This window comes from Ornithodoros turicata, chromosome 1 (genome assembly GCF_037126465.1).
Source record: "Ornithodoros turicata isolate Travis chromosome 1, ASM3712646v1, whole genome shotgun sequence".
Lineage (NCBI taxonomy): Eukaryota > Metazoa > Arthropoda > Arachnida > Ixodida > Argasidae > Ornithodoros > Ornithodoros turicata.
Genome location: NC_088201.1, coordinates 55,299,167 through 55,875,882, shown reverse-complemented (window position 1 = coordinate 55,875,882; position 576,716 = coordinate 55,299,167). Strand labels below are relative to the sequence as shown.

Here is a 576,716-nt window from a genome sequence, read left to right as displayed (position 1 = left end):
TCACTAATAGGTGAGCCAGTAATGACTCAAAATAAATCTTATTAAATAGGGTATCTTATTAGCGACTCTACTCGACACGAGGTCATTTCAGGCATTCTCTAGTATCGGAACTGCCTGGAAGCTCTGCCACACGATAGTAAGCGTTTTTCAAGGAATAAAGTACCACTTTGGACCTGTTGGTCACGCACAATAAAATCGCTAAAACAGCGCTAAAAACTGTGGGTCCGTCCTGTGTCGTCCTTATTGCTTTTAGCACCGTTTTAGCGATTTTATTTCAAGGAAGTTTCTCAGTCTTTTTGTGAGTACGTCATTTTGCAGTCGTCGTTTAGTTTTGTGTTTTTTCTCTCGGAACATGGGATATTAACTCAGTTGCAAAAAGTAAACGACGAGAAACACTCTTCCGAATATGCCAAAAAATAAACTGAAAACCCTAATTATAGCGGAAAAACAACTTTCGCGCTGCTCACTGATGGCAATGTTCGGGACGAAATATGCACACACAACGGAATCTCAAAGGCTGAATCAGTAGAGGAACGAAGCTTCAAACTTGGAAGGTCTTTTTTTGCACACAAGGCTGCGCAGGCGGATTCGGTCCTGAGCTCTTAGCAAAGGACAATCCAGAATGCACAGCAAGACAATATTCACCGACAACAGCCACAGGAAACATCGGTCGGCAGGTAAAATTTCGAAAACACTATTACAGTTCCGATGAAATGTGGTCGTGGAAAAGTATAGCCACGCATTGATGTATTCTCAGGCAGAACAAAGTTGCCTTTCCGTAGCGCGTGGAGCCTCGACCTCAGACATTTTGGAAGATTGTGTGGGATCCTTCAATTGGCACACAAACCTGTGCAGGGCAGAGGGAAAAACCAATCGATTGACGATGGGCATTCTTTTGGCTGCATCTGTTAGTTGTCATTTCCTTACTGCGTGCTGGTAGGCGGTTGCTTTTTTTTTTTTTTGTTGTTGTTGTTGTTCGTTCAATATCTCTGTTCATGACCGCCTGAACGTGGTCGAATACGGCAAGCAGTTCCAATCATATCGCCACCACCTCCTTTGTTTATGCCGTTTCTGGGCACGGGCACTTGGCGTTCGCCATTAGAAAGAACGGATGCTTCAGTCTTCGGTGCGCTATCGACTGACACAATGAGACAATCATCGGCCCCGCGTTGCAGGTTTTGCATGCGCGAAGCAGACATGTGCAAACTATATAAAACGGTATTTAAAATACGACAGCAAATATCGAAGGGGGAACATACTCAAGATACAGTATAAATATTTGGAAAATGAAGTAACTATAGAGTTGAGTGAAAATACATTCCAAAAGCCGAGTGACGACCTCATAATGTAAAATCCTAGGGCCAGGGATGGGGTCCTAGAAAGTTCTTATAGTCCTGGTTTATCAGGCGTGACGCATCAGCCTGTAGTACAAACCGTGGCCCCCTGTCGGATGCGTATGACGCCCTGGTTGACAAGCAGGCCGATGTACCCGTCTTTGGTCTCTGTTGTAGTGATCATGCCACCCGGATAGGTGGCGAAACGTTTACGCTCTTTGTTTTTAATCGTTGTATTCATCCGGTGTTTTCAGTAAAGGATTTTACATTATAGAGTAGAGTAGTAAATACCTTAAAAGGTATTTAACATGTGTTCAGGATACTTGAGTATTGGTTGTGAAAGTGATTACTGTTTTCTATTTTTTATTTAAGCATTGACATTATTGACTCGTCTACGGGTTGCATTCCACAGTGTCGGTCAGTCAACCTTCGTCTCTTTCATTGAAACATAATGTATTTGGTTAACAAATGGTTGTCCTTCCCCACAATGCATTGAAGACAAGAAAAAGACCATAGACGAAAGGGTACCTTTGTGGTGAGTTACAAGGGCCGTTCAACGTTGACCGAGACTTCTATTTATTTAAACACAATGGACAATTCGGGAAGCACCAAACTACGTCAGTTTTTCAAAGTAGTCACCGTGCGCATCTATGTAAACGCCGCTGCCATAGCTGGGCCAACTCTTTCAAGCCTCTGGCGTAGAAAGAAGTGGGCTGCTGTCGTAGCCACCGCAGGACATCTTTCTGAAGGGCTTCATCTGCGTGGAACGTCTTTCCTCCAAGGTGTTCTCTAAGGGGCCCAATGAAAGGGTAACCGCATGGGGCTAAATTTGGGCTGTAAGGGGCACGGGGCAAAACCTGCCAGTGCATATCGTGCCAGTGTTGCTACCGTCAAATTCGCCGTGTGAGGCGGGGAATTGTCATGTAGAAGAATTACCCTTCCGGACAACATCCCAGGCCTTTTCTTGCGAATTACGTTTCGCACAGCACCCTTTACCAACGTGTAGTAGTACTGGGCATTAATCGTGACCCCCTTTCTCCAAGAAATCCACATGGATGGCACTCCGCATGTCCCAGAAGACAGTTCCCGTGGACTTCGCAGTAGACGGCTGATCTTGTTTTTCTTTGGCGGCGGGGAAGCTTGATGTCGCCACTCCATGCTTCTTCTTCTTTTTTTTTTTTTATCTGGGGTAAAGTATTGCGTACAGGTTTCATCACATGTGGTGATTTAATGTAAAAATTCGTCCCACTTGAATTGAAACCGGTTCAGCAGCTGCTCAGAGACTGCCATGCGCGCTCCCTTCTGGTCACAAGTGACGTGTCGGGTAACCCATCTTGCACATACTCTGGGGAACAGTAAGTGCTCGTGAATGATTGTGCTGAATGAGTAAGTGCCCGTAATTCACAACCGACATTAATATTACGCTGGGCTGCAATGTCCTGAACTGTTACTCGCCGGTTGCTCATTGCCTGCGATGTTCACTGGCGTGACTGCAGTCGGATGAACGTGTCCGCGTGGTTCATTCGTCACCATATCCTGGCCTTCGCCCCCCCCCCCCCAAAAAAAAAAACTGTGTCCACCATTCGTACACGCTCTTCTCGTTGACGTCGTTTGTTCCCAATACTGTACCTGTCACCTTTGCAAAGTCTCAGCTGGTTCGACGTTCTCCTTCACAAGGAACTTGATTATGTACGCGCTGTTCCACAGCTATACACCCAGTCAACACAGAAAGACATGTATGACATGGCAACATTGCTTCCATATTACTGCAACAAATTTTGTTGACTGGGACAGGCACACGGCTCCTCGCCATGATAGCTGCCACTGCTGCACGTGCACTGCTGCACGTGTCGCTCACCCGAGAAGGATTGCACGTCCTCCTCCAAAAGTTTTATTCAGTTACACGTACTCTCTGATTTTTCTCGAGTAAAAGTCTCGGTCAACGTTGAGCGACCCTCGTATAAATGTATTGTTACGAAACTGAACGTGGTACGCGGACATACGGACAAACGGAAAGTAATTAAACTGTTGAGTAGAAAACATTGAAAAAAGTACTTAGTGTACTAGTAGTACTGTAGTACTGTGTAGTAGTACTAGTGTAAAGTACTTAAGTAGTAGTGTTCAAATACCTTTCCGAAAAAGTACCGAGTAAGATACTAAAACACTAAGTATTTAGAATACGGTATTTTGAGCAATATACGTGCAAGTATGCAACGGACCGAGGCCACCAGCGTGTTGTCGGCGTGATTTGCCGTTTAACGCTTCCTTTGCTTCAGTAGCCACGGGACGGCCACCACATACCCGATGCTTGCGGTCCACCGCAGTCTATACATACTTAAGCTCCCTTCGTGCGGTGTAGCCTTGAAATTGATGCCGTCCTCAACATATCTTGTATCGTTGATGGCCGCGACAGCTTCCGGCAAGATAGATGACGCTGTCGTTTCGAGGGCTGGACGTGATCCGGGGACTTAGGCTGCAAGGTTCCTGTTCGTGGTGCTAATGCATCTATACCGGGTTAGGCATGAATCATATAGAGAACTAAACTTCAGCGATTCTGTCGGAGAATTGACTTCTCATTGAAGGGAAAGAAAATGATTTCGTTTATCTCTTCTTCTTTTCTTTTCTTTTTCCGCATGCTTTTTCCAGCATACGCTGTAGAAACCACATGTAGAATTGCAATATACAGATTTGCAACATGTTGTAGTACGCAGTGTGAAAATGAGCAGGGTATCATCAGGATAAGCATTGTCTTGTGCTGTTCGTTTTTGTGTTTTGTCTTTTGTCCTTCCCCAAAGCTCAGGGACGTGAAAGGATTACATGTTGATCAGTACAGTTTGTTCTTATTGAGTCACCTGTCGTGAAACGTATAACAGAAACGAACCGCAGAATGTGTGCGTGTGTGCGAATAGCAATTTTAAAACCGAAATGAATACAAAGCGAATAGTCACATTTTGAACCGAACACATATGCTGCATACAGATACAAAGCATACATGCGTAACATGTGTAATATAAGCAGCACTCACTCTGTTTCTGTTGTGGAGTATTTGTGCTTACCAGTACAGCTTCGGCAATATTCGAAAATATTCCCGCTGGAAGAGACATCGCTTCGATTCAAAATACGAATATGGAATTTCACATTGGATTGGGACTATAGGATCAGGAGTGCGTGTTCGTTAAACGAATGCACGGTAAAGACCCACGCGAAAAAGACTCGGTCCGAGCATTTTTTGCGTTCCCTTAACCATACACAATTATCCACTTTGGTATTCGAAAAATGCTAATATTCACGCAGCCGCGCATAGAGCCCACGACACTGTAGATCATTGATCACCCTGTAATCTGCCCTGGCCAACTTCCTTTTAATGTCGCTCCGTTTCTTTTTTTCTTGGGCTCGTGGTTTGCTCGAGCCCAAAAAGCGCTCTAATCGTTACACGCATTTCCGTAGCTCACCAAGAAAGGAGAGAGAGAGAAGAAAATGACAGAGCAGCTCTTGACCATATTGCGAACGATTCGTCGAGCACACGGGCCTCGCTGCGAGTACGGAGCGAATAGTGCATAGTTAATACCCAGTAACGTATGCCACGCAAGTTAACGAACCAAGGAATGAAGTTAGCCGTGCGTAAAATTGAAATCTCCAAACGAGGATTTTGTTGTAGTAGTGTGCACAGTTGTGCTTCACAAACATGAAGAAACCAAACATGGTTTACGCTTTACATCAGGAAGAAACCCATAAGCGTAACGATAGTGTCGGTTAGAGGTCAGCTACAACTTTTCCTTTTCTGGTATTACGCAATTGTAAAACTTGGGGATGAGGAAGTGAGTCTACTTGTAGTTCTTATTGAAATATTTACATGTATGCCTACTTTAACCATAAAACTTTACAGTGCGGGGTCGACGTTAGACACGTTTCACAGTGCAGTTCACATGCTCGCATTAGATAATATATTCTTTTTAATGCAGAAAAACAGGCAGCCTTACGCAGCCTTACGGCTGCATGAATGTTTAAAAGCTTAGTCTACTCGCATTGGACATGCACTTTGAACAAGCGATGATCGATACGAAAACCTACATTTCATAATAGGGCGGTTTACGAACATCTTTGTTTTTCGAGAATTGTATGTTGTGGACCTGTGGCACAGTAGAGACCGTTTTAGGCATCAGCTTTATGTCTTTTGTCCCTTCAGTATACTATAGTGTGGTGGAAGAGTTCTGCCGACTCCTTTCGATGCCTCCACTGACTGGCTGCCACTGAATCGTGACAGGCTGGCAGTTGCCACCTTCTGCAGCGTAACATATCAAGCAGCCACATGTGGCCCGTAAGCCACAACTGCGCTCACGTCGTTAGGAAACAGATCCCGCATTAGTGGAAAGATCCCTGTGGTGCCGAAGGTTACAGTTTCTATACTTTGCCTCTACACTCTTAAAAATGAACTTCATCGCATAGCACGCTCCTAGCCAACCATCATCTCGAATGATATCGTTATCTGCCCTGATTTGATGAAAACGGGGGCCAAACGGCTTGGGCCGAACCTCCTGCAGTATTTTATTCAGATCAGATGACTTGTTCCGAACGCAATGTCAAACTTTGGTTGGCGCATAACGCTAAAGACTGCATCATCGATCTACTGTTGCATATCGTGATGGGGGGTGCTTATGGGCACATCACTGGCGGTCGTGTTCTTGGACATCAAACGAGCATGTACGTGCTGCGCGCACTATATTACGGGCATATCAGTAACCCCATTCTAGTCATTTAGCAGACCGGCTGCTGTTCATGCGTATGGGTGAGTATACATCAGCTGCACGTATGTACCTCCTGGCTGCACACCCTTAAAAATGAACTTCGCCGCATAGCACGCTCCTACACTCTAAAAACGGAACTTCACCGCATAACACGCTGTGCGCCAACCATTGCCACGAATGATAGGGTAATCGCTTGTGATTGGAAGACGAAGGGGGCGTACGCCTTTTTTTGGCAATTTTCATATATCTAAATTGCCACAAAAAGGCGTACGCCCCCCTCTCTCTTCGAATCAGAAGCTATAACCCTATCATTCGTGGCAATGGTTCGCGCACAGGGTGCTATGCGATGAAGTTCTGTTTTTAGAGTGTAGCCAACCATCATCCCGAGTGACATCGTTTTCTCCCCTGATTTGTTGAAAACGGGAGGCGTACGCCCCGCGCTTTCCACAAATCAAGAGTGATAGAGGCATTACCCAGTAAAAGGGTTGGCCTTCAGCGTGCTATGTGGTGAAGCTTTGTTTTAAGACTGCAGGGCCACCACAGGAAGGAGGAGCATTAAACCCGGCTAGCACGAGGAGGCATAAAAAATTATAGTTCACTTGCTTTTGTTCGAACACTCTTAAAACAGAGGGGGCAGGGGGTGATGCCGAAATAGCTTGCGGTTGTTGGCCACACGCGAGTGGGCATCGTCACGACCATAGAAAAAAAAGAAAAAAGAAAGAAAAGGGAGAAGAAAGTTGAAGGGTTCAATGTGAGGTATGGGCAGGATGAACGACATTGATGAGACTGAAGTGCACTGTGGATGAGATGTGCACTAGAGGGTTTCCACGAGACCCGAGGGGGGTGTCGAAGTAGCTTGCCGCTGTTGGCCGCACTCAAGTGGGCATCGTCACGACTATAGCGAAAAAAAAAAAAAAAAAAGAAAAGAAAAAGGAAAGACCCGAACTTCACCGCATAGTACGCTCCTAGCCAACCAGCATCCCGAATGACATCATTCTGTCCCCTGACTTATTAAATAAAAAACGGGAAGCATTCCCCTTTTTGTGGCAGTTACGTTAATTGTCACAAAAAGGCGTACGCCCAGCGCTTTCCACCAATCAGGAGTATGTTGGCGGTATCATTCTGTGCAGTGGTTGACCTTCAACGTGTTATGCGGTGAAGATCAGCTTTAGGAGTGTACAAACTGGCATTCGTTTCCTGTAATTAAAAAAAAAACAAGAACAAAAGAAAACAAAAATAAATACACTGTTCTCCATCGGACATCATGTATGCTTTGTAGAGATCATGTCTATCCGGACCCTGGACGCTTCCTACTTTGAACTGTACGTGCTCCCTCATCATGAGACAGCACAGGGAGGGATGATTTAGCTGATCGAATTATTCTGATGTTTGTATTATTCGGAGGTCGGGGCTACTGGAACCGTGTGAAAGTGCTTACTCGTTTCGCACCACTCCCAATAAATATATGGAGGGAATACACTAATGTGATGGATCCATTTACTGGATCGCCAGTGGAAGCGGTTCGGTCGGGGCACTCTGCCAAAGCTTTGGCGTCGTTTGATCGCGAATTTAGTCTACCGTGAAAGGTATGATTATCGCACGAACGGCTGCCGATAAAGGGTGGAACGCTTTTATTAACGTTATTGTAATTGTGGCGCTTATTGTTGTGTTTTTGTCTTTGCAGGTAAGGGCGACTCCCTCGTATTCGGTGACTGGTGGGTGCAAGCTACGACATGACGTTGAAGTAAACAAAACAGCTGGCTTAGCTAGCTGCTTTGTTTGCGTCTGGTGCTACCCTGTGCGTATAGTATTGTGAGTTACGTTGTTATTATAATTATGTATCGTCCAGTGTTCGATGCAGGCTGCTTCTCTGAGTTACTTATGAAGTTAAGAAGAGCTTCTTTGTCCTGTGTTGGTGGCACCGCGTACTTAATCTCGACTTCTTCGTTGCGGGTACACTAATGTGTACGCATGCATGACGATTTGATGTCCACCGGAAGGAACAATCTTCGGAGATTCCAAGTGCTAGTGCACTCACTTCGTTAGAGTTACGCAGATCAATACTATACAGGGCGTTCTTCTTCTTTTTTTTTTTTTTTTTACCCTTTATAGAATTTTTCTAATAAAGCTATGAGAACTACCTCGCGCTTCTCGAGCGCAAAAAGAGGGAAAGGGCGTCGGCGTTGGAGGGCCACGAGTTTTGTAGCGATCGAACTGATGGGAATAAAAGCTGATCTGTTGGCCAGTAAAACCGCTTCTGGCCCAATAAGCCGAAGCGATGTCGTTTCCGCGCTCCAGAAGCGCGTAGTTCTGGTTTCGCCTCAATTGCATACCAACGTTTGGCGATTTATATCTAAAAAAACATGCTCGTTTCAGGATTTTTAACAAAGCGAGTGGATTCACATAATGATTGCCTCCAATTCTGCTGTCTCGCATTTTGACGAAAACAACTCGTTAAAAAGTCAAATAATGAATTTTAGGTAATTAGTCGTCCAGTGCTGCACTCACAGTTTTTTTTTTATCTGGAAAGGGTTAAAAATACTCTGTATACCGGAATGACCTAGGACGAGCGAAGGCGTACACACAATTTCTACACAGTGGGTAAAGAGCGAGCCTTCACAGCTCATAAATACTAAGTAGTAGCTGCGATATAATCCTCTCCACCCAATCATACATGCACTGATCTGCCACCGCTGTTAGCAGCTTCGCAGTTCGTTCAGGAGAGCACCCGCTCAAAGTTGCATTAGACGTATGAATCTTGAGCGCTAAGATTGATGAACTCCTTCTCTTCGATCCCAAAACGTGATCTCATTGACTAGCGTGTTGAATAAGGTTTTCATTAGCATGATTTAAGACATGTCGGTGCGTAGTGACAGCTAAATATTATTCGCCACATGATCAGGAAAACTGATCCTTGTCAGCAGCATCAAATACGACTTGAGAATCTCTCAGAACGTGTAAAACTCGAAAAATATTTGTCGGGGTTTCCCTTCATTTTTGTTTTTTAAGGCGGACTCATGCGATTTAGTTAGCGTTAGCTTCCAGATGGAGTTGGCCGCACTGTCGCAAAATTGTTTTCTTCACTTTGCTTTCCTCGCGCGGTTTGAGGAAGTAACCCAGGCAGCACACTATCCAGGTCCATTATTGTCGGGACAGTGGAACTACCGGTTCTATATAGGATCGCGTTTACCATTATTCTTCCAATAATCATTGCTGCATAGAAATGTTGGTCCAAGGTTGCCATCAACCTGTCGATATTCGCTGGTCACTGGAAATATGGTCGCCATATAGCCATGAAAAAGGTGATATGGGCTTTATATGGGCAATGTGGTCTACATATAGCCGAGGAGCAAACCATATCGGATGAAAGCGGGCAATGCGGTCCGAATATAGCCGGTGACCAAACAACATTGGCTCAAAGTGGGCAATGCGGTCCGAATATAGCCGGTGACCAAACAACATTGACTCAAAGTGCGCACGGTGGTCTACATATAGCAGTCGGTCAAAGAATGTTGGCTGAAAACTGGCAATACTACTAACATATGACCGTCAGTCAAACAATATTCCATGAAACTAGGAAATATGGTCTATATATTGCCGGTGACCGAACAATATCGGATGGAAATGGACAATATGGTCTACATATAGCTACCGACCAACGAGTATTGGCTGAAAACTGGTAATATGGTGTACATATAGCCGTCGACCAAATAACATTGGATGAAAGTTGGAAATATGATCTACATATTGCGGTCGACCGAATAATATTGGATGCAGCTGGGCAATATGGTCTACATATAGCCGTAGAACAAATAATATCCCAGGCAGCACACAATATTCGGCCATATTGGCTGAGTATACCGGTTCAATATGGGACCCCTTTTGTCATGACTTTCTCCATACTGGCTCAAACTTTGCAATATGGGCCCATATAGCTAAGTTTGAGCCATTATGGGGAAAATGTCGGCAATATGGGTCCCATATTGCCCATGTGCTCCTCATATTAGCTGAAAATGCGGAAAATGGGACGAATCCGTATTGGGTACTTCTACCGAATGCTAAGCAGCACGGCAAGATTGGACACTGAAGTGGTTGAAATGCTCCACTCAATACGTCGTTACATCCTACAATTTCCCGAAGACGATACACATTGTTCGAAACAGTCAATATCTGGCACTCCCACTGTAACATGCGCTATAACTCAGCTGATACAGCTGATGCAAACAGCCGTCACCTTACTTCACGATGCCAATCGGTCGTAGCTGCGGAACGAAACGAAACGACACAGAGCGTGCGGTCGTTTCAGCGAAATCGCGTGTCCTACAACTGGGAGTGCGCATGCGCGGCACTGGGATCGGTTGTTTCATTCGAACGAAAATGTCGGCGGTCGTAGTCTCTAATGGCAATGGAAGCTGCAGGCCAAGTAAAAAACGCCATGTCTGATCGAAAGGGATATCCGTTCTGTACCGCTAGGTGCATTGAAGTTATGCAGATGCAGTGCGAGATGCTTAGGCGTATGTCCGTCACCATCACGAAAGTGTTCCGCTGCTCTGTACTCTATAGGAGCGGGTTGTAAGTTTTTGGGTCACATAATACTGACATCCCAATGACGGCTTCTGAGGGATGTTTCGTATAGGTAGTTCTCTGAGACTACTTGGATCCCTGAGCAAGACGGGCACTGCACTTGTTCTTCGTTCTTAGGGCGATGTAAATCAGTTAGATGTGCACGAAAAAAAAAAAAAAAAAAAGAAGAAGGGAAAGGCGAATGCAGTAATAGTGGTGGATATTATACCGTATAATGCATTTATTATACGGACTCATCATCGGCATTATCACGGAAGAATTGGCACAATTCGGGCAAAATGGGCTTGCCAATATAGGCAGCCCATATGGGGCCGTTATTGGCGAACATGGCAGCCCACACTGGGCCAATATTGGTGTGCTGCCTGGGATGTGGACCACTTTCGAATGCAATGTCGGCACAACACAAGGTGCGACGAAAGTAATATGGACTGCGGAACTGCTAACAGGCGATTCGAGACAACCGTGTCGTGAGCAGTACGCTGATTGGGCCTATATTGAGTTCCCATTTACCCAATATGGTACCAATGTGAGGCCAATATTAGCTGCTGACTGCGCAGTATGGGGTGTACATTGGCAATGCTGGAGCTGAATATTGGCTGCCAATATTAGGCCCAGCTTGGGCAGGGTTGCAATTGTAAAATTGGACCAAGATTGGGAATCCGAGATAGCCTATATTTGTCCAGCCCGGGACCCACACTGGGGTGCTGCCTGGGAATGTACTCGGCACGAGCGTGTAGAACATGCTAGCAAACGACAAAGCCATTATTTTGATTAGCAGCTTCTGGAAAACTGCAGTAGCCTTGTCGAATTTGTTTATTGCAATAAACTCCTGGGATATTACTGTAGGTAATGAAATCATTTTGGCTCAAATATCGCGGGCGAGCGTGCCGAGAGAAGTGATTTTGTTGCATCTCCCATAGACTCCCGTGTATTGAAAATTTAACAAACTGTAATTCACCAAAAAATCAGTGGATCGCTCAGGCCTTCAAAAACATGTCATTCCCTAGATAAACTAGAGGGGAACACGTGCCTGTTCCGTGTAGAAATTTAGCGAGGTTTACGAGAACTCTGCGAACGAAAATTCCCCATAGACTTTCTGAAGTGGGTCCGCCTCAAATTCCATGTTCGCGCCGGGAAGCAACTCTGGCTACAGCCGCGTACAGCAGGACAGCAGGAAGGGCGTGGTTAGTATGTGTCCTGGGCCGACTTCATGGGGAACTGTGCCGACATTCTTCTGTCTGCATGAAAACCCAGGGAAAACCCCAGACAGCACAGACGGTGCGGGGACTCGAAACCGCGTCACCTCCCAGTCTCGGCGGGGAAAGTGGTCATCCTAACCACTATACCACGGGAGCTGGACCTTCATTTTTCAGCTAATTCCGAAATCACCGTATATATCTAATGGCTTAGACGTCGGCTAGTTTTATTCTACTGGAGGTTCTTAGAATCCGGCCCGTCTTAGATAGGCCTGTTTTTTTTTATTATCATTATTATGAAGGTTGTGCTAGATGCGTACATTGGCCGCACCTCCTGCGGCGTCATACTAGCGAAAGAAAAAAAGGGCAAGCTGGAATGAATTTCTTCAGCTTAACACACTTACAATGCCGTTGCGAAAAGTCTTCATCTGCTACGTTCTCTATGGTGGGCTTCTTCTCAATGTTACCGTATTACGCGGGCAAAGCACGCTTTACAGGAGACAATGTGCCCTCATCGCGATGGCATTCTAGTATATGTAAGATGGCAATGGAACTGCTGAAAGGACGTTACAATTGTGCGCTCGATAGATTTCCGTTGCAACAGAACCGAACAAGAAGCGATTAACGCGAGAGCACCTTTTGCATAATGCATGAGAATGAACCTTCGAGCAATATTATGCAGGGTCTTTCAAAAAACGTGTCATTCGGACTTTTCATTCCGTCATTCGACGGAAGAATACGGGGTAAACGGCACTTGTGTGGCAACTGACTTTGCTATCTTGCAAAAATATTTTCATTTGATTTTAATTAAAATAAATTAAATTTCTTTAATTCAACTCCAAAATTTCCCAAGTCAACCTAACGTGTTTTTTTTTTTTTACAGAATTAGAAAGCCGTAGCGAACTTAGTCAGATCCACCAAGAAATCCGCTCGATATTGCAAATGGAACTGCCCAAAAAAGTCCCGAAATTGAGGTTTCAAAGTTTCGGGTATTCAACGGCGCACCAAATCAGGCACAAAGATTAGTGGAGAGGAGGACATGCTCCTGCCCCCATGAAAGATGGAAGGTCGAAAAAAAAAAAAACACAGCGGGAAAAAAGAGGCGGAATTACTTTTGTTTGCCGCTTATCAACCTATGGTGGAATGTCAGCCGCCTTGTTATCGGCGCGTCTTGTGCTGCACGCCGGTATGGCGATAAACTGTTCTAGCTTCATGGGGGCAGGAGCATGTCCTGCCCTCCGCGCATCTTTGCAACTGATTTGGTGCGCTGTTGAATACCCGAAACTCTGAAACCTCAACTTCGGGACTTTTATTTGGGAAGTTCCCTTTGCAATATCGAGCGGATTTCTTGATGGATCTGACTAAGTACGCTAGGCTCTCTAATTCTGTAAAAACAACAACAAAAAAAACGTGAAGTTGACTTGGGAAATTTTGAAGTTCAATTCAAGAAATTCAATTTCTTTGAATTAAAATCAAATGAAACTATTTTTGCAAGATGGCAAATTCAGTTGCCACACAAGTGCCGTTTAACCCGTATTTTTCCGTCGCCCCGTTTTTTTATAAAGTCTGAATGACACGTCTGAAACGCCCTGTATATATGCGGAACGAAAGACATCTGAAGGCCAGGAGGCAGGCGCCCGAAGTCATTGTGAATGCTTTTGTATCTGTGAAATATTTTTCTAGCTGAAATAAATAAATAAATGATGTCGTCCCACTACCTGTTAAAACACCTGTGGTTCGTAAAGCGTTGTAATGGCACCAGTGAAGATTCTTTCACAGAGGATAGTGGTATAACATTTCTCGTGAGTGCACCAGCGTACATCAGCAAGCGCTGCTGCTACGTTGGTGATATTTGTTCAGACGGAGCTGAGAGCCCGAAACGCCGGTGTAAGAAAGACGCGGATGTAGTCTTTGGGGAGGCGTCCACACGCGGGAGGAACAAAAGATAACGCATTGAGTGACCTTGCCATCAGCGTGTTTTGCCTTTTGTTCCTAGCCGCTCCCTGCATGAGCAGGTCAGAAGAGAAACGCAAACAAACACCACACGTCTATACAGGACGCGCCCTTCATTAGAGGTAGCAGTTCGCATGGTGGGATATTGGGGAGGTCTCCTTACACAACGAAGAAATCGCATGGGAAGGTACTTGGCTTTTACGATGGCGAACGAGTAGGGAAGACCGTATTCGAAACGACCACTATGATTTAGCGCGATTTGCATTTTTATGTACCTTATTTTTATTCTTTATTGCGGGGTGTGCTGTACATTTGCGATGCGTTTATCCATTGTAGCGTGTTTCTTGTGTATCTGCTAGTCTTCTCAAGGCAGTGGGACAGGGTCGTGCTCCGCACAGGTAAATGCCCAAGAGCTATCACACGTTCATTGCTCTCGATAAACGTTGACCTGATTTGCGCGATGCCTAAATTCTTTTCTTACAGCTCCAGGACAGATTTCGTATAATATGAGGTATGGAAAATTTTGTTGGCTGGAGCTTGGGAAAGGAGAATCAGTGACAAAACCAAAATAACAAGAAAATGAGCTGTCTGGACCAGCCCGCTTTGTGAGGCGCTCACCGTGCGTTATCGCTATCTCTGAATGACACAACAGCGTCTGTCGCCTGCAAAGAAATCATTTCCGTAATTTGATCGAGGGGTTAAAAGCATTTCTACGAAGGCGACATTCGCCCCTTACAACTATGTGCACCTCTTGGCTCGTTCGTGCGTTGTCGACTTGTCGTATTCAGTCGTAGGGTGATGGCGTAGAAAATGTAAGGTGCTTGAAAACTAAGTTGCATATAAATGGGCGAAGATAGATAAACTTCTTTGGGAAGAAAACAAATAAATTCTGTTCTGATAATGAGATCACGTTATTCAATTGCAGCATACCTTCCGACTTTAGCGGGTTTTAGTACATCGAAAGTTAACGAATCCTAGCTTAGCAGTGTGATGTCACCTGCCGGAAGAGACGTTGTATTGTCTTGTCATACTTTAGGGACCGTTATCGTGAATACTTTCCTATCTCCTGAAACTCGTTTTTGTGTCTCATCTTTATTGTAGATTTCGAATAATAACCCAATACCGGTACTATTGCATGGATCCATATTTTGAACACCGAGTAACAGTTCTTGGACTGTAAACTAGGTGATTGGCGATTCCGAGTGTGCAACAATAGCACGATTGCTGTAATGACTGTAAAGTATGCATGTGGGAGAGGAAGCAAATGACACAATGTGCTAGCGCTGTCTGTGCTGTTAGCAAAGGACATCGATCACGAGCGGCGACGATGAAGTTGAGGAATGCAGAAGGGAACGTACATACTGGTTCATAGCTATACATCAATCTTACATAGTTACAGCATTGGTCAACTTCCATCCGTGGTCCACGGCCATTTTTGTGTGAGGAAGAAGGTGGTGCAGAGCAAGAGGAGTGCCCGTATTTCTTCTGCCGAGCGTTCATTGCTGAAGAAACACATGCACGTACTGAGGGATGTCTAAACCGTTTTATAAAGAAACTTGGCCTTCGAGAACGACATTACAAAATGTTTTGGAGCTCTCTGTCAAATGTGAGACTATGCAGGTCATCTTCAAAGGAAATGCCGTGACGCTGGTAGAGCTGGCGTTGTTCTCATGAGGCGCGAGATGATTACACTATAACCTCGTTACAAGAACCCGAGAGGAAGAGGTCGAGTTGAATAGCTGGCAGAATCGAACCGGACCCAACGCTGTTTACATGTACTCGCTCCAACCAGAGGCGATCGCAACGGCATTCTCTCTGCTTTCTGGTTGACTTGACTCGACGCGACCTGGGTCAACACGACCCGACAGCGTTTATGTAAGCGACTGGACAAGCCAACTCGACCTGCTCCTATTGAGTTCGTGTAGACGTGGCTAATGTGTTGTAGAGATGGGCGCGAACCCACCCATCATGTCGTACGTTCCCCGCAAGTGGGTGCAGTAAAGTCACATGTGGCACAGACCATCTAGGCCAGGAGACTCAAATCGAGTCGTGGACCGCATTCACCTTGGACGATATCGTGGAGGACCGGACAGAAAACCAATGACCGCAATTATCACAAAATTCCCCAGCATAAAAAGTATACTAAAAAAAACAGGATCCGTGCAGTTATTGGGCACTCGGTGTATGCACAATGAAGCACTGAAAACCTTCACTTGACACACAAACAGTAATAAATAAGCTGCCTTTCCAAATTGGACACTGAAAATCTGAAAGGCGTTTCAAGTTCTTCATACATAGTTCTTCATGAATGATTATCCCAGGGTTCAGGAGAACTGAAATTGTCTATTTACACTCTGTATTGCAGCCTTTGCACTTTCAACATTGGAGATAAAAAAAACGAAGAAATATAAGAGAAAACAGCAATAATTAAAAATTTATTACAATGACCCTTGTACATAACTGTTCCATATCTATTTTTCTTTTTTCTCTGTGGCTGTCTGCTCCGTACAGTTTTCGCGGATGATATCCGGATAGGTTGCTGCTATACTGCAGGCCCATAAACTTAGCGTAATAATTAAGATGAGACCATTTTCTTCGCTTCTTCTTCTCATCACTATTACTTCTTAGTTATCATTACTTAGTGTACTTTACCAAAATGCACGTACAGGCCAGGTCCCTGTGAACATTACTTATTTGGGGTTCATGAGCCACAAGAACTGCTTAACTTAAATCTTTAGCTGCTTTCTAACATGAACCGAAGCAGCACTACGGCGAGCAAGGATAAAAAGAATGCCTGAAAACCTAGCTTAATTCCTAATTCTTCATTATTTTGAGGGAGGGCAGCTTGATTCTGTTTAGTGGACAAGAGCCCTCAGGTTACAGAATAGCTGACTGCGGGCCACATGCGGCCGTCGTGTGTAAAGACCCCTGATTACCCTGATCTAGGCATTGCTTCATCTTCATCCAGAAGTACGTAAATAAATGTACTCGAGGGCGCGTAGCACTTGTTAGCGTTATCTCCAGCTCTATACTAGAGAACGATTTTATTTTGGCGAAGGGTGGGGTGTCTAATCGCCATAGGCGATACTATACCCTGCTCCAGTCTTTATACTACACTATACTCTTTCCCATATCGGTCTTCATACCATGTATCCGTGGAAATGGGCATTGGGTTATTGGAAATCTACAGTTTTGGAGCTCCTTACATTTTCCCCGAATAACTATACCGGGTGTTTCAGTTAAATCTCCAGGCGAAATAATTCGTGAACCGGTGCACCAATCGAAGAACCTTATTTTTTACAAGTATCTGTCCGATACCGCGTACAACCATGCGCACCGAGTGAATGAGTAGGAGGCGCCCATTATTTACATAAAAATTCAAATGAGTTTCTTGAAAAAACATAACTTCTGAAGCAGGGCGCCGTCGACATCAAAATGGGTACTACCCCCTTTTGGGACATTCAGTGGACACCTTTTAGAGAAAAATCTGCCACGGATCAGAGCGGGTCATTTGTTGCAGTAATTAATTGGTTTCGGTTTACATATTTTTGTAGCGGCTGGTCGCGGTGAAGCGCGTCAAGAGTAACCAGATAACCGACTGGCAGTTCAGGATGATTATCATAAGTATAACGGTGCGGGTGGAACATCCTCGCGCCAGGTGTGGAGGATAGCTTTATACATGCCGTTTTCACTGCTTCCGGTTTGGTGCCAAAACGATATCCGGTTTCACAGCAGACACGCTCTGCGCCAACTACTGTGCCGATTGATACAATTATCGCTTCTGATTTGAGGAGAGAGGGGGTCGCGTACACCTTTTTGTGGCAATTCGAATTGCCATAAAAAGCCGTACGCCTCCCGTTTTCAACAAATCAGGAGAGCCAAAGATATAATTCCGCGTGGCGGCTGGTTCCGAGCGTCCTTAGTCGCGGAAGGACCAGAAGTCTTCGTGGCACCGGAACTTGTGGCGGGGACTTGTTTGTGTTTACCCGAGAATGTCATGTGTTAGGCACGAGGCATTCTCGTTATCATTAAAGTGAGAAATTTTGACACCGGTGCAAAATCTAACATCACCAACTGGACATTTTGTCCCGTAATTTGTATTGATGAACTTGAGCTCATTTCTTTTTTTCGCGTTTTTGGAATTTTTAAAGTATAATTCGTGCTCCTGCGTAGCCCTTCTCTTTCTTACCGCCGACCATGAATATTAATAACGTTGTTCCGACAGAAACGTGAAATGTTCAAGAGCGAAAGGTCGAGTGCTGCGCGTTCAGTTTGCACTCCTCTGACACAAGAGCGGAATACATATGCATAAGGGAGGGCGATAGGATGGTAATCAGAGCTGCCTGAGATTCTGTGGAGGAGCAAAAAATGAAAAGGAAGAGAAAGCAGGCGAGAGAATGAGAGTGAAAGTGAGAGAGACATAGAGCGTTGTGAGCAGTTTGTTTGGGGTGGCCGTCACACAGGAAAGGGAATATAAGCGCATTCGTGTCACGTTCGCGGGATATACATCATGCCCCCTAACCAAATAATCCAAGGTGCATGATTGTTTTCCTCTTTCTGCTATATGCCGCGAGCACGGTAAAAGCGGCGTTCTCAATCAAGAGAGAGCTCGCAACTCTTCCTCTGAGCCATGGCTACATATTTTTATGTTTTATTTTTGTTTTTTTGTACAGTACGGTCCGTTAAAACACCTGTCGCTCGTAGTTTAAATCTAATCTGCCCAGTCAAATTTTTCATTTGAGGATTACAGAATCCTTCTCACGTCCGTTCCAAGCGTTTGCAACGCGCGTTCCGTGTGCTTGTGACGTATCCACTCCCAGATCCAAAGATCGCTTGTTCGAACCTGGCCGAGGACCCCACAGAAGCATGGCTTTTGTCTTTCTTTTTCTTTTTGTTCTGGCAGAAGCAACTGTGGCTACGAACGGCGCACAGCATGAACAGATGGAGAGAGGACAGCAAGGAAGAGGGGGAGACGGCGGACATTATGCATCCTGGGACAACTTCGGGGGAACTATGTCGACATCCGTCGAGAGGGGCTGCCGAAAAAACTCAGGGAAACTCTCAGACAGCGCATTTAATGAAGGGATTCGAGCCCACCACCTCCATGTCTTCAGCATTATCTTGCTATATCACCAACGAGGGAATGCTGTGCCCACCCGGCCATGACGCTGGTCAAAGGCATGGCTGAAGGCGTTGCAGTGAAAACGGACCTCGCCCTGACAGCCAAGATAAGGGTGTCAAGCAAGTGTCATATTGTGTCGCGTTGTGCGTGGAAGCGTGGAAGCAGCACTTATAAAAGTCGTCGTTGGTCGCGACGATACTCCGTTATAGTCTGCGCAATAAGGGCGTCCTTTTTTTTTTTTTTTCGTTATCTGATGCTCCATCATTGTTCCGAGAAAAAGCGCAATGGCTTAAAGCTTTATATTGTGAGGACTGGAGCATGACAAGCAGAGTCGACGACGACTAGGACTTCAAGAATAACGGCAGAGCCATACTTTATTGTGCACTTGAGCACTGCTTAACAGACGCACAACCTGCGACCGGCACCGCGTCCCGAACAGACGAAAGAGAAAAACAGAAGAAGAGACGATAAGACGTACTCATGGCGGAATTACATGTTGCTGCCGCGTGGCGCCACCAGACCGTAACATTGCGAGGTGTCAGCGCTATGTGACATTGCGGTACTTATGTTACCTTGTTGACGTCACTACATCATATTTACTTCTTGTCCAATCAAGTCACCACGGCAAAGTACAAATTCCGGGAATATTTACAGTGACAGGACATCTTTCTCTTGCTTTCTTGCAGGAAGGGAAGTGAAACAAGTGAAAAAAAGAAAAGAAAGAAGACGAAAGCGACAGAGAGAGAGAGAGAGAGAGAGAAACAACAGGAAATAAATAAATGAGTTTTTGTTCGGGTGCAGCCAAGCAGCACAGTTTTAGTGCATATGGGATGGACAGGTAATAGAGGGTTGTTTTTTTCTGCGCAGCTGTACGAAATGATGCGCTCTATTGATACGACACCTTTGCCGGCCGCGTCTATGCACCTCAACTCTGAGTACGTTGTGCTGCAGCATATTGATTACAAGTTCTTCCTCATCATGTCTTCCCACCGTATCCCATCCTCTCCCAATCTCTTCATGGTTCCTCCTCACTCATGCGTTTTGATCCTTGAAGAACATTCCCGAACTAAACGCTTCCCCCACTCGCGTGCTGTGCTTTGCGTGGAGTGCTGCCCACTCCACGCTCCGTGGTCGCACATAATTGTGTCTTTATCGCCAGGTTTCTTTCAGCCACATATTCTCTTTGGGTCGGTGTACTTTCATAAAAGTGCTCCCATCTTGAAAGGCCTTGTGCTTTGTGTACAGCCGTCTTATCTATCCTTCCTTTGATGTTGCGCAGGGTTATTCTGGGCGAAACTCGCGCCGCTCGTTACGATAAAGGAAGACCCGATAATTAATTGCGTGCTGGCCAATTTATCGTTAAAAGAATGAACTTTGTCTTATCTATCGTCTTTGGGTTGTACGGATGAGCGTCGTCTTAACGTGCAGCGCCTTTGAGTGTGCCTTGCTTCGGATCAGTTTAGCATACATGAAATACTGCTCAGATCAACAGGGTTTAGAAAACTAGGACAATGATAGTACATAGTGGCGATGGTCGCTGATGGTTGTTCACATATTTTATTACATTCCACAGTTGTTCCTGCCGTAGTTCGGAATGCATATTATGCTCGTTGAAATCACCCTCATAAGTATTATGATATGTAAGACGCGAAAAATTGCGTCTCAAAATTCAGTGCATAATGCTTTCCTAATGGAATTACGAGGGGCGTTCAAGTCAAACCGGGACTTTTCATTTTTCGCGAAAGTAAAATGAACTTAGAGGCGAGAAATTAGTTTTATTTTTCAACGTAATCTCCAGCTGGGCACTAATGCACTTGTCCCAGCGTTTCACGAGGGCTTGGATGCCAGCAGCGTAGAAATCCTTACCGGCGCGTAGCAGTCATGATCGGACCGCATTCTTGACCTCGTCGTCGCAGCTGAAGTGGCAGCCCCAAGGAACGCCTTCAGTGGACCGAAGAGATGGAAATGGCAGGGGGCGAGGTCTCGACTGTAAGGGGGATGTGGCAGCAACTCCCAGCCAAGTTCCTGTAAGGGGCCTGTCGTGAGATGTGCGGTATGCGGGCGTGCATTGTCCTGTAGGAGGAAGACACCTTTGGTAATGAGGCCCGGCTTTCCAAAACTGGAGTTGTTCATGAATGATAGTGTTCAACGTTCCCATAGAAAGGTCCGACTTTCGAGCCAGTTCGAGACATGTTATCCGTCGGTTCTTGAGGATCACGCGCTCCACAAGTTGGATGTTCTCAGGAACTCTGACACTGGGCTCTGAGCCGTCCCGGCCGGAATCGTCCTGCACTGATGTACGGCTGTCTCGGAACCGTTTGCACCACTCAAACGCTTTGCTGCGGCTAAGTGTATCGTGGCCATACTGAGCCTGAAGTCTTCTGTGAATTTCAGATGACTTTACGCCTTCATTCACGAGAAACTTCATGACAATTCGCTGTTCGATGTGCGCGCTCACCTCGTTGTCGGGCATCTTGTCCAGCACGTGTCTTCTGTTTTGCACAAACTTGGGACCACCCACAGGGGTGGCATCCAATGTATTCCTCCGTAGACGAAAGCGTGCTGGGCGAACGCAATGCATCCTGGACAGGTCCTGGTCGAACGTCACAGCGAACGTTAAGGCGCACGTGACCTTAAAGATGGCGGCGCCCGTGATCGGCGGCCAAACCGTTTGTAAACAATGCGGTTGTTGTTTCTGGACGACGTTTTGGATGTTTTTCGATCACGGGAACTATTTTTATCCGATAATCTCGCAGTAAAACGCGCAGTTTTGCACACAAAGCCTCGTATTGTTGACTTCCAAAGGTGTGATGACGACTGCTCGTTAAGACTTACCGAGCCGATGCCATGTACTTAAACTAAGGAGAAATGGGCTACCATGTTGCGGAAGAAGCACCGCATAGTTTACGCTGGCAAAATACGGTAATCTCTTGGTGTTATGACGGCGAAAATATGTCGGTAAGCGGCAAAACGACATATAAACAAAGTCACATGACCTGAAAATGACGTTTTTTATGACGTGCGACCAGGACAAGATGGCAGTTTTGCCAAAAGCACCCGCTTGAGGGTAGTTACAACAATGGCGGACTTGTGTCACCCCTGTGGGACCACCACGTGGTGAACGCGGAGGCCTGTCGCGTGCGAAAATGACGAAAAAGAAGTAGCGCGAGCCATTTGTACACTCAGGAGACAGAAAGTCCCGGTTTGACTTGAACGCCCCTCGTAGAATAAACTGTGGCACACACTGAAGGATGCCCTTGCTAAACTTGACAACCGACCTTTTAGTGTTGAGAAGGTACTGGGGAGCTGGCCAAAGCAGCACCAAAAACCTGCGCTGTGTGACCTGGCGAATTACCTCAAGGAAGTAATCTTTTAAATCATTCAGTGCTCTCACACATCGAGCGTCACGGAACAGCTGGTCGCACCAGTTCGACCTACGTTTCCTTTTTTTGTCTTTTCTATTTCTGTTCTATTCTCTTCTGTGGCATTACTTATGGCACCATAAACTGCTGTTGCGTATTTCAGAATGAAAGCGAAGCCATTCGTTTCAAAGACGTGAGGCAAGTAAGCACTCTCGGTGGGTCAGTTGGTAGCTCGTCCAGCTGCTGATCCCAAGGTTGCAAGTACGAACCCGGCCGAGGACGCCGCGGTGACTTGGTGGCAGGGTACAAGTCGCTTAGACACAGATCGGCTGGGCAAAGTTAATGCAACGACCGATCAGTGTATACTTTAAAGCGCTAAATTTTGCTATGCAAATGAGCCGAAGCCAAAACCACGCGCTTCTCGAGCGCAAAAGGAGCTGTGGGTGTTCGCGTCGGAGAGCCACGTGTTTTGTGGCGATCGAGCTGATTGGAGCAGGTGCTGATCTGATGGCCAGACAGACCGCTTTCCGGCCCAGATAAGCCGAAGGTCTTGTCGTTTCTGCGCTCGAGAAGTGCGTAGTTATGATTTTGGCATATCAAAATTTAGCCATTCCCAAGCAGCACAATGTACTGAAAGTCGAGTGCAATAGCGGTGGACGGTATGTATCTTATCAAAGTTCTGTAGTTTCACGAGTCTGTTCAAGGCCGTCCACCTACCCGTCCACCCCCATTGCACTCGACTTTCAGTACATTGTGCTGCTTGGGTTTATATCTCAAAGTACGCGCTCGTTTGAGGATTTTTATAAAAGAGGGTGGATTCAAAGAACGATTGCCTCTAATTTTGCTGTCTTGCGTTTTCCCGGGAACGGGGAATTAAAAAGTTCATTTATGATTTTGAGATCGTCATATTTTTCTTTTTTTCATCGGTCAACCAATCAATGAATTTTAGGTAAAGAAAAAAGTGAGTGCAAAAAACACACACACGAAAAACAAAAACAAACAAACAAGAGAACACAACACAAGGGGACGGGTGGGCACGGACTAGCACTCAAAGGGAGCAACAACAACAACAACTTTATTTATTGACAACAAATTTATTCATTGTTATTCAAAGTGAGCAGTGAGCAAAGTGAAGCCTCAAAGCGAGCAAAGCACTAGCGGCGTGCTATATAGTCCGTGTACCACGCTCTCGTTGTGTGTGTGTGTGTGTTTCCTTCAAAGATGTACCAATGAGCCGAAAGAACATTTCTACATCAGTTTTAGGTAATTACTCGTCCAGTTGTTACATGCGCTTTCGCACAAGACGTCAGGCTGGCCGCAGAACTCGCCTGCAAAAATGGCAGCAGTGCTGTTCTCATAGCTTAAAAAAAGAGAAAGAGAAACATTTGTGAATGACAAAAAATAAATAAATAAAGAAAAAAAACTACATTGGCGATAGTTGTGGTGACCATCGAGAAAAGTGCGGATTTCCAGTTTCACTGATTGTGTGGAGTGAAAAGGACCTTTGAACACGCTGAATGAATTTCAGAGCAAAGAAAAAGAAGGAAAATTGCATTAGAAATGTAAGCAGTATTTCCGGTATGACATAGCCAATATAGGCTCCGAATTGTAACATTTACTGTTTGACAATCTCATCTGCATACCTTATTGCCGAGGAATTTGCTCTTGCGGCAATGATATGACATTGTCAACGATGCACAGCCGACTTACCCTTATCTTTTTTTGTTAAAGCCATCTTTTCTTTAATCTATCTCATCTTGTTTTCACCTTTTGTTACTTTATCCTTTATTTCCCATTTTTTCTTTTCTTTTTCTTTTACTTTTATTTAATTTTCTTTTGTTCTTGTCCTTCTTGTTTTCTTTTGCGGCATAGCAAGCCGACTTGCCGTTTGGCTGAGCTTTCCAAGTTACAACGTGTCAAAGTGAAGAGCAAGGAAAGGAAATGGTAGTTAATGAACAGCTCAGTGACGGGCATATTGATTTTGAGACACGGTGTGAAAGCCACCTCGTATTGCAGCTCAGTGTACCGCGGCAAGTTCTACGTGTCTCGTCCCAGCATCGAGCAGTGAGGTGCGTACTACACGTGGTGATGGAGCTTTTCGATGCGGGACATCCCGGCGTCATTGTGAAGCCATTGATGTTTGAGTGTGCATGCATTATCTCCACAACTGCGAGGCGCAATGTTATGGTTGCTATTGGGTGCGTTAAGTAGGCGCCCCTCTTTTAGCGCACTTAAATCGGAAGTATGAGACACTCGGAGCGGCCACTAAACAGCGAAAAGCAACTTTGGAGCGCTCCACTGCTCGCTCGCTGATGTCGCTTGCTGTTGTCCGCTCGCGCAGTGCACAGTCGGAGGACACGTTGCACACAGCTGTAGCAACGTTGGAAGAGATGCGGTCGGTTGTGAAGACTTTTCCTTGCAACAGCGAATGAAATGGCACAGATGGAAATTTGTAACAGACACCGTAGGAGCTATTTACTGTGAAGATCACTGCGTGTCGTGAAGGTGTCTGCATTAAACCTCTGTATTTCCCGCGAATATCTGCCGATATCCGTGTGGAAGTTGTCCAGTAATAAAAGAGCTTGATGACAGTTATAAAATTAGTACAGTTTACTGAAATCGGAGCATTGGGTAACATAGAAAGTTCGTATTTTGCTTCCGAACCCACACTTCGTAGGTCGTCCTGCCACTGCTCAACAGGTTTTACGTCGTGGAAAATCTCAGGCACCCGGGCGCTTGTCGTCTGCTTTCATGGACCGAAATGAAACGGCGCGAAAAGCAGTTCGGAGTCTCACACTCCCGGGTGTGCGAATGGCGTTGGTGTCGCGTTAAGTCATTGAAGCCTGTAACATTCGCGCCCCGGGGAGCCTACTTAACATACCCATTGACACCGACAGTGAAGGCGAGTTCCCACATACAGCGCTTCGCTTTATAGCGTTAGAAAATAGCCCTCAAAATCTTGCGCTGTTTTCCCGCCTGCCGTTCTCACATACAACCGAGCACATAGCGCTATCCTGCTGGGGTCACGGGATATCTCATTGCGACGTGATGTACCGGTGCTACCGGGATTGCTTACTGTCGGCGTCGGGTATCCGTAGCATGAAGGGGGATGACACTTTCGATGCTGTGATCGTGATACCAGAGAGCTTAATCGCTTCATCGTCGTTACGGTCGTTACAGGCTAACGAGTGGCGGGATATTCAAAAAGGCTGGCGAGAAATTTAAAAAGGTAGGCACGTGATAGAACACGTGCACGGCGCTCTTCGCGCGATACGTGAAGGCCGTGGGACACGTCACGCGCAATGTGTCACGTGCCCACCTTTTTCAATTTCCCGCCACTCGTTATATTTTAACGAGCGTAACGACGATGAAGCGATTAAGCCCCCAGACCATAGTAACCAAACACCCATGCATTGGCAAATGAAACTCGTGGCCATTTTCACGACGTCGTCGTCGTCGTCGCATTCCCGCCTTGCTGCTTCGAGTGATCGGAAGCAAAACAGACCCCAGCTTCCGCGACGTCACGGCTGAAAGACACTCACGATTGGTTAGCGCAGACTCACCGCTCAATATAGCGTTAGAAAAGTTGACCGTGGCTCTACTTCGACAAGAGCGGTTTTATAGCGGTTCGTAGCATTGCGAGGAGGAAAATATAGCGCAATTTTCTAGCGCTATGTAGCAGAGCGCTATATGTGGGAACTGGCCTCACTTAACGCTTGACGTACTTGGTGGAGAATTACAACAATGGGTATGCGCTGTTGCACACAAAAATGCACGGTCCACATTTCGTTGGGCTACATTTTTATCACTCAACGCCTCTCCTTTGATCCGTAATGTGCGTGATATGCTGTTTGATTATGAGCGCACGGCCTGGCCCTCAGCAAACCTGCTTATACAATGCTACATATTTGTCGGTCTCACAAAGAGACTCGATCTAACCAGTAACAGCAAAGTTTTGTTACAAAAACTGGACGACATGGTATTAGTATAACGCTACCTCTTCTTCTTGTTATGTGTTTACCAGAATTCAGCCACGGTTGACTGGATGCTACTTTGGTGCACAGCAAACGCATCTGTTTACTTTGAAGTCAGATAACGCTCGGTGTGCACGACAGACAGTTTGTTCCAACACTATTTCATTTTTTCGCGCTATCGTGCATTTCCCACAGTATGTACCTAAACTAACGTAGAAAGCCGGGGCAGTTGGTGATTTGGTATGATGACGAAGAAAACAGCAGCACAAGGAAGATGTAGCTCTAAAGGGCTAAATGCGCCGGGAAGAGGCAAGCAGTAAGGGTGCCATCCGCGGATACGTCGTTTGGAGACGGACTACACGCTCACACACGTCCGCACAGGTTGACTTCTTTATTGCAACTACAACTAAACAGAGAGAGAAAGATGGAGACCACAGAAGGAGAAGTAAACGGACACTCTCCGTGGGGACGATACGAGGATGGGAAGCCAAAGGAAGTTTATGTAAGTGGATGCTCTCCCCCAAGTGATTCACAGACCGAACCCCAGACACTGAAAGCACATATGAAACGTTCTGTCTTTACGTTAGCGGAGAAGACAGCACATACATATAAACATACGTTCGTTTTCCCAACACACTCCCCCGCAATGAGCACTAGCTCATTCTGTTATACAATCTGTAGCGGGAAGAGATGTTGGATGGCACGTTTAAGTGTTCCACCTCCGGGAAGTCGGAGCTCGCAGGATCGTACACGTCCATCTCTGCCAGGGAACACTTTGACAACACGACACATCCTCCACAATTGTCTGGGAAGACGGTCCTCCTTTAGCAACACTAAATCGTTTACTTGCGGTGCCGTCGAGGTCGCAGTGCGCAGCTCATGTGCTGTACGCAGTTCCAGGAGGTACTCGTGTACCCACCGCTTCCACAGGCGCCGCAGGAGAGCCTCTCGGTAACGCAGCATCTTCGATAGCTGCGGCTGGCCGGGCCCCGAGGTAACAGTAGGCTGGTCAGGCAGTCGGGTTATACGCTTACCGACGAGAAAGTGGCCGGTGACAAGGGATCGGGTTCGTTGCTGTCCGAGTAGACGAAGGAGATGGGCCTAGAGTTCACCATGGCTTCTACCTCTGTGAGTAGCGTTGTTAGTTGGTCAAGCGTCAAGCTACTTTTGCCCAGGACCTTCCCGAGAGTCGTTTTGACGGTGCGCACCATCCGTTCCCAGAATCCGCCCCACCGCGCTGCTCTCTCAAGGATAAATTTCCAAGTTATGTGCGTCCCAGAGAAATAGTCCTGTACTTCGCCGCCTCGCATTTCGGTCCAGAGCTGTTTAAGGTCTTTCGATGCGCGTTTGAAAGTGAGGGCATTATCTGTGTACACAGTGTGGCATATCCCTCTCCTGGAAATAAATCTACGGAAAGCCAATAGAAAAGTGGCCGCTGTTAGATCGGTTACCAATTCGAGGTGCACGGCTCTGGTTACGGCACACGTGAACAGAACTATGTATGCCTTGCTGCTTCCGGTCTCAGTTTTATAGAACAAAGGCCCGGCGAAGTCAATCTCAGATACAACAAATGGTTCTGCCTCTGCCACACGGTCGCGTGGTAGTGGTGCCATTGCCTCATCCGCTGGCTTGGATCGCCGTTTCCGACAGGTCAAACATTGATGAATAGCTCGTTTGACTGCTTGCCTTCCTCTCAGTATACAATAGGACTCACGGAGCTGCACTAAGGTGTCTCTAACACCTCCATGCAGAAGTCGCAAATGCTCTTGCGTGACGAGTTTCGAAGTGAAGTCGTGATCCTTGGGAAGAATTATGGGATGCTTAACTGCTGTCTCGGCATCGCGCTGTTGCAGCCTTCCTCGCAAGCGCATTATTTGATCCTTGTCCACGTAGGGTGACAGGGTTCGTAGTGGAGACGTTTCGCCGACAGTGTTTTTGCCCGATGATAGTATCTCCAGTTCTCCTGGAAAACTTTCCCTCTGCACCTGGCGGATCGATTGTCTCAGCGAACTTTGGATTTCGGCCGCATTTAGCGGGCCAGAAATCCTAGCATCTTTCTGTCGACAGTTATGAATAAAACTCTTGATCCACGCGGTGATTCGAAGCACAGTCAGAAGAGAACTGTGGTTCTCAAGAGTGAGGAATGGCGTGCTAACATCGGCATCCGTCGCCATCATCGCTGTTGCGTTTTTTCTTTCCTCTCGCGATGTTGTTTCAGGAAGCTCCAAGGTGTCAACTTCGAATTTCGGCCAGAGGGCCTCTTCATTGTTGAGCCACTCAGGTCCCTTCCACCAGAAGTCGTCTTTTATGAGCATGTCGGGCAGCACTCCTCTTGTTAGCAGATCAGCTGGATTAGATTCACCTGGACAGTGATGCCAGCCTGAAGGGTTGCACATACTTTGAATCTCGGTGACGCGGTTGGCACCAAAGGGTTTCCATCTATACTAGCGCTTCCTTTTACCCAGTGAAGAACCACGGTCGAATCGATCCAATACCGCACGGTGAGGCCTTCGTAGTTCAAAGTTGCTGTCACGTAGTGAGTAAGCCTAGCACCCACAAGAGCACCCAAAAGTTCAAATCTTGGGAGTGAAACTCGCTTTAGTGGGGCTACTCTCGATTTAGCAGCTACGATAACGACATTTATGCTTCCATCTTCGTACACTGTGCGCAGATGCAGCACTGCACCGTACGCTTGCTGGCTCGCATCGCAGGAGCAATGAATACTTCGGGACACAACTGAGTCATCGTCTGTGATTGCCCTTGGCACAGTGATCTTTGGTAGAAACGGAATTCCCTTGCACCACTGTTGCCACTCTTTACCGATGTGTTCGGGTAGCTCGTCGTCCCATCCGATGCCCAATTCCCACGCTCGTTGACTTAGTATTTTTGCCTTGACTGTGTAGGGCGAGAGAATGCCGAGAGGGTCGTATATATTCGTGCACTAACTTGAAGTAAACATCTCTTCGTGTCTCTTTTCTTTGTCAGGAACTGGTCCAATGAGTCCATTGGAGGTGACAGGACGTCATTTGTCGTGTTCCAAACAGTGCCCAAGACCTTTTTCATCTGACTGTTGTCTTTGTTTTTAGTCCTGAACGATACCTGTAGCTCACTGTCGTTCGTCGCCCACTTTCTTAGATGCATGCCAGCAGCCGAAAGAACTTTATTTGCCTCATCGTGCAGAATTTCAGCCTCTTCTCTTGACCTGACGCTAGTCACAAAGTCATCCACATAGAAGCCATCCGTTAGTTTTCTGCAGGTTTGAGGGTAAGTGCTAGACATTAAGTTGAAATGATAACGAAGTGTTGCTGCAAGAAGGAACGGGCTGGACGCGGCACCAAAGGGCACCCTCGTCATTCTCCACACCTCAATATCGGAGAGTGGTCTTCCGCTCTCCGGCATAAAAGTGTACCACATGAATCTGAAAGCGTCTCTGTCGTTCGGATTAAGAGAAATTTGCAAGAATGCTTTCTCAATGTCGGCTGTAACGGCAACGCTGTGCTTACGGAATCTTAGAATTGTCGCCAGGAGATCAGGATTCAGGTTTGGTCCAACTTCCAGGCAGTCATTCAACGAAGGGCAGTCCGAAGCACTGGACGAAGCGTCAAACACGATGCGCACTTTAGTACTTGCTCTGTCAGGTCTAAATACAGCTCGATGAGGCAGGTAGAAGACTGGTCCATTGGCGTTTGCTTTGATATCAACTTTCTCGGCGTGTCCGGCATTCAAATATTGCCGAATAGTGGTGTCGTACTCCATCATGACGGGCTGGTTCTTCAAAAGCCTTTTCGTTAACGAGTTCAGTCTCTCCTCTGCAGTTTGCTTGTTTGTTGGCAAACAGGGATCACTGGTTTTCCGCTTGTATGTGTACCTCGTACCTTCCGTCTTCATTGTGCTTTATCTTTGCTTCGAACTCTCGCACGATAGTGTCGTTTACCTTGTCGCAAACCGTATCCTTTGTTTGTATACCCATATGCTCTAGTTCCCAAAATCGCCTCAGTTCGTTCGATATACTGTCTGCCTCGTTTTGGTCAACTACCGTTCTCACGACGCAGACATTAGTGCAAGTTGTAACTGTACTTGTTGATACCGGTCCTTGAAGAGTCCAACCAAAGATTGTATTGATAGCCACCAATGATTCGCTCAAATACTTTGTCTCTCCGGTGACGACCCTCCAATAGCAGTCTGCTCCGATAAGGATTCCGATTCCATGGTCGCAGTCGGTGTCAGTCATCGGAACGTCACCTACGCAGAGACCGTCCTAAAATGGAACGGGTTCCATTTTTTTGCATATGCACGAATAGTCTGAAGGAGCACTGTGCTGTTTGCAGCGTACGTCGGGCTGGAATCTCTCAACGTGGCAACTACCGTTGGCTTCATTATCTGAGTTGCAGTAGCTGTTGTGGCAACTTCGGATCCGGCGCCATGTTTCCATGTTGGGTCGCACATCACTTTCAAGTGTTTCCTATTACAAAATGCGCAGCACAGTCGGGACCCACTTCTGCATTCCCGTGCCCGATGATATTGTTTGCCACATCGAAAACATCGTCTGTCTGCTTTGAGCTTCTCCTTCTTTTGTTCCAAAGAAAGAGGAGCCGCGCAGCTCTGCAGGGAATGATCAGTAGACTCACAAAATACGCATTTTGTTTGTTCTGCGCCAACCGTTAAAGCAACTCCTGATGGGAGATTGTTGTGTTAGCGACTTAGCGTACCGTCTCCAAGTTGTTTCGTTATGTGAGGCTTGCTTGCTCCCCCGCGTTGACCTCTCTCGCGTCCGGCAACTTCTAAGTTCAAAAATGTCAAGTAGGAGTCAAAATCATCCTTGTCCACATGCTTTCGATCATATTCCAAGTTGATATCCACAGGCACTGCCTTGCGTAAAACGGATAGCAACAGCACACCATATGAAGAATGAGCCACACCCAAGGCTTCCAGGCACCTGACCCCAGTTCATACTTCGTCGTAAAGTTCGCGTAGCTTAGCGACTTGACTTGAATCATTTACTTTTGGCAAGTTTAACGATCTTGACATGTGTTCGTCGATAATTAGACTTTTCTTCCTGAATCGGTCCTTCAGAAGTTCAATGGCGGTCGGGTAGTTTTCTTCGGAAAGCGAAAGTCCTTTCATAACTGTCATTGCCTTTCCTGTCAAGTAGCTTTTCAGATATTTGAACTTGTCCACCTTGGAGAGCGATTCGTTTGAGTGGATGGTAGAGTCGAACTGGTCCCAAAAGCTTTCCCAGTTTCTGAGGTCCCCGTCAAATTTTGAGATTTCCAGTTTCGGAAGTTTCACATTTGTGGAATTTTGACTTCTCGAATTACTGGAGCTCCTTGGGTCAGTGGGGGGACTATCTAGGGCATGCTTGGCAATCGACCTTGTGGTGCAAATTTTGTCTTCATAAGCCTGCGATCCAGTCAATTCCTCGTCATAGGCCTCGTCAGTCGTTAATTCTTCTATTGCGACGTTTAGCTGTTCTAAGGCACTCTCTTTAACAGTGAGGAGGTCGAGTTTCTGTTGCAGCTCACCTTTAACATTCGTTGTGCTTGGCTGCTGAGCAAGTTGCACGATGTCTTCCGTTATCTTTGTCACTGCTGCACGGATGGTGGAACGTTTTCGTTTGAGTCGGTCCATCGTCGATTACTCCACGGTGGTACCTTGTCGATAAAGGGCCTTCTTTCCCGGGTTTCGGCACCAGAAAAATGTAGCTCTAAAGGGCTAAATGCGCCGGGAAGAGGCAAGCAGTAAGGGTGCCATCCGCGGATACGTCGTTTGGAGACGGACTACACGCTCACACACGTCCGCACAGGTTGACTTCTTTATTGCAACTACAACTAAACAGAGAGAGAAAGATGGAGACCACAGAAGGAGAAGTAAACGGACACTCTCCGTGGGAACGATATGAGGATGGGAAGCCAAAGGAAGTTTATGTAATTGATATTAACATTGCCTTGAGTTTGAGGGGGAAAACACAGGACGAACACAGGACGAGATAGACTCAAACTCAAGGCAATGTTAATATCAATTCAACACCAGCTAGCTTGCCTCCTCCTGCTATGTTCATCAGGTTTATGTAAGTGGATGCACGCCCCCAAGTGATTCACAGACCGAACCCCAGACACTGATGAAACGTTCTGTCTTTACGTTAGCGGAGAAGGCAGCACGTACATATAAACATACGTTCATTTCCCCAACAGAAGACGCAGAAATGTAGAAACAACAGGACAACTGTTGACTCTCGAACTCAACTAAATGGTTTTAATACAGAGCGAGACGCTAAAATTCAAACACAATAAAGATGATAAATATATATCAGGAAGTAAAAACCCATATGCTCTAGTTCCCAAAATCGCCTCAGTTCGTTCGATATACTGTCTGCCTCGTTTTGGTCAACTACCGTTCTCACGACGCAGACATTAGTGCAAGTTGTAACTGTACTTGTTGATACCGGTCCTTGAAGAGTCCAACCAAAGATTGTATTGATAGCCACCAATGATTCGCTCAAATACTTTGTCTCTCCGGTGACGACCCTCCAATAGCAGTCTGCTCCGATAAGGATTCCGATTCCATGGTCGCAGTCGGTGTCAGTCATCGGAACGTCACCTACGCAGAGACCGTCCTAAAATGGAACGGGTTCCATTTTTTTGCATATGCACGAATAGTCTGAAGGAGCACTGTGCTGTTTGCAGCGTACGTCGGGCTGGAATCTCTCAACGTGGCAACTACCGTTGGCTTCATTATCTGAGTTGCAGTAGCTGTTGTGGCAACTTCGGATCCGGCGCCACGTTTCCATGTTGGGTCGCACATCACTTTCAAGTGTTTCCTATTACAAAATGCGCAGCACAGTCGGGACCCACTTCTGCATTCCCGTGCCCGATGATATTGTTTGCCACATCGAAAACATCGTCTGTCTGCTTTGAGCTTCTCCTTCTTTTGTTCCAAAGAAAGAGGAGCCGCGCAGCTCTGCAGGGAATGATCAGTAGACTCACAAAATACGCATTTTGTTTGTTCTGCGCCAACCGTTAAAGCAACTCCTGATGGGAGATTGTTGTGTTAGCGACTTAGCGTACCGTCTCCAAGTTGTTTCGTTATGTGAGGCTTGCTTGCTCCCCCGCGTTGACCTCTCTCGCGTCCGGCAACTTCTAAGTTCAAAAATGTCAAGTAGGAGTCAAAATCATCCTTGTCCACATGCTTTCGATCATATTCCAAGTTGATATCCACAGGCACTGCCTTGCGTAAAACGGATAGCAACAGCACACCATATGAAGAATGAGCCACACCCAAGGCTTCCAGGCACCTGACCCCAGTTCATACTTCGTCGTAAAGTTCGCGTAGCTTAGCGACTTGACTTGAATCATTTACTTTTGGCAAGTTTAACGATCTTGACATGTGTTCGTCGATAATTAGACTTTTCTTCCTGAATCGGTCCTTCAGAAGTTCAATGGCGGTCGGGTAGTTTTCTTCGGAAAGCGAAAGTCCTTTCATAACTGTCATTGCCTTTCCTGTCAAGTAGCTTTTCAGATATTTGAACTTGTCCACCTTGGAGAGCGATTCGTTTGAGTGGATGGTAGAGTCGAACTGGTCCCAAAAGCTTTCCCAGTTTCTGAGGTCCCCGTCAAATTTTGAGATTTCCAGTTTCGGAAGTTTCACATTTGTGGAATTTTGACTTCTCGAATTACTGGAGCTCCTTGGGTCAGTGGGGGGACTATCTAGGGCATGCTTGGCAATCGACCTTGTGGTGCAAATTTTGTCTTCATAAGCCTGCGATCCAGTCAATTCCTCGTCATAGGCCTCGTCAGTCGTTAATTCTTCTATTGCGACGTTTAGCTGTTCTAAGGCACTCTCTTTAACAGTGAGGAGGTCGAGTTTCTGTTGCAGCTCACCTTTAACATTCGTTGTGCTTGGCTGCTGAGCAAGTTGCACGATGTCTTCCGTTATCTTTGTCACTGCTGCACGGATGGTGGAACGTTTTCGTTTGAGTCGGTCCATCGTCGATTACTCCACGGTGGTACCTTGTCGATAAAGGGCCTTCTTTCCCGGGTTTCGGCACCAGAAAAATGTAGCTCTAAAGGGCTAAATGCGCCGGGAAGAGGCAAGCAGTAAGGGTGCCATCCGCGGATACGTCGTTTGGAGACGGACTACACGCTCACACACGTCCGCACAGGTTGACTTCTTTATTGCAACTACAACTAAACAGAGAGAGAAAGATGGAGACCACAGAAGGAGAAGTAAACGGACACTCTCCGTGGGAACGATATGAGGATGGGAAGCCAAAGGAAGTTTATGTAATTGATATTAACATTGCCTTGAGTTTGAGGGGGAAAACACAGGACGAACACAGGACGAGATAGACTCAAACTCAAGGCAATGTTAATATCAATTCAACACCAGCTAGCTTGCCTCCTCCTGCTATGTTCATCAGGTTTATGTAAGTGGATGCACGCCCCCAAGTGATTCACAGACCGAACCCCAGACACTGATGAAACGTTCTGTCTTTACGTTAGCGGAGAAGGCAGCACGTACATATAAACATACGTTCATTTCCCCAACAGAAGACGCAGAAATGTAGAAACAACAGGACAACTGTTGACTCTCGAACTCAACTAAATGGTTTTAATACAGAGCGAGACGCTAAAATTCAAACACAATAAAGATGATAAATATATATCAGGAAGTAAAAACAAGGGTGATAAGGACACACAAACATACCCCTCCCCAAGTAGTTGCACTGCGCCGCAAACTTGTTGAAGAAAAGAAACATGGTTGTTAACAAGACCCTCTATTAGTTTGTTTTCCAAGAGATTGATCTCGAACTCTAACTACTACGCCAGCTTCCATTCTTCACAAAAAACGAAATCTGCTTGGACACGTGTGCTGTCTAGATTTCACTCAGCCGAATTTCCGAGCGTCGCTTTGGACCAGCGCCTTAATTGGGCAGGCCATTAGGAAGAAAAATTCCCCGGGATTTTTTTGTTGTTGTTTCCTATTAGGGTCTGATAAATGCTTTATTTGAAAGGTCTCACGTCAACACCTGAACAATAACTTAAGCTAGTTGCTATTGGTTCATACTCCAAAATTCAGCGCAAGCGCGTCAAGGACAGGAGGCGACGACGGGGCGGAGCGGTACTAACGACTGTATCATTTCATTCAGCTAGCATCATGTTTCATCTCTATCATTTTTAGCGTCATCTGTATCAGCCTTATCAGCTTTCGTACACTAGCTGAATACGGCCCATTTCACACTAATGTTTTAGAGCGCAACTCTTGGGCGCCCGTTCCTGGGTTGAACGACGTCGGCGTTGTAACCGGCAGAGCGAACGAGGAGCGAAGCGCCGGATGAAACTACTGGAGAGTGTGAGGAGGAAAGCAGCGGGGGAGCGTACGGCGGAAGTGAAGAGGACACGAGAAGGAAAGTGAAGGAGGAGGGTGCTACGAGAGCAGTCGAATGAGCCACGCTCGGTCTGTGGCTTCTGTCTGTACAGGGTGTCCCAGAAAACGTGTCATTGAATTATAATAAAAAAACTACGCCACCTAGAATCATGTGGTCAACAGCATTTGTTCTTATTAGCTTTTTGCCACCTCCTAATGTGAATGTCATGTACTCCAAGTTTAATTATGTAAATATTTGCGAACTGAACTCGGAAATTTGCCAAGTAAAGGTCACTTTTTTACCCCACCAATATGAAGAGCGTGCCGAATTCACTCAAATTCATGATAATTCGCAGTGATATTCACGAGCTATCCCATCGGAAAAAATAGCCGAATATCATGTTTTTCGGAGCACCGGACCATAATGCGCGACGACTTTTTGAGCGCAATCGTTCTCAGTGCGACGAAAAGAGGTTCCGAAGCCAGTCCACAGAGTGATAGTAGAAAAAGAAACAGTTCCTAAAATTGGGAGAGGGAAAGCATTGTCCCAGCGAAAGTCGGACGTGATAAGCCGTTCCTGTTTTATCTCTTTCTGCGATGTCGGGGAGGGCTGGGTTTCCAACCTTCTTTCGTCGGACTGACAAAAATTGCGCTGAAAAATTCATCGTGCGCTATTCTGTGCGACCTCCGTAGAGCATGAGGTTCGGCTATTTTTTCCGATGGGATAGCTCCTGAATACCCCTGTCAATGATCATTAATTTGACTAAATTAGACACGCTCTTCACATTGGTGGGGTAAAAAAGTAACCTTTACTAGGCAAATTTCCGACTTAAGCTCGCAAAAATTTACATAATTAAACTTACGTTACACGACATTCACATGAGGAGGTGGCAAAAACCCAGCAAAAACAAATGCCATTGACCGCATGACTCTAGGTGGTGTATTTTTTTTTATTATAATTCAATGACACGTTTTCTGGGACACCCTGTATATAAGCGCAATAGACTCTGTTTGCAAACAACCACGTGACGTGACAACCACCAAACATGTGACATCACGGGAAGACCGGTTCAAGGATATACAGGGTGTTTCAAAAAACGTGTCATTCGGACTTTATAAAGAAACGGGGCGACGGAAAAATACGGGGTAAATGGCACTTGTGTGGCAACTGAATTTGCCATCTTGCAAAAATATTTTCATTTGATTTTAATTAAAATAAATTGAATTTCTTTAATTGAACTCCAAAATTTCCCAAGTCAACCTAACGTTTTTTTTTACAGAATTAGAGAGCCCGTAGCGAACTTAGTCAGATCCACCAAGAAATCCTCTGGATATTGCAAATGAAACTGCCCCCAAAGAGTCCCGAAATTGAGGCTTCAAAGTTTCGGGTATTCAACGGCGCACCAAATCAGACGCAAGGATTACTGGAGAGGAGGACATGCTCCTGCCCCCATGAAAGGTAGAAGGTCGAAAAAAAAGAGGGCGGGAAAAACGATGCGGAATCATTTTTGTTTGCCGCTTATCAACGTATGGTGGAATGTCAGCCGCCTTGTTATCGGTACGTCTTGTGCTGCACGCCGGTTCGGCGATAGCTTCGTGGGGGCAGGAACATGTCCTCCTTTCCGCGCATGTTTCGGACTGGTTTTGTGCGCCGTTGAACACCCGAAAGTTTGAAGCCACAATTTCGGGACTTTTTCTGGGTAGTTCCATTTGCAATATGGAGCGGATTTCTTGGTGTATCTGACTAAGTTCGCTACGGGCTCTCTAATTCCGTTAAAAAAACGTTAGGTTGACTTGGGAAATTTTGGAGTTCAATTAAAGAAATTCAATTTATTTTAATTAAAATCAAATGAAAATATTTTGGCAAGATGGCAAATTAAGTTGCCACACAAATGCCGTTTACCCCGTATTTTTCCGTTGCCCCGTTTTTTATGAAGTCCGAATAACACGTTTTTTGAAACACCCTGTATTTTGCTGTGGTGGGAAAGAAGGGTGAAAAACGCGTCGGCTGATAGTGCAAACCAGCATCCTTTGCGCGTCGGCGTTACGTAGGGGTACGGGTCGTCTATAAAACACTTCATGACCATCATAACCATCAAGAACTAGGATAGGAGTGATACCTGAAGAAAGTACTATGTGTGGAAAATAAAAACAATGGTGTATAACTCAAACTCAACAGCTGCCTCAAATTTCGCATAACCGACTATCGTAATCGTTCAGTGATTTTTTCTGCTGTCCGTTTGCTTCAAAAATAGAACCTAAGGGCAATCGAGCCCCGTAGGTTCCAATGGACCCATTTTGGCTCCTTGAAAAACGCGAACGAGAAAAACGTTAGTATGAAACCGGCCTTCAGCTGCCAGTTGGTAGAAGCGCCTTCGTCCAGTCTTCTCATTCTGTAAATCCGTTTGCATTGAATTTTTGAGTACTCACGTAATAGGTCTCGGTGAAAGTGACCCTACGAGCGATTCTATCCATGGCCCCACCGATTCTACTCTGCTCTGTTCTACATGATGTTATCAACCAGCCCCTGCAAGCCAGTATTGCACATCAGATTTCCGTACACATTGCAGATAATGTTCGTTTAGCCAAGTTCGAGATACAGCTTATATATATATAATTCCACTAGGCCATACAGCATTGTACTCCTTCACTCGTCTTCCTTCAAAAGGTCATGGAATCTTTCGTTGCTGACCACAAACAGTGAGCTATCATGCTAGTCTGTTTGTCCGTGCCTCTCTGTTTTCCTCCACGATGAAGTGCCAGTTTGCCTGCACCCTATATCTACTCTCGCGGTCAAAGGTTCTCATCCGGAGTGTTGAAGTTAGTCTGATGTGTCGCGTGCGACACGTAACTACACATCTTGGGTTGGTTATATACATTGTATGAAAACACGTATCACTAGCTGCATGGCCGAGTGGATACAGCGTCCGGTGCTTGGTGGTATAGCTCCGCGGTCATTCTGAAAGGCCATCTTGGAGGTGGTTGGTTCCAATACTACCACTGGCTGTGCTGTCTGAGGTATCTCCCTAGCTTTTTTTAGGACTTTCCAGACGTTTATCGGCAGTGTTCCCCTGAAGTCGGCCCAGGACACATACTAACCCCTCTGCCTTCCCCTCCTTCCTGCTGTCCTCTCTCCGTCTACGTCTGTATATTGCTCATGGACACAGTTGCTTCGCTGTGCTAGCACACACACACACACACACACACAAATATATCGCGTGTCTTTCAAACTTTGCAGGTATTTTTTGTTTCTCTGGTGCGAGATATTTTTTGCACGCCATTGATATACGCTGTAGAAAATTTCACCTCGTGTTTTGCCTACGGAGGCCGCTTTAAGACTTTCTGCGAAGGTCAGACATCGTACGTATAGGTACATAGGGGTACTTGCATACCGCAGAGAGGTACTACGCCCTTAGTAATGAACTTCACCGCATAGCACGCTCCTAGCCAACCATCATCTCGAATTATATCGTTGTCTGCTCCGATTAGTTGAAATCGGGAGGCGTACGCCTTTTTTGCGACACTTATGCTGTTCATAATTGTCACAAAAATGGCGTACGCCTCCCGTTTTCAACAAATCAGGGCATATAACGATATCATTCGAGATGATGGTTGGCTAGGAGCGTGCTATGCGGTGAACTTCATTTCTAAGAGTGTACTTGCACACCGCATGCAGGCGCATGCTACACATACGGCTCTGCGCATGCGCAGAGCCGTATATTAAAAGGGAGTCTGGCCATTGGGAGGAGTCACAAAAAGAGGCTCGACCTGTCAATCACAGTTTCGCTCCTCTGATTGGTTTGCTTTTTACCAAGGGGGTCGCCATGACACCATACTGCCACCCAAAATGGCGACGAAAACTAACACAGTGAAGCGGGGATTTCGTGACAAAAAATTTTCACAGACTAACCTGATTTTACACTGCAAATGTACATCCTAATATAAATTTCTCGGAAATCAGTTTCAACTTATGCTCATCCATCAATATCTAACTGAAAATAATACGTTTTGTCGCCGGTGTTAGGCCTAGTGAACACGGCGATCACAACGAAATCATAACAAAAACGGCGCTGTGCTGTACAATCTTATTTTTAACAGCTGGATTTCATGGATATAAACATTCTTGCCTTTTATATTCCAACTATTCATGTAGATTTGTTTAAAAATCATACCGACAACAGAATGTGTCCCAGCAGGTGGTTCTGACAGCAGCGGTACAACGACGGAAGCAGACAATTCCTGACGTGCCTTACGCTCCCTAGGTGGCGCTTATCAAATTTGCACCAACAATCCACTACTTTTGCAGATTGCGAGAGGTATCCATTTCAATCCCATCCAATCCACTTGCCACCCAAAATGGCGCTGCCCATGTTGGATAGGGGGGCAAATAGTGAGGATAGGCTGATTGATAGCGCCCCATATTTCAAGACTTCATTGGTCGGAAAGCTGAAAAAGTGGGTGGAGCTTCAGGTATAGGCATGACCCATTAATGGCCAGACTCCCTTTTCATATACGGCTCTGCGCATGCGCGTCTTGTAGCTCCATCTAGGAGGAGCGCGAGAGGTATTTTGGACATACACATCATCCTTTCTGGTCTTCGCGTCTAGAGAGTTAAGCTGTAATTCATTTAGCATCTCTCCACAGGTGACGTGTCGCTTCACTGTCGCCTATGTATAATTCGCTGGGAAGTATAGATAGAGGTAGGTGACTTGCAGAGGAAGTTGGACAAGAAGGAAATGTTCGTTCGCGACAGCAGTTTTAGAGACACGAACACGTACATTCGTTTGCATGCACTTGCGATTGGTGTGTTTGCGCATCTTTGTATTGTGCCGCAGCTCGAACATTTCGCACGGCATAGTTTCGTTCAAATGGAGTCGACTGGGACGTGACGCTTTTACCCACTCGGTCACGACGCGGATCAAATGTACGAAATGTAATGGATGGAAACGAATATGCTTGGGCTGGAGGCCCTGGAGCCCCGATGCGTGACTTATGTGAAGAATGCGAGCTCCAACCTTGGAGCAGACCATATACATGTACAACGGACATAGCTTTTTTTTTTTTCTGCTTCTGCTTTAAAGTGCGTGAGATTATTTGCTCAAGAGGCAAAGTGCAAGGCTGTTACCTTCATTTATTGGTACTGTGGTAGACATTTACAGAAACATTGCACTATCTGCAGTAGCACTTGAAGCTTGAGCACTTAGCTTAGCACTTGAGCATCCTTGTAGACTGGACATCACTCGCTGGTATGCGGTTACACCAAAAAGTCAACTGCGAAAACTGAAACATGGCCGGCAACAGGTTAGGATCACTGAACTTGGGAACGCACATGTAATGCTCATGTCTGTAATGGACGAAGCACATCCCCATGTCTGCTCTATACTTTGGTTTCTCTCGCCGAATGTTAGGAAGGAATGACTTTGCGCATGATTATGGTTGTCGATTCATTTGTAATGTTTTATTCAACGCTCGACGCAAATTCGGCGCAGCATAGTGTTGAAATTGTTTCATCTCCTCTTGAGACTACGACGCTCCGTAAAGCCCGTTTTACTTTGCGTCAGTTCCTCGCTCACCCAAGTCGTTTTTCGTTTGCTCTCTCTCTCTCTCTTTTGTACTGTTCTCTTTTTCTGAGGTGCTTTATCAATATTGTTTCTCGATAGGAAGGAAAGAAAATCGTTTTCGATGCTATTATTTTATTTACGATCGGAAGCTTTCTATTGACTGTTGCCGACTACGGCGTTGGCTCCGTTGAATTCCGATGACTTCGAACGAATGTGGTCGTTGGCGGAGACGGAAAGTTGTGTGTCGTGTATTGCGCCTCCCAAAATGGTTGCTGTCGGCCCCGTTATTTCTCAAGAAGAAAGGAATCGCAGGAGAGAAGGAATCGAGAAGAAGATGAAGAAGCAAAGGGCGTGCTGAACGCGCCCTACGAACGCAAAAAATCTAGCTTTCTTGCGCAGTCGAAGAACAACGTAGGTTATTCTTACTCATTCAGAGTATGCGAGGAAGTGGAGGCGAATAGATGGTGAGACTTTTTGCTGCTTTGTGCTCACTTTTTATTCCGCAGAGATCTTTAAAAATTAATTAGGTATAATATGAATATCTGTCTCGCATTTACTGCACATAGTAAAGCAGAGGCACGCGTCCTGTGGACCAAAGAAATCATCATCGAACGTAGTAGCTCGAGTAATATACTCTAGTCAGACGGCAAACCTAAGGCCGTTTATTTTTCTTCTTTACGGAATAGCAAGCCGACGTCCCGTTTGGCTGACCTGTCCCCCGCTTTTGTTTTCTCCTTTCGTCTAATAAATATATCCCCCCTAAGGCCGTTAGCGGAACGGCCGTTACTTCGTCTGGGGGGGGGGGGCGTACACCTTTTTTGTGACAATTATGCCGTTCATACTTGCCACAAAAAAGGCGTACACCTCCTGTTTTCAACAAATCAGGACAGAGTATGGTGTCATTTGAAATCATGTTTGGACTACAGGCGAAGTAACGGCAGTTCCGCCAACGGCCTTAAGTTTGTCGTCTGACTAGGGTATAACATAATGTACCGAAGCTTGGGACACATTCGAACCGCAAAGGGGGCGACATGTACAAAAGCGGTGCAGCGCTTCGATGTGCAGGGTCTACGAAAATTCAACAATGGATTAGCTGTGGACTCGTACAAGGTGGTGTAACGTAAAACTCAGAACAAAGCTACGACAATACAGGACGAGATGGACAGGCCCCTCTCGTCTTATTCTTGTCCAATTTGTCTTTGTTCTGAATTCTTCAAACTCAAGAAGCTGCTACCGTCGTCGTACGAGGGCGTATTCACGCGCAACAAAACGCAAAACTTTAATTTTGTGCTATTACGGAAGATGTATATGATCCCGGATCAGGCTTTTAAGCGCTTGAATATGGGTGTATGTTTTTCCAGCAGTTCGTGGACAGGTCCTTGCCTGTCGTTCAAGATGAAGTTCCGTACACGTTGGGGTCATTCCCTTGACACTTGTGACATTGACGTCGTTAGCGGCTGTACCATCAAAAATTCCTCTTCCAGCGCTGTCATGAATTGATACACATCCTTTATGCCGCGCACACCGTTTTTTTTTTTTTACTTCTCTTTCTTCTGAAGGGTTTTTCGCATTAACGGGACCGTTATTATTTGCAAAACATCAACATGCTTGACAGTTCCGTTCGCAAGAATAATAATGGATGCGCAATAGCAGACGGGGGGTTCGTCGTCCGCCATTTTGAATATCGACCAGCAGTGTTGCCGGAACTTTAATGTGAATGCATATCAGTGTAAATACCATATGTTTTATGTGAAGATGCAAAGGCTAGGACTGGTACATTTAGCGTGCCGATTTGGAATGTTTTTCGGGGTAACTGAACCAATGACTAAGCAATAACTGAACCCGTGGATGCAATGGGGGATAAGTCGAAAAATCCCAGACGTACAAAACTTCAAACGAACATTCGGTCAAGTCATTGCAGCCGGGTTTCCTCGAATAACGCAAATGCAAAATGTGTGACATATGTACGTGTCTACTCTGCATGCACGTCCTGCACTGTTAAAACAGAACTTCACCACATAGCACGCTCCTAGCTAACCGTCATTCCGAATGATATCATTCTGTGTCCTTATTTGCTGAAAATGGAAGGAGGCGCCTATCTGGGACACATTATGCTTGTCCCAGATAGGCTCTTCCCCCTGTTTTGAACAAATCATGACACAGAATGATATCATTCGGTATGGTGGTTGGCTAAGAGCGTGCTACGTGGTGAAGTTCTGTTTTAACAGTGTGTTAGCATCGTTTCTTTTTTGTATTTTTTTAGGGGGGTTTAGCAGAAAGTGAACAAAATCCAGGAATATAATTTATCCCCTTTACCAATATAGCACCGCATGCACAAGGTTTTGGAGCTGAAAAGAAAAAAAAAAAAAAAAAAAAGAAACACACACACAATTTGCACGTGCCAGACCTTGATGGTTAAACAATGGGTAATGCCAGGTAGGAAGAAGTCACCCGTGGGGGAGCAGCCATGATCGGGCTGATTGTGGTGCTAAACGAGCGCACTCTTGAAAATGATGTCCTAAGATGGCCAGCATAATACGACTTATTAGCATAGTGCACGCGTTTTTGAGATTACAATGCTCAGTAGCACTGCTGACATGGTCACGTGAGGTAGAAAGGACGTATTTTACGAGTGGAAGCCTAAGTTCATTTCGGCATCGTAGCAAAATTTAAGCTGCACCATCTGTATATGATCTGACTGTCCATATTGACACACATGCATTTCCCGTTTCTTACCCTCCTGTAGCGGGCCAATAAATTGCAATGCGGTCCTAAACTTTCTTTTGGAGGTGCATACTCGTACGTTGATGCCATTGCAACAAAAATAGCAATAAGGGTCGACTTATCCCCTTATTGCATCAACGGGTTCAATTTTCGGAGTGGCCCACAGAAAACCTTGTTCCTTTCCATTTTGTCTCCTGTCTGGACGTTTCGTTGCACGTACTGCAAGTTAAGCTCAAACAGGAAAACAAGACGATAGACTACAAGGAGAGAATCTACATAGAAAGAAGGGTAAGCTGGGGCAAAATGAGACACGGGGCAAGACGCGACATTTTTTACTCGACGCCGCCTGTCTCAGACGAGACGTGTTGCTCCATGCACTTGAAACCAGACTTATACAAAATACTGCGCAAAATTATTGAAAATACGATACTAAATACTCCATGTAAAAAGTATTTAAAATAGAGTACAAAATACTCAAAACTGAAAGGAATTTGAGTAGAGTACTAAATAGAAATACTCTAAGTATTTAAGATATTCTTTAAAGTACTTTAGTATTAGCAGTTAGTGAAACGCGTATTCTAAACGTGGCCATATAAACTTTGGTGATATGTTCTGACCGAAAACTTCGTAATCTCTCCTGTATGTTAGCTCGGAGGGGGGGATATATTTATTAATTCAATTCAATTCTTTCTTTATTTTCCAAACAAGTTGGTGGGGAGGTCAGGCAAAAGGCTGCTAGTGTGCAGCTTGACGCGGCCCGACCCCCTGTGTACATTTGGCAGCGCGGCACACATCGTTCATGCAAAAAGCATAATGTCCAACATCCATCTGTTAACAATATAAAAAAAAAAGAAAATACACACATACAAGAAAATGAAAAGAGGAAATTCCACTCAAGCGATTAAAAAAGCTGTAGCACAACTCCCTACAAAAGCATACAACCTCCTATACATGTGAGCCTGAATAGTCGAAACTTTATTCAATGTATAATGCTCGTAATGAACGTAACGGGAGAGAATCAATGTTAATATTGTTCTGTACACAAGAATTTATATGTCGGGGAAGCTTGTATGCGACAGACTGTAAACCAAAATTAGTACGTGCTCGCGGGGTGAAATAACGTTCGCCATGGCGTAAGGTACGGTTGGTCGAATGGTTAAATGAGCTAGTCCTAAGAAAGTGTAATTATTTTGTTTCACTGATATAATATACGTGGCTAATAAGCGGTAGTCATAAATGTGCATTATTTTAAGAATGTTAAACCTCCGGAAAAGAGGCCCGGTAGGATGCAAGAAAGGAACACCTGCTACGTGACGAATCACTCTTTTCTGACACAAGAACAATCTTTCAAGGTTTGTTTGTGTTGTCGTGCCCCAGACTAAATGACAGTAAGTAAGATGGGGATGAATAAGAGCATTGTATGCCATCAGTTTTGCCCTGCACGGAAGAATGTTTCTATACCGAGCAATTATACCAATGACACGCGATATTTTATTCATGACATATGTAATATGCTTGTCCCATGACATTGCATGAGTAAACCAGACACCAAGTGACTTTACTTCTTTGATAACGGGTATGACGGTGTTGTCAAGAATGATGGATTCAGATAAGATTACAGGCTTGCGTAACGGATGGAAAACGATAGTTTTTTGTTTTTATAGGGTTAATTACTAAGTAATTTTTAGTGGACCACGTACATAGAATCGACAGAAACCAGTTCTTACCGCATAAACTGCATACCAATGCAGCCTTTCGACAGTGATGAGAATTGAACAAATGCAGAAGCAGTTTTAAGGTGCCCTTTCTCTATGCTATTTAGAGTGAAGGATAGGATGAGGGCTCTTTCTCTCTTCAGTTCCTTTTCTTGAGGAGATGAATGTATCCGTAGTATTTTTCAACGGCCCTAATCCAATCTAGCGTTCCCCACCATAAATTACTGGTCTCCACGCGACGTAACATTGTGTCACCTTTATACTAGTTTTTATAAGTCCTGGGAAAGAAAGAAAGCGAGGAGATGGAAACGAAGAAAAAAAAAGGTAAGCCAAAGACAAAGGCTCAGCAGGTGCTAGCATAGGAAAGCCGGGCACCTCGACGAAGCTATAGCACACATATTTACCTACGAACGACGGTAGAATAGGGGGCGTGCTTAAAAAGAGACTGACCTTTTCTGTGAAACCTTTACTGCTGGTTTTGCATCAGCTTGAGCAGCCTTGCCTTCAAAGTAGTCCCCTTGCTGGCAATACACCGTTCCCAGCGTTTCCTGCATCGCTGGAACGCTTCCTGGAATGCGTTTTCTGCCACAACCCGCGGGTCCCTTGGGGTCTTTAGTTTTGGCAAACAGGAAAAAGTCTGCTGAGGCCACGGTGGGTGGGGCACAACGGATGTGTGATGTTTTCCTAACTAACTGTGGATGAGGAGCAGACACGGGAGTAAGCGTATCGTTTGTGGCGCAACAGCCAATTTGCACGACACAATTGGAGTTTCTCAGACATAACTTGGGGACAGTAGTATCATTATTTTGATGCGTGCTTCATCAGCAACCTCACGTTCAGTCATAGGGCGACTTCGGCAGGCCACGGCACTATTTCTTTCCACGTGGTAATCGTCTGTTGACGGATCTTCACCGACCGACGTTGGGCCCTCGTCGAAACGCTTAAACCACTCATAGCTTTGTTTGTTTGATTCCGTGTTAGCGCCGCCGACGTGGACAGATGGAGAGAGGACAGCAGGAAGGAGTAGGGGACGGTGGGGTTAGTATGCGTCCTGGGCCGACTTCAGAGGGAACTGTGCCGACATTCGTGTGGAAAGACTGCCGGAAAACCCAGGGAAATCCATAGACAGCACAGCCGGTGCGGGGATTTCGAACCCGTCTCGCCTTCCAGTCTCGGCGTGGAGAGCGATCACTCTAACTACTATGCCTCGGGAGCTGGTACCACTCATAGCATTGCGCTTGACGCGTGCAGTGCCCCCCACCCTCGTATGCTTGGAAAAGCAACTGAAACGTCTTTGCGAAATTTTTAAGAACACCGGAGCAAATTTTAACGCACACTCGTTATCCTTCGAAGTCTTTCACATGCCACTTTCTCATTAATTTCGACGAAGAGCGTGTGCATGCGTTCGGTTCACGGTCAGTAAGTCTATTGATCATGCAAAACCTGCAACCACCAGCTGTGCTGTCTGAGATTTTCCCTGGGTTTTCCGAAGACTTTCCAGATGAATGTCGGTACAGTTCCCCCCGAAGTCGGCCCAAGACGCATACTAACCCCTCTATCCCCCATTCCTTCCTGCTGAAAAAAAAATCATGCAAAACCTACCAACTACCGTAAGTGGCGGTTTGTTGTCGAAACATGCGGCTACATATGCCCAGTAGGAGCTGCGCCCTCTTTGTTCCTGATAGCGCGCCCCCTGAAAAGCTCGTTCTTTTCTTTCGTTTTTCTTTTTTTTTTTTTTAACGTGTACATGTACTGCTCGTGACCCGGTTGTCTGAAATCGCCTGTCAGCAGTTCTGCAGCCCATATTTCCTTGATTGCCCTCGAAGGTGTTGTTCCAATAATGTATTTAAAGCTGGACTATATGCTGCACGTGTTTCCTACTCGAAGTAAATGATCTTGCAACACCTCGATGTTTGAGATGGGAAATGGGATAAACTACGCTGTGCTGATTTCAGACAACCGTGTCGCAAGGAGTACGTAGTATTGAACAGTCCCGTATAATATCCGTCTATGCGACGAACGGATTTTAAACATCCTATCGCGTCCGTGTTTGGCGAACAGTTATGCGCGATTTATGTGCAGCCGTGTATCCACGTGGTTTAGGGCACTACTCGAAATGGGAATCATTTTTGGATAACGATCTCGGCAGCGCAATGAAACACTTATCGGCGGTGTAGCAGCTGTTTCGGCAGAAGTAAGGAGTCGCAGCCGAGTGTACTTTGAACCTCAAAAAAAAAAAAAAGAGAGAGAGAGAGAGAAAGAAATTGGCTGGGTTTTATAAGTCTTACCTCTGGCCATCGTTTTTTTTTTTTTTTTCACAAAAAAGAAAGGAAACAGAAGGAGGCGGGTGCAGGGGATCTATTGGGCAGCGCGGAGACTGAGAAGCCCTTTTCGTTGCACAGTTCCATCTTTTATTAGGTTCGATCGATTTCTGAGAAACAAACAGAGGCTTTACGAACGAATACAAAGGGCGGAGGAGAAAGAGAGATAAGGAGGTTGACGAACGTTCCGAGTGCCCGCCGTTACAGTTTTAGGATAGTGTTTTTTTTTTTTTTTTTCGTTTTTGATAATCTTCTTTTCTTATTTTCCGGATCTGCATGTATTATTAACAGGGGTGCGATGACAGCTCGCGTTTTTATTAGAACTATCGTCGATCGGTTGCTGTGGGCCGTGTAATTTCGTTTGGACGGCTCTTGAAAGGAGAACGTTTTCGGTTCGGTTTAGATAGCAGCGACAAAGAGCAGTATTTACGACCAAGCAGTCTATCTGAATCAGACCTGTAAAGTAATTAATCACATCCTTAGTAATTAATTACTTCCAGAATTACATTCTGTATCATGTAATTGTAACTGTAATTGAACCACTTTTGCAGAATAATGCATTTGGAGTTACTTTCGGAACTACTATTTATGCGATTTGGGATACAATAGAGAGTTTTATTAGATCGGACGCAAATGCGATAGCGTACGTAACGGATAGCGTTGGTGGTTCTGCGCACTGCGCGAAGCTCTCTTTCTGTTGTGGGCGTGCGCAGAACCATCAACGCTATCCCTTACGTACGCAAACGGGATAGCGTGCGATCTACTAAAACTCTCTAATAGTGAGTTTTAGTATACCGTACGCTATCGCCTTTGCATACGTAACGGATAGAGTTGGTGGTTCTGTGCACTGCGCGAAGCTTTCTTTCTGTTGTGGTCGTGCGCAGAACCATCAACGCTATCCCTTACGTACGCAAACGGGATAGCGTACGATCTACTAAAACTCTCCAATAGTGAGTTTTAGTATACCGTACGCTATCGCCTTTGCATACGTAAGGGTGGTTGGTGGTTCGTACGTGGTTCGTACGTTGGTGGTTCTGAGCACGCACAAGACATAAACAGAGCTTTGCACACTGCGCAGAACCACCACGCTATCGCTTACGTACGCAAAGGTGATAGCGTACGATATACTAAAACTCACTAATTTAATTTCGAGTGTTCAGTGACTTTCACAGTGTGTACTATTAAACTCTTTCCCGAAAGGCTCGAAAGACAAGATTAGGAAGTTTTAGTAAGTCGGACGCACTGTACGAAAACGATACGATGAAGGAATAACAGTGAGCAGGCAAGCGAGGTGGTGAAGGTTCGACGAAGGTGGCATACCTTGAGCTGAGGGAACGAGATAACACACGAAGAAGTAGACAAGACGAGGCTCCAAATGTCTCGTCTTGTCTACTTCTTCGTGTGTTATCTCGTTCCTTCAAGCTCAAGGTATGCCACCTTCGATGGTAAAGGAAGCGGTCAAATCAAAGATAAGCAACGTGATGTCAGTCCCTTGGGAACAGTAAGGCAATTGACCTGTGATGTTTTCTCGAACCGTTACCGTAAACACATTTCGATCTACAAAAACTCACTAGCATCTTGACGGCAACGCGTGCGCACAACAGCGCGTGCGATTCAGTGTGTGGTGTGCAACGGTCAAAGGGCGGTATAATCATGAGTAGAAGACGTGACTTCGATAATACAAGAACTTTGACTATACTCTGCTTCTGAAAGCCAACGGACCTTATAAGGTGCACGCATGAGAAGCCCCCCTCTGTAGACGGAGAAGACATTTCCCTCCGTGCTTGGCGTAACTTTAAGAAGGACGTTTCTCACGGTCTGGTATAATATTTAAACGTTTCTCCTAAGTAGTATGCCGCTCTTTCCAGGAGTTTTGACATTGTAGAATTGTAAACTTAAATTAAAATTAAAAAAATTCAACTTGTCAACTTGCCGTTATCTCATAACGCGCGTTAAATGCATCACTTCGGCGTGTGGTGGGGGTGGTGGTGATGGTGAAAGGGCTTGCCGTTGTCGGCCTCACGTATGTGGGCAACGTCACGACTGACGCCCTGGGGAGATGTGCGTCCTGGGCCGACTTCTAGGGGAACTGTGCCGACATATGTCTGAAAGCGTCTGAGGAAAACCCAGGAAAAACCCCAGACAGCACAGCCGGCACCGGGATTCGAACCCGGGTACCTCCCAGCGTGTGATTCGCCACGAGCTCTTGTGCGAGTCCACCACAGCGGCTTTGGAGCGCGCGAACTTTAAATATAACGATAACGACAAATTGAAGATCTGGGCCCAGGCATTTGTCTTTTGAATAAATATACAATAGAGTTATACACCAAAAACATGTATTGACGGAAATGTAATTCACTGTCAGTTACTTTCAGAGTAACTGTAATTGATTTACAATCATTTTGTAATTGTGACTGTAATTTAGTTACTTTTCTGAGCGCGTAGTTGTAATTCAGTTACTTTCAAAAGTATTTTTTTACAGGTCTAATTCGAATGCGTGCTTATACTCCTTATTTGTAATAAGTTTGGCCACGGCGTTATGACTGTGTGTATGAGGAAGATGTATGCACGTGTGCGTTGTAACTGATCGGAGTTTCCACGTCTAAGTCTGGATGTCCGCCCTTTCGACGCTGCGAAAATTTTAGGTCCTTGGCCAGCACACGACCAAGCGGTCGCATTGCACGCTCTGCTGCGGTTTCTTGAGTCAACCAAGTTAATCAGTGTCTTGTAACTTGTGTCTTCTATACATTAGAACTACGGGAATATTGCGTTGATTGTGATCGACAACCGTGACACTATGTTGTGACTCACACAGTTTTTGACTCTCTGCTTGACAGTGGCTTTTCGTTTTCTTTTACCGACGGAACTATTCTTCTTACCGCCATTCTGCTTTTCATTTTTTGTTCTTTTTTTGCTCTATGTAGGCCTACCGGGGTAGCCAGTCCTATTTAGTCGTGACTCGCCGTCCCATTTTTTTTCTTATATCCATCATCATCATCATCATCGAAAGAGAATTACGCAGTTCGTTGTGTGCCACCGATACAAACAGCAGCAGGAACGTTGAAGAACCCCGAGACAAGCACACCAGCCTCGAACGCGCAAGAAAGACTCCCAGAAATCTGCTCAGAGAGAGAGAGAAAACATTGTTTTCTCTACGAATGTCTGTACTTGACAGGTTGTCAGTCTAGTGCCGGAAGACATCTCCGTGCAATTCAACACCCATTTTCAATGGCGGTGTGATTCGAGACTTCGGAAGAGTGCTAGTGGGCATAAAAATCTTGTAGAAGTCACTTGTTATATTGTACCGTCTATGATAGTGGGATATTGTATCCGACCGTCAATATACGCTGCCGAACGGCATATAGAGCTATAGCCAAGTGACGACCCATCTAGCTCTAAATGCTAACAAAACTTTCGCTGTTCGTGGGATAAGTACGCACAAATGTCGTGAACCCTGTTCAAGTATGGAACGTACGTGTCACATTCTGCCGACCCCATTCGGGAAATTTTTCAGTTTCGCGTTAGGTACACGTATAACCAGAAGCAGAGGACAGGGAACGAAGAAAAAATATCAGGCAGACCACCAGAAATGCGTCTTGGAATCAGGTTTCTTTTCTTTTCTTATTTCTTTTTTGACGACAGAGCTGGCGCTTTCTGCCACGTAGTATGTATTTGACCCGTTTATTGAACTACCATCCATCCTCAAATCCTTCCTATACTTCCTACACCACACGTTACGTAGCAGAAATGTGATACTCGAAAGTGCACTGTAACATCTGTATTGCAGAGGAAGGTGGCAACCACCGCTGCACTCAATAATGACAATGGTGAGCTAGAAAGACGTATACTAGTTCACCACATAATGACACAGCATCCCAGACGCCGCGCGTCCGAGTCGGTCGCCGATATTCCTAGTCGTCGTCTTGACTGCCGTTAAAAGAGCCAATAAATGTACGTAAGTGCTCTGGGGGTCTTGATGTCAACAGCCACGACGCAGTTTCGCCAACAACAGTCTACTGATACAGTTTGTGTTAACAGCATTTGACACGTATGTGCGTATCGAAGAGGTCCGTGCGCGCCATTTTAGCAGAAGCACGCTCAGATCGATTTCAGTGGCTTCTTTGGCCCTGGAATAGCAGTTGCTGGGCTTCCAGCCTTTTGTGCGACGTTTTTTCACAGAAACCTCATCCCTGATTGGCTACCCCCCTCCCACTCACCTCTTTGTCGGCTAATACGGTTCAAGAGAAAGTGGGTGAGGCGTCAGTAAGACACAAAATCCGAAACGGCCAGGAGGGGAACTCCTGCATGCGCAGATGAATGGTGTTGCCGGATGCTTTATTCCTTCCATTGGCCGGATAGAAAAGAGACTCGATGTTGGCTATAGCCTTGTCGTCAACTCTAGTCGATACGTCGATCTCGAATAGGAAACCTCACGGGGGAATGGCGTGAAAATATTGTAAACGCTTTTACCCCTTCAGTATGTGGCCTTGTTCCTACTTTTCTATGGTAGCTGGGTAACGAGTATTGTTGCAAACTGATTTTTCCAGTACAGTATCTCTATGCAAATGCAAACGAATAAAAGTAATCTCAGTACTGCCCCTGCATGTTGATAGGTCATGCATGGAGCAACTAGGTGCTGGTTCAGCATAACAAACTGGATCGATTCCGAAAGTTAACCTAATGTCTAATGTACGTGTCGCGTCAACTTGCTGCATCAACGGAAGCCTTCCCTTACACGGGACACACCCAGGGAAAGCATTGTGTTGAAACTTTCGCGCTATGCGCTATGAGCATTAGGAGCCGTTTTTTGCGTGATTAAAATTGCAGTAGAGCGCAAATAAGTCATACCTGTTACGTTTTGCACGAGGCTGATTTTGCTCGTTGCTTTTTGTATGACGGACATAGCGGAACGTGAAACAAGGGAAAGGGTGAAAGAAGACCGAGAGACTGTCCGAGAGCGAGAGATGGTCTTTTTCATAGCGGAACGAAACGACACACTCTCTGTATAAAGGGAGTGAAGAAGTGATGCGCTCCCGTATATTCAATATTTCAGCGATAATATTCCACTTTCTCGCCTGTCTTCCCTGTCGATTGACGCTTTCATTTCATCAAGACCGATTACTATTTATTTATCACTCCATAACGCCGCGTACAAATTATCCTCAAATCAATTTGTGCCATATTATTGGTCTGGTTATTGTTGTCGTGGTATGATCATATTATTGACCATGTTATGTGCTCTACATGTGTCATAGGAAGATCTTGTCGGCTTATCGAATCGTAGTGGAACAGCATTCTGGTGTTTATCGTTTACAATGCGCCTCACAATCACAAGGCTATTAGTAGCTTTTCCACGAATAGTCAAAGATTAGGTTGGTAAAAGACGGATATGTACAGCTTCCTTCAAAACCTTTTTTCTTTTTTTTTTGCAAAGACAGGCGTTCGTCATTTACTCATTTTGCGTCCCGACATATAGGAGAGACACTGCTGTTATATCTACGTGGACCTCTTTTCAGGAGGCGCCTAACAACCACTGTTGCCATGATTCACCGGTATCTACGTTACCTTTGTCCTATTGAAGTAAATTGTAGGAGCACTTCATGCGCACGTTTGGGGTATGTCGTGCATGACTGTGGCGTTATGCATGCCGGTCATGCACGTCGCCAACTGCATGTTATCTATGTAAATCACACTTGCACGCCTCCATGATCTTGGGAAATAAACAAACACCATTTTATGCGTACGTGGTCCGGGAACCATATCAGGCCCAACATTTTTGCTGTCTCTCTTACCTTGTTGCTGTCTTTGTGGCTTGTTTGGCTGTGGCGTTGTTGCGATAAATTCGATGGAATATTTTAGAATGCCGAGACGTAGCAACACTAAATGAAAAATGTAGGTATTAGAATCGAACATCGTTGGAGGATTACACAGTATCACGGGTAGTATAAAGGAGGGTGCGGCACGATCAACATAGGACAATAACGGCAAAAAGCGGGGCGATTTGACACTCTGTTCCTTCGTTTACCGATTTGTTGCACCGGTGGCCCCGAATTTTATAGCTGCCTTAGGGCATTGTCGTCGAAGGAAACAATGACATCCTCCAACCACATGGACGAGTGCATGTGAGTACACGGTCGGCTTGCTCATGGGCGTTTATGAATCGCTGTGTGTAACCATGGAAGCTTTGCGCTGTTCCCCAAGCACAGCGTCTTACATGCGCAATACACACGCCCCATTACATGCGTCACAAAGTGTTGGCAGGTTAGGAGCCAGAAGCAACTCTTGAGGTAGACGACCTCACTCTTGCACCGATTAGACACATCTAGACACATCCACCTGATAGGTGACTGGCGTTGTCCCACGCGTCGTCAGTGGGCGTACCACGCATGCTCCACCAGATTGAGGTCTGGCCAACATGCTGGCCGACTCGTGTTTCTGTCGTCTTCGTCCTTGCTGGACGGCGAAGTGCTGGAATGAAGATCCTTTTTTTTTTTTTTTCATCGTTACAAGGTTTGTGGCTGCTTATCCGGGGATGAGCAAATGACGAGACGACTAGGCTGTGCATTTGAGCTGCGATTTAATAACTGTTTGCCGTTTGTTTGCGGCTTTTCTAACGTGGATGTGTCTAGTAGTCTATTCACTGGGGTAGTAGCTCCTTGACCCTCAAGTGCAGGTTGTGTGAAAGGCACATGCAGTTTGGGACTACCTGGACAGCGGTATCAACTGAGTATAAGTCAAATATTTCAGCGGTTAGTGGAACCGTCAACGTTAGTCCATTCAGGTGACGACGACTTATGGGGTTCTTCTGAGCTTGCAGGTGCCCTGGGCATCAAATCCAATAACGCTCCCCGAGTTAACGCCACTCTTGGTATGCGATCTTCTGGCCATCGGCCTCCTAAATTTGTTGTCGTGTACCCATGTAACGTTTGTGCATCAGCTTTAATCAATGTCTGTTTACGCTATACCAATATTTGTTCCAAAGGGTTACCTTGCACATATGAGGGAAGATTCACTGGGGTGCTCGAGCGTCAAATTAAATAACGCAATGTAAACTCAGACACGCCGAGGATACAACGCGACAGACATTATTTATATCATATTATACTGACATTAGTGACATTCATTACTGAGCTGTCACGCGAAATGTGATCTAAACCCATTTAATGTGCATTTAATGTAAACGGTGTCCCACGCGTCGCGCTTCCAAAAGTTATTTTCGGTCGTTGATATAAATTGTTTGTTTTGTTATTATTCACATAATAGTGCGCCACCCCCTGTGCGCACACACACATACCTGTGTGTCTGTCCGTCCGTCCGTTCATGCGGACGGACGGACAGAGACAGACAGACTCTTTCGCGTTAAGTCGAGCCACGTCTGCTAGCACGATTCCATCGACTTCAGTTTAGGGGCTCTCGAGCAGCAAAATTTCCTGTATCTACATATGTCGTAAACATTAGTGTAACAAGTACACCGCTCGAAAGGTCTTTTCTGCTTCAAAGCAGTTTACGACCTTTTCCATTTGATTTGCTGCGGTCCAAGAGCTAATGATAACGTTAGCGTCGGGAACAACGGCACTGTTCTCAATGCGTTACGACGTGCTCTAACTTAAACAAGAAAAAGAAAGCATCCGCATTTAAAATGAAGCTCTACTCAGCACGGCAGTAGTATTGGTTATACGAGAACGGCTGAGAGAAATTCCAATAGAGCTCCCGCTGCTAGTTTCTACCTCCTTTGAAGCTCTTTCGCAAAGTGCATTTTACAGCGGGAGGTTCTTACCCTATTTCGGCATTGCAAAACGCATCGGCGAGTCCGGTTCTCCACTTTCAAGTGTGGAGGTAAGAAAAAAGAGGCATTCTTTTTTTTCGTTGGACGCTTTATTTACTGGAACTGCAGTTTTAATCAATTGTGATCCATTTTAACCCATTTTAATCCAAGTGCCATCTAAATTAATTCGCGTGCCATCTGATTTAATCCAGGTGCCATCTAATTTTATCCGGGTGCCATCCGAATTAACCCATGATGTTTGAAGCACTCTAAATGTAACTCATATATGATTATTGAATCTATCGGCTGATAAGGGGGTGGGGGTGACGTTAGAGCTTCCAGTGGTCTCCCTCCAAGGTCGCGGCGGCAAAGATAAGAGGATGGCGGCACTTTCCCCAATCCAGTGAACCAGTTGATTTTGGTTACTGATAAGGAGCTACCGACTGATAAGGTTACTGGTATTAAAGATAAAAAGTGGGGATGCATCGACTGTTGAGGAGTCGCTGATAAGGGCTCCTAGCCAAAGACGAACTCACAAAGTGACTTTATAGCATGTGCAGTGTTCATGTCAACTGGGCATCAAGGTTCGCTGAGTGATAACAACCGATTAATGCTCTCAGACTGATAACTTCACTTGATGATAAGGAACTGATGAACAGGGTATCATGCTCTCATTTGGGAAAAGTGCGAAAACTTCTCGCATAATAAGCACCTACCGATATAGAACCGGTGACTGATAAGGGCTCACTAAAGGCCTGTTCCGACATATAGCTGCGCGCTAATATAGCGCTACAAAACAGCACGCAAAAACAGCGCTCACTGTTATCGGACGGTTCACACTTGCAAAGCGGCGCAAGCGCTATAATTTAGTGGAAGTTATCGTTTCCGGTCTCTCCAAGCATGACGCCTCCAGAGTTCGACAGCGACGGAAAAATTCGATCAACAGACTGAACACCTTATCAAGAAGGACAATCAGAAAAATTATCAGACATTTGGGATGACACACTCGCCGATTCCAATGCGGTCGCATGCCGTGAAATGCGGAAGCAAAACAGCTCCACGACTTTCGCGACGTCACCACTGAAGGGCCTCCTCATTGGCCAACACGAATGTAGTGCTAATATTAGCGCTGAAAAAGTTGACTGAAGCTCAACTCCGGCAAGCACTAATTTTTAGCGTTATCGAGCACTACGAGGAGGAAAATATCGCCCTATTTTGTAGCGCTATATATCAAATCGCTATATGTCGGAACAGGCCTTTACATGGATAACTGCTGGACTCTGGTATTGAGCGCCTTGTTGGTCGGCGTGATCAAAATATGAGACCTTGCCTTGAGACAATGAGTGATGATTCGCGATAAAGAGGTGCACTTCATGGCCTTTTGCGACTTAATTGACAGATAATAACTGAGAAGATCATTGGTGCCATAGATGAGGCGATGGGAGCGCATCGACTGATTAGGAGTTGCAGATAAGGGATCATCAGCAGGCTAACTGATACAGTTTTATAGGAGCCCAAGCAGCACAATGTACTGAAAATCGAGTGCAATAGGGGTGGACGGTATGTGTCTTATTAATTTCTTTAGTTTCGGAAGTCTGTTCAAGGCCTTCCACCTACCCGTCCACCCCTATTGCACCCGACTTTCAGTACATTGTGCTGCTTGGGAGGTTCATGCGTACCGCTAGTCCCTGTTGGACTGGGGGTGAGGGTTGACTGAGTTGATAGCGACTGATAAGACCTTGTGAACTGATAACGTTACTGATACCGTAACTGATAAGGAAATGACGAACAAGGTCTCATACTCTGACCTGAGATAAAGTGTCAAAACGTGCCAATCAACAAGCAAATATCACTGTAATTTATCAGTAGCTCATTTCCAGAGAACGGTAGATATTTTCACTCCTTATCAGTCACCTGTCCCTTATCGGTAGGTGCCTTTTAAGCGGCAAGTTTTTGTATTTGGTTTTCCCTAATGAGAACCTTGTTCATCATTTCCTCATCAGTAAGTAAAGTTATGAGTCTGCCATCCTTTATCAGTTGTGATCACGCAGCGGACCATTACGTTCAGTGCACCAGGTCACAGCAACTGCTATAAAGTCACTTTGTCAGTTTGCCTTTGGTTACAAGCCCTTATCAGTGCCTCCTCAACAGTCGACGCGTGGCCATTATCTCATCTATAACGCCAATAACCTTGCTAGTTGTTATCGGGCAGTTGTTATCCTTTATGGATAATTATCAATCCTTATCAGTGGATAGCATCTTATCAGTAATCAGAAACTGGTCAGTCCCTATCAACTAGTCAACCACCATCCACCATGTACCTCTTAGGTACCTTTCACTTCGCACGTTATCAGCCACTACCGTTGTAGGTAAGCTGGCTCTTATCAGGAATTGTCACTGATTGAATAGCTACCACCAATCCGTACAAAGTTTCCAGCCTTGAGTAGGCGTTTTTTTGTGTGATCATTTGTTTTGTATGAATCCTCATCCACAACACCTTATCAGCCGACAGATTCAATAATGAGGTAGGAATTACATTTAGAGTGCTAAAAAACACCACTGATTAATGATGGTACCCGGATTATTTGAGATAGCACCTGGATGACACTCGAATTAATTTAGATGGCACTTGGATTAAAATAAGCGGGAAAACCAGTAGCTGGCGGAGCCTACACCAGATTCGTCTGACTCCTTTAGTGATGCGAAAAAGGGCTTTCCTCCGTTACACAAGGGGAAATATAGAGCCGAGGCAAGCTCCATCTATAGGAAAAAGACAGAGCTTCTACGCGCCTAACGGACGATAATCAGGTTATTCACGAGAGCCAATGAGTGCCAATGGATTCGAACCAAGGCACTTCTGATATCCAGTCAGGCCTGTCAGTGTGATGCAACTGGTAGCATCCCTGACCACAGGAGGCTTCAGGTTCAGATCCTGGCGCCAGCACTCATTGGCCTTTTCGTGAATGCGTGTAGAGGCTATGTCTTTACACCGTGCTTTGGTAGCTGCCCAACCAAAAATCGGAGGGGGGGGGGGGGGGCACGTGTCTTCCTTCTGTTCGCCTCTTTTCATGCGCAGGGGCACAATTTTGTACCGCATTCCCGAGCGTCGACGGTTGACGAATCAAAATAGAAACCCTGGCATGCTGGGTCAGTTGTCTGATGCTTTCCTAATCCCAGTCTATCCCTGGCATTGTTAACGATAACAGCATGCCACCTATCGCTGCAAGTCAATTATCCTGGACCACATTCATGCCTGCTGTATCCATAGAACGGAAACTGTACACTAGACGGGTCAGTGCGGCAAGGTTCGTCGACAGCGGCGTACTATGCCCCTATAGCGACGACTTCGAGCATACGTCTCTGCTTCCCTACGAAACGTCTTCTATAGAAACTGAGCTGTTTGCTATTCTTGCCGCCTTGAATGATATGTCTACATCTCCGCCAAGTGCCTGGACGGTACTCACTGACACCAAAGCGGCTCTAGCTATCCTGATATATTACTCTGTTAAGATCGTCTGCAATGAGCATTCCATGATCCTCGTAATGTACAATGACCTCCTGTCCTCGGGCCACACTGTGCGGTTTCAATGGGTCCCGAGCCATGTCAGCCTCCACGGCAATACCCGCGCTGATGCCGCGGCGAAACGTGCACATGCGTTAGAGCCGATTGCTGGAATACACATCTCGACATCCGCCTACGTCGTTTTCTTCAATAGAAAAGAAAAAAGTAGTAGATTTACACGTAAGGAACTGCGCGTCTAGAACATAGATTACTTGCATGCCATCTCCAGCTACGCCGCTTCCTTATACTGCCAGCACGAAGCTGTTTGTCAAGGACGTTTACCAGGGCCAACCCCTTCTTCGGATCCATTAACCCAACGATGGAGTATACTATCTGCAGTCGTCTCTATAAGAGGAAAGAATATGTCCTCCATCGACTCCGCCTTAACGTCGCCCGTACTCCGTCGCAGCTGTTGCAAGACCAGCAAGCCAACCATTCTACCCGCAGGCATTCGACAACCATCTTCTTGACTGCCGCGGTTTCAAGACCTTCCGTGACACGCTCAAGTCTCGAGTGACCACCCTCGTATTCGCGACTCCAGCGAAGCCGTAGCCACCTGCCGGAGATTTCGAAAAGCTGCGAGTGCACGTTCGAGATAGCGTCGGGGCAGGGAAGCAGTACAGCGGAACACGTTTCTCCTGCTTATGGACAGAAAGCCCGCAACAAAGAATGTATCGAAATCGAAAACAGTTATGTTGCAGTACGAATCTCTTCTCAGCATGTTGGAAATACGCCACGCGCTCTTTTCATCATTTCCTAATCAAGAAGAACGGAACGGATTTCTGATATGTGTTGACCCATCGCACGACTTTCGCGATCGACTGTGTTGCCGCGGTTTCATTTTAATATTAAAGGGACTGTAAAGTGAAAAATAACCCGCTATTTTTGCCCATTATCGTGCACAACATCATTGTTTGATAACACACTGAAAGCATTACTTCTCAGTTCGACATATTTTTTACGTATCAATATTTTGAAGATTGCCGGAACATGGACGGTGCTGCCAACGAACGGCGAAAAAGAGCAACTTGGGTTTCGGGTCCAGGGCTCCCAGGGATTGGTCAACCCTTACCACGTGAGAGCTAATTTTGTAGAGAACAAAGTTGACGCACATTATCTTACAGCTAAAAGCCATTTTAAAAATGACTCACTTCCATAGTTTCTACATTTAAAGCGTTAATAAAGCATTCAGCTACTTCGCCGCTACGAGACGATCTGCCGCGCCATCTGCAAGGCCGTCTGTGTTATCGCGTTTATTGTGGCTTATTGTCTACGTCGTGGGTGGTCATGCTGGTCGCGCGAAGCAGAAAATGGAAGTGAATGACATGTCTGTGGCTGCTGTGTCATGTATTAGAGAGACCTACATATGCCTGGCGTAGTTTTGGTGTTCGGGGATGCAAAAATCATCTTCGTTCATCTTCGACGACGGGCGTTTCCTACCACAAGATTCCACAGGAGAGTGCGCAAAAACGAATGTGGTTCGAAGCACTCTGCTATTAGATACAGCAGTCATGTCGTGTGTGCTGAGCTCATTTTGCTGCCGATGACTACGAAGATGCCGTAGAAGGCGAATTGCGAAGACGTCCAAAGCAAACTGCCGTTCAGTAACCAGTGATTTTGCTTCACCGAGGTAACGAGTTGAACACAACCTCTTAGGTATGTGCAGGTGTCACACATGTATAAATTATAATATAGCGATTCCATTTAACTTATGTTCTCCTACTTGTCCTGTACTGAACATTGTCAACATCAACAAATTTGATTTTAGGGGCCTTCCAGTGTTGAAGTAGCGCCAGACTGCTTCGTGTGTGTGTGTGTGATCCAGGCACTCAAGTTGATATGACAGAAACAGCTGAAAGCAGGTATGCAAAGTCCACAGATGGAAGCACTAGATCTGTTACGTGTTGCAGACTTTGTGACATTTTTGGAGTCTTTGGACAGGTGCAGAACATTAGTATGACGTCAACAGCAGGAGAAGAAACCGATGAGAACTACTAGCTTCTTTGAAGGGTAGAGGACTACTTCCTGTTGAGGTACAGTTATGACTAAGAAACGCTAATTAATTTTCTAGAGATGCATTCTCTACACTTGAATGCCCAGTGAAACAGCGAAAGTTCATTGTCTTTGAAGCCCCCTACTGGAATTGTTCAAAGCGTGTCACAGCTGCAGTGAGCCATGCAAGGCTACATCATATTGGTCCTAAATTTGCAGAGTTCTTCTATCTCGGACAGAACGGTCATTTCTCTTTATTGCTCTCCCAATCCTACCTTCTCAGAGATTAATGTGGTTCTGCGTTGCATGGGAACTGCCTTTTTCTACTTATGCTTTCGGTTTCTTGTTCTGTTGAATAAATCTTCAATTGACAGTTTGCAGCCATCACGCTGTCTACTGTGTTCGTCCCTCATCTATATTGATGTGCTATAACGGTATAGCACATGAACATGCCGACAACCTACCAACAACAACCAAACAACCTTGCCTAGTCCTACTTTTGGATAGAAACTACACGATGTGGTAGCATCCACATATATAAAATTTTAATCGACGGAGATTTGCTGTTTTTGTACAGCCTTCATTGTACATCTCTTTTGTCTCACTTAGCACACGTCAAGAAAAGTTTTCATCTTCATCAAGATGACAGGTCATTGTTGGATCTATCTGCAGCATTATTGTTCCTGTAATCTTTTCATCAACAAAGAATACAAAAGTGCACAAATGGTAAAATATAACTTGCTTGTTAAATTCAAAAGGGGAAGACAAAACTGTTTATACTTCTCTTGTTTATTTTGTTGCAGGTTTTACAACTCTATCAAGTACGTCAAGACGTCAGAGGGCAGGAAGTTTTACTCTGTTTCCTAAATCTCTGGACAATAAAAAAGAAAGATATAATTAGAGTTGTGACAAAATGTTGCTTCTGCTCTTATAATATATTTCAATTAAATGCTACGATGCATTTGTCGTGTACACTGAAGCCAGTTTCAATTTGCAGGGATGTCAAAAGTACTTTACGAAGGTACATCTCAATTACAGTAACAGAACTTATGCAATAAATTAGTTAGCCATTTTGGAGTACTATGCACACCAATGCTACATGGTTAACTTTGAACCCAGATCAAGGGATGCCAATACTTGAAGTCAGCCCTCAAGTCTTTCTTTACAAATGTTAGTTGGTGACGTGATAAAGAATCAGTTACAAGTACTCCTTTTAGCAAAACAGAGTTAATTAAGTGTTAAATCCCAATCTTGGGTCAAATAGTAATTGTCATTTGGAAACGTGGTCAATAAGAAGATGAACACAGTTCAGCTGAATGACACTGATGAAAATTAACTTATTTACTCCTCATATATACAAGACATGAGTACAATCTACAAATACAGATATGCCCCCAGGTTACTTAACACTCCAGGAACAAACTAATAATTATAATATGCTGTGACAACAAAGAAAATTTCTACAAGTCTGCGCACTGATGGGAAAGCATCCCTAATAGCATGCACGACGCAGATCGAGATCCAGTGGAGTACTTTCTATTGTTTTTTTCTCGGAGCACCCCGTATCCTTCTTGTGAATGGCCGACAGGTGATATAACGGAATTTCCTGCACAAATAAGGGATTTCCGTCCAGTTTGCCGTTCAAATATAGCGCGTAAAAGCCACAGTGCGCTGCCCGCGTGCTCTTCGGTTTCTCGGATGTATGTAAAAGACACTTGCAGTACTTCGGTGTCAAGGCACAGTATTTCGAAATATTCGTTTGTTTTGATGCAATTGTCTGTCTACTTTTCACACGCATTCTCTACCTCTCGGCAGCAAAAACCGTAGTATCCGTCGGTTTGCATTTCACACATGAACACCTGCACGACGAAAAAAGAGCGCTTGTTTCGGCTTACACAAGTGCTTCTCCCTGATACATTTCACAAAGCAGTCTATGTTCACGGCACGGTGAGCTACTACTGAGGACGAATGTGACTCCGGATAATCTCTGGACGAGGAATCTTCTGCTGCGTAGCATACACTTTCCAATACGCTAACGCACGAACAGAAGTTCTGTGTGAGCGACAGTTCTCGAATGCGGAATTCCAGCGCACTCATGTTCAATAGGCTCGACATTCTCGGCGTAGAAAGTGGTCACAAATGCCCACTGCCATTTTCGTTTTCGCTGGATTAGCGCCCGGAAGCGCGCGTATTACATGCGTCCTCGACAGATGGCGCGGGGTCATGCAATTGTTGACAGACTGCTCGGTTTCCTACTAGGTCCCTGGACATGCAATTATGGAAAATTCGATTACAGAAAAACTACAGCGATTTCAGCGGAGTTCTTTGATATTTGAACTTTTGAAGGTTCAAGCTTTTCGCTGAACATAAAGTTTCGATAAGTTTATATTCACTTTTGGGTCCCTTTAATCTTCGGAATACAGAACAAGTAACCGGCATTTCTTTGTCTTGCTGACATGTATGCATTTTCAAACCTCATGCAAAGTAAACAATATCACCGTACTAATGCGGCGTAGACAAGCATCCACTATGGGTGTTCTCTGCGAGAGAAAGCTTCTGTCTGGTGTCGCACACGTATCAACGAATGACTCGCAAAGATAAAAGTATCAAACAAGTTGTACGTGAATACCAATAAGAGCAGTGCAGAAAAAGAATACCTCACTGTGCCAGAGCATGTTTGCAGCGCTGAGATTTTCGCCGCGCAACATATGGCATGTTAAAGGAGCATTAAAGTGGTATCTAACATGACCCAAAACTGCTGTCATCTTGTAAAGCAGTATGTGAAAAGCATTCCCACAAAATATTTCTGTCCAAAGTTGTATCACCACGGTGCAATTAATTTGGAAAATCGCTGCCGCGGTGACAGGCCGGAGCGCTCCAACTGCAGACCACACCCACTCTAGTGTGACGTTCGTGGTAGAGAGCCCCTCATTCGTTCGTAGGAAAAACCGTCTGCTACGAACATTGCGAGCTTCTTCTTGTTGACTTCCATTATTTATATGATTTATATCACGTTTTCTTAAAAAAAAAGAAGCATATACGCAGCCTGAGAAAATAAGATTACGATCACAAGAGTAATATATCCGTGGCTTCTGTGCAATCTCAGAATTCACAGCAGCCGAAAGCTAGCGATGGCGGCGGTATTGTAGCGCCACCTGTTAGCCACTGAACCAACTGCGCGGTGAAAACTGTCGGACAGGCTGCACACTGTCGAGAAGCACGGGGTTTTTGCTGTACAAACGCAGTTAATTTCGGGCTGCACCACTCGTTCTTCCCGTGGTGCCTGCGGTCCCAAAAAATCGTGGTTGTGTCGTGGACAGCCTTCGAACCCTCCGTTTCGGACATCACGAAGCCGGAGAACGCATGGCGTCTCCGAAGCGGTAGCAGACGCTCCGGCCTGGGCGATGTTGCTCACCTCGATCATGTGATCCCAAGTCCAATGAGGAGCGTCCTCACCACTTGCGTCACATAGTGACGTGTGTGGTGGCGCTCATCACGTGCCTATCGTGAAGGCGAAGGAGGGTGTTTCGCGCGCGGGAGGTTCGGGGAGCTATTGCAGGCGTCCCAATTTAGCTACGGTTGTACTAATTGTGGGAAAACTGTTTTCGGTCGCCTAACATTCCATACTGACCAAAAACAGAAACAAAGTTGTGGGCCTCTAGACTGCTCCTTTAAAGGTCAGCTATGCCGATATCCCAAATAGTCGAAACGGTTGTGATATTCTGAAAGCCCACATCCAGCTCTCCCCAAAATACACCTTCATTCTCCCAGTTCGGTACAGTACCATGTAAAAAAAATAGATAATTCATTCCGAAACACACATGGGCGCAGCCATTTTTATGACGTAGATGCACCCGAACGGGCATTGTGACGTGTACGCACCTTCGTACTTGTCAGTGGATTCCAGCTACGGCTTTTCGTGGCTTCACATATCTATACTTGAAGATGGCGGACAGCCGGGTTCCGCGATAAGTAAATAGTGCAGCAGCTGCGAACTCATTCCTGAACCAAGCTCTGTGCGATGTTGTGACTGGAATTCGTGGTTTGTGTTTTGTGAGCACGCACAATTTGTATCGAGTCGCGTCTGCGCTAGCCCGGCCCTTTACATCACTTGCCCATTGTAGGGTCAATTATCTTAGGAAATTGACTGACGTTTCAACAGCTGTTTTAGCAAGAAAATGCCGACAGCGTTTTATTTTTGCAGGAAAAAATCGTGCTATGTGTTTGAGAAGCCGCATACTGCTATGGGACAAGTTTTACGTAAGATTTACCGTCGATGATGTTATGGAACGACGAGCGACGTAACACGAAATACAAATCACATTTTAAACTTTTTGTGGGATTCTGTGCATTTTCCAGAAGCTTTCTTTGGATCACACACTCCCATGTCATGCTGCGTCGTGCGGCACGCTACAAACTACTGCATTTCTTGTGTAACATCTGGATATTGTTTGTAATGAGCACCGTAGCACAAAAACATGCACACGAAAGCTCCAGAAGCCATGTTGTTGCACACTATGGCGACGCAAAAGAAATACCAGAGCCACTTAGAAATGGTGTTTTTAGAAAGGTGGGGTCTGAAGAGTTAGGGCATAGCATAGATCCTAGAAATCAAATCAGTGGTTGCACCTTATCCCTCTGTAGAGTGCTGTTTCAACTCAGCCCATGGGGTGTAAAAGTGTTAGTGGTAATTTATGTGATTTGCCGTCCTGGGTGACATCACTGGCCAGCCTTGGAATTAATTCTGTACTCAGGAATTATTGCACAAATCACTTTGTATTTAATATTTATCATGTAGGAGTAGGACATGATAAGCAATATGTAAGTTGCAACCCTGTCTGCAGCATTCCCGACTGCCTCTTACCTTTACAGTTAGAGACACATTACCAAACCATTCGCAGAGGGCAGTCTTCCAGGGCCCATGTAACTTACTTTCATGGAAGTTATGCGTTAGCATACCCACTGCACATGAAGCACAATTATATATGCTTGGACATCTATCATCTATCTAATCTTCTGAACCATATGTGTGGATGCATACGAAATTATTTTTTATGTGCATGCTATACCTTCCTAGTCCTACATGTGGACATGAATAACAGTGAATATATGGGAAGTGGCAAAAAACAATGCTAGACTCTACCATCATTGTGCCCCTTCAATTTTTCCACATTTATGTCTGGTGAACAGTGAATATCTCACTAGAAAAGACGACACTTGTGTATTGTTTGGCAAGCAAATAAATCTCTTTATTTACATTTTCCATCAACCAACAATGTTGGACCCTGCTGCAAATATAAATGTGAACAAGGAAAGTACTTACAAATTATTCCTATGTATTCAAATGCAGATATGACAATTCTCTTTTTGTACCTCAGCACAGTACAGTTTCAAAATTAACACACTGCACAGCATCAGCAATCTTAAAATATCTCAGGAGGGGAATCACATAAGGCTCCAATAGTAGGCTCTGCAATCAAAGTGCCAGAAGATGAAGTAGCAAGAAAAATCTGAATAATCGGTTGGCATTGTAATGTGTACTGCTATGTACAGTGGAACATGTTGAATGAACATGTGAATGGAACATATTACCTCATTGCATTGCCTCCATGTGAGCACTAGGACAGGGAGCTTTCCAGGTTGCTGTTTTCGTGTTTTTCGATGCTCTTTTCTTTTTTTTTTTTTTTGCAATAGCAAACATGGCCATAGAGAAACACAAGCAGCCAAGGACCAGATGCTGTTTCTGTTGACTCTGGTCTGTTGACTGTAAACAAAAGACCAACAACCACCAAACCAAACACCAAACCAAACAAAGACGTGATCTCTTGAGTTCTTGCAAATGCCCATGTGTGCGTTAACTTGTTCATCACAATTTTTTACGATTACTTGACCATCAAAGTTCGGACAAAAACTATCTAATTCCTAGAGACACTACATTTCGAACGGAGTTCTTGTTCATTTGCAGCACTCACATTCTACGGGACTATCGGAGGAGAAACTCAAAAATGGCATTACCTTGCAGACTACTAATCCACATTCCACAACACATGCTAAGTCACGCTTCTTAAGAAACTAATCCCTGCTTTGCCTTCTTAGATTCTAAAATGCCTCCTTCGTTCGTTCGACTCACGTTTGTAAACAAACTCCGACGACGGAAACTTTTTTGCCTACTTCTCTGAGTTGAACTGGCACAGTATGAGATAACCAGAAGAGAAAATTAATTCCTTTGTCATGAAGCACGTCAATTTATGCATATGAAAAACTGAAACAGATTAACATACTTCGGTGGACACTGCAGTCCCTACGCTCGCTTTGCTCGGGAGACCTGCACTCGTCCGCCATCTTGGAATTTCGGGGCGCCACCTATAGTTCACTGGAGTCGCGAATACTTGAACTCTTGCAGCATTACTTGGCACGCGTACCGGTGATGTAACCGCAGCGCTTCCCAACTTTCTGCGGGATACTGGTCTCCTCAGCAGCCTGTGACATCATGGATGAGACGGTGGAAGATCTGTGATCCTGCATCGCCTGACTCTGACTACCCCAGGAACTTGATAAAGCCACTGGATTGGGGAAAGTGCCTCCATCCTCAGATTTTGCCGCCGCCTGTACCGTGTATTAAAAGGGAGTGTGGCCATTAGGAGGAGCCTAAAAAAAGAGACTCGACCTGTCAGTCAAACTTGGACGCATTTCATTGGTTGCCGTTTTCCATGGGCACCGCCATGACACCAAAATTTCTCCAAAATGGAGGATGCTTGGAACGGCGAAGCGGAGATTTCGTGACAAAAAAAAACAAAAAAAACAGACTACTTTAATTTCATACTGTGCGTATATATCCTCACGTACGCATCTGGAAAATCAGCTTCAACTTTCGCTCCGCCATCATTATTTACGCGAAAACGAGATGTTTCGTCGCTAACGTTAGGTCTAAGACCGCGATCCCAAGACAATAGCCAGGAAGACGCCCGTGATACACAAGATTTTGCATTATATCATTGGATTTTATTGATACATACATCTTTGGGCGTTTTTGATTCCATGTACTTACGTTACGTGAAGTTCATAGCGGCAGCCGTCTACGAAGAAGCGGTTCTGCCGCTCTCCTGGCCAATCAGTTCTGCCAGCAACCATTTCTGCAGTTCTGGCTGCGTTCCAATACCCCGGTTAGTCGACTGCCTAGCGGTCTAACCGGAAGTGCCGCCATGTTAAGTCTCGTTCCAAATCTCGCCAAGTCCGCTATTCAGTCGGCTACCGCCTAGTGCGCATCGATGCAGTCTAGTTATACGACTGACCATCTGACAGCCGGGATGGAGACGCGCGTTGACGGTACCAGCGTGCCCGCTGTTTCTGCTGGCTTTAAATGTAAAGTTGCACATAGTGGTATGTTTTTTGAAACTGCGTAGAGAGTTGCAACACATGTTTAGTTGTGAAGGTGACAGTTTATTCACGATGTCCTACAAACTTAGCGCATTACAGTCCTGCTGCGCTTGCGCCGTACGCATTTCTTGCGTGAGCAACGAGATGGCGCCGCAGGCGCCTCGGCTAGGCAAGCCTGTTCCAATAGTGACAAGCAAAGGGGTCTACTCAGCTGCCTAGTCAGGCGGCTTCGCGGGCGCGAGGTATTGGAACGCAGCCTCTGAGACTTCTCAACATGCCTCTCTCCTTGCCGATGGCGTTGATAAAAGTGGGCGCAAAATCCGTCGTTTTGGTCTGTCACCAGTGATATTCGTTTCAATCCAAATCAATCTGCAGGGTTCGCCAAGATAGATTTCGGGGTTTGTAACGAAGATAAAACAAATACAAACAGTGTCGAGAAGCTAAAGTAGATGTTAGAGGACGTATTATGCCCCAAACTTTTATGTCGATGCTGCCACTTGGTCTATTTCTCTGCGGACAAATCGTGAAAATTAAAAAAAAAACGCCGCTGCCTAACATTTCCAATCGGCTATACCGGCTGTGTTTCGCGGCGCTGCAGACGACTTCGCAGAGTAATCGTCTGCTCTCAGTTCCACTTGTTCACTTCGTTTCGATATCGTCTGCAACGCCGCGTTCGACCGTTTCGCCATCCGGGGCTGAAACACAAGTATGGCCGATTGGAAATGTTAGGCAGCGGCGGTTTTTTAATTTTCATGATTTATCCGCAGAGAAACGGATCAAGTGCCAGTATCGACATAAAATTTTGGGGCATAATACGTCCTCTAACATCTACTTTAGCTTCCCGTTTCTATTTGTTTGATCTCTGTTACAAACCACGAAGTTTATCTTGGCGAACCCTGTAGTTTCTCCAAAATGGTAGCACCCAGTAAATAACGGTGAGGTATAAGTACTGGATGGCCTGTAATAATAGGGAACTGTATTTCGACTTGTGATTGGCTAGATACCTCAAAAAGTGGGTGGAGCCTCAGGTATATTCATATATTCAGGTCCTATTAATGGCAGGACTCCCTTTTAATGCATGGCACTGGCTGCCGCGACCTTGGAGCATTAATGGCGACCGTAGCATGCCAATCCAAGCTTCGGATGCCATTATTGCTCCAAGATCGCAGCAGGAAAGGGAAAGGATGGTGTTACTTTCCCCACACCAGTGAGTTTAGAACTTGATTACGGGTGTACCTCGAAATAAAGTGATCGAAATCCCCGTTGCAAAATAAACTACTGTAAATAAGTGTTTTGTGACTATAAATGCACTGTCGTGCGCGGGAAACTGCCAACAGAGAACTTATAGACTAAACTGGACATACAAATGAAAACACTGAGCTTGGACTAACCTAATAATAATTTGACCACCGGGGATGACGCCGAAATAAATCATGTAAAAATAAAACGTTCAAAAATAAATCTCTTAAAGATCAAACTTTCAAAATAAACTCTTCAATATAAATCATGAAAAAATCTACGCTGTCGAAATAAACTCCAAAAAATAAAATTTGAAGAATAAACGCTTCGAAATAAATCTTTTAAAATCCACCGTCCCTGATTGGTGGACAGCCGACGGCTCTACGTCCGCCGCGGAAAATAGTGCGCTCATCGCGCTTGGGGCTACCCGGGGCAAGAACTGTGAACCAGGATTTCTCTACACCGGAAGTGGATTTTTTAATGTTTTATTTTAGAACATTTATTTCGGCGTACAACCGACCACGTGCTGTTCCGTCTTGCCCGCCCTGCTAAGCCTAACGGCCGCTAAAATGTGGCTTTCGTTAGCTAAAACGACTTGGACAGACATCGAAAACCCGTGAATTTGAGTGGTTAAATAGTAAAGTTGTGTTTTTCAACACTGCATATCATCTTACGAAGCAATCGAGCATTCTCCTTGATTTTCCTCGTTTTGGGAACGTGATTTTCGAGATCGGGGATTTCGCAACCGGGAACATCGAGGTCCTCCCCTTGATTACCCATTGAGGAATAGCAAGCTGTCCGGACTGGCTGGCTTTTCCTGCCAAAATAAATAGATCTTTATAAATTTCCCAACATATGGGCGATAAAATTTCTCTTTGCTAATATATGGGCGATTCGGAATATCGTTCTATTCGATGTCCAGGTAAAAAAAAACGTAATGAAGGCCACGATTCTTCAGTTTTAGTGCATCGTACGCTATCGCCTTTGCGTACGTAAGGGATAGCATTGGTAGTTCTGCGCATGCGCAAAACACGAAGAGAGCTTCGCGCAGTGGGCGCAGAACCACCACGCTATCCCGTACGTACGCTAAGATGATAGCGCGTCGTTTACCCATGTCGTGCAAATTTTGACTCCATTGTCGCGGTCCGAAGTAGCCGTCCGATGATGGTGTTGACGTACGTTGTGAATCCGCGCACATGAGTTGTTTGGGAGAACGCCCGACTTGCTCGAACGCGTCGGTTGCAACGTTGTATGGCGAATTCCACTAGTTGTTGTAGTGCAGAAAAAACTTACACTGGCTTGAGTATGCATGTTACACTGGTCGCTTCGGTACAACGTGTGTCACGTTTCATTTTTCATTGCTTTCGCTCTTCGTTCGTTTCTTCACTGAACCCACACCTGCCCCAACAACACCGTATATCTTCTGGATGTACGAATAATGTCCTAACGGATTCGTACTTCCGATGAATATCACTCAGATATCCATCGGACGTGCGAATCCGTTAGGACATTTTTCGTACATCCAGAGGGTATTCGGTGTTGTTGGGGTGCGCACTACTCTGCGCTGCGTGATAACGACCAGCGAGCGGAGTCACCGGGACTGTTGAAGAATGGAGAGGAAGTTATGCGAGCCTGGGGAGAAGGGAGGGGGGCTAAACAATGGAGGTACCCGAGCGAGAGCTCCTCTTGAACGGGATACGTTGGTGGACGATGGAGCACACTTAAACTTGCACGCGTTCCTGATTTTACGTAAAACGTCTCTATACGCACGCTGCACAGGAGCCGGCTCTGTATAAACAACCTCTTCGTATGGCAGGGGTTAGTTTTTGAGCGACAGTGTATCCAGTGTTTGAACGCAGTCGCGTGGGTATTAAGCAGCAACTGCAGCTGCATTGACTTGCATGACGTGACAATTATTTTTGGAGACCTTAAAATCTTCTCAAATTTTTCTCATTATTTGTATTTCACGGAGCGGTGACATTATCGTGATATGTTTCGCAATAGGATGGGCGTGGGTTTCTCCCCGCCTACTGGATACGACAGTAGTCTCCCCACGGCGATGTTTGACCGCACCCAGTACTACACGAGGTTGTAGCGATGATTTACAGAGAATGGGAAATGAAAATGTTTGTCCAAAAATGTTCATCGAGTATATAATGTAAAAAAACGATTAAGGCGGTAGGGTGGGGTGTATTTTGCTCTCTCCTTCCTTTTTGCTCAGGGAATCACGACTTTGCGGAGTTGTACACTCGTGTTAGAGAGAGGGTAAGTGCATGGAAAACTCCCTATGTACGACGGCTCCCGGGTACCAATCAAATGCGTCGAGGCGGCATGCTTGCAGTGACGCGTTGCGTCGACAGTTCCTGAATTTGCTCAACGCGTGGCAGCCTTCTCTGTAGAGGCGTTTCTCATGAACTCGACAGGAGCGAGTCGAGTCGGGTAGCGGGTTGAGTCGAACCCGACCCAACGCTGGTTACGTGAACTCGTTCCAACCGGAGACGATCGCAGCGTCGAGCATAGCCCGACCATGTCGAGTCGAGTCAACCTACCCCCTGCTGTCGGGTTGACTCGACTCAACGCGGCACGGGGTCAACAAGACCCGACAGCGTTTACATGAGCGAGTTGAACCCGACAGCCCAACTCGACCAGCTTTTGTCGAGTTCATGTAAACGCAGCTTGTGTTCTGCTGGCGCGTTATCTATCGCGGTGAGGTTATATGACTCAGCGTCTCTCGGACCTCCCCATGCTCCTAGCAGAACTCATCCGCGTCGCTGCCCCCCCCCCCCCATTGGTAATGAACACAGTCAATATCACAGAAGCGTAACCACGGGAGTTCAGCGTTGCGTGTCCGAGATTTTCGTAGCACGCCTCGAAACCCCACGTGATGGAAACCATCCACAGTCCAACCTTGCGGCACGTGCAGTATGTCACCACAAATCAAATATAGGATGCATCACGTAACGTGACTAATGAGACTAATCCGTAATTTTATTAGGACCATAGCAGTGCCATTTGGATCCCGGACACTCCGTTTAGGAGGAGCCTGTGGATTTTGTTTGGAATTAAGCCATACCACCATCCTGTAAGTGTTATCGTTGGGCACCCCACTTCTCGTCCTCACGTGTGCAGAACTCGACCCAGTGCACCTCATTCTTTTGAATAATAATAATGGTACCGTGATGTTACACGTAAGGTTTGTCTGTTTGTCTGTCTGTTAAGGTTTGTAAGGTAAGGTTTGTCATTCTTTTGATTAGGTGCAGCGACGTCGGAAATCTTTCGCATGCGCCTCCGTTGCTGCGCTGCTCTCAGATCGTATCGCTAAACAGCAATATGGGCCAGTTGGAAACTGATTATGTTTGAAGTTTCGGGCAAACAGACGTGGACGAAGGCAAACACAAAACACACACTGCTTGTTGTGTGTTTTGTGTTTGTCTTCGTCCATGTCTCTTTGCTCCAACTTTTTCAAACAAGATATGACACATCACTTTCCTTCTTGTTATTGCGAACGAGGACGTCGGGGAACATCGGAAACACCTCACACGTAGAAATAGCGCGAGAGGATACACGAGCGACGCCACAGTGGTCGGATCACAACATAGGTATCAGTAGGCGAACAGGTTACCAACTGAGAAGAAAGGTGCCCTGTGTAGCTGTGATAACGTTACTCTGATAAGATAAGGTAGTTCGCATCACCTGCCCTGCTGTCGCATCATGTCATCTTGGTTTGAGTCATTCTTTGGTGCTACCGGCTGTTCCACAGTCGTTACGCATTTGGAATTGCGATATCGCTAGCGCGGGGGGGCCTGTATGGGCAGTGAGAGTCTGGTAGCGTAGCTTGAAACAAACGCGAATTTTCCTTGCGTGACCCACCGCGAATCGGACTCTCACGTGCACAAAAGGGAGACGAAGTCCCCTTTTCCAAGACGCGCAATCCCAGTCAGAGTGCACGCGAGGTTGAGCTATGGTAGGCTTGAAAGAGTGGTGTGCTGATCGGCAGCTGCCGTATGTACCCGCATAGTCGAGCTTCCTCTCCGCCTGTCGTGCAGCTTATTTATTTATTTAGTTACTTTACCCCAAGGGCCCTTACGGGAATTACATGGGGGTGGGAAAAACAGTTGCAATTGCAGTACAGTTACAGTGGAACAGTGAACAAACAGTGAATAGAGTATATAAGATACAAATAAAATACAGTGAATATTTTGCAACTAGGAGAGAAAAAAAGAAAGAAAGAAAAGAAAATAGGATATAATACAAAAGGAGTTAGTACAGAATTCAGCAACGCCAGCATACTTTGCAAGTAATCTAAGGAACAAAAACAAAAACAAACAAAAATCAGTTTAGCGGGCGTATGATGTTCATAAATGACTGGTGGTCGTGAGTAGTGGCTATGTGTTCTGGGCAGAGAGTCGAACCGAACCCGAACCTGGCCCGAAAACCGTTATTAACCGTTATTTTTGACCGAACCGGAACTGAACCGAACCGAAACAGTGGACGCCGTCTTGGAGCTGAACCGCAACTGAACCGTTAAAAAAATACCAGCAACCGGTTCAAATAACGTTTCATACTGAACTAAGGGTAGAACTTTGTGCGTGAACATAAAAACTATCTTTTTTTTTCTCTCCTCTCTGCTTCTTTTATTAGCTGCGTGCTTTAGTGCTCTCTTTGTTTCACAGACACTTCACTCTGATGGCGACCTGTTAGCACGGCGGCGGTCAGGATGAACGATAACGCGCCTTTCACATAAAGACACCGCGGGCTCAGAATCGCACAATTCCAATCCAACGACCATGAAGCGTCGTTTGCTGATTAACGTGTATTCGCGTCGCCTGACTGGTAATCGATATATCAATATCAATGACTTAAATGACTTAGGCCGAGGTAGCAGGTTTGGTTGACTGTTGTATTCCTGCCGAGATTCTGCGAACAACCCGGTGGTTTAATTAACCACCACGACATGTGCCACTTGCTGGGGCAGTCAACACAAACCGGTAATTCATGGTTACGCTGCTGTCTTAACCACTACTAATATTGTCTTTTATTTCATGCAAAATCTTTCAAAATCTTGAAAGACCGTTGACGTTTTCCTGGTCACTGTACCACAGCACTGTTCCAGCACTATACGCCACAAACGCAAGTGTGCTTTGACCTGCCTGTAGTGCTTCATTCACATCTGTGGCCCCTGAATCGGTTCGTGAACCGAACCGTTTGGAAAACACCGGCTCGAACCATTATAGCTGCCTCCCGGAGCTGAACCGGAACTGAACCCTTACCGTCGAACCTAAACCCGAACCGAACCGATAAACGTTTCGGTTCGACTCTCTAGTTCTGGGAGGTCATTCTAAATGACTATGGTGGAACAAAAGAATGACTTCGAGAATACGTTTGTGTTACAGTGAAGAAGCGTGTTTTATTTGTATGGTCTAGACGGTTAGTTAGAGTTCTTTATTTTTATTTTTTTGTTCGTATAATAGTATACTGGAACGTGACAACCGAACAAATTCAGGAAGTAATACCTCGATAGCTTTCAGTATTGTCTTTGTTCGTACAGTGGAAGACAAGTACGTGTAGAACGGGACTGTTTCGCTTTCATTTGGACGTTAAAACAATGCTTCGAATATACAATGTATACGCAAAGATTTCTAAGCGACTGTTTGCTGTACTTTTTCGTTTGCTACTGCACGCTTTATGTCTTTGTGCGCGTGCGCGTAGTTACAATATGCGCCTTTGTGCGGTTGTGATTTCCAAACAATGCAACATACACAACGCAGGGAAGCTATGCGTCATTTGCCTTGCTAATGTTACTCCATTTATTGCGTCGTATTAGGTGCATCATTATTCAGACATTCTGTTGTTGATGTGCACCAGAAAAACAAGTGCACCGAATAAAGTGTCATTACACCTTTCCGGACCGGCACAAAAATCGGATACCTGATAAACGAATATATACACAGTGTACTCGTACATAACCTGTTTGTCAAATAACGAATGTGTTCTAGCCACCATAAATTGTAGTGAGATACAGTCGAATGATAGTGAGATACAGTGAATACTTCGAATTAAACCGTCAACCCTGATATGTCGAGTGACACAAAGTCTTGCGACATGCACAGGGCACAATTTCGCAAGAAAGAACCTGTAACTATTGTTTCCTCCGTGTGACTGGAAAATTGCTGGAAAGTTAGCTAAACTTATTTCATAATTTTCACGAAGAACACATATTTATGTAGACTGTCGCATTCAGGAGACGATTTGCGAAGTTCAGTAACTATTTGTAGTCCTGGGGAGTAAATTAAGAGGTTAGGGGACTAAAATCAGGAGTAATTGCAACCTGGGGACTAGAAGCTGCGATTACTCCCCGTTTTACTCTTTTTTTTCTTCTTCTTCTTCTTAGAGTGTACCGCTGTTCCCCACCGACTTACAATGTACGGTCCCATCGAACCTTCACAGACGGAGTGAACATCCCTTGCGATGCTCTCTATCCCGACACGAGAATCGCCACAAATTGGTCCCCGCTGTCTGTCCGTGAACATAAATTGGCATTTTGTCTTCGCTGATGCTATCCTGGCCTGAGTGTGTCCGCGTAAGCTTAGGCGTAGAAGAAAGCTCATGCCGGAAAGGAGTTTAAGGACGTGACAGGGGGGTTCCTGAGAAACGTGACGAGGCGGAAGATGCATGGAGATGCGCGTCTCCTCCGTTCTTATGGCTCGGCGCTTTACCTTTTCAAGAAGACATGCCATTGTATTCCTACAGAAAGATGGGATCCGGCCTGTTACGTGCTTGGAACTGCATGTTTCAACAAATGCATGCGCGCGATAGGGATAATTAAGCAAGATATGTTGGGCATCATATTTCGTAACTGTCATGCATAAATGAGCTTGATGTGAACTGAACCGTTTCGTTGAACGTATCTGCAATCACCTGAATTGCGTATTACGATGTTTATCTTTTCTGTTCTGTTTCAGTGAATTTCGGAAATAACAATTAAAGACTTGCCTATTGAATGCCACTTTTGCACAAAAAGGAATATAAGGAGCAGATTGTCAAGTCCAAAATGTCGCATTCCAAGTTTTGTATTGTTAGCTGCCAAGTTTTGACCCTCAGTTGACTGTGATCTTTTGGTATTTGTGGATAAAACCTGATCCCCGTAACGAAATAAACGAGAATAGGGACAAGGAAAAGAAAGAAAAAAAAACGCACGTGAGACGAGGTGAATCTCCATGGTTGCGTTCGTTTATTCGACTCGAACAACTCGAGAGCCGAGAGAGTAGACTCTTGGTGGGCGAAAATGCCGCGGCGCGGCTCTCATGACGTCGCCCACGTGACACTAACTCCCGTTCTAAAATTCGAGGATTCAGCACTAGAGGTGCTCAAGAGTCGACTCGCAGCGACTCTCCTTTCGAGGTGGGTCGCTAGAGTCGATGACGTACGATGGCTCTCATACGTCACGACTCCGACTCGCGGGTCGCGCGAGTTTAATAAACGAACACACCCCTTGTCGTCCTTATAGCCTCGGGGTCTTCCTTCTGGATCTTTGCCATCAGCTTGCTTTCTTTGCAACCATTTTTTCCTATTCTTTGTTTGGCAAATATCTTTTCGTTCTCTCTTACACAATGAGTAAGAAGAGAAAAGAAACCAGAGTTCCTTCTCACTCCTTTATGCTCATATTTCCTGCTGCTGGAATAAAAAAAAATGTATCCTTTGATGGGGAAGAATAGCCAATCGCATTTCATTATGTAGACGACTGCTGGGTGCAGCTCAAAGCACGCGCTGACAGTAGAACGACAAGTTTGTCGGAGTTCGGAGTTGTACGGTAAGGTAGGGCTAGATGAGGCAAAAATTTTCAATTTAACGCCATCTTTTTACTAGCACTTCTGTTGTTAAAAAATCATACGAGCGTTCTTGGGGGTCTCTAGCGTTCGACCTATGACATAAAACTAGTACTGTATACTAAGTCTTACATGTAAATATACCGTGAAATTTAAAAGTCACAAGCGTCACATCTTCACCACATTGGACGAACGCACAATATCTTTCAGTTCAACCAACACGCTCTACAAAGCTCTACGCTCGGGGCAAAAAGCGACAATTTATAGAAAGATGACTCGTATCCGTTCGTTCTTGCAGTGGAAGCATAGGTAGGGGAATTACTATCATTTTGTAATGCATTAACATTTGTCATTCGTTTTTCAGAAGTAATGGATTACTTTACTCACTAGTCATTACCTTTTGCGGTAAATAATGCATTATTTATGCCATCACTTTCATGAAGTAATATAATTACTCTTGCATTATATTCACCCAGAAGTGTGTAATTAGGCCGTGCATTATAGGTATCAGTCACCCGAATATTCCTTAATCGGTGCAAGTGAATATGTAAGTATGGGCACCGTGCGCTATAGTTTTCTGTCGACGGCAGCGCCCCCTCGAGGGGAAACGCGGCGTAAATCCCTGGTACCAGCCAGCAGTGTCTAGCAGTGCTGTGCTGGTTTCACCGTTCGAAAAGAGCGACTAATTTGAAGCTGCCTGCATAGAAAGTCAAAGGAGAAGATAAAATGGAAACTAATTCTATGTGGTAATCTGCCACGACAGCCAAGTTAGTGTAAAAGAGAGGCAATTTGCAGTAAAGTTTTCATACTTCTCACCGTATCGTCCCGCCGGTTTCCGGTTCCAACCGGTCACGTATTTAAGAGAGCGCTTTCACGGCATTCCATCCAACTTCCTGCTCAATGCGTTGTTTTTAACTTAGAACTCATTTCGTGCAGTTAGTATATTTGTCAGTGACCAGTTGAGCACCAGGATGCGGGCTTATAGCACAACAGCTTGCGTGAAATCATTGCGAAATACACCGTGCTTGAAGCAAGACCAATGAATATAGTGGAGTTTGGCTAAAATTAAGGTCTGCTGTGTGTCAGACAGTATTTATCTCTTTTGCTCGGACCCTAATTTTGCGGCGTGCCGGCGAATACTGGATTTTGGAAACCTGGTCTTCATTCAATATACAGCTTGCATGCGAGCACAGGGGAATATGGGAATTATTTGTCCTCCTCGAGCTGCGTTTCGCAACCCGTCATCATTTTATGTAGGTACATTCTGTCCCTATGGTGTTATTATACGTTGCCAAATCTTGTGATCTCGGTTTACAAGTGATTTTTTGCTCCTTCCTATTCGTTCACCAAAAAAGATGTAACCAGGTGTTTGTCGTAACAGCAACTATTTGTTTTTTCTTAACTCTTGTCGATTTTTGTTTTTATTTTTTAGCATAGTTTATGTCGTGTTTTTCTTTTGCATGATATTGCTGGCTGTGTCTTGAATGTTGCAGTCTGTGACAATGTGTCGATGCTATGTACGCCTATACTAAGGCCGCTGTGGCCGTTCACTAATAATGATCATTATATATCTGTTTTCAAACAAACAAACACGCCTTATTTATATCCAGAAACAATCTTGATTGACTGATTGATTTTTATTATTATGACCCTGTGTCAAATGCAGGCACACATGGGTTAGAAGGGCATGCCCTGCCTTGAGCAACATCTGTGTGAGATATGTGTAGATTGATTCAAGATTAGGAACAAGTTGACTAAGAAACTTATCATCACAGTGCATCATCACGTTAACGGATTATGCTTGAGAAAGGAACGAAAAATACTTTTTCCGCTATCTTCATAATGTATATTCCAATTTGTTGTTCACTGTATTATTCATGTGAATTCTTCAGTGCGAGATTTCCATAGCGCAGGTACTGGACGTAGCTGGCCTCTGATTTGTAGTCAATAATTGGCAGTCCCTTCCGGATAAATATGCACTTAACTTCACGTAAATACAGACCACAAATACTACACGTTTGTCTGTGATACGCACTGTGCATAGACACATAATGTTCCAGGTGCAAAAGCTTTCCCCTCGGATACATTTTACGTGTTTCGTATTGCAGAGCAGATGTCCTTTCTGCAAAACACTTCCACAGATTCTAAGAAAAATCTTCCCGGAAACAGCACTGCAAGCGATACTGCCCCGACGACCTTTTTATCGACCGCGCATTCAAAGACACGGCTCACCCGGGGGCGGACCGCGTTATCAAGGGGCACCTCTCCAGTATATGAGGGACCGGCTCCTTTTTGCCTCCCTCCGCCGCTTACGCGGGGTTGAAGGGAAACCTGAGGGGAGACCACAGAAATAGCCTCACGAGTTAATACGGCCAAAGCCCCGAAGCCGACATACAAAATTCGGGAAGCCACCCGTACGCACCAAAGCTACATACGCGAAGGTGCGGACGGTGTCAATACCAGGCGGTTACTCACGAAATCGCCACGGGTGTCGCTGTCGATCAAACGACCGCAACGCCCTCCAGCTAGTGCACGGTGCCCATATGCATCAAGGATACATATATAAGATTTATTGCAGCGCAGACTACTCCCATAATAAAATTTATTGCAGCGCAGAGGTATATTTGGCATTCAGTAGATGACAAATACAGCCAATCACTTGTTACTGGTGTAGATGCTAGTTTTTTTTCGTTCATTCCGAAAATCGTTAGATGATGATGATGATGACGATTGGAGTTTTAATGGCGCACGCACAGCTAAGGTCAGAAAAGCGTTAGAAAAGAAAAGGGCGGTGACACTATCTCTGCACGTGTAGGCTTACCGGATAATACCCCGCGCAGGTGATTTTTCCGTGCCTCCACACTGCACAATTTTTAACTGTTCTTTAGACTGTGCTAGAACATTTTATCCAAGTAATGAGTGATGCCATGACGTATTACTCGGTCAAAATGTAATGCATTCCCATTTCTCATTACCTGTTCAAATTATTTTTTTTAAGTTTCGTGTTAGAGCCGCGAAGCAACTGCGACTATGAGCAGCGTACAGACGTGGACACCAGAAAGGAGTAGGCGACAGGGGCGGGGAGGGGGGGGCATTACCATTACTCATTACCCAAATGTAACGCATTATTCCCCACCTCTGAAGGAAGCAAGCAAAGGAAACTTGATGATACCTTATACAATCTTGATAGACCCATTCTCCGCATTCTGTGCACTGGTCCTTTGCAACAGACGATTTTAAAGAGATACACGCGCCACCAAGCGCGCGGCGCAAAAGCAGCATGGTAACTTTGAGGGACACTGCGGCTGCGTTCCAATACCTCGCGCCCGCGAAGCCGCCTGACTAGGCAGCTGAGTAGACCCCTTTGCTTGTCACTATTGGAACAGGCTTGCTTAGCCGAGGCGCCTGTGGCGCCATCTCGTTGCTCACGCAAGAAATGCGTACGGCGCAAGCGCAGCAGGTACTAGCGTTTCCCGCTGTCAGCCATCCCGGCTGTCAGATGAGCAGGCGTATAACTAGACTGCATCGATGCGCACTAGGCGGTAGCCGACTGAATAGCGGACTTGGCGAGATTTGGAACGAGACTTAACATGGCGGCACTTCCGGTTAGGCCGCTAGGCAGTCGACTAACCGGGGTATTGGAACGCAGCCTGCATCTGTCGTCTGCTTCGGTTATAGTTTACCCCGGCTGACGCTGCTGCTGCGCACACCGCCAATGTTGTTGTTCTTCCTGTACCTCCACCTCTATCTCGTAATGCTTCAAGGCGCTCGAAGTACCCATGAGCCCTTGCGTGCAAGGTCTGTTAAGGCCAGACTTGTACGTAACGGGTAATTGGGTTACTAGTAATCAATTACTTTGAGTAGTTTGTAACGTAATAGATTACTTTTCTGTCCAATTATTTTTTGGGTAATTCAACTACAATTTTCAGTAATCAATTACGAAGTAATCGATTACACTGAGACCAAATAATCCACATTGCTCGGGAAGACAAAACCAACAGCCCTCTGCAAATTCCAAGACAGCCGTCTCATCTCCAGGAGTTTTTCCGCCACAATTTCTTACATCTTGCAGTAACCCGGCCTGCATACAGTTAAGTTGGACTGTTGATTGTATCATGAACCTGATGGGTCATTTCTGGGAGCCCAGGCTGGGACTCTTTTGTCTTCTCTCACTATGCGAGATGCACCGAGAACACACAACTCTCGAACCCGATAACCTATTGCAGCTCTTGTGCATTCATGAGCTCCTGTCAGTCTTGTGCGGAATACTGTCGATGCCACAACGATGTCGACGATTTGCAATGACTTGTTGCCGTGGCCTCAGCTATCTGTCATGTTCAGAGCAGTGGAGAGAAAGGACAGAAACAACACCTCGTTCAAATGCCTGCTGTGCCTCCCTCAAGAAAAATTCCCGTCAGCTTTGAGCTTTAACTCATGCAATTTCTCGGTGCCTTGGAGCCAGCAGTATACGCTCAGACACTGCTGTTTGTACTTTTCCTCACAGATATCGAAAGTAATTGCCAAAGTAACGTGTTACTTTTCTAGACGTTACTTCATTACTTTTTCCTGCGAGTAATTTGTAACGGTAAAAGTTACTTTTTCGTACAGGGTAAAGGTAACGGTGATCAATTACTGTTTTTTAGTAATATGTACAAGTCTGGTGTAATGTCTGGTTAAGGCACTGCCAGTCTGTGTTGACGCACGTGGCTCGCATCTCTTGGCGCTCTTGTTTGCTTCACCCTCATATTTCGCTGGGAGGTTCGAAGCATCCCAGACAATGAGTGAAAAAGAAATACCTCAGGAACAAGATATAAAGCTCCTTAAAAGTTGGCTTATTCCTTTTCGAATGAAACACTGTCGCGTCATGCCCCGTGCATGTCTTTACCTAAATGAATTGTTCTCCTCAAAAACAGCAAACCCAAGCATTTTGTACAAATGCCGCGAGATAAATTAACAAATAGAATGAAAACTGTCTTTGACATAGTAGACTCGTAAGCCGCCGCTGCACTCATGAAAAGGAAAAGAACTCCAGGAATTCGCGCCTTTGTTGGTGAGCCTTCACCTTCCAGGCATGAAGAGACGATTTTGTTTTTTCTCTTCGACGCATGCACCAATCACGACAATTCCGCGGTAAAATAAAGGGGACACGTATAGAGACACCTCTCGGTAAAGTGTGAAGTTCATCAAGCAATGCGTTTGTGAGATGGACGGCGTTATGCAAGAAAATGTCGAGTTTTGCCCCGCGTCTTATATTGCTCTGGTCTCCCTTCAAATCCGCGTACGCGGTGGAGGGAGGCAAAGGGGAGTTGGTCCTTCATGTATTGGAGAAAGGCCCCTGGGTGGGCCGTGTCTTTTATGCGCAGCCTATAAAACGGTCGTCGGGGCAGTACCCTTTGTGGTGCCGTTCCCGGGAGGATTTTTTTTTTCTAAAATCTTGCCCCACCTTACCCACCGTCGCTTTGCAAACCACACGTTCCCTGCCAGAAGGTGACCCAATGCCTCGGTGGTGGAGACATCGCTGCTTGCAGCGAATTGCTCCACGACAAACGTCCATTGTTAAGTGAAGCCGCGTGGTGAAGCCAAGCGTCGAAAAATTGGTGCAGAAATTTTCAAATTTTTCAATATTGATATTCAAACTGCGACTCGAAGCAGTCCGCAAATAAATTAGAGATAACCTTTTCTAGAAAGGGACAGAGTTCTCGAGGAATACTCCAGGAAGGTACCTGGAAATATTCCTGGTACTTTCCGTTAGTACATGTCAGAACTTCCATTAGGCCACGAGATAGCAGCCTTAATTCTGTACAACAGCACCGAACTAGACAGCGGAATATACGTGCTCCGAAATGTCAGCGCGTAGAATCGTCTGTGCTCCGAAATGTTCTTCACCGCCCCAACCCCTGCACATATTCCTTTTTTTTTAACCCACAGACGCGTGCGTCGTTGATGAATTCATGTGACATCTTGCATGGATTATCGCCGATGTAACTGGCCTAGGTGTTCGAAAGCCAACGCATTTGAGAGTTCCCCCCCCCCTCTTCTTTTTTTCGAGGCACACGATCCTCACCAAACTTCGTATACTGGATACATTAAGTAGCTGTCGGCCCAGAACGCATACTAACCCCCCTCCCCCGTCCCACACTCCTCCTTCCTGCTGTCCTCTCTCCATCTGTCCACGTCTGTACGCCGCTCTCAGCCGCAGTTGCTTCGCGGCGCTAACACGGAATTAAAAAAAACATTCAGTAGCTTCCACTGATACAGTACCAGGGAAAAACATACAGATGTTGGCGCCGAAATACAAAGGCGAATTCTAGTTGAGTGCCTCAATGTGGGCAGAAGTCTGAGAAATGTCCAAATGAGCAAGGTGAAGGTGGGTGAGGTGGGTGTGGGCGCAGTTACGTGCGTGCTGAATGTCTCCGAATGTCGATGTTGAGTTCGTTGTCGATATATCGACGAGGGCAATAACTGAAATGGAGATGTTCCTAATGCGGCATGGTCGGTGATATTCACCTGGAAAGTGTAAAATATATCAGAATTGGTGGAAAACATGTTAACTGAGCTTCTGCGTATAAGTGGCGGTAAATGTCGTGCCTGCGAATGCCAACTGCAGCTGTTAGAACATGTGTATTGACTGAAAGAGCATGTGCACAAAGAATCAGGAGAGACCAAATATTGTGACACACCTACAAGATCAATACAGTGACCACATGCGTGGGAGTTCGTGACCGTGCGGCGACATGACGTGACTGTTCCTGAACACACACTACTACTTGTTGGAACGATTTCTTTACCGTTCGGGGTCTCGTGAGCATGTTCACCACTTGCTTATTGAGGGATAACGTGCCTATTTGCAATTACCTGAACCGAGGGACATATGATTCGACGGAGTGGCCTGTGCAGATTCCGCGCTGCACGGGACCCGAGCAAAGCGAACATCCGCTGAGGAAGTTACAGACACAACCCTTTGTAACAATCCTATCTGGGATTATTTTCCTTGTGACTTATCCTCTGTCTCATTCCTGCATCGCCATACTTGCGATACTGGCGTTGGTTTTTGACGAAATTCAGCCTGCGTTCAGCAGTACGTCAACGTCTTGCACATATACGTTGCATTCGAATATTGCGCTTGCACGCAGTTGAACATTGTACGTTTACTTTATCACACACATGTTACCATTTATTTTTATACATATCAGTAAGAAATGTGAAACGGCTCATCACATCATCATCCCGTATGTACGTGTGAGACGATGTCAATGCAAAATGCAACACTGTTGGAGAGTAGACAAAATCACCACGTGAGCGACGCGGTACCTAGCAAAGGAGTCGCTTGACACTGACAGTAACCTATTGGCGCAATTGCATGAAGATTTTGAACTTGTTGGATGAAACCGCTGGAGAAGGACTGAACTGAGTGGCTAGCATTTCACCACCTGTATAAGTTGTGTTAGCGAACCAAGACCGAGGGTATATCTAAACGAATATCTTGATTCTGACGTGACCGTTAATCGAAAACTGATCGAGAACTGATCAGCAGCCCATGCGCACAGCGCGCGTCCTTCGATATTCATCTCCATCAATCCACTACAAAAGCTCTCCTTCGTTTTTCATGGAAGCTCCAAGAGGAGCAACGCACGATTGAGGAGCTCGCAAACCGTTGCCCCTCGTGAAAATCTCATCACAGCCACGGAGCGCACCGCGCCTTGGGCCTTGGAGTATAGCAAGACGAAGACACTTGCTCATATTCATAAAAGTGCTGAAGCTATAGACGGTATACGATGAACAAAGAAATACCACACTTTCCAAATACACTCAGTGGATGGGTTAACGGTAAACGAGACGAATCACAATGAGTCTCCAACTTTACCATTCAAAGACATTCATTATTTATAATCTTTTCCACCTAATTATGCTGATTGATTCTATGTTTAATATTGGTTCCGGCGGCAGTCTTCAAATGTCCTACAGGTGTGATGTCTAGCATTCCTTATTAACGCGTTGTCACATTCGCTTTGGTTTTGACATCTTCGCTCATTCCCTTCCTAACAAGGACTACATTACATATTCTCTTCGTGGCTTGTCTCCGCGCACAGTTCTTCTTTTAAAACCAGATGTCTTGGAAAATGTCGCTCTCTTTGGCCGCTCTCTTGAGTGTAGGAACTTATCACCGAAATTCAATTTTACCGTCGTAGCCTCTCCTGTTTCCAAAAATAATATTCAAACCCGAAATTGACTAGTGAATGCCGTTTCTTGAGGAGGAAAAAAAGTCCCCCGTGCGACGTCTCGTGTGTCCTAATAGAATTAATGATTCTATAAAGCTTGGCATGCTGACTTTGTGCTCGAGCTTGCATATGCTAATTTGAAGTGGCTTGATATTTTTCTTATCTCTTTTTTCAATTACTGTCGCGGAAATGTCATGCCGCCGGCAAACGCTTGATGCGGTGCTTTGTTCGTCCTTCCTTCAGAAGACGACGTCATACTGTGACATCATGTATCGTTAAACATTAAATGAACAGGCTGAAGCTGATGCGTCAACGCCACCTGTTATGGGGGAGAGCAGCTAGCTATTTCAGTTCTTGTACTCTGTTCCATTGGCTGAGTCCACCCTGTTGACGTGCTGCACTCCTTCTCACAATAGCACAATAGCATTACCGTTGTTCCAGTCGTGTTTCTACTGTCATAATTAGTCTTGAAGATATTGGACCGAACGTAGTTCTAACTTTATCGTACAGCCACTGCTGCCAGCTTTGAAAAGAAATGTTCAAAAAAAGCGCGAAACTACTGACGGGACCAAATGCAAACAAAAAACTCAGAGTGAAAGCAGGGGTTTTATTGTACCTAAGTATGTGCGAGACTTTGTGTAACTCAAGCGATTTCATTGTTTACAAAGCACATCAAGGAGCGAAATCAGCGCACCTATCTCATTCCTGCAGTGCGTCAGCAAACGTCACTGAGCTACGTCAAACGGAACCGACGTGACAGAACCCTGTATTTTTCGACTCGCTGACATTTTGCGTCGTTAGCGCATATCAGATTCTCACAAGGGCAACCCAACGAGATAGAGATACACAGAGCGCGCAATCGCCCGGCGTTTCCCCTTGAACTTCGAAGCTTCAAGAAGACCTCTCGCACTCCTTCGTTCAAGGCAAAAACGAACGAAGAGCGAATCGAAGGACCAATGAAACGCGAGTGCGCGACGCACGTTGGGTTGAAGCGGCCGTGGGACATGCACACTCGAGCCAGTGCAAGTTTTTCTGCACGAAAACAACCAGCTGAATTCGCTATAAAGCCGGTTCCTTAATTTGTTGGCGGCATTACGGAACCAATAAATGCCACGGAATTTCGAAGAGTGCGCGCGCAAAGACGCTCACCGCATGAGTCCGTAATTTGCAAACAAGGCAAGGTGATGTCAACATGGTGCCATCCAGGGTGGCTTCAAATATGGCTGCCGATTTATTTCTTTATTTCCATATCTATCTCGTTGGGTCAGCCGCGTCTTGCAGGGGAGAGCTCGGTAAGGTAGCGCCACTGCTACAACGTGTGCTCCCTGTTTACTGCCGCACTATTGGGGCTCCGCGCTGCGGAAAGGTTACACTTTGAAGAAAAAGTGTGGCTAATCAAGTAACTTCATTTCTGTTACCGAAGTCTTCTGAAAGAGATATACAAACAATACGTCGTGACAAGACATTCATGAATACGTCTAGTGACACCTCCAGCAAGCTCTTATTAATAAAACGCAGTAAATGGTGGCCCGCATGAAACGTCACAATGACATTGACGCTGTTGTTATAAGAACCCGGAAGGCGGAGCACGTTCGAGAGAGATAGTGTAATTACTGAAGCCACTATGTCGTTGTCGACCTCCATAGTTTCTTAAAACGTTCCAAAGTTAAGCGAACACTTAGAAACGGATACATCGTTGTTCTTATGTCGGTCGAATGCCCCCTAACCGCATCCGGCGTTTTCTGGACGGGTAAACGGTGAGAGCTGAGCGATTTCCGCTCGTCTTAGAAAACAATACACCTCGATCGGTCTCGCCGGCGTTTGCTGTGAGCAGCTTCTTGTGGGGAACGATGGAAGTGACGCGTCCGGCCTTGAGGAGTCCAGTTCCTGGCCGGAAGCGGTCGCCTGCACAGAAAAAAATAAGATGAAAGAGAAAGCCTGTTTAATACCTTCTCTTCCTTCCTCGCCACGTCAACACATGGTTGATCTGTTTAGTGTTGGTTTAAAACAAGTCGCCACATAGAGTTGGGATGCCACCTGCTTCAGCCAGACTTGTACATATTTTAAGTATTGTATTTAAAATACTGTATTTTAAAGACTTTTTCGCTACTTAGTATTTTAGTAGTTACTTTTTCCAAAGAGTACTTTGTGCTCTATCTAACATTCCTTCTTCGGTATTTTCTAGCACTTTAATTACTTTTTCAATTGTCTTCGCACTGCTGCCAGCTTCTCGCAGCCTTTCGCAGTTTCATCTTTTTTTTTTTTTTCATTTTGTCTCTGAGTGATATAAGGACCTCATGATGCGATAGGGTTCAGTTAGGTAGGGTCTTTCGAGCCGTCTACATTGTCGGACTGCAGCATGGAGCCTACCGAGCAGCCGCCTCTACGTCCTTGGCGATATCTCAGTTTAAGTCTCGAAACGACACCCACGAGTTTGCTTTACAACCGATAGCGCTGAATTATCTTAAATACCTTTTGAAGTATTTGTTACGCCGCCTCCGTTTTCCGCTTTTCGTCCACTGCGCAGTGCACGATTTTTAGCGGCATGCCGCGCATCCTCGACCAATCAGGAGGTGAACGGAAGTTCCGTCACGCTCGTGTTTTTTTCCGGCCTCCTGGACGGACAGTGTCGTTGATTGGAAGGCATGTCACAACGGGGCTTACGTGTTTGAACCGGCGAATTTATGGAGGAAATAAGATGTCATAACTGTCCACATTATAAAGTGTTGCTGACATGCAGGGGTACGGCATTAAGAATGACATTTTGGTTCGAAATTGGAATAAATTTCGGAAGTACAGGTAAGTAAAGTGTAAGATAATAATTGTCATACTGTCAGGAAGGTGAAAGCTAAACATTGGTCACAAGAAATGAATGCGCTGTTCAACGAGTGAACGCAAAGCCTGCGTTTCTTGCGACTATGATGTCGATTTCGCATAAGCTGAGAAAACTCCCCCAGCGGTTCATGTAAAATATTTCACGAGAATGTGTTCTTGAATACGTTATTACAAACTGTCAACAGTGTTTTCAGTTCTCGCTCCCGTGCGATCGGACGAAGATGACGATGATGACATTTTTCGCGCCATCTGACGAGCTCGTTGAACACTACGATGCGTCGACAGTGGCGTATCTAGAGCTACCTGCGCCCATGGCAACATGGTTAACACGATGTCCTTGGGGATGCGTTTTCGTGTGGTCCGCACTACACTCTTAAACCCGTACCTTTTATTGTAACTTTTAGAAACATGTAACTTCTATATAGACGTAGATTTCGAGATTTCTTATAGGTTACACCACTGTAACGTATATTTAGAGGTTAAAAGCGACCAAAGTCATGTCTTTACAACACGAATAGAAGTTACATCTCGGAAAAAACAAAAACAGCTTGTTGTAACTTATAAATGTACCCTCTACTCCGACACTGTAACTTCTAAGCGAAATCTCCAACGATAATTCCTTTGTTAGTTTCTTATCGTTTGTTTTCCTTCTGTTTTTCAGCATAATGCCGCGTTTCAGCCTCCCATTCGAGACGACAGTTGCGAATCTACGCTGTTATTTTTTATCTGTTTCAGCGTCATCTATACGTCAACTACATGTTATCAATGCTGTATGAACACAGATTATAAGTTCGCAGTCTGGAATACTGATAGTATGTTTCTTTCTAAAGGGTGGAAAACCATTGTCAATGCCGCAACCACCAAGATTTCCGATTTCGCTGCGTAGCCGAGCCTGGTCTAGGTCTATCCGCGCTGTGAGCGGTTTCCTTGAAACGCTTAACGCTCGTCGTCCGTTCGTTAACAAGTGTAATCTGTTTCAATCAGTGGTTTTCTTCGCGTTTATCATAGTATCGTCAGGAACAACGGAAAAGCTAGATGTCGCTAGCAAACAAGGATATTTTCGGTGTTCTCAGAGGAAAGTGTAGTGAGTGCGAAGATTGCAAAGAATATATAACCGAAAACGAACGTCACCACCGCACCCCTAATTCACACACTTCATACACTGGGTAAGTGTACATTTTGTGCTAGGTACGTGCGTTATTTTGATAGCAAGAGCTCTTAGCGCATGTTTGTTGTGATAATGGCAAGCGTTTTGCGGTCCTGCATATGAACGCCACTTACGCTTGCTACTTTTCTGCTCTTACTTGGTCGCCAAGTCAACACACCGGCGTGCATTTTGCGAGCTGCGGATATATGCATCGAGATATATAATTCGCAGCTTCCTACACTCTAAATCCGACACCCGATATGTACCGCATGAAAGAGGACCCGCACCTGGGCCAGGCGGTACACATGAGGTGCAGTCCTCAACCAGCAGGTACAGTCCGCGACCAAAGCGTCCGCGAAATACAGTCCGCGAAATTCAAACGGTACAAGGGCTCCGAGACCCATCCGTACCGGCTAGGTACCTTTTAAGCGTGATCTATAGCAGCTGTACCTCATGTGTACCGCGTGTTTCCGGCGCATGAGTACGAACGCCTTCTCACGATATCCATGCGCTGCAAAAATATTTCGTGTGATTCCGAATACCAGTCTATAAATTCCCTTATGCAGCAGTGCCGTAATGGATGAGCACTATCATGCTGTCAAAGAAGTGCAATAACTAGAACCCATGACCGTGAGGGATCGCATGTTTGGGAAGAATTCGTTTCTTGCAACCGCTGCAAATCAGTTTGTTTTGAAACGTCGGGGAGCGAGGACGAGTCTGCTCGGTCTTCGAAGAAATTCGTTCGACGCGTTCAAGATTGAAGTCATTTAAGGTGCGTATTATATCTCTGAAGTAATTATTCGTCTTCACGACGCATTTTCGTTCATCTTCGCTCTGATTCCCAGTGGTCCTGATCACCGGCAGGCTGGACACAACGACTGAGGGACGGAGACAACGAACTTTGTGCTTCATGCACGAACGTTGATGCGTGAATTAGAGGAGCCGAGAGTGCATTTTACACCTGGATTACACAAGCAAGTAGGCATGTTTTTCAGGCAAGCTATTTCGGTTGTTGGATTTTTTTTTACATTGTATTTTCTCCTAGGTTACGTCAAGCGATGTCGTATGGGTGAGTCAATCGTCTACTGTGGTTGGTGTTACGTTCTGCGGAAGAAACGGAAGTTGGGGAAGAACAGCTATCCAAAGGTGTGGAAGAGATAAAGAAGCGTGACCACAGAGCAGCTGCAGTGGTGAAGGAGAGACGCAGTGGTCATCGTTCATCCATATACGTTGTGCCCCGTGTGTTCGGCGTTTGTGCACCATGACAATGCACGCTCGCGATGGGCAAGCATCAATCCTGAAATGGATATAATTTTCGAATAAAGGTATTTGTTTGTTATATTTATCGTGCAGCGTAGCTTCCTGGGGCTGTTAATATATGGTGGAGGAGGGGAACCACCCCGACGGGTAGGCCTAAATCGCTGCGCGCTATCCGTTACATGTACCGCATGTGAGGGCGTATGTACCTCTTAATTTTAAGAGGTACATTTTTAAAAAAATGTACCTCTTGGCCAAGCGGTACTTAACCGTTACATATGCGCTACCTGATTTAGAGTGTACTTGTTGTATTCTTACGATATTCTAAGACTCAATCGCGGAGTGAACGCCTTCCCGCATTTATGCTGCTTTGTACCTTGTGCTTTGTACGGATTTGAATGGTTCTGTAAATGGTACTCTCATTGCCCAAACTTTTGTTCCCAGGATCCCACATGCAGGTTCACATACAGTCACCAGCGCAATGCAGTACCTCACAAACTCGTCCCAGAGCGCCTCCAACGCTGATAACGCAATAATGTAGTGTCTCCTGCGTTACTGTACACTCATATTCCTCAAGGTTGTGTGCGTTTTATGTAATACTGTATTGCCATTTGCGCTCGCCTCTGCAACACGAATGTGGAATAAATTTTTTTCTGCTGCAGTTCTCCATTTCGTTGGGTCTGTTCAGCTTAGCAAACATAGGTCAGTTGTTTTGACTAGCTGGCTTTTATGCATTGCTTCTCACTTAGAAGATAGTTCTTTTTCCCACATACATGGTAAAGCGACCATGGTTTCTCCTCACATCAGAATCGCACTTGTGCACAATGTGTCACCTCTCGACAGACTTCTGTTTTTGTAATATACATATGTTCAAGATCTCCTTTTCTGCGGGTTCATTTTGGTACCTTGGTGTGTTCTGTAAATGTCTGTCCATATCCCACGCACGGGGTGTTTGTTTTTATTCGCATCACACCAGCGCTCATTTGACAGGTGGGTTACGTTAATTTTCGCAAATTAACCCATCCGTAGTTACAAACATCTCCGACATTTCCTGACGCATGTGTCTGTAACTACGGACCGATTAATTAGCAAAAATTCACATAACCCACCTGCCAAATGAGCGCTACTCTGTTGCGAATAAAAATGAACATCCTGTATAAAAAGCCGCGCGTTGGCGTACCCTTTACGGGCAGGTGCTGGATTGAAGGCCGTAACCTCTAATTAGTGGGTTTCCTTGTAACTTTTATAAAAGGGGTCGCTCAGAGGGTACCTGGTAGCTTCTGAAATAGAGGGTAAAATATTGCGATTTTTTACCCTTTACTAAAGGGTACCGAGTTAAGAGTGTAGGTTTCACACTACAACCTCTCTAATAGCGGGTGCTTCAGATCATTTATGAATGTGCCAGGTTGAGTGCCCGACCTGGCACATTCACACCCGACCACATAATGGCGCCCCTGTTCACCTGGCGCCCATGGCACCTGTCCGCACCTGCCACACCCTAGATACGCCACTGTGCGTCGAGTTGCTGATCGTGTGAGAGGAGCCTACTCTCTGCAACTTCAATTGCGGGCAACCGTTGCCGGAACGAAGCTGCAGCAAAAGTTGCATGATGTGAACCGATCCTAACATGCACAGTCAAGCCAGTGTAAGATTTTGTGCACTGCAACGACCAGTGGAATTCGCCGCAAATTCTTTTTTGGCTGTCACAGGAACCCACACCATTAATTACAAAGCAGTGGTTATCCACGTGAAAAAAAAAATATAAAACAACGAAAAAGAGAGAGCAAGAAAGCAATAGAGACGCTTTCGAGCCCACCCCACATATTTTCCATATTTTGCAACGGCGGCTCTCTGGTAAAAATCCATGCAGCACTCATTGTACGTACTTGATCCATGTGCGTTTCAGTCCTGGTTTGCTAATATTTCACGCTCTTATGTATGCTCTTATCTTTACAGGTAAGCTGTTCAGGTATTTTGGTCTGCGAGGAATGTAACTGCTGGACTGCAAACAACACTACCGGAAAGAAAGCGGTATTCATTATGATGTCTGTTTTTGACCCTATATAGTATGATACTTTGCGCTGCGGAAGTGCATGTGATTGTGCGGCGAAAGAATGTGCTCTCCTACGTGGACGGCCGAGTGAATGGTTGACGAGATGGTTATTAAGAGCAGTACATTAGCAGAACCCAACAAATGTGGATACATAGAAGGCGGGTATCTAGTGGTTTCTACGTCATAAAGAACTGTACTGTATGTCGTACCCATGGCGGATGTAGCGGGACTTTGCGGGTGGGTCTGTAGAGGATATAAAAGAAGAAGTCGCCCTAAAGAGTATTCGAGTGGAGAGAAAAATGTGGGGGCAAAGTTTCCAATACTCGCTTTATATGCATTCATCACAGACAGCTATAGGGGAAACTTGACTAAATTGGAACCCCTGAGGAATACCGGGGTTTAAGCCTGAATGATTTAGCCCTACATCAGAACAAAATCGGTCACTGATACTACATACGCACTGTCTCGTCCTGTCTGTCCTGTCTCGTCTGCGTTCGGTTGTTCACTTAGGTATCACCCAAGTCGCCAAAGTTTTCATTATTACTGGCTCCTGGTAAAATTATATGTTTTCAAAAAGTTGCCTTAGTGGTCCAATAAAGGAAGCCGCTTCCTAAGTTGAACCTTGACGTTCCTAAATTGGACTTTCTATATTAAAGCCCCCCCTCCTTTTTTCCCCCACTTGATAACAGAGATTGACTGACAACCACGAAAAGCGGCCTATATTTGAAGCCGTTTATTGAAACTCCTGCGGTAATGTATATCATAGGACAGCAGTACGCAACGCTTATCGTCGTAGCTCAGTCACAGTCCCTGCGGATGCGGTGGTCCAAATTGGGCAACTTTCTCTGAGCTGTACTAACTTTCGCACAGCTGACGTGCGATCAGTATAAGGGGTCCATATGACATGTAGAAGACAGCAGTAACAGAAAATTGATGCGCTACTGCTTACATGCAGCGAACGTATCGTTGTTCAATATAAGACACGCGGAATGGCAAAGACGCCGTTTTATCACCAACGAAAAGCATGCATGAGTACACCCTGCAAGCTGCTACTCAGATAACACTTAGTGTATGTACTTCCCAACAGTACACATATGAGTGTACACAGGAGCATCACAGAACGCAGAATACCTTGCAGGACAAGGCAGAAAATTACATGCCCGAGCCACAGAAACAAAATTGAATCACGTGTTCCCTGTTAGGCTTATTATCGTGCTGGCGCCCAATGCTATGATTCTTATTGCTCCTGAACTTCATCTACATGCTGACAGTTGGTGCTATAATCGCACACTCACCGTGGACAGATTATTCGCTATAGTCGCTCATGTGTATTATAGTTACCACGATAAACGTATATATTATATTACTATATTACTATATAATTGGGTGTTTTACGTCGCGAGACAATTGAGTACTATATTACTATACTATATATTACTATATTATAATTATAGTTACCAACTGCCCCACTTTGCCGTTTTAGTAATAATCGCACAGTTTGGCGAAAATAGCATTGGTTCATTTCATGCGGTGGTGGATATTAGCCAAATTTCCCTTCATCGTGTCTCAATGATAGGTTCAAGTAAGCACATTAGCATCGAAAGCATGGTGATCCTTGTGGTTGCAACAGTTATATCAGTATGTCACTTTTTTTTAAAACTCTTTCTGAAAATATTCGTCCCACATTGCTGCGCTTCGAACTTCATCCCGGGTCAGAAAAGGGACCATACACTTTTAAAAATGAACTTCACCGCATAGCACGCTCCTAGCCAACCATCATCTCGAATGATATTGTTATCTGCCCTAATTTGTTGAAAACGGGAGGCGTACGCCTTTTTGTGACACTTATGCTGTTCATAATTGTCACAAAAAAGGCGTACGCCTCCCGTTTTCAGCAAATCAGGGCAGATAACGATATCATTCGAGATGATGGTTGGCTAGGAGCGTGCTATGCGGTGAAGTTCATTTCTAAGAGTGTAGGCTTGACAGGGAGACTCTAGCCCGAGGGCTGTTTTGGAAGATAGGATTCTGCCTGTACCCGTTGCGAAAAAGCGTTGACTGCTAATGCGAGACACGGGTGGTGGGGCCCCCGCGAACGAAATTTGGAAGTGAGAGGTGAAAGGAAGACAAATCTTAAAAAGGCATTTCGGCACCTGTTCCTCTAGACAAGTCAATTCCTACAGGTCAATTCTGGATACATCTGGAATTGGCTTAGGCGTGCGCATGAGGAGTCCGAGTCACAACGTAGTGTGCCCGCATGCTTCAAGCTGTTGCTTGTACACTGATCAGGTTGCACTCGTCGGAGGCGATGTACTTAGAACACATCTGCATGTTTTTGAAGCATTCACATGACGTATTCACAAAACGTGTAAATCGACTTCCTTGTCTGCCTGGCGTCCGCCATTTTCTCGTATACTCCCCCATCAATGTGCGGAACGTTATTTGCAGACGGAGATACTAGTGGTGCTTCTATGAGTTTAGCTCTTATATTGCCTCGGAGTATTGAAGCGAGCCTTACTTCTGTTCTGGCCATGTTCTCCATGACGGCTTTTGTACATTACCTTAGAGAGTACTACAATGGCACAGTATCATCTGACGCATTTGCAATACGTTCCTGTGGAAGCCTTCTTTGCGACACGGCAGATATAACGCTGTAAAAGCAAGTCTCTCGTTCAATGTGAAGAAACTCGATCTCTGGCCCGCCTGGCGTGAAATAGGTTCTAACGGTGCAAAAGGGTCGAAAGGATAAAGTAGGAAAAAGTGCCCCTGAATGATTGGACGCTCCTCATTGTTCATCGCAGAGAAGATGTCGGCTGCTGCTGTCCTGTTTAGACGAGGTCTTGCCGTCCTGATCTCGCCGAAAAGGTCTTGTATCATCAGCCGGCTTGCAGAAAGCGGATGACATTCCCCCTCATAGATAATCCGCTTAGCTGCGTTTCGCGAACTGCGATTCGGCAGATTGGGCTGTAACCGTGAGCCAGCCGTCACCCTGTATCTGCTCCCGCCGGTGAGGCGAACGCGGAAGGCGAAGAGGTTGTGGACAACAGAAGGGGGGTTAAAAACATATACAGTAACTGTGGGGGGGAGTGAGTTGGCTTTTCGGCAGGATCGTTGACTTCAGTCCTGTTGAATGCAGCGTATGTTCTCTCTCTCCGGCAACTTTGACAGCTCTTCGTCTGTTTCTAGTTTTTACATTTCCTTCTCACGGACATCCACCATTTATCTTTCCTCATATATGTACATATGGGCACACAGACATACATGCACACAAAAGTTTATATGTCATAGGGTTTCGGGTTTACGTATTTATCCGAAAAATGCGAAAAATATGCGTCGGTAAAATTTAACGCAATTCGGGTTTATTCGAGAAACTCCGCTTTGAGCAAGGAAAGTCATGCCATGATGACTGGTTGATGAGGTTCCTTTTGTGTCAAGATTGCATAGCGGGTTACAAGCCATCGCGACATGGAAGGGTGGACTCAGCGTAGAATATTGGGGTAGTTAGTTGATTGGTGTACATTGGAAACGAAAAACAAAGACACACAAGATAACATGGGACGCGCTCAACTCGGTTTGAGCGCGACCCGTGCTATCTTGCGTTTTAATGCAATAGCATTTTTGTGGTGCCCCAGAATTTTTCGTGCGATGTGAGCGAAAACCCACTTGTAAAGCTGAGCGGCGATAGGTAGCCTATGCGCGGAGCGTCGGCGTGTGGCGCAGCTCGCGATCTCACTGGCGGACTTGGTTCATCTCGGCTCACTGGCGCGTTTCCCGGCGCAGTATCAGACCACGTGGCTGTGGGTTCAGGAGTGGCTGTTAGAGTATACAACACCGGTTACGTGTACCGTGTTTTACTACGAAAGGTTGTCATGGCACGACCAAGAAAAAGATGGCCTCTCAAGAGACCAAGAAATGGCCTCTCACTGAAGAACAGACGATCGAGCAAAAGACAAAGGGAAGTTACAAACACGCGAGGCCATTTCTGACATTCTCCAGGCCTACTTAGTTGGGTTTTGGTTTCTCTCTATCTTTTGGTGTGCATCATGCTTACTATTCTCCTTAAAGTGGACAAGGGAGCAGAGATGACATACAAATTGTCTTCTTGAAAGGGCGCAGCCGGTTGTTCCAACGCAGACAGTAAGGGTCTATTCACACCATGCAACTTTAGTGGCGCGCAACTAGTCTGCGCCGTGTGAATGGGTTGCGCAACACGGTTGCTAGACTTCAGTATGGATCGCCCCGCGAACGATCCCTCTCGCAACCCTCACGCGCAACCTGTGAATCACTTGGCTCCTCCTCCGAAGACATCCAATCGGAATGGCTGGCTGTCGTGGCGTCACTTCCGAGACGTAAATTCCGCAGCCCAGCCGGCACGGGCTACGAAGGCGACGCTAGCAGCATGAAATCATCCCCGGCGGTTCATGTAAAATATTTCACGAGAATGTGTTCTTTAATATGTCCTTGCAAACTGCCAACCGTATTTTCAGTTCTCGTCCTCGTGCGATTGGACGAAGGTGATGATGATGATATTTTCTCGCGCACCATCTCACGAGATCGTTCAACACTACGATGCTTCGACTTGCACAGCGTGTGAAAGGAGCCTACTCTTTGCAACTTCAATTGCGTGCAACCGTTGCTGGAACGAAGTTGCAGGAAAAGTTGCACCGTGTGAATCGACCTTATAGGATGGGACGCAAGCGAAAGCTGCCTTGCGACTACGACGTCAGGGAATATCCGGATTTCGAGAAGTTCACATCCCCAGGTGATCGTGATACAGATCTCCTGCGCAAGTCCTGCTGCATGAAGTGTTTTTGCAAGGGTCCTTTCATATTCGTCGCTTTTTCTTCGAATTTCGGATGTTAACTCAGTGTTCAAATAAAGGACGAAAAAGTTAGAACTCTCGGCAAATAATAAACTCCGGAAGGCACGCTTCCAGAAAATAAACTCCGAAGAACCCGCAACCCCTACTTAAACTCGTTTTCATACCATAGCAGCTCGTCACTACTCAATTTCCTTATCTCCGGCAGTGCTTCCACGTTTTGATCATCCTAATAAAGGTAAGTGCTTCGCTAGGTGAGACGCCCCTGTATAAACAGGAACCTTGTTCCTAATTCCGCACCACAACCACATTACACATTTTACGACACCCCCGCGCATTAAGCATTCTGACGAAAGTTCTCAAATGGCCGTTCATAATTACCTTGTTCTTTCGTGCAGTGTTACAGAGCTCTAATATGCCACGTGATAATGCCGCGGCTACGCATAATACTTTCAACAAATTGGTGAAGGACGGCGACGGACAAACGCACACACAGATATTTTCTAGCCGACCTCGTTGTTTGTCCGGTGCTGTTCCTTTGTAAGGTTTCCCAATTCGTTGGCTCGCCTGCAGGCTGACTGTTTGCTGTCGTTTATCAACCATTTTAATTATCATTTGTTTATAGTCAAACGCGTTTTTGCTATTTAGCTCATCTTTGAAGGTAGCTGTCGAAGAAGTACGTCTAAAGATGTTGCTTGAGAAACTTCCCATGCATTGAATATGAAAACCCGAAATAGAATTTTTCTTTGTCACGTTTCTGTTCCGATAGTCACGTTGACAAACAGAAAATAGAGTGTACGCCGCTGTTCAACCGAAGTAGCTTTCCACGCACACAGGCGACATTTCCTACTCCAGGCCACTCCATACTCTCATTCGAGATTCCAGACCCAGGCCGTGTACTGCGCGCCAACACAAAATGAGGTTGCTACACCCACGTCACGGCATGTCAAAAGGAGGTACGTGACAAAGCGATGTTGCCAATCATTGTCAGGTTGTGCGGTGAGGACAAGATCAATGAGACCAGCTAACGGGGTATTCAATATTCTTTGTGCTCTGCTGTAAATTGGACATCCGACGAATTCGTTTCGTCTTTCATCTTGTCTCCGCTTCCCTTGCTTACTCCATTGAATCATTGAATCCCTTACTTCTTACGTGGGCTGGAAGACTTTGATGAATGTTTTGCTTTCTTTGTTAGTCTTCATTTTCTGAGCTCAGGTCATGATAGACTTTCTCCTGTCTTCTTCCTCTCTTAGTCGACAGTCAATATATCGCTTCCTTCGTATTCGCGAAGACAACAAGAGAAGTCGGCTCTCGCCCTGATTAGAATTTGCGCCCTTCACTCCATTTTGCCAAAATACCCCTCGTTGATATGCTTTCCTTTTACGCCGTGTTCGTTCGCTCCTCGACCATCTAAATCTTATAGGATCGAGTTCTTGAGATGATAATACTTACCTCAGGGCGCTTTCTTGAGTGGCGACGATCGATATCCTAGAGGGAGTCAACTTGCTCTTTCCATGATCAGTACGAGGTCTGGCATGGATGCCACCTTTTTGGAAAACCGAGAAGGAGCAAAATTTTCCTCCCGTGTGAATCCTGTGAAACCAGGTGCGACTTTGGTCCAAGCCTTAGCACTCGGAGGTTGCTTTGGAACGGTTTTCGCATACATCAATACACTCTAAGAAAAAAGGTAGAATTTTCTACCCATTTCGGTAGAGCTGTATTGCAACCACATTTCTACTCAAACCAATTTTACCTTTTTGGTATAACTGCAGAGTAGAAACGGTCGTTCTACAAGCTTGGGTAGGAAATAGACCTCTCCCTGTTTGTAAACAAATGACGTCATAGTGTTCGACAGCGCCACCAATTTGGTAGAGTTGAACTACGCTCGAAGCTAGGGGGCGAACAAGGTCGCGCCCCAAAGCCACGATCTTGAGGGAATTATGATGGTCCCTGAAAGGGACGCGACCTTCGGTCCTACTTTTCTGTCAATAGGAGGCCGCGAACAAGTGCCCATTCGTGGGACCCAGCCCTCCCCTTCCGATTTGTTTCGGTTTCAGTCTGTCTACCAACGTCATGATGACGTTTCTCGGGTAGAGGTCTACCCTTTTTTTCTTAGAACAAGCTTTTTTCTGAGAGAGAGAGAGAGAGAGAGAGAGAGAGGAGCCAGGGAAAGGGACGCCGCCGCTTATACCCGCGGAGGAGAAGGCGCGTGTGGATTGGTCCGAAATGGTAGCAGTCCTGTCATTCTACCAGCATGGGTAGAAAATTCTACCTTTTTTTCTTAGAGTGTAGTATATGGAGAATGTCCATTGTTATGTCGTAAACATATTACGAACTGGAGTACACGAAATAGTATTCAAGCCCCGCCTTCTTTGTCCGTTCATAAAGACGCGTGTGAATGCAATGCCTTTTAAACAAAGAGACTCATTTATCTTTAGAATCTGCAGGGATCGGTCGCATGGGTGCTATTTTCCTACCCTTGTTTTTGTGCATTGAGCGAGTCTATACGCTGAAATTAATATCGCCATGTGATCTGCGAATGTGGAATAAAATGTGGATAACAAAGGAAGCTTTTACCTCAAAGTATCTAACGTAGTGAAAAGGCCAAAGACTGCGAATGACCCAAAGGATATTTTCTCTCAAATACATTAACTTTCGAGTGAATGGAACGCAAGAAAGGAAATATATTATGTATTGTCCAACATCTCTATATTTTTTTCTAGTTTGATTTCAATGGTACAAACACGGGGATTGCAATGTCGTCCGTTTCATATGCATTTCACACAGCCGAGAGGAAGATAAAATGAATTTCGACGTCGTATTGACGCGCGGTATCAGTCAAGAAAAAGTGCCGGAGAGGGTGCGACTAGCATCGCTGTCCTCACAGAGCAGGGTGGAGATTTCAATTCGAGATATAGGCCTGCAGCATTGATGCCTGTTCGTTGCGAGATTTTGTGAAGCGTGGGGAAAAGCCTTCACCCATGCCATCATGGACTCTTTTTGAAATGTTGGCACTCTGTACGTGATCCTTTGTACGTGTTTTTTTTTTTCCTTCTGCTTTTGCTTAGTAATTTGCTGGAAAAGTAATTATTTGCACTGCTCCACATGGTCGGATGCGTCTGCACTCTTCGAAAAAAAAAAGGCTTGAAAAGGTGGTAACCAGCTCGCTTACCACTCCGGCCGCAGCGCCCTCTTGCGGAAGGGTATAACGGGACTGTTCACCTCCTTGATTGCGGCGCCATCTTTCGGTCGACAACATAGTGACTGAGTCCATTTACCACAGTGGTTTCACAAGTTTATCACATGACACAAAGACAATTTCTGAAAGAAACGGTATCATCGTGTTTGAGGAGCAGTTTAAGTAGAAAACACAATCAGCAACACGGTTGTATGTTAATCTGAAATGTTGTCACATGTGGCGGCAGATTCTCCATTACTACATTGAGGAAATCTCCGAACCGTCACTTGCAAAGTCGCTGGTCAGACGAAGAGGTCCTCAGAATTTGCGAAGTCGCAGCGTACTTAATAGTATCTGCTCTCCGACAAATTGCTGTCACATTTTTTATTATATGGCGGTAATCTTTACGACCTTTCAGCCTAGCACTTGTGCTTTGCGCGTGCGGCATTGCGCGCAGTTTGTATGTTTGTAAGCGCGGTTAATTCTTGTTTGCGTCTTTACCTTGATGATCGGTCGATAAAGATAACTTCTTCATTTTGTGTTTTATGATCCGTAATAACCTGTAAACCAAAATTTCACTGAAAAGTTACGTCTGCTATATAGATCGAAAGTTGCAAAAAAGACATGACTTTCGTATGCATGTATGTATCACGCTAACGAAACGTACAAATAATAATAATAAGACAACGGCAACAAAACATACACTATTAGCATATTTCGAGGAAGTCGTACGGTTCTCAGCTCAAACTCTATAGGCCTTCGGACAATCCATTTGTACACTTGAAGGGTGTAAATTGGACACCTAGGGCGGTAAAGTTAGGACCCACCTCCAGAGTTGAACAGTACCACCCTGCCAAAGGGATTAAACTTCACACATTTGTGACCAGCCATTACCACTCTAAAAGGTATAATACCCCTGTCAGACGGACTAATTTAGTGTCACTTTCAGCGAGTGACACTTGCAGTTAGTGTCATTCGTCTGCTGTCACACACCACATCTTTTAGTGACACTCGGAAGAAAATGTACTAACGATTTCGTGAGTTCTCCAAACTCACTTCACTTCTCTTCGGCTGACAAAGTGTGTAGCCTCGACGGCAGGCTTTGTGGATCAAGTAAAAATATTGAGAAAAAACGAGGGGTCCCGACACCACTATATTTTTAAACAAGTATTTTCAATAGCGTGTTTATTTCATTTAAGTACAGTGTGAAATGGTGCCAAAAGCATGTCATTACTCTCGTTTACAGCCTGTGAGAACTTCGCGGTCTCTGCGGTCCGGCGGCGGCCATTTTTGTTGTGGCACATGTTTGAGGCCAATTTGTTTAATGTTGGAAAAAGATTTGCAGAAAGTGTATTTCTAAATCAACGAAAAACTTTATCAGGAAGGTATTGGGTCCCACGCCAAAAACTTTTGCCCCAGTTTAATCTTACCTATCGTAATTGCCACCATCGCTGAAGTGACGCTTACTTAAGCCGTGTAGCAAGCACGCAGTGAAAGTGACACCCGCTGGTTGCAGTGCGCTACACGAAAATGCCACTAAATCATCCCGTGTGACAGGGGTATCACATTGGTCACCCTCTTTTTTGAGGAGCGTGTGCCCGACAGACTTGTACGTATCTTGAGTACGTACTCAAAATACAGTATTTTAAATACTTTTTCTGGTATTTTGGTACTCTACTCAATACTTTTTGCGACAAGTATTTTTAACGTACTTCAAATACCTTTTTCGGTATTTGCTATTCAGTACTCAAAATACTTTCCTTCCTCATTAAGCACACTGTGTCAAGATTTTCAGCCCTCACTGGAACTTAACCTTCTTTTCTTAACTTAACCTTTTTTTCTTTTTCGAGACTTCGGGAATCTGTCATTTATCCTCCTGTACAATAGGCTGGTCCCACGTAGCCAACTTCGCTTGTCAGTAGCCAACTTCGCCATAAAACGGTTCCTATTCATATTGCCAGGGGGACTAGGTGCAAGAGAATCCCGGCATTTATTTCCTTGGTCACCAAAGCAATGAACACGCGCCGGAGGTTGAAAGTCGCGAGCTGACATGCACGAGGGTATACGAAGTTTTGGGTCAGAAAATATCAACAAAGTTTACTTGGGTTCACCAAAGTTCACCAAGCATTACTTCACACAAGACCTTGAAAATGAAAGATATGCTTAAGCATGGCAGATGAAGTTTATTCCTTTCACTTGTACGGCAACGTTCAGAATACGCGTTTCACTTACTGCAAATACTGAAGTACTTTAAAGAGTATCTTAAATACTTCTGAGAGTATTTCGTACTCTACTCAAATTACTTTCAGTTTTGGGTATTTTGTACTCTATTTTAAATACTTTTTACGTAGAGTATTTAGTATCTTATTTTAAATACTTTTGCGCAGTATTTTGTACAAGTCTGGTGCCCGATCACTTTTCGTCTTATCTTGATCAGAACATATTCAATGATGTCTATCTTCTTGTCTGCGTGGTATTTGGGAACTATGTTGCGTCCTTGCTTGGCCACGAGGTCGCCTGAACGTGTGACACTCTGGTTAGAGTGTCACGTGTAGCCATCGCGTCTAGGTTCTATATATGTTGGCAGGTACCGGTCTAACAGCGGTTTATGATGCCGCTTTCTTTGAGGAAAGCACAGAGGGTGTTTGTGGCTTTTGCCTCTTACAGAGCTTGCAGAAACGGAATAGCCGAGAGACTAGCTTGGCCAGTGTACCTTGGAGTCGCTCTCTATGTGTCTTCAGGGATATTGCAGGCTGCGCATCTCAGAAATGGTGACAGCTTCAGTTGGTATAGGGAGTCGCTTGGGAATAGAACCTTCCGAGACAAGTTCTCTGGAGGATCGTATGGAGTCGCCTCTCCAGGATTCCTGGAAAAGTGGTTGTAAAGCCAGGGTCGGTGAAGGAGAGATAGTCGCACGGTCGGCTGGATTGTTCTGTAGATCCTCCCTTCAGGTAGGATTTGGTGTCGGCTTTGGTGAAAGGTACGGCGCAGAGCGCGGTCTTTCAGAGTGCTTCTTTCGCTGTCCTGTCAGCTACTTCATTTTCGGGAATACTCCAGTGGGAGGGGACCATTGAAGGTTGACACTGTGACTTGATTCAGCAGATGGCTTCAGTTGAGGACTTTGAGTGAGTGCAGATGAGCCGTGCTTGGAGCGGAGATTCCTTGATGTAGCACCGTGCCTTGAAAATGTCGTGTAGTTCAGCTGTGGTCGTGGTGGCGGTACTGCTGAAAGAGCTCGCCGTAGCCGGCCTCACAGAGATGGGCAACGTCACGGCTGACTCTCTGGGGAATGTGCGTCCTGGGCCGACTTCTTCGGCTGTAGTAGACGAGGTGCCGTGCGAGAGCCTAGGTGCATGCTCTCTGTGACGAAGGAGCTTGCTGATCTTCCTTCTGTGTAGATGGCTCACTTGGAGAGGTAAGCATTGCTTCGAGCATCGTGTGTCGAAGGTTCTTGGGGTATGTCAAAAGAACCCCAGGTGGTCGAAATTATCCGCAGTCCTACGGTGCGCCACGTGCAGCATGTCGCCCCACAAATATAGGCTGGCAGAGCTTACGTGTAAATCTACTCGAATTACCTTTACTCACTTGGATGCAAAGGAGTCCTAGAGGCATGCTAAGGCCATAGTTCTTAGCACAGATGCATCAGTGTCTGATGTTTGCTCGGTGTCCGGGATAGTTGTTGTTGCTAATGGGTTTGAGGAGAGGCTAACCAAGGCAGGGCTGGATTTTAGGGTGCAGTTCAGCTTGTAGTAATAGCCAGAGTGATTTTTATTGCCTAAGTGTGTGTGTCCTTCTTTTAGAAATGCCTTCTTTTCTTCAACTGCGTTGCTTTTGTTGCGGCTTTGCACTTTCTTGACCAGATAATGGTTGGAGTGCTGGGTAATCAGCCGGATGAGGGGGTGTACTTCGAAATAAAGTGATCGAAATCCCCGTTGCAAAATAAAGTACTGAAAATAAATGTTAGCTCACTATAAAACGCACAGCCGCACGCGGGAAATTGCAAACAGCGAACTTACACTAACCTGGACATAAATATGCACACACCGAACTTGGACTAACCTAATAATAAACTAACCAACGTGCTCCTCCGCCGTGTCCGCCCTGCTTAGCCTAACGGCCGCTAAAATGTGGCTTTCGTTCGCAAAAACGACTTGGACAGACACGTAGAAAATCCGTGAATTCGAGTGGTTAAATAGTGATGTCGTGTTTCTAAACCAGGGATCGCAACCGGTATTTTTTTTTTCGGTCCGGTTCGGGTTCAGGCATATTGGTTCGGTTCGGGTTTAGCTCCGCTGAACCGAAATTATCAGCCTGAACCGGTTAAAGTATATTGGTCCGGTTCGGGTTCGGCTCAGGGAGAACACCCCCCCGCACACACAGAGAAAAGAACTGGTCAGCGGTTGGGATATTTACAGGGATTGGAACCGTTACTTTTTTCGGTCCCGGTTTAACCGGCTCATGGGCAGTAAATTTGCTGCATGAAAGCGAGCTTACGCTCATCGTACACGGTTGTAAGAGAAAGGTGCGAGATAACCGTTTCAGGTGAGTCAAAAAAAGGTCGGTCAGTAGTACAATTATTTCACCTCTGAACCGATTCCCGAACCGGTAACCGTATGAAGTTTTTTTCGGTTCAGTTCCGGTTCGGTTCAGGACAAGTAAAAAAATTGTTAGGGTTCGGTTCGGTTTCGTCAGAAAATAATGTTTTTCTTTCGGTTTTCGGTTCGGGTTCAGTTCCGGTCCCGATCCCTGTTTTAAACACGGAAGCAATCGAGCATTCTCCTTGATTTTCCTGGTTTCGAGAACGTGAATTTTGAGATTGGGGATTTCGCAACCGGGAATATCGAGGTCCTCTCGAATGAGGTGCCTTTCCATCTCCTGATTCCTGAGCGCTGCGGCAGTTCGTTCGCAGGCTTCCGCAAAAAGAAGGGATGCCCTAAAGCCGTCAGCGGCACCCCAGGCAGATTCTGGAGCTTTATCCTAGGATACTGTTGAGCTTGCCTTCCTGATTGTGGTGGATGTTGTCGAGGTGTATAATGTGGGCCAACGTTTGTCGCATAACTGCGCCTGGTGAACATTTCGAACGGTTTTTCCATGGCTCACTTCACGCCGGCGGTGACCCTCATGATATTCCTGGAGTTCTTGGTAGTCCGCTGGAACTTCCTGATTTCTTGGGTCCAAGGGAGCTTTTGGTGGTGCTGATATATGACATAATATTCAACTGTTATATTACATGACGACCAGGAGGAAATATGCCGAAATATGCAATTATATGATTCATGAAACACTGTAGATTTGTGTCCTTGTGATCACATTAACATAAACGTTAGACACATTAAAAAAATATGCATTTTACGTGAACTCCCGGGCCCTACTCAAAAGCAACAATATACGAAGTAGCTTCCGAACCAATAAAGTATTCTACGTTCATTGGAATTTGTCAGTAACACAAAGCGGCGCATAACTCAGTAACAGCTCTCAACAAGAACTTGTTTAATTTTAGTTTTCGGCATTTCACTGTGCAGTGACAAAAACGCAATTCGGTGCCGCACTGTACCAAATCCGACGTAGGTTCTCCATCTCTGCGCTAGGCATGCCCAGGTTAAATTTGTACGTTTTTTCTTCTTCCTTTATTTCTCGTGCGCCCGCTCTAATTGGTTAATCGATGCTCTGGAGCGGTAGTGAATTAGTGCTATTAGCGTCTTCATCATGGAAAGCCGTGCGGGGTGCTGGAACACTCAAAGTAGTAATTGTTGCTTAACCTTCTTAGTTTCGTTGCTTCTTCAAAGTTTCGATTTTCATTTTTTCTTTTCTTGTTGATTGCCGCTAACCACACACTTATGTTTCTCCCGCTCAGCGGTGTCATTATACAGGGTGCTTTTGTTTGTATTACACGTTTTTCATTAAAAAAGCTGTGAGAGCACATATGCCGTTTTTGCAGGTGGATTATACTGCTAAGCGGACATTCTGTCGAAGAGGGTATGTAACTACTAGATGAGTAATTACCTAAATTCAATTATTATTTTTAATTACGGGTTTTCGTGGCAATGTGAGGTAGCAGAATTGGGTCATTTCTAAAACTGCAGCACCGGACATGACGGAACAGAGTTAGAAACGAGGTGACAAACACTCCTGCAGGCTCGCAACTAAGGAACTCGATTACAAAGACAGCAGTTATACACACATAATCAGCGCAAGACCACACAAACAGGTATAATCAAGACCTCAATCAACGAAGCGCATGAGGGGCAGTCTCAGAAATGAACTTGTACCAACTTGCCCTCCTTTCTTCATTGCCCAACAGAATTGGAGCTTGTTATTATTTAAAGTCGCAATACTAATATAAAAATATCGAAACAGGCACACACTTTGATGCATCCATCGCCAAATTTTGCTATGCAAATGAGTCGAAGCCGAAACCACGCGCGTGTGAGGAAAGCAGGAAAACACACGACCGTCGCCTCAGCCCCTACACGTGTGGGCCGCAAAGCGGTTTATCTGGCCACCAGATAAGCACCTATACTCCAATCAGCTCCATCGCCTCGAAGCACGTGACTTTCCAATGTCAAGTGGGCGTTGTTCTTCCCGCGCTCGAGACTAGCTTATTTCGGTTTCGGCTCATTTGCGCGGCAAAATTTTGTGATAGATATTTCAAGACGCTTACTCGGTTTATGATTTTTTGAAAACAATAGGGTGGCTTTAAGTAACGACCGGCTGCATTTCCCCGTTATAACCTCTAACTACAAAGTCAATTAATGAATTTAGGTAATTAGCGTTCTTGTAGTTACATATTCTCTTGAACAGAATGTTCGCCTGGCCGTATAACACTCTTGCAAAAACGGCATTTACGTTGTCCTCATATTTCTTTTTTTTATAACGTACCTCCAATGAAATTAAACACCCTGCCGCACATTGAAAGCGGTAACTTTTGCCCTGAAGGATTGCAGCATCTTGCTGGACAGCTTGTGCGCTGAAATATTTTAGTAGGGTCTTCTTTTATGAACAATGCACTTTGGGTCCCGACTTAGCAGTAAGGTATCTTACTTTCGTCATTTGCTCGGTCTCAATTAAGGGACAGCCATCATATGTACCATAATTCGTTACCAGAGCTGCGTGCATAGTAAACTGTCACCTCCCAAAGTTCTTAATGGCATAGCTAACTTCCCGACATTTGTCTACTATGCCGATACAGTGTAATACTGACACTCCGTTTTCTGCGACAGTAAGGTTGAATGTATTATAGATAGAATGGCGCAGATGCAGGCTTGCTGGTGGATAAACTCCATGATACTTTCAAACTCAGACTTGCCTATCATTGAATGTATTACTGAGTATCAGGAATCGCTGTGGAAATTTGCAGGTATACAACTAGATGCAGACCGCCACGGTAACCTTATACAGAAAGGGCCTCATTATATTTGAAAACATTGCTGCAGGCAGATGCAGATCGTTTGCTGCGCTTCCCTCTTAAGAGGCTTTGAATCTGGTCGGCATTTATTTTCCATCCTTCGTGCCTCGGTCCCTCTTTTTTATAGAGGGTCGTCGTGGCCTTCATTACAGTTTTCCTTACTAAGAAATTTTACTTTTCTCGCTTGTATTTGGCTCGTAAGCTGTACGTTCGCGGCATGCTGGGTCGCTCTCGACTTTGCGGGATTTCGAACGAAAGGAAATCCTCTTGCTGCGCTGTAAGTCCCGATCGCTGATCCTCGATCTTGAGCGTGCGGTGTTTTCTTTGTCTCATGCTAAGATAAGCGCAAATGTAAATATGTCTGGCCTGGAACACACGAAGCTTTGAGTGTATTGATCCACGCATATTTAAGTGCGTAATCAACAATCGACAATCTGACAGTTACGTTGAAATATTCGCAACTTATATGCTTGAAATGTATACGCTAATAAGATCATAGTTTTGTTTCCGTATAACTCAATATTCCAACTAAGAACGAGTAGCGAGAGAGAGAGAGAGAGAAAAAAGCGGGCGCTGCAATCATTTTGTGTTCCTTCTTAATATAAGACCCGAAATATTATCCTTTTTTTTTCTCGTTTTCTAAATGAATCACACTGAGCTTTAAAGTTGCACTAAAGTCATTTTTAACACCATGTTTTCGTTCTATAAAACTGTTAGGTAGGCCAGTAAAATGCACAATGAGAAGTAATTCACCCCACAAAGTCATAGTTATCGCAGATATTGAATTTAAAGAACGCCGCAAGAAGCGACCTTGCGCAGCGGGGGCGAAGAGCAGTACCAGTCTGTGACTTTGCGCTGACGCTACACCGTCTGCGCTCGCTGATTGGTTCAGAGTGTCGTCTGCTAGACAGCTGTTCAGGGCTCCGAAGAAGCATTGCGCACAGGAAAACTCACGCGGGACAATGACATCCTCCATGCCCACTAGCAAAACTTTATTGGCGCAAGCAGAGCAACCTCTACAAAATCATTGCGGAAGTAAAGCCTAAATTTCCCTCGTTTGTAGTAAAGCCAACAGTGTCTTCGTCTCCCCAGTGGTCTCTGCCACTGCCCTGGATCTCCCCCGGCATTCCGTACTCAACGTTTAAAAAAATCAAGTGCCACCGTCAGTCCTTCACCAGATGTCATTGGACATGATGGTAAGCGTGTACGCTGACCACACTGCCGTCTACACCGGCGGGTCCTCTACACCTGTAAGTTCATCGGCCGCCTTCGTTATTCCATCGGTCCAGGTGTCTCACGGGTATCGCCTGGCACACTGCACTTCCTCTACGTCCGCAGAGCTTTACGGCATCTTGTCGTTCCTGCGGTATGCTCTGCACGAGGCTCCGCGAATGTGCGTTCTATACACGGACTCCAGGGCAGCCCTGCAGTCCATAGAGAGCATGGGTGCACGAGGCACATTAGCTCCAATTGTCACTGACATCCTCAGCGACGCTCAGCGACTCTGCGACGTAGGTCACTCGATCACTTTTCAGTGGATCCCAGGTCACTGTGGACTAAGCGGAAATGAAGAGGCATGACAGAGTGGCTGCTGCTGCCAGACAATGCCAGGGGTGATACCGAATATGTTGACCCGTGGTGACAGGAGGGCATTCTTGTCGGCGATGATCCTACCAATGGCGTCCCAACAATATCGCAGGGACATTACAGACAGGTCCTTGTTGCACGCCGTCGATCCAACTTTGTCGTTTTCCCTCCCAGGCCGTTTGCCCCGCTGTCTCACCGCCGTTCTCCATCGACTTCGCCTCAATGTGGCCTTCACCCCGCAGTTCAGACACAGACTAGGGTATGCTTCAACCAGCTCGTGTTCCAACTGCGGCATGGTGGCAAGCATCCAACACGTCCTCATCGACTGCCCTCTATACAGTTCGGAGAGAGCAATGATCCAGTCCCAACTGACCCGTATCAACAACAAGCCGCTCAGCCTTGCAGCAATCTTCGGTCCTTGTTCTAACCCTGTGCAGCACCGTCAATGCCTGCGCTCATTCTATATGTTCCTGACGTCCACTAGCCTGCTTGAACTCCTCTGACCTCAGAGCTTTGGCCATGAATGCGGAGATGTGATCTTCACAGCATTACATCTCCGGTGACCGACCGGATGAACTGCTATCCCCATTAGTTACGACGCACCTGCGTGTGTGATATCTCATTTGCGTGTGTCGTGTGTGCGTGCGAGTGTGTATGCCTCATCTTTTTCATCGTCATCTCACTCATATATTAACCCACATGCACTGAGGTATGGTACCGCAATTGTTGCGGTGAATCACCTCATCCCAACGTCATTCATGTAGTTGTTGTTGTTCCATGCCCACGGTCACCCTTTGAATTCCTAATCCCCCCCGAGGGCACAGGTTTACCGGCCACAAAAGAAGAAAGCCTTCACGCACGAAAGAAAAAAGAGAGGCGATGACCTCGACTGACCGCGCAGACGTTATGCCGTCATAGGTAGAGTCACTAAACAGGGAACAGAGTAGCGACACTGAGCCACGCAGGCGAGCGAGCCCGCCATCTTGAGTCAGGCGCGGCTGCGTCGCCTAGCAATGGGACACCCATCTCCCCCTTCTCCGGTGGAGAAACGCGCGCAGTCGAGTCAGCTCGCAACCCAGGAAACCGTAACCAACGGTTTTGCATGGAGGTGACTCAACATGGACGTCGAGTTCTTGGAAGGCGAAACCACGTGACACGATCGGCCGAATCACGGACACCGAACGGCGGCTCCGGCGCGGAAAAGGGATGCGATACTCTGTACCCCTATTTAGTGACTCAAGTCATAGGTAGTCCTTCTCATTCTCGTTACACCACGAGGGGCGAGTCGAGAGTGAACGAGCGCGGCTGTGTTTATGTACGTTTTTTTTTTTTTCTGGGGGAAGACTGCATGCATCAAAACATTTTGTGCTGTTCGGCAAGTTGACGCATATACATTCATCAGATGTCTTAAACTGAAAATATTTTGGATGGCCCTCTGTACTCCTTTAACGAAGTATTGTACAGCAGTTGGGTTTGCTGCAAAGCGCTTGGTTTGTCAGGAGTAGAAGGGTGCTAACTAGCTGGTACATGACCGCGAAGAGGATGATACGCAAGACAGGGAAGAAACACACCTACACACACACAAAATTTCTCACACGAGGAATTTTTGAGATTTTTTTTGTGTGTATGTGTGTTTCTTCCTTGCCTCGGATATTGTCCTCTTCGCAAAAAGCGCTTTGAGTTCGTCAGACATGCTTGTAGTATTCGAGGTAGAATCCCTGAGGATATTCCCGAGAAATTGTATACACGTACGCCGCTCTCTCTCTAATACCCACACACATTCTCCCCCCCCCTCTCTCTCTTTCTTTCTTTTTTTTTTTCTCACGTAGACGCTTATCTTTGTGATACTTGTGCACCTGAAGTGTTTTTGGTTGCGAAGTGCCAGCTAAAACGCTAGCCGCAGAATTGAGACATATAGGGTACGGGTTTATTTTTGATTGTTTGACTGGCATTAGCAGATGACTCGTTTGCTGCCAGTGCATAAGCCGATTGCTCATTTGGCACACGCTCAGTCTTCATGGAGCTCGCGACCAATGTTGCCGTTATAAGTAATATCATTTCTCGCATTAGAAGTTAAAAATAGCCGTAATCGGCTTTTGTTGGATACCCATGACGAAATCCACTACCTGGAAATCATAGAGTATGTGCGCCAGTCGGCACCTTTGTTTTGCTCGTTTTTCTAACGAATTGAGGTCAGGGGAAGTGCTGCGTTGGAAGAAGGACAAGCCTCAGGTCCTGAGTCACATATATATTACGAATAGAAAGATCCCTATCTAAAGCTTGCATCTCTGCCTACCGTCAGTTGATGATGATATTTTCCTTTTCCCGACGAGCACTGCATTAAACGTACACAGCGTCAGCATAAGGTTCACAGATCTGACCCCTCGCATCCTAACCTGTTAGAGAGAATTGGACTCCCTGGTCGCATTCATAACTCACGCTCATTGTGACATCATGTTGGTTCATTGGTTAGGTTGGACCGTTTCAGCGCTGATTTTCCAATATTACGTTGACTTTTACTGCCTCTTGGAGTTCCTCTTGGCTACCGGCTTGCTCCAGACGCTGTAGGGTCCTCCCCTACATCTCAAGGACCATTGGCGCTTCTTTCATGTGCTTCTTCCTTTTGTGCGACGTATAGCGTTGCGCAACCAGAGGACGGGAGTTCAAGAGTTGTACTTGCACATAACTTCATTTTCATATTTCACATCTCATGCTTCTCGTGTAATGGGGTAGGGTACTGCTCTCAAGCGGTGAATCACCCCAGGCCATAGTCATGATTTAGTTGTTGTTGTTGTTACTGCCTTGTGTCACGTTTACGCAATGTGTTTCAATTGGTGGCTTTTAGCTGTAATGGAGCCGTGCGGAGATTTCATTCCGTTGCATTCTGGACGATCTAGGGCATTCACTCGCCATTTTCATCTCCTATGTTCGCATAACTTGATTTAACAGGGCTACAAAACATATTCGACGGACTCGCTTTAGCAGTCCAATTTATGATACCGTGCGAGGATATGCGAGTTTACAACTTGCCGTGGTCGCCATACCACGACGATGATTGTGTTGTGTACCACGGCGCAGCCGTTGACCTTCGGCTGCCACTTCCTTGTCTGCAAAGATACAGTTAACTTGATGTCGCATACCTGGCTACCTCCGAGGAATCCTTTCTCAACTTTGTCTTTGCGCTCTCATCAATGCCAGAGAGCGATGTAGAGGATCGCGAAGGTGGCACGCACTAATGAAGGTTGAACCTCTAAGGGTGCACATTACTTCTATGGAGCCGTGTTTCTCCAAAGCCTGTCAGGCCGAAAGCAATTGGCGATCGATGGTGGGCGCTTTCCCAGGTGGGAACGGGCCCACTATCATGCAGGAGGAGCTGCAGACAACCCCCCGAGAAGTCACGGAGCCGCATAAAAGCGCTCGCTTCAAAGGAGCTGTAATTGGAGTGCGTTGGCGCTCTCTCAAGCCATTCGCGCTTGTGGCACAGTGCACCAAATTGCAGTTCGGTCCACAGAAGCAGATGAATTTATTGCAGGCTCTTAGTCAATCGTGCTGCACATCCAGTAGCGCGCATGGCCAACGCCACTTAGACTAAACAAAGCCCGGTTACTTAAAGGGACGGTCACATCCGTTATTTCGAAACTATCCCGTCATTTTATTTATTATCCTGTTATTATCCCGTTATTTCTCGTGGATCACCGACCACGGTATTGAAAACCCTATGCGAAAGAGTGGCATAATTTGGCTGTTATTCGATGGAATAGATGACAAGAGCAGACGCCGGAAGTTGAACGTATGCCGGAATTCCCTTTCTGGAAAAACGAGTAACGTCACTCTCTAAGAACCAATGGGGGCGCGAGCTTGAGAAAAGGAATGCCGCAGCCGTGCGGGCGTTTCACAGAGTTACTTCGCGTCTGGGCGGCGCCTTTCTCTTCTGAGCGCCGCCCTCTCACTCCTTCGTTTAGGGAAGTGACGTCACGCCGCCGGGGCCTCTGTTGCAGCCCTGATGTTTAAAATACGTTTATTTGATATGTAAGCGCTTTGCGGACGAAAACATTAGCCAAGCAGATTGTGGGCCGACGCCGAACATAGTAGTATCGGAGTCATAGATGGGTTTCTGGATGCTACCGTCCCTTTAAACAACGTGACGTAGTCATTAGGAGTCCGCCAATAACGACCGTGCTCGGGCGGCTGTAGCTATGTACGCGAGCCGCCATGATACGCATGGACATCCACAGGAAGCCCGTGTTTGAAATCGTCTGCGACGATTAGCTGAAGCACACGACATCCCGACTACACATGTCCACGTGACGAAGGAGGTGTTGGTATTGCACGAAACAAGACAAGAAAGTGGGAAGCTTCACAATTGACGCTCCAGGCGGTTCTGAATCGTGGTTCGCTCTCGTTGCGTAATAAGTCAATTGAATTTTTTTTCAGAGTAAATAAATCGCAACATCAGTTATAAACAATATAAAAAAGTAGAACATGCGGTAGAACATTACACTACAGTCGAACGGAAAACAAAAAGTAGGTAATGACTTGCGGGTGGTAGTGTTGAAGGGTGTGGCCCCCCGCTCCCTCCGCAAGGTAAGATGCACAGATACCTTGGAAGAGGAAGTTGTTACTTTGGAAAGTCCACCGCACTCGACTGGCACGGTTGACGACGGGAACTCACTTCACAAGAGGTCACAAAACGGATTTCATCAGCCCGATACTGAACGGACTTTGTAGTTGCGCCCGATACGCCACGCAAAGTTCTGCGTCTTTTCGGTGGGCCTGGGTCGGCACCAATTAATATCACGTAAGACCAATGATACGGTCCTACATTACCGTCTCACTAAGGTAAGTTTCCAAGAATATGATCCCGATTCATGCTTCTTGAGCCTGTTTGTTCCAAAGTCCGATTTCATCTCGTCTGGAAACTTGCGCGCATTAGTGAAGTTGATCGTGTGAAAATAAAAATGAAATGTAGGTAGCATTTTCTTCAGTATGGACAGAGGACACGAAGACAAGAGACACGAAGGTACGGACTACTCGTACCTAGAGCGGTGGAATAAACGCTTCCTTTTGCTGGTTTGAGTTCGTCCCCTCGTGTCTCCTGTCCTCGTGTCCTCTCCTCATACGAGGGTGGTTCCATAAGTTTCCGGCCCGAGGTAGAAAATGCGCGCGAATTTGAAAATGCGATTAAGGACGCGTGGCGCCATCTGTTGGAGGGCCGGAGCACCACCCTCAACCCTCTCCATGCTTTTGTCGGTTGGAGAGCGGCATTTCAAACAACCATGGTGCACTCTTCAGTTGAAATGGAAAAAATCGAGTACCGCGCTGTGATAAAATTCTTGACAAAAGGGGGACTTTCGCCTCAAGAAATTAAAGTCCGACTGGACAACGTGTACAGGGAAGCCTTTCCGTCGTACACAACGGTAAAAGACTGGGCTAAGCAGTTTCGACTGGGGCGAGAGTCCATTGAAGATGATCCACGCGATGGTCGTCCAGTGGAAGTGGTGACACAAGAAAATTTGTCTCTTGTCGAGGAGGAAGTGCTGAGCGACAGGCGTCCGAAGGTGAAGGAAATCTCAGAAAGCCTGGGGCTTTCCAAAACAACCGTTTTTCGCATCATCGGCGAGGGCCTTCACATGAAAAAGGTCAGTGCGAGATGGGTGCCACGACTTCTCTCGTCAGTTCAAAAGCAACAGCGCGCGTCTGTGCCAAAGAGTTTTTGGAGCTCTGTTAAGAGAACAAAGAAGAAATATTGAAGTCAATTGTCACAGGGGATGAGACTATGGTGCTCTACTATGATCCCCTTTCGAAAAAGGAGTCGATGGAATGGCGCAAACCAGGAGAAGCACCCCCAAGAAAAGCCAAGGTCACACAATCCACAAAGAAGATCATGGCAACAATATTTTGGGATTGTCACGGGATCCTCCTCATCGACTTCAAAGAGAGGAACACCACAGTGAATGCGACTTATTATGCTTCGCTCCTGCACCGACTGCGAGACGCCATCAAGGAAAAGAGGCGCGGCAGGTTGAGTCGAGGTGTCCGGTTGCTCCAGAACAATGCCCCTGTCCACACGGCTTCTGTTGCCAAGGCTGCACTGAAGGAGTGCGGCTTCGAAGAAACCCACCACCCACCCTACAGTCCAGACTTGGCACCGAGTGACTACTTCCTGTTCTCAAACTTGAAGAGGGATCTCAGAGGACGGAGATTTCAAAACGATAGTGAGGTGCCAGAGGCAGTTTTCCAGCATTTTGCGGACAAAACTTCGGACTATTTTTTCAAGGGTATAAGAATGCTGGTTGAAAGGTGTCAAAAAGTGCATCGAAGTTAAGGGTGACTATGTCGAAAAGTGATACACTTGTTTCGTCCCTACGACTATTAAAAGTTGGCCAGGCCGGAAACTTATGGAACCATCCTCGTACTCAAGGAAATGTTTCCTACAAGTTCATTACACCAGCTCGCTTGCCTCTGTGCAAATGAAATGTTGCGTACATGTGTCCTCCTAATTTGAGGCATCGCGTTGTAGACTGTCTTATTTGTTGTTGTTGTTGTCTCGATAAACTTGTCGCGACGAGCTACTTTCCGGTCGAGAAGCATCTGGATCTTAAGTTATAATTTTCACTTTCTGAATAATGCCTATCGAACAAAAGGTTGCAGAAATTCAACGCTCTGGCGATCTTGTGCCCATCAATAATCTACAGAAAAGAGAGCGGTTTATTACAGTTTAACAACATATGCGTTGTGAGAAGGCCGTACGAATAACGAAATGAAAATTGTTGAGAATTTAGTTGCTGCATATATAGCTCCACAGCGCAAGTTCAATTCTGCAGATGAAATCTCTTTTCGTTTTCTTTTTTTTTTTTTTCCACTCGTGCATGCAGACATTCGGAGACGTAACTGGTCATACGACACGCCGAATTATACGTGTGTGATTCATGGCACGCACCTGCAAGAGGTTCGAGTGTAGCAATCGAAGTCCTGCTGAACGGAAATCGTACTTCCTGGCGCCGAACCACAGCCCATCATCATCTGATACTCTTTTTCTGTTCGATGCCGTGGACTGGAGTCTGCAAATTGATCTGTGTTGGCTGCGACGCTTTGTGTACTCTTCAACTGAATGTCACAGAGTCCGTATACTCAGGCCATACATTATTGACCATCTTCTGGCGTCTTTGAAGTGCCCTACTTTTTTTTTTTCGTCTGTCAACACCCAATTCCACCCGAAGTTTGGAAAACATAGTTGGAAACGCGTCTATACGGACGTCTCAAAAGCCAGGAATTGAAGTTGATGCCATGTTTACTCTCGCGTTTCCACACGCTTGCGACGAATAGAAGAACTTTGCCATTTTACGCGTCTACGACTTTTATAGGAGTTTATATTTCACTAGTTTGTTATTGTGCACCAAATATCAGTTCGCAAGGTCGGGAGCGGGTGCCTAGGGTCGCCATCCGTAGACACCTTTGTCGAAACCGTGGACTGAAATCGTGTGTCCTTGCTGGTCGGGCGCTGTTGTGGCAGATGGTTAAAGTAAGCTTGTGAATTATACGTTGATACAAAGCTTCGCGAATGAGCTGGATTCTTCCGAGTTCCAGTCGGCAGGGGCAAAGTCTGTATTCCACCGGTACGTGTCTCTAGTTGGACTTGCATGTTCGCATTTGCATCCCCTGCAAGGACGCATTATACAGAACTCAGACTTGTCAACCTGTAAAAAGGCATGTCATTAAAATTCGCCCCTTTTCTTGCGCTTTGGAGTAACTTTGCCGTTGAGTAGGGATGGTAACATAAAGTATGAAAGCATTAAAACATCGTGGAATAGAACAAACGAAGTACAACATCAAAGAACTAGCCAATAACTCTGCTACTGACGACGAGGCGTGAACTGAAAGTAATATATGAAAACGGCAGATATGTGCAGCAGCAAGGGAGCACTCCAGACCAATATAGCTTGTCAAAATATTTGCTGACAGACCACCCGCAAGAATATGCTATGCAAGCACAATGTATTGAAAGCTGAAGTATATGCAGGTTGTCGGTTGTTCCTCGCGATATATTGTAGCTTCCAGAGTTTACAGCTGGCACCAACCTCGATAAAATGGCGTATCCCCAGGCTACCTGCTGAAGAAACTCAAGTAAAAAAAGAGCTTGAGCATGCACGCGCAAATGCACGCACAAACACAGCCGACTCGTCTGGCACAACACACGCGACTGAGTCGATTGTGTTGTTTTTTTATGCTGTAGGTGCTCAATCCAGGTTCTCAATTCATTGTAATTGTTAGTCCTCAAAGATCGCAATATTTCAACATCACACACTCGTGTTTTATGGGTCTGTCGAAGCTGGTATGCGTTTTTCAAAAATGCACCACGGACCACGCGTAAATCCCGACTCCGTGCCAATTGACTCGCACGCGTTTCGAAACAACAGCTGCAGTTAATTCGTTTGAGCATTCTCGCAGTCCCACACCGTCCGCTTAACGAAGGGCGCATGAGGCTCTTGGGAAATTACCGCCGAGGCGGGCAGCCGCGTTGCGTTTTCTCACCTGCCCCAAAGTGTAGACGAAATGGAAGCTAGACGGTGTGAGTGCCCAATAAAAAACGCCATTAATCACATTTCGTAATGACGAGTGAGAGGGTGCTCATGGGATCCTGCTTTATGCATGGACAACTAAATTTCGACTTGGAGGTAATGGGCACTGTGATGTGGATTGTTATGATAAGTGGGTTTAAGAACGGGTTGCTTGTGTAGAATGGTGCCAAGGAAAAGGCGTTAGACGTAGAGTGGAATCGATTAGACAACACGTCCTGAGCTCCTGAGGACACCCGAAGGTAGTTCGAACGGGATATTTGAGACCCGGGAAATAATTCTAATTAGTAAATGAATCCGGAGTAGTTTCCAGTTTTTCTGAAGGGACAATAAGAACTAAACTTCACCGCATAGCACGCTCCGCGCCAACCATTGCCACGAATGATAGGGTTATCGCTTCTGATTCGAAGAGAGAGGAAGGCGTACTCCTTTTCGTGGCAATTATCATATATCCGAATTGACACAAAAAGCCGTACGTCTCCTTCTCTCTTCGAATCAGAAGCGATAGCCCTATCATTGGCGCTGGGCGTGCTACACGGGGCAGTTGTGTTTTTAGAGTGAGGAAGGCAAAACATAAAGAAAGTGACATCTTGAGAAGTCGTTGAAAGATTGCGGTCATCTTGCAGTTGATGTCGCTCAAATAGCAACAATTCAACTGAAAGACGCCCCTGTATACGAACAACACGGACGAGCAGGGAAGGGTAACGATAATGGTAACGGAAACAGAAACGGTATATTACCGAAATTGGGTTTGGTAACGATAACGGAAACGCATCCACAGTCCACCATTACCGGAAACAGAAACGGAAACCAAAATGATCGTCCGGTATTGAATTCGGGTAATGGCACTGTTGTGCGATGAGATTTCAGAGACTTCATTTTCTTTTTGCATTTTGATGACTCTATTCCCTGTAATGCTTTAAATGCTACACGACAGCATGGAAACAAAGCGCAATATTGGATATCGAGGGTGCATCATTCGGTTACCTACTCGTGACATTACCTACCTACATGACATCAACACATGAGACTTACACAACATAGACTCCACGCACTCTACTCCGCCATAGCACGAGGATGACAGCTTATGATTTTTTTTCTTCGTTTCACCGTGGCTATGACAGTATTGTTTACTACTGAGAGCGTCCGCCTATGAATGCGACATTGGATAAGGGTTACGTCATTCTTGGGTTACTGAACTCAGAGTGACTGAAGACAGAAGTCTGACTGAAGACATGTTCCTACACTTCTCTAAAAATCTTGCAAGATATGCGCATCCCAACGCATTGAAATTACTTGTGTAGTGCGTAAGCGTGACACCAAAGCAGCACTTGGGCAAAACAGGGTGCTGACAGAGACGAACGGGCTGTCCTCCCGTAGCTCTGTAACAGCCATTCCATTACCGGAAACAGTAACGGAAACGTAACGGAAACAAAATTAAAAGCTGGTATCAGAAACGAATAACGGAAACGAAAATATAGCAGTAACGAAAATGGAAACAGTAGCGAAGATACGTCCGGAATCCTTCCCTGCGGACGAGAATGTCGAAGGTGCGCGTCTCGCGGCAGGTCGCCGGATGGCAATTGAGATTCTGTCAAATGGGTTGTTACAGGTTAGTCTGGGGAGCGTGCTCACTATCGTGATTTGGATGACGTCGCTACGTGGTATGTCTCTTTCTAGTACGAACCGTCCATTAAACATTAAAGGGCGAAATAAATGGAACATGCGTAGGTGTTTCTAGTCAAGGCAAGGGGGACCTGACGGAAAGTGAAGACGGCGTTGATCGCTTGTTTCGTTGCGTAAGGGATCTTCCACGTGGCCAAACTGTATAAGGGGCTGTGACACTACCTCCCATGTTTTGCCGGACAAATGTAAAAGACGCTTAATTGTATCCATTTGAACCTGCACTCGAAGTGTGATATCAAGAAGGGTAATAGACGCGTAGCAAATGGGCAGTATGGATACCGAAACTTATTCTGCTGTGTCATCACGGCAGGCGTCTCCGTCGGTTAGGCGGCCGCAGGAGAGGTCACGTGCTTGCGACAACCAATAGGAATGCCCGAGGCTCTCGCTCCCTTCACATCGGAGCTCGACACCGAAGTCTGTTCGATGGTTTGTATCTCGCCAACCACGACACGTAGCAAAATAATTCTGATTTCCTTAATATCTTGGTGTGCAGACAATGCGTGCATGATGTAATGAGCGATAAATATCAAGGTGTCACAACCCCATTTGGGGGCATCTACGTAATTGATCGCATTTTGAAGCGGTCCCGCCGAGTCTGTCCGGATCTGTACCGATCGGGAGAATGGCGCCGGCTGCATGACAATGCTCCTGCGCGTTCCTCGTTGATTTTTATATTAAAAAATAAGTTCGCGTAATCACCAGACCAGTTCTAGTCGCCCCCCCCCCCCCCCAACGTTTTTCCGTTGCCCAACTGAAAATGATCTTCAGAGGATCTCAGTTTGAGAATGCGGAGGCGACTCGAAGGCACGGTGACACCGGCCCCACATACAACTCGAAAACGAAATTTTTCCAAAGCTTTCCAGTGGGCCTCGACTAGCAGCCCTAATAGGGTCGGTCCTTTTCTGAATATGCTGTGTACGGACTATGTTAATAGCACTGATACAATGGAAAGGTCCTACAACGTTCACAAAGCTTTGCATGATCTGTTCAATGCACTACGCATTGGTTAAAGTGTAGCGGCAACTTGGAAATCCACCCGACAACGCTTATGCTGGGCGTATAACCATCGTCACTTCGTAGGTTATTATTGAACATCTTCACGATGCACCTTGATCCGTTGACAGCGCTTCGCCGCCGTAGTCGTAGTGTCGCATGTCCAGATATGGGGCCAATATGCAAAGCAGTGTCTTGTATCCTTGCAGCTCCTCGACCACTTGCATTGCCTGTGGTGTGGGCTGCCTTGCAGGCGTGCCCTTTGCGCGTAAAACCCGTGCCTCGATTGTTATTCACGCAGGATGCTGCGAACAATAGTTGCAAAATTGCTGCAGACGAATTGCGCCTGTAAAGCGTGCTTTTCCAGCGCGTGTACCGTGCGCACGGAGGAGCCGTCATAACAGGAGCAGACTTTGGATACGCTCTAAAGAATCTACAACAACGGCTTAAGCGCTCTACATGTACTCGCTATTAGCGTGTGTATAGTTTGTGGTTGCACGTGTTGCGGTTCAGTAACGTATAGGTTTATGGTTCCGTACGAAGAAGCATGTAGTGTAGTCAACTATTCGATTGTTTTCGGAAATACGGAGCTGGAGAAATTATTTTACTGCTGCTTCCTTCTCTGAGGTGGCTTACGTAATATCGCGGCGCCGACTATTTGTCCGTCTAGTACGTAACATATTTACCTAACATATTTCACAGAACGATAGGTTTATCACGCCTGATTTGTGCAAAGCGCGGGGCGTGCGCCTCTTTCTGACAATCCGCATAAGTGTCACAAAACAGGCGTTCACATCCTGTTCTCAACGAATCAGGAAAGAGAACTATATCATTCTCAATGGCGCACTGTAAAACAGAACTTCACCACATAGCACGCTCCTAGCCAACCATCATTCCGAATGATATCATTCTGTGTCCTGACTTGTTCAAATCAGGGGGAGGCACCTATCTGGGACATGCATAATGTGTCCCAGTTAGGCGCCTGCTCTCATTTTCAACAAATCAGTACACAGAATGATATCATTCGGAATGGTGGTTGGCTAGGAGCGTGCTATGTGGTGAAGTTCTATTTTAGTAGTGCGGTTGGTTCTACATTCTTAAAACAGAACTTCACCGCATAGCACGCTGTGCGCCAAGCATTCCCACGAATTATTGGGTTATCGCTCCTGATTCGAAGAAACAGGCGGGTGCACACCTTTTTGTGGCAATTATCGTACGTATATCCAAATTGCACAAAAAAAAAGCGTACGCACCCCTCTTTCTTCGAATCGGAAGTAATAACCCTGTCATTCGTGGCAGTGGTTTGCGCACAGCGTGCTATGCGGTGAAGTTCTGTTGTTAGAGTGTAGGCATGTCACACGGTGAAATTTTCTATAACACTCTTAAAAATGAACTTCACCGCATAGATCGCTCCTGGCCAACCATCGTCGAATGATATCGTTATCTGCCCTGATTTGTTGAAAACGGGAAGCGTACGCTGTTTCTGTGACAATTATGAACAGCATAAGTGTCACAAAAGAGGCGTACGCCTCCCGATTTCAACAAATCAGGGCAGATAACGATATCGTTCGAGATGATGGTTGGCTAGGAGCGTGCTATGCGGTGATCTTCATTTTTAACAGTGTAGCCAACCATCATCCCCAGTGACATCGTTCTTTCCCCTGCTTTCCTGAAAACGGGGGGCGTACGCCATTTCTGTTGCATTATGCAGTTCATAATTCCACAAAAATGGCGTGCGGCCCCCGTTTTCATCTAATCAAAGGAGAAAACGTTGTCATTCTGGAGGATGGTTGGCTATGACCGTGCTATGTGGTGAAGCTCTGCTTTTAGAGTGTACTCCAATTACCTCATTACGTTTTTGTATCTATTAATTTGTATATCTAATGAGAAGGGTGATTCGTTTGCCCTGTTTCAATGTTGCTCAACCTACCGCATTCTCTAGAAAACGTGTAGACGCTCCATAGAGGATGCATGCGATACTTTCAGTTTTGCAAAATGTCAGTAACGTCTCACGCTCTCAGTTCACCGTCTCGAAGACCCTACCACGCCATCTATGTTGGATATCGAGGAGCAGCGCATTCCGCGCTCCATTTGCCGTGGTGGCGGCATCTGGCGGTAAGCAGTTGTAGCAGTAGGCGTAACGATCCAAACAAGGCTGCGCGAGATGTCACTACTGGGCAAATGGCTAGGAGAGAACGGCATAGTGTTGTTGAAAAAATCGGAGAACGAAAAAAAAAAGTGACTAGGGCGGAAGGAATGCGAGGAGTATTAACGCAGAAAGGGAAGCGGTATTGCAGGTTCGCCAGCGTTACCGGCCCTGGGGAACGGCTTGAATCTGTGGCCATGTGTCTAGCTCACAGTCGAAAAATGACGAAGAAAAATGAAAGAAAGAAAGAAACTGTCTACGAGGCAAATGCCTCTGCACAGTGCGAGTTAACAACTCTGGATAAACCTTTGTTACACATCTTGTAACTTAAGGGACAGGGTATGGAACCTGAGAAATGCGCGGTTTGAATCTTGGAAACATCCTCTCGAGAACCAAGCAAAATCTCGTGGAAACTTCGATTTCGTGCTCATCGCTAGCGACGTTTGGTAAAACAAGAACGAGTGATCAAGAGCGATCGATCGACACGATGTAGTCGTTCTCAATGTGTAAATTGCACGCCGGCGGGTGCTTTAGAGGCGGCTTCCCATTCAAGATAATCTGATTACAAATATGAACGTGACGCTCGTTTACCGAGGAAGGTGGTATGAAGAATTGCTACGAAGGTTTTCAGTGTGCGAGCATATCGGTGCGTATTGCTGGTGCAACAACATATCAACGCCGTTCTCAGACTGAAGGTCAACATAGCTTGTATACAAACTACGGGGGAGAACTAGTGTACCACTGACTGCCACAATGGAAGTCACTACCTGTCGCCAAAGAGAGAGAGTCTCAAGACCCGTGTATTTCCTCCCCTCCCCCCCGCTTTTCTATATCATTATTCGATGTGCATGAGATAATGTGATAGTTAGGACGCCGCTTCTTATTTGTAATAGGAACTTCCATGCAGGGTGTTACAGAAAAAAAAAGGAAAAAGAAAAAGTGGGATAGAAGTAGTTCAGGGAAATTGATGAAGAGGACAGATGGTTACTGCTGTCGGCGTTACCAGGAGACCTGCAGTACCGCTATAAAAAAAAAAAAACGGAAAAACAACATCTGGAGTCTTACCGCTGCATAGGCGGAGGCACACCTTCAGGAAATAGTGGCAAATGCCATCCAAGAAGATGACCTATTCGTAGGATCGGATGCTGATGTCGCTTCACATAAATGGTGGGAGCGCGCAACAAGAAGTTTAACCAGTCTCGACTGGGTTCCAGTGAAATAAAACGGTCATACAGGCTTGAACGCAAGTGCAAGTGCAAGTATAGTTCTTTGGATTTTAATTATTAGGCACCACCAGGATAAGAGAAAAACAGAGTTGGCAGGTAAGTGGCGAGAGGAATCATTATTATATGACCTAGCTGCAGGTAGCCACAATTGTAAGGATAGCGACGCATGTGTGAATCAGAAGGGGTTGGTTGGAAGGAAAGCTGAACCTGAGGGTGCAATAGAATTGGGTTCTCAGTGGAGGGCAACTCGTGGACAATCTTTTTGCGTCGATACAATCTGTTAAAAATTGCAAAAGGGAGTGACGGTCCGTGGACAACGACGAAGTCGCCCCGCTATGCGAATACACGCTACCAGCAGCAGCTTCATGTTCTATCGGCAACGTCCTGGGGTGAAGACACGGGCACATCCGGCCCTCCGGGACATTCTTTCATCGCCGATCAGGATTCATGTAGAGGAACACCATCTCCTGTACATTTGGTGGCCTGGACAATGAGCAGCTCAGTCTGGTGAATAACTCGGCCCTTCTACCATCGCTATTCCAAATTTCGTACCAGTTTCGAGAGCATGTTGCGAAGCATCGAATCCTGGAAGCCATCCAACTCAACGACGCCCACCTGCGCAACGACTCAGCATTCATCCACGACAACTTTCCTGCACCGTTCGAGCTCGTTGCTTCCGTACCGGTCTCGGTACCGTCGCTGTGCCTGTCTCAACTCCTGCCTCGGCTCGCTCATCCCGGTCAAACGTACTCATCAACATGCCTCGACCTGGGCACATTCTTGACGGCTTCCTGTACTCGACAAGTCGACCGCTGCACCAACCGCTGCTCCAGTTCTATAATCTTCGATGTCGAGAAGTCGTGGGTACGGACACTGCTTAGGAGACGTTACGTGGCAAAATGTGTCGTTTCAGAAGTAGCCATAATGGCAATGAACGGTTACCGCAATAACACATCCAGGACGATAATTAAGGAAATCGAATCTAGCTGCGCTTAATTATAATTGGCACAGCCGTACATAGCTGCCTAAATTATAACATAACGAAAAAGGAAAATTATTGAACGATGTGCACGTGTGTCGGTTGAATGTCAACAGACATTATCATATCAAATCTCTCATTCCTTTGCACGAAGCTTAAAAGCTGGATACCGATAAATGTTGCCGTAGTTTTAATCGTGCTTCTCCGATTGACGTCGCCGTGATCGTGGTTATTTTTATTGTGCCCTTTAATTAGACCGAGAATTCTATCGTGATTGTTTGCACTTCGATCTACCTTTATTATGTATCCGTAAATTTACATGCATACACGGATCTGCCCTTTTATTTCCAGTACTAAAAGTGTTGTAAATTACTACCCGTGTCCGTTTACAACATGTAGACAGGGTAGCCTGCCTGGGCAAATATTTTTATACTGGCGCCCGCATCTCTTTCGTACAGGAATCTTTTTTATTATTCGCATTTCGTTATGCCAGACACATGATACACACAAAGCTATACATGCGATACGTGAGCGGTAAAATACGGCGCTCAGGAAAATAAGCGTGTCGTGGAAGCACTACGAGGCTACATACAACAAGCTTTACGGAGAGAAAAAAAGAAAAGAAAAGGAAAGCCCTCGTCACAACACCAGCAGTATTTCGACGTGCTCAGTACAAACAACGCTTGCCCTTCTGCTTGCTGGAGTATGTACCCGCGAGGCACGGACCGAGTCAAAATTAAGCAAATAACTAAACTGCAGTCAGCCTGCATCATCCTTTTAACCAATGACGGAGAAGGAACACGCGCCTCTCAGCCGGGCAGACATAAAGCGTAAGGAAGTTTTTTTGGGGGGTAATACAGGAAACCGAGACGCATCCTGTCATATTATACCGGCGATGGGCAAAAGAGAAACAGTGCAAGTTGGGTGTATCTTTCGTGCCTCTTATAAATGATGCATCGAAAGCGAATTCCTAATTGTCGGTTAGACGCAGTCGGAAGTCGTGTTCTTCTTCGAAGTGGGAGAGGGAGGAGAGCGGACAATGCAACACATCGAGAGGGAAAAGTGGCGCAGTCGGAACGAGACCTCGATGGAAGACGAAATGTAGAAACGAAAAGAAGAAGATTGTGGCCATCGTTTGGGGCTGCGGCGGAATTATTCATGAACTGACGACAGCATTGCCGGAGTTTGCTGCGCCAACTGGGAGAGAATGCTGCAGGGAGAGGAAGGGGGAGGGGTCACGTGACGTAGGGACGCACTGATTGTGAAGCGAAGTGAATGTCTCGGGCATGACTCGCCCTGGATGATAGTGTCCGCCGCTTTCATGGTCGCAGTTAGCCTTCAAATTAATTATCTCATTCTCACGTATGTTAACCAATTCGCCATCAATAGGAGCCCCTCGCGAAATATACCACGGAACGTTGTCGAGGGTGTTATTGAAAGACCTGGCACGTTGCTGCCAGAAAGTTTATGCCGATATTGAGTTGGAGTTTTATGAACCGTGAGCTACGATGGCCATTGTACGCGAAACAATGATGTGTATAGTGAACTAGTTAAAAGCTACGATGATTAACTTAAAATTGTGTCGTATGCAGTGTGCGTCGTGCGTGTCGTCACAGATGTGATATGATGACACATAAGCATGGCGTAACATTACAAATCGTTGAGGTAGCCGATCCAACTAATAGTAATAATAGTAATGCATTCCCCTATCGACCGGCTGCATGGCCAAGAGGATAAAAGCACGCCGCTCGTTGCTCTAAACCAAGGTCGAGCTGAAGACGGGGAGGTGGTGGGTTCGAATCCTATACCACAGGCTGTGCTTTCTGGGGGTTTCCCCGTGATTTCCGGAGACTTTCCAGATGAACGTTGGCACAGTTTCTCTTGAAGTCGGCCCAAGACGCCTACTAACCCCCTTTCCCCCGCTCCTTCCTGCTGTTTTGTATTCTCCATCTGTCCACGTCAGTGCGCCGCTCATAGTCACAGTTGCTTCGCGGCGCTTAACACCGCCCGCCACGGTGGCCTCCTCCTAACCGCTACGCCACGGGGGCTCGTACTATACACCGTATTTAACGTCCCTCGCGGAAGACTGCGTGTCAAAGCAACTTACTGGCGTCCTCGGCCGGGCTCGAACCCGCAACCTTGAGATCAGTCGGCGAACACGCAACCAACTGAGCCACCGAGGCCGCTGGTTACATCGTGATTTAACCCTTCTTGTCCTCCATCTCAGCTGCGTGTTTTTAAGTAAAGGGGGCGCTGCGCGTCTCCTGTGTCCAGTGCCGTGTATGCCAAAGGGAGTCTGGCCATTAGGAGGAGCCTAAAAAAGAGGCTCGACCTGTCAATCAAACTTATGCGCATTTCATTGGTTACCGTTTTCCATGGGGCTGCCATGACACCAAATTTTCTCCAAGATGGTGGATGGTGCTTGGAACGGCGAAGCGGAGATTGCGTGACAAAAAATTTTCACAGAGTACTTTAATTCCATACTGCGAGTATATATCCTCATGTACGCATATGCAAAATCAGCTTCAACTTTCGCTCCGCCATCATTATTTACGTGAAAATGAGATGTTTCGTCGCTAACGTTAGGCCTAGTTAAGATCGTGATACCAGAAAAATAGCAAGAAGGACGACCCTTATACGTAGGATTTTGCATTACATAATTGCATTTTATTTATACATACATCTTTGCTCCTTTTTGATTCAATGTACTTACATTACGTGATATACCGGCTGTCGTCTGCTACGAAGAAGCGGTTGTACCGCCATCCTGGCCAGTCACTTCTGCCAGCAACCATTTCTGCAATTCTGAGCCTTCCCAACATGCCTCTCTCCGTGCAGATGGGTGGGTGGCAAAGGTGGGTGGAGCCTCAGGTATAGGCAGGTCCCATTAATGGCCAGACTCCCTTTGGCATACACGGCACTGACTGTGTCCAACGAGATAGAGATACATAGAGCGCGCAACCACCCCGGCGTTTCCCCTTGAACTTCGAATCTTCAAGAAGATCTCTCACACTCTAGAAAAAAGGGTGTGAAAAGGTGGTAACTTCTATAGTTACCACCTAGGTCAACATCGCGTCTGATAAAGGGTGTAAAAGGGTGGTAAAAGCAATTATCATATAGTCAAATTGCTACAAAAAGGCGTACGCCCCCTTCGCTCACCGAATCAGAAGCTGAAACCCTATCATTCATAGGTAGCAGGTAGAATTTTGCAACCTTTTAGGCACAACATATGCGACAACTATTACCTCCTAAAAGGTGTAACTGCTCCACCCTTTATTCTGAGAGTGCACACTCCTTCGTTCAAGGCAAAAACGAACGAAGAGCGAACCGAAGGACCAATGAAACGCGAGTGCACGCACGTTGGGTTGAAGCGACCGTGGGACATGCACACTCGAGCCAGTGCAACTTTTCCTGCACGAAAACAAACAGCTGAATTCGCTATAAAGCCGGTTCCTTAAATTGTTGGCGGCATTACGGAACCAATAAGTGCCACAGAATTTCGAAGAGTACGCGCGCAAAGGCGCTCACCGCGTGAGTCCCTAATGTCCGCCATTAGCAAACAAGGCAAGGTGAGGTCAACATGGCGCCATCCAGGGTGGCTTCAGATGTGGCTGCTGGTTTATCCCTCTATTTCCCTTTCTATCTCGTTGACTCTGCCCGCAAATATCAACACTTTCTCAACGGTTTACACACTTTAAGCTCATGAACGACAATTATTTATAAACACACGCGAATAATACTTACAATATATTTGAAAATAATGGCTACCTAAAATGTAAATTAATGGATAAGGCTTGCGAACCTAGAGCGGGAGCAAAATACAAATGGCGCTCGCTCATGCTCAACGGTGTAAATAATCTCTAGGAGCGAGGTTACATGTGAGTGGTCTGCTGTTGCGGCTATGCCGTTTATGCCATAAAGGCGGTTAGCGGCCTCCAATAGCTGAAAATATCAGTTATTGCTAAAAGCCATTTCTACAGTCGTTTGACACGGACACAAAAGTCCTTGATTCTGAATGACAGTCACTGAACTGACGTTTAGCGTGTCGTCTGACACGGGTATGAGGTGGTTCGTCTCGGCGGAGTAAAAACGTCAGGTAAGCGTGTCCCACCCTTAAGCGGTAACCGCATACGACGATTTCTCGACGGAAAAACGGCCAACTTCCCCACCGGCACGACTACTCGACGGAAAAACGGCGGGATGAACCGCATGCACAGATTTCCACTGCGGCGGACGGTGGCGTCCTAGCGGGCGTTTCGTTACTCAGTGTTAAATTTTGACTTCAAATTAACTGATAAATATTTTGCTACACATAGAAAAGTTATAGTGGCACACGGAAGAGTTCTTTCGGTTAAAGCATATTCTCGAAGCAAGCGCTACAAAAGCGCCCTCAGACAGCAGCGAGCGGATGACAGCATCCTTCCCACTTCCCAGGTTAGCTATACGGGCATCCGAAATGCCCGCCACTGGTCCGGCACATCCGCTCGTGGAACGAGAGCGCGTGGAGCGGTCCTATTGGCTGCCGTCGAGCGGCCGCTTCCGCTCTTCGCCGAATTTTTCTGTCCACCGCTGTCGTCGAGAATTCGTCGTGTGCCGTTAGCGCTTTATGCGAGAAAATATCACGTCTTGTAGGCGGCTTGGAAGATGATGCGTGCATTTTCCTGTCATAGGCTTAACTTATTTATTTTTATATTCACTTCCCACCAGGTCTGCCGCTTCGTATTAATAGTTCCTTCGAAGCTGACTTTAAGTTTTCGCTGGGAAGACCCAAAAGAGCAACTTCAGCACCAAGAGGTGCTACATCAGCTTGATCTGCATACTAATTGCTCAAAGGACTGTGCCTGACGAAGTGTTGTCGTATCCTTTATTACGGACCGTACCAATATGCATGGCGCTCGTTGCGCAAGACGTTTGTCGCGACACATGCCCCCCCCCCCCTTTTTTTCTTCTTGTTCCTATCAATATCGTCATCACCGTCATTGCACAAGGTTGTTTTTGCTGACACAAAGGTTTCCTCGCCCTGTACACAACTTAAAGAGTCGGTATAAATCACGGATGAGTACAAAACCACTGCATGACATCTGCGCTAAAAGTGGGAATGGAATAACTAAAGGTATAAACTTCTGCGCATACTATTATTTACATGTGCCTTCGTTGCTGCTTCTGCTACCATGGCACAGGACACACCCCTCGTATCTTTCCTTGTCCCGTCCGTGTCTTCTTGATGCAGCAGATTATAGGTGATGTTTCGTTGAATGAACCGGGCCATAGAACAGTCATGCTTTGGAGGTGATTACCACGCGGGCATACGCTGAAAAGACTTTAACATGAACTAACTGTGGAAAAGCGAAAAAAAAAAAAACTTCCTGACACATTCATCTTAAAATTTGCAAGCTGAGGAGGAGGCCTACAGCGGAAGGCTATTTGAGGAGAAGCTGTCTGAAGCAAGTGGACGTGGAACACTAGGAAGTGATGGATCTTTGGACAACTTCTTTAGTGCATATGTGGGCTGAGACAGAAGTGAAGCCACTCGTTGCATACAAGACATCGACTTTGGAGCAGGGATCGGAACCGTTATTTATTTTTTTTTTTTTGGTTCGGTTCGTGTTCAAGTTGAGGCATATTATTGGTTCGGTTCGGGTTCAACTCTGCAGCAGCGCAAACTATCGGTTCGAACCGGTCGAACCGGTTCAAGAAAGTAAATTTTGAGCAGATTGTCATGGGTTAAAAGCAAGCACGTCCTTACGATTCTCAAGTAACACAAAGGTAGTTTTGTTGTTCTTGTTGACGACACAGCAGTGGTTCACCTCAACACTGTGTTACAGACCTGCATTTCAGGTGCAACATTACGGTAGCATACTGTACTCTCTATGTTCACTCAGTTACAACTTGCTCAGGGACTGGCCGTTATTTTCACAGCCCAAATATAAAACTTGCCCAAATATAAAATATAAAGTTACTGGACGACAAAATTCGCGTACAAGTTGGTGGTGGTGGTGGTGGTGGTGATGATGACGGAAGGAAGCCTATAACTGCCAAAAGGAAGACCTAACACAACTTGATGAACGCAATAGCTGCGAGGAGGAAATGCCTCGCGCACTTGGGTTGCACTTTTGTTTTCTTCGGTTTCAGTTCCGTATTTATTTGGAAACGCGGCTCAATCCGCTGTATAAATCGTACTTCCGATCTCTCACAACGCAGATTACGTCTGAACCGTTTCGGGAACCGGGAACCGCTTAAATTTATTTTGGTTAAGTTCCAGTTCGCTTCAACGCGAGAAAAAATATTTTGGTTCGGTTCAGTTCCGGTTCAGCGAAAAATACGGGTTTTTAGCGGTTTTCGGTTCGGGTTCAGTTTCGGTTCCGACCCCTGCTTTGGATCGCCAATGCGGAGAAAAATCTTCACACACAGAAAAAACTCCGCTCCGATTGTGGCACTGCGCCCACTGCGCTGTGGCTGGATGTGTACTCCAGTTACAGCAAACAGGCCCATAGACGTGCAGAAAATTGGCCCCGCGAATTCTGACACTCGTCGTGGGGGGGGGGGGGGGGGGGTTAATGTCGAAACTACTTTGCCGTTGTTGGCAACAGGAGTGTGGGCATCGTCACGACTATAGGGAGAAAAAAAGAAAAAGAAAAAAAAAACATGATGCTGTGGCATCGCGGCACGCTTCTTCGCCGATGAGGTGGAAGCGAGAGAGGTCATGTGCCTGCAAAAAACAATAGGAGGCTCGCTCTCGCTACTCTGGCGTCAGACCTCGAAGCCGAAGTGTAAGTATTCTATGTGTTTGTGTCTCGCCCAGTACGACACGTACAGAAAATTATATTTTTTCCCCCTCAATTGTCTGGCGTGTATAGTCCAACTGCCACAACCCCACTTACCACCCGACACAGAACTTCATCAACCAAGTGGAGGCTAATATCGGTGCTATACTTTGCATCGAAGGTGTTAGACGGAGAAGAGCCTTGGTTTCCGACTGCGCTCAAGTGTTTGTCATACACTCTTAAAACGGTCACGTCAAAATGTATATACGTTTTTACCTCTAACAGTAAAAGGTATACGATAACCTCTAACTAGCGTAATCGAGCATTGACACGGCATCACACAACGCCGCGTAGCACCGGGATGTGTTTGGCTGTCGAGGTCGAAAGTATGCCGAAAATACATTGAAATTAATTCTCAAATCTGCTCTTTCTCTGCACTGTGTACGCGGTAATGTTTGTGCACAAAGGTTTACGGAACAGGGTGTGACTACATCGTCTCGCTGCAGAAACCTGAAAGTATTCCGTTGATACACTGCACACAGAACCGTCAGAAGCGTTACCTGTTTACGAGTAACACTTTGTTTGCGGGTTACATCGAGCGCATTGTGATCGTGCAGCTCCTGCGGGTGACCATGGCGCTGCCTGTAACCGCTGGCCACTAGAGAGTTTCGTCTAAGCTCGTTACCGATTATGAAACCTCTACAGCAGGAGTTATCCGTTTTCAGAGGTAACGTGAGACGTGACCGTTTTAAGAGTGTACCTTTTACTTTTATATGTAATAACGCATCTAAATTTTTGACCTCTATTAGAAGTTACTGTTTTAAGAGTGTACAATCAGGGTTCTGATGCACGATTCAGTCCCAATCACTCTCAAGTTCCAACTGTCCCGTCGACGTGTTCTCTCTCTGTACCGTGCTTATACGCTGTCTACGGTCTGTATTGCTTTCCACGTGCAAACTTGAGACGCCTAATGTTCTTCTTCATTTAAAAACCTTTTTTTTTCTCGTAGCCCTGCGGGCAAATAAAACTTATAACTAATGGCCAACGCAAGGGCCAACACAAGCGTCGATAAGAATACATAATATCTAGTTGAAAGTGAACATATTTGACACAGGGGTGTCTGGTTGGGGGGATAATAAACAAAGAGATATCACCAACCATAGTATATAGTGATCGATAAAAGAGCCGTTAATGATAGGCATTCGGTTGATGTGATCAACTTGTGAAAGACACCTCTCTGAAGTTGGGCCTTTGCCATTTTGCCACGTACCTGGACCCTTACAAAATAAGGCTGAGGAAACGTCGAATTTGCTTTTGAAGCGACCGAACGTATGACGCGCACGATATTTCGAACCAGCATTTCCAATGAATATGGATCTGTGCAAGCTTTCCCAGAAGTTGCCTTCGCAGAGGAAAAATGTTGTCCAAGTTATTTGTCCTGTTAAAAAATAAAAGAAAAGGACGAAAGCTAGGCCAGTCCGGTAGATGCACTGGAGCTATAGGAGCTTTTACTTTATGGACTGTATTGAAGATCAGTTCGGACCCGTCGTGTTTCTAGTCTCTTCGTAGCGTTGCTACTCATTTGGGAGGAACGTAACCACATCTTTAGCGCTATGGGTGCAGATGACAGCCAAAGCCAAACCATGAAAAATATTTCACTGTTCCTTTTACGAAGGGACTAGTCTGACTTGGATGGAATAATCCTTATGGGAACATTCCTTGTGTCATTTCACTTGCATTTCCAACGTGAAATACAAAGCCCGCATGTAATTTTCATCTGAAGGCCGCTTCAACCTATAAGAATAGCCTCTTTTTCTCCCAATGTTTAACCACCAGAAGATGACACAGTGTTTGGAACGTGGTACTTCGGAACATACTTACTTTAAGTCGGCGATAACATTTCCTTGAGGATGAGAAAGCACGCGAAAAGACGACACGAACGAACAACTGGTGTTCGTTCGTGTCCTCGTTTCGTGTGCTTCCTCAACATCAAGGATATGTTTCGCCAGCTTCAAGTAATCTACACCAGCTCGCTTGCTTTCTATCCCTCTGTTCGGCGTCATACTTACGTTCCACGAAACAGTTAAATGTAATAAGAAAAAATGAGAAAGTTTTCCATCGGCACCCGAGCTGTCGTTCAACACGACTATACACTAAGTGCCGTTCTTTTTGTGCAAGGTTACTGGCACTTCTTTGCCGCAGCCATTGAAACACAACATCAGTTGGGTAACAATGGTGTGCTTTAACGACCTCCCGTGAATAAACAGTAGCACGTTACACATTAATGGTAGTGTACTGTCACGCAAGGCATTAGTATTAATCCAGGGAAATTGAGATGGAGATGAAGAGCAGTCTAGATCCGTGCGAAAGACAAGAGTTTTAGGAAACGAGTGGTGGGCCTAGGCTTAATAGTAAATCGGCTGTCGATGCGATGGCGAGCATTACAGATGCATCAAGAGCAAGCCAGCTGAGCGTGCGCTAATATTTCATGATGTTGGGTGTTGTTCACAGCACGCTGGTCACCAATGCGGTCGCTGTCTGAACCACAGTGGCACACTTCTGCCAGAGAACGCGATATATATACATTTAACAAACGGCAGCGCCGATATTACGATTGGTGGTGCCCTCGTGGAACGGATGTGCCGAGACCACTGACTAAGAGGAATTGCAGCGACGTCCCTTCTGCATAAAGTTGACTTCGAGCTCCGATTTCGAATGCTATACAAACACTCCCACGGTCAATCGTATCCGCCGTCCCATAGGGTCCGGCTACGTTCCTTACAGCGGTCGCCTCCTGTTGAAACCCGAGAAGGTTTCTTTCCCAGTTGTAGCACGGGTTACGCGGTCACGCAACGGGTCACGCACCTTCCCGTGTCGCACACCACATGGAAATGTTCCTGAGCCTCGTTGCAGATATGCGGGAGGGGATCCCAACCTTCTCCCTACTGATGGTACCACAATTATGCCATGCTATTGTTTCCCGCGTTCTTCAGCCTGTGTGTTGCGGAATACGCATATGGGATGGCTCCTGTAGGCTGGTTGTTCCTGTCATCCCGTTTCGTTGACTGCAGTTTACCTCTTAATATCTTTCCTATAACCCCTCTGATGAAGTCTTTGTGATATCGCCGTACTCCCTCGATTACAGGGAGTCCTACTTTTATGAACGTTCGATCTCTGAAAAAATAAAAATACATAATAATAATACTTTTATTTTTCCCATTCTATATACAATAGCAAAATACAGCAGGCCCGTCTAAGCCGAAAGGCTTGTGAAAGGCTTATAATAGTAAGAATAATAATAATAATAGCAATAATTCATTCGCTTCATGAACAGTTAACCTTAAAGTTATCCTTTTAGCTAAAAACTGTATCGTTCTAGTCATTTAAGACCTCGATTTATGAATTCCCTCGTTTTGAACGTTTTTTCGAGAAACATTCGCTGTTCACAAATCGAGGTTTAACTGTTTGTCGTGAGATTTGCTGAAGCTCTCTGTCAATTTGCACTTTCCTCATTTCCTGTTTTGAGGTATTTACCTATTGGGGTACTTCGCGAGGTTTACAATTCAAGCTCTGTGTGTGTGTGTGTGTGTGTTTGTGTTTTATGTTTATATTTATTTATCTTTATTTTGTTATTAATGTAGATTTTCCAAGACTCCAAGTGTTTGAGCAGCCATGTCCTGGCCACGTCGGGACTAACAACTCCACATTTTTCTTTTTCGTCTAATCTAATCTAATCTTGTTGGCGATTCTTATTACGCGAACTATCTTCCCCTCCGAAAGCAAGGGCAGAGCTCACGAATGGATGAAGATACGCTAATCCCATTTCTGAGGTAACTATCTTGCTCTAATCGTCGTGGATGGCAGTCGGTTATCCACTTTGCTTGAATTGCGTCGCCAACTTTTTCTTAGTTCTCACCACGTTTCGCGTCTCGCTTTTGAGCCACGACAATCCGATTTTGCTCAATGGGGAGAAGAACAGACAGCGGACATCCTTAAGAAGAAGAAGAAGAAAAAAAAAAGAGTGAAAGAGAGACAGAAAGAAAGCGAAGAAGGAAGGGTAAACGCTGACAAAATTATTAAGTTAACACTTTTTGTTTGCTCGAACATATACCAGCTCCCGTGGCATAGTGGTTAGGATGATCGCTTTCCACGCCGAGACTGGGAGGTGACGCGGGATCGAATCCCCGCTCCGGGTGTGCTGTCTGAGGTTTTCCCTGAGTTTTCCGGCAGACTTTCTAGACGAATGTCGGCACAGTTCTCCCTGAAATCGGCACAGGACGCATACTAACCCCCCCTGTCCCCCGCTCCTTCCCGCTGTCCTCTTTCATCTGTCCACGACTGTACACCACTCATAGCCACAGTTGCTTCGCAGCGCTAACCCGGAGTTAAAAAAGAACATGTTCTGGTGTTATAGTCGTTGACCATTATTTCATTTACCTGATCTTTATCGTGTAGTACATTACCCCCAGTGCCGTGTATGCCAAAGGGAGTGTGGCCATTAGGAGGAGCCTAAAAAAGAGGCTCGGCCTGTCAATCAAATTCAGCATTTTTCATTGGCTGCTGTTTCCTATGCGGGCCGCCATGACACCAAAATTTTCCCGAAAATGGCGGCGTAGCTTGGAATGGCGAAGCGAGGATTTCATGACAATTTTTTTTCACAAATTACTTCAATTGCATCCCGTAAGTGTACATTCTGTTGCAGTTATCTTGCAAATCACATTTAAATTACGCTCCAGTGTCGATGCTTACCTGAAAATAATATGTTTCGTCGTCCCTGTTAGGCCTAGCAACGACAGCGAACACAAGAACAACGCTACGGATGGCCAAAAATGTGCATCTTATGGCATACTTTTATTAATATACACACCTTTGCCCGTTGTTGATTCAATCTTGTTATGTTTCATGGTTAAAATATGTATAATACCGGCAGTCTGTTCCAACAAGCGGTTCTTCCGGCCAATCAGTTCTGCTAGCAAGCACTTCTGCTATTCTGAGGTTTCCCGACATGCCTCTCTCCATCCAGGTGGCGCCGTTAAACGTGGACGCAAAATCCATTATGTTGCTAGGTCGACAGGGAATATTCTATTCAATCCAATCCAATCCAGTTTCCCGAAAATGTCGGCACCCAGTGAATTACGGTAAAGTGTAGCTTGGATAGCCTGGGATTAATAGCGAACTGTATTTTGGCTCGTGATTGGCCAGAGAGCTCAAAAAGTGGGTGGAGCTCCTGGTATAGGCATGTTCCATTAATGGCCAGACTCCTTTTGGCATACACGGCACTGATTACCCCTAGACAATAGCGACGACATTGACCGGTCGCCGCTGTGCGAGGAAACACTACCTTTTTTCTTTTTGATGTATTCATCGTTTCCTACCAACACCTCCTAGACAGCAGAAGGCCTGCGCCCTGCGTCATCGCACGAACACTCTTAAAAATGAGGGGAGGGGGGGGGGTCGAGGTAGCTTGCCGTTGTTGGCCGCACTCAAGTGGGCATCGTCACGACTATAGCCAAAAAAAAGGAAAGTGGGAGAGGGGAGTGGAGGACTTCAAAGTGATGCATAGGCAGGATGACCGATACTGATGGGACGGAGGCACACTGTAGGTGAGAGGTGCATTAGAGTGGTCTTTCCGCAAGGGCCGTTTCTTGAAGAAAGCGCACGAGGTCGCGAGTTTTTGAAAGTCGTTCCGCACAAGAACCTTCGGGGAAGAGGACGCCCATCAGTATGCCAGGCCTGGCGTGGGGAAGGCCTGACGGGAGGCGTACGCCTTTTTTGTGACACTTATGCTGTTCATAATTGCACAAAAAAGGCGTACGACTCCCGTTTTCAACAAATCAAGGCAGATAGCGATATCATTCAAGATGGTGGTTGGCTACTCTTAAAAATGAGTTTCACCACCTAGCCAACCATTACCCACGTGCCATTTGCGCATGCCTTTGTATCATTATGCACGTGCATAATGAACAGAACAGGCTCCGCCTCCCGTTTTCTACAGATCAGGGGCGAGGATGTTGTCATTCTGGATGATGGTTGGCTAGGAGCGTGCTATGTGGTGAAACTCATTTTTAAGAGTGTAGGAGGTACGGTTCTACCTTGCTGTCTTTTCTTCTTCGTGTTTTCAGTACTGGGATACACGCTCAGATACAATGAGCACGCAGTAGCTTTTACCTGTGCTCGCACTTTCTTCTCTTTTTTTTTTTTTCTCGCAGCGAAGGATGTGATACGGCATGGAAGCCGTCGAAGCATCTACAGACTTGTCGAGAATACTAAACTTTCCTAACCACTAAGTTCAGGTGTTCTAAAACGCCACTTCTGTTGAATTGATGAGCGCGGGAGCCGGGACGCGAGGCTGGCTTTGCATAAGAGCTTCCGTATTCTAATTGACATGCTTGAATGAGTTCGTGTCGGAGCGTGCCTCTGAAGACATTGCGGTCACTTTGCAAATTAGGTAAGAAGGAACGTTATGCATTCCGTTTTCACCGCTTCCGGTTTGGTGCCAAAACGACGTCCGGTTTCACAGCAAACATGCTCTGCGCCAACCACTGTGCCGATTGATACAGTTTTCGCTCCTGATTTGAGGAGAGAGAGGGTCGTATACGCCTTTTTGTGGCTATTGAAATTGCCACAAAAAGGCGTACTCGTCCTGTTTTCAAGAAAGCAGGAGAGCGGAAGATATAATTCTGCGTGGCGGCTGGTTCCGAGCGTCCTTAGTCGCGGAAGGACCAAAGTCTTCGTGACACCGGAAGTTGTGGCGGGGGCCTGTTTATGTTTACCCGAGAATGTCATGTATAGGGATATTCAGGCATGTCCTATATGGCAGTGGCATACACTCTTAGATTCTGAACACCTTTTTCGGTGCAAATGCGGTGTAATTTGGGTGTAAATCGTTTTGCAGACCCCTGTTACACCTTTCTGGGAAAAAAGTTTTTTGTCGACTGGGTGTTAGATGGGTGTAATACAGAGGCCGAATTTGAAGGTGTATCTGTGGCAACTGGAGTGAAAAGGGGGTAATGGAGCAAAATGTTTAGTATTCCCGTGGAACATGAATACCGAGTACGCTGAGTCATAATTTCCCCCCATGACAAGACCTGTAAGAAATACAGACGTTATATTGATGGTGAGTTGATACTCAAAGCAATTCCTCATTTCAGTGTCTCTTTTTGTATATGCAATCAAATTAAACTTAGACACCTCACCATTCGGTTTGACTCGAAGGCGAGCAGGGCTCTCGAATTCCCAGACGCTCGCAAGACAAGCAATGTACGAGGGGTGCAAGTCAAACCGGGATTTTCTGTCTCCTGAGTGTACAAATGGCTCGGGCTAGTTCTTTTTCGTCATTTTCACACGCGACAGTCCTCCACGTTCACCACGTGGTGGTCCAAAGTTTGTGCAAAACAGAAGACACGTGCTGGACAAGATGGCCGACAACGAGGTGAGCGCGCACATCAAACAGCGAATTGTCATGAAGTTTCTCGTGAATGAAGGCGTAAAGTAATCTGAAATTCACAGAAGACTTCACGCTCAGTATGGTCACGATACACTTAGCCGTAGCAAAGCGTTTGAGTGGTGCAAACCGTTCCGAGACGGCCGTACATCAGTGCAGGACGATCCCGGCCTGGGCGGCTCAGAGCCCAGTGTCAAAGTTCCTGAGAACATCCAACTTGTGGAGCGCCTGATCCTCAAGGACCGACGGATAACATGTCTCGAACTGGCTCGAAAGACGGATCTTTCTGTGGGCACGTTGAACACTATCATTCATGAACACCTCTAGTTTCGGAAAGTTAGTGCCCGTTGGGTCCCGAGGCAGCTCTCCGTGTTTGACCGGCAGAGGAGACTGGAAATCTCCCAAGAGCTAAGGTACCGTTTCGACACTGAAGGACAGCCGTTCGTTGATTGGATCATCACGTGCGATGAAACGTGGGTGCACCATTTCACTCCGGAGTCTAAACGCGCATCAAAACTGCGGGAGCATCCGGGCTCGCCAGCTCCCAAGAAGTTCCGAAGCACCCCGTCCGCGGGTAAGGTCATGGCCACGGTTTTCTGGAACAAGGCTGGCGTTGTTCATGTTCATTTTCTGCCCAGTGGTACCACCATCAATAGTGCATATTACTGCCAGGTTCTCAGGGACGTGCATAAGGCGCTGAAGCAAAAGCGGCCGACCTCATCACCAAAGCAGTCCTCCTCCTATAGGACAGTGCACGCCCGCATACTGCGCATCTCACGACACGCACCTTACAGGAACTTGGCTGGGAGTTGCTGCCACATCCTCCTTACAGTTCAGACCTCGCCCCCAGCGATTTCCATCTCTCCGGGCCACTGAAGGAGTTCCTTGGGGGCCGCCACTTCAGCTGCGACGACGAGGTCAAGAATGCGGTCCGATCATGGCTGCTACGCGCCGGTAAGGATTTCTACGCTGCTGGCATCCAAGCCCTCGTGAAACGCTGGGACAAATGCATTACTGTAGCTGGAGATTACGTTGAAAAATAAAACTAATTTCTCGCCTGTAAGTACACTTTATTTTTGCGAAAAATGAAAAGTCCCGGTTTGACTTGAACACCCCTCGTATATAATATCTGTTTTGTCTTGGAGTGAGAATGCCGCTACCTTTCGAAGTAAGCTTTTGATTCATTCTTACTAAATTTGACAGCGTATATTCTTATCCCAACGTATATCCGTGTATCAGACCGTATATTGCTCAAATATGGCACCAGTTTAGAATTGCCATATTAGGACAATATTGGTCCGCAATGCATTACATTTTCATGTTATGCATTTACTTTGGCTGATATGCATAATACACTCACTATGGGAACAAACCTGCACACGTTACACTATTGCTTGAGGGTGTTGATGTACACCAAAAATGGAATCAGTTAGGGTATCATTCAATTACACCCTGGATGGTGTTGAGTTAGCACCTCTCCTGGAGGGTATACTTCCATCTTAGGGTGTCGATTTACACCGAAGAGTAATCAGTTAGGGTATCATCCAATTACACACAAGAAGGTGTATAAAATTTAAGATGTGTTACAATATTTCATTTCGTTTCATTGGGGAATCATGCCGCAGAAAACCTGTACGCGTCAATTAAAGACAGTAATTCCTGGTATAAAGTGCTTTTTGGTCCGGGTCGACGTATTTCCTATTATTATGGCAGTTAACTATTCCGTATGATCGGCATTACTTTCACCACTGTTTTCACACGCTATTGTCGGTGCACACGAAACACATCTCGTCAGGATGCTGCATTAATCCACCGCATGCGCCTCGATGTGGCCTTTACAGCTCAGTGGCGTTACCGCTTGAGACAAATTGATTCTCCCACCTGTTGCCACTGTGGTGCTCTTGAGGATCTGGAGCACATTCTTCTTCATTGCCCTCACTACGAACCTTCCCGAATCACACTCTCCGAGTCTCTTCGTCAGCTGGACTCTCGCCCTTTCTCCCTACCGAAATTGCTTGGTCCCTGGCCCAATCCAGCCCAGCAACGCTCTGCGCTCAAAGCTCTTCTGACATTTCTGGACACCATCGGACTTCGATCGTTATTGTAAAGGGGCTCGTTATTTTATTCCCCCCATTCCACCAAGCACTGGGGTAGAGTATCGCCTGTTGCGATGAAACTCCCCACTCTCTAAGGCCGAAAATAAAGTTGTTGTTGTTGTTGTCGGTGCACCATTAAAACTCCAATTATCGTCATCGTCATCATCAGCAGCAGCATCCTCAATCGGCGTTACTTCGGTGCCTATCTACTTGAAACTTCCGTATAGAAAAGTTGGCCGTCTCTGTCGCTTGATAGGCCTTGTGTCCTTCCAACGATGCCTTCCGCTCATCTTGTCTGAGTTGCAGCTAGCTGATCATGAGTCCTTCTCCTCCTCGTTACACCCAACGGGGCGAGTCGGGAGTGAACGCGCGCTGCTATGTTTGTGTACGTTTCATCTTTTTTTTTTTTCGGGAGAAAATTTGTTTGTCCATTTCTTTTACATCGTACGCATCGTACATCGTACGCTATTGCCTTTGCGTACGTAAGGGATAGCGTGGTGTTTCTGCGCACTGCGCTCTCTTTATGTTTTGCGCGTGCGCAGTACCACTAACGCTATCTCCTACGTACGCAAAGGCGATAGCGTGCGATGTACTAAAACTCTCTAATCCCACTTGCCGGCTCAAATTGTTTGCAAACAAAGCACTACGTACGCGCGAGTGTTAGGCAGAAAGACGTACGGTAGCGAAACGTGAAGGAATTAAACCCGAAAACGCGACCCGTCGCCTATGTCTTCATTTTCCCCCTTTTTAATCGTGCCAGCATAAGGAAAGTCTTCAAATTGAAGAAATATCCCACAGAGCCAATGAACCTTAAAATTAAGTTCCACGACAAGAGAAATGTTAGCGAAAAGGAAAACAAAGAAGAACGTGCTGCTTTTATTCTGGAGCGCCAATCTTCCCGACGGCGTTGATAGAAATCCTGTACTTTGTTCGTGCTCCGGGAATAAGTCGGTCCGTCCAACATCCCCCATAATATTCTAATTTCTCAACGAACACCGCACAGCTGGAACTGTTCGTCGAAAGACAAATTTTCTATTTATTGTTGCGGAACGGAGAGAAACCCTGCTGCAATATATTCATCTCGTTAATGTGTCTGTGGCGTTCATCTTTTGCAGGTTGTTCCGATGTGAGCGAATGAAACTAAGGAAAAGGGCCAAGCGTTTGGTGCAATAGGCCTAGTTTGCTATTTGCAGGTGTGGTGTCTGTGCTACGAGCAAATGAATATGCACTTGGGAGGGAGGAACAAATTAAAAGCGAGCGAACGAGACGGTGTATATACTTTACATTTCCTCGAGTCTATGGGGAACACAACACGAAAAAATCACTGGACGATTACGATAGTCGGTAGTATGAGATTTGAGGCAGCAGTTGAGGTTGAGTTATACACCACTGTTTTGATTTTTCCACACATAGTACTTTCTTCAGGTAGCACTCCTATCCCAGTTCTTGATGGATGGTCATGAGCGTGCTTATTGTCCCACTCGACCGGGTGTTTCACGAAGGTCCCCGGGTGAATAATTCGTAAACAGGTGGCGCCATCGAAGAACTTTCTTTTTGGTGAATATATTTGGGACATCTCCCATGAACTGAGTAGTGAGCGGCTCATTTGCATACACTCACGAATTGAATAAACATCCTAACTTTTACTTCGCACGCTTACGGAACCTCTGTTTTACCTATCGGGACCTTCAGCGAAAAATATTCCAAGAAAAAAAAAAGCGTCGACACTTAGTGATTTTTTCGAGTAATTAATCGGCTTCGGTTTGCATATTTCTTGCGCGGAGCAGTGCACCAATGCGCTCTTTGGATCAGCTATCCGGCTGTGAATTTCGTGTTCATCCGCCTGGTTGGCACACGGGGGTGACAGAAGATAAGGAACAGCCGCCGTACCGCAGGAGACGCTTTGGTGTTCCTTATCCTTCTCTACACTCTTAAAAATGAACTTCACCACATAGCACGCTCCTAACCGACCATCATCCCGAATGACAACGTTCTCTCCCTTGATTTGATGAAAATGGGAGGCGTACGCCTTTTTTGTACCAATAATGCCGTACATAATGGTACAAAATAGGCTCCGCCTCCCGTTTTCAACGAATCAGGGGCGAGAACGTTGTCATTCGGGATGATGGTTGGCTAGGAGTGTGCTATGTGGTGAAGTTCGTTTTTGAGAGTGTACCCCACTATTTCACAGCGCTTGCGGCGATTTCGTCATCATCCATGATAAGAGCACGCTATCCCACCTACACTCTTAAAAATGAACTTCACCGCATAGCACGCTCCTAGCCAACCATAATCTCGAATGATATCGTTGTCTGTCCTGATTTGTTGAAAACGGGAGGCGTACGCCTTTTTTGTGACAATTATGAACAGCATAAGTGTCACAAAAAGGCGTACGCCTCCCGTTTTCAACAAATCGGGGCAGATATTGATATCATTCCAGATGATGGTTGGCTAGGTGCGTGCTATGCGGTGAAGTTCATTTTTAAGAGTGTACGGAACGACAGAACCGCCAGCGCTGTTTACCAGTCGCTTTGCCAAGGAATACCAAAGCGTCTCTTGCGGCTGTTCTTAATCGTCCGCCGCCCCCGTGCGTGAACCAGGCGGATGAACAAGAAATTGACAGCCGGATAACTGATCCAAAGAGCGCATTGATGCACTGCTCCACGCAAGAAATATGTAAACCGAAACCGATTAATTACTCGGAAAAATCATTAAGTGTCGACGCGTTTTTTTTCTTTGAATATTTTTCGCTGAAGGTCCCAATACAATATCCTGTCCAATCCCGTACAATTCCGTACAATGTCCCGATAACAATAGAGGTTCCGTAAGCGTACGAAGCGTAAGTTAGTGGACGTATGCAAATGAGCCGCTCACTACTCAGTACATGGCCGATGTCCCAAGAATGTTTACCAAAAAGAAATTTCTTCGATGGCGCCATCTGTTCACGAATTATTCACCCGGGGGACCATCGTGAAACACCCGGTATATGCAGGGGGGGGGGGGCGCAGACCGAGCGTGGCTCATTTGACTGCTCTCGTAGCACCCTCCTGCTTCACTTTCATCCTCGACCCCTCTTCGCTTTCGCCGTGCCCTCGCCGTACGCTTCCCCACTGCTTTCCTCCTCACGCTCTCCCGTACTTTCACCCTTCTCTTCGCTCCTCGTTCGCTCTGCCGGTTACAACGCCGACGCCGCTCAACCCAGGAACGGGCGCCTAATAGCTGCGCTGTAAAAGCACGAAACGAGGAAGACGACACAGGACTTGAGCCAGCAGTGGATCTGAAATGAAAATGAAATTCACGTTGAGAAAAAAGAGATGGGGAGAACGGCAATTCATCCAATCGGGCCGCTCGTCTTTCTCAGATATCTCTGAAATCATTTGTGCCACTCGTGTGCCTGTGCAGATAGGTAGCTGCAGAGACTCTGTTCAAAACATATTCTCCCCACAGTTTTCCCCGAAATGAAAACCGACCAGGTATATATACTGGACCAATATGTATTCACTTTCTCTCGAAACACCGTGTCACGCGCTTCCTGTCGTGGCTACTTTTACAACGAAAGCTGTGGCAGGGAAGTTTTGCGACGTGGACGGTGGTCATGGCGAGCGTATCAGAAACGAAATGACATCACCGCGCCGTGATGCCACAACGTCACGTGGTGCAGTGGATGCCACCAATTACATGACACACACTACCTGCAGCACCGCCATTATCCGACGCGGTAGTAAATCGTGGCGCGGGGAGAGGGAAATAAAGCTGTGATGTGCGCTTGTGAACAGTCTACCAGACTACTCACACTGGGGCGGCCACGCAAAGTGCGCACGCCACCTGAAGAGTAAGAGCGGAAAGCGCAACGCGCCGCTGCTGCTCGCTGCGTCGTACGCAAAGTGAAGCACAACGAGAAGCCGCACGACCTCACGCTTTCTTTTTTAAAAAATCGGTGTTAGCGCCGCGAAGCAACTGTGGCTATGAGCGGCGTACAGACGCGTGGACACATGGAGTGAGCACAGTAGGACAAAGTGGGGGGTTTGTGTGCGTCCTGAGTCGACTTCAGGGGGAACTGTGCCGACAGTCGTCTGGAAAGCCTGCCGGAAAACCTTGTATCGCCAACTGTAGGATGGGACAAGCGTTAGCTTGCCCACATTACGCTTCAAAAATAGACCACAAAACCGGAAAACCTCAGGCAGCACAGCCGATGCCGGGATTCGAACCCGTGCCATCTCCCAGTCTGGGCATGGAAGACGATCATCCTACCCACTACGCCAACGCGAGTTGGTCACACGTATACACCTTTTCACGGTGTGTGTGGTGAAGTCAACCGCGCAAACATTGCGCTCAATTACACGAAGATATACAGCAACTTTATTATGAGATGATGGATGAGCTTTATATGAGAGATGATGAATGAGATGAACACGAAGATATGATACAGCTATTGCTATCAGTTCTTCGCACATTTGGGACGAAAAGGCGTGTGTTTGATTTCTCATACGTTTTATGCACCCGGAATTTTACAGCAAAGCAGATAACACGACGGTGTGTCGAGTGTGACCTTTGCAGGGGATGAAAACATCGAAGGAGGCGCAGAAACAACTGTACACTTTCTCTCTGGACACCCTGTAGTCGAATACCGGCTTCAGTATGACACGAGATGGACCGTTCAGTGGGCGCATTCTGTACTATGTCGCTTTGACAGAAGGTGCACTTATTGGGGTACCCGCTTAACACTGCCCGACAACTAATTGGGCCCACGTCCACGTCCACACACGGGAACCATTGTTGCTAGGCGACCCCTGTGCAAGAAGGCGATGATCGGATAGACGACTTTGCTGCTTGCTTTTCGCTATAGTTCGCTACACATTGCGGGTAAAGCATTAGCGCAAGTACTCTTTCGATCTAATCCTGCTGTTTCTGCACTGAACGCTTCCCAGCTTATCCTTAGCGCACGTCTTGCACGGGAAACGGAAAAGCAAGTCAGTTAGAGAAGACTCGCGTTTCGTTTTACACAGGGTTGTTAAAGTTACTTGTAAAAAGTATCTGAGTTACAGCTACAGATACACTATTTCAAAAAGTACAGTGATACAGTCACAGATAGCCCAAAAAATATACTCAGTACTTTTACAGTTACTTTCTACATTTTACCAATTGAATTAATTTGTCTAGCTGCTATCACTTTTGCTTCCAGTCCTCTGCCTATTTCTATGGATATTTATTTGAATAACAGATTGCGCATACACTGACTAGCACTGATTGATAGCACTTGACTAGATTACGTAGTACTGGATTTGCAAACAATGCCGCATTTGCAAAGCTATGATAAACTGATAACTCATTGTGAAACGAATTATCAACTTATCGTGGATCTTCATCTGTGTTCACTCGCATTTTGTACTTTTTGTTTGCTCGAAGGAGCACAGCCATTTCAACATTTTTATCACCTATGCGGGGTTGGAGATTCGTAGTCACAAGACGGCCCAACTAAACAGCCTCTCAACTACGGCACTGCCTGGCAGTCTGGTGTTATACTTCAAAAATACGGATTTAAGTACATGGGAAGGGCTGCAAGGCACTAACGTCTTTCATCTACGTCGTTCATCATCAAGGGACTAACGTCTAACGCGTTGATTGGGTGGATTCGACGGACTGCATTGTCTGCAGTTCATCGAGCTTCACAGTGTTGCCCGCTACATCACTCGTGTCCCCACTTACTCGCACTGTTGATGCCTATTGTCGGTCGTTTGCTGATTCAAAAGTACTCAAAGTGTATATTCAATAAACAGTAAAAGTTACCTGTACAAGTAACTCAGTTACAGCTACAGGTACCTTCATACAAATGTATCCTATATTTTACTCAAGATGCACAAAAAGTATTTAAATACAAGTACTCAGTTACTTTTACTCAGTTACTTAACAACCCTTGTTTTACACCACTGCACTTTCCCTCGTTTACAAGAGGCGTCACAATTCAGGGCGGCTTCCCATTGTCTCCGCTGTGAGCAGCAGCAGCATCGTCATCACCGCCACTGTCCAATCATCGTCTTCATCGTGGCATCGCCCATCCACAAAAGCGATGGGCGCGAGAGAGGCCACGAGCGTTCATCGGCCCGCGTCGACGCATCAACATCTCATGAACTCTCTAATTCGGTCCTTCACCAACCTAAAGCCTGGTTCCTTTATTCATCTGTCCTGGCCAAATGGGGACGTCATCTGGACTGCCACTTTGTCGTCACCGGCCGTTAGCGACCAGCGGGACCACGCAGTCTTCCCATTTCGTGCCTGACATGACGCAGTCGACAGGATCAGCAGCATTCCATTCTGTTACGAGGCAAGATCGTTCCATTTCATTCGCCCCGGCATGAGGCACGTTCTAAATTTCGTTTGGGTCCGATTTCCTTCGGCATCTTCTCCGTATTTTTTCGTTAGTCTCCGTTACGTTATCTCCCTTTCGGAGCATAATAGGACTTTCCCGGATTTGTCCTTGAAGCTGTAACCTCTGGCAGGTCAGCGACATTCTTTAGCTCTTACTTTTCCTTTGTCGCTGCAGAGCATTCTCTGTGGCTGATTAACGATTATTCCGAGTACAACGTTATGCATTTACGTCACTTCATGGCTACGATCACTAGAATAGAAATGTTAGCCAGACGTTCTTTTCATTTCTACATTAGTCGTATGCTGATACGGTGGAATACTGTGCCACTGACGCCTGTCGGAGAAATCAGTCGCTCTGCCAGGACAAAACATGTCCTCTCGTAAATATTTCAAGTGTTCTCACTTTGTTTTGCTACTCCGAGATAGCGTAACACGCCTCGTTATCGTAGCGTGTCTCGTGAGTTGCGGACATTGCATTCCTGGTTGTGACCAATTACACTCCATGTGATCGTACCAGGCCTTGTTAGCGTAGCTTGGCATGCAAGTGACGTCTTATGTTTATTCATTCTTTGCTTGTTCTTGCTGAACATCAAACATCTTCTGGAGAAGGCCAGGAATCATCAACCCGGACCCGAAAAAAACCAAGACCGCCAAAGTCGAAGCAGACTTGGATTCATCAACGACTCAAGACCTCACGACCGGAAGATTTCGGTGTCGCACAGACGTCCTAATAAAGTGCCTCCTGAACTGAGGACAGTGAGTCGTGTGAGCAGCAGTAGCATCGTCATCATCGCCGCTGTCCAATCGTCTTCATCGTGGCATCGCCCATCCACAAAAGCGATGGGCGCGAGAGAGGCCACGATAGTTCATCGCCCAGCGTCGACGCATCAACATCTCATGAACTTGCCTTTGGTAACTTGCCTGCTGATCCCTACATTTATTCAACATCTGTCCTGGCCAAATGGGGACTTCATCTGGACCGCCACTTTGTCATCACCGGCCGTTAGCGACCAGCGGGACCACGCCGTCTTCCCATTTCGTGCCTGACACCGCAAAGGACTTCCGCCGATCATTGGACACTCTTTCCGCATTGCAGAGTTGCGCCTCGTCAGAAGGAGAGAAAAGGGAAAGGGCAAATTGCGGTTTCCTGTCGCGCTTAAAGTGGGGCTCTGCAACAAAATCACCACAAAGGTTGCCGTATATACCCGTAACGTTTGAGATGTCAGGAACATGTATACGAAATATCTCGTTCCAAAACTTTATTCAAATTTTATTCAAACGAATTTATTACGAAGCGAGGGCTTCGCCTCTCTTCGGCGCTGAAAGCAACGCACTGCTGACATCATCCGGCATGGGAAAATGCAGGTTGCGAAGCAGACGACAATGCTGGGTGACGTCACGGTATAGCATGGAGTTCTGTTTTCTGCTCTTCGCATTTCGCTTTCGGTTTACTCGCACAAAATGAATGCGAATGTTGTATTTGGTATGGGGGGGGGGGGGGGGTTCGTGTTCGGTTTGATGCTCACCTAATTTTTTTCGAATCCTTGCGATGTTTCCCTTCAAAGGGGATCTGAAACCATTTCTAAATCACCCGGTACATATTGATCTATGTGTAGCGAACATGCACATCAGAATGTATGCCTCTGTGATCCCCCGTTACGAAATTAATGCAGTCCAGAGGTCGCGCGCTGTGCGAACTCCTCCATCGTTCTCAGCTCTTAACCTCCTCGACCGTTTTCGGAATAGCGTCTCATGTTCCAGAAAGGAAGCACATTCTTTTCAGTTTCCATGACTACATAACCTGTTGGAGACGGCCGCCGGAATGGTTTCTGCGCGGTCACCCACGGGACCTTCGGGCAAGCGCGCACACCTAAAATGTCACTTCCTGTTCGTTTGCCAGTGTTTCTCAGCGTTGTTCGGCGCCACCGTCGACGATGGCTTGAAAAAAAAAAGTTTAAAAAACCAATAGTAAAAAAAAAAAAAAAAAAAAACGTCCAAGTGATGAATGTGAGACCTTGCGTGTCGGCTCCATGGACTACAACATAGGAAACGATGCCATACATTTAGTGGGTTGCATTTGGCCGAATTCCGTTCATTTTGTATTGCACTTCAAGGTAAAGACATTTTCCATTCTGCGAGGAGGAAGTTTTGCGCTTTAGTGCCTCACTAAGGGAGATATTTGGAAAGAGTTGAGAACAGAGGGCGCACTTGTGACTCCTGCTCACTCGTCTTCAGATCTGCTCCTTGTTTGTTCACCCATCTTCAGCACAGCTCCTTTTTTGCTTACTCATCTACGGCTCTGCTCCTTGTTTGCTCACTTATCTTCACCTCAGCTCCTTGTTTGCTCAATCGTGCTCACTCACTTCTTGTTGTTCACCGTTTGCTCACTCATGCTCAACTCATTCGGCACATTGAGCATGAATGAGTATGCTCATGAGTGAGGTATGGCTGAGAAACTCTTATACCATTTCCATCATCATGCGCGGTGGTACGAACTCACCTCCTGCTTGCATACTTCAAGCACAGCGTCGCCAGCAGAGCCGTATGCTTCGCAGCAAAAAAAAGAAAAAGAAAGAAAGAACTGCCAGTCAAGATACGCTGTTCCTACACTGGGCGCCATCTACGCTAACCAAAAACTCACAGAAAGAAAAGAGAAAAAAAAAAAAGCCTGATATGCCTCCCTCTAAGCCTTTCGTGCTCCGTTAAGGTGCCTCAGGAGTATTTAGACACGTATAATGGAACTCGGTGGGGGAATAGGATGTCACCACTGGCGTATACGCCTGCGGGGAAAAAGAGGGGGCATAACATAGGGAAGATACGACAGGGGGTTAATCCCTGTTCCCGGGATTCGGGGGAATCACGAGTTCAACACCGTGCAGTGATAAACGGCTTCAACCCAGTGCAGAAGGAAAAGGTCGGGGCTTGTAAGTGGGGCACGTTTAGCGAGAATAGTACGTGTGGAGCACTATCTGTGCGTTCTCTCTCTCTCTCTTGAAGTGTCATTTGAACACGACGAAACAACCCTGGTTATTGGCGGCGAACAAACGTGGATAAATGGAGAGACGACAGCAGGAATACTCTTAAAAATGTACTTCACCACATAGCACGCTCCTAGCCAAGCATCGTCTCGAATGACATCGTTGTCTCCCCTGATTTGTTGAAAACGGGAGGCGTACGTCTTTTTTGTGACACTTGTGCTGGTCATAATTGTCACAGAACGCCTCCCGTTTTCAAAAAATAAGGCCTGATAACGATACCATTCGAGATTATGGTTGGCTAGGAGCGTGCTATGCGGTGAAGTTCATTTTTAAGAGTGAAGTAGAGGGGGCGACATAGGGGGCGTCCTTGGACCAACTGTGCGGAGACCCGTCCGAAAAACACGCCGGAAAAAGTTGCTGGATTCGACTCGAAGGTTACAGCCGTGGCGGCGGATCAGAGCGGGCACTTCGTCGTCTACAATCGAGGGGTGGCGCAGCGAGCGAAATGGTTCGCGCAATCACCACTTCACAACATTTTGGCGCTTGCTTGGAAATGCGGTACCGCTGATGTAACGTCTTCTTTTTGTGTTATTTTTGTTTTCTCTTGGTGCGCGACGGGTCAAGCGAAATCTTGTGCAAACATATGACCGCTCGTGCTCACCCATGCCAAGTCCAATACTGTAAACACGCATATCGCGCTCAGCCAGACGGAACAATTAGTTGCGCGGCTTTTCAATGCGCACAGGCTGTCCAGCTGTCTCCCGAACTTCTTCGTCGATCTGTTGCTATTCCGTGCTGTGTTGTTGTCGGGCGAAGGGTTAGTGACCAGTCGTTTCGTGTGATTTCTGCAATGCTTGCGCATATAATAAATGAAATTCCTCGTAACACAAAAAATCTAGCTTGGACACGACGCGGTTGAAACACGTTCGTTTCGGCATGTTATAGCCTACCGACATTACGCGGGAATTGCGAAACGAAGCCGCAACCTGTTTTCTTTATTTCCTGTCACCCTGGGCTTACAAATTACAGACCACGTTGTGGTGGGGCAGAACGCTTCATTTACTTGCACAGTCAACCGAAATGAAATAAAACTGCTAAGAGGCTGCATAACGTTTCCCTAATCCTTAGACATCAGTGGAGAAGGGGGAAAAAGGCAAAAGAGAAGAAGAAAAAGGAAGAAAAGCAGGGTAGAGGAGAAAAATGTGTGTGCGTGGACCGTACAGCTGCTTGGAACGTAAAGTGCGAATGGAGGTTTCCAGTTTTGTCGTGCATATAATTCGGGCTGTACTATAGCAGTGGGACTGGTGCTTTTAAAAGTTGGTGAGTGTGTTTAAAAGTGAAATAATGCATGGAAGTGAGAGAAGACCATATACCGAGTCTAAAAATATAAGAATTATAAAATGATGTGGTGTTTGGAACCTTTTTATATGCATTTCATTAACACCATCTGAAGCACAGAAAAACACGGCCACGCTAAGCCTAACGGCTTCGGATGGGTAATGTTGCGAGAGGTGTGAGCTTTGGGTTAGGTCAGGTAAGCGCATTATAGTTAGGCCAGGCTAGGTTACACAGATTTTGGGGGCGGCGCCCCCCCCCCCCCCCCAGGCACGCACTAGGCGGTGCGGGCATCAGACTGTGCCTGACTAAAGATGGCGGAAATCAGTCCCATTGCTATAGTATATCCATAATTCGGGTCTGTTGTGCTCATCCTGGTAGTCACTAACCATGTCCCCAGATTTCGCCCAAGCACAGATCAGCATGCCGTGAACTGGGTCTCTCATGTCCCATTCGTCTGGAAGTGACTTTCAGCTCGTGGTTCTGTCACTCTGGACCTCGGAGTGAGAGCATTTCATAACAAATTGTCATTGTGAGTGTCATCTTCGCTATCCGCGCAAGAACTTCCAGAAATCCTCTCTAGCTTTCTTTTTCGTCCTCGTCGTGGCTGCCGACATCACATGACCTTGTCTCGATTAGCAAATGGCATACGGCACACTGATTACAATTCTTCTGGCATGGCGTACTTCCTTCTGTAATCGGGAACTCTAATTCGCATGCTTCGAGGATAGCGAGGGTCAACAAGCTCTGGCAAGAAGTAGTTGTTATAAATTCGCGCAAGGTACATCACCCTTTTCTCGTTCCAAAAGGCGTCGTCCAGTACCTACAACGGGAGTACCTACAAGAGGCAGTACTGCCGGTTGGTTATACGTGGAGTTGGCCGTGGATCTGGTACTAGTAGACATGCGTGCACTTGAGAGAACTGATGTTCTGAGGCTGGAACAACATAGAAGGGACAAAAACATACAAAGCCTCAAATTGCCTAAGAAATTAACGAAGAAAGATGAAAGTCACTGAAAAGGTTAGCCAGCTGTAGGACTCGAACCCACATCTTCTGGATTGCCGGTCCAGGGCTCTACCAATTGAGCTAAGCTAACACGCCTTCTCAGCGACTTCCAGGGTGCGTCATCTGAAGGGACAAACCAGTCACTCTCTCTCACTCATCCTCCTTTCACTCTTACATTTTTGCTCACTCATACACACATTCGTACGACAGGGATCGACGCAAGCGGCAACTGTTGAACATGAGAGAACTGATGTTCTGAGGCTGGAACAACATAGAAGAACGTTGTCATTGGGGATGATGGTTGGCTAGCAGCGTGCTATATGTTGTGAACGGACTTATCAGATTCATCCACACAAAAGGTGTTACAGCCAACAAGTTAAAAGCGCCGTTTGGAGCCGACACAGTCGGCAGGATAGCTTGGTAGAGTACATAGCCTCTTTAAAGGAGGTAAGAACTCCTATCTGCAGGTATATAGTTACGGGTGTAACAGGGGTGCTAGACTCGTCAAAGCAGAACTAAGTTCAAAAGATGACGTCGCACGGGGAGTAGTTTTGAACTTCCGAAGTTCAAGAAAATGTTTCCCTTTCCCGGCAACTGAAGTTGGGTCTACCTCAGTGCCGATCAAAATCAGTTTGCGTGCGACCCGCCCACTGGCACGAGAGTGATAGAATGAAGAACGAGAAAGCGCACCGCTTCTGTCCGCTCCGGTGATGAGTGTAATGCAGAGCAATACACCCTTGAAGGACTTAAGGTCAAATCATACATTGTCAAATATATTTGGGCAAACATTAGAACATGATGCCTTTTTGTGACACTTATGCTGTTCATAATTGTCACAAAAAAGGCGTACGACTCCCGATTTCAACAAATCAGTGCAGATAACGATATCATTCGAGATTATGGTTGGCTGGGAGCGTGCTATGCGGTGAAGTTCATTTTTAAGAGTGTAGGTGGGATAGCGTGCTCTTATCATGGATGATGACGAATGCGCCGCAAGCGCTGTGAACTAGTGGGGTACACTCTCAAAAACGAACTTCACCACATAGCACACTCCTAGCCAACCATCATCCCGAATGACAACGTTCTCGCCCCTGAGACTATGGTTGGCTAGGAGCGTGCTACGCGGGGAAGTTCATGTTTAAGAGTGTTGTCATTGGCGATGATAGTTGGCTAGCAGCGTGCTATAGGTGGTGAAGACACTGACCTATGAGATTCATCTATACAAAAGGTGTCACAGCCAACAAGTTAAAATCGCCGTTTGGAGCGGACACAGTCGGCGGGCTAGCTTGGTAGAGTTCATAGCCCCTTAATTGTCCCCCGCGTTAGACTGCCGTACTGGCGAGAAAGGTGGCACCAATTCCTTTAGAGCCGTGTATAAAAAAGGGAGTCTGGCCATAGGAGGAGCCTAAAAAGGGGGCTCAGCCTCGAGGGCTTTTCATTGGTTCTCCTGTGAGGGCCGCCATGGCACCAAAATTTCCCGAAAATGGTGGCGTAGCTTGAAACGGCGAAGCGAGAATTTCATGAAAAAAAATTTGTTTCCCCCACAAATTGCTTTTGTATCGGGTGCCAGGAAAACAATAAAGAAGCTATAGCGAAGAGAGCACGAGCCTCATTCGGTTCCCAATAAGGGAACTGTGCACTTGCGTGTTCTTACAACTTTAATTTCGTTGTGCAAGTGTAATTCTCTTGCAATTATCTTGGAAATCACATTTAAATTACGCTCCAGTACCGATATTTACGTGAAAAGAACATCGTGTTTCGTCGTCGTTGTTATGCCTAGCAACAACGACGATCCCAAGAAAATCTCAAGAAAAACGCTGACGCTCTCAATCTATCTCGAGTTTATTACTAAATTTTGTCTATATACACAACTTTCCCCACTTTCTTTTTTCTTTTATTCCATCCACTTATGAATACCGGCAATCTTCTTTATACCAAAACGCGGTTCTGCCGTTCAGCGTCTTCCGTGCATGCCTTTCTCCATTCAGATGGCGGGGATAAAAGTGTCCGCAAAATCGATTGTGCTGGTGCGTTTCTATGGATATCCATTTCAATCCTATCCAATCCAGTTTCCGAAAACGGCAGCGTCTAGTGAACATAGGTGAAATATACACTCCTAAGACAGAACTTCACCGCATAGCACGCTGTGCGCCAACCATTGCCACGAATGACACACTCTTAAAAATGATGGTGAAAGGGCTCGCCGTTGTCGGTCTCACAGAGGTGAGCAACGTCACGGCTGACGCCCTGGCGGGAATGTGCGTCCAGGGCCGACTTCTAAGGACACTGTGCCGACATATGTCTGAAAGCGTCTGAGGAAAACCCAGGAAAAACCGAAGACAGCAAGGCCGGCACCGGGATTCGAACCCGGGTATTTCCCAGTCTCGACGTGACATGGCCAGCATGCTAACCACTGAGCCACGCGAGCTGGTCTTAAAAATGAACTTCACCACATCGCACGCTCCTAGCCAACCATCATCCTGAGTGACATCGTTCTTTCCCCTGATTTGCTGAAACCGGAGGGCGTATGCCATTTTTGTGGCATTACGTATAGTTCATAATTGCCACAGAAATGGCGTACGCCCCCCGTTTTCACCAAATCGAGGGAGAGAACACGGGATGATGATTGGCTATAGGAACGTGCTATGCGGTGAAGCTGACGCTCTGTGCCATGCGGTGGAGGCTCCATTATCAGAGTGTGAGGTTATCGCTTCTGATTCGAAAAGAGATGGTGGCGCACGCCTCTTAGTGGCAATTTGGATATATGATAATGCCACACACACACACACACACACACACAAAGAGTCGTACGTACCCCTCTCTCTCAGTATCAGAAGCAATAACCCTATCATTCGTGGCAATAGTTGGCGCACAGCATGCTATGCGGTGAAGTTCTGTTTTTATAGTGTTGTATAGCTTGGATACCCTGCACTCCTAAAACAGAACTTCACCGCACAGCACATGCAGTACATAATTGTCAAAAAAAAAAAAAGAAGGCGTACGCTTCCCGTTTCCAACAATTCAGGGGACAGAATGATGTCATTCGGGATGATGGTTGGCTAGGAGCGTGCTATGCGGTGAAGTTCTGTTTTAGGAGTGCAGGGTATCCGAGCTACACTCTAAAAACAGAACTTCACCGCATAGCACGCTGTGCGCCAACCATTGCCACGAACGATAGGGTTACCGCTTCTGATACGAAGAGAGAGGGGGGCGTACGCCTTGTTTGTGATAAATATGTACTGTAGGTGAAGTTCTGTTGCGAGCCGATTAAGACATTATCCCCCGCCCTCTCTGTTTTAAGAGTGAGGGATTAATAACGAACTGTATTTCGGCTCGTGATTGGCCAGAGGGCTCCAAAAGTGAGTGGAGCTTCCGGTATAGGCAGGTCCCACTGATGGCCAGACATCTTTCTTATACACGGCTCTGTAGTTCTTCATTGTCTCGCCCACCATCGTAGATAGAAAGTTCTCCGAACAAAAAGGAAGATAAAATTTTATTTTATTTTCATTGCATTACAGAGCAGGGCTACATCACGTATCGGCGGAACGACATGCAGTGCATCGAGGGGGATTGAACCAGACTTGTGCCCGTTACTCGAAAAAAGTAATTGATTACCATTACCAATTACTCGACTTCAAATGTAATTGAGTAACGGGTAGAATGGTAAGGCGTTACTTCGGTCGTTACTCTGCATTCACGCAAATTATAACCGTGTTTGTGTCCCTCAAAAAAAAAAAAAAAAAAAAGGTTCAACAGCGGAACAGCTGAAATAACAAGACAAACAAATACACGTAGGACAAGGAGATCTGTACACCGGGAAGACGTTGACTCGATTGTGGGAGACCATTGCGTGGAACTTCCCCTCGACTTCACTAAACCTCCAAAGCTTCAGGTACCATCACACTGGTGTAGGAAGAGATTAGGGAGAAAGACTCTGAAATTCCAGAGCGTTATTACAGTGACATCCGCTTGCTATAGTAGAACAGCCCAAGAAAGGCTGATGGCACCAGGCCTTGACTTGGGGCAGAACATCTGAAAGATAAGCTAATCTCTGCCGGAAAAGTAATCAATTACTGAGTAATCGATTACTCAGAAAAGTAATTGATTACTCGAAAAATTACTTTGACAGTAAAGTAACTGATTAAGTCGCTACAACAAATATTTTGCATTTATTCATCTCTCATCGTCCGCATAGTGCCATAAAGAGCTCGCTGCGGTTTTCATTTTTGCGGATTAGAGACCTCCGGACTTTGTACAACTTTCTAATTTAAATCACCGACCTATTTTTATTAATTAACGAAAATAATTATGAAAGCTCATTCAGGCTGGGTCTGACTTTTAAAAGAATATTACGTCGAAGTAGGCTATACTGGAAATAGGTATACGAAGTGCAGTCTTTAAAGGATTGAAGCCCTATACTTCCTTTCCAGCACAGAGGGTACAACTTTAAATATTAAACGAGCCACCCGTGTGATTTTGGTATCCCGATCTGCGAATGTAATTTTGTATGGATGAATGGACGAATAGAAAGAAAAATATGTATGTAGCAATAATTTTGAATGTAAGTTTTCAAACGGTTTCTCAACGTTGAAAGCGAAAGTAAATCATATTGTATGCCTATTAAAAGAGTCAGCTGTTTACATTGAATAGCACTTGACTCATTGACTGGGTTCTGTTTATTACAGCGATAGCTCTACCAGGGACGTTTTGCAACGTTGACGGTGATTGTGGCGAGCGTAGCAGAAACGAAATGACGTCTCCGCGCCATGACGTCAGAGCATTACGTGATACAGTGGATGCCACCAGTGACATGACACACACATGACATCACACCACCTGCAGCCCCGCCATTAGCCGACGCGGTAGTGAATGGCAGGGCTGGAAGAGGGAAGTAAAGCGGGGTCTGTGCGCTTGTCGTCATTGTACCAGACTCCTCACGATAGGCCTGTTTCTCTGGGCCAGGTGGCGCGAGTGAGCAGCAACGTCAGCGCCCCAAATTGCGCAACACGCGGTCGTTTAGCAGACGACACGGCACTTTCAAATACACAGTCTCGAGTTGTTCGCACTTTTCAAGAAGCACCGCTTTTTCTGAGGATTTCCTACAGGTTTTGTAGCTTCCTTGGCACCATACCGTTTGAAACACCATGCAAAACACGCTGATGAAACGACCTACTGTTGGGAGCTGTGGCCTTTTGGGCCCGAAATGGCGCTGTGCAAACTTCTGCAACAGCCCTATGGAGCAGCCACACAAAGTGCGCGCGCCATCTGAAGAGTGAGACTGGAAATGCTGCTCGCGAGCGGCATCGTAGACAAAGTAAAGTGAAAACATTGCGCGAATATGATACAGCTATGGCTGTCGCTTATTCGCACATTGGGGCCGAAAAGGTGTGCTTTATTTCTTTTTTAATTTTTTTAACACGGGGGGGGGGGGGGGGCACTTAGCATACCTAAGGCATTGCTGCAGAACTAACACCAACCAGTCTGGAACAATGCAATTATTAAGTGCTGACTGTTGTTGAAGTAAAAAATATTCTCGATGATGTATTGCATGCTGTATGTATGCTGTATTGCAGATGTTAGGTTGTTGCAGTGTATTTAAAATTGGTTCAACACGAAACTTTCGAATATGGATATTCGTATCCAATAGCTGTTAATGCGATCTATTCATTGGACTAAAAATGTGTTCATTGATAGACATTCGCAATCGTCGTATAGGTAGTTGATTGTGCCTAAGGCCCTGACCGTCTCCGTGCTCGTCACCGTTTAAGTTTAGTCTGAGGCCGCTTCAAAGCAGTTCCCTTCATCCAAGTTGGCTTTTACTGGGGTATTGCGTGTTCAAGTACCCAGAGCCTCACGGACCGTTGTGCAAGAACTATGTTTATGCGAAGCGAGGTTTTTCCTTTTTATCCTTGCTGTTGTGCAAAAGGCGCTTGAGAAATTTCCTGCGATCAATACAGGCACAATACGTGCGTTTGAGCGAAGAAAGAAAAAAAGAAAAAGAAAAGCAGGAGATTTGCAAGCAGCCATTTTGACCCTCGTTTCTTCTGAAAGGTCGATCGCTCAACTCGGAGGTCATTTCCAGCACGACGCTGACATTTCAAGAGGGACCCTGATCCACCCTGTCGTCGTCGAGGCTGTGCCCTCAACTAAACTTTTTACGAGGGATCATTTTTCTGTCGCACGCTATATAGTTACAGCTTTGCCTGCATTCGTCATGAGCTAATCGAAACCGGGGTAAATAATTTATTTAATTTATTTGGACAAACGATTGTCAATGCGCGGAAACGGGAAACTTGTTTCATTGCTCGCAATTTCCTTTTCTCATAAACGTGAAATCAGTCACCTATACGAGGCGTACCATGTGATGTCGCGAGCGGCTAGTGATTCTGACCCGTCAGGGGTCAGTGTTAGTAGTCGGCCAATTGTTGTGCGGCACTTCAAAGTCGGGTGCATAGCACATTACGGTATTTCCTTACTGCATGCCAGTGTAAAAAAGAAAAAAGAAAAAGAAAAAACGCTTGCAAATCATATATAACAACAATGATACAGACAAATGGTAGTTTGTTCAACAGTTTGTTTGGTTTGCTGCCCTTTCTGTTTTTCGAAGTATTTGTCTAAGTCTATTTGCACACGTCTTTATCCATTTGGTTGTGGTGCTGTCCAAAGGCAACACTTGCCTCGTTGCGACGTCACCAAGATCCTATATTATAATAGTTAAAAAAAATGTAAGGACACCAGGCTATGCTATCCACGCCTGATTAAATACGGCTATGGTTATACCAAGCACACATCCACGTATACAGGGTGGGTGCTGTAAAAGGTCAGTCACATTTTCGCGCGTGACGCTATACCTACGCTACTTGACGGACAGACTTCCGCTACCACAGAGTGCATAATTTGTGCCAGAGAAGCCTCCGAAAAAATCGTGGTTACCAGGCACTGCATATCAAAGTAAATACGACCACGCAAACTTTCGTCTTCATGCATTTCCTATGCGCTATACCGATGTAAACACGGCGGTCTGCCACTAGTTGAGTGCAGCTTCCGCCTAGGGGCGCTAGCGGCGTGAAACCGAAACAAATTCATGTCGGCTAGCGCCCCAAGGCGGATGCTATACACAACAGTTGGCAGACCTCCGCGTATACTTCGGTATAGCGCATAGGAAATGCATGAAGACGAAAGTTTGCGTGGTTGTGTTTACTTTGTTATGCAGTGCCTGGGTAACCACGATGTTTTTTCGGAGGCTTCTCTGGCACAAATTATTTACTCTGTGGTAGCGGAAGTCTCTCCGTCAAGTAGGTACCGCGCCACGCCCGAAAATGTGACTGACGTTTTAGAGCATACACCCTGTATTTCATTGTCTCTTGAGTGTGTTTCGGTTGTACCAAAACATGTTTGTTTCATGTGCATATAGCACGGCTACTGTGAGCAAAGCTATCGCCTCAGCATACGTATAAAATAGAGAAACGTCTAGCCAATTGATGACGTTTATGGTGAAGCAAAGTGCGCCCGAGTCGAAGGAAACGAAAAGGCTACTTTTGCCCCGCATTCTGTGGTGTCGTCCTATTGGCCTTTCTAAACTCTCTGTCGTTAATTATCTGCCTCGTCTCACATCCGTGTTTTTATGGGGGTCATAATCACATCTCTCACACGATGAATTGAAATCGAGAGCACTTACAAGACAGTCATCAATGTGCAACGGCGACCATGGCTTCTGCGTGGTGACCATGTCTTAATATATTCGTGCAATAAACCACAACGGCTAACAGTGAAGCAAAATATTTATCTGAGGCAGCAACAGTTCATTCCACGTACTAGAACTATACGTCTGGCCGTCACTGGTGATGTTAGGGACTCATGGCGGGTAGGGTTTGGAATCACGAGCCGCATTTACAATCCCGGGATTTCGGGATTTCGAAATGTGGATCCCGAGATTCCGGGACGGGATCGGGATTTTTTCACCACTATACCCAGGATGTCGTATAAGACTGTATCCACTTGCATAACCATGCTTTGACAAATTGCGATATAGTTCGCGTCTTCTGTCATCCCTACGGAACATTCTAGTGAGAGAAAAAAAAAAAAACGCAAAAGACCTGCGTATTACATTGAGCATTCGCACCGTGCCGGAATGTCGACTTTGCAATGAAATTCGTCTCTTCTTGTAGTCTACTATGGAATATCTTCGCCAGTACTGGACAGCTGATTCGGTCTTCTTGGGCCTCATCAGCAGTACGCAGGCAGGCAACGTTTGAGCGAATGGCGTCAGAAGGTCACGTAACACGTGATTCTTCCCGTCAGGGTGAGCTAACTCACCACCGAAAGCCCAGTGCAAAGCCAGTGAAGTATATTAGGGGGAAAAAAAGTCAGAGCTCTTTGGCTGCACGCATAGCATATGTTTGTAAGTGCTCAAACGTCGCCACGCCAGTACTGGACAGCTGTTTCGGTCTTCTTGGGCCTCATCAGCAGTACACTCTTAGAAAAAATGGCTAGTAAAAAGGTAGTAACGACTGCGGTTACAACCCTCGAAGTGCGTTACTAGTTGGCCACTAGCTGAGTACTAGCTAAGAGTTGTGGAAAGCAGTAAATACTGCCGTTATTAGCCAGAAAATTTTGCTTAGTAGCTGTTACCAGATCGATACTTATGTTTGCTACATGTTATTTTGTGCCCGTTAATTTGTGATGGAAGCGATATTATCCGAGTTAAACGGTAATTTGATTTAAAAACACATGTGTCAGTAGAGTAGCATTTTATTCAACACGGGAGAGACTTACGGTAGCGTATTATTTGCTCCTGAGACAACCGTATGCGCGCATCCACACCCAAGAAGTCGCTTCGCCGCTGGTGGCGACTTCGTAATCTCAGAAGTTGCGATGCATTATATCAGTATCTGTTGTCCAGCAAATGGCAATCTGCTAGGAAGAGCTGTCCTTTTTCGTTCACACCCATGCTTTGCGAATATGAGTTTGTGTAGGCGCAGTATCCCCCGAGTACACTCCCCCCCCCTCTCCCACACACACACAACCACAGCTAGAGGTGACAGATCTTCGTATGTTTGTTACTACTTCTATATACAAGTTGGGAAATATATTGGCGCTGAAAGCACTTCAGCATTCCCTTTTTCCGAAATTCTTCCCGTGATTCTTCCCGTCAGGGTGAGCGAACTCACCACCGAAAGCCCACTGCAAAGCCAGTGAAGTATATTAGGGGAAAAAAATAGCCAGAGCTCTTTGGCTGCACGCATAGCATATGTTTGTAAGTGCTCAAACGTCGCCACGCCAGTACTGGACAGCTGTTTCGGTCTTCTTGGGCCTCATCAGCAGTACGTCAGAATCACGTGTTACGTGACCTTCTGACGCCATCCGCTCAAACGTTGCCTGCCTGCGTACTACTGATGAGGCCCAAGAAGACCGAAAGAGCTGTCCAGTACTATCCAGGAATATGATCCAGGGATATCGGTTTCAACCCAATCCAGTTTCCCCAACATGGTGGCACTCCGTAACTAAGGGCGGAATATAACTTTGGATAGCCTGCAATTATACCGAACTGCATTTCGACCACTGACTGGCCAAACAACTCAAAAAGCGGGTGGAGCTTCAGGTATATGTACCTGAAGCTCAGCCCGCCATTCCACCCGATAAGAGTCCGGCCATTGATGGGTCCTGTCTATAGGCAGGTCCCATTAATGGCCGGACTCCCTTTTTATACACAGCTGCCTATAGGCACTGGTGTGCTCGTTCCTCAAGTGCGTCATAATTCTTCGGCACGCAGAAACTCGTCAGCTCGTCGAAATCGAGGACTAATAGCATGGCAGTAAAAAAAAAAAAAAAAGAGAGAACAAATACAGAAAAAGGAGAACATGAAGCACAAAGAGAATTGAATCATCAACGAGCGCATGTAGGGCTGGAATAATGGAATTACTTCCCTGGGCGCCTTAATATCGTTGAAAAGAATTGGAAAGTGTGTGGTTAGCCGTAAGTAACGCATTATATTACGACTGCTACGAAAACTGAAGCAATCATCGCCGAATGGAAGCACCCGGCGAAATAATATGCGAATTAGCAGCTGTTGTCGTGTTGTGTATACTTTTTGGAGCCGCCAAGAAGGAGGAGCTGTCGGTATGGCTTGGCGCATTTGCTTCAACCTCACTTGGAATATCACTTGCTTTTATTTCATACACCTACTAGGGTAAAGTGGTCTATGTTGAAGACAGTTCAACTATTTTGTTAATAGCAGTTAGAATAATCGCCTAAATTGTACCATAATTCGTTAACTGAATCCCCACACCTCTGAGAAATGATCAACAAATTACTGTGGTGCTAAACCAGATATTTATTTCGTACGAGCCAAAAATGACAGGCTACATATTTTCATCAACTTACTCCACACTATGGGTAAGTTGAGGATATCAAAAAATTAATGCCCGGTTTAAATTTTGTCTTTTGTTTGGGCCAGCCGAAACGGTCAGCCACGAGTAGTGCACATGGAAACATAGGGCAATGACACAGCATCATAACGGTGAGGCCATATTTTATTAGCCGAGGAGCAGAAATGAGCAAATTGGAAGTCAATGCTCGCGAAAGTGGGACAAAAAAAGGCCCCTCTTACCTCGACCACATCTGAAAAACAGCATCTGACGTCTTTCTAAAAAGCCACGTGCGGAACGTCAACACGTTATTTCAAAGCCACGACGACGACTGTGCTCACTCTGGTGTCACAGAGGAGAAAACAGTATTGCTAAGAAAATGCCACGCGAGAAACCCAAACTGTCCTCAACTTGCCCCCGTCTTCAAGTAGCCCCACTTTACCCTGTAAGATAGTAAGGTAAGTGGGGCAAGATGAGGCAGAAATTTGCAATTGACTATGAAATTTTATTTTTCGTGTTTAAAAAAACTAGCCATGGGCACATTCTCAGGGGTCTAGAGCTTCTGATCTGTAGATGCAGAACGGACGTAGCCGGTCTAAAATAAACACAGAACAAGAAATTCAAAAATACAGATTGTCTCATCTTGCCCCCCCCCCCCTCAGGGCAAGACGAGACATCGCGTGGGGCAAGATGAGACACGCCGTGGTAAGGAGCTATACAAATTAGTTTTTGCAATCCAAGCAGACAAAGTAAAGCCCGTGGGCCCCTACACAACCCCCTCGGGCCCACCGCCCACATGAGTACAATTAAACCACACAGAACCCGGTGCTATATTTTGCTCCACCTTCCTTTGCAAACAAGGCACCGCCAGTCTGATGTGTCGCTGATAGCTCGATTTTGCGTGCGATTCTCCTTTGCTGGAAATATCCTAGGAAACAGGAAAATTTGCTGGAAAATCTCAGACAATATGCAAAAAAAAAACAATGTCTGAGGAACAAGCATAAAGCCACTTAATAGTTGACTAATCCGTTTCTAAATTACATTAAATTTAAATTGCATTGAATTTAGATACATTAAATTGTCGCATCTTGCCCCGCGCATATCATCGGATGCATTACTTTTTCTGTTCAACACCGGAGAAGCAAGAGTGTCCATACTTTGCATATATCTAGATGAATGAATAAAGAAATAGGATGTGGACTTACATCGACAGAATAAGCCTGCGAAACGCCACTGCACAGATGACAACAAAAAGGACTACAGAAAATGGCGCCTTTTTGGCGGGTCTTTACATTCCAGGCAGAAGTAACCGATTTTTTTTCTCTCTTCGACGCATGCACCAATCTGGACAATTCTCACGTGCAATAAAGCGGACATGCAGAGCCATCTATGAGTGAAGTTTCAAGCGCATTGAGCAACGGCGCATTGACAGGCGGCGGCGAGCAAAAAATGTCGCGTCTTGCCCCGTGTCTCATCTTGCCCCACCTTACCCTACACTCCAAAACAGTACTTCACCGCCATATTGTGGCAATTTGGATACATGTTAATTGTTAGAAAAGGGCGTACGCCCCGCTCGCTGCTCAGATCAGAAGCCTTAAGTATATATCATTCGGCGCAATGTGTTATGCGGCCAAGTTCTCGTTTTAGAGTGTGTAACAACAACGATGTGTCACTTTGTTCAACCCCTCGAGTTTTCTTGAGGCTGTAAGTATGTCGCAGCGTAAGCCCCGCACCCACTGGCTGCTTCTTGGAGATCACGTGTTCAAGTGTGGCTGCAAAAGAGGCGTAAGGAGGGAGAGAAAGCGCGCCTTCAGATTGATAGCAACCGTGCCGCGCAAGCAGTTGTTGGAGGAGGTATCGCGGCACAGCCAGCATAGCGTAAACGGCGTGCGAGGAAAAATTCAGAAGTTCAGAGCAACACGAACGCATTTGTAAAAATTCACGCATTCACGCAAAAAACGCATTTGTGTAAAATTCAACAAACTGAGCGCGCTAGAATGTCTCGCGAAAACAACGAAGAGTACCTACTTCAGCTACAATAATAATAATAATTCGTATCTTTACGTATAGAGAGACAGCTATGACCACGAGCGACGCACGGTGGTAGGTCTTCTATACATCCCTTCCTGCACCACTTCCGGTTTGTTGCCAAAACGACATCCGGTTTCGCAGCAAACACGCTCTGGGCCAACCATTATGCCGATTGATACAGTTATCGCTTCTGATTTGAGGAAAGAGAGGGCAGTGTACTCCTTTTTAGGACAATTCAAATTGCCACAAAGAGGCGTACACCTCCCATTTTCAACAAATCAGGAAGGTGAAAGATCTCATTGCATGGTGGCTGGTTCCGAGCGTCTTTAGTCGCGGAAGGACCAGAAGTCTTCGTGTCACTGGAAGTTGTGACGGGGGCTTGTTTATGTTTACCCGAGAATGTCATGTATTAATTTTGCCCAGCTGAGGGTTCTTTAACGTGCTCTGAAATTTCAACACGCGGCACACCGTACCTAACGTCCTTCGCGGAAGACGGCGTGTCAAACAAACTTGTACGCTGTCCGCAAATTGCTGTCGTCGATGAAAGATGAAAGTCACTGTTAGCCAGCTGTAGGGATCGAACCCACATCTTCTGGATTACTGGTCCAGGGCTCTACCAATTGAGCTAAGCTAACACGCCTCTCCAGCGACTTTCGTCGCTCAACCGTGTCCGAACCCGCAACCTTGGAATCAGTAGGCCAGCACGCTACCAACTGAGCCATCGCGACCGGTTCTTCTACAGTGTAAAGGTGGTGCCCCAGCAGAGAGTATGCAGTGATTTATCCAGACCCCCCCCCCCAACACTCCCCCAGCACCCCCAAATGTTTGGAGATACCCCTCAATGTTTTTTTTTTTTCTGTACGACATAGCTGTAATGATGACCCCCAATTTTTTTATTGCCCTCCCCCCCCATGTCTCTGATTCTGGATAAACTACCGTGAGTATGTCTCCTGGAACCTATGAGGAGTGGCAAATACGTTTACAACGCATGCGGGAAAGCTGGGGTACCGGATGCGGAGCGGTACACCAACAAGAGATCGCGAACGTGAATTTCCTAAACGATCCATTTGCCGTGGCGTGTAAAATGTGCGACTGTTTGTGGTTCAAGTGGGACGTCAGCGCTGTGAAACACCGCTTCGTGAATGTGCTCTCGGCGGTGTTTCCCGACGAACGGGTAGACGATTTCGTGATGTGCGCAATGTGTAAGACGGTGTTAAACACTAGCAGGATTCCTTGTCTACCCCGTAGTAACGGCTTTGTGTATGCCTCGCGAAGCCTCCTCATCTGCCGCCGCTGAACGAGATAAGCGAAAAGTTTGTGTTCCCTCGGATCCGCTTTATGCGCATCCGGGGTCTCATGGGGTCAGTTCGGCATCGTGGGCGTCAGGGCGGCAGGTACTGAACGTGCCCACTGTGGAGAAGGACAAGGTGCTTCAATGTCTTCCGCGGCACGTTAGCAACGGTATAGGGCTGTACGTGAACCTAAAGAAGATGGAGGTATGCAAGACGGTATACGCGCATGGGATCGTGAAGAAGGAAGCTCAGCTCCCATGGCTTAGGGGGCGCGATGATGGCATTCCACGCCCAGATTGGGAGGTGACCCGGGTTCGAATCCGGGCGCCGGATGTGCTGTCTCGATGCTTTCCCTGGGATTTCCTCAGATGCTTTAAGACGAGTGTCGACACGGTTCGTTCTGAAGTCGGCCCAGGACACAGGATTTGCCCCGAGCGAGATGCCGCCACGCCGACAGGCAGATCGCGCGGAAATAGCACGCATACAAGCCCCCCTCCCCCCCCCCCCCCCCCCCCACACACACACACGGAGAGAAGAACTGGAGCTATATGGCTCGAGTTCTATGCCAGAGTACCCTGTGTACCGATAAAATCCCCACAGCGCATATGGGAAGCGTTATAGATTGTGTCTTTGTCAGGGGCATACACAAGCTATTGATTGTCGATTCCGTCAGCCACTTCACTCTCCAGAGGCCTCTGCTGCCCATCGTCAGGGAATGCCCGCGATGAGCTCATAAATGCTATCGCATTTCACTGACAATCTGCACAGCGATTTCTGTCGTAATTTTTTTCTTTATACAGGCTGTCGTCAACGCTATAGATGACTAGAAGTTGTTAAATTATTCCTCATAGGGCTAACGTTAACGTTAGTATTGATTCACTCAAGGCTTCTCCACATTAACGTGTCGATGTCAGAGAAATTGTGGGGTATTACACCGCACTTGGTGGTGAACTAATCCACGCCTGGCGTATTAAACACTTCATATACCCGTGATACATATGGGAGTAGCCGAATTTGTCGTGTGACGACTTCAACCTCTCCCTAGTATTTTTCTTCATCAGCATCAACATCAACATCAACGTATTGCTCCGAGGGCAACGGACAGCTCGGAGGCAGGATTAGTGATATTGCACGCTTGCCCCCGGGGATCCGATGATGACAAGAACGTATACAGTTGCGTTCACCAGCTTGGAAAGGAATGTTCCCGAGTACTGTCGAGTAAAACGTCCTGCATCATTTTCATTTTGCCAGTTGAAGCGGAAAGGAGTTGAAAATTGGACACGTCTTTTAGCGACATGGAAACTGCATCACGCTTCTTATGGTGGAACATCTAAAAAACACGAGACACAAAGTATTACGCCGTACGCGGTTAGCAAAATAAAATGTAAAAAAAAAAACAACAACATTTGACTAAGCTTTTCGATGCATGCTTGAGGTATGGCTCTTGTCGGCATACATTCTTTTGGCTGTTTCCACGTTGGGCTTTGTGGAGCTTCCGTAATGCTCTTTGAGAAGTTCTTCTGCGTGCTTGCGGGCGCTGCTGAGTTTTTTTGAAATATCACGTCGGCAGAAATGCTGAGTGACCACTGGTCCGATACTCGTGCTACTTGCCCAGTAGCAATAGTGCGCAAGAGACATTCTTCTAGAGTACATTCTAAACGCTGTACCTCTTTAAAAAACCTCTTTAAAAAATGTACGTTTTATTTTTTTACGGTACAGGAAATCTTATAATGCACAGTCCTTACAAGGTACGCCGCTATAAGGTACAGCCCTTATAAGCCGCTCCAAAGGTACACCTTTTATACGACACAGCCCTTATAAGGTGCATCTGTATCAGGTACTCAGATAATAAGGTACGTCGTATATCAGTGACACTCCTTATCCGGTACGTGCCTTACTTCAGGGATACTCATGTACATTTTGACACAAAGCGTGGGTGTGAACCGGAATGGAAAGTTCGTGCACATTACTCGATAAAAAGAAATGTGGGAGAGTTTTTAGGAAAGCTCTCGCGAGAAGTACTACTGCTTACAATACTGCTTAGCGACCGCTCGGCAGTCGACGCTACACAGGCTTTGGAGTGTATGATCGTTAGTGATGCAGCACTATCGAATCAGTGAACGAGCCGGTGGAGGCATGCCTGGTGGAACAGCGTATTTCCAGGTTAACACTTGCGATGCGGGAAAATAGCGTTCTATTGTTTCTCTACACTGCACTCTAAAAACAGAGGGGGGAGGGGGGTCGAAGTAGCTTGCTGTTGTTGGCCGCACTCAAGTGGGCATCGTCACGACTATAGCCAAAAAAATATAAAAAAAGGTGGGAGGGGGGGGGGGGGGAGAAGAGAGTTGACGATTTCAAACTGAGGCATAGGCAGGATGTACGACACTGATGTGACGGAGGTGCACTGTAGATGAGAGGTGCACTAGAGTTGTCGTTCCGCGAGGGCCGTTTCTTGAAGAAAGCGCACGATTTTGCGAGCTTTTGTAAGTGGTTCTGCATAAAAACCTTCGTGCACTCTTAAAAATGAACTTCACCGCATAGCACCCTCCTAGCCAACAGTCATCTGGAATGATATCGTTATCTGCCCTGACGGGGAGGCGTACGCCTTTTTTGTGACACTTATGCTGTTCATAATTGTCACAAAAAAGGCGTACGCCTCCCGTTTTCAACAAATCAGGGCAGATAACGATATCATTCGAGATGATGGTTGGCTTGGAGCGTGCTATGTGGTGAAGTTCATTTTTAAGAGTGTGGAAGAGGACGTCCGTCAGTATGGCCTGGAGTGGGGAAGGTGAGTTTCCCGCGTTGGATGCACTCTTAAAACAAAGCTTCACCACATAGCAGGCTGAAGGCCAACCATTGTGCAGAGTGATACCTTTATCATTTTTGATTTGCGGGAAGCGCGGGGCGTACGCCGTTTTTGTGACGTGTACGCCTTTGTGTGTCATTAACATTTCAGCATAAGTGTCACAAAAAGGCGTACGCCTCCCGTTTTCAACAAATCAGGGGAGAGAACGATGTCATCCGGGATGACGGTTGGCTAGGAGCGTGCTATGTGGTGAAGGACTTTCCCGCAGTACACACTCTAAAAACAGAGCTTCACCGCATACACTCTAAAAACTGAACTTCACCTCATAGCACGCTCTGCGCCAACCATTGTCAGGAATGATAGGCTTATCACTTCTGATTCGAGGAGAGAGGGAGGCGTACGCCTTTTTGTGTCAATTACCATGTATCCAAATTGACACACAAAAAAGGCGTACGCCCCCCTCTGTCTTCGAATCAGAAGCGATAAACCTATCATTCGCGGCAATGGTTGGCGCAAAGCGTGCTATGCGGTGAAGTTCTGTTTTTAGAGTGCACAAACTCTGCTCTTCAGGTTGCGAACAAGAAGCGCTTTCACTAAATCACAGTTATTCAAAATTGGCTCTCTAGACAACGCAAACTGCATACATTGTCAGCAAATTGAAACTATCGAGCACATCCTACTGCATTGCTGTGCATATGCTGCGGTGCGGGAGAAATACCTTTGCCATCGCAGGAACTGTACGGTGGATGATGTCCTCTCAGAGGCTCTTTCACGGAAAGACACTCCAAAATTCGCAGCCTCGTCTGCTTTCTCCACGTATCTGGCCTCGCTCAAAGGCTATCAGTACTGCTCGGACTTCTCGTCAACTCTGCAGTGACTGCCTTAGATCTTAATTTTCGGCCGTCACCATTCCTTCATCTGTTATCACACCATCTAAGAGTGTGTATAGAGGAAAGACTGTATAGGAACGCGATTTGAGTACGTGCACGCTTAAAAATGAACTTCACCACATAGCACGCTCTTAGCCAACCATCAGCCCGAGTGACATCGTCCTCTTCCCTGATTTGTCGAAAACGGGAGACGTATGCCTTTTTGTGACACTTATGCAGAAATGTTAATTGCAAAAAAAAAAAAAAAAAAAAAGGCGTTCGCCCCGCGCTCTCCACAAATCAAGAGTGATAGAGGTATGACTCTGTTCAATGGTTGGCCTTCAGCGTGCTATGTGGTCGAGGTTTGTTTTAAGAGTGTGGAAATCCATTAGGCAACCGATGCCCCACACTCTTAAAAATGAACTTCACCGCATAGCACGCTCCTAGCCAACCATTATCTCGAATGGTATCGTTATCTACCCTGATTTGTTGAAAACAGGGGGCGTACGCCTTTTCTGTGACAATTATGAAGAGCATAAGTGTCACAGAAATGGCGTACGCCCCCCGTTTTCAACAAATCAGGGCAGATAACGATATCATTTGAGATAATGGTTGGCTAGGAGCGTGCTATGCGGTGAAGTTCATTTTTAAGAGTGCATATACAGGGTGTTTCACCTAAAGTGATAAAAACTTCTAACTGGCGACGTACTCGCAGGAGGATTGTGGAACTTTCGGCAATTACATTCCGGAAACTTTTGCCATTATTGAGGAAGGCTTTGGAAAATTTTAAATTGTGTGAAATTTATTTTTTCAATTGAACTTTGAAAATTGCCAAGCGAACCTCACTTTTTTTTAAACAGAAATATGAAGTCCTCCGCGGATAACCGCAGACCCAACAAAAAGTATGCACAGTATCGCAACAGAAATAGTCGAAAAAAAAAATAGTAAAAATCAGGCTTTAGCCCCGCCTGCTTGATTTTCGCGAAGAAGAGCGCGCGAAATGTGCGTCTAGAGGAGGAAGTGTCCCCGCCTTCATTTGTTTTACCTTCTTTGTGACAAGACGGTTGTCACCAGCATCAAGGTCAAAGCGGGGCAAAGAAAGGGAAAACAAGACGCGGGAACACTTCCTCCTCTCCCGCACCTCCCGCGCGCTCTTCTTTGCGACAACGAAGCAGGCGGGGCTAAAGGGGAATTTTTACATTTTTTTAGACAATTTCTGTTGCGATACTGTGCATACTTTTTGTTGGGTCTGTGGTTATCCGTGGAGGACTTAATATTTCAGTAAAAAAAAGTGAGGTTCGCTCGGCAATTATTTTCAAAGTTCAATTGAAAAAGTAAATTTCCCTCAATTAAAAATTGTCCAAAGTCTTCCTAAATGGCGGAAAAAGTTCCCAGAAGGTAATTGCCGAAAGTTCCACAATCCTCCGGCGAGTACGTCGCCAGTTCGAATGTTTTATCACTTTAGGTGAAACACCCTGTATGGCAGGAGCATCACGGGCGGCACGTTGACAAATAGGCTAGATAGGCACGTTCGCGTAATGAATGACACAGCTGCAATGTTACGACAGATGTTTCGACGTCATCTAGCACGCGCACACTTACCATTACAATTGTGTAGTATAATCATTTCGGTACCACCGTGAAACTGGGGAACCCTGTGGATGAAACGTCGATGTTTTGACCGGCGTCTGTGTGGCGAAGCTTACTTCGTGTTATTGCCTGATGAAGGCGCAGTTTCGAGTTGCGTTGGAGTTGCGCTGTTGCGCTGATGGCGGGCGGCAGGTGTGTGCGTAGTTACACCATATGGATGCCATAACGTATTCTTTCGTCTTAACGTGTTCGAGTGTCTTGGTGGTGATCTTTCTACATACCGTCGGTGCACCCCTATTTATGCAATTTATGTCACATTTTCGTTTTGTTTCGGTAGATTTCTCATATAATCGGAATCAGTATATAAAATATTGTGATTCTGCGTTTTCGCCGTAATAAAGGCGCCTGTCTTTCGAAATCTGTCGCGCAAGGACAATCACCAAAATTTCCTTATTTGCTGCCTCGAATAACAAATAAATAAGGGAACCGTCTTTAAGAAGATGTAATCCAGAAAATTAATTGCTTTCAGGTAATGAGCCTGGTATACTTTAATGAGTGCGTTTGTTTCACAATTTCTGCAAGGTTCAACATGATTAACAGGTGCGGTACGGAAACCGCTGCCTCTAACCATAATTTCCTGCTTCTCTGTTTGCGCCTTGATTAATTACGAGGTACATTCACTGATTAACGCGTGCTTGGTTTTCACAAGAGCGCAATATTCAGGAGAGAAGTAGAAAACTGTAACGAAGGTAATTTCAAACGGCGATAAAAGTGACAAGTTCCTGGTGGGGCTATATAATGGTTTCGTAATGCATTCAAGATGAGGTCACTGTGCCTGATGTATATGCGACGTGGCTTGGAACTATAGGATTAATTTCAGCTGCCTTTGAGGCGAGCAATACGACAAGAAATGCATACTGTAGTTGGAGAAAATAATAGAGCCAGATATAAGATCACGCAGTTTGTCTTTCCCTGGGGAGCTTTCATTCGGCGTGAAATGGTCTTGCATAGCTCCTACACTCTTAAAAATGAACTTCACCGCATAGCACGCTCCTAGCCAACCATCATCTCGAATGACATCGTTATCTGCCCTGATTTGTTGAAAATGGAGGCGTACGCCTTTTTTGTGACACTTATGCTGTTCATAATTGTCACAGAAAAGGCGTACGCCTACCGTTTTCAACAAATCAGGGCAGATAACGATATCATTCGAGATGATGATTGGCTAGGAGCGTGCTATGTAGTGAAGTTCATTTTTAAGAGTGTAGGTAGTTCCTCGTGGAAAAGTAAACAGTTTTCGGTAAAGACTGTACCCTTGCTCTTTTATATAAATGAATGCAGTTAGATTCTCATATTTGTAAAACAGTGTGTAAACTTGAAAAACGGTCAATTTTTTTCGGGCAACAAATTATATACGTACCCACAGTGTGAATGCAAACCCCAAAGATCTTGATGCACGTCGGCTAAAACTCGGTGATTGTGCGTAACACTGTGTCGGACCGAATGTCGTGACATCGATGCGCCATCTGTCGTCGCCTATATTCAACGATGGAACTCAAGGAGTTCACGAGAAAGCCAATGAGTCTAGGCTGTACGTCTTTTTGTATCTTATATCTATTTATAACTTGCCCCTTCCCAATGACTATTAGGTCCTCGTTTTAGCAGCGTTGGCCTCATGGGGGAGTACTTGACGCGCTTTAGAAACGCTGCACTCTAAAAAGAGAACTTCAACGCGCAGCGTGCTGTGCACCAATCATTGAATGAACCACGAACGATAGGGTTATCGCTTGTGATTTGAAGATAGAGGGGGGCGTACGCCTTTTTGTGGCAATTTTCATATATCCAAATTGCCACAAAAAAAGGCGTACGCCCCCCTCTCTCTTCGAATCAGAAGCGACAACCCCATCACTCGTGGCAATGGTTGGCGCTGAGAGTGCTATACGGCGAAGCTCTGTTCTGCGATACTTAGAGCTAATATTCTCGATTTCTTTGCGAAACATACACTCTAAAAAAAGAACTTCACTGCATAATACTCCGAGTACCAGCCATCATTTCACTGCCATATCAGTGTCATTTCAGTCGTTCATGCACTTCTTCTGATTTGCTGAAAACGGTAGGCGTGCGCCTTTTTGTGACACTTATGCAATTATGTTAATTGTCATAAAAGAAAGGTGTACATCCCCGGGCTTCCCACAAATCAGGGAGTGATAACGGTATCCTGTCACACGGTGATTACCGAGAATCACAGTGTGACGAGATCTGAGAGTCTATATTTTCATTCCTCGAGAGCTCTACATTGACACAGTGGACGCAAAGTTCAACGTCGAGGTATTGTGCCGAAATGTTTGCGACAAGGAGATGGACATAGAGCGCAACTGTGTGCCTCCATATGATATAAAATGCTGTATGAACATCGCTCCTGGTACAGCGCGTGTGATCATTTCGCACATCAGTGGACGAAGCATAAGCCTTTGCCCCGCTACACTGCACAGTTCCCTTGGAAGTCGGCCCAGGACGCACATTCCCCAGGGCGTGAGTCGTGACGTTGCCCACATACGTGAGGCCGACAACGGCAAGCCCTATCACCACCACCACCACCCACCACCACTGCACTGGGATAGGGTCCCGCAGCCTGAGCGTGGAAGCACCTCATGACATTATCATTTAATTGTTGTTATATGTCCATTTGCTGCAAATTCGAATTGTGTTGCTTTATGCGTTATTATGTCGTGTAACCTCCCTATCCTGTATATCTCACCTTTACGCATGTGTGCACGCGTTTTGTAACCAGCCAAGAGGTTTTGCTCCCCCTAGGCAACAGTTGAGTAGTTAACACTCAGGAAGTCAAGGGATGATGCACGTACGAGGTATGGCGATACGTACATGGGCTGGCCGGTGGAACTCGAACACCTATATACTTATTAACACAGACATTGATTAGAAGGGTGTACACTCTTAAAAATGATAATAGTAAATAATAATGGTACCATTATATACGGCACAAAATAGGCTCCGCCTCTCGTTTTCAACAAATCGGGGGCGAGAACGTTGTCATTCGGGATGATGGTTGGCTAGGGGCGTGCTATGTGGTGAAGCTCATTTTTAAGAGTGTAGGCAGGGGCCTCAAGCTCAAATCGAGTCGCGGGTCGCATCGACGTTAGACCGCATCTTGGAGGGCAGCAGTATAAAGACATTACCGTAATTGCCATAAAACACCCTAAGATGCAACCAAACCAAAATATACAGAATAACAGGAGTGGTGTAGTTATTGTGGAGCCAGACGGTGTGTTTACAATTCATGACTGAAAAGCTCCACTTGGCACACCAAGAGAAATCAATAAGCTGCATTTCCAAATCGGTATCGAAAATACAAAAACCGATTCGCTAAAACTGTGCACTTCTTCACAAACGATTATGATAATGTTCACTGAAATTATCTCCTATACAGGGAGTTCCGAGAGGGATGTCACTCAATTACTAAAAATAGGCTTTACTTTAAAAAATTCTAAAACTACTTGGAATACACTCATACAGACTTTTGCCACAGATTGAAGCCGTTTGAATTCGTGTCACGCATTAATTAAGCTAATTTTTCGTAATTAAACTCGAAAAATTGCCGAGCAAAGGCAGCATTTTCTTCCTGAATTCAGAAGCCTATGGCCATAGCACACTATTCCAATCAAAATCACGGGGGTTTTCACAGGATTTCGACAAAAATTTGGCAGCCGAAAATCAGTCGCTGGGCGAAGGCGCGAAGCATTCCCGGTGAAATTTCTTTTTGCGGAACTTTTGGCTCCGCCTTTATTGAGGGGAAGTAGAAAGGAGTAAAGCAGTTTTATTGCGAGCGAGGACCTTGTCGCGCATTCCGTCATTATCAGTGGTTGGTGGCTAATGACAGACACGTTGATAAATGCAAAAGGTATGATTGGGGCGCGTACTCATTTCTTCTTGCACAGGAGGGAGGTGTTTGGACGGAGCCAACAGTTCGGAAAACCTGAACATCAGCGAGCGCGCTTCGCCCAGCGACTGATTTTCGGCTGTCAAATTTTTGTCGAAATCTTGTGAGAAACCCCGTGATTTTGATTGGAATAGTGTGTTATTGCCATAGGCTTCCGAATTCATGCATAAAAATGCTGCCTTTGCGTGGCAATTTTTCGAGTTTAATTACGTAAACTAGCTTAATTAATGCGTAACGCGAATGCAAACGCCTCAATATGTGGCAAAAGTCTGTGTGAATGTATTCCAAGTGGTTTTATAATTTTTTGAAGTAAGCCCTATTTTTAGGAATTCAGTGACATCCTCTCGTGGAACACCCTGTATATACACACGGTATTGTTGCCATTGCTTACAGTTTCAAATTGGAAAAAGAAATAGAAATGTAAGAGAGAAAGAGCAAGCTGACCTTGTTGCCACCGGATGATTTCGGGTTTGCTATTAAAGGAGCATGGAAGGCACTTGGAACATGTATTTTTTGCCAAGTGATATGAACATATGCTACCTTCAAGCAAAATATTTCCTTTGGGAAGAGCGAATTTCCTGAATGAGAGAATGAATGAATTTCAAGAACGCGCGCAGCAGCGGCGATCTCGCCTATGCTACTCCTAGCTTATGGTGACGTCAAGTCAGTCAGCGCTTTTTGTTGGCTGGCGAGGGTCGTCTGCTAGCGAGAACACGACCAGTGGATACGCGGGAAGGGCGGCGCGACATTCAACTGCGAAACGAAAGAAAGAAAAAAGAAGGCGCGCGCTTCCCTTTTGGATGACTGACATGACGTCACAGACTGGCAGCCGAGGGAAGAAGCATTTCTGATCCGCGAGATTGAAAGTTCTCTTGCGCACCAGGATTGCTGTCATACTTTTTGTGGCAATATATATCCCAGGGCTTCTAGTCCACATTTCTACTTCTCCTGATATATTTTTTGTCAAGTACTGCCATGCTCCTTTAATATGATTTCTAAAAATAAAATAAAAAAGACGGTGGCCCCTGTACATCACAGCTCTGTCTCCATTTATTTTCTTCTCTGGAACTGTCTGTTCGCTTCCAGTTTCCCGCAGATGATTTCCGGAGGGGACGCTGCTCCTATAAACTTTATATAGGGTAAGATGGGGCAAGATGAGACAGATATTTGCAATTGAATAATTTTTCATGTTTTTCTAAGGAACTAGCCATAGGCACATTCTCAGCGGCCTGAGCCTACGACCTGTAAATGGAGAACGGACGTAGCCGGTCTAAAATAAACACAGAACACGAAATTCAAAAGTGTAGATTGCCTTATCTTGCCCCAACCCTCGGGGCAAGACGAGACATCGCGTGGGGCAAGATGAGACATCGCGTGGGGCAAGATGAGACACGCCGTGGTAATGAACTAAAAAATTAGTTTTTGCAATCCAAGCAGACAAAGTAAAGCCCGTTGGCCCCTACACAACCCCCTTGAGCCTACCGCCCACATGATATGCAATAAAACCATGCACACAGAACCCGGTACCGCCAGACTGATGTGTCGCTGGTCGCTCGCTTTTGCGTGCGCTTCTGCTTTGCTGGAAATGTCTTAGGAAACAGCACAAATTTGCTGGAAAATTTTAGGCAATATGGAAAAAAGAAATATCTGAGAAACGAGCATAAAGCCACCTAATAGTTGACCTATCGGTTTCTAAATTACATTACATGTAAATTGCATTAATTGTCGCGTCTCGTCCCGTGCATATCATCGGATGAATTAATTTTTCTGCTCAACACTGGATAAACAGGAGTGCCCATAGTTGTTTGCATATATCCAGATGAATGAATAAAGAAATAGGATGTGAACTTACATTGGCAGAATAAGCCTGCGAAATGATGATGCACAGATGACAAGAAAAAGGACTACAGAAAAGCGCGCCTTTTGCCCGGGTCTTTACATTCCAGGCAGAAGTAAATGATTTTTTTTTCTCTTCAACGCATAAACCAATCCGGACAATTCTCACGCGCAATAAAGCGGGCATGCAGAGCCACCTATGAATAAAGTTTTAACCGCATGGAGCAAGGTGTCTCTGAGACAGGCGGCGTCGAGCAAAAAATGTCGCGTCTTGCCCGTGTCTCATCTTGCCCCAGCTTCCCCTACTTAGTGCGAGAGTTAAGATGAGCCCATCTTAATCCTCACATTAGTTACAGTGTTAGTTTACCAACGTGCACGCGAATATCATGTCGCTGTGACCGTAACTTGTTCAGGTTCATGAGCCACATACAGGGTGTTCGGTGAGAAAGTGTCATTAAATTTAAAAAAAAAACTACGCGTTTTAAAAATTTGAGACTTGTTGTATGACACTTCTGAAGGTTTTTGCCACGCAAACAAGCTCTTTGCATGAGTGTACCTCATTAATTAGGCTAATTATCTTAATTCAACTCAAAATATTGCCAAGGAAAGGTACCTTTTTTTTGCGTTAATTAGAAAGTCCGTGGCCACAATATGATATCCCAATTGTAATTTAAAGTTTCTTCAACTACTCCCCAATTATTGGACACCCGAAAACTTGCCATCTCTGCAAGCCCGTTTTCGGATTTCATCAGTGCCGACACTATCGGCAAGGTCCGCAGACACTCCCACTGCGTATGGAAACAGTATGAGAAAAACAGAAGAAAAAAAAAATGGAGGGCGGAGACCGGTCCAATCATGCATTTTGTCTTCGCAAGCTCATCTGTTCGCAGCCATCAGTTACTGATAATTACCGACATCGGATGTTCTATGCTGTTTTCTGTGTTGTCCTTTCCCCTTCCCTATACTTTAGGCGGCGCAACTTGAACGAGCGCGCCTAGATGAGCGACGGTTTTTTTTGTGACTGTTACGTGTTTTCCGGTGTCAAATTTTTATGGAAACATTATGAAAGATCATGTATTTGTGACTGAAATGGTGTACTGTGGCCATGGGGTTTCTAACTAACGCTTAAAAACGTTACCTTTCCTTGGCAAATTATTGAGTTCAACTAAGTAATTTGACTAATTAATGAGGTACACTCACAGAAAACACCTGTTTGAGTGGCAATAACTTTCACAAGTGTCGCGCACAAAGCTTCCCATTTTTATCTCACGTAGATTGTTTTATAGAAATTTAATCACAATTTCTCACCGGACAGCCTGTATACGTATGGGCTGCAGACAGCAGTACGGCGGACAAGGGTGAAAACAATGCCTCAAAATCTGGCTTCATTCTTAATTATTTTTTATTTTTTTAGGAAACAGCTTCCTGGTTGCCAAAGGCCCACAGAATAGCTACTTGCGGACCACATGCGGCCCGCGTGTTTGACATTCCTGGTGTATAGCGCCTCCTTCGGCGGCTAATACATAATCAGTGCGTTACGGAAAGCACAAGTAGAAGTTACGTACAGCGGTCTGAGGGATGTGGACAACTCATCTTGCAGAACCGGGGTGGTGGTGCTAATGAAAGAGCTCGCCGTTGTTGGCCTCACAGAGGTGGGCAACGTCACGACTAACGCCCTGGACTACTAACGCCTAACTAACTAACGACTAACGCCTTCATACTCCACGTAGGGACCAACGACATCGCACGGTCGACAGCACAACATGTCATCCAGGAATTCGAGGCACTAGTTTCCTTCATCACAAACAACAGACCAGGCGCTGAAATAGTACTGACAACGATACTTCCCCGAAGACAGAACAAACACCGAGCATACATATACCAGGACACATGGCTACACGAGTTCAACAGGAAGGCGCACGCTGTCAACAACCACCTCATCCACATGCGTCAGGTACACACCAACGTTATGGTTATCACGCACGCAGCTTTCGAATACCACGCTGAAGCACATCTCGCTCGGGACGGCATCCACCCAAACTACGCAGGCATACGAGCTATGGCACACAACATCACACACCTAATGGTCCATAGATGCCGTCCTGCACTGACAAACACTCAAACACAACATCCACAACCAGCTTACACTTTAAGTGCCAGCACCGCAAACACGCCAGAACACACGATGGCATCAAAGGGGACCACAACGACCACTGCATCCACGCATACACACGCGGCAAACGACAACACTCCAAACACAACCCGCACACACACAAAGTTCACGCAAACTGTGACACGGAAGACCACAAGCACGCAAACACAGACAGATGACATCGAGGAACACAGCGAGTCTCCACAGCCACTGACCCCACAGACACGACGCACGCGCACATCACGCAGAAAACACCGTTGACTATCTAATCACCAGCCTACCATGCAGTCAACGAACTTTCTACGAATGCGAAAACTCATGGAGGAACGTAGCCGATACCTACATCATCTACGGATCTACACCCACCACCTGGCTCACAACACAGAACCTAAAGGCCTGACCCCTAAAACAGTTCCTGCATTAGGAAAACTGACACCTAAACTAGAGCTAGAGTGGGCATCAGCCCTTAGCAACACAGCCCGTACGTTTCTAGACATATTAAAGAAAAGGTGCCACGCGCAACTCGCTACGATCCAGGCCCATATGAACAATATCAGTCTCACCGACGCGGAGGCAAACATTCTCGAACTACACATTCAACAACTCAACCGCGAGCTAGCTAACAAGGAACACTCAAAACTCGGAAAACCTAATTCCAACAACGACACGAATACCGGACCCACTAACACGACACACGCAGCAGCCGAACAAATCATTTCCAGCACCACAACCACAACTCTCCGCAACATCGCTGCGCCACCCCGAGAAAACGCTGACGCAAGCACCGTAATAGATATATCATGCTCACTAACCAGCGACGAACTACAAGTCCTCTCTAGGGGGTTAACGTCTGCCTTACACTTAATTCTGTTAACGAATACGAAATCCACAAAGACATATCAGACTTTGCGAGACGGCTACGCCTTAGAGAATTCTTCGCTGATACAACACAAGAAAACAACAACGACCTCCGACTACCATCAGCCTGGACACCAAATCACGGCCGAGAACCCGCACTAGGCCTATACATTAAACAAGTAAGCAACGACATCCTTCGCGGTATTTCCCAAAGCTCGCGTGGTCAGAAACTCACTAAAACACAGCGTGACATCATCAAAGCGCTAGCTGACAGGGATGATATCATTATCAAGCCCGCAGATAAGGGCGGGAGTATCGTGATCTGGCCCACAGATAAATATATTTCTGAAGCTCATAGGCAACTCAACAATACGCAACACTACCTCAAACTGGACCATGACCCAACAAAGGAGTACATGGCGCTAATAACCCATACCGTACAGGACCTCCACGAACGAAAGCTCATCACACGTGATGACCTCAGATATCTCACCCCATCAAACACAGGCGCAGGTCGTTTCTATTTACTGCCCAAAATTCACAAGGTACACGCCAACGAGCTCTGTACGGCTGACATCCCCGGCAGGCCAATTGTATCTAATAACAACACACCAACAGAAAGACTCTCGAAATTCCTGGACCACTATTTAAACCATATTCCGACAACACTGCCATCGCATGTACAAGACACACCCCACCTCCTCAGAATAATCAGAGATATAAACAACACTCGTACATTTGGTAGGGACACAATACTAGCCACGCTGGATGTGACATCACTGTATACTAACATCCCACACAACGACGGAGTCGCAGCCCTCTGCAATACCCTTTCTACAACAAACACCAGAAAAGACACGGAAACCATACTCGCTCTAATGGACTTGGTCCTTAAACTGAACTACTTCGAGTTCAATGGCGAATACTACCTACGAGTACACAGCACAAGTATGGGCACACCTGTTGCACCCACATACGCAAATATCTTCATGGGTTTCTTAGAAAACAAAGTTCTCAGCGCCCTCTCATTAAAACCCACTGTGTACCTTCGATACATCGATGATATACTGATAATATGGGAACACGGGGAACATGAATTTCAAAAGTTCGTAGATCTACTGAACACCGCGCATAGCAACATAAAGTTCACATCACAACAGTCAACTCACTTAATTAACTTCCTCGACACCACAATATCACTAGACAACGGCAACCTCGAAAGATGAAAGTCACGGAAAAGGTTAGCCAGCTGTAGGAGTCGAACCCACATCTTCTGGATTCAGAACATCAGTTCTCTCATGTTCAACGGCAACCTCATCACAACCCTGTACAAAAAGCCAACTGAGAAACAACAATACCTTCACTTCAAGAGTCACCACCCGCGTCACTGTAAGGTTGGAATTCCTAATGGGCAGAGTGTAAGACTACGCAGAATTTGTTCAAACGACACAGATTACGCTGAGAAGCTTGACGAACTCTGCAGTACACTTGCCCAAAGGGACTATCCAGACTCCCTCCTAACCGAATTCCGTCACAACGCACTCACACTCGATCGAAACGAGGTTCTGGAAAACCGAAAAAATCCGCGTGCTAAATAAGCTACATCACAAGATATTCCGACGCACTTCCAAACATCAAAGCCCCTCCTCCACGAGAAGCACGAGCCCCTCCTCCAAAGCAGTGACCGACTTAGCATATATTCACCCATCCCATACAGATGACCCCCATACCCACGCGCAAAAAACCTAGCAGACTCCTTGGTCAATGCCAAAATCAGCAAAACGAGCACCCCGTACACGGGAACACGACCCTGCAACCTCCCGCACAGCAAAACATGCAAGCACGTTCAACACGCTAACTCCATCAAAAGCTCTGCGAGCAATTACACTCACCCCGTTAACCACGCATTCACTTGCACAAGCTCCAATGTCATATACTGCATTGAATGCGGCGACTGCTCTATGTAATACATTGGTGAAACCGGCCAACAAATGAACAACCGCCTTACCGGACACAGAACCGACACGTCCAACAAACTCCCCAAAGCAGTCGCCGAACACTTTAACGTTCCTGGTCACAATGTTGACAACATTAAACTATATATTCTAGAAACCGGGTTTAGATCCACACGTGACAGACGTGATAGGGAGTCTTATCTCATATGCAAGTTCAACGCTCTTCACCCGTCCGGTATCACAAGGCACCCTAGAAACACTTCACAAATAAAATATGCTTTTCCCGTCTACGGTACCTCCATTATCATCTGTTATGTTCTGCATGGCCACTGCTTTCTGCTTTCTTTATTGCATGCCACAACTTTGTATTACAAATATTATTTCAAAAAAAAAAAGAACCCTTTGCTCGTTCTGGAATTTTCCCCACGTAACCACTAACCTCCTTATCTTTCGCTATGCTTGCCAATTCTTGCCTGTTGTCCCGTTTCGTCCACGTGTTCGTGAACCTTCCATTTTTCTGTAACCGGTCTTTAGCCTAGATCAGCGTTTCCCAAACTTCTGGCGGTGACGGACCCCCGGTAGCGATGAGAACCAATTCACGGACCCCCCCCCCCCACACACACACACACACAAATATACCGGGATACACGCTGTGTACACTGCATTGCAGACCGCGTTTATTATGCGCGACAGGGTATAACAAGGAACGAAATTACATTTGTGCAAGCATAAACATGGTCAAGTGACTGTCTCAGACAGTCTCTGACAACTCTCAAGATTGATAATACCAAACAGAGGTATCATCTATAGTGCCACCATCGCTGCAAGAGGTCCGCAGGCTGCAATTATAAATGCGCTAAACACAGGAACACTCTCAGTCAGTTCGAACTCGAAGCGAAACGATATGGCGCACTGTATTTCCCATGCTAGCCAGTGCATAACCAGCAACCTTATCAGCTGCTGCGTGCTTTCGATACAGCTTCAGAAACGATTCCAGACTGGTTTCTTCTTCTTGTTTGGATGTGTATGACGTGGACAAACGTGCATTGCAGGACTTTTCTATCAGAAATTAGAAGCTAGCCGTTGAAGCATGTTTGTAGCAATTTTGGAACTTCTGGGTGTTTGGAAATCGGGCAGCATGTACGAGCGCGTGTTTGAGGGGATGAAAATCCTCACTGAAATGTGAGAGACGGTCGCGGATCCCCACGGACACTCTCGCGGACCCCTAGGGTCCGCGAGAGTGTCCGTGGGGATCCGCGACCGGTCGGACCCCTAGGGGTCCGCGGACCACACTTTTGGAAACACTGGCCTAGATCACTATGTTCACATAATCCCCTCCACACTCTAACAAAGCAGCCATTCACTCCGGCCGTAGAAGTCCGTTCGGACCCTTTCCCTCCGGGCTGTTGACCCACAATTCGCATGAACCTTTAAACACGTCACACCTAACCCTTTAAACCTAACTCCCTTCCTACATCCCTACCGGTTCGCTGGATTTCTACCGAACTACGCCCTGGGGGAATGTGCGTCCTGGGCCCACTTCTAAGGGAATTGTGCCGTCTGAGGAAAACCCAGGAAAAACCCCAGACAGCACAGCCGGCACCGGGATTCGAACCCCGGGTAACTCCCAGTCTCGACGTCACATGGCCAGCTCGCTAACCACTGAGCCACGGGAGCTGGTAGTTGCAGAACCGTGGCAAGCTCCCTGCGTGAATAGAACTTAACCACATAACACACTGAAGGCCATCAAATGCAAAGAACGATACCGTCCACTCACCTGATTTGTGAAATTGACATAACTGTATAAGTGTCACAAAAAGGCATACGCCTCTGATTTTCAGCAAATCAGATGAGACAGCGATGTCATTTGGTGTGACAATTGGCGCCGATGAATATGCTATATGGTGAAGTTTTGTTTTAAGAGTGTGGTTGAGGAAAAATGGTTCCAGCTTCTCCAAGGCTCAATAATGTAAAGACTTAACGTGACTGCGTCGGCCATGACAGATGTTGAACGTCCCTTTCATCTTCGTGAAAGCATTCTTCGTATATACAGGGTGTCCGGTGAGAAAGTGTCATTAAATTTCTAAAAATAGGTCTAACTTCAGAAAATTATGAAACTACTTGGAATACACACACACAGACTTTTGCCACAGATTCAGGCCGTTTGCATCCGCGTCACACATTAATTAAGCTAATTTTGCTAATTTAACTCGAAAATTAGCCAAGCAAAGGTAACGTTTTTCTTGATGAATTCGGAAGCCAATGGCCATAGCACACTATTCCAACCGCAACCACAGTTTTTTTCAGAAAATTTGTACAAAAATTTGACAGTCGCAAAGCCGTCACTTGGCAAGGCGTGCCCCGTGAAATTTGCGTTTGCGTAAATGCTGTCTCTGCCTTTATCGAGAGAAAGTGGAAACAGTCACGCCCGATCGAGGGCATTACAGCGGTAACCGACGTTATCAGTGGCGTATGCACGTTGATAAGGGCGGAAGGCGTGATTATGTCCTTGTTCGCATAGGATGGAGGGTATTTGGATGGAACGAAAAGTTCCGCAAACGTAAATATCAGCAAGCGCACCTCTCACGCGGACGGTTTTGCGGCTGTCAAATTTTTGTACAAATCTTCTGAAAAAAGGTATGATTTCGGTTGGAATAGTGTGCTATGGCCATTGGCTTCTGAATTCATCAAGAAAAACGTTACCTTTGCTTGGCTAATTTTCGAGTTCAATTAGTCAAATTAGCTTAATTAATGTGTGACGCGAATGCAAATGGCCTGAATCTGTGGCAAAAGTCTGTGTGTGTGTATTCAAGTATTTTCATAATTTTCTGAAGTTTAACCTATTTTTAGAAATTTAATGACACTGTCTCACCGGACACCCTGTTATTGAAGAAGGTCGTTTTATGAGCAGATACTTTGCGTACATATTGCATGATAGCCCCGGGATATAGTTCGTCAGAGCAGCATGTCTTGTGTGAGAACCGCCACCCGGTAGCCGTATTTAGCTTCATCATATAACGACGCTCGTCGAATAAAGTACTTGCTTATCATTCAAGCAGTTACACGCGAAGCAGTGCACCGAGTATGAAATCATTCATTCCCCATGGTGCGAAGTTATTTTCCTGCATAGCAGCTTCGGCATCGGGCAGCTTCATGGAGGCGATAGAGCAGATACGTATCATCATCACCACTTGACTGCATTCTCAAGTCACCCTTAATTTTGAACTTCCAGTTCGTGGAACACTCTGGTGGTGCAAAGTTCAAAAGGAAGTGCAAAAAGCATGCGAGTGCTAAAAAAAAAAAAGAAGAACAGAAAGAGAAAGTTAGGACGTTTTTATTTCGTAAATTTCCGCAGTGGATGGCTCACATAATCCCCGATTCTCGAAACCTGACGTTTATATAGTATATATCGTTATATATATCAACGTCAGGTTTCGATCAGCTGCGTTATATAAGCCGGAAGAAAAGATTCTGTTGAATATTGTCGCAGAGTTGCTAAGTTTCCAAAGTGCTACAAGAAAGGTGCAGCATACTGCAGATTTTGGGACGCGAAAGACAAGGACTGAAGGAAGTACACAACCACAAGCGTCTGAAGAAAGGTGCAGTTACATAGATGCATTTAGCCAATTAAAGCGTGATGCGATCAGTTTCTGAAATCTCACTTTGAAGTTATTTGCTGTAGTTATTGTCCACGGGTACTCTTCAATGTCGCGGACCGTGATGGTATGAATCAAGATTTCAACACGCATTTTAAATAACCGCTATGTGGCGTTCATGACCTGATATATTTTATTAGATGGCGGGAACCGGCCTCGATGGAGCAGTTAGTAACGTGCCCGCGAGCTGACCCTAAGGTTGCGGGATCGATCCCGAACGACGACGCCAGGAACTTGGTGGCAGAGGTGGGCGTTTGTCCTCACGAGCCTCGCCCTCACCTCAATTTTGTGGGAGAAAAATTTTCCTCATCTCACCTCAAAATTTTTGAAAATTTTTCCTCACCTCACCTTACCTCAAAACTTTTTTGAAAATTTTTCCTCACCTCACCTTACCTGAAAACTTTTGAAAATTTTTCCTCACCTCACTCTAACAATTTTTGTAAATTTTTCCTCACCTCACCTCAAAGGAGTTTTTGAGAGTTTTCATCACCTCACCTCAAAATTTTTCGAAATTTTCCTCACCTCACCTCAATTTTTTAAGCTGTTTGTGTATTCGATGTGACGTTCGCAGGGATTGAAGAATCTTCATCATTAAAGTCGCGTTGGCTTTGAGTGACTGCCAATGAACTCGTGAAATTGCTTAGTCGTTCTTTTTTTTTTTTTTTTTTGCTGGCAGATTTGGCCTAATCAATCACAGAAAACGCTTCGTGGAACGATTGTTATACCCGTAAATGTTGCGCGTATCACCGGGGAGAGAGGAGGACAGTCCCCGCCCAGGTGAGAGACAGAAGCTGCAAAAAGAAGGAAAGATATCCCGTGTACGCGCGGAAAAAGTTTTCATAAAGTGCGCGTTCATAAAGTTTTCCTCACCTCAAATTTTTTTTGAAATTTTCCTCACCTCACCTCACCTCAAAATTATTGTTGAAGATTTTCTTCACCTCACCTCACCTCAAATATCGTGAGGTGAGGGTGAGGAAACCCTCACCCTCGCACGCCCTCGTGAGGGTGCCCACCTCTGCTTGGTGGCAGTGTACAACTTGCTTAGACACGCCGTCTTCGCGAGGGTCGTTAGTCGAGTTAGTCGAGTCGAGTTCGAGCGCCGTCTTCGCGAGTGTCGTGCTCTGGATGGTGTGCCACCCGTAGATGCTGCCGATGTCGTCGACAAGACAGCAAGATACGTTGTGTGTCCTCAACAGACCCACACATTCGACCAGCCCACCTTACTGACTCTATACATTATAGTCGTCTGGGCACATTTAGGCGGAAGAACGACCTCAGAAGGGATGGCAGTGACGGTCAACTCAGAGCCAGTCTGGTGCAGATTTGGCTAGTTTCCGCACTGTGCTCCTCGCCTGTGCAGTGTTGCTTTGCTGTACTTTTGGCTGCACTATCGATCGAATTCGTCGTCGCTGTAAGTTTTTGCCTTTCTTTGAGTAATGGAAGTTGTTTTCTTTTGTTTTCTACAATTTGTAAGTTGGGGCTGGACCTATTTTAAAACTGTTAATGTTCGCAGGCCCGTAATTTCGCGAATGTTAGGTGCTCGCGAAAATTTCTGCCAAGATTTGACACTTGGAACAAACGATCTTGAATCGCAAGCTTTATCTTCGTAGTCGGACAGGCTACTGTTCAGCATTTGAGCTTCTTTACAGCGTGAGCATGTACAATGTCGCTTTTATCAGATACGGTATGAGGAATCTCATGCTTATCTAGAAGTGACCGAATCAAGTCACGAACTTTAGTATCGATACCACGCGAAATATAGTGGCCGCGAATACGTGATCTGTGTCCTATTCGCGAAAAATTACGGCCGCAAATTAAATGGTTTGACAGCATATTGTTGTGTATAGGGTATATGTACCTTTCCCAAGCGATAATCTTAATGGGCACTTGCGTCACGCTTCGTGCAATTGTCGCTCGACAAAACCGCACGCTTTAAAAGATGTTCTGCCGTCCGACGTCGCAAGCGTAAGGATAAGGACGCGAGACTCATTGTCGTGCAAATCCAATTCCTGCCGATGGAGCCGCTCCATTACGCGAAACAAAGACCTTCCTTAAAGCCATTCGTCTTAGCGGCTGACAAGGGCAGCGCCTGGCTTCTGCGAGAAAAGTCGCCAAGAGCGAGTAACGTTCATTTATACCATTGTCTTCCCTCTTCTCTTTTGGATTATTTTCTTTGTGGCGTCTCATTCGATGAGAGTCGAGAAAAAGAGTGCGCTGCCGTTTACACAGGATACCTTGGTGGGGTTTCTTCAAGGAGCTACTGATATAAACGGCGTTTTGCGGCTGAAGGTGATTGTGTGTCGTGCGTTGATTGTTTGCAGACTAAAGAAAGAGAGCTGCAATTCTTGTATAGAGAAAGATGTCGGTGAAAAAAAGAAGCACTGCTACAAATATTTAGGATCTTTACCACAAATGTTTAACCTCATGATGTGAGATTAAAATTAAAACGGTTATGATGATGATGATGATGGTGGTGGTAGTAGTGGTGGTGGTGAGGATTTTTACGGCGCAGCAGCGACGGAGGGTATAAAAACGGGTATGACTGAGACCATCTAGTTTCAATGACAAGTTTTCGTGCAGACTCTGCACTTCACCAGGTCATGATGTGAGGTGAAGCTGATGTTCATCTTACCCTCACGTTAGGCATCGTCGGAGAAGAGCAAGGTAACGTTTAAAGCGTACATTAGGTCGTCAGGATGAGATGAGGTCGAATGTCCTCCATAGCGTGATTCACTTCCCCATTAGGCTTAGCGATGCGGTCAAACTGTCTCAACCAATGCTCGTATCATGGGAATTCCCAGAATGGCAGAGGCACGCGAAACGCCCTGCAGGCGTCCTACGGGACGTGGAAACACTGCGGATTCGTGCACGGTACCTTACAACGCTCCCCTACCATTATCTTCGGCTCATCGATATTGACTGTCAGGACTGTAGCTTTCTCAGTGCTGTTGACCGCCTGAAAGTGTGCCTCCCCGCCACATCATCAGTGCGTTCTTAAGCCCCGCCAATGTGGACTCTTCTCAGGCTTCCTGTATGTGACCACATTCCTGGTATTCTGAAAAAAAAAAACTCTGTACGTCTCGTTGTTGCTCATCAGCTTACGCCGGACAACCTCAGCTCAGCTTACTCTCAACGACTCCGTGTGTCAACCGAGGAATCAGTGTCTCAAGGCGGATTAACAGGAGCCTTGTACATCCCACATGAAAATCTTGAAGTGGCGCAGAAAGTCCCCTACGAAACGTCATCTACCGAGTCAGAGACTCAGAGCTCTTCGCAGTTCTCACCGCGTTGAACCACATGGCGCCTGGCGCTTGGTCTGTGTTCACGGACAGTATGGTGGCGCTAGACGTTTCGGGAAAATATTGTGCCAGAACAGTCAGCGGCCCAGACATCATGATAGTCGCAACGTACAACCGCGGTCATAGCCTGTGTTTCCAGTGGGTACCCAGTCAGGGCGGCCTGCGCGGAAACACCCTCACAGACGCCTTGGCACGTCGGCCTTATTAAGACGTCACCTTCAATAACTGTTCACTACTACCGCTTTCAGCCTCAGCATGTCGAGTACAGATGCGCCGAACCTGCCACAGCGGCACTCGGCAGTTTCAAGAGGGCGCTGTCCGTTTAAACAATCATCTCCGGTGCATCGACCCGTCGATGGATTTCGTTGCCACACACCACTGCTTGCGTCGAGAAGCGTCCATTCTACACCGACTACGACTTAATGTCGCCAGGACACCTCCGCTTCTCTATAAAATGACTCTTCTCTACTTGCCTAAATGCCCCACTTGCGCTGTTGAAGCTGATATTCCAGATCTCCTCGACCATGTCGCAGATTCAACACCCCTCGAGCCACGCTCAGACGGCGCCTACTCGAGCTGCGGTGCACAGGCTTTTCTCTGGCCATTCTGTACGCCCAGTACGACATCCCACACAGCGGGCCGTCACCAAAGCAGTTTTGACGTTCCTGAGCGACACAGGTCTCATGAACAGCTTGTGAACTCAAGTCTTGTTGAACCATTCGTCAGCGCGCCCCACCTCTCACCCTCATACGCATTACCCCCATATTTTTTCTAAAAAACATCTTTGTCTTTAACCTATCTCATCCCTTCCTTCTTTCGCCGTTTGTTAGTTTATCCTTCTGTTCCCTGATCCTACTGGTTTTATTTAATTTGTATTGTATCTGTTTGTTCTTTCTGCCTTTTTTTGTTTTTTTGCGGAATGGCAAGCCGACATGCCGTTTGACTGACCTTTCCTCCCGTTTTTTTTCTTTGTTCTAATAAAGATATCCCCCCCCCCACACACACACACACCGGTGACGGGCAACCATTGCGCCGAATGATACTTTTATCACTCCCGATTTGAGCAAAGTGGTGCGTACGCCTTTTTCGGAACTGCATAAGTGTTAAAAAATTGCATTGTAAAAAAAAAAAAAGAAAAAGAAAAGGCGTACGCATCCCGTTTTTAACCAGTCGGGGTGCAAAAGATGTCATTCGGCATGGTGATTGGCTAAGAGCGTGCTATGTGGTGAAGCCCTTTCACGGCGAGCCCTTTCACCATCATGATCACCTTCCACTACCACCTTTCCCCAGCACCACCAGCACCACCATCTGCTTTTAGAGTGTGCCGTGTGCACTGCAACGTATGTCTCCCGCATACTGTTGTATGCGCTGCATTCATTCAGGATATGTTCGATGGTTTCATCCTGGTGACAGTGATCGCAGCTGGAATCAGGCCTATAGGCCGACCTTGCACATAGTTGCGAGTTGGTGAACGCAGACCCTGTGCGAACGACAGAACTTCACCACATAACACGCAGAAGGCCAACCTTGCACAAAATGATATCGTTATCACTCGCGACTTGTGGTTAGCGTGGGACGTACGCCTTTTTGTGATAATTAACATGCGCATAAGTGTCACAAAAAGACGTAGGGCTCCCGTTTTCAACAAATCAGAAAAGATAACGACGTCATTCGGGATGATGATTGGCTAGGAGCGCGCTATGCGGTGAAGCTTTGTTTGCCCTCCCAGACGAACTCTCGCACCCTCTACGCATCTCCACCCTTCATCCTCCATCCGTGTTTCTCCTTTTTTTTTCTTCTTCTTCTTCTTCTTCCTCTTCTTCTACTGTACTCGTGACGACACCCACTTCTGTTCGGCCAACAACGGCGAGCCGATCCTATCATTAGCCCCCTTGTGTTTGTAGAATGCGCGCCAATCTGTAACTAGACTTTCAGCGTGAACGTTTTCGGAGGGCCTACAATAGAAAAAGCGGGATCTTTCCATCAAGAATAATGGCAAACATTGACACTTTCGCGAATTGTTTATTTTTTAAGATTTTCATTGTATTGAGAAAAAAGGTACCTTTCAGACCAGACAGCGGCATGAATAGCGTAGCTGCCGAAAGGCTGCGTTCAATTAAAAGCGCATATCTCTCATCGGGATCAAGCTGATCATTTTTCAAAGGCGAGGAAAACGACCGGTGAGCTCTGTAAACATTGCGTCAATGGTGCATTCGGCAACCATTCGTAAGGGCCTATACGGCTCTGAGATTGGGGTCGCATGCCCAGATATCAAGTAACAAGAAAGTTAATTACCTTGTCAGTTTAATTCGGCACTAATTGATATGCCGACTTCTCATTCGTGCCTTATGGCGACAATAGCAAGTATACCGTCCGTTTTTTTGCGCGTCACGAGTTTTAAAAATTCTGGTCGGCGTTGAATGATGGAATCGTTTATTCACGTCAATCATGATGTGGGAAGCTCAGAGCAAAACGCTGCATATTGCAGCCTCCGCGGGACATCCTGTAAAAAAATTAGGTAGTTCTCTATTCACGCGACAGTCATTGCGCTTTTACATAATCAGCCCTGCACTCTTAGAAATGAACTTCACCGCAAAACGCGCTCCTAGCCAACCATCATCTCGAATGATGTCGTTATCCGCCCTGATTTGTTGAAAACGGGAGGTGTACGCCTTTTTTGTGACAATTATGAACAGCGTAAGTGTCACAAAAAACGCGTACGCCTCCCGTTTTCAACAAATCAGGGCAGATAACTATATCATTCGAGATGATTGTTGGGTAGGAGCGTGCTATGTGGTGAAGGTCATTTTTAAGAGTGTTATCTAAATGTGCCTAATGTTATAACATCCAGATGACCATTTCGTCCAACTTCGGTTCAATTTGCAAGCGTAGCATTCCAGGCCGAAAATAACGTAACAGCGCCTGGAGCGCTAGCGTTTCTCTTTCGGTGGCGCCGCTGCCACTTGCAGGGCACAGTTCCGAGGTGCATTACCGCTCGACTTGGCGGACCAATTACTTCGCGGTGACATGTTGACGCGATCTATTACCCTGCTTTGGAATGGTTGGTCAATGCACCCGGCTTGGCTCTCCATGGAATACTGCTCAATGCCTCTGCTGACAGATTTCTTTACTGCTGCCGTGTGACTTGCCTACCACTGTAGCTTGCGAGCAGAGCGTAACAGAGCGAGAAACCCGATGGCTTTTTTATTCTTGCGGAAATTGTGCGCAAATTTTGCTACTGCTTGTGTTTCTCTTGTTTGTTTGTTTGTGTGTGTGTGTGTGTGTTTCTTCTGACGATTGCGCTACGACGCAAGCCTTTTGTTAGAATGCAGCATTTCTGGAATCAAACCATCGAGAACATGACGTTTGTTCGTTTGTTCCATTCCAACCATTCTTGTTTTCACGAGATTCTAGCGAAACGCTCGGAATTTCACTAATGGAAGGCACCGAGTTATCGTACCGTTTGTTGCTGGACGACCTGAGAAAAAGGCCAGGCACTACGACACGTTTTTGTGGTGTACATGGTTGTCCCATATATGACACCCCCGTTGGTGTGCAAATAGACCCCGAAGCAGGGGGTACTGGTGCTGCTACAGCGTGCTGTGTGCAAGGGCCGTACTTTTATACCCCCGAAAGGAATGCTGTATTATTTTTCTGCTAGGTTGTTAAAAAAAATACTGCTTGCGACATACTTGTCTGGAATCTCCAGCCCGTGGCGTATAGGGACTGTGCGACAAACTGGTGGCGCCGCGATGCGGCCTCCGGAGAATGTGCCGTGCGTGATAGCCGCCGGGTAGCCAGCTTTGTTTACATGTGAAGTGCGGGCATCTTTTTTTTTTTTTTTTTTTTTGCCACACTGAAACGGTTGCATTGCTAACTGTGCCAGCACCTAAAATAACTCTTCATTAGGGACCAGATGTTTCATTTCTCGTGATTTCTATGTTTCCAATGCCACCGAGGGCACTAGACTCGCAGCGAATAGCGTTTGTGACGCGCGTTCGGCCATTGCATGAGGTATGCAAAACATGAGCGAATATATTCTATTTCTTTTGTTCTAGTTTCAATGAAACTGAATGAGGACCTGCAAAATGATCAATGATTTACAGTTGCCACTTTCGTGACGGTGAAATGCCGCTGGATACTCTATCACCGCCAAATGCACAGACCAAACGGCAACCTATTTCGAGATAATGACTGAGGTGTTTCATCGCCAGTGCCTAGAGCCAATATTGCTCGCGGTAATCAGGTTGACGAGTCTCACAGTGAGAACGGAAGTTCTACGTTGTCCAAAAGGTTTATCATTTACGCACCGACCATTTCACAGCTGTCGTGCCGCAAGCCTACGGCGGTAGCCGAGGTAAACACCCATATAATTTCTTCTTTGAGGATCTCTTTAGCGTTATTGTATCTGAAGATACTAGAAAAACTGCAGTACAAGTTCAGACAATAAGTTGTGACCCCACTTGTTTATTTGTATGGATAAAACGGACGCACGATGTAGATTTCAGTGACGAAGCTCTGTGTGTACAAGAAGGACGAAAGGGATACAAGGCTCAGTCAAAAACATGATAGTATTACAAATGGCTGGAGTCAGAAGAATTCACATACATAGCCTTCGCTAGCAAGCCAGGATTTTGTGAGGAGTTAAATAACCATCCTCTCGACGTACCACTTAAAGGTGTTTTGACCAGAGAGACGCGAGTGGCTGTTCTCCTTTCGTACTGTTAGATACATTATAAATACGGTGGTTGCTTCTGTGCAGTTTGTCTCCATTCTCTTCGTTCGCGCCCCAGAAAGATTCCACATTATGTGCACTTCGAAAATTACCCCTTCTAATTACGGCGGTCGCCACGCAAGCTACGGTTCCACTTGAGAATGCATAGAACGGGCGGCGTGGTATCACGTCGGATACTTCCAAGACCGCCACTGGCGGCGCTGTCGCGACGGAGCAGCGCGCTCCCTTTAGGTGTCGCACGGTCCCTATGGTCCCCTATCGGTGGTGTCGCGCGCGAAGGACCCGTACCATTATCGCCTCCAATGAGAAATCGGGTTTCACACAACGCCACCAACCGGGAGAGATCATTTGTGATACTTGGGTGTCGTCTGCTAGCATGGGGAAGAAAGAATGCTAGCAGGCGACGCACTAAGCCAACGACTAGGCGCTCGAGTATCACAGATCTCTCCCGGTTGGTGGCGTTGTGGGAAACACGGCCTTTTCCGGAGGAGATAATGGTATGGGTTTTTCGCGCGCGACACCGCCGACAGGGGACCGCTCCGCCACGTGCTGCAGATTCCAGACAAGTACGTCGCAAGCAGTACAAGCACGTGCCAGGAGGTGTACTTGTATACTCCCTCTTATAACTGGCTTCCTTGGAGCTGGACCTCCTTCAATCCTCCTCCTTCAATCTGTTTGGGCAGACATTTTCATGAAGTTTCTTGTGTACATTGCTCTGCTCTGATATCAACACACAATATGAATGGAATAACATATACCTGTGTGTCTTACTACAAGATGTGCAGGTGCTCGTTGCATGGTGCATGTTAGACTATGTACCTTCAGCATTCTGTAATCACTGCACTGTGTAAGGTTGTCTGAAGATATGTGCGACATATACTACAAAAAGAAAGCTAACGGCAATGTTCTTGAACGACTGTTTATTGCACGCATACGTAAAGTGAGTGCACATACGCCGGAAAAGGAAAAAAAGGAAAAAAGAACACACATGTAGTTGCATTAAGCACTCACTGCTGTTACAAAACAAGAGGGCAAACATGTCAATGGAGGGCGCGTAGTGAATGGTATATGTCCAGTGCAGGCATGATAACAGTCACTGACGATGTCACATCATCATCATCAATAATGAGCGTTTTTGCAGTAATGGTTGCTGTTGCTAGTGTGTCTCAGCTTATAGGCATGTGGATGTTCGGTGGGCCTTCTCTGAATCCTGAAGATAAAAAAAACAAAAGCCACTGTTATTCATACTGGCACATAACGGTACACCTTCCATAATTTGGATTGGACCATGCATTCCAGCCAGGATTTATCATGCCCACAGCAGGTCTAACACACATTAAACACATATCCTCACTCACGTGTACTTCCGCTTAGACAAAAAAGAAAAAAAAGCGAGGACAGAAATGAAACGATTTGAAGTGCATCTTCGGAAATGCATCATAAAAACAAAGATGGATGGACAGATTTTTAAAGCTACAGCAGTGGCCCCGTGAGACCGCGTATGTTGTGAAAGGAATGACAGAGTTCGCTTTGTGCGCTCAGGTTTGCTTCATCCGAGGCAGGTGAAGTAGAATTGTGAAGTTCACAGCGTTCAACAGCTGGTTGGAAATAGGTTACGCGCGCGCGTGCAGCCACTGCAAGGTGTGATCATCGCTTTGAGCGGCTGATGTGCACAATACGGCATTTGATACAGGTATAGGGCAAAAGTCCCGGACATTGTTTCGATTAACACATGATCATAAGTCACAAAATGGCACCACAGTTGTGCTCGCTCACCACATTTTAGGAGGCATATAGTAGGAATATTTAGCACAGCACAGTGACAATAATTAATTAATTAATTCAGTTGAATTTTAATATTTTATTACATTTTGTCAAACAACATTTTATTGCATCCATTACATTTACTGAACTACACTTCGTAGTTACACTACACATTTACGAGGCTACACTTCCCCAGGTAAGCTGCAGGTAAGCTGCACATCCTGAGGAAGTGCATCCTCCTGCACGAAAGCTCGTACCACAATAAATCTACGATCGTCTTCAGTGCTTTTGTTTTTGTGTTCTTCAACTGCGTCTTGATTGCCCTTCTACGTCTTTGTATTTACTGAACTACAAAAGCACCGACTTCTAGTACCGATAAAACAAGAAGAGCATGTTGGTTACACTGAAACATATGGTTGAACGCCGAGTTTGTTCCAGTATGTATGTTGAGTATGTACAGTATGGTCCAATTTCTATAATTTACAACATTAGCATTTGGTTTCCAACAGCAGAAACACTACTTGCGTGTGGTGCTCTGGATACCATTGCTCTGAACAGCTTTGTATTCATCTCGGAAGGCATTGTTTGCACGTCTCTGTCTGTTATGGTCTTTTTTTTTTTCTTACTTATTTTTTCTTACTTATTTTCACTGTGGGCCAACCATCACCACGAATGACAGGGTTATCGTTTCTGATTCGAGGAGGGAGGAGGGCGTACGCCTTTTTGTGGCGATTATCATATATCCAAATTGCCACAAAAAGGCGTACGCCCACCCCTTTCCTCGGATCAGAAGAGATAACCCTATCATTCGTGGCAATGGTTGGAGCACAGCGTGCTTTGAGGTGAAGCTCTGTTTTTAGAGTGGATATATATAGACTCGATGAGGCCTTAAGGTAACAAATAAGTAAAAGTACAAATAAATAAAGCAAGTGTTGACTATGGCCGTTTTTTCAACAGCAACAACTACATGAATGACGATTGGATGAGGTCTTTTTCAAAGAACCCATGTTGAACACAAAATTTGCACACCAGCTCTACTACATTCTCAGAAATGAACTTCACCGCAACCATCATCTCGAATGATATCGTTATGTGCCCTGATTTGTTGAAGACGGGAGGCGTACGCCTTTTTTTGTGACACTTATATACTGTTCATAATTGTTACAAAAAAGGCGTACGCCTCTCGTTTTTGACAAATCAGGAGACAGAACGATATCATTCGAGATGATTGTAGATGGCTAGGAGCGTCCTACGTGGTGAAGTTCATTTTTAAGAGTGTAGAAAACGTGGCTGACGTAGTTCTCTTTTCTGATTTGTTGAAAATGGAAGGCGTATGTCTTTTCATGACACTTATAATGTTCCCTTAAGTGTCACAAAAAGACGTGCGCCCTGCTCTCCCTCCTCACATCAAGAGTGATAACGGTATCGTGCTGTCTTTAGGGTATGCAGTGGTTGGCCGTCACCGTACGTGATGAACTTCTGTTTAGCCCCACACTCTAAAAACAAAGATTCACCGCATAACACGCACAACGGCGAGCCAGTTTTGACAACCCCCCCCCCCCCCGGTTTAGGGGTGTACAATATTCACATCCTTCTTTATATCGTGACATGTGCGCGTGTGACTTGTGACGTAAGCTGTATCAAGGTGTCTGCTGTGTGCTGGCACATGTCAATCCCGCATGTCTTGTGTGAAGTGAAAGCGTAGGCGGGCTGTTTCAGGGACATGCATTGCTCCTTTAAAAGTACAGATGCGATTTTTTTTTCTAAAGGTGCTTCAGTTGGAAGACCGTTAATTAATGATGTATCGAAGTGTAATAGGTGGTGAAGTATCCAAGAAAAAAGATTGTTGAGGAGTGAAAGAAAAATGGCCAAAGGATGGATGGAATCGATTTTATGTATGAGAAATGGTCGATCGCGCATGGGTCGGAGCCTGATTTCTCGTATGTATAATTTAATATGGAGGAATAAATGACTGGATGTGTTAAAATGCTCTGTGACCGCTCTGGAGGAGTTTCTTGCGTGTGTGCTCTGTGCACAATAGCGCTCTTGTCTGCGAACCAAAATATTGAGTTGGGCTGGTTGGTAAGGCATCACAGACAAGTAGAGTGCAACTGCTTAAAACGAGGGTTGTGTGGACAGTTTCCGTAATGCACTGCACGAGCGGTCTCCGTATTTAATTCAGCTGTGTCTCTGTTAGTGTCTGATACCCCTGTCAGACGGACTGATTTGGTGTCACTTTCAACGAGTGACATTTGCACTTAGTGTCGTTCGTGTGCTGTAACATGGCATCTTTTAGTGACACTCTGGACAAAGTGCGCTAAGGATTTAGTGAGTTCCCCAAACTCACTTCACTTCTCTTCGGCTGACCGAGTGGATAGCCTCGACGGCAGGCTATGTTGTATAGGTAAAAATATTGAGAAAAAGTGAGGGGCACCCGGAACCACAATATTTTTAAGCAACTATTTTCGAAAGCGTGTTTATTCTGTTTTACTACGGCATGACATTATGCCGAAAAAACATCTCCTTACTCTCGTTGACAGCCTGTGAGAACTTCGCGGTCTCGGCGATCCGGCGGCGGCCATGTTGTTGTGGCACATGTTTGAGGCCAATTTGTCTAATGTTGGAAGAATATTTGCAGGAGATGTTTTTACATAAAAGAAATACATTCTGAGTACTCTGACGCACGCGTAAAAATTTTGCCGCCGTTTATTCTTATCTATTGTAATTGCCATCATTGCTTAAGTGACACTTACTTAAGCCTTGTAGCAAGCACGTAGTGAAAGTGACATTCGCGTGGTTGAGTGTACTTCACGCAAATGACACTAAATTAGCCCGTGTGACAGGTGTATGAGATCAGGCTCTTTTTCTTTACACCAACAACTGCCTACTTTAATAAACGGAAGTGTCACAAGCAGCTAATTATACTGTTCTCGTCGTGTCTACTGGTTCGGAATATGAAGCATTCAGATTTAAATGGCGTGTGAAGCGGGGCATCTGTTGGAATGCAACGCATTAAACGCAAACAGAACTTCACCGTGCTGGAGTAAGCCTTTTTTGTGACACTTATGCAGAAATGTTAATTGTCACAAAAAGGCGTACACCCCGCGCTTTCCACAAATCAGGAATGATAACGGTATTATTCTGTGCAATGGTTGGCCTTCACCGTGCTATGCAGTGAAGTTCTCTTTTAGGTGTGTGTTTTCGAACAGTTGGCTTACTGTCGGGCAGGGTTGGGCAGTAATGCTCATGTTTTGTATTGTAATACTAATACATAACACTTTGATATTGAGGTATTTAATAGTAATACTAACACTTATGTGTATTACACGAGTAATACTACGTTGATACAAAAATGGAGGGTACTCAAGAACGAAAAAGCAGAAATATACACTATATTTGTTCAGACCCCACACCCCAGTCACATTTTAGTTTACGCGGTTTTATTTTGACATGTTCGCAAAGGGAGAATCGTGTACTGCATTCCTGTTCGGTCTTATATAGGGAGGCAGGCTAATGCAAGTAATGCAGGCTGATCTGGTGAGATAGTGCTGACCAATTTCGGGCACAGTTCACTTCCTGCTCTCACTGTGTCAGTCCGGAGTTCGTTCAGTCTTGGCAATAAAAAATGGGCCGTTCAAAATTGTGTGACCGTCCGTGGGGCAACAGCACACAAGAGTGACTTAACGACGAAAGATGAAAGTCACCGAAAAGGTTAGCCAGCTGTAGGGATGGAACTTACATCTTCTGGGTTACCGGTCCAGGGCTCTACCAATTGAGCTAAGCTAACACGCCTCTCCGGCGACTTTCGGGGTGCGTCATCTGAAGGGACGACAAACCAGCCACTCACTCTCACTCACCCTCCTTTCACTGTTACATTTTTTGCTCACTCATACACACATTCATACGACGGAAATCGACGCAAGCGGCACCTGTTGAACAAGAGAGAAACTAATGTTCTGAGGCTGGAACAACATAGACGGGACAGATACAAACAAAGCCTCAAATTGCCTAAGAAATCAACGATGAAAGATAAAAGTCACTGAAAAGGTTAGCCAGCTGTAGGGATCGAACCCACATCTTCTGGATTACCTGGATGGAGTGACTTTACTGGACGTTCCGTTTCAGACGACAAAGGCCTTGGAAATGTGGTTTCTCAACCTTAGGGACGATGAACTATAGGAATGCAGGAGAGTGTCCAGTAACTTCTGGTATTGAGGTAACTCTCTTTTAGAGAATTCGGGGTAACAGAATAATAGGGGGCTGTTTTTGTCTCTAAAAATATGTGCGACACAGAAGAATTACTGATAACGTCTCAAAAAGTATTCCACCTTCTAAAGCATTATAATACATGTAACGCTTTAAGTTTTTGTATTATGATACACATACAAATACTTTTGCAGAATGAGTATTATAACATACAACAAATACTCACCAGCTCCCGCAGCATAGTGGGTAGGATGATCGCTTTCCACGCCGAGACTGGGAGGTGACACGGGTTCAAATCCTGTCACTGGCTGTGTAGTCTGAGGTTTTCCTTGGGTTTTCCGAAGACTTTCCAGACGCATGTCGGGACGGTTCCCCCTGAAGTCGGCCCAGGACGCATACTAACCTCCTGTCCCCCTGCTGTCCTCTCTCCATCTGTCCACGTGTGTACGCTGCTCATAGCCACTATTGCTTCGCGGCGCTAACACGTAATTTAACTAAAATACAAATACTCAAAAGTAATACTATTACTGCCCACCCCTGTTGTCGGGCTAGTTTCTCTACTCAGTAAAGGGAACGTTGTCACAGGAAATTAGTAAATTTTAGTATATCGTACGCTATCGCCTTTGCGTACGTACACTCTTAAAAATGAACTTCACCGCATAGCACGCTCCTGGCCAACCATAATCTCGAATGATATCGTTATCTGCCCTGACTTGTTGAAAACGGGAGGCGTACGCCTTTTTTGTGACACTTATGCTGTTCATAATTGTCACACAAAAGGCGTACGCCTCCCGTTTTCAACAAATCAGGGCAGATAACGATATCATTCCAGATGATGGTTGGCTAGGAACGTGCTATGCGGTGAAGTTCATTTTTAAGAGTGTAGGGATAGCGTTGGTGGTTCTGCTCACGCGCAATACATCAATAGAGCTTTGCGCATTGCGCAGAACCGCCACGGTATCCCTTACGTACGCCAAGGCGACAGCGTACGATAGACTAAAACTCACTATTAATCGTGAAAGGTTATACGTAACACGCAAGATAATGTCGATAAAGGTAATGGTAAAGGTGAGAGCATTACGTGGAATTTACTCTAGCCCGAATGCGACGCGCCTGAGTCCTGCAATTTATTTTCTCCCCAATTCTTCAGCACTTCGTCATTGAGAGGCTTCCAGGCACGGTCTTCGATACAGGGGAATATTAAAAACGTTTATATATCTATTTTACTTTTTGAGCTTGCTGTTTTCCAACTTATTCCTTGCTCAAAATTAGCGCATAAAGACAGTACACCTAATGCAGTGGCAATAAACACAACCTGATTTGGATGCAAGAAAGGAAAAAAAAAAAAAAAAATATTATGCGAGTTCTATGCGCGTGTCAGGCTCCAGAATGTCCTTGTATATGGACAAGTTCCTTCTCGAATATGATCATTAGTGTGTTCTATTCTGACGCAGTTCCAGGGTGCGATTGAAGAAAAACGGGCCATCCACGAGGATGCGGCCGAAACGGTGTTGCTAGGCAACCGAAGGGGGTGTGGCTTTCCCAGGGAGAAATCCGCAGAGCTCATCACGTGTTGCACACCACGTGACCGGACCACGCCATCCCTTTAAACTTTTTCTCGGTGGCCCTGTGGAAGAAAATGCGTTGTATTTGTTGTCGGTGGGAGCTATGCATATCTTGATTCTAAGAAACCCCCTTTTTTTTCTTATTTTGATATCCACTTGCTGCAGAATTCTTTCAGAGTGTTCTTATATGGATGAATATCTCAGAGGGTTTTTTTTTTCTCTCTCTCTCTCTTCTGCCCGGACCAAAGCGGAGTGTTAAGTTGGCAGAATAAATTATCCACTCGTTGCTTCGTCGTTACGACTATCTTCCGCATTTATAGTGCCTTCGCTGCTTCTGTCAAAGGCTGAGTGTCGTACCATAAAAGAGTTCGTGAACTTCCTTCGCATGTTCGTGTTGTGACATTTTTATCCGGCAGCATCAGTCAGGGCAGTGTTGGCTGCCATGATATGGTGTATGCAGCACATAGTACTTCGATGGGTTGAAAGCGAGGTGACAAAAGGGAGGCGGTGAGAGATGAAAAGTTATAATAGTCTGCGTGACTGTGCCCATGGCGTTGAATGTAAGCGCGCAGATGTCTGTAGGGGTGCTGACTAAAAAACAGATTGGGAAAACACCTTGTTGGACGTCAGTGACGCCTTGATGAGAATTGAGAGAAGGGGGGATTAGATCCACTGAGACAGGGCTGGTGCTTTCGCTATGAGGTGCACCCTGAAAAGAAGACTTCACCGCATTGCACATTCCTAGCGAACTATCATTGCGACTGAATGACACCGCTCTCTATTCTCTGTTGAAAATGGGAGGCCTATGTCTTTTTGTGACACTTATGCAGTTCTGTTAATTGATTTCCACACATATCAGGAGTGATAATGGTATTCTGTGTAGTGGTTGGCTTCGAGCGTGTTATGTAGGGAAATTACATTGTTTTTAAGAGTGGTGTAACGTGAGGCACAGTGAGGCATGGGGCAGAGTGTTACATTGCCGATATCTCCCTCATTCGGGAACCTTAGAAAAGCGAAACTGTAACTGCGTCCGTCAAATAGTGCGACATCGTCATCAGTTAAGGGAAATCACGCAAGCAATCGGCAATCGGTAGGCAAATTGTATTGGCAGACGTATTTCGACGAGGAAAAACATTTTGATGACATTTCTTTGTGGTATACAACAATACTGACTTGAATCCTACGCGTTATAACTGTAGTAGATGAAAGCGGGAACACTCAGAATTAAAATCAAAAGATGGGATGTTGTTTGCTCCATCCATACGCGCATCTCAGTAGCTGTGTGATGGGTCACGGTGTTACGGGAGCACATGGGACACGCTGAAGCAGTGTACTCCAGGGTGGTGAATAGTACGGCTTCTACATAAAGTCGGATTCCTGACAGGACAGAATGCAGCGGGGGATACGAAGTTAGTTCTCTGAGGCTGAGCAGGAAAAGACCGAATTCGTTTGTCGATCCCGACGTTCCTGATATGACACTGCAAAATGGGAGCGATATTGCTGACATCTTGCCTATATACCCCACGGTGCGCTCCCGCCAACAGACGCCTCAATCCCTGCAACACGTTCGAAGTTGACTGCATCAAATCGTTGTATGCTCTCGGTATCGTACTCCCTCATTGGTTGTAACAAGGGATCGGAACCGAAACTGAACCCGAACCGAAAACTGCTAAAAACCCTTATTTCTCGCTGAACCGGAACTGAACCGACCCAAAATATTTTTTCTCTCGTGTTGAACCGAACCAGAACGGAACCGAAAGAAATTTTGGCGGTTACCGGTTTGCGAAACGGTTCAGACGTAATGTGCGTTGCGAGAGATTGGAATTACGATTTACACAGCGGTTGAGCCGCGTTGCCAAACAAATTCGAAACGTGCTCCCCCCCCCCCCCCCCTCTATACAGTCCTAACAACCCCCAAAATCAGCAGGAGACTCCCCTAAAATTTTGTGAGATTGCGCAATATTTCGTCAAAAGCAATAATGTAAAGACACCCCCTTGCGAAACCCAACAACCCCTCCCCCCCAACGACGAAATTCTGGGTAAACCACTGACAATGAGTGAACATAGAGAGTACAGTACGCTAGGCTATCGTAACGTTGCACCTGAAATGCAGATCTGTAACACGCAGTGTTGCTGTGAACCACTGCTGTGTCGGCAACAATAACAAAAGTACATTTGTGTTATTTGAGAATCGTAAGGGTGTGCTTGCTTTTACCCATGGTAATCTGCTCAAAAGTCACTTCCCCGAACGGATTCCAGACCAATAATTTGCGCTGCATGCTGCGGAGCTGAACGCAAACCGAACTAATATTCCTGAACCTGAACCCGAACCGAACCGGAAAAATAATGGTTCCGATCCCTGGTTGTTATACTCTGCTCAAGCCTGGGGCACACACACTCTAAGAAAAAAGGGTGTGAAAAGGTGGTAACTTCTATAGTTACGACCTACACTCTTAAAAATGAACTTCACCGCATACCACGCTCCTAGCCAACCATATCCCCGAATAATATCGTTATCTGCCCTGATTTGTTGAAAACGGGAGGCGTACGCGTTTTTTGTGACAATTATGAACAGCATAAGTGTCACAAAAAAGGCGTACGCCTCCCGTTTTCATCAAATCAGGGCAGATAACGATATCGTTCGAGGTTATGGTTGGCTAGGAGCGTGCTATGCGGTGAAGTTCATTTTTAAGAGTGTAGGTCAACATAGCGTCTGATAAAGGGTGTAAAAGGGTTTACTATTATTTATTATTATTGAAATTATTATATATCCAAATTGCTACAGAAAAGCATACGCCCCCTCGCTCACCGAATCAGAAGCGGTAACCCTATCATTCGTGGCAGTGGTTGGCGGACAGCGTGCTATGCGGTGAAGTTCTGTTTTGACAGTCAAGTAAAACTTCGCAGCCTTTTAGGCACAACATATGCGACAACTATTACCTCCTAAAAGGTGTAACTGCTCCACCCTTTTTTCTAAGAGTGCAGTTACAAGAGTTAGCTGTCTATATTTTCGCATTTTGTTGGAGTATCTCATCAAAAATAACGTTTACTTGTACACTCTTAAAAATGAACTTCCCCGCACAGCACGCTCCTAGCCAACCATAATCTCAAATGATATCGTTATCTGCCCTGATATGTTGAAAACGGGAGGTGTACGCCTTTTTTGTGACACTTATGCTGTTCATAATTGTCACAGAAAAGGTGTACGCCTCCCGTTTTCAACAAATCAGGGGGCTTAATCGCTTCATCGTCGTTACGGTCGTTACAAGCTAACGAGTGGCGGGAAATTCAAAAAGGTGGGCACGTGACACATTGCTCGTGACGTGTACCACGGCCTTCACGTATCGCGCGAAGAGCGCCGTGCACGTGTTTTATCACGTGCCCACCTTTTTAAATTTCCCGCCCGCCTCTTTGAATTTCCCGCCACTCGTTAGCTTGTAACGACCGTAGCGACGATGAAGCGATTAAGCATATAACGATATCATTCGAGATTATGGTTGGCCAGGAGCGTGCTATGCGGTGAAGTTCATTTTTAAGAGTGTATGATCAGTATAAAACAAGATTTGTTCTAGCCAGTAGAGTTAAAAAGTTTTCTTTCCTGTACAAGAATACAAAAAAGCTGACACACCCTTTCGTCTCACTGTGCCTCACGTTCCCCTATATGTCGAAAGAAGAGGTGCGAGAGTTGTTACGTACAAAACAAATTTAACCAGATGTATCCGAAAGATAGCGTTCCATTTGTGTTAACAGCATATAACGATGTAATCGTTATAACAGTTATGTCGCTGATCTTCTGATTATTGCTCCTCTTTCTCTTTTTAGGTGAGTGAGTCCTCCACAAAGTCGGCCTGGAAGATGGAGAAGCTCCGCCTGCCCTATAGACGGACTCCTATTCGCCTGACAGTGCACCTCAGCAGAGGAATCGTTATATGCGCGCCATTCTCTCTGCACTGCAGAATATTATATTTCTCGCTAACGATGTGTCGTTTTTCTCTATGATTTGCGTATTGGTTTTTTGTCTCCTAGTGCATTAGGAAAGAGGCCGTCTCGCGAGTTAGAGAGAACGCGTTTCCTCCTGTTCATTCTGCAGAGTTGTGGAATGAGCGTCGCAGACCAGGTCGTAATTCAATTACGTACATTCCTGTCTCGTTCCATTAACTGTGTTAATTGAAGACTCAGTCATCCCCTGACACGCGAAATTGAAAGTAAGCTTCTACATTGAGTCGGGCTTTAGTTGATGCGTGTTTTGTATCAGCAACTCTTTGTTTGATAGCTAAAAAAGTGAATGCAGTGATGCTGTACTTTTCGTCCTACAACTACCAGGCTAGAACCTATGCGCACACGAGATAGGTTATATGAGAGACAGAAGCCCTCCGGAATAAACGGCGCATTGCAATTTCAGTGAAGATAGATTATGACCGAAATCACTTACCGTTCGCATGACGTTAGGCGTTCGAGGCCTAACCACGTCTCGTGAATGAGAAACAAATGATGAAATAACTAATTTATATATTCCACATCAGTTTATTTGGTTATCCTTGAGTAATTACCAGTAATCGACTTCCATTCGGTCAGCTTACAAATCAAGGATCAAGAAACAGTAGCACCCCACCGCGTGGCCCCACACGTCCCTGTTTCTGTGCGCTCTTAACCATGTTCAGTGCTACCCAACACGCTACTTGCACCGATTTATTACTTACCACGAGATCCTTGTAATGTGTATGCGTACGAACACGATTACATTCTTCAAATTCTGTAGTTGCGAGTATTCCAAGGGCTGCAAGGACGTTATTTTGGGAATACTTGACGGCTGCGTAGCTTCCTTGAACTACACAGGGCTCTTCATTTAAGACTATGGCACGAAGCGTATTTTTTGCAATTAGTCTGCAGTTAGGTACTCTGGTAAACGAGGAAAAAGTGTAAGATTAGTCCAATACAAATTTTCTTGCATGTCAATCTTTGTTGCATGTGTCAGACATTTTTACATTGTTGAATGTGAGCTTGATTATACTGGTCTAGTGATTAGTTAACTGAACATAAATTATAATAGTGCACTGTGTATAATACATGGAAGCAGGGGGGTGGGGGATCTCGATATTGGTTTGCGGGTGTCCCTCACACGCAAGTGGGCAGGGAATCTACGCACTTCCTTCTGGTAATCCAATTATGTGCGCCGTGTATAAGTCACGTGTGGCTGCAATGGCGTCGCTGACTATACCAGCTTTTTAAATAGTCGCCGTGAAGGTATCGCTGTGGGCACAGCCGCGCCATGTTAGTCATTCTTTGGATCCCACGTGCGAGGGGTGCCTACGATGACAGTGTCCTCTGTCACTCGCTGGAACCGCATTCAGAGATGCTTCTACCACGTACTGGTACTTCTCGCTCTTCGCATTGCTCGCGGCTGTAAAGGCATAGGGCTATGTTTTCAAATGGGCATGTGACGTCCAGAATTATTGCCTGTCGCCTTGGGCATGGACCAGATCTCGACGAAGGCCGAGTCCTCCGACGTCTTCATTCTGACTCATTCTGATGAACTTCACCAGTGCAGCCTTCTTAGTTCCACGACCCTGTTGTGCCGCGGCGTCAGATCTGTGCAATGGTTAAAGACGTACGTACCATCTCTGCAGGGTGATTGCATCACCGGCAAGTCTTGTTGTCTGCCGGGGCCCACGGCTTGGCTCCATTGACGGGAAGCAGGTTCAGCCTCTCGCGGCACGAAGCGCCGATCACCGAAGCGCGTGTAGGATCCAGTCCTGATGAAATGGCTCCTTGCTCAGTATGCCGCGACAACGATCATCACCTTCCCTTGGTTAGGTAGCGCCTGCAGTCGACCATCCTTTTCTGCGCTAGGTTGAGCTCGTATATTGGCCATCAGCTTTGTGCGCCCCTGGGGAGTAATGGTTTTAGTTTGCCGGGTGACGTCCAGGCGCTTGGTAGCTTCGCGTGCCTCTGTCCATACGCTTCGTACCTCGGTGGTCTATAGAAGTCTCCTTATGTGACTCCACTCAGGTACGCCTCCAGGTCCGCCAAGTTGGTTGGGCGTTGGAGGGGGCTTTCTACAATGTCTATGGGGTCCTCCCTCGCCAGTCGAGGTAGCTCGCGACAGGTGTGACAACCCCGCGCCGATGGGGATGCCGCACGCTCCGCTCCTGGCGCTGCCATGCACTTTTAGAAAAAAAAAAAGCAGGTTTGAAAAGGTGGTAACCGGCTCGCTTACCAACGCGGCTACAGCGCCCCCTTGCGGAAGTGTATAACGGGACTGTTCACCTCCTTGACTGTTGACTGTTCACCATGTGCGGTTCCACTGGCGTGTCAACAAAATGCCGAAGAAAGATGAAAGTCACTGAAAAAAATGCCGCCGAGTTACAGATATTGTCCAATGGGAGAGTGGCGCTCTCAATGTTGCCAGACGGCTGTCCGCATCGTGCCGGGGAAAATGAATGCAATACTCTGAGCGAAGCTATTCAGTGACTCTAAACTATACAGGGTGTTTTTATTCGTTACAAATTTCTTATTAAAATTCTATGAGAGCAGCATAGGTGTCGTTTTTGCACGTGGGTTACACCGCCAGGCGAACATTCTCTCCCAAGAATGCATGTAACTGCTGGGCGACTAATTATCTAAAAGTCATTAATTAACTATTTATTTTGGGGCTTTCGGGCAAACGTGAGACAGGAGAATGGGAGACAATCCTCGTTGAAAGCCACTCTATTTTTTAAAAAATCAGTTTACGGTGTCGGATTACGAGGCGAGCGCACATACACTCTTAAAAATGAACTTCATCGCATAGCACGCTCCTAGCCAACCATCATCTCGAATGATATCGTTATCTGCCATGATTTGTTGAAAACGGAGGCCTACGCGTTTTTTGTGACACTTATGCTGTTCATAATTGTCATAAAAAAGGAGTACGCCTCCCGTTTTCAACAAATCCGGGCAGATAACGATATCATTCGAGATGATGGTTGGCTAGGAGCGTGCTATGCGGTGAAGTTCATTTTTAAGAGTGTAAAAACAGAGTTTCACTGCATGGCACGCTCTGCGCCAACCATTGCCGCGGATGGTTGTCGTTTCTTTTGTTCTAATTCCATGTTAGCGCCGCGAAGCAGCTGTGGCTATGAGCGGCGTACAGATGTGGACAGATGGGACAGCAGGAAAGGTTGTCATTCCTGATTCGAGGACACGGGGGGGGGGAGGGCGTACGCCTTTTTGTGGCAATTTGGATATATGATAATTGGCACAAAAAGGCGTACTTCCTCCTCTCTCTTCGAATCATTAGTGATAACCCTATCATTCGTGGCCATGGTTGGCGCAGGGCATGCTATGCGCTGTAGTTCTGTTTTTAGAGTGCAGGACATAGCCCACCTGATGGTCGGTTCTCGACAGATAACGGAAGATGTAGTAGTTATTCTGTATGCTTGACAGCTCTCTGAAATCGAGGCGTGCACTTAGGTGCGCTCGCCTCGTGTCACGTGGTCAAAAAAAAGAAAAGAAAAGAAAAACTCTGCGCTGTAATTGCGATGGGTGTTTCTCGACACGTTCTACAACTTTCCAATTCACATCTCGGCCCTAAGACGATGAATGAAAATGTCAGCTAATTAGTTGTGCATAATTAGTTAATCAGCCACCGTGAAAAAATACAGGCGACTAGAACACGCGGCTTCTCACAGTATTCTGCAGATTTCATTCGCTCATGACGCATCGTGCTTTTTAGACCCCGGTGACCGTAAATTGGACACCCTGTCTATCAGAGGTATTGTGCGCGGAAAATTTGATGATCAGATGGGGATGCCGTTTGCATGAACAACGGGAATTCCGATAACACACACACACATACACACACACACACAAAGCTTGTTCTGTGAGCCTTAAGCGGTGCTATAAAATGCGCAACGTTTTTCACATATAGCGAGAGGGAGAAGCCCCCACAGTGCTGCTACGCGCGCCCCGCGGACGTGACTTGGTTTACGTGAGTAGTATTCGAATTTACGCTGAACATATAGTTTCACTTGTGCCAGGGTTTCTCACCGTGATTGCCCCACAATGTCGGGACGTTCATAACCTTTACTGTTAGACCGACATGGGACACCACTCAAGGCCTCGGCCATGCCCTTTCAGTTCCCAAAAATTACACAAGTGTCAGCAAGCATAGTGTGCACATGGGTAGACATATGCAGCCCCAGCAAAACCGCCTCACGGGGGAAACCTTGATCTTACCAGGCTCTGTTTCTTGGAGAGGGAGGTGAAGGGAGATGAAACGGGTGGCAAAGGGATCGTGAAACCATTTTTCTTCAATTCTCTCCCTTCCCCAACTCCCTTTGACCCAGGGCTCAGAATGGCACGGTTTACAGCGCTCCAACACACACACACAGAGAAAATAAGTATTGAGGAGAAGAGTAAAATGGTGTGTGTGTGGGGGGGGGGGGGGCGGACGTGGACCCTGGCTCGTTTCAACGCGCCGCTTTCCTTTTTCGTTTTTGTTGAAGAAAGCGCATTTATTTTACTTTCTTGTTGCCTGCCCAGTAAAAGGTCTGACCACTGACGCCATGTGGAGATGTTGGGAAGGAGCGAGGGCATTAAGAACTCGATAAGGATCTATGTAAGGATTCATTCAGTTTCTCCTTTGTGGGAGAGGAGGCTGAAGATAGATAGGTTAGCTTTGGAGTTCCTTCTTGCTCTAAGCACTGAACTGATTGTTGCGATGACAGGGCTTCCGACGAAAGGATCGCTTTGTTTCCGTATCGTGATAACAGCACGTAGATTCTGTGTGGGCTTGTACATAGACGTTGATCGTTAATGTTGCTCGGCGTGATGGCGGTTTACGGTGAATATTCGCACGGTGAAGCTTGCTTTGGAGGTCGATGTCTTGTGTCCTTCCGGAGTACCTTGGAACTTGTTCATTTGGTTCCGCGAACAAGATATTGTCGGGTTGAGCCCACTGTGCATGTTTCGACGCAAGTGTCTCCCAATAGGATTATGGGAGGGCTCTTGAGATGCGAAGAAGCCCCACTATATCCCCCCGATCTTTCGGCGACTCCCAGGACTGACAGTATGGGTTGAAAAGCTGTCCATTAAACCTGGCAAACCGAAAAATATATACCACGGTTGAACAGAACTGACTGCAGTCAGATGCGATTTACAAATTCCATCTGTTTATTGGACTCGACCAAATACGGGGTGTTTCACCGGCGCGTGATAAAAAATCATATTAAAAATCTACTGGTCTGAACATTACGGTGTCAACGCTTTTTATCTCGAGGGACATTTTGCCATTACCTCTGAGAACTTTTATGAAATATAATTGCGAGAAATTGAATTTTCTCAATTGATCTCCGAAATTTGCCAAGTGAGCCTTGCGTGTTTTTGACAGACACAAAAAGCGCACGTCGGATTTACCCGAGTGCATTGCAAAATACATTCGCTACTACAAGGGTTGTTCAGGGTTGACCCAGACGTTTATTTCTACAATGGAAGTACAATGGAAGATTGGGGAAGCACCAGCGCATTTCGGCCGTGGTTGCTATCGTCAAATTCGCCGTGTCAGACCGGCATTGTTATAAAGAAGAATGACCCTTCCTGACAACATCCCAGGCCTTTTCTTGAGAATTGCGTTTCGTACGGCACCCTTTGTCAACGTGGAGTAGTACTGGGCATTAATCGTAACCCCCTTGCTCCAAGAAGTACCTGTATACACATTGTTAGAACCCCGCATATCCCAGAAGACAGTTCCCATGGACTTTCTAGCAGACGGCTGCATCTTGCTTTTCTTTGGCGGCCGAGGAAGCATGATGTCGCCATTCCTTGCTGCTTATTTTGTCTCTGGGGTGAAATGATGCATCCAGGTTTCATCACATGTGATGATTGATTGCAAAAATTAGTCCCTCCTCGGATTGAAACCGGTTCAGCAGCTGCTCAGAGACTGCCATGCGCGCTCCCTTCTGGTCACAAGTCAGGTGTCGGGGAACTTATCTCGCACAGACAATGCGGAACAGTAAGTGCTCGTGAATGATTGTTTTCACACTGCCGACATTAATATGACGCCGGACTGTAATGTCCCGAACTGTTACTTGCCGGTTCTCGTGTACGGCTTGTTCAGCGCCTGCGATGTTCACTGGCGTGGCTGTAGTTGGACGAACGTGTCCATGTGGTTCATCTGTCACCCTGTCCCGTCCTTCGCCAAACTGTCTGCACTATTCGTACAGAGTCTTCCACCTGACATTGTTTGATCCCCATACTGTGCCTGTAATCTTTACAAAATCTCAGCTGGTTTGACGTTCTTCTTCACAACGAACTTGATTATGCATCGCTGTTACACAGTTGCAGACACACTGCTCACCGCCATGATAGCTGCTGCATGTGCTGCACTTGCCGCTGACCGGAGAAGAATTGCGCTTCGTCACCCGGAAGTTTTATTCAAATGCATTTACGCATTGATTTTGCTCGATGAAAAGTCTCGGTCTCGGTCGACTCGGTCGAACAACCCTTGCACTTTGGTAATAGATGAACAAGAAAGCGAAAACTTTCGTTTCGAGGCGTTCACATTGTCGGCCGAGCTCTGTTCTCCGTCAAGTTAAGTTACGGTCAAGTTCCTGCAAGTTGCGGCGGAAGAAAAACGGTCATCCGCCCCTTCTTGTTTCCTTGTCGTTCTTCTTTCAGGAAATTTTTCGTTGCAACCATGCTGCCGTTATCAACAGAAGGTTGGAATAGTGGTTGGAATAAAGGTTGGAAAGGGAATAGTGAAAGGGCAGCTACATGGCCTCCTCGCATTGCTTTTTTCGGAGATCAGAGCGCGGTCGGCAATTTGCGAAACGACGGTTTTCGCAATTTTGTTCCGGCTACAACCATTATAGCAATGAATGTATTTTGCAATCGAGGGGGTAAATCGGACATGGGCTTTCTGTGTCTGTAAAAAAAAAAAATAAATAAAACACGTAGGGTTGATTTGGTAAATTTCGGAGTTCATTTGGGAAAATTCAATTTCTCGCGAATTAAATTTGATAAAAGTGCTCATAAGTCATGGAAAATTTTCCCCCGAGATAAGTAGCGTTGACCCCATAGTGTTCACAAAAGTAGATTTTCTAATACGAATTTTTTACCACGTTAGGTGAAACATCCTGCTCCGTTTGTCTTCTCTTCCATGATGTGCTACCGTACGTATCAAGGACAGACAGAAGGCGAGAACAGGACAAGGTGCTAGCCTCTGTTCTCGCTCGGTTCTGTCCTTCCGTCTGTCCTTGTTACGTAGTACTAGTTACATCTTGCAAGCTCGATACCAACTTGCCCAGTTTATCACCCTCACGTTTTTCTTAGTTATAAGTGCGGCGGTATGCGTCGTGAGACAACGCCGCAGAGGTCGGTCTCTGGATTACATTTTTGCACACAAAACTTGGGCTGAACTATAGCAGCGCATGCCACACACACGCTGTGTAATACCCCTGTCACACGGGCAGTTTTCAATGATCGTTGAAAACAGGGGTATAACAATAGGAACAATCCGGGGTAGTTGGTATAGGTTCATGATGGCGAATTGCAGCAAGAAGACGAGGACAAATGTAGAAGTAGACAGGATAACTGCAGTCGGGGTATAACATCCTGGCACCAATATCGATAACTGGACAAACCAGTATACATTTAACGAGGGTTTCCTTGCCCCCTCCCTCGTAAACACACACTCCATAGTACAATAGGAGTGTTCATGTACCATTTGTAGATTCATAGGAGCCCAGAGCATTTTCGGGACAAAAATCCAACTTTCTATATCTCATCTCTCTGACACGAGCCGGAGCGCTTGACTCTCCCCCATTATCTGTAATCCCCACGCAGGCTCCAATCTCAATGCGCATCTAACTCCTAAACACACGCGACGCCCGCGTTCATGTGCGATCCTCGCAAACAATAAACATTGATCGCTCGCTACCCACCGCTCTCTGTTTCGTCGGCCGCCCTAGTTTTGGCGCCCAACCGTAGAGAGCATCCGAGTGAAACTGAAGCTCCCCTATCACCGCAGACTCTAGCCATTCACGCTGATGGTTTGTCGATGTGCATGGCGGCGTTTGTGCACCACAGTATCCATGCATTACATCTTCGCTTGAACGCTGAAAAGATTTTTCGTGTATCTCAAATTTTGAAGTTCAATGTAGTTTCCTCAATATCGTGTGCTCCGATTTGCGACGGGCCTAAAGGTGGGGGACAGGGTGGACGTGCCACTCCACTCAGAACGATGAAATTCCACGATAAAGGCTAAAGAGTGCTGGCGCTTGGATTCGAAACGAGACCCCCCCTCCCCCCCCCCCCTCCACTGATATCCGGACATTTCCTCGACAAAATGTCTTTCCTTGTGCGCCCCACTAGATAGTCATTTTAAGCCCATCTAGATAGTTTTTTTTCACGACAGGGGCGAAACGTGACATGGATGGAGAATGTAGTGTAGCGCAAATCGTCTCTTAATGCGAGACGCTCTCAGTGCTCGATACTGAGGACCATTCTGGTGGGTGATGTTTATGACGCGTCTGGAGTGCCTTGCATCGCTCTCTCAGGATGTTGACTACACCCTAAAAGCAGAGGAGGTTCTTTCGATAGCCGCTTGGCCAACCATCATTCAGAATCGCTATCATCATCGGAATTTCGATATTCTATCTTCTGATTGCTGTACACTGGAGAACTACACCTGTTCTGTAACACTTTACATGTACAGTGCTAGACAAAAGCTTACAGAACAGTGCGCGGCATCATTTTAAGTCCCTGGATTAGCCTAGTTCCATTAAAGTTATCATTAAAGCTTCGATGGGCTTTAACTGGTGCAGCCCTCTAAATGGGTGCACGTGCCTGCTTCCTTCCTTCACCAGGGTGTCGCCGAGGGAAAGAAACAGGACGCTCGCATCTTCCGTAAACCATTGTCCAGCACTGTATATGCAAGGGTTACAAAAATGAAGTACGCCCTTTGTCCTCAACAAATTGTCCTCACCGTGTTTTCCTTTCAGAGTGTACGTTCCTAACTTACTAAGCTGACGGCACGTTCGCTGTAACACCACCGTAACCGGAAGTGACCCACAATAACGCCAACTAGATTCATGCTACACCTATCGGTCGATGAATGACAGTGATGTTATTTAAACAACTACAAAAATATATGACAGTGTGATGAGACGTTTGGCAGCTTAATCTCCCTACATGGGGTAGGGTGCGTTGAAAATTATACCGCTCTGACTACAATTGCCTTTTCTTAATCTGTTTTTATTTAAGCCACCGTGGAGACGGGGATGTGATGGCTCCGATGTGTCTGACCTCTCAGTGTAACACACGCTGACCTGACGAGCGTCACCTCCTTGGCTTTAGCAGGCGAAAACATCTTAGTAAAATGCTGGTTCAGTCAATCGTAGTCATAGGGTTCACAGCGCGAATGCACCAAGTGCCCGCAAACTGATGGTAATCTCGTTCTACGAGTACCATATCAGGCGGAACTAATGCCAGAAGAGAGTCACTCAAAATATTACCGACTGATTGGCTACCGTAGAAACGATGCTCCTCCAGCAGTAATAGACCTGTAACGAAATTGAGGTTGCCTACGAGAACCCAGGCAGCAGTTCCAGACCGTCAAACACTCTGAATGTTTCATGTTCCAGACCTGGGACCGGCTGGCGGTGTTTTCATGAACGACTTGATTCTTGTCCGTTGAATGTTTTAAATATTTCCGTTGCGCCCACAAAGTTTGCGAGCCATGCCTTGAAATAAAGTTGTGGTATAACGATGTTGCGCAATGCCGACAAGTTACGGTTGTGTAGCAGTTATCTGTCTCACCATGGTAGGAATGTGCTTAAACTATGAAAACGGATCGTGGTGATGATGATGTTGTCAGCAGCTTGCCGTTATTGGTTTCAGCTCTAAAACCAGAACTTCACCGCGTAACATGCATAAAACGAACCGGAGTTAATTCTTGGACCTCTAGCCGCGTTTGCCACTGCTTTTCACAAGAGGAGATCACTGTGTGAGGCACAGGGTCGTCTGCGTGATCGTAACCTGCGCACGGATCGGTACTAGGTGAGAACCCAAGTCAAGGTAAAGCATCACTTCCGGAACCAAGTGATGCAAAGGTTCGGGTATGGATACTGAGTCCAGTTAGTATTGAGGTCAATGGTTAACCGAAGCGTCCAGTCTGTCTCTTGAACGTGACCGTGTTAGTAATACATAGAAGTGGCCAACGAGTTACCAAGGCCGGTCGGTACGCTGCTCGGTAAACGCATATTGCACCTGTGCATTGCATTCGTGGCGTTCACATCGCTTCTATCGAGGTACAGCCCCTGGCACTGGAGCACATTAACCTTACGATGTGGTAGAACTGCAACTTTTGTATTCAAAGCGGTATTAGCGTTCGTTGAATCTGCTAAATCCTGACCGCTTCCTTCATTGTTTTGTACCGCATTATGCGACAAAACCTCTGATTGTTCCCCATTCCCCCCCCCCCCGTGTTTTTTGCTGTCGCTGCTGACCATCTTTTTGTGGATCATAGTTTTTCGTTGCACATATGCACCACCAGCATCACTTGTACGTGTTAGCGCTTCCACCCACCTACATACTTGTGTACACCTTCGCCGAAGAAGGCGCTACCGGTCCTCCAAAATTGGTTCGCGTCCACTATATGACAGCACAATCATAGCCGTCGCTCCATCACATGTTGAGAAGGGCTTGTTTTCACCTATTGCTTCTATGTAGACAGTGATTAAATCCTTTATTGGAACCCGTTTCTGCTCAAAGGTCCAGTTGGGTGGAACTCCTTACTGTAGCGTGCTGAGACTTGCGCGACGCTCTTACGTGCTGCCCGCCACTCCACTACGCAAAGAGTAACATTCCGCGTATCCCATAACGTGCTTGATGTTGTTGCGACATGTCGCACCACGAAGTTCCATTCCGACGCGCCAGTGTCTCTACTCGAGGATAAAGAGTGCAGCAAAGGACATGGCGGCGCAGCCTTCCTTATGGTCAGCTGAATCTCCAATGCCCAAGAACAGCACCGTGACAGCGTGCCCTTCTCCCCATGGGACCGGACCTGGTAAAAGGGCTTTAGGAACGATGCGTAAATGTGAAATCAAATTCCAGAATCTTTGTTTAAACCACCAAGGCTCTCCAAGGACTCGCTGTCTATGCGCAAATATGTAACACCCATCTCTCACGGAGAGTCTTCAGTGACCACGGAAACCAATGGTCATTGAACATAGCGCCACCAAGCGTCTAACGTGTGAGCATGTCAGGAAACATTGAATCAAATGCTCTTTGAGATTAGATTCAGTGCACCGGGTCAATGCTCTATCTAATTAGACTCTATGGTCCTAATGGTAGCACAATGAGAGCGTAGGGGAAAGGGGGCACAGTGAAACAGTCAACTTTTCTGGTCTCCTTCTAGCTGGCACAAGCAACTCCACCTATCGAGGTATAGCATCGTTCCACACTTCTGCTCCTTTCAGAACAACGTCACGGTGCTGCGTAGAGCGGATTACTCCCGAGACAACAGAAACTGGTTCCCGGCCTCAAAAAGCAAATTTTCTCTGACTACACTTATTGTCTGTATGCTAGTGAATGCTTGCGCAAGAAGCCCGAAAGTTGGGACATACTTGTATGTCCTTCTTTCGACAGTCTTAACTTCCTAAACTCTAATAACTTATGGGCTATGGCGTCTCCCTCGACGGAAAAATGGCGTTTACCGGTGCCATGCCGTTATGGGGCAAATTGCAACAAGTGCTTCAACTTGGAAACGTAAAGGTGGTATGTACATCGCAGAGAAAAGCAAAACACAGCAAGCATCAAGCAGAGCAAAGCATAGGACGTCCAGGAATAAATGGCGCCCAAATACTGTTGTGGATGACTTCATGGAATACTCTCTGGTGTGACATGAGAAGTATACGAATCGAACCAGGAGTGGGTTCAGTGCAAGGTTTGCAAAGGCTGGTCACATTGGGATTGTAGTAGCAAAGACCTACTATACGTTTGCCATGGCTGCACGGCAAATCCCTGATTCCTGCGTTATGCAATACCTAATTATTCGAACATACCCGTAGCCTGTTGCTACACGTGCCCCAATTTGGGGCATGTTGAAACACTCTGCCTCCTGTTGCGTATTAAAAGTTTTTGGCCATATTGTCGTGAAATATTCGCGTCATTTTTATTCCACAATATCCAGAGGGATCAACGGTGCAGCTAGTGCACTGAAATGCCTACACCCCCAAGTACGTTTCGAATTAGGATGGTTTTCTCAAAAAATGTTTCAACTTGCCCCCCTTCCCTACCTCATACGTAGTGAGCGCTTCATGCTCTTACCCATCGTGTAGACGAACACCATCTGCATGCTCGATATGTCAAGTACTCGTTTAACACCATATTCGATCGACCCAATTTTCCTTTAATTCATTCTGCGATTTGGCATCTGCGTAGTGAACGTGTTCTTATTTGTCTGTCGCGTTACTGCGTTATTATCGTATCACGAACTGTCAAGAGTCCGTGCCTTTAATGGCCCCACAGCAGCATCGCCCTTCTGCTCTCGGCTTCCGCAGTTGAACCCCTTTTTCGTCAACGGAACCTGTATAACGATGATTGTTCGTGCTTTTTACTTCGCAGGGTTATGAACTGGGACCTAGTTCGTATTGCGCCGATTTTCTATTCTCCGGAGCGTTTTGCGCAATTATATCCCCCTGGGCGCATCGACGGAAAAGAATGCATTGTGCCGTGAGACACACATTCATAAAGGGCTGCGAGAAAGTTTGCCTGCTTAGACTGGTGCAAGGAATAGCATTCTGAGCAAAGCCACTGCTTATGGCGCCTAATTAGCGAGGGAGGCCGTACGGGATTATTCGGGCTCCTCACTGTCGCAAGACTTGTCTTCTTTCCTGTTTGATAGAAAGGAGTGCGACTCTTTCGAGGTTATCAGACAGCTCAAACTCCCTTGTCGTCGTTCCAGTTGTAAAGTTTCAAACAGAAAAACGAAGTACTATAGAGAGCTATTGAAGTTGATTGTAGTTTTTCCTGCTCTTCATCGCTTCCTGTGCTCTCATTTTGCTTTTGCGTGTAACTCCTAGAGTGAGCGATAGATTTAATTTGGCACGCTTTCTTTTTTTTTTTTTTTTTGTGCTGCTTGTTTTTTGTGTGCGTCTTCTGCTCGATGCGAACCATGTGGGGAGAGGCAATTTCTTGTATTGATAGAATACGCTGGCTTGACATAACTTGACAAAGCAAAAATTAAACGCCCAACTTTTAATTTTTGTTTGGTCGAGCTATGTCAAGCCAGTGTATGTTATAAGTACAAAGACACGGCTCCTGGCTTGTGGTCTATCTTGGGAGCGGTAACTGTTTATACGCTACATTTTCTTGACTCGGCAGAGACCTTTCTCAAACCTTTCTCAAACCTCCAGGGGCAGGGACGAATTAGAATTATAGAATGTGTAAACCGAGGAAGCACCCACAAGCGAGAGGTGAAAAATAATCCACTGTTCTTTTCATCTGTGCTTTATAGCCGTCTTCAACTACGTTTCTTTTTCATGGAGCAGCTTTAGCAACTTACGAATCAGCTTCAAATTCGACTCCGTGGGAATTATAACAGAGGCAACATTACATTAATTAATTTATTTATTTGCATGCCCAAGATTCGCGGACACGTCTCCCTAAAGTGCGCTTAGCCTAATAGCACGTGTTCTGTGAGTGAGACAACTTTACCTTTGTACACGTGTAGAGGTGAGAGGAGGCATGGAACCCGAAAGGAAAGAGGAAGACAGGAGAGAGCGAACACTTGTCACGGGTCACTTCCGTTTGATTCGTGATAACGGGCACCGTGTCACGAGCTTGATAAGGATTCTTGAAACTGCTTCGTCGCTTTCAAATGACAGATTTCTTTCTAGAGGAGCAGCGCTGGTACAGCTCCGGTCAACCTTAATAATAACATTGGAAAAAATGCGGTCTTATTTCCCAGCTCGATAACAGCTACCCTTGGGGCACTGAGGGAATATTAAGTGAACAAAACCCTTGTGTTAAACTAACAGAATAATTTTGTTCAATTAAGATTTCCTCATGGGCCCAAGGGTTGCTGTAATCGCGCTGGGGAACGAGACTAAATTTTTTTCCAGTGTTATTATTAAGTTTGACCGGAGCTGTACGAATGGCATTCCCAATGCCATCATACCACCGACACTTTCTGTTTTCACTATTATTGAAGGGCATTTCGTTTAAAATGAGTCAAACATTTTAATAAAAATAGTGCATTGCACTTGAACGAGACTTAGTGCGTAATGTTAGAAAGGGTGCAGAGATACACAGTCTATTTTTTGTTTCCTCGTAAATTACATAATACGTTAATTAAAATTATTTGGTGATCCTTTTAACTGCAGCGACTATAGCAAAACTGCCAATGGCGGAGTTGTAGAGGGGTAAGGGGGACTTCGATTCTCTTACCCTTGATTATGTACCTCCTCTGAGTTCTGTTTCTTTTTTCTTTCCGGTTTCAAAAAATGTATCCCTAAAGTTTCGAAATACCGCCCGACAGCAGCACAAACGCACATGAAAAGAAGTGATCTGTTCGTTCAAACAAGAGGCGCCATCAACGCATGCGCGGAGTTGGTGTGGGAAAAACCAACACCTCCTAGGTAGCATCATGCCTACTCCCACGTGACACGGCGTCACACAGGAAGGCCTGCTGTGGATGGTGCTATGATGTCGATGAAAGAGCGAACGAGAAGAAAACTGGAAGCAGGTCTCCGTGGGGTGACGTAAGCGGCGCAGACCTGATGCTATCTAGGAGGTGTTGAAAAACTAAAATGAACGCAGCCGTGCGATTGCTTTCCGCAGGTGCGACATCGGCTGTGTTGCACTGCTACACCGCTTTCGACTGTCTCCTTCCACAATACCAGGTTAATTTAGATTTTAGAGCTATGAAGGAATCAGACAAGTGTCGCTACAAGATCAAATTGTTTATCATCGGTATACAACGTGACGATCTCTTTGCGCTACACATCGACAACTGGACAGCCCAGCCACAAAACATGCCGCCGATCACAATCACACTGTAGTTTATCTACTATATTTGCCGAGCCGGTTAGCTGATATTGTGAAAGCTATCAAACGATTTCTTCGTTCTGCGTTGCGCAGAAACTTATGAAAAGTTCTTGCAACCTCTAATCATATGATAAAAGGTTTTTTTTTTACCACCTCCTGACGTGCATGTCATGTAACCTAAGTTTAATTATGTAAATTTTTGCGAACTGAACTCGGAAATTTGCCAAGTCGTTTTAGTCAAGAAAGGATTTGCCAAGTAAAGGAAGGATTAAAAAGCGCGCTTCTGGCAATGTGTTAAATTTCTGCACAGGTACGCCGCCATGATCGGCTTGAAGTCGAGAAAACGTTGACACAACACGATTATACGCGCTGGGTCCCAGTTGTATACGACGCATTCCAGTGTACATAGGGGCATATGCCTTACTTAGATGACATACACATTTTGTTCGTGAATCACCTCCCGGACAGCGCAGGCGCAACGGCTCGGCCATGCACAGGTTAAGCATGCTGTCGCCGAGACAAGTGTATGCACGAAGAAAAGAAAAATTGCCGTGCCTTCGCTTCTCCTAAATAGAGGTATAACCTCGTTACACAAAATATACGATTTTGCAGCCATTAAGGTACCCATCAAATTTCATACTGGTGGTAACCAAGCTTCCCCGTGGTGCTGCGAGGAAAAATTAAGAAAGAGTGTGAAACATAAAAGTAATAATACATTGTATACATACAAAAAACATGACGGTCACTGATAAGGTAAAGATGAAAAGGAAATCATCGGCGGGCAGATCACAATGCAATAAGGTACACTACAGCCATAAGAATTCTTGTACATATTTTTAACGCCATAAGTACAGTGTCAGAAAGAGTTTAAGAAACTGATACTAAGAAGAAGAGAGCGTTCTATTTCCCAAAACGTGAACCTCAGGGGAACGTCAGTGGGTTCGAGTCCTACAACTGGCTAACCTTTTCAGTGACTTTCATCTAATTTCTTAGGCAACTTGAGGCTTGTATGTAATTGTCCCTTCTATGTTGTTCCAGCCAGTTCTCTCATGTTCAACATTTGCCGCTTGCGTCGATCCCTGTCGTTTGAATGTGTGTAAGAGTGTGCAAAAATGTAAAAGTGAAAGGAGGATGAGTGAGAGAGAGTGGCTGGTTTGTCCCTTCAGATGACGCACCATGGAAGTCGTTGAGAAGGCGTGTTAGCTTAGCTGAATTGGCAGAGCCCTGGACCGAAAATCCAGAAGATGTGGGCTCGAGTCCTACAGCTGGCTAACCTTCTCAGTGACTTTCATCTTTCATCGTTTACCTAAAGCGGATATATTTTGATGTATGTATTCCTGTGAAATCACGATGGAGCGCGAATTCTACTTCTGTGCTATTGAGTACAATGTGTAAGATTTCAAACGCCGAGGGAACAAAAGCCTTTATAGATATAGGGATAATTCATTTTTGGCATAACTTGAATATAGATCTCACAGAATCCAGTGGCGAACCAGTGAAAAGTGTCGGCGTTCTCCGCCAAAATGAAGTTATACGTTTCTTATGCATTGCGTCTATGGGTGTAATAATGGCGAAGCACGCTTTAAGTTTTTGTCCGCGAATCTTGGGCATGCACGTGAGAAATGCTGCTTCTGCATGAATTGCCGGCTTATCGTGGGATAATTTAAATGGTGGCAGAACTTTCGAGATGCATGGGATCACTGTCACGGCACGCTAAAAAAATGGTAGTGGTGACGATTCCGGCTTGCTGCTGTTGGTCTCACTCGTTGCCGGCAGCGTCACGACTGTAGACGGGATGAAATGAGTACACGCCTTTAGGTTCGCGACGTATTAATCTTCGCGAATTTCGCGATGACGACATAATCGCGAGAAATTGCACTCGTTCATGAAGTGATACTGATCCTGGAATAGGCTACTAAGACAACTTTATTTGTGCTGAATCTCATGCTCTGTGAGCCAGCCCTGCTTGGACGTCTCTAGTGACCACGCAGTGTGGAGGTGCTTGATGATGACCTTCCGGAGGTCCATCTTGATACCGAAGAGCCGTTGTCCATCATTGCTTTTACGCGCGTTAGCTTACCAGATTCCGAATTTGTTCCGAACAACAATTTGCAGCAGATATTGGCAGGAATAACTTGGAGGCACTTTGCAAGAGTAAGCCAATCCCGAAATCAAGCACCCGCGAATATGTTTAAAAACGGGCAATTTGAACATTCTCGAGAAGAAAAAAATCGTCCACAAGCGAAAGGTGAAAAATAAGCCACTGTTCTTTTCATCTGTGCTTTATAGCAGTCTTCGTCTACGTTTCTTTTTCATGGAGCAGCTTTAGCATCTTACGAATCAGCTTACCTCAGTGCTTACATAAGCTTACAGCTTACCTCAGTGGGAATTATAACGGAGGCAACATTACATTCACTAATTTAATTAAAAAGTTTACAGTATTACACGAAATGATGACGATCGAAAGTTAAGGAGTAGACCGGTCGCTGCTAGGATTGGTGAGAAGTCCCGTGATTATAAATAAAATCTGAGTCGCAGTCTTTGGGCGAGTCCCGTTTCCGGGAGGAAGCTGGACTAGGCTGCGAATTCGGAATGTCTTTCAGTCAATCAAAGCGTCTGGGATGTAGGACATCATCCCAGCGTACAATTCCTGCAGTGTTCGAGGGATTTCTCCCGCCCCTCAACATATATGTACGACAGAAGGTGTGCCCGAATTTGCCCAAATCGTCGTAGCAGATTGTTTAAGGAGACCAATGACAGGCCGCTCTGCATTAGCCGCGCTTCTTGAGAAAGAGAGGAAGCGGGCAAACGTATAAATTGTGGTTTCGTTCGTGGTGCATGGTGGGGGTGGGGGTGCTTCTGAAAGAGCTCGTAGCTCGATGTCCGCCTAGCAGAGATGGGCAATGTCACGACTAACGCTGTGGGGAATGTGCTTCTTGGGCCGACTTCTAACGGAGCTGTGCCGGCATACGTTTGGCCATATTTCTGTTCGTTCGCGCACAAGTCACGAACGACGCGATGGACGAATCCCGTTCCTTTTCCTGTTGCCGTCAATGAAAAATTTTTGCACTTTCGTGCCCCTGCAAAGTGTGTGTTTAAGGACTCTAATAAGGAACGCAGGAGGCGGAAAGAAGAATCAGTCCGTTCAAAAAGAAGAAGAATAAAGAGAATCAATCGTCGTGATACCGGGTTCCCTTTCCGGTACCGATTAAATCTGGAAACCTTTCGCGAAAAAGCCAAAGCAGCAGTTTCAAGTGCATGACAGAAAAACTAAGGACCGACACAATCAGCACAGGGAGCGCTCAGAAATCGAAAAGAGGATGGCGAAAGGAAAGTACGGCCGTTGTTAGTGCAACGGGCGAAAAGCCCATTTACCAGCGACGCTGCCATTTGCCAACCCAAACAAAGGGCGCTGCGGCGGCTTTTATACTGCTCTATACCGTCGCGACCTTTTTAAACCTCCACGGAAATGCGTAACGCCAGGCTTAAGGCCAGCTTTGAGGGCTGCATTTTTGTCTTGTTGTTGAACTGTATTCTGTGTTTCATCGACACAGTGGGCACAAACGTCGTGCACCATTTCTCTTTGAATAGCCCAGATGAATCGCAATTGAATTTGCACTTTTTAGCCTCTCCCCCTTGTATTCATGGTGATGCGATGTGATAGAGGAAGAAAAAGTTGAAAATTCATGGTCATTAGTCACTCACCATTGGTTCTGCTTTGTCGTTATTATTTGTCTCCCATTAACGGAATATGCACCCTTCTGTGCGTACCTTTACGTACGGATGCTTCTTTTTCGAGTCATCCAAGTGAAATAGATGTAATCTTTTTGTATCAAGGGTCGACTACAAATTAAAGGGTATAATTTTAATTGTTACGCCGGCAAATATCTCTGTCTGCTGGATGCCGGATGCGGACAAGCACATGGATCGTGAATCCGGTATCCTTACTGGACACACATAATGGAACGGGCGAGCATATTGTTACGCCAATGAGGAAGAGGTCCTTGGAGAAAGGCACGGATACTTCAACTTCTTCAAGATAGTTGGGACAGAACGATATAGGAGTGATCGATTGACGACCATCGGATCGGGTCGCTAAGCAAATCGCTTAATGGGCATTCGCGTAATGACGACTTTGTTGCAGATTAAAAACTGGTCTCTGCGAGGGTATGGTTGGCAATTCGGTTGGCGTCCGTTGTAGTGGTTGTCTTACGTAGATAGTAGTGGATTTTTTTTATCTGTTCTGCTTGGGTGGAATTGGTATGAAAGAAGTGCAGGGAGTGTGGATAACATCGATGGCAGATGCTGACTGAGGTTGAGGGACCTTGTAACAATATCTGTGTGGGTCTCGGTTGTGATGCAATTGTGGTGGCCATGATTCCCCAGCTCTTGGTAGCTTTTTCGAGAATAGAACGAAGTTTCTAATATGCATGGCGGTTTTGAAAGGAAGAGAGTGCGACAGTTTAGGATGCTCCACAGAATGTCAATGCGACGGAATGGAGCAGCAGGTTCGAGACTATTGTGTAGAAGGTGGTTTGGAAAATTAGGTCCTACGGCTTCTTACGAACGGTGACCGCAGGTGAAGATTCCTGACGTGGACATGATCTATTTCTTGGCGACTTCTGGCACATTATGGCTAATGAATACATCACGAAATCATGCCCAATGTTTTGACTTCGACCACATTGTCACGCATAGACCACTCCCTGTTTGTAAACAAATGACGTCACAAACAAATGTTTGACAGCGCCACCAATTTGGTAGAGCTGAACTACGCTCGAAGCTAGGGGCGAACAAGGTGGCGCCCGAGAGCCACGGTCTTGAGGGGATTACGATGGTCCCTGAAAGGGACGCGACCTTCAGTTCTACTTTTCTTTCAATAGGAGGCAGCGAACAAGTGCCCATTCGTGGAACCCAGCCCTCCCCTTCTGATTTGTTTCGGTTTCAGTCTGTCTACCAACGTTATGATGACGTTTCTCGGGTAGAGATCTATTGCCGCGGCCAGCAGAAATGTAATATGCGCTCTCGAGGTCAGGGCCGGCGTCTACTTTACGCTTCCGGGGGCAAATGGGAAACGTCATTCCCCCCCGCATTCTTGCTGCCCGAATGTGTCTTTTTAAGAGCCCCTCCCGTAGACGCCGGCGCTGTTGAAGGTCATGAGTACAGAATCTGCACTGCGCGCAGAGAACCCAAATGCGTTATCTGCGGGGGACGACACCCTGCAACGTATGGGGCACCTCTCGTGCCTCAAGCAGCAAAAGTAGCACACACTCGCACATTTCTTGATGGCCATCCTGGGCTGCATAGAGCTACGCCAGTCAGTCCTACGTACCGTTAAGCCAACCAAAGCAAAGGGATAACAACGCCACCAAAGCAATCGGTCAGCAAATGCAAATATGAAGACTCATGCTGCCGCTGTCACCTCTGGATCGACCAAGCATCCAGGCAAGGCGTTCTCAGACACAGTACGAGACGCCGCCCCTTCCGATGAAACTCGTCCATTCTATAGCGATTTTTCCCCGACGCCAGGGCAGCCATTTTGTTGCGTTTTTTCCAAGAGCTTTCAACTGACTCTGCTCCCAGGAGAAGATTAGCAGACCCTCGAAAGTGGCGATTCTTCATTAGTTAATGTGTTCGTGACGTAAGTCCACACATACTGCAACCAGCAAGCAAGTGCTTGCAATGATATGAAACGGAAGACCATGAATCTGACGTTACAGGCAGTAATGATGTGACGAAGAGCACTCAATGATCCGGAGAAACACCGGATCCGCGACTGATCTGTCAAGCACTGACGTGCTCGACCGAAGTTAATGGGATAATAACGTAGGTAGGGATAGTGCCGAGGATGCTATGCCGCATTGGAATGGTGCAGTGATATTCACACTGCTCTCCAACCAGTACCACCTAGAGTACTGCGTGTGTACTTTGATATGAACGCCATCATGCCAATTAAACTGGTGTTATCGTATAACACAATGCTTTTGATCAGAAGAGAGAGTTCCTGGCTGGCTCTGGTATTGCGATGACATCTAAATGGGTAATACACAGGTCTTGTATAGAGCCTAGTATAGACTTACCCTGAGGACGTACCAGTAGGCCGCCTTCCCTTGGCGTTTCTAGGTTCAAATTGTGAGGCTCTATAGGTCAAATTGCTTCTCTACAGTTAATCCACTCATCATCTTGTGTATGTCCCACGCACTTGGCTTGTTTGTCTGATAGTCTGATAGTTTACCGCTTGGGTTGGCTGTGTCAGATCATAACATATAAAGGCAATGATGTCGTCACTAAAGACACCCTGAGATGACCGGGGAAGGCTTCCAGCAGCACGATGTACCGAAAGTTCCGATGTATGGTAATGAACAGCACGTGTCTTATCAGTGCTCATTTGGCAGAGCTCGCACTCTTTGAAAAATAACATTACAAAACCCTGCCACCTTTAAGGCATATTTCGCACTTGCACTACGTTATGTTGCCTGAGTTTCTGCCTCTTCGATAACGGCGATCTAGTCTTTCAGAGCGCATGTTGTTCGTTACTTGCTGTTCCTCTTAGATGATGCTTTGTACAGCTGCCATTTATCGCAACGCGGAAGAAGTAGACGTGGGATGTCTGTACAGGCAGCGTCAAAAGATGTAGACGCTGTATTTTATTCCCATATTTCTTGCAGAATGTCTCTTGTTTTAACTCCTGTTTACTTTCGACACGGCGGGTGTTACCGTATGTTCTGGCGCTTTTTAGAAGCAGTCTTCCCCGTCGTTGTTCTTATTTTTCAATTTGGTGTAGCGTTACGTTATTATCTGGCGATTCTTTGCCATTATTATGAGGAAGAGCACAGGCAAAATCTAAGCTAATTTTACGACAGATTATGCTTATACATGATGTCGAGGATGACAAAGCATGTAACATATTGCTTGGCCCATGTTCGTTCTAGACTTCAAAGCGGATAGAAAGCAGCCCTGCTTATATACGGCAGTGCATGATGCGGCCGTTACACCCATAGCCTCCGAAAATTGATCGCCTGTCAACCTCGAGGTATTTTAAATCCGAATACTTGCACTACCGTCATTACGCTGCCATCGAACACCACAGGACGCCATCACCTAAATCTAATGGGAGTTCTACTGTATGGCACCGTATAGAAGCTTGTGACCCAAGCCTTTTGTCTTATGGTGGTTTTATGATGAACCGTGCAATAAAGAGTTGTTTAATAAAATCCAGGGAGGAGTAGATGGTCAAGGGCAAAGCAGAAATGACCCTCCAAGGGCAGCAAAGCCCGAACGTGCGAAATCGCTAAATCGATACTGGATTACCACCGAACCCGGATGGAAGTGAAAAGAGCTGGGGAAAAGGCAAATCTCATCATCATGTTTGCGACGGCACAAGAGGCTAATGGGTGTGTGGATAGCCAGTAACTTGATTGCCAACCACCTCTTGTACACTGAGTTTCCTTTGGTACCGCCTTCTGATGTGTCGGCGAGAGCACGCCTGGAGGCGTCCGGGATTCCTGGTGCAGCGCTCCAGCTCAACGCACTCCCTCGACACATTTGCAGTTTTGTTTAGTTGAATAATTGTGACATGGCTATCATCTTTCACGCAGTTGTATGGCTATCTCAGGAATTATTTATCTCATCCACTCGACGCTGCACAAAAAGTCACAATAACGCAACGCAATTATTTGATTCTTAAGGATCTCTACATTACGTTTACAACATTTTCCCTATACTATGGGAGGGTTCGTTGTGTTCGAGTCTAATACCCCAAAAGCACTGTCCTGGTCGCCGCAATCCCACTGGACACGCTACGCCGTCCGCACTTGAAGTTAGTAAACCAGGTTTTCATTTAACGCCGTCTGGCGACAGCTTTGCATAATACCCACCGAAGTTTTCAATTAAAAGAAAACATTGGTCCAGGATGTCTACTTGAAAGAAATTTACATCAACCCAAATGCTATTTCAGCTATTTCGGCGTTTGTTCATTTTGCTTTCTTCGTGCAGGCCGCCGCCATCTTGCCCGCACGGAACCGGCAGTGCGAGCAGCGAGTACACTCTTACAAATGAACTTCACTGCATAGCACGTTCCTAGCCAACCTTCATCTCGAATGCTATCGTTATCTGCCCTGATTTGTTGAAAACGGGATGCGTACGCCTTTTTTGTGACTCTTATACTGTTCATAATTGTCACAAATAAGGCGTACGCCTCTCGTTTTCAACAAATCGGGGCAGATAACCGTATCATTCGAGATGATGGTTGGCTAGAAGCGTGCTATGCGATGAAGTTCGTTTCTAAGATACCAGCTCACATTGGCTCAGTGGTTAGCGTGCTGGCCATGTCACGTTGAGACTGGGAGGTATCCGGATTCGAATCCTGTCTGGGGTTTTTCCTAGGTTTTCCTCAGACGCTTTCAGACATATATCGGCACAGTTCCCTAAGAAGTCGGCCCAGGACGCACATTCCCCAGGGCGTCAGTCGTGAGGCCGAAAACGGCGAGCCCTTTCACCACCTAGGCGCGGGAGCCACTGCGCCTGCGCCAACCCTCCTTGAAGTGCGTAATCACGTACGCGAACGGGGGACAAGTGTCTCCGTTGTTGATCTCTGTGGCCAAGACTCACTTTGTCCGCACTTGCTATAATTGATATACTCAACCGTAGACGAACACCTCTACTATATACCTATAATGCACATGCGCAACCCATATTATAGAGAAAGGTAAAGGCGGCCGATACCTTCCGATAGTCGGAGAGGCATTGATAGAATGGAATTGTTATTGCATACGAAGTATCGATTATTTTGGGTCAATAAGTCGATAATACGCGTTCAAGTGCGAACGCGTTTGCCCGAAGCTGCAGTCAAGATAAGGAGAGCGTCATGAGTAAGTGGACAGAAGTAATTATCCCAAATCGAGAAATGGTGGCAGATGCTTGAGTAACCTCAGTTAACGATGACGCGAAGAGAAGGGAATATATTTTGACATTTCCATTATTATGTAACGGTTTTGTAGTCGGTCGCCATCTTCCACACAGAAGGTAACGTTCATTGTGTGCGGTCGAAATAAATGCGAACGATAGAAACCAAATAAACGATAAATGGTGTCAACAGCAGCAACTTGTTCCTGGTGGTTGAGGAAGGCAGGGGTACCATACCTGAACATTCCCAAGAATCGCCTGTGGGAACCTGAAGATGCCTTCTTTCTTCCACACATTTGTTCATTCTGCCGGTCGCATATATATGCGCCCTCGCAACACCGCCGTCCTGGTTGTTTGGACTACGGGAATCGCACCTTTCGCGTTAGAACTTTGCGTTGGTGCTCATTCACTTCGAAATTTACCAGGATTAAATGTCCTTATATGAACTTTATGTGTAGACAACACAATCTGCCACCTGCATTGAGTAATTGGCGAGCATGCCATGCCGGCGCGCGTAGACTTTCATCGAGTAAGACCCTGTATAATCACCAGCGTGCTGGACATGTCACGCCGAGACTCGGAGGTACCCGGGTTCGAATCCTGGTGCCGGGTATGCTGTCCGGTGTTTTCCCTGGGTTTTCCTCGGACGCTTTCAGACATATGTCGGCGCACTTCCCTTAGAAGTCGGCCCGGGACGCACATTCCCCAGGGCGTCAGTCGTGACGTTGCCAACCTCTGTGAGGCCGACAACGGCGAACCCTTTCACTAGCACCACCACCATAATCATCAGCATTCACCTCGTCAAATTCAATTCTTCAGGGCTATATAAGTGTTCATATGTGTCTTAAGTTAAAGAGGGGGAGGGGGGGAGATGAATACAGTCAACAGGTTTATATCAGCCTTGTTTCTCCTCTGAGGCTTTCAAATAGTGACGAAAATCAGCGGGCACGAAAAAATACGACGTTCTGTGCCATTTACGTCGGTGTCGTTTATTCTGTATTCTGTTCGGAAACCGATACTGGTTATCACGCATGGTTTGTGGAAAGTGCGTGCACCTCTTTTGTGAGAATTGTGACACTTACTCCCCTGTCGCATGGGCAGTCCGCAATTTACCATCATGATGGACACGCTACCGACTGAACCACCGAGGGCGGTTGTCAGAGATTAAAAAAGCAGTGAAAAGACTTTGAGGTCCGTTTCACACTAACGTTTTTCTCGTCCGTTTGGTTCAACAATAGAACCTAAGGGCAATCGAGCACCGTATTCGCGTTTTTCGCCAAATCGACGCCGCACAGCGGTGAGACTCGGGACTAGCCGATCCAGGCACACACGGCCGATCCCGCGTTCTATATTGTGGAGAAGTTGCTGCTTTTCGCACGGGTCGCTGACCTGCACCTGTATTTTCCTGTTGAAATCATGGATGAAGGGAACAGTGCAGAGAACGACCAGCAAATTAAACCAAACTACTTTTGTTCTGTGCCGCAATGCGACTCTGCGCGCCAAGGGGACAGCCAGTTTGCCTTTCCGCGTTTTCTTCTTTCCACACATGGAATACCGCCTACTTTGACGCATCCTCGGAAGAGATGGATTGAGCGACTCGAAATCAACAAACCTGTTACATCAGCAATGGTTGTGTGTGTATGGCAGAGCTCTTGGAGCGCTACTGGCTACATATCTGATGAACGTTCTTATTTTTTATTTTTCTGAAGCACATTTCTGTGCAACTCACGTCAGAAAGGGAAGCAACCTTGTCTAGGCAAAACAGAACAATTTTTTTTCAAACTTGCGTAGCCATTATGTGCAGGAAAGCGCAGGGGATAGCGGGAAAACCTATACCAAGTCAGTTTTGTAACTGTGCATTTGAATCAGCGCGTCAAATCACTTGGGGAAAGAATTCTGAAAGAATGCGACATTTCGTTAAGGTTTCCCAAAAACATGCGCACCAGTGACACACGGGTGTGGCAACATTACCCTGTAAATTCTAAACTGCATTCCCACTCGCGCTACACACTTAGAAGATCTTATCTGTAAGAGAACATCAGCACAGATATCGTGTGCTTGCATGTCTCTGAGATTCGTGCAGCGGAGGACGCTCGCTGCTTGCCATTTCGGCCTCGCAACCGGTAAACATGAAATTCACCTTCACGAAGTGTGTTTGATCAAACACGCCGTAACTTCGCAAATAATACGCTACAACTATAGCCTTTGGACTATATATATGGAGCCTATATATCTTTGGACAACTCGGTTACGCCTGCCAGAAGTATATGAGCAGCGTTTAAAACAGGTTCGCCTTCAACGCATTGAGAATCAACATTGCAGTTCAGAAATCTCAAAATCGAAACTAAGCGACAACCTGGTTACGTCCGCCATGTTGGAGGTTAGATGCGCCACCTACAGGTCGCGCAAAACGCGGATAGGTCCCAATGATTCCCTTTTGGCTCCGTGAAACACTGACGAGAAAAATGTTTGTGTGAAACCGGCCTTAGAAACCCCTCCTTAACTGATAACATAGGCTGCGTTCCAATACCTCGCGCCCGCGAAGCCGCCTGACTAGGCAGCTGAGTAGACCCCTTTGCTTGTCACTATTGGAACAGGTTTGCCTAGCCGAGGCGTCTGTGGCGCCATCTCGTTGCTCACGCAAGAAATGCGTACGGCGCAAACGCAGCAGGACTCTAATGCGCTAAGCTTGTAGGACATCGTGCATAAACTGTAACCTTCACAACTAAACATGTGTTGCAACTCTCTACGCAGTTTTAAAAAAAACATACCACTATGTGCAACTTTACATTTAAAGCCAGCAGAAACAGCGGACACGCTGGTACCGTCAACGCGCGTCTCCATCCCGGCTGTCAGATGGTCAGGCGTATAACTAGACTGCATCGATGCGCACTAGGCGGTAGCCGACTGAAGACTTAACATGGCGGCACTTCCGGTTAGACCGCTATAGGCAGTCGACTAACCGGGGTATTGGAGCGCAGCCATAGTCTATCTGGATTAAGCGTGCAAAATATTCTCGCATGGACGGTGGTCTTATCATTCCGCAGTTCACTTTACCAAAACGCCCTGTGCAGAGCAGCATAACCTTGGATGCGCAGATCGATCTGCTGCCATCATGACGTAAGAAGCCCAGTGTGACGTAGCAGCAGCAGGGTGAGCAGCCGTGTGCTGACACTTTGCACCTCTGCTCCACTCTTCAAACAGAACATTCACCGCAGAACACGGTGAAGGACAATCATTGCACAGAATGATGCTGTTACAAAGCCTGGTTTGTGGAAGGCGCGAGTGTAGCGCCATCAAGTGTGTAACGTGTCAACTTCTTAAAGAGCATCGGATCCAATGACCTGACAGGTTGTGAGGTTACTCCTCTGGTGGCGCTGTCGATCGCCACTCGATCGACACGTTGCGCAACAATCCGAAGTCTGTGCGGCGGCATACCAGTCGCCACTGTAGCCAGACCATTGCCATTGCCAGACCTATTGCACGCACCCCGCCACAATCGATACGTAATACCAAATACCGGGTGTTTCACGAAGATCCCCCGGCTGAATAATTTGTTAACAGGTGGCGCTAGCGAAGAAATTTCTTTGGTGAAGATCCTTGGGACATCGGCCATGAACCGAGTAATGAGCGGCTCATTTGCATACGCTCACTAATTAAATAAACACTCTAACTTTTGAATTTTATTTCGCACGCTTACGGAACCTCTGTTTTACGCATCGGGACCTTCAGCGAAAAATATTTCAAGAAAAAAAAACGCGTCGACACTTAGTGATTTTTTCGAATAATTAATTGGTTTCGGTTTACATATTTCCTGCGCGGAGCAGTGCACCAATGCGCTCTTTGGATCAACTAACCTAATAATAACTAACTACATAATGTTCATTGTCACAAAAAGGCGTACGCCTCTTGTTTTCAACAAATCAGGTCAGAGAACGATGTCACTCGGGATGATGGTTGGCTAGGAGCGTGCTGTGTGGTGAAGTTCATTTTTAAGAGTGTGCAATCTTAAAAATGAACTTCGCCACAGAGCACGCTCCTACACTCTTAAAAATGAACTTCACCACATAGCACGCTCCTAGCCAACCACCATTTTGAATGATATCGTTATCCGCTCTGATTTGCTGAAAATGGGAGGCGTACGCCATTTTTGTGACAATTATGAACCGCATAAGTGTCACAAAAAAGGCGTACGCCTACCGTTTTGAACAAATCTGGGCACAGAGCGATATCATTCGAGATAATGATTGGCTAGGATCACGCTATGCGGTGAAGTTCATTTTTAAGAGTGTAGCCAGCCATCATCCCGAATGACAACGTTCTTTCCCTTGGGTGGATGAAAATGGGAGACGTGCACTTCTTTTTTGTACGAATTATGCCGATTATAAGGGTGAAAAAAAAAGGTCCCGCCTCCCGTTTTCAACAAATCGGGCGAGAATGTTGCCATTCCGGATGATCGTTGGATAGGAGCGTGCTATGTGGTGCAGCTGATTTTTAAGAGTGTACCTTATAGTTCACAGCGCTCGCGGCGCTTTCGTCATCATCCATGATAAGAGCACGCTATCTCACCTACGGAACGACAGAACCGCCAGCGCTGTTTTCCTGCCGCCTTGAGAACGAATACCAAAGCGTCTCTTGCGGCTGTTCCTATTTTCCGTCGCCCCCGTGCGTGAACCAGGCGGATGAACACGAAATTGACAGCCGGATAGCTGATCCAGAGAGCGCATTGGTGCACTGCTCCGCGCAAGAAATATGTAAACCGCCGAAACCAATCAATTACTCGGAAAAATCACTAAGTGTCGACGCGTCTTTTTTTCTTTGACCATTTTTCGCTGAAGGTCCCGATGCGTAAAGTAAAAGTGAAAGTTAAAAGTTAGCATGTTTATTTAATTAGCGAGCCTATGCAAACGAGCCGCTCACTACTCAGTTCATGGCCAATGTCCCAAGGATCTTTACTAAAAATAAATTTCTTCCATGGCGCCCCCTGTTCACGAATTATTCAGCCGGGGGATTTTCGTGAAACACCCTGTATAACTCCGCACACGTTTCGTACGAAAAATATGTAAAAAAAAAAGCGATATATCTAACAGTATTTTGTCTATATTGAGTCGTCTACCTCCTACACGACTTTTTCTCAGCTACACTCTTAAAAATTAACTTCACCGCATAGCACGCTTTTAGCCAACCATCATCTCGAATCATATCGTTATCTGCTCTGATTTGTTCAAAACGGGAGGCGTACGCCTTTTTTGTGACACTTATGCTGTTCATAATTGTCACAGAAAAGGCGTACTCCTCCCACTTTCAACAAATCAGGGCAGATAACGATATCATTCGAGATGATGGTTGGCTAAGAGCGTGCTATGCGGTGAAGTTCAGTTTTAAGAGTGTACGGTTAGCCGAGAATACTCGCAAATAGTTCACATTCAAGCTAGGGTGTAACAGAGTGACATAATATAGGGCCGTAAGAGACTCCTCTCTATCGTGCGTGGTTTTAGAAACAAGGACGGAGGGCGCACCACTGCCTTGAGGCGGTGGTAGATATAGGCGCTTGTGTATAAGGTACAAAGGCAAGAGCGTTACAGCGAGAATCGTTCCATTTATCTTCAGTGCTGCGCCGCGTACCGTGACTGCCTGAATTTCACTGGTGCCGTGGTGTAGTCGCCTGCCGCTACGCGATAAGACTGCTTCATCAGAAAGAAAGACCGGCTGGAGTTTTGCCCTTGTTGCATAGTAAGAAGCGCTTTCACGCTCTGCCAGTTAGCTCTGTTAGTTACCGATCATTGTGCTAAGCGACTAACCTTAATGAGGTTTGTGCAGTGACGTCACGTTTGGTCACACCAGCGGCATGGCCGAGCGGGTTAAGGCGTCCCGCTCGTTGGTGGTAGCCACGGTCGTGCTGAAGACTGGGAGGCGGTGGGTTGGAATCCTACCACCGGCTGTGCTGTCTGAGGTTTTCCCTGGGTTTGCTGAAGACTTTCCAGACGCATGTCGCCACAGTTCCCCCTGAAGTCGGCCCAGGACGCATACTAACCCCTGTTCCCCTCTCCTTCCTGCTGTCCTCTCTCCATCTGTTCACATCTGTACGCCGCTCATAGCCACAGTTGCTTCGCGGCGCTAACAAGGAATTAAAAAAACGTTTGGTCACGTGACATTGGAAAACATATTGTCGCACCGGAGTCACAGTAGAAGGGGGGGGGGCATGACGTCAGTTGTTGCGGTATGCGTGCAATTACTGGAGGTAATTGTAAAAACACACGCTGCTGCCTCATTCGGCCCGCATTATGACGGCATGACGCGTCCCCATGTTTTCCCATCTCACGTGACTCCAAGGCGCTCAAAGGCTGCGCGTGACGTCATGTGCACGAGCCTCATTCGAATCACTGGGTGTGTGCTGCTCTATTTGCATAATTTCAGAGTGCTGTTGCGCACGCAAAATGTCGCGCACGGAAGTTACTTTTTGCGCGTCACCTTTTGCGATCGCGAACGGAATGTACAAAAATTTCTACGACACGAGGTTTAAATAAGAAAATGAAATTTAAACGGAAATGTCGTATAGTATATATGTGGGTGACGCTTTCTCGTGACGTCGTCAAGTCGCTAAACGCTGTTCGCTTGCCTTGCGCGTTTAGTAATTTAAATAAACCAGAATTTGCGAGGCAGACTTTCTTGTACTTGCTGAGTATGGAGCTTATTTTTATTTTTTTTCGAAGGGAACCAACGCCTTTGAAACCAAATGGCCACGTATCATTAAAGTCAGTGTCAATTTTCGTCCGATGAAAAAATCAGAGAAAGAAGAGCATTAAGATGCTCCGCTCGCTAGATAACTCACTCGTAGCTTCTTCATGTGCATCCAAGCGTTGATTCCGCTTACTTCACTTTTATGTGCTCTTATGGCCGTGATGTATGGCCTCATTGACCTCCACATAATCATCTTACAGACATAGTGGATGGTTCCCTGTGCATAACCTGTGCGCGTGAGTGGTAGAAAAAACAAACAAACTAGAAACGATGATGATGGTGGTAAAGAAAATTAGGAGTACTGATTAAGGCGGAGTTATCAATAACAGTGCTCTGGTGATCGCGGTTGCAAGACGTTGACTCCACGGGCCTATACCAAGGGCCATAGCATACGAGAAGTCGCATAGGGCTACAGAACTGTGATCACTCTAGGATCAGTTTCGTTGTTTTCATTCCTGAGTTTCCAGTATTTTTATGCGAAATCGTTTTGGAACATGCATAGTTTCGGCATGCGTACGTATTCCAGTGTTTCTATGCGTATTTGTTCTCTCATTTGCTCCTGTATGTAGTAATTTTAGAAATAACAATTAATAATTGCAAATGACAAATTTAATAATGACAAAGGAAACACATAAAAAAACATAACATTTCTGAATCGTAGACATCATTGGAAGACATCTTATTGGAATTCGCTTTGAAGTTGTTACCAGGTAGAGCACGCGCCTTCGACGATTCGCGCTGTTTGAGTTTGGGGCATGAAGTCGTGGGAGATCGGGATGAACTGTTTCAATATTTCAAGAATCGGAGGCAAGTTGTAGCGCTCTCGCGTGGAAGAATTTTTAACGTCAGCAGCAGCATACATGTACAAAAGAATGTCTGTTTTGTAATATGGCGGCTGTGATTGACGACGCGTACGCGTGTACTTCATGGCCGTATCTCCCTGTACATACACAGAGCATAAATTACATTTTAAAAGCACATGTGCGTGTCGGAACAGGAAAGTTTTTTTTTTCCTTTTCGCAAAAAACTGAGAGGCGTTTTGTCTGAGTCCCTTGAGTCGCATTCTGTTCGCTTCGACGCACTGAAGGCATCGAGATGACGTCCCATTTAAAATGAGTTTTCTCGCAGCCCCATGTTGGGATGGACAGAGATGAAGCAAAAACAGTATGCTTCCTCTTCTTAAAAGCTTCCTTCCGCGACGTCGCCTCTATTCAACTGTGTTCCGATCGCGGTTGCAACTGAAAAAGCTTTTGTCGTGGCTACCGCACTCTGGTATTGCACTTAGTACCTTTTCGGATCTTTTCTGGCTTTTCTTCTGCCTGTGCTGTTAGATGGACCTATACGGACGTTTCACCCAGATTGTGTTTGTCGCAGTTTTCATCCGTTGCCTTGTCAATGCGGCGCTAGGATGTTTCAGATCAAATAACGCAAGATCAGCAACTGAATATTACTCAGCTTCGAATAAAGGGGGAGATGTAGGGGGAAAGCGTGGTCATCGAATAAAGGGTAGCAGTTGTTGAAAAGGCACCGGCAGTGGAATTCGAAGCCACACCCTCCGATTTCCGGTCGGAGGTACTACCAGTCACACCATGCTTGATACTCTCTCCTCAATACGCCAAGCCGCGCTAAGGGACGCAGAGACATCCACTCACCCTCCTCGATACATTATCTCTCTTACATTGTTGCCGTTCACGCACACCACATTCACACATGCGAACACACTCGTTTCTTGGTGACATCCAGCGATGTAAAAGTGTAGCGTGCACGTAACGTGAAGAGCTGCTGAATTTAAAATATATGTTAAAATAATGTACTGTAACACACATGTACACAGAGAGAGGTAGGCAGCAGGCATCTCTGCTGGAATCTCTGACTGGAAATGGAGGTATGGCGATTGATGGAGAAGCAGTCATGCTTCCGGTGATGCGCGACACCTCACCTCAGGATTCATGTCGAAGGAAAGGTATTTCGGCTTTTAGTCCTACCGGCAGACTTGTGCCCGTTACTGAAAAAAAGTAATTGATTACCGTTACCCGTCTGGCAAACGTAATTGATTACCGTTAGAAATTACTCGACTCAAAATGTAATTGAGTAACGCGTATAAAAGTAATGCGTTACTCGGGTTGTTACTTTTAATTCATGCAAAAATTAGCGTCTGTGTGTGCTTTGGAAAAAAAAAGCAAAGGCCCAACTCCCTAGAGATTGCAACAGCTGAAATAGCGCGAAGAACTCGCGCATGAGAAGGAAGCAATAATATTTTGAATGTCTTAACAAATGAGCCACATAACGTTGCTATTTACACACTAACACAGTCACTGCTCAAATTTTTTCGCCTTTCACTTTGCAGTGTTTTCTTATTAAGATATCGGCAGCTACGCTGAAGACCCACTTTACAGCAGCACTTGATAGAAGTGCTGTGTTGTACCTGAAAAACACTTACCGTGTAACCGGGAACTCTGTGAGAACTGACAAGAAAGCGTTGCAAGGGCAAGAAACGTATACCGCCTCTGGGTACCGCGACACAACACCATTCCGTCCCATTGACTTCGATCATAAGCTGAAGCAGTCCTCCTCCTCCGTGCCTTTTTCTTTTTTTTATCGTTCGGTATTCGTTTGGCGGATCCATGTCCCTTCCTCCGTGAGATGACAGCGTCGCACGTAGGCAGAAGAACCACAACTAACTAAGACCACCCTAACTATAAGCAGTCGACTGTACGACTACCATGTTTATTCCCTGTCAAGACGTGGACCCTTTGAGGGATCAACAATAGAAAACCTACGGGACTGAGAATTAGTATGTCACTGGGAAGTTGCACATGACTCACTAGAATTCCGGAGCATGACCTACTGTGACACAGCACAGAGGGGAAGGAGGAGTAAGGAGATTAGGAAGAGGGGCCATAGAATTACAGAACGCTATTACGATGGCTTCCGCTTACCACGCTGGAATAGCCCAACAAAGACACAAGAAATACTGTCACAGAGCATTTGTACAGAGCATTACAGAGCATTTTGTCACAGAGCATTAGTATTATGAGTCAGGCTCTGCTTCAAAAGTAATTGATTACTGGGTAATGAATTACTCAAAATTGTAATCGGATTACTCAAAAAATGACTTGTTCAAAAATGTAACTGACTACTCGAAAAATTACTCAAAAAAATAATTGATTACAGGTAACGCAATTACTTATAACGCGTAACGTGCAAGTCTGGTACTCCTACGTAAGCGTATGCGGTACCTAACTGTTACCTCTGTGTTCCTGCAGAAGCCAACGTGGTTTAACTTTGCGCTGCTGTAATGGTAGAAAGAAATATTGATGAATCTTAAGGAGCAACAGTCCGTTTACGACGATTAGTCATTCTTGGCATGGAACGTGTGTCTATATCGGGAACAGGTATGTCTGAACTATTGGTCTCATTACCAAGCATGTGATGCAGTTCATGTTGATGGATGTGGACGATCGAGCCAGACCTTATACTGACATATTAGGTACGAATAACTACTTTACATCGAATTTCATTCTAACTCAGACCTGTATTACCATGGTTAAAGTATGTGTTCCACTTCGATGACTGAGGCCGCATTGGTGACAATCCGGTACACGGCAAACTAGAGGCTATGATAGACCATCAAAAACTTACGCGGCAACTTATCAATATTCGCGTATCGATGACTGAACCAAGCCGGTTTCTCGAGCAATCTATCTACTCTCGGTAGCGTGGTGATCGAGTGATCGTGAAGTTCACTTCTCCTAGCACGATGGTGCTGTGCAGACAAAGCACGCTCTACAGGGGCCTCCATGGCGGGATGGATGGATGGTCGGGGCACCCCTAGCGGGCCTCTTCGTAACGAGGGTCCAGCCTCTAAATGGGCGGACGTGCGTTATAACTAACAATTAAAGGTTAGATCGTTCAATTTTAATTTGCTCCGTCTGTCCTCTGGTCGTTTCACTTTCGTGGTCCGCTCCAGCTTCGTGGCATCGTCTGGTTTTGCAATTGCATGTCCGTAATCTACGTTTCGTTTCTTCTACTTCGGCTTCGTGTCCTTTCACTCCTTTGTCCGCCGTGAATCTCAGGGCGTCTTCTAGTGAGCAAGTCATTAGTGCTCCCAATGCTTCACAATCGATGATGATATGTCGTATTGTTTCCGATGCTCCAGCTTCACAAAATAGACACTGGTCGGTTTTGTCCTCATATTTGCTCCGCAGTAACCTTGGCCAGCTGCGCAATGTTTTCAAGGTTGCTTTTCATTAGCCCAGACGGTGGGCGAATTGCTCATTTGCGATAATGTGAACTAATGCATATTCCCCACGCGGTGTCACCCGTCCGATACATAGCAGCCAATTTACGCGAGCCAAGCATGCTAATGGATTCCGGCATGCGTTATTTTGCTCGCCTCCTGAAGTCCATGGCGATTAAGTGTGGCTCACGGGGCAGCAACCGAAGGAATCTCTCGCGAAGTATATGATAAGTTGATTTGATATAGGATAAGTTGATAAGTTTTTTTTTTTTTTTTAATATGGAGAAATTGAATTCGGCACCCGACCAGTTCTGCAACTCAAAAAAAGAAAGAAAAGAAAAAAGAAAACGAAAAAGGAAGCGAAAGAACAGAAACGTGTCGTAACACACGCACCCACCAAAACGTAGTCGCAGGGCCACAATTATGTGCAAAGCGATAACATGTGCGCAGTAGCAACAGCAAAGATCTACGCTACAGCGGCAACAATCACGGCCTCCGCAACGGCGCACGTTAAGCAGTTCGCAGAGTTGGCCCTCCCAATTTTGTGAAGAAACTGACGCGCGTACGGCACGTGTAATCGCAACCGGTGAAGAAGTGACTGCACCGGTAGAGTTAGGCTCTGTGGGACACTGAACTTGAACTCCGGATCTATTCGGCGAAGAAGACGAGTAGTCGAAGAGGAAACAGGTTGAGGTTGACCATCTAGCCACTGTTGCCGAATGATTGTCCGTGTGAGGGATCTCGTCAGGTGTGTCGCATCTGCCTTTGAGTGTGGCACAGGATATTGCGCTGAGGACAGATGTCCGCATTGTCTGCTGCCTCATCTGCAGCTTGGTTGCCGCGAATGCCTGCATGTCCCGGAATCCACTGCTGTATGATGCTAGGACCTGTTGTTGTACGTGTCTGGTTAGTTACGAGGATCTGGTGTACAATGGTGGCGAGACATCCCCTTGTCAAGAAAGATAATATGGCCTAGGGACTGGCTTTTGAATCCATTGCGCAAGTTACTCGCATGCGGCCACATATTGCATGGCGAGCTGGACAGCGACAAATTCCGCAGCCGTCGAAGATGCTCTATGAGATAGCCGTGCCATGCCTTCTCTGTTGTGTTGGGACACGACAAACGACAGAGTCAGGCTCAGAGCCCAGTTAGTTTTCCAGAAATCTGAACTGCATGAGTAAATAAATTTCCGAGTTATTATATTTTAAAAAAATAATACGTGAGCGGAGAAGGACTTGCATGATACTACATTTTTAGTATTTACATACTAGACACGGCAGGTGCCATATTTTCCTACGTTATATCGTCGTGCAGAAGTATTGGCAATCCTTTTTTTTTTTTTAATCATCTGACAAGTTTTTGATGGTCTATCATAGCCTGTAGTTTTCCGCGTATCGGATTGTTAAGCTTAATGGGCCACCAGCGGATGTGGTGGTTTGATACTTCCGCCATTTGGCTTCATGGACCATTAAAGGCTCTGGTCGGCCACATGATGGCGTGATAATTCCAAATGGAAGAATTACGTCCAATAAAACGATTAAATACACACTTATATGAAACGCAGATGCACGTTCGTGATGTCTATATGATCAAGTATTCTACAGTTTTGAAGATGGCCTCTGAAAGGAGTCAAATAATGAAAGAACATACTAGAGGGGTTCTTGCTAACGAGTACCATATGATTATATACCACTATATATGTATATATATATATATGTACCACTTGAACCTCCTTAACCCACTGATGAAAGTGTTACAGGGGAAGGTTTTCCCTTAACTTGAGGCTGGCGGCTTTTAGGAGGGGCATTCCCTGTATTCAACTTATAGAAGCGAGGTGGAGGAAAAACGAAAATGTGATGCCCCAGAAGAAGGAAAAAGCAATCGAGTACCGGCATTTTCGGCATGTGGAAGCATATGCAAGAGTATAATTCGGAGTTTTTCGGACTATATTATATATTATAGTATATATAGGGTGAGGTAAACGGATTATCAATATTATTATAGTATATATATATATAACGATGCGCAGCTACCCAGGGCCGATGAGCCGCAAACACGGCGAAACACGTGTCCTCTGGTGCTGCCGCATCGTTCCATGAGTATCTATATATATATATATAATACTATAACATAATATTTTTTTCGTCAAATGCCGAAAACGTGGAAACCTAAATATAAGTGAAAATAATTAAAGGCAAGTCGTCGCGCTTGCAAATGCAATGGATGGAATGTTTTATTATTTTCTAAGATTGGAGTTTTTTTTTTTTTTTCTTTTTCGCTGTACCAGCAGCACGGCTAAGGCCCACGGTTTTCTGGTGTGGCAAATTCATAATTCCGCGGCTCCGACTTGTAAATTCTGCGATTTTCCGCGGCAAGGAGTCAATGGCTGCTTGAAGCGGGAAACACTTTATTTTCTTGGATACTGTGAGAACGATCAAATTACAGATTCAAAACACTCTTGCTGCTCAGCATTACATGATATTTTGTGTTCTCCTCTGACAGAGAATGCCTTCTGTCGCCTAAAATCATTTTATACCTGCTGAAAGAACTTTCAGCATCTACAGAGATTGTAGGAATTGACAAATACTTGATCGCAATAGACGCTGAATTCGGAGCCTCATTCCGTTCAGAAACCCAATTACGTCGAAGGCTTGAGGAGGTGGGCTGATTTACTTAGACACTGATGGAGCCAAGTCACGGTCCGCAGACTTCAGGTCCTTGACTGTCTGCAGATAAACGGTAGCCATTCCGACAGGAGGTTTGAACCATTTGTTTCTAACGCTGGAATGTTCTTGACTTCGGTAAGTTCATGTAACACAGACTTGACCGTAGTAGGTCCAAGGCTCTCATGCTTCTGAAGAACTGCCAGCTTTCACTGTTTTCAAGGATCTCTTGTGCTTTCTGAGCTGCCTGCTCCATGCCTCTTTCTATCTTTTCTCCCACGTGCATAGCCTCTTCCTCTTCTACTCCTTCCTGCCTTATTAAGGCAACGTGATTCTCCAGCGATGCGGCTTTCAGATAGCCCCATAATGCAAACATGGCATTGAACACCTTGTGGGAAGCAACTTGCTGACCCTCAGCTGCCCTCAGCAGACTTGCAACGTTTTTGCCGAATACCGCTATGCAACGGGTAGAATACTTAAGCTCTTGCTGAGGGGCACAAGAGCACACTTGACTCTTTGAATGCCCCGGCTGGGGCTTACAATCATTTTGTACCGACAAGCTGAGGGTATGGATCGGCCCCTGCCCAGCAGGGAGTAATCGAGAAGGGACCGCGCGCATCGTCAAGGTTCGGGCGTGAGTCCTAGCATGCGCAACGTAGATGGCTCGCGCCATCGACCGATTACTCACGAAAGTTCACGAAGCACGGATAGTCCTTGACCTTGATCTCGGCCGCTCGTTACCGTCGTTGTCAAACAAGAAACGTGGCAATAGTGAGTTTTAGTGCATCGAACGTATTGCCTTTCCGCACGTTAGGGATAGTGTGGTGGCGGTTCTGCGCACTGCGCGAAGCTCTCTTTAAGTTTTGCACGTACGTAGAACCACCAACGCTATCTCTTACGTACGCAAGGGCGATAGCGTACGATGCACTAATACTTTCTAATATGTCTTGTGGAACATGCGGCACAAGATACACGGATACACGAGCTGTCCGTGCGAAAAGAAAGTACTTAGATCGGGTCACGGGCGCAGCACTGTTGTCAACATATGTTCTGTCAGTTCTCCGGGGTCACGTGTACCTTGGAGCAGTTGGGAGCGTGCGCAGTACGCTCGTTTATCTGACGGTCTTTTTGCGTGAGCACACAATACTTCTCGTGAGACGCCGCACGTCGTAGTAACCGTCCACGTCGCGTCAATCGTGTCCTTCGACCCAATCCGATTTCCGCGAACTTCCGCACAAAACCAAGAATTCCGCGAAATTCCGTGCCAAACGAAGGATCCGCGGTAAATTGTGGATTCCGGAATTTTTATTCCGGATTACCCGGATTCCGGATGTCCGGATTTCGCGGAATCGCGGAATACCGGGGGCCTCGCATGGCCGAGTGGGTAAAAGCACCCGCTCGTTGGTGGTAGCCAGGGTCGAGTTGATGACTGGGAGGTGGTGGGTTCGAATCCTACCACCGGCTGGCAATGCCGTCTGGGGTTTTCCCCGGGATTCCCGGCAGACTTTCCAGACGAATGTCGGCAGAGCTTCCCGTGAAGTCGGCCCAGGATGCACACTAACCCCCTTTTCCCTCACTCCTTCCTGCTGTCCTCTCTACATCTGTCCACGTCTGTACGGTGCTCATAGCCACAGTTGCTTCGCGGCGCTAACAAGGAATTTAAAAAATCTAGTTTCTGAGGGAAACACAGAAGATATGCTATCGTGTGATTGGCACCTTTGCCGAGCCACTTAGAATGGGATGATGAGGTGTTGAACAAACCTGGCGACGAGGATTATGTGTTTTTTTTTTTTTTTCTATAATCAAACTCAAACTCTATTGATCAATCGCGTTCCTGCGGTAATTTAAAACCAAAATCTATCATGGGTATATGTACTAGATTTTTCGAGAGGTTGGTAACATATTATGACAGAGTATCAGGTTTAATCTTATTCGAAGAACATCGTCACAGAGCCAGTCTCAAAAAAAGGGAATTGCATTACTACTGCCGTACTGCGTTAGCGGACGGAGAAAGAATGTAGCAAAATAATTTCGCATATTGCGCCGCTCTTAAAACCCCTTCCTTTCCAAATAAATTTCTAAACTTCCCTTCAACGTATTTTAATAACCCATCCGCGAGCCTTTAAAAACGTGTCTGAGCTTCACCTTTAACCTTTGAGGGAGCTGTCCGCGAGGGAACCTTCTTCGCGCCGCCGCCTTTATGCACTTCAAGCTACGCGTCGATTATAACAACACCACCGACTTTGTTGACCTTCAGGTTTGCGCCTGCCGAGGCCTTTGTGTATGTTCTGCCTCTATATAGCCTCTCGCCTGTACTTTGAAGATGCCTTGAGTGACGAAGAAGTTGGGCTTTGTTTAGTTTCCTCTTGGCACCAGATCACATAGCGCCGTGTTTAGAAGCCAATTTTTTTGTAGTCGGTTGTGGTGAAAGATAATTTTCTTTAACGACCCGGGGGGATGTTTCGATGATACCGCGGGATAAAAGGCAATGAGGGATCGGATGGGGATTGTGGATGGTAACATCCTGCTTTAAGCATTGTTTTGAATTTGTTGTTGGAAATGTTTTGTTGAAAATAATTTCTTGTCTGCCTCGATTATATGTTTGCGGTAAAAAGACTCCGCGATGACAGTATTTTGAAGTAAAACGAAGGAAAGGGATTGATTACTTGTATCTTAGTCTTTTTTCTTTTTTCGCATGTAATGGCCAGGCGATCGCGAAAACGATGTTGTTCTAGCGTACGAGTGGCTTTGCAGTTCTAGTAATGATATTCATAACTGACACTATTATTAGCTGCAAAATACTACAACAAAAGGTACTTTTAAATGGGCTTCAAATAAACGCAAGGACCACAGCTAAACAAATTGCGTCAAATATTGCTTTGACCACAGCACTTCAAAGCAATCTGCAGTTCTCTGGCTTTTTTTTAGAAGTTATTGTTTTGGAATATTTAATGTATTTGCATTCCAAGTGTCGTAAGACTTAGAAGGAAAGAGGTTTGTTCCCATTCCGGTCTCCATTCTAAACTCTCTCGTCCTCGTCCTCTTCATCTCCCTCCTCTTCATGTCCTTTACAAGTGTTGCCATGAGCGTCATGGTGTATGAAGTAATGAATCAGTCAGCTCCACATTCCTCGTGGTTAATTCATCTACTGAACTAGTTTCAACTTTAGTTCTATACCTTGTGTTGTATGATTTCCTATTTAAGCTTTGTGTAAAAATAAAAGGTTTCATTTGATACGTACATGTCCTGCTCAGTCACTTTTGTCTGTGTGTTGTGTGCTGCTTTTCAGTGCGATGAGGTGTTTCCTGCGTGAACCCTTACTCGTCCCTATTTGTTTAACAGTCGCAACAGTTGAAACAATACTTCAACTTCATAGCTATACGCCTTTCCGCCTAGATTTCTTTATCGCTCGCTTTATTCGCCTCGATTACCGCCTATATATACGATGAATTGTGTAATTGAACTGTGGGAGACTATAATGCACCTAACGTTCAAACTAAGGAAGTAATCAAGGGCAGATTCATGTGTCAGTGTATTGGCTAACAATCAAGCAAAACGGTGACACAACATCATACCCAAGAGTAATATGCGTGCAAACGATATCGGCCAGCTTTTGCAGTTCAGTAATTAGCGTAGTGGTCTGAAAACTGTACAAGGTTTTCATGCCAGTTGGAGAAGACAGATACCTATACCGGGTGTCCCACCGAAATCCCCCGGCTGGATAATTAGTGACCAGGTGGCGCCATCGAAGAAATTTCTTTTTGATAGAGATCCTTGGGACATCGGCCATGAACTGAGTACTGTGCGGCTCATTTGCATTCGCTCACTAATTGAATAAACATGCTAACTTTTAACTTTTAGTTCGCACGATTACGGAACCTCTGTTTTACGCATCGGGACCTTCAGCGAAAAATATTCCAAGAAAAAAAACGGCGTCGACACTTAGTGGTTTTTTCGAGTAATTAATTGGTTTCGGTTTACATATTTCATGCGCTCTTTGGTTCAGCTATCCAGCTGTCAATTTCGTGTTCATCCGCCTGGTTCACGCGCGGGGGCGACGGAAGATTAGGAACAGCCGCAAGAGACGCTATGGTATTCGTTCTCAAAGCGACTGATGAACAGCGCTGGCGGTTGTGTCGTTCCGTAGATGAGATATAGCGCTCTTATCATGGATGATGACGAATGCGCCACGAGCGCTATGAACTAGTGGGGTACACCACATAGCATGCTCCATGCCTACACTCTTAAAAATGAACTTCACCGCATAGCACGTTCCTAGCCAACCATCATCTGGAATGATATCGTTATCTGCCCTGATTTGTTGAAAACGGGAGGCGTACGCCTTTTGTGTGACAATTATGAACAGCATAAGTGTCACAAAAAAGGCGTACGCCTCCCGTTTTCAACAAGTCAGGGCAGATAACGATATCATTCGAGATTATGGTTGGCCAGGAGCGTGCTATGCGGTGAAGTTCATTTTTAAGAGTGTACCATCATCCCGAATGACAGTGTTCTCGCTCGATTTGTTGGAAATGGGAGGCGGGGCCTTTTTGTCCTTATGTTCGGCATAATTGGTTAAAAAAAAGCGTACGCCTCCCTTTTTCCTCAAATCAAGGGAGAGAACATTGTCATTCGGGATGATGGTTGGCTAGAAGCGTGCTATGTGGTGTAGCTAATTTTTAAGAGTGTACCCCACTAGTTCACAGCGCTCGCGGCGCATTCACCATCCATGATAAGAGCACGCTATCTCACCTACACTCTTAAAAATGAACTTCACCGCATAGCACGCTCCTAGCCAACCATTATCTCGAATGATTTCGTTATCTGGCCTGATTCGCTGAAAACGGGGGGCGTACGCCTTTTTTGTGACAATTATGACCAGCATAAGTGTCACAAAAAGGCGTACGCCCCCCGTTTTCAGCGAATCAGGCCAGATAACAATATCATTCGAGATGATGGTTGGCTAGGAGCGTGCTATGCGGTGAAACTCATTTTTAAGAGTGTACGGAACGACAGAACTGCCAGCGCTGTTTATACCACACTCTTAAAAATGAACTTCACCGCATAGCACGCTCCTAGCCAACCATAATCTAGAATGATATGGTTATCGGCCCTGATTTGTTGAAAACAGGAGGCGTACGCCTTTTTGTGGCACTTATGCTGTTCATAATTGGCACAAAAAAGGCGTACGCCTCCCATTTTCAACAAATCAGGGCCGACAACGATATCATTCGAGATGATGGTTGGCTAGGAGCGTGCTATGCGGTGAAATTCATTTTTAAGAGTGCAGTCACTTTCAGAACGAATACCAAAGCGCCTCTTGCGGCTGTTTCTAATCTTCTGTCGCCCCCGTGCATGAACCAGGCGGATGAACACGAAATTCACAGCCGGATAGCTGATCCAAAGAGCACATTGGTGCACTGCTCTGCGCAAGAAATATGTAAACCGAAACCAATTAATTACTCGGAAAAATCACTAAGTGTCGATGCGTTTTTTTCTCTCTCTTGGAATATGTTTCGCTGAAGGTCCCGATGCGTAAAACAGAGGTTCCGTAAGCGTGCTAAGTAAAAGTTTATTTAATTAGTGAGCGTATGCAAATGAGCCGCACGCTGCACAGTTCATCGCCGATGTCCCAATGATCTCTACCAAAAAGAAATTTCTTCGATGGCACCACCTGTTCACGAATTATCCAGCCAGGGGAATTCGGTGGGACACCTGGTAAACTTGAAATAAGATGATATTCTATTCATATAAAGTCACACTCGTCGCTGACATCGCACAAGCAACACGTTCCTGAAATCGCAGTACGCCAGTCACACAGTGTGCTTTTGCAAACACTTGGAATATATCCGTTCCAATCATTAAGCGCTGCAAATTTGTAATAGACAAAAAAAAAAAAAATAAAAACTACGCGCACATAACCTTAAAGATGATGGGGTGCTTTTCATCGCCACAGGCAATACTTTACCGCATTGCTAGTTCTAATTTCGTGATGAGTCTCAGAATGAGGACCGCTTATTTACCACTGCAAGTACACCGTAACGCAGGTAGCGACGTAAGTTGTGTGTAGCACTCTTCTTGTGTCGGTGATATCATTTCCTCGAGCTTGAGGTGGTGGTACTTTCATCTTCCACTTTTTTTGTGTGTGTGTTCAATACATTCTATTATCTGTCAGGTAAATTTTGGAAGTTGAGTCACACTGTCGTATGTTTCAATACTGCTGTTTCATTACTGCCATTTCCCATCGCCTTTTCCGTGAAAGTACTGCATGGGCAATCCGTACACTGTATGACCGCAACAATAGTCAGTTTTAGTATATGGTACGCTATTGCCATTGCGTACGCAAGGGATAGGGTTGGTGGTTCTGCGCACGCGCAAGACATAAACAGAGCATTGCGCATTGTGCAGAACCACCACGCTATCCCTTACGTATACGCAAATGCGACAGCGTGCGATAAACTAAAATTAACTGATGTTATTTATGTCCGGATCGCGAACCCGTTCCATATAGCTCCAATGTGGGCTTGAAGGCGTCCTCTTATACGCACACCGGAAGAAACCATCAGATTCAGTAAAGTAATTACCGCAAAACACTATAAAGACGAACAGAAGAGAAATGGACAGGACGAGCGCGAACTGTCAACTCAGGTTCAGATTCAGATCAGATTCAGACTCAGATTCAGATTGTGACCATGGTTGCTTTGACCCCATGTCGGACGACCAAACATTAACCAGTTGGAATGCCCCGAAAGTCCGTACAGAGCTCAAAAATGATAAACTATGCGCCGTGATAGGACGCGGTTCTCCACATTCTTGTCATAATGGCGCCTCTCCTAAACGACGCTCTAGGGGGAGACCTCTTTATGGGCCATCTTTTACGGGAAACTGTACAGTGCAGCAGCTCCCCCTACCGCTGGTTGGCAAACTTACCTCCTCAACGTCCAGGTTGAACAGATGAAAACGGGTAGTAAAACGAAGAATAGAAACGGTAGATGTTTAATTACCCTAAATGATAATCTATTGTTTTGTGCGCGTGTTGTACGCACAATACCATCTACACCCTGAGAAGAAAGGACTAATTTGACTTTTTAGGGGAACTAGATGCATTGCCACAGACTTTAGACCCCCTTTCGGGACTAAAATGCACGGAGGTTTATGCGAAGTTTAGGGACTACTTGCAGTACTGGCGAGAAAGCTTCGAGTTCAGGGGGACTAAAATGAGGATTAATTCCAAACTAGGGGAGTAGAAGCGGTAATTACTTCCCGATCTATTCCCCCCCCCCCCCTTAAAGTGTAGGCTAAAAAAAGCCGGATCATTGATCGAGCCTTGGAGGCGAGCCACCAATAGCCACATGGCAAGTTTATCATGCACTCTAAAAAAGAAGTAATTTGTGGGGTAATTTGAGCTTCTACTCCCCTCTACATATTTCGCCCTTATTTTTGGTTTGCTTCGAAACAGCCTTCAGTCGTGCAATTAGTTGCCAGCGCTAGCGCTTCAGTTTTCCGTTGTTATTGTTCGCCGCTCTTCCGCTTCCGCTGTGCGAAAATTCCTGCATGAAATATCGCCAATACGGTCACTGTACTCCAGCATGCCTAGACTCCTAACTTATTGAACGCACCTCATAGCCAGCTGTTGCAGTCAGATACAACGGCGGCAGCAGTACCGAGCAACTACATAACGTGTACGACCCCAAGAAAAAAATAGGAGTAATTTTACTCCTTTTCGGGATTAAATGCATTGCCACAAAAAAAAAGTCCCTTTCGGGAGTAAATGCACGGGAGTAAATGAATGTCACAGAGTGGAGATGCATTTCACGCTCTGTTCTAACAGTCCCAGGTACATAATTCGTGTGCATGCATGAAATACTTGGAATCAAACCGTCAATGAACTTGCAATCAACCGTAAAACCTTGCGACATACATAGGGTACAATTTGCGAAGAAAGAAGCGCTAACTGTTTCTTACTCTGTGTGGATGAAAAATTGCTAACTTGACTGAGTTATACAGCCTTATGCCATCGAATTGACCAAGAGCAGATATTTACGTATAGACTGTTACATTCGGAAGACCATTTGCAAAGTTCAGTGACTATTTGCAGTCCTGGGGAGTAAATGTCGGGGTTACGGGACTAAAATGGGGAGTAATCGCAGTCTAGGGGACTAGAAGCTGCAATTACTCCCCATTTCACTCATTTTTTTCTTAGAGTGTACCCCGATACCAATCTGGCACGGAACATCACAGCGGAACAGCGTGAGGTCGGCCTCTTTTGACTGTAATGCGAAGCTTGAGCTCGAGGGACCCGACAAGGATATCCGTGTCGTGTCGTCCTTTTCGTGTCCCTCAATCTTAAGGTTCCTATTACAGTATGAATGTTCACGAGCTCGGCCGCCATTTTTCCATCTTTGTCCGCAACTCTTTGAAAGCCAACTTAAGAAGTCCAGTTTCACGAACGAGTATCATTTGCACCCTGAGAAACAATGCACGAAGTCACGAAGTGGAAGGCAGGTATTTCCCTGTTGGCTTCCTGCGTATCAATTCACATTCACGAGCACTGGGAAATCAATGAGGCCGGTATTGTGCCATCAAAGTTTCTAGTCTGCACCGTAAGCGGCTCAATGTCCTCTGTCATGCAAATCACTCCCACCGCATGTTTCTACAAAAGCTGATGCTCAGTCGCTCCGACAGTGATTTCCTTTTCCGGCCTAATCGGGCTTCCGTCGAATAAAATGCTTTGGTAATACTGCGCTCATAACGAAAACCGTGGAGTTGCCCGGAAAAGATATGTGGTCATCAAGTGTCATTTTTACGTGTATTAAAGAGCGATTGGAAACCGAGATAAATGGGTATTCAGACGGCGCATCGCCTCCTAATGGAGGGCGCTTTTTGAAAACTGCATTCTATGTACGGTTTATGTTGTTTTATTTACACTTTTCTATACGGCATCGGCTTCGGATAGGATTGGATTGGAGTTAAAAATAATAGGGCGACTGTGGCTCCACAAGTGTGACGCTGGCTACTTCAACCGCTTAAGGGTAGTCAATAGCACAGACCAACGGGGATTTTTTATTTTTTTAAATTCCGTGTTGGCACCGCGAAGCAACTGTGGCTATGAGCGGCGTACAAACGTGGACAGATGGAGAGAGGGCAGCGGGAAGGAGTGGGGGACAGGGGGGGGGGTTAGTATGCGTCCTGGGCCGACTAGAGGGGGAACTGTGCCGACATTCGTCTGGAAAGTCTTGGGAAAAGCTCAGAGAGCACAGGCGGTGACGGGATTCGAACCAGTGTCACCTCCCAGTCTCGGCGTGGAGAGCGGCCATCCTAACCACTATGCCACGGGAGCTGGTCACCACGGACTTGTGGGCTTGATGATGATGTGATGAGATGAAAGTATAAAGAATGAACGAGCAAAACATGATTATGAAATTATGAAAGTATTTCGCGGGTGTGTAAAGTTTCCATGGGCCACCGCTATATACAGTCGTCTGTTTTGTGCTGACACCATGCGTCAAAACCTTTTGTCCGCTTCGATGTCGCGGAAATATTTTACCACAGCGCAGAACGTCCGATGCATGACTTAGATGTTGACTCCGACTGCAAAAGGCGAGTCCTGCGAAGCCCACCGCTGATTGTAAGGCCTTTAACCCAGGTCGATAATTGCTGTAGAGGGCTCAAGACATTGCAAGGGGGTCATGGAGCTCCGCCGCGCTGGAGGACTGCTGTGAGATGCTTGTGCACAGCTCCCAGTCCCTCTGTGTTCATTTCCTTATCTCTTTTCTTTTTCATGTGGAGCTTAGCGTCTCTATAGCACGGTTCTTTCGTCGTATAGTGCAATGCACATTTATTAGCAGCTCATCGATATTCAAGGAGACTTCTTTATTTCCCGTCCTGTATTTTAATTGATGATCACCTCCCAGAAGGCAGTGATTTTTTCATGGAGGTCCTACACTCTTAAAGCGGTCACTTCTAATAGATTTAAAAATGTATATGCGTTTTTACCTCTAAAAGTAAAGGGTATACGATAACCTCTAACTAGCGTAACCGAGCATTGACACGACATTGCACAACGTCGCGTAATACCAGGATCTGAATGGTTGTCAAGATCGAAAGTATGCCGAAAATACACAGAGATTAAATCTCAAATCTGCTCTTCCTGTGCACTGTACGCGGTAATATTTGTGCACAGATATTTATGAAATAGGGTGTGACTATTTCGTCTCGCGGCAGAAATCTGAGAGTACTCCGCTGACACAGTACACATAAAACTGTCATAAGCGTTACCTGTTTATATCTATTTGCGACTAACAGTTTGTTTACGGGTTACATCGAGCGCATTGTGATCGTGTAACTCTTGCGGACGACCATGACACTGCCTGCAACCTCTGGCCACCAGAGAGTTTCTACTGAGCTCCTTACCGATTCCTATGTAACCTCTACAGCAGGAGTTATGTTTTCCTTATCGTTACCTCTGAAGACGTAACGAGCTAGACGAAACTTTCTGGTGGCGAGAGGTTACAGGCAGCGTCATGATCATCCGCAAGAGTTACACGATCGCAATGCGCTCGCTGTAACCCGTAAACAAACTGTTACTCGTAAATAGATATAAACAGGCAACGCTTATGACGGTTTTATGTGTACTGTGTCAGCGGAGTAGTCTCAGATTTCTGCCGCTAGACGAAGTAGTCACATCCTATTTCATAAATATCTGTGCACAAGCATTACCGCGTACAGTGCAGAGAAAGAACAGATTTGAGAATTAATTCCTGTGTATTTTCGGCATACTTTCGATCTTGACAGCCAATCAGATACCTGTATTACGCGACGCTGTGCAATGTCGTGTCAATGCTCGGTTACGCTACACTCTAAATCCAAATACGATTACTGTGCCGCTTACGATGGAAAAACGCCTATTTCAAGCGTTTTTCCCGTCAATTTGTAGGCGATACGAGGCTGTATGTGTTATTTTACTTCTAATACGCGGCACAAATCAAAGTCTAACGATTCATGAAAGGAAATTTGTCCACCGAAAGTAATGTGCCGCCGATTTGTGCCGGGTAAGCCAAAACGTCCCCCCCCCCTTTTTTTTTCTTGTGTTTGCTTACCCTCGCCCTTACCTGCGTCGCCAACCATCTCTCTCTCGCCTGGCAGTTGATTAGGGATCACCACCATAATGACCATAACCCCAGAGCGCGAGGACGCGCAGTTAACTGTTTGTCTACAATCGCGAGTGAAAAATCAAATGCACCGTATTATTGCTGACGGAATTTACGGAATTTGACGTTCAGGAGATCTCTCAGTCAACATCGACTAAAACGAAGAGGCAAGGCGGGCCGGCTGTCATTTCAAAAATGTAGTGCAATTACATTTGTGCCGGTCGCGTCAGTTGCGTCAAGTACGTCGCTGACACGCTCAAGGTAAGTAAGTGTGTGTTTATGTTCATATTTTAGAGGTGTACCGAAAAGAAGTGAATGTTCATACAGGGATGAGCCATGAGAAAGGATTACATGTAAAGTTAGTGCTTTTTATGAACGCTTGTGCGTGTAATAAAGAAGAAATCTTCATTGTCGAATTCTCTTTGTGTGCACTGTGATTATTCCTAATACACTTGTACTAGAGACACTGACTATGTAGGCGGTGACCCTCAGAGCGTTATTTTGTTGAATTTGTAATTGCATAGTTTTACTTATTGCACTTACCCTTTTGTTATCATTAGAGTCACTAAATAAGCTTCAGCTTATTTAGCTTATTTAGTGACTCTAGTTATCATGAGAGAGACAGCATGACCTTGAGCCGGATGACACCGACGAGTCTATACGGAGAGGGAACACACAGCGGACTCATTATTAAATCCTTTGTGTATGCACTCTATCCGTCCTGCCTTGTCGCTGTCCTGAGACTCAGTCATGTTGCCTCTGTCATGTGGTACAAAATAACGGGCGCGCGACGCGACACCTTGGACCGCTTGCTGTAGGCGGTTTTTGGTACTGCATACCTTAGGAAGCACAATGTAACGGGTATCCCACGCGCCACACCGTATCCATGTGTGCAAGCGGCACCGTGTAACACGTGCACCACGCGTTACAGTGTAGACCTTTGTGTAGAGAGCACGAGGTGACGCCTCTCCTAGGCGGCAAATTTTTTCAAAAAAATGCCTCTTATTAAGTGTCACGTAGTTAGAGGTTATCCTATACTCTTTACTTTTAGAGGTAAAAACGCATATAAATTTTTACCTCTATTAGAAGTGACCATTTTAAGACTGTATGTGAGAATCATGCGTGTGAGTTCTCAGGGATGATAATTTTCGTTATCCTCAAGCTCACACTCTTGCTTCAGACCAGTCTAGCACGTGCCTATATTATTCTTCGGCTCCTCCTCCCAGCATCTCACAGTGCCTATAAATACGTCCGTCGACGTTACTGCCCCGAAACCGTTTTTTTAGAGCCTATATACGCTTATTTAAACAGTTTCTTTCTTTATTCCAGTAAATAGATCCTGATACGATGTTCACTCCAGAAACGAAATTACGAAGCTCCAGCACGACGAAGTGGGCAATGAAGATAATCACTCTTACGGAGTACAGCTCTTCGATGTACGCAACCTCGTGCACGCAGAAAGAAGGACATACAAACACACACACAATAGACCTATTCGTTTACTCATCTGCACTTGCAGTTGAAGCACATTGTTTTTCTTCTCATTACCACCTCGCGTGACTGAGTGGGTAGCGTGCTGGCCATGTCACGCCGAGACTGTGAGGTACCCGGGTTCGAATCCCGGTGCCGGCAGTGCTGTCTGGGGTTTTTCTTGGGATTTCCTATAAGGTTGGCCCAGGACGCACATTCCCCCAGAGCGTTAGTCGTGACGTTGCCCACCTCTGTCACCTCATTGCCTTTTTTTTACCATTTACTCTTAAAAATTAACTTCACCGCATAGCACGCTCCTAGCCAACCATTATCTCGAATGATATCGTCATCTGCCCTGATTTGTTGAAAACAGGGGGCGTACGCCTTTTCTGTGACAATTATGAACAGCATAAGTGTCACAGAAATGGCGTACGCCCCCGTTTTCAACAAATCAGGGCAGATGACGATATCATTCGAGATAATGGTTGGCTAGGAGCGTGCTATGCGGTGAAGTTCATTTTAAGAGTGTTGTTCTTGAGCAGTGAGCGCGGCTGTCACCCAAAGCCGTGAGATCGAATACATGATGCACCTTTACAGTCAAGGTCAAACCAAGAAATACTATTCAGGAGCAGTCAATTACCATTTAGACGAGAGCATTCAACGCGACATGAGTGAGTGTGTGAGTGAAAAAGAAAAAAAAAACGGAGAAAATTGGCACCACGCAACGTGGAAGCCGGCTACTCCATACCACGTAAGTAACTCAGAACTTACGTTCTAGACGTTACGTTACTTAGACACTTGGAGTGCAAAGACTACGAAGAGTCACACAGAGTCACAACAGTCAAAAAAAGAATGCAAGAAAAGAAACGGGAACAGAGGCACAAAAGTAAAAATTTATCGTCGGCATCAATTTCACACAGGAACGAGACCAATGCACGCAGCGCAAACTGACTTTCATGCGGGGGTCGGTCACCTAAACCGTAGATAACCCAAGAGGGCGACTGTCTAGGGCCGCGAGCAAGCGCTGAAGTTTAGTGTCGCGTGCTGAACACCAGTATATGCTCTGAATCTTCGAGGACACCACAGTCAGGGCAGTTGGGCGAGTCCGCCTTCCCTATCTTGTGAAGCAGCCGAGCAGTATAGGGAACATTCGGGCGGAGCCGGTGGATAAGGCACTCCATGGAACGCGGAAGAGACTGAGGGACGCGGAAACTTAACTCAGGGTCGATGGTAAACAGCAGAGAGGACCGTGCACTGCCAGAAAACCACAGGTTCCTATTGAGTCGCTGTCGAAGGGAACGTAGCATGCATTTCTCGTCGGATCGCGAAAAGAACACCTTCCGCGTGGACGCAAGCTGGTGTGCCCGACACGCTGCAGCGTCAGCTGTGTCATTTCCTTGAATTCCACAGTGACCAGGTACCCACTGCGACATCACGTCGTGACCAGCGGAAGCGCAGGAGTTGTAACACGTAATGACCTCGTATAGGGCGTATGACCAACAGAGCTCATTATTGCAGTAGACCAACAGGTATAGGCACGAATAAACGTTGTGGGGTATTTTAAACGGTCGTTGACCCTGCTGAACCTTTTCCACGATATATCTCTCCAGCAAATGCATTGCTGAGCTCTTAAAACGCTTCATTCAAATCGACATCCTGGTTCCAGATCGAGTCGGTTGCCGGTCTAGGTCTGCGTTTCGGGACGTTACTATGCTCTATGGGCGAACCTTTGTTATCTTCATAATGAAGGACCGTCCTGCCGGGTAGCTTGTCATCTATATGGAATTTATAAGACTGTGAACCTTCCAAATGAAATCATTGGCCTCTCGTCACCAATAGTGAACACTGACTCCATATGCTGTAAGGTATTTACATCTGCTTCACTATATGTTATGCAATGCGCGTTCCCCTCGTCCCTCGGCACTTGCCTGGCTGACATCTCCTTTTGTGTGAATAAACATATACCCCCCCTCGTTTTCTTTCTATGTACTTATATACATGATATTTTCGGGTGAACAGAAACAAGGCCCCGCCACAACTTCCGGTGCCACGAAGACTTCCGGTGCTTCTGCGACTAAGTAGGCTCGGAACCGGCCGCCATGCAGAATTATATCTTTCGCTTTCCTGATTTGTTGAAAACGGGAGGCGTACACTCTTAAAAATGAACTTCACCACATAGCACGCTCCTAGCCAACCACCATCCCGAATGACAACGTTCTCGCCCCTGATTTGTTGAACACGGGAGGAGGAGCCTATTTTGTGCCGTGCATAATGGCACAAAATAGGCTCCTCCTCCCATTTTCAACAAATCTAGGGCGAGAACGTTGTCATTCGGGGTGATGGTTGGCTAGGAGCGTGCTATGTGGTGAAGTTCATTTTTAAGAGTGTACGCCTTTTTGTGGCACTTTAGATTTCTACAAAAAGGCGTATACGACCCTCTCTCTTCTCAAATCAGAAGCGATAACTATCAATCGGCACAGTGGTTGGCGCAGAGCGTGTTTGCTGTGGAACCGGATGACGTTCTGTTACCGAAGCGGTGAAAACGGCATGTATACGGTGCTCTATACTAAGGACCTGATAGAGGACTGAAAAAAGTGCAAACCCAGAAGTCATGCGTCTCGCGATTTTTTCCCGCAATATCTTTCCCACATATCATTACCATAGATGCCAAACTGCCAAGACACTGGCTTCTCCTCACGAATGGACCTCACTGCAGCTGTAATAGAATTCACCTTTACCATCCAGGATAACGAGCATCGCGATCGCAACCCATCGGATTTTCAGAATGTGCCATTTGTTAGCCGCACCGCGGATCGATTTTCTTCCGTTTGGGCATGACCCATAAATCTAGCGTACGGTCCACCTCAGTTCTCCCAGGCCCAGGCAACCGGGTTAACATTGCACAGCTCCCTTGAAAACGCATGAAGATCTTCCTTCCCCAATTAGGACAATGTAAAGGTGCGAGTGCATAGGGGTGGTTGAATAGTTGAAGATTGTCTTTTCCTGTGCAGTTCTGCGAACCTAATCGCTCCCCTTCGCGAGCTTTAGTAGATTTGAAGTGCTCTGTACGAAACGATATGTTACAAGGAAGCCGTCAAACCAAATAACCTGCCGTTTTCACCGCTTCCGGTTTGGTGCCAAAACGACAGTTTCAGAGCAAACACGCTCTGCGCCAACCACTGTGCCGATTGATACAGTTATCGCTGCTGATTTCAGGAGAGAGAGGGTCGTATACGCCTTTTTGTGGCAATTCAAATTGCCTAAAAAAGGCGTACGCCATCCCGATTTCAACAAATCAGGAAAGCGAAAGATATAATTCTGCATGGCGGCGTGGTTCCGAGCGTGCTTAGTCGCGGAAGGACCAGAAATCTTCGTGGCACCGGAAGTTGTGACGGGGGCTTGTTTATGTTTACCCAAGAATGTCATGTTTGCTTAGCATGTTTTCGGAAACGTTATCATAAACACCTTCCGTTCTCCTAAAAACCCGCTAATAAACCTGCCAGTCACTCCTTATGCACCCGAACTTTCAGCACATTGTGCTGCCTGGATTGTCATTACAGTTGTTGTTTGTTATTTGACTACTGAGGTGAGCGCGGATAAGATGGACAGTAGCCGCATCCGTAAACGCGCGGACATTGCATTTGTATATAGGACGAAATCTCCATGACGAAAATGTTATGTCACAAACGTTTTTACTTTTCAGCATGCAGACTTCATGAGGAACGTTATGTCATCCACAGTTAAACAATAGTTAAAGGGACACAGTTCAGTTAAAGGCACATCAACGCAAGCGATGGCACACTTCGAACGCGTTTTCAATGCACTGCATGCTCTCAATTATGGCTTCCTTTAAATGACAGGAAAACGGCAGGGAAACTAATGCTTCATGGTAGGGGACCGAGAGACACGGAACAAGAAGGACGGACGACCGTGTCTCTCGGTCCCCTACCATGAGTCCATACCAGCTTGCCTTCACCCTCTCCCTTCTTTCTTTAAACTCATGCTTATTTGCGCATTTCAGTCTTTGCGCTGAAGTGATACAGATGTGCTACCGAAACACTTGTTAATTTGTTGTTTCTCATTTGTTAGTTTCGTGTTAGTTCACGAAGCTGTCTTAGTTGCCCTTTTAGTAAGATGAGCTTTCAAGAAATTGCAGAGGTTAAAATTGGATGTTGCTAAGCACGTTTCCTATCTTAAAATATATCCGGGGTCCGAACCTAGTAGAATTTCATTCCTGAGCGTCCTAAGGTAATTTTTAAGCGCCTATAGGTAGGAGGACGAGAAGTAGGAAATGAAACGCACAGTCATTTTTTATTCTGTTCCTTTTATGCTGACTGAATTCTCTGTATTGACATTGCTCCTGTTTCTCTTTCTTTCTATCACGACTTTGTCAAGACCATAGAAGGGTAGAAAATCCAGCGAACCGATAAGGAAGTATGAAGGGAAGCGAAGGGAGCCGCGGCTCTCGCCCTGAGGCACTTCCCTTCACATTTGTCAAGTCCAGTTTGTTAAAACGTTGATTACCATACCTTCGTTTGAGGATTGCGCCCATTCTAATTTCTCTTATTTTCTTTTTTTATTGCACTACAGTACACCTGAACGCAATCCCGGGCGAAACGTTCTTATTTCTTTTTCTTTTGTATGCGTGTACATATACGCCAAACTCTTTACTCTTTCTGGGCGTTCCAGAATGATGATTTGAGCTCGCTGAATGTAAAGTTCGTGATGTAAAGTTAGAGCACCATGTCTGACATGTCTGTATTCGTCATCGCAATTGCAGTAGTAGCGGAAACTACCAACAAGCACTACATGGTAGTTAACTGTCTATTTCGTGGATTCTTTACGCACTGAAGCGATTTGAAAAACTTGCTAGTGAAAATGGAATGCTCTGGCATAAAATGCCATACAATTTAAGGTTAGTATACAGGGTGTCCCAGAAAACGTGTCATTGAATTATAATAAAAAACCTGCACCACCTACACTGTTCAAACAGAACTTCACCACATAGCACGCTCCTAACCAACCATCATACCAAATGATATCATTCTGTGTCATGATTTGTTCAAAACAGGGGGGAGGGGCCTATCTGGGACAAGATAATCTGTCCCAGATAGGCGCCTCCTCTCATTTTCAACAAATCAATGCACTGAATGATATCATTCGGAATGATGGTTGGCTAGGAGCGTGCTATGTGGTGAAGTTCTGTTTTAACAGTGTAGAGTCATGCGGTCAACGGCACTTGTTCTTACTGGGCTTTTACCACCTCCTGATGTGAATGCCATCTAACGTAAGTTTAATTATGCAAATTTTTGCAAGCTTAAGTTGGAAAGTTGCCAAGTAAAAGTCACTTTTTTACCTCACCAATGTGAAGAGCGTGCCTAATTTATTCAAATTAATGATAATTGCAGGTATATCCAGGAGCTATCCATTCGGGCAAAATAGCCGAACATCATGCTTTACGGAGCTCCCACAGGATAGTGCACGATGAATTTTTCAGCGGAATCTTTGTAAGTCCGACGAAAGGAGGTTGGAAACCCAGCCCACCCCGGCGTCGCAGAAAGAGATAACACATACATGGCTTATCGCGTCCGACTTTCGCTGGGATAATGCTTTTCCTCTCCCAATTTTAGGAATTGTTACTTTTTCTACTATCACTCTGTGGGCTGGCTTCGGAACATCCTTTCGTCGCACTGAGAGCGATTGCGCTCAAAAAGTCATCGCGCGCTATGGTCCGGTGCTCCGAAAACCATGATATTCGGCTATTTTTTTCCGATGGGATAGCTCGTGAATATCACTGTCAATTATCATGAATTTGAGTGAATTCGGCACGCTCTTCATATTGGTGAGGTAAAAAAGCGACCTTTACTTGATAAATTTCAGAGTTCAGTTCGCAAATATTTACATAATTAAACTTACGATACATGACATTCACATCAGGAGGTGGCAAATCTAATAAGAACAAATGCCGTTAACCGCATGATTCTAGGTGACGTAGTTTTTTTATTATAATTCAATGACACGTTTTTTGGGACACCCTGTACATGCCAAGGTGTGTAGAACTGCTTATATTGTTTATTATATAAGCTTATATCATAATACGAGGGGTGGTCAAGTCAAACCGGGACTGTTCATTTTTCGCAAAAGTAAAATGAACTTACAGGCGAGAAATTAGTTTTATTTTTCAACGTAAGCTCCAGCTGCACTAATGCACTTGTCCCAGCGTTTCACGAGGGCTTGGATGCTAGCAGCGTAGAAATCCTTACCGACGCGTAGCAGCCATGATCGGACCGCATTCTTGACCTTGTCGTCGCAGCTGAAGTGGCGGCCCCCAAGGAACGCCTTCAGTGGCCCGTATAATGGGAATCGCTGGGGGCGAGGTCTGGACTGTAAGGGGGATGTGGCAGCAACTCCCAGCCAAGTTCCTGTAAGGTGCGTGTCGTGAGATGTGCGGTATGCGGGCGTGCATTGTCCTGTAGGAGGAGGACTCCTTTGGTGATGAGGCCCGGCCACTTTTGCTTCAGCGCCTTATGCACATCCCTGAGAACCTGGCAGTAATATGCACTATTGATGGTGGTACCACTGGGCAGAAAATCAGCTTCATTGTTAGTTTTTCTTTTATTTGTTTTTCTCGCTTTTTTGTTTGTTCTTCCGTTGTTGTTTCTCCTTTTCTATATTGCATGGGTGAGTGTTTTTTGGCGCATGCAGGAACTGCAGGTTTAGTTTTGACTTTGAGTAGTTACTGTACTTAATATTTGCTGTGTGAATTGTGCCTCTCCTGTTACGGCTCGTCAAGGGCCAACAGTATTTATAAATAAATAAATAAAAATAAATAAATAAAATCAACATGAACAACGTCAGCCTTGTCCCAGAAAACCGTGGCCGTGACCTTACCCGCAGACGGGGTGCTTCGGAACTTCTTGGGAGCTGGCGAGCCCGGATGCTTCCACTGTTTTGATGCGCGTTTAGACTCGTGGGTGCACCATTTCACTCCTGTTTCATCGCACGTGATGATCCGATCAAGGAACGGCTGTCCTTCAGTGTCGGTACCTTACCTTCAAAAGGTACCTTAGCTCTTGGGAGATTTCCAGTCTTCTCTGCCGGCCAAACACGGACAGCTGCCTCGGGACCCAACGGGCACTAACTTTCCGAAACTGGAGGTGTTCATGAATGATAGTGTTCAACGTTCCCACAGAAAGGTCCGTCTTTCGAGCCAGTTCGAGACATGTTATCCGTCGGTCCTTGAGGACCAGGCGCTCCACAAGTTGGATGTTCTCAAGAACTCTGACACTGGGCTCTGAGCCGCCCCGGCTGGGATCGTCCTGCACTGATGTCGGCCGTCATGGAACCGTTTGCACCACTCAAACGCTTTGCTGCGGCTAAGTGTATCGTGGCCATACTGAGCCTGAAGTCTTGTGTGAATTTCAGATGATGACTTTACGCCTTCATTCACGAGAAACTTCGTGACAATCCGCTGTTCGATGTGCGCGCTCACCTCGTTGTCGGCCATCTTGTCCAGCACGTGTCTTCTGTTTTGCACAAACTTTGGACCACCACGTGGTGAACGCGGAGGCCTGTCGCGTGTGAAAATGACGAAAAAGAAGTAGCGCAAGCCATTTGTACACTGAGGAGACAGAAAGTCCCGGTTTGACTTGAACACCCCTCGTAGTTAGAATTAACTTCGAAGAGTTTGCCGGAGCGCAACCGAAACCATATGAGATTTAGGAAACTTTGTTTATGTACAGTCAATGATGTACGATATAGAAGGACTAGTGCTCCACGGCGTTAAAGCCTGGACCACAGTAACTCGGAGTACACAGGAAGCTCCCGAGCTCAAACTTTCCCTCAATCGGCTTTGTGCTTCCTGTGCTTGTGGTATAGTTTTGTTGTTGTTGTTTCTTTTTCTGTTTCTTTCTCTACTTTTTGCTGAGTGAACTTGTTCATGTGTATATATACTTTTGTTTTTAATAGCACGTCCACGCCCTGCCTTGGGCTATGAGTCTTGACTACCGTGCCCCGTCCTCTATGCATTTTGCGTAAATGAACAGTTTACGGGTTACAGAGGTCTGTAAAGTCGAGCGCAGAATAACGCAGGCACATATCGGTGTATTTTCTCTATACGAGGATGTGTTAGCCGGCGCTAACGGTATGAGCTATTCGTTCATCGTGTATTTGGTCATACATGCAGTGCAACATGTTTCCCCTTTTCGTGATACCTCGAAGCTTACCACGTGCTAAATACGTTGCGTTTCCAACGTAATGCTAATAAAAGTCAGTTTTCAGCTTTTTTTTTTTTTTTTTTTCAGTGCTAACTTAGAATAGGAGTGACTATAGTATACACTCTTAAACCCGTACCTTTTATTGTAACTTTTAGAAACATGTAACTTCTATATAGACGTAGATTTCGAGATTTCTTATAGGTTACACCACTGTAACGTATATTTAGAGGTTAAAAGCGACCAAGGTCATGTCTTTACAACACGAATAGAAGTTACATCTCGGAAAAAACAAAAACAACTTGTTGTAACTTATAAATGTACCCTCTACTCCGGCACTGTAACTTCTAAGCGAAATCTCCAACGATAATTTCTTTGTTAGTTTCTTATCGTTGATGTTCTTATCGTTTGTTTTCCTTCTATTTTTCAGCATAATGCCGCGTTTCAGCCTCCCATTCGAGACGACAGTTGAGAATCTACGCTGTTATTTTTTATCTGTTTCAGCGTCATCTATACGTCGACTACATGTTATCAATGCTGTATGAACACAGATTATAAGCTCGCAGTCTGGAATACTGATAGTATGTTTCTTTCTAAAGGGTGGAAAACCATTGTCAATGCCGCAACCACCAAGATTTCCGATTTCGCTGCGTAGCCGAGCCTGGTCTATGTCTATCCACACTGAGAGCGGTTGCCTTGAAACGCTTAACGCTCGTCGTCCGTCCGTTAACAAGTGTAATCTGTTTTAATCAGTGGTTTTCCTCGCGTTTATCATAGTATCGTCAGGAACAACGGAAAAGCTAGATGTCTCTAGCAAACAAGGATATTTTCGGTGTTCTCAGGGGAAAGTGTAGTGAGTGCGAAGATTGCAAAGAATATATAACCGAAAACGAACGTCACCACCGCAGCCCTAATTCACACACTTCATACACTGGGTAAGTGTACGTTTTGTGCTAGGTACGTGCGTTATTTTGATAGCAAGAGCTCTTAGCGCATGTTTGTTGTGATTATGGCAAGCGTTTTGCGGTCCTGCATATGAACGCCACTTACGCTTGCTACTTTTCTGCTCTTACTTGGTCGCCAAGTCAATACACCGGCGTGCATTTTGCGATCTGCGGATATATGCATCAAGATATATAATTCGCAGCTTCCTACTCGTTGTATTCTTACGATATTCTAAGACTCAATCGCGGAGTGAACGCCTTCCTGCATTTATGCTGCTTTGTACCTTGTGCTTTGTACCGATTTGAATGGTTCCGTAATTGTTACTCTCATTGCCCAAACTTTTGTTCCCAGGATCCCACATGCAGGTTCACATATACCGTCACCAGCGCAATGCAGTACCTCACAAACTCGTCCCAGAGCGCCTCCAACGCTGATAACGCAGTAATGTAGTGTCTCCTGCGTTACTGTACACTCATATTCCTCAAGGTTGTGTGCGTTTTATGTAATACTGTATTGCCATTTGCGCTCGCCTCTGCAACACGAATGTGGAATAAATTTTTTTCTGCTGCAATTCTCCATTTCGTTGGGTGTGTTCAGCTTAGCAAACATAGGTCAGTTGTTTTGACTCGCTAGCTTCCTCGCACTTTTATGCATTGCTTCTCACTTAGAAGATAGTTCTTTTTTCCACATACATGGTAAAGCGACCATGGTTTCTCCTCACATCAGAATCGCACTTGTGCACAATGTGTCACCTCTCGACAGACTTCTGTTTTTGTAATATACATATGTTCAAGATCTCCTTTTCTGCGGGTTCATTTTGGTACCTTGGTGTGTTCTGTAAATGTCTGTCCATATCCCACGCACGGGGTGTTTGTTTTTATTCGCATCACACCAGCGCTCATTTGACAGGTGGGTTACGTTAATTTTCGCAAATTAACCCATCCGTAGTTACAAACATCTCCGACATTTCCTGACGCATGTGTCTGTAACTACGGACCGATTAATTAGCAAAAATTCACATAACCCACCTGCCAAATGAGCGCTACTCTGTTGCGAATAAAAATGAACATCCTGTATAAAAAGCCGCGCGTTGGCGTACCCTTTACGGGCAGGTGCTGGATTGAAGGCCGTAACCTCTAATTAGTGGGTTTCCTTGTAACTTTTATAAAAGGGGTCGCTCAGAGGGTACCTGGTAGCTTCTGAAATAGAGGGTAAAATATTGCGATTTTTTACCCTTTACTAAAGGGTACGGAGTTAAGAGTGTACGAGTGCAGCATCTTACAAGGGGTTGCAAATCTTGCGTATGAACTCACCTTTTTTGTTATTTCTGTCTTCCGCAGGTGAGTGAATTTCTTCTTCCGGAAACACCTCTCGGAAGCCCCGACTTCAGTAAGTTTATTTCGAGCTTTCCTAACATTTTGTATAGCGCTCCCGCGTTTCATTTTGAGACACGGAAATCCAATTTATTTGAAGTGGAGGGTGCATTACTTTAGAGTCTTTCCGCATAAATAGACACTCTTCTCGGGCGATCTTCGTCAGAACGTGGAGTGCCAATATGTGCTTTGCATTTCTCGGTTTTCGTTTGTGAAAAGTGATCGAGTACCCCGCCTCTTCCCAAGATATGTGAAGCACAATTTTAAAGATGCACTTCACGCTGGAGATCATGATAAGCGCTTTTCGTTTCGACATTTCTGCGCTGCGTGTTTGTTGGATGAACGGTGCACGGGGACTGAGTGTGTCGCATCTTCTCGTCTTTCGCTTTTTACCTTCGTGTGTAAATAAATATATTGTGTGTGATAAATAATAATAATGGTATCGTGATGTTACACGTAAGGTCTGTCAGCCTAAGTATGGCGACATGGTGCACGAGCCTGACAGGGTAGGACTGCGGATAATTTCGAGCACCGGAAATATCCGACACACGGTGCTGGAAGCAGTGTTTATCTGCCCCACATTGCGGCCATCCTCAGCCGGGACTGAACCCGCGATCATGGGCTCCGCAAGCCAACACGTTATACCGACTGAGCTACAGAGGAAGGCGTGTGTTGGATAAAAATTTCAGTCGTTTAGCGAGCGATTGGGCGTCTGGGCAGAAGTAGGGTAAGGTGGTGCAAGATGAGACACGGGGCAAGACGCGACATTTTTTGCTCGACGCCGCCTGTCTCAGAGACGCGTTGCTCCATGAGCATGAATCTTTACGCATAGGTGGCTCTGCATGTCCGCTTTATTGCATGTGAGAATTGTCCAGATTGGTGTATGCGTTGAAGAGAGAAAAAAATCGGTTACTTCTGCCTGGAATGTAAAGACCCGCCAAAAGGCGCGATTTTCCGTAGTCCTTTTTCTTGTCATCTGTGCAGCAGGGTTTCGCAGGCTTATTCTGTCAATATAGGTTCACGTCCTATTTCTTTGTTCATACATCTAGATATATGCAAAATATGGGCACTCTTGGTTATCCGGTGTTGAACAGAAAAATGAATGCATCCGATTATATGCAGGGTACACTCTTAAAAATGAACTTCACCGCATAGCACGCTCCTAGCCAACCATCATCTCGAATGATATAGCTATCTGCCCTGATTTCTTGAAAACGGGATGCGTGCGCCTTTTTTGTGACACTGATGCTGTTCATAATTGTCACAGAAAAGGAGTACGCCTCCCGTTTTCAACAAATCAGGGCAGGTAACGATATCATTCGAGATAATGGTTGGCTAGGAGCGTGCTATGCGGTAAAGTTCATTTTTAAGAGTGTACAAGACGAGACAATTTAATGTAATTTAAATTTAATGCGATTTAAATTTAATGTAATTTAGAAACACATAAGTCAACTATTAGGTTGTCTTTATGCTTGTTCCTCAGAGATTTATTTTTGCTTATTGCCTAGGATATTGCAGGAAATTTTCCTGTTTCCCAGGATATTTCCAGCAAAGCGGAAGCGCACGCAAAAGCGAGCGACCAGCGACACATCAGACTGGCGGTGCCTTGTTTGCAAAGGACGGTGGAGAGCAAAATAGCACCGGGTTCTGCGTGGTTTTATTGCACATCATGTGGGCGGTCGGCTCAAGGGGGTTGTGTAGGGGCCGACGGGCTTTACTTTGTCTGCTTGGATTTTAAAAACTAATTTGTATCGTTCATTACCACGTCGTGTCTCATCTTGCCCCGAGGGTTGGGGCAAGATGAGACAATCTGCATTTTCTAATTTCTTGTTCTATGTTTATTTTAGACCGGCTGCGTCCCTCCTGCATTTACAGGTCAGAAACTCTAGACCCCTGAGAATGTGCCTATGGCAAGTTTTTTGAAAAACACGAAAAATAAAAATTTCATATTCAATTGCAAATTTCTCTCTTGCCCTCCCTTAGCTATACACACATTTATTTTTACTCATACTTCGATGAAAACCAGCGGCATGGCCGAGCGGGTTAAGGCGTCCCGCTCGTTGGTGGTAGCTGAGGTCGCGCTGAAGACTGGTAGGTGGTAGGTTCGAATCCTACCACCGGCTGTGCTGTCTGAGGTTTTTCCTGGGTTTTTCGAAGACTTTCCAGACGAATGTCGGCACAGTTCCCCCTGAAGTCTGCCCAGGGCGCATACTAACCCCCTGCCCCCACTCCTTCCTGCTATTCTCTCTCCATCTGTTCATATCTGTACGCTGCTCATAGCCACAGTTGCTTCGCGGCGCTAACACGGATTCACAAAAAAAAAGAACTTCGATGAAACTCCCCAATTATCATCATCAAATAAAGTGGTTGTTTTTACTCATAGTTTGGGTGAGCTGCTCTTTGCAGAAAGTAGGAAACCTTTGGGTTACAATGCAGATTACAGTTAACACTGTATAATGCGCACACATTTGGTGTTACCACTAAAACATAGTGCTTACAGTACATACACTACATACATAAAACGAGGGAGGGCTCAAGGTTAGATGGGCACAAAAGGGATGTATAGGGATGAAAAATTTAACTATTGGATGGAAGTGTGCAAGCAGTTCAGACATTACTGCTTTACGGGTAAACAATAACGAGAAGTTGCTACTACATACTGCTATGCGCTAAAAGATACAACCGACTTGTAAAATAAACTGCTCATATTGCGGTGGATGCCTAGCGTTCTTCAAAACTAAACATATACTACATGTGGTATATTGAGATACCGAAAGCAGCGACTGGAAGAGAGACGAAAACATAATTTGCTTTAGCACCGTGTGTCTGAGATTTCGGGCGCACGTTAAAGAACCCTAGATGGTCGAAATTCTCCGCAGTCCTACCCTGCGGCGCGTGCAACATGTAGCCACACAAGTGTGGGCGGACTCACCTTGCGTGTAAATCTACTCGTAATTATTATTAAAAACATGTTGTGAGACAGAATCAGCAATCCCGTCATCATCATCTCCGGGGCGCGAGCATACGAGCCTTTAAAGGCACAGTAGCATCCAGAAACCCATCTATGGAACCGATACCACTATATTCGGCATCGGCCGACAATCTACTTGGCTTTTTTTTTTTCGTCCGAAAAGAGCTTAGATATTATACAGGGTGTTTCACCTAAAGTGATAAAAAACTCTAACTGGCGACGTACTCGCTGGAGGGTTGTGGGACTTTCGGCAATTACCTTCTGGAAACTTTTGCCGCCATTTAGGAAGGCTTTGGACAATTTTTAATTGAGGGAATTTTTTTTTTCAATTGAACGTTGGAAAGTGCCAAACGAACCTCGCTTTTTTTTAAAGAGAAATATCAAGTCCTCCACTGATAACCACAGTCCCCACAAAAACTATGCACAGTATCGCACAGAAATAGTCGATAAAATGAGTAAAAATTCGGCTTTAGGCCCGCCCGCTCGATTGTCGCAAAGAAGAGCGCACGGAAGGCGCGGGGAGAGGGGAAGTGTTCCCGCCTCTTACTTTGCCTTTCTTTTCCCCGCTTTGGCCTTGATGCTCGTGACAACCGTCTTATCACAAAGAAAACAAAACAACCGTCTTATCACAAAAGGCAAAACAAATGAAGGCGGGGACACTTCCTCCTCTAGACGCTCATTTCGCGCGCCCTTCTTTGCGACAATCAAGCAGGCGGGGCTAAAGCGGAGTTTTTACTCATTGTTTTTCGACTATTTCTGTTGCCATACTGTGCATAGTTTTCGTTTGGTTTGCGGTTATCCGTGGAGGACTTCATATTTCTGTAAAGAAAGAGTGAGGTTCGCTTGGCAATTTTCAAAGTTCAATTGAAAAAATAAATTTCCCGCAATTAAAAGTTGTCCAAAGCCTTCCGCAATGGTAGCAAAAGTTTCCAGAAGGTAATTGCCGAAAGTCCCATAATCCTCCGGCGAGTACGTCGCCAGTTAGAATTTTTTATCACTTTAGGTGATACACCCTATATAAACGAATTTTAAAGATCAGTGCTCCGGCGACAACGAGATCAGCGTGACGTCACTCCCTAACAGGAGGAGTGAGACGGCCTCGCTCAGAGGAGAAAAGCTCCGTTCCCACTTGGGGGAGAGCTTCCGCGCGGGCGCCCGCGTCAGCGTGAAGGGTATCCTTCACCTCGCCCCGAGGGCAGATCTCTCTCCCGCGGAGCCAGTCGCGCTGTGCACGACTGATCGCGGCCGGCGGGTAGCCAATGAGGATACAGGCCCAGCGTTTCGTCGGCGCTGTGTGGGAGTGGCATATAGCCTGCAGCCATTGCCGATATTGGGCGACGTCCCGCGCATTCACGTTTCATAACGAGAACGCGGGCAACGTGGGTGAGGCGTGAGTGCCGCCACTGTCCGCTTTGCAGGCGGCGGTGCGGGACCGCAATACGTCTCCCGCAAGTGGTAACCAGGCTAAAGGCGCCGTCCAGACGCCCGCACCGCTGCTGCATTCCTTTTTCTCAAGGCCGATTTCTAGTGTAAAGAATTACGTCTTCGCCTTTTCCGAGAGAGGGAGTTCCGGCATACTCTCAACATCCGGTGTCTGCTCTTGTCATGTACTCCATCGAATGGCAGTCAAACTGCGCCACTATTTCGCGCGGGATTTTTAATACCGTGGTCATGGGTCAATGAGGAATAAAATGACACCATAGTTTCGAAATCGGCTAGAACGGATTCGACCGTCCCTTCAAGAGCGGTATCTAGTTCACTGTCATTTTTCTCATAACAGTACCTCGTGCAATGCCTCACCTCTGCTGTCATAATGTCAGATTTCATACTGAACAATATATTTATTATGAAGGTATAGACTATCTAAAGTGCCAAGGTGAAGTTAACGATAATGCCGACGTTGCAAGGGAGGCTCCCGCTTTGTCCCAAGGAAAGCGGAGCCTCCGCTGCCAAACCTTCTGGGAACTGCCCTGGAAGGCCTGTTCCAGTTTTGCATTCCGGTCCGAGAGTGGGCTTCTACGACGTCTTCAAATGCTTTCGAATCTACGTGCTTTTGACGTGTACTGAGGCCGAGGAAACAGAAAGTCAATAAGCGCCAAATCAGACGAGTACGAAGACTTGGAATCATTCGTGCGCTTGTTTTGGCGCGAAACTCGCGAAGTAGCAGTTACGCATTCATGATATAGTCCTCCGTGAGATTTCGCCCCGAATTTAAATTGTATGTCCCTGCTGTGCGCTGTGCTCAAGCGGCTGGATTTGAGTTAGATGGACGTCCTCAGCTACAGGATTGTTCCGCATAGTGGCCGTCAGGTTGCGCTGTAACACAAACGCGCACCTGTTTCGTATGGCGGGTTGATCAAACGTTTGCTTCATGAAGGTACAAAAACCGTTCCATTGGCAGAACCAGGTCAGCTGCTGATAATTCCATTGGAAGCGCAGAAGCAAAAGATTTGCTCCAAGGGGCAATACTTTTTGACCCGCCAGTTCGAATGGAGCAAAACGAGCGGGACGGGACGAGAGAGAACAGGTGTACGCGCAACAAATGAGGGCGGTAATCTCGAACAGGTTTCCCGTATTCGTATGGTACCAAAATTACTGCTGCACTAACAAACGAGTACTATACAAACTGCAGTAGGTCGTGATTCCGAGGAATCCTGGAGCGACTCCATGAATGTACACAAAGTAGTCAATCCAATCCAAGAAAATAGACTCGGATTGCAGTGCACGCGCCTTGCTCCCCAGATGGCATTCCGATGAGGAAACAAACCCGTTTGACACCGCCGGGAATAGGCAATTGACCCACGCCCGTCGTGCGGCGGTATTTGCCCTCTCAATGGAATTGGCCAATACAGAAGATGAATAACTCGTGGCTTTACGTCGTAAGGCAGCCATGATCATGGGCGACGCCACAGTGGCTGGTCGCTGGAATATTTTTCTCCTGAGGAGTCTTTAACGTGCGCTTGAACACAGTACACCGTATGTGATTAAAGGACGACTCGCTCTCCAAGCATCAGTTCGTAGATTTATATTTCCGCAGGGCAGTGCATTTCCTAATATACAGAATCGCACCGGCTTTGCTTTTCGCCCACATGAGCGGTATACTTTATTATCAATATTACTAATTATTGAAATTCACACGTTTTGAAATACACTCGTATGCGCGACGTCGATGTGACGTCGTGTGACGACACGAGGGTGTTGGGAAGGGGCGCTCAGTCACGACCATGCTGGCAAAACGTCACGGAAATGTCGCGGGAGCTGATGGGGAAATTCTCCTGCTTGCTCCTCACCGTGGGTACGCTGCCTGCTCTCACGGCAAAATGTGCATAACGCTGGGAATACGTCGATTTCGAAGAAAAAGGGCTCGCGAGAAAGTTGTTTCGAGTCAAGCGCTCACCTGCTAGGCATATTTATTGAAATTACGCTAGGGAGCGACCTTTCCGTTCAAAGTCTCTTGTGGAGAGTGACGTGTGTCTGCGTGTATACCATGGCAGCCATGTTGGGCTGGATTCAAAACCACAACCCTTTGATCACGAAGGGGACACGTTGCCGACTAATGCACCGAGTTCTCGTAGAAGAACGTGAAATGCGGCGCAGGTTCTTTTCAAGGCCGGGAAAAAGGTTGGTTGCCGCTAAACAACTGGCCAGCTCTTGTGGTTAAAGTGGTTCCACGTGACCTGGGCTCGAATCTGGGCTGGTTGTTTTACCTGTTCGCTGTGTTCCTTGTGAAGTCAGCCCGGGACGTGCAGTCGCTAGCTAGATAGCGCTATATGCGTTACGCTATATGCGTTATGCATGCTGCCATTACAGCGGGCAAATATCTCGGTCATAACGGCACTGCTTCTGCACAATTTCGGCTCTGCAATTGTGCCATATCAATATCGTAACTAACCATACATAATGTAAGACCGGGGAGAGTTGTTACAGTTTTTAAGTCTGACTTTGCTGTGACGAAAGTACGTTCGTCAGGCTGATGAAACCAACGCTGCATTTTAGTGCGATCTTTTGGCTGCACAACGCAGATATTAAACTAAAGCTGGCTTTCAACAACAGTTTATAAAAGAGATTTGCGTGGTGGTCGTCAAGTGTGACAACACGCCCCAGTAGCGGGAGGTTGTCACACTGGCTGGCCCAGGTTGTCTCAGCTGCATTTTCTCGTAATCTCTATTGTGGAGGTGTACCGAATGAAATACTATTGGAAGTGCACATGGAAAACAAACTAACCCAGCAGAGAAGAACCTATTAAGCCTTACATTTTATATTTCCACGTCTGTCCTATAGGCGTACAGGATTCATACAAGTTAGCCATTACTGGCTGGCAGGGATGTGCAGTATTAATATATTGTAAGTAAATACATTGTATTTAAAATAGTATTTAAAATATAAATACATGTATTTCAAATACGTATTGAAATACAGACAAGAAAAATGTATTTATATTTATATTTAAATACTGTTTTATGCGTATTTATATTTAAAATACACTTAAATACACATATCTCATCCTCCCGTATTTGTGGGTATCATCTCATATGGCCCGAGTGTGCATAAGGCCCAAGTGAACAGAACGCCCAAACGTTCATAAGACTCGAAAAAAAATTGAGCCTTTTGAGGATTTGGGTCAAATGAACAGGGCAGGGTAAGGTGTCCAGAAGGCCAAAATAGGCATATGGCCCAAATGGTCATATGGCCCGAAAACCAGGAGGGAAGACTGGGAGTGACCTAGCTATTTTCTTTGCTCATATGCGCAATATTAATTAAATGCGGAACGACAGAGGAGAAAAGGGTAACTGAACTAAAAATATTGATAAAAGTACTGGAATGAAGAAAAAAAAATTTAAAGCAAATAAGATATAAATGTGACAAAAAGTAAAGTATAAATAAATATGAATCCTTACAGTATTCAATATTTTGCTCAGTACAGATTGGTAGGCTCTGTGACTAATATTTTTTTTTCAATAACTTATTCGTTTGCCACATTAAAAGCTTTTCAACCTTCTCTGAATACTGCTATGACGCACAATAAGAGTAACGAAATTTGGACATGTTGGTATGATACCACATTGCTATTGGTATTGATATTGACCATATGAGACCATATTGGGGTGGGTGGCTTGCGCAACACGGCGACCCAAGTTTTTTGGGTCTTATGCGCTTTTACGGGCATCAGACTGACCTGTGAGGTCATGGAACCACAAACAACAGAAGCGTATTTCCCCATTCAACTAGGCCAGCCCCAGCGTTCCCTCACCTGAAAGAAAGGCTTCTTTTGCTTCAGGCTCCCAAAACTTGCACTGATAAAAGTACCGTATTTTTCTGTGTATAAGTGCCGTTATACATTTAAAAAAAATCTCTGAAGAAGTCCTGCGCGTCATCTAATGTCATCATATGCGCGTCATCATACTGCGCAGGACTTCTTCAGATAACTTTTTTAAAATATACAACGGCGCTTATACACAGAAAAGTACGGTACTTTTATCAGTGCGAGTTATATGCAACAAATATTCTTCTGTAAAATCGCCTTTCAGGTGTGACAGCGCAGGAATTCCACACTTTTCCGAGAAGCCCTACGGCTTGGTATTTTCCTCGGGGCTGAGATTTATTGTGTTAATGAAGTTGCGCCCATTTTGGACAATTGCACAATTGCACTCTGTGAATCCTCGGAATATGCTCTTTCTGCAGCGCCCATCGACGTGAACACAAACAATGCGCTTCTTCCGCCGTGTGAAATGTAGTCTCCAAAGAGTTCAGTTACAGAATCAATTCCAAGGTATTCGCCCATTTGATGGAACCCATTTGGTCGAACGGCCCCGAAAAAATGGCTCCGGGAAATTTTGTGTCGGAACAAACGATCCCGGAAAAAATGGTTCCCGAGGGGTTAGAGCGGAAAAAACGGTCCCATGCGTAGGCATGGTTTGCTACGTTCAAACCCCTCCCGAAATCGTACATTTGGTAGCTCGTTTGGGATAGGGAAACGAGGAGTAAACCCTTCTCTCCTATGTAAATTTCCTCCTGAACCCCTCCAGAAATATTTTTTCTGGCTACGCTACTGCCGTGCCCGGCTTGGTTACCTTCGCAGAAAAAGCGGTACTCATTGTGCGTCATAGCAGTATTCCAGAGAAGGTTGAAAAGCTTTTAATGTGGCAAACGGATAAGTTATTCAATAAAAATATTAGGCACAGAGCCTACCAAATGTACCGAACGAAATATTGAACGCTGTAAGGATTCATATTTATTTGTATTTAGTTTTTGCCACATCTATATCTTATTTGCTTGAAAAATTGTTTCCTCATTTCAGCACATTTATTAATATTTTTAGTTCAGTTACCTTTTTCTCCTCTGTCGCATTCATTTAATATTGTGCATAGGAGCAAAGAAAATATCTAGGACACTCCTAATCTTCCCTCCTAGTTTTCGGGCCATATGACTATTTTGGCCTTCTGGGCATTTCGGCCTTCTGGACATCTTGGTAGCAGATCATATCCTCCAAACGCCCATTTCCACCGACGTCCCAATTCAACCAAAAGCTCATTTCCTCCAAAAAAAATACTGTAGAAGTGGTTTTTTTCCGCGTGGAAAATATTTTCGCGTTTTCGAGGATTTGGATTTCGTTTTTGAGGATTGATTCGCGAGAACTTAAATTCGCGACACAGGTTTCCGGAAGTGCTTTGCTCTTGCATATCGTGCCGCCGTCAATACTCGGGCATATTTCGGCACATACTAAGACATCCGTTGTTCATGTGGATTGAGGCATTCTAGGTCTATTCCTTTCTTCTCCTCACAGAGATAGGAGGAAAGGTCCTGTCAAATGGCCTTTAGGGACGCTGTAGGAAGCCATAGTACTGGCCGTGGGCAAGTTAGCCAGTTTATTTTAGCAGTTCTTATTAATTATCACTCGGGGCACTGACCAGTTCGGTTGAGATGTGGTACTATCATTCAAGCTGGTTTTGAGAATGCGGGGAAAGGCATGTTCTGGCTTCGTGGTATAGTGGTATATTGCATGTATAGTGCAAAGCGTTTATAGGAGTAACAAAAGCATGATGAATTTTCATTTCTTTTGATCTTGCCTGATGGGATAAAACAATCTCCTGCGCTTGCTTAAACTGCCTATGCTACATGGAGTAGAAAGTATCAGGTAGTCGCGGAATAGCGTCGAACGCCTAACGATTTTCGCCCCCATATGGCCAGAGCTATTCGCGGGAACTTAAATTCGCGATTTTGGAGGTGTGCGCGAAAAACGCGAAAAATAATTCCGCGCAAAAAACAAAACACTTCTACAGTATTCGGAGGTTCTGGGCTTTCGGTTGATCTGGGCATGCGGGTGGCAATGACCCATATCCCCCAAATGATCTTTTCATCCAAGCGCCCAGGACCACCGAAAGCGGGATACTTCAATGGACACGCGTCCACCGTTTAACAGGGAGAGGAGGAAGGGTGAGCGGTTCCCAAGTATGCGGGAATCCGATGTACATCTCGAGGCAGAGTTAACTGGAACGCCACTTCGACTGGCGGAGCTAAACTCGGGGAGAGAGTAACCCTAGCGGCTCTTACGAGAAATAAAGGCAAATAGTGTTCCGACTGTCCCACTGTGGCTGTGTTGCTGTGGAGGTGTAAGCCTTGCCATGAGCTATTGACTCGGCATTGCCCTTAGCTGTGGTTATCGTCGGGATGTTTGTTTGTGTTTGCGGCGATTATGTGAAGGTGTATGCCGGCTGATATCGCACGGATACGATGCCTTTATCTCATTGATACACGCGAAAGAGGTCGCGTTCGCTCAGTGGGCTATTTCAGATTTGTGATAAAACAAATGAGGATGCACGGGGTCTAGTGGAAAATTTATTGGAGTTGCTGTCCACCTTTGCGCGTATCAATGAGATAACAGCATCGTATCCGCGTGATATCCGCCAGCATACACCCTTACATAATCGTCTCAAACCCAAACAAACATCGCGATGATAACCACCGTTGAGAGTAATGCCGAGTCAACAACTCATGCCAAGGCGGACACCCTCACAGCATCATCCGAAGCAGCACAATGTACTGAAAGTCGAGTGCAATAGGGGTGGACGGGTAGGTGGAAGGCCTTGAACAGACTCGTAAAACTCAAGAACATTGATGAGACACATACAGTCCACCCCTATTGCACCCGAGTTTCAGTACATTTTGCTGCTTGGGTTGTTTCAGCCGGGTAATAGCGTGTTTTCTGAACGTCTGAACTGCATTAACAGAACGCATAAAAGAAAAATAAAGGAGGAGGTCCTTTTTGTAACCTTCTTCGATACCTGTGAAGTGGGCGCTTTGTTACTATATTTGCTTTCCACTATGATGACCTACACAGTGCCTGGAGCCCTGTCACTCACATGGAAAATATCTCTCTGTTCGGATCGGATCATTTCTTGAACGCGATCGACATAATGCCTTTCCTTTGCAAACTTCACTTCTGATTCAGTTGCAGGATTGGATTCCCGCACACCCAAAAACCGCTCAGCCTTCCTCCTCTCCCTGACAAACGGAGGAATCGTGTCCTTTCAAGTATCCCGCTTTCGGTGGTTCTGGGCGCTCGGATGAAAAGAGCTGCTGGGGGATATGGGTCACTGCCACCCGCGTGCCCAGATCAACCGAAAACCCAGAACCTCCGAACATTTTTTCGGATGAAATGAGCTTTTGGTTGATTTGGGACGTCGGTGGAAATGGGCATTTGGAGGATATGAGGCCTAACCGGACACCTTACCCTGCCCTGCTCATTTGACCCGAATGTTCAAAAAGCCCAAATTTTTTTCAGGTCTTGTGAACATTTGGGCGTTCTGATCACTTGGGCCTTATGCACACTCGGGCCATATGAGATGATACCTACAGGTCTTTTTTGACATCCCGTGTGTTCGGGGATTTCCGTCCTTCTAGAAAACAGCACGATGTGCGAATAAAGGCATCACTAGGCATCACCACCCCCGTTGCTTCAGTCTTGGAAACGGGGAGAGAAATGGGAACACCAATTTGGGAAAAATGTGATTCGTGACCCTCTTGCACCACTTGACAAAGCCTGGTGTCTAAAGGGAACCCTTAAAATGCACCTTTAGCGGCAATTCTACTCAGTCATTCACTGGGAACTCAGGACAATGGCTGCAGCGCACCAGACAGTTTTTGACGGGGAGTTTTTCACTGTCGTCGCTGAAGATGGAAAGTCATAAGTAGAGGAGGCAAGCAAGCTGGTGTATACGATTGAACGGAAACATCTCCTTGAGTGCGAGGAGCAGCGGGGGTGGGGGTGGGGGGCGGGGGGGACTGGACAGGACAGACATGGGACAAGAACCGACAACGACTCAAAACCACCAAATGAACAAACGAACACTTTATTCAACGTCGAGAAAGTGGAAGAAGCGATAACGAGTTCATTAGCTGGTCTTGAGTCATCGTCGGTTCTTGTCCCGTGTCCGTCCTGTCTAGCACCCCTCTCGCTGCTCCTGAGACTCAAGGAGACGTTTTCCTTCAATGGAAAGTCGGTCCACGCAAGATGCTGAAATCATCACACTGCATCACGGAAAAATAAAGAAACATGTGAGCGTTGTGTGCAGCAGACATGCATCCACAGGTGGCTCCATTTGTACACTAATTTCAAAGAATAATGTGCCTGGACGGCTCAAAGTATTTACTGAAGTAGTTACAGTATTTAAATACTGTCTTAATGTATTTATATTTTTTATTTATTTTTATTTTATTTTATTAATTTTATTTTTTATATATTTTGTACTTAATTACTTTTATCATAAAGTAGTTATAGGCAGTATTTAAATACATGAAAACATCTAGTATTTTGTATTTATATACCCGAAAAGTGTATTTATGCCCATCCCTGCTGGATGGTAGACCTGCATTGTAAATGTAAAAAGCGGCACTGAAGTACTACACGATCTCTAAGATGTACTAAAAAAGCTACTGAAGCACATTCTCGCGGATATAGTTTGAGCTGCCAGTTGCTCTACCATTTGAAGCACGTAACAACTTACCCCGCCTCGTATGGGACAACTGAGTGACAACTGACACCCGCAATGACTTTACCTCAGCAGTTGACTTAACTGTGGAGCGTATTCCGCTGAAAATCCCTGAAAAGATTTCCGAAAGTTGAGTAAACATTACGAATGCGTGTATTCTTTAGCACTTTAGTATGTGTCGTGCAAGATTTGAAAATTACAAGAACGGAAAATTTTACTTACTCGTGACAGAAACAAGTCTCGTGCTGTGTGCACCTTGCCGTACCTTCCATGACGATGAAGGTTTCTTCAGTTAGTGGCTGCTCGTGCCGCTAACAAACAGCGGGATATTGGCTTAGCTGCTCTGCTTCGTTTTCTTTAAGTGGCGAGTGTGACTTGATCAACTGACCCGTGTGACAACTCTCCACGGTCTCCCCTACATAGCGGTTTCTGCATATCTGTATTCCATAAATAGTAGCCATAGTAGTGGTCGTAGTAATCATAAGAGCATAACAACTCATAACAACTGTAGCCCAGCTATGTCCACTGGTTTTGCATGGTGTAATAAATTTTCCTACAACGAAAATATAATGAATCCACGTAATATTCCAATTAAGCTGCTAATTACGAGTCTTCCCTCGTGTCTGCTCAACAATAGCAATTCCAAATTCACTAGCAGTCTAAGGGTGCTTCGCGTTTCCTTTTTTGGAAACATTGTACTGCGTTCCATGGGGCGTGTACGTACAAAAAATGTATTTAATGGGCTCATAAGGCGAGCAATACATTTATTTGGACGTTCTGCGATGCCCCACGTGTTGCACTTCTTTACTTAGCGAAATTACTTTGCCCAGTTTGGAGCTTCCACTCGTTTCGCAAATGCACTATGTGATGCGTATCGTCCTGAAACGGAGCGCCTTTACCGGTGCCAGGTCGATTGGATAACTAGCGCTTCCTGGGTCCGACGTCAACCAGAAGACGTCTGGGTAAGAACTGGGCAAAAACTGGGCAAAAACTGGTGCAGAGATTCAAACCATGTCTCGTACTATAGTCAGTTCTGTTTTTAGAGTGTATAGGACTGCGGATAATTTCGATCACCTGGGGTGTCTTTAACGGGCGCCGTAAGTCTCCGACACACGGCGCTGGAAGGGCTGCGCGTCGTTTTTTTTTTATGTGGTTATAAGTTGTAGGCAAACTGTTGTTAAAGGTGTGGCACGTGAGAACAATTTCACTCGTTGCACGAAATTTTCGTGCGATTTCGTTCCTTTTGAAACTGAAGGAAGAAGAGAAACATTTAGATCTGATCTTCATTCGCATCCTTAGTTGGTTCGGTCAATAATATGCCACGTGCGAACATTCTTTTATTTCTTATTTCGCTGTCTTCTATTCTACGAATATATTCTATAGCTGCAGAAGATTTATAATCGTCGTACCTCATTGTTATTCTAATCCACGGGCACAGGCTCCAGGGCTTTCTTTCAGAGTTCCTTTCATTCATAATAAATTATCTATTCTTTGGTAGGTACAATTTATCCCAGTTAAACGTACGACAATTCATGCTGCTCGCTCACTTTTCCTTCCTTTTACTTAAAACACTGCTCGTCTTAAGTGAACGTCTTCGAGAACCACAAGATGGGGCGCTCACGCATACCCTTGCAAACGTAATCGACTTAAGTGTCTTAAGACTCTCCCCATTGTATAGCCTGCCTTGGTATTCCAAAGGGAGTGGAGAATACAGAAGCGGAGGGAGCGATTGATTTTGAGCTCGAATCGATTAGGGAGAATTCGATCTAGCTATGACGCGGTGGGAGGTGGGTGATGGGAGGGTAGCGGGCCTCCTCATATTGATTGCTTCTTCCCTGGGCCTCCCTGCGAGCCCGGGGCTTGGTTCAGGGCTATGCCGGAACACTGGGCTCTTCGAAGTCGGTTGGCCGTTCCTTGTGTTCCACAGCGCAAAATTAGTGACGTTTTCCGCGTGGAATGCTCCTTGCTCGGTCGTGCGCAAAGAGAGAACGTGAATCGGGATGTCGGATTTCGTTGTTGGCGTTCGAAGAATGGATGACAATTCCGTTTTCAGATGGAAACCTTAATTACGGTGTCCCACGCGTAAAATTTCTTACGAAAACTCGGATGAAGTTGGGCTACGAAACGCATGCAGCCAACTCACCTGAGGAGCTCCTCTCTCCTTTTTGATGCTTAGACTATGTTTGCTACGTAATGGACACGTCGGAGAGGGACCCGATATGATTGAAAAAACAAACAAAAACAATAGTAGTAGAGCTTTTCATTTTTTCTGCTTTCTGAAATGGTTGGTTCACTGTAAAATGAGCATGTGCAATTTGTTGAGCGACTTTGGAAACGCAGTTTTTCACTTTACCTACCAGTTGTGAGTGCAATTGTTAGAAGAACCGTAGACAGCTGTGTTATGCTATTGCATGGAAAGAGCTTGAAGGAACCCTCCATGCGCTCGTATTTTCTCATTTTCTCGTACAAGGAGTCCATGAACGACGCTACACGACGGGCAAAAGAAGAAAAAGGAGAGGGAAGGCTCTCTTCTTTCGAAAGGTCCGTGATGTTTTGGAGCATAGAATTTACTTTGGTGATTCTCGTGATTTTAATTGGGTTAATGAGTTGGTGACTTTGACTGCAAGTTGCGGCTCTAGTAGACAGTTCTGAAACAGCGGAAGAACCCCTGTGGAGCCACGATGTTGACGGCCGTTACGTAGCCTCTGGAGCAGAAGGCTGGTTCACACTGTCACGTTTACGCTTGCGGATACGGGATACGGGCGCTTACGGTGGGGGTTGCCATGACGACGAAGAGACGGCGCCCGCAAGATCGTTTCCGCAAGGAGTTGAGGCAACTTCACCTTTTCTCCCGCAAGCTCCGTAACCGTAAGCGCACTGGCCAATAGGATGGCAGAAAAGTTCGGATGCCGCGCATGCGTTTTGTCTCGCCCGTCTCCTTGCAAAGATGGCGCAAACATTTGCTGTCTTAGAAGCTCTTATTCTCCAAGTTGAGAAGTTTCCCTGGCTATACAATAGCAAAAGAAGCGACTACAGGGATGCCACGAAAAAAGAAAACTCATGGATGGCAATTAGCATATCAGTAGGTCTGTCAGGTGATATCTTCACTCAATGAATCTGTCCGAAGTAGCGAGTTGTACGTTGCACTGTCGACGATGGCTTAAAGTTAAGAACATTAACAGTTAACAGTTAAGAACATCGGCAAATAATGTCTGATTGTCTTCCAAAGCAGCCGGCACCGGGTTGCTGGACGCTATGCTACTCTGTGGCTCTATTTCACTTTTCTTCGGAAGGATGGCGCTCTAGGAGGCGGCTCCTCATTGGAGGAACGGAGCGCCGAAACGTAGTAATGTGAACGATGGAGGAACATAGCCGGCAACGAGATGGGTACTACGTAAGTGCAATCCGTAGCCCGTAAGCGCGAACGTGGCAGTGGAACCAGCCTTTAGCCGTCCAAGGTTCCTCAGGCTGCGTGTTTGGGCCCGTTTGCATAAAAGTTGAGTTCGAGTCTCACGCAATCTCAGCAGATTCGGCAGCGCTTCCCGCACGAGCAGCGAGCGCGTGCTCAATGCACTGCGAAGGCCATTGAGATTGAGCCTGCGACTTGTATACTCAACTTTTATGCAAACAGACCCTGGTTGTGTGCTCTCAGATACGCTATGCTCCGTAGTGCCAAAACCTTACATGTGTCTGCAACGTAAAAGATGAAGAAAAAAAAAGATCTACGTGAAAAAAGGACAGAGAAACGAAACGAGAAGTTAATATCGCCAACACACTCAAGAGTAAACGAGAGCATGAACAGTCTGTAAGGTCCACGGGTGATTCCTCCACGCGGGTGACGTTGCCGCTGTCTTCCTCATCTTCGCCACTTGACGCAACCGAGGGTTGATCGAACGATGCTTAGGACTAACTGCTTCTTCGCGTCTTGGCGCATCATGACCTCTGTTGTTGATGCGCCATTAAAACTCAAATCATCATCATCATCAGCGGAATTTCGCGCGTTTCCATGCCGATATGCGCGTCAATGCCCGAGGAACTTTGTCAGGCAAGTGTTATTATTAAACGAACACAAAACAAAAGTACAAGGGTATTATTATTTTCCCTGGCCATCAAGACACGTTGAAGCATACATATTACCACGTATTGACACTAACTATGGAAAAGGTCATCTACGTCCCTTGTACCTTTAACACCATCTCTACGGATTCATTAAACATAACTTCTGTACCTAGCTGAAGTCAAAACAATGTTACTCTCTATAGATGATTTCACGAAGTAGCGCGCGCCCTCACGTGAGCCGCGCAAGACACTGTGGGTATCTTGAAGGGCGAAGCAGCGTCGCCTGCTTCTCCATGTGAGAGTGCACATGTGAAGTTGCAAAACTTAAAATGTTACCCAACCTGTTGTTTGTACATTTCGGCACGCAGCACGGTCGACCACTGTCGTTCTTCTTCTTTGGCGGCTGTAGTGGTGGTGGTGGTGATGGTGAAAGGATTCGCCGTGACCACCATCACCACTACAGCCGCCAAAGAAGTAAAGCACGTAGTAAACGAGCGTCAGCGACTGAAACTGTCGGCTGAACGAATGGGCCGGCTCTCTCCCTCAAATATCCCACAATACCTTGCCCCGGTCACTCGCAGCGCTGCTGCATGTAAAATCGTCCATTGACGCACAGTGACTATTGTTCAACTTGGCTTCGTCCTTTTAAAGTAAGGTTATCGGCATATGCCTTGTTAACAAGTGTTGAGAAATTGATAGAGTGTATGAGTGACTGGTATGAGTGTGGGACTTATTGCCTATGTTCATTCATTGCCTTATTATAGGTACGTTCGATTAGGCCTGCACTCCCTGAACCAGTTCTGGGCGGTGCAGGACCAGTTCTGAACTAGCGCAGCACTAGGCCAGCCCCAGTTCAACGGTGCAACACTAGTGCCGCCGCGAAACGAATATCGAAGTGCAGCGCTAGTGCAGGCCTTCTGCTCTCCGCGAGTCTTAACACCACTAGGGATTGTAAGAACACGTGTGACATTTCAATCACATGTGCCTTGCTGCTTTTTAATTTCGAACACAATGAACTGTTCAACAGTTGTGCAAACAGCCATGGAACTTGTGGATTCTGATAGCGAGGACGAAGAATTCGACGACCTGGTAACCGTGATAGCGTTGAATCTTCTCCGAAGTGACAGGAACCGTGTACCAATGTACACCGGAACTGTAATGAATCGTTATTTTGATTTTGAAATCAAACGTCTCTTCCGGCTCTCTCGGGATACGTTCAAGAATTTACATTAACTATTATTTGCCTTGTATCGTCTGCTGCCATTGCCGCCATTACTCTGCACTATACCGTTGAACTGACCCCTGCGGGAGTGCAGTTTCCTTACACTACACTCTTAAAAATGAACTTCACCGCATAGCACGGTCCTAGCTAACTATCATCTCGAATGATATCGTCGTCTGCCCTGATTTGTTGAAAACGGGAGGCGTACGCCTTTTTTGTGACAATTATGAACAGCATAAGTGTCACAAAAAAGGCGTGCGCCTACCTGTTAATATTATTTTATATTAACAGTGCAAATGAAACGACGCGACGAAAGAAAGCCTAGGAGCTCTGAGGGTTCTGAACGTACAAGGAGCTCTAATACTTTCGGGGTATGTTTATGGGGATCTCAGAATATTTTCTGAGTAATGTGGGGCAGGACGTGCTTTGGTTTCCCAAACGCATCCTCTTTTCATGAGTCAATATTCTTCCCTTTGTACCCTGCTGAATCCTTTGGAGGTGTTCCTACCGGAATGCACAGTTTGCCCTCCAGGAATGGGGTGCGCCTTCGCACCTGTGGGTAATAAATGACGATGTGAGGGCAACTTCGTGTGCCTTGTAGCGCTAAGGAACGCCACTGCTTCTTCGGTTCGGTTGGTTCCAACATTCCTCCCTGCCAAATCGAAATAGGCTTGGAATGGATAGAGCAAGCTTTCGAAATTGCGCGACACGTTTCTTCGCATGGAGTGGAAAGTATTTGCGAAATATTTACGCATAAATTATGCAGGATTGCAGATATATTTCAAGTTCTCGATGTTTGTTTTTACTCAGGTGTGGCACCTTTTGGTTCAACGAATGCAACCATCGTTGCAAAAAGATGTAATTCATTGGTGTAAGGATGTAAATCATTGGTGGACATGGGAGTGAAAGAGCGTCCTTTTGCGTTTCACCGCGACCAGCCGCGACAAAAATATGTAAACCGAAACCAATTAATTACTGCAACAAATGACCCGCTTCGGTTGCAGATTTTTCTCTAAAAGGTATCTACTGAAGGTCCCAAAAGGGGTAGCACCCATTTTAATGCCGACGGCGCCCTGCTTTAGAAGTTAGCTTTTTCCACGAAACTCATTTGAACTTTTATTTAAATAATGAGCGCCTCCCGCTCATTCACGCGGTGCGCATCTTGTAGGCGGTATTGGACAGATACTTTTAAAAAAGAAAGTTATTCGATTGGTGCACCGTTTCGCGAATTATTTAGCCCGGGGATTTAACTGAGACACCCGGTATATCACTAGCGGGAGCGATACCTACACTCTTAGAAATGAACTTCACCGCATAGCAGGCTCCTAGCCAAACATCATCTCAAATGATATCGTTATCTGCCCTGATTTGTTGAAAACGGGAGGCGCACGCCTTTTTTGTGACAATTAAGAACAGCATAAGTCTCACAAAAAAGGCGTACGCCTCCCGTTTTCAACAAATCAGGACAGATAACGATATCATTCGAGATGATGGTTGGCTAGGAGTGTGCTATGCAGTGAAGTTCATTTTTAAGAGTGCACACTGCAGACCGCATGCTCGGTCGCGTGCAGCGCACACAAGAAGCCGAAAACGCAATACTAAAAATATCTATGAATAGAGTGTGCACGGAAGTTCTTTTCATCGTCCAAGAAGCATTCGAGTAATCGATGTCCACCATCTATTCTGTCGCTGCCATATCATATCACACCTGCACCCAGCAACACAATCTGATAAGGAAAGGTAACAATGAGAAAATACTGTCCATTGTGTCGCGGAAGAAAGAGACGAGCGTTAGGTTCCCAGGGAGCAGGTCTATTAATGCGAATGGTGAGATTCCCTGGGTTCTGTTCCTTGGGGCGCCATTAAGAAAGTGCGGTAGACTTGAGGAGATAAATAGCAGGACGGCGGGCCCCAACGATCTTACACCCGTACCCTTGAGAGACGAGAGCTTTTCGCGGGTTTTCTCTCATTACTGTTTACCCGCACAGCAGCAGTAGCGCACCCTTGACGTCAGTAAAGGCGTTGTTGCAGGTAGCCTACTCAGATTTTCGCCGCTGGAAGCGCACGCCCGAGTGAATTAAATACACAAGAAACGAAACGGCGTGGCGTAAAAAAACGGGAAACGGAAACAACTGGCTGGCCGATGTCAGCGTGCACAATGCGCGTTGAACTGGTAAATCGCTAGGCTATTCCTACACCTTTAAAAAAATTTCACCGCATAGCACGAACTACTGCCACGAATAATATGTTATCGCTTCTGATTCGAAGAAAGATGGGGGCGTACGCCGTTTACTGGGAATTTTGATATATGATAATGCCACAAAAAAGGCGTACACCCCCTCCCACTTTGAATCAGAAGCATTAATCCTATAATTCGTGCACTCTTAAGAATGATTTTCACCACATAGCACGCTCCTAGCCAACCATCATCCCTTAATGACAACGTTCTCGCCCCTGATTTGTTAAAAACGGGAAGCGGAGCCTATTTTGTACTTATTATGCACGTGCATAACACTATAAAACAGGCTCCGCTTCCCGTTTTCAACAAATCAGCGGCGAGAACGTTGTCATTCGGGATGATGGTTGGCTAAGAGCGTGCTATGTGATAAAACTCATTTTTAAGAGTGTGGAAATGCTTGGCGCACAGCGTGCTATGCGGTGAAGTTTTGCTTTTAGAGTAGCCAGTGATGATCCGATCTGGTTTAGCACTTCGACGAATTCCCACGGGCCGACTGTGATGAAACATCACTGTGTTTACTTCTGGTCGAGTACATCTCTCCCCACCCCTTCCCTGTTTTCAGCAAATCAGGGAAAGAACGATGTCACTCGGGATGATGGTTGGCTAGGAGCGTGCTATGCGGTGAAGTTCATTTTCATCCCCATCCTCCAACCTCCTCTATCCTCTGTCCGTCCGTCCTTCCTTTGTGTTTTGTTTTGCTTTGCGTTCTTTTTCTTCTTTTTTTTTTGGCTATAGTCGTGACGACGCCCACTTCTGTGTGGCCAGCAACGGCGAGCCTATCCTGCCATTAACCCCCCCCCCCCGCCCTCATTTTTAAGAGTCGATGATGGAATTCGCTCCGAATCCGGACCCCGACTGCACAGGCACACTTGCAATGTGCCCTTGTGAAGGGGAAGTGCCTCACACTCTAAAAACAGAGCTTCACCGCACGCTGTGCGCCAACCATTGCCACGAATGATAGGGTTATCGCTTCTGATCCGAGAAGAGAGGGGGGCGTACGCCTTTTTGCGGTATTATCATCTATCCCAATTGCCACTAAGAGGCGTACGCCCCCACCTCTTTTTGAATCAGAAGCGATAACCCTACACTCCCACACAGAGCACACTAAACACAGGCCGCCGATATTTCGAAGAGAGGTTGTGCTTCTTCTGGGCACCGTCCTCATCATTGGCACGATATTTAAAGGGTTAGGGATGACGTGTTAAGGTTTCATTGGTATTGTGAGTCAACAGCCCGGAGGGCAGGAGGCACTTCCCTTCACATTTCGTTACCGATTCAATGCGCCCACACTGTTAAAAGAGAACTTCACCACATAGCACGCTCCTAGCCAACCTTCATTCGTAATGATACCATTTTGTGTCCTTATTTGCTGAAAATGGGAGGAGGCGCCTATCTGGGACACATTATGCATGTCCCAGATAGGCTCCTCCCCCTGTTTCGAACGAATCATGACACAGAATGATATCATCCGGAATGGTGGTTGGCTAGGAGCAGTGCTATGTGGTGAAGTTCCATTTTAACAGTGCAGTCTGGCGTGTTTCACCATAGCCCCTCTCTCCTCCTCTCTCTCATGGGGTCTTCGTGAAGACATGAACCTCAGACGATTAATACCTCCAGCAGTACCGCGACCGTTAGAACTCTTCTGTTTAACTCGCGCAGTATAAATATACACTTACTCGATCAATACAGTTACAGTCTCCAACACAACGACCCAGTATATTTCTGCGCACTTGAGCTGCGATACAAGTTCAGCGATCAACCAGGGTACATTTCTACGAATTTCGATTCCGACATAGAAGATTTGGTCGCCAACAAACGGACACTTAATGATGCCTCGTGAAAGATGGGATTTTCTTTCTCCTTTCTTTTCAGACCATGCGTGATCGCTTGAATTATGGAGTAGGTTTTCTCCTTCTCATTACATTGAGACATAACGGTGATTCTGCGCACCGTGAAGGCTTGCCATAGTCAAGTCTTGCCATGCAAGATAAATAGTCGTCACGGCATCAGAGCGAACTTTGAATGGATCGAGTTCTATGGGCTACATCCCTTGTAGATATTATTGTACATTGTATATCTTGTACACAGTAGCTATAGCCATTCCATCATACGTAAATAGCTTTTTTTCTCTTCTCTATACATCCCTCAAATCCTTCCACTACTCATTTTCCTTATTTCTCCCGTATTTACCCTTGATAAGCTCCAATGGTGAAATTAAAAGAAAAGAAAAATACAATATGCGGTACCTTAACGTACGCCAACTACGGCAAGCGAAGAGAGCGTCACCACCACTACCAAAGGAACGGGTTGAGGATTCCTTTAGATGAAACTTACAGTACCCTTCAGTGATATCCCAATGTTGGCAGTTTTTGAGTGACGTGCGAACAGGGCACATGTTTCGAACTAACAATTTTTCCCTTTGTCTTTACATTGTGCGAAAAGAAACCTCGAAGCTGTCTCGGTATTTATGTGTGGAATACGAAGACGCTAAATTAAGAAGGCTGGTGCAGTAATAGGGGATTTGGGAAAAAATAAGTAAAATAACACGGGGATAGGTTAAAGTGCTCTTTCGATCGAAATGTTCTTCCTCAGGTACTATTACAGCGAGATGACTTGTTTATTGAGTTTTTAGTGGTCTTGAGGAAGATGGTTTGAGCTCGAATCATCTTTAATCTCCATTCTACTTCTTCGTTTTGTTCTCTTTCGTGTTCGTGTTTAGTACATCAGATCCGATATAGTTGTTCCCTGCGTTTGTGTACCAGCAGGCAGCTTTTTGGTGCTTGGCATATTTGTGGAATAATGCCAGCTTAGATGTTCATTCCCATACGTAACATGCATAACATTCTGCGAAAAATTGGCGCATCTTTGACACAAGTATAATATCATGGTTTCAGGGAGCAAATCACACCGGACCAGAGAAGTTTACATGCGTAATTCATTGCATTTCATTTCTTTATTCAATTGGTACATAAAATTACAGTTAGTATGCAAGGTTGGATTACCAAAGTTACGGAACATACGGAAACAGTACGGAAAATAAACACTTGCAAATGTGGACGTCCCATAGTAGAAATACTAGTGTTATCTGAGAAGACTCAGTAATTAACACACATTAACCGCAACATTTACAACATACAGCAACTGTCTACATTGGCAAAGAAAGAAAATATCAATGCGATTCAGCTGAGACAAATGTGGCCATTTGTTAGGAATGAGCAATTTCTCTGCAATTGTTAGAATGAAAAAGCGATGGGATACGTTCTTCCGAGACCCAGAATATCTTACTACCCATTTGAGAAGAGTACAGTGCAGGCATCGCTCGAAGAAAGTACGTTAATGGGCGTGTTTGTTGCGAAGAATGGGCATTTAAGGCGGGAATGTTTATTATGAAGAAGGAAAGATTAGTCAGAGTTCCTATGCAAATACTTCTCCGGCGAACGTGGTGGAGTGGCCGAGAAAGGTCTTCGAAATGGCTTTCTTCTCCCCACTTCTAGCCCCCACGAGACCTCACCTTATGTGCCTCCCGATTGCATCACCATCGGGCTGCGATCGATGAAGCCATGAAGTTATGACTGCACTCCGTTGCGTTAGACAAAAAAAAAAAAAAAAAAAAAAAGAAGAAGAAGAAAAAAGATAATGTTACAACTCCCCCAAGAAGGTTCTGTGATGGAGTATTGCAGTATGAACATAATGTGAGGTGACAGGCTATCTGGCGACGTCGTGTCGAGAGTAACATTTCTCTAAGTCGGAAAAGAAAGCGGGTGCGCTCTAAAAACAGAACTTCGCCACATAGCACGGTGAAGGTCCACCATTGCACAGAATGATACCGCTATCACTCCCGATTTGTGGAAAGCGCGGGACGTACAGCTTTTTGGGACAATTAACATACCCGCGTAAGTGTCTCAAAAAGCCGTACGCCTCCCGTTTTTAACCAAACTGGGGGCAGGACGATGTCATTCGGGATGGTGGTTGGCTAAGAGCGTGCTATATGGATGAAGTTCAGTTTTTAGAGTGTATACACTCTAAAAACTGAACTTCACCGCATAGCACGCTCTGCGCCAACCATTGCCACGAATTATAGGGTTATCGCTTCTTATTCGAAGAGAGAGGGAGGCGTACGCCTTTTTGTGTCAATTATCATATATCCAAATTGTTACAAAAAGGCGTACGCCTCCCTCTCTCTTCGAATCAGAACCGACAACCCTATTATTCGCGGCAATGGTTGACGCAGAGCGTCCTATGCGGCGAAGCTCAGTTTTTAACTTCAGGCGGCCGCCATGTTGTTCCCCTGCTTTGACAGAATCGCGAAGGGTGTTGTAGAAATGAAATTCACCGCATAGCACGCTCCTAGCGAACCATCATCTCGAATGACATTGTTATCTGCTCTGATTTGCTGAAAACGAGAGGCATATACGGCTTTTTTTGCCACAATTATGTACAGCGTAGGTGTCGCAAAAAAGGTGTACGCCTCTCGTTTTAACAAATCAGGGCAGATAACGATATCATTCGAGGTGATGGCTGGTTAGAATCGTGCTATGCGGTGAAGTTCGTTTCTAAGAGAGTATGCTCGCTATACCACGCCGTCTAGGGAATGGTAACCAAGATGGCGGGCGGCGGCAAGTGGTGTGTCAAAGGCTGACACCACCCTAAGACGGAGTCGCTTATGTAGGCTCCAGTGCCCAGTGCCGTAGTCTGGTAATTAGGCGGAGCCTAAAAAAGAGGCTCGACTTGGCAATCATATTGAGCCTCTTTCATTGGCTGCTGTTTCCTATGCGGGCCATCATGACATTAAAATTTTCGCGAAAATGGCAGCGTAGCTTGGAACTGCGAAGCGAGAATTTCATACCAATTTTTTTTTTTTTTTCACCATGGATTTTACTCCGTAGGCGTATATTCTGTTGCAATTATCTTGCAAATCACCTTTAAATTACGCTCCGGTGTCGATGTTTACGGGAAAAGAATATGTTTCGTCGTTGTCCTTGTTAGGCCTAATAAAGACAGTTATCGCATGCAAATAGCAAAAAAAAAAAAAAAAAAAGAAGAAGAAGAAGAAAGAAAAAGCGATATGGATGCTCAAAAATTTGCATCGTCTGGCAGACTCTTATGCATATACACGTCTTTGCCTCTTCTTGATTCACTCTAGTAATGTTCCATAGTTAAAATGCGTTAATACCGGCCGTCTGTTCCAACAAGGGGTTCTGCCGGCCAATCAGTTCTGCTAGCAAGCATTTCTGCCGGTACTGCGTCCTGCTGTTCTGCGTCTTCCCGACATGCGCCTCTCCATCCAGATGGCGTCGATAAAAGTGGCCGCAAAATCCATTATGCTGGTTGGTCGCCAGGGAATATCCTATTCAATCCAATCCAATCCAGTTTCCCGAAAATGGTGGCACCCAGTGAATACAGGTAAAATATAGCTTGGATAGCCTGGGATCAATAGCGAACTGTATTTTGGCTCGTGATCGGCCAGAGAGCTCAAAAAGTGGGTGGAGCTCCAGCTATAGACAGGTTCCATTAATGGCCAGACTCCCTTTTGTATACACGACAGTGCAGGTGCTTGAATAGTAGCTCCCTGTGTGTAGGGTGGAGACAACCGCGTCGTCTGCTACGAATTTCCGCCCTCTTTACGCCCACGCACCGCTCGCGATACGCTCACAAATGTGTAGCTATACGCTTAGCTACAGACTCGAACTGCAACGTGTTCTCGGGAACACGTTGCAGTGTAACCCGATAGTGTCATGTGACTAGGAGCAGGCTCCCCCCTGTATATAAACATGTTTTGTTTAGTAAAAACCGCTAGTTGAGAGTTAGCAGTCGTCCTGTCTTCCTTCTTTGTCCGCGTCTTTGTGCTGCTTTATCACGATGAAGACAGAGCTATGAAAAGCTGTGCAAATTGTGCGCTCCAATATTCTTTTTGTTTAATTTGAAATTGGACGTGCGCAGTCGTAACACTTTGCACACACACGTAACGCTTCGTGGTGTTTACGTGAGCTGTTAAGTGGAACTGATGGAAAAATTGAAGAGAGAGAAGGAGACGACCAAAAGGCAGCTTGTGAGTGGGTCTCCGTGAATGACGGGAGTCTTCACTTAACAGAGGGCAAATACCCAAACCGAGCCGGCGCAACTAATTTATACGCGTCATTGACATCCACTCGGTCAACTGATGCTCTCCGCCGTCTTTGGCGTTCCTAGTTTGTGCCGTTTTGCCCCATAGGTTCCACATGGAATTTCCGTCCTGAAATTTCCTATCACTGTAGTGATATCACTTAAGGATGACACATGTTTTGTAGGTACTGCATATAGCAATTGAGAGTGCATTTGGTATGACGCCGCGCAGTGGAATGCGTGCTCATGATCTAAATATCGCCCGGGACCAAAACACCTGAGGCCGCGCTTGAAGTGTGCGTTATGTCATGCGAATTCTGGAATCTGTTACGTATCGAGCGAAATCGTTTACGGGTATTTCCTGGAATGCATTTTACTGGTATCAAGGATCGGGACAGACTGCTTCATTATAGTAAAAATTACTCGAATTTGAATCCGAACGAATTGACACGGACAAGCATTCACTTCCAACAATTTACTTCCCAAACACAGTTGTACACACAGAGAGAAGCTGCCACACCCAGTTCTTTTCTTGCCATTTCTACTTCCTTTTTCGTGACTGCGATGGGCGCTTACGCTGTTCCACCGCAGTTACGCAAAAGGAAGGAAAGAATCGGGTGTGGCAGCTTCTCTGTGGGTATATAAATGCAAGTGTGTTTGTGAAGTAAATTGTTGGAAGCGAGTGCTTGTCCGTGTCAGTTCGTTCTTGTGTCTCTCTCTGTACTCTACTATGGATTTGTGCTACGAACGTCCCGCTTCATTACCGTTACTCGAATTTGGTTACCCAGACATCGACCACCACGCAGCTCCCGTGGCGTAGTAGCTGCTATGGCGGTATTCTACGCCGACACTGGGGAGGTGACCCGGGTTCGAATCCTTGCGCCGGCTGTGCTGTCTGGATGTTTTCCCTGGGTTTCCCACAGTTCCCCATGATGTAGGCCCAGGACGCCCGATCCTTCCGAGCAGTATGCCGCAACACCGGCAGGCAGACCGCTCAGAAATAGCACGCCACCACTATACCGGACGTCGACCGGTAGTTTCCTGTCTTCGCGAGCAGCATATGCCAGCAAAGCCCTCGACCCGCAAGGAAAGATCAACGTTCGAATTCTCTGATAAGGTGACCGATAACGGTAAACCAGAAAACCGCAAATTTCCATGCCTTCCGGGTCCATTCGTTTCCCTTCCTCGCGCATCCACTCGCCTCTTTTTGTCCAAACTCTCAACTTTTTGCTTTCCCCGTCCGCAGAGAATATATCTGCAGTCACAACTTTCCTTATTTTTCTCTCTCGCACGCTTAGTTCGAGAAACGTGTCGGGCGATGACGACAGTGATATACGTGTTCACTACAGCTACCCTGATTTCCGTCTTCCATCACTTGAGCGATATCGAGAACTGGCCGGGTCTGGTAGCAGGGTCTCACGTTAACGGGAAGAGAAAGCACGAAAAAGGAGCCGGTGGTAGGGGTCACCGGCGCTAATCCATCGATGAGTGGCTTCCGCGCTGTTGACGGAGGCAAAGTAAAGCCGTCGGCAAATATGAGGCAACTTCGCTTGGGACCGATAGGGTTCCAACGTTGTAGGAAATGGGAACCTACTGTTTCCCGGCTCTTCTGCCGAATGTTTGCGAGATGGCAAACAGTGAGTGGGGCTGCGCTGAGGGCGGCATTTAGTCGAGTCGTAATGAGACGGAGGAGTTTATGGGGAGTGAAGGTCTCGTAGGCAAACACATAGCACAGGGTGCTTCTCCAGATAAGGGCTTAAATTAAAAGGTCGAAAGTTCATTTTCGCTTCGAAAACAGCGCTGCATGTATCTGTGTGCCATATGACGTACTCAGAGCAAATATTATTCGAACCGTCAGTCTTCGTGAGTTGGCGACATTAATTTTGATAAAAATGCATAAATGCAGGTACGCTGGTGGATGAAGTCCATTGAGCTGCTTGTCCATTCAGCTGCTTGTGTCCTGTCGTCCTCTCGGTCGTTCTCTTGCCCAAGCTCAGGCTTTTTCTACAAAGGACATTAATCTTATTTTGTTGATGAATATGAGTCGCTATTGTTCCTAAATATAGGACATGGAAAATCTTGCTTCAACATAGAAACAGACACTTGTGACTCTTGCACACCAATGCTCACTGAGCTTTCCCTTTGCTTACTCATGCTCACCTCATTCGCCACACGAGCACGAGTGAGAATGCTCATTAGTGAGTGTTGTCGAGGTATGCGTAGCAAATGCAGTGAAAAAAATTCTGCAAGTGAAAACTGTTTGTTCTTCACGGCCAAACGACGCGGGAGTTTTCCGGGAACCTGCCTTTCCGATCCGCTGTGCAGGTCGGCTAGCAGTTGCGATTTGGAATTGGAAGGCAACCCTGGAGGTGGTGGCGGCAGTGTTGCCGTTCTAGCGACTTCCGGAACAGTACAGCGACAAGATATATTGGTCGGGCGCCCAGTGACAAATCTAGCGATTTGAGCGGCATTTATAGGGGCACAACCAACCAATCCGCCCACTCTCGCACACGCACCCACAAACCATCCACTATACACACGGCCGTTTCAACGTGACTCCAATATCCAACTGCGAGTTCTTCGAGCTTACAGACATAATTCAATCGCGTTTCTGTTTCTTTTTGTTATTATTTTATTTTCGGCCGCCTCCGACTTCCGCTGAACGTCAACGGAATTTTAGATCGAATGACATTCAAGAAAACTTCTTCTATAGGCTGAACGATCATACGTATCCCGCATATTGGCTGCAATGCAGCGCACTGCAATTGGTATAGGAGTCAAGTGGTATGTTTTCGTTGTCTGGGAGTGCTGATTCATATATTCCACACAAGGTCCACGTTATGACCACCACCGCAGATAACCGAGTTTCTCGCTAAAATATATATTTTATCATAACAAAAGATGGTTTGAATGCCTGTGCTGTTGTAGTCCTGGAAGGAATGCTGGATCATGTTTATAATGCATAAGCTTCGCTTTGTAACTGTAGAGGAGCGCAATTTAGTACTAATCCAAAGTATATATAGACTGCATGTGGTGTCGTTAACTGCTTTTAGCTCGTCTTGCTTCTAATAAGGTACTTTCGCATTTATGCCGACTAGAAACACCCGTGCTAAGCTTTGCAACTTATCTAGAGACAATTCTATCGCGACATTAAAAATTGATCTAGCCACAACTAGCGACTTTGAGAGATCCCTCTGGCGAATTTTCGGCCGGAATTTCCTGCAACACTGGGTGGTGGTCGAGTAGAAACAATGTTATTAGGCGGGAAACAGATCACGTGCATCTTTACGTCGCCCACCTCAAAATTATATATTCATTTTTGCGTCACTTCCGCAGTGCACAGAGACGCAATATTTTGCGAGGACACATTAGGTAGAATAAGTTAGATATTCCGAAGAGACAAGGTTTAGTCCGGAGAGGCATTTTAATTCTGCTCCCCCAAGTCAGATAAATGAGGCTGAAAATGAGAGGCGGAGTCGTGGACATGCAAGAGAGCGGTCAGCAAAAAGCAGTGAAAGGCAACATTAGGATAGTGTGCTGTACCACCACCAGGATAGAGGAAGACTGCTTACTCGTTGGCGTGACGTAACAACTACGAGTCAGCCAACCAGGATCGCGTTTTTAACGCCGTAGCCAATCGCGAACGTGCTTTCAGCGGCCCTAGCCATGGAGACGAGCCACTGTGAGCCGCATGGGCGGCCACTGTCGTCTGCAAGTAGGGAACGTCCGCCGCGAACTGAATTGTGAAAACAAAATAAAGCGTAAAACTGTCCCATATTTTTCTCGAAACTGATTTTGTGGAAAGCGTGTTGCACTTTTAGTCTACAGGTTCAAATTTGCGGAGTCATTTGCGAGTTCTTGAATTCGCAGAACTACGAATCGCGGTACCAGACGAATTCTGACTTTTGTGTGTCCACGTAACCAAGGAAGCAGAGGAGGCACTAAGCGTGCCTTCTGTATCTAGGTGGCGTTGGCTGTACTTGGGAAACTGCTCGGCTGAATCGGCGTAGTTTCGGTTTCGGCTCATTCGCATGGCAAAATTCGGCGATTGATATTTCAACGCACGTGCTCGTTTCAAGACTTAAAAAAAAGAATCGATTGTCTCCCAAAGCGAAGAGGATTATCTCCCATTCTGCTATCTCGCTTTTGCCCGAAATCTCCTAATTAAAGAGTTAATTAATTCATTTTACGAATTTTATGAATTTAACGTAATTAATTAATTACACGCTCTCATCGAGAGGATGTCCGCCTAGCTGCGTATATAACTGAACTGCAAAAACGACCCCGTAGTTTTCTTTCCGCTTTCGTGCGTGCTATAATCCAATCTTGTTTTGTTGAAACCTGACTTTTTTTTTTCTCCCGTGAAGACCATATTTGAGACAAAAGCTGCTTTCTAGCGGGCGAGTTTCATCATAAGTGCTTTACGCAAATCCCATGAGGAGGCGTGAAACTGCATGGAGCACTATGACAGTTCTCAAGTTCTTATACTCCGCACTATCATTGGCCCATATGATCTCGTGTGGCGTTTCTTTTGAAGTTGAAGACGGTGAAAAAGAAATCCAGCTCTCCTGTATTCGAATTTACTGCATGATGGGTTCGACCCGAAAATTTGCTGGGGTTTCCACGCTTTCAGAATGCGCGAAAACATCATACGCAATCCCATTTTATACAATCAACTTACGAGAGTTTTGTGCCCTGGCCGGGAGGGGCAGCGCTAAAACCTGCAGAGGGTGCAAAACTAACTGACACTGCCACCGTCGCGGAGGCAAACGCCAAAGCAGCTGCAAAAACACGGCCGACAGGCCCTACACCCCCTACCCCCCAAAAATGTTTAGCGACACCCCCTTGCTGCTGACCGCCCAGCCACATCTGCTGTGAGAGTCCACTTGTCGTTAACGCAACTGACCAGTAAAAGCTACAGTGAGTCGCATCTCAGTTGACGCGGCACCCTGACGAGAGATATTTCGTAAATACGTTTAATAGGTTTTGAACTTCGTTCGGAAATTAAATTTCGCTATCCTTGCCAAGCCAGTAGCAGCGTGCGATCATCCCTAAATAAGCATGTGCTGTGTGTGATGTACAGAGAACGACAGGTATACAGCACAAACGTCCAGTACCGCTTTCTCCGGGTTGTAAGCATGCGTACGCATGTGCGTCTACGAAGAGGTGTTGTGATCATGCAAACTCTTTAGTCGTGTTTAACTTGAAAAGGAAAAGAAATATATTCCGCCAGCTCTCAAAATATTACTGCAAATAGGATGGCTGGGCGCAGAGAGGTCACGCTCTCTCCCTGCGCCACTTGATGTAATTCACCGTATTGGCTGGTAAGACTGGCCGCGTGACACTACGCTGCAGCAGAAAGAGCGCTCCCCTACTGATGGCGTATGGTGGCGCTGCAGTATTTCTCCTGGTGCGCTATTACGTCTACAGCAGTGCAAGGGCCTGAATTTACCGTCCCGACCCGGCCCGTAACCGAAGCCATGGAGGCTTACCTGACCTGAGCCCGGCCCGGCTGCCGAAAGCCCGGCCGAGGTCCGACTCGCAGCTTCATAGGCGGATGTGTAATGCGATCCGTCTAAGAGGTTCTATCTACACGGTACTGAGCAAACAGTGCAGACCACACTTACTTGGTACGCGCAAGCGCAGCCTTTGATGCGGTTCGAGCTTGTAACAACACGTGACAACACTTGTAACAAAACTTGTAACAACACTTTCACACATATGTCGGCACAGTTCCCCTGGAAGTCGGCCCAGGACGCGCATTTACCCACAGTGTTAGTCGTGACGTTGCCCACCTCTGTGATGCCGACAACGGCGAGCTCTTTCAAAAGCACCACCACTAACAACACGTGGGCGTCGAGTCTATAGCGCGCCTGACCACGGTGCAGGCCGTAGCGACGGCACTATCCTCAACATGGCGAGGTCGGAGATTAACTCGTCACTCACGGGTTCAAATCCTGTCACCGGCTGTGCTGTCTGAGGTTTTCCCTGGGTTTTCCGAAGACTTTCCAGACTAATGTCGGTGCAGTTCCCCTGAAGCCGGCCCAGGACGCACATTAACCCCCCCCTTGTCCCCCCACTCCTTCCTGCTGTCCTTTCTCTATCTGTCCACGTCTGTACGCCTCTCATAGCCACAGTTGCTTCGCGGCGCTAACCCGGAATGAAACAAACAAAAAAATTAACTCGTCACCTATGTTGTAGCGTTTTAGCAGAAAGACGGAGGGAGAACCCAGGTATATGTTTGCTTTGTTTTCAAGACGGATGTTGAGGATTAAATAATTGCGAAAGAGTGGCTCACAAAAGTTGGGCCCGACTGATGCCCGAGAGCACTCCTACTGAACCCGAGCACGGCCCGAGCCCACCGTCAAAACGACTTCGAGGCCCGATTTCGGCCCGCGAGCTGGGCCGGGCTCGGGCTTTCGGGCCAGGCCGGCACTTTGCAGTGTTCTAATTGCGTCTCCTTATCTCGAACGTCGTATGTAGTTGACGGACCAGATTTTTTGTCCTTCTTAACTTGAACACGACTATCGCTGCTTTATATCTCTGTGGCAAGGCATCTGACTTCAAAAGCGGATAATTCTGTTTAAGGTCAGCTCGTCAACTCTCGCCATAGTTCAGCCAGATTAGTCCACAATAAAAACGTATTCTACGTTGAAATTGTAAATTTCCAGAAAGTGATGACATAATAGTGGGACGCATTGCGTCGGTGCCGACAGCCTGCGGTGTGTACGACACTGATGTGTGGAAACAATGTAGAATATCCATAAAAAATGTGATTAGTATGTAGGTTTCATTAGCTGCAGATCCCCAACGCCCCAATGGTACTGAGGAGGAGTCGCTGGTGAGCAGTGAACAACCAGGTGACTTTCACGTTCTGAGAATATCATTTCTAAACAATCTACAAATCGTCGAACACGTGAGGAAACACTACTTTACAATTTGACTATTCAACAGGCGGGAAAAGAGTAAAGAAGGATTGAGCGGTAAACGGTAACAGAATGACTTAACTGCTGGTGGTAGCGTCAAGGAAGATAGCTTGTGAGTGGAGTTGTCACGTTGCAAGATTTGCCACACACGTCTGACGTAGGTGATGAGGGGACTGAGACTGGCGTACCCGTAACAACCAATCACCAGACGAACTCAGTCAGTCCGATAATGATGCGTGAAGAGGTTTCGTCATGGCGCCCGATACGTAAAGTCACACGTTTGCATGGTGAGCCGGCCCGATACCACCTACCCCTGATCGTTGTTGCCTCTATCGGGGATAGAGCACTGCCCGCAAGTTTATCGCTCCAGTCCCAGCCAAAAATTCTTTTTTCTCTTCTTGTGTTCGTGTACCCGTGTTCAAGTTCACGGTTTTAGGTGCATCGAGCTGTAAGTGACATGAACACGGCGTTCGCGCTTGTCGCGTCGTTACACGTGGAGCTGTTAGAACTATATCGGTGGGGTTAGGAACACATTGGTTCCACTCCTGCATGAATTCACGCAGAAGAGACTACTGTCTGCGGCACCTATCCCAATGTCTCTATACTGGGAGAGACATGCTGGTTGCAATTAGGGATTCATCTCCTCGGGCTAGTATCTATAGTGAGCAGTGATTTTTTCGAACGAATGCTTCCACTTAACTATGCCGATTCCATCTTTGGGCTTCTAATATCGCTTCTTATGAAATATTGATCGCGTGACATTGAGTATTTTTCTGAAAAGTGCCCCAGATAGCGCCTGTGTGCTAGCCGCCTCGAAATAGAATAAATCCCGAAAGCAAGTAGTTGGGAAGTTAAAATTTTGCTACTCTCCCATTTTCACCCTGTAGCCATCATGAAACGATTTTAACTAGAAGTATGGTGTGACGACCCTTTCCAAAACTTCCAATACCCTTGTCGACGCTGCCAATGAAAACGATGCTAATAAATCTGTACAGCAGTTTCGGAGGGTGCTTAAATGTAACCAACGAGAGCTAGCTGTTGCCTCCTAAGAGGACGGACAGCGGTAACCACTACCCTTCAAATCGAATCGTGTTTTGAATTAGCGCACTCCACTATACTTCCCGACACGTTTGGCGTTACTGGTTTGCACAGCTTGTCCGAGAACTTTGTCCGCGGCTGGTCGCGGCGAATCGCAAAAGGATGTAATTCATTGGTGTACTGACGTAATTCATTGGTGGACATGGGAGCGAAAGAGCGTCCTTTTGCGCTTCACCGCAACCAGCCGCGACAAAAATATGGTTAATCAGTATGAACGAATAAAGAGAGAAGAGCAAAACGCATCGATCCGCTTATTCGCACGAGTGACATTCTACAGAATACTCTAGCGGAAGATACGAAAAACGTCATAGCTTTCTGCTGCCACGTAAGCGCGGGCGCGCTCAACGTCACGTATTTCGTGCACCGCTAACCTTGGGGAATATCCTGCGGCGCAGCCACCGTAGCAGACGACAGGAAAAGATGCAGACGCTGCCGACTGCTAAGCAGGGTTCGAGGTAACTCGTTACAAGTAACTCGTTACTGTAACTAAGTTCCTTTTTTTTTGGTAACTTGTAACTTAACTCGGTACTTTTGCGCCGTGGTAACTTTCAGAGGAACTCGTTCCTTTTTCAGGTAACTTTGCCAAAGTAACGTAAGTTAAGTTCCAAGTTACTTTTAACTCGCTTTTCATTCACGTCCACATATTTTCTTGCTTTCTCTCCGGTTCCTTCATGGCATTTTTTGCATTAAAACGTGATATTCAATCAATTACAGTACCTTATTCAGGAAGTAAAAACCACTACCATTGAAATGAAGCTGAACCATTGTGCGCCCACAGGGAGTTAGATACAAAGCGTTCGAATAGACCTCTACCAGAGAAACGTTATCATGACATTGGTAGACAGATTGAAACCGAAACAAATCAGAAGGAGAGGGCTGGGTTTCACGAACGGGCACTTATTCGCTGCTTCCCATTGAAAGAAAACCAGGCCCGAGGGTCGCGTCCCTTTAAGGGACCATATCGGAATGCCCTCAAGACCGTGGCTTTCGCGCGCGACCTTGTTCACCTCTAGCTTCGAGCGTAGTTGAATTCTACCAAATTTGTGGCGCTGTCGAACACAATGACGTCATTTGTTTACAAACAGGGAGAGGTCTATTGTTGGACATAAACGAAAAGGACCTAAGCGTGTTGCACTCCTCCGCAGGCAACTCAAGGGCTAATTCAACTGCTCACGCGCTCTGCACCTGCGTAACGCTATTTTGTGTCCGAAGTAACTTGGAATGTAACTCGTTCTTTTTTTTTAAGTAACTCAGTAACTGCGAGTTACATTTCAGGCTGAAGAACTTCGTTATTAACTTAGTTACATTTTTCACACGGTAACTTAACTTGTAACGAGTTCTTTTTGACGGGTAACTTCTCAGTCTATGCTGCTAAGTGCGCCAATCCTGATCATATCGGCACGCTGCGAATGCTCAACATGGCGCTCCAGTTCAGACCAGTTTGTTGTTTTTTCTTCCACTAGAATATTCCTTGGGGATGTCGCTCGTGTGAATACACGGCATAGGTAGGAAACGCGTATACTGTGTTGTTATTTGCAATAGAGTGGATGGGCAGGTGGATACATTTCCATACGACGTCGTGGGGACAGCTGCACAGACATCCCGACTCCGTCCAGGGATTCACATTTAAAAATCCCGAAATTCCGGTATTTTAAAAACGGCTCGAGATACTGAACACTAAGCACATCGATACCATAACGTCTGCATTGTCATAGTGGAGGTTTGCTTTCACAAGCTATTATCGTAGCAGTGAACTGAAAGAAGGATGATATTATTGTTATTATTAGCGTCGGTACTTTTACCAGTGTATGCTTTTGTTTTGCGACTACCTCGACGTCCAAACTGCATTGTTGTTGACAAGGTGATGGTCCTGTGTACAACGCTAGAGAATAGTGCCTTTCTATTCTGGTGTGCATAGTGTATAATAAAGCGCGCCTCGTAAGCCACAAAGCAAGCAACGCATATTGATGTCCGGCTTCGAGGTCTGCGCAGAGTGAATGTTTTCGGGATACGCGGACATCACACCACCAACAGAGACGACATCCACAGAGCTTGGGTGATCGATCGCGATGGTCTTTTCGCGTCGCTCCTACGGCCCGATAAGGTCGTGGGGTGCGAAGCTTGCTTTTGTGCAGCATTGTGTTCGGTGAAAAATGCCCGTTCAGGTGCCCTGCTTCTGACATCGGATGGATCTCAGCGGAGCTTTTGCTGTTCACATTTACTGATACATGGTAGAGAGTCTCAATAACGGTTTCATGTCGTAGCACCGTCGGGAATACAACGATAACCGAGTAATTATGCATGTTTTAAATAAAATGAAGTCTACTTTTGAATAGTGTTAACCTTGGGACCAAGTACCTGACTGTGGGAGGCTTTCGGAGAAAGGTTCTGACTAACAGTGTTATAGGATGCTCAAACGGAACTTGGTACAATTGACATGTCCAGGAATTGTGTGTGAAACGAAACCGGGCACTCAATAATGCTAATGAGGACCTAGTTGCTGTTAACTTGACTGCATTGCTGATATCCCAAATTCAGCAAGTAGTGTATTATCTTGGAAAATTGCCGAAATACGAATGACGTCTAAGGTTGATATAATGTGCGTTGTTTTTGGTAAATTTTGGCATCGCTCAATAAGTTGATAAGTAAAATTTAAAAAATCGGTCAATGAACATTAGCTTCAGATTGGGCCACCATTGACGAGAAATGCCAATGTAGCCATGCATCCCAGCCTTAGCACCTTATGAGAATCTTCCGTTAGGAATATGCCCACCTACAAGACAGTGTGATACTGAAGATACTGTCATCTTGAAGAAGTAACATATATCTATTTATTTAGAATACGTGATTAGATGATGAAGCGGCTGCTAGTCAGAGATTATAACAAAACTACAAGTCACCAAAACAGTCACTACACATTAGACATGAAGACGTAACAATAACAAGTTGCCTGACAGAGATTATGACAGAGCTGATACCTTTCGTACTGTGATGTTCGTTTTGCCATGCTAACGGAGATATGTACATCGGAGCTGTCAGGAGTACCCGAGGTCAGGACACACAAGCTATAGCTGGTGCAGTTTGGTCTAATCATCTGGGAAGTATGCGGTGTCCAGACCGAACACAGTAACTGGTAACACTAGAGCCTGTCCAGAACCCTAGCAGTCAATTATTTCGGATCATGCCAATTGTTGTCATCAAAACAAAGCAAATTTATGGCTAGTCTGTTGCACTGGCGGTTAGCCCCAAACTTCGTGAGGTTCCCTAGGAAGCAAACTGCGAATATCGTTGCACAGACAATTGAGGCGTACAGAGACCCATTGGATCTAAGCGCTCACACCCAAGGCATCAAGTTTATACGCCTGACACACCGGCGCTCTAAAGGCCTTTCAGAGGACTCCTGGCCGAACGCCGTCTGTGCCCACTGACGCACGGCAACGGATCACCACCGCGTCTCCCCCACGACGCAAGAGACTGCTATTAATGGACCTTTTTCACATACGCGTCGTATCCTAGCGGCTGTCTAGCGAGCCACGCTCGGCGCGCATCAAAACGAACCCACGTGCGTAGCACGAAGGACCGGAGTGGGAAACCGAAACCGGTCCGGAGTGGGACCGACGAGATCGCACCGTTGGTGCGGTCTCCCCACTCGTCCCCACTTCTGTCGTTCCCATACTGCGCCATCTATTGAAGACGGAGATAACCCTCTCCGGTGCCTCAAGGCCATGCGCATGCGCATAGACTGTTGTGAAAAAAGGTCCATTATAAATTTCGCTGTCGGATACACACGCGAAATTACTCGAATTAAAATGTCCATATAGTGTGGTTTAGTTGTTCAATAGTAATCGTTCATATGTAAACAGCTGTAATTAGCAATTTAAAGTGTCCTACATACAAATATGCTGTATCGCTGTCCTGTTTTCGGTGGAAGGACTAGCGCCACTTTACTAGTGGCGTGCGGGGATCTCCGGTGCCGTGTGTCGGCGGCGCAAACTCCTTTTAAAAGTAGTCTTTCAAAGCTGTAAGGGACCCCTAATTTAAAGGACTTCGAGCCTACCCGTTTGTCAGGGGTATCTGGCTTTATCGCAATGGTGCCAAGCAAAGCGCGACCGATCTCAGTGGCTGAATGACACGCGTTGCTGCCCATTGAGACCAAGACTGCGCGTTTAATCTCCAGCATATTGTGAGAGCAATTTAATGACTGACTATACATTACCGTAATATGCTGTCATCTGAGGGGGACGTTAAATAGATGAAATTTATGAACAAACTAAAATGGTACAAGCGAACTACATGGTCTACTGTAGGAAGCGGTCACATTTCCTCGGATTTCGAAGAACACACGACAAAAAGAGAAGTAGTCTCCCATATTGCAATTCCTCCAAATTTCAGTCGTCTGATGCTCGAATTTACTCCCCTCCCCCTCCCCAGCACTACGAATAGCCCCTAAACTCCGCATAAACGTCCGCGTATGTAGTACCGGAAGGAGTCTATAGTCCCTCTATAGCAGAAATCGGAACCGAAACTGGACCCGAACCGAAAACCGCTAAAAACCCGTATTTTTCGCTGAACCGGAACTGAACCGAACCAAAAATATTTTTCCTCTTTCGTTGAACCGAACCGGAACTGAACCGAAATAATTCGCGAAACGGTTCAGACCTAAAAAGAGCGTTGTAGGAGATCGAAACTACGATTTAGACAGCGGATTGGGCCGCGTTGCCAAACAACTTCGAAACCGAAACTGAACAACGAGACAAAACAAAACAAAACTGCAACCCAAGTGCGTGAAGTATTTCCTACTCGCAACTAGTCGTTAATTCAGTGGTGCTAGTTTTGCGGTCGTCCTTTTTGGCAGCAGTAATCTTCCTTGTACGGGCCTTTTGTCGTCCAACAACCCCAAGTCTTTATTTTGGGCTGTGAAAATAACGGCCTGCCCCACAGCAGGATATAACAGGGTGTGTACGATGAGTGAACATAGAGAGTACAGTACGCTACCGTAACGTTGCACCTGAAATGCAGATCTGTAACACGCAGTGCTGCTGTGAACAACTGCTGTATCAGCAACAAGAAGAAACAAAAGTGCATTTGTGTTATTTGAGAATGGTACGGAGGTGCTCACTTTTACCCATGGCAATCTGATCAAAACTCACTTTCCTGAACCGGTTCGAAACCGAGATTTTGCGCTGCTACGGAGCTGAACTCGAACCGAATCAATATGCCTGAACCTGAACCCGAACCGAACCGAAAAAAATAACGGTTCCGATCCCTGCGCTATAGAGACCGTGCGACAAACTGGTGGCGCCGCTTGGTAGCCAGCTTTGTTTACATGTGAAGTGCGAGCGCTTTTTCTTTCTTTTTTTTTTTTTTGCCACACTGGAACCACGGTCCCTTGATAGCTTTTCTTGGAAGCTATCAAGGGACCGTGCTGGAACTGTTGCATCGCTAACTGTGCAAGCACATAGAATACCTCTTCACGAGTGACCAGATGTTTCATTTCTCGTGATTTCTATGCTTCCAATACGACCGAGGGCACTAGACTCGCAGAGAATAGCGTTCGTGACGCGCGTTCGGCCATTGCATGAAGTGTGCACAACATGAGCGGATATATTCTATTTCTTTTCTTCTAGTTTCGATTAAACTGAATGAAGGCCTGCAAAATGATCAATGATTTACAATTGCCACTTTCGTGATGGTGCAATGCAGCTGATACTGTATCACCGTCAGATGTACCGACCAAACGGCAACTTGATTTCGAGATAATGATTTGAGTGTTTCATCGCCAGAGCACAGAGGCGATATCGCTCCGGATTTCGCGTTTTGCGCGACCTGTAGGTGGCGCATCTTAACTCCAACATGGCGGACGTATCCAGGTTGTCGCTTAGTTTCGATTTTGAGATTTCTGAACTGCAGTGTTGATTCTCGATGCGTTGAAGGCGGACGAGTATTAAACGCTGCTCATATGCGGATGTTCGTACTTCTGGCAGGCGTAACCGAGTTGTCCAAAGAGAAGGCTATAGTTGTCGCGTATTATTTGCGAAGTTCCGGCGTGTTTGATCAACCACACTTCGTGAAGGTAAATTTCACGTTTACCGGTTGCGAGGCCGAAATAGCAAGCAGCGAGCGTCCTGTGCTCCAGGAATGTCAGAGACATGCAAGCACAGGATACCTGTTCTGATGCTCTCTTACAGATAAGATCTTCTGAGTGTGTAGCGCGTGCACGAATGTATAGTTTAGAATTTACAGGGTCATGTTGCCACATCCGTGTGTCACTGGTGCGCATGTTTTAACGAAACGTCGCATTCTTTCTGCATTCTTTCCAAAGTGATTTGACGCGCTGATTCAAATGCACAGTTACAAAACTGACTTGGTATACGTTTTCGTGCTATTCCTTGCGCTTTATTGCAGATAATGGCTACTCAAGTTTGAAAAATATTGTTCTGTTTTGCCTAGACTAGGTTTTGCTTCCCTTCCTGACGTGAGTTGCACAGAAGTGTGCTTCAGAAAAAAAAAAAAAAAAAAGAACGTTCATCAGATATGTAGGCAGTAGCGCTCCAAGAGCTCTGCCATACACACATAAGAATTGCTGATGTAACAGGTTTGCTGATTTTGCGTCGCTCAATCCATCTCTTCCGAGGATGCGTCATAGTAGGCGGTATTCCATGTGTGGAAAGAAGAAAACTTGGAAAGACAAACTGGGGGCTGTCCCCTCGGCGCGCATAGTCGCATTGTGGCACAGAACAAAAGTCGTTTGGTTTTGTTTGCTGGTCGTTGTCTGCACTGCTTCCTTCATCCATGATTTCAACAGCAAAATACAGGTTCAGCTGAGCGACCCGCATGCGAAAAGCAGCAAGTTCTCCGCAAGTGAACGCGGGGTCGGCCGTGTGTACCTGGATCGGCTAGTCCCGAGTTTCACCGCTGTGCGGCGTCGATTTGGCGAAAAACGCGAATTTGGTTGACGAGCTTGACGAGCCTTACAGTGAGGACGGAAGTTCTACGTTGTCCAAAAAGTTTAGTATTTAAGCACCGACCATTTCACAACCGTCGTGCCACAAGCTCACGGCGGCTCATGTCAATGGAGAGCTGCATATTTATGGTCTACACCCCTCTGTATAATTTGTTCTGTGAGGATCTGTTGAGCGTTATTGTTTATGAAGATATTGGAAAAACTGAAGAACAAGTTCAGACCACGTGTTGTGACCACAAGTGTTTATTTGTATGGATAAAGCGGACGCACGATGTAGGTTTCAGTGACGAAGGTATGTGTGCAGTACCGTGCGAAAAGGACAAAAGGAATACGAAACTCAGTCTAAAACAGGAAGGGAGTTGCCTCAGGACAGAAGCAGCCGATATTTCGAACAGTCGAACCTGTTCGAAATATCGGCGGCTTCTGTCCTGAGGCAACTCCCTTCCTACATCTCTACCGGTTCGCTGGATTTCTACTCAGTCTAAAACAGGATGTCACAAGTCGCCGGAGTCAGAGTAATGTGCCTAGTCTTTAATAGCAAGCTATGATTTTGTGAAGCATCGAATAACGATCCTCTCGACGTACCACTTACAGGTATGTGTTTTGACGCAGACAGACGCGAGTGACTGTATTGATTGTATCTCCGTGCGCACTTTTACATTATAAATATGGTGATTCCTTTTGTGCAGTTTGTCTTCCTTCTCTCTGTTCGCGTCCCTCAAAGGTTCCACATTATTCGCACTTCGAAAATCAGCCCTTCTAATTACGGCGGTCGCTACTCAAACGTGCGTTTCCACTTGAGAATGTGTAGAACGGGTGGAGTGATATCACGCGCGATACTCCCAAGACCTCCACTGGCGGCGCTGACGCAACGGAGCAGCCTCCCTCCCCATCTTTTAGGTGTCGCACAGTCCCTATAATCCCATAAAGGACTGAAATGACTCATTTTCTCTGTCTCTCAGAGTGCACATATAAAACAAGTGAACAACACAAGAGTCTTATGCCGTGTTGTGTCGTCGTCATCGTCTTGTATACGTGTTCCTCAAACCCAAGGAAACGTTACCTCTTTCTAGACGAAATTTCCTGGTACACGTTGATGCAGTGGCGAAGGCAGAGGGAAGAGTTTTGTTGTTGTTCAACCCCCTTCTCGCTATAGCATTCAAAACACGATTGGTGCAGTGATCACGATTGATGCACGATTGTGACCAATCTTTTCGTGAATACTGCTTTCAAAGGTTTGGGCACTACGAAACAAACTCGTAAGACGCGAATGAAAATTTCAAAATAAGAACGCGCGTGAATACGGCACTGCATAACGTGCAAGCCTGGTGGAATATTAACCTGCCTAGTGTCTGTTACTGTGCGAAGCAATGGCCTCAATCCGCTGGTTCATTTAGTGCTTCCCTGAGAGACTTACACATACACACGAATATGCCTGTATGACTAGCATTTCGGCACAAAATGTAACGTGAACGTCAGTATAGGGTGCACCGGTCTTTGTTTGTCTCTGTTTGTCTTTGTTTGCACAGCTAAACAAGTTGCGGTGCAATCTTATAATTAGGTTTTTAGAGAATTACAACGGAAAACCGAAGGCGACACCGTGTGGATGGAAGTGGACACCAAATTCACATTGCTCGTCACTTACATGCGGTAACGTCGCATGCACTTTGTGTGGTGCAACGCGGCGACCGCAAATGAAAACAAAAACAAAAAGGAAAAAGAAAACAAAAGCAAAATGAATTAGTAACAGCAAGTGGGCGATTCTCGAGTTAGCGGCGACTTCAGTAGCGACGCCTCGTCTCCGCACAACGGTTCGTTGCGGTCACTGACACGAAACAGTACAAAAAAAAAAAAAAAAACTGTTGTGACCCTTGACATTATGTTTCCGAACTGAAAACAGTGACTAAACAAAAATAAGTAATCGATCACTTTCTGCCTTAAGCATTTTCTCTCTTTGTCTCTCGTTTCAGTTTGTTTACGGAGGGAGTTGCCGAGAAGCTCAGGGAATCTAATTACTGGGGGCTCGGAACGGCACGACAAACATGCTACACATGTGCGTCAAGAAAGGTTCAAAACGTACTAAAAAAAAAAAGCAAAAAAAAAACACACTTAGTGACGTAAATACTTCCGTCTGTCGTCGCGTTCTGTGTTGTCGTGTAGCTCTGCCATAATGCTGCAATGATTTTCTTCCCTTCCCCATCACTTCCAGTGGATGCTATATAAACAGCAACGGGGCAACTTGCCCTTACGCGCATTGCCGACCACAATGCCGTCTACTTTACAGAGTGTCATGATATCCGTTTCAACATGATATCCTGTTCAACAAAGTCCGTGTCCGAATATTTGCCACAAAGATACGCTTGCGACATTTTAATTATGTTTCGATTGTGTGAAGGTCTATGGGCACAATCATGTTTTAGCCGTACCGGCATTTAGCATAACGTGAGGTTACAATGAAATAAAATAACTCAGGAAAAACGTGCTGACGCCAGGGCTCTAACCTAGACAGTCCTGATTTCCGGTCAGGGGAGGCGTCGTTTTCGTAACTGTCCTTGGTTTGAAGAAGAGTTACACTGTTTTCTCGTTTTGCATTTTATTGTATTATTTTTATATGTGGGAGGAGGGTACTCGGACTGTTGAGCAGTCTGTCCTCCAGTAAGTAGAAGCTGGCTGTTTGGGACTTTATCTGCTGGTTAATGTAGGGTCGTCAAGCGTATAAGGATTCATTGTATTATGCAGTAGAGATATTGCACTATTTTGTCGAAAACCACGCGTCCCTTTTGTCTCTCATCATTGTGTCATTCAAACGCTGAAAAACAGAAACTATTTAAATTGAACAAAGCCTGGCTTGAAGTACGAAACTCTTCACAAACCGCTGTGGCTCACGCGTGGCTAAAACGCTGTGGCTAAAACGCGTCTTGCGAAATCGAAACCAAGAATCTGAAGCAGGCTGCAGCAGACGACGCGGACCGCGAGAGAGGAGGAGCTCAGCATCTCACAGAGCCGCCCCAACGCGGCGCCAGCGTCGTTCGAAGCCCGCTGTCGAGGCTGCGAGCTTCGGCCCCGAAGTAGCAGACGGCTGTTTTTCCTCTCGTCCGCGGGCTTCCTCCATTTTTGTCGACGTGCGCCATTTGTCCAGCGTATCGTCTGCTTCAGACTTCTCGCGAGCTTCGCTCGTGCAACTTGCGTGTGTGTGTGCCTCCGGTCACGCGATCGCTTGTTTCAGGAACTGACGTTTTCAGGTGTTCGTCTTACGGACCAGCCCCTGGCTACGATAGTTTTTTTTTGAGTAACTTGCGAGACAGCGAACTGTAGAGATGCCGGTGAATCAGGGTCAGGTTGTCTGCCGCGAGTGAGCCAGAGAGTGACAATGGAATCGTCAGGTGGGGGCCACCTCAAATTTGAGGTGACACAGGTGACGACGCCCGACTCTTTGGGAGGACAGACATCGGCGACATTGTCCCCGTCGATCGGAGACCAAGACGCGGATCCCACCACAGTCAGGCTTATACCAGGTATATTATCTTACTCTTTTGTCAGATTTCGTGGCTGAATTTTCTGACATAAATTGATGCGAGGCATTGTGCATCCGTCGGTGTCAGGAAAGTTTGGCGCCGGTTCTCCGAGGCGTTATTCGTGGATGACTATCGTGGGGGAAGAGTTATGAGAAAGTTATTAGTGGTGATAAGAATCTGAGTTGACTATTGGCATAAGGTTGAATTGATCAGTGCAGTTTCCGATTAGCAAAACTTGTTATCGTGCCGCCGTACTGTCGCCGTAATCCCATCTTTTCGACACCAGCTGCAGAAAGCGAAAATATGGTAGGACACTAACGTAACATTGTCTTGCAGATGTACACTTCAGTGGTAAAATAATTTGGAAGCAAGTGTGCTGGTGATATAGATCCATACTGAAGAGCCCCGAGACGAGGGACACAGAAAAAAGGGGACAAACGCAACGAAGTCTCAAACACAGCTGTGTTTGGGACTTCGTTGTAGTCTTGTCGTCTTGTAGTATGGACTACAGTGGTATTCGCCTTCTCGGGACTACGCTGTTCGTGCAGACTACCGCTACTCGTGTAGAAAATTACTACATCGTTTTTTTTTCGGCGGGGGGGGGGGGGATGGAGAGGGGACTGAATTAGCTTGAATCCGGCATAGCGTCGGTATACTGTCTCCGTTCTCCAGAACATCATGACCTAGACGTGAATTAGCACCAGCCATCTCCCGCCAGCACGTGTTTTAATTGTGGTCACCCTTGAGACCCCTCTGCAGCCGCTTTTGTCCGTTTTGCTTCCCGACACAGTCATTCTTCGCAGGTAGTTTATAACTGGAAGGGTGTTTCTAACAGCTTACTCATGGAGTATCATATCACAAAAATGACGATGTGTCAAGGGAACCCGGGTGTTCACGTATTTTTAAGATAGGAGCAAGGAAATTATTACCTTAGCGTTATCTTCGAAGTGATATCTTCTGTAGCAGGTTACTTCACGGACACGCCTACGACTGCACAGAAAGCATTTTCATTTGTATGGGATTTATCCGTATTGCTGGCATAGGAATCCCACGCGTAATACTGCTGAGCCGGCGCATTACGACGGGAAATGTTGGCTTCATACTTTTGCCATCAAGCGACGTTTTATCGAGTTGCCTTCTTCACATTTATTGGTGTAGGTCTACATTTTGATTGTTTCGCATGTGGATGTATCCCGTAATCGCACCACTCATCGATATCTGCTTTGAAGTGAGGACCAAAATTGGTGCCGATTCTCGATATATGCAATTTCGCCCGCCGTGTCAGTATTTTATTCCGTTCTGCCACCAGTGTTTACGATACCTTAACCGCGGGTATTCCCTGCCTAGCGTTCTCAGAAGCGCAGATGAAAGTCGGGTATAAACCCTTCCAGCTGCGGCTGACTGACTATACGCGGGAATATTATCAATAAAGCCCTTTCCCTTGCACTCAACCGCGGCTGCGGTGTACTCGCACGCTCGAACGTTTATTGCAGTCCTAAGCATAGTCGGTGGAAGCCGTTTCGAATTAGTTATTTCAAGCGTCGGTTTCCATAACTTCCTTCTCGTGTTCCCTTCCTGGTAGGTCTTCTCCGCAGTGTTCGCCGTGAAAGGGTCAGATGTCGAATTGAGCACCTTCTGTTCTCGTGGTTTCTGAACAGCGCGCAGGGAAAAATGAGAAATATACTTCCATCAGTGCCAATGTGACATAATGCTTAGCGCACTTGACCCGTACCGCAATCATGCGAATATCGGTACCTCCCAAGAAGCACAGTGTACCCAAAGTAAACTCATCGCAGTACCCTGACAGTATACAGCACGTGAATGCGCTGCGATTGGAGAGCACAATATAAACCTCGGACCCCTGTACGCGCTTTCGATATCATGACAAAGAGCTATATACAAATGACATCTCTTTACGTTCCTCTGTCAATACTCATTAGCCGATCACCACCCCACGGTTTCTGGCCCATCGTAGTACATGTCGCAGGCAATGAGCCGCTTGACTCATGAACAACACTACGGTGCAGACGCGTGTGTAACGTAAAGATGCACATTACGCATTATATATTCTGTGCTAACCAAGTATTACTCGTCGGCAGGGAGTCGAATCGTAATGCTTTATTACCGTTAGGAAAAAAGTATCGCTCAGGTTCGGTTAAGCTCTGGAATTCAAAACTGTGTTCATGCCGGTTCGTTGGGTTAACAAAAGTGATGACAGCGAAAGAGTCGGCTGTACGTTTGTTTTTATCACGACACTACCATATTAAAATTGAGGAAGCGAAAAATGTCCATTAATCGAGATGATGCTTGCAAGGTCGGACTGGACGGCAGTAGGCATACCGTATAGAAGTTCCCGGCGGGGGCCCGCCATGGTTCGACTGAGCGGGGTGAGACCGGTAGCCGGTACGATTTTCGTCCCAGTCCGACCCTGAATGGTAAGGTGGTACAGCTTGGGACAAAAGTTTACGGAACACCGCGGTGTCGCTTGCCTCCGTTGGATCGACACCCTGGCAGCAAACAGAAGCGGACACACACACTGGGAGATGGATATAGTCTAGCCAGTCACCTGTTTCTTACTCCATCTGTTCGTGACATTGTAGGGAGCCGCCCCGATGAAGAATTAAACTTTTGTCCCAAGCTGTACGTGCTGAAAGAGTTCGCCGTTGCCGGCCTCACAGAGGTGGGCAACGTCACGGCTAACGCTCTGGGGGAATGTGCGCCCTCGGCCGACTTCTAACGGAAATGTGCTGACATATGTCTGACAGCGTCTGGGGAAAATGCAGGAAAAACTCCAGACAGCACAGCCGGCACCGGGATTCGAACCCGGGTGCCTCCCAGTCTCGACGTGACATGGCCAGCACGCTAGCCTGAGTGCCTGTCCCTCTATCATATATTTGAACCTTCACAGCTAAGTACCGTAAGACGATCCCCCTTTTTTCCCCTGTTCTTTTCCTGTCAATAACGATGAAGCGTGGTGGTTACGGCACACGCACGCACCATTTTCTTCTTCTTTTTTGTTTTGTTCCATTCCGCAGTCTGCTCGTGGATAGCTGGGACGCTGTCTTACACTGTCAGAAATAGAGCCGGGACTAACAGGGTTTTGATCGTTGTCTCGCTTACCTTCCATTATTCAGCAGATATCAGCTGAATGATCTTGTCGCGGGACATTTAGAAAATGAGAGCATTAATTTGAGGAAATGTCGTCATACTAATTGCGTAGTTCAGCAGCAAGAAATGGTGATTGACGAAACGGTGTTGTACCTGGAATGGATGGCTAAAGTCATATTCGTGAAGTGTTACGTCGTGTTTGAGATGCAACACGTCGATTTCTCAGAATGTTGACATCCGGCGTCTACAGCCTGGAAACAGGCAAGTCGCGTATTTTTGCGTGTTCTTCTCAACCACTGCTATCTGCGAGTAAATACATCTGCTTTTGATTTTTTCCAATTTTTGCTCTGTGTTTGCGTAGAAGCTACGCCAGAAATCGCAGCGAGAGAGAGAGAGAGAGAGAGATAAAAAAACAATAGAAGATTAAAGGTCCTTACTTTATACCAGAGAGCCAGAACAAGTTACTTCATGTTTCCAGCAAGTGCTGAAACTGTCTTCAGAAAGATACAGAAAGAGAAACTGCGGTAGTACTGCGGTTTCACTTACTGACATTTTATCAGCTGAAGCAGGTGTTGGGTTCCATGCCACGCGAAACATAGTAACAATATGAACAAAGAAAAAGGCGAAATAGAAAAGCAACAGCAGCGTTTCAACAAGGTTTTTGAGAAGCTGTACATGTATTTGACAAATTATATATGAGTACTGTCGTGTTTACGTGGATTATAATAAATGCTGCCGAACTTCCCGCGATTCTTACACTGTGCCTCACAGTGTAGTTTCTAAGCTAGTTATGCCACTATGTGGTATGCCTGCTTTTCACCCTTTCGGATGACGTTTTCCGCTAGCAGTATGGCCTCATGGAAAAACGTTTTTCTCTCTCTCTCGACAGCTCTCACGCGACTATTATTTTACCTTATATTTCCATCTACAGCGCGGCGAGAACTTTATCGTTCTCATTCACGTCACACACACGTACATGCATACAAACAAACACGTGCATACATACGTGCATACATACGTGCATACATACGTGCATACATACATGCATACATACATGCATGCATGCATGCGTGCATACATACATACATACATACGTGCATACATACATACATACATACATACACACGTGCGTGCGTGCGTGCATACATACCTACATGCGTGCATACATTTACATACCTACATGCGTGCATACATTTACATACCTACATGCGTGCATACGTTCATACACACGTGCATTCATACAGGCATGTATACAAACAAGCTCCTTCAAGCGATGAAGAAACGAGTGCGTTTGAGAAACTGACGCGTGATGAACACTCCGAGGATGCGGAAAACTGAAACGCCGTGTCGTTTTCCTCCTTGTAACTAAAAAAAAAAAAATTAAAGCATATTGTCCTGTATCCTTGTTGTCTTGCTCGTTTTCTCAGAGCAGCGTCATGGCCGGGTGGATATACAGCGTTCGCTCGTTGGTGGTATAGCTCCAAGGCATCGCTGAAGACTGGGGGGTGCTGAGTTTGAATCCTACCCACGTATGTGCCGTTTGAGGTTTTCCACGGGTTTCCGGGCACACTTTCCAGGCGGCTGTCGGCAGAGTGTCCCCCGAAGGCCCAGGACGCATACATTCCCCTCCTCCCCAGCCTTCCCACGCACTCTTCAAACGGAACTTCACCGCGTGACACGGCTCAAACCAACCATCATCCCGAATGACACCTTTCTCTACCCTGATCTGTTGAGGACTGCACTCATACGCCTTTTTGTGGCACTATAGTATATGCAGCTATGTTAACTGCCACAAAAAGGGTGTATGCCTTGCGCTTTCTACAGATCAGGAATGATCACGGTATCATTCTATGCAGTAGTTGGCCCCTCAAGAGTGTTATGTGATGAAGTTCTCTTTCAAGAGTGTGCAGTCTTCTCTCCCTCCGTCCGCGTCTGCCCAACGCTCGTGGCCACAGTTGCTTCGCGGTGCTAAGGAAAAATAACTCCCATTTTCTCGGAAGTTCTGTTATTATACCCCACCATTCTAAAACTGAAAACCCCTTCCCGAAAGGGCCGTTCGGTAAAAGTTCCATGTCGGTGATCAAAACACGTCGGGGGTGGCGGAGGAGACCTTGCCAAACATCGCTTTCGGGGCAGTGTGTGACTGCTATCTTTAGCGATCCGCCATGCAGTGGCTTTCTGAAGCATCCAGCGCTCCGAAGCGTCTGACCTTGTGCTCCGAGCGCTGATTGCTAACAACGAGCTCCTGTGTCAGTGCTGGGAAGTCCTGACAAACCATTGTTCCATTATTCAAAATCTGTCCTTTGTCAGGCAAAAAGAAATTAGTGAGATTCAGCATTGCGTGTGCGATTTCATGCGCATAAGGTGTAAAACCGCTTTCAAACGTCTGCGTGATAATTTTCTGTAGCCTCGTCATTTCCTGCTTGTCATATCTGCTGTCCCCGATGCCGATGCACTATGCCTAATTTGAGAATAGCATTAATAACATCCGTCAAAGCAGCATCGCGAGCGTTTTGAAATATAAATTGCGACACGAGGCACAAAGAAGTGGCACCTAAATATGCGATCGCTCCTGGCCGTTGCAGGACGAATTGCATTTCATAAGCAGTTAATGGTATGCTATATGCATCGCATGCGTGGTACTCCGCACATTGGTTAATCGTTGCCGCTCCACTGGGGAGTATGCGCGCCTAATCAGGGCAGACCGTGGTTTCCAGCATCCGTATGCTTCATGCACGTACGTTGTCGCTTCTCCCATGAGATGATGGGCTGGCATGTTCTCATTCCCGCGTTTTACGCAATGCGCGAGAAGTACAGCTTCGCTAATAAAACTGCACGCGGTGTGGGTCGACTCAAGTTGTCTGTAGATCAGATTTGGCGAAACTACTTTTATTTTTTGTGCATTAACGTTTCAAGTTTGGAAAGTAATACATTACATTGCTCATTACTTACTTTATCATGCTTAGTACTGCAGTGTCATTACTTGCATCATCAAGTAATGACATTACTTGGGGTTACAGTTTCTCGGCAGTCTCTAACACAGTCCTGTGTGGTGTTTGAAGCGCTTGTTGTAGACGTGATTAGTATTTTACTTCGACACACATTGTTGGTGATAGTAATTCGAATTTCTGCAAAATTGTTCCATGCGAATGGTTGTGTCCAAAAATGAGATCAGTATGCAGCATCTAAATGAGCAATCATAGACAACATTAACTGACATTAACGGACAACATTAACCGCAGCATACGAGGAGCTGAAATTCAAAGGCTCCACTTGTGCTCCGTCCTCCTCCTCGGTAACCCCACACTCTAAAAACGGAGCTTCACCGCATAGCACGCTCTTAACCAACCTCCATCGCGAGTGACAACGTTCTTTCCCTCGAATTCATGAAAAGGGGGGGGGGGGCGTACGCCAGTTTTTGTGGCAATGAGGCTCGTGCACATGACTTCACGCGCTGCCTTCGAGCGCATTGGAGCCACGTGACATGGGGTTGCGCCACGGCGTCTTACTGCGGGCCGAATGAAGCAGCATCGCGTGTTTTTGAAATTGCCTCTCGTAATTGCACGCATACCGCAACAGCTCACGGCATGCCCTCCTACTGTGACTCCGGTGGAGCAATATGTTCAATCAATCAATCAAAATATTTTATTTGATATAACAAACACACAAGGTCAAATGTGAGATTGCGAGGGCAGGCCTGTGATGCAGTCCCAAATAAATACATGGTTCCAAAACACTGATAACATACAATAGCACATCTTGTGGGAATAATTTAACTGCTACCTCTATGTCAAAAAAGGCAGAGGGGTAAAAGAGAAAGAATAGATAAACACCAAACATAGGCTCATTTATACCAAGGAACTCAAGCAAATGAGGACAAAAAAGATGGAAATGCTCAGCAACACTACAAGCGCGACATCCAAAGGTTTTCCATATGTTTTCCAATGACACGTGACTAAACGTGACGTCACTGCGTAAGCCTCATTATGAACTGCATAATGCTACAAAAATGGCGTACGCCTCCTATTTTTGGCAAATCAGGGGAAAGAATGATGTCACTCGGGATGATGATTGGCTAGGAGCGTGCTATGTGGTGAAGTTCATTTTTAAGAGTGCAGGGCTCGGTGCTCAACCTATCGTTGTTCCATACCGCGTGATCAATGCATCGCTTCTCTGTGATTCGTCACGAGCTCATGCGCGATGGGCAAACGTGACGTTCATTTGAAATCGCTGCCTGCCGGAACGCTTTTCACGTGCGGCCGCATGATGTCTGGAGCGCGCCACGTTAGAAACATAACGATAACATTTTCTTTTTAGTCCGTGATGGCGCCGCGAAGCAACTGTGACTACGAGCGGCGTACAGATGTGGACAGGACAGCAGGAAGGAGTGGTGTGACGAACGGTATCACGTTCCGCATCATGTCCCTGGTCGGTGACAAAGGTGGCTTGGGAAAAACAGACTTGACTTTCCTGGCCTATGCCAGGGCACAATTATTAACTGCTGGCTAGAAAATGTCTGAATTTTCATGCAAAGTAATGAGTAATGTCGTTACCACGTCGAAATATGGGGACATTAGTCATCCACAAAATGTAATGCCTTAGCATGACGCATTACCGCGATGTAATGCATTGCCGGTAATGCATTACTTCCCATGCCTGGCCTATAGATTGCCCCAGACCGTAACGTATTGAATTGCGTCACATCGGCATTGCTCTTGTCCACAACAATCGTCGACACCCGCCACCTGCAGCCTTCACCTCGGCGTTATTTGCAATGGTATCGAACATTGTTTGCTATTTCATGATATGATCCAGCATATCTAGACAGCTATCCCCCCTGCGAGCCATTTGTGCGCTTTTTCTTTCTTTTTTTGTTTTTTGTCTCTGTTGCCTCATGAAAGGGGACTATAGCAAAAATATTTATATAATTGTTGTCTGACGTCTTGTGGTAATCTTTGTCTCCTGGAAAGACGTCACTAATTTTCTCTTCCCTGAAGGTTCATCTTGAGTGAGTGAATGAGTGCTATAGCTGCGTACTTACTTACCTACCTACTCACGTGCTTAAGGTAGAACTCCTTTCTTGAGACGAGGAATGTGAAGAGGTGCTGTAATGACCGCCGGTGACCATCCGATCAACGGGGTGGAACTGTGCCCGTTTTTCAGAGAGCTGAAGTAAGCGGGATAAGGCGAAAAAATAACTGAGCAATGCGTAATGTTTCGTACGAGTAATGTTTCGTACGAAGGCATGCGGAATCACTTGCAGGCAGGTGCAGGTGCCTGCCGAAGGACATAGTGTCTGTTAATTGGCGGAAGATATATTCTGGTCGGTATCTGGCTTCTTGCTACGTAATTATATGTTAAGTGTTAGCGTCTCCGTGCACGAATCTGCGTCCGGATATGTGGAGAAGTAAAAGATGCTCACAACAGGTCCGTTACTGCGCGTAGCAATCGACTCCCGATCGACGTGCAACTGCATGCGTATACTCTTAAAACCTGCACTCTTAAAACGGTCACTTCTAATAGAGGTAAAAAATGTATATGCGTTTTTACCTCTCAAAGTAAAAGGTACACTTTCAAAACGGTCACTTCTCACGTTACCTCTGAGAACGGCTAATTCCTGCTGTATAGAGGTTTCATAATCGGTAACGAGCTTAATCCTCTGGTGGGCAGAGGTTACATGCAGCGTTATGATCACCCGCGGGAGTTACACGATCACAATGCGCTCGATGTAACCCGTAAACAAACTGTTACTCGTAAAGAGGTAACGCTTCTGATGGTTCTGTGTGCACTGTGTCAGCGGAATACGTTTTTGCCGCGAGACGAAATAGCCACACCCTATTTCATAAACCTCTAGCACAACCCTTACCGCGTACACAGCGCAGAAAAGAGCAGATTAGAGAATTAATTTCACTGTACTTTCGGCATACTTTCGATCTTGACAGTCAAGCACATCCCAGTATTACGCGACGTTGTGCAATGCGGTGCCAATACTCGATTACGCTAGTTAGAGGTCATATACCGTTTACTTTTAGAGCCAAAAACGCATGTATATTTTTTACCTGTATTAGAGGTCACCGTTTTAAGAGTGTCGACTGAGTACTGTGGCGTCACGTGATGTGGGGCCTTAATCCTTCAGGTCCCTGAACATAATTATCCGTGGTTTTGAAAACAATGAAATTCTGCTCTGTAATCTCCATGAAAGTCAGTGTTGCTACATTTGTGCCCGACAGTCTTTACGAGCCTGTATTTCGAAGTTTTTGGTATAACACTAATTTCCACATTCAGTTGTTAATATCGCAGCAAATCAGCACCATATCGTCAGCCTCGCTCGAACAGAGACCCTCGGTAAATCTCTGATCCACAGATTATTTACGGGTGATTCTGCATCAAATAAAGCAGGGATATGTACAGTCGACCCGAATCATTCGGTCTTTAAAAGCTCATCAAGCGTTAGTTCTTCATAACATTTCCCCCCGAGTCTGCTGAGGTATATGGACAAGGACAGACACAAATGTCGTTTATCTCTGTCCTTGTGCATATCTTCCTGGACTCGGGGGAATGTTACGAACAATCATCATATAAGCTTGCTTGCGTTTTGTTTCTATGTTCATCATGTGCGGTGATAATTCGAGATAAAACGAATTATTTCCGTATAGTAGTTATTGCACAAAAATGCTTGGTACGGTATTGGTACGCTATTGGTACGGGAGTGCAGTGATAATATGCAGTAAACCTTTGCTGTAACGTAATCACTTTTCTTTCTTCTTTTCTTTTTCTTGAATTATCGCTTCACTCGAAGTCCCACGCTGTCCCGGAGGCTACTATTACTGTTTTTGTGGTTCTTCAGCTTTTATCGAATTGTCGCTTGTGTCGATATTTCCTTCCGGACTGTAGACTGACTGTTGGCGACCGTAATACTATAAAAACATGTCATATACCAACCAGACCCATACTTTTCGTTATTGTTCGGGACCTGTATACTTCGTTATAACGGGAATTAAAAATGTGCGTTTACGTGCAGTTTGGAGGCCGTGTCATTTTACCTGGCTTCGATTAACCTCTCATTTGGCATAGTACGATTCAAATACGTCCGTTTCTCAATACAGCCCACGTCTATATATCTGATTTATATTTTGTTACAAGATGATTCGTTATAGAAATGTTTCGCATCAAAGGATACACATAGAGCGTGCTATTTTTTGTTTGTTTGTTGTCGAACTGTAAGTGGCGTAATTTCTTACTCTCAGCATTTCGTGTGTAACGTGTTTTTGTTTATGTCGCTGAAGAACACGGAAGTGTAGAAACTATTCGTAATTATGTGTTCGATAACGAGCATCAAAGCCTCATCTGGCACGCTGATATCCCCTCAGTTTTTTTTTCTCCATTCCACAGCAATCAGCACGTAATAACAGTGCCGAACACACTCGCCCGGGTCGCATCCCCGCAAAATAACGGTGATTCCGCGCCCAATTTGCACAAAGAAAACAACCTCCGTTCTCTTTTCAGCGTGCGTTTCGTAGTTCGGGTGGCTCGATCCAAGCTGTTAAGCCTACTCTCCTGTGGAACTGTTATTACTCCGCACTTGTGCCGAACAATAGCTCGTCACATTGAATGGACTTAGCACGCTGAGAAAGCACCTGTGTGTGCTCCCTGCGAACGGGGGAACGTTCCACGACGAATGTGGGCGGCATAATAACGGCAACTCAGCGCCTTTCTTCTTCCTCTTCTTATTTACGTGCCGCGCACAATTTTCTCTATTGTAGAGTCCTAAATCTCTCCAGGGATTAAAGTGTGTTCACTTGCACGCCTTTGTGAAGCGCTCCCACAGGCCCCACCTTACAAATATAATATCTAGTAATATGGGGGGGGGGGGGGACCTGTATACAAGTCCATATATAAGCTAAAACCATTCAGTGACCGAGTGCAGGTCCAACGGAGGCTCTCCACACGTTTGCATGTTGAGCTAAACTTTGCGTGTCATCCCTGTTTTCTTTTATGTGGGCGAAGGTGGAGCGGAAGCCAGTCCATCAGGGGAAAGATGGGAGGTTGTAATGCAGAAAAGCGACAGAGGTCAAGTCAACCTTGGAATGAGACATTGTTCTTGTGTTTCCAACCAGCCGGTGATTTTCAGTTGAACATCCAAGCGATCATGAATCATCATTGAACCAAACACAGTTCTTCTTCTGGGCGAAGAGTTTTTTCACGTACCCTTTCATTTACACTTGATGTTCTTGACTAACTTTGAATGAGCACCATCAACTGCTTCCGAAGTCTCACAATCTCTTTAGTCCTAGGTTGTTTATCTTCCCTTTTATAAAGCAGTGGTCTGCTTTTTTTTTTTCTTTTTCTTTTTTCGGTTCAAAATTAGTCCTTCGAATGAGATGTAACTACTCACGCGGTTCGGCTTCGTGGGTCCTGAATACGAAAAGACCGCTGTAAAAAACGTGGAAGCCAGACACCGTCCGAGCTCGATGCACATGCGTATATGGCCTGCCTTTTCTTTGATGCTCTTTGACTATCATCGCCCATCATGACCCATATACTGACTTTGTTTTTCGGTTTGCAGCTCTACAGAACGCGCAGACAAATGCATCTAACGTTTCGGAAACGCATCTGATATACGAGAGGCGTTCAGTAATTTTCAAGCCAATGTGCGATGTAATATCGTGACGGTGTATTTTCCAAGTCAGGTTCACCTAAGTGCCCATAATACACTCTGGAACGAGCAGTCCGGAACGTCTGCCTGTCTGTCGTCTGCGCTTGAGCCCCACACTCTTAGAAAAAAAAGGGTGGAGCTGTTGCACGTTGTCCCGCTTCTGATTCGGGGAGCGAGGGGGGCGTACGCCTTTTTGTAGGAATTTGGATATATGATTATTGCTTTTACCACCCAAGTTACCACCTTTTCACGCTCTTTTTTCTTAGAGTGCAGTACATAGAACCTCAGCAGCTACCATGGTTTCCAATTTTCATGAGCCATTCGGTTGCTTCCTACGCTATGGCTTGGCTATATCGCCCACACTGTAGTGAGCCTCTACATTCCCCAGTCGGGTACCATCTTTGCGGGGTTGGTGTACAATTGACCTATCTGAGCCTTCGTGTTATACGCTTTCAGAAAAAAAAGGTTAGAAAGGTGGTAACTTCACGAGTTACCGCCTTATGCGTACGTTCCCTCCTTGCTCAAGACCACAAGGGGTGTAACTGCGCTCGTTATCATGGTAGGATGACAAAATCTTGCAAATCCTGTGACTGTGTGCATTTAACGCAAACGTTGCGTCTCTTCAGCCGCCCTCCTCGGTGGCTCAGTCGGTAGCGTGTCAGCCTGCTGTTCCCAAGATCCCGGGTTCAAACCCGGCCGAGCAGGGTGGGGACCTTGGGGGGAGGGGAGCTGCAAGTTGCTCGACACGCCGTCTTCCACGAGGTACGTTAAATGTGGTGTAGGGTGTGTCGAGATTTCGGCGCACGTTAAAAGAACCCTCAGGTGGGCAGAATTAATCCACAGACCCGACCACTGTGGCATCGCTAATGATCGCAGTTGTCTCGCGACGTAAAGTTATTATTATTACACGCTTCTATAGGTGGCATAGTTACCTGCTGCATGTGGTAATGTTACACCCATGCGCGGGGTGTAACTGCATAACCTTTTGGCCACAACGTATGTAGCAGGTCCGTTACCCCCCAAAAGGGTGTAACGAAGCTACCCTTTTTTCTGAGATTGTATATTCCTTGGGGAAATATTGGATACGGTGATACCGTGGGGAAGAATATTACGCTTTCGAGGAAAGTGGTGCCTTGGTGGATTTTCGTGGCCCTGGCAGGCGTAAAGTGGAGTAGAGTGCCACTACTGATGACTGCTCACAGAGCTCTAGTTTGCGGATCCCCGATGTCCCATCTTCCTGTGTTGCACGAAACCTCGCCCCTCTCGTCAGACATCAACCTCCAGTGCTTGTTGGTGCGACTTCTCCGGGTTTGCCAGATGAGACAACGCTACACGCAGCGTACACACCACAGTGTCTCTTCAGTACTAGCATCTGCTGCTTAGCCTTGCGATATTCAACATCGGGCTTTTTTTCCTGTGAACAGAAGACGAAACTTCTGGTACGGGCGAAGTCGAAGGGGGTGTGACAGATTGCTGACCTCATTGACAACGCGCGACTGGTGGGGAGGAGGGGGGGGGAGCTTCAGCTCTGTAACAGAGAGGTATATCTGTGCTCTTGCCGGACTTGCGGGATTTACGTTACAGTGACATGTACAGCTTGGGACAAAAGTTTACGGAACACGGGGGTGTCACATTTCTCCATTGGAGCGACACCCTGCCAGCAAACGGTGCAGACTGATAGTACAGGATACACTGATACGACACATACTGATAGATGACTAGAAGAGCCGGTCACTCGTTTCTTATTCCATCTCTTCCTGATAGCTAGCAGGGGCCGCTCCGGTGAAGAAATACGCCAGTGCCGTGTTCCGTGAACTTTTGTTCTAAGCTGTACTGTGAAAATTGTCCGCAAGCACGATTGGTCGTGATCACCGCAGAGTCGCCATTGGCGAAATATCTAGGCACTTGGTTTGGCACCTTTTGGCAGGTTGCCTGTTGAATATTGTCTTTATAACTGGTCTGTAGCGGAAGTTCGGCTTTTTTTTTTCTTTTTGTCATAATCTGCTCATCTTTTTTTCTCTTTTTTTTTTTTTGCGACTGGGAACGGATCAGTGGCCCACTTGACAGTGGCGATGAGCCTCAACAGATCATCATGCATATTTCTCTCTGTGCATGCTGTTTTATTTCATTAGTCTATAGTATTACTCTATTCCAATATATGTATATTTGTTATTGCAGTCTGCAACGCGTATCGTATGACGAGCTTGCAACGAAAGTCATTAGGTACCACAGCATACCACAAGCTACCTCGTTACCACAACATATACCGACGATGCAGAGCCGCTATAAAATATGAACCCTGCAAGGCCTCTTGCAAGTACGTCGAAAATATGAGGCGCGCAAATTGTTCATGAGTACTTCTGTGAGATGCTGCTTCTAGGTTCTGAAATGTAGTTTATCGTTTTCCCGTGATTCCGGCCGGGGTTTTTCTCCCGGGATCAAAGAACACGTGTGTGCGCTGGAGGTGGAAGTGCAGTGGGTGGAGATTTCATTATGAGGGCAACCAGCGATGGTATCAACTAAAGGGCGGTGACGAGCGACGTTTATAAAATGATATATGACGATATATGACGATGATATATAAGACTCTATACCGTGAGCGCGTGAGTACAATTTATTGTTTCAAGTCTATCCTCTTGATATGTATGTGGAACCAAGCAACGCCCAGATGTCACGCCACGTTCGTATGCTTTTAGAGTGACTTCTTTGGAGCGTGGGAATAGTGCTTTATCATTCGTACCAAAATTTCAATCTTAGGCCCGCATATCTAGGGACAGACCCAGCACATAATTTCATCTAATTTGTCGTTTTCGATTTCCTGCTCCTGATGCGGCGGCGGAATTGAATCGGGGAAGACGCGAAGGATATTGGCACCAACGCGGGCGAGCGACGATTGAACGAATCTATTCGAGTCGTACTGCAAACTTTGCAGAATCTGATTTTTCTCCTCTGATATTAAACTCCCGATCTGGTACTAGAAAAAAAAAAAAACATATGCATCATTGCTTCAGCTTCTCGCGCTAACACACACAAAATTGGTCCGTCTGTGGAATTCAACTTCGTTGTTGCAGCCGATCTTCGATCTTACAGACGGGGACGGTAAGGAAAAACATTCTCCAAGTCGCGACAATGTAAGAGACCGAATGTAATGGGATATGTATTGTGGTTTAGGCCCAAAATTACCGTCGTATACTTAAACGGATACATCAGGCATGTAATTATCTGCCAGTTTCGAACTGCTAGGATCTCACGCGACTTCTTTCCAAACTACCATATGCTGAGAAGCACACACCCTAAAAACAGAACTTCACCGCGTAGTACGCTGGGCGCCAACCATTGCCTCGAAGGATAGGGCTATCGATTCTGATTCGAAGAGAGAGGAGGGCGTGCGCCTTTTTGTGTCAATTTTCATATATCCAAATTGACACAAAAAGGCGTACGGCCACATTCTCGCTCCGAATTAGAAGCGATAGCCCTACCATTCTGTGCAATGGTTGGCGCACAGCGTGCTATGCGGTGAAGTTCTGTTTATAGAGTGCAGCTTGAGTATCAAGCGTAAACGAAGTGAGAGCTAGGTGAACCACGCTTGCCGCGATAATCCTTAGTATCCTTAGTATAGTTGCCATGCGTAAGAATACCGGATCAATAAGATCAAAATTAAAACTGTCAGTCACGGGCAACACTGTGTCGAAGTGATCACCAACTGCGCATTGCTCAAGTAAGGCGGCAAAACTACATTCCATGCGGACAACACTGGGTCTAATACGAAAGAAGTTGGCTACGTGTCAGCTACCTAGCCGTCAGGAGCCAGTAGGAGTAGTAGGGAACATGGATCGCCGTTGACCAGCGGCATGGCCGACCGGGTTAAGGCGTCCCGCTCGTTGGTGGTAGCCAAGGTCGCGATGAAGACTGCGAGGAGGCGGGTTCGAATCCTACCGCCGGCTGTGCTGTCTGAGGGTTTCCCTGAGTTTTGCGAAGACTTTCCAGACGAATGGCGGCACAGTTCTCCTTGAAGTCGGCCCAGGAAACACATGAACCGCCCTGTCACCCCACTCCTTCCTGCTGTCCTCTCTCCATCTGTCCACATCTGTACGCCGCTGATAGCCATAGCCACAGTTGTTTCGCAGGGGTAACACTGAACGAAAAAAAGGATCACTGTTGCTTGTCGAATTGGGGATTACTTGCCACCAGACGTTCGCCCCGAGCCGTTTTATCACAATGAGCAAGAACGGCCGCAAGAGCCTTAATGTTGGCGTACCATCACTAAAATACAGCAATAATAAATGTAGCATATATTATGCAGCGTTACATGGCACTATGATAAAGCAAATGAAGGCAAGAAGAAAATAATTCGAGGCACCAGGAGGTAAAAGAAGAACAAAAATACAGAACTACAGATGATCGGCGTATGGGGGACATAACCTACCAAAATTACAATGCAGGAAGAAATACCAGAAGTACATACTTGAGACAATACAATGAAAAAATATTAAGCATTCTCTGGCATATTTGTAACTTGTTGCGCTGGTTGGCATGCAACCAGCTGCAACTACGCCATCAACGTCATCTACCTATCTGCTGTTTTACGGTCTCTTAAAAAAAAATGAAAAAAAAAATAACGACAACGAAGGTGTATGCTTAGCTCAGCATTGAGCCCCTGGACCTTTAAACAGTGGCAAAAAGTCACCTTTATGATGAAAATAACTCCCGCATTTATGGCGTTCAAGCAAACAAATATGTGCGGCAACTTCCTTTGTTGAAAATGTGATGGATGCGCCCATTTTGGACGCTTTGCAATTTGCAGAATGTGCCCAAAAGAGGTGTACACCCCCTGTTTTTAACAAATCAGGAGACAGAACGATATACCATTTGGAATGACGGTTGGCTTCGAACGGTGTTATGTGGTCAAGTTCTGTTTTGAGTGTATACTAGATGGATGGCTGCATGAAGCCGCTGTTATTGGACGTCTTCACATTGTGGAAGAAGTGACGAACGCGGCTAAGTCGTTCACAGCGCAGGAAACAGGAATGCTTTCGTTCGGGAAAGAAATGTTCTCAGACAATGATTTATACCCCTGTCATACGGGCAGTCGTCAATGATCATTGAAACCAATGGCCATTGAACAATCGCGTAGCGCCACCAAGCGTAGATCGTGTCAACCTATCAGGGATCACTGGATCCAATGCTATTTGAATAGTTTACACGTTTCACGCTCGGTGGCGCTACATGCGTGGCTACATGCGTGCCATTAGCTTCAATGACCATTGAAGATTGCCCGTATAACAGGGCTACTATTAGTCTTTGAATGCGACCGTGCAAGCCGATGTCGCGAATGGCAATTACCTTCTCCTACCCTCGCAAAGCCGCATCAACCGAAATAACCGGACCTAAATTTGGGAAACATTTCAACCGAAATAGGTTCCTTCCCCTTCTTTCTTCTGCATCTTTCCCTCTCGTGTGGATTCCGTGTGCATGATTGGTACCTCTGCTATGTAGGCGGATGCCTGTTTTACCCTAATTTTATATGCCATTTGAAATTCTATGGACGTCTTATATTGTCGTTGCACTTTAATTCCTGTGACGATAATGCCGCGGAGCTCGGAGAAATGCTGCGTTTATGAGTTGGCAAACGAGTATCGCCCTATAAACCGTCAGCTATTATACGCGGGGTACTGCAGAGGAATAAAAATAGCAACGGCCATTATTCGTTTTAATTAAGAGCGTTCGAAGGGTATAGTGGTTTCCTAATAATCTTAGGTTCATGACCTGATCGTTCAGTACAATCAGTTGTGAGTTGTAGCTGAAAAATGCTCGGACGCTGTATTCTTGGCGCTTTACAGTGGATTTAACCCAGAAAACTGAATAAGCGAGGCACGGTATAAGTGAGCCGTTGCATTCATGAAAGCTGATAAAAGAATCGAAGTTGTGGTACTTGCGCCGTTAAAATAACTTCACCACATAACACGCTCCTGCGCTTTAAAAACAGAGCTTCACCGCATAGTACGGTCCTAGCCAACCATCATCCCGAATGACATCGTTATTTCCCCTGATTTGCAAAAAACTGGAGGCGTACGCCATTTTTGTGACATTATGCCGTTCATAATTGCCACAAAAAATGGCGTACGCCCCCGTTTTCATCAAATCAAGACAGAGAACGTTGTCATTCGGGATGATAGTTGGCTAGGACCGTACTATACGGTGAAACTCTGTTTTTAGAGTGTAGCTAACAATGAGCACGTTAAGTAGCGGCTCTACACAACGCGCGCGGTGTACTCTGTCCCCCGTACTCCGATGTCTCTACTAAACGGTCTTTCAGGGCCACGAGCGCGATACCCTCCCCGGCGAAGTTTCCAAGGCTGCTCATTGGTTTGCCGGCCTCCCCTTCCTCCATACGTCACGGAGTCAGAGCAGCAGTTACGCGCTCCGACCTGCAAGCTGGGGCGTGAGAGTTCATCAAGAGCGCCACGCTCTGGAAAAGGAGTGCCACCGTTTAGTAAAAAGGAGCGCGCACCCTGCGCTCTGGAGCCGCTACTTAACGCGCCCAATCATTCCAACCACCATGATATTCGTCCTGTATCCGGATTGGCTGAAAGTACAGGAGGAATCTTAGACATGCAGAATGGGCGTTAAGTAGCGTTTTTTTTTTTGCTAGACGGGAACGTCTCCTTTTGCAGAGTGTGGTGCTCCCGCGTTCATACCCACAAATCGGAGTGCTTCTCGCGCTCTCCACTCTTCTCTCTGGTTGGACCCATCTGCACCTATTTTCCCTCTCTTGTCCTCTCTCTCTTGGCTTGAAAACCCGTTTAGCAGAGGCTCCGGAGCGAGAGGGACAGAGTGGACGGAGCGCGCTCTGCAGAGCCGCTACTTAACGCGCCCATTGTGTCCAAGATAGACGCAGTTCTGTGATTTTCGACAAATCAGGAGACATCATTCGGAATCGTGGTTGGCTAGGCGCGTGTTAGGTGGTGAAGTTCCGCTTGAACATTGTGTATTTAAGCGCACACTGTGATATCTACTCTAGGTCACGTGATAACTGAGAGCTCGAAAGGATGGCCATCTCTCATGTAATCTGTTGCAAATGTTTCGCGGCCTATGGTCGCTTGGAAAAAAGTAATTTGTGGCACTCATGAAGTGTGCGAGGTCCTGCTTTACTTAAATCATACCACTTCCTTCATGTAGCCGTGAGTGAGCGAGTGAACCGCAGCTCAATACACACATGTTTGCAGTCCGTCATCTTAGTGTATGGCACTAGAGTTGTAGGTTTCCAGATTGCCGCCCCATGTTTAACTCGAGCCACAAAAACATCCTTGCTCGCTTTCGAGATGTTTCTCGGGAACTGTTTGGATAACCGGATGCGAAAAGGGGTTTTAGGCTGTTGACGGTTTGCAATGCTGTAGCATATACCTTTTCATGTGGCAGGGTCTGGAAAGAAGCTTTACCGCTTCCGTTCCTCTGCCGGCGTTTGCGTATACCTTACAAGAGGAAAACGCGACGCAGTCTCCGTGGTAAAAGCCCTGTGGGGCCTGGTTACATCAGAGAGCAAACGAGGACGAGTCTAATTTTTGAGCTATATCTACTTGAATGAGCAATATCGTCCGTATGCCGCCGGCCATAACCTTGCTCCGTTGCACCCTCAGGAGCTCCCATCTGAGGCAGAACAAATTTCTCGCTATTTACCTGAACGTAATGAAAAATGTCGTGAATTTGGTTGCTCCTCTAGCTATATCTCGTGGAAGCTCATCGGGCCAAAGTCACCTCCGGCAGTTTTCGTGCAGTATTGTTCATATAAATGACTAAGTCAGGAATTATGCTCGTCCTATCCGCGTAACGAGGTAGTAAGACCACCGCCGGCTATAACTACTGAAATGAATGAAGAAAACACGACCTTCTTTATTTTTTACCACAAAGCGGTGGAAAGCTGCAGGAAGCACAGAGACAACCGTAATGTCCAACCCTGAACTGTGTGTACCGTCTCCACGATTCGTTGTGGTTCTGTGACGCGCTGACCTTGCATTGAATCAGGGAATCGCCATGGCACGTATTTTCGGCAAACATTTCGTTTTTCGTCGTCTTGCCTCCGTATCACGTAGAATCGACTGTTACGCACTTTCCCTCGGATTTTTGCTTCACATAATGCTTTATAATGCATCCTGGTATACTCAGTTATTCGGACGAGTTTCGATGGATAAGGAGCTGGTGAACACTCACGTCAGTTTATTCGGAGCTGAACTAGAGAATGTCCGAAAAAAGGTGGTGGCGACGATAGGAATGATGATAGGAATAGGAATGATGATTCTCTCACGGAATAAACAAAGCGTACCGGCGATGAATCATCGATGATCGCTGACATATATGGAATCCTCAATTACGATACACGAATGCTAAAAGCATCGAAACTTCTGACCTTTAGTATCCGTGTGCTGTGTTTTCGCCCCTGTCCGATATGTATATTTAACGACTCTAACTGAAAAAATAACCCATGCCCCTCAGCTCAGCCTCTCAGGAGCCTAAAGTTTTTCATATACTATCCTCCTCTCGCGTAATGTCGCAGCTGTTAACCTAGTATCATATTAGCGCTTTTTTGCACATTTATTTACCTTTACACTGACACACATCATTCGTTTCAAGAGCAGCAGTTACGCTCCTTCTAATGGTTCTTTGTCTTGTCTCTAACGAGGAGGAACGCCGTGTTAGCTATGCGTATGTCTTCCGCAATCGGCGACAGGTGCTTGTAATGAAGTCGCGAACTCAATGGAATCTGTGTCACTAGATCTAGACTAGCTGCTATTATTGTGGCTTCGGTCGCCCTTGTGCTTGTATCAGCAAGCGGCTAGGTGTGTGTCCTACTGGGATTCGATTAACGCGTAAGTCGAGCACGAACGAAGTGGCTCGTGTTGCTGTGAGTAATTTCTTTTTGTCCTTTCAAGCGTTCTGCTTTTTCTTGACGAGCCGCTTTTCATCGTGCCCATGATTCGGACACTTTACCGGAATTACTTTGCTTTTGTTTTCTTTGTCGCAGCTTGTGTCGGAGCCAAATTATTGTGTAATGCGGCGTAAATGCGACACAGCCGCACAGTCCAAACACGCAAGTTTTGAAATATGCTTCTCCAACTAAACGTGTGTGTGTTGCCCATGTCCTCTTTCCGTCTATGCTTTGGTTGCGTTGATCAATATGAATTTGCATGAAATTGTGCGAAGTTGCAGTTGTGCCAAAACATTGATTTCTGCACATTGTTCTTCTACAAAGTGAAATCCACCAGTGTGGATCTGCCCACAACAAGCCAAGGTTTTTGTGTTGGAAGCAGGAGACAATAGTGAGTCTTAGTATATCGTACACTATCGCATCTGCGTACGTAAGGCATATCGTGGGTGCTTCTGCGCACGCGCAAGACATAAACAGAGCTTTGCGCATTGCGCAGGACCACCACGTTATCCCTTACGTACGCAAAGGCGATAGCGTACGATATACTAAAACTCACTGATATTGTACGCATTTAAGCAAGTATAGTGCACGCAAGCCTTTAGCACTTCACTCTGGTGGCAAATTGTTTGTCTGCAGATTACACCCGATACTATGTGCTTGAGTGCTCGTAGTATCTTCCTTCTGCCCTGTAGGCACGCCCACAATGTTTTCGAATATCTTGATGGGTGAAATTGCTTCCCTGTCCTCAGTTCCTTGTTCAGGTTGATATTCACTAAGCCCCATTAACATGCATGTCTCTTGTTGCACAAAATAATATTCTTCTGCATAGTAGCAGTTGGCAGTATAGTCTGCACGGTTTGATGAAATGCCAGCAATAGTGGGGCCCGGGTTCCATGTGCTCCATAATTTCGTACTTGTGGACGACGCTCTGATACAACGTCGGCGATCTGCATGCAGCGTTCAGGAGTTGGTGCCAAGCTAGGACAGTGTTATGCGGTGAAGCTCTGTTTTAAGAGTGTAGGAACAGGTACGTCTTGCACCTTTCCATGAAGAGGCGCGCGCGTCGTTGTCCACGCGGTAACACGTATTATACACTTAAAAATCAACTTCACTGCATAACATCGCACACTTCTAGCCAACCATCATCCTGAATGACATAGTGCTCACCCCTGATTTGTTGAAAACGGGAGGCGTACGCCTTTTTTTTGTACCACATATAAACATACCACATACAAAAAAAAAGCCGTTCGCCTCCCGTTTTCAAGAAATCAGGGGGCGAGAATGATGTTATTCGGGATGGCTGGCTAGAAGCGTACTGTGCGGTGAAATTCATTTTCAATGGTGTAGTTTCTGGGGTTTGAGGGAGAGAGGGCGAGGCCGCCTCTCTGTTCTGTGTGTTTATGTATTCCTCAGGCTCAAGTAAATGTTGTCCCTATATAGACCAGCTCGCTTGCATACTTGTAATTTCTTTCGGCGCCTCTCTCGCAGTGCAGTACTTTGGGACTTTTGGTGTATTCGAGAGGTAATGACCACCGTGATGCCTGAAGAAGCGGGAGAATCGTTTCACAGCCCCTTTAAGAATGCAGTGTACGTCTTTGTTTGCAGTGTTGTTGAATGGAGCCGCGTATCTCCGATTTTGCTTGTACTGTCGCTTCCACTTCCTCATGAGCTTCAAATAAACGTCTAGCACAAGTCGCCCTTCTGACAGTTGACGGGGAAGATAAAAATCGATACTCCCCGTCACAGTACCTGTTAAAATGGAGGCTGCCACACCCTGTCAAAAGCCGCTGACTCTGCCGAGATTAAAGATGCAAGAGGAAGACCCGCATTTGGTGCGCGATTGAGAAAGTGGGTCGGAATGCTTCCCTCGTTAGTACGAACTCTGCATCACTTCTATAGTGTTCTTTATTCGGTTTTGCTTGCTAGAAATGTCATCCATAAAACACATAAGTGCAGGCGAGCTCAAAAGTCATGCCCTTTTCCTTCTGTGGGTCTTGATGGGATGGAGGGTACGTGAGGGCGCGTTACGAAACGGAACTTGGGCAGACTGCACAGAATTAGGAAGCACGGAACTCCCCATTCATCATCTTAAATAAAGTTGTTGTTGTTGAAGCATGTTCAGCAGCATTTCTCCAAATTTCGTTTGCTTTGCGCACTTGTGCGGCGTCAGCATTACGTTTGCTGCACCTTTGTGTACACTCTTAAAAATGAACTTCACCGCATAGCACGCTCCTAGCCAACCATAATCTCGAATGATATCGTTATCTGCCTTCATTTGTTAAAAATGGGAGGCGTACGCCCTTTTCTGTTCATAATTGTCACAAAAAAGGCGTACGCCTACCGTTTTCAACAAATCAGGGCAGATAACGATATCATTCGAGATTATGGTTGGCTAGGAGCGTGCTATGCGGTGAAGTTCATTTTTAAGAGTGTAGATGATGATGATTTGAAGCGTTTGGCACACAGCGCCATATTGAAGTTGGAAGAAGGTGTGTGTGTGAAATTCTTACATGGTAATGGCTTTGGGTAGTCGAAAACAAAACACAAAAGTGATAAAATGTACCCTACACTCTTAAAACAGAACTTCACGGCATAGCACGCGGAAGGCCAGCCATTGCACAGAATGATACCGTCATCACTCCTGATTTGTGGAAAGCGCGGGGCGTACGCCTATTTGTGACAATTAACATAACTGCATAAGTAACCACGTTTACATGAACTCGACAAAAGCGGGTCGAATTGGTTTATCGCAGCCAATCCTATCCCATCAGGCCGGGTCAACCAATCTTCTACACTCCCAAAACAGAACTTCACGACATAGCACGGTGAAGGCCATCCATTGCACAGAATGATACCTTTATCACTCCCGATTGGTCAAAAGCGCGGGGCGTACGCCTTTTTTCGTAACTGTCGTAACTGCATAAGTGTACCAAAAAAGGCGCACCCTCCCGTTTTTAACCAATCAGGGGACAAAACGATGTCATTCGAGATGGTACACTGTTAAAACAGAACTTCACCACATAGCACGCTCCTAGCCAACTATCATTCCGAATGATATCATTCTGTGTCCTGATTTGTTCAAAACAGCGGGGAGGCGCCTATCTGGGACATGCATAATGTGTCCCAGATAGGCGCCTCCTCCTATTTTCAACAAATCAATACACAGAATATCATTCGGAATGATGGTTGGCTATGCGCGTGCCATGTGAGGAAGTTCTGTTTTAACAGTGTAGTTGGCTATGAGCGTGTGCTACGCGGTGAAGTTCTGTTTTAAGAATATTAGGGGTGCAAACGTGGCAGTACGTCGGGTCAACTCTTGCGGAGAGTGTACGCCTTGTCCGCCAAACCCAGGTGAGGGGATCGTACAACAGATGCTGTTACACGGTTGATGAGCAGGTGCAGTAACGTTACGGTAAGGAGCATTCTCGTACAGAGGGCTTACGATAATGTAAGGTCGACGTTGCAGGGATGACGCTCTGTGCACCATTCACTACAGTGGTGTTCATACCGTGGAAGATCCCGTCGTGGTTCATCGTGCACTCTAAAAACAGAGCTTCACCGCATAGCACGCTGTGCGCCAACCATTGCCACAAATGGTAGGGTTCTCGCTTCTGATTCGAGGAGAGGAGAGGGGCGTACGCTTTTTTGTGGCAATTTGGATATATGGTTTTGCCACAAAAAGGCGTACGCCTCCCTCTCTCCTCGAATCAAAAGCGATAACCCTATCATCCGCGGCAATGGTTGGCGCACAGCGTACTATGCGGTGAAGTTCTATTTTTAGAGTGTTGTGGAAGAGCCTTTGTCAAGCCTTACTGACTTTTTGCTCTTCCTTCCACCGCTAAGGAGAATAAAATTGAGACTGAAATCCTAAGAAACGGCATCTCGGGAGTTGAGAGAGAGCTTTATAATGTATATTCTTATTACGGCTAAAATGAACTTTTGTCGAGCGGTGGTATGAGCTGAAGAACTTACACATTGTTAAGGGAAGGGCCTCGGGACGGGAGCCGCCGAACAGACTGTTCTATTCTGTTGGAAACATCGGCGGCTCTGGCCTGAGGCACTTCCCTTTAACCTTTCCTCACCGGTTCGCTGGATTTACCTACCTTTTTGCGTTCCAAACACCGTGTTGTCTCCTATTGGTTAAATATAGGGAGAAATAGATGCACCAGCGATGCCGTTCTCAGGTTGGACGCGATTGTAGTGTGTGTCATATAGCTACTTGTTGTACTGTTACTGTACTTCGCTTCCACTTCGGTGTCATCGAACACAGCTGATTACGATGCAGCTTGAGCGACTCTAGTGCTAGCAAGGGATAACCATGGCCAACGAAATGCAAACATTCCTGCGGCAGCGATAAGGATGTAGGCAGGCTTCGTTCATTCTTTTATTCATTTGTGAACAGTATCGAGTAACGTTTACAGGAATTTGTCTTTGTTTACGGGCCCTTCCGGTGAAACGTCACAAAATGAGGTTCTCTTCGCTTCAACGTGTAAAAGTCCGGAGTGGCTTGATTATCTCATGAAGTGCATGGGACGAGTAATTTTCCGAGTGCCCACGCTCTTCGTCGGGCAATATCGGTGGCAGGCCACCAGCCACGGCAGTTTCCGCAAGTCCCGCGAGCGGCGCAACTTGTTAGAGCTGCCAGTCCTTTTCTAGACAGGCAACAGGATTGATCTGCTCTGCGGTTGTCGTCCAATGTCGTCCAATCAGATTTGAGGAAAGCGCGGTATACGTACGCCTTTTTGTGACAGTTAACATAAATGTCGCAAAAAAGGCGTACGCCTCCTGCTTTCAACAAATGAGGGGAGTCAACGATGTCGAAGGTTTGCTAGGAGTGTGTTACGCAGTGAAGTTCCGTGTAAAGACTGCTGTTGCTCAGAAATTCGATGTCCGATAGCAGTGGCCTCAAACTCGAATCGGATCGCGGGCCGCATCGACCTTCGACCAGATGTTGGAGGACCGCAGAATAAAGAAATTATCGTAATAAAATACCCTAAAATACAATCACAAAACCAGGAGCGGTATGGATATTTTGGAGCCGGACGGTGTGTGTACAATTCATTGCTGAAAAAGCTCCATCTGACACACCAAGGGATGCCTTTCAAAATCGGGTACCGAAAATACACACACAAAAAAAGACGATTAGTGAAAAATATGTACTTCTTCACAAACGATTACGACAGTATTCAGAGCGCTGAAATTATTTCGTATTTCCGCACTGTACTGTTGCCCTTGCTTCCAGTTTTGAACTTGCAAAAACAAAAGAAAGATACGAGAAAGAAAGAAAAAGAAATAACAGAGAAAGAGTAAGCTGACTTTATTGAACACTTTATTGACGATACTACGATAGTTTGATACTACAAAAAGGCTCCTAAAAATCAAAATACAATAGCCCCTATACATCAGTGCTCCGTCTCCGTTTATTTTCTTCTCTGCATCTGTCTGTATTGTTTTCCAATTACCCGCAGATTGATATCCGGAGAAGTTGCTGCTTCTATAAGCTTGTACACTTTTACCTAGTCACTAACCACCATTAATGGTGCCTTGGCGCACTATGGCCCCAGTTGCTTGTGCGCCATAAAAACTCCAATCACCTTCATATAAGCTTGTAAACGTAGTGCAAAAGTTAAGATGAGCCCATGTTAATCCTGACATTAGTTACGGTGTTAGTTTACCAACGTGAACGCGAACACCAGGTTGCCGTGACCGCCACTTGTTCAGGTTCGTGAGTCACAACAAGTGACTCCGCATACGTATGTGTGTATACGTATGTATGTATGTGTAGCATACGTATGTGCTGCATAACATGAACAGGGGCAGCCGGACAAGGGTAAAAGCAATACCAGAAAATCTGGTTTCGTTTCATTCTTAATCATTTATTAATTTTTTTGAGAAGGCTATTTTCTTTTGGGTGATCAAGGGGGCCCTCGGGCCACAGAATAGCTGCTTGCGGGCCACATGGGGTCCGTGGTCCGCGTGTTTGAGACCCCTGTTATAGCATCCGGGACAAAGAAGGCGCTCGAGGTTTCTTTACCGGCAATATTTAGCATGTTTCAGGTTTCGGTTGCAGCCCTTTTGTGCTTCATGGGTGGTTCTCGTCCTTATAACCTTCGCACGGTGGGTTTAGGCGTCCCGCTCTTTGGTGGTAGCCAAGGTCGTGCTGAAGGCCGGGAGGTGATTGGTTCGAATCCTAGCACCGGCTGTGCTGTCTGAGGTTTTTCCTGGGTTTTCCAAAGACTTCCCAGACCAATGTCGGCACAGTTCACCCTGAAGTCGGCCCAGGACGCATACTAACCCCATGTCCCCCACTCCTTCCTGCTGTCCTCTCTCCATCTGTCCGTATCTGTACGCCGCTCATAGCCACAGTTGCTTCGCGGCGCTAACACAAAACTAAAAAACTATTGATGATTCTTTCCGTACGATCTCAAAACATAAATCTCTGCAAGAATGATGTTAAAAAATAAGCACCTCTCAAGACAGATTTGTGCGCCGCATTCAGCACGTGTGTTCGTTCGTGTTTCGGTGTTGAGTAATAATGCATTCGTTCAAAGGGGGGGGGGGATGGGAAAAATCGATGGCGTCTTTATAGGTTTAGTGTTAGTGGATGTCGGACGGAGCATACGTTATTTAAGCACATTCTGGTATTCTGATTCTGATATTTAAGATATTCTGAAGTAACTGCTTCACCGCACTCTACAACTTCACCGCATAACACGCTCGGTTTGCACAGATGCCCCTGAAGTCGACCCAGGACGCACACTAACCCCCCCCCCCCCCCCCCCCCCACACACACACATTCCTGCCTGCTGTCCTCTCCTCGATCTGTCCGCGTCTATCCGCGGCTCATAGCCAATCTGCTTTGAACTCGAAGTTAACCTCACGTCTTTTTGATAGAAACACGAAGCGCATGCCGGATTTGACTGATCGAGGTTTTCGTAATGCGTCATTACCATACGCGCGTGCACTTTAGCAACTCGGCGTGAAGTTACACATGTTAATATTTTCCGCTTGGAACTTGCACTGAATATTATGCTCGAATGTACGTCTCGGATGATATCGGAGATACAGCCACAGTGTCGCCGTCTTTCGAGCCACTGCTGTTTAGGTATACAGGTAAACAAAATAAATTGATTTCGGTCGCGCACATAAGGCTGCCAGTGGACCGCCCTGCCATTGAAGTCCTTGCCCGGCTTTGCGTGGTGGAGCGTCAGATGCGCGTTAGGAACGCACATATGAAGTCCCGGGGGGAGGGAGGGGGGACGCTGCACGAAGACGCAACGAAAATGAGAATATATATATAGAAAAAAAAGTAACGCGCGGCGTGGCAGAGTGGAACTGGATATACCTCGAGGGTATTTGCGTTGGTATAGGAAATTCCCTTTTCCGCTTCGAGTCGGTGACGTTTCCCGTTCACTGGTGATTTCGATATATTGTTTGCGCAGTTGCAAAACAGACAGGAGAATAGCACGGCTCACCTTCCTGCTTGTCCACTATTGCTTGGTTAACCGTTCTGGTCGCTGCAAAAGGAAGTTGATCCCAGGGATAGAAGCTGTTCAAAGGGAGGCACTGTTGGACGGGAAATGCGCGGGCGGAACGAAAGAATGCGATGAAATAGCGTATAGGTGCAGGGAAACTGGTGAATAAATTCCATGATGAGCAAAGAATGCGGGTTTGCATAGAGGGGGCGAAAAACGTGGGTGTGCGGCATGTGATGAGCGGATGGACGTCAGATTGAATGCGTTAAGGAGTGTGTAGTAGGAGCAAGCTTTCCTGCATGACTTTCTTTTTCTACGAGTATCTCCGAAGGATGTCAATATCGCCTCATGGTTGACCTAACGCACGCTGACTTGCGTCATAGGTAAGTATGGCAGCTGAGCAGGGATCTGCTTCGGTTGGGGCGAGGCTATTTTACCCAAATCATTCGAAACAAAAATATATATTCGTAAATATCGAAGAGTACATTTAATGTCTACGTGCTTTTCCTTAGCCATTCATCCATCCATCTTTTTTGCGCGTTCGTGTGCCGAGGAATCAGTTTCAATCGGCTTGCGTCCCTTGATTTGCAAACAACAGGAGGCGTGCATTATTTGGCAGTGGCGGCCGTTTCACATATAAAAAGAGACGAAAGACTGAAATCCCGCAAGATGCCTTCAATATTCCTTCCCATAGAGGCGAGCAAATTACCAGCAAAGAAATTTCCAAACGCAAAAAAAAAAAGAAAAAAATGAAGAAAAAGTATTTGAGAAGGTATTTTATGACGACCTAAAAAAGGGGAACTGAAAGACTGCTCCTGAGTATTCAGTGCGTATATTCAGATGGCCTGCGGTTGGGGGGAACGAGGAGGAAAAAGTCATTTTATACCAAGCAGCAACCTTACCCACTGAAGAATTGACGTGGGGTAGTTGGGATAGATCTATATGCTAACAGCGGAGCTTGACACAGACAAGGGACTAACGGTGCTATAGACTTTTTGTTCGCCTGCGAGTGTTCGCATGACCCAAGAACCCTCTCATCCCCGTGCTAGCCATTACGAGGAGAAGGTACGTGCTCCTCTGGTTCATCAACGACGGTCGATGAGAGTACAATGTCCTCTGGTTACTTTTCGATCTTTCCATCGCACTACACTGTTAAAAATGAACTTCACTGCATAGCACGCTCCTAGCCAACCATCATCTCAAATGATATGATAAAATATGGTTATCTGCCCTGATTTGTTGAAAACGGGAGGCGTACGCTTTTTTTGTGACAGTTATGCTGTTCATAATTGTCACAAAAAAGGCGTACGCCTCCCGTTTTCGACAAATCAGGGCAGATAACCATATCTTTCGAGATGATGGTTGGCTATAGATGATGTTTCTTTTTTTGGCTATAGTCGTGACGACGCCCACTTCTGTGTGGCCAACAGCGGCGAGCCTATCCTGCCATCACCCCCCCCCCCCTCTTAAGAGTGTATATGCGTACTCGCACTCCTAAAATCAGTGATGGCCACTAACTGCTTCTACAGTAGTTTAACTATAACTACTAACTACTCTGCGATGGAGTAGTTTAACTAGTAGTTCAACTACTCTTCAGGGGAGGTAGTTAAAACTACTTCCTTTACTACTGCAATGTATTTTAACTACATCTCTAACTACTTAACGTTGTCCATCGACACCAATCCCATTCTATAGTGTTCTTGGACACCTAAATATGAATAACAAGCAGTGCTACAAGTGAAGATTTAGTACACATGCACGGCAGAATTGCTCTGCACCTCCGTTCTCATCAAACAAGTAGCTCAAGGTAAAAGTGAGAAGCACAATCGTGCCGTAAAGCTTGCGGCAAAATCGGAAGTAGTTGGCGCCTGCAGTAACCTAACTACTGTAGTTAACTACTCGAAATAGTAGTTTAACTAGTAGTCGCACACTACATTTCTGCAAGTAGTTGATAACTACTTTTTAACTACAATCAGGTAGTTTAACTACATGTAGTTAACTACTGGCCATCACTGCCTAAAATGCACACATTGCAACTGTTGCGAGTACTACGCTCTAACAACGCTCAGAACCAACTGCCATACAAAATGTAGAAGGGTAGAAGATCCAGCGTCCGCTCGTTTGTGGTAGTCAAGGTCGTGCTGAAGACTTGGAGGTGGTGGGTTCGATTCCTGCCACCGGCTGTGCTGTCCGAGGTTTTCGTTCAGTTTTCCAGCAGACTTTCCAGGCTAATATCGGCGCAGTTACCCCTGACGTTGGCCCAGGACGCACACTAACTCCCCCCCCCCATCCCTCGCTCTTTCGTGCAGTCATCTCTCCATTTGTCCCCGTCCGTACGCCACTCATGGCCACAGTTGCTTCGTAGCGCTAACACGGAATAAAAAATGAAAATAAAAAATATGAGCCTCGTGGGGGGGGGGGGGGGGAGTCTTTTTATTTTGAACAGACTGCCCAGGAAAAGAGCGATACGTCTCTGATCAAAATTACCTTAACGTGCCATTCAGTATGGTATCGTTCACTTCTCGATTTGTTGACAACGGCAGGTATACCCCTTTTTGTGCCAATTTAGAAGCATATGTGCCCCAAAAAGGTGTACGCCCCGGTCTAGCTGTCCTCAAGTCACAAGCGATAGCTGTATGACTAGGGTTCCGCGCTTTCGGTTTTTATTTTAGGGTGGATTCAGCGTATGTTTTTCGGGGTCTATTTGTTCTCTTGAAATCGGTGTTTTTCGGTTACTTTTCTATCATGTACATGGTTTACCCTGCAGTTATCGGCGAATATAAATCGCAACGTAGTTTCAAAACTGTGCGTCTCAGCGCAGCCTTTAACGGAAATACATAATTAGCCCCTGTGAGACATCACAAAAGGTCGCTCATGATCGCAGTTGTCTCGCGACGTACAGCCCCGAATTACTGGTTATCACAACAGGAACACCTTATAGTAATCCACAGAGAAGCGGTGGTACCCGAATCGTCAAAGCAGAGCTTTCTTTCTATTTTTTTTTTTGTTAAATTTAACCTGTGCAGCGATTAATCCCCCTAATCTTTCCTCGGACATTCGGTATGTTTTTCGGTTAAAACCGAAAACGCGGAACCCCTAGCTGTATCATTCGTTGCAGTGGTTAGGCGCAGAGCGTGTTATAGGGTCAAGTTCTGTTTTTAGAGTATACAACACACGTCCGACTTAGCTGTAACGCGCGAGCGCGTGGCCTGAACAGTCGCCAGAGCCGCGGAATGTTGGCCGCTGAGTTTGAGAGTCGGTCACAGCGTGCAATGCAGCACAGCCTCTGGTGAGCGTGAGTGAGAAGCAGAGACTGTTAGGTGCAATAACCGAGCATTCCGAGACGCTGTCGTGAGGCCGTGTACCTCCCAACCCAGTCGCAAACCCATGCATGGTGCGAACTCTCAAACGCAGAGACTAATGCTCTGCGGCGCTGGCGTCTGTGCTGGTCACAAGTCAGTTTGTTTTGTGACTTTTTGTTTTCTAGAGTTCACCATGGTTTGGCGCACCATAACTTTAGTTGCTTGTGCGCCTTCAAAACTCCATCGTCGTCGAAGCAAGCCCATCGTGATGTTTTCCACTTTCTGAACTCAACATTTCTTGTTCGGCTGAGGACGCGCCAGCAATTTGGTTACATAGTACCTGTTGCTTAGACAGGTCGACCTCCGCGAGGGACGTTAAATGTGGAGTTCCGTGTACAGAGATCTCAGGGAACCTTTTAGCAATAGCAACCCAGAAACCAAATATAGTGTGCCACTAGGCTACAACAGTCGTCACGCAAGATTACGCATCTGCATGGGCACCGCTGAGGGGAGGGGGGAGAGGGGGCACTTGCCCCCCACCCCCAGGCTCAGTCCCTTTTTTTTTTTTTCGTCACTTTACCAGAGCCCTGCCAACGTGGTCAGGGCCTCTGAAGGTTGTCGCCGTATATCTTCCCGCCGCAAACAGCACATGGCCTGTCCTAAATAATGTGTGACTGCATGTGCAGTGCGCCCGGGTCGTCCGTCCCTCCCCAAAAAATTGCCTAGCGGCGCCTCTGCGCATCTCCTATCGATAATTACTATGCACTATGTGAATCTGATTCCATGGTGAATTGTATTCTCCGGTGGTTATATTTACAGTTGAGTCCTAAATATAGAAGACAACCGTACACACCCGCATAGGTTGTCTTCTTTCTGTGTGTCATATAGCACTCAGTTGTCAGTGGTTCAGCATCACCAGCTTGCCGTACGCTGCTATCTTCTGTCGGAAGTTTGGTGATTAGCCACGAGTGGCCAGATGCTGCTTCCCGAATAAGGTAAATGTGAATGTCAAATGCCAATGGGTTGTTTTAACGAAGCCACGCACGTACTGAGCCATGGGATAATTCCAAATGAAACGTTCAGCTGTAACGGGTCTCCCCTAGTGCTTTCTGTGCGATGCGGCAGCCAAGGGTAGCGTTCAAGGTGAACAGATGTATATCGATTTTCTTGCTGCATCGATTGACTCGTGTAGATTGCTATTTCTGCTTTGTCATTCCTGCCTGTCAGATTTATTGCCAACGTTCACTTCGAAGTTTCGTATCGCTTGACGATCACGGTCTCCATACACTTGTTCGTCATGTTGCCTAGTCTTGTTGGGCTTGTTTGGAAAAAGTCCTTGACTCGGAGAGACCCGTTTCAGTCATTCCATATTTGTCGCGGTGGGAGTGTGTGTTTTCTGACATGGGGGTCAAACGCTGTCAATGCGACGGTGAACGGTGCAATTTAGGTAGGGTCTGACTCTTTCGGGTGAAATGCTATTCTGGAATTTGGGGGGGGGGGGGGTGCTATTTGTAGTTCAATAATTCCGGGTGAAATCGGGTCTGATTGATTTATTGGGAGGTATGTATTCGGTCAAGCAAGCGGATAGCACTTAAAGGTGCACATAATGGTCAAACGTGCATTTTCGCGCGCCTTTTAGACACAAGCACCGCATGTTGCTTCGCATAGTTTATTGCTGCAACCAGATCATATTTACTGCAGGCATGCGTACAGATCGCTACTTAGTACTGTATGCTAATCGGGATCGTGTGAATAATGGCGTACATTACGTTTCAGTTGGTACGTGATTAGAATTTGGGGAGAAATGGGCCTCCCGAATTGGTCCGAAACTGATTCGGGGGTTAATAATCGGGAAGAATCGGGCTTAACCCGAAAACACTCAGGCCCTAAATATAGGTACCCAAGCAGCACAATGTACCGAAAGTCGAGTGCAATAGGGGTGGACGGTATGTGTCTTATCAATGTTCTTTAGTTTCACCAGTTCGTTCAAGGTCTCCCACCTACCCGTCCACCCCTATTGCACTCGACTTTCAGTACATTGTGCTGCTTGGGTGGTTACCCCGCACAGTAGCAGGTAGTATAGACCCACATAGCACGCTGAAGGCCAACCATTGCAAGGAATGATAACGTTATCATTTGTAGAAACGCGGGGCATACGGCTTTTTGTGTCATAAAAAGGCGTACGCCTCCCGTTTTTGAACCAATTAGGAGCAGAACGATGTCATTCGGGATGGTAGTTGGCTAAGAGCGTACTATGTGGTGAGTCCACATGCATTTAGACGTTGCTCAAAAGCTGCCTTTTTTTTCTGTGTGAGGTTCGTATTACAACATGAAGGTTGCGCCACCTACCTCAGCACAACATGGGGACGACATCGAGGCGCTATATCGTAATAGCAGGGTTCCCGGTTTCCTGCATTAGTCCCTCTAGAAAAGCAAAAGCCCAGCGAAACTGTCTCACGCCAGCATAGCAATCCCTCCCTGTCGCAACTCTCCACGCAAACGGTAACATCGAAATGTTCCGCAGACGCTTCTTGCAATCAATATTAGCTTCACATGTCCGCTAGTTGAGTTAGTGTCCCCCCCCCCCCCCCCCCCAAGTATCAAAAAGATGTTACGCACCAGTGTTCTCATTATTTATACCGATATACGCATCTCGCGTTCTCATAATTTCAAGCGAAACGAGTTTATCTATATTTCAACGCGCTTAAGCTAGAGCAACATTTTCCTCAAACTTTTGTTCCATGTGCCACCCTCATGTAATGCTCTTTTAGGGCCCTTGGGATATTGAAATAAATAAGGCGCTGGGATCGGAACAAAATTCCTAAGCTACTGAAGCTCCACTCTGTGTCAGCCGACGAAACTGACTGGAAGCATGGGCATCGCAGTTTGAGAGTGTAGAGCAGTTTGCTGAACGGGATCCTTCCGCTTCGGTTCAGGGGTCTTCCGTATATTCGTGGAGTATGCTGTTGTGCTCTTGTCAGTTTACGATCGATCGCTCCGATCTGCCAGAAACTATTGCAAAAAGGGTCTAGGATTCATGACGTAGTACACTCTAAAAACTGAACTTCACCTCATAGCACGCTTTGCGCCAACCATTGCCACGAATGATAGGGTTATCGCTTTTGATTCGAGGAGAGAGGGAGGCGTACGCCTTTTTGTGTCAATTACCATGTATTCAAATTGACACAAAAAGGCGTAAGCCCCCCTCTCTCTTCGAATCAGAAGCGATAACCCTATCATTCGTGGCAATGGTTGGCGCAGAGCGTGCTATGCGGTGAAGTTCAGTTTTTAGAGTGTAGGAGTAACGAAATTAAAGTAACGAAATCTTTCAGCGTTAAAAACTCAATGTTTGTGGCGTACCGTTTCGAAATGCAAAGTACGCGTCTTTCCGTGACCAATAGTAAGACCCGCGTTTTCCCGTGCCAATGGAATTCTGGGTGCCCTGCTTATTAGCTCCCTCCTTCCCCGTTCAGGTACCATTCCAGTGCCGCTACAAATGCAAGTAATACGCGAGAACCGCGTGCACAGTAACTCCGAAACGACGGCGGTCTCTGTGTTTGTCTCTTGTAACAGCTTCGTTGCACTTGGACCTAGCGCTGCGAAGTTGTTTCTATTTTATCACTTTATTACACTGTTCAGGTCAATGGAGTACACGCAGCAAGGCATTTTTCTGCACAGTTACAGCGTCCGAAAAAAAAAAAAAAAAAAAGTTTAATAGAACTTGAGATTATGTGACTACCAGGCTGCAAAGTTCGAGGCGAGTTAGACCCAGGCTTGCATTTTTGCGATGTCGTCGAAATGTGCACGGATTGCGAAATTCACCTTGTACTTGCCAGTTGAACTGCTTCTGCGTCCTTCTCTGCTTAAACACTGCGGAAAACTGGTCTAAAAACACTGGTCTAAATAAGGATGAATTTCTTCTACCACCTGTGTATGTATCGTCCAGGATGGATCACTCTAAAAAAATTGAACCATTGCGTTTTTCAACGAGTGTTTTAAAGCAATCCTTCTTTTGTTCCACCATCCCAGAGTGGAATTCTCTGCCCCAAGAAGCCGTTAATGCTGCCAATAATACATTATTTATGGCTAAGATTAGGTGTCTTATGCACTGATTCTTAGTTTTTGTTGTTACTCTTCTTTTTTTTGTTCGTTTCTACCATGTAATACTGTGTGTATTCAGTGTACAATATTGGTGTGTTTTCCTGAGAATGATGCAAGTAGCATCACCATTGTACTTCCTCACTCCTCTGCTGTAATGCCTCACGGCGCTGCAGAGCTCTCTGAATAAATAAATAAATAAATAAATGTAGTCGCAGCGCTGCACTCTAGTCTTATTTTCGTTGGAAGGACTGTGGCCCTTTTCTCTGCTACGCTATGCAACGTTTCTCAGTTAGGCGTTCCGCGAGCCTTTCTGCTACATTAAACTAGCTAGCAATCACCGTGCTGTGAAATTATTATCGACAAAATTCGTTTCAACTGCTTTTACCAAACGAGCAGCTTGTTTGAGAGGCACCGCCTTAACATTTTTGAGATTGTGCCAGGACCTGAAATACCTGGACATGTCGGAAGGATTTGGCATACATTCTTCGCCTGATGCATTGCGTCTTTTCCTTGGCTAAAAATGTGTAGCTGCTCCACACTCTCAGAAAAAAGAGTGGAGCAGTTATACCTTTCAGGAGGTAATATTTGTCGCATATGTTGTGCCTAGAAGGTTGCAAAGTTCTACCTGCCACCTCACTCTCTGCCATGAATGATAGGGTTACCACTTCTGATTCGGTGAGCGAGGGGGCGTACGCCTTTTTGTAGCAATTTGGATATGTGATAATAGCTTTTACCACCCTTTTACGCCCTTCATCAGACGCTATGTTGATCTAGGTGGATAGAAGTTACCACCTTTTCACACCCTTTTTTCTTAGAGTGCAGAAAGAAGAAAAAAGTGCGAGATGCCATTAGGGGACGCAAAATGAAAGGGGAAAATAAACAGGTATACAAGGTGCACTTTTTAACGCGTTATACGTTGCCGACGGTAAACGTTTTACTAAAAATTGTTGTCGCAAAAAAGTAAACAATGGCTCCAAACCGACTGAATATTCCCTGCACTCTTTCGCGCTCATGCCCCGCCTTCGGATGCCCTAGCGGCAATAGCCACACGCCATTTTGACGTCCCCTTTATCGTTGTTGACAGTGTTATTGAGCGCATTTGAGCTGCCGCCAGAGGTGCACATTACTGTGTCATGTACATAAAGAGTTTGCACAAAGGTGCACATTCCTCTCGATTCGAGCATCTAGGTCATCGGGTCACAATGAGCAGTTCCTTTCTGCTTTATTACTTCATTGTTTTGAGCCATACGAATGATATGACTGAGCTTATTTGCGTTGAAACAGCATTTACTATAGTTACTGCACGTCTAAATGCAATGTAGTTCCGTATTCGATAGTCATATTAGCAGGGGTGTCAGAAGTCCATCGCCACAGGGAGACCGGGCCGAAATTCGGAGGATTGGTACTACTTGAAACAGTTAACTTTAACACAGCTTCAACTTGCGGAGCGGGAGGACAGCCACCCTAGTGTCGCTTAGGAGATCGACATAAAGGCAGGGTGTCGAACCGAACCCGAACCCGAACCGAAAACCGTACCCGAACCGTTATTTTTGCCGGAACCGAACCCAAACCCGAACCGAAATTTTCATGACACTGTTGAACCCGAACCGGAGCAGAACCGTAAAAAATAATAGCGGTAACCGGTTCGCAACAAAACGGTTCGGACATAAAAGAAGTCAGCATAAGAGTTCCTCTCTATCCCCGAACGAAGACGCATTGGTATCATCATCACGCGCCTATATCATTGATTTCCGAAATTTTCACCTAGCAGTCAGACGACGACGTATAGTAAGTATACCTTCAGCGTCTTTTTAACATGTTGAAGCGCAGTTGTCCTTGTGAGTGCCGCGGCTAGCGCCCCGAACGCGTTGCGGCGTCTACTCTTCAGAGACGAGGTGCCACGCCTACGAATGAAACAGAAATGGAGTAGGCCGGTTATGTAGCTTTACAGGACGAATATGTGATCAAATAAGCGCCCAAGATTTCCCTTTACATGTGAGCAGTACAAATTAAACAAGTCAGAAACATAAGAAGTAGAGAAGGAGCGTACGCAGAACGGTGCCTGTTTGATTGGTCGTGGTTTGAACAGTAAATGTCGTTCTGCTTATTGGTAGCGCAGTTATTTCGCGACACATTACCTTTGTGTTGTGGATTAACTAGTACACTGCTGTGAGCTCAGACAGAGGCTTATTTTCGACATGCTTCAGTACGGTTTCAGATCGATTCACGCTGCGAAGGCAGTGTGCCGGCAAGTACTGTCGTCTATGTTACGCTGTCCATCTTATTAGGCTACCTTTAATGTATCTTGCTGGCACTGTGCGTGTGAAAAAAGAGGTTTTGGAAACAGAAAGTAGCAGGACTACATCGCTTCAACAGCGTGGACTCTATTTGCAATAAGTGTTCATCCATTTCTCATTTCTCTCGCTAAAGGGCTACATCACTGCTAGAGACGTCAATGCAGACAACAGCAGTAAGCTATTAGCCACGCATTTCCTATGGAACATATAAAACGGAAGCGTTGAACCGGTTCGCGAACCGGTTCGGGGCTGCGAACCGGTTTGCGAACCGGTTCGAGTTTTGGCGTGGCCGAACCGGAACTGAACCGGAACGAAATCAAAACAATGCGAACCCGAACCCGAACCGAACCCGTATTTTTTGCGGTTCGACACCCTGCATAAAGGGAAAGAGCGTTTGGACTATCCCACTCGTGTTACAGGGGTGTTTGTCCTTAGTCAGGCGCTCAAAACGCGGGGAATATACGGGGTGTTTATTTTTGTTCTTTACAGATTTTTTAAATAAAAAAGCTATGAGAACAGCATAAATGTCGTTTTTGCAGTTGTGTTATACGGCCAGGCGTACAAGCTCTCGAAGAAAGTATGCAACTGCAAGATGACTAATTACCTAAAATTCATTACCGAAATTCAGCGACGGATATTTCGCGGCACGCACTGTTTTCTGAAATTTAAAAGGACAGAATGGCCTTCAACGAGGATTGCCTCTCATTCTGCTATCTCGCTTTTGCCTCAAATCTCCTAATTAAAGAGTGAATTGATCTAGGCAACTAGTCGTCTTGTAGTTGCATACTTTCTTCGAGAGGATGTCCGCCTGGCCGTGTATCTAAACTGCAAAAACTGCATTTATGCTGTTCTCATAGCTTTTTTTTTTTAAATCTTTCAAGGACAAAAATAAACGCCCTGTATACTATATGTTATCAACGCGGCGTTGCTTTATATTTATAGCTATTATGCAAGCTGCATGCTAGCTGATATCACATGAAAACGATGCCTTTGCCACGTTGGCACCCATCTGGGGACAATGTTGTGCGCGGGTTGATCACCTATATCGTTGTATGCCGGGGAGCACGTAAAAAGGGACAACACGACACTGCCTCGTGTTGTTCTTTCTTCCGTGTTCCCCGGCACGGGGGGGGGGGGGGGGGTTAATGTTTTTAGCGAGCATGTAAAACCAACCAGGCCATATCTTAACCTTATTTAATCGTCGTATAATTTAATTAAACGGAATGAGTGTGCTCATGGTTTTCTTCTGACTGAACTGTTGCAGTGGTTAAGTTTACATGTCGGTGCGCAAAAGCAGTTCAATTGATTGCAACACAGGCATGTTGCTATCGATTGAAAACTATAAAAATAGTTGAATCGTGTTGTGCGTTTTGGAAGATTAAGCGGATTCATTGCATAGTTGAAGCCATTTAATGCGCGGTACGTTAAAATCAATAATGACTCTCTGACCTCGCGGCACATGGCTGCTATAGTTATTGATCGACTCTAACCTTAACTTAGACCTGAGCCCGTGGCTCTGGATTTACAGCACTTGTGGGACTAGTTTCCAAACTACGTCCACTTTCGTTTTTGAGGGGATATATCATTGCCGTTATGGCAAATTAATCTTTGAGTCTGAACTGCCTTCGGTACGGTGCTGTGATGCAGTGATGGGCAAAGTACCCCAAAATTGTACTTGAACCAAAGTACCAAATACCTGGCGTCATTAGTACTTCAAGTACAGTACAAAGTACCCAATTGCAAATGTACTTCAAATAAAGCACTAGGCAAAACACTTTAAGTACTGGTCACGTACTGGCAATTTAATTTGAATCACTTTGGATATCACTGCTTGGTAGCTATATCTTGCTAGTATTCTTGGCAAGCGCCATGAAACCCGTGAATATGGACTGAATCAGATAGAATAATTTGCAATTACATGTACAGCTTGGGACAAAAGTTCACAGAACACGGCACTAGCGTATTTCTTTATCGGAGCGCCCCCCTGCTAGATGTCAGGGAGGGATCGAATAAGAAACGGGCGGCCGGCTATTCTATCAATCTCCCAGTGTGTGTGGCTGTTCCCGTTTGCTGCTACAATCTTAGAAAAAAGGGTGGATCACCTACACCTTTTAGGAGGTAATAGTTGTCGCACATGTTGTGCCTGAAAGGTTGTAAAGTTCTACCTGCTACCTCACTCTCAAAACAGAACTTCACCGCATAGCACGTTGTCCCGCTTCTGATTCGGTGAGCGAGGGGGGCGTACGCCTTTTTCTAGCAATTAAGATATATATGACAATTTCTTTTACCACCCTTGTGCACCCTTTATAAGACGCTATGTTGACCTAGGTGGCAACTATAGAAGTTACCACCTTTTCACACCCTTTTTTCTTAGAGTGTAGGGTATTGCTCCAATGGAGAAATGCGCCATTCCGGTGTTCCGTAACCTTTTGTCCCAAGCTGTACGGCGGCAATCAGCTGTGCTGTGGTTGTATAAAATAGTATTATACCCTGACTGATCCAAGATCACCCGCCTCGTGTGGTGTTCCAGTACTAATCTTCGGGTTTAACAGGCTAGGAAATTTCAGGGCGAAAAAGAGCACAAGCCATCAGAGATTATACATTTATAAGCATGTTGAGCCAACACAATGACATAAAGCAACGCAACGAAGTCGCCCCAGCTTGCAATGTCATCAACCAGCTCACTCTGTTCTTCAGACATTTCTGAGCATTCCATGCTGCTTTCTGAAATACATGGTTAAAAAACAGAATATGAAGAAAATAAAACAGGATGAAGCACAATGTAAGCCTTCATTTTTTTATGCGACTCAGCAATGTAATCCATGTGACCAATTTACAAAACGTAAAATTTAAAAATCATGTAATCCGCTCACATATTGTGATATAGAATGATTATTAATTGCCAGTGAAGGAAACAACATAAAAAAGCCCTAGAACCATGCATTGAGAGAACTGAAATGACGAGACCAATAATGTGTACGTGTCTTAGCATTCCATTCCTTTAACATAAGCATAGAAGCACTCGTTCTTTGTCAACATTTCAGGCCTCTCAACAATGGATTTTCGGTTTCGAAGAGGCTCTTTAAAACTACAAAAATTGCTTTTGGTACTTTTTTGTGATTTTTGTCTGGAGTCCAAGTTTGGGTACTTGAGTACTTGGCGGGAAAGTACTGGGAAAAAGTACTTTAAGTACAGTGCAAAGTACACAATTAGAAATGCACTTAAAGTAACTGGGGAGTAAAGTAAAAAAAAAACAAAATAGGGAAAATACGCTACCGAAGTTGCGCGTTTTTTGCCTCACCACCCCTCACTAAACGCGCATCAGGAAGTATGTCCATGATTTTCCAACAGCGCGGTTTATATGAATGGAAAGAGCACTAACTAAAGACTAACAGAACGATGTCACTCATCTAACTTTCTGGCATTTACAAAAAAGCAGTTACGCGCCGACAAAGTGCGATTTTTTGCAAATGAGACGTCTTTGTGATTTGTTATCTAGACACCTTCAAAACCTAGGACCTCAAAGAGAGAACAAACAGTACAGCAGCACATAGGCAACAAGTGCGGAAAACATTAACTGCATTGGTTACGAAGAGCGCGGCCTGAAAATTGTGACGAAGCACACTGCTCGAAATGGCCATTCTTTAAGATTATTTTTTTAAAACAGCTATAAGATATTCTCAACTATTTCTTCCGCCAATATACTGCCTAATCACCAGACTTCAATATACAGGGTGTTTGCTCTAACGTGTCCAGAAAGTTTATTTAAAGCGAGCGAGAAACGAGCGCTACTTTTCAGCTACTTTACTAAGAAACAGGTGCTATACTAGTGAAGCAGTACCTGTTTCTCACTCAAGTAGCAGAAAAGTACCACTTGCTTTTCTTTTATCGCTCGCTTTAAATATAATTTCTGGACACGTTATAGCAAACACTCTGTATATTGGAACGAAAAAAATCTGAGAGGTCAACCGGGCCACCCTGCCTGAAATCACCTGGCAGTGCACCTACATGCTGATAAAAGTTATAAACGATGAAAGATGAAAGTCACTGAAAAGGTTAGCCAGCTGTAGGAACATCAGTTTATCTCTTGTTCAAAGTTATAAAATTGGTTACAATACAAATCATAATTGTAACTTCATTACAATTACTGTCACTCAAAAATGTGACTGATTTACATTCATTTCCATATATAATTTTTGTGTATTTAACTTTATTTTTCTTCCATGAGGAGAACAATACAATACAAAGTAAAAAGCTACGTCAAAGTCCTATTAGCTGTGATTACACCGAGGGAAGGTAAAACGGGTAGGAACACGTTATTACGATTAACATGAAGCAAGACTTTCGTGCGGAGCCTGCACTTCATCAGTAGTCAGGAACGTAGTACAAATACTACGTAAACATTTGTTGAAATAAAGGACAAATGAAATTATTAGTGGAGTACGATAAACTAGAAACCTGTGCTCAGCAGAAATATAAGAACACTCATCGTGATAAAGCAGCACAAAGACGCGGACAAAGAAGGAAGACAGGACGACTGCAGTCGTCCTGTCTTCCTTCTTTGTCCGCGTCTTTGTGCTGCTTTATCACGATGAATGTACACCAACTACCCCGCCTCCACACACTCCTTCAATATAAGAACACCCCTGAACCGGGGTGCCCCGAAAGGTAGAAGAATCGCAGGAATTTGATGGATGCCTTAAAAATGCCAAGTAAAACGGTGAAAAATAGGCCTTGTGGGTTCCAATTCGAACTCTGCCAAGGATCAAATTACATGGACACTTCGTCCTCGGTTAAGTACGGGGTATCATGTACCGGGAAGAACCCTCAGGTCAGGCCAAATGAACCCACGGACCGACCACCGTATAGTGTCGATCGTGATCCTTATTGCCTCGCGACGTGAAGCCGCGAATTATTATTATTAGGTCATCAACAGAAGTGCCTTCATCTGCACGAATCGGAACACAATGCACACAAGCTACATGCATGTATCTTTCTTGCGTGGCTATCCTAAATATGCTTCTTTATATAGTAAACGTTGCGAGAGTATCTTGCTTCTGTGTGCTTTCTTTTCTGTCTTGTCCGTCTTGCCCATGCATTTCCCCTGATCTTTTCTGTTCCTGCCGTGCTTCTGCTTCGTGAATTTTGTAGTACATGTAGACGTCTGCTCGTGCCTCGAGGCTGGATAAATATATACGTTATCCCCTACGTCCTTCGTTCGAAGACGTACACACGAGATACATCCGCGTGAACGAACCCAAGCCCCCGTTATACCAAACTGCTCTTCAAAGTATTGTCAGAAACTTTTCGTTGTGTATTTATTGTGATTCTATTCGTCTTTCGTTTACGTTGTATTATTCCGTTCCAGTGATCTTGATAAGTCTTTTTGTGCATCCCGTCTCCCAAGACGGGCATGTCGTATATTTTTCGTGTCCTTTCCTACAAAGCAAACAGTCCGGGCCATCGGAGCTCTTTTTCGAAAAATGGCCTAAGAGCTGGTAATCCCGGTGTTTGGTCTTTCTTATTTTTTAACCGCGTATTCTGCACACAGCTGCAGCTGGAGAAAGCACGTAGCTCAAGAGTAAAAGGTAGAGTAAATGTGAAAAAAAAAAAAAAGGCACACATAGGATACAGCCAGTAATCCTTCCTGATGAAACGTTTCACGTGCCATTTGTCTGCACACACATCACACGATTGGAAACGAGTCGTAACCTTTCGTATTCATGAGGCCTACAATTTGTCAATTTCGAAAACAAGGAAAAAAAAAAAAAAAACGAACAGAATACTCATTACAAACTTGTTTCGCGTGTATATGCCAATAACAATAACTTTGTTTAGACAGAACTTCCCCCAACAACACGGATATCATCATGGATATCCCTCAGATATTCATCGGACGTACAAATCCGTTAGGACATTATTCGTACATCCAGAGGATATTCGGTGTTGTTGGGGTCGCTGCATCACACGCTTCTAGCGAGTCGTAATTCTGAACCTCATCGTTCTCACCCCTGATTTGCTGAAAGTGGGAGGCGCACGCCTTTTTGTGATACTTACGCGGTTACGTGAGTTGTCACTAAAAGGCGTACTCCCCGCGCTGTTCACAAATCAGGAGGTATTCAGAAGGTAGATGATTTTGGGTATTTCCACAGGCAGTGCTGTCTCAAGTTTTGCGATTTTCCCACAGACTTTTTAGACGAGTGTCAGCTCTGTCTGTCCACGCCTGTATACGGTGTGCTAACATTGAATGTATGTACAGGGTGTTTGCTCTAACGTGTCCAGAAATTATATTTAAAGCGAGCGATAAAAGGAAAACAAGTGGTACTTTTCTGCTACTTGAGTAGGAAACAGGTACTGCTTCACTAGTAGCACCTGTTTCTTAGTCAGGTAGCTGAAAAGTAGCGCTCGTTTCTCTTTTATCGCTCGCTTTTAATAAAATTTCTGGACACGTTAGAGCTAACACCCTTTATATAAAAAGGAGGGGGAGGGGACTCCTACTCTGATAAATATCGGGTCAAGTGACTCTCTTACGTAGTTTGCTTCAGCTGCTGCGCACTGGAACAAAATTAAGGGGGGTGGAGGTGCGTATAGAGAGAACTTCACGCAGATGGGAACTTTGCTCCCTGGAGTATGCGTGGTTCGTAATAGCGCTTGACTTGCTCCGAAATGAATTTGTTCCAAGCCCATGTGGAACTATTCGCTCGAGTGGCATCTCGGAGTCGAAACGCTACTAGCATTGGCTTGGTGAGGCAAACGCTCGACCGATACTGTTTCGCAGTCCACCTTTTTTTTTTTTTGTTGTTGTTGTTGTTCTGTTTCAGTTCCGCTTTGTTTTAGCAGCAGGAATGGCGGCTTTCCGTTTAATTCATGTCTGTTGTGCTACTATGTGCGTACGTGTAAACGAATAAATCAGATTCGCGAAATTCACCCTCGAGTTTAATTTCTATCGTTGCTGGAATATTGGTGTCAAAACGTGCAGCGCGACTGTATCTACGGCTTGTGAAGGACGCTAGCCTTGCGTTCCTGTTCTCTTCTGTGGAGCCTTTCCCTGACCGGAGGACAATATGCAGTTCTTAATTGATTGATTGATTGGTAAAAGAAAAAAATTGAGATGCAGTTCTTTATCATGTCTGTTTACCCTCCTATAATTGTCGATGTATGCTATTCTCACGCAGTATCGCACATTTGTCGACTGGTACACTACACGCATCTTACACAACAATCATGTTTCAAGTCCAATCTGGGCACTGTGTCATCCTAGCGTGCCCCTGCGGAACACGAAATATGCCATTCCCTTTGAAGAGGTTAGTGAGTTTCAGTGCATCTGTACGCTATCGCCTTTACCTGCGTAAGGGATAGCGTTGGAGGTACTGCGCACACGGAAAACAGCTTCGCGCAGCGCGCAGAAGCACCAAGCTTTCCCTTACGTACGCAAATGCAATAATGTACGATGTACTAAAACTCACTATTAGTGGGTTAACTTAATCCGTTGATTCCTATACCCGCCTTGTTCATTGGGTCATGGCTCCTGCTGCGTTTGTTTCCTGTGCATCTAGTTCGAGTTGAAAGCTTGGAGATCGCACGCTGTATAGCTACTGCTTGTAGGGCAAGGTGGGGCAAGATGAGACACGGGCCAAGACGCGACATTTTGTGCTCGAGGCCGCCTGTCGCAGAGACGCGTTGCTCCATGCCCTTGTAACTTTACCAACAAAGGTGGCTCTGCATGTCCGCTTTATTGCACGTGAGTATTATCTGGATTGATGTTAGCGTTGAAGAGAGAGAGAGAGAGAAAAAAAAAGATCGGTTACTTCTGCTTGGAATGGAAAGACCCACAAAAAAGGGCGCGATTTTCTGTGCTTTGTAATCCTTGTTGTCCTTTTTCTTGTCATCTATGCAGCAGCGTTTCGCAGGACGGATGTATGCAAAATACGGACATTCTTGGTTACCCGGTGTTTAACAGAAAAATTAATGAATCCGATTATATGCACGGGGCAAGGCGCGACAATTTAAATTAATGCAATTTAAAATTAATGTAATTTAGAAACTGAATAACTGTTAGCTAACTTTATGCTCGTTCCTCAGATATTTCTTTTTTGCATATTGCCTAGTATTTGCCAGCAAATTTTTCAGCTCGTGGGACATTTCCAGCAAAGCAGAAGCGCACTCAAAACCGAGCGACCAGCGACACATCAGAGTGGCGGTGCCTTGTTTGCAAAAGACGGTGAGCAAAAATAGCACCGGGTTTTCTGTGGTTTTGTATTGCACATCATGTGGGCCAGGGCCTCAAGGGAGCTGTGTAGGGGCTTGGATTGTGAAAACTAATTTGTACAGTTCATTACTAGGGTGGCTTACCGTGATGGCTCGTCTTGCACCGAGGTTTGGGCACGATGAGACTATCTGCATTTTTGAATTTCTTGTTCCGTCTCTATTTCATAACCGGCTGCGTCGGTTCTTATTTACAGGTCAGAAGCTCTAGACGTTTGAGAATGTTCATATGGCTAGTTTTTTTGTTTTGTTTTTTTTAGAACAAGAAAAATATAAATTCCATATTCAATTGCAAATTTCTGTCTCATCTTGCCCCACCTTCCCCCTACATGGGTCCATTGGGAAGGCTCGTCCCCAGTACTGTGTACGCACGCTAATGGACTATTTGCATGAGATTCTGAGTGAGACATGTTTTGGCGTTTTCTCTAAGTGGTACAACAATAATGGGAAGACTGTTAGGAGCAACTTCTATTTAAAACGTTAAAAACAAAGCCTTCGTGCAGAGCCTGCACTTCACGAAAGCCTTGTTTTTAACGTTTTAAATAAAAGGTGTTCCTAATCGTCTTCCCATTATTGTTGTACTGCATAAGAACGCGGATTTTGTCATCGCCTTGATATGTTTTCCCTCGGTACACAGGGGCTCCCCAGTGTCGTAGTTACTCCCACGCTCACTTTAATGCTATTATAGGAACCGCTTTCTTTTTTTCTTTTTTTCAAACATTGCAATAACTGAGACTGCGGCACTTGTATTTTGCTGTTTGTGAAGGCAATATTTTACTTCAGGAAGAGCTTTAGACGAAGCGCTGCCGCTATTTCGAGCGATGTCTCTCTGCGATATTATTGAGATTGAACTAAGGAAGCATTTGTATAAAATAACTATGGCGGTTCAACATAAGTTCTATCTTCACACCGACTGTAGTCCAACATTTTGCCTTATACACAGTTTTTCTGCGAGAGACAGAGAGAAAAAGCTTATGGAACGAGGGGTAATGTGACAGCGTACCTGCTGGTTCGCTGAACCGCTAACCGGATGTTTTAAAATTCAGGAAACTCTTCCCTCAGCACAGACGCGCACTCGACTCGCTCCTTCTAACACCATTAACGAACTACAAACTATCGCATACTAAACACGGTGTTCCAAATGGATCGCCCACGAATTGCCGTTTAAACTGAAGATCCCCTCCCGTATGAGACACTGAATTGTCTTTAGTTTCTTTCCGATTACGTTGTGGAGCAACATGCCTAATGCGTCTTTCATCCCCTTGTCTTTGTCGATAGGCTCGCAACAAAGCAAGGCGTCGCCCTCGCGGCTCGGGAGTCTCTCTTGCACGTTTCGGTCGCTGCGCCTTGGCATGTTTTCTCTTCTGCGCGTTCTTCTGTAGTGCAGTGACAGGCCGCAGTCTTGGTCGTCCCATGACGACATTTTGTAGTAAAACGGAGCAAACACAACCGGCCACCAGCTCCCGTGGCATAGTGGCTGGGATGACCGCTTTCCATGCTGGGACTGGGAGGTGACTTGGGTTCGAATCCTGGCACCGGCTGTGATGTTTAAGGTTTTCTCTGGGTTTTCCAGCAGACTTTCCAGACGAATGTCGGCACAGTTCCCCCTGAAATCGTCCCAGGAAGCATACTAACCCCCCATGCCCCCACTTCTACCTGCTGTCCTCTCTCCATCTGTCCACGTCTGTACGCCGCTCATAGCCACAATTGCTTCGCGGCGCTAACACGGAATTAAATACACACACACAACCGTCCGCTCTTGAACCCACAACCACGTGATCACATACTGCAACGGGAGCAATGCTGGCAGTGAGTGAACCTGCCAGTGAGTTCTCGAGCTGCGTCGACGCTCCCCGGGCTGCTGCGCCGTGCGTAGGCTGCTCCGGTGCTGTACCCGTGGCGCGATCAATCGCCGCTCAGCGCTGCCAGTGAGATTTCGCTTACATCGCTCGGAAAATCCTGGCGGGTTACCACAATATTGTCGTCGCATTAAAAAAAGAGAAGAGAAGCACACTTAGGTGATATCCAATGCTTTTCCGCGTTGTATTGCAATTTACTGAACCAGCGATGGAGCTAAAGTGGCCATTAACTGTGCGAATCGCGAAGCAGCTTTATTTTTACCCATTGTTTTAAAAGGCATGGCCTCTTCTACGGTTTTTCGTGGCGCACAGTTGATGTAGTCTGAAGACGCGTTTACGTTCTCCATATCTGGGTAGAATGAACAAAATGAAAGCAGCAAGCCTGATCCAGCTTGTGCTTCTATAGACTTGATGTACGATGCCGGCATGACAAGCCAATCACAGGGGTAAAATGAGGCTCGTGCACATGACGTCACGCGCAGCCTTTGAGACACGCGACATGGCAAAAACATGGGGATGCGTGACATGCGTCTTACTGCGAGCCGAATAAAGCAGCAGTGTGTGTTTCTACAATTTCCTCTCGTAATTGGACGCATACCGCAACAACTCACGACACGCCCTCCTACTGTGACTCCGGTGCCGCAATATATTTTCCAATGTCACGTGACTAAACGTGACGTCACTGCACAAGCCTCATTGAGAAGAGTAAAGCAGAGCCTGACAGCGGCCCCCCTTTTGAACTTTTCCCAGCTTCTTCGGGACATTTTTCTCGTCTGCTTCCTGAGCTTGTGTCGCGTGCGCTTGTGTGGTTTCATTTCGACCTCTTTATATAGCAACACTATAGTAAACCGAATGTATAAAATGTCACCTCAAGGCACGAAATACGCCGTGCGCACTTGTCACTCATGACTTGTGATCACCACTGCAAGTACTTTTACAAGGGTCGAGCATACCTTTAAAACGTTAATCGAGGCGTTGCGAGACATCAGACGGAATGCTTAAAATTGAAGCGAGCGGAACTGCGCTATGAAATATTTTATGACACAAGCGCAGAGTGGAGGGGCTATGACGGCCAGTATGGAGGCCGAGGCGACGAGTTCCATCATTTCGGTGACACTCTAGCTGCTATTCCTGGAATCGTTGAGGCTAACAACGTACAGCGCAATGCTGCACACAGTCGACAAAAGTACGAAATGATAATTGATCGGAGCCCCGGATGGCAGCGGCATAGTTTTGGGTCGACTTCTCTTTAAGCTGATGTACTATATGCAGCGATGGAGGTTCAGTTTCATTTTTCCTTTCATATTTTCACTGACTTCGGTTGGTGAAGCTCTCACCTTCTCAGGGGAGGACATCACGTGTAGGGTTTGGAATCCTGATCCGTTTTTGCAATCCCCCGATTTCGCAATTTCTAAATGTGATATAAGGACGGGATCGGGATTTTTGTGCAACTGTCCCCACGAGGTCGTGCAGGACCACCAGCGGCATGGCCGATCGGGTTAAGGCGTCCCGCGCCTTGGTGGTAGTAGCCAATGTCGTGCTGAAGACTGGGAGGTGGTGGGTTCGAATCCTACCACCGACTGTGCTGTCTGAGGCAACCGATATTTTTCGCGGAAGAGGCGCCTGAAAACAAAAGTCTGTGAGATACCGTTACCGATCCCGGTCTTCAAGGTTCCGGAATTCGGCGTCGCGAAATCCCGGGACTTCGTGACATGAAAATATCCGGGGATCCAAACCATACTCACGTACTACATGACGCCACTTCACCGAGCTGGCTGACCATGCTTTCCCTGAGCGTCTCACCCACCCCTCAAGCCTTGCATTTGTATTATTAAAGTTTTCTAATGCGTTGGCGCGGGAAAGGTAAATATTTACGGACATATAATTACCAAGAAACGAATATGCATTTATTTGTGCGCGTCGTAGAATCCGCAAGCACTAACGGAGGATGAAAACCTGAAACCCACCAATGATAGCTACTTCCACTGAGCTCCTCAGTCACGGTCCCTTGGCATGCGTCTCGTAAAATCACGCTCTATCTCGGTAGGTTAAAGAACAGCTCTCGATAGGTTAACGAATGGCTGCGTAAATACAATCTGTATTGATTTTTTGGGACGGGTTTGTACCCCGTTGCTTTTTATTGATCGCGGTTCATATTATCGCGACTCTGGGGTGCCCAAGTAGGCGTCCAAAGTGGGTTTTTATATAGTTGGCTTTCACGGAAGAGATAGAAAACTGAAGGAAACACATTGCGAGAAGGTGTAGACATTTTTGGCGTTTTCGACTGTTCGTCGCAGCTTAAGCCGTATACGAACTGGCATATCGAATCGAGTCGATGGAACACCGTGTTTGTGGCAGATTTAGCCCCTTTACTGTGATGAATATCTGATACCCGTCTCACATGGGCAGTCTTCAATGGTCATTGAACATGGTCCATGGTCCATCATGGTCCATGGTGCATTGGTACCTTAGCAAAGCTTAAAAAAGAAATTGCACAACTAACATGGGGTTTTGCTGCCATTTACCTTCACCAAATCGTTAGATTTTCCACTTGTTAATTTGTTGACGTTTACCGGAGTCTAAGCAATGAGCTGAACACGAAGCGAATTCGTACTTTTCACACCTTTATGGGTGTAAAAAGCAAATGTGCAGAGCAAACACCTTTTTGGGTGTAATTTAACTTCTTCGAAAATCCTGGGGTGTAACTGAGTTGAAGTGTGTAACCTGAAATGAGTTTGCAAACACGACATTTCTTGAGGCGGAGGAAGCTGACACAATGGACTGAACTGGACTCACAACCAAGTTGGTTTTGAGTCCTGTCCCGGCTACACGCTGTGTTCTGTTCAGCCTGCAGGTCGTTCACCCTCAAGGAATGCCTTCATGTTCGCAGGTGTACCAGCTTGCACTGTGCATACCCCTGTGCTGTGTGGCAAAAGGTGGATAAGTTGTGGTAGGCAATCTTTAAAGTACAAAAACGTGCAACATGGACATCACTGACTTGAAGGGTCTTGCACTGGTTCGGCAGTATGTGTCGGCAATATGTCAGCCATACGTCAATTTCAAAATTTCGCTAGCGTCTCGCCAGATATGTTAAATTTCCACAGAATGCCGATGGAAGATATGCTGTAAACCCGCGTCATGCACTTTTGTAATGTGGCTTTTCTTTTCCAATGTGTGTTATGTTTTGTAGGGTGCTACGGGAAACAACAAACAAGCAAGTCAATGGGGCACGAGCCTCATTGTGTTCCTAACAAGGGAACTGTGCAGTTCTGTGTTCTTACGTGTTTGCAATAAATGTAAATATTATTGTTCCAACAAGGCAAAAATTAGAACATGCGTTTTCACCACAAATGCGAACTCACATTAGACCTTATCCCACCCTTATACAACAATATTAGGCCAAAGCGTGTGATACGCGCCTAAAAACTTCCAAAGGAAAATTGTAGGGTGCAAAATGGGTGTGATCCTCTTAAATGCACTCGTTTTACACCCTTAGGGGTGTGGAAAGATTAGGAGTGTACGTGTACTAAATCCCCTGTCTTCAGAATCCTACCGAATTGATACCATTGAGGTCCGCGTGTCTTACACTGTATTCTCCCAAAATATTGTTTCTCTATGTGAAGCCGAAATATCACGAAATTAATTTCTAAGTTTGAGAAGTACGACGTCATAGCGCCCCCAGTCTGCAGTGCGTCTGGCAACATTTCTCCCCGAAGGTCGATTTCCGTCTTCTTACCTACAGCTGAGCACTGGCAGAGACTTCCAACGTTGAGTAAAGTGAGTTTAGTCAAGAGGGGAGATGTTCCCGTTGGTGCTAGGAGAGAGACGGCAACTATCGATGACGTGACCTACTCTTGGAGAATCCGAAACTATGGAGAAACGCTTTCGAAAATCGAAAATTCGTGCAAGCGCGCATTGTTTACTGACGGTATTTATATTTTGCGTACGGAATCTTCGAGCGAGGTTGATTTTTATACGAAATTAAATAACTATCTATTTTTGTTTCTCATTTTTTATTTATTTTTTGTTCCGCAGCGGCACTTTAGAAGAACACCTTTAAGATCGGGTGTATCCAAGCCGATATATATATATATATATATATATTATATAGCTTACTTAGCCGGAATACTGCTAATTTACACGACAAAACACGCCACAGTTATTAAATAACCGAATTAAACTGATAAAGATTGCAGAGCATGCCGCAATCTGTGTTGGCAACAATAAGAACGGCCACGTCGCCCTGCGGGTAAGTCCGTGATAGGATACAGAAATCGTCTGCTTTTGCGCGCGCTAGTGCATCGGCGTGAGCAGACGACTTTCAGAAGTTACTGGGCACCGCGGCAAATCTCGTACATTTTCTTTCAGTTCTCAGGTGAAAAACGCACATTCTAAGAAGTGGCAAACATGGTGGTTTAGAACCACTATGTTACTCCTCAGAGACAAGTTAAAAGTCGCAGGACAACCCGATCTACAATCACAAATCTGAAGTCACTGGTCATCGGCGCGCGCAGTCGCATTACAGCTCCGACCAAAAATATATTACTCGCGCTTCCATTACACTCCCCGTTGTACACTGATCATGCTTCGAAGTGAAGTGTCGCTGACGACGTACATGGAGAAGAAGTGCGTGTTTATTTAAAAACTGCATTAATTACTCGCGGGAAGAAAACACGTGACTTAGCTTCCACGTATCCGATTATGCGCCACATTATCGGAGACCCCACAGTCAATGCTCGGACTATATTCTCCGCTCGCGGAGGTCTGAGTGTCCTCATTTCGAGAGCAAAGGGGATGACTCAACACGAGGTGCTTCTGCAAGTTAGAATTACCATGACAACGACGACGTACCCGCAGGCTGACGTCATACATGACGTGTGCATGAGAGAAGCGCAGCTTTCGTCGTCTGCTATTACGGCACGTTTCGACAAATTCCTCGAAAACGACTTGGTTATTCCGAATGAAACTTTGACGGTTGTATGTGTACAGTACTCGTGAAGCTAATTTTGGCTAAGTTTCGGAATCGCCCCGGCTGTACGAGACCGTCCCTTTAAATAAGCCGTCGATTGAACGTCGCTGAATCGCCAACATTGGGTATTTTAGGCGACAGCTATCGACTGCAATTTGCCATGTAAACCGGCAACGACCACCTTGCAAGTCGTATCCGCTACGTCACCTCTTCCCCCCCCCCCCCCGCTAGTCATTTCCCCTCTCGCAAGAGCGACATGGCGGAAACGGGAGCTCCAGCTCCTCGCAATCAGCAGAGGCGCATTTCGAATAAAGAGAGCACGAATTTCATGCTCTGTATCATCCTGGAAATGGATATTGCGTCACAGCTTGATTCCAAACCGTCGAATGTTTGTTGTCGAACTTGAAGAGAGTGCTTCTATCGGATAAATCGCTCGTAAGTCGCCTGGCGTGCAGGATTCTTCGTCGCCCCAGCCTCCCACATGTAAACGAGTAGAAGTCGACTGGGCGGGAAAATTCGACTAACACGTTTAGTCGACGTACGTGAGCATGTAAACACGGCTAATGACGCATACGTTGTGAATCTTTGAACAAACAAAAAGAACAGCAGGTTATTAAGACGATTTCACCAAGGGACCTGGTGACGATTGATAGAGTGCTTTCTGGAATTCAAGGCCGTACTGAGCACAAAGATCCAATTCTGGTGATGCCTCCGTTTTCATGTGTAGTGCGCAGTTTTGAGAGCAGCAGATGCAAGCTAATGACTACATTGCTCAAGTTCTCCCCATGTCGAACGTGCGATTCAGAGCGCAGAAGTTTACAATCTCCTGAACGGAAAAATACCTGAAAATTTAATCTCGCATGTGAATAGGACACCTCATATCTGTCGTGTTGTAGCTAACTTACGCTTCACATCATCAAACGAATGACTGTTGTTGACTAACATATTACTTATTTTGCACAGTATTGCACATCAGTAAAAATGGCAGATACGTTCTACACGATGAAATCACAGCAGGCCCACAGTACGACGGACCGCCGGAGAACTAGGAAGTAGTTCGCGTCTCGGGCGCCCGTAGCGCATGTGTCGAGAAATCTCAGCGCCGCCTTGTTAGTTCAACAAGCCTATACTCCAGGTTCTGTGTGAGCTATGTGATCTGGTTTTGCCATCACCCGTGCTATGCTGGACTTTCCCTTCTAGGGGCGTGCAGAGCACATGATTTGCATTATTCTGCATTGATGCATAAACTGGTGCTGCCTTTCGACAGGAAAAACAGTATCGTCAGAATGATTCAATGCAACATACATAGAGAGAAAGTACGGCAACGGGCTTGTCGGCGATGCATCAGGTCATAGCTCTCCGAAGAAGTTGAAAGCAGCGATTTGCCTGTCGGGTGTGATTTACAGAATCCTTAGAAGATACGCAATATCAAACGAAATGAAAAGACCCTTCAGACTGCCGGAACGCTTCTCTCTGCCTCGCAAAACAAAAAGTACGATGCGAAGTTAGGATCCCCTGTGGTATTTAAAAATGGTTGGTGTATGACCCAAATACCTGACACGATAAACATAGCACATGACGGTAAGACAGGAGAGGCTGAAAGCTTTTAAGAAGTGTTGAAGAAGGGATGCTCTTTGATATGAAGCATTAACCAGAAGATTAGAAGCAGAGTGGTATCAGGAATGTGCCGGTGTACTTTTGAACAATCCTGGACAAAAAGAGACTGTGGAAACTTTGATAACAGCAGACCTCAATGGCTCCGAGAAATGATGAGGACATGTAAAATAACTTCCTCTATTAATAAAATGCATAAGTCGAAGGGAAGCGTTCAGCAGTCACGGTTCCTATTCCAGCTTTCACTCTGAGGTAGTCTTACACCCGTTGTATTTTGTTTTGCATAGGGTTAACTGAAAAAGGTTATTCGAATTCATTCTCTTCTGCTCTCTTCTCTCGCCTTTCCGCTGCCATGTGCTGGTTGTATTCTTTCCCACGGATATTATAGGTAACAATCCCATACAGTGTCTTCAATGAACCTTTTCCGTGTAAGCTTATGCGCATGCGCAGCCACGTGCAGGCGCCTGCCATGTTAGTTTGCGGGAGATGATGGGTTTCAAGGTTACGTGGACGTTTGAGTCTGAGACTTGACGACGCTTTGTACTCGTAATCACTACAATGCGCTTTCACACTTTTCGCATTCTTCCTGCAATCTTCTCTCGCTACTTGGAAACTACTACGACGACGTCAACGTGGAAATGGTCCATTTCAAATGTATGGATACCTAAAAATATGCTTGCTGCTCCGTGACCTAGTGGAGGTAATTTTTCAAGAGGAGACATCTGCGTGATATTAGAGAACCTTAGCAGGTCCGAAGGTGTTCCCGATATCGGTTTCGAAAACAGGATAGGCCAATCACCTTGTTCTTTCGAAGTAGCTGACACCACGTTGCCGATCTTTGATTTGACAGCTTGCTTTATGGAGTCGTGTTCGTAAAGTGCTTCCGATCTACTAAAACGATATACTAAAACTCGCAGTAGCCGCGGTTACAGGAATCCGACAGAAGCATATCGTATCGAGTTATGGTATCTCCTCGCACCTATCCTGACCAGTGGATTGGTTGACGTGGCCCTGTCGGAGAGGATTTGTTGCGATAGGTCGATACGATCAACACGGCCTAGCGCTGGGAAATTGCTAGGTCGGCGCCCGCGCTGGATCACGTGACCGGTGCCACCCCCAACAAGAGAGCCAGGAATCTAGCGGTTTTAGTCGCTTGGATCAGGCTAGGGGCATCGCGGTCGCTCGTCTTTGGGTTCCGTCGTCTGCTAACCACCGTCGTTACTGCTAACCCACGTGAACTTCGCCGTGCGGGCCAATGAGGGCCGCTATGTGGATGTGACGACACCGGATATAGTTGGGCAATCCGCTGCCTGGCCGTTTCGAGGCCGAGCGCAAAAAGTGCTAGCTGGGAGATTCCTGGTGCTCGGAAAGCGCCACGAGAACACAGGAGATTGCTATGTTTTTGGCCGAGCGAACGGAGTCGCTCGGAATATGGCAAAGAAATATCTGCCAGGAAATGACCACGCGAATTCGCCATTAGTAGACCGTTGAAAACGTGGCTTCTGATTCCGAAGTACTGTATCTGCCGTACCCAATCAACAGATAAGATTCTGAGTCATGCAGGCTGCGATTGGTTCCGGTCGGCACTTCGTTGATTCACACTGCTGCTTTTACGGTTGCACTTGCGTGTTACGTCCGCTGACAGCGATTCATTGCAACAGATCTTTTTTCTGGATGGAACGAAGGTACACGTGAAATTCTGTACGCAGACGTAAACGCAGTAATGTGAATCAGCCTTAAAGGAGCTGTGAACTCTACCAAGCTAGCCCGCCGACTGTGTCGGCTCCAAACGGCGATTTTAACGTTGACTGTGACACCTTTTGTATAGATGAATCCGATAGGTCCGTATCTTCACCACGTATAGCACGCTCCTAGCCAACCATCATCCCGAATGACAACGTTCTCGCCCATTATTTGTTGATAACGAGAGGCGGAGCGTATTATGTGTCTATTATGTACGGCTACAAAATGGGCTCCGCCTACAGTTTTCGACAAATCAGCGACGAGAACGTTGTCATTCGGGATGATGGTTGGCTAGGAGCGTGTTGTGTAGTGAAGTTCATTTTTAAGAGTGTAGAGCAGAACGTTATGTGTACTTCCGCGTTGGCGTCTGATTGGATGCTACGATTCTTCAAATGACGTAACAATGGATAGAGGTATGTGGATGACGGTACGTCTTCTCGCCCGTATCCGAAAAAAAAAAGTGCGTTTTTGTATTAACGCTGCACACGTTATGAAGGAGAAGTATGGAACAATAAATTGTAAATAGAACAATATTGCACCTATTACACCCGTAACTAAATACCTGCAGATAGGACTTCTTACCTCCTTTAAAGGAGCACTGAGGTGACCCCCAGATTATTTGTCGTTTTTCGATGCAGAGTGTTCTCCAACGAATAAAATGAGTTCCTGGGAAAGAACGATGAACGTAGGTATAGAGCGAGCGCAGGGGCTCTATTCCGCGCACACCTATGAACAATCCTTTTCCTGGTGAAAAGAGCGAATCGCAGAACGAGAGGACGTCGTGACGTATGCTACTCCCCTCACGTGACCAGAGACGCACAGCGGCACAGGTCAAGCATGTATAAGCGGCGCGTGAGCTGCGAAGAAAAAAACAAGGCACGGAGCCTTCACCACGTCACGAGAGCATCGTGTCTGCCGTCTGCGGCAGCTTTCTCCAACCGTTCCTTGTAAAATCAATTGCATAGCTAGGACGCACCGCAGGGCGAAAATATTTTGCATGGTGACTCCTGGTGGACAGCTCGACAGACAATGCCGGGTTTCGAACGATGTTAAATGTCACCACCTTGCTCCTTTAACACTCTCTATTGCCGACTACGGTAGTATCTTGCTTCACCGCGAATAAATACTACACTTCTACGGCGAGACTGTGAATTCTTGTTTCCTCCTTTTAGTAACATTGCCACGGGAACGGTATATGTTTCCATGGCTAACACTATTGTATATCTGAATCAAGGGCGGATCCAGGATTTTTCTTAGAGGGGGGGTCCAGCCGTGGTCAGCATGATAGACACACGATCTAGGTCAATTAAACACTATGTGAAGACAGAAATTGAGGAGGGGGTCAGGACATCCGGACCCCCCTCTAGATCCGCCCCTGATCTGAATTAGATTGTATGCCCTAACGTCTACGGAAAGATGAGCTTGGAGGACAATCTACTTTATCTGCTTCTATCCCTTACATATCTGTGTGAATGTCACGTACAGAGATGGGGAAGTTACTCGACAAAAGGAACTCGTTACCACTTAAGTTATTGCGCAAAAAATGTAACCAAGTTACTAACGAAGTTATAGGTAATGAAAATTAACTTGAAGTTCCTAAGCTATTTTGGAAAAGTAACGAGTTACTTTCAAGTTACTTTTCAATACACTTTTTAGATCTTGACCTTTCAATAATTTAATAAGATCTTGATCTCACAATGGGTGGTGCAAGACTTTTATAACAGTTTTGATATACGAAAACTATACCAATATGTGATATGACGAAAGAAGCCTATCTTTATGTACTTCTTTAGGAAGGGATTTGATGATTTGATTTCGTAATAAGGTTCTTGAACGGAGCACGAAACAGGCATTGCAAGTTTAGCTATGATGAGCGTCACCTGAGCCTCCTAATGTACGGCCAAAACAGAATTTGTAACGTTCACGCCGTAACAACGTGGGAGTCAGACGCGCCGTGCACGTGGCTCTCTTTTCACTGGGAAGAAGGGAGGACGCAGCTCGCGATGTTTGTAGACAAGAATCGAACAAAATGAACTTGGAACTCCCCTCAAGTTACTTTGACAAAGTTACCTAAAAAAGGAACGAGTTCCTCAAGAAGTTACTCAAAAGCAACGCGTTTTGTTAAAAGTTACCGAAAAAAGTAGCTTAGTTACAGTAACGAGTTACCCCCAACACTGGTCACGTAGTTGCTAAAGCATGTAGCAGTTAAGCAGGTTGCATGAGGACATCGCTTCACGTGAATGGGTACATTTGCTTGTTAACGCTCTCTGCCGCGGTCATGCAAGGCGATAGCGAGCATACAGAACACAGGCGCCACAGGAAACAGCGGTCATTAAGGGACCAACAGCTGAGGTTACAACAGCGCAGCGCTGTTCCTAAGAGTTTGCGTGTAGGGAAATACTGAGCGTTTTTTTTTGTTTTGTTTTTTTCGACACTTCGCTTCTGAATTAGGCTGCTTCTGAAAAATCATCGATGAGTCGCAAGTTACACCTTATACTGCTACCTGCGGCCATCATACACTCACTGCCGTTTCGCGCATCTCAACAGCCGCGCCGTGCCCTGCGTCGTTCTTGTGGTGGCGCTGTATACCACACTCCTCTAAAGTCTTTTACCCTCCTTTACCACAACAGCTATGTCTACGTTAACATTTGCGTCGAGCGAGGAGGACATTCTTCGAAAAGTGGGAAATCCAACGGAGCCGGTGAACGTAAATCGAAGCAAAGACCTCGGATCAGGAACTCCCCTCCCTCCCAATAGTTGGTACGTTTATACGTATGAACCTCCCCCCCCCCCCCCAGTTTATACGCAAGGTGAGTCAGCCTATATTGTTTTTCTTTCTCTGCCTGTTCACATATTCAAAGTGCTCGAGGGAGTTCGACATGTGCACCATATTGACTTCTTATTTGATGTCTTGGGGAATCATTGGACAAGTTACGCCGTGTAAATTAACCCCCCTAAATACGCGCCCCTAAATTCACGCTCATTCAGAGCTTGCTCTTTCGTTCACGCTTGTCCGGGTCGTGCTATAGGATCGATTCACACGTGGACAAAGCGGGCAGGGTACGTTTTGTATTCTGGACGTTCCTCGCAATATCGTTTTGTTAGAGATTTTCTTAATTACCTATTTGTACCTGGTGACATGAGGTTCGCTATCCGTCCGGTCACTCAAAACATTGTTCTATAGACGCTATGCTACGAAAAGGCGGAACGTAACTGATAAATCATAAAAATGTGCGTATCAGGGAAGTGGCTGACCGCTGGTCCTTCTGCCTGTGACTAAGTATTCTGACCCTGAATCTTCGTCCATTGTGTTGTTTCGGGAGTGTAGCACTGCGGCTGAGACCGCCGTGGTTTTCTGCTTGTCCGCTCCATGCAGAGTGACGTCAACGCGTGACCTTGGGAGGAAGAAATTTCTGCGATCTCCTCTCCGCGTTCCGGTTTCGGATTGATTTCTTTCTAATTTGAGGCATAATTCATCACATGAGGAAGAAACGAAGTTGATGGCAGCCATATACGGTAGATGTTAAGCAGCAACTACGATGTGCAGCAATTTTTCCTCTGATCGTTGCGAAGTTCCCCTTTTAAGCCGTTACAACCTAAAACTTAGTGTGCAACGGTTTAAACGCGCGTTTAAGCTAACCGGCTTTAGGCTATGAGGAAATAGAGGAAAATTTTGTGCTCTGTTCATCACAGCAGTATTTTCAGGTAGCGCAGCGATAATGTCGTACAGATGTAGAGCTCCGTAGAGCTTCACATGTCATGATATATACATCTATGCCCACTACAAGTTCATTTCCAATTACTTCAGAGGCTATTGCCCGTATTCACCAAGCGACTTAAATCATTGTTTAGTGACGTCGGCTTTAAGTCGATCACGCGGTCTCTCCGGCTGTGAAGAACGGTTGACCACAACGCATGCGTATTATTCACATTGTCACGAGATGGTTGAGGGGAGGGAGAAAGTAGCAGACGACAGAAGGGCTGCGAAGAGGAAGGTTCCGGTTTGTTGTTTTTTTCATTATTTTTTATTTATGAGGTTGTTAACGAAAAAAAAAAATCCAGGCTGCGGTGTTGCTTCTACAGGTGGTTGCGGGCAGTCCTCCTGAGGTACCCGCGGGTGCGGCTGCAGAATATGTACCACTTCGCCTACACACCTTGTTGCAAGCTCATTGGCCGAGGCTGTGCGCGCGCTCAGATTGGTCCACAATGTTCTGAAATCGCGCGCATGTACGTGCAGCGTCTAGGCCGTTTCAGCATAGTTTCAGAATAGCACTGCAGACACGGCGGACTCCTGTGATCCGTGGTGTCACTCGACAGAACAGCTTGCAGAAATCTGTTCGCGGAGTTATTCGTGCGTCAATGTGATTCTACGCGTGCTGTGCTGTTTCTGGACACAGCTATTATCCCACGAAGAGTCTATCAACTGCGGATAACTGGAATGCTTCATGAGTTGGAGCGGTTGGAGCGTGAAGAACATGTTCAGGCGCCGTCGGATTTGGAGGACTGACAACAAAGACAGGATTACGTGCCACACAAGCGCTTTCCGCTTCGCTCTAATGTATGATTCACTGCAAGCAACGAAAGAAGATGCTCATCATGAAATTGTACGCACTTGTGAGACTTACTCGGTATTAGGAATTATACGGTGTGTTCGTTTTGCTTCAAATTCAAACTTGGCTAGAGTGTGTCAGCAACGGAGTGGACTTTGTGTCCTCAGTGACCCATGTATCAGACCTTTGAATCAATGCTTTGTGTCAAATAAATGATTTTTTTAGCCAAAAGTCGCTTCAGCTATTTTGAATATCGGATAACGGCGCCAGGCGTGAAATCCAGTAGAAGTCGATGGCAGCCATGCAGAACCGGCCGAAAGATCAGCCAAACGTTAAGGATCCTGATTGGCCGTGTTGTGTGAATTATCTCGAACTATGGGCTCTATATGGAGCCGTTGGAGCCTGCGGCAGCGGGTTGCGGGACGGGGTGTGGGTAGTCGGCGTTTTGGCCTACCTCTGTGTTTGTTAATGAAAAGCTCAGCGACATATGATCGCTACAACAATGTACGAAGAGCACGTTTGCCATGTTATTGAAGAGGCAACAGTACGTATTCTCGCGGAGGCGATCGCTGTGCTTTTGTCAGTGTGCGGTCGTCGATTGTGGTTCCGTATAATAACTGCACCTACATCGACCATGGCTTGTTTATCGTTTGTTGTGCGGCCTGTGGGGTGAACTGCAACGATCAAAGGAGCCTCTCGATCGCCAGGGCATTCCAGCAGCGTCTTTTTTTACGCTTTCGAGCCCGATGTCATGTCCGCAACGTGTGTGCAGGCGCATCATCACGGTAGGCCGCCGTAAGTAAACAGAAAGAACATTGATGCAAAGGTGGCCTTATCCTGCATCGGACTCTCACACGCATAACTTTTATAGTGTTATGGTTTTTAAAAAATCGACGTGGCACTTTGCAACGTGTCACAAATCTGCAACGCGTTAAAAGCATCGCTTCGCTGGCTGCGTTTCTTCGATTCATGCGGAAAACGTACATCCTCGTCCTCTGTGTGTGTGTTTTGCGCTATTTTCGTCATGTTACCCAAGGTGCCCTGTGTTCTGTGTTTCTGTATTTGTTCTGTTCAGCCAACAAAGATTCAGCATTACAATGTGACTGTCTCTTGCTGGAAACACGTAAGGTTTGTCTGCGCTTTGTGGCGACATGTCGCACGTGCCGCAGGGTAGGACTGCGGATAATTTGGACCACCTGGGGTTTCTTTTGACGTGCGCCGGAAATCTCCGACACACGGTGCTGGAAGCAATGTTTACCTCCCCCACATTGCTACCGCCCTCGGACGACATCGAACCCGCGATCTAGAGCTCAGCAAGCCAGCACGTTACCGACTGAGCTACCGAGGACATACAGGACTTAACATAATGGGAATGTCATTGCAGTCTAATCTATATACTTGTCAGCGCAGTCATATATTGAGGGCACTTAATTACAAAAATAAAAGGCCACACTTTAGTGCCATCACAATAGATCCGAGCCATTCAGAGTTTGTCGTTTATTCAGACCACATACACAAAATACAAATAATATTCTCTTTGATGTTAAAATGAACCAAATATCTCGTAAAGGAAGAGGTCGTATACCGTTCTCAATAATGGTGTTTCAAGGGTGGAGCAAACATACATGGACCACAGTACAAACACGCACAACAGTACTGCAACATCAGCTACAAACGAGTCCATGCTGCTATTTGCATTGTACTTATTTGTTCAAAGTCATGTATTATTAAGGAAACTCTTTTACGTGCTTCGTCAGGGGCATGTGTATTTTTCTGTGCACATTCTTAATAAGTTCCTCTCTTGACTTCATACTGGCATTGTAAAAAAATTCACTCCCATTATCATCGCTCCATTACATGCCAAACCATCACAACCACCACGAATGCCTAAAAACTCCCAACAGCTTATGCCACGCTATAATACGCCGGCTGGCAACAGCACAGCATGCGCTGCGCTCTGTGAAACTTTTAATTTAGAATTCTTCTTCAGAAAGAATTTCCCTGGTGATGCAGTTGCAGTTATCCCTTCACCGTGGCGCAGATCACTCAGCTAACGACATGAGGCCCGTGTGACCTCTGCTTCTCCTTTGGCAAGACTGCCATGAGAAAGAGAACTGCCACTGTACAGTTGTGCAAATTAATTTAATGAATGATTAGTTCAGCAGCTCTATATTGCTTTCTTGAGAATTTTTTAGCGTTCCAGTCGCGCTATAGTTCTCTGACTGTCCCCAGGTTTCTACGCTTTCCTGCAGACATGTTGCAGGCTTACGGCTTACTGCAGTCACTTGCAGTAAGCCGTTAAATGCCGTCCATCTGACTGACCTTTCCTTTCTTTTTTTCTTCTTAATAAACATATCCCCCCCCCCCCCGTTAAATGTATCAATCAGAACCGGCAACGGCGGCACAGCACAAACTATTGTTAGTGAGGTATGACAGAGACACTTACTGGCCGTACTAAAAGTACCACGCATAATCAGCGTCGTTTTTGTTGCTGGAGGTAACAGCTGTTGGTGCACCGCCGGCGCCATGATATAATCATACACGACCTCCTGTTAGCTTTGGATCGGAAAGTGACTTGTGTCTAGCTGCCAGTGTTGACATCACTAACTTTGACGATGTTGGTTCTAAATTTGTAGAGCGGATTTCAAAATTCCACTCCATATCGATCGTTACCTTTTTATCGGCGGCGGGTGTATTACTCCACTTACTTCACACACGGGTTCCTCACAACGATCCTTTTGCTTAAGTTGTGCAATTTCGACTTCAAAACTAGGCAACAGCATCTAGCAAAAACTTTTTTTTTTCGGTTGTTTCTCGAAAGGCTTATTCACAGCCGCTCCGCGCTGTAGACCGACTTTAAAGGAACTGTCTCGTACCCCCTGCCCCTCTCATAAAGTGTACCATTCGATTGCCCTTTGTTGAAAATGGAATACTGCAAATTTACCCGACGAAGCACGTCACGTTTATTAAATAACCGAATTAAATTGATAAAGATTGCAGAGCATGCCGCCATCCGTGTTGGCAACAATAAGAACGGCTACCTCGCCCTGCGGGAAAGTCAGTGGTACACTGTCAAAACAGAACTTCACCGCATAGCACGCTCCTAGCCAACCGTCATTCCGAGTGATATCATTCTGTGCATTGATTTGTTGAAAATGAGAGGAGGCGCCTATCTGGTTCAGATTATCTTGTCCCAGATCGGCGCCTCCCCCCTGTTTTGAGCAAACCATTACACAGAATGATACCATTCGGTATGATGGTTGGTCAGGAGCGTGCTATGTGGTGAAGTTCTGTTTTAACAGTGTAGGATACAGAAATCGTCTGCTAGTGCACCGGAGTGAGCAGACAACTTTCAGAAATGACTGGGGACCGCGGCAACTCTCGTACATTTTGTTTTAGCTGTTATGCGAAAAAACGATCATTCTAAGAAGTGGTCCACATGGTGGTTTAGAACAACTATACTAATCCCCAAAGACAAGTTGAAAGTCTCAGGACAACCCCACTCACAATCAACAGTCTGAAGTCGCCGGCCATCGGCGCGAGCGGTCACATTACAGCTCCGACCAAAAATATATTACGCTCCCTTCCATTACACTGCCCGCTGCACACTGATCATGTTTCGAAATAAAGTGTCGCTGACGACGTACATGGAGAAGGAGTGCGTGTTTATTTAAAAACCGCATTAAGTACTCGCGGAAAGAAACCACGTTAGTAAGCTTCCACGTATACGATTATGCGCCACATTATCGGAGACCCTACAGTCAATCCACGGACTACATTCTCCGCTCGCGGAGGTACATGTCTGACTGCCCCCATTTCGAGAGCAAAGGGGATGACTCAACCCAAGGTCCTTCTGAAGGTTCCAATTGCCATGACAACGACGACGTACCCGCAGGCCGACGTCATGCGTGACGTTGCATGAGAGTGAAGTGCAGGTTTCGACAATTTCCTCGAAAACAACTTGGTTATTCTGAATGTAACTTTGACGGTTGTACAGTACTCGTGAAGATAGTTTTGGCTAAGTTTCGGAATCGCTCCATCTGTACGAGACCGTCCCTCTAAACTACCCGACCCCTAGTTTAAACCAGTCCTATGCATATCCATGGGAGTTAGACCATTGCTAGACCGCCGGGTTTAAGCCGTGCGAATGGCGACCGAAATGAGACATTCAAGGCAAATATTGATTAGAGTGCGAGAATATCTGCCTTACAAAAGCTTCTAGTAAATCTACGAGTCAAAACTTACCTGTATTTCGCCGAAAAATTTCCGGCGAACCGTAGATTATGCCTATGCGCCGTGCACACAAGCCCCATGGAGGCCGCCATGGGCCTCACGGCAGCCGGGTTAGCGGACGTAGGTCTCACATGATCAACTTAAACCAGACGTCACTAAACCAGTGGGTCGGTGGAACTGGTGAATACGGGCATATGCGTCTATTTCGCGGTCGGAGTTATACCCAGGGTGTCGGAGCGAACCGAAAACCGGAACCGAAAACCGAAAAAAAAAAAAAACGCTATTTTGGTGCGAACGGGAACGGAATCGAAACCGTACACGTTTTTTTCGCTCAGGAGGGGGAAGGTGTTCCTCGATTTGCGTCGTACTCGTGCGGTGGTGCTTGCTGGCTAGACAGTAGCAACAGACATTCGGATGGGACGCGATCGCTCCAACCCAGCAAGAAAGTACTTTACGTATGACATCACGACAAACAAGTTCGTTTGTAGCATGCGCTTCAAGAAAGGAAAAGGCTCATTCAGACAGTAACCTACAGGAACCAGGAGCTACCAATTTCACATCTGTCTATTAAATACCACGTATGTGGAATAAACAGGTTTACATTTTGTAACATTTATTTTTTTTTGTGGGGATGAATATTCCCAGCAGAAGCGAAACCGGTTAAAAACCGGTATGAACCGTTATTTTTTTGCTCCGGAGCAGAACCGGTACCGGATCGTTTATGATGTAACCGGAACGAAAAACGTTTCGGTTCGACACCCTGGTTATACCTCCGTTTGAAACGCAGGGATACACAAAAGGCTTACGAGCGCATGTTCTGTTGTGGATTGGCTACCGCCGTTTCCGCTTCTTGAGGATCCGATTGGCTGCCGCCAACGATATGGCCTCGTTTTTCGTGAATGTTTCTATAGTGTGACAAGCAGTAGCGTGAGGTGAAATAATTTTTATTGCATAGCGCTTAAACTCCAACCTCCATCTAAAAACAAGTTGTTTTGGAGTTCTAGTGCCCCTTTAATATACATCGCTATTGGCCGCCGTAGAATCACAGAAGCCTTGGCGATAGGGCAATAGATACAGTCATTGGACGCCTCGCGGAGTTTCATGTTTTTCCAGTTTGATTGAAAAGGGGGAGGGGGGGCTGTTCTAATGCAACCCAAGCAGCAAAATGTACTGAAAGTTGGGTGCAATAGGGGTGGACGGGTAGGTGGAAGGCCTTGAACGGACTCGTGAAACTAAGGAACATCGATAAGACACATACCGTCCACCCCTATTGCACTCGACTTTCAGTACATTGTGCTGCTTGGGAAGGCACGTTCAACGCGGTGAGAGGAAGAGAAGTTAAGAGAATCCCCGCCTTCGAATGGAATGAAGTGCGCTCGTACGTTCATCTTTCGCTTTTATGCACGCTACGCGGTAGATTTATCGACTATGTCAAATATGTGTTTCCGTCTTTCGTACTTCCGGTGTGATATCGTTGGAGCGAATGGCGGGAAGACATGGCAGTGACCTATATACGGCTCCGCTTTCATAGCGTTAGATATATAGGGTTGAAAACACGAAGATAAAGGGTTGAATAAACTTGCATCTTACGGCGATGATGGAATACGATCAGGCTATCCGTGTATTCGAACCAGCAACATCCCGAAATTCCGTACATAGCGGGCGGCGCTGTTTGCGTCTCTTCCTGACGTCTGCTACGAATATCTTGCGGGTGCACTGCAGGGCATTCCCCACGGTTAGCAGATGGCACGCACGAGAAGACTTGACGCTGAGCGCTCGCAATCACATGGTGGTAGAAAGCTATGAAGTTTTTTGCGGCTTCCGCTGGAGTTTTCTGAGGAATGTCACCCTTGTGAATATACGGTAGATGAAATTAATAACTAAAAGGGATGTGCAGTAGTTAAACTACTGGTTAAACTACTGCATGGTACTTAAAAAGGAGTTGTAACTACCATTTTTGCAAGTAGTTCCTAACTACTAGTTAAACTTATTTTTTGTAGTTAGGTTACAGCGGCGACAACTACTTCGCATTTTTTCACTTAGCCTTCCGTGTGCTTCCGTGCTTATTGTCGACAACTCTGATAATTTTTTCATACTGCGCATCACACACATGCACAAAATATCAGCACTGTGCATCTGACGCAGGCAGCAAAAGCTCACTCAGCAGTATCATTCAGGGAGAGAACTGCATAACGCACTGCAATGCTCAACGCAGGTACACAGCACATTCAAAACGCTTACGCCCCCTCCGTCGTCAGATTGGAGGCCATAACTGTATCATTGCATGACATATCACTACACCAGTATTGTATGGAGGGGCGCGTGTTGAGCCTATGATTGTTGCGAGTGTGGGAGTTCACTGTCTTCTCCATCCCCACGCACTATTTCTAAGCCTAAGCGATCATAGATGTAACGACGCGCACAAAATATCAGAGTAGTTATAAATGTAGTTAAACAACTACATCATATTAGTTCCAAAGTAGTTTTAACTAGTGCGGCTGTGATGCATGCCAAAGATTCGCGGACACGTCTCCCTAAAGTGCGCTTAGCCTATAATAGCACATGTTATGTAAGTAGGACAACTTTAGGTTTGTAGACGTGTACAGGTGAGAGGAAGCATGAAACCCGAAAGGAAGGAGGAGGACAGGAGAGAGCGAACACTTATCCCTTCCTTTTGATTGGTGATAGCGGGCACTGCGTGACGAGCTTGATAAGGATTCTTCAAACTGTTTCATCGCTTTCAAATGCAGACTTGTTTTTGGACGAGTATCCCTGGTACAAATGGCATTCTCAATTACCATCATACCTCCGACACTTTTTCACTATTATTGCAGGGCGTTTCACAACAATGGCGCATTGCACTTGAACGAGGTTTAGTGCGTAGTGTTAGTAACTATTTCTTTGTTTCCTTGTTAATTAATTCGTTAATTGAAATTAATTGATCATTTTAACTGCAGGGACTATAGCAACACAGTCAATGGCGGAGTTGTAGTGGGGGAAGGGGGTCTTCGATTCTCCTATCCGTGATTTTGTACCACCTCTCAGTTCTTTTCTCTTTTCCTTTTTTTTCCAGTTTCAAAAAAAGCGCGCATGAAGTTTCGATATACCGCCCGACAGTAGCACAAACGCGCACGGAAAGAAGTAATCTCTTCGTACATTCAAAATGTATAGACCACTTTACTGTTCACAAAGAAGAGGCGCCATCCGCACATGCGCGAAGTTGGTGTGGGCAAAACACACTGAACGCAGCCGTGCGAATGCTTTCCGTAAGTGCGACATTGGCTGTAGTTGCACTGCTACACCGCTCTCGACCGTCTCCTTCCACAATATTTAGAGCTAAGAAGGAATCGACAAGTGACGCTACAAGACCAAGTTGTTTATAAACAGTATACAACATGACGATCTCTTTGCGCTACACATCGACAACTGGACAGCCCAGCCACAAAACATGCCGCCGGTCACCATCGCACTGTAGTTTATCGAATATTTTCACAGAGCCAGTTCACTGCTGATATTGTGCAAGCATACAATTGGAAGCACACAATTACTTTACCTTAGGCGAGCCGTTTGATTGGGGCGTTTCTGAAAACAGCGCTGATTTGCTACGGTTGATGTTAGCGTCGTTTATTTGTACACAGGTATCGTTAGGGAATCTCACAAATGCGATGTCAGGAAATCTTTCTATTTACCTGATGAAAACAATTCCAACACACAAAAACGATTCACAATCAAACGAAGCCTTCGTTCTGCGTTGCGCAGAAACCTATAAAAAGTGATTTCAACCTCTAATCATAATGATAAAAAGTTGATAGTTCGACATTTCCTGCCTGCCTCTGTGTTGCTTTCGACGTCTTGGCTGATGACTCTCTAAACCTGTCTCTGCGTCAGATTTTTACTCGATTAGTATTACTAGTACATTCCTACCAAATTTCTGAGCAGACCCTGTATGGCCGATTTGTATTATTAGTGCCTTCATAGCTACTAGAAACGGACCGGTAGGCTTTGTGATCTCCCGAGTGAATTCGAGCATCTATATCAGAAGCAGGCTACCGCAAAGCAGTCGTATGCGGCCCTCGTAGTTCCTCCAAGGCTCAATGCGGCCCGCGGACACGAGTGAGTTCGGCACCCCTAGTGTACATTAAAAACAGAAGAAAAAAAAGAAAGGATGAACGGATATCGCCATGGTGATGGGAATAACGGGGTAACGTTATCTTAGGCTGTTCACGATTGCTTTGTCGAAGGCCAGGTACAACGTCACCTCGAGTGTTCGCAAAAATCGCCCAGGGTGCACTATTTCACGCGCAAAATATGCCGCTAAAATAAGCAGGCAGTTGCACAGAACGATGCATATCTGCCAGCATTTGCTTAAAGGAAGGATCAAAAAGCGCGCTTCTGGCAATGTATTGTCAAGTTTCTGCACAGGTACGTCGCCATGATCGGCTTGAAGTCTAGAAAACATGGACAGAACACGATTATATGCGCCAGGTCCCAGTTGTATTCGATGCATTTAAGTGAGTTGAACATAGAGGCATATGTCTGACTTAGATGACATTTACATTTTATGCGTGCATGACGCTGCCGGACAGCGCAGGCGCAACGGCTTGTCCATGCTCAATTTAAGCATGCTGTCGCCGAGACAAGTATACGCTTGAAGAAAAGAAAAGTTGCCTTGCGTTCGCTTCTCCGAAATAGAGGTATATAACATCGTGAGACAAAATATACGAGCTCACAGCCCTTAAGGTACCCATCAAATTTCATACCGGTGGCAACCAAGCTTCCCGGTGGTGCTACCAGGAAAAATTAAGAAAAAGTGTGAAACATAAAAATAAGCATACATTATATACATGGAAAAAGAAAAGAAAGAAAACATGACGGTCACAGATAAGGTAAAGATTAAAAGGGAATCATCGGTGGACAGATCACATGGTAATAACGGTACACTACAGCCATAAGAATTTTTGTACTTCTTTTTACGGCCATAAGTACAATGTCAGAAGAAGTTTAAAAAATTAATACTAAGAAGAAGAGAGCGTTCGATTTCCCACAACGCGAACCTCAGGGGAACGCAGTATCTGCAGCGTTGTCTTTTCTGTTTTTAAAGCAGAAGTCACCAGAAATGTTCTTCAGTCTCTTCCCAAGCAGCACAATGTACTGAAAGTTGAGTACAATAGGAGTAGACGGTACATGTCTTATCAATGTCCTTTAGTTTCACGAGTCAATTCAAGGCCTTCCACCTACCCGTCCACCCCTATTGCACTCGACTTTCGGTACATTGTGCTGCTTGGGTTTGGTCGTGAAAGCTATTTTGTTGATGTTTTTATCAAACCTGTCTTGCGTTGCTGGTTATCAGAGGAGAATGCGCGTTGAACTCTGATAATTCCCCTCCCTTTCGAGTTTCATTCCTCCTCCCATTTACACGTGCGCAAACGCACAGTCAGCTTTCCTACATGCGGAGGTGTCGTTAGGCTAAGCCCTCTTTAAGTGTGATGTCTCACATTTTATTCGCACTTTCATGCCTTCGGGAACAAAATTGGCTAGCTACATAACCAAGACATCCACTTTAGGTTCCAAACATGATCCCCGTAATTGTGAAACTGCAGTGGAAAATTACCTAAAGCGGATAGCTTTTGATGTATAAGACTGTGAAATCACGATGGAGCGCGAATTCTACTTCTGTCCCATTGAGTACAATGTGTGAGATTTCAAACGCTGGGGGAACAAAAGCCTTTATAGATATACGAATAATTGTTTTTCGGCATAATTTCTTGTCTATAGATCTCACAGGATCCAGTGTGGAACCAGTAAAAAGTGTCGACGTTTTCCGCTAAAATGAAATTATACGTTTCTTATGCATTGCGTCTATGGGTGTAATGCAGGCGAAGCACGCTTTAAGTTTTGTCCGCGAATCTTGGGCATGTAGTTACACTAGTAGTTAAACTACAATTTGACGCAGTAGTTAGTAGTTATAGTTAAACTACTAAAAAGTAGTTGCAGCAACTTCCCTGCTAACTACTAACTGATTTGAGTTTAGCAATATACAAGTATCGTGCAGGTCTGCATATGCATTTTACATTAATGCGTTGTCGTAAACTTGCATAACTACAAACTGCAATAACTATGTTTTGTCGGTAACGGAGTGAGCAGAAAAGAGATGGTTCGCAACACCAAACACTGGCGCCGTTATGTCCAGAATATATCCTCTCAAAGAACTGTGGCAAGCTCTTTTGGGTAGCTCTTAGTTGCTATAATCACAGTTGGCTTAAATTCCAACTTCATAGGGTGGATACTTTACGGTGTTTGCGCAAAGACGCAATTTGATTTGCTACTGGCAAACTACATGGCACTACGCACTGTCGTGTCATTGTTGGTATGCCGATGATGTCGTTATCAATCTCGCCAACCAACTTGCTGTAATTAGCTGCTCTACTCTCATGATAATATTAGTGAGTTTTAGTATATCGGACGCTATGGCCTCTGCGTACGTAAGGGATAGCGATGGTGGTCCTGCGCACGCGCAAGATATAAACAAAGCTTTGCGCATTGCGCAGAACCACCACGCTATCCCTTACGTATGCAAAGGTGAGAGCGTACGATATACTAAAACTCACTATTATCAAATAAATGTGTTTGAAAGCCAGACAGGCTACATGAGGTTGAATGATAACAATCGTTCGCAGAGGGAGATGAATACGAGGGACATGTCTCAGTAGAGTTTTAGTGCATCGTGCGCTATCGCCTTTGCGTATGTAGGGGATACGATAAGGCTACGGTAGGGGATGAGTAGACGGGTAGAAATCCAGCGAACCGGTAAGGGTGCGATAGCGTGGTGGTTCTGCGCAATGCGCCAAACCCTCTTTATGTTTTGCGCGTGCGCAGAACCACCAACGCTATCTCTTACGTACGCAAAGACGATAGCGTACAATGCACTAAAACTCACTATTAAATGAGATGTACAGTTATACTGACGTCGTCGATGCCAGCGTTGGAACTTTAGTGGAGGGCGAATCGTAGCTCAAACGGCGTGGCCTTCACAGTCTAAACCTAATTGCATTTCTCTCTCTCTCTCTCTGTTTATTTTTGAAAATGCCATTGTGCTCTTCATTGAAGATGAAAAAGGCGGAAAGATGCTCACATAAAAATGTTTGCATGCGCATTACAATAAGGCATTCAGAAAGCATAGAGAACAGACACACTCCGTTTGCTGGATAATGTCCTGCATCCATTGCCATGCAGCCGTTATGCAGTATGCATGAAAATGAGGGCCATCTAAGTCTGCCTCTGCGACGCTGTCTTGATTTCCTGGCTCCCAAGAATGTATTTCACCGTCGTCGCCGTACATGATAGTAAGAATGTTATTACACATTTGTGAGTTTTAGTATATCGTCCGCTGTCGCCTTTGCGTACGTAAGGGATAGCGTGGTGATTATGCGCAAGGCGCAAAGCTCTGTTTAGGTCTTGCGCGTGCGCAGAACCATCAACGCTATCCCTTACGTACGCAAACGAGATAGCGTACGATCTACTAAAACTCTCAATTTACCCGAATTATCCAAATGAACGTTTATGATTTTTCTTATTTCTTGTTACTATATGATATTTATCTCACTAAACTAAAAGGACGGGGGTGTTTCATTGTGCTTGAGATGCACTGAGCACGTATACATTTTGGAATATGGTCATTTGAATCACTCTGAATGCCTGCATTTATTATCCCTCAAGGAGATAATAAATATCGCTCTCGTCAGGTGTGTTATGTGTGGCGATATGCTGAACGTTGCATAAGTTAGGACTGCGCTAAATTTCGACCCCTGAGGTGCTTCCTCGGCGGGGATCACATCTGCGATCTTGAACTCAGTAGGCGTACCGGCTGAGATATCGAGGCCAGCCGTTACGCCTACTCTATTTTCTAACATGGTGTCGCGGATTGGTTCGAAATAAATTAGTTCGCAAAACTGCGAACTCACCAGCGTAGTCACTACTACTCGTAATGATGCGTTGAGTTATATGAACCGCCAACGAAATCTTCAGTTCTTCGGCACATCAAGCAAAGGGCTTCCCGAATGTGAGGACGGAACAAGGAGGCGGCATCTTGGATGAGGTTCTTTATCAATTCGTCTGACCTTCTTCAACATTACGAACACTCCCACCATCGCCTTTAAAATGCCGCAGACTCCAAATGCGCCCCGTCTCGCTCGCCCATTTCGCGAAAAGGGACTGCCGTATCGCGATGTGACCATTCATGCCACATAATTTTCTGTGCTTGCTCATTTATTCCACCGAGCTCCGCTTTACTAATATGATACATACTTTGTTGCCTTTTTTCTTCTTCTTGCCCTGCATGGCCATTGCAGTCTTTGCTGGCGCCTCGCCGTCGCGGCCTTCTGGTTGGCTGCTTTCTGGACAGCTGTCTAGAGATTGGTTGCGGTGTAATGAATAGAGGGAAGTGAAAGGGGCAAGGAAAAGTTTCGAAGAGCGAAGCGAGGAAATTTCTGCATGGGTCACGACCCCGATTGGAAGTTGGAAAATTGTTGTATGAAGCGTATAGCGTGGAATGAAGAATGAGAATGCTTAAGAGCGTCGAATGTTGAGCCAGTTGGTTGAAACACGCGGGAATGCTAAATGTACGCGGCCGAGTCAACATACGCACATATCGTTTGGTCGGGGGTCTGCAGTGTATAGGATTCGAGCGAAATATTCTGAAGATAATATGGTAAAGGTAATAACAGCGCCACTTCATATAACGCGTCAGTTGCCTTTCCGAGCTATTAATGCGGCGCTCAATTTCCCAGAAACATGTGCTGAATAGTGTGGTAACATAAATTTGTTTCCACTGCGAAACAGTGATGTACCCGATCGGTACACCTACGGTGCCGGGAATTCATTCGTGTAATGTTGAAGTATACCCCAAGGCAGCACATTGTTCGGGCATCCCACCGACGCAACAACCAAGGCAACATTGGTGGGTTTGTGTTTCAACTATAGGAGGGTAAGGCGGAAGGGCAATTCTGGCTACGGTTTCTTAATCCCGCACACTTTTTACAATATCGGGATTTCTAAACGTGGATTCCGGGACGAGATCGAGATTTATCGACAACTGTCCACACGAGGTCCGAGGTGTATCCACCTTCCCATCCACTCTATTGCATCATGAGACGTCGCATGGGCGTCGGTTGGGTTGTCGCACGAGCGACATCCCAACGGAATATTCTATAGTAGAAGAAAACACACACACACACACAAAAAGAACTGGTCATGGGGCAAAAGTTCCTCGTGTTATGTGAAGCGTTCGCACCGTGCCCGGATATTCGCTTTGCATTGGAATGCATCTTTTTTATTTTATTTTTTTCTTCCGTTCGCTACGGAATATCCTGTGGCTGGCCATTCCTCACGGTTAGCGGTGCACGAAAAGACGATGACGGCGTTTAGCGCTTACGCTTACGTGGCAAAAGAAGGCTACGAGGTTTTTCGCATCTTTCGCTGGAGTATTCTGGGGAATGGCGCTCCTGTGAATACGCGGATGGATGCGCATTGCTCTTCGCTTTCTTTATTGACAGAATATTGTTAACCCGAAAAAGTCATACTCTAGATCATCAACTGTGTGTGCATTCCACGGTTGCCAAGTCGTCAACTAAAGAGGGAAAACCTATAGTGCTGCGACTTAAAGTGACAGTCCGGTCGAAAACATAGGTCTGGGAAACACCGCCTTATGATTTCTAATACTCCTCACAACAACCGTGCAAAATATTTCAGAAGAAATCGTATGGCACGATTTATAGTGGACTTTTTTTCTATGCCACAGTTGGTCCTGAGTAAAGGCCGCAGCGAGCTCTTGCGTGACGTGCGTAAGAGCAATGCCCCACGTGACTTGCGCATGCCTGTTTGCGCGATAGTTGATTGTTGCGTGCTAGCATTTGTCCATTATGATGTTTTTGAGTAGCAATCACGCGTTATGTAGACTAAAATTCAGAGTAGCGCCAATGTAAACACAGGTATCACGACGTAGCCTTCTGTTCAGTACACTCATAGACAAAAACACCTCTCTGCATTCCCAGCAACGGCGCAGTCCTCCGCTCCACTTTGTCCATTGGGACGTCATGCTCACGTGACGGCTGACGTACATAGAGGTTCCTTGGGGCAAGGAGTATCCGAGGGAGAAAAACGAAACCGGATGTCTTCAGTGGAGTATTTTGTATTCGATATCTCGAAAACCACGCCATTTTGTGAGCTGAAACTTTCCACCCAGCATGTAAGCCTCCGTGGCAGTTGGAAAAAATCAACTTCCGGTTTTCCCTTTAAGGCACAATGTTAGCTTTCTAATCTCTCTCTCCCGTGTGCCGCGAATCGCAGAAAGCCACCCCTGCACGCAGTGTATCGTTAGGAGGCATGCTCTTGTACGGTATATTTGAGTAAGAACTTCGGAAAGGATGCTTTCACCCCCACCGAAAAAAAAAAAAAGGTGTTGTGACGAAGTGGTGATATGTACATGTAATCAACATTCGACTGGCACATGGTTTTGTCATCTCTTGGTTTGTTTTCACATTCCTCAACGGAAGACGATTTTAAAAATATGCGCGCGTCACCAAGCTCGCGGCGCAAAGCAGCATGGGAAGTTTGAGAGACGCTGCTCTGCCGTCTGCTTCGGTTATGGTTTACCCCGGCTGACGCTGCTGCTGCGCACACCGGGAATGTTGTTCTTCTCCTACCTCTACTCTGGCCGTCCCGTAATACTTCAAAGCGCTCTAAGTCCGCATGAGCCCTTGCGTCCGACAGGTGGCGCTTGTGGGCAAGCATGATGATAACGCTTGTCCCATCCTACAGGTGGCAATACGAGGTCTATTGCTCATTAGTGCCCAATAGTAGTTCTTCCTGTTATCGTGCTGATAAAATAGAAACGACCGCTTGAAATTTTGGATTTCTTTTTTTTCCCTCCTTTCTATTTTCTTTCTCAAAGCGTGTTTTTGCACTAAAAATATTGTTCGTGATAGTACTGATTTTACGCGAAGATTTTGTAGCATTTTACTGCAAAGGAGCGCAAGGACGAACTGGAATTACAGCTTGGATTAAACATGGATTTGTTATCTTTCCCCGGGTCGATTGCTTATTTTGGTATTGCCCTCTCGTTTCGTATTGGGAACCCCCCCCCCCCCCAAAAAAAAAAAAAAAACTCCCAAAGTTTGAAATTGCATGGCAATGAAATGGCCGGTGTACATGCTTCTTCTTGCATCAACTCAGTAAGCGATACGCTCGCAGCTGCAATAGTGCAAACGTTTAGGATCCCTTGGCAAATTATACGTGGTACCTATTCTATATGATATGTTCGAATTTGGTAGCAGCAGCTTTCTCGGATGATTGTCACTATTTCTGACTTCTGTGTGATTGTAAGAATGCGACCTCGCGTTTATTGTTCCACGCGACGCTTCTCATGCCAACTGGAACAAGTCTGAGTTATGGCGGGCGGCGTCTTGCCACGACTGTTCTCATTAATCCAACCGAATGAGGTCTGCGATATTCCACTCGTCCCTTTTCGCATCGGCGTGCAGGATCCATTACGTCCCATCTTTATACTGGCGGTGAGCCCAGAAATTTATCCTGTGTTTATTTCGTTTGGGTGGTCTCTTAATGTGCGCAGTATTCTTATTGGAGCCAACGAAGGTTAATGATCGCCTTTCCTTCACACAAGATAGACTGTCTCGCAGCCAAATCATGCCTGATTTATGCGCACGCAATCCCTGCGCATACAGTTTAATGCGTCCAGCTGGTTCCTTATTACTGCCCGGCGTGCGTTCGCGGATACATTTTTCCAGTCTCCGAATGAATATTTCGCCGAGAGGCACTATATGGCTGACTGATCTTTTTAGGATCAGAGTTGTATTCGGCTTGCGTGTAGATGCCTCATGCAAAATTTCATTTAGCACAGCGTCGCAGTCGACAACACGTTTAACGACATGTTCACATTCGTTATCGGTTTCGGGATTATATTAATTAGCACTGCTGCCACACTTTGGCAGACGTCACAAGGATGTACAACAGTGATAAAGGTAACATATGACTTCTTTAAAACATGATAGAACGTAACCAGCAAGTTTTGCCTCGAGTCTGTGTGACCTGATTGTTGGGCAGAGCAGAAACCAGAAGCTATAGACCTTTCTAGCCGACCCTCGAACCGTATTCCCGTAGCCTCGGCAACAGGTGGGTTTTGTATTGTTCTGGGCTGCTACGAACCGTTATTGCTGCCGTTGTTAGCCAGCGGTCGTGGGTTTAAACCCTGCAGTTTTCGAGTACGTGGAGTGCGGAGTGTAATACGTGTTCAAAACTGTCCGCAACGCATAGCGTTCTCCGCGAAAAGCAGCTGGTGGCAGCCCCAGCGAGGGCAAGATGGCGGATACCACGGCAGCGAAAGAGCCCTGGTTATAAAATTCAGCCATAAATAATTGCCTGCACTCTTAAAAATGAATTTCACCGCATTGCTCGCTCCTAGCCAACCATCATCTCGAATGATATCGTTATCTGCCCCAGTTTGTTGAAAACCGGGGGCGTACGCCTTTTTTGTGACAATTATGAACAGCATAAGTGTCACAGAAAAGGCGTACGCCTCCCGTTTTCAACAAATCAGGGCAGATAACGATATCATTCGAGACGATGGCTGGCTAGAAGCGTGCTATGCGGTGAAGTTCATTTCTAAGAGTGTGCGAATTTAATAACGGAATAAAAATATTTTGCGCGATGAACCTTACAATTACAAGAAAGCATATTTTTTTCTTCTAGACGTGTATAATTTTGCTCGTAGTAATATGGGACCTCTGTCCGGTCGCTCTGTACACTCTTAAAAATGAACTTCACCGCATAGCACGCTCCCAGCCAGCCATCATCTCGAATGATATCGTTCTCGCCTCTGATTTGTTGAAAACGGGGGGTGTACGCCTTTTTTGTGACAATTATGAACAGCATAAGTGTCACAAAAAGGCGTACGCCCCCCCCCCCCCCGTTTTCAACAAATCAGGGCAGATAACGATATCATTCGAGATGATGGTTGGCTGGGAGCGTGCTATGCGGTGAAGCTCGTTTTTAAGAGTGTACCTGTCCCACTAAGGCCCCGTGCTCTTTCGGCGTGCACTGCACGGTCGAATTGACGCTACCCAAAGTGCGATATCAGCGCAGGTGAACTTCAGTGTATTTACCGACGCCGAACCTTTCTTTTTGCACCTTTCTGTTGAACCTCGACTGCACTCTCTCCCATATAAAAGATGCTCGCGGAATTCTCTACTCAACGCAATTTCGTCCTGCGGCACGTTTGCCCATTTGCGTTTCTTTTGTCTCCTTTTTTTTTATAGATTAATCTCGATTTCATTAAGCGCACGTCATTCTCGTGAAATTGGTCGGCGTAAGTGAATGCATTGGGACGGCAGTGAGGGCATTTCTTAGTTCTGCGTTCATGTAGGCGGCACGAAGATAATCGAGTTTAATTTGTTGCTCGGCATGCCATATTGGTTTCATCTGAATGACGTCGGAGTGCAAGAAATTTGTGTGCAAACGAGGCTGATAAGTCGAGGAATGTGAGATAAATACCTGTATATGGTCTTCATTGAAGAATGGTAATTGAACCATGAATTTCGTTTCTTAACACACTTGCAGTGTCTGGCTTTTAAAACGTTTCTCCGTGTGTTCAGAATTTCATGTGGGACGGTTCGAACAGCCGGATGTATGCGTGAAATTCGACAGGGTAGCATTATTATGGTATTTAGTGCAAGGCGTAGTGCTACCCTTAACAACATAGGAGCCGGAAGTAGAGCGGTCTGAAAAAGAAATTTGTGAGCGTGTTGCAACCTGCCCGAGGATTCGGCTTCTACACCTGCGTGTGTATATACTTCAATGTGCTGCAGCTCGGCTTATTCGACAGTTCCATTCAATATAATAACTAAACCGTTCTGGAGGCATGGGCTGTGCTGCAGGATTATATGCTGTTCAGACTTAGAAGGTCCCATTCATCACGGTTGACTGATAGCTGACTGACGGAACCATGTCGTTCTCCGTGTCTTGTTAGGTACGAGGACAGAATGAAAAGAAACGCAAGGACATCATAGCAGCGCATGCCGTGTTGTAGTTACATTTGCCAAATACAAACATGCACTCTTCGAAATGAACTTCACCGCATAGCACGCTCCTCGCCAGCCATCGTCTCGAATGATATCGTTATCTGCCATGGTTTGTTGAAAACGGGAGGCGTACGCCTTTTTTGTGACAATTATGAACAGCATAAATGTCACAAAAAAGGTGTACGCCTCCCGTTTTCAACAAGTCAGGGCAGATAACGTTATCATTCGAGATGATGGTTGGCTAGGAGCGAGCGTGCTATGCGGTGAATTTCATTTTTAAGAGTGTACCCATAATCGTTGAATTCCGTTCACTGGTTCTTTGTCAGCAGCCGTTGCTATGATGCCTGCTGAATGCGTTGAAAACAACTCGCAGTGACCGAATTTTACTGGCCAAACAAGTGAATTCAAGTGACATTCATTATCTTTTACAAGCCATTTGTGGTGATGAAACTGTTGATCGAAGCACTGTGCATAGCTGGCCAATGAAATTTCGTGCATCGGGGGCTGGGCAAGCGAATAAGAATTGAGGATGAACCTCGCAGTGGTCGACCAGTCTCTGTGATGAGAAGCAGCGATAGCAGGTGGAGGAATTGATTAAAAGTGATCGTTGCATCACGCAACAACGCATCCCCACCCAGTTAGACATATCGCGAGAAGGAGCCACTAGTGCGGTTTAGTACATCGTACGCTTTAGCCTTTGCGTTCGTAAGGGATAGCGTGGTGGCACACACATCGCTCGCTACCGCCGAGGCCATTGTGCAGTTGAAACTCCAACCCATTCCGCACCTACCATCATATACTCACAGGATTTGGCGCCTTGCGATTTTCACTTCTACCCGAGGGCCATTCATTATGAAATGAAGGACGCAGTGAGTTCGCGAATCAATGAGCAAGGAATGTAGTTGCAAGGAGTCTGGAGCAAGGAAAAAACTGGTTTGCCGTTGGGAGAAATGTCTAGCTGTAAATGGTGACTACGTGGAACGTAAATGTATACTTTCGTAGTGTACTTGGATTCCTTTCTTGTTTCATTCAAATATCTCTTTTCGTTTGGGAGTTGCATTGCGACTGTGCATTACTTTTCAGCCGCCTCTCGTAAAATGTAAGCGTGGTGCAACATCTTTCGATTATGTGTCTCTGTGCGGCATTTTGCACTGCCGCCAAATTAAACATGTTAGCGTTGCAATACCCGCTCTCCTTTTGAAACGATCGTCCCGGGCAATCCTTTTCGAACTAGAAGCGCTAGCGACATGTGTGATGTCAGATCATAGTTCCACAGCAAGAGCCTCGAAGCAAAAGCATTTGGATAATGTAGCCATATACAGTAATATGACGGATGTGTACCTGTATAGCTGTCAAGAACTGGCTTGATATGTCGGGTGTGACATCATATGCTTTGGGAAACCCAATAGGGACTTTCGGTGTCCTTGATGTCCACGGAATCATTTCCCATCTGGTACATTCAGGATGTTATTTTTTTTAAAACTCCGTGTCGCAAAAGCTGATCAACTTTCCTCTTTTTCGTCTGGTAAGTTACCCAGAAATGTTGCGCTGTATGCAGTCACCAAGCTTATTGCGGCCCCTCTTCGTTCGATCCCCCCTCCCTCATGAACTACAGAACTCAAAAAAACGAAACAGTCGAAAACAGTCGAAACAGCCCTTCCATCAGTGCAGACCTTGGAGAATAGTGGCTTGGCACTGCGGTGGAGGACCGTGCGATTTCCACTTCAACAAATGGAAGCTCTCTGCGCCCTGTCATACGGTACGCCAGTTGTTTCTACATTTTGTCTTCAGAGTTCCCTCCAGCAGCATAGGTAACAAAACGAAAGACGAACGACGACACATTATTGCGCACTCTCTGCATTCCGAAGAGGCAGACGCTGCTATCAACTGCTTCCCGAGCAGAGCTGAGCAGGCTTCTTTCCCTGACTGAGACATTTGTTTCTTCTGCCGGGTTAAGCATTGTGGTCGCGGTCAATCGAGAGTACGCAGCAGGTCCCACCGTGTGAAGGCTGAAGAGTTGGGATGCGTTTTTTAGTTGCCTTGTTGGACTGCGCCGTTACAGTACAATTGTATTTTTTCTAGTCGTCGCCGTCTTCCGTTCTATAGTCAGTGACAACTTAAGTCCTACAATGGACCATTTCCATATTCGCGTCGCCCCGGCGGAGGAATGTCGAACGTCGTGTCTTTCCCCCCGATAAACATGGTGACGCTTTTCGGACTGGCACGTTGCGTTGGAAAGTAGCAAGAGAAGATTGGAAGAAGAATGCGGAAAGAGTGAAAGCGCATTGTACTCATTACCAGTACAAAGAGTTGTCAAATGCAGACCTCAAACGTCCGCGTAACCTTGAAACCGATTATCTCCCCCCAAATGAACATGCAAGTCGCCCGCAGGTGGGTCCGTAGTGATGTTTTCCACTCAAAAATGGCGACCCGAGGGCTGGACATGCGCATACGTTTACTCAAAAAAGGTCCATTGGGAACGCCTACTCATCCGTGGAAGGCTCCTGCGATTGGTTACCAGCCTTTGCATGACGCCCCCGCTTCACGATGTAGTGCTGGCTGTCTCTCATCCCCCAGGGCCCACTTGGCCGCGCTCACCACATTCGCGCGCGCGGAGCGATTGTTGCGTGGAGGCGGGGTCAAGTGTATAACTTATATTTAGGGTTCGTGGTTTTCGGCATTTTCCGAAAAATGCCGGAAAACACCCCCCGAATGATTTTTTTCAGATTCGGAATATTCCAAAAAAATCCGAATTTCTCGTATCTTGACAGCTGCCATTCCTGGAACCGCAAAGGGAAATCCCCTTGGAGAGAGAGAGAAATACATGATGACGATGATATGGGGATGTCTTCCGCTCATTGAGCAGAATGCTACCCCATTGCTATTGGGGGAAAGTGAGAGGATGGTGATGAGGATGATGAATCCCCTTGGAATCTCCCGTTGTCGACTATATTTCTCGAGCGTGGCATTATCTTCGGGCTGTGTCCTTGTTTCGTTGTGCTTAAGCGCTTATAGGAGAATAACCTCAGCTTTGGCAGCACACGTACTTAGTGACAGACCTATCTTTAGTGAATTTACTATTCAGAACCTTTGTGGTCTGTTGTTGTCGGGTTAAAAAGAGATCACGAGTGTACGGAGCTCCCAAACGGTTTCAAAAGCCGATCGCTGATCCCCTGCCCTAGCCTTCTAGTTCATTTGTGTGTTCTTTGTACTCCTCTATCTACTCCGCTCCAGTTACCACTTGGAGTGACCCTTGTTTCCGTTCCTGAGGCACTTCAAGGCACTTCGAGGCACTTCACTGTATGAGGACTTATTCTTATTTGTTCTACGAGATGAATCTCGTATGGATGATATAAAGCGCGAGTTTTTCGAATATGCTGCATGCCCTGCCCCTCAGGTGGATATATCTCCGATTCAGTTTTGGACGACCCCTTCCAGCACATGGCCTTTGTTATCGCAGTGCGCCTTAAGCATACTGGCTATTCCTGTTTCTAGAGCTAATGTTGAGCGCGCGTTCTCTAAACTGCGTGTTATTAATCGCAAGGAGCGAGCCGCTATGACAGATGCGAGCATGATCTATTACAACAAGAGGTAGTCTCCTTGTTTGCTGGTTTGGCACAGGCAATAAAAGACATTGTTAATGAAACCATGAATCAATTCACTTCTTTTCGATTCGTTGTTACTTCGCGCGCAAAATAGGCTTTCCTTCATGCGAAATAAATAGATGCCCGTATTCGGGCATTTATTTTTTGGGCGGAATATAGATGCCGAAAAAATCCGATTTATAGTCCCCCATATAAATGCCGATTAACACCCCCCGAATTCGGTTGAAAATAAATGCCGAAAACCACAAACCCTACTTATATTGTCACTGACTATAGTCTTATTTCATTCGTTCGGCAGCCTAGGGGTCGGCCTCGCTCCCTACCAGCAGTGCCACCTGCGGTGGCAAGGATATGTTATTTCCAGCATTTACTTCAGTTATTTCGTAGTTTCTGCAGGCATTGTACACATTCACTGAGGTATGTCGAACACAAGACAGAATTCACGCGATGACGTGTGAAATTGCCAACATCGTCTTATACGTTTATAGAATATGCTGGAAAACTTTTCCTCCCCCCGCCACCAGGGAAAAAGCTCGCGCCAGTGTCGCCATGCCAAACTCTAGCCGAACGTCCCTATATCGAAAAGAGATCCAAGCACATAGCGTCACCCCTTTGCACGTGCCGGCTACGAACTAGCAAATTTACAAGCCGAACAACTCTGCTGAGCTCCATTAATGTAGTGCTTGTCGTACTTCAGTGATGGCATGCGTGTTGTATGCTGAATTCAGCTCAGCTTATCAATTTGCTTCATCATCGTTCTCCAGGTTGTCATTAATGAAAGAACGGGGTATTTCTTTAAATATCGGGGCACAACTCTTTCAGCTCTCGACCTCTCGCACACCGTTGCACTCAAACACGAGCTTTGTGTACGTACGTGCCTCCTGTCGGTGGCCCAAGTATAAAGCTTTATAACCGCGCGGTGATGAAGTTGCATCCTAAAAATATCACAGTCATTGCGAACGCAGAGCCCTCTGGAGAGCAGCGCTGTTGACCTTTGTACCGACTGCCAGCTTATCTCTGTGGCGCTGTCAGGCTCCTTCGCTGGCAGCTAACGATGGGCAACTCCATCTTCGCCAGAAATATCCCTCTTTACAATGACTCGAATCTTCACTTTTGTAGCTTCATTACTCAATAATTATAAGTTTTCGCCTGCAATCCGTAAGTGTGTGTGTGGGGTGGGGGGGGGGGGGTGGGGGTCTGAATGTAGGAACGACATTCTGATAGTGCTGCTTCTTTTTTATTTTATTTTATTTCTTTTTTTTCGCGATTTCCTTTGTGCAGAACTGCGGTTGAGACTAACACCTTGCAATAGACCTCTACCTGTTTGTAAACAGATGACGTCATAATGTTCGACAGCCCCACGAGTTTGGTAGAGTTGAACTACGTTCAAAGCTAGTGGCGAACAAGGTCGCGCCTGAAAGCCACGGTCTTGAGGGGATTACGATGGTCTCTGAAAGGACGCGACCTTCGGTCCTACTTTCTTTCAGCGAACAATTGCTCATTCGTGGAACCCAGCTTTCCCCTTCCGATCTGTTTTGGTTTCGGTCTGTCTATCAGCGTCATGATGACGTTTCTCGGGTAGAGGGTTATTTCTCTCTGTGAATGGCGCACTCTAACAAAAAAAGGTAGAATTTCCTACCCAAACTGGTACAACGACAGTAATTCTACCATTTCGGGCCAATCCACGCGCTCCTTCTCCTCCGCAGGTATAAGCAACGGCGTCCTTTTCCTTTGCTCCTCTCTCTCACGTTTCATTTAAGAAAAAGCGGTAGAATTTCCCACACAGGCTGGTAGAACGACAGTTTCTACTCTGTAGTTTGTTCCTACTCTGCATTTATACCCAAAAGGTAAAATTGGTTTGACTAGAAATGTGGTTGCAACGCAGCTCTTCCGGGATGGTTAGAAAATTCTACGTTTTTTTTCTTAGAGTGCCAATAGACCTCTACCTGTTTGTAAACAATTGACGTCATAATGTTCGACAGCGTCACGAGTTTGGTAGAGTTGAACTACGTTCAAAGCTAGTGGTGAACAAGGTCGCGCCTGAAAGCCACGGTCTTGAGGGGATTACGATGGTCTCTGAAAGGGACGCGACCTTCGGTCCTACTTTCTTTCAGCGAACAATTGCTCATTCGTGACCCAGCTTTCCCCTTCCGAACTGTTTTGGTTTCTGTCTGTCTCCCAACGTCATGATGACGTTTGTCGGGTAGAGGTTTATAAGGTGAAGAGCTGCTTGCAGCCTATACTGGTTGCATATGGGAATAACATTTCGTTGTTTTTGTTCTTCCAGGTAAGATGACCAACTCCGTTACTTGAGGCCCCCGCGGGGTAAGTCTGGCAACTTGTTCGTGCACTTCTTTCTCACGGTTTTGACTACAGGTAAATGTAGTGAAAACTCGCAGAAAGAAGGGTACCGGTTTCACGCGTCCGTGAAATGTCTTTTCAAATTCCAGGTAGTATTCCCGGTGATTATTGCTTACGATAGAGTGAATGGCATAGACGCAGGCCAGCTGGTGGACGAGATTCGTGGAGAACACAGCCTGAGCTTGGGCAGCAAACACTGACGGACGACACAGACGACGACATCTGCGTCGTCCTTATTGGTTTGCAGCCCATCAAGTCTAGGCTGTGTTCTCCTTGGCTTGCTTACGATATTTCTGAGCACTGTAAACTATTGTGATTGTCACTATACTGTGCGCATACCTGTGGGAGCGGTTAGGAAATACAATATTGCGACCAGTAAGTACTAGGCATTGAGGCTGACGGAATTTTTGGCGTTTCCGGGAGAGAGGTCTCGCAGAGCTGGTTACCGATCAAAGAAGGGGGTTCCGTAAAACGCGCTGCCCCGCAGTTGCGCTTACCAAAGCCACAATTTTCGCACTTTTTCTACCTGTTACCATTACACTGCGGGATGGACTATCGTGGATCGGAGTAAACCTGCCTTCTCATTCTGGCAGGCAAACGTTAATATTTGTTAAAACTACTCGTGTGACGCGCGAAAGGTTCATTGAAAGTAAACATCGTGGACCCCATATTTTTTTGGGGAGCACTCGCTCGCGTACATTGTATGTACGGCAATGTGCACAACTATACGTTGTGCCAGCAATGATGGATCACGCTCGAATAACCCCGCATAATAACACACGTACGGCGTGCATACACATTGTGCGCGCGTGCATGTGTCTTATTACTCTTGGAGATCCCGATGTACAAAAGGGGGAAGGGCGAAATACAGGTTGGAAATACTACACTTTTGCCGACAAACCCCGTGCCCTTCGAGTGTACAAACAGTATGATGTAGTCACCGTGTTACGCAACATTGCAGTATTTGAAAAGAGTTCTAAAGCGGATACTGTGCGTTTATTTGAGACTTTCAGCTCACCTTTCACCTGCACACCATTGTTCACTTCCAACCTTCCTTGCACACTTATTTCTCTCCTTTTGCCTATTTACGCGTCAATCGCATCATGGCTCTGTGAATGTATCCGTTTGGCCTTCCACGAATAACGGAGTACCGTAGCATGTATATTGGATCGACAACGTTTTATTCGTTGCTTTTCGCTTTTCAACTGTACTGTCATCGTTCGGTTTGCGACAATTTGCATTGCAATGTGGGTTAGAAACAGTCACATCATTTCTCCTGAGAGCCTTTGAAGGATGCAGAATATCTATGCTGGCTTCGCTCTGCAAAGTCGTCGCTCGTGAAGCAGAAATGAAGGGAAGTGTCGATCTGGATGCAGACTTGGGAAACTGGATTTATCGGTCTCTCGGTGTCTTAGCGTATACACTGGCGTTCCCAATGGGGGTGCGGAGGGGACAGTCGAAAAGTCGAGTAGAATATACTCTTTCTTTTTCTGTGTGTGTGTGTGTGTCTTGGGGGAGGGTTTATTCTAATCGGCATTTCAGCCTTTGGTGTGATGTCTCTGGTTAGTTACTTTGCAAAAGATTTCGCGAAGCGATACAATATTCAGGCATAATAAAATTTCCTTTCGGTTTTACAGTTTATTGTTTGTGACACTGCTCTTTAAAGTCGTTGTAGCGGGGCGTTGTTGTCGCGTCAGCTCTTAATGTCTATGACACATGTGGCGTTCAGTGTTTGACTTGGTGTATTTTTTTGTTAATTAATTATATACCTCTGGGAGTCTTGTTCTTAGTTTCCACCTAACGTAGAGTTGATATAGTATCGTATCGTATTTTTTGCACAGGTTCCATTTCCTGAGGACCGCCCTGCGTACCCTTATAAAAATGATTGTTGTTTCTCTTTTAGCATCATACGTATTTTCTATGATTCTATCGCCTTCTTTTTGATATTGACTTTTTGTTGCCAATTATCAATACAAACTCTGAAGACCATGTATCGACATTTTATGTATGTTAGGTCTATCGTGTGTTGTGCATAGGCTGCCTATAGGCTACACACTGCTTTCTTATTTATGTGCTGTCTATTGGGTGTTGTGCATATAAGCTGCCTACAGGCTACATATTGGTTTCTTATTTATATTCTGTCTATTCTGTGTGGTGCATAGGTAGCCTATAGGCTACATACTGCTTTACTCATGTGGTGACTGTCGTGTGTTGTGCAAGGATGTCTGTTGACAACATATATTAAACGCACAGTTTCCAAATTTATTTAATGAAGGACTAAAGAGATGCTAATAATAGCTGTTTATATTTATATTTCATGACATTATTTCACACAAATATTCGACACAGGCGCATGTTACTATATTACATATATATGTGTTTTTCATACTCTGAAGCAATGGAAAAAAAAAAAAAACACGAGATGTCCCAAAATTTGCACAGAAATGTAGTGCCTAGACACTTATTTTTTTGGCGTGAAATGAAAAGTGTAAAATAAAAGCGTGAAGTGAAAGTATAAAATCAGGTACTGAAACGTGGTTTTACAGAAAAAATGGAATAGTACGTCGCAAAATATTTGCTAGCGATTTACGTACCGATACGATTGAAGCGTGTTTTCGAGAGGATGATAAATTGGCACATGAATAATGGGATCCTTCAAGATATAGGTACTGATTACATCGACACGTTGCGAGCATAATCCAAAGTAGAACGCACACAAAGGACAGTAATTTTTTTTTCAGAACACATGTACTATACACAATAACATATACACAGCTTCAAAGTGAGTATGCACAACCGCATTCCAGAAAAGGGGGCATAACGTTGGGTCAGATGAGCGGTCTGCCTGCCTAAGCTGACGGTACGTTGCTCACGGGAAAGGGAAGTGGGAGGGGAAGGGGAGGACCGTTAGCTTATCTGCGCTTTCCAGAGTGGTATCCCCTACGGCGCATTGCCCCATGAGTCCATGACTCAAACCACGGAATAGATGCATGAAGGAAGACATTCTCACAGTATTTTCAGGAGCGCATTAAAATATGTTGAAAAGGAAAAACGATGACAAGAAGAAGGATACAAAAGCGACAACTACTACTACGCGGTGAAACCCGACATTATATTATAAGCCGCGACAGGCCAAGTTTGGGTGTTCGGCCGTAATGTTTTTGCATTTGTTACCAAATATTTTCTCCTGTATCACTGATATCTTGTGCTTGGGGATTCACTTCCCTATAAGAAAGTGTATTGCTACTATACAGGGTGTTTGCTCTAACGTGTCCAGAACTTTTATTTAAAGCGAGCGATAAAAGAGAAACGAACGAGCCAGCTTTTGAGCTACTTGACTAAGAAACAGGTGCTACTAGTAGAGTAGTACCTGTTTCTTACTCAAGTAGCATAAAAGTTCAACTTGCTTTTCTTTTATCGTTCGCTTTAAATATAGTTTCTGGACATGTTGGGGCAAACACCGTGTATAATATTGACCTTCGCCAATAGCTATACGAAGGAACTCGATGAAGAGCTTATAAGCGCTATATGAACTTCGTGTAGAAAATTGGGAATTGGCCACTGATTTCTTATTGAGCCCTCATCGTGAAAAATCTATAACCAAATGATTGCAGAAACTCTAGATACCATCAACACAAAGCTTTCGTACAATCAACAAGAAGTTTATAGACTCTGTGTGAAGTTCTTGTAGAAAGTCTGTTGGGAATTGGCCACTGATTTCTTACTGAGCTTTTATTGCCACAGGGTCTGTAAATTTTATATTGAGCATGGGTTGCAAAAATTATTATTGTGTCCCTACTGAACCTGTATGCCATGCAAGTCAATCAATATAAGTGCGACAGAGTACGTAACGTACAGTGCTGGAAAAAAGTTTGCGAAACACTCTGCGGGGCGTTCCTTCATCAGAGTGACACGCTAGGAGCGAATGGTACCGTACGAGCTTGTAAACACGTGACTGGGTTACCTAGGCACATGTCTGCAAGTCCGTACGGTCCCATTCGCGTGTTTGTCCCATTCCCAGCGTGTCACTCTTAGGAACGAATGCGCCGGACCGTGTTCTGCAAACTTTTCTCTAGCACTGTACATAGAAAATACATATGATGCTAAAAAAACAGTTATTCTTATAAGGGATTGTACTGCAGAATGTTATATGCGTTCCCCCGCAGAAACAACAATTCTGTTTTCCAGCTTACGCGATGTCGGCCTTCGAGCTGGATGATGACACTAAGCTAACGAACGACTTGGCAGGTTTAGCTGTCAGGGAACGCAAATAGCTGTGACCTGAAACCTGTCTCAGTGTTTCCCAATTTCAACTCTTCTAATGACTTTTCTCAATGAAAGTTCAATGAAGACACAGTAGCTGTTTTGCAGTACATGTTTGACGGGAATCCTACCAGCTTCCGTGGCATAGTGGTTAGGATGGTCGCTTTCCACACCGAGACTGACAGGTGACGGGAGTTCGAATCCCCGCACTTGGCAGACTTTCCATATGAATATCCCCTCAGTTCCCTTCGAAGTCTGACCATGACTCATACTAAGCCCCCTGTCCCCCCACTCCTTCTCGCTGTCTCCCTCCATCTGTCCACGTCCGTTAGGTGTTAACAGCCACGGTTGCTTCGCGGCGATAACACGGAATGAAAAATAGAAACCCTAAGACTTTTCAATACGAACTTAGTAGAAATACAGTAACAGTTTTGGGATACAAACTCAATAGGAACTCTATAGCTTATTAAAATACAGGTTCAATAGGCACACAATTGTTTTCTAACGCGGGCTCAATATGAAATTTATAGGCCCTATCGCGATAAAAGCTCAGTAAGAAATCAGTGGCCTATTCCCAAAAGACTTTCTACAGGAAGACCATACAGCGCTTATAAACGCTTTATCGAATTCCCTCGTACAGCTATCGACAACTTTCAGTAGACATTTTAAATAGTAGCAATAGCCTTTTTCATAAGGGATATAACGCAACGCCTGTCCATATACCCCCGCCACTACCAGCACCGGCACACTCTTCCCCCCGATTCAGTGCATGGAAAATAATTTTGGATGGATGGATAGATAATTTTTTGTTCGTTTAGCTTTTCTCTTCCGTCTGTTTCGTTTGTTCTTTTCCAATGACGGGAAGCGCGTTCCGAAACTGAGATTGTTTTTGTTTTGTTTTTTTAAAGAAAGAAAAGCAAATGAACTTCAAAGCGGAATAGCTGGAACGTGGATTCTCCCGACACTATATCTTGGTTCGATTTGCGCAAATTCCGCACAAAGATTGATTTTGTGCAGCCGTGTGAATTGACTCCTCAGCTTTGAGTCACGCATGCGCAATGCGTCGCGTTGTACTCGGAGGCTATGACTGTTTGTAGCAATGTACTCGCCTCCACACTCGCCTTCCAAAATTAACCGCGCTGAGTTGTCTCTCAGCACGTAGGGGAGACCGGGAGAGTTGTCACACGGGTCAGTTGTCCCACTCGCTACTTCAAGAAAACGAAGCAGAGCAGCTGAGCCATTTTCACGCTGTTTGTTGGCGGCACGAGCAACCACTAACTGAAGAAACTTTAATTGTCATGGAAAGTATGGCAAGGTGCACACAGCAGAATACTTGTTTCTGTCACGACTAAGTAAAATTTTCCGTTCCTGCAATTGTCAAATTTAATTTGCATGGCACACACTGAAGCTGTAAAAGATGCTCGAGTTCGTAATGCGTTTCGAACATCGTCTCACGGATTTTCAGCGGAATAAGCTCCACAGTTCGGTCCACTGCTGAGGTAAAGTCATTGCGGGTGTCATGGGGGTCAGTTGTCCCATACGAGGCGGGGTAAGTTGTCACGTGCTTCATCTGGTAGAGCGACTGATAGCGCAAACTATATCCGCGAGAAAGTGTTTCAATATCTTTTTTTTAGTACATCTTAGAGATCGTGAAATAATTTAGTGCCGCTTTTTACATTTACAATGCAGGTCTACCAGCCAGTAATGGCTGGCTTGCATAAATCCTGTACAGCTAGGACAGAAGTTTTTTTTTTTTTGCATGTTAGCGCCGCGAAGCAACTGTGGCTATGAGCGGCGTACAGATGTGGACAGACGGAGAGAGGACAGCAGGAAGGAGTGGGGGACAGGGGGATTAGTATGCGTCCTGGGCCGACTTCAGGGGGAACTGTGCCGACATTCGTCTGGAAAGTCAGGATAGAAGTGGAAATATAAAATGTAAGGCTTAAGATAATACGTTCTTATTTGCTGGGTTAGTTTGTTTTCCATGTGCACTTCCAATGGTATTTCATTCGGTACATCTCCACAATAGAGATTACGAGAAAATGCAGCTGAGACAACCTGCGCCAGCCCGTGTGACAACCTGCCCCGCTACTGGGGCGTATTGTCACACGTGGCGACCTCCGCGTAAATCCCTTTCGTAAACTGTTTTTGGAATCTAGCTTTACTTTAATATGTGCGTTGTGTAGCCAAGAGATCGAAATAAAATCCAGCGTTGGTTGCATCAGCCTGACGAACGTACTTTCGTCGCAGCAAAGTCAGCAGTAAAAACCGTGACAAGTCCCCCCGGTCTCCCCTATACAGCACACCCATTGTCAGATCTGGGCCGCGTGCTGAGATACATAGAGAGCGTTGACTGCCAACACATGTTGCAGCTGTGAGAGAAGAGATCAGACTCCTGCTGCGGCCTGCCGTCGAACGCTTTCAAGTTATGTCGCGGTTGCAGCTGCATGTCGTGCCAGCGCCACGGGTTCTTGTGACCGGTCTCTCTCTCTCTCTGTCTCTCAATCTGAGAAGAGAGCTTTGAGATATTCCATATCGCCACGGATTGTAGGTGACTGTCGCGAATTGTGTGATGTATTGTATCCAGTAGTGCGCTGGGTCTTGACTCTTTCGCATCGAAATACGTATATCATGGGCTAGATACGTCATTCATCTGAGTACCTATTCCATAGCCGCAAGTATATAGAGTATATACTTCCATAGTGATTCATTACCAGCAAACATCGTTCTCGCCGTCTCATCGCACTAGCCATCGTCAAAAAGTACAAGTTCCAAATGGCTCTTGATTCCTCTGATTGCTTTCTTCCACGCATCTTTCTAGTGGAACCACCTTCTCGGTTGTTTGAGATCAGTTTAATCCACTAGTTTATTCAAAAATGCAATTCATGATTATTTCGTAACCACACGAGTTTTTGCTACTCGCATGTTCTTCGTACTGCTTTTGTACTTGCTGAAAATCCCCTCTCCTCTCAAACCCTGTATGCCCTGAAGGTACATAAATAAATAAATAAACCACCCTGCAGGGAAAAGTTGGCGGCATACTGTAGAAGTAGCAACGGAGACTTGTAGCGCAATTGCTGGATAGATGTTGCAAAGAAGGCGGTAGAGTCTGACAGCTAGGTTGAGCCCTCACGAACTTGCTCATTCACCTCATTTGCGAAATACATTGGACCGTGTAACATTGTGTAGCCATCCGGTACGTCTGCTGGTGACGAGGGCGCTATCATTCGAGATTCTCTGACTAGACAGGGTAAAACGCCGGCGAAGATTGTATTACATTGCGGGACACTGTTCTGCTCCCCGTGCGAAATGAGGGCCAATCGGATGCAAAAATAGCATGCTCCATAGAGACGGTGGCGACCCATTGCGGCAACTGCAATTTTCCTCCCGACGACTACATGTCAAGTGTATTGCGGCGGCGTCCCACTCGAGCACGCTAGGCAAACTCACTGCACATGACGTCACTGCCGCGTGTGGCTGCGTCAGACAGCTGCTCGAGACTATTTTTAGACGTAAATTGAGCCAAGTACATATGGTATTATGGAAGTGTGATTATTCACAGTGGCACTGCGATCACATCTGGAAAATTGTCGTTCTGCTAAACAAACTGTACAGTTCCACTTTTCGGGCATGTTTAATTACAATTGATGCGATGTCAACTGTCACCCGGCTCCCTCTAGAAAGTTAGTGACTAATATTTGTTCTTTTTTTTTTTTTCAGTTTAGGACAGCTTCACTTCATTTACGGTATGTCATCGCGATTACGGGATTTACGCTGTTTAGTATCGTTGAAGTTTTTTTTTTTTTTTATCGTACCGCTGTAAACTGGACCATTATGTGTTTCATTAACGAATTAAATTCATATCTATCTTATTTACAAATGCACACTCAACCTCACCTTGTGTACACTGAAAACGGAACTTCACCGTATAACACGTTCAAGACTAGCCAAACATCCAGAATGATCTTCTCTCTCTCTCTCCCGAGGAAAGAAAGACTCCAAAAGCAGCTCGACGACTCCTACAACAGGAGGAGGCAGTACCAAACAAAACAGACCGTCGTACACAAAAAATACCCACACGCGAAAATATTCGGACAGTCATATATCGACCCTGCCAAACGGAAACATAAAAATCGCACTATCGTACATTCTATCCGAAATCATGTGCTGCTCTTGCATTTCAAGTAAAGTGTCATCCGTAAATTCCCATATAATCATCATTGCATTGTGCTTCTGCAAATGCTTCGGGATAATGTTTTTTTTTTCTTCTTCATTTGTATCTGTGTTCTCATAAACGGATACGTTATAAGTTGTGGTTATTAAGATTCACCTTGGGTAAGCGTAAGACGACAGGGCAGAAGAGACGAACCCAGGACAAGGCGCTACTATCAACCTTCTCCTGTGTTCGTCTTTTTGCCCCGTCGTTTAGCGCTTATCCAAGATGAATGTTACCCAACTAGCCCAACTGTCACTATTGTTGATGTTTATTAAGCTTTCCTCCTAGTTTCAAATTCATTCCAGCCTTCAAGCAGACTTCCTGCATTGTAACTAGTTACCATTCCCAGCTACAAGCTTTTCAGAAATTCAAATCATGGCGTCTGCTGTGTTAACTAATGGGAGTCACTCGCTACGAACGTAGCAGCTTTGGCGCCAACATAAAGGCTGTTGCTGCAATGCTGCGCACACTTACATGGAGGAACCTTGTACTCGATACGCGGTGTGCAATGTTGGCGCATCCGCTTTTCAAACCTGTAACCGAACCTTTTCAATTAAATGAACAGGTTGCGAAATCAATTCCAAAGCACCGTGCGAGCCAAAATGATGGCTGGCAAACTTCCTTTGTAGTTGCCGGTGTAGTGTATGTGCCCTTCCGCCATTGACCAGTTTTCATCGACCAGTAGCGGTGCCAGCTGCTTTGGACAGGTCTTTAACAGCAAGCAAGCGCCATGTTGCCAGCACGTCTCTCTTTATACCCCCCCCCTCTCTCTCTCTCTCTCTTGATATTTTGTGTGTCTAACGCCAGCGCTGTTGAACGCAGGCGAAAGTCTCTTGGGAAGTCCTTTTGGAAGCTTGGTGGCCCCCTTTCCTCTCGCTGCCCTTTCTTTATAGTCTTATTTCGTCGAAATGACAGGAACCCCATGAATGACAGTGCTCGGTCGTCTTTATTGCTATCTTTTGCAGCTGTGATTCCTCGAATAACTGAGGTTGGAATCAAAATCCGATACAATATATATATATATATTGAGAGAGAGAGAGAGAGAGAGAGAGAGATACTCATGGAACGATGCGACAGCACCAGAGGACACGTGTTTCGCCGTGTTTGCGGCTCGTCAGCTCTGGGTAGCTGCGCATCGTTCGGAATTGGCAAACCAGGGGTCGCTCAGCGAGCGATATACACCTGGGAGGGTGACTGAGCACTCCTCAATGCGACAGTGCAAGCCAGTGAATTATAATGAGGAAAAAAAAAGCCATTAAAGAAACAAGTAAATGACACTAGACGTGTTTGAAATTCAAAATTACAGATTAAGATGGCTTCTATGGCTGCACGCAGAGAAACGGATACTCATGGAACGATGCGCATCGTTTTATTTATCGTTTATCATTTATCATCGTTTATAATTTACTTGTTTCTTTAATGCCTTTTTTTTCCTCATTATAATTCACTGGCTTTCACTGTCGCATTGAGGAGTGCTCAGTCACCCTCCCAGGTGTATATCGCTCGCTGAGCGATATATATATATATATATATATATAATGAAGGGAAAAAGCCATTAAAGAGACTATCGCATCCGTCCCGGTCGATTCCGAAACTGTAGTGCTTTTTTATTCCGCGTTCATCACTGACAATAACGCCGAAAACCCGACGCGAATTGGCAGCGTCGTTCCTGTGTAGTTTGATGTAAAACTTGGCAAGAGCAGACGATGCATTCCTGGATTCCCTCTCTGGAAACGTCACGCGGACGAGGCCAATCACTGCGCGCCCTTTCACATGGAGAATACCAATCACGGAGCGGCCGGAGGGACCTTGGTAGCCATGGCGACCGACCGACAGGCGGGCGGGCGAGGCGGAATTCTAGGGGACGGCGTCTTCTCTGTTACCGCCTCGCGGAATGTTGTTTCTGGTTACCGTTGAACGTGTTCGTACAGTCAGGAGCGTAACGCCGTGTTTCACGTAACATGGTTACGTCTGCGCTCACACTGGTAAGCGAAACTCAGCGTATTTACCGAGGACTTTTCACTTAGTATAGTGCGATGCGAACGCCAAGCAGACGATCTCGAAGACAATCGCCAGCGCTGCGCTCCCATTCGTGCGCCTGGCTTACGTCATCATCCTGTTGGCTGCAGATGGAATGCGGACCTTTAAAACTCGTTTACTTAATATGTAAGCTGTTTTCGGAAGAGAAATTTGGCAAAGTTGACTCTGAAGCGGTGAGGAACATTACCCTATCGGTATCATACATACGTTCCCGGATGCGATAGTCCCTTTAAAGAAACAAGTAAATGACACTAGACGTGTTTGAAATTCAAAATTACATATTAAGATGGCCTCTATGGCTGCACGCAGAGAAACAGATACTCATGGAACGATGCGACAGTACCAGAGGACACGTGTTTCGCCGTGTTTGCGGCTCGTCAGCTCTGGGTAGCTGGGCATCGTTCGGAATTGGCAAACGGCATCGTCGGCATCGTTCGGTTTGCCAATTCCGAACGATACGCAGCTACCCAGAGCTGACGAGCCGCAAACACGGCGAAACACGTGTCCTCTGGTGCTGTCGCATCGTTCCATGAGTATATATATATGTTTACAATTTGATCGTGCACTCCCAGCCAAGTACAGCTGTTTCGTCCTACTTGGGACTCGTCAGCCTGGCGTAGGGAAGTGACACGATCTTGGGTCGGCGCTAACAGTGTGCCTCGGCGAGACGTCAATGTTCCCAGTGCCGTGCATGTCAAAGGGAGTCTGGCCATTAATGGGACCTGCCAATACCTGAGGCTCCACCCACTTTTTGAGGTATCTAGCCAATCACAGGTCGAAATACAGTTGTCTATTGTTACGTCCATCCAGTACTTATACCTCACCCTTATTTACTGGGCGCTACCATTTTGGAGAAAATTGATGGATTTGGATTGAAACGGATATCACTGGTGACAGACCAAAACGACGGATTTTGCGTTCACTTTTATCAACGCCATCTGCACGGAGAGAGGCATGCTGGGAAGGCTCAGAATTCCAGAAATGGTTGCTGGCAGAAGTGATTGGCCAGGATGGCGGTACAACCGCTTCTTCGTAGCAGACGACAGCCGGTATGAAGTTTTATATCACGTAATGTAGGTACATTGAATCAAAAAGGAGCATAGGTGTATGTATAAATAAAATGCAATTATATAATGCAAAATCCTACGTATAAGGGTCGTCCTTCTTGCTATTTTCCTGGTATCACGATCTTAACTAGGCCTAACGTTAGCGACGAAACATCCCATTTTCACGTAAATAATGATGGCGGAGCGAAAGTTGAAGCTGATTTTGCACATGCGTACATGAGGATATATAGTCACAGTATGAAATGAAAGTAGTCTGTGAAATTTTTTTGTCACGAAATCTCCGCTTCCCCGTTCCAAGCACCATCCTCCATTTTGGAGAAAATTTGGTGTCATGGCAGCTCCCATGGAAAACGGTAACCAGTGAAATGCGCCTTAGTTTGATTGACAGGTCGAGCCTCTTTTTTAGGCTCCTCCTAATGGCCAGACTCCCTTTGGCATACACGGCACTGAATGTTCCACGGCGACGGCGCCACCTGTGGAGGCCGCAGTGCAAGCTAGCAAGTACATATACAAAGGGTAAATAGCCGAAGCTCTGTAGCTGCACGTTGAACATATGTTTGCAATTTGATCGTGCACTCCCAGCCAAGTACAGCTGTTTCGTCCTACTTGGGACTCGTCAGCCTGGCGTAGGGAAGTGACACGATCTTGGGTCAGCGCTAACATTGACATCTCGCCGAGACACACTGTTAGCGCCGACCCAAGATCGTGTCACTTCCCTACGCCAGGCTGACGAGTCCCAAGTAGGACGAAACAGCTGTACTTGGCTGGGAGTGCACGATCAAATTGCAAACATATGTTCAACGTGCAGCTACAGAGCTTCGGCTATTTACCCTTTGTATATATATATATATATCTTGAAAAGTTCGAGTTTGATCGGACGGCTACGTAATTATAGTTGAAATAAATGGGAGACAGAAGACGAAAGTAGGGGAAGTAACAAAAAAGGGGTTTATTAAAACTTAAAAAATTATAAAAGTTAGGGAGGATGTCTACGTTACGGCAGAAGCTCCGCCTTCTTCGGGACAAAAGAGCTAAATGTGGCCACCAGGCTCATAAGGGGATTGAGAATGACGTGGTCGGTTGGGGGAAATTCCCGTCACCTGGCGGTTGTCAATTGGGGAAATTCCAGAGCGCTTTTGTGTCAGGTCCAGGAGTGGAGTCATCGTCCTTGTGGGTCAGTGGGGATTTTGCTCTGGCTGAAACGAGAAAAGGCAACAGGCTCTTATCTAGGTTGTTAAACTTCTTATTGTTGACAGCATGCCAGGGTCCTCGTTAATGGCCGATCGGAATTTGTAAATGAGGTAAGATTCCCGTTGTTCCCGGGAGGGTCGGTGATAAAGTTCGACTAGAGAATAAAAACTGAGGCTTCGTTGATTGAATGTTCTGGTTGTTTGAAATGGCGTGAGACTGGAAGATTAGGTTTCTTGGTACATCCGATCGGTGATTGTTGAATCTAATTCGGAAAGAAGTTTTTGTCTGAGCCACGTATTAGGCCCGGCATGTGTTGCATTGGATTACATAGATAACGTTGCATGAGTTACAGTCTACGTCTGCGTTGATCTTGACGGTAAAGTTGGAATTCGTAGTTCTGACCGTTTGTGCGGTCTGCATTAACTTGCAAATCCAGATGCCAGATTTGCAAGTTAATGCAGACCGCACAAACGGTCAGAAGTACGAATTCCAACTTTACCGTGGTACCAACTTTACCGAGGCCTTGTTGGGCCTCATCAACATACAAACATATGCTATACGTGCAGCCAAAGAGCTCTGGCTATTTTTTTCCTTTTATACTTCACTGGCTTTGCATTGGGCTTTCAGTGAGTGAGTTATCTCACCCTGACGGGAGGAATCACGTGTTACGTGACCTTCTGACGCCATCCACTCAAACGTTGCCTGCCTGCGTATTGTTGATGAGGCCCAACAAGGCCGAAACAGCTGTCCAGTACTGGCATGGCAACGTTTGAGTTACAAACATATGCTATACGTGCAGCCATAGAAGCCATTTTAATCTGTAAGTTTGAATTTCAAACACGTCTAGCATCATTTACTTATTTTTTTCAATGGCTTTTCCCCCCTTCTTTATATATATAGATATATATATATCTATATATATACAATATGGTAAGGAAGGCGTTCACTGTTTGATTTGTGCAATGAAGTCATCACCCTTAACGCACTCTATACGGATAATCGATATAATGTGCATGGTCTCTTTATGGTCTGTAAGCTAAGCCCTGGGAAAACGTTAGTTGGGGAAATAGGTTCCCAAAATAATAGTTGCTTGCACTGGTTCGTCATGCTCGGAGCTGATGTGGATAAATGAAGCCAGTGACTTCCAACGACTGTGATCTATACCGTTAAAAGAACACATTAGCTCTTGCTGAAATTGAGGGCCTCTCTTTTAAATAAACCACATAAGACAAGCATCGTGAACTGTAATCCTGTAGTCTGCTAGAACGTGATAGGGTGGTTTGACATTCAGACCGCCCCAAACAAAGGGGTTCGCACCTGGTTTTTCGCGCATTCTCCAAAGCGGATCAGTTTTGTCCAGTTGTAACAGGGGACGTAGCTGGTGCCGCTTACTGGGTCTTTATCAAATGAATAGATACAAGTCGAACGCTCCTCCTGCGTTATCCGTCTGTCTGCAGACGATTTTACAATCAGCAGTGCCGTGAGTGGCCGGGGCAAGGTATTGTGGGATATTTGAGGGAGAGAACCCCCCCCCCCCTCCTGTCGCTCAGCCGATACAGTAGTTTCAGTGGCTGACGCTGGTTTCCCACGTCCTTTACTACAGCCACAAAAGAAGAAATAAATATACCTGGCGACCGCGCTGCGTGCCGAAATGTACAAACAGCGCGTTGCGCTACGGGCGCGTTTTCTTAGTCATCTCTGAGTTACTCTAAGCTGGCGAAAAATACCAAGAGTAACGGAAATGAGGTCACAACTCTGCGGCAAATATAGCCAGAGTTAACCCCGGTAACAACTCTTCTCAACTCTGCTCCCAAGCAGGGTAGCTGAGGTTGTGACGTCACACCCATGCGCGTGCGGCTTTGTCGTCTGCTACACACAACAGTTGGCCCTCTTCTGCTTGTTCTTGGCCGAGTTTTGAAAGCTCTATGTTCACAGTTAGTTTAGGAAACTGTTCCAGTGTTATCTTTATGACCTACTGGAAGATTACCACCTACACTCGTAAAACAAAGCTTCACCACATAGCACGCTGAAGGCCAACCATTGTACAGAGTGATACTCTTGATTTGTGGAAAGCGCCGGGCGCGTACGCCTCCCGTTTTCAACAAATCAGTGCAGGGAACGATGTTACTCGGGCTGATGGTTGGCTAGGAGCGTGCTATGCGGTGAAGCTCTGTTCTGTTCTTTCCTTTTCCTTTTTTTTTTCCCTTTTCTGCCAATAAATCCCCCCCCCCATTCTGTTTTTAGAGTGTAGATAGAAGATTGGATCAGAACTCTAAAGCACTTTCAAAACGTGCACAGCATTCCCGCGTCTGCAATAAATTAGTGCGTGTTTTTTTTTTTTTTTTTTCAACTGGAATCGTAAGTATTTTGCAATACTGCAGGCTGGGTTACACAGCGTGTTCTTATTTATAGTGTATGCTTATTTGGGAGGTGCTCGATATATTCCCGGTTTACGAAATTCCTGATCTCGAAATTCGTGGTCTCAAGACAAAGAAAATTCTCGATTGCTTCGTATGGTGATATTGCGTGTTTAAAAAGCCGATATCGCTGATTAACCTCTGAGCTCCACGAGTCTTCGATATCGTCCTAGCGAACGAAAACCACATTTTAGTGGCCGTTCCTAGCAGGGCGAGCACGCCGGCAAACCATTTTGTTAGTTTATTATCGGGTTAGTTTAAGTTGGGTGTTTGCATTGTTTCTATAGGTTAGTTTAAGTTCGTTAAGTTAGGTTAGTTAGTTCAATTTCCCGCGAGCTACTGTGCATTCAATCGGAGGACCACGAAACATTTTTCCAGCAGTTTATTTTGCAACGGGGATTTCGACCAGTTTTTCTAACGAAAGAAAATGATCAGGTAAACGTTGCTCAGGTGTCGCGGCCGGTAGCGGATGCGAGTTGAGATGCAGAAATGAAGCGTCGGGTCGTGAGTGTGCCAGGTGCCGACAGCGCAGGCCGGTCCCTGGAAGCCGTGAAGCGATGGTCCGTGGGCGGTCGGGTCGTTGCATGGTCGTTCGAATCGGTAGCGTCGACGGAAGAGGGACGTGAGCGGTCGGCGAGTCGGTCGAGAGGAGAAGGGCGTTATGATGCTAGCGAGATGCGTCGAGTAATGCAGTTGGCTCCCAGGGATGGCTTGCCTTGGTAGTGCTTGCCGACGGTGTCAAAAATTTGAGATGGTGAAGGGCCTAATTGCGCCCAACATGGTGTTCTTCGTTCGGGTCACCAAATGTAGAGGACGATGGTCTTCCTCTACACGAGTCCCGACCGGCGATGATGGTATGCCACGGAGAGCCGATGACGGTGGCCTATCTCTATGGCCGCGCCGGTGGAACTGAAGCCGGTGCTCCAGGCGCGTGGCCATTTTCGTCGTTGTCCACAGCCCGCTACAAGCCCCTTCACAATAAGGTTCGAAGTCCTATGGTGTCCAAATATATCAAAAGAGCTTTGAGGGCACAGCGTTGGTGCGCTGGATTTGGACAGGGACCAATCAATCTTGAGAGAGAGAGGGGTCGAGAGTCCAGCTGGAGAGTGCGCTTCGGGAAGGTTGGTAGTGTTGGCAATGAAGAAGAATGTGCTCTAGATCTTCTAGAGCGCCGCAGTGACAACATCTCTCTCAAGCGGTAATGTCACTGAGCTGTAACAGCCACATCGAGTCGCATTCGATGAATTAATACAGCACCTTGACGAGAGGTGTTTCGTGGCATGCGGAAAGTGAGCGTTGGATCAACTCTGCTCAGCATAGATGGGGGGAGAATGCCAGTTGTCCATTGTCGGAAAGCCAGGGGTGTCACGAGGCGTCGAAGAATGGAACGACGATCTCCTGTCGGCAGCGTCATACTCGTCCGTCTCCGAGACGAGAGAGCTGCTTCTGCTGCGCTGTCGACCTGTTCATTCCCCACGGCACCACAATGGACTGGTGCCGTGCCCTGTGCCTGTGCTCAGCTTTGTACACAAGGTGGTAAACCATTAACAGGTCCGTCACTAGGGGTTGCGGATGAGCCTCGTATGCCAGAATTTTCAATAGCTTACAGTGCAGATTTTGCATTAATAACGCACGATTTCACCCCGAATTCTAGAGAAAACAGAACCAGATTGTTGTCCCCATTCCTCTTCGTGAATGCCCATTACAATTTGGCGCAAAGCAGCGCTCGAAACTTGACGCAACGTCATACCCAACTCGCAGGTTACTCGGGTTGAATAAAAAACACGCTTGTAACAACGTTCTAAACTTTTCAACTTCGCACGTGTACGGTGCAGACGCCGCAGACGACGCTGCTTCGCCCCTCAAGATCCCCACAGTGCCTTGCGCAGCTCACTTGAGGGCGCGAGCAATTTCCTGAAAACGTCTACTTCGTTGAATCGGATAGCAAAAATATGTCTCATTAACTGGCAGCCACTTTCTATTTGGAATGTATTCTTTCTATACACTAAAAGAAATAATTTGTCCTTTTTGGGACTAGATACATGCCACAACCGTTGGTCTCTTTTGGGACTAAATGCGCCGAAGTTTATGCAAAGTTCGAGCTGTGAGGAGTAAATTTCAGGGCCGAGGAATTCAAATGGCGAGTAATTGCAATCTGGGGGACTAAAAGCTCTAATTGCTCCCCAATTTACAACTTTTTCCCCTTAGAGTGTACGCCACAGTCTGTTCTCGTCAGTTTTTTATTATTACATTCGTACAATAATGCAATTTCGTGCGTTACCGTGACTATTGGTTAACGCTGGTTATTGGACTCTCGCCCCCTCTCTCTCACGAAATTGCTTGGTCCCTGGCCACATCCAGCCCACCAACGCTCTGCCCTCAAAGCTCTCTTCACCTTTCTGGATACCATAGGACTTCGATCCTTATTGTGAAGGGGCCCATTATTTCATTCCCCGCATCACCACCAGCAAGAGCGAGACTGTTGCCGAACCACGCTGTTCCTAGGCTCTTCCCGGGTGCTCCTATACCAACTCAACGGGTCGCGTACGCAAAAAGAAGACTCAAAGAGGTATGCAATATACAATGCAGTGCTGATATTACCTGATAGAATTCAAAATATCAGAAGTCTGATAGAATTCAAAATAGATGATGATGATTGTAGATGGGGCTCTGCAGGAAAACTCGTCGCACGCGGCGAACACCTGTGTAACACGGAGATTGCTGTCCGCGTTCACCTGTGGCTCCGAAGAAACTTCAGCGCACTCGTCCGAGTCAGATGAAAAGCATACAAGGTCGTAATGGCCTGAACCAATGACGGAATGCTGCTCCTAAACCGCTATGACCGGCCGCCACCACCACGCGTACTTCTTCTGCTTCTGCATACCCGGTGACGTCATGCGTCGACTTCGTGCGGCGGCTCAGGGAAAGGGGAATTTTGGCCTCCAGCTCCCCCGCCTGTGGTTTCAGTTTAGATTAACTGATATTTCCGCATAATATATCGCGTAAGAGGGTAACCATTCCCATAGCCGGTATTTGGGGGCCAATATGTACTACAAGCGTCATGAAACATTTTTTTTTTTTTTTTCAAAGATCGTTCCGAAGACTCCCTTTAACAGGAGCCGTGAGATTGCGGCGCTCAGAGATGAAAGGTGCCGTCCGGACGCCCGCACGGCCGCGGCATCCCTATTTTCAAGGCCTGCTCTGATTGTCGGTGTAGGAAATGACGTGTTCGCCTTTGTCCCGAGAAGGAATTCTTGCATACTCTCAACATCCGGCGTCTGCTCTTGTCATGTATTCCATCGAATAACAGTCAAACTACGCCACTATTTCACGTGAGATTTTCGATAGCGTGCTCAGTAGTCACCGAGGAATGAAACGATGCCATAGTTTCGAAATCGACTGGAAAAGATGCGACCGTACCGTCAAGCCACAACGTATACTGTACACTTCCGCGTTGGCTTATGGTTGGAGGGCTGTTACCTTAAGCTTCGTGGCCTTCCTCGTGGTGACATCCACGTATTCAGACGTAGTTACCCTGTAATTGAGACCTCTACCAACTTGGAGTTGCCCTCCCTTGCAGTTTTTGATTAATCGATTTTCAAATTCTCAAGATTTTTGTGTTGCAAATAAACCCAATTTATTTCCCTCCCTTTGAGAACATAGTGATCGAGACATAATTTCTATTTTAAAAAAAATGCTTGCAGGTATGCTTCAATTAGACGTACATTATCAAACCACAAAGACTCTGCACGAAAATCCTGTATGGAAATTTTCAAGCTCGGTTCTGCAGGTCCCTTCTGCTTATCATACACTTCAGCATCCAGAAAATAACGATTTCGGAAATCAACAGGCAGTAATTACCTACACGCCCTGTTATCCTAAGCGTTTCAAACCTGGCTTTCTTTTTTTTTTCAGCGCGTGGATTGCAGGGAAGGAGTGGGTTATAACATTCCCCTCACCTGTGGAAAAACCTGTTGGACAAACTGGAAGATGTTTAAGCGATCGAGTTACTATTTATTTATTTTTTTAGATCAAATTTAGTTTGCGTTCGTTATTTGTGTAGATTCACAGTTAAAGGCTCCTCCATAATTAATGCGCAAGGATATCAGTGAGCATTAGGATTAGTGTGAAGTACAGTGAAAAATGTTGGGAAAAGCGAAAAATACATCATATTCAAATAAATGCAAAATATAGATACATAAACATCAACAAAATAATGATACAAATCGTATATGCCGTACATAAGACAAAAGAAAATACATACTGTTTAACGACGTGATGAAGCGAGTAGAGCTAATAATATATACTCAGGGGTGATCAAACCAAGTAAAAATGTTTAATTTTCCTCTTAAGTGACTGGATAAGTTTAGTGTTCCGTATTTCAGGTAGCAATTTGTTCCATTCTGATGCGCTGCGAAACAGAAATGGCAGTTTTCCATAATTTGTTTTAACTTTTGGCAGATTTACTATATCATGCTGCCCCTGCCCTATTGCGGTGTAATATATAGTTTTATTAGCTTGTCCATAAACAGCGGTGGCTAACAGAAAGGTCATTGAAACCTATGACTGGTATGACAAATGTACTTGTTATGATACGATAAACGATATTTAGTTCATTGAACGTTATGAGTTGATTGACACCAAGAAGATGGAGGTCCTTGGTGAAATATGAGAATGATACAGCAATCCAAAAATGATCCTGATAGCCTCTTTCTGTGTAGTTAGTAGTGTGGATAAGTGGGATTTATAAGTAATTCCACACACGGAGGCACAGTATCCTAAATGAGAACGAACGAAACTGTAATACAGATTTAAAAGTACGTGTACCGAAAAGTGACAGAAAAGTGACGGCCGTACGTACCAAAGCACTAATTTCGATGTTGAAGTCAAAAGCTCTCATTTGTGTCAAATAAACTTTTGCTGTTTTGTGAGTCTTTCGTGTGTGTTCCTTCGTCCGTCCTGCCTCTTCATTGCCCTTAGACTCAAGGTCACGTTGCCACTGCCACTAATTCAGTATGAAATTTTTTGTGTAATATATTTAATATGGGGGATGTGATGCTACGGGAGCATGCGTAGGGACTTTTGACTGTGCGAATATGAGAGCATGGAAATCAGTGAGCAGGCATATAAAGGCAGTCACGTGTCAGTCTCAACTGAACAACAACAACAACTTGGAGATGATGAATGGAGAGTTTCATCGCCTGGGGCGATACGCTACCCCATTGCATTGAACAGAGCATCTCAACAGCGCCGAAGAAACACACAGGAAGACGGAAACATGGACAAGCGTTTGAGTGTGCAAGGAATTGAAAGGGCGGAAGAAACAAAGGTTGGAAGACGAAAAAAAAAAAAGACTGGTAGTTGTGCCATACCTCCATGGTGTTCCGCATAGCGGTCGGGAGTCGCTTTGATGTCGAAGTTATGTTTTCTTGTGATAATAGGTCATCAAAACTCCCGAATGCAGTTAACAACGTCTATCAGGGATGCATGAAGAAACACGTGGAAAGGTATGTGCAGCGCCGCAGCCAAGTAATCTGCAGTACCCCCCTCTCCTGTGGGCAAACAGGAAGGTGCGTTAATGATAGGATCCGGGAGCACGCGAACACACTTACGAACAGCAAATATGCACCACCAACCAATCGTGTGGCCCAGGGCAAATGTAAAGTGCTACAGAATAAAAAAATTTCACCGACTTAACGCAACAGGAATTTATTTAGGAGACGAAACGTCTAAATAAATTGTTATTTCCTGTTGCGTTAAGTCCGTGACAATTTTTTATTCTCCAGTTATGACGCCCGGCTTTTAGAATATCTTCGCTTATGTAAAGTGCTATTTCGTGACGCCAAAGGTGACTGATACACATCACGATAGAAGGGCGAGGGATGCTGTGCATCAACAAGAGTCCTGTGTGTTTGAGCAGCCCTTCAGTGGAACGGAGTGTGAACTGGCTTTCCTGGTGAGGGAAAGGGGACTGTCGGAAGTTCAGACGCCTGCCGCCAGGGTCCGGGGCGGGGGGGAGGTTATTTAAAAGAATTAGAAAGATAAAACTTTCTAATTGATACTTGGCCCATTAGTTATCTAATTAGTCGTATGTAATTAAACACAACAACAAATACCGGTGACTACGATACACGGCTGCTAACAACATTCAGTTGGTTTCGTTCACGTACAGCGTTCGATCTTTTTCAAATGTTAGTTGGGACATCATTTTGTGCTCCAAGCCAGTCTCCTCTCTGCGCACGTCACGGTAAAGAAGAATTCTAGGATGACCTATAATAGTTTTCAGAAGAGTCCGTGAGCACCATAACTTTATTGTGAAGAAGGGTAAGCTTGAGAAAACTTGAACTGGGCTTGCTCTCCTGTCCCAAAGCAACGATTTTATGAAGTCCTTAACTCCTGTCGCGAGGCGATCAAAGAGGTCTTCACATGGAAGAACCATAGTCCCTAGTCTGCTGTGAAGTCCATGTGTTCACTGTTTGAAGACAACACCACATATGAGGTCGTCGTCCCGATCAACATTAGCTTGGAAATATCTGTCTAATATATCGAATATCTAGAATGACTTGAGAAGCTCTCAATTTTTTATTTATTTTTGCGGGGTGGTTGTATTTTGCGGGCTTTCTTTGAGGCAAAAAAACAAACAAAAACCAGCCAAAGCGTACCTTACTGGAGCCACTTGTGTTTGATGTTTTTCTCAATACGCTTTACAACTCCTCAATTGACACTCCTGTACTTAGACCAGTATTTTAAGAATTAGCTAATTGGTCATATTTAATTGATTAGGTACAAAGGTTTCGTTCGCGTGGAGCGCTCTGCGTTTTCCTTTATTTTTTTTTAAGTCTTGGTGTTGGTTACTTATATGGAACACCCAAGTACATATGACGATACCGATTCACTTTCAAAGGAGTAACTAGACAGCACACTCTCTCCAAAGGCAGTTCCTACGACGCCTCGTGGCAGAAATTCCCGCATTGAAGTTTCCTTACTTTACGGACATTGCTGCGTCGCAATATAAGCACAAAAAAACCTTCGCCCGTCTCTTTCACCACGAATAGTCCGCGCACGAATTTCCGCTTCTTGACACTTCTTTATTTTATTTTTTGCGACATCTCACGGAAAAGGGCCTTGTAATGGCATTGGTGATACACTGAAAAGACTGACAGCGAAAGCTAGCGTGCGCAGGGGTTCTGATAACAAGGTCATTACGCCACAGGATTTGTGCGCGTGGGCTGATTAAGCTATGAAGAACGCGGTAACGGTATGGATGACCAGGGATGAAGTCGAAGCGAAAAAGTGAGCTTCTGACTTCCAGGTACGGAAATGCTACCACGGTGCCTGGAACAATATGTAGTTTAATTACTTCGCTCCCGTAACGCGATGAGCTGCAATGCGGACTTTCTCACAAAAGGCAACAGTGTTCCGTATTTGCTTAACTTTCGCTTAACTGTGCCGTAACTTTTTTTGTTATGGACTGTTTGGCATAAAGAAACATGTTTCTTCGTTTTCGAGGAAACCTGTGAACGCATAGTGTTCTTTTTCTGCCATTTAAGGAATTAAGTTCGACTGATCTTTCACATGGCAAAAAAGAAAAACAGGCATTGTCTAGATGTGCAGTGTGTGCACAGTATCGACGCCGTATTGGGATGTCCGACTCTGCTACAAACATTTGACCTGTACATGCGCATAAATATACGGTGAGGGCAACTGGCATTGAGGAGACAAGCACCTATATGGTACATGTAAATATGTACTTTCATGTATTTCGTAGGAAAAGAGCGATGTTGTCGTACAAGTTGTAGTTATATATGTAATACAGAAAGAAGCAGAAGAGAGTGTGTCTTTCCAGGACCAACATCGGGGCCCAGAAGGGATCTCGTTTCAGCTTAGCTGAAAGTACCTTCATTATTTCTTCTTAATGCGCTTCGAGAACAGCCTTCTGTCTCCCTTCTAGTAAAGTTTCAATCCCACCCTTTCGGGGACAAGTTCGCCCTTTCGCCGTGACGGCGAAGGTACACTGCCGAAGAAGAAAAAGAAAAGAAAGAAGACCTTAAATTTAACTGTAAGGCGGACTCACTTCTTAAGAAAGACTATGCGGAATTTTTGTTCACAGGGTTCTCGTAAATCTAGCTAAATTTCTACACGAAACAAATACAGGCGTGTTCCTCACGGCTTTATCTAGGGAATGACACATTTTTGAAAGCCATCCACTGATTTTTGTCGAATTAAACTTTGTCAAACTTTCAATCATGGGAGTCTATGGGAGATGGAACAAAATCGCGTTTCTCGGCACGCACGGCTGCGATTTCTGAGCCAAAAGGATATCATTCCCTACAGTAACAGTATAGGAATGGATTCCAATCAACAAATTCGACAACCTTACTGCTGTTTTCCAGATCCCTGCGTATGAAAATAATGGTTTTGTTGTTTGCTAGCATGTTCTCCACGCTGGCGCCGATTACATCACTTCCTTAGAGCGCGGGGTAAGAAAAACAAAGAAAACAATTTTTCAACTGTGCCGCCATCCCTCGCCGGAAGCGAACGTAACTAGATCGCATGAGTCCGCCTTAAACCATGTTAACAAGAAGTACTTTCCCGTTTTTTTCTTTTTTTTCTTGTTAATGCATTCTGAAGGTGTTCTTCTGTAGTTCTGTGTAAAGCATGAGTTTCTGCTTCGATATGGCGATACTAAATTTCCCTCTGTAATACGTACTACTTTACTACGGAATTTGTACTGCACTTAAATTGTTGAATGAATGATTCTCTCTCTCTCTTTTCCTTTTTTCTTACTCGTGGTTCAGTCTTTCGGGCTAATATACCGTATTTGATATTCTTGTGCCCCTCAAAATCACCTTGATTTATTTTTATTTTTTGTAAAAGTCTCTGATGGTCGAGTACCACTCCTGGACCAGTTGTCATGGAGTGACGCAGCTGCCACTATAACAATGGGTGTGTTAAATAGGCCACCCCTCTTTTGGGGCCCTCAGATCGCGAGTCTGAGATACCCGGAGCGGCTACAAAACAGCGAAAAGCAACTTTGGAGCGCTACACTGTGCTCACGCCGATGCGGCTTCCAGTTGTCTGCTCATGCAGTGCGCAGACGGAGGACAGGTTGGCTTAGTTTGAACCTATACCAACGTTGGGAGAGACGACGGCGGTTGTGAAGGCTTTTCCTTGTAACAGCGAATGAAATGGAAAAGATGTGAATTGGTAGCAGACGCCATAAGAGCTGTTCACTGTGAAGATGACTGTATGGCGTGAATATGTCTGCATTAAAGCACTGCATTTCCCGCGAATGACGGCCGGTATGCGTGTGGAAGTTGTCCACTAATAGAAAAGCATGATAACAATTATAAAAATATTACAGTTTACTGAAATTTGGGTAACATAGAAATTCCGCATTTTGCTTCCGAGTCCACACTTCGAAGGTCGTTCTGCCGGCGCTCAACAGGAAGTACGTCACGGAAAATCTCGAGCACCCGGGCGCTTGTCGTCTGCTTCTGTGCACCCAAATGAAACGAGAGCGCGAGAAGCGGCTTGGAGTCTCACACTCCCGAGTACGCGAGTAACGCCTGTGTCGCGTTAAGTGAGTGGAGTGAGAAACACTCGTGCCCCGGGGGGCCTTAACGCACCCAATGTTTGACACTGAGAGTGTGTGCGCCAAATAAAATACAAGGAGAGCTGAAGTTAATGTTGTGATAGCGCTTTATCGCCGATAACAGATTCTTATCAGGGTAAACACTTGGGATAGCCTATTCGCGTCTTGCGCGACCTGTAGGTGGTGCATCTAACCTCCAACATGGCGGACGTAACCAGGTCGTCGCTTAGTTTCGATTTTGAGATTTCTGAACTGCAATGTTGATTCTCGATGCGTTGAAGGCGAACGTGTATTAAACGCTGCTCATACACTTCTGGCAGGCGTAACCGAGTTGTCCAAAGAGAAGGCTATAGTTGTAGCGTATTATACCCCTGTCACACAGGCATTTTCGATCCTGCTCGACCGAACCTGCTTGAACCCAATGCAGATCGGATGGTGCTACACGGCCGCTTCCAAGCAGGATCGAACTTTGATCCTGCTTGACTCAAGACTGTTCCCATAACAGGATTGAGAATTTCAAGACGGCTCGACGGACGCCATGTGCATCCTCGACCCCGGTGAACTGTCATAACTTAAGACGGACATGCGCGCGAAGCTACAAATGATGCTTACATCGGTATGCGATAAATTACCACTAATATCGCTGGTATATAGGAAACGCGAAATTAATGAGTTCCGTTTATTCATTTGCCTATATTCTCGACACCGCGCGACAACAGCCGGAACAGCTAATCGGATACGTACTCAGACGGCGACGGTTGCGCCGCCTCTCGCGCCACAGGTCAACCATTCAATGCGCATTGAAAGTGGCCATGTAGCAGCGTCAAAACTCTAGCGTGCTCGGGAAGTTCGATGCAGATCGGATTCGAGAAGGATCGAAATGCCCGTGTGACAGGGGTATTATTCGCGAAGTTCCGGCGTGTTTGATGAAACACACTTCGTGAAGGTGAATTTCACGTTTACCGGTTGCGAGGCCGAAATAGCAAGTAGCGAGTGTCCTCCGCTGCAGCAATGTCAGAGAGATGCAAACACACGATATCTGTGCTGATGCTCTCTTATAGATAAGATCTTCTAAGTGTGTAGCGCGTGTAGGAATGTGTGCGTGTGTCACTGGTGCGCATGTTTTGGGAAACCTTAACGAAACGTCGTATTCTTTCTGAATTCTTTCCCCGAGTGATTTGACGCGCTGATTCAAATGCACAGTTACAAAACTGACTTGGTATCCGTTTTCGCGCTATTGCGCATTGTCGCATTGCGGCACAGAACCAAAGTAGTTTGGTTTAATTTGCTGGTCGTTCTCTGCACTGTTTCCTTCATCCATGATTTCATCAGCAAACTACAGGTGCAGGTCAGCGACCCATGCGAAAAGCAGCAACTTTCTCCGCAATAGAACGCGGGGTCGGCCGTGTGTACCTGGATCGGCTAGTCCCAAGTTTCACCGCTGTGCGGCGTCGATTTGGCGAAAAACGCGAATAGGCGTGTTCATCTTAAGAGGGAAAATAAATCTAGTCCGTCAACTACATACGCCGTTGGAGATAAGGAGAAGCAGTAGCGTGCCAGGAGAAATACTGCAGCGCCACCATGCGTCATCAGTAGGGGAACGCACTTTTTGCCGCAGCGTAGTGTTATGCGGCCAGTTCTAGCAAGCAATGCGGAAGCAGAGTGAGTATGATGGATTACATTTATCTGGCGCAGCAGGGAGCGTGATCTCTCTCTGGCCAGCCATCCTATCTGCGGCGCAGTAATATTTTGAAAGCTGACGGACTAATTTATTTTCCTTTTTTAAGTTGAACACGATTATAGCTACGATATTCTACACCAGCTCAACGCAACTTGTATCGAACGCATGAAATATGTGAATGAATTAATCGATGCAATGTGTTCATCAGAATATTGAATTCGAACCTGTTCATCCAGTTTGATATAAACAGTACGACAGGATTGGACTTTTGACAAACGTATGTACCGCCAATATTATTTCACTTTTAGCTTCATCAGTAGAATCTTAACCTAGTTCACCCGTACATCGACTATGGTGCGGTGCATTACGGCCAGTGTTGCACTTGCGCTTAAAAAAGCCAAATCATCATCATCATCATCATCATCATTATTATCATCATTATCATCGTTGTCGTCCGTCATCGTCGTCGTCGTTGCGCGCCATCACACTTTCTCTGGCTTCTGTAAAGCGTGCTTCACCTCAACATGGTGTAGTCTGCAGGGATGCTGACTTTCATGTTTTCGTTCTTGTTTATTGAAATGTCAGGTCATCGCCCTCAGTCGTGTTGCATACTAAATTTGTGAGCAACGGGTTTCCATGTTAATTTTCAAAATTGCACTTTAGATAATATGCCGCAAATTGGATCCCGATATTTATACCCGTTTTGCTGCTGTTCTCAGTGAACCGAAATCCAAAGCTTTTGTACTCGCAGCATTCTACCGACAGTTTTTTTAATGCAGTAAGAATAAATGAAAAGTTTATATACGAATAGGAAAGAGAAGCTTCATGGAACCCACCGTGACGGGCCAATACTGACATATTCAACGTCGAAAAAAAAAAAAAAGAAAAGAAACAACGACTGGTGGGCTCTAAGCAGTTGCGGATCTGGTAAGTTCTGAAATGATTCGTGGTGCCCGAAATTGACGTACAGGTACAGTGTTAATTACGCATCTAATTAGAATTCAAACTTATATACTTCCTAGCCATGTCTTGGTGCGCTACGCCGACGGTTTTTAAAACTTTGCAACGCGTTCTGCGGGAAGCCCTGTGTATTCCGTAGCGCCGAGTGGAGTATGATATGGTATGCGAGTAGGCTATCACGGCGAAGTCGCTTGCCAATGTCCCATACACATGAAGACAAAAAATCGGTTCTCTAACGTGCCCTATAAGATCCGGCTGGGGCCCTATTCTCGTCAAAGTAATCGACCTCGATTACTTTATGTCTCGCCTGTGATTGGCCGTTGCGTGAAGAAGGCGTGAAGAGATTAATATCACGCGCCCTCAACCAATAGTCGAGCACTTGATCCCGCACTCTTCATGCGTTATCTACTTTATCACGAAGATTGCAGGATCACGAGCTCGACTATTGGTTGAGGGCGCTTGACATTCATTTCTGTTTTTCACGGCTTCTTCACCTAACGACCAATGACTTGCGAGACACAAAGTAATCGAGGTCAATAGAGTTCCCCGAGAACTACGTCATTGTTACGTGATCTGCCTACTGGTGGGCAAAACAAACACACGTGATTATATACGCCAGCGCACGCGAATAGTTCTACGTGCAACCGACGCCCACCACTGTGACGCTTCAGTCGCTGCAATGTTTACATAACACGGGGAGGTCTATTACTTCGACGAGAATAGGGCTCCTGGAGTCCTGCCGTAACCCGAACAATCATGCACAAGGCCGTTTTTCAGGCGTCAAAAATTTATAACTCTAACTTGCTGAGTTGCCGAAAATTATCTAACAGGAGCATTATACTGCACTCTTTAGATTATTTTCACGATATCCATCTTGAGCACGCTACAGTATGTGATCTTGGCGCACTCCTAAAGCCCATTGTGTCCAACAGTCGAGAAGCCCTTGTGATTCGAACAATTCCGCTCTTGAACGTGTGTTGTCGTTGGTGCAATTCTGATTAGTTTGAACATATAGGGAGGGAAAGGGTAACCTTTCAAGCGAACGCCCCTTCTCGTTGATTGAATAACGGACTTCTGCTCGAATGCTTTTTAAAACGTCCTGGCTGCAAACTGTAGTGTACCGGACGCTGTTTTTTTTTTCTTTCTTTTTTTTTTACTGGTCCCACGTGTGTCCCTTAGGAAGCTAGTACTGAGTGCACGCCTACACAGCTTCACTTGCTATTCTAAGAGCACATCATATGTTCTCTTCTCGTGAATCATTTATAACTGTAATATTCACATCCTTTTGTGCTGGTTCGTCAAACTCAAAGTACGTGATCAGAAAGAAATGCGGAAGTATAAAACTGTACAGCCATTTCCGAAGCTTGTAGTCGGCTGTTCCCGGTCGTTTTTATGAGTGAGTGGGTGATGAATGGGGTGCCTGTGAGAGAGTGGGTGGGTATGTGTGTGCGTTGTATGAAGGTGTTCCGATTCCCTGTCTGCACCGCGAAGCAGCTGTGGCTGTGAGCGGCGTACAGACGTGGGCAAGCAGGGAGGGGAGGCTAGTAGGTGCCATGTAGGTCAGTACAGTGTTACACCTGCAGTTTCACGTCGAAATATTCGTACCGTCTGGCCTCTCTGGAGCAGAATAGTACTTTGCCGCTTAAATATGCGCAAAATGTGTGACCTGTTACTGTTGGATCAGCAATGAACCCGGTGAAATTGATGGGTATGAACACTGATATGTCATTTTTATTTTTAATCGACGTTCGTTGCTAATAAACAAAATGAATGCATGCCAATGATATGATATGAATTATAATGCTTGTGTGTTTTACGTGTGACAAATAGATGAGTGACATTTCTGGGTGCGAACGCCACATGGAAGACGGAAAATTAACCTGGGTGACTTTAGCGAACTCATTTCCAATTAGAACTGTCCGGGGGTGCCTTGTCCTCGCTATCTGTGTAGAACAATCGAGGCCTCGTGAACTCAGGTAAATGTTCAGGACCACACTAGCGTGCGCTGTCACCGTCGGCGAAGAGTAAGAACAGGAAAGGTCAAGGGGCAAAGTTTGGGGAATAAGAAGCGTAATTGGCACCTTCGAGCCCACATTCCCGTATAGACGCTGCATTAATTCATCGGATTGCGACTCAATGTGGCCTTTATAACTCAGTGGCGTTACCGCTAGAGACAAGTTGACTTCCCAGATGGCGTCACAGCGGTGATCTGGAAGATCTAGGGCACATTCCTCTCCATTGCCCGCACTACCAACCTTCCCGAACCGCACTTCCCGGGTCTCTTAATCAGCTGGATTCTCGCCCCTTCTCTTTGTCAAAATTGCTTGGTCCATGGCCCCATCCATCCCACCAACGCTCTGCCCTCAAAGCACTTCTGACCTTTTGAGACATCGTAGGACTTGGGTCCTTACTCTCAGGTGGCTCATTATTCCATCACACCACAACCAGCAATGGGGTAGGGTATCTCCACAGTAGTCATCAACAAACACACAAAACGGTTGACCACACCTAAATTCCTTAACCAAGATAAAAGCGAGCCTTCACTACTCGCAGCTTGTTTTCTAATCTGATAAAAAGGAAGAGTCAGGTCTGCGCTAGCGATTCTAACAGGCACTGGTATTCCAGTCGCCACCAGTGAGACGTTCCTAAGGTGGACAGCGGCGAACCTGCATAATACACTCCACTTCTGCTTTCGTACCTATTCCCTGTTCACAGCCCTGCCTCAGAGACCACTTGATCACACAACTACACTGTCATACATACATCACAACAGATGCGTGAAACTTACTGCGTTGCTGTCATTGTTCACCGAGCTTCCCAGCTTGACAACACATCACAGCGGGCGTCTTACAATGACATATTAATGGATACTAACAGGTGTCGGTGCTGGTGTCAAATCCTTTCACCACCTCGGCCGCGCGGGCGCAGCGCCCTGCCCCCTGGGGGTCATGGTCATTCCAGTCATTCTAGCGTGCGCACTCGCTGCATGAAAGGCTCCGAAGAGACTGCAACAGTACACTCTGGGTGCGGGGCATGCCTGCGACCTCTGGTGCAACGTGCGCGCTGCGTGTACTCAGGTGTGCGTGGACCGTGTCGTCGGTTGCACTCCTCGGGAAGAAACTACTAGCTGTTACATGCACTCGAAGGCGGGTCGGAGGTCTAAACTGGACTAATTCCTCCCGGGTTGGGAACCACTGTGCTAGAGTGTAGCTAAGAGTGTCGCTGGAGTGTTCCGTAAACTTTTGTCCCAAGCTGTACAAGATGGGATACGTGTGGTGGAGCGTCTCAATTTTCGTCTCAGTTTACGCAGGCTTTTCTCTTCAAACAGTCTGGCGCAATCGAACGAGTACTTTGCTGTAATATGCTTCTGTTATTGCAGTTTTAGGAAGGAGGTACCAGTAAGTTTTGCGAATTCTGGGAGCTAATTATGGTGCGCCGTGTGTCGAGATTTCGGTGCACATTAACGAGCCCTCAGGTGGGCAAAATCAGTCCACAGACCCGACCACTGTGGCGTCGCTCATGATCGCAGTTGTCTCGCGACGTAAAGCCCCACATTATTATTAATATTAATGGAAGCTAAAATTTGAGGCTTCATTAGTAGGGATGTGCGAATCCGAATATTTTGAGTCGAATCGAATATCGATTCGAATGGGGGAAAAATTCCGAATACCGAATCGAATATCGAATATTCGTGCAAAATTTACAATATGTGACTTTCACACTAAAAGTTTCCATTTTGTGGCCCATGGCTTTAGTGTAATTTTTCTGGCATTAACTGTCACAAGAGAGACATGGATTTCTTCTGTTTAAAGCCCCTACTCTTTAATTTTACATCAGAGTGCTTCCTGCTTTTCAGGTGAGCCTACACTTACTGGAGTACTGGAGTGGTTACCTTCATTTCCAAATTTTATGTCATGCACTAGCATGTTATACGGATGAGGCTGTAATTGTTTCAGACAACCACAGGCCATTTGTGAAAGAAACGAATTGGCATCCTGCCTCAGCTTTGCCATGAACACCCTTTAGTTTCTTTGCTCTCACCCGAGGAAGTTGCACTGCTGAAATTTTAGACATAAAGGACATCTTTAAAACACCCTTCTTGTTTGTGGGCTGTAGTCATTACTCAAGAGTCCTAACTTTTTAAAGGCAACCTCACAAACATCAAATTAAAGTCCCCCGTCGGCACCGCTAAACAGTATGTGGGAGGGGCGCCCACCCCTTCCACAGACGATGTCTACAAAACAAAGTTTGGATAACGTTATCTTAAACTAAACACCGTCCGGCCTGTGTTGGTCCTGCAGCAAGGGCAATTTCGTAAAGCAGGGTTCACCTCATGCACGGAAGCATCAGGTGAAGCCCACTTTCGGGTGTGTCGTTCATATTCGTGGAATAGTCGAATATTCGAAACATCGAATATTGGATATTCGATTCGCGAATCGCATAGTTCGAGCGTTTGATATCCGATTCGAATTCGAGAACTAGAATATTCGCACACCCCTATTCATTAGTGATAAGCCCGAAGCTACCGGTGTCGCCATTTGATAGAAGCGGCATGGCGAATGCTTGTACTGCGAAGCAGTCCAAATCCTTACTAGCGACCAGCTATGAAAATAAAAGTTTGTGACCCCAGCATCGTCTTCCAAGTGTCAATCCGTGCTTGAAATTTTCGCGTGTCCATAAAGTTCGCGAAAATTTGAGGCTCGCGATCATTGAGGGTTTGTCAGCACACCATCCTGGTCCCAAATGTGCTACAGATAATCTCTTGAATTTTCGGAGTTAAGGATGATAGCGATGTTTCCTGCCACGATCTCTTACTTACTCGGAGGGTTCCACTGGTGAAGTGGGCAGGTTTGAATTCCCGTCACTAAATGTACGTAAAAGGAGTTCAGCGTTTATCCTGGATAATATGGCTCGTGGGAAATGGAAGATTACTCTGAATGTAACTCCCGCATCCACTCATGATCAATGTCTCACTTACAAGCTTGGAAGAGATAAGGGGGCGCTGCGGACTATTTAAAGGCAGCGCATGTTAGCGCTTAGGGGCCATTCCTGCCTCGGGGCTCAAAGCACGACACGAGTCATTTGGAAGTGTGGTGAATAAACCAGCTGTCGTGGCAAGCTGGAGTTGCTGTTCTCCTGGCCTGAGTGACGCGGGTGCGTTGAGCCCGGAACCCCAGTGGGGGACACATAGGATTCCCTCAGCATTTGTGTCTGCACCTCACTCGATTCCTCGTCATTTCAGACTTCAGCATTTTCTGTGCCCAGCGCGAAGACACCTTCGATATATATATATTCGATATATTCTCAAACGTTCGCACAAAATATGTTCGACAGACCTGTACTCGTAACTAGAAAGGCAGAAAGTCCAACGGACCGGGTGGAGCTCTGTGGATAGGAAAAAATCATCTTTTACGGCAGAGGTGAACCGACTGCGTGCTTGGTTGGGGTGCGGAAGGGGATTATCCACCGAACGTCATCCCCGATCTTTTAAATACCATCCTAACGATGAGGACGGCGCCGAGAGAAAGGACAGCCTCTGTTCAATATATCGGCGGCTCTCGTCCTGAGGCACTTCCCTTAAAGGGACTGACGGAGTATTGGAGGAGATGAGCCATGTTTTCTTGTGTCACTCAACGGTATTACAAAGGACTATGAAATTTGTATTTATTAAATAGAACTGTAAATTTTATTCCATTTTATGCTGCCACACAGATCATCCATCAACTGTATATTGGCATCAGTGTTCTCGACAAATAAGAGCTGAACTCCACTATATATGCAACGTGAAGTCGCCGCACATGCTTTACAGGATGGCCAGAGCAAATTGAATGCAGCAGTTCACCGCTGATATCGTTAAGACAAGGAGCTGTAGTAGAAACAAACTCTCCTGATGACATGGTGTATCAAACGTAGGCTACTTTATTTTAGAGCTGAGCTGCAGAGCATTTACTGGAGTTCTTGCATGTCACCCCTGTGAAAGACTTTAGAAAACTGTCATATGCTTGTGCCACTCTGGTTTGAGAGAAGCAAAAGGATAACACAGTATACACCTGCAGTTCTGATGAATGCAACTGGATATAGTCCACGTGAGTAATGATTATAAGGTAAGGAACAAAAGACTGCCCCTCTTCAAAACAACCTACACTGTTAAAGCAGAACTTCACCACATAGCACGCTCTTAGCCAACCACTTTTCCGAGCGATATCATTCTGTGTACTGATTTATTCAAAAGAGGGGGAGGCGCCTATCTGGGACAAGAATAATGTGTCTCAGATAGGCGCCACCTCCCATTTTCAACAAATCAATGCACAGAATGAGATCATTCGGAATGATGGTTGGCTAGGAGCGTGCTATGTGGTGAAGTTCTGTTTTAATAGTGTAGCGTATTCAGGCATCAACAGGAAAATGTCCTTCTCAACATCATGTTCGTGCACATGATAAAGTAAACTGGAAAGTGAAAAAAAAAAAAAAAAAAACTCTTGTGAACTATACAGGGTGTTTGCTCTAACGTGTCTCAAAATTATATTTAAAGCAAGCGATAAAAGAAAAGCAAGTGGTACTTTTCTGCTGCTTGAGTAAGAAACAGGTACTGCTTCACTAGTAGCACCTCTTTCTTAATCAAGTAGCTGAAAAGTAGCGCTCGTTTCTCTTTTATCGCTCGCTTTAAATAAAATTTCTGGACACGTTAGAGCAAACACCCTGTATACAGAACCTGAATGGTAAGCAAGATAATGCTACACAGAGGAATCAGAAAGGGTGCACATCATTTGTCTGCAACTGAGTAGTGGGTTGCAGTGATGACGCTGTCTCAGCTCAGGGGCTTCAGGCTCCGCTGAGGAGGTTACCTCTAAACATGAAAGCAGATGAGTGAAGAAAAAGTAATGGATACACATGTTCAAGCTATATTAAGTATGGTTTCTAAGATCTGCTAAGCAAAGGCTATTTTTATCAACAGTGGGCCACCTGAGTTTAGTGACTAGGTTTGGTAACTTCTATTTTGTTTTCCTCTCTCTCTCCCTCTTTTATGTGCTGTAAGGTTCCAAGTCGGGCAAATGAAAATTAACCCATTTACAGAATCGCGAGATCTCTGATAAGTATTTGGATCCCACGCACTGAGAGATTGGCTTATTGTTAGCCCCAATCACCAAAAGTACTTGAGCCACTTTTGTGTTCTTTCCCCGCTGTGGACAGGTATTGTGATGGCACTACACCTTGTTTTAAACGACACTGAGCTCGGTATCCAGCACGTTGAAGAGACTCAGCGTCCCTTTCGCAATCGCAAACACGGAAATGTTCGTTACAAACACGAACAGTCTTTCCGTTCCGGCGGTCCGACTGCTTCCTACCATCAAAAGCTGTCCGTCTCGCCACTGGAAGGCATATGACAGTGGATGTCCCCCCGAATAGTGATGTGAATTAGGGTAACCAACCATCCGACATCGTCTCGGCATGTCGGCGAAAAGCGCACAGTCACAGGTACAGTTGATCACGAATATATAACGATGATACAAACCAGGATATCGCTGCACCAAGGAAACGAATTGATTGAACTGCGCGACCCAGGGTTGCTGAAAGCTTTGTGAGCCTAAGCATCTTTATGATCTGTGTACAACTACAAGCAGACAGGAACTGGCGAGAAATACGGGACCTCAGAACGACAGTCGGTCGCCAACGAGCAGCAGCTGATATTATACCAAAGGCCAAGCTGGTAAAACATGGAGAAAGAATACTACCATCCATACTACCAAAGTAACGTGGAAAAAATCGGACGCTCGACCGCAGTGAGACACCACGGAGAAACGCATTTGATGGCTTTGCTTTGCATTATCAGACGACCAGTCGATGCGACCCGGCGCACGGAAGCTGACGTCGTGGAGATTTCCGCTCCCGATGAACGCATACGCCGGACCCTACGGCGCATGCTCCGGCGGGAACACGGCTCGTCACGATGACGTGTCTCAGACCTGGCCGTGGGTCCGTCATGCTGCTCGCTGTTTCTCCGCTGGGCAACTCGCCACGGCGCGGCGCCAGCTGTACTCCCTTCGCCGCTCCTTTTAAATTCGCTCCCGAGAATACTCCTCGCATGACAAAGGTAAAAATTTGGTTCTAGACTTAGAAAAATCTTTTCTTTCTGATGAAAACGAGAAAAAAAAAGCGTTTCATAGTCCCTTTAAAGGAACTGTAAAGTGAATGGCAAACTTGTGATTGTATGGCTTTCTAAAAGCTTGTAACATAGACGCTTCAGATACGTAATGGTTCTGCTGTGTATGGGCCTGTTGCTCTGGGCCAGGTGGCGCGAGTGAGCAGCAACTTCAGCGCCCCAAATTATGCAACACGCGGTAGTTTAGCAGACGACGCGGCACTTTCAAATACACGGTCTCCAGTTTTTCTCACTTTTCGAGAAGCACTGCTTTTTTTGTGGATTTCCTACAGGTTTTGTAGCTTTCCTTGGCACCATACCGTTTGAAACACCATGCAAAACCCGCTGATGAAACCACCTACTGTTGGGATCCGTGGCCGTTTGGTCCCGAAATGGCGCTCTGCCAACTTCACTGCAACAGCCCTATTGAGCATTTTATCAGCAATCGAATTTAAAAGATTCCCGCGAAAGCAAAGCATGGGACTCCAGAAGCGTGAAAACCCTGTGTAGGGAGCTTACATACGTAACCCCTTCTTTAGGGTGGTGACATCTCCAGTCGGGGTCTCTCAGGTGGCCGCCAAATTTGGCAAGCCGCCGTGTTGGTCCCCTGCTTCAACAGAATCGCGAAGGGTGTTGTAGAAATGAACTTTACCGCATAGCACGCTCGAATAATATCGTTATCTGCTCTGATTTGTTGAAAATGGGAGGCGTATACGCATTTTTTTGTGGCAAATTATGAACAGCATAAGTGTCACAAAAAAGGCGTACGCCTCTGGTTTTCAACAAATCAGGGCAGATACCGATATCATTGCGTGCTGTGCGGTGAAGTTCATTTCTAAGAGTGTATCCTCGCTATATCATGCCGTCCAGGTAATGGGGACGAAGATTGCACGGCGTGCACATTGGCAGCACACACATCTGGCGCGCGGCGGCAAGCGGTGTGTCAAAGGGTGACACCTCCCGATTCGCGCGCCATCTATTGAGAACGCAAGCAATTAGACGATCCATCAGGCGAGATCGTGCGTTTCTCGCGAGAGCAGAATACATTTCATAGTCGAAAATACAGGGCTTGTGTATTCCGGAACACAAAAGCGGAAGCCAGACATTCGTGTAAATCACCTGGATGCGATGTTTTGCTAACAGCAGTGATACAGCAAGCAGATGACACAAACTCGGACAGAGAGAAATCCCAACAGATCGCCCAGATATTTCTCCACATGAACGGAACGCACAGGTTACAACCGTTAACAGTTTAAACCGAACTTCTCGAGAGTTGCTACTGTTCTTAAAAAAAAGTGTAATTGTAATTAGCAACTGTCTCAAATGCGTTACGTTGTTTTTCAATATCACATGATGTCTGTCCACCAATCCGAGGCCGACTCCAACTTTGTCCTTTGGGAATGTTCATGGTCGCCACCTTTCAGTTTTGAGTGCTCAAAATTAATTAGTGCGAAAAGTATGAAGAACTGATAGGTGATGGCTTGTGTGTGTGATCATAGAGCCGGGTTCTACACTGTGGTACCTTGAAGCATTGTAGTTATATTTCACTTTACAGTTCTTTTAACGTAAGAATACCTAGATTAGTAGCAACATGAATAGCGTCAGACGCCTATCATCACGTCTTCCACGTTGCTGCACACATTGTCAGCTGTAACTTGAAGTGGACGACCTGCTCGTGGGTCGTATTCCAGCAACTCTCTACCATGCTTAAACGATGCTGAATATATTTGACAGTCTGGCACAAAGATGCAGATTCCTTATGCACATTTTTCGCGCGTTCTGCGACCATCGGCCGATGTAAGGACAGGTATGCTACAGTGTACCTTGCCTTAGTATTAAAAAAAAAAAATCAACCACTGTTATTTGCCTCGGAAATGGACCATTTCCATATTCGCGTCGTCCCTGGCGGCGGAATGTGGAATGTCGTATCTCTCCCCCCCCCCCCCCCCCCCCCCCCAATAAACATGGTGATGGCTTTCGGACTGGCGCGTTGCGTGGGAAAGTAGCAAGAGAAGATTGTAAGAAGAATGCGGAAAGAGCGAAAGCGCATTGTACTCATTACCAGTACAAAGCGTTGTCAAATGTCGACCTGAAACGTCGGCGTAACCTTGACACCGATTATCTCCCCCCAACGAACATGGCAATCGCCCGCACGTGGCTGCGCATGCGCATACGCTTACCCGGAAAAGGTCATTGTCACACTGGGAAGCTCAACGCGGAGCAACACAATGTAACTAAAGCAGACTGCTATGTGACGTGAAAGGATGCATGCAATATCGTCAGTGCATTACTTCATAGCTAGGCTTAGAACGGCCCCTTGTAGGTAGAGGTATGGCACGCAGTCATCGATTATCTTTGATCTATGCATATAAGCCACCTTTGCGGCGCTCAGTATGGCGTCGGCGCACAGAGCCACACTACTCGCCTTCCTAACCAATTACAGGAATCGCCTGGAATGAGCAACCCTTTCATCAAACTTGAATCATCTCAGCGAGGTCGGCACAGCTGATAGGATAATAACAGCAAGTGCCTAAAGAAGGGAAACGGTTTTCTGAGGAGAACCGCGTCGCTGTAGAGGCAGGTGGCTCATTAGGCGAGGCAGCTCCTCGCTTAATGAGTCTCTATGCTAATTAGTGCCTTATTAAGGGCTCCTGGCTGCTCGCTTTCGGAAGCAGCATAAAGAGGCTACCAGCTCAAAAATGTTCGCTAGCTTTTCTGTTAAGTCGGTCTGCAAGACGTTAGGTGTAAATGGGATGCGGGAAGGACGTTTTATACGGGCTATGGGAAGTTCGGTGTAAACGCGGTTCGTGAATCTTAATGCTTGCGAATGATGCTCTTAAAGCAGTATTTTGGTGCAGTTCGTTTCTATACACAGTCAGGTTTACGCGGACATGCTGTTCCTATGGGTGAGTCGAACGGCGAATTCTACAGGCTTTTTCTAGCGTAGAAAACCCTACACTGACTTGGGTGTGCATGTTACACTGGCCGCTTCAGCGCAACGTGCATCGCGTTTCATCGCTCGTTCCGTGCGCTCTACGTTCTTTTCTGCACTCAGGCCACACCGGCACGCTACACTGCGCTGCACAAAAACGAGTAGCAGAAATCGCCATATGAGTCAGCGCTGCCCCGGTCGTAAGGATAGTCATTCATTCATCATGCCACGACCGCAAGTTACCACCACCAGGATGGTATAACGGGGTAGCTGGTTGAGACTTAGTATCCACAGCGCAAGGAAAAACGGGGACAAGAACGTGAGATAAACAAGGACGACGCTGAATCCGCATGCCGGTATTATCCGAAGCTCGCGACGCTTGTGAATACAGGCCACACATTTTCGCAGGGAATCCTCGCTTGATGTTTGCATTCGCTTCAATTGTTCCGATTTCTTCTTTTTCGCACTCTTATTCGCCTTGCGGTATCAGATTAGCATGCTGCTTTGGGGATTTGCGGAACAAGTTAGCAATGGAATGGCGTAATGCCTTGTTTTCTACGCAATAGCCTGCACCTTACTGCGTTCGGTTGCAGTTATGGGTGCATGCTTTCGCAAAGAAAAAGCCTCTTGCGTTGCATCTTGTTTTCTTCATTCAGCAGCATCTTTAGTATAACGTTATTGCATTTTTTGCGATATTCATGTGGAAGCCGGCGATTCGGTAATCATATATTGTTTTTATATACAGGGTGTTTATATATCCTTTACAGGTTTTTAGTTATGAGCGCAGCATAGATGTCGTTCTTTGCAGTTGAGTTGTACGGTCAGGCGGACATCCTTTCGAAGAGAATATAGTATACCTACAAGGGGACTAATTAAAAGGGCAATAAACAGGTATACGGGATGCACTTTTTTGAAATGCATTGTGATACGTTGCCGACGGTGCACGTTTTCAAAAAATTGTTGTCGCAAAAAAGTAAATAATGGCTCCAAAGCGACCGAATATTCACTGCATTTTTTCGCAGAGTTCGAGGTAACTCGTTACTGTAACTACGTTCCTTTTTTTGGTAACTTGTAAGTTAACTCGGTACTTTTGCGCCGTGGTAACTTTCAGAGGAACTCGTTCCTTTTTCAGGTAACTTTGCCAAAGTAACTTAAGTGAAGTTCCAAGTTACTTTTAACCAGGGTGTCGAACCGCAAAAAATTCGGGTTCGGTTCGGGTTCGGGTTCGCGTTGTTTTGATTTCGTTCCGGTTCAGTTCCGGTTCGGCCACGCCAAAAACCGAACCGGTTCGCAAACCGGTTCGCAGCCCCGAACCGGTTCGCGAACCGGTTCAACGCTTCCGTTTTATATGTTACATAAAACTGCTTTTATCAGGAAATGCGTGGCTAATAGCTTACTGCTGTTGTCTGCATTGACGACTTTAGCGATGAGGTAGCTCTTTAGCGAGAGAAATAAGAAATGGATGAACACTTATTGCAAATAGAGTCCACGCTGATGAAGCGGTGTTGTCCCGCTACTTTCTGTTCCCAAAATCTCTTTTTCACACGCACAGTGCCAGCAAGATAAACTTAAACGAAGCCTAATAAGATGGACAGCGTAAGATAGACGACAGTACTTGCCGGCACACTGCCTTCGCAGCGTGAATCGATCTGAAACCGTACTGAAGCATGTCGAAAATAAGCCTGTCAGCCTTACTCTGTCCGAGCTCACAGCAGTGTACTAGTTAATCCACCTCACAAAGGCAATGTATCACGACACAACTGCACTACCAATAAGCAGAACCACATTTACTTTTCAAACCACGACCAATCAACCAGGCACCGTTCTGCGTACGCCCCTTCTCCACTTCTCATGTTTCTGACTTGTTTAATTTTTACTGCTCACGTGTAAAAAGAAATCTTGGGCGCTTATTTGATCACATATTCGTCGTGTAGAGCTACATAACTGGCCTACTCCATTCCTGTTGCATTCGTCCGCGTGGCACCTCGTCTCTGAAGAGTAGACGCCGCATCACCGCGTGCGTGGGGCGCCAGCCGCGGCGCTCACAAGGACAACTGCGCTTCAACATGTTAAAAAGATGCTGAAAGTATACTTACTATACGTCGTCGTCTGACTGGTAGGTGAAAATTTCTGAAATCCATGATATAGGCGCGTGATGATGATACCGATGTGTCTTCGTTCGGGGATAAAGAGGAACTCTTGTGCTGACTTCTATGTCCGAACCGTTTTGCTGCGAACCGGTTACCGCTATTATTTTTTATGGTTCTGCTCCGGTTCGGGTTCAGCAGTGTTCCGAAAATTTCGGTTCGGGTTCGGGTTCGGTTCCGGCAAAAATCACGGTTCGGGTACGGTTTTCGGTTCGGGTTCGGGTTCGGTTCGACACCCTGCTTTTAACTCGCTTTTCACTCACGTCCACATATTTTCTTGCTTTCTCTCCAGTTCCTACATGGCATTTTTTGCCATAAAACGTGATATTCAATCAACGACAGTACTTTATTCAGGAAGTAAGAACCACTGCCATTGAAATGAAGCTGAACCATTGTGCGCCCACAGGGAGTAAGATGCAAAGCGTTCGAATAGACGTCTACCAGAGAAACGTCATCATGACATTGACTGAAACCGAACAAATCGGAAGGAGAGGGCTGTGTTCCACGAACGGCCACTTGTTCGCTGCCTCCCATTGAAAGAAAAGTAGGACCGAGGGTCACGTCCCTTTAAGGGACCATATCTTAATCCCCTGAAGACCGTGGCTTTCGGGCGCGACCTTGTTCACCTCTAGCTTCGAGCGTAGTTCAATTCTACCACATTTTGGCGCTGTCAAACACTATGACATCATTTGTTTACAAACAGGGAGAGGTCTATTGTTGGACATAAACGAAAACGACCTAAGCGTGTTGCCACTCCTCCCTTTCATTTCTTCTTTTTTTTTTTCTGCCAATAAATCCCCCCCCCCCGCCCCTCTCCAGGCAACTCAACTGCTCACGCGCGCTGCACCTGCATAATGCTATTTTGTGTCCGAAGTAACTTGCAAGTAACTCGTTCTTTTTTAAAGTAACTCAGTAACTGCGAGTTACATTTCAGGCTGAAGAACTTCGTTATTATCTTAGTTACATTTTGCACACGGTAACTTAACTTGTAACGAGTTCTTTTTGACGGGTAACTTCCCAATCTATGCTTTTTCGTGCTCACGCCCCGCCCTGCGATGTCCTGGCGAGAATAGCCACACGTCATTTCGACGTTGCGTACCATCAGCCATATTCCCACATATTCCCGTATTCCCACTTGTCAAACCCAAAATAGCCAGTTCAAACCCTACCAAAAGCGCCCAATATTCCATTTCATGTGCGTACTCTGTTTTCAGTGCTGTGTTGCTCCGCGAGGTCACCGCGGTGCTCTCGCAACCGGTTCGCTCGCGAGCTGCAGCTTGTCTAAGTGGGTCCGTCATTGGCTAGGAGAGCGAAATCTCCCCCGCTTCCACGCCTGGAGTGCGACGTTTGCTATACGTTGGAGCGTAGTGACGTGACCCTGTTCGAAGGATGAAAGAGAGAATCACGCAGATTACGCTCTTTGCTGGTTTCGTGGTAAAGACGCTCCCTAGAAGCAAAAGAATTTCATATTTGGATATCGTAAGCCACGATCTTTCGTGCGGGATAATAATTGAAGAGTGTTCGTCGAGCTGTTTTGTGCCCCTTTAATGAACTCTTCAATTAAGGGATATCGGGCAAAAGTGAGATAGCAGAATGGGAGACAATCCTCGCTGAAAGCCGTTCCATTAAAAAAAAAAAAAGATAATATGAAATGAGAACGTGCGTTGAAATATCCATCGCCAAAATTTTGTTATGCAAATGAGCCTAAACTGCGCCCATGAGGATCAGATGGAGGACAGCGTCAGAGGGCCATGTGCTCTGAAGTGATGGAGGTGATTGGAGTAGGTGCTGATCAGCTGGCCAGACCGGCGTGCTGCCCAGATAAGCTTCCGTCGGCGAAGGTCATGCGCTCTTGTGGCGCGCGGTTTTGGTTTCGGTAGGTTGGCATAGCGACATTCGGCGGTGGATATATCACGGCACGCGCTCGTTTCAGCATGCTTAAACGATAGAATAATTTTTAACGAGGATTGTCTCCCATTCTGCTGTCTCGCTTTTGCCGGAAATCCCCTAATTAAAGAGTTAATTAATTTTAGGTTCTTCGTCATCTTGTAGTTACATACTCCCGCAAGAACGTGGAACGGGAGCTAGTTGGTTTTGATCGTAGATGTTCATGGCGTACAAGGGGACGATACACAAGCAGCGGTTGTGTTGTGTGCTTGTGTATCTTCCCCTTGTACGCCATGAACATCTAGATATACCCTATTCGAGAGGATGTCCGCCTGACAGTATAAACTGCAAAAACGACATCTGCGCTCCTCTCATAGGTTTTTTTATAATAAACCTGTAACGGGAAAAAGCTCCCTGTATCATCCTTTATTGTCATCTATTGTTATACACGGGGTTTCAGGCTTCAAGATTATTAACCAAAAGTCACAACCTAATATGAATAAATCGCGGTTTTACGTCGCACGCTAACTATGATCATGGACGGCACCACATTAGTCGGTAGACATGTAGTCAGTTTGTCCGCTTAGCGTGCACTGAAACCTCTGTAGACGGCACCCCGTAATTGATCTCCTTTCCCTCGCAAAGCAAGACGTTTTTATGCAGCCTGTACCGCCTAGAGTCACTAAATAGGAGTACAAAGTACCGCATTCCTTTTCCGTGTCGGAGCCGCCGTTCGGTGTCCGCGATTGGGCTGATCGTGTCACGTGGTTTCTCCTTCCAAGAACTCGCCGTCCATGTTGAGTCCCCTCCACCCAAAACTGGTGTCCTCGGTTGCGAGCTGGCTCAACAGCGCGCTATTCTCCGGCGGTGAAGCGAGAGTTGGCATCCCATTGCTAGGCGACACAGCCGCATCGGACCCAAGATGGCCGGCTCGCTCGCCGGCGTGGCTCAGTGTCGCTACTCTGCTCCGTATTTAGTGACTCTAGTACCGCCTAGCTTGTACACTATAACACCTGTCTTGTTGTCTTTTCTCTCTCTCCTGTTCCCGGTGCTAGTTCATCATGCAAGTGTGTACCGCGAGACGAACACGATGAAAATCTAGGTATTCTACCTAATAGTGTTCTCGGCCGCGTTTGAGCGGCGCTTTACCATGCAGTCGATCCACCAAGGCCGGTCCAGCGCCTTCGCAGCGGTCTTTTACGAGGATACTAGTGCCAGCAACACATGACAGAACATAGACTAATGCTTGGGAAGGAGTAACACAATTCAAGCAGCTTGGAGAGCGCTATTTGCCAAAGTAGACTCTTCTGAGTGACACATCGGGTGGGAGTCTTACTTCGGTTTTCTCATACTTTTTTGTCTCACGCTTGCCTTTCTTGGCGTCTTTTTTGTCACTTCAGTGCATGTGTGTGTGTGTAGGGGGGGGGGGGGGGGCTCATACGATTTGTAAAGCGTTGGGATGTTGGGAAAAGAGTGCAGTACTCAAACGTCGTTCGCACCATATCCCACCTCCAGTCGGTGGCAAACTGAACCGGAACCGAAAATAGCCATTATTTTTCGGCTGGATCGATTGAAGAAATTTTGGTTACCAGTTCAAATAATGGTTCAGAGACATTGAAATTGTCTATGGGGTCCTTCGATCATTAATATGCTATTCAGAGCTGATTTTTGCGGCTGTATGATTACGCTATCTGTGATGCACAGTTAGAACAAGTGGTTGTGCTGATTTTCGCTACCCGTAGAAGTCCTCATTTGTCACCTCGACGTCACTGCTCCGAAGTAATCGTCCTCACCAAAGCCTTACTGGTACCTCATGGTGGCCTCTCTGCCATCTTGCACTCGTGAGGATTGTTTGCCTAAATTGCGCGACAAGAGCCGTAATGTGTTTGCTGTAATAGGCAGCTTTACCATGAAGAACGGAGCCTGAGCGTGCATGGGCAACACAGAAGGGACAGACACACGGCAGCTCAAATGAGCTGAGAATTTGAGCTGCCGTGTGTCAGTCCCCTCTGTGTCGTCCACGCTCAGGCTTTGTTCTTTACGGATTTCGTCCACCAGCTTGCCTGCGTCTACGCCATTTTAGCAGCTTTGCCAGTGCGCGTTCTACAATCAAGGACCGCAGTTTTAAATTTAACTGGCTTTCCGGACGTCGTGCCGAAACTCTGAAAACATTAAAACAATCGAAACGCGCCAGTTCTTCTTCGTTAACGTATAGCGAGGTGCTTTGTGGAACTTGAATTTACGTAGAAACAAAAAAAAAAGAAAAAGGAAAAGAAACTACGAAAAAAAAACGTCTTTTTGAAGGACGAATGAAGAGGTTCGCATGGCCATCCAATGAATCTGAGCAACGCATCATTTCTAAGGGGCGAAGCTAATTGGTTAGAGCCTCTCAGAGGTGAAAGGGACAGGTGGATTCCCATTTGGAGACCCATGAAAGGGAAGACATCACGAAGCTGAGACAGCGCCGATCAACAAGATCGCCTAATTGATAACGATGGTGTAGGCTCACAAATAAAGATATCCTCTACCAACCAAGCAAAATGCCACGAAATCAGTGAGGTGTTGAGTTAGTACTTCAGTGATTTAGTGTTTGGTTAGTGTTTGTTGGAACGATGTCTGTTGTCCTTCCTATATTTAAACGCGGAAGAAGTAGAGCTCACGCCATCTGTAGTTAAGGTATTGAAACGACGAACACTCTACGAAGAACGGAGGATCTCAGAACGAATTTCAATGTGTGCTTAATTTTAACCTCAACACGAATTACATTTTGAGGTACTTTTGATATTCTTCATGCTTTGTAGTTTCATTATTTCAACACCTTGTTACTATATTGGTTGTGAGGTTACTGGGTGGCTTATGGTTCTATAATAGGTAAGCACAACCTATCGAATGTAGTTGAGAAAACACGAATTTGACTTTTACAGACTTTTACTTCTTTACTACAGAACGATGAGCTGAAATGACATTGTAGCATATCGTGTTTCATGTAGTAAGAAGTATAAAATGTGCCTACTTTGGCAGCAATTCAGTGGTGGGCAGTACTTGAAGTACCAAGTACTACTTCAAGTAGATTTCTGAGTACTTGTACTTTAAGATACGAAGGCAGAAAAAATAGGCGATGTCAAGTTGCCGGTGGTGAGTAAATCAAAGAGTGATATTAAACGGTAGGAACAACTTATTTATTTACACATGGTAAACAAGACTTTCGTGCACGAGACTGCACTTCTTCAGGTTACCTGAACCTTCAGGTAACCTGAAGAAGTGCAGTCTCGTGCACGAAAGTCTTGTTTACCATGTGTAAATAAATAAGTTGTTCCTACCGTTTAATATCACTCTTTGATTTACTTGTACTTTACTTTAAGTATACGTTTCCAATTGTATACCTAGTACTGTACTTTAACTACACTCTTAAAAATGAACTTCACCGCATAGCACGCTCCTAGCCAACCATCATCTCGAATGATATCGTTATCTGCCGTGATTTGTTGAAAACGGGAGGCGTACGCCTTTTTTGTGACACTTATGCTGTTCATAATTGTCACAGAAAAGGCGTACGCCTCCCGTTTTCAACAAATCAAGGCAGATAACGATATCATTTGAGATTATGTTTGGCTAGGAGCGTGCTGTGCGATGAAGTTCATTTTTAAGAGTGTAGTTTTTCTAGTACTTTCCCATGAAGTACTCATGTACCCGAGTCGAAATGCAAAGGCGAAAAATTGAAAATATGAAGTACCTTTTGTGTCTCGAAGCAGTATTTTTCAACAAGAAAATGGATTCCTCCGGTTTCGTGGTATATACCAAGAGATGCAACGATGAATACGGTCAAATGGGGAAACAAAAATACTTTACGCTAGCACATGTGGTAGCCTGAGCAGCTGTAAACGCCATCTTTCTAGTTCATATTCATGCGTCGGTAAGCACTAGCTAGCTGGGCTTCAGAAATGAATTTGCAAAAAATGCTCATATTGACATTTAGCCAAGCGAAGCATGAGCACTTTTATCAAATTTGCTCCACCCCCCCCCCCCCCCCCAATCGGTGACGCAAGTTTTGTCTCTTAAGATGTACCAACTTGTCACATATCTGTAATGTGCAATATGCGCCTGTAATTTTAGATATAAGCAATCTATCCACAAACATTATTGTATATATTTGTATTGTATTTTGCTTGTGCCAGTTTTTCTTTTCCTGACATCCTGTAATTTCTGCGACCTTTTACTCATCTTTTTGCGAACTTTTAGTCCTATAGTTTCATATATCTGTAACGTGCAATAAAGTTATTCAAGACCTGTACCAAGTGCCTGTAGTTGTAGATATAAGCAATCTATCCACCAACATTATTGTCTATATGTTCTGTGACCTACGTGTGTATTACGTAACCTGTGAGTATATTCTTCCTTTCCTGGGTACCTGTCGTTTTCGTCATTATGTAGGACTTTCTGAGCGTCTGCCAATACCAAGGCCCTCGAGGCTGTTCTTGGGCACGTAATAAAAAGCATAATAATAATTATTATTATTATATTACTCGCCCTAACTCAGTTACAGTGTACATTTCAAGTACTTTAAAGTACAATTCTCCTTACTTTGTACTGTACTTCAACTGCTATTGATGCCAGGGACTTTGTACTTTACTTTAAGTACAATTTTTGGTACTTTGCCCAACACTGGTGATAGCGCAATTTGAGTGATGTTAAATTCCGACGTTTGCTTTTCTTCCCAGGGACGCCATTAAACGCTCCTAGCGACAATTACCCCGAATGACATCCTTCTATCCCCTGATTTCCGGAAAAGGCGGGGCGTACGCCTTTTTGAGACACTCATGTAGTTATGATAATTGTCACAAAACAGCGTACGCGCCGTGCTTTCTAGAAACCTGGAGTGGTAACAGTGTCGTTCTGTGCAGCTTTGTCGGGTCCCACATCTTCATATTTTTCAGTCAATCAATCCAATGAATTAATCAATCAATCTGTGCAACTGTTGTCCTTCAAGCGTGTTATGTGGCCAAGTTCTGTTCTATATTGTAGTTTACGCCAAAGTATATTGTTATGAAAGCAAATTTTTCGACGAGCTATTGTTGCCATGCGCATATTCCGGTAACCAAGGCATTTGCCGGTACTAGCTGAAATGCTGTCAATGTGCGTGTGCCATATCCGGTGTTAAGTGAAGGGCAAGGTACTCATAGTTGTTTGTTCTCGTTATACTATTGATGTTACTAATACATACATACCTGAAATGCGAGGGTCTCGCTAATTGGGTGAGTAGTTAATTACATACGTTGGTCGTTCTGTAAGGTCGACCTGTTACGTTACCGATGGCTATGTATATGACTAAAAGCTGATTCGCATTACTACTGCGTTTAATGCTGCGTACAGCGTTTTACGTGTGCCTTCGTCGGATGGATGTTCCGTTGCGATGATTCGCGGTCACACGGACGTAACCCGCAGGCGCAACCGCAAACGCGGCAATGTGAATCACCCTTTAATCATCAGCGTATAATGGGGTCCGTTTCCGTTGATCAAGCTGGAAAGAGTATTACTGACTGTGTACGCTACTCGTAAGTGAAGGAAATTCCCAACCCATTCATGTGTCACGGTGTCAGTGTTGAAGCGGGACAATTTGTGAAGTGGACGTGCAAGAAGAACCTTCCGAAATTCCATCGAAAAGCCTCTAAATATTAAAAGCGTCGTTATCGTGGTCAAATCATAATGAATGCCGTCAGTGAAGAGTTGCATCTCGTAACACGGCCGTTGCGAAAGCCGTGTTGAGTCTGTGAGTCAACAGAGTTACTTTCGGTGGTAATTGCACCAGATGAGTACGTAATATGTTCCATGAGATTTCCTCATAAACTGTTTCGTTATTGTACAAGTTGCTTACACGCGCCGTCTTCCGCGTGGAACATTAGACACGGTGTACTGTGTGCTGAATTTTCGGCGCACGTTAAAAAAAAAAAAACTCAGGTGGGCAAAATTAATCCACCGACCGAGCACTGTGACGTCGCTCATTATAGCAGTTGTCTCGCGATGCACACCACGAATTATTGTATTATTATTAGTGATTGCCACATGTGTACATGTCAACGAATTTTTTAGCAGTGCTGCGTTCTAGGAAAAATCGGAAATAGGTTAACACGACAGATAATAGAGGGTTCCACATGCATAGTCCTACCAAAAACAAACAGAAAAGTTGGTTTCTTAGATGTGACCTTCTGGGCACGGCTGGGTGCCTTAATCTCATATTTATAATAATCATAATCAGTCAGCAAGTCATTTGCAAGTTAGCGATGATTCTTTTGTCTTATACGTCTCTCCCTGTCTTTCCAGTTGCGCTGTCCCATCCGTTATGACTATAGGGTACAGAGTTTTCGGTATTTGCCGTAAAATGCCGAAACCATCCAACGAATATTTTCTTTGAAATTCGGCACATTCTGAAAAACTCCGAATTACACTCTTGCATATGGTGCTACATGTCGAAAATGCAGGTACCCGATTGCATTTTTTTCCCCTCCGGGGCATCACATTTTCGTTTTTCCTTCAATTCATTTCTGGGTGGAAAATACCGCCCTGCGGATCCGCTAGCCTTGAGGTTCAGGGAAAAACCTTCCCGTGTAACACTTTTATTCCTGGCTCTAGGGGGGGTTCAAGTACACGTGGAACCCTCCAACAAACCAAATTCTTTGCGTTCTCAATGTCCTCTTACTAAGCTGCCCTGCTTCCATAAGTCATTATAGATGCCGATTCTTCAAAATATATTTGGCGCGAACGCTTTAAAATGCCGAAAATATCAGAACTTCATAAAACACATAAATGCCGAAGAACACCCGCCGAATCTCCGCAGGACTAAATGCCGAAAACGCGAAACCCTAGTTATGAGTTATGATATACCAACTAGCCCAGGTATCCAACCTTGTGTTTAGGGAGATCGCGGGTTAATTATGGCAAGTGTGTGTGTGTGTGTGTGTTATTGGGCGAAGGACGGGCTGTTTGCCAGTCCTCCGGTAGGGTTTTCAAACGAATCGGTTGATCTTTATAATATCACTCATTATCTGTCATTGTCACGAGGATTGTAGTGTCTCTGAGATGCCCTCGTGGCATCTCCGCCTTGACCGCTTTCTACAGCAGTATCTTCAAAGGATTCATTTGGATCAACCGTTTCGCGTCAACTGTTCTGAGCAGCTGCATCGAGGCTTTAACTTCCCTTCATTCTCTATGGACGTATCACCGATCCGAAGACACTAGTGGAGAATGTTGAGGGCACAATCTTAGAACACGATGTCACGGATTTTCAGAATGAGTGTAGGCTATCAGCTTACAAACCTCTCTGCGTATGTTGCATCTCTATCTGAGCTCTCTTCTTGTGGAGTTCAACGGAGCTGTGACAAGGAGCAGGTGTGTGTATTGGTCAAGTTTACCAATAAAGTTCCGGATGGAAACTGTCTCCAGTTTCTAGACCTGTCCATTGGAGTATCTGATTACGGGCCTTGCTGGACCAGCAGGCAGCGAAGTAAGAAGCCCTTGTTGCCGTTCAACAGTTATCACTCGAAGATAGTTAAGGACAGCGATAGTGAAATCCGCCTTAAGATCGGTCTTTTCAGGTTCCTGTGAACATTTGTGCAAGGAAAGTCTCTACTTCCAACTTGAGAGACTCGGTTGTGCTGGGTACCCCGCCACAAGAACCCAATACGTTGCCATGCGTCTCGTAGTGCAGAGAGGGAAAAACTTGTGCTTCCCGTCATTCTCATGATCGTGTTGTTAGTATACCATATCCGTTGTCCTCTTTCAGGGTTGTGGTAATTACTTCTATGTATTTTCTAATGCATTAACCGTTACTCACTACAGGTGAGTGTTTGTAAAGTAACTCTTAACGTTGCTGGTTACGTTGATGATACTTACTACGTTGATGCATTACTAATTGCCTTAAAAAAGTAATGACATTACTTTGTAAGTGCGCTGTTTGAAGCACGTTGTGTGAAGAGACGTGGTTAGTGTTTTTCTTCGTTACACATTACCGGTGATAATGATCAGAGTTTCCGCAAAAGTCGCTACGTACGCTACGTTGGGTGCGTTAAGTAGAGGCCCCTCTTTTGGCGGACTCTAATCGGGAGTATGAGACACTCAGAGCGACCACTAAACAGGGAAAAGCAACTTTAGAGCGCTACACTGCTCTCTCACTGATGCCTCTTCCTGTTGTCTGCTCATGCAGTGCACAGTCGGAGGACACGTTGTTTAGTTTGAACCTATATCAACGTTGGAAGAGATGACAGCGGTTGTAAGGCTTTTCTTTGAGTGCTCGCGACAGTAATGCATACTGTCGCGAAACACTCGCGCTCCGGGGCGCCTACTTAACGCGCCCAATTATTATATCGCGAGCAGTATGCATAATCTAAAGACTCCACTTGGACTCCGTACTCGTCCTTAGTGATCTGGCCGGTCACAAAGGTGGCTGGGAAAAGCCGCCTTGAGGATATTCTATGCCCTTACCAGGCACAATTCGTAACGGTGGCTTTAGACAGGGCCTGAATTTTACATCCATGCAAGCAGTAACGCTATTACGCGTTACCCGGCCGGTAATGCAATTCCATTACACGTTAATCCACCACAGAATGCAATGCATTAGTATTACTCAGTTATTACTGAGATGTGATGCATTACCGATAATGCATTACTCCCCACTTCTCAACTCAAACTCAACTTGAGTTTCTATAGGAGAACAAAGTAGGATGAGGCGAGATAGCTGGCGAAGAAGCCTGAAAAGGGAGTCATTCTCTCGAGTCTGTCCTGTCCACTTCGATGTGTCACCCGTTTCTCTCTCTCCCTCTCTCTCTTTTCTATTTTTTTTTTTTTTTTTTGTCATGGAGCCAAGTGTTCTACGAATCGAGCCATATCGAAACGTTGATATCTGGGACGCATCCTGCGATGATGATGATGCCAATAATAATAATAATAAAAGCGAACTATCCTGCACTGCGATTGGTCTGATCCTCTTTGCACCCCGTTTCTTCCGCTGCGACTATCTCTTAGGTAACTAATCTTCATGGTCTCACAAATAATTCTGTTCTCTCTCCGCAGGTGATTCAGCGCAGTCTGATGAGAGACCCATTATTGAAGATGGCGGCATGTCGAGCTACGAGCGCAATCTCTATCTCTATCACGTAAGTCATCAACTCTTTCTACATCTCCTTTTCTTTCCTGTTAGTGCAGTAGAGTAGTACAGCTACCTTTACGCAGCGCGCGTAGTTCTACTCCAGCGCACTCTTAAACACAGAATTTCGTCGCATAACATGCTCGAGACCAGCCAGTATCGAGAGCGTTACCGATCTGTCTCTTGAATTGTACAGGACAATTGGCGTACGCCGGCTTTGTAACACATACGTTGAATTCCAGTGGCGGATCGGGACCACTTCCGGAGAAAGTCGGGTCGTTCGGTCTGGAGCAATTCTGTTCTATTGTCAGATTGGGAGCAGAGTCTCGTCGGAGAAATTCTGTGGAGTGCGCAGAGAATCTCTCGGCGGCAGACGAGTGCACGAGAATTACCACTAAACAGGGACCGGATGGAAACGTGCAGGCAGCGTGCAAGCGGCACCTAAGAAACTATGACGGCGCTCCTGTAACCCTCGCGCCTCCGCCGAGATCTCGCCCGAAAACGTCGCTCGTGCGGATACCCGGTAACGTGGCGGAAGCTCCCGCTGCAGGTTTTCCACCTCTGCCTTCTTATCCGGTCCCCACCCCCTCACCCCCGCTCGCTCTAACAGGTGCGCGAATGTTCCTGTTGCAAATGCAGACCGTGTGATCATGGCCGAAGCGGGGTGCTCCCGCGTGGAGGTGGCTGACTGCACCAAATTTGCCATAGGAAGTCAGCATTAGCTTTGTTATATGTAAAGGATTACAGACCACGTCCCGTGTTCAATAATGAGAACACGTAAGCATACACACTTCTCGTGGCATAGTGGTTAGGATGATCGCTTTCCCCGCCGAGATTGGGAGGTAACACGGGTTCGAATCCCGGCACCGGCTGTGCTGTCTGAGGTCTTCCATGGGTTGTCCGAAGATTCCAGACGAATGTCGCACAGTTCCCCCTGAAGGGGGCCCAGGACACATACTAGCCCCCCTCCCCCATTCCCCACACCTTCCTGCTGTCTTCTCCACAACTGTCTCCGTCGGTACGCCGCTCATAGCCTCATTTCTTGGCAGCGTTCACACGGAATAAAAAACAAAACAAAAACGATATCAATCTGAGATGTGGTTGACCATAAGCGTTATGTATCCGGTAAAGTTCTGTTTTAAAAAGTGTACTGTGATCGACGCAAGCGTTGTCAGTATAAGCCTGTCATGTCTTTCTATGTTTCTTTTTTCAAATTTCACGTGCTTTCTTTGAAGTCTGAGGAGAAGAACCGTGTGTGCTCTAAAAGCTACAGTAAACTGCTCTACGGGCCTTACAGTGAAAGCTACGCAATATACTCGCCTCTCTTTCTGGTGCACCGTGATTGCTTAGGGCTCTGCACAATATTGAACCGGCAGTTTTACTTCTATACCGTTATTTATTGAGCTTTACCTTTGTTCACATTACTAAGCAGTTGATCCCCTGTGTTGCACCAGTTGTGCCTGTGAATCTTCATTCTATTATGTGCGTATTTTTGCTGCAGCCATGGCTGGAATTGAGGTTTCATCCCTTTGTATGCTCAGTTTATTTCTTTTCATATCCTGACATTCGGGAAATCGATAAAGGAGTTCGTAGGAGATGGAAAGGATAGAGCTACCACACAAAAGCGGCGCTATCACGCTGTTGTGTCGCAAAGCTTTACCTGCGTTTTTAGCGATATTTAATGGCTTCATCGTTAAGCTAACAATTTACCGTTATTCACGTTGACAGCTGCAGCAAAAACCCTTTTTTGGCTTTTACTTGAAGAAGGGTAAGCAGCGATGCAGAGGTTTGGGCCCTTGGGTGCTCTCGTGTCCCTGTTCCAGTGCATAAGTTGCAGCTTAGTTGAACCGTACGCTGAAGCTACACAAAAAATAATGTCATCGGTTTGATAAGGCCCATATTTTTATAACACTTTTGCACAGAACAGCGCCACATCGTAGATCTGTAGCTCAATGAGTCGAGATGAACTGCCGCAGGTATAGGTCCCACTCCCACCACGCGCCGTGCCGTTAGTAAAACACCCTATCTCAGTCACTGCAGTCAGCCAGGTTCCACCATGTAGATGTACAGCGCTGGACAACAGTGTACGAAACACGCTCCGGCTTATTCCTTCCTCTGTGTGACACGCGCCTAGCAGCGAATGGTACCGTACGGACTTGCAAACAGGTGACTGGAAACAACAACAACTTTATTTCAGGATGATGGGTGGGGAGTTTCATCGCCGGGGGCGATACTCTACCCTATTGCTGGAGGTGAAGTGGGGAATGAAGGAATGGGTCCCGTTATAATGAGGATCGAAGTCCTGTGGCGTCCAAAAAGGCGAAGAGAGCCTTGAGGACAGAGCGTTGCTCAGCTGGATGCGGCCAGGGGCCAAGCAATTTTGTGAGGGAGAGGGGACGGGAGTCTAGCTCGTTGAGGGAGGCGGAGAGTACGGAGCGGGAAGGGTGGTAGTGTGGGCAATGGAGAAGAATGTGCTCGAGATCCTCAACAGCACAGCAGTGACTGCAGTGGGGAACTTTTTTCAAGCGGTAGCGCCACTGTGCTGTGAAGGCCACGTCGAGGCGCATTCGATGAACTAATGCGGCGTCTTGACGAGAGATATGTGCTGGCATGCGGAAAGCGAGCGCTGGGTCAACTCTGCTCAGCATGGCGGGAAGTAGTGTGTCGGCGGTCCGTTGGCGGGTAGCCAGACGAGTCACAAGGCTTCGAAGTATCGACCGCCGATCGCCTCTCAGCAGTGCAATACGTGTCCGTGTCCGAGACGAGAGAGCTGCTTCGGCGGTGCTGTCTACAGTTCATTGCCTTCGACACCGCAATGGGTGGGAACCCATTGGAGAGCGAGCCTATGTCCTGCTTTGTAGACAAGTTTGTAAGCGGTTAACACATCCATAACCAACGGTGCGGAGGAGCCTCGGATGCCAGAATTTTCAATTGCTTGCAGCGCAGATGCTGAGTCATTAAAGACCACCCAATTCCGGTAGGGGGGGAGGGAATGGAAGGATGTGCTGCAAAAAGAAAAGTATTGCGTAGAGTTCCTCAGCTGTGGATGATGTGCAATGCCAAAGGCGACGTCCTTGAGCTACGCCTTCGTCGGGGATGACAAATGCTGACGCGGACTTGCCATTTCGAGATGCGCCATCGGTGTAAGCGGCGGTAGAGGTGGAAAACTTCGCGTCTACGAGAGCATAAAAATGGGCTCGAAGGACTTGAGCCGTGCGAAGGTGGGTGGCACAGGCAGAGACCAGGGGACGTTCGGCGGTGTGACAGTTCTAGGTGTGACAGTCCTAGGTCGGCGGTGTGACAGACCTTCCTACGCAAACGTAGGAAGTGTCGAGCCGTTTCCCGCTCACGGAGGACCTCCACCGGGAGTTCTCCAGCTTCAGCTAGGACTTGCCGTGTTTCAGCCATTCGTGGAACGCCAAGGCAGCGACGAAGGCTTCGGGCGAACAGGGACCGAAGGGTATTTAACGATGTTGTAGAAACCCTAGGCTGTAAAGCACAGTCGCCCTGACCAAAGCCGCGTGAACGGCTAAGAGGGAGCGTTGATCACAGCCCCAGCCGAAGCCAGAAAGATGTTGAATGGCAGGAAGCCATCGCTCCACTTTGGTTTCAAGGTGCTTAATGTGGCGAGCCCAGCGCATGTGGGAGTCCAGGACCACACCAAGGAAGCGATGGGAACGCACAGGCTCGAGCTTCCGTGCACCAACCCAAAGAGGGAAATTACTCATAGCCTGTTGAACAAGAGATAAACTGATAAAAGAGATTGGTAGAGCCCTGGACCGGCAATCCAGAAGATGTGGGTTCGATCCCTACAACTGGCTAACCTTTTCAGTGACTTTCATCTTTCATCATTACTCATAGCCTTGTGGGTGAAAGGGAGCTCGACGCACTTTTCGGGCGAAAGGTCCATGAAGTGTATCCGAGTGGGTTATAGCAACATAACACATTTAATACTGATCAATAAGGCTACATGTCGAGTACGAGCGAGTGGCTCCGATGCTCGAAGGAAACCGACTGCCAAGCGAGGTGAGAGTCCATCCCGACAGCGGAGGTGCACTTTGACCCGATGTTATGGGCGTCCCGAATGTGGGCCTCTCCGCGTGGAATGCACCATTGGCGTGGGTGCCGAGACTATCGTCTTTTAAACCGCATGTCTGGCACACAGCAGTCCATTCCAAGTCGCGTAAGGTAGATATGAACGTTGTTTAAGGCTTGTCGTAAACTGCGCTGAATGGCTGGTCGTGACTTGCCTACTGTCCAAAGGGCAGCGTCAGCGGCATACACGGATAATGCGACCTTGCGTGGAACTATCGATTTTAGTCCTGTCATGACCACATTAAAAAGTGTAGCACTGAGAATGCTTCCTTGGGGTACGCCTTGATGAACAGGGTGCTTGGGGCTTTGGCCGTGGGATGTGCGGACAGCGACAGTTCGGTCCTTAAGGAAATCGTGAAGCCAGCTGAAAAGTCATACTCCAAAAGACCGCAACCCGTGGAGGACACAGATGTGCGGAAGATGTGCCAGGAAGACCGATACAACGATCCGCCGATGAGCACGAGCATGTTGGACTGTAGAGACCAGATCGAAAACTCGATCCATGGAGCTTCGGTGGCGGTGAAATCCAGCCATTTCCTGAGGGAACGCACCTTGTTTTTCGAGCCACCTGTCGAGGCGATGCAAAACCATTATCTCCATCAGTTTTCCCACACAGCTTGTCAGGCTCACGGGGCGAAAGGTGGATAGGGCATTTGGGGGTTTGCCTGGTTTCAGGATTTGAACAACTAAAGCCTCCTTCCAAGTAGATGGTACGGATTCCTGTCTCCAAGACGTATTATAAACTGACGTATTATAAAACTGCTCACGTAAACGCATTATAAACTGACGTATAATAAAAAGACTTAAAATGTGACTGGGTTACCCAGACACATGTCTCTAATTCCGTACGGTCCCATTCGCTGCTAGCGTGTCACAGTGAGGAAGGAATAAGCCGGAGCGTGTTCAGTGAACTTTTGTTCAGCACTGTACCATGTATCGTGGTTGTGTCTATGTGTTTTATCGGCTGAGATCTTCGGAGTGCGCCGTGCTGCTTCTGTACCACTCACCGTTGTTAAGGCGAAGATGAGTTCACGCTTTGTTCACATTTTTATTTCAACTTTTTTTTCTCCTTTTCATTTCATGCAGTGTGTCTGCGTCCACAGGGGCTTTGTCTGTTGCCTTCTGGCTGCTTGATGTCGAAGGATAAATGCGATTAAGAGTCGTCGTTTATGATAAGGTCCCAGACACGTTATAGGCCGCATATTTTTCCGTGCTGCTACCTTCTGAGCGAGCTACTCCAAGCGTCCGCCCTTGTACACTTGTCAAAACATGAAATGCCATAGTTAGCTCGCGATATCTTTCTTTTTTCTTTTTTTGTCATTGTTTATTGGTATGTTCTTAAGGCACGAGTGCTTTACTGGTTTGGAGGAAAAAGCTATGGGACGTAAAATAAGCTTCCTTAAATGGAGGGTATTATGAAGTCAGAGTAATGCCCAATCCTTGTTGAGGTAGGCATCTCAACAGTAACTTCAATTGACTCATTGTTTCGTTCGAAATTTTACAGAAGAGAAGAAATAACTCTTACATTCCAACGGAATGACTTCTTCGTAGCGTGCCGCAAACAGTCTGACGAATTTCATCGCGGTGTTCTATGCAGCGACAGCTGTTGAGCACAGCGGAGTTGAGCATCTGCTAGCGTGCGTGCGCTGTCCGTCGCAGATATCGCTTTCTCCTTCTCGTTGTTTTTGGCTCGTTGTGCTTTCTGTTCTTCGCTCATTTGGGATCTTCTTTCTCTTTCCGCTTCTGCATGTCGGGCCTTGTCTTTTACACTCATTTGGGCTCTCCTACGCTGGTCTGCCTGTGCTTGTCGTGCCCTCTCCTCTTCGGTCCTCCGGGCTCTCCTTTCTCACCGCTGCAAGTAGCTGTCGCCGTATTTCAGCTGCGAGTACCAAAGGTTGCACAGCTACTCGGTTGTTTTTTTTTTTTTTTCTTACGTGTCTCAAATTCGTACTTGCTTCCTTCTCTTTGATATCAAGAGCAGCTCTTCGCCTTGTGAAAACCTGCAATCAAGTTTTTTGGAGCACTTGCCATTATGCAATAGGCCGTATTAAAACTTGCGTAACTTTGCCTTTGTTCTACCAGGATTATTGAGAAAAAGCATATCGATAAAACACGACGGGTACAGCTTTACTTGCACGCTCGCTTCTGGTGCGAGAACGTATTGGTATCGTTCCTTTGGTGGAATCCCACGGGATAATTCGTTAGCAATTGGAAAAGGTGGGTCGAAAGACCGGGTAGCATTTCTGTTGCGCAACATATTTCTTCTGACTTCCTCAATATATCATAACGCGAACTGCGTTTCTTTCTTTCTTTCTTTAATACTTCCAGAGAACGAGCTTGAGAAAGTGAGGTCGCGTTATTGCTCCCTTTGCCTTCTACTTGGAAGCGCATTTACTCTGCGTCTCACGTACCGTTGCTGAGTCTATGCGGATCCCACATCCCTCGTCGTAACACTTTGGACCTCCTTGAAAACTTTCGGGAGTAATGTCTAACGTGTGGTGGCAAGTAAAAGCCTGCCTTACGTTGTAATTTGTTGTAACAACCTACCTTGTGGTCATCACGGGGTACAAGTTTCTATCCGAACGCGAGGAAATAGAAACTGAAGATCTTTAATGTCTATTGCATGGTGCCAAGTGAGGGATTTTCATAGGTTAACGCAGTAAATCACAAATTGTAACACAGCCTAATGACAAATTCGGTCGTATTTGAGACCGACTTCTACGGCACCAACCATTTCATTTGCCGTTACGGAGAGCAACCGAAAAGTTAGTATGTAAAGCATAAAGAACGCTCTAATAATGTAGCTTGATAGCTCACGAGTGTGCTAGAATGCGGCACTACTCCATGTGCGCGCATCACTCTTTGCTTCACAGTGCCTACCTGTAGCATTCACCATGTGTGCGCATCACTCCTTGCTTCGTCGTGCTTATCTGTAGCATGCACCATGTGCGCGCATCACTCTTCGCTACACAGTGCCTATCTAGCATGCACCATTTGTGCGGCGTCACTATTTCCTTCCTCGTGCTTATGTGTACATGTACCATGTGTGTGCATCACTCTTTGCTTCATCGTGCTTATCTGTTGTAAGGTGCCGACGAGGAAGACGAGAGGGCGGGGCCACGAGCAAGAAAGAAGATGGGAGAGTTTTAGTATTGGGTTCCTTCGGGAAAGAACATTACATCTGTAGCATGCACCATATGTGCGCATCACTCTGTTTCATCGTGCTTATATATATCATACACAATGTGTGCGCATCACTCTTTGCTTCATCAGGCTTATCTATAGCATGCACCATGTGTGCGCATCACTCTTTGCTTCGTCGTATTTATCTGTAGCATGCACCATGTGCGCGCATCACTCTTTGCTTCACATTGTCTATCTATAGCATGCGCCGTGTGTGCGGCGTCACTATTTCCTTCATCGTGCTTATGTGTAGCATGTACCATGTGCGCGCATCACTCATTGCTTCATCGTGTGTGTCTGTAGCATGCGAAACACACATATCTAAGGTAGGTGCTATATGGTTAGAGGCAGCAGCTTAGCGAGAGGGGGATTCGGGGATTCAGCCCCCGTCCCTCGGAATTTTACCTTTGGTAGTGCGTTTACGAGAGGGAAGTCCTCTTCCTCCATGTAATACTCCCTTAGAACTCTTCCTGAAATATTTATGTGGCAACGTTACTGGTTAGAGGTGTGCGCGGGAGCGGTTCATATCCTCGGATCCGCGCGTGTATCCGCGTGACATCCTGGTCTGCGGATAGAAATATAGCCCTTTGAAATCCGTGCGGTTAAATTGCGGATGGAACAGCGTGCCTCTGCGGTGCGCGCGTGTATCCGCGTTTTATCCGCAAGTAAGCGCTATATAGTTTCTCTGCCGACGTGCTACTGCGGGTACCGCAGATACTGTCAATCTTACCCGCGCTCTCCTCTATCTATGGTTTGTGTAGGAGGAAATGCATGGGTTTTCTCTCGCTCCCGTCAGCCTCGGTACAATATTTATCGCGCTGTCCACGCAAGTAATGATTCATCTATACACACATTCAATGGGGAACACTATCCAATGGGATCCATTATGGTTGACTCTCGTGGAGGCTACGCTCGTGTTCTTTCTGAACGGAGTTGCACGTAAATCTTCTTGCTTCTGACAGGCACGTCGACGAACCGAAATGGCGAGAAAAAACGCAGTTCTTATTACACTCCTCTGGTAAACACCTACGCACCTGACTCGGGTTACTCTTTATTTCGTGACCGGTCGGGTTCCATGGAACAAAGGGAACTACTATCGAACGCGGCGCTACACTTTGACAGGGGTGGCAGCTGTGCACGATTGCTTAAAGTGTCAGTTCATTCTGTTGCCCTAGGAACCCTGGCTCAGACAGGTGTCTTCCCGTATGGATAGGCGCATCCCGAAATCGTGCACACATTTGCGTTGTGTAGCTATAGTTGATGGGCTGTACACTTCAACGAAATGCAGTCATGTCTTTCGAGATATGCTGCACCCAGCTTCACCTGCTGCAGCTTCCTATAGCCGTGTTCAACTCAAGAATGAACAGAAATCTAATCTTTTTTTTTTATTTTCGTGTTAGTGCCGCGAAGCAACTGTGGCTATGAGCGGCGTACACATGTGGACAGATGGAGAGAGGACAGCAGGAAGGAGTGGGGTGACAGGTGGGTTAGTATGCGTCCTGGGCCGACTTCTGGGGGAACTGAGCGGACATTCGTCTGGAAAGTCCAGGGAAAACCTCAGGGAGCACAGCCGGTGGTAGGATTCGAACCCAACACCTCCCAGTCAGCACGACACTAACGAGCGAAACGCCTTAACCCACTCGGCCATGCCGCTAGTAGAAATCTAGTTTGTCAGCTACATACGCCGTTGGAGATAAAGAGACAAAATAGAGCGCCAGGAGAACCACTGCAGCGCCACCATTTACCATCGGTGGGGGAGTGGGAGAGAGGGCTTGCGTAGTGTCATACGGAGTCGAAGCAGCCAATACGGAAGCAGAGTGAGCATGATGGGTTACATTATCTGGCGGAGGAGGAAACGTGACCTCTCTGTGTCCAGCCATCCTATGCGGCGCAGAAATGTTTTGAGAGTTGATGGACTAGATTTCTTTTCCTTCTTAAGTTGAACACGACTATAGCCCATTCCGAATGACATAGTTCTCTCCCATATATATATATGATTTGTTGAAAACGGGAGGAGTACGCCTTTTTTGTGTCACTTATGCAGTTACGTTAAATGTCACAAAATGGCGTACGCCCTGCGCTTTCCACAAATCATGGGAGAGAACGATGTAATTCTGTGCAGTGGTTGGCCTTCAGCGGGACTACGTTTCGTTCTCTGAAGTATGAAAAACGGTAAAAACTCCCAGTACAGCCGTTTTAAAAAAAACGACCACGACAAGGGACGAACAGAACACCAACACACGGCACTGAACTCTGCGACAAATAGTTTTACTCACAAGAAGACAACAATTTATAGCCTAGTTTTTCTCGTTGTTGACAAACAGCCTTCCACATGAAAAATGCTTTGGATCTAATCTTTATATCTTGGGACTAGTCCTTCCAAAGATGATGTACTTTATCGGTATAAAACATAGAGGCATGACTTATAGGTTTGTCCCCAAGATTATTTTTTTTACATGTCTGGCTGCCTCAAAAAGTAGGGCACCCTTACCCTACATCCTTTGAAAGCATCCGGAGCAGAATTTTTTGTTTTTGTTTTTCTGTTATGTTCCGTTAGGCAGTCGTCGGCGCAACGAGTGTTTTGGCCACTATACGCCTTCGCTCAAGATTGTTTTATAAACTACATTTTTTTCTGCACTGTCTATATCTATTTGATCTATGTATCTGGTCCTTTCCTGGCAGCAGCTACCAGTTTTCTTGGTGATGAGCTCAAAATATAACTTTTTAAATACTGCTTGTACTCCAAATTTCCCTGCAAATTTGTTAAAGGGGCACTAAAATGTAAAAACAATTTCACTTCAAATTACGTTACACACACTTATACCCCTGTCAGACGTACTAATTTAGTGTCACTTATTTGAAGTGCACTCCGTCCTGTAATGTCACTTTCACTACACTCCTGCTACACGGCATAAGTAAGTGTCACTAAGCAGTCATGGTGATGACGATGGGCGAGCTTGAACTCCCACCTAACATCGGGGAGTGCACCATACTTTCTTAGTAAAATCATTTTTCTTATGTCCAGAAACACTTCATAAATATTTTCTTCGCAGTTGAAGTCGATTTAACGTCATAAATATAATTGTTGCGAACCAACACAAGCATATTTATTTGACAAATTTTCAATCTTCTTCTTCACCTCTTTGGTGGTCTTTACTATGTCTTGCGCGTGCAACTGGCCCGCGATGTCAGCATAAGATTTCGCGTTTCGCTTGGTCCTCCCATGTTCTGATAGCATAGGTTTCTATCTCAGACCACGACGGCCTGTCTTTTTTGTCTTACATTGTTCAGTGCTTCACTGCGAGTATTTTGCGATTTCGCCGGCAACACTTAACCACCGTGCAATGTCAACAAATATGGCTGCCGCGAAGTGGATTACGAACTCTACTGGGCAGTCTGTGAACGAGAGTACCGGTAAATCACACCAAAAAATCCTTACGTCTTTCTTATACAAATCAGCGCTGTCTTAACAAATTTGTCCAAAAGTAAATTCCGATTGGGTTGTTTCTTTCCTTTTCCAAAAATAAGCTTTTTGTTACGCAATCCCTGCCGTGGAGGCTACGTACTTGATTGTCGCAGGCAAAGTGAAGTGAGTTTGGCGAACTCACTTCATCGTAAGTGTACTTTGCATTTAGTGTCACTAAAAGATGCCGTGTGACTCCGAAAGAATGACACTTACTGCAAGTGTACTCGCTGAAAGTGACACTAAATTAGTACGTCTGACAGGGGTATTATTTCGTACTTGTTATCATAATTCAGAACTTTGATTCCGTTACGAAGCTACAATCAAAATTATTCCGGACTCTTTCTTGCTTCGACGCTAACCAGAGAACGTCGTTTCGGCTCGTGGATCGCGTGCCACGCTATGCAGATGTCCCGGTAAAAAAACATAGTGCGCGTTAAGAGCGGACTGGCGTCGCTGTCCGAAGGACGTGAAGATAAATCTCAGTGGAACATTCGCGAGAACTGTTGTAGGCTACAATTCAGTGAGTCAGTATTGGAAAATGCAGCAGTGCCCATCACGCCGCGCATATACGGAGAACTACGATCGGACTCGTTCCAAATCCACATGCCCAGAATAGGCATGCGCGCGCTTCTCGTGCTGTCTCATTGGATGCCGCCAGTCTTTGCCTCCTAGGGATCCCATTCGTTGCCGCAAAAGACAGTTCTGTTTTCATTGTGTTTTTCTTCTAAACTGTAGTATTGTGTGAACTAATTTTGTTTGAATTGTACTAATTGAAGCACGGACTTTCATTTGAAAGCAAGTTGCTTGTGCATTTTAGTTCCCCTTTAAGGCAGTGGTATGCTGTATGCACATACGGTATCACAGACATATTTTTACTTTTTTGTTCTCTTTGGTTTATATGTATTCTTCCATGTGATGTACCATATATGATATACAGTCAAACTCCTTTACAACGAAACTCAGGGGACAGCAAAAAAAAAAAAAAAAAAAAAAAATTCGCAGTAAAGGTATTTTTGTTAAAAAGGATGTCTATTATTGGACCTATAGGCTCCAGCGGGACCGCAAAAAAAATTGCTGTAGTGGTATTTTCGTTAAAAAGGTGTTCGCTATAAAGGAGTTTGACCGTATAAAATTCTTCCATGTGATATACGAGTCATGATAGCCGGCTTCTGTAAATCTATTTATTTGGTCACTGAACTTTCCCTCACCATTATGTTTAGAAGACTTATTCATAGCCTTCCCATTAATGTAGCTGCTTTCACAATTTTTGTATTGTTCGACTTACAACTTAAAAACGTTTCTTTTTCTATACTCCCAGCACAAGAAACTCAAAATCAAAAGAAAAAAATCAAAGAAAAAGGCATGCGCCTTCTTATTGCTGTCAAAATAAGTAAATTTGTAATAATTGATAATGACACTGTAGCTGAAAAAGAATTAGAAGCCGTGTGAAAAAATCTGCAGGTAAATGGTAGACTTGGGAGCAGGAAAAAGGTGAAAGTAAAAGTTTTCTCAAGCCATAGGCATGATAGAGAAGTTGTTAGAAAAGTTATCTTGAAATATGCTTTACTATAAGCCTGCATGGGGAAAGCTTATCTTTATGTGCCGACTCGTGGCAAGGGGAAGTTATTAGGTTTCTACAAAGGGGTTTAGTAAAATTAAAAGTTGAAAGATCCTTTTGAGATTAAAAAAAATCTGATGAGGTAATCACCTATTTAAATAGCATGAACCGGGTATATTGGGTTTCCCATGACGTAGTCTATATGCATTGCAATTTTCCTGCTACACACATAAACGGCACAACGGCAATAAACCTGCGGCACAGAAGGAAGTATGGAAAGATTTAGCACAGTGAAGTTCCAGAATGAAATGAAACGGAGTAGAAGTAATTGAAATTGCTGTGTTTAGAATTGCTGATTATTGAATTGCTCTCAAAAAGGAGTCAAAGGGAAGGACGAGACTCCCTTTTGAGAGTAATTGTACTCTCCAAAAAGGAGTGATATATGTGGCAAGGAAAAGGAGTTAGTACACCTTTTGTTTAAGAGTGTGGAACAGTGTCCTTTTGCGCTTCACAGCGGCCAGCCGCGACAAAAATATGTAATCCGAAAACAATTAATTACTGCAACAAATGACCCGGTTTTATGGCAGATTTTTCCCACTGAAGGTCCCAAAAGGGGTAGTACCCATTTTAATGCCGACGGCGCCCTGCTTTAGAAGTTGTTTTTTCATGAAACTCGTTTGAATTTTTATTTAAATAATGGGCATCTCCCACTCATTCACACGATGCGCAGCTTGTAGGTGGTATCGGACAGATACTTGTAAAAATGAACGTTCTTTGATTGGTGCACCTGGTAGCGAATTATTTAGCTCGGGGATTTAACTCAAACACCCTGTATAGAATAAAGAGAAAAAGCAGCCTACCACTAAAGCTTTCGGGTACGTAGATGATTACCTTGCTTTTGTAAATAATTTAGATTGTTAACATCACATTATTGACGTCTTTTTTTTTTTTTTTTTGAATAACTCTGGTGGCTTACAATTAATTTGAGTAGGGTCCTGACCTTTAGGCATTTGCCTATATGAATGCCTAGAAGTTCCTAAACCCGACATTTTCCAGTATTCCTGCCTTTCCTGGTCTCATTCGATAATTTGGCTTTTGGCCTTTTGCCCACCTCATCGTGCTTGTAACACAAAAACTAAGAACGAGAGTGCTAAGTATGCTCCTTTTTTCGTGCGACACGCTCTCTATGCTGCTCGTGTAGAAAGGCCTGATTTTGGCCTCCGATGACCATGATAGAGCACGGTAGAAGCGTCGTGCAAGTGTATATTAGGTCCCTGCCCGTAGTGATATATTTTCTCTTGGGTGGGCAGAATTAATCCACTGTGGCGTCACTCTTGATCACAGTTGCCCTGCGACGTAAAGCCACGAATTATTTTCTTTTATTCACGACCGTGGTTTGCTTTCATTCCGGTAGTTGGAGGTTCTCAGGAGGAGGTAGGTCAGGTAGGAGATATGCAGATAGCAGATGGGATTAAGACACGAAGCCATTCTTGGCGTTTCGAAACCTTCAAGGCTGGCTGCGATACTGAAAACGTGATTCGTCGTAGTTTACTTTCAGGACAATGAGCGGCTAAAATAACGGTGTAAAGGTGGTGGTACCGTGCTGGGATCGGCCCCATGCATAGAAGTATTCTTCTATGAGGAGTTGAAGCCTGTATAGTATATCATATTATTGAAACGAGCGCAAGCACCAGCATCGCATATCTGAAACGCTTTACAAGAAATCCGTCCATCCTCGGGAGAACGTGCTTGTTTTGTCTTTTTACTGCCTATATTGGGTACCTTTTGGGGCTTAAAAGCCTGTCTGTTTCGGGCCTTTTTAATCCCTAAAAATTGGGGCCGTAATAATGAGTCAAATCCAATTTCTAGATATTATGGTTTTTCTAGAGAGAAAATTCTTCTGGGAGTATAGACAAATGAAAAAAAAAAAACTACCTTTTAAGTCGAACCATTCAAAAATTGGGCAATCAGGTACATTAGTGGAAGCACTATAAAACGCCTTGAATAGGTCTTGCGACCATACGATGAAGGAAAATTTCAGTGAACAGATATGTACAAGAGATAAACTGATGTTCTGAGGCTGGAACAACATAGAGGGGACAGATACAAACAAAGCCTCAAATTGCCTAAGACCGGCACTGGACCGGCAATCCAGAAGACGTGGGTTCGATCCCTACAGCTGGCTAACCTTTTCAGTGACTTTCATCTTTCATCGCAGATATGTAGATTTACAGGACCCGGTTGTTATGACTCGTATATCTATGATACGTATAAGTATTTTCAGCGATATAAACCAAAAAAAACGATAACGCATCGAGGAACTTAGCTTCCCACCGCCTTGAGAAATTTGCAGGAAAACTTGCAGCACGAATCATCTTTGAAAAGGAATCTGTTTGCGCTCGTTACCAAGAAACGTTCATAGCTGCTGTCAAGGAACGATCGGATGTAAAATTAGGCATAAATAGAGTTATACAGTGTAGAAAATCCCATAATCCTACTTCGGATGCTTTCTGTTGTTTGGAAAAACAGAACTTGTAAAAGAATGTAGAGGTAAAGGGTCCCTCCTTTTATTATTATTATTATTATATATATATATATAATGCAGGGAAAAAAGCCATTAAAGAAACAAATAAATGATACTAGACGTGTTTGAAATTCAAACTTACAGATTAAAATGGCTTCTATAGCTGCACGCAGAGGAACAGATACTCATGGAACGATGCGGCAGCACCAGAGGACACGTGTTTCGCCGCGTTTGCGGCTTTATTTATTTGTTTCTTTAATGGCTTTTTTCCCTGCATTATAATTCACTGGCTTGCACTGTGGCATTGAGGAGTGCTCAGTCGCCCTCCCAGGTGTATATCGCTCGCTGAGTGACCCTGGTTTGCCAATTCGGAACGATGCGCAGCTACCCAGAGCTGACGAGCCGCAAACACGACGAAACACGTGTCCTCTGGTGCTGCCGCACCGTTCCATGAGTATCTATCTATCTATATATATATATATATATATATATATATATATATTACGAAGCTCCACACATAAGAAACTTTGTGGAGTGGAGTGTACAAGTGTATAAGGCCTCTGTGTTTTATTCCTTTAAAGTATAGATCAGTTTTTGAAAACACCAGTCCCAAGATAGGGAGAGATGAACCCAAAGCATTTCTCATGTGTAACGTGTTTGTCGACAACGAGAGAAAAAAGTTATAAATTGTTTCTTGTCAATAAAATATTTGTTGAAAGATCAGTGTTGTGTTAGTGTTCTGTTCGCCCCTTGTCATAGTCTCTTTTTAAAACACTGCACTGGAAGTTTTCACGGCTTTTAATCATGTATCAAAACCAACAAGCCTGGATTCTTACGCATATAAAATGACGACTAGGGACGAAGGCATGCGGTCTGCTGCGTTGAGGATAATTCGAAATTGGATGTTGAGTCTTGGGTTAGTAATAATTTCCAGCAAAAGTGAGGTTCGAGCTGCGTACTGTTTTTCTTTGCGCTCACTCTAAGTTATATAAACAGAACGTCGATGGAAAGACTGTGATAAAGTGTAATATGCGACTACGTCGTACGAAAGTTTTTCCCATGCTTTGCCTGTAGAGCCATTGACGTATCTCGCAGATTCCCACTTCGATACTTTGACCCATTGAGTTGTCCTTCTCCGTAGAAGGTCAGGGCAGTTGGTCTGTGGATTTAATATTGCCCATCTGAATGCTTAGGTGCTGGGGAGGAAGGGAATACATCAGACAGAAGATTGATCATTTATGTATTTATTCGAAACCCAAAGGATCACGAAGGTTCATTACGTGGCTGTACAATATACATACAATCGGAACACAATGTTAGGGCAGATGCAGGTTAAATGGCAAAACACAGATGAGAGCAACTCAGTAGTTTTAACGTTCAATACATTCCAACCCAAATGTTTAACGCAATCCAACTCAATGTTCAATGCAGTCCAATGTAATCCAGTAAGACCAGAAATAGCAGCCAAAGACAGGTCATAAGCGAAATAAATGAGTAGAGTTTTCTGCGAAAGACGAAGACATTCACCATATCTACTAAGGATTGTTCAAATGAGTTCCACTCGACTTCTGCTGCAGTAAATAATGAGTTTCTGAATTGATTCTGATGAACAGATGTTACGTGATACGTTTGCGCTCGAATGTGTAACGAGCACGGAAGATATACAATTGCTGCATTAGAATTGCGGAAGAGGCACATACGGAGGGATTCTCTTCTGTCATACAGTTTGGAAAGACTTAAATTACGTTTTCCAGGGGCACGTGGAGGAATCGAGTAATGAGGCAGGATGAAAAGTACATTCTCTTCGGTATAGGTTCAAGGAGGGATGCTAGGTATATCTGATTAGGATCCCACACTGATGCCGCGTACTCAAGTTCAGTCTTGGGTAAGTTACTTCTAAAAAGTAACTGAGTTACAGTTACAGTTTATCTGACAAAAATAGTAACTAAGTTACAGTTATAGTTACTTTCTTGGTCGAGTAACTAGTTACAGTTACAGTTACCGAGAGAAAGTAACTTAGTTACATTACAGTTACTTTTTATAAAAATGTCCATGAGAGGGTGATACAATTGTTAAGAACATACATTTATTTACATTTACTCAAGTGCAATAAAAGTTGTCTCGCACTTAACCAGAAACAGTATATGTTAATACGCGGTTATCCCACACGGAGAAATACGACATGTGCATGCGACCTGGCACATCGCGGTGAAAAAGAAGAGCACGGTGATACGCACATGTTTTCTAACGTGTAGAGAGAGAGACATAATCAAGAACAAGGAACTCGCCTCAAGATGCTTTTTCAGGTTTGAAGTTGACTTCCTGCTTGCCGAGTAAGTCTTATTCCATAGCTTGCACTTTACAGTTAAATTATTCTCGTCCTTCCATGATAAAAACACGAAGGTTGCTTCATAGAGCGGCCACGGAAGCTTATGGTAGCAGCAACCGGAGCAGGATTAGCCATTGCACTGGTCGGAGCGCAAGTGAGCTGACCGGAAAGTTTCTCTTTGTGCATAATCATTCCCTTGTCCATATCCACAGGAGGCAGGGTCCCGTGCTAGGGCAGTGACAGTGTTACTCACATATGACTCACTCCGACCGTTGAGGGTCAGGTCCCTAACTTCAACTAATTTCTGTTCCTAAAGCTGGAATTCCCTGCTTGGTCAAGAGCCCAAGGCACGGGGCACATACCGATTACGGATAAAAGGAAGCAAGACACTGTTAGGGGGAAGTAGGGGAAGGTAGAGTAAAGAACAAAAGGAACGACATTTATTCGAGTAACTAGTTACATTTTGCAGTTACTTTCACAGAAATAGTAACTAGTTACAGTTAAAAGCTACTTCTCTGGAAATGTAACTAGTTACTGTAACTAGTTACCCCCAAAAGTAACTAGTTACAGTTACAAGTTAAAAGTAACTTAGTTACTACCCAAGACTGCTCAAGTTTAGGTCGAACCGTAGCAGGGTAAGAGAGAAGTTTCGTGTTAGAGGGCGCTAAACGAATGCTGCGGCGCAGAAATGCAAGTAAACTATTGGCTTTTGTTGTGTATGTAAGTCTCGTGAGGGCTATACTACTAACGCACGCAGAGGCAGGTCACCTTCAACTGCCAACATCCCATACTAAATGTCAGTGAAATATTCATTATGGTGTTTGGGAATGAGAATTCTTGTTTAGTTGCATTTGTGACGAAACTTTCCTCAGTTTTGTCCTTACATTGCGCGGATACTTGAGTAGAGCGTGCTGTCGTCTCGGACGTCTAATTTTGCGTGTGTCTATGTAGAAAATTCGGATACGCTTCTGGAGGATTATTTCAGCAAATACCTTCCATGCAGGTTCCTAGTGCTGCCAGGGCACTGCCCTGGCTTAAAGCCTAGTCTGTAGATGAACCGAGTCTGCAGTGGACAGCCCCTCCCCGCAGGGGACACCGGCTTCGGCTGGTGTTTGGTGAGTGGCGCCACCACGGACCCCAGCCCCCAGTCCCAATGTGTTATCCGTACCGTGCCGAGGGGATGTAAGGCGAAGGGTAGAAACCTTGAACGGTGGCGGTCGGGCCTTTGGTCGAGCTCCGGCCGATGGGTTTTCAAAAGTCCGGGACCTTCCCGTATGTATGAGTATGAAGTACGGGCGACTCTTTGGAATACTCGTTTCAACAAACCTCTATGGGTAAATTTCTTCCTCTCCTGAGATCGTGGCCGCGAAGCGACCACGGACGGAAGTTTTACAAAGTGCATCTAAACAGTTCATTTCCAAGTACATAATACTGTCTAGTGCAGACTCCGAAAATGAGAAAAATGTACCACTGGGAAAGATGTCACCATTTTTTATTGAAAAAGCGGTGGCATCCCTGTCTAAAAATATCACGGAAATAAAACGTGTCAGATCTGGGGACTTGCTCATAAAATGAACGAATGAGAAAGACTGCAACCGTATATTGAACGCTCATGAAATGATGGGAGTAAAGATTGCAGCTTCGATGCATAAAACACTAAACACTTGCAGGGGCGTAATCTCAGTTTTTGAGTTGGTTGACGTGCCACCTGAAGAAATCTTGATGGAGCTCAGGGACCAGGACGTCATTGATGTACGCAAAATCAAAATCCGTAAAAATGGGGAGTATATCACCACACGAAATATAGTACTGACTTTTGACAGGCCCACACTTCCAACAAAACTAAAAGTAGGCTACCTGTCAGCAGATGTCCGACCTTACATACCGAACCCGTTGCGCTGTTTTCGGTGCAACAGGTTTGGACATGCTGCAGACGGGTGCCGTGGCTCTGCCTGTTGTGCACGATGCGGAAAGTCTGACCATGAGACTAAAGAATGCAAAGGGCCAGACTGCTGTGTCAACTGTTCTTCCAACCACCCATCCTACTCGAGGTCCTGTACAAAGTGGAAATATGAAAAAGAAGTCCTGCACGTTAAGGTTACACAGAACATCAGTTACCCAGAAGCAAGAAAAAAAGTAGCTCCCATCTTTTTCGAAAAATCTTCTGCCACAGCCGTAAAACAGAAAGTGAAACTAGTAACACAGTACACACAGACCGAGCAATCACTACTGACAGAGACAACCACAAATGAAGTTCAACGAGGTGCACATCCACCTCCAGTCCCCGAAACTCCAGTGGCGTCACTAACACCGACGCCACTTCTGTCCTCACACTCCACGGAGGTGACATCCATGGATTGCGAGGACGAGGCGAGCTCTGAGCGCTCTTTTGCGAGCACGAGCTCCCAAGCCCCCCAAAAGAACAGATCTAATCTGTCGGGGAGTGGGTCACTCCCTGACATATCTGACAAGGAGCTTGCAGCTGCGCGAAAAAAATCCACAAGGCCGCGGGTTACACCCCCAACAAAAAATAGATAATGGAAGCCCTTCCTAGTCGGCCGAAGTTCCTGACGCACGTTTTTCTTCTTACTGCAATCATTATGCAGCACACGATGCTCCAATGGAATTGCCGTGGCTTACTCTCAAATTTAGATGATGTCAACGATCTTTTCGAAAAGTATAACACATCATGCTTTTGTCTTCAAGAAACATAACACACAAACACAGATCCCACTGCGTAGACACAATATTTTTAGAAGAGATCGAACTGACGCCACCCGAGCATCTGGTGGTGTTGCGATCGTCACACGACGATCTCTCCCAACCGAAGCGGTACATCTAGTTACAGATTTGGAAGCTGTAGCTGTGCAGATGTGTCTAGACAGGATAGTCACCATTTGCTCAGTCTATTTGCCACCATCCGGCACAATTACACAAAAAGAATTAGAAAACTTGTGCAGCCAACTTCCTAGTCCTTTTATACTTCTAGGTGACTTTAATGCTCGCAATCCACTTTGGGGCAGTACAACAACTGACACTCGAGGGAAAATGTTAGAGAAATTTTTATTATCATCGTCCATCTGTCTTTTGAACACAGGGGCACCTACATACATACATTCTTCATGTCAGTCTCTCTCAGCCTTAGACTTGTCCTTTTGCAGTCCATCCTTGTTTCAAGAGATAGAATGGATTGTAGAAGAAAACCCGCTTGGGAGTGACCACTTCCCAGTGGTGTTAAAATATCTTACGCCAGTGAACCCTCTGACAACACGCCCTCCTAGATGGAAACTCAATCTAGGCGACTGGAAGCAGTTTTCAGAAAGAAGTGACCTGTCTTTAATTCCTATTGATAGCGTAACGATAGAAGAAGCTAGTTGTGTTATCAGCAACATCATACTTGATGCAGCAACAGAATCCATTCCCCAGACTTCTGGCCGCTTCCCAAAGCGACCGAAACCCTGGTGGAATAATGAATGCGACGAAACTCGCAAACTTCAAAATCGTGCATGGGGTACATTTCGGAGATACTCCACCTCAGAAGATCTTTCACTTTTCAAAAAGGCAAGAGCAAAGGCCAGGTGGACACGAAAACAGGCTAAACGATCCTCTTGGCGAACTTTTGTATCTTCTCTATCTTGTAATACCCCGTCCAAAATCGTATGGGACAGACCTCGTAAAATCAGAGGACAGCATATCAGTCATTCAGTCCCTCTTTTAGAAGTTAACGGTCATGTATGCGAAAGCCTAGAAGAACAGGCTAGCGCACTCGGGGAACACTTCCAGAGCATTTCAAGTTCTGCCCATTATAGCAGTGAATTCCTTAAAATTAAACAAAGGGCTGAAAAACAAAAGATTCCAGTAAATGGTGGAGACGGGTTTGGATATAACCAGCCCTTCACCATGGTAGAATTGTCACGCTCCTTGTTGTCAACAAAAGCGACTGCTCCAGGCCCAGACCGTATGCTCATGCTTGAAAATATTCAATTCATATTCAATATATTCAATGCTTGAAAATCTGTCTGACCATATAAAAAAAAAAAATGTTTACTTCAGTTCTTCAACCATGCTTGGATACAGGGGACACTACCGTCTGTGTGGAAAATTGCCACCATAATCCCCCTCCTGAAACCAGGGAAGGAAGCCTCTTGTCCTGCCAGTTATCGTCCCATCGCTCTCACAAGCTGCATAGGCAAAACTTTTGAGCGAATGGTGAATAACCGATTGGTTCATTTTGTTGAAATGAATAAGTGTCTATCAGAATTTCAGTGTGGTTTTCGAACGGGGTGCTCCACAATGGATCACCTCGTTCGTCTAGAAACAACCATTCGTGAAGCTTTTGTCAGGAGGCAACACTGCTTGTCAGTCTTCTTCGACTTGGAAAAAGCATATGACACTGCGTGGCGATACGGTATACTACAGGATCTCCATTCGTTCGATATACGGGGTCGCCTTTTGAAATGTATTGCTGACTTCCTTCAACACAGAACATTTAGAGTTCAGCTGGGAACAACCTTCTCACATTTGTTTGAGCAGGAGAATGGTGTCCCGCAGGGATCTGTTCTCAGCGTCACGTTATTCCTTATCAAAATCAACTCTATAGCCAGTGTCATCCCACCCTCTATATCATTTTCTTTGTATGTGGATGACATCCAGATATCTTGTTGTTCTGCGAACTTACCCAGATGTGAACGACAGATGCAACTCTGTATAAATAAAATGGCAAAATGGTCCTCACATAACGGGTTTAAATTCTCTACTGAAAAAACAATCTGTGTTCATTTCTCGAGAATCAGAGGAATGTTTCTGTCTCCTAAGCTGGAACTTAATAAACAAGATATCCTTGTAAAATCCGAATGCAAGTTTCGTGGCATTACGTTCGATTCAAAGCTTACTTTCAAGCCCCATATTCAAAACCTGAAGGCAAAATCTATTAAGTCATTGAATCTACTGAAAATCCTGTCTCACAGATCTTGGGGTGCAGACCAGGAGACACTTCGCCGTGTATACACTGCCTGCATTCGCTCCAAGATAGATTATGGCTCTATCGTCTACGGCTCAGGCCGCCAATCCGTATTGAAGTTCCTGGACACTGTACATCACCAAGGGCTCAGGCTTATCCTTATCCGGAACGCACCTCTCCAGTTGAAAGTCTGTATGTAGAATCACATGAATATTCGTTGAATAGAAGACGATTTTATCTTGGGCTGTCATATGCACTAAGAATAAGGAGTTATCCACAACACCCTGCACTCACTTGTGTTAAAAGTACACGCTTCAAACAGCTGTTTATTAACAGACCCTTCAGTATATATATATATATAGTTCCCCCTCTTTCAATGAGAATTGAACGAGATATTGAGGATCACAATTTTTCTTCCCATGATTGCCAAGTTGTAGAATATGGTAAAATAGTCCCACCTTGGCAACCACCGCCAAGGTATGATACTACATTGACTAAGTACAGCAAACACAACACCTCTACACAAGTACTACAGCAAGAATTTGAACACGTGAGGGAAAGTTTTTGGGACTCACACAGAAATTTACACGGACGGATCAAAGTCTAGCGCAGGAGTGATCTGTGCCATGACTTGTGGCACATGCGTGAGGTCACATCGTCTAAACAGTATAGCATCTATCTTAACTGCAGAAATCTATGCCATTTCAGTTCTTTACTTCAGTTCTTCAACCATGTTTGGATACAGGGGACACTACCGTCTGTGTGGAAAATTGCCACCATAATCCCCCTCCTGAAACCAGGGAAGGAAGCCTCTTGTCCTGCCGGTTATCGTCCCATCGCTCTCACAAGCTGCATAGGCAAAACTTTTGAGCGAATGGTGAATAACCGAGTGGTTCATTTTGTTGAAATGACCCTTTAGGTTCCCAAGGTTCTGCCAAGTTCCCTTAACGAACCTTGCACTTAACCACATTCTTCAAGGTTGCATCCGGTCAGCAGTAATATATACAGATTCTTTAAGTTCTGTTAATGGTATTTGTAGCACACGCAAACCAAAGAATTTTTTGATACAGCGTGCACAGTCCTTAATCAGTATGGCACAGAAGAGGGGATATTCGGTTATTTTATACTGGGTGCCTAGCCACACAGGCATACAAGGCAATGAGTTTGTCGACCGTGCTGCTGCTGCTGCAGCTTCAAAAGACGTCAGTCCTTTCGAGATACCCATGCAAGATATTAGGGCAGCACTTAAGAAATCACTGTACACAAAATGGCAAAGCTTCTGGAACACTCAGACACAGAACAAGCTACACTTGATTAAACAACACATCCAAAGTTATGGAGACCGCCTGGAAAATCGTGTCTTGAGTGTTCTGCGAACGAGGTTGCGGATAGGCCGCACCTTCCTTACGCACAAATTTTTACTCTGTGGAGAAGAGCCGCCACTGTGTGAAAACTGTGGTGAACTCCTCTCTGTCATCCACATTCTTATCACCTGCCCACACCACGAAACCCATCGTCTACATCATTTCACAGAGTTTTATACGTATTTTTTGCCTCATCATCCAGCGCTCTTGCTTGGCGATGAGGCTATTATCCCTTTCAGTAGAATTTTTAATTTTTTAAGAGACATTGGAGTCGTAAGTCTTGTGTAGAGTTAGTCATGTATTTTAGATGTTACTTCTCCCCCTTTTAAGTATTGTACCTACTTTTTACTAGTCTAATTTTAATCACAGTGTTGGCGCATTATGACCTGTGTTGTCAATGCGCCATTAAAACTCCAATCATAATCATAATCATATAGTGGACAGCCCGTTGGTCGCAGTGCAAGAAATGCGGAGGTTTGACTTGAGAAGCTCATGTGGTAAATGGCTCCGACGGGGCCCGTCGTAGTTTGCTGGCAGTAATGCGAAAGGTTCTAATTTTTGCTACGCTATGTGAAAACGCGCCGGATACAGGCAACACATTCGATAGTCTCTGCCACGTTCCCTTAACGAACTCTACAACAGCAAGGAAATCGTTTAACATGTGGCTCTTTTGGTGCACATGGTTATGCGTGCCTCCGGTACTAAGGTCCCACAGTGGTTCTGCAAAGTGGCTACTTCTGTGTAATCGGTAGCTAACGAACTTGGGTAGTTTAGATACATCCGTACATAATGGAAGGGAACCCCGAGACAAGGAATAGACGTTTAGGTTCTCCAACACAGCAAAGGTTTATTCCAAACCAAGAGGTTTTATGCCAAGAAACCTCAGAAAAGGGGAGGGGGGACACGGAATTTGTTGTCCTGTGTACATTTATTCCTTGTCTCGGGGTTCCTTTCCATCATGTGCAGTCCTGGACAAAAGTTCACAGAACACGCTCCGACGCAACCCTTCATCAGGGTGACACGCTAGCAGCGAATGGGACAATACGGACATAGACATGTGCCTATAGGTAACCCAGTCACCTGTGTGCAAGTCCGTACGGTACCATTCGCTGCTAGCGTGTCACTCTAAGGAAGGAATGTGCCGGAGCGTGTTCCGTAAACACCTGTCCAGCACTGTACAACCAGCTAACGAGCGTCTGATCTACACGAACATGGGTTTTGCTCTTTTTTTTATATACTTTATTCTGAACAGATCTAAGTTTGATATTGGACTTTTTCCTAGTTTTCACCCTACTCGAATAGCGTGCACATTCTCTCCAATATTTTCGCTTTTTTTTTTTTTCGTATTTTCATTCAGATTTGGAAGGATGTGACTTCTCCATTGTGCTGGTAAAATAGCCTGAAAGCAGGCGAATGGATTTCGTCCACTGTACTGACTTCGGCGACACTCATAACCTTTCAGTGCGTACAACAGTTAAGCATTGTGCAATTTAGTTCTAGCTGTATTATTTACGACCAGGACAAAACGACATTCGTTCAGCTGACGCAGCAAAGTGCTCGCTCCCAGGATCGTAAGTGTGCCTACTGGATAGATATCGCTGTTGTAACGGAAACTGCAGGGAAGAAGTGTTTTTGAAAACGCACCAGCGGCTGAAGTCGGTCCCAATCCTCACTACTGTGAAGCAGCCTGAACGTTTATGAGAACTCGTTTACGTTGACCTTTCGTGTCCCTAAAAGGCTCCGTAAACCAGTAGAGGTGGAATCTCGGAAAATGTATCTTTTCTATAGCCCGAGCCCTCAGTACTCTAACGTCACAATTTTCATCCCAATTGCATTGGGATGAAACTACATTGCATGCGCATAACACTGTGTCTAGAAAAGTCGGCTACGTAGCCATCAGGAGCATCAAACCATTCGGGAACGTGGATCACTGTTGCTTGACGAACTGGGCATTATTTTCCCACCACTCGTCGCACCGAGCCGTTTTACCGCAATTCTGACAGGTGAATTAAAAACATTACGTGTTCTCTGTCGCACGCATCTATAACTTATTGTGTCAGGTTTACAAGCAACGAGATATGTTAATCTCCGCTGTCAACGTAAACTGTACCAGCGGCGTATCCGAGCAGGAAAGAGCAACCGCTCCTTGGTGGTAGCCAAGGTCGTGCTGAAGTCTGGGAGGTGGTGAGTTCGAATCCTACCACCTGAGGTTTTCCCGGAGCTGTCTGAGATTTTCCCTGGGTTTCCGGCAGTCTTCCCAGACTAATGTTAGCACAGTTCTCATTGCACTCTTCTTAGGACGCATGCTAGCCCCCCTTCCTTCTGTCCAGATCTGGACGCCGCTCATAGCCACAGCTGCTTCACGGCGCTAACACGGAATAAGAAAATCACTGATAAACCGCCTGTCTGCTGCTACGCGGTACCTTTAGCGGAAGCGAAAACGATTCGGGGGATCCGCGCTATGCGCATCCCCAGGTTATGCTGTATTGCCGCGAGGGCCTTTTGCACTGGCATTGGTGAATTAGCACATGATACTCATTATTCATAGCGATGCAGTGGGCCCTCACGAAGCTAGCGTGTGCAAGATACCGTAACTTAGCGATGGCTTTAGAAAGCAACCCTAATGATTTAATAAGCGTTGCGCATTACGAGGATGAGGTATAAAAGGGAACGGAAAACCCCGGCACATCTACTTTTTCTGCACCTACCTTCTTTTGCAACGAGTGGTAGGTCTCCGCCGTTGTGGAATAACCAAAATGTGTATTGGAAACTACTAAGCTGGCAAAAACGATTCCCGGAACGGTTCCCTTTCGCAGCTTTCCTTCTAAATTTCTGCATTTCCAAACCTCGAGAGTCTCTTTAGGTTCGTGTTAGAAGTAACAACAAAATTATAAAACACTGAAGCGTTCCTTTAATGGTTACAAGCTTTCATACACTGCATGAAAGCTTGTAACCATTAAAGGGAAAGCTTCAGTGTTTTATAATTTTGTTGTTACTTCTGCCAAGTGGACCTTGACCCAACCCTCTACATTCTTCTTCATAGGTTCGTGTTATCAAGATCTAGCCCGTAGTGCGCTTTCACGCTTCTGCTTCGTTCTATACCGTCTAGACTTCCAACGCTCTACTTTACCGCACATAAAATATTCTAGAGATAACTCTGTTGTGAATCAGGTGGCTGTTGATCACCTCACAACTCGCTCAAAAACAAAAATAAAAAGATCATCGCTTCTAAAAGTGCGTAGCCAACGGAACTAGTTCCAGCCAATTTTTTTTTCTCTTACGTATAAGACGTGGCATTGTACTTCTCTCTCTGAAAGTTGCGGATGACCTACGGCAACGCACGCATCGAACGCAACATCCTCGTTTCTAAGACATAACAAGGAGGGATAGTCAACAGACAGTTTCATTGACACCCTTCATTATGTGAGAGAATTTGAAATCGTTGATGGGCACATGCAGGTAGCAATAATACGTAGATGCTGGTGGTGAACTGTTCAAAACTGTATCGCTGACTTCCGAGCCACGTCGTACAACCGTACGTGATGTGCTTGCATTAGGTTGAGTGTTCGCTTTCGCTCAAACACGTCTCGAACGATATCGCGGCTGAGCAACAAGAAGAACGATCCCCTGGTTGAACATCAACGTTCGCGAACCGTTTAAGTGAAAGCTATTAGGAAGTTTGAGGAAAACGTTTCACGATAACGTTTCCCGAAACGTGATAAGCCAATCGCCTGGTTCCTTTGGGGTGGCTGACATCATGTGGCTTATATCTCATTGACTGACAGCGATTCGGAGTGGGTGGGCGCTTACGATTTCCAAAAAGTCTCGGGCATTTATTCGTCGCAATAAAAAGTAGTGGGGCCCTATTTTTTGCGGAATAGGTGGTCCTGTCGAATAAGTAATATTTACATGTGTAACAATAGCCTACTTCTTGCGGTCATATTTTGTGCGCATATTTCGCATGTCCTCATTGACTTCTTTTCTCGCAGGAGGAGATGCCCGACCGTCCAAGAGTGGCTACCCTTTTGAGCAGCCTGGCCAACTATGAGGTGGCCATACCGTCAGTCGCTGGGGAGGAGGCTCAGGCTGCACCGAAGGTAACTCTTTTTTTTTATTTTTTATTCTGCAATCTTGCTTTCAGTTGTCACAAACGCCTGAAAAGAGCACCAAAGCCCTTCTATGAAAGTGCACGTTGACCTGTACAAAAAATAAATAAATAAATAAATAAACGAGTCAATAAAAATACATACATAAAAATAAAATAAAATAATAAAAATAAATAAAAATACATAAATGAATAAAATACAAAAATAAAACTCATTGTTCTACGGATTATATTTCAAAGGTATAGGTCGCTCCCTATGCTAATTGAAATAAAGCCATGTGACAGGAGCATTTCACTTCAAACAACTATCATACGGAGAAATCATCCTTATGATATGGTGTCAGGGCCCCATGCCTTTAGCGACGACAGAATGCACCTGGGGCGGTATGTTTGTTTGTGTGCTTACGAGGCTCTTCCGGGAGAGACTAATATTTTTCGGCTGTGGCGGCAGTCCCACAAAGGAGGGACCGCCAGGATTACCTTCCCCTCTCCTGGAAAACTATGGAAAACGTTTCGCTTGAAGGTTATCTGTGTTTTATGCTGCGAGCGCTTGCAGCGCGGGCCCCAAGCAGCACAATGTACTGAAAGTCGAGTGCAATAGGGGTGGACGGGTAGGTGGAAGGCCTTGAACAGTATCGTGAAGCTAAAGAACATCGATAAGACACATACCGTCCACCCCTATTGCACTCGACTTTCAGTACATTGTGCTGCTTGGGGCAGATCCAGAGGGGGGGGGGGGGAGAAAACTAGAGAGCATCTCATCCACCTGCGTGACGTTGCATGACGTTCACTGTGTGGTGGGCACGTGGGAGCGAAGACAAAGACAGTCGGTGACTACAGTTAACAGGAGGCCGCGAGGCGGCAGCCTGCCCAGGCGATGGGTGGGAACGCCCTCGTAACGTCACAGTGTTATCTCATGACGTCGCGCATACGTCTCGGTGCGCGGGAATTTCAAATCGCGTGGATTCCAGTCCTTTTGCAATGCTCATACTAAATTATGCCGTACAACTTCACGCGGAGTAACGCCGGACCTTGATAAAGTATAAAATGCACTACCCTTTCCAACAAAAATATACGATCGGATCCGTCAAGTGCGAACTATCCCATTAAAATGATGAGCGAATTTCGTCCTTGTCATAGGCACCGTTAAACTGATACTCACTTGATGATTCGAGGTTATAATGTTCCCTGTGGCTAAGTAAGTGCAAGTGACTTCCACGATGTCAGCGTCTATCCTGTAATTCATTACTGCCATGTACCGACGTACTCAAAATACAAGAACTGTGCTCGCGCTCGCTGCTTATGACGCAAGCAGGTCTGTCTCTGCACGCATAATTGCCTGTCACCTTTTTGTTCTTAAAAGGTTGTGCCTCGTTATGCAGTGGAGCTTTGCTGATGCATGCCTCATAACTTGGAGTATATCTCTACGTATATCAGGGTTTTATAGCGTAAGAGGTCATTGATTTTCTTATTGTGAAGGGGCTCATTATTTCATTCCCCACATCACCACCAGCAATGGGGTAGAGTATCGCCTCTGGCGACGCAACTCCCCACTCACTCTCAAACTCTTAAAATAAAGTTGTTGTTGGTTCTTGATTTGTGTCTTGTGTTTTAGCGGTCCAGACGCAGACTACGCGTAAGTATTTTACAGCACAGGCAACTGTGTCATCCTTCAATAATAGCACGTAAATGCATCAATCGTCATAGGAGAGACCAGTAGCGTTTGGCTTCGTGATCCTAGAGCCTTCTACCGAGCGGTAGGAGACAATGGAAGATGACCGAGTTCGCTCCAGCGCGATTGCGAGTGATTGAAGAAGCGAGCAAACGGGTATTGTAACGTTGCGTGTACGATGAAAGGTACGAAATACGTTGCATACGCCATGAAAAGTGCGCACAGCGAGAACGTAACAGGTACCAATAGACCTCTCCCTGTTTGTAAACAAATGACGTCATAGTGTTCGGCAGCGCCACCAGTTTGGTAGAGTTGAACTACGTTCAAAGCTAGTGGCGAACAACGTCGCGCCCGAAAGCTACGGTCTTGAGGGGATTACGATGGTCCTTGACAGGGACGCGACCTTCAGTCCTTCTTTTCTTTCAATAGGAGGCAGCGAACAAATGTCCATTCGTGGAACCCAGCCCTCCCATTCTGATTTTGTTTTGGTTTCGGTTTCAGTCTGTCTACCAACGTTATGATGACGTTTCTTGGGTAGTGGTTTATTCAGCAGCGTAGCGAACGTACTGCTCGCGTCAAAGTTAACGTGAACAACGCACCAGCCTGCGAAGCGGGAAGAGTTCCACCCTGGCAGCGCCTAGCAGAAAACAACGCCTCTAACTGTAAATAGACGAACAAACAGCGTTTATTCCAGTCAGCTCTATCGCTACAAAAGACGTGGCCCTCCGACGCTAACGCCCTTTCCCTCTTTTTGTGCTCGAAAAGTGCGTCGTTTGTTTCGGCTCATTCGCATAGCAAAATTTGCATAGCGATTTATATCTTAAAGTGCGGGCTCGTTTCAGGATATTAAAAAGAATCGGATGAATTTAAATAATATAATTGGCTCCAATTCTGCTATCTCGCATTTCCCCGAAAACATATAATTAATAAGCTAATGAATTCGAAGTAATTAGTCGTTCAGTAGTTACACACGCTTTCCGACAGGATGTCCTCCTGACTGCCTGACCAACCTGCGAAAACCGCATCTAGGTAGCTCTCATAGTTTTATTGTAAAAATTCTGTAAAGAAAGAAAAGGAACGCCCTGTATACACGGATGTTTCACATAACGTGAAAAAACTAATCTTAATAGAAAATCTACTTCTCTCAACACTGTGGGGTTAACGTTCGGGGGAGGTTTTAACATGACATCTGAGCATTTTTATCAAATTTAAATCGCGAGAACTTAATATTTTCAATTGAACTGCGAAATTTGCCAAGTCAACCTCATGTTTCTATGGAGAAAACAAAGCGCATGCCGGATTTACCCCATTCTATTGCGAAATACATCCAATACTACGACGGTAATAGCCCGAAAAAAATTGCGAAAACCTTCGTTTCGAGGCACGCAAATTGCCGGTCATACTCAGACTTCCGAAAGAAGCGATGCGAGGAGGACATGTGCCTACCCTTACACTTTTCCAAGCGTCTGCTGATAACGACAGCGGAGTTACCTGAAAGAAGAACGGGGCGGAAACAGGAAGGGACGGGTGACCGTCTTTCTTCCGCTACATCTTGCATTAGTTTGACGGAGAACTGAGCACGGCCGACAATGGACGACCGTCTGTTTACAAACATGTGATGTCACGAGAAGACCGGTTCCAGGTTATATTTTGCTGTGCTGGGGAAGAAGCGGGTAAAACGCGTCGTCCGATAGGCTGATAAAGCTGATAGTGCCCAACTGCATGCTTTGCGCTGCAGGGTTACGTAATCAATGACGTAGGGGTGCAGGTCGTCGATAGGTCACCAGTAATTTCGTGCAGAAATGACGTCAGTGTCCTCGCTTCCGTGTCAAGCGCCTCACAGGTTCCGATAGGCAATGTGCTTTGTGATCGCGGCGTGTTTAAAATTGGTTTCCCAGTCGCTTCTGAAGCAGTATAGGTTGCTGTTGCGCTGTTGTGAAGGGCTAACTATTCCCTTCAGGACTACAATGCCGGGTATTGGCACAGCGACGGTAATGCTGCGTACTTCTCCTACGTATGAATGTATGGAAGAATATGAAACCAACAACACCAAAAACGGATTTTTGACATTTTGATTTCAACACTTTTTTTTTCAGCTGCCGCTGAAAATCGCTGCTTACACGTGTGACGCACGCTTGAAGTTTGCTTGTTGTAGCCGTTATACTCAATGTTACATTACGTGCGTGCTTACCGTCGGGAAATATAGTTCGTGTACACACACAGAAAAACGCAGTCTATTAGTCAGGTTCTAACAGTCGCGCTTTACCGCTGTCTAGATGAAGATGTTTCTAGAGCCAGGCACATCCACCTCCAGCACCCATAGCGTGCGTCGTCTGCAAGCGTAGACAGGGAAGTCAACCCTTTCCCCATGATTCTTGGAAAGTACCGGCCACCTATTAGCGCGCATCGATACGTTTTACGCTTTTTTTTTTATCTATTAGCAAAGCAGTAGGGAACGTATTTAACGATATAATAGGGTAAATCCGACGTGCACTTTCTGTTTCTGTAAAACAAAACAAAAACAGAAGGTTGACTTGGAAAATTTCGCAGATCAATTGGGAAAATTCAATTTCTCGCAAACTAATTTCGAGACAAATGTTCAAAAGTCATGGCAAAATCTCCCCTGAGATTTAAAAAAAAAACGTTAACTAGATCGTGTCCATGCAAGTAAATTTTTTAATACGATTTTTTTTTTTTTTTTCACGTTAGGTGAAACACCTTGTATACCGCCCAAGTTGTGACGCCAAAGTTGTCAGCGAAAACAAACACAACCTGTCTTTCAACCCACTTTTAAGCGTGGTGATTGAACAGCTGATTCAGGGTATGTTGTCTCCCGTAAGTTAGTCACCCCGTCCCTCGCATTAACCTTCACCCAACGCCACCTAGAAGGTTCTGCTTGATGCCCCCTCTACTCTGGTTCATCTCGTGGACTCATAAAGTCAGCTAATGCCTCCTGCTCCGGCCGATCGCGGCAGAAGATTTCAAGCAGAGGCTTTCTGTGGCTAGTAAATGTGCCAAGTACGTCGTCTCCGATGGGTGTTTTCCCATTGTGATCAGCGTATACAAGCAACAGCTTGAGGGATGCGGGTTCACCACGTTGTGACTCGGAGGAGGCCAGTCACAGACTGCCTTAGATTTGTGATGGGCGGGTTCGGAACCTGTCTGGAAGTGGCTGCCTATGCAGCTGCTGGCGGCTCCTTTCCATAGCTGCGGCCAACGATAGCATGGTCGTGATCGGTGAACTATGCGTCACGTCGTTTCCGCGATCAGGCTTTGTTTACACATAGGTGGCGTTGGGCCGCCGGCCGTGATATCACAGCCAGATGAGTTTCGGCATTCGTTGTACCGATTTTCTCCGTGTCTAGTACCCTGTTTGATGTAGCATTTGGAGTGCAGGTTCACGGCGATGCATATAAGCGTCTTTTCGATGCCATATAGTTCGGGAACAAGCCCTTTCAGATGGGTAATGTACGTAATTTAACGATGTAGCGATGCCGTACCAGCTCCCGTGGCATAGTGATTAGGATGATCGCTTTCCACGCCGAGACTGGGAGGTGACGCGGGTTCGAATCCCCACACCGGCTGTGCTGTCTGGGGTTTTCTCCGGGTTTTCCGGCAGGCTTTCCAGACGAATGTCGATACTCTGTCCCTGTCTGTACTCTGTCTGCTGTTGGTACCCCGAAGTCGGCCCAGGACGCGTACTAACCCCCACTCCTTCCTCATGTTCTCTCTCCATCTGTCCACATCTGTACGCTACTCATCGCCACAGTTGCTTCGCGGCGTTAACACGGAATTTTAAAAAGAGTGACGTCGTAAAAGAAAAAAGGAGGAATCGGAGTTGGGGAAACTTTGTAATGCGTTGCCCTTCAGTCTGGTAAAGTAATGGACTGCGTTACTCATTACTTTTCATGCGTAGTAATGCATTGTTAATGCCATTACTTTCATCAAGTAACGACATCCTTTGGCATTACGCTTTCCCAGAAATCTCCAACGCAATGTTATGCGGTGTTTGAAGCGCGTACTGCAAAGAGGCGTGATTAGTCTTTTACTTCCTTAGACATTATCCGGTGATGATATTTTGTGCTTCTGCAAAATCGCTACGAATGAATGATTTCATCGAGAGATGCGAGCAGTGTGCGTAATCTAAATGAGGAAGGAATAGGAATTGATATTCAGAGATTCCTTCACTTGGATCTGTCCTCCGCCTCCTTGGTTACCTGGTCAGTGACGGGGTGGCTGAGAAAAAAACAGCTTGGGGATAACTGCTGGCTCCAGAAACATTGCTCATTACCGGGATGTTTGTTTTAGTTTCGTGTTAGCGCCTCGACGCAACTGTGGCTATGAGCGGCGTAAAGACCGTGGACAGACGGAGAGAGGACAGCAGGAAGTAGTGGAGGACAGGGGGATTAGTGTGAGTCCTGGGCCGACTTCAGGGGGAACTGTGCTGACATTCGTCTGGAAAGTCGGTGGTAGGATACGAACCCACCACCTCCCAGTCTTCAGCACGACCTTGGCTACCACCAACGAGCGGGACGGACGCCTTAACCAACTCGGCCATGCCGCTGGTGTTACCGGGATGTAATGAAGCCTAATGCCTCTGCCGAACCTTTAACCTTTGGAAGCACCTCTAGCGCGTCCCTCTTAGCTGCTCAGTACAGAACTCAGGAAAACTTGTTCAGTACGGAAGAATGCTTTCACAGTTGCAGTGTGACCACAAGTCACATTCATTTCGAAATCATCCATCCACTTTGAGAGACATGGGCTACATCGGGAAGCATGTTCCCATATAGATGGCGTCTTCAAGGGCGGCGCCCGAGTTTAAGCAATTTGCAATGCAGAACACGGTGCGTCCGATGTTTCTCCAAGGGGCTCTTATACCGCGGACCGCGATCGTTAAAAAAGTACTCTCGCTGTACGAGTGCGAATATAGCGAATATGCGGGTTTGCCGCTTTATGATGGAGAGACGGCGGGTCGCTCTTATGCGAGCGAAGTTCTTAAAAAGAGGAGACGAAGTGTGAAACTTGGGATGGGGGGCGAGACGGCCGTTTCATTTCCCGGCTACTTCTGACTACAGTTTTGTTATTCCCCATCGGATTGCGATTGCGACCGATTCCTCATTGCGATGTTGTTGTGCATGGACTACTTAGCACGCTCAAAAGCAATCCCTGCACGGAACGATCCCGTTAATATCTGTTTTTAGAGTGCATCGCCAGCACAGCGAGCCGAACATTCAACTGCGTAGGGGCAGCTGCCAGGTGTATTATTACTATTCAGTCCGTAACAGTGGGAGGGCACATAAAAATCCCCAACGTAACCGGCCACGCCGCTATTCTCTACCATTTCTTGCGCATTCTTCTGCAGGAGGACTGGTGGTTCAGGGTTGCTGCGTAGTGGAGAACAAATATTAACCCCCTACCACATTATAAAATGTCACGAAAGATAAGAAATTGTTTAAAAAAAACACACGAACATCGATGCGAGAGCAATATGCCACGTCTCGTGCGAAATATTGGAAGTAGCAGGTGCCATAGAAACTCTTTTGGTAGGGCGGATATGGAGGGGTACAGGTATAACCTCCCGTTCCGACAGCGCTGCGTAGGTCGCTTTTTGCAGCTTTAACGATGTTAGTCAGATTTATGATTGCTGGGCTGACAGGTTTTACACAGAGTATGTTAGGTGTCTGCGATGTACGACCACGATAAATAAGCTGTTATTCGCCGTGTGTAAGGCGCAGTGCCTGCGCTTTTGGTGGTACGTCATAAAAACCAGTCTGATATTCAGTGAGAGTATACGTAACTGATTTTGAGATTGAAGAGGAGGCTATAGAGAGTTTTAGTGTACGGTACGCTATCGCCTTTGCGTACGTAAGGGATACCATTGGTGCTTCTGAGCACGCGCAAACCATAAAGAGAGCTTTGCGCAGTGCGCAGAACCACAACGCTATCCCTTACGTAGGCAAACTTGATAGCACACGATGCACTAAAACTCACTATTCACATTAATTCTTTTTCGCAGAGATGGCAAGCTCGCGTCACTACTCTACAGGGTGTTTGCTCTGACGTGTCCAGAAATTATATTTAAAGCGCGCGATAAAAGAAAAGCAAGTGGTGCTTTTCTGCTACTTGAGTAAGGAACAGGTATTGCTTCACTAGTAGCACCTGTTTCTTAGTCAAGTAGCTGAAAAGTAGCGCTCGTTTCTCTTTTATCGCTCACTTTAAATAACATTTCTGGACACGTTAGAGCAAACACCCTGTATATCACTCAATGCACGTGGGTGTTTTATATATATATATATATACGTACACAGTTAACCCTCAATTTGCGAATTCCCTCGTTTTATGAAAGGTGCCATCTGGAACAAGACATTTTCCGTGCCAGCTCCCGTGGCATAGTGGCTTTCCACGCCGAGGCTTGTGGAGGTGACGCGGGCTCGAATCCCCGCACCGGCTGTGCTGCCTCAGGGTTTTCCTGGGTTTTCCGGCAGACTTTCCGGACGAATATCGGCGCAGTTCCCCCTGAAGTCGGCCCAGGACGCATGCTAACCCCCCATGTCCCCCACTCCTCACTGCTGTCCTCTCTCTAGCTCCCCACTTCTGTACGCGGCTCACATATATAGCCACAGTTGTACAACAATACTTTCCCTTCCCCATTCCAAACTTCTATCTATGAATCCCTCGTTTTAGGAACGATTTTCTTGTTTTTTTTTGTTTTTTTTTTTCAGGAACGATAACCGTTCATAAATCAAGGGTTGACTGTATATGCTTTTACATTATGGACCTGTATCATTGTATGTGCTCTTCAGAGTTTCGTCCATTTGGTTGGACGTTTTCTTGTCCCCTTCGTTCTTTTCGGTGACAGCCTCAAGTTGCGAGTGATTACAGGGGATAGCACTGCACAGAGGGGCTCAAGAATGTCTCTCCCGTGCACTGCAGAAGTGACGCTGCGAAACTTACGACGAAAAATGGAGCATTATGGAAGCTGCGAGAAACGAAACATGTCCCGGGGTCGGCTTCTGAGTCCCGAGCGTCACGGTCATAAAGCGACGACAACAGATGAGGCTTTTGACGAGAGGGGGACGGTTTTTAAAGACACACCATTATAATGGCGCCGAAGGGTTGCCGGCTCTGTCGAATGTTTTCCAGGGATAGGCACCGATGACTGAACAGCATTTCCTTTCCAGATATGTGCTTACGGCGGAGAGGCGTGTTAGTAGTACACGTGGGTTCCGTTTGGTTTTGTCGCGTTGTCTTTCTGGCCTTGATCCATCAACGGAAATTCGCCAGGGCTAGTCGTCGTTGCCGACGAAAGGGTGGGAGGGGGCTGTGTGCTTTGTGTGGCGTGAGGTCAGCGTTGTCTTTTTCTTTTCTGTTGTGCGGTACGTAGCAATTAGATTATGGGGGGCAAAATAGAGAGCGAGAGATACGTTGGAAACCACGAACAAAACCAGCGTGTTTTAGACAAACTAAAATTGTAGTTTTTTGTGGGCCATATCCTCTCCAGCGGCGAACACATTTCCGTGCCTCATTAGTGTCATCTCCTCTAAACGAAGTAGCGTCAGATGTAAAACAGTTCCGACCGTGGTTTATGCGTAGTATAAACAATGGGAGGGGTGTTATGCGGTGAGGTTCTGTCTTCGCAGCGGACATGTGTGCATGAACGCTTATTGTACCGAGCGCCCTAAACTTGCGTGTTGCCACAAATATTACTGTAAGCGGCGTAAACAAATGCGTAATGTATAAGATATACATAATGTATGTCTGTCGAATGGTACGAAAACTTCCAGTCATTTCGAGAGACTCGCGTCTTGTTCGGTTTCGTGTTGATCGACAAATGTAGCGGTCACACGTCATGACATCTTGTTACGCAGGTTCGTTTTCGCCGTGCTGCTGTATCACGACCTTAAAGCGACAGTCCGGACCTCCGGAGGGTATTCGGATTGCGACTCCATTCGATTGTGCTCCATACGTATATCATCCACGTAAAATAGAAAGGGTGAAAGCTTTCCCGTTCTAGAGAAAATGAATTAAATCCTACGGTTAACCCATATCCGGTTACGGTTTCTCCGTGACGTCACTGTTGTTACTGACGTCACAATTGTGCAAGACGACACAATAACACTCAGCGCTTGTTCGAGGTGCAAAGTGAGATTTTCAGGTGAGATTTGACCCAGTTGGGATTGGCGATTTGTTTAATAACTAATGTTACTCATAACTATGTAGCTTGTAACATTTTCTATGCAGGTGTTGGTGCTGTAACTCAGAGAGACGCACCTGACAAATGTTCATGCTGTGTAGGCCAAATCTGTGACGAGAACGGGGTTGAAACTTAACAACACTTACTTGTCTTTCCAAAAGGCATTGGCACTGCACCGAGCTTTTATCCAGGACGGTGAATACTGGCTACCCCCAACTGTTTGGCGGGTTCGGTCTCCACAAACCCGAAAAATGACACGCACGTTGTGTTTTCATTCTTGTAATCACGATGCAGTAAGGAATGTAGTAGCTGCAGGATGAAGATGATACAGGTCTAGAGCGTGGGAGCGAGCGTCACGGGTTGGCGCACGAACGTAGTTCGGTCGCCATCTTGGTTACCTGACATTAAACAGTTGTTCTCTGGCAGCCGTCTCGTGTGTTAGCATTCATGTAGCTGTCACAAGGAGCACCTATGCTTCATCACTCAACAACACCGTCACGTATGCAGTAACCAGTTACTGTTAATAAAAAGCAGAAATGCCATGCGTATTGAAAGTACGGAAACCAAGAACGGCGACGCACAAAGAACACACAGCCCGTCGAGAGGAGCCGAGCAGACGCCGCAAAGGCCGGAAGAGAACGCTCCTTGCGTCACGATTGTCCAAGTGCGGCTTTCAGTCGGGTGGAAAAGATGGAAGTTGAAAATTACATTACAAATTCTCGGAGCCGAATATAAACGAAATATTTTGCATGGTGGCTCGGAAAGGTATAAGGAATCATCTGATGAGGACTATTTACTTCACATCTGGGGTCCAGACTGTCTCTTTAAGGGACTGGCAGTGACTGGATTCAGTTGAATTGTCCCATTTCTAGCACTGAAAATAACGCCCTTACGACTTGCATTACAAAAGCCGTTACGTAAATAACAAAAACATGTAATGGAATAGTGCAACTTTTTTTTTTTTTTTGCCTTACCGTATAGGGATGTCAGCATCCGAATTAACTTTCTTATTCGTTGTGGTGGCACAGCGGGACTGTTAGTGTGTTTCGTGAATATCATAGTATTTACAATGCCCGAGAAGAATGCGCCTTTGAAATCCAAGGTGCTTCATGTATTACTATAGACATTTGCGAGTAAAAGTCCCACGCTCAAAAGCTGCAACATCACTGCCGGTGACACCCCCGTGGTCTCATATAATCAATTAGGAAGCCAAAGCTTCAGACTTGAGCAACCTGTGTGCATGAGTGTGCCAGAAAACGCTGAACTTCCCTTCAAAACTTCGGAAAGTGCCAGACGTGCGAGGCCTGTAACTAACAGGGAGTTTTAGGAAACTGTTAGCGCCCTCCCACTCCGATTCATATCGCTGTCAGGCAATCGGATATCAGCAACGTGATATCACCCATCCCAAAGGAATCAGGCAATTGACTTATCATGTTTTCGGAAACGTGTGTCGCAAAACATGTACGTTTTCCTAAAACTCCTTATTGTATGGCAACTTCCCACTTTTTCTTCCACTTCCTTTCTTCCCCTCGCTTGCTTCCGTTTAGTTACTATGTTCGTTTATTTTGTTACTTTTCATTTCAATTATTTTTTTACGTTAGTGGTAACAAGCTATAGCTCAATGACTGACTTATCTGCAGGTGCTCAAGTATCTCTTTGACATGGTAGGGTTTCCCTTTTCTGTCTTTTTTTTTTGTTATTGTTACTACCCTGATCCCAGTGCCTGGGGAATCTTGCACTGCAACTGTGCACATCTTTCAGCACAGCCACTCTTTCTCGCTTTCGCCTGCGTATCTCTCTCCTCTTGCTTCCGACCAAATCCCACCAGCCTAACTCCATCTCACACCTCGCACATTAACCCACCTCCTCATCACTTCTGTCAAAGATCACGGATTTACGATTGCGAAACTCGCTTCATCGCCCCATATATCTTCCAGAAATCGCTACAGAGTTGGCAAAAAGCATTCGAAGGGCAGCCATTTCAAGGCAACATTATATTTAGCTGTTCCTCCGTACTAGAACTGCGTCGAACAGAAAACGGTAATAGAATCAGAAGGAACCGTAGTTACGGGCCCCGATAGAAAGCATGCACTACCTTGAACAATAAAGCACATAACGACGGAAGTGGGCTGCAACACAGTACTGCATTGGCAGCAGCCTTCTTTATTACAGCACTGCCGCATTTCCTCTTTCTCTCACTCAAACGCCGACTGCATTAGCGATGAGATTACACGATATTAAGATTGAAAGGACGTAAGACCAAGGAAATATAAACATAAGGGGCTCGGCGGAAAATAAAGTGCAGGGCGGATACAATTGGGGAAGAAAGGAGACAGGGGAGGATGAGAAGAGGAACATTGAGAGCGAGAGAGAGAGGGAGAGAAAGTGATGCGGAATGGCGCAGCGTGCTGGCAACGTGCCAGGTCCGCAACAAGCCAGCTGAAGATCGAACCCTTCCTCCCAGGGCAGGGCCCCCGTTTCCTCGAATTGGGGCCCGGGCGCAGCCTCACTTTCTCCGCCATGTTATGGTGGAATCCTTTTGTTGCAGAAGAATGGTGTGGCCCCTGCCTGCTGGCATAACGGGACGTTGGCATAAAACAATGAAGGGGAAGCGTGAGATTGCGGTGCTGGCGTGGGTTCACAAGCAGAAAGTTACGATTATGTGTTACAATTTGGTTCCGGCACTGCTGCTACGTTTTACGAGATTACTTGAGTGTTTCGCTGTCCCAGTATTTTAACACCAGAAGAGCATGCAGAACCCTCTTGCTGTGGACATTATGGCTATGCGCAGCTCTTACATGGCGAGATGCTTGATGATTATTCCTTCTTGGACCGAACAGAGACTAGCTGGTTGTATTTGCACGAAGCTGCACCGCTCTGACGGTTGTTTGTTGAAAGTGGTCGTAAATGTGTGGCCGCATTTCTTCTGATCATCTTGTACTTGGTTATTATGTTGAAATAATGGACGGATGGAAAGGCACAACGTTACGTATTCAAGGCAAAGCAATTTCGTCACACCGTGAATGGTACTCGCGTTCAACATTGGTGGTATCAAAGAGCCATGCAAGGAACAAGAAGCACTCGTATAAACGAGGTTTGGGCTGTCCTTCCTCCTCCTAACCTCTTGGCGTGTTCTTTTGTTGCTGTTTGTTTGTTTTTATGGATCGATGCGAGAGACGTGTTACTTGATGAAATTATTGATATTAGTAACGCGTTACTAAACATTGAAAAGTAATGGGTAATATAACGCACTGCGTAACAAAACTTACAAAACTGTAATGAGTAGTGGTAATGCATTACAAAATAAATGCAATTTCCCCAACTCTGATGGATGGTCATACCGTGAGCTCATGTCCTGTTGTTACGTTACGTCATTGTTGTTGTGTACCAAGCTCATAGGCTTCGTCGTCATGGGTACCCTGACCCCTTATTGTCACTCCTATCTATATGGTCTTTCGTCCACACTGAATTCTTCAAAATAGCCTCTTCATTCAGTATTTATACAGGGTGTTTATTTTTATCCTTTACAGAATTTTTGATTTAATTTTATTAAAAAAGGTGGGAGAACAACACAGAGATCGTTTTTGCAGTTAAGTTATACGGCCGGGCGGACATCCTCTGGAAGAAGGAAGTATGTAACTACAAGATGAGTAATTGCCTAAAATCAATTGATTAACTCTTCAATTAGGGAATTTTGGGCAAACGCGAAATAGCAGAACGGGAGACAATCCTCGTTGACAGCCGTTCTATTTCAATTTCAATTTATTTATTTTTGACCAGCTCCCGTGGCATAGTGGTTAAGATGATCGCTTTCCACGCCGAGACTGGGAGGTGACACGGGTTCGAATTCTGACACCGGCTGTGCTGTCTGAGGTTTTCCTTGGGTTTTCCGAAGACTTTCCAGAGGAATGTCGGCACAGTTCCCCTTGAAGTCTGCCCAGGACGCATACTAACCCCACTGTCCCCCACTCCTTCCTGCTGTCCTCTCTCCATCTGTCCACGTCTATACGCCGCTCATAGCCACAGTTGCTTCGCGGCGCTAACACGGAATTTTAAAAGAAAATATTTTTGAGGTGCCCGTAAACAGCCGGTAAAGACCTGGATAACAGTGCACACTTAATCACTAAAAACAATGAAAACGGATATCACGAAACCATTTCAGGTCATCAGCGTGTTGAAGTGTGAAGGAGTTTCTGACACATGTAAGTAAGTCATTCACGAAAATGTTGAACACCGAGTATGTTGTTGTTGAATGGACCGAGGGTAGATTCCTAAGGCACCCGCCCAGAGGTCGTAAGATATGGGCATGCGTAATGGCCGCTGATTCTCACGTGATTGAACCTACCAGATAGGTAGGAGTCGAACCAAGAGCAAAGTGAGTCCCAAATACCGTAGTATGAAAGTTTATATAATAACAATCGGTGATTGACTGAATCAAATGCCTCGGAGATATCGATATAGATGGTATCTACCTGTGAGCGTCTCTATTTCTATTCTATATATTCTATTCTTTTAAATATCCAGAAAAGAGCGGGTGCCGTGAAACATCCACCGCCGAATTTCGGCATGCAAATGAGCCGACACCAAAAAGCGCGCCTCAAGAGCGCATCATCTACGCTGATAGAGGCTTACCTTGGTCGGAAAGCGGTTTATCTGGCCAGCAGATCGACACCTGCTCCAATCATCTCCGTCGCTCCAAATCACGTGGCCCTCTGACGTGAAGTGTGGCGCTGTATTCCCGGGGTTCCCGGTCGCCGCGGTTTCGGTTTCGGCTCATTTGCGTATCAAAATTCGGGTATGGATATTTTACCCGATATTTATAGTTTCGTGATTTTTTTCTTTTTTCTTTTTTTTGTCAACGTGAAATTGCTTGCAACTATACGGGATAGTCTCTCAATATGCTGTCTCGCTTTTGCCCGAAATCCCCTAATTCAAAAGTGAATAATTTTTGGTAATTACTAATTAGTCATCTTGTAGTTTAATTAGTGTAATTAGTGTAATTAGTACTCTTTGAGAGGAGGTCGGCCTTGCCGTAGAACTCAACTACATAAACGGCATCTACGCTGTTCTCATAGCTTTTTAATAAAATTTCTGTAAAGGATGAAAATAAAACACCCTGTGTATTAAGAAAATGTATTACATTGATCTGATGGTGTATACAATGACAAACCATGAACTATGAGAAATGTACAATTAACCGTGAAGGAAAACTGTACAGTACCAAAATCGCAGACAGAAGACTCGGAAGGAAAGCTAAGACCCGCTTTCATTAGATGTAGAAACATTGCATGGGGATCACTGGCTGGGCGATTTAGCGTAGTATTTGCATCGCACTTCTCGTCATATTTTGTAACTTATGCGGATGACACGGGTCATACTACCAGCTCTGATTTGGCATGCTTCGCATTCGTGCGAATGCCCCACACTCATCTCCCTCTGATTGGTCTAGAAGACACGGCTTGCTAAACAAATGCAATTACTTTCAACTGCAATGAAATAAATACCATAACTTTCGGTTATAAATCGCACATCTCCACTGTCCAGTGCATATTCATGTGACTCTCTTGACTCCAGTCCTATCCCATTAGTGAAAAGCAATAAAGTTCAAGGTGTAACCAGGCGCGGATCTAGAGGGGGGGGGGGAGTCCGGCTGTCCTGACCCCCCACTCAATTTCTGCTTTCACATACTGTTCGATTGACCATAGGTAGTGCATGTAGCATGCTGTCGAAGGCTGTCCCCCCCCCCCCTCAGAAAAATCCTGTGTCCGCACCTGGCTGTAGCTCGTACATATTTAAAAAACGCTGGGGGCATTGTAACCACCAGCATGTTTTGCCCGCATCTATCAAAGGGGTCATTTTTGATGCCATGTCATGCATCATGTGCTGTCATCTATCTGCTACAACAAAGTACAGTCTCAACCTTTTATTACTTACTTTTGCGAACGCAGATGTCGAGTGTACAAGGAGAGTCAGGTCCGAGATGAAATGTATAACACTGAAAAGACAACACTGAATCTTTATAAGTTTAATATGTACATGCTTTCGCGCAGTGGACCACGCTTGCACATATTAAACTTAGAAAGCTTCAGTGTTGTTTTATTATTGTTATACTTTTGCGAACGAAAGAAAAAAAAAACACGCTTAGCTGAAAATGCAAGCGGTGATAATCCATGTGAAGCTCAAGGTGTCAAGAGTTAAGCAAGTTGTCGGCGTTAAAGCCGTCCTCCATGGAGCGAATGTGCCGCGAAAGTTGCCAAATATACTTTTTATCTCTTTGTAACAGAGCACCGTGTTCGCCACATGCGTCATTCCCTTTTGCAAAATGCCGTACGGCAGCCAGCAGCTTACGCTCAACGACAACCGACACTCAAGACAAGTAACATCACATGGAGTAATGGTCAATTTGACATAAGAAACCGCTAGGTTGAACTCCACGGAGTTACATGTTTACACAGGGGTGCCCCGCCCTATCTTTCTCTGCGTAAACATGCGTCGTGAACTCGCGCAATGCACACGTGACCTGCCCCGGTCACGCGTCATTGCGGACGTCATCGTGCACACGATCATAAAAATGGCGGCGCTCATGATCGGCTGTCGGAGCGCGAGAGAGATCATTTCCTGAGAGAGAGTTCATTTTCCTGAGCGCCGTTTGACGACCTCCTTTGACGTCCTTGGTCAGTTTTGTGCAGTGTTCCTGCAGTGTCCAGTAGAGGTTTGTAGCTGTGACGTCATATCGGTTGCCTCTGTGAACGACGTGCAAATAACAATGGCACTATAATTCACTCCGTCATTTCGATGGAGATAGTCCATAAAGAAACGGCGCCAAGGAAGGAGCTCCCTGTAATTTGAAACACGTGTTACAAATTATAGGGAGCCCCTTCCTTGGCGCCATTTCTTTATGGGCGTTGCATAGTTTTATTCCCGTAGTGAACAGTCAGTCGGCCAGCGCCAAAGCGTAATGTAAACAGGGTCACGAAACTCCAAATGATGTCGCCTGCGACGTGTGACCGAGACAAGATGGTGATTTTTCCCATAAGCGACCGTTCGAAGGTGGTTATAAAAATCGCTGGGCGCCCCTGTAGTTGCCAGCATTGCGTGACGGCAAAATGTGACCGACTATCAGCAGTTTGGTTCAGAGTTTTGCTTCTTGAACTTTATTCCGCTACCCGCGCATGCTCATTCCTTTCTTATTCCCAGATTACGGATGCAATTACACGTGTTAGCTGGTGTGGTCGAACAGCTACGAAAAATTCTATGTTGAGAAAAGCAACAAGATACTAAGACTGCTCTAGCTCTGGAAGGTTAAGCTGTCTTGTGTTGTTACTCAGCCTTTTCTCTTCGTGGGTGTTGCGGAATGTCTTGCCGTCATTATGCAATTTATGTATGACATTTATGCTGGGAACCATGCAAGTGAAAGTGAATTCCTTGTGTCCTTTGTCACGTGGTATCTTTCGTCCGCTCCGTGTCGTGGTTCCAAATCTGCTTTGCTAGCATGCAAGAAGGCTTTCCATGATCCATACGTGACAAGTGACCAGCTCGCCTGGCTGAGTGGTTAGTGTGCTGGCCATGTCACGTCGAGACTTGGAGGTACCCGGGTTCGAATCCCGGTGCCGGCTGTGCTGTCTCGGGTTTTTCTGGGTTTTCCTCAGACGCTGCCACACATATGTCGGCACAGTTCCCTTAGAAGTTGGCCCAGTAGCCGTTTAGTCGGTCGTGCCGCTGCCCACCTCTGTGACGCCGACAACAGCGAGCTCCTTCGTTAGCACCACCACTGTGACAAGTGTGAGTCTGGCTATAGTGTTCTCCATGCCTCGCAAGACTTATGCAGGAAGAATGCCTTGCAAGACTTACTCATCTATGTTGTGAGCAATGAGCTGAGCATGAGTAAGCTGAAATGATGAAGAGATGAGCATGAGTGAACTTGAGTGACGCTCACGCACCATGAACTGAGTATGAGCGTGTGACGTTTATCCATAAGCACCGAGTGACCGTCCGCGTGTGAGCAAATGACCCGGGGATGAGTGAGGAAACAGAGCTGAGCGGGGAGTGAGTAAGCAAATGGAGATCTGAGCTGAGGATGAGGGAGCATGAGTGAGGGGGGAGTCGCAAGGGCCGACCTCAAGTGTTTACTCGATGATTGAATAAGCTGCTCTTAACTAGTAGACGTCATATCTAGAGTGAACCATATGCAGGGTTCACAGGAGTACCCTATAGGCACAGGGGGTGCAATGTCGGAGATCGCTTAGCATGTCATATTAACGTACAGCCCCGGTCAACCTTAATAATAACATTGGAAAAAATTCGGTGTCATTTCCCAGCGCGATAACAGCCACCCTTGGGGCACTGGGGGAATGTTAAGTGAACAGAATCATTACGTTAAATTAACAGAATAATTTTGTTCAATTAAAATTTCCTCATGGCCACAAGGGTTGCTGTAATCGCGCTCGGGAACGAGACCACTCTTTTTTCCGTGTTATTATTAAGGTTGACCGGAGCTGGTGTGGTCCACGTGCATTCGTCCATCGAGCTTTTCTAATTTTATTATTGTCGCCTTTTGCTGACGCTCAATAACCACTGAAACGTAGGAAGCATGACGTGCCGCTCTCGCCGAAGCTCCTTAAATTTGACTAACCTTGTTTCTCGACCTAGGGAATATGCACAATGTGTTACATTTTGATAGCTGTTTCTGCGCACTGTATTTTGGAGCTGGTTAGTATTCCTGTTCCCCATATTACATTAAGAATCGGCACATGGTTCGGCATTATATTTCATGGCAGGAACTTGAGAGCAAAACTTTTGTCTTGGGGATACGAGACGGGTATAAACTGCAGCAACGATCGCTCACGAGCTGTTCGTCAGATGACACCGAAACCTGAACCTCAATAGACGATTTCAGAAATTGCATGGATGGCCCGCCAGAGAGCGCCGTGTTGCGAATGCCCACTGCACCTTGGGATTTAGTTTTCATGAGTCAGACAGAAGAGGAGCGCAAACTGTTCGGTTTTCCCTCCTTCCTTCGGGCAATAGGCAGGCAAGCACGAATGTAAACCATTTCCCACTACGCATTGCGCGATGCGCGTGACTTGGGCGACGGAGGGCCCCCGTGCGGAGCACAAGGGCAGTATCTGAAATCGCCTATTCGTTAAAAGCGTGCTCTCATAAACGCGCTCTACATTGTTTAAAACGTAATGTTTGTTCGTTTGTTTTTATTTCAGCTGAAACGACACACAATAGGCAAGGGGGGAGGGGCTGTCGCAGAGCTAGAGAAAGTGCATCCCCGCTACAATTAGCGTTAACAGAAGCGTTAATTAATGCGTTAGAAGAAGCCACTGTTTCCGTAAAACATTACCCTTCAATTACTCATTACTCATCCACTCACTCGTCTTCCCAAAGACGGCAATTCCCAAAAAACGAGGCTCGCTAAAATGTAAGAACACTTGTCACGTGTTCATTTTGTTTATTTACAGAATACTGCAAGGCCTCAGGGGGCCGAAGTAGGAATGTTGACACTGCCATACACAAAGACCCGCTCTGGCGACCCTATGCACATACAATTGTTCTTATAAAAACATGATCACATACTGCACACTGCTAACAGTAGGAGAAGTAATCATTCAATAGGAAGATGATAACCTCAAGCGTCTAGGTAGGAATTAAAGTATTGGCCGAAAGTAAAGGGCCCTTGATGGAAGTCTCCATCCCTCTGTGGCTCCCGGAAAATAAGTATATAGTTTAATCTACTTGAGCGTGCAAATATAGGAACTAAGTACTGGTACGTCTGGTTGGTCGATGTAACTTCGATACATATTTAAGCGGGTTTATTCCTGTGGAAATATTAAGGGCGCGTGAATTCGGAGACGAGCTTGCCTGCGGCGTTTTGACACGAGGGCAAAGTTGGGCCGGTTCTAGCATTGGGCAGGGGGTCGTATAAGGTGGCTGTCGCAATTTCTGCAGATTTTTGCAGATCGTCGGAACATGCCACGTATGCTGTCATGAATGTTTCGGATGAAGGTTGAAGTCAAAGTCCAGTCTATCTGAATAATATAACAATCCCGTCGATTACAAAGGCGTGTTGACTCGCGCACGCTGCCCTAAGAGGTACAGTGCGCTAGAGCAAAACCCATGCAAGAAACGAGCAAAATCTTCGCGCGTTTCCTCCGTCGTTTTTTTTTATTTATTTTTTCTTTTTTTTTTTTGTACGCCTTCCGTGATCGAATTTGGGCAGCAAGGAGTAAATCGGGAACCAAGAAGCGAAGAAACGAGATTTAGCATGCCGGTATCGAACAGACAAAAAAAAAATGAGAAAAGAAGAGGCAGATTTCGATGAAGAGGATGTGCGAATGGGCATTACTCTTTTCTTTTATTCTGCCTCCGTCTCGAGCTGGTCCTATGGGCGTACGGCCGCTGTCGACCCTCTTTTCCCGAAAGTCGTTTATGGTGGACTATTTTGTTCACACGAAATGTGCGGGGAAGGTAAAAGGAGAGCATTTTCTCAAGGTGCTGAAAAGCGAATGCATGGGATTTCTTTATGTCGATTACATGGATGTCCTCGTTGCAAGACGAACGAGGTTTGTCGATTCTGGGCAAGAATGCGGCGCTCTCTGTGTTTGGGCTCTCACGTTTTCTTTTTCTTTTTTTCAACCGTGTTGTTGATGTTAGAACGATTGTTTTTGCTCTTATTTCGTGAAGCTTCCTTTCGCGATTTGTAGAGCGTTTGTTTGTTTGCTTCGCTGAAGTGCTCATTTATTTACGAGAATGGTGGAAACCATAATAGAAGAATTGAAGAACATTACGGCAAACAACGATGAAAGCGACCATTCATGCTAATCCACGTCTGCATTCGTATGAGCTGACTCCTCTGGACCAGCTGCAGTATATGACTATGTAATCCCTACTTTTTGAGTGATTTTTTTAGGGGACAGTCTCGAACCGTCGACTGATTCTGAGATGCGCAGATACCCATGTGCAGAAGTTATTCGTCCAGCAGGCAGTGGTACAGCCTAAACCCGTTAATATGACAGAGTCCGTTCCCGCCGATTTTGCTCATAAGGCGAATTGTCGCTTGGTTCCAACCATGTTCACTGTGCTATCCGCATTGACCGATGATGATCGACGCATGACCGATGCATCGACCGATGCATCGACCGATCGACGCATGATCAAGTGACCAAGGGTCCTGTCATTTTAAGTACTGCTTTCTGTGCAAGAACTATGACTCACAATGAATTCCCCTGAAAACGGGGTTGTGCTTTAGACGACATCGTCCACACATGCATCACCCGGGGCCACTATACTTTGTGGAACAGAAGTTTTGCAAGGTCGGTAGTCTTAATAGGGGCAGAACGCCAGTGTTTCCCCCCGTTGGTCCTCAAAACTATGTTCATAGTCGGTGAGGTCAACAGTCGGTGGCCATAATAACGGGGGCAGAATACACCTGTCTACCCAATCCGTCCTCAGAAGTTCGGCCATAGTCGGATTAACGACTTGTCATAATAACGAGGGAGAAATGCATGGTGCTTCTATGGGGAAGAAACGGTTCCCTAGAAAATCGGTCACGAAGTCTATCGAAGGCTGTCATAATAACCAATGTAGAATGCATTCGGTTTTACACTGTCGTAGGCACGAGCTATCGCACATTTCTGGGGAATGGCACAAGGCGATTGAAATATGTTTATATATTAAACGCAACCGACAAGGTCTATCTGGAATCTGTAGCCGCAGTTGATTTATTTGATTCCTTTCTCTTGTGTGTGTGTGTGTGTGTGTGTGGTATTAGCGCCGCGAAGCAAGGGTGGCCCAAGTTGGTGAAAGAAAAACCTGATGCTACTGATATTCATGTCACAGCTGCTAAAGCGCTGGCTGTAGATTGAATTCTAAATAATTGGCTGGCTACCTATGCGTTTGTTTCTCCTCAAGTCCTGCCCCTTCATCTTAATGAATCTTTCGAGAATGTCGAAGAATTTCAAAGGGGGTAACGCCACTCATAACGGCGCGTGCAGCAGCGCTCGGGCAACAAGGTTCTTGCGCTGGGGATGCATCGATATGCAAGAAATAGCATATAGTTGATTATCGCTCACTGTATTACGCGACGCAATCTCATCCTTGCGGAGTCTAATTTCACTCTACTTAATGCAAGCCACCGTACCAGGGTAGGAACAGATAGTGTGTTGAGTTTAGGTTATGATAAATTAAGGGCAAATTTTGCTACGTTGTGTTTGCGGATGGATCGGCAACCATCATGCATCTCCCATTATCCCATTGTACTTCATGAAAATACTCTCTGATTCATGCGTTCGGCGTTGTGTTTTATCGTCTTCATTCGTTTACTAACTGTATACAGTTCTTGTAGATAATATTGTAGGCTGTAATGTAGGTTGTGGTGGTGGTGTAATGTAGAAATCGTTTGTAGTTAATCTTTAATGCTCAGTAGTATTTATGATGCACTCATTAGGGAGGAGGCTTCGACGGGGAACACTTCCCCTCTGGCTCCTTCACGTTTATATACAATCATAATGTAAATCACGAATAAACGTGTTTTTCTCTTTCACTTTAAAAAATAAATAAAGTGGCCTGCCTTGATATGCTTCCTTCTTTATCGTCCGTTGCGGCGCAGTTCCTCACATGTCCAACTATGGCGTCCCTTTAGGGAAGACTTTGGGACAATCCGAAACTATTATAATGGCTATGTGAACAAGTTCGATGCCTTCTTCCGAAATGAGAAATAAAGTTTGTTTGGTAATCGGGAACTCGTTAGTTGCCAAAAGAGCTGGAAAGCTCAAAACAAAACAGAAACTTCTGAAGGTTCCCTCTCCCACCTTCTGTACCATGCGTGACGTCACTGGTAGTCTCGTGTGGGCCACCGACTGTTTTTTGGGCACGCGCTTTGTAACTACTTCGTGCCACATGGATGACCAGTCATCTGCTTCCTCGATTTCGTGCCAAAATATTCGCCAGCGGTAAAAGCGAAACATACAGAGAGCCGCACATGAGGAATACCGGTGAGGCGAAGCCCAGTGTTGCTGGACTGTTTTTCCGTGAAAGAGCGCCTCATCACTCCAATGAAAATATTCCTTTTCTAATTATCTGTGCCACTTGGGGATGAGAAATTGTATTCACTGAAATATCATACGCTACGGAATGATGTCGCACTGTTACCTCAACACGATTTTGGTGCGGAGTCTCTGTTTAAGCTTAATGCCCGCATTTTTCTGGTTTTTCAGCCTCATTGCATGAAAGGCTTCGAGTAACAAGCCGAGCATGCAATTTCGCGCATGCTACAGAAACGCCCGTCCACGTGCTTCACATACGTTTGATGTTGGTAGTTTGAATTGTTGTTCTTTACGGAATTTGGGCCATCTCTTCGTTGAACTGTCTCATTCTATCCGGTTTTGTATCCATCAAAACCTCGCGTGGACAGCCATGCGCAAGATACAATAAAGAAATTATATGAAATGCAATTATAAATACTAAAGAGAGAATCTAAAGATAGATTACACATTTTCTTGAAAAAGAAAGTAATTCGAGTTGGGTAGTAACTACTTCCAAGAAGTATTTAAGATAGCCTACTGCACTGCTGGTTATCAAAGAGACTGTTTCTACTACACGTCATCCCTAACCCTTTAACACCAATGATGAGGATGGTGCCCAGTGTGTGTTGGAAATATCGGCGGCTCTCGTCCTGAGGCAATTCCCTTCATACTGTTTAGTTTGTTTGTTTGTTTAATCTGAGCATTGGCGTTATTTCGTGGTAATAGGTGTTGCATGTCACAATGTCTACCACCCAGCCTTCTTCTCTTTCACGAACAGATATACAAAACGTACACCATTTAGTATGGGTTCGATTCCCACCACCAGCGCTAACTAACTTTTCGTCAGCTGCTGCCCTTGAAGATACGTAGCCACAGTTGCTTCGCGGTGCTAGCACGAAATTTAAGATACTGTGGGAAGCTCCTCCGCAAATCGCGTCTCCGCATTCCGATTCGTGTAGATATAACTGTTTTACATAAAAGTGTGGTTGGCGGCAATAGAAGCTTATTGGCAGTTGTTTCATGCGCCTGCCGGTGTTCCTCGCGCAGAGTCGCCGCAGGGAATTAAATCGCATCGCTTCTTACAGATTTTCGAGGAGCAAGCTGTCGCGTCGCACATCCAGAGATGTGCATGTTCTTTCATGCGTGGATGCCGCTGCTCTGTGACGGTCTGCGTCTGGATTCTAAGCTGTCGGATGTCGCATGCTGCGTTATCAGCAAGGCATCATTATTCCCATGCAAGCTGTTCAAAAAGTGCGTTGAACGCAGTAAGAAATGTGAATGCTATATTATTAGGTTTTAAGACGTAGAAAAATAGCTTAAAAATGTATTTTAAATGAGCATGGAAGGGCTCGAAAAAAATATGGCAGGACGGGTAGATATTAGAGTTACAAGTCATGGGATACATATCCGCGTGCAGCGCTAAAGCAGCGTTCCCTAGCGCGCGATTTGCGAGAGCGTATGCGAAGGATGAGAGCGAAGAGCGAACCGACGCGAGCTTGTAGTTTAGGCCTCGCTGTCGCTGCTACCCGTTTTCCCGTATCAACGGTTCCCAAGCATGCTACGACGAGACAGGTCGTACGTTCCAGCACTTTCCTGCAAATGCGTATAAGCTTGATACAATATTATCATTTTACCTATTTGAAACTAAATATTGACTTCAGACAGTAGTTTATTGTTCGTCCTGGCCGCATTGGGCGTCCTATTTCCCTTTGGTGCGGTTTGTTATCTTCCTAGCGGGTTCGTATCCGTGTATTCACACGAGCGACATTCCCCGCAGATGCGGAAGACGCGAAAAACATAGCTTTCTGAGCGCGAGCGCTCAACGTTCAGTGTTCACGTACACTGCTAACCGTGAGGAATATCCTACGACACAGCCACAACATACTCCGTAGCAGACGACAGGAAAGACGCTGACGGTGTCGTCTGCTAAGTGCGCTGTGCGCCACTGTTGATATTCCGCACCGTGTGAATTGCTCAACATAACACGAGACGGAACTTCGTCTCTGTGAGCAGTGTTCTCGCTCTTTCTTCCACTAGAAAATTCCGTGAAGATGTCGCTCGTGTGAATACACAGTATCGTGCTCAAGCGAGTACCTCTACTGAGAGTCAGTGGTTTTTTTTACGGTAACCCGGAAAGGAACCATCAGTAGCCTCATAAGTTGCTTTAGACGTTTTCATAACATTCTTCTTCCATCTGTCTGCCTTCATGGCTCCTTTGAGGTCCACCGTGAAGTAACGGTGATAAAAACAGGCCTTGGAAATTACAAAATATTCACTCCTTGACACCTGAAAGAAGCAGGCAGCGGACGAGACGCTGAAGACGAGAAGAGGAGAGGCGAAGACGGGACGGAACGAGAGGAGAAAAGATCCATCGTGTGGCGAAAGCGTCGAGACGTTTCGAATAAAGTTTTATTTTCTGCGTAATCTGGTACATCCCTTTGAGCTATCCCCATTGCCCCTTGGGGGTCCATACACCAAGTTCTTGCTTTGTAACACGCGTTGGAATGCTGTCGAGATAAGACAGCTGCCTTGCACCGAACTTGCAGAGGGCAGTTGATTTTGTCTTCTCGCGGCGGTGAATCATCCCATATATGTGTGTGTGCGTCGTCCCGAACAATGTGGATTCTTTAGTTTCCAAGTAATCGATTACTTGGTAGTTGATTACTGAAAATTGTAATTGAATTACTCAAAAAATTACTGGGCCCCAAAAGTAATCGGTGACGTTACAAATTACTCAAAAAGTAATTGATTACTACTAACGCAATTACCCGTTACCCGTTACGTACAAGTCTGGTTTCAATTTGGAGAGCTGCAACAAACACGAAAATACTGAAGATTCCCACGTGAGAGAAAAAAAAAAAGCGAGGGCGTGAAAGTCTGTTCCGCGTAGGCGGTAGCGACAACAGCTTTCTCGCACGCTGATGGCTTGGTTGTCGCCATCGCTTCCGCTCGCATGTGAATCGTTCGACGAGAAGCCGAGGCGATAAAAAATTGTCGCCTTCGCTGACGCACGCGCAAATCGCGTGCATGGGAACGCGCCTTTAATCCTGGTGGACAAGAGATTTCAATCTCGCAGGATAGGAAAGCTGCTTTAAGTTCACACATACGGGGACGGTGGAAGGCTCTGCAAATGGCGCGTTTCCTCACCGTTGTGACGCCGTGCCGTGACCTCGCCTACGCTCCAGCGACCAATGGGTTACGTATGGCGGCTTCGTATGGCAGCTGCGCATGGCGCCCAATGGAGCCGCGTAAGGACCACGGCGGGGAAAAAGACGGTGTGAACAACGGCGATAAGCGACAGCAGCACGTCACCTTGTCGTTGTCGTTCGCCGTCCCCGCCGTTGCCGTGTGTGCGACGGCCAGTCTGCACACGTCTGAAGCACCCATTTCTTTCTTTCTATTCCTTTTTCTTTCTTTTCTCTTCATTCTTTCTTTCCTCTTTTTGAGGTTGTATTTGGTGCCTCGCGCATGACACAGAGCAGTTGACAGGTTGCCTTGCTCCCTCGCCCTAGCAGACGGTTCTCAGTAGCCAATAAAACTGCTCGATGACCTGACGTCACAACACGCCAGAAGGAGCTGGGAGAGTTCACCGCCGGTGCGCACACACTTGCAAGCTAATTTTCTCATGAAATGTGCGCTTCCTGAAGGAAGTATTTTGCGCAGCAGTTCCTTCAGGTGTGTTCATTCTTCATATCACGCGGTAAAAAAAAAAAACAAACAAACTATATATGTTGGCGGTTCATGTGCAAACTATTCGCCTCGAACTTTCTTTGGGAATCTACTATTCGCTTCGTATTCGCTTCGGAAATTACTATTCCTACAGCCCTAATATTGGCACCTCATGGAATCTACAAAGCAGTCTCAAAGCCTCTTTTAATTTGTACACCATTGTATTCAGTGGAGTTCACGATAGTCCGCGCCCATTCCTGCAAGCAGCGTAATGCGGCTCTGCAATTGGGGCCGTGTCAGTATTTTAATTAAGCCGCAAATTAATTAGCGTACAATTTTAATTAAACCTTGTCATAGAAGTATCTACTCACGTGAGCCACATAGTGGCAATCTCAACTCGACCAGCTATCTATTAGTGGGTCCTGTTTGCGTATCCCAATTTTGTACTGCGTTCTGTAGGGTACTATGTGTACTCCTTGCTATTCGTTACCTGTCGGTGACCTACCGCGAAGAAAACTCAGCGAGGGTAAAGCGGACGGAACAGACGAAGCTTCAATTACAGTATTTGCACGCAACTTTCTGCAGTTGATTATTGTGGGAAACGCTATGCAGCATTATGCATGGCCAGTTTTTTCCCTTTTTTTTTTTCTTCTTCTTCTTCTACTTCTTCTTTTCGAGAGGGCAGCGCGTTTCATTTGGAGCTTACCGAATGGTTGCTGTCATTCAGGCCGTGGCTCTCGTGAGTTTGGATTTGGAAATCGTAGCCTTTGATGCCGTTCCCCTGTAGTGTGGATGTATTGTTGTTGATGCCTTATTGCGTTGCTCTTGCAGAAAGCTAATCTTGGGACGCTGGCGGGTGTTTACTTCCCGTGCATCCAGAATATCTTTGGCGTCATCTTCTTCATCCGTCTGGTGTGGATCGTCGGTACGGCGGGCGTACCCGTCGCGTTCCTTACAGTCTTCATGTGCTGCTGTGTGGTAAGCTTCCATTTCCTATCCGTGGGACAGTCACTCACTCGCTGTCTTTCTTTTTATTTCTATTTTATTTTTTAGATGGGACGAATTGCGCACGTCCTGATGCTCTGAAGTACCGTAAATATAGAACGAACGATGCTGGTATTTTGCACGTCCATGTCCCATCTGGGTCTCTAAAAACGCCCTCAGATGAATTGGAAAGCGCAAGTGAAAAATATAGAAGGAAATTTTGGAATCTCGACGCAGATATTAGCAGACCACGAAAATGTTACGTTAACACTGGTCGACATCTCAGCAACTCCCACTGAAGTATGTTTACCAGATTCCTGTTGGTAACGCTTTGGTCGTTCGGAATTGCCTGTACCGCAGTGAGCTTGCTCATAAATATTTATCGGCCTATGTATCACTGAATGCTGCATTATTTCAGGAGAATTTGTTCGAAACTTTTTTGTTGCTCGCGTCTACACAGTTTGACAGAAGATGGCCACGGAACAGCGTGAACTAATATTGAGGCTGGGTGTCACGTTCGCTGGCGGGGTTTGCGCCGAAAATTAAAGTCTTCACACTTTAACACTTTTTTAACTTTAAATACTTTTCACCAACTTGGCCTTCTCACGGTTTCCACCAATTGGAGTTGGCGCAAGTTGGTGTCGGAAGTCTTTGCATATGAACAGTTACCGACAACTAGTTGAGAGCTTGTACGCTGCCGGATGCTTGGTCTGTCTGCTGTCCGTCATCTTACACATTGATTGAATTGAAAACGAATTTAATTTATTCTACATTTCCGATTCTCCCGCGCCTCCCATTGAATTGAGAGTATAGCGTCGATGGGATGATTACGTACTAAGAGGGCGGTCATCGTACAAAGGATCAGTCGTTTCCGTTCTACATTTATTGCATAGGGATTGATGAATGGATGAGACATGGAAAAAAATAACAGATGGAACCCTAGAACCTGGGAGCTGATGCTGCAGCATTAAAACGCGGTCGCACGCAAAAAAACGGCCATATACCATGCGATCACTCCCACAAGTTTCCACCCCGTAAGCACGAAGATAATTATGACAAAGAGCAGTGCACAAAACGAGTCATTGCGACAGGGAAAGTCCATAGTCTGATAGTTCGGACGTTGGAAAGCGTGATATAACTCCGGATTTCCAGAAATGTGTTTTATGAAATTGTGAAATCGACTGAAAGCGGCATTCTCACCTGAAATAGGAACAATGTCGTTAACGGGTAGCGCTTGAGATTGTGTACGGGCGAAACACATTGATGACTTCGCACATTTGTAGCTGCTTTTTCTTTGTGTGTGTCTGTTCATTGCGTATTTAGAGACTGTTCGGGTGTTGAAACCACGACCTACTTAATAACAGAGCGACCAGGCCACTTTCCCAAATCCCTATGGGGCGGCTGTCCGCTGAGCCTCCTCACCCTTTCCTCCTCTCACCGGTGAAACGTCCGCTTGGCGCGCTGCCCACATTCCCTAAAACAGCGCAGAGTTGTGCCTAACTCGTTACAAGTAACTCGTTACTTGGTAACGGTTACTTTTTTTGGTAACGAAGTAACGATTCAGTTACTTTCTTAAAAAATGTAATAGTAACGGAATCAGTTACAAAAATTGGTAACCCGTTACTGACGTTACTCGTTCCTTTTCTTCAGCGCGGGGGAGCACATTTCGGCACTCCGTGTGGCGCAATGCGTGCAGATTTGACCTGCGTAACCCACGACCACGTGTGATTCAAATTACAGTCCCTCGCTGGATGTGTTGTTGACGTGCCGAATCGTCTTAAACGAAGGCCCTCTTGTATTTTCTCTTGTTTCCATAATCGCCGATCATCACTGCTTCCCAAGAATGGACACCAATATTGTGCTATGGCTACAAAAAACGCGTTTCGACTTCTCGCCTTTTCTTGTCTTTGCAAAGATTCTGAGCGCCCTAAATTATGACGCAGCCTCTCGTCTGTTTTGGGAACCATTGGTGATCGATGGCAGGAAAAACAATGTATTTTCTTGTGTTTTCCGGTTGAACACTGCGGTACCTTCCAGCGCATCGGTGGAGCGACTGTTGAGCTCGGCAACAGATGTATTCATACGAAAGAGAACGAAGATCACTCATGTAAAGATCCAGTATCAGCTTCTAGTAAAGTGCAATTTCTCATTAATAAAGAGTTGATGGCAAGTGACGGCATGTTTGTTGCCTCCTTTAACTATGCGGCGGTAACGTAAAAGTAACTCGTTACCTGTGGGTAACGAGCACTCGTTACTTTTGTACGCTGGTAACGAGTAACGTATTTAGTTACTTTTTTCTGAGGTAACGGGTAACGGTATTTAGTTCCTTTTTTTCGGTAACGGGCACAAGTCTGAAACAGCGTGACGCCGCATTGGGACATGTGACGACAGGGTGTTCGTATTAACTCGTGTATATATCTTTTCGACGTGTATATTGGTTTGTGATGTACAATATCGACTGCTGTACTCGTTTTGTCGGGGCATACTTCACAGGGATACTGTTTATTTTGTTTTCGCGTGCTATGGTATGGTATGGCATAAGCATGTGCAGTGCGTGACACGAGCGCATCTCGTATTGGTACACAGCACAAGGTACTTGATTTGATACCACGCCGTCCTTGCAAAACAAGTTCCCCCATACCTGGTCGAGTCTGGGAGGTACCCGGGTTCGAGTCCCGGGGCCGGCTCTGCTATCTGCATTTTTTCCTGGGTTTTCGTCAGACGCTTTCAGACATATGCATGTCGGCACAGTTCCCTTAGAAGTTGGTCCTTCACCCCCACCCCTATACAGGTATCGCTGTAAAGACCCAATCAGTTCATTGGCGATCCAGCACCGGAACCAATCATGCTCTGTCACGTGGAAGTGCGCGCATGGACTGCAACCGGGACGCAACCGAATACCGCTTGGAACCCAAATTTCTTCCAGATCCATATCTGCAATTCACCATTCGCAATTAACTGAAACCGTATCCTGAACCGAATCATGTGATTTCAGTTACCGGATCACAAGAATCTGTTCAAGCGTGAACGCGATCAACTTTGGATGCGATATTTGTATTGCTTTACAACTGTAATTAGTGGTGTTGAACATGCTTCTATTGAACTAGATCTCTTCGTCATATAATGGCTACACTTCTCAAAGTAAAAGGGAAACAGTTCAAAACGTTTTCGCTAATATATACTTCCAGTGCAGTCCTGCTAATGTGGGAGGGGACTTGTTTATATATAAAAAAGGCAAGGTTAGCCATGCAAAGAGCCGGTTAAGCTTCTCGAATAAAATTTCCCTAGACTTATGTGTTCATTTTTACCCGTGTGCACTTGTAGCTCATTTTGCGACATCCACGCGGCCTGCGGATACATCCTAGAGAAAACCGAAAAAGTACCGGTTCAACTGTTTGGTTACCGGTAACCGCAAGCATTAAAACGGCGAACCACGTAACTGTCACCGAAACCGCTTTCAGAATTCTAACACTGAACCGTAACCGAACTGATATTCGCTTCGGTTTCAGTCCTTGAGTGATGGACTAAGGTCCGGTTTCACCAACACCAATTAACATTTGAACCGAGACAGGAAGTATCGTCACTGAAATATTCATCAGATCACGCAACCCTGGACCATAGGCTAGCAGCAGTTCCTGCTGCTCTTCCTGTGGCGATACGCTTCTATAAGCCGTTATTTAAATTTAAAATGTATTTAAAGTTGGTGCCATCACTGTACAAGTGGGTCTGACTCGTCGTCTCCAAAGTGAATTGTTGTTGCAAATCTTTTCTACTTGCTCAAAACGAAAAGGCAATAATGTTAACAATATTTTAAGAGGTAACATAAAAGTCACCGCAGTTGGACAGTAAGCTTTTAGAGAAATATCTCAGATGACAGCACACCTTTTCGCTTTTCGCGCGAGGGGGCATCTTGCCCTGCAAAAAGGGCACTACGGAATAAACCATGCCCATGTGAACTGACAGTCTTCGTGACGGCTTGGTGCGTAAAGATTACGACATGTTTGTCGAAAAAAGGGAACAAATAGCTGACGCGGATGCGAAGAAAGTTACCGCATAAGCACTATAACCCCACTGAAGTAGGGAATGTCGCTAGCGCCACCAATGCTCCTGCGGCAAACATGTGAAACAAAAAAGCCGGCGCTGGGACGAGGGTCAAGTGAACTGGTCGCTCTCTTATTAAGTAGGTCGTGGTTGAAACACTCGAATCTCACTGAGCTACCATTGAAAAGTGGGGTAGTTGTTAAGTAATACCTGCGCTCAGAGACGGTCTTGGAAGAAAAATTTCACCCGAAAAATAATAATAATCATAAAAATAAAAAAAAATAAAAAAGGTCTGCCTACGCGGAGTGACCCGCAGAACTCCTTTCCGCGTGTGTGTAACCGTGCTGGGCGGCCTACGCGTGTCAGACCGGGAACCGCGGTCCGCAGGGACCTTTCCCGGTAAGATGTATGGCTGGTCCGCCCCTGCCTGCATTTAAATATCTGCCCGTGTCGAAGGCCCGAGATAGATAGCGCGAGAGTAGGTATTTAAACGCGTGTTTGTGACGATAGACTTTAGATGTGAGTTCAAGGTTTTCCCTGACTGTCTTTGTCCTACACCAATGGTCTTAAACCCCTTTCTTATTTATTTTTGTTCCCTGCGCCCCTTTTGCCATTCCTCAAAGCGTTATACCCCCAACTCCCCATTATAACCCCATCAAAAGTCATAGGCACATAAAAATCTTCATTGTTCAATTGTGTCTCCTGTCTTTCTTGAAAGTATATATTGTTTGTTGCGCGCGGCCTTGTCGCTAGATAGTCCTAGACTAATTAAATAAGCTACGCTTCAGAGTACCGTCACTGAGGCAAAAAGAGCCACCATGTTGTTTCCGTTAACCTCCAGCCCCACCTCTACTTTGGCAGTAGAAATAGACGAAGATTAAGTTCGGCAGTGGAAGAAGACAACACTTCGAAGAGCGCTCCATGGATGGCGCTGGAGGTCAAACGGAAACAACATGGCGCCCTTTTGCCTCAGTGTCGATACTCTGAAGCGCCTCTAGATAGCCCTTCCCGTAGTACCGTAGGCACCTAGGAGCTGACTCGTGCCATACCGTCGAGGCGATCCCGGCGAAGTGCGCGCTGCACTCTAAAAACAAAGTTTCTCCACATAGCACGCTCCTATCCAACCATCATCCCTAATGACGACGTTCTCTCCCATGATTTGATGAAAACAGGGGGCGTACGCCATTTTTGTGACAATTATGAGCTGCATAATGCCACAAAAATGGCGTACGCCCCCCGTTTTCAGCAAATCGGGTAAAGAACGATGTCACTCGGGATGCTGGTTGGCTGGGAGCGTGCTACGCGGTGAAGTTCATTTTTAAGAGTGAAGGGCCGTTCAGTGGCAAATGTTGCAAGATGTCATTCCCTCATGACACCCACAAATTCCCCCCTGTGGAAATTACCCCCTGGTAGAGAACCCCCTGTTCTACACTTCACCGCATAAATCGCTGAAGGCCAACCGTTGCACAGAGCGGTACCTATAGCACTCCTGGGGGCTTAATCACTTGCACGCGTCAGGAGCTAACGAGAGGCGGGGCACTCTTCGAGAAGGGCACGTGATAAAACACATGCACGGCGCTCTTCGCGCGGTACGTGAAGGGCGTGGGATACGTCCCGCGCAATGTGTCACGTGCCCATCTTTTTGAATTTCCCGCCGCTCGTTAGCTCATAACGACCGTAACGACGATGAAGCGATTAAGCCCCCTGGTCTATAGAAAGCGCGGAGCGTACGCCTTTTTGTGACAATTAACGTAACTGCGTAAGTTTCACTAAAAGGAGTACGCCTCTCGCTTTCAACAAATGGAGGAGCGCACGATGTCATTCATCATGATGGATGGCTAGGAGTGTGTTGTGTGGTGAAGTTCTGTTTTAAGAGTGTAGTTCGCGAAGATGTTACAACGACCTCGAATCCCACAGCATACGTGAACTTATAAGAACCGGGAACTCATTTGGCAAATGCATGAAAGAACATCCATACTTCGCTGACGTTAGCCGAGGTATAATTTTCTTAATGGCTGCATTCCCGTGTGCCGTTCTGGCTTGCCAGTCCTGGACATGAGACCTTGACTGCAGACGAAGTGCCTTCCTACTTTTTATCCGGGTCTCTTTGATATGTCAGAAAGATGGCAGGAAAGTTTTTTTTTTTTTCTGCATCAGAGAAACAAGTTCACGCTTAAACATGAACTTCACCGCATAGCAGGCTCCTAGCCAACCATCAACTCGAATGATATCGCTATGTGCCCCGATTTGTTCAAAACGGTAGGCGTACGCCTTTTTCTGTGACACTTATGCTGCTCATAATTGTCACAAAAATGGCGTACGCCCCCCGTTTTCAGCAAATCAGGGTAGATAACGATATCATTCGAGATGATGGTTGGCTAGGAGCGCGCTATGCGGTGAAGTTCATTTCTAAGAGTGATATACAAATGAATGAAAGCGCACCATTTGACGTGCGCTGTAGCACTTTCGCTTTGGTTAGAGTCGGTTGGCCCGCGAAAAAGGGGTAATCGTCCATCGTCATTATTACGATGTCATCCTCTCTCTGCAGATCGCGAAAAAGAGTCACTGTTAATTGTCGCTGTTATGCCACATGATTTGTGGTGTGCGTCACTGCTCTCCGTTCACTCCTTTATTCTTGCTTTTTGTGGAAAGCGGGTCTAGCGCATGGGGAACCCGATCACCATAAAATTATGCACAACGCGTGCGACATATATTTTCACAAACAGTACAACTGAGAACATCAGGAATCTCGGTGAGTGATTAAAATGACGGCTCGCTACCTTAGAGTCACTTGTGACTCCTATGTGACTTGCGCGCGATTCCTAATGTCGGCCGTGTCCTCGGCAGAGTCTTTCACAAAGACGTCGCGGAGCCGGGTTCAAGCGCAGCACACAGGGAGTCGTAAAAACAAGTAAGATGCAGGGAAACCAAGCAGTGCGACCACTTCTTGAGCGTAGATGGAACGGTGCACAATTTTCATTTCGCAAAAGATAAATTCGAGGGTTTAATAATTACGCTTCTCGGTCACAGATGCAATAGCGCAATAGTCGATATTTTATTTTTTATTTGTTGCTAAGTATATAAAGTACAGCCACGTACAGTTAAGTACTAACTGATAAGTAGGTAGAGGAAAAAGAACGAACCTAGCTTCCTCCACGCTGGAATAATGGCTTCCGCCGGCTGCAGCCGCCATGAGCGTTATGCCTAATTACCGTTCCGCTAGAGAGTCAGCTGCTGTTGTTGCCGATATCCTTTTGCGCTTTGTGTGATTTGAACATCTCTAGGTCGATGGTGATGTCTGAGAGCGTGTGATGAGACCTATGCGCTCTCCGACATCGCCACTCTGAAATTACTGAAGTCGACGAAGACGACGACCTTCGCCCTTTCGAGGTGAAAACGCACAAAAAGAAATGGATAGGCACGCAACAGCTTAATCGTGAGACTGGGTGAGACGCAACCGCTTGGGGAACCTTGCTGGTGGACCATCGCATAAAATGGCCCGATACTATTTTCGCCAAACTATGCGGTTATCGCACCCACCGTCACCATGTAGATGATGTTGAGGAGCAATAAGAATGGCGGCACTAGCCACCGGCGTGTTGGTAAGCCTCGCGAGGAACACGTGATTGAATTTTGTTTCTCTGGCTCGTGCATGCAATTTTCTGCCTTGTTCTCTTACGTATTCTCGGATGCTCCTGTTTACACTCCTATGTGTACTGCTGGGAGGGCTATACACTCAGTTATCTGAGTAGTAGTGTGCGGGGTGTACCACGACACCACTTTGAACCACGACAAGAACGCTGCTGCCAACGCCATCGTAGTCACCCCTGCGAGGAAGGAGCCGAACTGGCTCCGAAACGACGGATATCCCCTTCCTGTACCTTGGTTGAGATTTTATTCACTATTGTTTTTACTCCAACCAGACACACTTGTGTCGAAGATGTTCACGTTCAAGGATGTACTTTGTACGTTTTTCGTTGCTGGTAAAACTTAGCAAAGCGAGCCATTTTGCCTATATTGGTTCACTGCGTGTTTCCTGTATATTGGACCACGGGTGTTTTTTCCTACATGCGAGCACCAGCGTGTCAATATACTGTAATTGATGTCGTCTATATATGTCGTCTGGACCACTTATATTGGGTCTGCGTCAGCTGCGCGAAAGTTAGTAGAGCTCACAGAAAGTTTGGACCACAGCATCTGCGGTGACTATAATTGAGCTATGACGACGTTGCGTACTGCTCTGCGACCTTGTCACGTATGTTTTTATTTGTGCAGAAGTTTTAACTGTAGGGGTTTCGACTATGGGTCACTTTTTCTGATTGTCGGCGAGTCTTCGAGTTATGATGTGGAAAAAAAAAAAGAATAAGAAACGGGACTTTTCTGTAGAGGGTCCAACCAATTTAGGAACCAGCTTCCTTTATTGGAAAACAAAAGGGAGCTTTTGAAACAACGTGTTTTAGTACAATACCGGCATTTTTTGAATTCACCTATCTACTATATAGTGCATTTACCGAGGTATCAGTGACGGATTTTGTTCTGATCTATGACTTAGTCTTTTAGGCTCAAACCCTGGTTTTCCATGGGCGTGCGACTTTAGGCACGTTTACCCTAATGGTCTTATGAAAACAAGGCTGTGATTCCATTTCAAAAACGTTGTGCGGCGCGTGTCGCAGGACAGCGAACCCCGGCACAGCAAAATATTCGTAGACATGCGTGCAATCGTTTGGCCATAGCCGGGCCCATCTTCTCGTCCCTGCACCTCCTCCTGGGACTTCAACTGTGTCCACCAGCCTCTGATCGCGCGAAGGTCTAGGAAAGTATCCACGCTAAATGAGTGTCTCCAGTGTTTGCACACTAATGGAGAGATTAATATGAACTCGCATAGATTGGTTTCTCCAGTAGTATCATCTGCGGCCCACATAATGGTAGGGTTCTGGAAAGTTAAGTCTTGTAAGGTCTTCACAACGTACGCATTGAAGTATACAGTGGACATCTCTTCGTTGGAAAGCAACATTCGTTCACAACACGAGTTCCTCAATAAACGCAGTGGAAGTGTTTTGAGCGCTATTCGATGTAGTCATGGCTGCCCTGCCTCCTATTCTCCCTGAAGGGTTTCACATAAAGGGGCTGGGAAACACTGGCCCACATCGCAGCACCGGCTGCAAAATGCTCTGAATAATCGATTCTCACTATATGGGACATCGATATTTCTCCTTATCAAAATTTACGTAGGGTAAGGTGGTCTACGTTGAAGACAGTTGACCCATTTTGTTAATAGCAGTCAGAATAATCGGCTAAATTGTACCATAATTCGTTAACTGAATCCCCAAACCTTTGAGAAATGATCCACAAATTACTGTGCTGCTAAACACGATATTTATTTCGTACGAGCCAGAAATGACAGGGCACATATTTTCATTAACTTACCCCACCCTGTGGATAAGTTGAGGACGTCAAAAAATTAATGCCGGGTTTAAATTTTGTCTTTTGTTTGGGCCAGCCGAAACGGTCAGCCACGAGTAATGCCCATGGAAACACAGGGCAGTGACACAGCATCATAACGGCGAGGTCATATTTTATTAGCCGAGGAGCAGGAGTGAGCAAATCGGAAGTCAGCGCTCGCGAGAGTTACAGATGGGACGAAATAGGCCCCTCTTACCTCGACCACATCTGCAAAACAGCGTCTGACGTCTTTCTAGAAAGCCACATGCAGAACGTCAACACGTTACTTCAAAGCCCAGACAACGACAGTGGTCACCCTGGTGTCACAGACGAGAAAAATTATTGCTAAGAAAATGCCACGCGAAAAACCCAAACTGTCCTCAACTTGCCCTTGTCTCCAAGTTGTCCAACTTTACCCTATACCTTTTACACGCGAGCATCTCGAGTGCTTTCAGCGGCACGTCAGTTGGTCGCCATCGATACAGTGAGAGTTGACGATTCATTGGTATAACACTTGATAGGAGCCTCAACTGTGGTGCGATCTGTCGCCGCTGTGTCAGCAATGTGAGCTCCAGCGTGAGTTCTTTCGACGAGCGCCGGAAATCTCCGACAAAGCAATGTTTACCTCCCCCACAGTGCTATCGTCCTCGGTCGGGATTGAACTCTCGATCTTAGCTCAGCACGCCAACACGTTACTGATTGAGCTACCGAGGCCGGCTAATTCAACAGGGAAAACTAAGCAAAAGGGTCGAGAAATCGACATTTATTCTTGAAATTCCAAGAAAATCCTAGACAATAGCATTGTACGGTACTGCGCGCGGTAAGATTTCGTTGATTCAAAACCAATTGATCATTGGACTATATAACGAATAACATAGCCCTTATGTAACGCTTGATGTCAGAAAACTGCGTCATCGAGAACACAAAAACATCTCTTTACTCATTGGATGTTACTCAGAGGCGCCAAAAACGTCACTAGCTGTACCTCAGGTTTTTACCATAGAAACAAATACCTCCGATTTTGTATGAAATATCTATATAGAAAATGTGCCACGAAATGTGGCATTGAAGGACTTTAGGAATGCAATCTTCATCAAACGCACTAAAGCGAAATTGAAATGTTTTGAAGGCGGAATGCGCTGGATGTAGCAGTGTAGAAATGTTTATGTAACCACGAATTGTGGCAACGCAGCGCAGCAGACAGACTTCGCCGAATTTCACGGAGCCTAACTGCGGCTGCTTTCTTCAAAAGCTCTTCCTTTAAAAGCTCTTCCTTTTCTTTTCTTTTTTATTAATCTCATGGTCGAGTTTATACTATAAGCAAAGACCATATTATGACGTGAAACAACTAGCTGCATAGCCAAACGGAGCAATATGGAAAACTGCGTAGTGGTACGTTTGAATACGTAAATTAACTGTCGTCTGCCTTGATGGCCAGCTGAACACTCCCTTTATCCACACAACTGGACTATTGTCTGTGTGTGTATGTCACTTGTAACCTGCCGCCTGTTGCACTGCTCACGGATGGATCGCATTGTAGGTCCATTAAATTAAGCGTAATTAAGCGGCCGCTAATAGTTTTATGGAGGAGTCTGGCAGGCGTCAGTCTAAAGAAACCGGCCTGTCTTTTCCCTTTCTGAAACGTTCATCCACTCATCACTCCCAAATAGTGCTTGTCCTTCTCCTTATTCTCACAGTGTAGTGCTGCTTCCTGCAGTGATTTTGGACACGATTGTAGCTGTATTTATTATTACATCTTTTTTGCAGACTTTTACTACATGTATTTCTCTGAGTGCGATCGCTACAAATGGGATAGTCCCGGGTACGTGCGTCTTTGTCGTTTATTAGAGAGTGTTAGTAGGGCGTTGATGACGTCACCGTCAAGCTACGGTACCTACCAGAATCAACGGCAACGTACATGACTCAGAATCTTATCCGTCGATTGAGTGCGGTAGATACGGTACCTGGAAATTCACGTTTTCAGCGCTCTACTAACACCCACTGTTGTTGTTATACCGTCTTTAATATTGTTGCATTCTATTTCAGCGGGCGGCTCTTACTTCATGATATCCCGTTCCCTGGGACCTGAATTCGGCGGCGCTGTAGGAATCCTCTTCTATCTAGCGACTACGGTAGCTGCCGCCATGTACATCACCGGAGCCGTTGAAATTTTCCTTGTAAGTTCTTATTTACAAGATACTACAGGCCCTCAAGGGTCCAAGCAGGAGGACAAGTACAGATACGGAATAGCCGATGCGTGGTAACATGGTACAACGTTAGCAAGTTAAAGACATCACAGTGACACTTCATTTCAAGACAGAAGATATGAATTCAGAATCAAACCTGTTTGTTGTGGTTTGTTCCAATCCTCTATGGTCGTAGGGAAATAAGAGTATTTTAGCCTATTTGTTCTAGCAAATATAGGGGACAGTGCATTAATGTTAGTGTGTCTGCCTTGACGGTGTGACCTAGATATGTATTTATGTTGATCTATTCTTAGTCTACCAAAGTATAGAGCATACAAAAATCTGAGGTGAGCGCTCTTTCGGCGATTTGCGAAGAGAGGAAGTTGGGCTTGATGTAGCGTTTCTGACGGTGACATCTTGTCTGTGCTGCAACTATAACTTTCGATTGCTGTCTTCGAATGATTAGAATGTTTCCTGACAGTTTAGATTAATCGGTGTATGTACCGGCGCATGTACGGGTATGCCGTGAACACGTTCTTCTACGCCTGCTCTGGCGTTACCGGCCGGTTATTTTATAGTTTCGAGAAGTATGACGTCATATAGCGTGAGCAATCTGCAGCTGCTGCCCGAAGTTCCACCTCCGTCTGCCCACCACAACTTTTTTTTTATTGCGTGTTAGCGCCGCGAAGCAACTGTGGCTATGAGCGGCGTACAGATGTGGACAGATGGAGAGAGGACAGCAGCAAGGAGTGGGGGATAGGGGGTTAGTATGCGTCCTGGGCCGACTTCAAGGGGAACTGTCCTAAACTATGATGTTTTGCGGCTTCTTGTTGTAGCATAATGTTGTTCATATTGCCACGTATCGTCTTTGGGGCGACCACACGCAACAACAACAGGCACTTTCTACAATGTTCGCCGCTGTGCATAAAAGCTTGTGAGCTCCCAGTCGGAGCATTATTCCTTTACCTTAGTTCTGTTCAAGAGCTACCGCTCTTGTGTTAGCCAGCTAAGCATCTGAATAAAGCGTCCGCCGATTATTCGCCGTCTCGCTCATCTGTTTTCATCCGTGACAATATCGACATGATTTATATTTTGCGTACAGCGCGTCTTTGAGCTATGTTAATTTATAATACGAAATGAAATAAATACACTTTAAATTAAAAGTGATCTCGATAATCAGTTCATGAAGAGAATCTTCAACAATCTACACATTGTGTCACCTGCAACGAGTTAGAATTATTGCAGCCAAAATAAGGGCAAAAGCATTTCTCAGGACAGGAGCACGATGTCCCGGTGGACAGCATGTTAACCTGAGAACCGCTTCTGTGTGCTTTTATGGTTCGTGACGATTGGGCGAGATCTTTTTTTTTTTCTCTTTTTTTTTCTTTTTTTTTTGACAATGCAAAAAGGGATTCTATTGGACGGGTGATAGCGCGTGCCGAATAATGAAATCTCGTTTTTCACATTGGCCATTTTTCCTTTGGTTCGAATTTTATAGCACTAAGGTATACGCATCTGCAAATAATGAGCCCAAAACGTACGCAATGGTTGTCGCGCATCTTCACCGCTTCAAGCCTGATTGAAGTACGCAGGAGGACAAAGAACTATTCTTGTTCTGAGCCGCCTCCACCTATTTCTCTCTATACCATCTCAGTTCATACTAACTCTCTCGTCTGAAGCTTACTGAAGTGGAGTTCCTCGGATCATTTCAATCTCCGCAGGATTTCTTGTGAGCCCTATTGCCGTGGTTGTTTGTTGTTTGCGTTTTCATCATCCAACATGGGCCCGTGACTGACTCCATGAAGCCATTTAATTTGCCGCGCTCCCTAATCCATAAGGCATCTCGCCCCATCAGTGGAAAAGACGGGTGGTACCCATTCTTGCATCTTGTGCCTCTCGGCAATCCACGGGCGGAAAGACAATCGGTGGACCAGCGTGACGCGTCGCGACGTGTCTCGACGTTACAGCGTTGTAATCATTCTACCCGTCAGGGTGTGTCTCGGGTACAGATTTGTTTTCTGGTTGGAGCTGCTGCATAATTTAGGGCTGTCGCGAAATACGTTGAGTGCCGTGTTTATCCTCCTGCCCCCCCCCCCCTTCTTGTTTTCTGGTTGTTGCTGTTCTTGTTACTTGCATTCAGCGCTGTCTGCAGAATATGCCTTCACTGAAGAGTTGTCGTGGCAAGCGTGCCATGTTTTTCGTCGTCGTTAATTAAAGCGATGAGTCTGTGCATAATTGTGATTGTGTAAAAAAGATCTGCTGCTTCACGGCAACAATGCGCGACATCTGGTGTAGCTATAAATAATATATGAGAATAATATAAGTGTAATAATAATATGGAAGTTCGCCTCTTATATGAGGTTCAAAAGGTAGCCACTTCTATATCTCCTTTTTTTTTTAATATATTTTGTTCTTCCCTCAAATGCGCCATGCTTAGAGAACAACTGACAAGTACGCCTGCTTAAGAAACTGTCATTAGTGTGGGAAAGACGCTACTCAGAACAGCATAATTGTAAACGTTAGAATGATGAGTGTGCATCTTTACGGGTGTTTGGCTTTCGAGAAATTAACCGCAGTGCAGGTAATTTATGCACCTTGCTCGAACGATTCTCTGTGTGGCCTCTGTTTCCACCACTTAACCGTGTTTATTTTTCTCCGTTGTAGAACTATCTGGTTCCCGACATGTCACTATATGGTGATTTCCGTGAGGATCAAGAGGTGATGTACCACAATTTCCGCACGTACGGTTCCATCCTGTTGGTGATCATGACATTCGTCGTGTTCATCGGCGTTGCCTTCGTCTCCAAGCTGGCTCCTATCGCCCTCTTTTGCGTTCTCGTCTCCCTCTTCTCAGTGTATGTGGGAGCCTTCGTCAACTATGCTGGAAAATCGGATCTACAGTAAGTATACCTCATATACTGCATCTACGCAGGGGAAAAACTCAGTTACTATGTTGCACCAAGCAAGTCCGCAGATGAAGACTCCAAAGTGCTTTGTATACGCTAGGAAAGGTCAGTGTAAAAAGAGGGGGGGCACTCGTTAGTTATAATAAGAGAGAAAGGGAAAGAACGATTTCCAGTGAAGGCAAATGCAGTGAGCAAGAGGGATTAAATTGAGTAACTAACTGGGGGGATCAAAAAGGGAGAAGATACTTCCCGTTACTCCTTGTCTTGTTCTTTTTTTCGAATTACGTAGAACAAAAAAAAACTATATTTCTGAAGTGACGTACAAAGCAATCCGCAGTGGGAGAAATAACTTCCACATACGAGGGTGGTTCCATAAGTTTCCTGCCCGAGGTAGAAAATGCGCGCGAATTTGAAAATGCGATTAAGGACGAGTGGCGCCATCTGTTGGAGGGCCGGAGCACCACCCTCAACCCTCTCCATGCTTTAGTCGGTTGAAGAGCGGCATTTCAAACAGCCAGGGTGCACTGTTCAGTTAAAATGGAAAAAAATCGAGTACCGCGCTGTGATAAAATTCTTGACAAAAGAGGGACTTTCGCCTAAACAAATTTAAGCGCGACTGGACAACGTTTACAGGGAAGCCTCTCCGTCGTACACAACGGTAAAAGACTGGGCTAAGCAGTTTCGACTGGGGCGAGAGTCCATTGAAGATGATCCATGCGATGGTCGTCCAGTGGAAGTGGTGATACAAGAAAATGTGTCTCTTCTCGAGGAGGAAGTGCTGAGCGACAGGCGTCTGAAGGTGAAGGAAATCTCAGAAAGGCTGGGGCTTTCCAAAACAACTGTTTTTCGCATCATCGGCGAGGGCCTTCACATGAAAAAGGTCAGTGCGAGATGGGTGCCACGACTTCTCTCGTCAGTTCAAAAGCAACAGCGCGTCGTCCGTGCCAAAGAGTTTTTGGAGCTAGAAGAAATAGTGAAGTCAATTGTCACAGGGGATGAGACTATGGTGCTCTACTATGATCCCTTTTCGAAAAAGGAGTCGATGGAATGGCGCAAACCAGGAGAAGCACTCCCAAGAAAAGCCAAGGTCACACAATCCACAAAGATGATCATGGTAACAATATTTTGGGATTGTCACGGGATCCTCCTCATCGACTTCAAAAAGAGGAACACCACAGTGAATGCGACTTATTATGCTTCACTCCTGCACCGACTGCGAGACGCCATCAAGGAAAAGAGGCGCGGCAGGTTGAGTCGAGGTGTCCGGTTGCTCCAGGACAATGCCCCTGTCCACACGGCTTCTGTTGCCAAGGCTGCACTGAAGGAGTGCGGCTTCGAAGAAATTCACCACCCACCCTACAGTCCAGACTTGGCACCGAGTGACTACTTCCTGTTCTCAAACTTGAAGAGGGATCTCAGAGGACGGAGATTTCAAAACGATAGTGAGGTGCAAGAGACAGTTTTCCAGCATTTTGTGGACAAAACTTCGAACTATTTTTTCAAGGGTATAAGAATACTGGTTGAAAGGTGTCAAAAGTGCATCGAAGTTAAGGGTGACTATGTCGAAAAGTGATACACTTGTTTCATCTCTATGACTATTAAAAGTGGGTCGGGCCGGAAACTTATGGAACCACCCTCGTACATCGCATTTGCCCCTGCCCGTGTATTTGTGCGTCCCTGCCGATTCGTCATTTCTCTGTTATTTTTAAAAGGCCGAAGCGCGATAGATGAGTGTGTTACCCAAAGGTCTACTGGGCGTGCAGCATGGTTAAAGTTCCCATGTCGCATAGGCGCGTCGTACCTTCTTATTGTCTCTTCGTAACCTATTTACAGAATCTGCGTTTTGGGCGACCGCATCCTATCAGGAGGTGACTATGTGTGCAGCAAGGATCGCAATATATCCAAATCCCTCTTCCATGTATTTTGCAAGCGCAGTCTAAACATCTCCTCCGAGGACGATTACACCTGCTACAAGTACTTCGAGGAACACGACGTTCACTTGAAGCCTGCGATGCCTGGACTTGCCAGTGACGTCTTCTTTGGTACGCGCCGCACTCTTCTGCATTGAAAACGACAGCGTAAATCTGTGGCAAGGGTTTTCTGCTACACTCAAGCTTGTTCTCTATCTCTCAATTTCAGACAACATACCTATCAAGTTCAAAGAAAAGGGCGAGATAATTTCACTCTCAGACGAGTCCTACTTCCCACACAAGGAGGATATGTATAATCAGATTGTCTGTGATATTACCACCTCATTCACCTTCTTAGTTGCCATCTTCTTCCCTTCGGTAACTGGTACGTGCTTATAATCGCCGTGCCTTTCATGAGACCTTCAATTATATTGATCGCTCTCATTAGAGGAGAAAACCGTGCGGTAGATCGTGTGCTGTTTTTTGTTTTGTTTTATTGTTTTACATCTGTAAGGATGGCAAACTGCACAGAGCTACCCAAGCAGCACAATGTACTGGAAGTCGAGTGCATTAGGGGTGAACGGTATGTGTCTTATCAATGTTCTGTAGTTTCATGAATCTGTTCAAGGCCTTTCATCTACCCGTCCACCCCTATTGCACTCGACTTTCAGTGTATTTTGCTGCTTGGGTACAGTCGCTGACCGATTTTTCGGATTAAAAAACAACAACAAAACAATTATCTACTGTTCGAGCAAAACATGCACGGTCAAATGCCCCATAGACCTAATGCATATCCGCTTCTGTTTTGTCTGTGGTCGTGCCAGCGTAGCGCATGCGCACAAGCGCGCGTGTTAGGTTTTTGCGCTCTGGGCGCGTTGCAGCAATTTATTTCGAAATACAGACAATAAAAGTAGTTAAATTTTACGCACTACGTCAAGTGGGGGAAATGTTATTTCAGTAAATATGTTAGGTGCGATGGTTCACTGTAATGCCGTGGGCAGTCTATAGACTTCCATGCACGACTTCAACGTTTGTTATATAAAAACTAAACTATCTACAACGTGAGTGCTGGCCACAGTTCATGCGAATTCGGGGAACGCTGTTAAGGACAGTACTACATAGTGGACAGTATCCGTCCTAATAGTTTTTTAGCGAAAACGTAGCAGAAAAGAGCTTCAGCGCAGACGTCAACGGCAGCGCTCTGGATGGGTAGGCTAACCTAACCCAACCTACTCTAACCTCCATGACGACACTCCCCTCCCCTCCGATGTTATATTAAATTTTAACGTTGAGTTTTACGTTGAGTTTTACGTTGAGTTAACGCGTCACAAAATCATTTGTCGACGACGGCGACAACGACGATATTGTTGCTCCGCCGCCAACCGCGGAAACTATTTCAGCCGTCAGCATGCTCTGAATGCGTACAGCGACACGCTACGCTAACAGAAATGCTTTGCGTCGTCCCGTGTTTGTGCGACAGAGCATAGATGCACAGGCAGCCTTCCAAACACTTTGGAATAAAGACTCTGAGTAAAAGTCGATTTTTCCCATTGACGAAAAATTCGGACTGCTCGATAATTCCGACTGATTCCAATGCTCCTAGAAGTCCGAAAAAATCAGTCGGCGACTGGACTTTGAGTAATATGACACGTGAGCAGTTAGAGTAGAGCAGCAGAGTGGTTAGACAGGAAATGGAACTTCGAAATATTGCAGGATACTGTAGTAAGCAGGGACGCTAGGGGAAGCTCTACTACAGCATCATCCTGCATCTTATTATACTGATTGTACTACACTGATTGAAATGCATCCAATCATAAAAAATTTTAAAATTATGGTCAGACTTGGATTGTTTTGATTTTGACTAATGGATCACGGGTTCTTTTACCCCAGGGATAATGGCTGGCTCGAATCGCTCTGGAGACCTTGCAGATGCCCAGAAGTCTATACCAGTTGGAACTCTGGCTGCTCAGCTTACAACATCCGTTGTCTGTATCCCTTTGTCAGCTTCGGGTTGTTATTATTGGGCATATTCGCTTTTTAAGAGTGCTGCTATAAACTGTACTATGTTAATGTACTGCGGCACTCAACTATGTGACATCATGCTAATCTTTCCTTCACCACAGACCTAGATATTACAGGAGTGTTCTTGTTTGGAGCTGCATTTGACAACCTATTTTTGAGGGATAAGTAAGTGGCACATTGGAGCAGCTAAATTTAATATCCTTCAGAATTATGTCTGCTATATTGTAAGGGTTAATAGGCAAGCCCTGCTAGGCAGACAAGTGGTACCACATTATAAGCTTACACATGCAGATTGGGATGCATGTGATCATGATGCTTTTTGTTCTCTGTGCAGGTTCGGTGAAAGCATTAACGGTGGCTTAGGAGTGGCACAGATGGCCTGGCCACACCCTCTGATTGTCGTAGTGGGTTCTTTGCTGTCTACCATCGGGGCTGGGCTCCAGTCCCTCACTGGTACATAGGTTGCTATCAAGTGTACTTACAAAATGCGTTGGCAACATTCAGTAGCATATGCCACCTCCACAATCCAAGAGAAATGAGTTAATTGGCTCTGCAATGTGGGTGTGGCCACATAGAAACCAGAATGGGGACTTCAATAGTGTGGTGCAAATTGTTAACATATGCAGTCTTTGGCGAATATTGTCTAATGCTGCATTCTGATGTTTTAACATTCACTAATATTGTCATACAGGAGGCTGTTGCATAGACCTTTCTCTGTGTTCACTTAAGGCAATAGGTGCTAATGGCTACAAATGTGGAGATCTCACAGAACAATGTTCAGTGAAAGATGAAACAAATCCAGAAATTGGGACAGTGCTATTTCTCGCCTCCTTGTAAGACCCTGCAAAGCTTTTGTGCTTGTATAGCGATATATGGGTGTCCAATGGAAACAGACTTTGAAAATGCGCAGACCTATGCATACATTATGCAGACATAAAATGAGGCAGCAGTATGGTCAGCAGCTCAGGATATCTGAGCGTTGGTTGGAACACATTGCTAATTTTACCTGAGCTTTCACAGTGGCAACTTCCAGATATGAATGAGATTATGAGCAGTCCTTGTTTCTCTTTCAAAAGGTTAGAGTGTTAAGGATAAAATGTTGGCTTTTTGAGATGATCCTGCCCTGCTCACTTCTAGCGGAAGGGAGCTTTATTCTAGCGGTGTATTTCCATAGGCGCGCCGCGACTCCTTCAAGCAATCGCAAAGGACGGCGTCATTCCTGTCCTGAATGTATTCGGTGTCAGCTCTTCGCGGGGGGAACCGGTACGTGCTCTCCTGCTTACAGCCTTTATCTCTGAGTTGGGCATCCTGATCGGCAACCTCGACCATATTGCACCTATCCTCACAATGTAAGTTTTTCTTACTAGGGCCTTGGAGTGCATTCAAACTGGATTTTTTAGCACATATGTTTGAAGTGTTTATAACATGCATTGCTATGGCGCACATGCACGCACAATATAGAGTCTGCACAATGTTTTACGAAAAAAAAATATTTTTTGGAGTTCGATATTGTTTGTAGAGAGTTAAATTTAGAACATTATTTCTTCTGAAATTGCCAACTGCCAACTAACGTGGCTTGCTGTACTACCACATTATGCTCCCACATTTTACTATGATTTGTAACGTTTGTAATCTGGCTATGAACATAGGCGATATTGTAGAAGGAACCAACTTACATAACAGCAGGCAATGTCAGAATTGGTTCTTCCATACTCCTGGCTGACACTGCTCACCAGATGAACAGAAAAGGGAAAGTTTGGAGTACTCGGGTAAATAGATTTGACCTTAGGTGGGACCGTACAGGTGTGCTCAGTCGCTCTTGCGATGGCACATTATACCATTCTACCGGTAGCTGCATGATAGCTGATCAGGAAAATCATTTATATACATACAGTCACAGACCGATTTTTCGGATGCCATTTTCTCGGATGTACTCTCTTATTCGGACACCGCCATGGGACGATAACACGCCCTATAGAGTTAATGTATAAGAGCGCCCGAAATTTCAGACGTCGTACATCCCGTTGGTGCGATTTTTCGGACTTGGGTTTGTTCCCCCAACCCCCACGCCAGTCAGCCACCATCGCGAATTACCGTCGCCATTTTGGATATGATTTGTACCCTCGTACCATCTCGAACTGCAGGATATAGATGAACTGCGCATCTAGTCCCACTTTTCTGCTGCCGTGACGGACGCCATTCACCTGTCCTTTGCTTCAGTGCCGGTGCTTCCGGTGCTTCTTGACGCAACGCGTAGCGATCTTGGCCCGCAATAACGAAGCGATTTTGCTCAAAAGTGACTCAGTGTTTGAAAGTCGGTGCAAAATGGCGCAGATTGCTTTTTTAATGTATTGTTGGTGATTTGCGCAACGGAGACTTGGAAATACCCTCTGCCACGACGTTTGAGAACTTCAATTAAATGGACAACGCAGCCATGTGCCCAACTGACCGATGACAAGATCGTTCGGCAAGTGCTTGATGGATCGGACAGTGTGACCGACTCCGAGGACGACGTGAAGGCGGTACTTTCGTCGGTGCACAGTGACGAAATGTACATTGGTGGACCACAAGCGGATGTGATGGCAGAGAATCATGATCAGAGTTCATCACAAAACATTTCGGCCACTCAACTGAATGAAATGATTTTTAGTGGAATGCGTTTTTCGGAACTGCTCGATTATTCGGACTTTTGCGCGATCGCCGTCGAGTCCGAAAAATCGGTCGGTGACTGTATAGGCATACCGGACTTTTTTTTTTTTCCTTTACAAAAGTTGTGTAGTAAAACTATGAGAACTACCTAAATGCAGTTTTCACATGTGGGTTCTGCGGCCTGGCGGACATCCTGTCGAAAACTACTGGATGACTAATTGCCTAATTAGACGTTTTCGGAGAAATGCGAGATTAGCAGAATTGGAGCCAGTCATTATTTAAATCCACCGTCCTTTTTTTTAAATGTCCTGAAACTAGCACGTACCTTGCGATATAAGTCGCTAAATTTTGCAATGCAAATGAACCAAAAGCGAAACCACACACTTCTCGAGCGCAAACGGAGCGACGGCCGTTCGCGTAGGAGAGCCACGTGTTTTGTAACGATGGGGCTGATTGGAGTAGGCACTTATCTGATGGCCAGATAGATCGCTTTCCGGACCAGATAAGCCGAATGGCATGTGGTTTCAGGCCTCGGGAAGTGCGTAGTTCTGGTTTCGGCTCATTTTCATATCAAAATTTGGCGGTTTATATCTCAAAGTATGTGCTCCTTCCAGGATTTTTGAAGAGGTCCGATTCTACTGTATCTTCCTGATTCTACTGTATCTTCCCGCTCTCATAGGGCCTTTTTGTCTGTAAAGGATAAAAAACGCCCTGCATATTTGCACCAAATTTTTAGGTGCTTAAGTGCATGCATATTTGCAGATTCTTAATCCTTTGGTGTAGTGGAGGAGCTCTATAATCTGTGTGAATGCGTGCAGTCAGTCTTTTTTTTTTTACATAAATGTATGGATAAATGCGCTTCTTCAGTGAGTCTTCAATCATTCACTCAGTGCGCTTATGGATTTGTTCATTGTTACTTTATTTCAGGTTCTTCCTAATGTGTTATATGTTCGTGAACTTGGCCTGTACTCTGCAAAGCCTTCTGAAGACACCCAACTGGCGACCTCGTTTCAAGTATTACCACTGGTATGCCATATTTAATAAGTACAGTATTATACAGGGTGTTTCACCTAACGTGAAAAAAAATCGTATTAAAAATCTACTTGTCTGAACATTATTGGGTCAATGCTATTTTCATCATGAGATTTCATCATGACATCTGAGCATTTTTATCACTTTTTATTCGCGAGAAATTGAATTTTCCCAATTGAATTCCGAAATTTGCCAAGTCAACCTTACGTTTTTCGGAAAGCGCATGCCGGATTTACCCCATTCTATTGCAAAATACATTCACTACTACAATAGTAACAGCCAAAAACACATTGCGAAAACCGTCGTTTCGAGACGCGCAAATTGCCGGCTGCGCTCAAATCTCCGAAAGAAGTGATGCGAGGAGGCCATGTACCAGCCCTTTCACTTTTCCTTTTCCAAGCTTCTACTGCGTTCCTAAACCTACTCGAGTTAACTCGGGAGTAACATTCTACTCGGACGGCCGTTTCATAACCTGGTGGAGTTACTCGATGACATCAGTACCTGCGTTTCAAAACCATGAAGGCTATGCTCGCTGATTGTCGCAGTAACTTGATACGCCAAGAAAAGCCGGCGGAACGCGACCATTGGACAGCGGGTGCCACGGTGCTCCCCACAGTTCAATAAGCTCGTTCCGCTTACGTTTCTCGACGCGTCTCGACAATCAGCTCTCGACAAGTTATCTCGACGATCAGCGAAGCATAGCCTCCCAGGGAGACCAAGTTCGTTCAGTGTAGAGATAACCTGGTGCGTCGAGATAAGTAATCGGAACACGCCTATTGGACAGCGCTGCGCACGGTGCTGCCCGCTGCCCAATAGACGCGTTTCGATTATTTTCTCGACACATCAAGTTATCTGTACACTGAACGAACTTAGCGTCCCTGGTCGAGTAAACCAGCGAGTTAACTCTGTCGACTCACCTTCCCAAGGTCTGCAGGGATGGGTAAGACCGGGTTGTGACGTATCGCCTGTCGCGTCTCCTCTTTTTCGGGGAACTTTGAAACGAAACTGGGCCAACGTATCCTGGGAATCACTAATTCCTTCAGGAGCACCATGTCCGGTGGATGGCCCATCGTTGATGAATAAAGTACCAATTTGGGCCTGTTGGTAACACAATAAAATCGCGCGAAGAAGGTGTTGTGTATAAAACTCTTACCTGTCGAAAAGTATGGATTGGGCAGAGTGCCAGATGTGCCAACACAAGACTGCGTGAACGCAAGAATGCAAAAAATGTGAAAGCAGTTCTTTCGTAGAACATTTAACAACCTGTAACAATCGTGCAGCCGTTGCAGGGGTAGGGGTGCGTTATTGTTTGAGGAAGCGAGGCAGATCAAGTTGCTTGCAGATAATTGTGTTAGTTCGTGGTCAGTCTTTTACTCTGATACGATACATAAATTCTTTGGAAACACGGGCTAAAAAACGTGTTTATCGATGGCGCGACGTGGCGCTGGTGTGTTGTGTAAGGTGTCGGCTCATTAAACCTTTGTTGAAAGTGCAGTGCGTCCGTCTGGTGTCGTCCTTATCTGTTTTTAGCGATGTTATTATTGGTCCATCATAACACCGTTCGAAAGCAAGCTAGCTGGCACAGTTGTTTTAATGCGCGTTATATGACGTAGTTTTCTAAAGCGAAACAAGGGTGATTCATTTCTGCAGTCGCCAAAGTAGGTTTTGCTTCTCTTTTTTTCTACTACATGCGTGCGTTTTGTCTTTGCCTATTTGTTTTATATTCTATGCGCACAAGTTACGTAGTCGCACCAAGCAAAATTTGCGTGATGCTGTAATCTTTTTCTTTTTTTCAAGCTCCCTAGTTTGCTGAAAAAGAATAGCGATTGCGTATTTCTACTGAATCTTGATGCAATATTTTCTCAATTGGAATTGGGTTGTTGTTGGCTTTATCGTGTTACGCGATTTTTCGTTACGACGTAGCCATCCTCTAGGAGGTCCATAACGTCTTCCCACCCATCATCTCCGTAAAAAGCCGCTCGCCTCCATGCTTACTCGATGAGAGTGTAGGTTGCAACGCAGTTAGCTGCAATAAGAGCGAGAGGGAAACAGAGGGGAGAGTGACTATGTTTCTTCCGGCGCATCTTGCATTAACTTGACGAAGAACTGAGCTCGGCCAACAATTTGCGCGCCTCATAACGACTGTTTGCGCTTTTTTTTCTCTTTTTTGAGCTATTAGCAAAGTAGTAGGGAATGTATTTTGCAATGCAATGGGGTAAATCCGACGTGCGCTTTCTGCTTCTGTCCAAAAAAAGAGGAGGTTTATTTTGAAATTCTCGGAATTCGATTGAGAAAATTAAATTTCTCGAGAATTAAGTGTGATAAAATGTTCAGAAGTCGTAGTAAAATCTCCCTCGAGACAAATCTCCCTCGTTGACCCCTATAATGTTCAGACATGCAGATTTTTTAATACGTTTTTTTATCACGTTAGGTGGAACACCCCGTATAAAAGCACGAACGGGTATTTCAAATATCAAATCTAATAATAGCACATCTGATTAGGATGTCGAGTGGAATTGTAGCATTCGAAAATACTCGAGCGTGTGCTCTAATATATGCGAAAGGCATAGCACTCATAGCATTGTCAAGAGCTGACGGCTCTAAACTTGTGGAATACAATGTGCCATGTTGCTAGGAAGCACTGCACGTATTGAGCTGTAATTACAGCGAGACAGAATTACAGATAGAAGACTGTACCGTTACAATGTTTAGCATTCTATCGTTACAGTCTTCTATCGGCTACATGGAAAACGCGTGGCCATATTAAATGCAATAGCATTTCTTGAGCACTTTCGAGCCTTGGTGAAGCGTCGCGTCAGTGGAGAGGGGTCCTTTCATCCTCGCAGTGCGTTATCTCCCCTCGTTCGTTTTCTTATCGGGGCAGCAGTTGAGTGGGGAGATTTTGAAGGATTAGAATAGATTTAGTGTTGCCTAAAGTGTAGATGTAGTGTTGCCTATGGGCCTCGTGTTTCCGGACGAGGCCCATACCAGCCTATTGTCGTGCTTGCCGTTGCTCCGCACGGATGTCATGTACGGTGACCATACCCCGGCAAAACTCACTCATGCTCAATGTGGCGAATGAGCTAAGCATGAGTGACCAAACGGAGAACTGAGCGCAAGATTAGTGAGCATGAGTGAACAAAAAGGGAGCTGAGCACGAGATGAGTGAGCATGAGTGAACAAAAGGGGAGCTGGGCAGGGTGTTAGTGAGATTGAGTGAGCAGCGGTCACGAGTGCCGACCTCTGATGGTGACACCGCAGGGACCATAGTCCATCCGCTGCAATGGTATCGCATTTCGTACGCGTTTGGCAGTGCGCCAAAGAGTACAGCGGATTTTTTGATTGGGTGTTTCTTTACAGGTCGCTCTCATTGACTGGGGTCGTCCTTTGCCTCGTTGTCATGTTCCTGAGCAGCTGGTACTACGCCCTGGGAGCCATGGCCATCGCTGGTATTGTCTACAAGTACATTGAGTACAGAGGGTAGGTTCATATGTCAGCTTGCCATTTGGATAATGGTAGTCCAAAATCAGCATGCGTACCATGTGTGTACATATCTCTGTGCTATGTGTTACAGAGCCGAGAAAGAGTGGGGTGACGGCCTGCGAGGTCTGGCGCTCAGCGCTGCCCGTTACAGCCTGTTGCGACTGGAAGAAGGGCCCCCGCATACCAAGAATTGGCGTCCCCAAGTGCTGGTACTTTGCAAACTAAATGAAGATTTGAGCCCTAAATACCGAAAGCTCATCAGCTTTGCTTCACAACTGAAAGCTGGTATGTTTTGAGCCCTTCAGTTCAAATTCCGAAATTCTTAAATTCTACACTTGAATACATCCCAGCATTGTGCATCTGTGCACTTGCAATTGTCCATATAGGGTATCCGAATAATATCTATCAACATTTCAGGCAAGGGGTTGACCCTTGTATGTGCTGTCCTCGAGGGCGAATACTGCAAGATGTACAGTGAGAGTCAGGCAGCAAAACAGGTCGGAGCAGCTTTGAGCTTTTTGAGTAGGAGGTAACTTTGCTGCCTATGTTTTTGTTTCAGAGCTTGAAACGGGTTCTGGAGGAAGAGAAAGTGAAAGGGTTTGCGGACGTTGTTGTTGGTCACAATACAGTCGATGCAATATGCCATCTGTAAGTATGTTGTCAGTCAATTAGCTCTGAAGGCTATGACATATTCATAGCTGTTTATTTCATTGAGCTTGTGAGCAGTGCCGGATCTATAAGGGTGGGGGCCCCAGGGCACTGAGTTGTGGGGGCCTACGTGCATGGCCAGTACTGTGCATAGTGGTTCATATGAATACAGAAGGCCTGGTTTTTACAGAACTTTAAACTTGAGTGTAAGCTACCTGTATTGCTGTATAATATATCATATGTTGATGCATTGAGTAAACGATTCAGTACTTGATTTATTTAGTAACTCGCTGTTGTAAAAAAAATACTGATTTACTTGCGTCATCTTACTAGTGCCATTGATGCCGAGCCAAATTTCAAACAACGGCGATTATTACCGGGGAGTTGTCTTCTGCCATAATGTGGAGATACTCGTTACGGCTTGAAAAACCGTTTATCATGTGATTTTTTTTAAATTTCTATTTCGTTTGTCTTTTCTTTCCTTTTCTTTTTTGCAGTAGCACAAATATTGTACTGTGTCGAAATTCTGACTTTATATTTCTATCAGGATTTAAGAAAAACTAAGTAGTTATAGAAAACAAACTTTGCGAAGGTGGGGGCCATGCCCCTTCCCCACTAAAACCCGGCACTGCTTGTGAGCATGCAGTGAACCTTCTGTAAGTCTTTGTGCTGTGGACGTGCTTAGAGGATGAGATATACATATAATACCTGATAAGTTGTTGAAAGAACTTTCCTGGCTTGAGACTTCTAGTTAGTCGCACACAGGCACCTTGCAAAATGCGGTCATTAGACTATTATAGGGAGCTCATACTCTCTTTAATGCCTTTGTGCTGCTATACAACGTAGCGACAAAATAGTTGTTGTATGTTTTGCAGTATTCAGGCTGCTGGCCTGGGTGGCATGAAACACAACACAGTCATTCTTGGATGGCCGTTTGGATGGCGGCAGTCCCAGGATGAGCGCGCTTGGAAAGTTTTCATTGGTAAGAAACGGCAGCACCAATCCTACTATCTGAGGTGGAGCGTTCTATCGTTTTGTGGGGGAAAGTGTACATTTCTATGCTTGGTGTTCCGTGTTATTGCCGTATGTGTTGTGTCAACGGAACTAAAGTTTGAAGTCTTTTTGGAGTCACCAGAGGAGTCTTTCGTAGGATATGTGGAAGGTTCATGGATGCCAGAGAAACAAAACACCCGTGATTTCGCGTTGCGTGATTCCAGCCGCTATGGTGCATTTTACAGTGTATCCCTACGAGTCACTCTTCTGACAGCAGACGGCCACACGTCAGAGCACGTCATCGTTCTCTAGCCACACGTGACTGTGCTCTTAGAGCCGTCATCGCTTTCTGCACCTTGGACTGGCAGCGGGAAACAGCCGGAGAATCTGTCCCCTCTGCACAAATTCTGACGCCCGACCGAGAGAAAAAACTAGGCTTTCCCGCGCAGTGCATGAGTAAAAAAATAAAATAAAAGTGTATTTGAATCATTAAAAGCAAGTACGCTTACGTATATTGCCATTTTACCCTCCGGCAGGATGCCGAACCACAACCAAACAATTATCTTAAAGGGGTTGCGACAAGTCATCCAAGGTTATCTCAGATAAACGTAAAAAACGGTTCTTTGTATCTCTGTGAAACTGCATTGAAAATATCACAGCGAACAGAGTAATAGAAGCTGAGAGAACGGGCACCGCGAATACCGAAACTGATGCGGCTCTGATATCACAGCTCTCGCCGCCCCCAGTGAGGCAGCGCACGAGAAGTCACGTGCTTACAGCTGCCAATGGGAATGGGCGCAACTGTGAGCTCCCTGATGGCGCTTTCGGGTGATGCGTTTGGGGCACTTTATTCTGCCCCGAACCCGAGCTGTAAATTCGGGTGGTGCGGTCAGTGCAAGGGTCGCGTGTTCGGCTGATGCACTACGGAGCAGTTCGCTCGCCCGAAGAGCAGCGAGCAAGAGCCCGAGAGCTCCTGCTGCGAGAGGCCGACGACGCTGCCGGAAGTTCACGAACGCGCAATGCGTAGCGAGCGCAGCGACGCAGCGACCCTCGTAGACGAGCGGTAGAGCCACACTAGCGGTAGAGCTACACTCTTTAAAAAAAAAAGGGGGTACTTTAACTCCTTTTTCTTGCCACATATATTACTTCCTTGTGGAGAGTACAATTACTCTCAGAAAGGAGTCTCCTCACTCCCTTGACCGGGTACCCGCACGAGCGACTTTATCTGGCGAGATGTCGGCAAAGGAGAGCGAGGAGGAAAGCACGCGCCAACGAGATATCGCGGAAGAAATGCCAAGCGCATCCGAACGACGTCTGAAGTGACGGTGGAGAAGTTACTTAAACACGCGATGGAGGACAGCGCTGAACGTAGCACAGCTAGCAGACGCAGTTTCTCGTCGGAGAAAGTCTGTGGAGCGCGCACAGAATCTCTCGGCGGCAGATGAGTGTACGAGAGGACGTGATGTGGCTCACGTGCACCCAAAAAACTATGACGCCGCTCCTGTCGCCCTCGCGCCTCCACCGAGATCTCGCCCGAAAAGGTCGCTCGTGCGGATACCCGGTCAGGGAGTGAGGAGACCCTTTAACTCCCTACTGGAGAGTAATTGTACAATCCAAAGGGAGTGATATATGTGGCAAGGATGTACTCCCCAAAAGGGAGTTACTGTACACCTTTTGTTTTTTTTAACGGTGTAGAGCGTCCGACGAATTCGGGTGATGACTGCCCCAGAGCGACTCCTGTGTAGAGCGTGCACTGGACCTAGGCGCTCACGCTCGGTCTACTAGATGCATCACCCGAGGTCGCCATGACCTCTGTGCTTTGCTCGGGAGCACTCGGGAGTGTGTTTGAGGGCCTGTGTCTTGCTAGGCATGACACGGAGAAGAATTCTTTTTTTCCTCAGTATTCTGGCGTGCAGTACAATGCGTCTATCGTGTAATAAACTACATCTGTGAACGTGTCCCAACCCCTTTAATAGTTTCCGGTTCAAGTGGAAAGTTGTGGCATCCGGAACTCGAAGGTGCGTACCGAAAAATACTGTGACCTACAAAGCGTCTTCAAATACATTCACACTACGTCAGGGTTCTTGCGTCTGTGCTGTCGGTGTTTTAGAGTTGGCAGTTTGGTCTTACCAATTTTAAGATTGACGACGGCCAACAAACCCACATGACCTCAATCTAACGCATCATCTCTGCCATTTTAAAGCTTTCAAGTGATGCTCAATTCAATTTCATTTTATTTACAGTTAGTCTTAAAAATACAAATCGAATGGCCACGCACACCTGTTATTTTATTTTTTCCTTTGAGAAACCCCCAATTTCAGTACAGCATTTTGTTGTGAATAGTAATTAAATGACGAATGATGAGGTTATTGAGAACCCAAATTGATTCCTCGGAATGTCTTATCAGTAGCAAATTGATTAAAAACAAATATCACCCATTCGCACATTTGTCTGGTGTTTTTGATTTTTTTTAACTTCATGCAAGTCGCGCTTATTTCGGAAAAATAATCGAGAGCTGTACAGGAGTCTCCCACATTCACGGTCCGCTTTGCTTGCGCACACGAACACAGGGTGATCCGAAACCACTTCAAAGACGGCATTATAGGTGGTACCTGTGCTGATGTTGGTGCCCGAACCAGTTCGAACTGGTATTAACCGTTGTCTCTTTTTACTCTGGAGCTGAATCGGTACGAAAAAACGTTTCGCTGCAACACCCTGACCACTAGTCGTATTAATCTATACTCGCTGTGGTAAAACCTGAAAATTCCCTAAAATGTTAGATGTAAAATGCGCAAAGTTAGCCACCAATAGAGGCACTGGAGAACGCCAGTGGACATGTACGTTTGTTGAGAGCACGAAATCATTTTTCTCAGTTGTCTCGCGACGTAAACCCCCAATTATTAAGATTACGAAAGCATTTTATCTAGCTGTAGATTGACGCACCTTTGTGTCGAAAACTTTCCACATGTAATTTGTCGACACGTGTTTGAGTGGCGACGCGCAACTGTTCGCCAACTCACATTTTCGAAGGCACAGCACTTCGCAACGAGTTTTTGCACCGGTACAAAATCCATCGAGCACGTGTAACTTCAAATCGAGCCTTGCGTCCCGGAACCGCATCGTAGCAAATCACACACGCACAAAAAAAATCATGGTCGGTCCATCGGTAGATCCGACGGAAATGCGTTAGCATTAAAACTTGAAAACCATTTGGGAACTCCGCTTCACAACGCTACACAACCCTTAACACGACCCTACACAACGCTAACGCAAGACAGCATTTGCAGCCCAACGAGCTTTTTGGGCCTCCTTTTCACCTACTCCGATTGAGCTAGGTGGCGCCGTCTCGCAGCCTTCTTTCGCCGCCGCTCCTTCGCGCAGCTTTCATAACCCATGGCGCGCCTACGCAGACACGTTTGAACCTGTCGACCACCACAGCTGCACTGCGGAGCCTCCACGCGACCTCACCTTCCTTCTCCGTTCACAGCGCATGCGCACCGCGCCGAGCGGACAGACAGACCACGCCGCGATTCTTGCGTAGCGAGGACTCTAATGCTAACGCATTAAAAATCGTGAGGACGAGGGAACGCTGAGGAGAGAGAGCAACCTCCTCCTCCTCTCGCGAGCACCTTCGAACTTCGAAGTCGCGCGCTCTGCAACGCGCGCATACCCGTTGGCGGTTAAACGCACCGCGATCTCACTTTAATGCTTATGGACACTAAGGCTCTTGAAAATGCCGTCTTTATTTTGTTTTCAATGCAGCGCCGTGATTGCTGCGCAAACTGCGCCATGGGGCCAGCACTGCTATATCCTGCTACATTTTCGCAAAATATCAGGAATCTGCGCCAAGCCTTCGCCAAACATCCGCTTGCACCGTTAAAAGCGTAAGCGAGCTTCCAGCGGAGCCCCCTCTGGTCGTTTATCGCGTGTCTGGTAAGCGGGCAGCGCATGTTATAGCGGGACAGTAGCCGCGTCTCCTATTCGTAGAGTTTCGCTTCTGTTTTGCATGCGCTAAGCCGGTATCCTGCAGCTAGAAAACCCTTTCCTGACACGCGTTATTTGAAGGGTGAGAGTGCTTATGCGTGCCCTACCTCCCAAGCAGCAAAATGCACTGAAAGTCGAGTGCAAGAGGGGTGGACGGGTAGGTGGAAGGCCTTGAACAGACTCGTGAAACTAAAGAACATTGATAAGACACATACCGTCCACCCCTATTGCACTCGACTTTCAGTACATTGTGCTGCTTGGGCTGTTGCCGCCAGGCAATAGTAAAGCCATAGAGATAAGATATCCCCCAACGGAAGGATTAGGAATATGACAGAATAGAAGGCGCAAGTCCGATCACTATCACTCTTTCCTTCATTTTTTAAACCATTGCCGTGTTTCCGTGCTGTGTTGCCATAACTTGTCGCAGGTGTCTCATGACGTCACTAACGCGAAAGATTGCGAGAGCGCTCGTAATAGACCATCAATTAGTTGGTGTTGTGGACGAGAAACCTGAAAAAATTATTGGAAATGTTCAGCCTATGTGACTCTACCGCTATGTGAAAGCACAGTGGACAAATTGGGCGCGGAAATAACTAAAAAATGTCACTGTTAAGAGCACACAGAACACTTTCCCACCAGTAAGCTACCTTTGGCGAGGAATTCTTCGCAGTAACCTATATTGAATTCTGTGTTATACTCCACTTGAAATATTCGAATTTTCACTCCGCGCTGTCGCTGTTTGCGAATATTGTTGAAAATCCTGGTCTAAATTTTGTCACTACACGTAAGCCACTTCAACTGATTGCAGCACATATGACGGTCGTTATAAGGAGTGGGCCTTCAGCTTCGGTGCACATCTACGTCACTCTTTCGACAATATATTAAAAATAAAGTGTATATGAATGTGCATGATTATGTAGCATATCTGCTCCAAAGCACCGTTTTGTTGCTCCAAAACGGATTTTTACCTGCTCCAGAAGATGCTCCAAAATGGCTTGGCCCAATCACATCACTGTCACTGTACACGCGAGCAAACGCTCTCACGAAGATCGTTATATTAAAGCCGTGTTTACGTGTAGTACTTCCATGGGTGAGCTTATGGGAAGCAGTAATTTGATCGTAATAGGGGGTTATCGTTATATCGAAGATCGTTATAAACGGGCTCGACTTCTTGGTGTTTGACGTATTGCCTAGCGTGCACAGCAAATACGTTGACCTGGATCTGTTCTGTTTTGTGTCTCTTCATACTTGCAGGTATAAACTGGTAATCTCGCCCTGGTCTCGCTGAATTTGCACTCCCATTTCGTCGTTATTGTCATTGTAGTGTTGACTCGGGGAATGGCTTTTTAGCCAAGACATCATGGTGTTTCATTGGCTAGGTGCCAGCCGGGACAGGGCCATGTGGATGTTGAAAACCCATGTTTCACCACATTTTTCTTCGTTTTCTTTTTTTTTTTTTTTTTCACCGGGGTTGATGTCAAAAGCGGGACAAAACGCCGTCCCACAAGCAGGCTGGTCGGACAGCTCGACCACGACCATAAAAGCGAACATTTCCCGCCGAAATAGGGATGTCTGGTCACATTAGGTATACCTCTTCTACTTTCAGAAACGATTCGCAATGTGTCAGCCAGCAAGAATGCCCTCCTTGTGCCAAAAAACATCAACCAATTCCCATCAAACACAGAGAAACTGCACGGAACCATTGACGTCTGGTGGATTGTCCGTATCCTTTTTGGTCGAGTTATGAAAAATGGTTTTCATTTTGAAGTCTATTGTATCATCTTGCTATTTTCTATGCACTTCTTCCTTAGCCGACGCTCAGATGACGGTGGTCTGTTGATGCTGCTGCCATTCTTGCTGAAGCAGCATAAAGTCTGGAAAAACTGCAAGCTGCGCATATTTACTGTGGCTCGTATCCTTTATGAGCCTCGTGCAGACAAGTAAAATGTTATGCATGAATAAATTAGAAAGGTGTTACTTCAAGACACGAAAGTCTGAATTAGTTTTAAAGCCACTTTAAACCTTCAAGAAGGCCTACTTTGTAAGCTGTTCGTGTGTTCATTCGTCTATAGTTCTTTGTGCAGCAGTAACTTCTAGAGCTGTGCGTATAGCAAATCGAATTCCAAATCGAATCGAATACGAGTATCTCACAAGAACTGCGAATCGAATTCGAATTATACCTTTGAATTTCGAATCGAAATCTAATATTCACAAGAAGCTCGATTCGAATATTTCAAATATCTCACTTCGGAAAATTTCAAGTAAGCGAAATGGTTTCGGCGCGTTGGTAACAATCAGCCATAGTGCGACAAGACAGGGACAGAAGGGACTAGGCACGGGTCTAGTCCCTTCTGTCCCTGTCTTGTCGCACTTCTAACTATGGAAAATTTCAGAGGCCCATTGGGAGAACTACTGCTCCTGATGGGCTGAGCCTTCAGACTTCATTCAGAATAAAATATCGTAAGAAAAAGAAGCCGTTCCACTTTGGACATTGGAACACACATTACATCGCTGGGATGTGCATTCTCTAGTTTGTTTGCGTTTGTACTTGCAGTACTTTTTACAAATGGTGTACAACTCTGGAAGTTGTGAATACATTTATTGGAACCTCTAATGTACAATGTAAATGGGCCCTATAATGAACATAATGTAAGCATAGAAAACCTTTCAGTTACTTGTGGGGGTATGCTATGGACCAGTCTAGGAACATAGTGCGAGTGGAACTACAAGTTGTCACGCAGGAAAGTTAGTTTTAGTTGCAGGTATAGTAACCCTCGAAAAGGTGGTTGTTGAGAGCAGAGTGTAATCCGGGGCAGACTTTAATCATTAGTTCACGAAATCAGCGATCTTTGGTGACACACAGGAGCTGGAGGAAGATATCGATCATTTTTTGCAACCTTATAGTCTCCAGCTGCGTTTCTTCCCATAGGAATCAGTATTCGCGCTTCACCGTTTCGGTTAGCTGTAGCGGATTTCTTTGCACTTGGAAGTAGCCTATGCGATGTGTCCCTACCTTTTACCAAAACCGCGATAGTGCGGGTGAAGGAAACGACCTTTCGATGTCGCAAAGGCAGTACGCTACTCTTCCGCTTTCGGTTTGAAATGTACTTCGCATTGTCGACGCGAAGCCGCCTCACGAAACGCTATGATGACGATGTCGATCGAGCGGATTACGTTTCGGGTCAGCATACGTTGCAACGTACCGCCACTCTTATTGCACAACACGTTTTACTATACGCGATTTTTTGTGGCTACATTGATCTCGCCCTCTGCGTACGTGAAATTGCGCCAATGAAGGTGCTTCACCTCGACCGTTTCAGTAATATTCGAAAATGTTCGAAAACTGCGAACACTCAAAATCGCCCGGTCCCTGGCCACATCCAGCCCACCAACGCTCTGCCGTCAAAGCTCTCTTCACCTTTCTGGATACCATAGGACTTCCATCCTTCTTGTGAGGGGGCTCATTATTTCATTCCCCGCATCACCACCAGCAATGGGGTAGAGTATCGCCCCTGGCGATGAAACTCCCCATTCACCATCTCACATAACACAATCACAATAAAGTTTTTTTTATTGTTTCAAAATCGCTGCGAATACTATTCGAATAGCATTACCTATTCGATTCGAATTCGAAGTTTCGAATATTCGCACAGCTATAGTAAGTTATGTCTCGTATCCCATTTAGTAGATCCTATTATGTGGTACATAAGTCATGAAAATAAGTTGATTGCTGTGCTTCCTTTACGTGAGTAAACCCTCAGAACTCGAAGACAACAGCATTCAAATGAAGAAAGATTTAGCTACGTTCCTGTATCACTTACGAATTGACGCCGAGGTGGAAGTTGTTGAAATGGTAGGATTCAGTGTTGCTAACCCTTCAACAGGTAATGAAACACCGATGGTACTTTAGTGAGGGCGCAGATGAAGTACTTTCATTCGGGGAACATCCCATGCAGTTTTGCTGCTATAAACGGTATCCTTAATACTGACGTAGCACAACAATATTTATTGATAGTTTAGAGTTTACCTTCGCAGCATATTCATTCCGCATGTGCTTGCCTTAAATTCGTCCAGCCTTTAAATACTGGCCAGAAGCACATGATTTTTATGTTGTATACCATTATGAGCGGGAGTATTAGCAGACCGTACTTACGTCTCGCTCCACTTACAGTTCAGTGCCAAGCCCCAGCAGTGCGCCAACTTGAAAAATAGCGAAATCATACCTTATCAGCTGGTTCACGATTAGGCGAAACCACAGTTTGACACGTTCATCAGCTATGTGCGCAACATCAATATTGTGTTGCCTTTTGAAGCTGAGTGACATCCGCATCCAGCACTTCAGCAAATTTTCGAGTCATATAATGCAGGAACCCGTTTTATGTGAATACCTAAAGAAAAGGAGCAAAGCATATGTTCTTTCTGTAGAGCGACACTAATGGTGTGCGTGCAAACGCCTTATTATTGGGGAAATTGTATCATTCTAGATAGTATCATCGGTGCTTAACTAATTGTTTGTTGTGAGCATTTGTTGAAGTCATTCTAATGTCTCTGCGTGCTTGTAATCCTACAGACTGACAGCGACATATCAGCTTACACTTACGAGAGAACCCTAATGATGGAGCAGCGGACAGAGATGCTCAAGCACCTGCGACTCAACAGGAGGGAGACGCTTAGCATGGTTGGATCCTTAAATTATTATTAAGTGGTGTGACAGATATACTCTTGCAGATTTATATTGCATGCATAATTAATGTAGTTATAGTTGCAATAATGCATAATTACACGTTTTATATGGTAACTCCTCAGGGTGACTGTATGCAATCTCCTGTGAAATGTTGCGTTGTACACGAGAAGTCTGAATTATGTCTACAGTTGATGCAGTATCCCTGAGAACCCTAAACGTCTTTCCATTTGCTTTTACCTGTCGAGTGTAGTGCTCTAGAGTGGTGTCGCTACCCTTACCTTCTTCAACTAGAGAACAAACGACGTTTAACTTAGGACAATTTTTTGCTATGTGCTGTGCTGTTGTAACATCGAATCCGTCCTTTGGATTCAAAAACTTAAGATTCACAACGGCTTTCCTTTACTTGTTTTGGAGGGGTCGTTTCTCTGCCTTTGTGCGAATCACATCTTTTTGGAGCCGCACTTACTGAACAACACCTATGTACTGACAGCTGAGAGAACGGACCAACTTCTGTTTTTTTGCGCTTTGAAACTCGAGTAGTGTGACGACGCGGTATTTCCTTTTCTTGTTACATATTTGCCAAATAGCTCAGAAGCATTTTCAACTGAGTCAGCATTACCTCTATCTTCAATCCAGAACCTCATATGGTCTGGGATGCGATTACACAACTGTTTTAGGCAAATGTGCTCTACGACTTTGTCATCGTTGCCATAGGCTTTCACTTCGACGTGACGACCTCAAATTCGACATACGGTACTGCGCTCTGACCTGAACCTCTTACGAAATTCTTCAGTGGACAAGTGGTACTTTCTCAGGAGTGTCCTGTGTACTAAGCCTTGCGATTATATTCGCAGCTTCACCAGGTAACAAAGTGTGAAGCCTCTGAGGCCAAAAATTCTTGTGAAGATGTCGAAGTTTAAGAGGCACAGACCAATGTCATCTGCTGTTCTACAGGTTGCATCAAATTGGTCATTTTAAAGGATTCCGTCCGATCCACTTGAGTCACTGAAACACCGCGTATATGCATGTGATTGTTAACTGTCAGAATACTTGATATGGAAATGGACGTGAGGCAGACAGTCGTCAGTCACCATTGAGACTCGCAATGTATGAGAGATGAGAGAAAACATGTAAGTGTACATTTGCACTCTGTAGGTTGAAACGATCATGGACCACCACCACAACGTCCAGAACCACACAAGTTCCAAGGTACGCTTCAGCGACAAGCCACAGAACAGCCCAGATGAGGCAACTGAGTTGGGGGATGTGGGCGCCAGCCAAGACACTTCATCACGCCACTCGTCACGGCACTCATCCAGGCGCTCGTCGCCCACCAAATCGGCCAGTGGGTCACCCGTCAAGCAAATACCCGCAGCCAAGGAGGCATCCCCCACTAAGTCCACCAGCCCAGAACAGCCAAGCAGCCCAGCCAATGGGACTGTGAATTTACCTGATAGTTCAGCTCCCGTCAAGACTGAGGGCCCCCAGCAGAAGGAGGGTTTTGACGGCTTGCTGAAGATTAAGCCGTAAGTTCAGTGCCCTGTGTATATTTGTTGCAGCCGTATTTGTCGTAAAATTGTCACTTGATCCTAATAAAATGCTTCTCCTGTGGCAATTGACAACAGCGATGAAGCGAACGTCCGTCGCATGCACACTGCAGTGCGGCTCAATGAGGTGATCGTCAACAAGTCGCACAATTCCCAGCTGGTAATCATCAATCTACCAGGCCCACCTAGAATGCAGAAGGGCGAAGAGAACTGTATCCTTTTCCCACTTGTTACGTTCTGCATTTACAACAGGGGTGTAGAATAACCTGTTTGTTATTCTGTATGCGCGTGCATGCTTCCATGTGTGCTCTGAAACATTCGATCAGGTTGAACTATACAGAGGTTTGTCTGTGTTTCATTTTTGGTTATAACTAAAGATGAGTGCGGGTGTGGGTATACTAGCGGATACCCGTGCAAGTTTGTTCTTCGCGAGTATACATATCCGTTTCATCGCGGGTTGCGGGTAAGGTGCGGGTATACCCGCAATACTCGCAGACACAAAGCCAGCTCGTCTGCTTTTGGTGCACGACCCGAACATTTGGTGCAAAATGCTTATCAAAACGTTCCATATCCAGACCTTCATTGTGTGTGAGATGATGACAGCTTTGTCATGTACTAGCTTCGCGTTCTATGCTTACTCTTTGAGAGAGAGAGAGAGAGAGAAGGACGTCACCATTTTTACAAAAATTAATCGCTGGAAATTTTTCGGTTGCCTTCCTGTCGTTCTCAATGCTTGACGTTGATGTTTCTCACTGACTTTCTGCCGTCCAGGGTACAGTTCGTGCGACGGGGAAGAGCGAATGAGTTCCTCGAACCCATTCGCTGAGCGAATGTCAGTCGCATGTAATGTCATTCTGCATACTCGTGGAGCACTGAACAAATGACATTCATAGGAATGTCATTCGTTGGGAATGACATTTTGTTTCCCCGTGTGACAGGGGTATAAGAGACCCGAAGAGTATGGTTCGGTAAGGTTGGTAATGTGAGTATGAAGAATAGGGTGGAGTATCGTCCCTGGCAATGAAACTGGCATTCATCATCTCAAAATAAAGTTGTTGTCACTCTTTCGCTATGTGTGCTACGTGGGGCTCGTTTTGGCTATCTTTCCACACCACGACTGGTACGCATCTCGTTAGCAGTCGCCACAGCGTCTGACGCGTTGAGAAAGCGGCTCGCTAACAGACAGTGTCCCCAGCCGGAATAAATCATTTCTTGCTTTAACTGAAACTTGCATACGCATTGGACTGCGGATACGTTTGCGGGTATGTGGGAACGCGTCGGGATGTGCGGGTGGGGGTTGCACCAATGGCATTGCTGCGGGTCGCGCTTCTGCGGTTGCGGTGCCGGTTGCGGGTACAAATTTTCATACCTGCACTCATCTCTAGTTATAGCTCTTCCATGTTTCTTCCATGTTTCCATGGCTGAAGGGGGATCTCTTTCTGTACTACAGTAGACTTACGTTAATTCGCACCCCAATATTTCATACTGTCTGTTAATTTAAACATATTTTGAATTTTTGTTTGTCCCACTGTGTTTTCAGTGTGATGATAAGCTCCTTAGTTAGAACACCACCTTAGCTTAATTTCAACTTTTACGTTCCCTCGTAAAGTGTTTCTGCCTGCAGGAAGCAGCGGAACGAAGCCCCCCCGACTTGCCAAGTAGCTCCTGCTTTCGATTGGTTACGCCATGGGGCACCATGAACCTTGCGCCGAACGCGAGAGCGCAAAACGCGTGCACAAAACGAAACTTAAGATGCTTTGGTTGCCCATACATAAACATTGTCCGCCACTGCATGCTTCCTGAATGTGAGTTACTTCAAATGAGCCTACCGGCCTCGGTGGCTTAGTCGGTAGCGTGTTCGCCTTCTGATCCCGAGATCGCGGGTTCGAACCCGGCCGAGGACGCCAGCAACTTGGTGGCAGGGTACAAGTTGCTTAGACACGCCGTCTTCCGCGAGGGACGTTAAAATACGGGGTGCCGTGTGATGAGCTTTCATCGCACGTTAAAGAACCCCCAGGTGGGCAAAAGCAATCCACAGACTGACCGCTGTGGCGTCGCTCATGATCTCAGTTGTCTCGCGACGTAAACACCCAATTATTATTAAACTTCAAATGAGCCGCATATAATGTCTTCGCAGGCGAAATGCAGTCACCGGCTGATGATTCGGACTTTCCAGTTTTTTGTACAAAACTGTTGGCACCGTCAAACGTCCCACAGAATCAATGTATTTCCGCATCCAATAATTCGGACTGTACTCTTCTTGCTTCACACTTGCATGGTTTTTGTATTGCAAACTGTTAGGATGGATCACCTAAAGAAGGTGCCCATCTTACTACTCTATCCTACTCGAATCCTTTGTCGTGTCACCACGTTACATTATCTTCCTCTGATGCACGCATCTGCCGTAAAGGGGCCCAACGTAGTAGAGAGAGGGGCCCAACACTCTTCATGAAGAGGAACCTGCCGCCATCTGCTTCAAACGGGGGTCATGATCTTGAACGAGGTCATTCCTCAATTGCAGTACAAAAATAATTTAGCTGAGTCACATTGAGTTATGCACTCCATAACCACACTGTTACTGTGAGTTGACGCCCAATTTCCGTGGCATTTACTGGAAAGGTTTTGTATGATCACAGAATTAGCAGTCCTTTTTGAGTGCTCATTCATCAAACAGTCTAGCCACTATGCACAACATTTTTGTCGTGCACATTATTGTCGTGCACATTATTGTCAGTGTTCAATCAAGTTTAGAAAAATGCTGGGATCGGCCCAGCCTCACATGATGTCAGCAGATTGTGTGTGGCATCAAGCCCGCGTGGGGAGCAGCCTTACGCTCTCATCGTCCACAGAAAATTGTCTGCTACTGCTACGGTGCTCTGGCCGTGCTAGGCTACGTCATGAGTCACCTAATCGGCTTTCCCATCGGGACTGGAAACTCCACAAAGTGATGTCAACTTCCCTCATTCACTTACACGCCTTTTGAAGGAGTGGAGGGTTTCTAGAGGGTGTGCGGGTCAGCAGCTCCTCGCACACGCTACAGGTCAGCTGTGCTCCCCGTTTCTTCACAAGAGTTCATGTTGACGTGAAAATGTCTAAGTTCGGTTTGGTAGCCAGGGCCTCCTGCTCGAGCCAACCGCAGTGGCTTTAGAGCGCGCCAACTTTAAATATAACGACATGCGAAAGTTGAAGATCGGGGCCCAGGTCAAAATTTACGATCCAACGAAATTATGCCAAATTTCATGACGCGATAACTCGGTGAGTAATAAACCGGCAGCAACCAAGATTCGTGTAAGATTCTAGCTAAGAAGGTCATTGCGACGGCTGAGACAATCTCTAACCCCCGTATTCCCAACCAACCCTGAGGGCTCCCTATGTAAGCGCTAGCCCTGAGGGAGGAGAATTTCGTTTCCCAAAGCGCCCGTATCTGTAAGGGGCGCCCCAAGGGCACGCGCCAGTCAAGTGAGCTCGCGAGCTCCCTGTACGCTCCCTGAGGGACGCTCGCCTCGAAACAAACATGGAGGATATGTGCATTTGTGGATCGCGTTGTGCGATTCAAGCGTTACCCTCACGGTGTTATTGCCGTAGTGACGGTGCGACGAATTCGGGACTGGGAAAACCAGCTTGAGCGGTACGACGAGGGCGTGCACGTTTACATTCGAGAAATGCATGCTGCCCTGAGGGGATGTTCGCCCTCAAGGGACCCTGGGCTACGGGCGCCCTGAGTGCGAGTTGCGGGTGGTTCGGGAATACGGCCCTAAGTGTGGCGGGCGCATAAGAGAGATACTCAAACCTTGAGAGAGAGGCGCGTACCTCGCGGACAGTCTGTCTTGCGAACGATCGAGGTGTCATTTGAAAGCGCTTGAGAGGTTCTAACTTGACCTTAAGCGATATCGGCTTCAATAACAATAACCGAAATTTTATATATTTGCAAAGTTGAAATATCACAATTGTGCCAGATTGTCGGCATGCATGAAGCTAAATTATGATCTGAATCGAAGGAAACGGCAATCAGAAGAAAGGGCGGCTTGAGAGGAACCCAAAAAGCTCCCAAGGTCCAGCACCGAGTGACCGAGAGAGCTACGGGAGCGCCGAAGGAGATTAGTGGAGGTGGCAAATTCGACTGCCGGCGCGCACCCGTTAGCCTCTACCAGCGGGCCAACTTCGACTTGTGCGAGTGTGAAAGCTACCTACAAAGATGATGCAGTGCATCCAGAGGGGTCTCAGCACCATGGTGGAGCCAGAGCCCACCAGCGACCCCAGGCGCTGCAACGATGGGAGGCGATACGCGCCAACTTAAATATTCTTGGTATTAATGAATTACTAATGAATGGAATGAATAAATGAATAAAGACTTGTATTTCCTTCATTAAAATCCCTCAAGGGAGAAAAGCAGTCGGAGATCGTGACGTTTTCATATCAAACACTACGGCTCGGACACGACTGAGCCTGCCCGAATTTTTATGTATTGCAGAACACGCCGCAGCTAAAACCCAAAAATTTTGGAGTGCCATTTCAATGCGTCAAGGTACTCTTGTTAAGTCGAGGAAGAAGAAGAACATGAACAGAACTTTCATAGGGGGCGTGGTGCAGCAGCGTTTTAGACACCGAGGCGAAGGCTATCGCCTATCGCTATCGCCTAAGGCTATATGCGTGTCATGCACAGTCGAGCCCGTTTATGGCGGTATTGACAGGAACGCGAAATCCGATCGTTATATCAGTCTACCGTCATACATTAACTTTCGCGAAATCGTCGGTGCACGGGCAATTCATCGACACGTGTTTGAGTGGCGACACACAACTGTCTACCGACTTACATTTTGGAAGACACCATACTTAACAACGAGATTTTGCGCCGGTACAAAATCCGTAAAAGCACGCGAAATTTCAAGTCAAGCCATGTACCTTTCCTAATCAAAATGCTTCCCGGAGCCGGAGCCGCCATCGTAGCACATAGCAAGTCCGAAAAAAATTTGTAGGCGAGAAAACGATGTGGTGAGGGAAGAGCATCGCAAGTCGGGAGTGGCTTCAGAGTCGCGCAGCCTGCAACGTACGTACGCATCCAGAACCGTAAGACCGAATCGCATGGAGCGTTTACCCGACGATTTCAAGACGCGCGCGCGCTCGGCGTGCATGTTTTCCAACACGCCCGGAGTATGCGCGGGAGTATACAGATATTCGCGCGCGTCCGGCCGTGTTTTCTGAGGAGTGGACAGAGTGGTGGCCTCCGTGCAGCAGACAAAGTTGCGTATAAGTAATGCCCTTGGAGGCCATATCTGCCTCCTCCGTTTATTTTCAATACCGAAATTTAATCTTGCGTTCTCGATTTTCGCGCGTTTTTCTGGCCGTCTGGAAAATAGCGATTGGTATACGCGAGCATGCGCTTTCATGGCGATCGTCACATCGAAAACCTGTTTACGTGTGTCCCAATGGGTAGGCTGACAGGAACCAGAAATTTGATCGTAATATCGGAGATATCGTTATATCAAAAATCGAAATAAACTCGCCCCAGCTATCTAGAGTATTGTATCCGAGTCTTGTTTAGAGTTGGAGTTAGGAAAGAAAAATATGGAGATGGAGGCTCCTACAAAACACAGGAGCCGGCTACTCCGAGTCTTGTATTCAGTATTCGAGCATTCGTATCCTGTCTGTTTCTCAAGCTGCTACCAAAGGCGTGAGCTTAGCGGCGCAGAAATTAATGCTGTAGAGATGTTGCATGATGGATTCTTCGTCATGTATACTCATGTGTGTAAAAGCGACCAAAGAAGACATTTAACATCATTTGTCCTTGACTCATGTGTTTCAGACATGGAATTTCTGGAAGTGCTTACAGAGGGCCTCGAACGGGTGCTTATGGTTCGAGGTGGCGGTCGAGAAGTCATCACTATCTACTCATGAATGACTGCCCCTCAAAGCAGGGGTCGTCCAGATCGCACACTCTGTCGACTTTCTCTGTTTCGTTTGTTTCTTACCTTACGAGTTCATTTTCTGTTTTCCACCAGCCTTATTGGGCACCCATTCCTGCTCCAGAACATTGTGATTCCCATCATCGACGCATTTTTCAATGTTTCAAGTGTGCGTGTCCAGACCTTGGCTGCAAAGCACCTGAACCAGACTATCTGGTGTAAGGCTGCTGGTAATGTCTCGCTTGGTTTGGTACGCCAAAAGTTATGCTTGAGGAAGCAGTGTCCTTTTATGTAATTTATTTATTTCACAAACGATTGACAGCCCCTATGCTGCTGAGAAATGTGCTGATACCCTGCACACTCCTTGCGGCACCATTTTTGTTACAAGTTTATGTATCTCTGATTTTGCACCCGAACAAGCCAAAGACAGTGAACTCCTTCAATGTTGCATTGACGCCTAGTCCAATCACGCAACAAAATGAAGTCTTGTCTCCCTTCTTGGTTTTCTTGTCATTCTGTATCAAAGGCAGCATAGCTTAAATTAATGCAATGTGGCTGCATACTGATCATCTTTGTTGTCAAGCTACTATCCCTGAAAACCAAATAGACTGTTTAAGCCACCTTTGTGTCTTGCTGAGTTAGGCGAATGTGCTAGACTTACGATACATGGACGCTCGGTAGTTGCCAGCCTATTGTGATCATAGTAGTCATTGCTTCTCACTAGTTGTGTACACTTAAGCATCTACGACAATCCTCCTCCATGTTGTTTTTAAGCATGGCTGTCGGCGGGAGTGCCGGGCTGATGTGAATGTCTTTCGAAGACTCCATTGCGTACTGCGCTCTTCTGAACTGCAATAAATCTATAGCCCTGACATCCCAAACACTGACAACGCCCCTCGGTGTCTACTAGAATTTTATGTGGATTATGTTTTGTGTTCCATTAACCAAGATAGTCGCCTCTGTAAGATTAATTTATGAGCGGATGAACGTCATAGTATTGCTTTCCCTGTGTATGATTATAGTAAGAAGGGTTTAAGTTTTGGTAGCAACACGCCCTTGCTATTGATATGAGTCGTGTATTTGTAAACTGCGAAGAATCGCTATATAATAGTCAAGTTGATGTCATATATTCAGCATAATTCAAAATGATTTTTGCTATCGCCCGTGCCACGGCAACAAGGAACACAGATTATGCCAATACACAACGTAATCTGTGATGAGAAGTTGGTGGAGTATTGTCTGAGCGGATGCTACCATACCTTAGACCCTGTGATTCGTGTTTGAACGTCTCAACATTGGCACTCGGGGTGACCACAATTGTACGACATAGCTAATATGGTATTAAGTTAATGCAGAGCGCAGAAACAACGTTATGTATGCTTGTGATAGCTTGCTGGTAAACAGTGCAACCTACACTTATCTACAAATATAGTTCCACATATTATATAAGCAGCTGTTACATATAAATATATATAAATATGGATGTTCTCATAGTACTGTTGTTCTAATAGCAAGAGCTATTTTTGAGCAGGCAGAGCTTGAGTTGCAAGAAGTCCGTTGAGCCGACGTTTGAGTATGTAGGAAAATATATGCACACATATAGATGAGAACAAAGCAGAGGAGAGGAACAGGCGGTGCAGGTCCTGGAGTTCAACGGGAATCGCCCTCCCCGTAGCTCAATATTGACTGTTATACATAGCGTTATATATGAACGTTAGAAAGTGGTAACTGTATTTTTGTACATACTCCCACCACACGCATTTATGGACTGGTCTGAAATGTACATGGGCAGCTGACACCACTGAGATGTCACTTGAAAGGTGTTTACTTTTTCTCGCTCTGTGTGTCCGTGTGGTTGTATGTCGTCTCCAAGTATTACTACTGTCTACGGTCTCTTACTCGTGTCTATCTGTCTTTGACTCTGTAAATGAGCAATGAAACTTAGCGGTGACACTGAAATAACCACAATTGTGTTTGCCGTGTTTGATGGAATCTCCTTTTCACATATTTGCCACGTGTGTTTAGCATGGATAATTTTGCCGTTGTGGCAGCACCCCTCATTTACACAGACTTGATAGAAACGAGATTCAGGATGCTGTATTTTCATGCAGTTAGGTTTGGTAATGAAGATTCATTGACAGTTATTACCAGAATTCCTTTTGTCATCTCCATTGTGTGTTGTCTCCGACAGGTACTGAAAATAGGCTCTGTTGACAATATGTTGAGAAAGAACCTAAACCTGCATAGTTTCTGTAGATGACATAGAAACTTGATGGCTATGACACTTGTAGATGGCTGTACACTTCAATGTTACACCAGCATCACTTTATGTAAAAGTTGATAGACTTTGCAGAATTTCATGGTGATTTTGAAGGTTGGTGTGGCAACTCTCGGACGTGTTGCATCCAGTCAGCTCATATTGGCTGTTGTCACAGCATCATTGGTGATGCTCTTCCGGGCAGTGATGACATAATGAAACGCCCCTTTCGCTATTTATGGACGTCATTCCTTATGCTGAACTGCTGTGGTAGATAAATGAAAGGAGTGTAGAAAACCAACTGTGTCCTTCAGTTCAGCTGTGTTATCATATCTGCAGTTAACGGATCTCGAGTATTGCCTCTAGAATGTGCAATGCAGCTATTCTACTCAGTACAGCATGGAAGGAAGAAATGGTAGCTAGTAGAGAGCTAGTCAAAAGTAACTCACTATCAAGCTAACATAATACAAAGGAGGTAACCCTACAGCTCTTCAGCTAAAGAAATATCAGTGGTCTGGTTCTGTTCAGGGATTTGCCATTTTGAATGTTTGTCCTGCATGCATTTGCATTATCACATATTGCTTGTGCTGCTGTGTGTAAGATCGAATTATGCGACTTCCACATGATTGCGCCAGGGGAAGATGACAACATGATGGTTAACTTTGGTGAGCTGCCCATGTTTGTGGAGCCTCGGAACTCTCGCTCTCTTAAGAATCTTACTCTTCCATGCTATACTGTACTGCGTACATAAATATATGACAAACCTACACGTAACCACCCTAGTGTACAGTTGCAAAAGCAAAGTTGAAAAAGTAACATGCTAGGTCTAGGCTTCTGCATATAGTCACACACATGTGTTATGCTGATTATTTGTTTCTATTATTTCACTGCATCAGGTCATCAAGTGTACCGATGATCATCCTCTCATGTAATGTAGCCGTTTTGGAGTGAATGTTAAGTTAAAAGGGTGTGAATTGTTTTCTCTCTGTTCAGTCGTTGAGTGTTTTACGGTTAGGTCTGAGTATTCTACGACAGGCAATTTCAGTGGAATTCTTGCTATATGATAGAGATTAAGCATCACTGCATGCCGAGGTATTAGTAATTGGTACAGGAATCAAATTCGTGTTCTACAATTGAAAAACACCATTGCAGAAATGCCGCACCCATGACTGCCGCATTTCTGTACTGGTGCACAAGTCTGTGTTGGGGTTAGGTCAAGGGCGGTATTGGGGTGTTCTGTTTGGCTTGGAAATTCATTTGTAATGAGCACAGATATTACTCTCAACAGCACTAATTCATTGCCCATGAAGGCAGGACATCCGAGAACAGAGAAGCAAGCTGAAGGCGACACAATGACTTGCCTGTCGTGTGACGTTGACAGTTGTCGTCTGCATGAGTATATTACTAATTTGCAAAGTGACTGTTGCTGTGAATGCCTGTACATCACTGTCTCATGTGCTTGCAGGTTCTTCACTGTGAACCAAAGGGAACAGTTCACCATTGTGGCCGTGTGGTGTACTGTTACCTACTGCATTGGGGTATTCGATATTTACATCACTTTTGCAAGGGGGGCTCCATGTCTGTTGGTGACGTCGTATTTCACACTCATTGGTTTACGGGATGCAACTTTCAGAGCAATTTGCATTCGATGCCACGTACACCCAAATAACAAAGGACTGCTTCTTTCGCGAACACCGCAGCGTCGTTCACAGGTGCTAAAAATCGACGCCGTGGTTGGCACTGTTAGAGATCTTCTGTGATCTCACAGCTTATGGTTTGTTATCTAAATAAAACACAAAAATAAATAATTGGGGGAATTGCGAAGTGCAATGAAAATGTGACCTATAGAACTTCGGTGTATCGGACTTCACCCTTATTTTTGCCGACATTGTTGCTTACAGAAATGTGTTTTGTTTCTCTCCTCAAATAAAATCTTGTAAAAAAAAAAACTGTGATGAGTTCTGGATAGCTATCTCCTGCAATGTCCTTGTTGATGCAATCCTCTGCATGCGCGACTGCCAGTTACAGTATTAATTTTTGTACCGGAGTTCTGTGCGTCAGCCTCCGGACACAGGGTTCCTGGAGAATAATTTGCAACAGGGACTTGAGCTAAAAGATTGGTTCATCCTCCGCCTGAAGCAATGACTGCAGTGCCATTCAACCTAGCACCTTCATTTCTTGCACTGTCGGCTGACTTTGTCTGTAGACCACTTTATTACATCACTTGCGTCAGTTAACATTACCTTCGTAGTCAAACTGTCGAACCTGGGTTTCCAGATGAAGCACGCATTGCATGCAGAGGCCGCTCATCGCGTAGTGCGCTTCAGTGCGAAGGCTTCAGTTTTGGTTTTGCTTTACTAGGCCCATGTCCTTCTACTGACGAAGCTTGCATCACTGTTAAAGGGACGGTCGCATCGGTTCGAGTCGATTTCGAAACTATGGTGTCATTTTATTCCTCGTTGACCACTGTATCGAAAATCTCACGCGAAATAGTGGCATAGTTTGACCGCTGTTTGATGGAATATATGACAAGAGCAGACGCCAGACGTTCAAAGTATGAAAAAAACGAAACGTCATTCCCTACACCACCATTCAGAGCACAGCCTTGAGAAAAAGGATGCCGCGGGCGTCTGGACGGCGCCTTTCTCCTCTGGGCTGCGCCCTCTGGCTCCTCCTGTTAGGGAGTGACGTCACGCTGATGTCTTCGCCGCCGGAGCCTCTGTGGCTGCTGAAGCAGCGTTGATCTTTAGAATTCGTTTATTTAATATCTAAGCACAGTAAGGACGAAAAGAATAGCCACGTAGATTGTCGGCCAATGCCAAACATAAGGGTATCTGTTTCATAGATGGGTTTCCCGATGCGACCTTCCCTTCAAAAAACACAAACACCGTTGTGTTTGTAAAGTAGTAGTGGCGAACACACAATGAGCAAATGCGACATTCCAGTTGGCATGAATTTTTGTAAAGGACAAATGTAGTTCGGTTGCAAATTTTAGTCTTCATGCCAGCAATAAAATGAATTACAATATTATGAAGGAGTGGTGCTGTGAAATATTGCAGTGAGGCAGATGAAACACATCACCAATGCCTGAAGTGAATATGCTCTATGAATCCACATAGGATCAATATGCGTAAGGTTTCCCCTAGACATTATTGGTTTGCAGGAGTTTCAGAGGGTGTATTTTTCGGAAATTTGCTTCTATAAGTAGCTGAATACTGGATATTGTACAGGGCCTTGTCTTGGGGAGACAAGTACGAAATTTGCGTTCTCCATGTTCATTGTAACCGTGTTATGAGATTTCTTGAAATAACAGTAGCCTGAGGAGCTTCTGTCACTGTCCGTCATCGAGCTCAAGGTTATGTTGCCCAAGTCGTCCGACCGTACCCCAAATTGCTTGTCTGTTACTTCCAGAAAAACAGTTTGATTTCCTGGTCGACGCGATGAAGATTCTGTTTGTGTGATTGCTTCGTTCACCATCTAGGTAGGCGTCAGGAAAAGTAATCCAAACTAAGCGGCAGTGTTATCAGCAGGTATCACAGGCGTGGATACTGACATAACACAGTACCAAAATAAATTCGAAAAGCACTTGTGCCAAAATAGTGCATTCTTGAAATCTTGGTTTCTAAGCAACAAATATCAGTTTGACATGAATTAAAATTACTACATTGCCAAAATCCTCGTTTCAAAGCAGTTTAACAGGAATAACACAGCACCAAAAGAAACTCCCGAAACGGAGGTTCGATTATGAACGTCGTACAAGAGCATGATGACAGACGAACCTTCATTATCTGCAAAGGGTGCTCAGACAGCAGTGAGTGTGGAGACGAACCAAAACGGCGCTGCCAGCATCCTAAGGAAAGGCGACAAAGCGGGGGAAAGATGGTCACCTTGACTGCCGTCACTTATCTGCCAATTTAAAGTCCCGCGAAGTATTATTAACGATGACAGAAAAGCACAGACAAACTAATTTGCAGTGAATATTTTTCAAGTCGAACACCCCCACTGAGTGCAATTTATTGTAGTACTGTTTTAGTATAGAAAACTTTTGGCAACATTTACGCTGTTCAACATCCATTGACAGAATGGCGTAAATGCAGGCTAGCTGGTGGATAAATTCCATGATAGGCAAGCCTGAGCGATGGGCAAGACACGTAAAGAAACACAAACACGAAGGCTCAAAACCAGCAAGGCGTTTAATTGATAACAACGAACTTTATGAACATATAGACGGTGCGAGGGAAGACAGACAAGAAAATTGCAGTAGTTCCGTACTACCACAGGATTTCACATAATTTGAAGGCTATGTCGAATGAGATGGGGGTCCGCCTCCTCTTTAGGAACAACTTCAGGTTAGATCGTTTAACGCCTTTTTTAAAACCAGAGTCTGCCTGTAATGTTGAACACAGAACCATCAAGTTTGTTCCTTGTGCAAAAAATGTTGTATATAGAATCCAGTTAGCTTGTGGCTTTGTATACATAGGTCAAACATCTCAACGCGTTAACCAAAGGTTGAGCCAGCATAAAAACAGCCCAGATTCAAATTTGTCGGATCATCTAAGAATCTGTAATAATTGTCAACCCCTATGGTCCCAGACGGCGGTGCTGTCGTGGGAACCAAACAGGCGAAAACGTCTTTTTGAGAGAAGCGTTGGCCATACAGGGTGTGGGCAATTGTATTAGTGTGTCGTCTGTATGTATCCACCCGGCCTTCAAGCGCCTGCTTTCACCTCCTTCAACTCATTTTGCCCTCAATTCCCTATTCCCCTCTCTCTGTCTTCCCTCGCACCGTCTACATGTTCATGAAGTTCGTTGTTATCAATTAAACGTCTTGCTGGTTTTGAGCCTTCGTGTTTGTGTTTGTTTACGTGTCTTGCCCATCGCTCAGGCTTGCGTATCATGGAATTCAACATCCATTCCACACTCATTCGTCGTTGCACCCTCGTTCCCAACTCTATACTGTACAGGATGGCACCTATAAAAGTCTACCAGTGCTGGCATGCCATGCTTCGCAATTACTCAATGTAGGTGGAACAGGGGTGTTGTCTTCACATAAAGCTCCGAAGTTGGTCCAATCCTGGCTAATTTCAAAGTGATTGAGCATTGTAGCGCAAAGTTATAATGCGAAACGTACAAATCCCGTATGGATGCATGCCAGTACCCGTACATGCCAGTGTGGCCGAGCGATCAATGCATACATGCCAGTGTGGCTCAGTGGTCTATGCAGATATGTAATGTTAACAATGTTACGGTCAACAGAGTCCTTCTGCCTCGTCTTCTTTTATTCGATTTTCTCAAACCACTTCGGCATCGTTAGTGATGTCTGTGTTACATGCCTTGGCTAGAAAGATTACGTCCCGACATGTACAGTATTTACATTTACATATTTACATGTTAAAGGTGACCATAAGAAACCAAAGGCTTCAAATATGGCTTCAGCTTGTCTACATGAACGATGTCACTCCTTATGCCGTCCTCTACCTCGATTTCGTAATTGACGACAGACAGGCGAGCCACTGCTCGGAATGGTCCCTTGAGTCTCTTCGAGCCTTTCATGCCAATGGGCGGCGACTTCAGGAGGACCAGCTGCCCTTTTTCAAAAGTCATGTCCTTACATACTCTCTCGAAGTAGGACTTCTGCTACTCTTGAGCCAGCTTGATGTTCTGAGGAGTCAGCTTCCTTGTAAAACTCAATTTCTCGTGAACTAAGGTGGTGTAATTTTCTGAATCCTTCAGTTCAGCCAGCTCCTGACGACTGAAAACTACAACAAGAGGCAGTACGGTCGTAGATGAGAAAGAACCGCGACTGCTGAACCGTGACTGATTCCTGGTGCCGAGTGGGATGAAAAGACAAGGTAGGGTAGGGCGTCAGCCCATTTCTCTCCTGCCCTTCTTCTTCTTCTTCTTTTAACTGGATGTTTGCTGGAGCTATGTGCAGCTGGAGCTATGTCGCCTGCAGCTTCATTTCTTGTAGACCTGTGGTGTAGGTGATATCCCATCTCCTGCCCTTGTTATAAGCCTCATCATCTGTATGACCGTTTTGTTGGCTGCAGTGTGGCAGTGTGATAGGTCGGAACGTTCTTGATTCCCCAAAGGAAGAGCTCGGTGGACTTCGCCATCATTTGCGTGCTATGAGCTGTGATGAGTACTGTGGTCGCCTCGATATCTTTGCAGGCTTGGCTTCAACAAACTCCGTGAAATAATCTGTAGCGACTATTATACATTTGTATCGCCCAGTGGTGTAGCCAGACGCCTCAAACGGGTTCAAATGCCTCCGAAACCATACCTTTGGTAGTGCATTTGGAAGAGGGAAAACTAGGGTTGAATCCTCTCCCCCCATGTAAACTTCCAATAGAACCCCTCCTGAAATATTTTGCTGGCTACGCTACTGGTATCGCCGAGAGAGCTGAAACGGACCGATGATGTCCAGGCCCACTGCTTGGAAAGGAGCGTGTACCAGCACTGGTTGTAGAATATGGAGAAGGAGAACGTAGAGAACTTGTATCTTTACAACAAGTCACAATAGGTTGCAATATTCTTCATATTCCTGAATATATTTGGTTAATAGTACTTCATGCGAATGACTTTGCATGTTCTTCGGATGCCCATGTGCGCGCCGTACTTTCCCCTGTTCCCGAAAGGCGTCCCCCCGTCCTCACCCAACCGTCAGCTTTGACTGATGCTTGGTGAGTGGCGCCATCAGGGACCACAGCCCCCCAGCCTTATAGTGTAACCAACCGTGCCAATGGGATGAAAGGTGAAGAGATAGAAACATTGAACGTTGGGATCTTGGTCAAGCCCTAGCCGATGGGTTGTCACAATTCCGGGACCTTGGACAGCGTGGGTGGCACTTTGAATTGTCCATGTCTCCATATCATACTCAGACAATGATTGCACAGTTTTCTCTAGACCTTTTTCCCCCCAAGTACATCGTGCTAACATCCGAAGAAAAAAACATGTAGAGAAATGCCACGGTTTTTCAAATTAAAAGACTATGTTCTGAAGACCTTCCCGTCACATGTTCCTGTGAAAGTGACTGCGATAACATCCTGAAAGCCACGGAGATATTAGACAAGAAAACATCAGCCTCTCTCCTCAAGACTCTAAATGCCAGTCGTGGTGTAATACTGCGCCATCTGTGAATATTATGAATCTGTAATACTGCGCATACTGCGCCATCTAGTGAAGACTGAGATAACCCTCTCTGACGCCTCAAGGTCATGCGCATGCGTATAGGCAATTGTCCAAAAGTCCATAGCCATAGGTCGGCGAATTCACTCATCATGGCCATCACATCACTCAGAATGATGTGATGTTGAGTGATAGACAGTGATGTGATGAGATGTTGAGGTCGATGTTGAGTGATGGACAATGATGTGATGTGATGTTGAGTTTGATATCGAGTGATGGACACTGATGTGATGTGATGTTATGTTGAGTGTGATACTCAGTTATTGGTTATGATGTGATGTTAACCCTCAAATTAGTTGAATCATGTTGATAATGTCTATGGTACCTTGATACAGGGGTGTCGCCCGTTTTAAACGGCTCTGCTGCCGCCGTTTTCGAATTTTGTGGTCGCCTCTGTCACAGTCCCAGTGGAATGGCATCAGATAAGTCGTTCATGATACGACTTTGGCACCATGATTACAGGGATTTTGCCTGTTTAAAAGGGCTCTGCTGCCGTTATTTATTTATTTTATTTTATTTTCAAATTATGCTAGCCCCTGTTACGATCCCAGTGGAATGGCATTGCATGGCATTGCATGGCATTGCATATAAGTCATTTGTAGTACGAATTGGCATCGTAAAGAAAGGGGTTTTGTCCATTTTAAAGGGCTCTGCTGCCGCCTTTTGGAATTTTGCGGTCGCCTCTGTCACAATTCTAGTGAAACGGCATGACATAAGTCGTTCATAATACGACTTCGGCCACATGATGAAAGGGATTTTGCCCGTTTTAAAGGGCTCTAATGCCGCCTTTTTCGTATCTTGTGGTCGCCTCTGTTACAAAGCCAGTGGAATGGCATGACATAAGTCTTTAATAATGACTTTGGCACCTTGATTAAAGAGATTTTACCTGTTTTAAAGGGCTCCTCCGCCGGCTTTTTTGAATAATGCGGTCGCTTCAGTTACAATCCCAGTGGAGTGGCATAACATCAGTCGTTCACAGTCAGGGGTGGTAAGGGGGGCAGTTGCCCCCCCCCCCTGGTCCCAGGCTCCCTAGCCCATCTAACATGGTCGTTTGAACACAATCGTGTTTTCTTTCTTTTCTTTTTTTACGTGGTTAGCTTGGTGCGGTGCGTAACGAACTTTCTGTTCCTCGTTAATATGACTGGCTTTTCATGTGAGCAGTTTCAGGTGAGTGGCATGGCCTGCTGTACATTATGCTGACTGAGGATATTTATCTTCCTGAGTACGCAGTATCCAGTATTCCTATCTAATTAGTACAAGGGTTAGCCCCTTGTCTGTTGTCTCTTCAGACGCTATGTCCGTCTCGGATTCTTATGACGATTCCGGCCGCCAAGGACAGCAGATAAATCCTGTCGTGGGAACTTCGATATCTAATTCGCCAGACAGCATAAACACGGGTCAGCACCTTGCAAACAAAGCATTTCATCCCATATTCCCCAACACATTTAACGACGATGAACAATGTGCATCCTGGGTCAGCTCGTATTGGGAGCAGCACACTTTTCTTTCATGGTGTATATATAACTACGCTATGCAATCGCGGCTCTACGCATGAGAGAGAGAGAGGACGGCGCTAACGCTTGTCTACTTGCATAGCGTTCACATTTTAAACGTAGTATGAAACAAAAAATCAGGAGCGAGCCATGGCACGGACACGGGATTGCGTTGCCGAGAAACGGCAAAACGTAAAAATTCCGAAGCATATGGTTACTGAGCCAAAACAATATAGTTGCGGGCACATTCGACACCCAGAACTAGAGGAATATCCCGTACCTTGAGCACCAGCCCGAACACCTCCGCTCCCCCCCCCCCCGCCACCTCGGCCGGCATTGGTTTGCCCCCCCCCCCTGGAGAAAATCCTAGCGGCGCCCGTGTTCACAATAAGACTTTGGCACCATGATTAAAGGGGTCTGCCCGTTTTAAAGGGCTCTGTTGCCACCTTTTTTAAATTTTGTAGTAGCCTCTGTTACAATCCCGGTAGAATTGCATGGCAGAAGTCGTTGATAATATGTCTTTCACACCATGATTGAAGAGATTTCTTTCCTTTAAAATGCTTTTGCTGCCGCCGTAAGCGTCAACAGTAATTTAAATTACGTTGCTCGGCTGTTCCCCTGGTAGAAGTTAAATGCTATCTCTAGAACTGTGTACACCGCCCCTTTAAACTGCAATATGCCTGTAGTTGTACGATAGTCACCCAAGTGGTAAACAGTATTCCAAATTACATTGCTCTACTGTGCTTCAGGTAGAAGTTTAAACATTCCTAAAAGCCTATGGACCGCCCCCTTAAACTGCATTATGCTGGTGGTTGTACCAATTTTACCAAAGTGGTAAACAGTAATTCAAATTACATTGATCTGCTGTGCTTCAGGTAGAAGTCAAATAAAATTCGTAAAAATGTGTGCACCGCCACCTTTAAAAAATAAAATACAATTCCTAAACGCATGTGCATCGCCCCTTTAAACTGCAATATGCAAAATACAGTCGTTGCACCAATGGCGCCAATGTGGTAAACCGTAATTCAAATTACATTGCTCCACTGGCTTCTAGTAGAAGATAAATACAATTCATAAGAGTGTGTGTACCGCCCCTTTAAACCGCATTATGTAATATGCAGTGGTTGTCCCATTGGCATCAAAGCGTAAATAGCAATTCAAATCACATTACACCACTGTGCTTCGAGTGTAAATTAAATAGATTTCTCAAAAGCGTGTGCTCTGCTCCTTTAAACTGCATTATGCCGGCGGTTGTAACATGGGCACCAAAGCGGTAAACAGCAATTCAAATTACATTACTCCGCTGCGCCCCTGGAAGGAGTTTACCGCCCATTTAAACCGCAGTATGCAAAATACAGTGATTGCACCACTGGCAACAATGTGGTAGACAGTAATTCAAATTACATTGCTCCACTTGGCTTCTGGTAGAAGAAAAAGCGTGTGCGCCGCCCCTTTAAGCTGCAGTTATTACCCAACGGCATCCCCCGCCCTCAGTTTCAAAACCGGTCTCTGGAATTTAGCACCTAAGCCCATTCAAAATGAAGTTTGATTCAGAACGGGTTCTGAAGTTGAATGCTGGCCTATGATGTGATTGGCTCTGATGTCGAATAATGGATAAGGATGTTAGGGGCTGTGATGTTGAATGATGAGTGCTGATGTGATGTGCTGTGGTGTTGAATGATGTTATGGGCTGTCGGCACGGCCTTGCATGATGTGATGTTGAATGAATTTTTCGAAAAATGCCGACCTATGGCCAGTGGGGCTGAGTAGTGGATGCTGAGTGTGGTGAGTGGTGGATGCACGCGTGCCAGTGTGACTGAGTGGTCTGTGCATGCATGCTAATGTGGCCGTGTGGTGGGTGCTTACATGCCAATGCGGCTGAGTGCACTATACATGCATGCCAATGTAGCTGAATTTCACCATCCTGCCTTGGGAACAGTCATGCAGGCGCATCAGAAAAAGTTATTCTTCGGCAGTCATGCGTGGCACAGTGTGAAACACTGCAACTGGCATTAGCTCTCCAGGACACACTCTTGCCCAACACTGAACTCCCCTGGAAACCCTTGTCCAAACATGGGTACCTTGCATAACGTAAAAACCCCGAGACCAGGGATCACGAAGGGACAGACACAACATGAAGTCTCGCATTGAAACTTCGTGTTGTGTCTGTCCCTTCGTGTTCCCTAGACTCGGGGTTTTTACATTATGCATCATCTTCACCAGCTCGCTTGCTTTCTAGCCATTTTTTCATGGGTACCTTGTCTATTCATCCAGATCTCCCGCCAGCCTTTGCAGGCAAGAGCCTTAGAGTGACAGCAGGCTGACATTGCCACTTTTCGGTCCACACATCACTTAACGTTTGTCCGTGATGAAGATGACATTGGTCACTTTCAAGGAATGGAGCACAGCATTGACCTAGCTCCTAATGCAATGCCGTACAGCCGAAGCTCTTATCGTTATCCATCTGCAGATCGTCAGTTCCTCGAGGAGCAGACTGACAAGCTCCTTCGCCAAGGCATCATTCTTCCAGCCACAGGAACTTGGGCGTTGCCAATTACTATTGTAGCTCGAGGAGCAAAAAAAATGGCCTCTGCGTCAACTACATTCCACTGAACAAGCTCACTATTAATGCCGTGCAGCCTCTACAGCATGCTGATGACATCATGCAAGACGTCGCTCGAGCAGCATACTTCGCTTTCATGGATTTGAAATTCACCTACTGCCAAGTGAGCCGTGGCTGTACCACGAGAGATGGTAGCACTCAACCGCAGTCACGCACCCACTGGAGACCAACTCTCTTGCGCTTTGTTGGCGCTTTAGTTAATCAGTTCCACTTCTCTGGCATTTCTCGTCGCTGGAGGAGCGCACCCCATTGTAATAATGATCGCCAATTAACCGCGTTGTGTCTAACCAGTCCCGCCTTGCACCCTGCCCTGCCGCTTGCACTGCATGCATGTTAGTGTGGATTAGTTGTCTATGCATCATGCGAGTGGGGCTGAGTGGTGTACGCATGCACGCCGATGGGGCTGAGTGGTGGCGAAATGCACGCCACTGCGGCTGCATGTGGTCTATGCATGCATGCCTGTGTGGCTGAGTGGTGGATGAGTGCATGCCAGTGTGGCTGAGTAGTGGATGCATACATGCTAATGTGGCTGAGTAGGGGACGCACGCGAATGTGGCAGAGTGGTCTATGCCTGCATGCCAGAAGTGCCGGATTCACAGTGGCGGAGGCCTGGAGCAGCGTACATAGTGGGGGCCCTTCTGCTTGGTCAGTACTTTTAATGGAGCTTCACAAGGATGAATTGTGGCCAAGTCCATAGATATCCCTGACCTCAGCCTGTCGGCTCTACAGCACTTGCTCGGTCTGCCGGCTGCACAGTGGGTTCTTTTAACTGACAGCAAGGCTTCACTGGATCTGCTCTTTTTTCGCCCCAGCACAATACGCACTCTCCACGCGCTCATACTGCAAGCTCTGTCACAACTCGCGGCTACTGGCCATTCTGTGACGCTTCAGTGGATCCCGGGATACGTAGGTCTTCTTGGTAACACCCGCGCAAACACAATAGCAAGACACGCAACATCTACCAGAGCTCTCCCTGCTGCCCCTCTACCCCTAACGACCTCTGCCTGTTCCCTGCTAATTCGCCGGTGGCGCTGTGTTCGTACCCGGCAGTTCCGAGCGAACTCTACCTCACATCATCATTTCATACGTCTCACTGACCCCCTGCAGGACTTTACTATTGCTTGCCGTTGCAATAGAGCTGAAGAATCACTCCTCCATCGTCTTGTTGAATGTTGCACGGATACCCGCACTCCTGTATAAAATGCGCCACACGAAATCCCCCAATTGCACAACTTGTTGTGTAGAAGCCGACATTGAGCACTGCCTCCTATCCTGCAACCGGTACCTCTCACAAAGACTCATCCTCCAACGCCACTTGCGACAACTTGGCTACCCTAACGTCACTTTGGCCACCCTGCTCGGCCCGATCCTGCACAACCAGGGGGCGGTTACGATTACCTTCTTGAGCTTTCTCCATGCCACCGGCCTCTCGACCAGTCTCTAAGGCCTTTTGTGTGTGTGTGTGTTTCTTTTCTTTCTTTCTTTTCTTTTTTATTGAAGGAATGGCAAGTCGGCCTACCCCTGACTAACCTTTCCTCCCTTTCTTTTTTTTTTCAATAAACATATCCCCCCCCCCTGTCCTCGGTGCGACTATACCGAGCCATATCTGCATGAAAAGGATTCATGTGCAATAGTTGGATCGTTTATTACCATTCAGTTTCCAGAAAAAGTAATTCACGGCAGCTTTTTCAGTTTTCATCTTCTAAGATCATGCATCAACTATCTGGCAAGCTATCCAAGATTACATTACGATGTTACCGTAGATTGGAGCCTTCCGTGACTTCCTTAATGAACTCCGTAAAAACAAGCTGTTGAAGAATGTCATTTCTATGGACAACAGTGACGAGGTATATTAAGGTATATATCTGCCGTGCGTCATGGTTGACCTATGACTATTCTTCATGAGCTGTTTCCAAAACCAGCGATCACAGGAACTGTTGCTAACCATCATAGTGAGATACATAAGAAGAGCGCCCTCCACCTTAGGGAAGACTTCCTTCACTCCCTTTTCGATAATCAGTGTGTAGAGGAACTGTTCTCGGCTGCCGACCTCGTCATGCAAAAATGCTTTGGCAAAGTGACTGAAGTGTACTACAACGTCAGGGCAAACGTTCATCCAAATCTTCTGTGTGGCCTTCTGTCGGGAACCTTGCCTTCTCCCTGATGTTCTCGGTGTGCCGAGGATGCCGATTTCTCCGAAGAGACATAACCTGGACAGCAGTTCTTCATACGCGGGCATCCGTTGATGAAGAGAAGCTGGAAACTGGTGTTTTGCCGGGAAGGAGATCTTCATGTGAAACTTATCTGAAGAGTCAATAAACCTTACTTCTGTGGCAGTTCTGTGGCCTAGAGGCATCAGCGAGGTGGATCGTCGATTGCGCTTTCTTTCTGGAGTAAATTCCGTCGTTCCAGTTACATCATCTCCAATCATGCGCTATAGTGATGGAATTTTCACGTTTTGCGACAATAAAGCCTTTGAGAGATCTCAATAAGGAAACTGCACTGTTCAGGTCGATCTCTGGATTTTGTAACATTTTACTGATCTTGTCCATTCTGCCACACATATCGTCCAAAACGCAGCACGAATTCCCACTTGATGTCCATCAGACATTGTATCAACGAAACCGCCGTCTTTAAAGTGCACTTGCAGCCATTTCATCTCGATCGTTAGCAATGACTTCCAGCGCTTTTTAAAAAATCAGTAAACCCTGATCCCTACTAAGACTCCCACAGCACCCGCTCTGCCGGACGCCGTGTCTGCCCTTCTTAAGTCCGCAATGCATGCTAGAGCATAGCCTATGGCTATGGCTAGAGTGACTGAGTAGTGGATACCTGCATGGCCAGTGCGGCTGAGTCCTGGATGCACGGATGCCAGTGTGACTGAGTGGTCTATTCATGCATACCAATGCGTCTGACTGGTGGATGCATGCATACCAGTGGGGCTGAGTGGTGGATGCATACATGCCAGTGTGGCTCACTGGTTTATGCATGCATTCCAGTGGATCTCTGTGGTGGATGCACGCATGCCAGTGTGACTGAGCGGAGAATGCATACATGCCAGTGTGGCTGAGTGGTGGATGCATGCATGGCCAGTGTGACTGAGTGGTGGGTGCATGCATGCCAGTGTGACTGAGTGGTGGACGCATGCATGGCCAGTGTGACTGAGTGGTGGGTGCATGCTTGCCAGTGTGACTGAGTGGTGGGTGCATGCATGCCAGTGTGGCTGAGTGGTGGGTGCATGCATGCCAGTGTGACTGAGTGGTGGGTGCATGAATGCTAGTGTGGCTGAGTGGGTGGATGCATGCATGCCAGTGTGGCTGAGTGGTGGGTGCATGCATGCCAATGTGGCTGAGTGGTGGGTGCATGCATGCGGGGGTGGCTGAGCGGAGAATCCATACATGCCAGTGCGGCTGAGTCCTGGATGCACGAATGCCAGTGTGGCCGAGTGGTCTATACATGCATGCCAATCTGGCTGAGTGTGGATGCACGCATGCCAGTGTGACTGAGTGGTCTATTCATGCATGCCAACGCGTCTGACTCGTGGATGCATGCATGCCAGTGTCTCTGAGTGGTGGGTGCATGCATGCCAGTGTAGCTGAGTGGTGAGTGCATGCATACCAATGTGACTGAGTGGCCTGTGCATGCATGCCAGTGTGGCCCGGTGGTGGATGCATGCGTGGTGGATGCATGCATGCATGCCAGTGTGACTGAGTGGTGGATGCATGCATGCCAGTGTGACTGAGTGGTGGGTGCATTCATGCCAATGTGACTGAGTGGTGGATGCATGCATGCAAGTGTGACTGAGTGGTGGGTGCATGCATGCCAGTGTGACTGAGTGGTGGGTGCATGCATGCCAGCGTGGCTGAGTGGTGGGTGCATGCATGCCAGTGTGGCTGAGTGGGTGGATGCATGCATGCCAGTGTCGCTGAGTCGTGGGAGCATACATGCCAATGTGACTGAGTGGTGGGTGCATGCATGCCAGTGTGGCTGACTGGGTGGATGCATGCATGCCAGTGTGGCTGAGTGGTGGGGCTTGCATGCCAGTGTGACTGAGTGGTGGGTGCATGCATGCAGTGTGGCTGAGTGGTGGGCACATGCATGCCAATGTGACTGAGTGCTGGGTGCATGCATGCCAGTGTGTCTGACTGGGTGGACGCATGCATGCAGTGTGACTGAGTGGTGGGTGCATGAATGCCAGTGTGGCTCACTGGTTTATCCATGCATTCCAGTGGATCTGTGTGGTGGATGCACGCACGCCAGTGTGACTGAGCGGAGAATGCATACATGCCACCGTGGCTGAGTGGTGAATGCATACATACCTGGTGTGGCTGAGTGGCCTGTGCGTGCATGCCAGTGTGGCCGAGTGGTGGTTGCATGCATCTCAGTGTGTCTGAGTGGTGGGTGCATGCATGTCAGTGTGGCTCAGTGGTGGGTGCATGCATGCCAGTCTGGCTGAGTGGTGGGTGCATGCATGCCAATGTGGCTGAGTGGTGGGTGCATTAATGCGGGGGTGGCTGAGCGGAGAATGCATACATGCCAGTGCGGCTGAGTCCTGGATGCACGAATACCAGTGTGGCCGAGTGGTCTATACATCCATGCCAATCTGGCTGAGTGTCGATGCACGCATGCCAGTGTGACTGAGTGGTCTATTCATGCATGCCAATGCGTCTGACTCGTGGATGCATGCATGCGAGTGTGGCTGAGTGGTGGGTGCATGCATACCAGTGTGGCTGAGTGGTGGGTGCATGCATGCCAGTGTGGCTGAATGGGTGGATGCATGCATGCCAGTGTCGCTGAGTCGTGGGTGCATACATGCCAATGTGACTGAGTGGTGGGTGCATGCATGCTAGTGTGGCTGAGTGGTGGGGCTCGCATGCCAATGTGACTGAGTGGTGGATGCATGCATGCCAGTGTGACTGAGTGGTGGGTGCATGCATGCAGTGTGGCTGAGTGGTGGGCACATGCATGCCAATGTGACTGAGTGCTGGGTGCATGCATGCCAGTGTGTCTGACTGGGTGGATGCATGCATGCCAGTGTGACTGAGTGGTGGGTGCATGAATGCCAGTGTGGCTCACTGGTTTATGCATGCATTCCAGTGGATCTGTGTGGTGGATGCACGCACGCCAGTGTGACTGAGCGGAGAATGCATACATGCCACCGTGGCTGAGTGGTGAATGCAACATACCTGGTGTGGCTGAGTGGCCTGTGCGTGCATGCCAGTGTGGCCGAGTGGTGGATGCATGCATCTCAGTGTGTCTGAGAGGTGGATGCATGCACGGCCAGTGTGACTGAGTGGTGGGTGCATGCATGCCAGTGTGACTGAGTGGTGGATGCATGCATGGCCAGTGTAACTGAGTGGTGGGTGCATGCATGCCAGTGTGACTGAGTGGTGGGTGCATGCATGCCAGTGTGGCTGAGTGGTGGGTGCATGCATGCTAGTCTGGCTGAGTGATGGGTGCATGAATGCCAGTGTGGCTGAGTGGGTGGATGCATGCATGCCAGTGTGGCTGAGTGGTGGGTGCATGCATGCCAATGTGGCTGAGTGGTGCGTGCATGCATGCGGGGGTGGCTGAGCGGAGAATGCATACAGCCCAGTGTGGCTGAGTGGCCTGTGCATGCATGCTAGTGTGGCTTTGTGGTGGATTTATTCATGCCAGTGTTGCTGAGTAGTGGATGAATACATGCCAGTGCGGCTGACTGGTGGATGCATGCATGCCAGTGTCTCTGAGTGGTGGGTGCATGCATGCCAGTGTGGCTGAGTGGTGGGTGCATGCATACCAATGTGCTGAGTGGCCTGTGCATGCATGCCAGTGTGGCTGGCTGGTGGATGCATGCCAGTGTGACTGAGTGGTGGATGCATGCATGCCAGTGTGACTGAGTGGTAGGTGCATGCATGCCAGTGTGACTGAGTGGTGGGTGCATGCATGCTACTGTGGCAGAGTGGTGGGTGCATGCATGCCAGTGTGGCTGAGTGGGTGGATGCATGCATACCAGTGTGGCTGAGTGGTAGGTGCATGCATGCCAGTGTGGCTGAGTGGTGGGTACATGCATGCCGATGTGACTGAGTGGTGGGTGCATGCATGCCAGTGTGTCTGACTGGGTGGATGCATGCATGCCAGTGTGACTGAGTGGTGGGTGCATGAATGCCAGTGTGGCTCACTGGTTTATGCATGCATTCCAGTGGATCTGTGTGGTGGATGCACGCATGCCAGTGTGACTGAGCGGAGAATGCATACATGCCTGGTGTGGCTGAGTGGCCTGTGCGTGCATGCCAGTGTGGCCGAGTGGTGGATGCATGCATGTCAGTGTGTCTGAGTGGTGGGTGCATGCATGTCAGTGTGGCTCAGTGGTGGGTGCATGCATGCCAGTCTGGCTGAGTGGTGGGTGTTTGCATGCCAATGTGACTGAATGGTGGGTGCATGCATGCCAGTGTGACTGAGTGGTGGATGCATGCATACCAGTGTCTCTGAGTGGTGGGTGCATACATGCCAGTGGGATGAGTGGCCTGTGCATGCATGCCAGTGTGGCCCCTTGGTGGATGCATGCATGCATGCCAGTGTGACTGAGTGGTGGATGCATGCATGGCCAGTGTGACTGAGTGGTGGGTGCATGCATGTCAGTGTGGCTCAGTGGTGGGTGCATGCATGCCAGTCTGGCTGAGTGGTGGGTGTTTGCATGCCAATGTGACTGAATGGTGGGTGGGTGCATGCCAGTGTGACTGAGTGGTGGATGCATGCATGCCAGTGTCTCTGAGTGGTGGGTGCATACATGCCAGTGTGGATGAGTGGCCTGTGCATGCATGCCAGTGTGACTGAGTGGTGGATGCATGCATGGCCAGTGTGACTGAGTGGTGGATGCTCGCATGCCAGTGTGACTGAGCGGAGAATGCATACATGCCTGGTGTGGTTGAGTGGTGGGTGCATGCATGCCAGTCTGGCTGAGTGGTGGGTGCATGAATGCCAGTATGGCTCAGTGGGTGGATGCATGCATGCCATTGTGGCTGAGTGGTGGGTGCATGCATGCCAATGTGGCTGAGTGGTGGGTGCATGCATGCGGGGGTGGCTCACTGGTTTATGCATGCATTCCAGTGGATCTGTGTGGTGGATGCACGCACGCCAGTGTGACTGAGCGGAGAATGCACACATGCCACCGTGGCTGAGTGGTGAATGCATACATACCTGGTGTGGCTGAGTGGCCTGTGCGTGCATGCCAGTGTGGCCGAGTGGTGGATGCATGCATCTCTGTGTCTGAGTGGTGGATGCATGCATGATCAGTGTGACTGAGGGGTGGGTGCATGCATACCAATGGGGCTGAGTGGTGGATGCATGCATGCCAGTGGGACTGAATGGTCTATTCATGCATGCCAATGTGCTTGACTGGTGGATGTATGCATGTCAGTGTGGCTGAGTGGTGGATGCATGCATGCCAATGTGGCTGAGTGTGGATGCACGCATGCGAGTGGGACTGAGTGGTCTATTCATGCATGCCAATGTGCCTGACTGGTGGATGCATGCATACCAGTGGGGCTGAGTGGTGGATGCATGCATGCCAGTGTGACTGAGTGGTGGATGCATGCATCCCAGTGGGACTCGGTCTCTTCATGCATGCCAATGTGCTTGACTGGTGGATGTATGCATGCCAGTGTGGCTGAGTGGTGGATGCACGAATGCCAGTGGGACTGAGTGGTCTATTCATGCATGCCAATGTGCCTGACTGGTAGATGTATGCATGCTGGTGTGGCTGAGTGGTGGACGCATGCATGCCAGTGTGACTGAGTAGTGGATGCATGCATGCCAGTGCGGCTGCGTCCTGGATGCACGAATGCCAGTGTGGCTGAGTGGGCGATACATGCATGCCAATGTGCCTGACTGGTGGTTGTATGCATGCCAGTGTGGTTTAGTGGTGGATGCATGCATGCCAGTGTGGCTGAGTCCTGGATGCACGAATGCCACTGTGGCTGAGTGGTCTATATATGCATGCCAATGTGCCTGACTGGTGCATGTATGCATGCCAGTGTGGCTGAGTGGTGGATGCATACATGCCAGTGTGGCTCACTGGTTTATGCATGCATTCAATTGGATTTGTGTGGTGGATGCACGCATGCCAGTGTAACTGAGCGGAGAATGGTCATACATGTCAGCGTGCCTTAGTGGTGAATGCGTACATGCTTCTGTGGCTGAGTGGCATGTGCATGCATGCCAGTATGGCTGAATGGTGAATAGAGTGAACCCTCGTTTATATGACCCCCGATAATATGACATACGCGCTTTACGACCATACTCCTGGGGAACAATGCGGTGAAACCTCTGCAAATCTCCCCCTTTAATATGACAATTCCGCATTATGACCAAAATTTTCGGGAACGACCATGGTCATAATGACGAGGGTTCACTGTAATTGCATGCCAGTGTGACTGAGTGGTGGGTGCATGCATGCCGGGATGGCTGAGCGGAGAATGCGTACATGCCAGTGTGGCTGAATGACCTGCGCATGCATGCCAGTATGGATCAGTGACCGGTGCATGCATGCCAATGCGGCTGCGTGGTGGATTCATTCATGCCAGTGTGGCTGAGGGGTGGATGCATACATGCCAGTGCGGCTGACTGGTGGATGCATGCAGTCCAGTGTGGCGGAGTGATGGATGCATGCATGCCAGTGTGGCTGAGTGGTGAATGCATGCATGCCAGTGTGACTGAGTGGTGGGTGCGTGCATGCCGGGGTGGCTCAGCTGAGAATGCATACATGCCAGTGTGGCTGAGTGGCCTGTGCATGCATGCTAGTGTGGCTTTGTGGTGGATTTCTACAAGCCAGTGTTGCTGAGTACTGGATGAATCCATGGCAGTGTGGCTGAGTGGTGAACGCATGCATGCCAGTGTGACTGAGTGGTGGGTGCGTGCATGCCAGGGTGGCTCAGCTGAGAATGCATACATGCCAGTGTGGCTGTGTGGCCTGTGCATACATGCTAGTGTGGCTTTGTGGTGGATTTATTCATTCCAGTGTTGCTGAGTAGTGGATGAATCCATGCCAGTGTGGCTGCGTGGTGAATGCATGCATGCCAGTGTGACTGAGTGGTGGGTGCGTGCATGCCGGTGTGGCTCAGCTGAGAATGCATACATGCCAGTGTGGCTTTGTGGTGGATTTATTCATGCCAGTGTTGCTGAGTAGTGGATGAATACATGCCAGTGCGGCTGACTGGTGGATGCATGCATGCATGCCAGTGTCTCTGAGTGGTGGGTGCATGCATGCCAGTGTGGCTGAGTGGTGGGTGCATGCATACCAATGTGCTGAGTGGCCTGTGCATGCATGCCAGTGTGGCTGGCTGGTGGATGCATGCATGCCAGTGTGACTGAGTGGTGGATGCATGCATGCCAGTGTGACTGAGTGGTAGGTGCATGCATGCCAATGTGACTGAGTGGTGGGTGCATGCATGCTAGTGTGGCAGAGTGGTGGGTGCATGCATGCCAGTGTGGCTGAGTGGGTGGATGCATGCATACCAGTGTGGCTGAGTGGTGGGTGCATGCATGCCAGTGTGGCTGAGTGGTGGGTACATGCATGCCGATGTGACTGAGTGGTGGGTGCATGCATGCCAGTGTGTCTGACTGGGTGGATGCATGCATGCCAGTGTGACTGAGTGGTGGGTGCATGAATGCCAGTGTGGCTCACTGGTTTATGCATGCATTCCAGTGGATCTGTGTGGTGGATGCACGCATGCCAGTGTGACTGAGCGGAGAATGCATACATGCCTGGTGTGGCTGAGTGGCCTGTGCGTGCATGCCAGTGTGGCCGAGTGGTAGATGCATGCATGTCAGTGTGTCTGAGTGGTGGGTGCATGCATGTCAGTGTGGCTCAGTGGTGGGTGCATGCATGCCAGTCTGGCTGAGTGGTGGGTGTTTGCATGCCAATGTGACTGAATGGTGGGTGCATGCATGCCAGTGTGACTGAGTGGTGGATGCATGCATGCCAGTGTCTCTGAGTGGTGGGTGCATGCATGCCAGTGTGACTGAGTGGTGGGTGCATGAATGCCAGTGTGTCTCACTGGTTTATGCATGCATTCCAGTGGATCTGTGTGGTGGATGCACGCACGCCAGTGTGACTGAGCGGAGAATGCATACATGCCACCGTGGCTGAGTGGTGAATGCAACATACCTGGTGTGGCTGAGTGGCCTGTGCGTGCATGCCAGTGTGGCCGAGTGGTGGATGCATGCATCTCAGTGTGTCTGAGAGGTGGATGCATGCACGGCCAGTGTGACTGAGTGGTGGGTGCATGCATGCCAGTGTGACTGAGTGGTGGATGCATGCATGGCCAGTGTAACTGAGTGGTGGGTGCATGCATGCCAGTGTGACTGAGTGGTGGGCGCATGCATGCCAGTGTGGCTGAGTGGTGGGTGCATGCATGCTAGTCTGGCTGAGTGATGGGTGCATGAATGCCAGTGTGGCTGAGTGGGTGGATGCATGCATGCCAGTGTGGCTGAGTGGTGGGTGCATGCATGCGGGGGTGGCTGAGCGGAGAATGCATACAGCCCAGTGTGGCTGAGTGGCCTGTGCATGCATGCTAGTGTGGCTTTGTGGTGGATTTATTCATGCCAGTGTTGCTGAGTAGTGGATGAATACATGCCAGTGCGGCTGACTGGTGGATGCATGCATGCCAGTGTCTCTGAGTGGTGGGTGCATGCATGCCAGTGTGGCTGAGTGGTGGGTGCATGCATACCAATGTGCTGAGTGGCCTGTGCATGCATGCCAGTGTGGCTGGCTGGTGGATGCATGCATGCATGCCAGTGTGACTGAGTGGTGGATGCATGCATGCCAGTGTGACTGAGTGGTGGGTGCGTGCATGCCAGGGTGGATCAGCTGAGAATGCATACATGCCAGTGTGGCTGTGTGGCCTGTGCATACATGCTAGTGTGGCTTTGTTGTGGATTTATTCATTCCAGTGTTGCTGAGTAGTGGATGAATCCATGCCAGTGTGGCTGCGTGGTGAATGCATGCATGCCAGTGTGACTGAGTGGTGGGTGCGTGCATGCCGGTGTGGCTCAGCTGAGAATGCATACATGCCAGTGTGGCTGTGTGGCCTGTGCATACATGCTAGTGTGGCTTTGTGGTGGATTTATTCATGCCAGTGTTGCTGAGTAGTGGATGAATACATGCCAGTGCGGCTGACTGGTGGATGCATGCATGCATGCCAGTGTCTCTGAGTGGTGGGTGCATGCATGCCAGTGTGGCTGAGTGGTGGGTGCATGTATACCAATGTGCTGAGTGGCCTGTGCATGCATGCCAGTGTGGCTGGCTGGTGGATGCATGCATGCCAGTGTGACTGAGTGGTGGATGCATGCATGCCAGTGTGACTGAGTGGTAGGTGCATGCATGCTAGTGTGGCAGAGTGGTGGGTGCATGCATGCCAGCGTGGCTGAGTGGGTGGATGCATGCATACCAGTGTGGCTGAGTGGTGGGTGCATGCATGCCAGTGTGGCTGAGTGGTGGGTACATGCATGCCGATGTGACTGAGTGGTGGGTGCATGCATGCCAGTGTGTCTGACTGGGTGGATGCATGCATGCCAGTGTGACTGAGTGGTGGGTGCATGAATGCCAGTGTGGCTCACTGGTTTATGCATGCATTCGAGTGGATCTGTGTGGTGGATGCACGCATGCCAGTGTGACTGAGCGGAGAATGCATACATGCCTGGTGTGGCTGAGTGGCCTGTGCGTGCATGCCAGTGTGGCCGAGTGGTGGATGCATGCATGTCAGTGTGTCTGAGTGGTGGGTGCATGCATGTCAGTGTGGCTCAGTGGTGGGTGCATGCATGCCAGTCTGGCTGAGTGGTGGGTGTTTGCATGCCAATGTGACTGAATGGTGGGTGCATGCATGCCAGTGTGACTGAGTGGTGGATGCATGCGTGGCCAGTGTAACTGAGTGGTGGGTGCATGCATGCCAGTGTGACTGAGTGGTGGGTGCATGCATGCCAGTGTGGCTGAGTGGTGGGTGCATGCATGCTAGTCTGGCTGAGTGATGGGTGCATGAATGCCAGTGTGGCTGAGTGGGTGGATGCATGCATGCCAGTGTGGCTGAGTGGTGGGTGCATGCATGCCAATGTGGCTGAGTGGTGGGTGCATGCATGCGGGGGTGGCTGAGCGGAGAATGCATACAGCCCAGTGTGGCTGAGTGGCCTGTGCATGCATGCTAGTGTGGCTTTGTGGTGGATTTATTCATGCCAGTGTTGCTGAGTAGTGGATGAATACATGCCAGTGCGGCTGACTGGTGGATGCATGCATGCCAGTGTCTCTGAGTGGTGGGTGCATGCATGCCAGTGTGGCTGAGTGGTGGGTGCATGCATACCAATGTGCTGAGTGGCCTGTGCATGCATGCCAGTGTGGCTGGCTGGTGGATGCATGCATGCCAGTGTGACTGAGTGGTGGATGCATGCATGCCAGTGTGACTGAGTGGTAGGTGCATGCATGCCAGTGTGACTGAGTGGTGGGTGCATGCATGCTAGTGTGGCAGAGTGGTGGGTGCATGCATGCCAGTGTGGCTGAGTGGGTGGATGCATGCATACCAGTGTGGCTAAGTGGTGGGTGCATGCATGCCAGTGTGGCTGAGTGGTGGGTACATGCATGCCGATGTGACTGAGTGGTGGGTGCATGCATGCCAGTGTGTCTGACTGGGTGGATGCATGCATGCCAGTGTGACTGAGCGGAGAATGCATACATGCCTGGTGTGGCTGAGTGGCCTGTGCGTGCATGCCAGTGTGGCCGAGTGGTAGATGCATGCATGTCAGTGTGTCTGAGTGGTGGGTGCATGCATGTCAGTGTGGCTCAGTGGTGGGTGCATGCATGCCAGTCTGGCTGAGTGGTGGGTGTTTGCATGCCAATGTGACTGAATGGTGGGTGCATGCATGCCAGTGTGACTGAGTGGTGGATGCATGCATGCCAGTGTCTCTGAGTGGTGGGTGCATGCATGCCAGTGTGACTGAGTGGTGGGTGCATGAATGCCAGTGTGTCTCACTGGTTTATGCATGCATTCCAGTGGATCTGTGTGGTGGATGCACGCACGCCAGTGTGACTGAGCGGAGAATGCATACATGCCACCGTGGCTGAGTGGTGAATGCAACATACCTGGTGTGGCTGAGTGGCCTGTGCGTGCATGCCAGTGTGGCCGAGTGGTGGATGCATGCATCTCAGTGTGTCTGAGAGGTGGATGCATGCACGGCCAGTGTGACTGAGTGGTGGGTGCATGCATGCCAGTGTGACTGAGTGGTGGATGCATGCATGGCCAGTGTAACTGAGTGGTGGGTGCATGCATGCCAGTGTGACTGAGTGGTGGGTGCATGCATGCCACTGTGGCTGAGTGGTGGGTGCATGCATGCTAGTCTGGCTGAGTGATGGGTGCATGAATGCCAGTGTGGCTGAGTGGGTGGATGCATGCATGCCAGTGTGGCTGAGTGGTGGGTGCATGCATGCCAATGTGGCTGAGTGGTGGGTGCATGCATGCGGGGGGGGCTGAGCGGAGAATGCATACAGCCCAGTGTGGCTGAGTGGCCTGTGCATGCATGCTAGTGTGGCTTTGTGGTGGATTTATTCATGCCAGTGTTGCTGAGTAGTGGATGAATACATGCCAGTGCGGCTGACTGGTGGATGCATGCATGCCAGTGTCTCTGAGTGGTGGGTGCATGCATGCCAGTGTGGCTGAGTGGTGGGTGCATGCATACCAATGTGCTGAGTGGCCTGTGCATGCATGCCAGTGTGGCTGGCTGGTGGATGCATGCATGCATGCCAGTGTGACTGAGTGGTGGATGCATGCATGCCAGTGTGACTGAGTGGTGGGTGCGTGCATGCCAGGGTGGATCAGCTGACAATGCATACATGCCAGTGTGGCTGTGTGGCCTGTGCATACATGCTAGTGTGGCTTTGTGGTGGATTTATTCATTCCAGTGTTGCTGAGTAGTGGATGAATCCATGCCAGTGTGGCTGCGTGGTGAATGCATGCATGCCAGTGTGACTGAGTGGTGGGTGCGTGCATGCCGGTGTGGCTCAGCTGAGAATGCATACATGCCAGTGTGGCTTTGTGGTGGATTTATTCATGCCAGTGTTGCTGAGTAGTGGATGAATACATGCCAGTGCGGCTGACTGGTGGATGCATGCATGCATGCCAGTGTCTCTGAGTGGTGGGTGCATGCATGCCAGTGTGGCTGAGTGGTGGGTGCATGCATACCAATGTGCTGAGTGGCCTGTGCATGCATGCCAGTGTGGCTGGCTGGTGGATGCATGCATGCCAGTGTGACTGAGTGGTGGATGCATGCATGCCAGTGTGACTGAGTGGTAGGTGCATGCACGCCAGTGTGACTGAGTGGTGGGTGCATGCATGCTAGTGTGGCAGAGTGGTGGGTGCATGCATGCCAGTGTGGCTGAGTGGGTGGATGCATGCATACCAGTGTGGCTGAGTGGTGGGTGCATGCATGCCAGTGTGGCTGAGTGGTGGGTACATGCATGCCGATGTGACTGAGTGGTGGGTGCATGCATGCCAGTGTGTCTGACTGGGTGGATGCATGCATGCCAGTGTGACTGAGTGGTGGGTGCATGAATGCCAGTGTGGCTCACTGGTTTATGCATGCATTCCAGTGTATCTGTGTGTTGGATGCACGCATGCCAGTGTGACTGAGCGGAGAATGCATACATGCCTGGTGTGGCTGAGTGACCTGTGCGTGCATGCCAGTGTGGCCGAGTGGTGGATGCATGCATGTCAGTGTGTCTGAGTGGTGGGTGCATGCATGTCAGTGTGGCTCAGTGGTGGGTGCATGCATGCCAGTCTGGCTGAGTGGTGGGTGTTTGCATGCCAATGTGACTGAATGGTGGGTGCATGCATGCCAGTGTGACTGAGTGGTGGATGCATGCATGCCAGTGTCTCTGAGTGGTGGGTGCATGCATGCCAGTGTGACTGAGTGGTGGGTGCATGAATGCCAGTGTGTCTCACTGGTTTATGCATGCATTCCAGTGGATCTGTGTGGTGGATGCACGCACGCCAGTGTGACTGAGCGGAGAATGCATACATGCCACCGTGGCTGAGTGGTGAATGCAACATACCTGGTGTGGCTGAGTGGCCTGTGCGTGCATGCCAGTGTGGCCGAGTGGTGGATGCATGCATCTCAGTGTGTCTGAGAGGTGGATGCATGCACGGCCAGTGTGACTGAGTGGTGGGTGCATGCATGCCAGTGT

The 576,716-nt window shown here is 46.0% G+C and overlaps 5 protein-coding genes and 2 long non-coding RNA genes across 7 annotated transcripts; 2 read left to right on the top strand and 5 right to left on the bottom strand.

Moving 5' to 3' along the window:
• Positions 1 to 27,292: 27,292 nt before the first annotated feature.
• Positions 27,293 to 28,666, bottom strand: LOC135392654 (uncharacterized). Its single transcript, XM_064623407.1, has one exon. The coding sequence runs from the start codon at positions 28,664 to 28,666 to the stop codon at positions 27,293 to 27,295; it is 1,374 nt and encodes a 457-aa protein (XP_064479477.1).
• Positions 28,667 to 29,147: 481 nt separating this feature from the next.
• On the bottom strand, positions 29,148 to 30,158 carry LOC135392566 (uncharacterized). Its single transcript, XM_064623302.1, has one exon. The coding sequence runs from the start codon at positions 30,156 to 30,158 to the stop codon at positions 29,148 to 29,150; it is 1,011 nt and encodes a 336-aa protein (XP_064479372.1).
• Positions 30,159 to 31,217: 1,059 nt separating this feature from the next.
• Positions 31,218 to 31,898, bottom strand: LOC135392495 (uncharacterized). The gene has a single exon (XM_064623227.1). The coding sequence runs from the start codon at positions 31,896 to 31,898 to the stop codon at positions 31,218 to 31,220; it is 681 nt and encodes a 226-aa protein (XP_064479297.1).
• A 1,674-nt stretch (positions 31,899 to 33,572) lies between these two features.
• LOC135392434 (uncharacterized) lies at positions 33,573 to 34,253 on the bottom strand. Its single transcript, XM_064623160.1, has one exon. It carries the CDS (start codon positions 34,251 to 34,253, stop codon positions 33,573 to 33,575), a length of 681 nt encoding a protein of 226 aa, XP_064479230.1.
• Positions 34,254 to 90,365: 56,112 nt separating this feature from the next.
• Positions 90,366 to 91,168, top strand: LOC135399016 (uncharacterized). The gene is made up of 3 exons (XR_010424173.1): positions 90,366 to 90,688; positions 90,762 to 90,894; positions 90,962 to 91,168. It is a non-coding gene; the product is annotated as an uncharacterized LOC135399016 (long non-coding RNA).
• Positions 91,169 to 279,870: 188,702 nt separating this feature from the next.
• On the bottom strand, positions 279,871 to 280,704 carry LOC135399009 (uncharacterized). Its single transcript, XR_010424171.1, has 3 exons — positions 280,664 to 280,704; positions 280,457 to 280,552; positions 279,871 to 279,980 (listed from the first exon to the last, which is right to left on the bottom strand). It is a non-coding gene; the product is annotated as an uncharacterized LOC135399009 (long non-coding RNA).
• Positions 280,705 to 312,081: 31,377 nt separating this feature from the next.
• On the top strand, positions 312,082 to 551,187 carry LOC135378263 (solute carrier family 12 member 4-like). Its single transcript, XM_064611244.1, has 26 exons — positions 312,082 to 312,566; positions 449,317 to 449,399; positions 476,858 to 476,965; positions 504,368 to 504,514; positions 515,771 to 515,825; positions 516,050 to 516,180; positions 518,854 to 519,089; positions 520,929 to 521,137; positions 521,235 to 521,390; positions 522,896 to 522,994; positions 523,135 to 523,192; positions 523,362 to 523,480; positions 524,202 to 524,376; positions 526,604 to 526,702; positions 530,069 to 530,188; positions 530,283 to 530,476; positions 530,609 to 530,688; positions 530,751 to 530,839; positions 531,715 to 531,821; positions 537,423 to 537,539; positions 537,639 to 537,728; positions 539,578 to 539,669; positions 540,387 to 540,494; positions 541,656 to 542,026; positions 542,126 to 542,259; positions 547,851 to 551,187. The coding sequence occupies exons 1-26, from the start codon at positions 312,422 to 312,424 to the stop codon at positions 547,940 to 547,942; spliced, it is 3,414 nt and encodes a 1,137-aa protein (XP_064467314.1). The 5' UTR covers positions 312,082 to 312,421; the 3' UTR covers positions 547,943 to 551,187.
• Positions 551,188 to 576,716: the final 25,529 nt, after the last annotated feature.

Bases quoted from the DNA above. Each gene is read 5' to 3' on its own strand.
- LOC135392654 (XM_064623407.1), bottom strand. From the start codon at position 28,666: ATGTGCAACCCTTCAGGCTGGCATCACTGTCCAGGTGAATCTAATCCA.
- LOC135392495 (XM_064623227.1), bottom strand. From the start codon at position 31,898: ATGGACCGACTCAAACGAAAACGTTCCACCATCCGTGCAGCAGTGACA.
- LOC135392434 (XM_064623160.1), bottom strand. From the start codon at position 34,253: ATGGACCGACTCAAACGAAAACGTTCCACCATCCGTGCAGCAGTGACA.
- LOC135378263 (XM_064611244.1), top strand. From the start codon at position 312,422: ATGGAATCGTCAGGTGGGGGCCACCTCAAATTTGAGGTGACACAGGTG. The intron at 522,995-523,134 runs GTATCCCTTTGT...CCACAGACCTAG, and splicing joins GCTTACAACATCCGTTGTCT to ATATTACAGGAGTGTTCTTG. The intron at 537,729-539,577 runs GTATCCTTTATG...GTAAACCCTCAG, and splicing joins GCGCATATTTACTGTGGCTC to AACTCGAAGACAACAGCATT.
- LOC135392566 (XM_064623302.1), bottom strand. From the start codon at position 30,158: ATGAAGACGGAAGGTACGAGGTACACATACAAGCGGAAAACCAGTGAT.